Consider the following 576,716-nt stretch of genomic DNA (forward strand, 5'->3'; position numbering starts at 1 on the left):
GCGATGCCATCATGGCGCAGTACTGCATGGTGACGGTGCCACTGCCGGGGCCCTGTATGCCGAACTGTTGGAGAAGGGCCTCATTCCCAACCAGGAGACATGGCAGGCCCTATTCCAGTGTGGCCTCTTTCATCAGGGCCATGGGGACGGGCTGCAGTCCATCCTGCTTCATATAGAGACAACCAGACAACCTATCAGACAACCTATCCCATGGAGACTTTGGATAAAGATATCAAAGCTTGGTTTGAGAGGTAAGTCCTGAGTATAGGTTACTGAATAGGCATACAATCACACAATATTATTGGGACAAAGCATGGGTTGTGCCTATTTTAGTTTGATGATGATATCTTCCTCTCTTCTGCCAATCTTCTAGACCAGAAGTGGAGTGGAAGCTGGTCCACCGTAGACCCCAGGTAACGACATAAACATTCTCCTCTTCATTAAACCATTAGACCTAATGAATTCACATTTTTAATCAGCACTTCATAGGCTACTTCTATACTTCTAAAATAAATCTAGATGGCTGGAAAATTGAATTAATTTTTTACCTCTGGCCTCTTTACCCCCTGTAACCAGGGGATTATGTCTGAGCTGTCAGGCAGAGCTGGAATTCATCACACAGAGTCAGGAGGAGTACGCCCAGCTCAAGGACAGGATTATGGGGGATGTGATCCAAGGCAGAAATGTCTTAAATGAGACCACTCCAGAGGTTTGGGAACCTCTTTTTCTTTCTTATTTGTCTCCCTCTTGTCTATCACCACACTGATAGTCTCCAAAAACATTATGCAAACTGTCTGCACTACAGGTCAGCTTTATGTTTTTTTATCAGCTGATCCTTTTGAGTACATTTGGTTGAACAAACACATAATGTAAAAGTAGATAGATACAATAGCCAGTAGATGGTGCTAGTGTTGTATTAAATCAAGTCTGCACGATGTGAATTTAATGGCAAAGGGTTGTATTGTCAAGCAACTGCAGATTTCTCCTGCATTTCTCAAGATGCATGCAGTGAGATTTGCACATTTTTGATTTTGCATTGAACTATTCCTTTGGTGCTGGATGTTTGGGCAAACATTTTAAAAGTATTGGTCAAACTAATCAGCTGAGAAATGCATTATTGCATGATACAGTGTTATTCAGGGCTGATCTTGCTTTAGTCTTAGAGTTTGCTGTAGTTTAATGATTTATCTCATTCCTGAATTAGACAAGATCATTTGCTGCATGGGGGCCTCTTGTATGAGCTTGTGTGTCTACTGATTAAATAGCCAGATGTCCTCCAAAGAATCAAGCATGTTTCACAATTAGATGAGATTATGGGGATTTCCAGTTGCAGCACATTTAGCTCCTTGTGTCTCTCTATGCATCCCCCACTGAGCCCGCTCATAGTCAGTCAACTCAGTCCAGCCACACATTGCAGACACTAGCAAAGGCTGGTCAATATGTAGGTGACAAAATACATTTCAGCCTTTACTGGCAAAGACCTGTTGCACCTCATTGGCTTTGTTAGACAGGCAGCCCAAATCTGATAGTTTTTTTCACTAATTGGTCTTTTGACCAATCAGATCAGCTCAGAAAAAGGGCTGATGTGGAAAGATCTAATGTGATTGGTCAAAAATATCCGAATTCTTCCGCCTGTCTAAATGCAGTGTTTGATGATAGCTGCTTGTAGGCTCTTCTCAGGTCAAAATATTTGTACAGTATCTAGCTTACCTCCATTTATCACTGTTCCTATATGTGGCCATTTATGTTTCATCAATAAGAAATCTTCAGACGCATGGGAGGAAACATACAATTCTTTGAGACTGAGTCTTATCTTATGTACCTAATGCTCCTTAGGGCTCAGACACAACAATAGCATTTACAGTCTGAGAGTACTTAGCACCTCTGAACGTAATTTGCCCACCGATTTTACATATAGAATTTTGTGAAAATGTTGGTAGCCAGACGTCTACCGCGGGTGGTACTTAAAACACAGCGCACTGAACGATCGGCAGACGAACGCTAAATACACATTCATTGCGATGTGTGAAAGCCTTTATACACAATATAACCTACAGACTACTGTGGGAAAACACCTTGTTAATTCGGTTTTGTCTTAATGGGAGCATGGGAACTCCTTTTTGTACAGATACACTACATGACCAAAAGTATGTGGACAGCTGCTCATCGAACATCTTCCAAAATCATGGTCATTAATATGGAGTTGGTCCCCCTTTGGCTGCTATAACAGCCTTCCAATTCAATTCCAATTCATCCCAAAGGTGTTCGATGGGGTTGAGGTCAGGGCTCTGTGCAGGCAAGTCAAGTTCTTCCACACCGATCTCGACGAACCATTTCTGTATGGACTTCGCTTTGTGCACAGGGGCAACGTCATGCTGAAACAGGAAAGGGCCTTCCCCCAAACTGTTTCCACAAGGTTGGAAGCAAAGAATCATCTAAAATGTATGCTGTAGCATTAAGATTACCCTTCACTGGAACTAAGGGGCCTAACCTCGAACCATGAAAAACGAAGGATATGTATGTAACCGTGGTTATGTGAGCTACAGTGGGGCAAAAAAGTATTTAGTCAGCCATCAATTGTGCAAGTTCTCCCACTTAAAAAGATGAGAGAGGCCTGTAATTTTCATCATAGGTACACTTCAACTATGACAGACAAAATGAGAAAAGTAAAACCAGAAAATCACATTGTAGGATTTTTAATGAATTTATTTGCAAATTATGGTGGATTATTATTATTATAAATTATGCTTGTCCAGGAGTGAGGAGATCTCCAGCAGCAGGGTTTTCTTCAGGAGGTCGGCCACCGCGGTGACACAAAGGCCCCTGAAGGATGAGGGCCGGCACCGGAATTGGAGTCGGTACCCCCTCGAGCATTGTTGACAACACCCAGTGGGACTCCACACCCTCCCCCCACTTTGCCCTTTGAGACCGGGAGAAGCGGCCGAGGCCGGGGAAGGGTGTGTCAGAGGTCCTGCCGTAGCCCGCCTCTGGTGCCCCGAGCGCCTGGGTTCCCCTCTGTGGTGGTGACGGTTGACAGGTTGTTGCTCCACCGCATGCTGTGCCCCTCCCTACTGTCATCCCTCGGCATGAGGCGATGGGGCAGGAGAGGGACCCCACTATTGTTCGGGTGCAGGTGGGTGGCGACGGTCCGTCTGCCTTGGACCCGGCCTGAGGAGGCGGTATGAACCGTCTCAGCGTCTCCCGGTCCCTATGAACCTTATCGGTCCGCTCCAGAATGTCATCAACCCCTGGGCCAAACTTCCCCCCTGGGGGAGAGTGGCAAATGTGCTCTGGAGAGCAGCTGACAGACGGGATTGGGCCAGACAGAGATGGTGCCGGGAGGTAGCCACCTGCGTCATGGCCCATCCGTTGACGCGGGCCACATCTGTCAAGAGCAGGGAAAGCAGGCGAGACACCTCCATCGCTTCCCAGAGGAGCTCCTCTGTGCCCTCCTGCAGCCGTGGCAACAGAGTCTGCAGGTAGGCCTGCACCACTCTAAAAATGTGCAGTTTTGTCACACAACACAATTCCACGTATGTCTCAAGTTTAGAGCGAGCATGCAATTGGCATCTTCAGTATAGATAAAGATATGCATATTGTATAATAAAGTAATAAGCTATTATGAAATTCGGAAATGCAATTCGCTGCTGCTGCATGTCAGTTAAATCCCTGTTTTGAGCTGTAATCCCTCTCTGTTGCTTTAGGTAACACTAGCTTTTTGTGACATGTTTATTTCTGGGCGTAGCTTGGACAGTTTTTAGCCCACTGTAGTTGTAAGCTGCACAAAAGAATTTCACATTTCAGCCCTCAATAGGCTCTCACATGAGTGACCCTGGAAAGTCCCTGCCTGCTCTGTTTTTGTGTGTGTATGTGTGTGTGTGTGTGTGTGTGTGTGTGTGTGTGTGTGTGTGTGTGTGTGTGTGTGTGTGTGTGTGTGTGTGTGTGTGCATGTGCGTGTGTGTGTGTGTGTGTGTGCATGTGTTTGTGGGTGGACTCTAACCCCCCATGTCTACATGAGTGAGTAGTTTATGTAGTGAAACCACTGTGGGGCACTGAAAACTAACGCCTTCAGTCCTGGCGCTGGAGCATTGCTCCTTGCATGCTCCTATGCAGTGTTTTCTTTTCAAGGTTCAACTTTTGTTAAGTCTGTCGCATGAAACAGTGGGCTATACTCGGCCTTGTCTCAGGATGGTAAGTTGGTGATTGAAGATATCCCTCTAGTGGTGTGGGGGCTATGCTTTGGCAAAGTGGGTGGGGTTATATCTTTCCTGTTTGGCCCTGTCCGGGGGTTTCATCGGATGGGGCCACAGTGTCTCCTGACCCCTCCTGTCTCAGCCTCCAGTATTTATGCTGCAGTAGTTTATGTGTCGGGGGGCTAGGGTCAAATCAAATCAAATCAAATTTATTTATATAGCCCTTCGTACATCAGCTGATATCTCAAAGTGCTGTACAGAAACCCAGCCTAAAACCCCAAACAGCAAGCAGTGCAGGTGTAGAAGCACGGTGGCTAGGTAAAACTCCCTAGAAAGGCCAAAACCTAGGAAGAAACCTAGAGAGGAACCAGGCTATGTGGGGTGGCCAGTCCTCTTCTGGCTGTGCCGGGTGGAGATTATAACAGAACATGGCCAAGATGTTCAAATGTTCATAAATGATTGGTCGGGCTTTATTTACCAGCAGGCCCGTCTTTTGTTTGGAGAGGTTGGGTAGGTTAAGGGGGATTTTTGTAGAATAGTTGTGGAATGTCACTGTGTAGCCTAATGCATTTAATATGTAGGCTCCTCAGTGCTTTTAGACATGTTATCTTGTTGATAAAATTGTTTCTCAGACTTCTTTCCTTTTTCCACATTGATAACTTAATTGTGCAAGAACAATGAAGAGCCATCAAATGTGAAAGGATCTCTTCCTACTTGTCACAAGTGTAGAGAGGAGCAGGCAGGAGGCAGTCACAGGTTTAGAACTACTGAATTTATTATTTTGCAATTTATTTATTGCAAAAGAATAAAGTACTCAGGAAATAGTAGAAGAGATTCCTTTCAGGAAAACAAGCAACATTTACAATGACCGACAAAGACAAATGACAGGGAGTATATATATACAGTGATGGAGTGGGAATTGGAACCAGGTGTGTGTAATGATGACGTGACCGTCCGGGACTGACGAGTGAATGGCGTTTGCCAGTAGCAGGTTCGGCAGCAACTAGAAAGCCGGCGATGCTGAATGCCTGAGCTGGACAGGAGGGGGAGGTCAATCAGCCCGACGCCTGTGGAAGTCCCGAATGAGAGACCGGTCTAGGACGTCCCGCGCCGAAACCCAGCATCGCTCTTCGGGACCGTACCCCTCCCAGTCGACCAGGTACTGGAGAGACCCCTCACAACTCTGTGAGTCCAACAGGCTGCGGACAGAGTACGCCGGGGCCCCCTCGGCGTCCAAGGGAGGGGGAGGTGCGTCGTGGAGTCTAGCACTTGCCAAGGGACAGACATGAAATGAGGGTGAGATACTGTAATTGACGACGTGCTGGAGATGGGTGTGTGCTGTGTTCCATACCTCCTCGGCGCGCTGGAACCAATTAGTCCACCGCAGGAGTCTCTATCTGACTCCAGTGCCAGGGTGCCAGGGCCGGCTGATGGCCTAGAACACACTGAAAGGGTATGAGGTTAGTGGAGGAGTGACAGAGGGAGTTTTGTGCATGATCTGCCCAAGGCAGAAATGCAGCCCACTTCCCCGGCCGGTCCTGACAGTAACTACGAAGGTACCTACCCAGTTCCTGATTTACCCTTTCCACCTGCCCATTTGATTGGGGACGGTACCCAGAGGTGAGGCTAACCGTGACACCCAGTCGTTCGATGAAGGCCTTCCAGACATGGGAGGTGAACTGAGGACCACACGGTCAGACACAATGTCCCCCGGAATCCCGTAGTGCCAGAAGACATGAGAGAAGAGAGCCTCCACGGTCTGCATGTCCATAGGGAGAATAGGCAGAGGAATCAAACGACAGGCTTTGGAAAACCGGTCCACAACGACCAGGATGGTGGGGTGCCCTCCGAGGGGGGAAGGTCTGTGACAAAGTCCACGGAGAGATGGGACCAGGTTCGTTGGGGAACCGGCAGCAGGTGGAGTTTGCCATAGGGGAGGCGTCTCGGTGTCTTGCTCTCTGCGCAGGTGTAGCATGAAGAGATGTAAACCCCTGAGCCAAGGTGGACCACCAGTACTTGGCGGAGAGACACTCGATAGTACGGGCTATACCCAGATGCCCCGACAAAGGTGCTGCTTGCCCAGGCGAGGAGACAGTCCTGCACATCAGAGGGCATGTAGGTACTCCCCTCGGGAAAGTGGGCAGGTGAGGGCTCCTGTCGCAGGGCTTAACGGATGTCCACGTCCACACAACAGGAGCCACAACGCAGGACGGGGGAACAATGGGTGTCACTTTCTCCCTCAGATGCTCTGTATCATGCACTCGGGACAACGTATTGGCCTTGATGTTCTTAGATCCCGGCCGCTAGGAGAGGGTAAAGTCAAACCCACTGGCTCCAGGTCATCTATAAGTCTTTGCTAGGTAAAGCCCCGCATTATCTCAGCTCACTGGTCACCATAGCAGCACCCACCTGTAGCATGCGCTCCAGCAGGTATATTTCACTAGTCACCCCCAAAGCCGATTTCTCGACTGGAACGAATGGCAAAACAAACAAAAAAATCACTGAAGCTGGAGACTCATATCTCCCTCACCAACTTTAAGCACCAACTGTCAGAGCAGCTTACAGATCACTGCACCTGTACATAGCCCATCCAACTACCTCATCCCCATACTGTTATTTATTTATTTTGCTCCTTTGCACCCCTGTATCTCTAATTGCACATTCATCTTCTGCACATCTATCACTCCTGTGTTTAATTGCTATATTGTAATTATTTTGCCACTATGGCCTATTTATTGCCTTACCTCCCTCTTCCGACCTCATTTGCACACACTGTATATAGGCTTTTCTATTGTATTATTGACTGTATGTTTGTTTATTCCATGTGTAACTCTGTGTTGTTGTTTGTTTCGCACTGATTTGCTTTATCTTGGCCAGGTCATAGTTGTAAATGAAGAACTTGTTCTCAACTAGCCTACCTGGTTAAATAAAGGTGAAATAAAACATTTAAAAAATAAAAGTCAAACCTGGCTAAGAATAGGGCCCATCTGGCCTGACGGTGGTCCATCCAAACCAGGAATGTGTTTGAGCACCCTCCAGCCAGTGCCACCATGTTTTCAGTGACTTCTTGATGGCCAGCAACTCACGATCCCCCATGTCGTAATTTCGCTCTGCAGGAGACAGCTTCCGTGAGTAGAAGGAGCATAGATGGAATTTAGACAGCAATCCAGTGCATTGGGAGGGAAGAGTTCCAACTCCAACTTCTGAGGCGTCCGCTTCCACGATGAAGAGCACAGACGGATCAGGATGAACCAGAACAGGTGCATTCGTAAAACGTTTCTTGAGCGCACGGAAGGCTTTGTTGGCCTCAGTCCAGCGCAACTGTTGAGGACCTCCGTTCAGGAGGGTGGAGAGAGGGGCACATGGCAGAAGTCTTCAAAAAAGCCACCTGCAGGTCCCAGTATTCCTCCGGGATAGGAACGTGGGTGGCCTGGTCCGGACTTTCCACAGAGGTGGCACAGATAGACACCTCCCCTGACACTCCTGCGACCAACTCAACAACCTCCTCTCTGTCCACGATATCCTGGGGTTATGCAACTGTAACCAGGGGAAACCTAAAACTACGGGGTGTGCAGGAGAGTCTAAGATGAGGAAAGTGATGGGTTCATGGTGGTTGTGGCAACTGTGAGGGAAATGGGAATCATGGTCTGGCACACCAGTCCTGTTCCTAGGGGACAGTTGTCTAGGGCAAGGACTGGGATAGGAGGTTGTAAAGGGACTAGAGGAATGTGTAATGATAAGGCCTCTGATTGGTCTAGGAAATTACTTGCAGAACATGAGTCCACCAGGGCAGGACTCAGTGGGGGGCCAGGATAGTCCGGGAAGGTGACAGGAAGGAGAACGGGCTGGGTGGACAGAGAGAAGGAACCCCCGGGATGGGCGAAAACGGGCACGCAGGAGATTATCCAGGCGAATGGCAATGGCGATGAGCTGGTCCAGCATAAGGTCCTCATCGGAACAGGACAGCTCGGTCTGGACAGCCGCCTGTAGCCCACGCCGGGCGTATTCAGACGCTCTCCTGGACCCCTGGAGTAGACGGAGGAGATGCTCACCTCCCCACCTGACCTCTGTAGGGTGGTCGAAAATGGCACAGAAGAGTTGGGTGAAGCGCTCATAGGACTGCACTTCTGGACCGTCCCTCTCCCAGACAGCTTGTGCCCATTCCAGATTCCGGCCTGTCGACATCACCATTGCCACCTTGTCCCTCTCGGAGGCCGTCCCAGCATGACAGGCAAGGTGGAGGTCACACTGCAGGTGAAAACCCCAACAGTGAGCTGGGGTGCCGTGAAACCTCTCCGGGAGGTGCAGGTGGAGGTTTCTAATCAGACCGGGTAGATGGTGGTGGGGTGGCTTGAATGACCGCAGGGAGCTGGGAAGGTGGCGGTTTAGCCTGCAGCTGGCGTACAGTCTGGAGCACCTCGTCCATGGCAGTCTTGAGGTGCTCCAGGCACAAGTCGTGGTAGTGGAACTTCGTTCCTGTAGCGGAGAGGTCAGGATGTCCTTCTGCTTCCTGTTCTCTTGGGTCGGTCATTCTGTCACAAGTGTAGAGAGGAGCAGGCAGGAGGCAGTCGCAGGTTTAGAACTACTGAATTTATTAAAGCACCATATATAAAAGAGGGATGAAACCCAAAGTGCAAAATGGCCTGAAACAGGGCCTGAACATTTCTTGACTTCTGAATGTAATTTATTTCAGAACTTTCTCCCTTCTGCACAAAAGAGGGATTCCCCAAATATTCTTCCCCTTACCATTCTATACAGATGTCTCACTGCAATGCTGTTAATAATACAAGTAATAATAATAATAATAATTTATTACATTTGCAAAGTGCTTTTTATTATACAGAATAATCTCGAAGTGCATAATATAAAAAATGTAAAATTGACACCACTAGACAGAGCAACTGACACAACTCACACAGCTGACACTACAAGGGACAAGTTACTAGCTTTAGTCAAATAAGCTACAATTCTTTTTAGAATTATTATCTGCATTTTTTATTCTCAAAGGTACAGTACAATCAAGCAGTTGGAGCCTACTCGAAGAATGGTTAGTATTTTGCAAGGGTATACAGTACTGTTGTTCTGGTGGACTTTGAGGTTTGTGTTGGGGTGTGGTGGGGGATTTCTCAGGCTATTTGCATCGTGGAGACAAAGAAGTGAAAGTAGTGGCCTGTTCCCATGGCTACAGTATTGTATAATAGACACTTACACAACATGATTTGTTGAACAATGAATGGACTCTGCAGTGTCCTACTGTAATCTCCTGTGTGTAGGCTGCAGTTGGTCAGTCTCGTTGCATTCTCTGGAAACATGAGGAACATATTTGCATATGCGTGATGAAATCCTTTTTTAAAGAAACATTTTAGTTCAGCAAAAAACTTTAGATTTAGACATGTATGACCAGTATTTACCAACCTCCTACCAATGAAATGTAAATGGATCTCTATTTCCAATGCAGAAGTGACAGCAACACGAGAGACCTATGCATACATACAGTGTACAATGTACATGATAGACAGACATGTAGAGGTGTGGCCTGGAGTTGGCATGTGGTCCAGCCAGAAATTCCCCCACTGTACTGTGTACTGCCAGACTCATATCTGGAGCTAGTCCAGGTTCCCATTGAAATGGAAACAAGAAAAGAAAAACATGACAAAAAAAGGGAAGGTCTGGCTGTCAAGTTCAGTAAATATTGAACAAGTCTTGCCCTGTTACTAAAAGTCATCCTTGTTGTGTACAGTCAGGCATGCAACGTGAGCTGGTGCTTGTAACTTTCAAGTCTGTTTTTGTCATGAAGTGATATTGTTCCAGCATGTGAATCTGCCCCACCCCCTTTGTATTTCACCTAAGATTTAGATATTTGATAGCTGTGAGACATTGAAATGCATCATAAAAATGTCAATATTACAGATGATATGCACTTGACATGCACAAACATTTAAAATGGAAGCAGAAAGCATTTCACCAAATATTTAAACCAGTAGCTTGGGTAACCAAATATTTCTCCCTCTCCTAGGAGCTGGAGAGCTTCAAGAACTTTGTCAAGTGGAAGCCGGCCTTTGACATGGTCATAGATGGTTTCAAAGTTGCCAACATGGGCATCAAAGGGAACCAGTCACAGATGGTGAATGCTCTGCCAGATCTCTCATATCTGGCGGTGTGAATCCAGAATATATAATTGTCATTTCCAGTTGGCAAGGCAACAGCTCATGTTAGTGTGTTTAGGTTCATGCTGACTCACTGTTACTCTTCCTCTGTCTTCCAAACTAAGCAAACCACAGTCCATGTCACTCAAAAGCAATCTCCCAATGCAATGGGTGGATTTCCTTAATCTGGATTTCCTACTACTTGAGTGCTCGAGCATCAGTCATCATCATCTATCTAACCATTAGGCTACCTGCCTCCCCTCGGATAGACCGCTCGGATAGAGCCAAATACAAATATCCTGAAAGGGAACGTCTTGAATTGCATTGAAGTGACTTAGTTGTAATGCCAGTCTTCCCCCACTTGAGACACAGTGGAGATGGCATTGTCACAGCTGCAATGTGATGTGGGAGGCTGTTGTTTAGATTGGATCCTGTGGGAAAGATGGGTATACATTTGTTCTTAGTCTAACCATACTCTGTGGGTTTCTATCTGTAAGCAGAACCCTCAGTCACCACAGTCTGACCACACAGTGTGAATAATGACATTCCTTTTCCTCCCTCCAACTCACCACAACTGTGTGGCATTATTGTTTCTCTGACAGGTAAAGTGAGCAGGAGGGGCTGTGGCCTCAGGTCACTGACTGCATAGAGTAGATATTAATCCCCTGCTTTCAAATAAATAAATAATACATTTTTAAAAAATATTTAAAAATATAAGAGTTCTGTGTTTGTATAATCGCAGCACAGAGAGTATTGTTTCAGCACACCTACAGACCCTGATGCCTTATTGAGGGGGTTTCCTCTCCGGTTCTCACATGACTAACATCAGTATTTCAAGTGTGTGTGTGGGGTAAACTTCCATCCCAGTTATGAGCTAAAGGCCACATCTCCCCAACCCACACGTCTGCAGCATCAACCACATCGGACAACTAGACATGTAGGAGTTGTTTTTTGTGTGTAAAACCATGAATCTACTATTAACAGATATTTGCAATAAGCAATGACTTTTAATATAGAAATCATTGCTTAATTAAATAATTATTCTGTGTTGATTTTTTTCCATCTTCCTCTTCTTGCTTAGAAGAGAGAATGAGAAACTAAAACGTATACAACAATGAGGTGGGAAATATAAATTACTTCAGGTTACAGCTAAAGGTTCATGGCTCTTGTCTCACGCTTTACTTGGTAAACCTTACACCTGCTGCTCCAAGCTCACTACCCCTATGATGAGTTAGCAGAACACAGCCACACCCACCGGCTGTTCCCAGGTCAACACTTCCTCATCTAGAGTGGACAGAACGAGAACAGGGTGTGATTAGGGCTGTTGCGGTGACCAAATTACTGCAACACCTGCAGTCCTGAGTCATGACCCCAGTTAAAATTCTAAGTGACCGTTGAATCATGGTAATCTCCTTTTATGCACTCTGGACATGCATTAGTAGTACTCAACTTGCTAACGATCACCAGGTCCTAATGGCCTGTTACTAAGGGCTCTATTGTCCCTCTAACCACTCTGACATCAATGCAAACGCAATCGATAATCACATCAAACACTTCCAGTTCCAGTCAAAAGTTTGGACACACCTACTCATTCAAGGGTTTTTCTTTATTTTTACTATTTTCTACATTGTAGAATAATAGTGAAGACACCAAAACTATGAAATAACACATATGGAATCATGTAGTAACCAAAAAAGTATATTTTATATATATTTTATATTTGTCAAAGTAGCCACCTTTTGCCTTGATGACAGCTTTGCACACTCTTGGCATTCTCTCAACCAGCTTCACCTGGAATGCTTTTCCAGCAGTTCTGAAGGAGTTCCCACATATTCTGAGCACTTGTTGGCTGCTTGTCCTTCACTTTGCGGTCCAACTCATCCCAAACCATGTCAATTGGGTTGAGGTCAGGTGATTGTGGAGGCCAGGTCACCTGATGCAGCACTCCATCACTCTCCTTCTTGGTCAAATAGCCCTTACACAGCCTAGAGGTGTGTTGGGTCATTGTCCTGTTGAAAAACAAATGATAGTCCCACTAAGCTCAAACCAGATGGAATGGCGTATCTCTATCACACCATCACACCTCCTCCTCCAAGCTTCATGGTGGGAATCAAACATGCGGAGATCATCTGTTCACCTCCTCTGCATCTCACAAAGACACGGCGATTGGAACCAAAAATCTCAAATTTGGACTAATCAGACCAAAGGACAGCTTTCCACCAAACTAATCTCCATTGCTCGTGTTTCTTGGCCCAAGCAAGTCTCTTCTTCTTATTGGTGTCCTTTAGTAGTGGTTTCTTTGCAGCAACCATGAAGGCCTAATTCACACTCTGAACAGTTGATGTTGAGATGTGTCTGTTAATTGAACTCTGTGAAGCATTTATTTGGGCTGCAATTTCCACGGCTGGTAACTCTAGTGAGCAGACGTAACTCTGCAGCAGACGTAACTCTGGGTCTTCCTTTCCTGTGATGGTCCTCACAAGAGCCAGTTTCATCATCATAGTGCTTGATAGTGCATAGTGCTTGGTTTTTGAAATTCTGGAAATCTTCCGTATTGACTGACCTTTATGTCTTTCAAGTAATGATTGACTAATTTCTCTTTGTCTATTTGAGCTGTTCTTGCCATAATATGAGATTGGTCTTTCACCAAATAGGGCTATCTTCTATATACCAGCCCTACATTGTCACAACACAACTGATTGGCTCAAATGCATTAAGAAGGAAAGAAATTCCACAAATTAACTTTTAACAAGGCACACCTGTTAATTGAAATGCATTCCATGTGACTAACTTGTGAAGTTGGTTGAGAGAATGCCAAGAGAGTGCAATGAAATGGACAGCACTTTCAGAGGTGATGATTAATTCCAAACACCCATATGCATATTAGACCTTATACATAGGCCTAAAGTAATGATGGACTGAGTAAATTCAGAAATTTTTCATACCCTTTGACTTTTTCCACATTTTGTTACGTTACAGCCATATTCTAAAATGTATTACATAATTTTTTCCCCTCATTAATCTACACACAATACCCCATAATGACAAAGCAAAAACAGGCTTTTAGAAAATTTAGCAAAGGTATTAAAAATAAAAACTGAAATACCTTATTTACATAATTATTCAGACCATTTGCTATGAGACTTGAAATTGAGCAAAGGTGCATCCTGTTTCCATTGATCATCCTTGAGATGTTTCTACAACTTGATTGGAGTCCACCTGGGGTAAATTAAATTGATTCGACATGATTTGGAAAGGCACACACCTGTCTATGCAAGGTCCCACAGTTGACAGTGCATGTCAGAGCAAAAACCAAGCCATAAGGTCGAAGGAATTGTCCGTAGAGCTCCGAGACAGGATTGTGTCGAGGCACAGAACTGGGAAAGGGTATCAAAACATTTTTGCAGCATTGAACATCATTATTCTTTTATTTATTATTTTTAGTTTACACCCTTTTTCTCCCCAATTGTGACATCCAATTGCGATCCAATTACGATCTTTTCTCATCGCTGCAACTCCCCAACGGGCTCGGGTGTAGCGAAGGTCGAGTCCTCAAAACATGACCCGCCAAACCGCACTTCTTAACACCTGCCCACTTAACCCAGTAGTCAGCCGCACCAATGTGTCGGAGGAGACAACGTCCATCTGACGACCGAAGCCAGCCTGCAGGTGCCCATCCAAACCCTTCCCTAACCCAGGTGAAGCTGGGCCAATTGTGCATAGCAGCCACATAAAAACAGCATGATCACTTTGCTCATTGTAGACCTATATATAATTACTTCTCGCAACTATCTATTCAGTCTCCTCCTCACCTTTTCCCTTCACTTGCACAACACATCAGCTGTCTGTGACCAGATGAAAAAACCTTTCCAAGCCAAAACTTCATATCATGACCGCTAACCGCTACACACAGCCTACATCGTTGTCACATCATAGTCAACTAGAACTACTAATAAACCCGCTAAAATCATGCAGTACAGTGTACAGTCAGCAATCAGATTAGCTGCCCAGTGACACAAGCCTACCAGACGAGCTAAATCACTTCTATGCTTGCTTCGAAGCAAGCAACACTGAGGCATGCATGAGAGCATCAGCTATTCTGGATGACTGTGTGATCCCGCTCTCCGTAGCCGATGTGAGTAAGACCTTTAAACAGGTCAACATTCACAAGGCCGCAGGGATAGACTGATTAACGGGATGGGTGCTCCGGTCATGTGCGGACCAACTGGCAGGTGTCTTTACTGACATTTTCAACATGTCCCTGATTGAGTCTGAAATACCAACATGTTTAAAGCAGACCACCATAGTCCCTGTGCCCAAGAACACTAAGGCAACCTGCCTGAATGACTACAGACACATAGCACTCACTTCTGTAGCCAGGAAGTGCTTCCGAAGGCTGGTAATGGCTCACATAAACACCGTTATCCCAGAAACCATAGACCCACTCCAATTTGCATACCGCCCAAACAGATCCACAGATGATGCAATCTCTATTGCACTCCACTCTGCCCTTTCCCACCTGGACTAAAGGAACACCTATGTGAGAATGCTATTCATTGACTACAGCTCAGCGTTCAACACCATAGTACCCTCAAAGCTCATCACTGAGCTAAGGACCCTGGGACTAAACACCTCCCTCTGCAACTGGATCCTGGACGTCCTGACGGGCTGCCCCCATTTGGTGAAGGTAGGTAGCATCATATCTGCCACGCTGATCCTCAACACTGGAGCCCCCAGGGGTGCGTGCTCAGTCCCCTCCTGTACTCCCTGTTCATCCACGACTGCGTGGCCAGGCACGACTCCAACACCATCATTAAGTTTGCAGAAGACACAACAGTGGCAGGCCTGATCACCGACAATGAAGAGACAGCCTATAGGGAGGAGGTCAGAGACCTGGCCGGGTGGTGCCAGAATAACAACCTATCCCTCAACGTAACCAAGACTAAGGAGATGATTGAGGACTACATGAAAAGGAGGACCGAGCACGCCCCCATTCTCATCGATGGGGCTGTAGTGGAGCAGGTTGAGAGCTTCAAGTTCCTTGGTGTCCACATCACCAACAACCTAGATTGGTCACCATGACAATAAACCGTTAAACACACCAAGACAGTCGTGAATAGGGCACGACAAAGCCTTTTCCCCCTCAGGAAACTAAAAAGATTTGGCATGGGTCCTCAAATCCTCAAAAGGTTCTACAGCTGCAACATCGAGAGCATCTTGACTGGTTGCATCACTGCCTGGTACGGCAACTGCTCGGCCTCTGACCGCAAGGCACTACAGAGGATAGTGCGTACGTTCCAATACTACACTGGGGCTAAGCTGCCTGCCAACCAGGGCCTCTACACCAGGTGGTGTCAAAGGAAGGCCCTAAAAATGGTCAAAGATCCCAGCCACCCCAGTCATAGACTGTTCTCTCTACTACCGCACCGCAAGCTGTACCGGAGCACCAAGTCTCGGACCAAAAGGCTTCTCAACAGCTTTTACCCCCAAGCCATAAGACGCCTGAACTGGTCATCAAATGGCTACCAGGTCTATCAAAAAGGCTTCATTACAGACAGAAATACTCCTTAGTTTCATCAGTTGTTTGGGTGGCTGGTCTCAGACGATCCCAAATGTGAAGAAGCCGGATGTGGAGGTCCTGGGCTGGCATGGTTACACGTGGTCTGCGGTTGTGAGGCAGGTTGGACCTACTGCCAAATTCTCGAAAACAACATTGGAGGTGGCTTATGTTAGAGGAATTAACATTACATTCTTTGGCAACAGTTCTGGTGGACAGTCAGCATGCTAACAGCATGCTAATGTGCAGCCAGCATGCTAATTGCACGCTCCCTCAAATCTTGAGACATTTTAGAGTAAAAACTGCACATTTTAGAGTGGCCTTTTATTATCGCCAGCACAAAGTGCACCTGTGTAATGATCATGTTGTTTAATCAGCTTCTTGATATGTCACACCTGTCACTAACAGGAATGTAAAGAAATTTGTGCTCAAAATGAGAGAAATTAGCTTTTTGTGAGTATGCATAATTTCAGGGATTTCTTATTTCAGCTCATGAAAAATAGGACCAACACTTTACATGTTGAGTTTATATTTTAGTTCAGTATAAAAATTATAACTTTTTAAAATACTTGACTATTTTTATTTTTTAGGAAATTCACTGAAGAGGATGGTCCTCCCTTTCCTCTTATGAGGATCCTCCACTGATTGTTAAATGTACAAGCCTTCAGCCTATGCCATGACGTATAGCCAGACAACATACAGTAGGCCAAAACATATTCTGTTCTTCTGAAATACATTTTCTTCATGTCATGTTTCTTTAGACCTGCCTAAAATAAATAATGGATTTATTGTTATGGTGTATATTCAATTGATTTATTCGACTTAAATGTAGATGTTCCAAAGGCGTGCATCACCAGCTTGTTGTAATGAATACTCAGGGAGAAAAAGGTGTAGATTCACACACAGAGCACGGCAGATGTTTATTAAGCCTTCGCGAAAGGCAGGAACGTGGTCGCAGGCAATGGTCATACACAGGTAGGCAGTCAAAAACAAACAATACCTCACAACCATTCAAACAGAAAGAACTGAACTAATTAGGGAGCTGATGAGACCAGGTGAGAAACAAACACAGGTGAAATCAATGAACAAAAATTAAAGACAGAACTATGTTCCAGAACACAAAGAACACAAGATTGACTAAGAAAAGAAAAGCAGAACCTTACACTTGTATGCCGATTGTATGTGTGGAGGCCTAGAGATGCTAAACATGTTTATGTTAATTAACTTTTGCATGATAATAACCAGCAGACAAAATGTCATGACTGCCACGGCCCTAGGTGTGACCTTTTTAAAAAGTGCTAAATAATGGCATGGTGTTTGCACAGGTCCTCTTTATTTAACCAGGTGTGTTGACTGAAGATATTCTCATTTGTAGCAATTCTCATTTGCAGCAAGGAACCTAGGAAAAGGTTGCAGAGGAGATGAGATGAATGAGACAAAAAAATGTAATTATCTCAGTCAAACAGGTGCAAATTGATAGCAAAGTAATATAAAGATTGCAAACAGCTTTTTAATTTCCCCTTTTTTTGTCAAAAGTGGAAAATATGCAATATCCTGTAGAAAAGAACTCCCATCATCATCACCTCTGAGTAGGGTTGTCCAGGAACTCCAATCGGGTTTTCTGGAAAACCAGGGAAATTTGGGAAAGGTACTGGATTTTTGCAACCTTACCTGAGTAAACCAATAGATAATACCAAAAAAAGCCAAAACAATGGTTAAGCATTGAGAATTAATTTATCTATAGCTGATGTAGGCTGTCATCGTAAATAAGAATTTGTTCTTAACTGACCTGCATAGTTAAATAAAGGTTAAAAAATAATAATAATATGTGTCAATTGTCTCAGACTCAACCAGGGAAATTCCCTACAGAGGAAGTGAATGAAGGTAACACATGACGGACTGAGTATTCATCCCAATGGGCGAATGCATTGTGTTCTTTCATTCATAAAAATCTTACATTGACGGATAGAATGTTCACCCTAAATGCAATGCATTATATTGGCTAACCTTTGTTGATCTTCTAAAAGCAAAATAATGTTTATTAAGGCTGGCATGCAACAAACATTTTGTTAAAATTTGCAAAGAAATGAGTAGTCCTTTTAAATACATTGTGTTCTGTTTGGTGCCTAATTAAAAGGACCGTGGTGTGACATAAGTGATGATGGCTAAATGTCTTTGTGTTTACATGCAGCTCCTGGTGGTGGTGTCAGAGCTGGAGCGACAGGGCCTGGTCATTCTGGTCCTGTGGAGGAAGCACATGCAACGGCCCTCACGCAGCTGGGACAGACATGACATGAGCCTGGTCCAGCAGAAGGCCCACTGCTTCTTCACTGACATGTGAGTTCAGCTGTATACTCTGTCTTACAAACTCAGTCCTATGTCTTTACAAACCAAAGCTTTCTGGAGGATCATATTAGGCAACGCAGTATTAGAAAGGTGTTCTTAATGTTTTGTCCACTCTGTGTATTTGTGTGCAATACATTGTGTATTCTTTGGGTTTGTTTGGTTCTTGACACCTCTGGTTGTTTGACAGTTCTGAGGATGACCCTTTCCTGCTGTATGCCACACTGCACTCTGGGAACCACTGTAACTTTGAGCTGGGACCTGATGCGCGACCACAAGGCCTGCCTGCCCGATGGTGCTACTCGACGCCTCTTCTTCAAGTGGCAGAGAGGGCACTAGCTGGTGCTGAGCAGTTACACTCTGGGAAAGAGTGTACGATTCCAGGTGAAAGTAAAAGGGAGATGGAGCTTGCTTATTTATTACAAATCAATGCACAAATGCATGTTGTCTATATGGGGACCTAAAATGAACGTTGTGCGACACCCTATCGCACAGGGATACAGCCAGGATTTGAACCAGGGTGTCTGTAGTTATGTCTCTAGCACTGAGATGCAGTTCCTTAGACTGCTGTGCCACTCGGAGCCCCAAAGAAGTAAATGCATGGCATGGCGTGCTTCTACACCTGCATTGCTTGCTGTTTGGGGTTTTAGGCTGGGTTTCTGTACAGCACTTTGAGATATCAGCTGATGTACGAAGGGCTATATAAATAAATTTGATTTGATGTGTGTGTTTGAGGTTATTATTATTCTTGTGGTGTTCTGTTACTTTTTTTCCCCAGAGGATATCAAGTTATGACACCATTGTCCAGACAAATGGAGGCTCCTGTCACATCCACTATGATGAGAATGGGGCAGAGAGATATACTTATTTAGTTCCCCAGAAGTGTCTTTGTCTCACCAGGGCAAAATAAGGCACCTGCTTCTGTTTGATCTTATATATATATATGTTTGAATTTATATATATATATATAAAGCATTCATCAAACCAGTGTGAGTAAACCACGCCCCTTCGCTTGACCCGAACATGAATCTACTGTTCCCGAGAACTACTTCCGGGGGTCATTGCCGTGCATCGTTTTTCCCTGAGCTGTTCTATTTTCAGTTTCAACTTTTATACATATTTGCTTGTTTACCAACACAATGTCCCGAGGGTCGAGTGCAGGATTTGACCGACATATTACCATATTCTCTCCAGAGGGCAGACTCTACCAAGTCGGTTAGTATGGGATCGTTATGAAGACAAGAAAAAATACTAACTTGCGCAGTCATCACCGGTAGCAAACTAACGTAAGCTAGTAATTTAGCTAGCTAGTAATGTTAAGGAACATGTTATTTAAGTTAGGCATATTATCTCTAGCTAGCTGTTTGATTCTGTCAGTGAACGGATAATATATGTTAACATTTTCAGATCCTAACGCGTAAGACATTGATTATGCTTGCTAACTAGTAGCTAATCAATTAGCTAGTTAGCCAGCTAAGTAGCTATCCTAGCTAACGTCTAATTCAAATCTGTCAACAGTTCCTGTTGCGCTTGAAATTTGCTAATTTAAGAACTACTCGTGTAACGTTATTTGACAGAAGTTGCCGCTTTGAATCTGTTATCTCTTCCATAAACAACAGTCTGGAGTGATGCATAATGTTTTCCTGTTGTCTATTTCCCCAGAATATGCATTCAAGGCTATCAATCAAGGTGGCCTTACCTCATTAGCTATCCGAGGACAAGACTGTGCAGTTGTCGTCACACAGAAGAAAGTTCCAGTAAGAACACCCTTCATGACTTATTCATTGCTCTGTTATCAATATGCCTATGCGATGTTACAGGCAGTAATGAGATGTACTCTTCAATCTCTCCCACAGGACAAGCTTCTTGATGCCTCCACAGTCACACACCTATTCAAAATCACAGAAAACATTGGCTGTGTCATGTCCGGAATGACGGGTGGGAAATATTTTAAGGTTGAAATATCCAATACAGACTGAAGATGAACTTCATGGAGTGTAATAATTAATTTCTGTAATAATGACAAATAATAACCGATTAATTTGTGTTCAGCTGACAGCAAGTCTCAAGTCCAGAGAGCTCGCTACGAAGCAGCCAACTGGAAGTACAAGTATGGCTATGAGATCCCAGTGGACATGCTGTGTAAGAGGATGGCTGACATCTCTCAGGTGTACACACAGAATGCTGAGATGAGACCTCTGGGTTGCTGTAAGTGTTACAATTCTGTTTAAAAATAGTAATAATCTTGGACTATAAGTGCTTTCAAATTATTGGAGGTGAACCAAACCCGCTGGTTTAAAATGAACCTTACGACTGTTGTTCCTCACTAATAAAAACGTCAGGAAAGCAGAGTCCCTGCCCATCTTATGAAAACGTCTGAAACCCTACCTTTTCAAAGAGTATCTTAAATAAGACATCTGTCTAATCCCCCCTCCCCCTAAAAAACTGCACTTTTCCTACTTGCACTGACATTGCTGATAACTTATTTATTGAAGGAAAATGTACTTACTATGACTGCGAAATGTGGTTCTCACCTAGCTATCTTAAGATGAATGCACTAACTGTAAGTCACTCTGGATAAGAGCATCTGCTAAATGACTAAAATGTAAAAAAATATATATTTTGGGGGGGAAAATGCAGAGTACGAAAGTTGCATTCTTAGCTAAGATGCTTTTAGTTTTGGTCTCAATTAATAAAACATTTTAATAAAATGATCCATTGTTGTAGGCATGATAGTGATTGGTGTGGACGAGGAGTGTGGTCCCCAGGTGTATAAGTGTGACCCTGCAGGATACTACTGTGGCTTCAAGGCCACTGCTGCTGGGGTCAAACAGACAGAGGCCACCACCTTCCTGGAGAAAAAGGTCAAGAAGAAACTGGACTGGACCTTTGCGCAAACAATCGAGGTAAAATACTTTACCCCTTGGCGTGTAGAATAATACAACTTAAATCAGCAAACTAGTCCCGATTCGAAATAGTTTGAGTTTAATCCTCTTTTGTTTACAGACTGCGATAACTTGTTTGTCTACGGTACTGTCCATTGACTTCAAGCCCTCCGAGCTAGAGATCGGTGTCATTACAACGGAAGACCCTAAATTCAGGTGAGTCTTCATGGGAATTGTTTAATAGTGATGGTGTAAGTAGAAATTCAATATTTTGGACAGATAGGTTATGTACAAAGACCCAGGCAGAATCAGTATTTGTCTCTCTCCATTTACAGGATCCTGACAGAGACCGAGATCGATGTCCACCTTGTGTCCCTGTCAGAGCGAGATTGAGTGTTTCCATGTGTTCCAGTCTAGAGGGGAGACTACCCTAGAAATATGACAGAGAACACTACCACTGATCTTCAGAACGAAAGCCCTGACTTCTTTTTTGCTGTACATTTACGCTGTTCAATTAAAGAGAATGTTTTCGAGAAACTCAAATCCTGGTAGGTTTTCTTTCCCCATACAGATATGGTGCATGGATCCAAAGCCTTATGCTGACTGTTATTTGACACCATGATTGTGTGTGCTATAGAAATCCCAGAATGTCTTATTTTACTTATTAACAAAGGCAAGTGGATTCAGATCTTTTGAAATAAGTTGTCCACACAGCTCAGCACATTAGTGATGCAATACAATAATATTTGAAAGTTGAGCAATGAGATTGAAGATCCCCTTATTCCCTGTTCTAGACTGCTGGATGTACAGCATTCTTGAAGTGGTTGTAAGCATGTGTGCATTATAAACTTAATACTCACATCCACAAATGTCTTATCAAAGACAACTCTGATTTTTAGCAATCACCTGAAATGGAATTACTTCATCTTCAATGATGACATTTACATAAGTGTTCACATTTATGCATCCTGTTTCCATTCATTGTCCTTGATGTTTCTACAACTTGATTGGAGTCCACCTGTGGTCAATTCAATTGATTGAGCATGATTTGGAAAGAGGCACACCTGTCTATATAAGGTCCCACAGTTGACAGTGCATGTCAGAGCAAAAACCAAGACATGAGGTCGAATGAATTGTCCGTAGAGCTCCGAAGCTTGGTCAGGGAGGTGACCAAGAACCCGATGGTCACTGATGGAGAGCTCCAGAGTTCCTCTGGAGATGGGAGAACCTTCCAGAAGGGGAACTATCTGCCGCACTCCACCAATCAGGCCTTTATGGTAGAGTGGTCAGACGGAAGCCATTCTTCAGTAAAAGGCACATGACAGCCTCCTTGGAGTTTGCCAAAAGGCACCTAAAGGACCCTCAGACCATGAGAAACAATATTATCTGGTCTGATGAAACAAAGATTAAACTCATTGGCCTGAGTACCAAGTGTCATGTCTGGAGGAAACCTGGCACCATCCCTACGGTGAAGCATGGTGGTGGCAGAATCATGCTGTGGGGATGTTTTTCAGGCCTGGAAGACTAGTCAGGATTGAGGGAAAGATGAACAGAGCAAAGTACAGAGAGATCCTTGATGAAAACCTGCTCCAGAGTGTTCAGGACCTCAGACTGGGGCAAAGGTTCACCTTCCAACTGGACAATGACCTTAAACACATAGCCAAGACAATGCAGGAGTGACTTCGGGACAAAGTCTCTGAATGTCATTGAGTGGCCCAGCCGGTACCCAGACTTGAACCCGATCTAATATCTCTGGAGAGACCTGAAAATAGCTGTGCAGTGACACTCCCCATCCAACCTGACAAAGCTTGAAGAGGATCTGCAGAGAAGAATGGGAGAAACTCCCCAAATACAGGTGTGCCAAGCTTGTAGCGTCATACCCAAGGAGACTCAAGGCTGTAATTGCTGCCAAAGGTGCTTTAACAAAGTACTGAGTAAAGGGTCTGAATACTGAAGTAAATGTGATATTTCAGGGGTTTTGTATATTTGAAAAAATTCTAAAAACCTGTTTTTGCTTTGTCATGGGGTATTATGTGTAGGTTGATGAAGAGAAAAATGATTTAATCAATTTTAGAATAAGTCTAATCTAACAAAATGTGGAAAAAGTCAAGGGGTCTGAATAATTTCCAAATGCACTGTATATTCCCCTTCATGAAGACGGTCTGGATTTTCCATCCGAAGGCTTTGTCATTTCTCCTTGTCAGGCCGAGTCATATGAGCTTCTCTTATTCCCCCTCGGGACTCTTTTCTGAATGGCCTGCCTGTCCCTCTTGTGTTTCCTGATCACTTCGGGCTTTGAGGGAGCATGCTATGACTAAATAATTTGCCTTCACCTGCAGAGGTTTCTTTGAGAATGCACCACTGAAAAGTAGACCGACAAGGCAAAATGACTCATCTTTGTAGTATGAAAATCAGTAGCTCAGTGGTAGATTCCCATGAGCTTTTAAGCTTGTACTTATACGCATGACAATAATCACACTGACAATAGTCTCAGAGTTCTACCAGACTGTTTGTACACACACACACAGGTAATCAAAGTTACTGTATATCCCTCATCACATGACCTTAATCACGTTAAACATCTGAGACTTCCTTATGTCTGGGAAGCTCTGACTCCCCAGGGAAATTGTTCACTGCTGCCAGTCTTGGCCCCACCCTTACAGGAAATGCCAGTGTGCTCAGCTATAATAAAAAATACTAATTACCTATACAAGTCTATGGATAGATGGTACAGCTCATCATATGGCTGTAACTCATTCACAAGCCTGATAGACCAGCATCTTGGGACTTGAGTCCCTTATTCTGTTCGGGCATTTGTGATGTGCCATTTTATCTGCATAATAGTGTGTTAGTCTTTAACACTGACCTTTCAGCATCTGTGTAATTTATTTAACAATAATTGCATGATTCAGTCTCGTAAAGAGGTATGACTGAGTTCTGAAAAATTACCATATTTTTCATCAATCTCCAACAGATGGAAAAACACCAGAAATCAAGGCAATGTTAAATATGTATTGTTTTAATTTACTGGAGTGTGTGGCTTGCTTTACCTTTCCACAAACAATGGAAATCATTTACAATAGTCAAACTTTACACATTTAAAAATATAAATCTTTGTATTCACATCCATTTACAATATAATACATGTAGGTGTTATTACATCGTTGGTTGGATGTATGCTGTGATAATGAGTCTCTTTCAGAGCCATAAAGACTTATTTATTGGCATCCATTTTGTTTATCTGGCATCTTCTCAGTGGTTCACACTGTCCATCATCACTTTCTCAGTCTGTTGTACCCCTGCTGTACCAGTCTTCTGCCATCCTCTACCTCTGAGGTTGGCACCACTTCGGCATGCTACTGTACCAAAGCTAAAGCCTGTGCACAGATGAGCTTCTGTCTCTGCCTGTACTACTGTTCTTTGGAGGTTCTGTGGTCTATTTTCTAATGGCACCCATTCCATTGAACGTCATCATACCAACATGTCACCTGCGAAAGGAAAGGAGAAGGTGGATTAGAGCCAAGTTCACTCATGACTATCTAAAATGTCTAATCTGCTGGGTTCACTCATGACATACAGCTAGATATGCTGAACCATTTTCACAGTTTAGTATCACTACACAACTATATGACAAAACCCTATACCCTACATAAGAAATCACACACAGTAGAGATGTGTCACACACTCACAGTCCAAATAAACTCAAATCAGATTTAAGTCACACTCACCACTTCATCATCAGACTGTCCCTCCTCTTCCTCACTGTCCTCAGACTCACTGTCTGGCAGTTCTCTCAGCTCCTGAGCTGTCAGCTCATACAGTTCCCTTTCGATGGAGGCGTTCTGGCGTCCGTATGTCAAGTGGTACGGCGTGTGACCGCCATAGGTCAGGCTGTTGACATTCGCCCCTTTACTGACCAGGAGCAGCACCAAGTCCAGGTTCTGTAGGTCAACAGCCAGGTGGAGAGGGCTGCGGCCATTGCACTGCTCCTGGAACACCAAGGGACAAACAAGTACCAAATAAGTTAATGGAAAATACACATCATCTGGATGCTTTTTCTAAATGTGCATGACATTATAGTCAAATGAGTGGACTTTTGTGAGGGTAGGGTTGAAGAAAGACTAAGCTGTTGCATGCATACCTGTGCATCGATGTCAGCTCCGAGATCAACAAGGCTCTCCACTAGCGAGAGGAAGCCATGGATAGAGACCAGATGCAAACAGTTCTGACCTGAAACAGAGAGCAGAGGAAGACCAATGGTCAGAGAAAAGGATAACATTTTACATGAAGCTTCCCTTATACCTGTGTAGTAACTGTAATTACTGCAGTTGTTAAACATTATTTAGTAATTGCTTAGTTTCAGTATGGCCACAGATTCCCTACCAGCTGAAACAAGTAACAGAAAATAGACTAGACCCTTCTTACCACTGTAGTTTGGCGTGGCCATAATGGCTGGGAGCTGGGTAGAGCAGCCCTGGGTCTGGGTGAGGACACTGAAGCAGGTGAGAGAGCCCTTCCTGCAGGCGATGTGAAGGGCTGTGTTACCACTGTCGTCCACTAGCGTGGGGTCACAGCCAGCCTTCAGGAGACGCTCCACTATCTCAGCCTGCTCTGTGATCACAGCCAGGTGGAGAGGAGTCTATGGGGGAGGAGGAATTTGGTTAGGAACTGGAAGTATGGGTCTCACACAAAAAAACATTATTGTAAGTGTGCATATACTTCACTCTCTCGTACATACACATACACCTGGTATTCTACCTATGCATCTATTTGTGCAGGTTTTAGCTGTATTTACCTGTCTCTGGTGGTTATATTGATTGAGGAAAGGCTCATTGCATGACAGCTCTATCATCTTCCTTGCACAGTCCTTGGCTTCATGGATAATGGCAAGGTGGAGAAGCCTGCATAGATTTTTTTAAATAAATAAGAAAAAAGGGATGTATTATTTAACTGCTCAGATTACTAAACAAAATAAATTAACATGCATATGACATGTAGGGGTTTAAAATGTTTAATGAGCAGCACTTTAACGGCAGCACTTCATAGACTTCACACTTAATCCCCCTCAAGCTATTTCTACTAGCGGTGGCTTGACGCACTGGCGTACGTTGCAGCGCGTGGTTTCTGGCACGAGGCCTGGGACTTTCCCGGCTGGGGCAGAGTGTGAGCGCCGCCCATTTGACCCCCGGCCATAGTACATTCCGTTCTGATAGCCTTTTGTTTACGTACAGTCCACAATGACCATAATAATCACTCTGACTGTAACTCCCCCCAATACCTTCCTTGTGCATTGTTTAGAGGCTGCTTTGCATGCAAATGCTAATAATAACTGTTGCACACAGGAAGACACCCACATATGCGCAAAAATTACTCAACTAAAAAAAATAAGCGTACATTTGTTTTTATATTGTCACATTCACCGGATAGGTGCAGTGAAATGTATTGTTTTACATGGTATGCCATAGTAGTAAGGCGCCCCTGAAGCAAATTAGAGTTAAGTGCCTTGCTTAAGGGCACATCGATTGATTTTCACTTTTGTCGGCTCGGGTATTTCAACCAGGACCCTTAGTCGAATTGCCCAACGAGCTGTCCGTTAGGTTACCTATGTAGCCTAAAAATAACAATAACAATGCATTATTTATAGTAGACTTGGTGTAACTATCTTCTGACATGGAAAATTTTTTGAATGTCCACAGATGGTATTATAGTTTCTCAACGTACGTGTCTCCATCCTCTGAAATGTGTTCCTTCCACGGTTCATTGCCGCATTCGTCTCTCTGCGGTGGGAGACAATCCACGCGAAGACGCTCGAGCTCACAGACGACAACTTTATATTCCTCATCTTTGAGAGAGTCGAGGCCACTGTCCAGCCGCTCTTCATTGAAAGATTTAACTTTCCCATCCTTAGAATGTCGACCATCAGTGTTACAATCCATGTGGTTGAGGATTCTCGCTCTATGAAGGTCCATTGACACTGACTTCTGTGTTGGTTGTAATTCAGAACTTTACATACACCAGCATTAAATTATTGTTGCCCGAGGGGGAGGAGTCAACACAGGGTGGGGGATTTCCAGGCGGATTGCACTGTCACATATTTCAATTCTGCATTATCATTATTGTGGCCGTTTATCCAACATGAAACGAACCCCCTTAAAAAAAACAGATTAGGTTTATGTTAGAACATTGCAGAGGGCATTTGAAGTTTTGAGAAATGTGCATAATCCTACATAAATGCAAATAATAGCCTAAATAAAATCAAGACAATTCACTCATTTAGTTGATTAAAAGTAAGCTAAATATAATTTTGCCTGATTATAGTGCATGTAGTTGGCTACTTGCAGAATAGATCATACGTTGGCTGAGTAGGCATGTCAATACATTTTATTTTGTCAAATATTTAATCTCTCTGTACAATGATAGGCCTAATGAGACATAGGAGTTTCCTAATTGTAATGCAGTTCTATGTCTGCTTACAGTGCATCCAGAATGTATTCAGACCACTTGACTTTTTCCACATTTTATTATGTTACGTCCTTATTCTAAAATTTATTATTGCTTTTTTTAATCTCCTCATAAATCTACACACAATACCCCATTATGACAAAGCAAAAACAGTTTTTTTTTAAATGTTTGCATGTATTAAAAAAAAAGAACTGAAATACCATTCACATAAGTATTCAGACCCTTTACTCAGTACTTTGTTGAAGCACCTCCTCTCTGCAGATCCTCTCAAGCCCTGTCAGGTTGGATGGAGAGCGTCGCTGCACCGCTATTTTCAGGTCTCCCCATGAGATGTTCGATCGCGTTCCAGTCCAGACTCTGGCTGGGCCACTCAAGGACATCCATAGACTTGTCCCGAAGCCACTCCTGCTTTGTCTTGGCTGTGTGCTTAGGGTCATTGTCCAGTCGGAAGGTGAACCTTCGCCCCCAGTCTGAGGTACTGAGTGATCTGGTGCCGGTTCTCTCTAAGGATCTCTCTGTACTTTGCTCTGTTCATCTTTACCTCAATCCTGACAAGTCTCCCAGTCCCTGAGGCTGAAAAACATCCCCACAGCATGATGCTGCCACCACCATGCTTCACCGTAGGGATGGTGCCAGGTTTCCTCCAGACATGACACTTGGCATTCAGACCAAATAGTTTAATCTTGGTCTCATCAGACCAGAGAATCTTCTTTCTCATGATCTGAGAGTCCTTTAGGTGCCTTTAGGCAAACTCCAAAGAGGCTGTCATGTGCCTTTTACTGAAGAGTGGCTTCCGTCTGGGCACTCTACCATAAAGGCCTGATTGGTGGAGTGCTGCAGAGAAGGTTGTTCTTCTGGAAGTTTCTCCCATCTCCACAGAGGAACTCTGCTCACTCTGCCAGAGTGACCATCGTGTTCCTTGTCACCTCCCTGATCAAGGCCATTCAGCCCTGATTGCTCAGTTTGGCCGGGCGGCCAGCTCTAGGAAGAGTCTTGGTGATTCCAAACTTCTTCCATCTAAGAATGATGGAGGCCTCTGTGCTCTTGGGGACCTTCACTGCTGCAGACCTTTTTTGGTACCCTTCCCAGATCTGTCCCTCGACACAATCCTGTCTCTGCGCTCTACGGACAATTCCTTCGACCTCATGGCTTCGTCTTTGCTCTGACATGCACTGTCAACTATGGGACCTTAAATAGACAGGTGTGTGCCTTTTCAAATCATGTCCAATCATTTGAATTTACCACAGATGTGGACTCCAATCAAGTTGTAGAAACATCAAGGGTGATCAATGGAAACAGGATGTACCTGAGCTCAATTTTGAGTCTCATAGCAAAGGGTCTGAATACTTATGTAAATAAATATTTTTAATACATTTGCAAATGTTTTTCGCTTTGTCATTATGTGGTATTGTGTGAAGTTTGACGAGGGGAAAAAATGTTTTCTTCCATTTCAGAATAAGGCTGTAACGTAACAAAATGTGGAAGAATGGAAGGGGTCTGAATACTTTCCGAATACACTGTATTTATCCTTGATGCCAATCGACTATTGTTTAATGTGTGTGGTGTGAACAACACAGTGAAATCCAGGGGTCTTTCTATTTGCACAACATGGGAAGAAACACAATCATACACATCAACTGTCTCCATGTGTTACCAGACCACACTGACAGGAACAGACACACTAGTGGTGGTAACCACTGTTTATCTGACCTTACTGACAGAACATGACTAATGACTGACACGTCTGAAATGACCCAGCTGAACTTGAAAAAAAGACCAGTTTGTTGCCATTTTTAGTCTCTCTGTCTGTATGGGTGAACCATGATCTGATCAATAACCTGTTTAGCAAGACAATTAATCATTTGACAAGGTCGGTGGCAAGTATTACCTAAAGTGCAATAAAATAAATGTTTATTCCACTGTGGCACAAAACCGTATGATTAATCTGACTTTAATTCAAGTCTAGGTATGTAAGGTCATTACTTTCCTTTATCTCATGTTATGATAGTCCTTTTTTGACATGTTCTCTTTAGATGTTCTATGGAGTCACATGACTGAGTGGACCGGACGTGGTAGGAAACTCCTGGCACATGAAGTACTTTTTGAGGAACAACAACGTCTGTGCATGGAAAGATGGGAGACCGTGTTATTACACAACCCTGGGTTATCTGCACATAAACAGTAATATTGAGTGTGCGTGCAGAAAAGACACACATACAGGTTTCAGCCTGAGAATAGTTTAATTTTCACAACAAAGAGAACAGCAAATCTCCATGAACTATATTCTGCAAAAAATGTCTCATAACATTGGAATATAAACCTTTTTCACAACACTGCAGTTAGATTATGTCTGTTGGGTGGATGGGAGTTTCAGGGAAAACTCAACTTTAAAGCCCATAATCTGCATCTTACTGGGGGAAGGGAGGAGGACAGGGTGGAGGGAGGGCATGTATGGGAATCCCTAAAACTCCACAGGGCAGGAGTTTTGGAAACACAAACACTGAGCAATGGGCATGAGCAGACAAGAATGGACATGTCTATGATACAGCCTTATTCTGACATGTCTACAGTAATAGTGACTCATAATTAATACTAGTGAATCACTGAATCAAAATGTAAATGTAAGTAAATGTAAGTGATGAGTGTTCTGCCTTGTCAAACAACTAGTCCAACCCAATGGAAAACAGTAGTGTGTGTTAATCGAATTGATGACATTGTGCATTTTGTGTGCAACTTTATCTTTACAGTTGGCATTTCGTTGTGACATCTTATCCAGGCAAGGTGACAGTATGAATCATGACTCCTGTCTTTGGATTCCTCCGGACTTCCCAGTGAGTTAATGAGTAAAGCATACCAGGTGAGGTGAGTCAGGTGTGTGTGTGTGTGTGTGTGTGTGTGTGTGTGTGTGAGAGAGTGAGAGAGAGAGAGAGGGAAATAGAAAGATCATGCTCCTTCCCCATGGTTTAGCGAACATTTGAACAATGTGGGGAATGCAGTTTCCTTTCAGTTTCTTGTCCAGAGAAGATAAAGGGTTGGCAGATAGGATAACAGGCATATATATAGATCCTTCAGCTAAAATGACTAATTTATCGAAAAAGTAAATAATTTACAGTATCCTGTTTAAACTTCCTCAACATTGTCCTTGTTATATTGTGGCGTTTATTAGTGACATGTACAAGGTTGCAGATTTAATTGCAGGGTACAGTAAAATTCCTCTAACAGTGCAGGTCAAAAAGAAAAGTGAATTGTAGTAAATGCATGGAAATAAGCCAAAAAGTATTAGCATATAGGCTAGCTGAAAATAACACATTCTTTGTTCTCTGATGATATGCTGTGGCATGTTAATACTGTGACCAAACATTTTCATACCATTAGCCCTACTCAGACATGTAGGGAAATATAAGGGAATGCTTTATTTTATTATTTAAAGGCAGACTGAGAACGCCTGATTTGGATGCATTTCATGTCTTGGGATGAGAAGATATCACTATCTACACAACAGCAAAATATCAGTTCATGCTCAATAACATAAGAACAGGGCTACCAACTTTTGAAGAATGCTTGGGGTGAGATTTTCTATGTGAATTTCATTCTCCCCTAGTACAACCCCATAGACAGGGAAAATAGTAGCCTACTGTTTCAAAGCCAATTTCCTGCAATCCTAGGCATTTTGACATTAGGACTATGACCAGAGTGGATTTAAAAAATAAAATTAAAACACAGATCAGGTGTATTCAGTATGCTTTGAACATTAAATTAATACTCAAAATTGGATTACTTTGTTACTTTGCGATATTTGGGGGATGAAATTTAAAATATAATAATATTTTTTGTGCATATTTTTAGGTGGTTTGACAGTTTATTCTGACAGTAATGAAATGAGATCGGAAGACAGGCAAATACCAGAAATAGTACGAAGGTTGGAAGCAGGGATTGATCCCTGTTGTCAGGTAGAAAGACCAAGGCTCTGCACAGGAAATATGAATGGTTAATGGCAGTGGGGAACCAAATCATACATTGCGGTCTCCTTGTCCATAGACCGCTTTCAAGATAAGGACACAAACATTTCGTATTTTGTAATTTGGGTGAACAATCTCTTTAAAATGGGGCTGGAAGAAACTCTTGCTTGCTCCCCAGGAGGGTTGGCCACCCCTGATCTATGTTTCCCAAGTGATGGGTGTTTGAAAAATGTTCTTGTTATAACCATTAATTTCTCAAACCTTCAAGAAAAATCTAATGAATATTAATATTCAGGTGGTTTAAGCCTACTAGTTGAAGATCCTTGTCATCACCGTACTCTACATAGACAACATATGACGCGTTTTTGAGCTGCCTAGCATGTGCACAAAACTAAAATGGCAAAAATTATATTTGATTCCTGGAGCATTTAATACCCTGTCTTTATTTGTATAACTTATTTTAAAAAATTCCATGAATGGCTGCACAGATACATTGCCTCACATAATTAATTTTCAAAGACACAAGTAGGCACATGAGATTTAAAATATGTGATTACAATGGCAAAATTGGGAAGAAGTGGAATAATAAAATAAGTTTGGGGAATAACAGTAGTGTCCTTGCTGACAAGCACAGTAATTACCCTATATTTTAGCCCATTGTTAAGAATCAAAGGAAGTAAATAGAAACTAAATCGCCAAAACAAGATTACATAAATCTGCCCCTACACTCTTAACCAAATTATTTGTATTTTCATTGTCCCCACTCTAGAATCTAAATTACAATTTTGGGTTCACAATCTGTTTGACAAAATTATTTTCATAATTACAATAAGGTCACCTAACCAAACTTCCCTGCTAAAACGTATTGTAGGTCTGTCTGATGCATTTTCGTGGTCACAGCCTAAATGCCAATCACCAAACGAGGGGACCAATGCAAATGTGGATGAAAGTTGGCATTAGTACATGCTGTGTCAAAAGGCTGCATTCTGCAATAGGGACAGGTGTAAAAGCAACCTAATTTTGTTGAAAATATTGTACATTAAACACTATTTTTACAGTTTTATAAACTCAGCTGAGAACTTCTCGCTCTCCATTCAGCTCCACTCTCTTGTGGGGCGTCTACATGCATCCAATCCCCTTAATCCCTTACATTTTATTTTTATTGAACCTTTATTTAACTAAGCTATTCAGTTAAGAACAAATTCTTATTTACAACGACAAGAGAGACAACACTACATAGACCATAAACAACAACATAGCAAGGCAGCAACACATGACAACACAGCATGGGTAGCAACACAACATGACAACAACATGTTAGCAACACAACATGGTAGCAGCACAACACATGGTACAAACATTATTGGTCACAGACAACAGCAGAAAGGGCAAGAAGGTAGAGACAACAATACATCACGCAAAGCTACCACAACTGTCAGTAAGAGTATCCATGACTGAGTCTTTGAATGAAGAGATTGAGATAAAACTGTCCAGTTTGATTGTTTGTTGCAGCTAGTTCCAGTCGCTACCTGCAGCGAACTGAAAAGACAAGCGACCCAGGGATGTGTGTGCTTTAGGGACCTTTAACAGAATGTGACTGGCAGAACGGGTGTTGTATGTGGAGGATGAGGGCTGCAGTAGATATCTCAGATAGTGGGGAGTGGGGCCTAAGTGGGTTTTATAAATACGCATCAACCATTGTTGCAACGGGTATGCAGAGATGACCAGTTTACAGAGGAACATAACTAGACAAATCATATGCTTTAATCATATGCTTCAATGCGCCGCGGTTCACAGTGCTGTGGCAAGACAACACAATGATAGAGGTTCAGCTCGTGATGTTAAATTGCAGGCAGCTCTGTAAGAATCAGACATTCTGAAATATAGCGAAAAATCGAGTGTGTATGTAGTACCCATATGACAGCATTGGACACACTAATCACAAGAAACCAGAAGATGGCGACAGAGGACAACAAATAAAAAAGTATATACAGTTGTATGAAAAAGTTTGGGCACCCCTCTGAGGCTGCATAATAATTTACTCTGTCATCACAGAAAATGATCAGTGGCATGCCATTCATTTTCTAATAAAAGCTGAGAACTGGGGTATTGTCCAGACAAAGATTTTTAGTGTAGCAATATTAAGTTGTATGAAATTAAATCAAATGTGAAAAATAGGCTATGCAAAAATGTGGGCACCCTTGTCATTCTGTTGATTTGAATACCTGTAACTACTCTGCACTGATTAATTGGAACACACAATTGGTTTGGTGAGCTCATTAAGCCTTGAACTTCATAGACAAGTGCATCCAATTATGAGAAAAGGTATTTAAGGTGGCCAATTGAAAGTTGTTGTTCTCTCTCCTCTGAAGAGTGGAAACATGGGGGCCTCAAAACAATTCTCAAATGACCTGAAAACAAAGATTGTTCAACATTATGGTTTAGAGGAAGGCTACAAAAAGCTATCGCTGAGATTTGAGCTGTCAGTGTCCACTGTGAGGAACATAGTGAGGAAATGGAAGACCACAGGCACAGTTCTTGTTAAGGCCAAAAGTGGCAGGCCAAGTAAAATATAGGAGAGGCAAAGGCGAAGGATGGTGAGAACAGTCAAAAACAGCCCACAGACCACCTCCAAAGACCTACAACATCATCTTGCTGCAGATGGTGTCACTGTGCATCGTTAAACAATTCAGTGCACTTTGCACAAGGAGAAGCTGTATGGGAGAGTGATGCGGAAGAAGCCTTTTCTGCACACACGCCACAAACAGAGTCGCTTGAGGTATGCAAACGCACATTTGGACAAGCCAGCTTCATTTTGGAATAAGGTGCTGTGGACTGATGAAACAAAGATTGAGTTATTTGGTCATAACAAGGGACGTTATGCATGGCGGCAAAAGAACACAGCGTTCCAAGAAAAACACTTGCTACCCACAGTAAAATTTGGTGGGGGTTCCATCATGCTGTGGGGCTGTGTGGCCAGTGCCGGTACTGGGAATCTTGTTAAAGTTGAGGGTCGCATGGATTCCTCTCAATATCAGCAGATTCATGGGAATAATGTTGAAGAATCAGTCACAAAGTTGAAGTTACGACGGGGCTGGATATTTCAACAAGACAACGACCCAAAACACTGCTCAAAATCTACCCGGGCATTTATGCAGAGGAACAAGTACAATGTTCTGGAATGGCCATCCCAGTCCCCAGACCTGAATATCATTGAGAATCTGTGGGATGATTTGAAGTAGGCTGTCCATGCTCGGCAACCATCAAACCTAACTGAACTGGAGATGTTTTGTAAGGAGGAATGGTCCAAAATACCTTCATCCAGAATCCAGACACTCATTAGAGGCTATGGGAAGCGTCTAGAGTCTGTTATTTTAGCAAAAGGAGGCTCTACTAAATATTGATATGATTTTTCTATTGTGCTGCCCAAATTTATGCACCTGTCAATTTTTTTTCATGCATATTGCACATTTTCTGTTAATCCAATAAACCTCATTTCACTACTGAAATATTACTGTGTCCATCAGTTATTTGATAGATCAAAATGAAATTGCTGATCCAAACACCCAATTATTTATAAATGGAAATCATGGAAATTGTCAGGGGTGCCCAAACCTTTTTATTTGACTGTATATATATTTATTTGACCTTTATTTAACTAGGCAAGTCAGTTATGAACAAATTCTTATTACAATGACGGCCTACCCTGGCCAAACCCAGACGACGCTGGGCCAATTGTACGCTGCCCTATGGGAATCCCAATCATGGCCGGCTGTGACGCAGCTTGGATTTTCGGCCTACAGCAGTACGCCTATATTCTCTGGTCTAGCTAGATACATGGAGACAGGGAGAAAGAAAGACAAGGTAAAATAAAGAAAAGTTTCCATTTAACTATAGACCTAAACATAAAGACTGTCCATGTCTTCTTTCTAACGGGCAGAATGCGCAGACCAACTGGCTGGTGTGTTTATGGACATATTCAATCGGAGCGATCCAGTCTATCCCAGTCTGCTGTCTCTACATGCTTCAAGATGGCCACCATTGTTCCTGTACTCAAGAAGGCAAAGCTAACTGAACTAAACTCAGCAAAAAAATAAACGTCCTCTCACTGTCAACTGTGTTTGTTTTCAGCAAACTTATGTTTGTATGAACATATGATTCAACAACTGAGACATAAACTGAACAAGTTCCACAGACATGTGACTAACAGCAATGGAATAATGTGTCCCTGGGGGGGGTAAAAATCAAAAGTAACAGTCAGTATCTGGTGTGGCCACCAGCTGCATTACGTACTGCAGTGCATCTCCTCCTCATGGACTGCACCAGATGTGCCAGTTCTTGCTGTGAGATGTTACCCCACTCTTCCACCAAGGCACCTGCAAGTTCCCGGACATTTCTGGGGGGAATGATCCTAGCGCTCACCCTCCGATCCAACAGGTCCCAGACGTGCTCAATGGGATTTAGATCCGGGCTCTTCGCTGGCCATGGCATAACACTGACATTCCTGTCTTGCAGGAAATCCCGCACAGAACGAGTGTAGTGGCATTGTCATGCTGGACGGATCGGGTCAGGATGAGCCTGCAGGAAGGGTACCACATGAGGGAGGAGGATGTCTTCCCTGTAACGCACAGTGTTGAGATTACCTGCAATGACAACAAGCTCAGTCCGATGATGCTGTGACACACCTCCAAACCGATCCTACTCCAGAGTACAGGCCTCAGTGTAACGCTCATTCCTTCAACGATAAATGCAAATCCGACCATCACCCCTGGTGAGACAAAACCGTGACTCGTCAGTGAAGAGCACTTTCTGCCAGTCCCGTCTGGTCCAGCGACAGTGGGTTTGTGCCCATAGGCAACGTTGTTGCTGGTGATGTCTGGTGAGGACCTGCCTTACAACAGCCCTACAAGCCCTCAGTCCAGCCTCTCTCAGCCTATTGTGGACAGTCTGAGCACTGATGGAGGGATTGTGCATTCCTGGTGTAACTCGGGCAGTTGTTGTTGCCATCCTGTACCTGTCCCGCAGGTGTGATGTTCGGATATACCGATCCTGTGCAGGTGTTGTTACACGTGGGCTGCCACTGCGAGGACGATCAGCTGTCTGTCCTGTCTCCCCGTAGCACTGTCTTAGGCGTCTCACAGTACGGACATTGCAATTTATTGCCCTGGCCACATCTGTAGACCTCATGCCTCATTGCAGCATGCCTAAGGCATGTTCACACAGATGAGCAGGGACCCTGGGAATCTTTCTTTTGGTGTTTTTCGGTCAGTAGAAAGGCCTCTTTTAGTGCCCTAAGTTTTCATAACTGTGACCTTAATTGCCTACCGTCTGTAAGCTGTTAGTGTCTTAACGACCGTTCCACAGGTGCATGTTCATGAATTGTTTATGGTTCATTGAACAAGCATGGGAAACAGTGTTTAAACCCTTTACAATGAAGATCTGTGAAGTTATTTGGATTTTTATGAATTATCTTTGAAAGACGGTCCTGAAAACGGGACGTTTCTTTTTTTGCTGAGATTAAATGACTACTGCCCCGTAGCACTCACTTCTGTCATCACGAAGTGCTTTGAGACACAAGTCAAGGATCATATCACCTCCACCTTACTGGTTACCCTAGACCTAATTCAGTTTGCATACTGCCCTAACAGGTCCACAGACGATGCAATCGCCATCACACTGCACAATCCCATCTGGACAAGAGGAATACCTACGTAAGAATGCTGTTCATTGACTACAGCTCAGCATTCAACACCATAGTACCCTCCAAGCTAATCATTGAGCTGGATGCCCTGGGCCTCAACCCCGCCCTGTGCATTTGGGTCCCGGACCTTCTGACGAGCCTACCCATGTGATGAAAGTTGAAACAAAGTCTCCACCTCGCTGACGCTCAACACTGGGGCCCCACAAGGGTGCGTGCTCAGCCCCCTCCTGTACTCCGTGTTCACCCACGACTGCGTGGCCATGCACGCCTCCAACTCAATCATCAAGTTTGCAGATTACACAACAGTAGTGGACTTGATTACCAACAACAACGAGACAGCCTACAGGGAGGAGGTGAGGGCACTTGGAATGTGTTGTCAGGAAAACAACCTCTCTCTTAAAGTCAACAAAACAAAAGGAAAAGGTCGTGGACTTTAGGAAAAGGCAGAGGGAGCACCCCCCTATCCACATCGAAGGGACAGCTATGGAGAAAGTGGAACGTTTTAATTCCCTCTTCGTACACATCACTGACTATCTGAAATGGTCCACCCACACAAACAGTGTGGTGAAGAAAGCGCAACAGCGCCCCTTCAACCTCAGGAGGCTGAAGAAATTTGTCTTGTCACCCAAAACCCAGACTAACTTTTACAGATCCATAATCGAGAGCATCCTGACGGGCTGTATCACAACCTGATACGGCAACTGCTCCCCCATCAACCGCAAGGCTCTCCAGAGGGTGGTGCAGTCTGCACAACGCATCACCGGGGGCAAACTACCTGTCCTCCATGACACCTACAGTGGGGCAAAAAAGTATTTAGTCAGCCACCAATTGTGCAAGTTCTCCCACTTAAAAAGATGAGAGAGGCATGTAATTTTCATCATAGGTATACTTCAACTATGACAGACAAAATGAGATTTTTTTCTCCAGAAAATCACTTTGTAGGATTTTTAATGAATTTATTTGCAAATTATGGTAGAAAATAAGTATTTGGTCACCTACAAACAAGCAAGATTTCTGGCTCTCACAGACCTGTAACTTCTTCTTTAAGAGGCTCCTCTGTCCTCCACTCGTTATCTGTATTAATGGCACCTGTTTGAACTTGTTATCAGTATAAAAGACACCTGTCCACAACCTCAAACAGTCACACTCCAAACTCCACTATGGCCAAGACCAAAGAGCTGTCAAAGGACACCAGAATCTAAATTGTAGACCTGCACCAGGCTGGGAAGACTGAATCTGCAATAGGTAAGCAGCTTGGTTTGAAGAAATCAACTGTGGGAGCAATTATTAGGAAATGGAAGACATACAAGACCACTGATAATCTCCCTCGATCTGGGGCTCCACGCAAGATCTCACCCCGTGGGGTCAAAATGATCACAAGAACGGTGAGCAAAAATCCCAGAACCACACGGGGGGACCTAGTGAATGACCTGCAGAGAGCTGGGACCAAAGTAACAAAGCCTACCATCAGTAACACACTACGCCGCCAGGGACTCAAATCCTGCGGTGCCAGACGTGTCCCCCTGCTTAAGCCAGTACATGTCCAGGCCCGTCTGAAGTTTGCTAGAGAGCATTTGGATGATCCAGAAGATGTCATATGGTCAGATGAAACCAAAATAGAACTCTTTGGTAAAAACTCAACTCAATGCAAGGGCATTGAAGATGAAACGTGGCTGGGTCTTTCAGCATGACAATGATCCCAAACACACCGCCCGGGCAACGAAGGAGTGGCTTTGTAAGAAGCATTTCAAGGTCGTGGAGTGGCCTAGCCAGTCTCCAGATCTCAACCCCATAGAAAATCTTTGGATGGAGTTGAAAGTCTGTGTTGCCCAGCAACAGCCCCAAAACATCACTGCTCTACAGGAGATCTGCATGGAGGAATGGGCCAAAATACCAGCAACAGTGTGTGAAAACCTTGTGAAGACTTACAGAAAACATTTGACCTCTGTCATTGCCAACAAAGGGTATATAACAAAGTATTGAGATAAACTTTGGTTATTGACCAAATACTTATTTTCCACCATAATTTGCAAATAAATTCATTAAAAATCCTACAATGTGATTTTCTGGATTTTTTTTCTTCTCATTTTGTCTGTCATAGTTGAAGTGTACCTATGATGAAAATTACAGGCCTCTCTCATCTTTTTTAAGTGGGAGAACTTGCACAATTGGTGGCTGGCTAAATACTTTTTTGCCCCACTGTATAGCACCCGATGTCACAGGAAGGCAAAAAAGATCATCAAAGACAGCAACCACCCGATCCACTGCCTGTTCACACCGCTACCATCCAGAAGGCGAGGTCAGTACAGGTGCACAAAGCTGGGACTGAGAGACTGAACAGCTTCTATCTGAAGGCCATCAGACTGCTAAACAGCAATCACTAACTCAGAGAGGCTGCTGCCTACATGGAGACCCAATCACAGGCCACAAACAAATGGATCACTAGTCACTTTAAACAATGGCACTTTGAATAATGCCACTTTAATAATCTTTACATATCTTACATTACTCATATCATATGTATATACTGTATTTTATACCATCTATTGCACCTTGCCTATGCCGCTCTGCCATCGCTCGTCCATATATTTATATGTACATATTCTCATTCACCCTTTAGATGTGTGTATTATGCAGTTATTGGGGAACTGTTAGATTACTTGTTAGATATTACTGCACTGTCGGAAACAGAAGCACAAGCATTTCGCTATATTCGCATTAACATCTGCTAACCATGTGTATGTGACAAATACAATTTGTAACAACAATCTAAATGTAATTATTGAGCAAGCAGTCGGCCACAGAGCTGCCATATCTAGAAGGGCGCATGGCTGGAGCTGAGACGTCAGAGCTGTCCGCTGAGCTGAAACTAAGACGTGAGCCAACCTTGAATCCAATACATTTAATTATCATATAATGCTTAATCATCAGAGGTCCCCAACGGCAATTAAGCAAGAACATGGAGCATCAGAATACAGGCAAAGTAGGATACTATAAGGCTTAAGCAATTAGGTCACGGTGTAAATTACAACGTCCAAGTTGTTAGGGCCTCTTGACGTAATACTTTAAAATGGATGAAAAATAAATATATATTCATTAATTTTCAGTAGTCTGTGGGATTAGGAGGGCATTGATCACAACTGTAACATCTCGGTAATCTGATTTCGGAGTAGGCTAATATTGTCAAATCAGTAATGTCGTCTAGCAAGAACACATATTTAAATTATGACACATTTTAACAGTGAAAACATATTTCAAAAGTTACATTTCTGAACCAAGTAGCCTATGCCTATGAGTTCCATGAACAAAAACTATAAAATTGTATTTTTTTTTACCATTATAAAAATGTTGTTACCCTAGTAATGATAAGATATCAATTTACTCAAACAAACCCTTGGCCGCGCCTACCAATAGGCTATATAGTCTAGAATAAATAATGCAAACATAGGTCTAAAATACAAATATTTTAGATGTTTTACTAATACATTACTGATTAATAAATAGCATAACTGTGACTCAATTTGGCTCGGGCTTTTAACACTGCACAGACACCTCTTAATTCCCAAGGTGGGCCTTGTCAAGCGCGCATCAAATAGGACGCGCCAGTTCTCACTCTAATACGCTTTGATTAGTTTCCAGGGACTCTCCCCAAACCGCGAACCAACTCCGCACGACGGAAAACACTAGGGTCAGCGCGATAGTCTTCCCCAGGGATAAAAGTGATTCGCGTCTCTGATCTGCGTCCCCAGCTTCCCGTGGAGGGCAGGAGGACCCCCCTCTTTCCCGCTATGGGCGGGTTGGGTCTCCGCCACCAACTCTCGTCTCTTCTCAATTTTGTAAGCATCACCGCCCTTCTGCCGCGGAGATAAGGCTTTGGTCTCACCAGGGAAAACCGACACCGAGATATTCCCATCGTTGGCGCAACAAAGACCGAGAGGAACAGATCGCCAGTGGAGATAGTGTCCTGCATCCCTAAATAAAAGCAATAGTATCCCTCTCATTAGTTCATGACCTTAACTGATAAAATAGCCTACAGGATTACATGGTCTGATTCTAAATGTTGCTAAATGATGAACTTTTGTAATTGCACAGTAGGGATCCTATTAATGAAGGTAAATGCCTACATGTACCTCACCTAGCCACAGTGGCGACCCGTCATTCAGGGCAAGTAGGGCAGAGCCCCAACTATTTTGAACCCCACCCGTTGCCTGTTTTGCATGTTATTTTGGCATTAATACATATCACATATCTGCTTGGAAATTCAAGCCCCTTGGGTGCTGCCATAGAGTTACATTAGAAATGCCCATCCAAGAAGGCTGAAGGTAATTGGCCACAGATAGAATGACATCAAATCACATTACATCTACCGTAGCTTTGATTGGACTGATCATGTCAACATCATATGTTCAAAAATCTTAGCTAGCAAGCTAGACAAGCATTCCTCATTGTGAATCACGTCGACAATCTATTGGCAAATTCTTTTCAATTCTTGTCATATGAAGAGAAATTATAGATAAAACATATTTGTGCTCATCAGCCGTTGGGCATAAACATCATACAACAAGTTTGGAAACAAGTTCAACAATGAGTGGTTTGGAAGGAATCAGTGGCGGTTAACTGCAAGTGTTATGAAGTGTAACAGTGTCGCTTCCGTCCCTCTCCTCGCCCCAACCTGGGCTCAAACCAGGGACCCTCTGCATACATCAACAACTGACACCGTCTAAGCATTGTTACCTAGCGCTCCACAAGGGAAACAACTACTTCAAGGTCTCAGAGCGAGTGACCTCACAGATTGAAATGCTATTAGCGTGCACCCCGCTAACTACCTAGCCATTTCACACCGGTTACAGAAGCAATCACTAGCGTGCTATTCAGTGGAGTGGGTGTGTGGTCCTAGTCTGGGTTTAAGGGTCTCTTTTCCAAGCTTAAAAGGATAAGCATTCATGCTGTCAATCAAGCATGACTTCTGCCAGGTCCAAAACAACTGGAAATTTGGGAACTGGAAAATCTCAGACTTCAGTGAGTTCAAGACAACTGGGAATTCAGGAAAAAAAATGAGAACAGACTGGGAAAAAACCTTTTGAACGGTCATCCAACTCGGAATTTCAAGTCGGGAACTCAGGCCTCTTTCTAGAGCTCTGACCTGAAGATCACTGACATCATGATTCAACTTAGTTTTTTTTATGAGTTCCCATTTGTCTTGAAAGCACCATAAATCCAGAGAATGCCAGACCTTGATGACACACTTTGTTCACAAGGACCACCACGCCACCTTCCTATTCAAGTGAGCACAGCACAACAAGGTGAGTCCAAAAATGTATTGTATGCTGCTGCATAAATTATGTAATATGCCAGGGAGATGTTATTACTTTCTTAGCTACAGTATACATAAGTGTATGTTGTGTAGTAAGCTGTTAGTGTGCCTCACCCTAATAATGTGGTCCCTTTCCCCCTATAGCCTGTTTTAGAGAAATGTAATCATTGAATATTGTAATTGCTTTCATTGTCTAGTTATATATCCCCTTTATTTATCCTACTGTTCTGACTTGGTGTACAGGGAGAATACTGTAAGAACCGTCCATGTTCTGAATTCTGTCGCAGTACATGTCAAAAGTGCTTTTCAAATAGTTATATTGACTATGTCTGTCTGTCCTAGCTCGCTCAATAATGTCTTAATCAAAATTATGGATTGCCTCTTATCCGCTTGTTGTCCCTTTATGCCATAGTTTGTACATCTCAATTGTCAGTAGAAACCACATTCGTTTAAGCAAGTCAGCCATATCAGCATGTTTTTTTAAAGGCAGTAACTGAAGCTGAATGAACTGTTCGCTGCCAGATAAGGCTCCACTGATAACCAGGTATAGCAGTGGTAAGGATTCACTCTATGGTGCTGAAAAGAAAGCTCTGCTGTTGGGACAGCTTTATGTAGGCCCTAACAGTTTGTGGGCACCATTTGACATCGTTATAGTGTGGAGCTGCTTCCTCTAACTTGTATAAAAAAAGAGGAGAAAGGGAAGCACTACTAAGGTACACAATAGTTGATTTTGGTAGATAGAAGGGGCTCTTTGGTAAAAGGGGTAAATTGGTCATCAAAAAGAAGAGGACCAAGGCACTCTTCATATAATTAAAAACTCTGACACGTTTTGGCAGCATGGCCTTCGTCAGGGAGTACAAAGAAATTATAATACAATGTCCTCTTTTGAACAGCTTTTCCAATCAACCCTGATTTAAAGAGGGAGTGGTTACAGAATTCATACACCTGCGCCAAATACATTTAAACTCTGTTTTTCACAATTCCTGACATTTAATCCTAGTAAAAATCCCCTGTCTTGGGTCAGTTAGGATCACCACTTTATTTTAAGAATGTGAAATGTCAGAATAATAGTAGAGAGAATGATTTATTTCAGAATTTCAGAATTTACATACACTCAATTAGTATTTGGTAGCATTAACTTTAAATTGTTTAACTTGGGTCAATCATTTCAAGTAGCATTCCACATGCTTCCCACAATAAATTGGGTGAATTTTGGCCCATTCCTCCTGACAGACCTGGTGTAACTGAGTCAGGTTTGTAGGCCTCCTTGCTCGCACACGATTTTTTCAGTTCTGCCCACACATTTTCTATAGGATTGAGGTCAGGGCTTTGTGATGGCCACTCAAATACCTTGACTTTGTTGTCCTTTTAAGCTATTTTGCCACAACTTTGGAAGTATGCTTGGGGTCATTGTCCATTTGGAAGACCCATTTGCGACCAAGCTTAACCTTCTGAGTGATGTCTTGAGATGTTGCTTCAATATATCCACATTATTTTCCTTCCTCATGATGCCATTTATTTTGTGAAGTGCACAAGTCCCTCCTGCAGCAAAGCACCCCCACAACATGATGCTGCCACCCCCGTGCTTCACGGGTTGGGATGGTGTTCTTCGGCTTGCAAGCCTCCCCCTTTTTCCTCCAAACATAACAATGGTCATTATGGTCAAACAGTTCTATATTTGTTTCATCAGACCAGAGAACATTTCTCCAAAATGTACGATATTTGTCCCCATGTGCAGTTGCAAACCGTAGTCTGGCTTTTTTATGGTGGTTTTGGAGCAGTGGCTTCTTCCTTGCTGAGCGGACTTTCAGGTTATGCCGATATAGGACTCGTTTTACTGTGGATAAAGATACTTTTGTACTTTTGTCCTCCAGCATCTTCACAAGGTCATTCGCTGTTGTTCTGGGATTGATATACTTGCATACTATTGTTTGTACAGATGAACGTGGTACCTTAAGGCGTTTGGAAATTGCTCCCAAGGATGAATCAGACTTGTGGAGGTCTACAATTTTTTTTTTTAGGTCTTGGCAGATTTCTTTTGATTTTCCGATGATGCCAAGCAAAGAGGCACAGAGTTTGAAGTTAGGCCTTGAAATACATCCAAAAGTACACATCCAATTGACTCAAATGATGTCAATTAGCCTATCAGAAGCTTCTAAAGCCATGGTGTCATTTTCTGGAATTTTCCAAGCTGTTTAAAGGCACAGTCAACTTAGTGTATATACACTTCTGACCCACTGGAATTGTGATACAGTGAATTATAAGTGAAATAATCTGTCTGTAAACAATTGTTGGAAAAATTACTTGTCATGCACAAAGTAGATGTCCTAACCGACTTGCCAAAACTATAGTTTGTTAACAAGAAATTTGTGTTGTTGAAAAACAAGTTTTATTGACTCCAACCTAAGTGTATGTAAACTTCCGACTTCAACTGTATGTTATCAAAACATTCAACTCAAAACTAGAAGCATCAGAACGCCTAGGAAGGTAGTTCTATCCTTATATATGACTGGGCAAAGTGCCAAGAATAGGAGAGACATCTATTCCATAGTATACTAGAACACAGCCAACATGGACAATAACAGTCTATATATAGCTGAGGGCAATAGAGCAAAATGTCCATGTCTAGATGACAGTGTAACCGATGTGAAATGGCTAGCTAGTTAGCGGTGGTGCGCGCTAATAGCGTTTCAATTGGTGACGTCACTTGCTTTGAGACCTTGAAGTAGAGTTCCCCTTGCTCTGCAAGGGCCGCGGCCTTTATGGAGCGATGGGTAACGATGCTTCGTGGGTGACTGTTGTTGATGTGTGCAGAGGGTCCCTTGTTCGGGCAAGGGAACGGACTAAAGTTATGCTGTTGACCTGGATCACTGGTTGCTGCGGAAAAGGACGAGGTCAAAAGGGGGGTGAGTGTAACCGATGTGAAACGGCTAGCTAGTTAGCGGTGGTGTGCACTAATAGCGTTTCAATCGGTGACGTCACTCGCTTTGAGACCTTGAAGTAGTGGTTCCCCTTGCTCTGAAAGGGCCGCGGCTTTTGTGGAGCGATGGTTAACGGTGCTTCGAGTGTGACTGTTGACGTGTGCAGAGCGTCGCTTGTTCGCGCCCAGGTCGGGGCGAGGGGACGGACGTAAAGTCTATACTGTTACAACAGCAAATGGACCTATCACGACCCTACAGGAAGGGTGAGAAATCCATATCTTCATTTAAACCAGGGTACTTAGTGGCCTGTGGTTTGTAAATCCAAAAACTTTCCCTTTGGTTTAACTGTAATTTCTAATTGAGGCCGGAATATGATCAATACCCATAGCTTGTAGGGAGGCAGGGTTGCCATGGTGTAAGGACTTGCTAGTAGTGCCTTGCTATGGGGTAGTCTTCATGGCCTACTAGAATGGAGATCTTGAGTTTCGCTAAGCGTCTTGAAGACGTTTCTTTGTCCGTCCAATGTAGAACACCTTGCACTCTGGACATTCCAATCTGTAGATGATTTGAGTGGTTTTACAGTTAATGAAATGCTTGACTTAATACTCCATTTTAGAAGCGCTGTCAACAAAATACTTTTTCTGTGCAATATTTCTGCAATGGTTGCAGTGGTTGTATTTAAAAGAGCCCTTGGGTTTGTGGTCTGGTCAAGTCTTTTGAGAGTCACCAGGAAGATAGTTGTGGACTAATTTGCCATTTAGGGTAGGACATGACTGGTGGCTCTGGGAAGACTTTGTGTAGTAGCATACCATTTTTTGCTGGCATGCATCTAAAACATTTTTTGGGAGTTTGCCCCACCAATATTTGCATGCTAAAATTGCCACTGCCTAGCCAGCCATATTATTCGGATAAGGGGATATTTTTAAAAATAAAACCTGGACTAATGAAAACAAATTGTTTTGAATTCATAGGATTCAGTTCAATTAGATTCAGGCTACACATCGGAGGTGCGGAGAGACCACATTTGTGTTTTCTTGTAGATAATGTGCGGTAGATTATGGGTCCTTATTTTACCCATCCGAGTCACTGTAACCAGTTGAATTGACATAGTTGGTAAAAAAAAAAAATTCTCCAAATGGTAAAAAAGAAAGATTTCTTATAAGGAGTCGTCATACTCAAGGGGAGCCTTCGTAAGCCTATTCTATTGGATATTGGTGAAACATTGTCGACACAGGTGACATGGAGACTAATTGGGGGTTGAATAGAAGAAGAGCTGTCTCTCAAATTAAACAGCTTAATCGAGCGGTTAACATTCATTACTGCGCGCACAGCTTGCAGCCCCACAAAACAAACGAGAGAGAAGGTAAAGTGCATCAAATGGACAGATTAAGGCAACAGCTTTCTTCTCATAAATGCTAAATTACGCGACATGCCAACAGAACAGAACGCCCAAAGAATCCTGCTTAACAACAGAAAGATAATTTAAATCCGAATAAAGGATTCTCAGAAAGGGTAGGCGTGTGGGGATACAAATAATTAATTCATTACGAGTTGCACTTCGCAACTTCGCCTGCACTGGGAGTCACTCTGTTCTTAATAAACATGCTTAAGAATAATGACATATAACTGTTGTATTTATAGCATATTCATATTCAATGACATTATTAGGATTAAGCAAACGTGTTATGGGAAATTACTTATCTTGCCATTTTCAACAATATTTGATCAAATTCTGTAGCCTATCCATAAGGGTATGTAGCCTAACCTAGAGGTCAATGTGCTTTTGGGTAGTTTATTAAACACATCGTGTTCCTAAATGACAGTCATTTCATTTGCAGAAACAGTCTACGAGAGTTTACCCAACTCAGTATCACAGAGAAAACGTATTGAAAAATCACGAACCATATCATAATTGCATGGTCAGTGTTTTTCTGATCCGATTTTGCAAATCCTGAAGCACTAGGCTAGATGTAGTCTAACGATCAGCTATAAAGGAGAACATGTAAAGTGTGTGAGCGACTCATAATAATTAACTCGACATTAGTAATATTACTGGATAGCCTCATTAACGCTCGCGCGTCACCCGACCTCCCCACTGTCGGTGCTGATTGGACAGGGCTTGGCCACGAACTGTGACTTCACAAAAAAAAACGGAAGGCGACCCCAAAGATAAAAAACAATGCAAGCTCATTGATGTGACAGAGTCCTCCGTCCCTCTCTCCTGTCAGCAGTCATCTCGCCCGTGCGCCTTTCATCTGAAAGGGACCGCGAGCGCTCCTTCACTTCAAAGTGGACACGGGAACCGTTCCATTCCGGCGTAAAGATGCCCAGAGGATTTTTAGTGAAGAGGAGCAAACGCGGCTCAGCGGCTTCTTACAGAACGCGTAACGACGACAACTTAATGCCAAAAGCGGACCTGCCTGTGAATGCACCGGAGTGGACAACCGGTGTGCCAACTGCGTGCCCAATTGTGAAGTTATCCGAGGACAGTACATTTGAAGAACCATGGACCAGTGCCCCGGCTGAAGCGGACCAGGCGCAGCTGCCAGAGAGCGCAGACAAGGTGGAGATTAGAGAGGACTTTGGGAAATACCCACCACACCATCCCCGCACTGAGCCGGACCACGACGGATCTCCGGGGCGGGCTGACCTCTCCTATAGCCCGATAAAACCAGTTGGCGCTGTAGTGGAAAAATCGTCCCTTGACCGGTGTATGAGTTCACCAACTGTGACAGAGCCGTACGCAATGAGCACGCCGGTGTCTTCAATAGAGAGACTTCTTCTAAATCACGCGCCCTTTGGACACTCTGATATGAAATTCGACCCACCTGTGCACCTCTACCAGTCTTTCCATCATGCTATGAAACGCACGTACATGGAGCAGGAGCGCAAGATCAAGCCAGCAGCCAAGAAGCCTAAAGTAATCCGGAAACTCAGCTTCGAGGACGAAATCTCCACCTCACCCGTGCTTGGGCTGAGAATTAAGAAGGAGACCCCCGAATTTAAAGCAGCTACCGCATCTTCTGTTAATAAGAAACCGCTGGGAGAATTCATCTGCCAGCTCTGCAAGGAGGAATACCCTGACCCGTTCTCCCTCGCGCAACACAAGTGCTCCAGAATTGTGCGCGTAGAGTACCGCTGTCCCGAGTGCGACAAAGTTTTCAGCTGTCCTGCCAACCTGGCCTCTCATCGCAGGTGGCATAAGCCTCGTCCTGTAAACCACAGAGAGGCACAGAGCGCCAAAAAGTCACAGCCGGAGACACGGCTGCATGAGAGGACTTTCGTGGAAGGGAAAGAGAACGCGAGCGAGTTGAGAGTTAACAATCAGCACCACGTTTCTCTGGACAGCTCCGCGTGTCAGCGGGCTGTCACCGTGGACAGCTCCCACAGACAAGAGCAGCTGCGCAGGAGGGCACAGGAGAGCCCGCAGCCCTTCGATTCGCGCTACCGGGACCCAGATAAAACTATGGACCTGCACATCAGAGCGGGTGACAGCCCAGGCATAATGCATTGTCCGGAGACCACCGACGTGGCACTGCCCACCTCTTCCTTCTTAAAGACCTCCGGGACAGTAGAGGAGATTTACGAATGTCACTATTGCAGCAAGAAGTTCCGACGACAAGCCTATCTGAGGAAACATCTTGCGGCGCATGAGACAATCAAAGCCTCGACCTATAACCAGATAGAGAGTGGGCAAATCACGTTTCCCTGTCACTTGTGCGGTGCCCATTTCCCATCCACTGACATTTGGGACAAGCACAGAGTTTGGCATGCAATGAGAGATGACATTCTGATGAATCCAGGGAAGATTGCGGGTAGACCAGACTTGGTAAGACCAGAATTAATAAGACCAGACCTCACACAGGGAGACCAACAGATATTCACCTGTAAGCACTGCCCATCTACCTTCTTCAGTTCTCCCGGGCTTGCCAGGCATATCAACAAGTCTCACCCCACAGAGATCCGGCAGGTGATGCTTCTACCGATGGCAGTCAGACCCGACTGCTAGTAGCCTAGTCTAGGCTGATGTAGGCAAGTCTAGGCCAGGGTTTCCCAAACTCAGTCCTGGGGTCACGTTTAGTTTAGTTTTGTCCTAGCACTACACAGCTGATTCAAATAATCAAAGCATGATGAGTTGGTTATTTGAATCAGCTGTGTAGTGCTATGGCTAAATACAAAATGTGCAGGGGGGGGCAGGACCGAGTTTGAAAAAGCCTGGTCTTGGCTACAGACTTACTGGAATCCTGAAACCCCTGAAAAACAAGTGGATGACTTAAATACTTATGAAAAGTATGAATGTGTTCTTTTTACTACATGTGTGATTGTATTGTAACTTATTATACTACCTGATCAGGTCAAAAACAATAATGGCATTTATATTTTCATGACAAGAGAAACGTTTTTTTTTTTGCAATGACAGATTACAGCACACTAATAGCTAAATAGAGACACATTGTAACACTTGCTTTTGGGCCTATATTCACTAATGTACATTATTGATTGATTTACAGTGTTATGATTTGTTAAAACATTTAACAGTAAAAATGGGCATATCAAAAGTTTAAAATATTTTAGAGTTGTCATTTTAAGCATGTAAGGAAAATAAGAGGGTGGCCCTTTGAATATTACAAGAGCTATATTATCAGACCTCACTGCCTTTATCTTAATGTAGTTCCTATGGAAATTGAATGTGCTTGTTCAGTATAGTTGTGGAATTGATTTCTAAACCGGCAAGGCTATCAAGATGTATTTTCATACAGAAAATCAAGTTTACCTGTTAGAGTATAAAACTGTTTGAGTTAAATATATATATATATATTTATTCTCTGAAATGTACTTGCTAAAAAAACCGCCTTCATGGTGATGATTGTGTTACAATTATGATGTTGTATTTTGATATGTAGTGAATGACATTTACATTGATTGTCAATAAACACAAGTCTATGTGCATACCAGTGATGGCCACTATACAGTATTTTGCGATATTGTCTAGGATTGGGCAGTATCCAGATTTTCATATCATCATACTGTTCTTCTCTAATCCCGGGATTTACGGTATTATCGGTTTAATACACAATGAGGCACTAAAAAGTAGAAAAAAAAGCCCATTGGGCATTATTACCAGAATGCTAACAAAATCAGCACAAGTAATAGCAAACTTCCATAGAGACTGCTAGCTAAATATGCTTACGAGCGCAAATGAAAGTAAACTAATTGCAAAGACAGGCAATCCAGCTCAGAAACGTATACATATATATATATATATATATATATATATATATATATATATATAGGTAGTAGCTACCGAATTTCCTTTTTGGTGAGTTTGGATATTTACAAGAAAATGTGAATGAGAGACATTGTGCAAATGAACAACGTTTGGATGCATGCTTGTCTGAAGGAAGAACAGAACTGGATCTGGAGCAGCATGTGTCCACGCTGTGTCTGTATGGAGTCTGAAGAAGCTAGGGCAACAGGCCTGCCTGCTCTGCTTGGAGAAGAGGGCGGAGGAGCAGTCTAAATGAAGCCTTAACTGAGAGGAGAAAATAACGCAAGGAAATCAAGATGGCAGTGGCAGCTGTACAGATAACTCATCCAAAGTGCTTTGACTTCTCAAACAAGGCAAAAAGCTACCACTATATGATGCCCCATCTCCTTATTAATTTAGTCACTTACTTAGCTAACTAGCAAGTTAAAACAAATACACAGCTGTACTCACCTGCTCCTGCTTTCTCCCCTTGTGCTATTGACAAAGAAACACGTTACTGGCGCAACGGTTCTGGGGAACTACTGTAAGCTTCATAATGTAAAACGTGACCTTTGAAATTAAGAACACTTTCTGCTTTATCTCCTAACATATTGCGCAAGTTGACTGCAGGTATTTACTTAAACATTTGCTACAAATACAGTATTAAAATTGATTGAACAACTTCAAATAAATAGTTTCAAAGGTATTGATGGTATTGAAAAACAACCCCGTGGCTATTTCCATATACCCCCCAATCCAAATATTGTCGCATAGATGTTCAAAGAACAAGCTTGTGGTAAGAATGTTTTATTGTCAAATTCCATTCCACAGCCACTCTCCTCCTGGAACAACCATTACAAATGTGTAGATACTACAAGTTTGACAATACTATTTTAATTGTGTGTGCGTGTTGTGTAGCTGTTATAGCAACACATGCAATTAGTACTGGCACCATGCAGCATTTGGTCAATAGTAATATACAGTATAAAGTCACTTTACAGTATGCACAGGTTTCAGTCACCTCTGAGTGCAGGGAGAGAGCTAACCAATCTCATCCAATCTCCTCAGCCTCAAGTAAAGGATGCAGCATGATTTTCTCGCTCTCTCTGGCAAGTTTTTAGTTCTCATCCTCTGCCATTTAAAAAAATAATTTAAAAAATAAATCGGAACTGACCTCACTCATATATTCAAACATAACACAAAAATAACGTGGATTTGACCTTCGACATGGTAGCAGTTTTTAAAAGATATAACCGTTCAACCGAAAGGTCCAAAACAGGCATTTTACAGTCCCTTTCCTCTCTGGTAGAGAACCTATAGCTGAAAGCAAATAATGCTAGAAAAAATGTAAATGCAGCGTTTGCTCTGTGCTAGTTGTCTTATAGATGGACACAGAGTTGGGAACTGGAGTGAAGACCTGCTTGATGCTCTTGTCTTTCCATCCTCATTTGTGTTGTTGCACATACAGACACTGAACCGTAACATATATTAGTTTGTTCTAGCTGTGGTTAAAGCTACCGTGTTATTTATATTGGACAACTTCAGCAGGAAAGCTTTGTGAAGAGGTCAAACGCAGCAGAACTATATCTATACCACAGCATTGTTGAATACTCAGATATGATTGGCTAGAAGGGCATTCTAGAATGGCCATTAAAACCAGATAATGGGACAGTTGGAAAAGATATCGGACACCTTGCAATCATGACACAATATGCGCCTTATTACATTCTAAATCACTACACATTTATGAATAAAAACTATTTATGAATGAAAACATCACGTGACCTAGACAAGTAACAAGAGCCAACATATTTACAACTGACAGTGAAACAAAGTAGCTACTTTACAACGATTAGCCTAGCTACAAGCCTAAAACATGGAGAAAATATGGAGGAATTATGACATTTTATTTTTTATAAAGTCGAAGAGTTATCCTAAGCCTGAATGGTGGAAATAAAGTCCCTTAATCAATATAAAAAGAAAACGCACAGAGAGCAGACAGTTATGGACGTGACGCTCACCAAAATTGAAGTGGAGCGACATGAAGAAAAACAATAGAATGCGTAGTTAAAACAGAAAGGGATTGGCTCAAGGAGAATAAGGACATTTGACAGCTACCGGCCAGAAGAGCTAAACAATATCCTCAGCGCAACAAATGGACAGGAGTACTCGGTACCTCATTTTGTGTAGCCGGGATAAATCGTGTAATGCGGCACAGCATCATGACCAATGACAGCTTCAAAACATGCAAGGACGTCTTCAAGTCCCTTGTGAAGAGGTATAGGAGATCGGGGAATGTCGTCAGCACTTCCCCCTTCCCATATCTACTGCTGACATCCAGCTGCTACTAGAGTCCCCTGCGGTTTCCCCCGACACAGCTACAGGTCTAGTGAGGAAGGCTGGTTATCCAGCTGTATCTCGCTAAGCGTGGGGCCAGAGGGAAATCGAGACTGAGACCTTCCTCTTTCCAGGTCAAGACGGACGAGGATGGAGTGGATTCGGCCACCTCCGTCTCTTCCACAATGCAGAGATGAAAAACCACCAAGAGGCGAACGAGCCAAATGAGGAGAACCACAAAGGGTTAATATTTACTTTGCCCGGCAACTCAAACCGCCCATTTGGCCAGTTTGAAAACGTACCTCTCCAAGTGTCCCCAAGACGCTACATCCCTTTACCGCCACCCACTGCGGTCCCCACAAGTTGAACAAAGAAGGACATTTGGTAGGCTACTCTAAGAGCCGATGGTGGTACACTACCTGGCAACCTGTTACCGTGTCTCAGCGAATAGGCCAGGTTGTCAATGCGCTACACAACCCGCAGCCTCCGGAGCACAGCCGTGGAGCTACTATCAAATGCCGGTCTGGTGTACATACAAGTTATAAATGTAACCAGGCACAGGTGCGAGAGCAGTTTGAGGAGCTACTGGGCACCTTCTGTGACAGAGAGGAAGCGCTGGAATCACCTCCTCTCATCTGAGGTAGATAGCCCACAAAGCCCCACCACAAGCAGCAGTAACAACAACAATACAAACAGATGGAAATGGTACCAAGCGAGTGAGTCATTCGACTTACCCCGCGGCTTGAAGATGTCCCATTTCACCATTAATGGCAGCATCCAATTAAATTTTAACAAGTAGCTGGCAAGACAACTAGCTCCGAAGAACCTAACAAGGTGGTTAACCCCTGACATCAAAACAACTTATTGCATTATTTGAATCTTACTTTTTAAAATGTAGGCTGTCTTGGTGTTTCTTTAAAAAAACCGTTTCATATTGATTCGTTTTTTGATGCCATTATTATATTGAAAAATGGAAGAAGAAAAAAAGCACTTGCACATCTGAGTTATTTTCTCGTGTTTGAAACAATCCAATAACTTCAAAGGAAACATATCTGCACACTGCCTTTATATTGATGAAATATGTATTTTTAAGCCATTAAATATATAGCTAAACCTTAGCCTTTTTAGCCTACAAACCGTGCTGTCAAATAGTCCCACATGTGCAATCACGGGATAAACTAGCTATGCTACATGACAAGAGAAGAACATTGCCAGCCTGCATAGTGATCGAACTAAAGTAACGAGATATACTACTAATGGAACGAACGACTGGGTCGCGTCTCTGGCAACCACAAGACGAGGAAGTATAAATTAACTTCTAAAAATATAAAACAAAACCATTTTATTTCTACAGGTAAATGTGTACTTTAGTATTGTTTTCTTTGGCAACTGTGGTATGAGTGGGATAAACGCTGACGTTCTGTACATTACCTTGGATCCATTATTTCCAAGGTAATGTACATAACGTTTGCGTTCATCCCTTACATATAATATATTCATCATGAGTGAAAAAAAGGGGTGGTTCAATACAACACGTTGTATATGAACAAAACAACCTAATCTGCAACATTCTTTATCAGGCGAAATCCACATTTACAATCATAATAAAAATGTTATGTGACCCCTAAAAAGGCAAACAGTAGTGAATATTATATTCAGAAAGTCAATCAGTTCCACAGTTTAGTGTGAAAATCAAAACAAAATGTAACAAGAAATGTTTCACTTTAACCAAACAATTTCCATCTTACAACTCTATAGACAAACTTATTTCAACCGCAAAACGTTTATCTCCTTATCATCAAACACTAGCCAACATTGCTTCAGTCCAAGCATAAAGAAAGTGGCAACTCTTCTGTATATACAGAGTATAGTACAAATATATAAATGTCTCATGGTGGACACAGTGACCAAATATGAAAAATAAGATGTTTCTTACTTTGTGTTTCTTTGTACTTTCTTACAAACTCAAGTTCTTACAATCACTTTCCTAGTGGGTCAGAGGCCCAGAGAGCCAGGGGAATGGCATACTAGATATTGATCACTCTGCTCAGGGACAACAACAGCTACAACCACAGCAGAGATAACACTCTAGCTCCTCATCTCAGTCAAATATCAAGTGATTTCAACCATCAACAATCCTAATCACATTGAAAATACACATCTGTCATGTTGCCTTTACGCTTTCTGTACACAACGGAGCCGATGCTGCTTCTTAAATATATCTATATCTAAATATATTATATTTTGCTCTCTTTCCACATTTCTCTGGAGTGCAACGTTTGTGGTGGTGAGCATAGTTAGAAAACCTTGCCCAAAAGACATGTTAATTCTGTTGGAGCTTTGCTAGCACAAGCTCAGTCCTGGGGACCCTGGGCTGGCCCCCAAGGGCCTGGCTCTATTCAAGGGCCTAATCCTGCATCTTGGAAGGGTTGTACAGTAGGGGAGATGCGGAGTCTGACCATGCAGGGCAGGTGTGTCCATGTCCATGTAGTTGGAGTACATAACATGCCATGCATTGCTGTTAGCAGGTAAAGGCTGGTAGTTGCAGTGTAGTGCAGTCCTAGCTGTACGGTACAGAGAGAGAGAGTCAGTCTCTTCATCTGAAGGCTGTGAACTCTCACTGGGTGTGGCATGGAGGAGGGTCAGCGGAGGGAAAGTCCGATCAGGTCTTGTTGGCCGAGCCGGAGGAGCGTCGGAGCTTCATGGACATACGGCTCTTGCTAGTACGAGGGGACATTGGCAAGGCTAACTGGTCGGCCCCGTCTAGAAGCGCTGCTGCTGGACTTTCTCCCTGCTGACTCTCGAGGCATGAGCCTGTGGAAGGAAAGCACAGGTGTTAGACCCCCCCCCGTTGCCTGTAACCCACTACTGTGACAGTCATTGGTAAACAGTAATGTAGAAGGCAGGGCTAGCTGCTGCTGCTGCACCCCCCTCCCCCTCCCCTCTACAGACAGACAGACTACAGGGTCCTACTCCTCCACTCTACAACCTGCCTTCCTGAGGTTAGTCCCCAGCTCATATTAGTCTTTATGGAAGGGGAGGGTCAGTACATGCACTTTGATTTGTACTGCAGTGGTAAAGGTGTTGCATCTCTCTGAAAGTAATTGTTGATTGTATTATAATAAATGTTGACACATTTTAGTATAGTTACGGGTAGCTTTCTTTAGCTGTAACTTATCGAGGCATCAATGTTCATGAAGTAAGGATGAGGAAACAGGGTAAGAAGGAACAGAGAGAAAAAAGGTACTTTGCCGTGTTAATGTTTTAGCATACCATTCACAGCTAGCGTGAAAGACCTTCCGTTTCAAGTCTTTGCCCTTTACTTTGCTGAGCCCAATGTTTTCTAGTGGAGTTTTGGGAAGGAGCTGAAGTATCAAGCTCTCTTTGGTTGGAAAGGTGAAGACAAGCCACAAAGCCACAGGTGAGAGAAAGGGGAGGAGAGGAAGAGGAGAGGGGAGGGGAAGAGAGGAAAGGGGAGAAGAGGGGAGGAGGAGAGAAGAAAAAGAGGGGAGTAGAGGAAATGGGGGGGGAGGAGAGGAAGAAGAAGAGGGGAGAGGGGAGGGTAATGGAGGGGAGTAGAGGAAATTGGAGGGGAGGAGAGGAAGAAGAAGAGGGGAGAGGGGAGGGTAATGGAGGGGAGTAGAGGAAATGGGAGGGGAGGAGAGGAAGAAGAAGAGGGGAGAGGGGAGGGTAATGGAGGGGAGTAGAGGAAATTGGAGGGGAGGAGAGGAAGAAGAAGAGGGGAGAGGGGAGGGTAATGGAGGGGAGTAGAGGAAATGGGAGGGGAGGAGAGGAAGAAGAAGAGGGGAGAGGGGAGGGGAGTAGAGGAAATGGGAGGGGAGGAGAGGAAGAAGAAGAGGATACAACAGGATAAAGGAGGTCAGTAGCACAGAAGAAGGAAAATGGGACAGGAGAGAGGAGGAAGAAATGAAGGATTAGGCAGGGAAGGAGCGGTACAGCGGGGTTGAGCGAGCATGGAAACGACGAAAAAAGCAAAAAGAAGACAACAGGAGAGAGAAAAGGAGAGAAGAGATAAGAGGTGTGAGCAGTGACAAGGCTAAGAGGGAATCAATAGAAGGTGCGCACAGAACAGACAGAAGCACCATCTAAACACACTCAATACAGTCAGGTCTCACACACACACACACACACACACACACACACACACACACACACACACACACACACACACACACACACACACACACACACACACACACACACACACACACACACACACACACACACACACACACACACACACACACACATTAATGCAATGATTCCACTTACTTACAGACATTTACACTGTTACATTAAATAATGATCTTCAGGGCCATAGTTATCATCTATAGTTACATACCTTGTGTGTGTCTATGCCACCCATGAATACAGAGTGCAACTGTACTGTGCTCTAACTGGACTCATAAAAGACTTAACAGACAAAAAGAATCTACTGAACATTCCAGATGTACTGAACACACCAAGAAGGCAAAGAACCCGTGTTACAATAAGTTAGTGCTCAGGAACGCACAGAGGAAGATTCTGGTTAGAACAAACCAAATCATTTAGAGTGTTAGTGAAAAGGCTTGGGCCTGTCTGGCCTGCTATGGTGGAAGCGTGCAAGGACTGAGGTTCACGTTAATGTTAGATAGACGTCCAACTGACAACATGATGGAGCAGATACAAGAAACAGGGAAAAAGTGAAAGAAGCAGATTTGGTCAGTGGAGAGAGAGACATACAGAGACACACAGGGAGGTATCGTGAGAAGTAGAGTGGTCATAACATTGTTACAAGTCAATCAGAACGAAGTGGCAGCAGAGGCAGCGTCAGTTTGTTAGCTGTGGGGTTTCCTGGAGTCTTACCTTTAGATATACACAAGTGATAGATTATGATCTACAGGGGGAAACATAAGACAAAGGAAAATAAAACAAAAAACAAAATTAAAATTAAAATGGCAAACCAAAAAAAGAAAGAGAAATAAAATGAAAATAACAACAAAAAAGAAGCATAACAGAAATATGATCATTTGCGGTTTGGAGGAGCAGAGAGTCTGTGGTGGACTGGTGTTATCAACACGGGCAATAATTCATCAAGACAAGGTTTTGGAGCTGAAAAACAGTCATCATTTCATTCTGTACTAGGAGAACTAAAGTTCAGGAAAGCACAGGTCAGTGCTACTATAATTACATTACAACATTACCATAATAATATCAGGTATTTTTCAGTCAAAAAACATGTTTATTTTTCTCATTATGTGGAGAAAAGAACATGCACAGACATGCATCTTTTTTTATAAATGAAAGGGTCGCAAATTCAAACTGTCAAAAAGCAACGTCTGATGGACAGATTCAAAATTCAAAAGGCATTCGCACATCTGAGCAATCTTTGTTGCAGGTGCATGGTAACAGTTGAATAACATGAGAAAAAATAAGAAACCCGCACACACTTATTAAGCTTTACATATTGGCCTCGTCAGAGCCTTTGTGAGTATTTTTAATTTGCACTTTTATGTAGACATTGCTCCACCCACATCCGTTCAATGCATCGAATGGGGTTGGAATCGAGGGAAAATAAAACACGTGTTGCCAAATATAACAATGCGCATTTCATAAGTATTCTAATAAAGTGTGTACATAAAATGTATTAAACACATCTGTAAAACCACAAAGAGGACATCAACATATCAAGTAAGTTTTCAAAAATCATTGGGTACAGTGCAAGAAATGTACAGATTCCAAATATTTGTAGACATATAGAGTATCAGTCAAAAGTTTGAAGACACCTATTCATTCAAGGGTTTTTCTTTTACTGTTTTCTACATTGTAGAATAAACTATGAAATAACACATATGGGATCATGTAGTAACAAAAAAGTTATGTTACACAAATCAAAATATATTTTAGATTCTTCAAAGTAGCCACCCTTTGCCTTGACAGCTTTGCACACTTTTGACATTCTCTCAACCAGCTTCATGAGGAATGCTTTTCCAACAGTCTTGAAGGAGTTCCCACATATACTGGGCACTTGTTCCTGCTTTTCATTCACTCTGCGGTCCAACTCATCCCAAACCATCTCAATTGGGTTAAGGTCGGGTGATTGTGGTATTTGGTATTTTTGGTATTTGATTAGGATCCCCATTAGCAGGTTGCAAAAGCAGCAGCTACTTTTCCTGGGGTCCACACAAAACAGGAAACATTACATAATACAGAACACCAATAGACAAGAACAGCACAAGGACAGAACTACATACATTTTGGAGGCCAGGTCATCTGATGCAGCACTCCATCACTCTCCTTCTTTGTCAAAAAGCCCTTACACAGCCCAGAGGTGTGTTGGGTCATTGTCCAGTTGAAAAACAAATGATAGCCACACTAAGCGCCAACCAGATGGGATGGCGTATCGCTGCAGAATGCTGTGGTAGCCATGCTGGTTAAGTGTGCCTTGAATTATAAATAAATCACAGACAGTGTCACCAGTAAAGCACCCCCACACCATCACACCTCCTCCTCCATGTTTCACGGTGGGAACTACACAGGCAGAGATCATCTGTTCATCTACTTTGTGTCTCACAAAGACATGGCAGTTGGAACCAAAAATCTCAAATCTTCTTCGCATTGGTGTCCTTTAGTAGTGGTTTCTTTGCAGCAATTCGACCATGAAGGCCTGATTCCAGCAGTCTCCTCTGAACAGTTGATGTTGAGATGTGTCTGTTACTTGAACTCTGTGAAGCATTTATTTCAGCTGCAATTTCTGAGGCTGGTAACTCTAATGAACTTATCCTCTGCAGCAGAGGTAACTCTGGGTCTTCCTTTCCTGTGGCGGTCCTCATGAGAGCCACTTTCATAAAGGTGCTTGATGGTTTTTGCAACTGCACTTGAAGAAACTTTCACATTTTTTGAAAATGTCCAGATTGACTGACCTTCATGTTTTAAAGTAACGATGGACTGTCATTTCTCTTTGCTTATTTGAGCTGTTCTTGCCTTAATCTGGACTTGGTCTTTTACCAAATAGGTCCATCTTCTGTATACCACCCTACCTTGTCCCAACACAACTGATTGGCTCAAACTCATTAAGAAGGAAAGAAATACCTCAAATGAACTTAAAATATATTTTGATTTGTTTAACACTTTTTTGGTTACTACATGATTCCATATGTGTTATTTCATAGTTTTGATGTCTTCACTATTACTATACAATGTAGAACATAGTAAAAATAAAGAAAAACTCTGGAATGAGTAGGTGTGTCCAGACCTTTTTACTGCTAAGTGGCTACATGCTACAGTACACACATGTAGAAAATGAAAGGGTCACCCAGACAGAAGACTAGTCAACTAGTCAAGAAGAATACTATACTGTGACACAGAGCTGTTCTCGCTCTGTTCTCATATTTCTAATGTTAGTCACAGATGGAAGATGATGTGTGCTCATAAAGCAGTAAATTACAGTAAGAGAATAAAATAAATACACTTAAAACAATATACCCAGTACCAGACAATGAGGCTGGAGAGAGAATCAATGTGATATGAGAACATGGGAAGACCAAAAATGCCCTGGGCCTGGCAGAGCACTTATCACACCAGGAGAGAGAGGGGGATACACGTGGCTAACTGTTCTATCTAGGGGAAACACTGTATTCAGTGTGTGTTTTATAATACTTAAAAAAAAACTGTGGAGGTGTATAGAAGACACAACTAGTGTGGTTTATGGCAAGTAGCGTGGTTAAGGTCATTATGGCAAGTAGCGTGGTTAAGGTCATTATGGCAACTAGTGTGGTTATGGCCATTATGGCAACTAGTGTGGTTAAGGTCATTATGGCAAGTAGTGTAGTTAAGGTCATTATGGCAAGTAGCGTGGTTAAGGTCATTATGGCAAGTAGTGTAGTTAAGGTCATTATGGCAAGTAGTGTAGTTAAGGTCATTATGGCAAGTAGTGTAGTTAAGGTCATTATGGCAAGTAGTGTGGTTAAGGTTATTATGGCAAGTAGTGTGGTTAAGGTCATTATGGCAAGTAGTGTAGTTAAGGTCATTATGGCAAGTAGCGTGGTTAAGGTCATTATGGCAAGTAGTGTAGTTAAGGTCATTATGGCAAGTAGTGTAGTTAAGGTCATTATGGCAAGTAGTGTAGTTAAGGTCATTATGGCAAGTAGCGTGGTTAAGGTCATTATGGCAAGTAGTGTAGTTAAGGTTATTATGGCAAGTATACTCAGACAGACTGAGTATACAGTGATCTTACCTGGGTCTGACGGGAGGTGGAGGTAGGGAGCGGGGCAGAAGACTCTTGCTGCATAGTCCTCGAAGGTGGTTGGCTCCAGGTGGTGCTGTACGATGGTCTCCAGGTAACGCGCTCTCTCCTCGTAGCTGGGCCAAAGGTCAAGGGTCAAAGGTCATTCAGCATGAGACACAGAACACATAAGGATTACAAGACCTCTCTCAAAGGGAGATAACAAAAACCAAATAGAAATTAGAGACTGGGAGGAAAAAACAACGCCCTTTGGGACGGCATTACCTGGTGCAGCACTGTACCCACCTACCTACTCTACAGTCTAGATCAAATCTCAGCCTCTCATCTATTACCCCCCCCCGCCTCTCTCTTTTCTCTGTCAACCAAATAAGTCTCCCAAATCAGACTCTCTGGCCATAATGACAACTATCCACTGCCATTAGGCGCTCCTAGGTAAAAAGAGACGAAAGACACGCAACCATCTCCATCTGACCCATAATATCAAAAGTGTATTAGGAACCTATCATTGGCTTTTGAATATCATGACATTTGGCAACAGTGGCCTTTTTACTGTCTCTATTACCCAGTTAAGTAAAAATGATGGTATTCTGTTAATGGATTGGATTGGATTAGAGTTGGGATGTTGCATATGGGTTTTCTACATGAATACGGCAGGCAGAGGAGAGAGAAGCGGGGAGAGGAACAGAGAGTATAGGAGAAAGCGAGAGAAAGCAATGGAGAGAGAGAAAGGGTGAGGAACTCCTCTCCTGCTGGGGTGAGGAAGGGGAGAGGATATTTTGGGAGCAGCCCTGTGCTCTGTGTATCTAGGGGTGAGGAGCTGCTTGGCATGAGCTGACACGAGGAACAATTGCCAAACAGACTCTCTCACACACAAGGAAGTGTAAGAGGCTGCACAGCAGGGGGAGAACAGCACTCCAGTGGATCTGCCGCCTGCCTTTTCCTGTTTCCCAGCACCCCACTTCCTGCTCGCTGTTAGAGCAACCAGAAATGCTGCTCAGACAGGGTGATGGCTGTGAGAAGCAGGGAGTGTGTGTGTTGTGTGAGACAGTAACTGTGTGTGTATATATGTGTGAGTGTGTGTGGCACAGTAATAATGATCAAGTTAATGCACGTGTCAGCAGGCACCAGATCAGACTCCTTAAAACCTCTCCCATTTCATGCCACTTGCAGAGAAAAAAGACACCCCACACGCCTCTGACACAGAGAGACAACATGTCACACTGACACCAGGGCACTAACACTGGGAGGAAAACAACATCAAAAACCAATCACCTCTCTTGATGGATGTTGGAGATGGAGTTAGAGTCAATGAGTGCCTCATCAAGCCAACAGGTTTTCTACTGTTTACCTGCTCCATTTAATTCAAACATCTCACAAGAACATACGACTATTGAGTCTTGATATCAGTATCTCAGCCTTTCACTACACCCATGTTACTGTGTGAAGTTCCAACCCAATAACAGAGCCTGGCAGTGTTTCTTATGGACCGATAGGTGTACAGTATCAGTATTGTATATCAGCCTTATTCACGGCAACCATGTAAGTCACTGTGTGAGGTGCTGTGTCTGGCGGCCTCGAGGTAGGTAAACAGACACATGTCTGGTCAGACCAGGGCAGCTGTGCCTGACATCAGCTTGGAGAGGAGAAGTGAGGATGAGCAGCTCCACTGCTGTGTTATTTAATGGTAATCATCATTTCAGCCTCCTTATCCTTTCTCTTCCATCTTGTTTTCCCCCTGTCCCTGCCCTGCGTGATGCGCTGCTAATGCCACCCTGTCAGCACGACAACTAATCCCTTCGCACTGTTGACTTGAGATGCTCTTTTGTGCGTCTGTAAAAAAAAACGAGGTGAAGAATTATTATTTTATTTTTTTTAAACCATCAAATAGGCCCTGGCCTCAGCTCCGTCTGCTAATATACGGGAATTGAATTTTTGATGTGTATTTCTTTTAACAGCTTGTTAAAGAAGAAAAGTGTCATTAGGTTTTTCTCTCCAGCCTTACAGCCTCTCGAGTGGGGATAGGAGCAGTAGAGAGGAGAGGAGTGAGGGGGAAGGAGAGTGGTCTTTTGTGTATTACCAGAAACTAATTTTCCCTGTGGATGAAAGGAAAAAAGAGAAAATGCTCTTGCCCCCCCCCACCAAGCTTTCCATTGTCACTGTGCTCAACTCCCGGCTCTCGGAGGAAAGAGGACAAATTGCTAGTGAAGAGACACCAGAAGCGAGCTTGTTAGCACATTATGGGTGGTGGAGGGTGTGTGTTTGCGTGTGTGGTGGAGGCTGTGTGTCTCAATGTGTGTGTGTGTGTGTTGGATGGTGTCTGTCTGTCTGTGTGTGTCTGTGTGTGTGTGTGTTGGATGGTGTCTGTCTGTGTGTGTGTGTTGGATAGTGTGTGTCCGTGTGTGTGTGAAGGGGACCATGGTGGGCTACAGGAACAGTTCCCTGGCGTCGTGTTAATTCAGCACACAGAACATACTGCTGCTGATAGCCTCCAAATGTATGCCTTTTCTCCTTTCTTTTCCCTGTGCCCAACCTCCCTCCTTCCCTGTGCTGAAGGAGTGAGTGTGCCAGGAGAAGGAGAGAGCTGCCAGGCCTCCCCAGAGGAGGGAGAGAGAGAGCGCTGTGTTGCTCTAAACGAGACATGGCTCTCCTCTATTTGGAGGAGATTCAGGACCAAGAGCGTCTCGCCATTGAGCAGAGCTCACAGAGAGAACACAGGCCCAACATCGACCTGTGCACTTCAGAGCTCACAGAGAGAACACAGGCCCAACATCGACCTGTGCACTTCAGAGCTCACAGAGAGAACACAGGCCCAACAATGACCTGTGCACTTCAGTCAGAGCTCAGAGAGAACACAGGCCCAACATCGACCTGTGCACTTCAGAGCTCACAGAGAGAACACAGGCCCAACATCGACCTGTGCACTTCAGAGCTCACAGAGAGAACACAGGCCCAACAATGACCTGTGCACTTCAGTCAGAGCTCAGAGAGAACACAGGCCCAACATCGACCTGTGCACTTCAGAGCTCACAGAGAACACAGGCCCAACATCAACCTGTACACTTCAGTCAGAGCTCAGAGAGAACACAGGCCCAACATCGACCTGTGCACTTCAGAGCTCACAGAGAACACAGGCCCAACATCAATCTGTACACTTCAGAGCTCACAGAGAACACAGGCCCAACATCAACCTGTACACTTCAGAGCTCACAGAGAACACAGGCCCAACATCAATCTGTACACTTCAGAGCTGACAGAGAACACAGGCCCAACATCAATCTGTACACTTCAGAGCTCACAGAGAACACAGGCCCAACATCAATCTGTACACTTCAGAGCTCACAGAGAACACAGGCCCAACATCAACCTGCACACTTCAGTCAGAGCTCAGAGAGAACACAGGCCCAACATCAACCTGTACACTTCAGAGCTCACAGAGAACACAGGCCCAACATCAACCTGTACACTTCAGAGCTCACAGATAACACAGGCCCAACATCAACCTGTACACTTCAGAGCTCACAGAGAACACAGGCCCAACATCAATCTGTACACTTCAGAGCTCACAGAGAACACAGGCCCAACATCAATCTGTACACTTCAGACCTCACAGAGAACACAGGCCCAACATCAATCTGTACACTTCTGAGCTCACAGAGAACACAGGCCCAACATCAACCAGTACACTTCAGAGCTCACAGAGAACACAGGCCCAACATCAACCTGTACACTTCAGAGCTCACAGAGAACACAGGCCCAACATCAATCTGTACACTTCAGACCTCACAGAGAACACAGGCCCAACATTAACCTGTACACTTCAGACCTCACAGAGAACACAGGCCCAACATCAATCTGTACACTTCAGAGCTCACACACAATGACATGGATGAGGACAAGGAAAGGAGGGAGAAGTGACCTGTGAGACAAAGCAGACAATATGAATGTACTCTACAGAGAGCACATATCAGGCTTTTGTACCCAGTGAGTCAAATAGCATTTCCTTCTTTAAATGTGCCACAATTGAAAACAGTATGCCCCCCTGGTAATTACAACTGCAAATGAGAGGGGAAAGGTGTACACCTAGCTAGGGGATCAAACTGACACCTACAGGATGTCCCGTCCCCCCCCTCATTTTTAAAAATTGTACACTTGCTCATTCCCCCTTCACATCAATTTCTATTATTGGAACCTAACAGTCCTCCTTGGGGTGTTGCATTGCTGGCATCTTCAAAAAGAAAACACAGTAAGAATGTGGAGAGCCCGGAAGGGCCTACTGTTCTAATGTGAGACGAGAGCAGAGCATAGCTACAGAGAGAAAAAGTGGGGACATGTTTCCCAGTCTCAGTAACTGTCCCTCTACACTGCTTCAACACAGCTCTGCAATATGCCAGTCAGGCCCCACTACCAAACAGAGAGCCAATCTGCCCGTCAGGCACCCACTACCAAACAGAGAGCCAATCTGCCCGTCAGGCACCCACTACCAAACAGAGAGCCAATCTGCCCGTCAGGCACCCACTACCAAACAGAGAGCCAATCTGCCCGTCAGGCACCCACTACCAAACAGAGGGCCAATCCCCACTACCAAACAGAGAGCCAATCCCCACTACCAAACAGAGAGCCAATCTGCCCGTCAGGCACCCACTACCAAACAGAGGGCCAATCCCCACTACCAAACAGAGAGCCAATCCCCACTACCAAACAGAGAGCCAATCCCCACTACCAAACAGAGAGCCAATCTGCCCGTCAGGCACCCACTACCAAACAGAGAGCCAATCTGCCAGTCAGGCCCCACTACCAAACAGAGAGCCAATCTCCCAGTCAGGCCCCACTACCAAACAGAGGGCCAATCCCCACTACCAAACAGAGAGCCAATCCCCACTACCAAACAGAGAGCCAATCTGCCAGGCAGGCCCCACTACCTAACAGAGAGCCAATCTGCCAGTCAGGCCCCACTACCAAACAGAGAGCCAATCTGCCAGTCAGGCCCCACTACCTAACAGAGAGCCAATCTGCCAGTCAGGCCCCACTACCAAACAGAGAGCCAATCTGCCAGTCAGGCCCCACTACCAAACAGAGAGCCAATCTGCCAGTCAGGCCCCACTACCAAACAGAGACACAATCTGCCAGTCAGGCCCCACTACCAAACAGAGACACAATCTGCCAGTCAGGCCCCACTACCAAACAGAGACACAATCTGCCAGTCAGGCCCCACTACCAAACAGAGGGCCAATCTGCCAGTCAGGCCCCACTACCAAACAGAGTTAATATGGACACGATCATCAACCCAGTTAGAACGGGAGAATACACATTATATTCAACATCTCCTGACAATTATGTCCATCCACTGCAGCATCCGATGCAGGTATAACTGATATTCTTCAAGAATCAATGTGTATATGGTTAATTTAAAATGATCATAAACAGCTGTACATATCACAGAGTGGGCCTTTAGGTGAAGGTCAGGGGTTTTGACACATTTCTCCTAAATAACCCCAGATCAGACACATGACTAGCATCAGTCAACGGACCAGCGACTCCAAGAATCCCAGGGCTCCACATTGCTCATCTCACAGCCCAAGAATGATCAAATTGAATTTTGATGAAAATATGGAGCAGCAGAAACGGACCCAATATCAGTGATTCTAACTGGCAGTGTTCGTACAGCTACCTGCTTTATTCTGAACCACAGGGCAATGGGAGAGAGAACAGAGCAGAGAGAGAAAGAGAGGGGGAGAAAAAACATCACATAAATAATTGAATTTGACGAGTTTTACAGACTATGATTACAGAAATCTATGTGTGCCCTGAAGTGCAGGGTAATCGGTTTATTCCCCCATCTGATGGCTGCGATATAGAGGGTCTAACAGTGATTTTATTACTGTTAGGAGGATGGAGGGAGCTGCGGCTGACTGCCATAGCCCTCCTTGTCATTACAGCCAATGTCCCCCTCGCTCCCTCCATCACCAGCCCCCAGATGGGAGGAGAAATAGCCCAGCTAATGCTCCTCCGCCTGGGGCCACACAGTCACAGATCTGGGGCCCTCTGGAGTCAGATCCACTCCTATTAATCTCCTACCAAACCGAATTGGAGGGCTGCCTATGAAATATGGCTCCAGGACTTGAAGCCCTGATTTATCTCTCGATCATTCTGCCCTCCCCCCTCCCCAGGGGATGGGGAGATGGTGCTCACTGCTCACACTGCCTGCTGACACAAATTCAACATTTACTTCATGTTTAAAGGCGAAGCGGAGCGATTGCTAACGTTCTCACGGGCAGGAGGAAGAACATACATGGGAATAATGATTCAGGAATTAGAGGAGGGAAGTTTACATGCATACATGTATGTCAATTGTTTTTCCCTGAACTGTGCTCTGTATGTAGGAGAATCTGTTATAAATAATCTGTTTATTTAGCCAATACATGTATTCAGAGAATACATTAATTTTAACCATACATCCACAGTAGAGGTCGACCGATTAATCGGAATGGCCGATTAATTAGGGCCGATTTCAGGTTTTCATAACAATCGGAAATCGGTATTTTATTTATTTATTTTTACATCTTTATTTAACTAGGCAAGTCAGTTAAGAACACATTCTTATTTTCAATGACGGCCTGGGAACGGTGGGTTAACTGCCTTGTTCAGGGGCAGAACGACAGATTTTTACCTTGTCAGCTCGGGGATACAATCTTGTAACCTTACATTTAACTAGTCCAACGCTCTAACCACCGGCCTCTCATTGCACTGCCTGCCTGTTACACGAATGCAGTTAGAAGCCAAGGTAAGTTGCTAGCTAGCATTAAACTTAGCTTATAAAAAAGAATCAATCAATCAATCATAATCACTAGTTATAACTACACATGGTGAATGATATTACTAGTTTATCTAGCGTGTCCTGCGTTGCATATAATCGATGCAGTGTGCATTCGCGAAAAAGGACTGTCGTTGCTCCAACATGTACCTAACCATAACCATCAATGCCTTTCTTAAAATCAATACACAAGTATATATTTTTAAACCTGTATATTTAGTTAATATGGCCTGCTAACATGAATTTCTTTTAACTAGGTAAATTGTGTCACTTCTCTTGCAAGAGAGTCAGGGTATATGCAGCAGTTTGGGCCGCCTGGCTCGTTGCGAACTATGTGAAAACGATTTCTTCCTAACAAAGACAGCCAACTTTGCCAAACGGGGGATGTTTTAACAAAAGCACATTTGCGAAAAAAGCACAATCATTGCACGACTGTACCTAACCATAAACACCAATACATTTCTTAAAATCAATACACAGAAGTATATATTTTTTAAACCTGCATATTTAGCTCAAATAAATCCAGGTTAGCAGGCAATATTAACCAGGTGAAATTGTGTCACTTCTCTAGCGTTCATTGCACACAGAGTCAGGGTATATGCAACAGTTTGGGCCGCCTGGCTCGCTGCAAACTAATTTTCCAGAATTTTACGTAATTATAACATAACATTGAAGGTAGTACAATGTAACAGGAATATTTAAACTTCTGGATGCCACCCGTTAGATAAAATACAGAACGGTTCCGTATTTCACTGAAAGAAAAAACGTTTTATTTTCGAAATGATCGTTTCTGGATTCGACCATATTAATGACCAAAGGCTTGTATTTCTGTGTGTTATTATGTTAGAATTAAGTCTATGTTTTGATAGAGCAGTCTGACTGAGCGGTGGTAGACAGCAGCAGGCTCGTAAGCATTCATTCAAACAGCACTTTCGTGCGTCTTGCCAGCAGCTCTTCGCTGTGCTTCAAGCATTATGCTGTTTATGACTTCAAACCTATCAACTCCCGAGATTAGGCTGGTGTAACCGATGTGAAATGGCTAGCTAGTTAGCGGGGTGCGCGCTAATAGCGTTTCAAACGTCACTCGCTCTGAGACCTTGAAGTAGTTGTTCCCCTTGTTCTGCAAGGGCCGCGGATTTTGTGGAGCGATGGGTAACGATGCTTCGAGGGTGGCTGTTGCCAATCTGTTCCTGGTTCGAGCCCAGGTAGGGGCGAGGAGAGGGACGGAAACTATACTGTTACACTGGCAATACTAAAGTGCTTATAAGAACATCCAATAGTCAAACGTATACAAACAGCTCATCTCAGAGCCTGTAGCTGACCTGCAGCGAACCCCCCCTGCCTCAAAATAATAGTAGAGAGAAGTTTACATACACTCAATTAGTATTTGGTAGCATTGCCTTTAAATAGTTTAACTTGGGTCAAACGTTTCAGGTAGCCTTCCACAAGCTTCCCACAATAAGTTGGGTGAATTTTGACCCATTCCTCCTGACAGAGCTGGTGTAACTAAGTCAGGTTTGTAGCTTGGCTCTCTCGCACACGCCTTTTCAGTTCTGCCCACAAATGTTCTATAGTCAGGGCTTTGTCATGGCCACTCCAATACCTTGACTTTGTTTTCCTTAAGACATTTTGCCACAACTTTGGAAGTATGCTTGGGGTCATTGTCCATTTGGAAGACCCATTTGCAACCAAGCTTTAACTGATGTCTTGAGATATTGCTTCAATATATCCACATAATTTTCGTTCTTCATGATGTCATCTATTTTGTGGTTGGAATGTTCTTCGGCTTCAAATCAAATCAAAAATCAAATTTTATTTGTCACATACACATGGTTAGCAGATGTTAATGCGAGTGTAGCGAAATGCTTGTGCTTCTAGTTCCGACAATGCAGTAATAACGAGCAAGTAATCTAACTAACAATTCCAAAAAAAACTACTGTCTTATACACAGTGTAAGGGGATAAAGAATATGTACATAAGGATATATGAATGAGTGATGGTACAGAGCAGCATAGGCAAGATACAGTAGATGATATCAAGTACAGTATATACATATGAGATAAGTATGTAAACCAAGTGGCATAGTTAAAGTGGCTAGTGATACATGTATTACATAAGGATGCAGTCGATGATATAGAGTACAGTATCAACGTATGCATATGAGATGAACAATGTAGGGTAAGTAACATTATATAAGGTAGCATTGTTTAAAGTGGCTAGTGATATATTTACATCATTTCCCATCAATTCCCATGATTAAAGTGGCTGGAGTAGAGTCAGTGTCATTGACAGTGTGTTGGCAGTAGCCACTCAATGTTAGTGGTGGCTGTTTAACAGTCTGATGGCCTTGAGATAGAAGCTGTTTTTCAGTCTCTCGGTCCCAGCTTTGATGCACCTGTACTGACCTCGCCTTCTGGATGACAGCGGGGTGAACAGGCAGTGGCTCGGGTGGTTGATGTCCTTGATGATCTTTATGGCCTTCCTGTAGCATCGGGTGGTGTAGGTGTCCTGGAGGGCAGGTAGTTTGCCCCCGGTGATGCGTTGTGCAGACCTCACTACCCTCTGGAGAGCCTTACGGTTGAGGGCGGTGCAGTTGCCATACCAGGCGGTGATACAGCCCGCCAGGATGCTCTCGATTGTGCATCTGTAGAAGTTTGTGAGTGCTTTTGGTGACAAGCCGAATTTCTTCAGCCTCCTGAGGTTGAAGAGGCGCTGCTGCGCCTTCCTCACGATGCTGTCTGTGTGAGTGGACCAATTCAGTTTGTCTGTGATGTGTATGCCGAGGAACTTAAAACTTGCTACCCTCTCCACTACTGTTCCATCGATGTGGATGGGGGTGTTCCCTCTGCTGTTTCCTGAAGTCCACAATCATCTCCTTAGTTTTGTTGACGTTGAGTGTGAGGTTATTTTCCTGACACCACACTCCGAGGGCCCTCACCTCCTCCCTGTAGGCCGTCTCGCCGTTGTTGGTAATCAAGCCTACCACTGTTGTGTCGTCCGCAAACTTGATGATTGAGTTGGAGGCGTGCATGGCCACGCAGTCGTGGGTGAACAGGGAGTACAGGAGAGGGCTCAGAACGCACCCTTGTGGGGCCCCAGTGTTGAGGATCAGCGGGGAGGAGATGTTGTTGCCTACCCTCACCACCTGGGGGCGGCCCGTCAGGAAGTCCAGTACCCAGTTGCACAGGGCGGGGTCGAGACCCAGGGTCTCGAGCTTGATGACGAGCTTGGAGGGTACTATGGTGTTGAATGCCGAGCTGTAGTCGATGAACAGCATTCTCACATAGGTATTTCCTCTTGTCCAGATGGGTTAGGGCAGTGTGCAGTGTGGTTGAGATTGCATCGTCTGTGGACCTATTTGGGCGGTAAGCAAATTGGAGTGGGTCAAGGGTGTCAGGTAGGGTGGAGGTGATATGGTCCTTGACTAGTCTCTCAAAGCACTTCATGATGACGGATGTGAGTGCTACGGGGCGGTAGTCGTTTAGCTCAGTTACCTTAGCTTTCTTGGGAACAGGAACAATGGTGGCCCTCTTGAAGCATGTGGGAACAGCAGACTGGTATAGGGATTGATTGAATATGTCCGTAAACACACCGGCCAGCTGGTCTGCGCATGCTCTGAGGGCGCGGCTGGGGATGCCGTCTGGGCCTGCAGCCTTGCGAGGGTTAACACGTTTAAATGTCTTACTCACTTCGGCTGCAGTGAAGGAGAGACCGCATGTTTCCTGGGCTGGGTTTCTTCCTGTAGTCCGTGATTGACTGTAGACCCTGCCACATACCTCTTGTGTCTGAGCCGTTGAATTGAGATTCTACTTTGTCTCTGTACTGGCGCTTAGCTTGTTTGATAGCCTTGCGGAGGGAATAGCTGCACTGTTTGTATTCAGTCATGTTACCAGACACCTTGCCCTGATTAAAAGCAGTGGTTCGTGCCTTCAGTTTCACACGAATGCTGCCATCAATCCACGGTTTCTGGTTAGGGAATGTTTTAATCGTTGCTATGGGAACGACATCTTCAACGCACGTTCTAATGAACTCGCACACCGTATCAGCGTATTCGTCAATGTTGTTGTCTGACGCAATACGAAACATCTCCCAGTCCACGTGATGGAAGCAGTCTTGGAGTGTGGAGTCAGCTTGGTCGGACCAGCGTTGGACAGACCTCAGCGTGGGAGCTTCTTGTTTTAGTTTCTGTCTGTAGGCAGGGATCAACAAAATGGAGTCGTGGTCAGCTTTTCCGAAAGGGGGCGGGGCAGGGCCTTATATGCGTCGCGGAAGTTAGAGTAACAATGATCCAGGGTCTTTCCACCCCTGGTTGCGCAATCGATATGCTGATAAAATTTAGGGAGTCTTGTTTTCAGATTAGCCTTGTTAAAATCCCCAGCTACAATGAATGCAGCCTCCGGATAAATCGTTTCCAGTTTGCAGAGAGTTAAATAAAGTTTGTTCAGAGCCATCGATGTGTCTGCTTGGGGGGGATATATACGGCTGTGATTATAATCGAAGAGAATTCTCTTGGTAGATAATGCGGTCTACATTTGATTGTGAGGAATTCTAAATCAGGTGAACAGAAGGATTTGAGTTCCTGTATGTTTCTTTCATCACACCATGTCACGTTGGCCATAAGGCATACGCCCCCGCCCGTCTTCTTACCAGAAAGATGTTTGTTTCTGTCGGCGCGATGCGTGGAGAAACCCGCTGGCTGCACCGCTTCGGATTGCGTCTCTCCAGTGAGCCATGTTTCCGTGAAGCAGAGAACGTTAGTCTCTGATGTCCCTCTGGAATGCTACCCTTGCTCGGATTTCATCAACCTTGTTGTCAAGAGACTGGACGTTGGCAAGAAGAATGCTAGGGAGTGGTGCACGATGTGCCCGTCTCCGGAGTCTGACCAGAAGACCGCTTCGTTTCCCTCTTTTTCTGAGTCGTTTTTTTTTTTTTTGGTCGCTGCATGTGATCCACTCCGTTACACTGGTTGTAAGGCAGAACACAGGATCCGCATCGCGAAAAACATATTCTTGGTCGTACTGATGGTGAGTTGACGCTGATCTTATATTCAGTAGTTCTTCTCGGCTGTATGTAAAGAAACCTAAGATGACCTGGGGTACTAGTGTAAGAAATAACACGTAAAAAAACAAAAAACTGCATAGTTTCCTAGGAACGCGAAGCGAGGCGGCCATCTCTGTCGGCGCCGGAAACACAGCTTGCATGCCTCCCCCTTTTTCCTCCAAACATTACGATGTTTATGGCCAAACAGTTCTATTTTTGTTTCATCAGACCACGGGACACTTCTCCAAAAAGTGCTATCTTTGTCCCCATGTGCAGTTGCAAACTGTAGTCTGGCTTTTTGATGACGGTTTTGGAGCAGTGGCTTCTCAGCATTTCAGGTTATGTCGGTGTAGGAATCGTTTTACTGTGGATATAGATACCTTTGTACCCATTTCCTCCAGCATCTTCACAACGTCCTTTGCTGTTGTTCTGGGATTGATTTGCACTTTTCGCACCAAAGTACGTTCATATCTAGGAGACAGAACGTGTCTCCTTCCTGAGCAGTATGACGGCTGCGTGGTCCCATGGTGTTTATACTTACATACTATTTTGTACAGATGAACGTGGTACCTTCGGGCATTTGGAAATTGCTCCCAAGGATGAACCAGACTTGTTGAGGTCTACAGTTTTTTTCTGAAGTCTTGGTTGATTTCCCCATGAAGTCAAGCAGAGGCACTGAGCTTGAAGGTCGGCCTTGAAATACATCCACAGATACACCTCCAATTGACTCAACTGATGTCAATTAGCTTATCAGAAGCTTCTAAAGCCATGACGTTATTTTCTGGAATTTTCCGAGCTGTTTAAAGGCACAGTCAACTTAGTATATGTAAACTTCTGACCCACTGGAATTGTGATACAGTGAATTATAAGTGAAATAATCTGTCTGTAAACAATTGTTGGAAACATGACTTGTGTCATGCACAAAGTAAATGTCCTAACCGATTTGCCACCGATTTGCCAAAACTAACCATGTGTATGTGACAAATAACATTTGATTTGACTATAGTTTGTTAACAAGAAATTTGTGGAGTGGTTGAAAAACGAGTTTAATGACACTAACCTAAGTGTATGTAAACTTCCGACTTCAAATGTATACACTAACTGTTATCAGCTGTATAAATAGGCATAAATATGGCATTAGGAAAATAATTATGCATAGGAAAAGAACGTGCTCGTCAATGTATCTTGATTTCATTTTACATTAGAACGCAATTAGACTGATTACTCGATCTAATATTTCTTAACTAAATTGAATCGACTGCTTTATGAGAGAGCACGGAAGTAGAGTGATACATCTGAATTAGTGTACAGATGATGTCTGTGCTAAAGAAATAAATCTGAGTCAACAGCATCACAGTGGTCAGGAGGACAGAGCAGCTAGGGTCAGAGCCAATCAGAACAAACAGAGAGAAGAAGAGTGGGAGAGCAAGATTAGTTGTGAGCCCGCCTCCCCTTTCCTTTATTTACTCCCACCTTCTTTGACAGGAAACAATTAGCTAAGCACCCCCCCACCACCTTTCGCTGTCTCTCTCACACACACACACCAGGCTGCTGCGGTACTGGAACACAATGGGGCCCATTGTGGGAGCTGGCAGTGTGTGGCTGCGCGGCCTGTTAGGCGTTTGGCTGCGCCTGGCTGTGTTTGTGTGTGTGAGAGGGGGAGAGTGGAGGGACAAAAGGAGCCCATGCCCAAACCTTTAATCAGCTCAGTTAGGGAGGGAGGGATGAAAGCACTGACCTAACCCTCCCTCTCTCCCCCTGCCCCCCCCCTCCCCCTGCCTCTCTCCTCCCTCTCTCTCCCTACCCCCCTCCCTCTGCCTCTCCCCCTCCACTATCATGCTCCACCATATGCTGACCCCAGCAGCAGGGCAGTTACCGCTGCCAATCAGAAGCCAGAGTGTGTGTGAGAGAGCGAGTGAGAGAGGCTGCCACTACTGCCAGTCTCTTACTGGCTCACATTCACACACCACTGGACTGGCAGGGCCAATGGTGAAATCGCTTAGTGACTCTCCTCTCTCTCTCTCTCTCTCCCCTTCATCCTCCTCCTCAACCAACATTGTTTCTCCGGCTCCACAATCGGCCATTGACAGATGGAAGGTGGCTGTGGCTCACAGTTACATTTGACTCTACCTTCAGCCTTCCAAACAGCTTGAGAGCAGTCCCTCATCCCCAGCCTCAAGCCAGACAGATCAGATGGGCAAAATAGAGGGAGACGTGTGTGTGTAAGGGGGGTGAGTGAGACCGGAGGTTGTTGAATGTTATCAGGGGGCCTCAGCTCGGATGGACCACATGGTCCAACAGCTGTAGAGGGGGTCCTGTAGAGGGGGTGGATGGTCAAGCCCCTGGCCCCAAGGCCAGAGAGGTCAACCTAGCTTTAATCACCCCCAAACATTCTAAAACTAACTAAACAGTGTGGTAACAGCTAACCTGTCCTGTGCTGATCTAAGCAAACATCTTTCCCCCAGCCATGACCTTCACTACACTAAAAACATGTCAATCACACAGCCCCCAAATGCACTGGGAGGCAGTGGGAAGGAGGGCTGAGGATCTAGAGGATGTGTGTCGTGTGTGACTGCTGCAGAACAGATCCCCAAACTGGCTGGTTGGTGTGAATGCAAGCGCACAACAAGGTTTCTGTTATGAAAATTTGGCGATGGACAATGTAACTGGGAAGATTTTAATTTACCAGCCATTTGAGGGAGTCTACTACCCACAATGATCAGAATGACAAAAATCACATTTGGATTATGGTTATACATATTATCAGAACATGCAACTCATGCAATGAAGCAGCCAACAAAACATAATTAAAAAAACATTTGTGCCAAAATTCAATTTGCAGGAAAACACCATTCTAAACCGTTCGCCTGATAGTGGTTCCATATGTGACAGAGATGAACATCTCTACTACAAACTTAGAAAGAGGGGGAATCTAACGATCCAACAACTAGAATGGGTTGCGAATATGATTACAATCTGCCTCTGGCTTCTGGACAACGAAAGAAAGTTGATATGAAAACCAATAGAATAGGAGAGAAATGGTATAGCAGTGGGTCCAATAGGGAAGTAAATGAAATCGATGATAATTAGCCCCTTTAAAAAAAAAATGCTGTGTATTGTTTCAAATCACAAGCTCGTAGGCCTAAACCTATTTGGGAATCCCGCAATTTGGGCAGCACGCGTGGCAATAGACGTAGCTCATTAATGAGTTGCGGCTGTCAGTGAAAAGCATCTAAAATATGTGTCTTGAGTATAATTTTAAATGTTGAGACAAGAAGGGGAGGGGTGTGTGGTGAAAATGGACTCAAGGCGTCAAAAGCATGCTGGCCCATGTTGACTCCAATGCTTCTCACAGTTGTCAAGTTGGCTGGATGTGCCTTGGGTGGCGGACCATTCTTAACGGGAAACTGTTCCAGTACTTGACAAACCGGTGCGCCTGGCACCTACTACCATACTCTGTTCAAAGGCACTTCAATCGTTTGTCTTTCCCATTCACCATACGAATGGCACGCATACACAATCCACGTCTCAATTGTCTCATGGCTTAAAAATCCTTCTTTAACCTGTCTCCTCCCCTTCATCTGCACTGATTGAAGTGGATTTAACAAGTGACGTCACTAAGGAATCATAGCTTTCACCTGGATTCACCGGGTCAGTCTATGTCATGGAAAGAGTAGGCATTTACCGTTCTCAATCTGAGTGGAAACGTTGTTTGCAGAGTTTACAACCTGCAACACTTGTAAGAAACAAGTTTTGGTTTAATTCATAACCATCATTTACGAGATTTGTACATTTGTTCATCTTCGTTTGTTTGGAGTGCTCCATGTGAACAATTAGCATGTGTCTGGTTTCTCTGTCCTGCTCAGAAATGTAGAAAATTCTTTAACATCAATTGCGAATAATAATATATTAAAAACTATAGTTCCTCACAGTAAACTGTGAACAATCTCCCCCTCGTTAATCACCAATCATCGTCGTGAAAGAGCAATGAGTTCAATGCGCTAATTTCTTTAGCCGCCAATGGATCACGGTGCATCAATGTGTCCATATGGCAGAGGCTGGTAATTTCGTATTTGTTGACTTTTAACTGAGATTTTTATCATTTGAATTCACATTTTTATTATTAACCAGGTGACAATAATTTTAAGAAACGAAAACGTTAAATGAAACGTTAAACGAAACCTTTCTATGAAAAATCTTAACTGGCACGCAGAACGGTAGAAATGTTAGGATAACTTGTAAGCTTCCCAAACTTGAAACTCACGCGCCGCCTATGAAGTCTTCATATAATAATTCCCATGGACGGATTTTGCCTATAGGCTACTTTAGAGTAAGGTAAGACATGAATCGTAATATGAAATAAAGCATACAGGTTTCAAACAATCAAGTATGTTTTCAAAATGCACACTGCCTCCAGCTCACATTGTAAATTGGTGGGTGACCCGCTGATAGCCTGTTGCCTGCAGTAGAATGGTGAGAATGGGCGGCGCGCTTCAATTACCGCTGATAGCCTGTTGCCTGCAGTAGAATGGTGAGAATGGGCGGCGCGCTTCAATTACCAGTTGAGAAATAAAAATAGTAGCTTGATGGTCAAATGTACTTACATTGATTCATTTTGGCCAGCAACAGTTTTATTTATTGGCTTGTCATTATTATATATATATATATTTTTTAAATTGGCCAAAAGCTGGCAATTGAAGGCTAATGAAAACTCTGACACACACACTGGCTTTGGGAAGTAGCAACGGTGCATTCGGAAAGTATTCAGACCCCTTCACTTTTTCCAAATGTCCTTATGTTACAGCCTTATTCTAAAATGGATTAAATTGTTTTTTCCCCATCATCAATCTGTGTTTGGACCCCAGGAAGAGTAGCTGTAATGGGGATCCTTAATAAATACAAATACACAATATCCCATAATGACAAAAAAAAAACTGTTTCTTAGAAATCTTTGCAAATGTGAATATATTATTATATATAACTGAAATATGACATTTATTCAGACCCTTCACTCAGTACTTTGTTGAAGCACCTTTGGCAACGACTACAGCCTCGAGTCTTCTTGGGTATGACGCTACAAGCGTGGCACACCTGTATGTGGGGAGCTTCTCCTATTCTTCTCTGCAGATCCTCTCAAGCTCTTTCAGGTTGAATGGGGAGCATCGCTGCACAGCTATTTTCAGGTCTCTGTACTTTGCTCCAGTCATCTTTCACCCAAACCGGACTTGTCTCCCAGTCTCTGCCACTGAAAAACATCCCCACAGCATGATGCTGCCAACATCATGCTTCACTGTAGGGATGGTGCCAGGTTTCCTCCAGATGTGACGCTTGGCATTCAGCCAAAATAGTTCAAACTTGGTTTCATCAGACCAGAGAATATTTTTTTTGTTTTGCCTTGTCTATTACAGAGGAGTGGCTTCCGAGGCTCTCTTGCTCTCTTTCTTCCTCTCTGGCTGTGTTCGCCCAGCAGCTCCATGATGTTCCATGATTCTTAGCACTGCCTGATGCCAGGTACTGTAGCAGCTTTCTGCCTTTTGAGTCCACCAGACATTAAGACCAGCAGCAGAAAAACAGGGCCATTTTCTCCCTTTTAAGCACTGATTTCACAGTCATGGCAAATGAGGGATCAGTGAGTGGAGGAGGCAGATGGACGAGCCCCAGGGCCAAGAGGAGGAACTTAGTGTGGAGGAGAGAGAGGGGTCGGCGGGCACGTGCAGGAGAGAAGTACAAGGTGTCAGTGAGTGGGATGGACGGACGGACGGACGGACAGACAGACAGACAGACAGGGTGGATGGTAGACAGAGAAAGATGTCATGAGTAGATTAGTGGCTGAATTTTTCAGCATGCTTTTACAAAAAGATAGATTTAGAGTTTATTTAGATTTTTTCACAAGGACTTATACAGGATACTACCCTCCACAACATAACCTTTACTCCAAATCAAAACTCCAAACATACAACCTGAATTTGTATCAAATTAGATTCTTAATCCCAAGGACTATACAGTAAATACTCGGGCAAACCAACGACCAGCAAAAGAAGTACAACAGAAACATGAAAACACCATCCAACCTGGAACTGAGTGAGTAATGTTTAGCCTGAAGTTACTTTTAAAGCCAAGAAGAAAAACAAAAATAGATTATTGTAATTTATTTCATAAGGACTGAATGCTAAGTTAAGGCTACCAAGCTTGCTAGGACAAAACAGATCCGGCTGCAACTTCAATTATCACTGAGGCGTGAAGTAAGGGTGTCAAAGCCCTTGAGTCCAACAATGAGAGTTTCACAGCCTCCCCTTCCCAAATGCAGAGGCATTTGAGGCCCCCTTCTTCATAGCTTCCCTCTGTGCAGAGGTCATCACAATACAGTAACCCTTGGATGTAAAAAAATGAGAAGGCACAGCAGGAGAAGCGCTCTCTTGAGGAAGACTCCCCCACCTCGAGTGAGTCAGACCAGAACTCTTCTTTGAACAACCCCACAGACGAGCAACCCCAAGCGGAAAGTCAACCTCCCAGCACAGAGCACTACCCCCTCACTGAAATTAAGGATGAATTCACCCAGCTGAAGGTAAGGCAGGTGAAGCTGGAACAGCATGGAACAGCAGGTGAACACACTCCAGTCAGCACAGACCCAGACAACAGTCCAGCACAACAACACCCCCTCAACCAGACCTGGAGGGGGAAAAAGAAATGTCTGCACTCTGGACTATGGTGAGACAACTTCAATAGGAGAAAGAGCAGGAGCGGCTGAAGGAGAAGGTGAGAAAGATGACGTCTGACAGAGAACCACCCATTAGACATCTGGCCACCCCCCCAGAGAAGCCAGCAGAACAGCCCACCTCAGAACCTGACCAAAGTCTTGACACCACAACAGGACAGATAGATGAAGAAACCCAAGCCCACCCCCAAGTTAAACAATTTAAAGGCAATGCTACCAAATACGAATTGAGTGTATGTAAACTTCTGACCCACTGAGAATGTGATGAAATAAATAAAAGCTGAAATAAATAATTCTCTCTACTATTATTCTGACATTTCACATTCTTAAAATTAAGTGGTAATCCTAACTGACCTAAGACAGGGAATTTATACTCTGATTAAATGTCAGGAATTGTGAAAAATTGAGTTTAAATGTATTTGGCTAAGGTGTATGTAAACTTCAGATTTTTACTCAAACACACAGTGTCTCTGGTGTCCAAAAATCCAGCCCCTAGACCTTCTGTCTGAGGACAAACTAGGGTCACCCAGACACATAATAATATACACAGGCACAAACGACCTGAGAGCACAGCAGGAAAGGGTGGTCACAGCACTCAAGGGAGTGATTGAAAAAGCTTCTTCTACTTTCGCCTACTACCCTGCTACCATACTGCGGGTAAACACAAGTATTTCCCGTGACTGTGCCTCAAAACCAAATGTCTAATTGGCCCACCACGCCACCCTGGTCTTGAACAGCCTTTACGACAAGGTCCACCTATACAAGGCAGCAGTACCCACCTTCGCCAGGACCCTGCTCACACTTACTGGTCTGAGGCCAAACCACACAAATAAAAACATAGACACTTTATGGAACACAAAGCTTTTACTGAATAAGATGAAAAACTACTCCAGAGTGCTCAGGACCTCAGACTGGGGCGAAGGTTCACCTTCCAACAGGACAATGACCCTAAGCACACAGCCAAGACAACGCAGGAGTGGCTTCGGGACAAGTCTCTGAATGTCCTTGAGTGGCCCAGCCAGAGCCCGGACTTGAACCCGATCTAACAGCTTCAAATCAAATTTATTTGTCACATACACATGGTTAGCAGATGTTAATGCGAGTGTAGCGAAATGCTTTGGAGAGACTTGAAAATAGCTGTGGAGAGACCTGAAAATAGCTGTGGAGAGACCTGAAAATAGCCGTGGAGAGACCTGAAAATAGCTGTGGAGACCTGAAAATAGCTGTGGAGAGACCTGGAAATAGCTGTGCAGCGACGCTCCCCATCCAACCTGACAGAGCTTGAGATGATCTGCAGAGAAGAATGGGAGAAACTCCTCAAATACAGGTGTGCCAAGCTTGTAGCGTCATACCTAAAAAGATTCAAGGCTCTAATCACTGCCAAAAGGTGCTTCAATAAAGTACTGAGTAAAGGGTCTGAAAACGTTTGTAAATGTTAGTTCTTTTTTAAAATATAACTTCAAAAACCTGTTTTTGCTTTGTCATTATGATGTATTGTGTGTAGCTTGATGAGGAAAAAAAGCTATTTTATCAATTTTAGAATAAGGCTGTAACGTAACATGTGGAAAAAGTCAAGGGGTCTGAATACTTTCCAAATGCACTGTATTTTCCTCAGATTACACAGACTCACCAAAAAATCGAAAACAAATCAAATTTTGATAAACTCCCATATCTATTGGGTGACATACCAGTGTGCCATCAAAGCAGCAAGATTTGTGACCTGTTGCCACAAGAAAAGGGCAACCAGTGAAGAACAAACACCACTGTAAATACAACTCATCTTTATGTTTATTCATTTAACATTTTTTAACTTTAACTATTTGCACATCGTTACTTTGGAACTTTTGTGAGTGTAATGTTTGCTGTTAATTTTATATAGTTTATTATCTATTTCACTTGCTTTGGCAATGTAAACATTTTTCACATGCCAATAAAGCCCATTGAAAAGAGAGAGACAGAGACACAGAAAGAGAGAGAAATACAGGGTGGATGGTGGGCAGAGAGAGAGAAAGAGGTTTGACAGTCATGGAAAATGAGGAATCGGTGAGTGAAGGAGGCAGATGGTCAATCCCCTGGGCCAGGACGATATACTTAGTGAGGAGAAGAGAGGGGTCGGCAGGCACGTGCAGGAGGAGAGGAGAAGAGGAGATGTACAGGGGTGGATGGTGGACAGACAGCGAGAGTGAGAGAGCGAGCAACACAGAGGTACAGGCTGGATGGTGGACAGAGAGAGAGGTACCATCCACCATCCACCCTGTACCGCTCTCTCTGTCCACCATCCACCCTGTACCTCTATTCTCCACACTAAGTATATGGTGGACAGAGAGAGAGGTACAGGGTGGATGGTGGACAGAGAGAGAGGTACAGGGTGGATGGTGGACAGAGAGAGAGGTACAGGGTGGATGGTGGACAGAGAGAGAGGTACAGGGTGGGTGGTGGACAGACAGAGAGAGAGAGGTACAGGGTGGATGGTGGACAGAGAGAGAGGTACAGGGTGGATGGTGGACAGAGAGAGAGAGGTACAGGGTGGGTGGTGGACAGAGAGAGAGAGGTACAGGGTGGGTGGTGGACAGAGAGAGAGAGGTACAGGGTGGATGGTGGACAGAGAGAGAGAGGTACAGGTTTGGATGGTGGACAGAGAGAGAGAGGTACAGGGTGGATGGTGGACAGAGAGAGAGGTACCATCCACCATCCACCCTGTACCGCTCTCTCTGTCCACCATCCACCCTGTACCTCTATTCTCCACACTAAGTATATGGTGGACAGAGAGAAAGGTACAGGGTGGATGGTGGACAGAGAGAGAGGTACAGGGTGTATGGTGGACAGAGAGAGAGGTACAGGGTGGATGGTGGACAGAGAGAGAGGTACAGGGTGGATGGTGGACAGAGAGAGAGGTACAGGGTGGATGGTGGACAGAGAGAGAGAGGTACAGGGTGGGTGGTGGACAGAGAGAGAGAGGTACAAGGTGGGTGGTGGACAGAGAGAGAGAGGTACAGGGTGGATGGTGGACAGAGAGAGAGGTACAGGTTTGGATGGTGGACAGAGAGAGAGGTACAGGGTGGATGGTGGACAGAGAGAGAGGTACAGGGTGGATGGTGGACAGAGAGATCCAGGTACAGGGTGGATGGTGGACACACTAAGTACAGGGTGGGTGGTGACAGACAGAGAGAGAGGTACAGGGTGGATGGTGGACAGAGAGAGAGGTACAGGGTGGATGGTGGACAGAGAGAGAGAGGTACAGGGTGGATGGTGGACAGAGAGAGAGGTACAGGGTGGATGGTGGACAGAGAGAGAGAGGTACAGGGTGGATGGTGGACAGAGAGAGAGGTACAGGCTGGATGGTGGACAGAGAGAGAGGTACAGGCTGGATGGTGGACAGAGAGAGAGAGGTACAGGCTGGATGGTGGACAGAGAGAGAGGCACAGGGTGGATGGTGGACAAAGAGAGAGGCACAGGCTGGATGGTGGACAGAGAGAGAGGTACAGGCTGGATGGTGGACAGAGAGTGAGAGAGAAATCAAATCAAATTTGATTTGTCACATGCGCCGAATACAACAGGTAGACCTTAACCAACAATGCAGTTCAAGAAATAGAGGTAAGAAAATAATAAACTAAATAAACTAAAGTAAAAAATAAACCAAAATAAAATAACAATAATGAGGCTATTTACAGGGTCTACCGGTACTGAGTCAATGTGTGGGGGTACAGGTTAGTTGAGGTAACTTGTAGGTAGGGGTAAAGTGACTATGCATAGATAATAAAACAACGAGTAGCAGCAGTGTAAGAACAAAGGGGGTCCATCAATGTAACTAGTCCGGGTGGTCATTGGATTAATTGTTCAGCAGTCTTATGGCTTGGGTGTCGAAGCTGTTTTAAGGAGCTTTTTGGACCTAGACTTAACGCTTGTCGTGCTATAGCAGAGAGAACAGTCTATGACTTGGGTGAGTGGAGTCTGACAATTTTTTGGGCCTTTCTCTGACACCGCCTAGTATATACAGTGGCAAGAAAGAAAAAAGGCACAACACACCAACATCAAAACCTCATAACTGTAAAGAATGGTGGAGGGAGCATTATGGTTTGGGGCTGATTTGCTGCCTCAGGGCCTGGACAACCTGCTATCAGACAGAAAAATAAATTCCGAAGTTAATCAAGACATTTTGCAGGAGAATGTAAGGCTATCTGTCTGCCAATTGAAGCTCATCAGAAGTTGGATGATGCAACAGGACAACGACCTAAAACACAGAAATCAACAACAGAATGGCTTCAACAGAAGAAAATAAGCCTTCTGGAGTGGCCTAGTCAAAGTCCTGACCTCAACCCGATTTAAAATGCTGTGGCATGACCTCGAGAGCAGTTCACACCAGACATGCTACGAATATCGCTGAACTGAAACCGCTTTGTAAAGACGAATGGTCCAAAAATCCTCCTGACCGTTGTGCAGGTCTGATCTGCAACTACAGAAAACATTTGGTGGAGTTTATTGCTACCAAAGGAGGGTCAACCAGCACATACTTTTTCCACCCTACACTGTGAATATTTAAATGGTGTGCTCAATAACGACATGAAAACGTATAATTTTTTGTGTGTTACTAGTTTAAGCAGACTGTTTGTATATTGTTGTGACTTAGATGAAGATCAGATCACATTTTATGACCAATTTAGCAGAAATCCAGGTAAATCCAAAGGGTTCCCTTACTTTTTCTTGTCCTGTAGGTCCTGGATGACAGGAAGCTTGGTCCTAGTGATATACTGGGCCGTCCACACTACCCTCTGTAGTACACCTTACGGTTGGATGCCGAGCAGTTGCCATACCAGACGGTGATGCAACCGGTCAGGATGCTCTCGATGGTGCAGCTGTAGAACTTTTTGAGGATCTGGGGACCCATACCAAATCTTTTCAGTCTCCTGAGGGGGAAAAGGTGTTGTCGTGCCCTCTTCACGAATGTCTTAGTGTGTTTGGACCATGATAGTTTGTTAAACATCCACTACAGCCTCGAAGATGTTAATGGGAGCCTGTTTGGCCCTCCTTCTCCTGTAGCCCACGATCAGCTCCTTTGTCTTGCTCACATTGAGGGAGAGGTTGTTGTCCTGGCACCACACTGCCAGGTCTCTGACCTCCCTATAGGATGTCTCATCGTTGTTGGTGATCAGGCCTACCACTGTTGTGTTGTCAGCAAACTTAATGATGGTGTTGGAGTTGTTTGGCCACGCAGTAATGGGGGAAGAGGGAGTACAGGAGGGGACTAAGCACGCACCCCAGAGGGGCCCCAGTGTTGAGGATCAGCGTGGCACATGTCTTGTTGCCTACACTTACCACCTGGGGCGGCCCTTCAGGAAGTCCAGGATCCAGTTGCAGAAGGTGGTGTTTAGTCCCAGGGTCCTTAGCTTAGTGATAAGCTTTGTGGGCACTATGGTGTTGAACGCTGAGCTGTAGTCAATTAACAGTATTCTTACGCAAGTGCGCCTCTTGTCCAGGTGGAAAAGGGCAGTGTGGAGTGTGATTGAGATTGCGTCATCGGTTTGGGCGGTATGCGAATTGGAGTGGGTCTAGGGTTTTGATGTGGGTCATGACCAGCCTTTCAAAGCACTTCATGGCTACCGGCGTGAGTGCTAAAGGGCAGTAGTCATTTAGGCAGGTTACCTTTGCTTTCTTGGGCACAGGGGCTATGGTGGTCTGCTTGAAACATGTAGGTATTACAGACTCGTTGCAGAAGGTGGTGTTTAGTCCCAGGGTCCTTAGCTTAGTGATGAGCTTTGTGGGCACTATGGTGTTGAACGCTGAGCTGTAGTCAATTAACAGTATTCTTACGCAAGTGGCCTCTTATCCAGGTGGAAAAGGGCAGTGTGGAGTGTGATTGAGATTGCGTCATCGGTTTGGGCGGTATGCGAATTGGAGTGGGTCTAGGGTTTTGATGTGGGTCATGACCAGCCTTTCAAAGCACTTCATGGCTACCGGCGTGAGTGCTAAAGGGCAGTAGTCATTTAGGCAGGTTACCTTTGCTTTCTTGGGCACAGGGACTATGGTGGTCTGCTTGAAACATGTAGGTATTACAGACTCGGCCAGGGAGAGGTTGAAAATGTCAGTGAAGACACCTGCCAGTTGATCCGCGCATGCTGTGAGTACACTTCCTGGTAATCAGTCTGGCCCCGCGGCCTTGTGTTTAAAGGTCTTGCTCACATCGGCTACGGAGAGCGTGATCACAGTCGTCCGGAACAGCAGCTGCTCTCATGCATGCTTTAGTGTTGCTTGCCTCGAAGTGAGCATAAAAAGGCATTTAGCTTGTCTGGTAGGCTCATGGATGGTGGACAAAGAGAGAGAAAGAGAGAGGTACAGGGTGGATGGTGGACAGCGAGAGAGAGAGAAAGATACAGGGTGGTCGGTAGACAAAGAGAGAGAGAGAGAAAGAGGTATGGTGGATGGCGGACGGAGATAGAGGGATAGAGATACAGGGGTGGAAAGAGAGAGAGGTACAGGGTGGATGGTGGACAGCGAGAGAGAAAGATACAGGGTGGTCGGTGGACAAAGAGAGAGAGAGAAAGAGGTATGGTGGATGGCGGACGGAGATAGAGGGATAGAGATACAGGGGTGGAAAGAGAGAGGTACAGGGTGGATGGTGGACAGCGAGAGAGAGAGAAAGATACAGGGTGGTCGGTGGACAAAGAGAGAGAGAGAAAGAGGTATGGTGGATGGCGGACGGAGATAGAGATACAGGGGTGGAAAGAGAGAGAGGTACAGGGGTGGTGGTAGGTAGTTAGGCAGGCAGGTAGTTAGGCAGGCAGGCAGGTAGTTAGGCAGGCAGGTAGTTAGGTAGGCAGGCAGATAGGTAGTTAGGCAGGCAGACTCTGGAAGAGAGAAAGACCCTAGTGTTCTTCTACTTTATGATCAGGCTCAATTAGCTGCTCCAGGGGGATTGTGAGGGAACTGACCTACGTCACTCCCTCTCCACACGCTCCAGTTTGCTGCTGTAACTGTTGACTGACTCCAGCAGTTTGACCTGATTTTACAGTTCTCTCTAGGGAAGAACTACCTGATATAAGTCCACTCACAGAGACCAATACATTTAATAAATAGGGATTCAATATGTAATTTGATCAATACTTTATAGGTAAACTGTACAATAGCTTCCCAAGAACTAAAACAGCAGAACATAGGAAATAACCCATCATCCTTAGAGGAAGACAGGAAATTGTTTCATCCAGTGGATTTCACTAATAATGCATTACAATTATAATAATCAATAATGCTGTTTGTTCACATTGTTCTGTGTACAATTACGAGCTGTCGGAGGTGCTCTATCAACACGTAACCACACACACACACACACACACACACACACACACACACACACACACACACACACACACACACACACACACACACACACACACACACAGCTGTGCACACACAGCTGTGCTCTGCTGCGCTATCAATAGGTAACTAGGTACCGCTCAGTGTCTTAGTGTTGCTGGTCCTCTGGGACAGCTCAATTCCTTCTGCTGCAGCGCTTGCTAAAAGGCATTTAGAGAACAGCTTCCTTTTACAACCTAATGATGAAAATAGTCTATAGGCCAGGAAAAACCTATACATGGTAACTTCAGCTAACTTTAGCCACCGCTAGCTAAACATCTACGGCACTGATGTAGGCATTTAAGTAACATCAAACTAAATATGGAGCTGATTTCAGATGATGTTGACATTTTTATTAAACATGTCCCCATCACTTCCATAGATTTTTAGCTGGCGGTGGCTAAAGTTAGCTGAAGTTAGGTACTGCTCAGTGTCGATAAAAGACAATTATTTACCTTTATTAATTTATTAATAACCTTTTAATTTGATTTAATACTGTGCAGCTGTATTCATCGACCTGGCCAAGGCTTTCGACTCTGTCAATCACCGCATTCTTATCGGCAGACTTAACAGCCTTGATTTCTCAAATGACTGCATCGCCTGGTTCACCAACTACTTCTCTGATAGAGTTCAGTGCGTCAAATCGGAAGGCCTGTTTTCCGGACCTTTGGCAGTCTCTATGGGGGTGCCACAGGGTTCAATTCTCGGGCCGTCTCTTTTCTATATATACATCAATGATGTCGCACTCGCTGCTGGCGATTCTCCACCTCTACGCAGACGATACCATTCTGTATACTTCTGGCCCTTCTTTGGACACTGTGTTAACAAACCCCCAGATGAGCTTCAATGCCATACAACACTCCGTCCGTGTCCTCCAACTGCTCTTAAATGCAAGCAAAACTAAATGCATGCTCTTCAACCGATCGGTGCCTGCACCCGCCTGCCCGTCAAGCATCACGACTCTGGACGGTTCTGACTTAGAATATGTGGGCAACTACAAATACCTAGGTGTCTGGTTAGACTGTAAACTCTCCTTCCAGACTCACATTAAGCATCTCCAATCCAAAATTAAATCTAGAATCGGCTTCCCATTTCGCAACAAAGCATCCTTCACTCATGCTGCCAAACATACCCTCGTAAAACTGACTATCCTACCAATCCTTGACTTCGGCGATGCCATTTACAAAATAGCCTCCAACACTCTACTCAGCAAATTGGATGTAGTCTAACACAGTGCCATCCGTTTTGTCACCAAAGCCCCATATACTACCCACCACTGCAACCTGTATGCTCTCGTTGGCTGGCCCTCGCTTCATACTCGTCACCATACCCATTGGCTCCAGGTCATCTATAAGTCTTTGCTAGGTAAAGCCCCGCCTTATCTCAGCTCACTGGTCACCATAGCAGCACCCACCCATAGCACGCGCTCCAGCAGGTAAATTTCACTGGTCACCCCCAAAGCCAATTCCTCCTTTGGCCGCCTTTCCTTAAAGTTCTCTGCTGACAATGACTGGAACGAATTGCAAAAATCACTGAAGCTGGAGACTTATATCAAATCAAATGTATTTATATAGCCCTTCGTACATCTGCTGATATCTCAAAGTGCTGTACAGAAACCCAGCCTAAAACCCCAAACAGCAAGCAATGCAGGTGTAGAAGCACGGTGGCTAGGAAAAACTTCCTAGAAAGGCCAAAACCTAGGAAGAAACCAAGAGAGGAACCAGGCTACGAGGGGTGGCCAGTCCTGTTCAAACTGTGCTGGGTGGAGATTATAACAGAACATGGCCAAGATGTTCAAATGTTCATAAATGACCAGCATGGTCAAATAATAATAATCACAGGCAGAACAGTTGAAACTGGAGCAGCAGCACGGCCAGGTTGACTGGGGACAGCAAGGAGTCATCATGCCAGGTAGTCCTGAGGCATGGTCCTAGGGCTCAGGTCCTCCGAGAGAGAGAAAGAAAGAGAGGGAGAATTAGAAAGAGCATACTTAAATTCACACAGGACACCGGATAAGACAGGAGAAGTACTCCAGATATAACAAACTGACCCTAGCCCCCCGACACATAAACTACTGCAGCATAAATACTCCCTCACTAACTTTAAGCATCAGCTGTCAGAGCAGCTTACCGATCATTGCACCTGTACATAGCCCATCTGTAAATAGCCCACCCAACCTCATCCCCCTAGTTGTTTTTTTTGCACCCCAGTATTTTTGCATCCCAGTGTATCTCTACTTGAACATTCATCTTCATCACATCTATCACTCCAGTGTTTAATTGCTAAATTGTAATTATTTCACCACTATGGCCTATTTATTGCCTTCCCTCCCTAATCTTACTACATGTGCATACACTGTATACAGAGTTTTCTATTGTGTTGTTGACTGTACGTTTGTTTATCCATGTGTAACTCTGTGTTGTTTGTGTCACACTGCTTTGCTCTATCTTGGCCAGGTGAAAAGGTGAAATATTTTTTGTTTATAAAAATCTAAGTTTGTAATGGCTGTTTAAAGAACACTGAACCATGAATTACAGTTTCTCTTGGCCCATAGACTGTATTCAGGGTGAGGAACCATCTACCATCAAGTTGTAAAATAATGATCTTCTCCTTTAACACACACGGACCCATGCATGGCTTAAAACATTTCTATGAATCATTCCTTAAAGAGACTTCAATTACACGCCAGCTGGAAGACCAGACAAGACTTCTCTATTTCTGAAGTAAAAGAAAAGAAAAGAGAAGGAAAAGAAACAAACAAACAAAAGGAGAGGGGGATGGAGACAGAGAGGCAGATAGAGAAAGATGGAGTCTGGAAAGACATCAGTCGATATTGACAGATTACTGTAATTCTGGCTGTCAGGCCCATCGACCGGTGCAACTCACGCCAATCAATAGCTCAGTCCGGTATCGAACCACGCTGTGCTCCGCACCTTGCGCACGCACGCACACACACGAGATTGGACATGGCAGATGAGAATCGCTTTTCACCCCCCTATATTTTGCTTTGTTTTCAAGCATTATTCTATATATTTTTTTTTAAACAGGGGTTAGAGGGTTGATAGAGTATTTAAAGTGTAGATAGAGAATTTAGAGGTGGGGATTTGGAGCATGTGAGCTTGAGTGGTCGCCAGAGTCACACTTTCCAGGAAGATATAAAATAATAATGACTGAAATGGGGAGAAAAGTATAGGTGAAATTACAAATCATTAGCTAGAAGAAAACTGGACTAGAGGGAAAAGTGGTGCTTTTGTACAGATTTGATTTCTACATGGCATAGAAACTGATGGATGGTTTTTCTACTGACTCCAGGCATAAAATACTGAATCATTAACATTCATATTAACATTATGTTCATTTTGTAACATCGTTACAAACGGCATTATTATCATTGGACAATATTGAAACAATTTGGCAAAAATAAAGCTACTTAATCCCCCCCCAAATTATTTTGCTATTCAAAATGATCAACATTAGTGCTAGACAGAGCTCAAAAGCCATGCTATTGGCGGTGGTGTGAGTCACCCAAGTGAGGCGAGAGATTAATCGCTACTGAAGCAAATCGCTCTGAATCACTGTGAGGAGACGATGGGCAATGATCACCGTTTCTCTGCTGGAGAAAAATGCGGTCACCTCTTGCACCGAGCAGAATGAGATGCTCTACATGTTGAGAAAATGAGCACCGGAGGGGATGAGACATCGATAATTATCGAGCGAGAAGGACGCCGTTCTACCATTATGCCTTGTGAGCCTGCAGTGCAGTGAGGAGCTGGTCTGTGTGGCAATCTATCGCACTCCTCAGAACAGAAAAGGAGCAAGTCAACACGACAGGAGCTATAGCCGGATGAATTCTTCATGCCTTCCACTGTCTCCACAGCAAGGTGACACACACACGCACACACACACACGCACACACACACACATTAATACACTTCTAGTAATCTCCCTTGCTAGTGCAAAATAACAATTAACGTGACAGCCATGGCCATAGGTGAGCAGAGGCATAACAGATCAGTTAGCGAGTGTGTTGTGGCTTTATCTTCCCCCTACAGGCAGGGTGTTGGATAGGGCTGCGGTTTGGAGAGTGCTGCCAGGCCCTGGCAGGGAGATGGAAAGATGGAGAAGGATACAAGTTCTGGTAAAGGGGGATGAGGGATTTAAGAGCCCTGCTGGCGTTGAGAGCTGTGGCCCGGACCATGGTGGGAAGGATCTTCTCATCCACTATGGCTCCATCGAACAGGGGCCCAAAAAACGGTACCTAGAGGGAGAGAGGGGGGTAGAGTGAAGGAGAGGAGAGAGAGGGGGGAGGGAGGAGAGCAAAAACAACTCTGTAATTTACTATTGATTAGATAAAGCCATAACAATAAGAAACTTTATAAAACTATAACATTGACAAGTGATTTTCGTCTATCAGATCCCAGGGAATGCAATGTTCAATGCAACATTAGTTAATTTGATAAAATAACAAAAACATTATTGTTTCAGTGCCATAATTGACTTTCATAAAAGCCAGACCTCTTTTCTGTCCTTATCTGGCCATCTTTCCACATTTCCCCAGACTCTGAAGGGACAGACCCATCTTCTAGCCATATCCATACTGCAATTTAATTCTAAGAATCCTGTTGATCTGATTAGGCCGGACATAACTGAGCAGGAAGCAGGAGTACCATGAGACATTTGTTTTGATTTATTTATATATTAAAATATAACACTGCAGCAGGGATAGCTGTGATATTGTCAATTGTAATCTTTCAAAACACAGAATTGTGTCTTTTTAGCTTTTAATAAACTCACAAAAATATCCTGAGGGATTGGAAGCCAGGGTCAGCCACGGTGCGGTGCCCCTAGTGCAGTTTAGGAGTTAGGACTAAGTGCCTTGCTGAAGGCAACAATGGCAGGAAATGGAATCTAGGATACCTTAATGTCAACGTGATGATTAAAACCAATGTAAAACTGGGTTTTTTGTGTGAACCCACCTCTGGCTTCTTGAGGATCTGGATGCTGTACATGTGGTTCTTCATGGGGTAGATGATGATGAGGACGTCTCCAAACTCCGTAGGGATGATGCCTCTCCTGTAGTCCCGCGAGTGCTCAGACCACACAATGTGCACCTCGTCATTCCCGAGATGCCTTAGCTAGAGGGACAGAGGTGAGGGAGGAGAGGAGGTGGGAGGGGAGAGGAGGAAAGAGCAAGAAGGTGATTGTCCCTGTCCAGTAGTCAACATAGATTTTTTTATTGTGTTTAAAAATTCAAGTTCATGTTATTCATTCACATTGCAGAGGATGATTAAACAGTCACACATTAAATGTTTCCAGATTTCTATGAAATATGACATAATTACTAACAATATGACTGCAATAGTTTTCCTTTCCAATTTTTTTTTTATTATGCATGTGAAAAAGCATATTTTCTGTGTTGGAATGGTGTTGGCGTACACCACAACAGAATGGTGTGGGCGTGGTCATTAAAAGTATCTAAGTAGACCAGTGATTGGCCAGCTCATCCTCCTCTACACTGCTGATTGGCCAGCTCATCCTCCTCAGGGAGATGACATGTTCTATGAGGAAATAGCAAACATTTCTGAAACTGTCTATTTGAGATACAAGTTTGAGGTGGGTTTTTTGAAGTGTTTCTTCTCCAATTTATGCTTTGGCCACAAATAATCTACATGACTAAAAGTATGTGGACAGCTGCTCGTTGAACACCTCATTCCAAAATCATGGGCATTAATATGGAGTTGGTCCCCCCCTTTACTGCTATAACAGCCTCCACTCTACCGGGAAGGCATTCCACTAGATGTTAGAACATTGCTGCAGGGACTTGCTTCCATTCAGTCACAAGCGCATAGTGAGGTTTGGCACTGACGTTAGGCGATTAGACCTGGCTCGCAGTCGGCATTCCAATTCATCCCAAAGGTGTTCGATGGGGTTGAGGTCAGGGCTCTGTGCAGGCCAGTCAAGTTCTTCCACACCGATCTCGGCAAACCATTTCTGTATGGACCTGGCTTTGTCCACGGGCCAACTTCTCGGCTGAGCCGTTGTTGCTCCTAGACGTTTCCACTTCAAAATAACAGCACTTACAGTTGACCGGAGCAGCTCTAGCAGGGAAGAAATTTGATGAACTGACTTGTTGGAAAAGTGGCATCCTATGACAGTGGCACGTTAAAAGTCACTGAGCTCTTCAGTAAAGCCATTCTACTGCCAATGTTTGTCTATGGAGATTGCATGGTTGTGTGCTCAATGTTATACACCTGTCAGCAACGGGTGTGACTGAAATAGCTGAATCCACTCATTTGAAGGGGTGTCCTCAACAAATGTATTTGGATATAAGTAACAGAATATGAACGTTTAAAAAGTGAGATAGTCATTGGGCAGTTACTTTAAGTGAGAGCCTTGAGCTTGGTGTCCCTGATGGAAATTCACTGTCAAAACTCAGGCCTGTATGAAAAAAAAGAGTCTCAGAGTAGGTGTGCTGATCTGGGATCAGTTCTCCCTGTTCATATAATCTTTGTCATTGTGATCTAAAAAGAAAAACTGATCCTATACCAGAACTAGGACTTCTCCATTCAACCATCTAACACTGTCACTGTGTCCTGTGTGGGGCAGGTAGCACGAGTTGGCTGTCTAGGACTACTCCATCCAGGGCCATCCAGCACCATGTCATTAACCTTGAAGAGTGACAGGCGAAAGGAGCCACCACCGCAACACGCCGCCTCAGACCACAGCACTCATCCATCTTCTCACACTCACTCCATCTTTCTAATGTTCTCTCCATCTTCACATGTTCACTCAATCACTCCGAGGGCCACAGAGAGCCAGGCTGTCACAGGCAGTCCCACAAAGGCCACGTCACACTGTCCTGGCCTGGGTCGTGTTCATTAGGTGCAAAACTGAAGAAAACTTTCTCAAAACAGGAGGGACTACCTGGACTTGTCTAATAAATAAAAAAACTAATTTACTTTTCCCGTTGTGTGCCATAGTGAACACGACCCTTGCCTGTATAGAGAATTCCATTTGGTAAATCGCTCTGCGCATGCATACTCAGGTTGACTATCGTTCAGGCAAATAAGAAAAAAGTGCACTCAGGCTATCCGGAAGGCCAAAGTTAGTTACTTTAGAAGCAGTTCTCACTCTGTGGGTCTAACCCCAAGAAGTTCTGGAAAACGGTTAAAAACATTGAGAATAAACTCTCCTACTCAAAGCTGCCCTTGTCCCCTTTTTTTTATTTTTAAATAACCTTTATTTTACTAGGCAAGTCAGTTAGGAACAAATTCTTATTTTCAATGACGGCCTAGGAACAGTGGGTTAACTGCCTGTTCAGGGGCAGAACGACAGATTTGTACATTGTCAGCTCGGGGATTTGAACTTGCAACCTTCCGTTGATGATGTGGTTGTTACTGACAAGGAGCACATGGCTGAGCTCTTTAATCACCACTTCATTAAGTCAGGATTCCTACTTGACTCAGTCATGCCTCCTTGCCCGTCCAACATTTCCTCATCTCCCACCCCTTCTAATGCGACTATCCCCGATGCTTCTCCCTCTTTTTCCCCTGTCCCGCTACAAAGTTTCTCCCTGCAGGTAGTCACTGAGTCTGAAGTGCTAAAGGAGATCCTTAAACTTGACCCCCCAAAATCATCTGGTTCAGACCCTTTCTTCTTTAACTTCTTGATGCACCCATCCCGTTACCAGGATAATATTCCGCAGAATTGCAGAGCGCCAAATTCAAATTACTAAAAATATTCAATTTTCATGAAATCACAAGTGCAATATAGCAAAACACAGCGTAGCTTGTTGTTAATCCACCTGGTGTATCAGATTTCAAAAAAGCATTTAGGTGAAAGCATACCAAGCATTTATGTAAGGACATCTCTGTCGGTAGACAAAACATTACAAACAGCTAGCAGCCAAGTAGATTGGTCATGATCTTTCTCGCTCATTTCTCAAAATAAAAGCCTGAATCTATGTCTAAAGACTGTTCACACCATGGGGAAGCCATAGGAAAAGGAATCTGGTTGATATCCCTTTAAATGGAGCGAAGGCAGGCTATGGAACAGAGACCTTTCAGGAAAAACAGCATGTCCGGGTTGGATTTTTCTCAGGTTTTCGCCTGCAATATCAGTTCTGTTATACTCGCAGACAATATTTTGACAGTTCTGGAAACTTTAGAGTGTTTTCTATCCAAATCTGACAATATTATAATATTATATGCATATTCTAGATTCTGGGCCTGAGAAAGGCAGTTTCATTTGGGTACGTTTTTCATCCAAACATAAATACTGCCCCCTACACTCAACAGGTTGCTGCCCCTATATTGCCAAGCCTAGCTCTGACCTTTTTCACCTCTCTCTCCTCTCTGGGGAGGTTCCCATTGCTTGAAAAGCAGCATTTTATTTAAAGGGTTATAGGCCCATTTCTATTTTGCCCTGTTTATCAAAAGTGTTGAAAAAAACGTATCAATAATCAACGGACTGACTTTCTTGATGTCTATAGTATTCTCTTGGGTATGCAATCTGGTTTCCACTCAGGTTCTGGATGTGTCACTGCAAACTTAAAGGTCCTAAATGATGTCACCATTGTCCTTGATTCTAAGCAATGTTGTGCTGCTATTCTTTTCAGTTCGCTGCAGCTAGCAACTGGAACGAGCTGCTAGAAAAAAACTCAAACTGGAGCGTTTTATCTACATCTCGTCACCCAAAAACTCGGTCATGGACACTTTTACTGACAGTTGTGGCTGCTTCGTGTGATGTATTGTTGTCTCTACCTTCTTGCCCTTTGTGCTGTTCTCTGCACCCAATAATGTTTGTACCATGTTTTGTGCTGCTACCATGTTGTGCTGCTGCCATGTTGTGTTGCTACTATGCTGTGTTGTCATGTGTTGCTGCCTTGCTATGTTGTCGTCTTAGGTCTCTCTTTATGTAGTGTTGTCCCTCTTGTCATGATGTGTGTTTTGACCTATATTTTTTAATCCCAGCCCCAGTGCCCGCAGGAGGGCTTTTGCCTTCTGGTAGGCCACCATTGTAAATAAGGATTTGTACTTATCTGACTTGCCTAGTTAAGGTTAAATTTAAAAAAATAGCACCTCGTTCTCATCCTCCACTCTCAACCAATAGGAAACTATTGTTCTTTCCTCCCAGCCAGTCACAAAATCTAATCCTCATCCATTGCCGAGCAGATAGTGGCTAGCTGCTGCTTGAGCCATCTTTCCTTTAACATTTCACATCAGCAGCCCTCATTCATAAGACCCGGAGGGTGTGTACGTATTCTCAGCTTTCAACCTTCAGTACGCCTGTCACTGTCTGTTACGAGGTGTGCTGAGGGGAGATGGGGAAAACAACAAACAAATAAATACGCAGGGTGTGTGTGTTTGAGTGTGACTATGTGTGTGCGCGTGCTTCCCTATGTGTGTGTGCCTGCTGGCCGCTCTCTCGCTGGCTGAGCTGACACGCTTTAGTGTCTGGTTAACATGGTTTAGTGTCTATCTGCAGATCGCTCTGTTGGATAGCGTCTCCTCCAGCCTCTCCAAATCCAATCAGCTGCTGAGAAGTCATGGTAGGAGTTTAACCAGGGGGACAGCGACGGCCAGATCTAATTTGGATACATTATGGCCATGTGCAGCGCGGACCACCGGGTGAAGGGGGAGCGGGAGCAACGCTCCAGGTTACGAGTCCCAAATGGCACCCTGTTCTCTATATAGTGCACTACTGAGCTCTGGTCAAAGGTAGTGCTCTATATAGGGAATAGGGTGTAATTTGGGATGAACAAGGGGGTTTGGGGGGGCCACCACCACCCGCACGCACAAACATCACTTTGTTGCTATACATACACACCTAAATTGTAGCAATGAGTTATGAGCAGAGTGGTGAGCGCAGATGCAGAACATGAAGACAGAAAGGCCTTTCGGCGGGCTGGAGGGCTGGATGAGTGATTTCAGTCATGAGATAGGAGACGGTTATGTGAAATACGGTGGATTGAATTTTTTTCCTATCTTACACTCATAACAAGATGGCGCCGACAGAGATGGTCGCCTCACTTCAAATCCTTATGAAACTATGCAGTATTTTTTTATTTTTTTATGTATTATTTCTTACATTGTTTCCCCAGGAAATCTTAACCTGTCCAGGACTGGGGTTCCGCTAGCGGACAGCCAATGAAACTGCAGGGCGCCAAATGCAAATCAACAAAAATCTTATTTTACATCGGCGTGTTATGTTCAGTAGTTCTAAAACATGCAGTGATATTGCAGAGAGCCACATGAATTCACAGAAATACTCATAATAAATGTTGATGAAAATATAACTATTATACATGGAACTTTAGATACACTTCTCCTTAATGTAACCGCTGTGTCAGATTTTTTAAAAACTTTATGGAAAAAGCATCATCTGAGAATGGCGCTCAGAGCCCAAACCAGCCAGAGAAATATCCGCCATGTTGTGTAGTCAACATTATTCATAAGTAGCATTTTAAATATTCACTTACCTTTGATCATCTTCATCAGAATGCACTCCCAGGAATCGCAGTTCCACAAAAAAATGCTTGTTTTGTTCGATAATGTCCATCATTTATGTCCATTTATGTCCAATAGCTTCTTTTGTTAGGGCGTTTGGTAAACAAATCCAAAAGCACGATCTGGTCCATTTGGACGAATTCGATAGGGGTGAATTCGATAGGGGTGAGTTCAAAAACTACAAACCTCAGATTTCCCACTTCCTGTTTGGATTTTTTCTCAGGTTTTTTCCTGCCATATGAGTTCTGTTATACTCACAGACATCATTCAAACAGTTTTAGAAACTCCAGAGTGTTGTCTATCCAATACGATAATATGCATATATTAGCATCTGGGACTGAGTAGGAGGCAGTTCACTCTGGGCACGCTATTCATCCAAAAGTGAAAATGCTGCCCCCTATCCCAAACAAGTTTTAAGTCTAATTACATACAGCCGGGAAGAACTATTGGATATTAGAGAAACGTCAACTTACCAACATTATGACCAGGAATACGACTTTCCCGATGCGGATCCTCTGTTCGGGCCACCACCCAGGACAATGGATCTAATTCCCAGAAGCTGACCCAAGACAACGGCGCCGCAGAAGGGGCAGACAGAGCGGCCTCCTGGTCAGGCTCTGTAAACGTGCACATCGGCCACCGCTCTCGAGTATACTACTCGCCAATGTCCAGTATCTTGACAACAAGGCAGATGAAATTTGAGCAAGGGTTGCCTTCCAGAGAGACATCAGAGATCGTAACATTCTCTGTTTCACCGAAACGTGGCTCACTCGGGATATGATATCCCGGGCTTCTCCATGCATCACACCAACGGAGATAAACATCTCTCTGGGAAGAGGAAGGGCGGGGGTGTATGCTTCATGATTACTGATTCATGGTGTAATCATAACAACATACAGGAACTCAAGTCCTTTTACTCACCCGACCTAGAATTCCTCACAATCAAATGCTGGCAATATTACCTTCCAAGAGAATTCTCGTCAGTTATCGTCAAAGCTGTGTACATTCTTCCTCAAGCAGACGCCAAGTGGGCCCTAAAGGAACCTCACTGGACTCTATGTAAACTGGAAAAAATATATTTTGAGGCTGCATTTATTGTAGCTGGGGATTTTAACAAAGCAAATTTGAGAACAAGGCTACCTAAATTCTATCAGCATTTTGATTGCACTACGTGTGGTGATACTCTCGACCACTGCTACTCTTAAATTCCGCGATGCATACAAAGCCTTCCCCTGCCCTCCCTTCGGCAAATCCGACCACGACGCCATCTTGCTCCTACCATCTTATAGGCAGAAACACAAACAGGATGTACCAGTGACTGGTCTGACCAATCGGAATCCACGCTTCAAGATTGTTTTGATCACGCGGACTGGGATATGTTCCGGTCAGCCTCAGGGAATAACATCGACCTACAGTGGGGCAAAAAAAGTAGTTAGTCAGCCACCAATTGTGCAAGTTCTCCCACTTAAAAAGATGAGGCCTGTAATTTTCATCATAGGTACACTTCTATGACAGACAGAATGAGAAAAGAAATCCAGAAAATCACATTGTAGGATTTTTAATGAATTTATTTGCAAATTATTGTGGAAAATAAGTATTTGGTCAATAACAAAAGTTTCTCAATACTTTGTTATATACCCTTTGTTGGCAATGTATTTGGTCACCTACAAACAAGCAAGATTTCTGGCTCTCACAGACCTGTAACTTCTTATTTAAGAGGCTCCTCTGTCCTCCTCTCATTACCTGTATTAATGGCACCTGTTTGAACTTGTTATCAGTATAAAAGACACCTGTCCACAAACTCAAACAGTCACACTCCAAACTCCACTATGGCCAAGACCAAAGAGCTGTCAAAGGACACCAGAAACAAAATTGTAGACCTGCACCAGGCTGGGAAGACTGAATCTGCAATAGGTAAGCAGCTTGGTTTGAAGAAATCAACTGTGGGAGCAATTATTAGGAAAGGGAAGACATACAAGACTACTGATAATCTCCCTCGAACTAACCACGCAAGATCTCACCCCATGGGGTCAAAATGATCGGTGAGCAAAAATCCCAGAACCACACGGGGGACCTAGTGAATGACCTGCAGAGAGCTGGGACCAAAATAACAAAGCCTACCATCAGCAAGGGCATTGAAGATGAAACATGGCTGGGTCTTTCAGCATGACAATGATCCCAAACAAGTAAGAAGCATTTCAAGGTCCTGGAGTGGCCTAGCCAGTCTCCAGATCTCAACCCCATAGAAAATCTTTGGAGGGAGTTGGAAGTCCGTGTTGCCCAGCAACAGCCCCAAAACATCACAGCTGCATGGAGGAATGGGCCAAAATACCAGCAACAGTGTGTGAAAACCTTGTGAAGACTTACAGAAAACGTTTGACCTCTGTCATTGCCAACAAAGGGTATATAACAAAGTATTTTGTTATTGACCAAATACTTATTTTCCACCATAATTTGCAAATAAATTCATAAAAAATCCTATAATGTGATTTTCTGGATATCTTTTCTCATTTTGTCCGTCATAGTTCAAGTGTACCTATGATGAAAATTACAGGCCTCTCTCATCTTTTTAAGTGGGAGAACTTGCACAACTGGTGGCTGACTAAATACTTTTTTGCCCCACTGTATATGCTGATTCGGTGAGTGAATTTATAAAGACGTGCATTGGAGTTGTTGTACCCACTGTGACTATTAAAACCTACTCTAACCAGAAACTATGGATGTATGGCGGCATTCGCGTAAAACTGAAAGCGTAAACCACCGCATTTTACCATGGAAAGAGGTCTGGGAATATGGCTGAATGTAAACAGTGTAGTTATTCCCTCCGCAAGGCATTCAAACTAGTGAAATGCCGGGACAAGGACAAAGTGGAGTCACAATTCAACAGCTCAGACACGAGACGTATGTGGCAGGGTCTACAGGAAATCACGCTACAAAAAGAAAACCACCCACATCACGGACACCGACGTCACGCTTCCAGACAAACTAAACACCTGCTTTGCCCGCTTTGAGGATAATATAGTGAGACCGTCGCGGCCCGCTAACAAGAACTGCGCCCCCCCTCCTTTTCCGCGGCCGATGTGAGTAAAACATTTAAACGTGTTAAACCTCGCAAGGCTGCTGACCCAGACGACATCCCTAGCTGTGTCCTCAGTAGACAAGCTGGCTGGTGTGTTTACGGACATATTCAATCTTTCCCCATCCCAGTCTGCTGTCCCCACATGCTTCAAGATGGCCACCATTGTTCCTGTACCCAAGAAGGCATAGATAACTGAACTAAATGACTACCACCCGTAGCACTCACTTCTGTCATAGTCAAGGATCATATCACCTCACCGGCCACCCTAGACCCACTTCAATTTGCATACCGCCGAACAGGTCCACAGACAATGCAATCGCCATCACACTGCACACTGCCCTATCCCACCTGGACAAGATGAATACCTATGTAAGAATGCTGTTCATTGACTACAGCTCAGCAATTCAACACCATAGTACCCTCCAAGCTAATCATCAAGCTGGAGGCCCTGGGCCTCAACCCCACCCTGTGCAATTGGGTCCTGGACATTAACGGGCCGCACCCAGGTGGTGAAGGTAGGAAACAACATTTCCACCTCACTGACTCAACTGCAAGGCTCTCCAGAGGGTGGTGCTGTCTGCACAACGCATCACCGGGGGCAAACTACCTGCCCTCCATGACACCTATAGCACCCGATGTCACAGGAAAGGTGCTTCTACACCTGCATTGCTTACTGTTTGGGGTTTTAGGCTGGGTTTCTGTACAGCACTTTGTGACATCAGCTGATGTAAGAAGGGCTTTATAAATACATTTGATTGATCTTTTTTTGCTTTCAATCAATCAAAGACAACAACCACCCGAGCCACTGCCTGTTCACACTGCTACCAACCAGAAGGCGAGGTCAGTACAGGTGCATCAAAGCTGGGACCGATAGACTGAAGAACACCTTCTATCTCAAGGCCACCAGACTGCTAAACAGCAATCACTAACCCAGAGGCTGCTGCCTACATGGAGACCCAATCACTGGCCACTTTAACAAATGGATCATGAGTCCCTTTAAACAATGTCACTTTAATAATGTTTACATACCTTACATTACAAATATATTATGTATATACTGTATTTTATAGCATATTTTGCACCTTGCCTATGCCGCTCGGCCATCGCTCATCCATATATTTATATGTACATATTCTCATTCACCCTTTAGATGTGTGTATTAGGTAGTTGTTGGGGAACTGTTAGATTACTTGTTAGATATTAATGGGAATTGATGGGAAATGTAAATATATCACTAGCCACTTTAAACAATGCTACCTTATATAATGTTACTTACCCTACATTATTCATCTCATATGCATACGTATATACTGTACTCTACATCATCGACTGCATCCTTATGTAATACATGTATCACTAGCCACTTTAACTATGCCACTTTGTTTACATACTCATCTCATATGTATATACTGTACTCGATACCATCTACTGTATCTTGCCTATGCTGCTCTGTACCATCACTCATTCATATATCCTTATGTACATATTCTTTATCCCCTTACACTGTGTATAAGACAGTAGTTTTGGAATTGTTAGTTAGATTACTTGTTGGTTATTACTGCATTGTCGGAACTAGAAGCACAAGCATTTCGCTACACTCGCATTAACATCTGCTAACCATGTGTATGTGACAAATAAAATTGATTTGATTTTGATTTGATTTGATATTACTGCACTGTCGGAAACAGAAGCACAAGCATTTCGCTACACTCGCATTAACATCTGCTAACCATGTGTATGTGACAAATAAAATGTGATATTTTTGAGGTTATCTGATGGATTGGATGCCTTTTACTTCACATTATCAGCAGTGTGAGTGAGTAATCACAAGCAAGCTATCAGTGGTGTTTCAGCTCTTGTTATTAAACCCCTTAAATCAGACTGCGATAAAAGACACCCCTCCTCCTCTCTCTAGCCTCCTCACCCAAGCCACTGCAGAACAAGGGGAAGAAAATTAAAACTCAGAGCTAATGATCCGTCTGCTTATTACTGGTCATTAGACACCACAATGTTTCTCTGGTACATTTACATTTGTATTATTTAGCAGGTGCTCTTATCCAGAGCGACTTACAGTTAATGCATTCATCTTCAGATAGCTAGGTGGGTCCATAGAGATCCTGGGTGAGACAACTACACATCACAATACCCTCCTCTACTACACTAACGTTACAATGAAATGACTCCTGCGGCCATTGGTCTACTAAGAAACTGTGTGTGTGTGTATTATTGGCCATCACACATGCACAACCAGCTTTTTCAATATTCCCCTCCTGTCTGTATGCATTCATTAATGAGTATGTTATTAGTATTAGCAGCACCTTAGCATCCGGTCAGGGCTGTGTGTGTGTTTATCTCCCCTGTTGAAGACATATGCCAGGGGAAGTGAGGGGACAGCTCTAATGATACTTCATTGTTCATTCTGCATCGCCGCGGCGATCTATAGCTACAGGCCCTCTGTATCATCGGCCACCCCGGCCTCACAGCCAAACTCATTACAGCTAATGCCCTCTGTTCTCTAATTACATTTCTGCCTGCTGAAAAATAATACCAAGACAAACAGATATTTGTAGAAGAGGAGAAAAACAAGGGAGAGGTGATGTCTATTTTAGGTTAAGAGTGACAGAGAGGTAGGGGAAAGAGAGAGAGAGAGATGCTAGCATGTTCCAAAGGGAAAGAGAGAGAGAGATGCTAGCATGTTCCAAAGGGAAAGAGAGAGAGATGCTAGCATGTTCCAAAGGGAAAGAGAGAGAGATGCTAGCATGTTCTAAAGGGAAAGAGAGAGAGATGCTAGCATGTTCTAAAGGGAAAGAGAGAGAGATGCTAGCATGTTCTAAAGGGAAAGAGAGAGAGATGCTAGCATGTTCCAAAGGGAATGAGAGAGAGATGCTAGCATGTTCCAAAGGGAAAGAGAGAGATGCTAGCATGTTCCAAAGGGAATGAGAGAGAGATGCTAGCATGTTCCAAAGGGAATGAGAGAGAGATGCTAGCATGTTCCAAAGGGAATGAGAGAGAGATGCTAGCATGTTCCAAAGGGAATGAGAGAGAGATGCTAGCATGTTCCAAAGGGAAAAAGAGAGAGAGATGCTAGCATGTTCCAAAGGGAAAAGAGAGAGAGATGCTAGCATGTTCCAAAGGGAATGAGAGAGAGAGAGGCTAGCATGTTCCAAAGGGAATGAGAGAGAGAGATGCTAGCATGTTCCAAAGGGAATGAGAGAGATGCTAGCATGTTCCAAAGGGAATGAGAGAGAGATGCTAGCATGTTCCAAAGGGAAACAGAGAGAGATGCTAGCATGTTCCAAAGGGAAAGAGAGAGAGAGATGCTAGCATGTTCTAAAAGGAAAGAGAGAGAGATGCTACCATGTTCCAAAGGGAATGAGAGAGAGATGCTAGCATGTTCCAAAGGGAAAGAGAGAGAGATGCTAGCATGTTCTAAAAGGAAAGAGAGAGAGATGCTAGCATGTTCCAAAGGGAAAGAGAGAGAGATGCTAGCATGTTCCAAAGGGAAAGAGAGAGAGATGCTAGCATGTTCCAAAGGGAAAATGTACAGAGGCAGAATGAGCTGAGAGAGATAAAGAAGAGATAGAAGAAGAAAGGGCTTCTTGAGAGAGAGGAATAAAGGGAACCATTTAAGGTGAGAATATATTTTCTCCCTCATTGCCACTGTAGCTGGAAGGAGATGGAAGTTCCTCTCGTCTTCTGTAGCAACCCATTGCCCTGGTAGCTGGAGGGAGATTGAAGCTCCTCTCGTCTACATTAGCAAAACATGTCATGTTTCTCTGTGGGGCTCAAGTCCACACAAAAACAGCTCTCTGCAGGTAGAAATGTGACCCATCTGAGAGAGCTCGACATATAATGGTTTAGTAGTGGACTGAACAGAAAGGTCAGTGTGTTTTTGTTCCGCATTGTATGAGTTGGGGGATACAGAGAATCACTACAGAGTGGTGTGAGAGAGAGAGAGAAGACATCGGGTCTCTCTCTCTGCAGGGGAGCAGTGAGAGCATCTAAAAAGGCAACACAGAATAACCCACCCCCTGCTGACTGGATGAAAGGGAGTGAGAGGGACACAGACAGACATGGCTGCGGTCCAAACACTTAAAATACACACCCTATCCCCTCAGCCCTCAAATTAAGTGGACACTTCTGATGACGTATCATGACGTCTGACGAGTATACACTTGCAGGACAAGGGGCGAGGGAGGAAGGAATGATTTTTTAAATGGACCGCCCTTGGCCGGAAAATCGCCACTCGTTCATCCCGCAATGATTGTGTTTTCAGCCTGAGTAGTATATATATATATATATATATATATATATATATATATATATATATGCTTTATATGCGCTACAGTCAATTATGAGAATTATGTCTACTTATATTAAATATATAATTCTTAATATTTGCCTAATGTATGATCGCTAGCGAATTAATTTGCTAACTAATGTTAGCCTGCCTAGCTGGAACTTTTGGAGGAGAAAAATATTTGTCTACAATTTCCAAAAGATAAACAAACAAAAACATATTTACTTTTTACGAGACGTGTTTGTGCCGTCATGTGCATTAGTAGCACAACTTATTTGCATTCGTTGTTACTTACACTTGTATGTTGACTTCTCCATTGAGGATGTTTTTAAGTTTTCACAGACTTTTCTTAATGTACAATCGTCGTGAATTGAATTTTGGGGAGTTTCAGGCCCCGGAGTGAACATAATTATACACTCACAAAGCCGACTAAAAACAAGGGCTTACGTTGCAAACTTCCCTTGCTTGGCTAATCATTTGGACCACCCTCCAAGATGATGAAGGGATTCTCCCAATGGCATAAGAGGAGGGTAAGTGGATGAGGGTGAGTGTTTGGACCGCAGCCCTAGTGTGTGCATCTCAATAAAAGTTCATAACAGGGTTGCAGTCAGACATGATCTTTTTCACACAGACACCAACTGCCGTTCATAGAACACCATAACAGACCTTTTTGGTGAGTGAGTCGTCTGAGTCTGGGGGCATCCGCGTGGAGACGTGGAACATGACCTCAACGGTGGAGGTGGCGAAGTAAGGCGTGGTCAGACCAGTGCTCTTGTTCCGCTGAAGACCTCCCATAAAGCCACAGTGACTGGTCAAGTTCACCTGGAATAAAGGAAAACAGATCATCAAACTTCCATAAGATACACTAAAGCAAGAAGTGGGGCAATCAAAGTGTTTTCAGTGTTCTAAATAAGGCACAGAAAAATATAACTCAATGGTAATATAACTCGACAATAACTCACTAATGAATATTGGAAAAAAACAACGAAACCCCCACTGCTTCATTGCTCCAGAACAGTGCAAGGGGAGCACTGATTATGCTTACTGGAAAATACTCTTTCAAAATGAATGGAAGAGGCAAGTGGAAGGGGGAAAAGACAGCACTGCTCTGAGACAAGCATGGGGACTGGTCTTGATAAATCAATGAGATTTCTATTTTCACTGAATCTCCATTTGGGTATTGGTTAGACTACAATTAGGGTGTGGAAATGTTATGCTCTTAGTACTGTAGCCTACTCCCGACTGGTCACGTTGTACAGCGCCATATTTTCCTAACGGAAACACTGAGGGTTTCTTTGTTCTTGGAATAGAAACATTATAATATTAATCAAAGTAATTAAGCGACATTTCTTAAAATCAATCCCATATACTATGTTCTTACAAAAAAGGTTTTAAATTCTCTAGTACAGCCAATATTGCAGACTGTCAAATGCTTCTCACAGATGTTAGTGCTAGTTTGACCACCAGAGGACTAGCATTAATGGTTGACAATTATATAACGTGCCATAGAATTCTGAGGTAGCCCGCAAGGTGGGCTCCAGTATGATGCAACTTTTACAGGAGAAAACACTGTAGGTGCCAGGTGCACCGGTTCATGTCAAGAACTGCAACACTGCTGGGTTTTTCACACTCAACAGTTTCCTGTATCAAGAATGGTCCACCACCCAAAGGACATCCAGCTAACTTGACACAACTGTGGGAAGCATTGGAGTCAACATGGGCCAGTGTCCCTGTGAAATGCTATCGACACCTTGTAGAGTCCATGACCCGACGAATTGAAGGGGGTGCAACTCAATATTAGGAAGGTGTTCCGAATGTTTTGTGCACTCGGTGTACAGAGATGCTGAAAGGTTGTAATGGAGAGAGAGGGGTCTGTCTTACCTCCCAGCCCAGCCCAGAGACAAAGTCCTCGTAGGCCTGACTCCCCCTGGTATTACACAGGATAGAGTGCTTGTCCTCCTGCCCCTCTGCCACGTAAAACACGGCTATTTTGTGCGTCTCTCGACTACAGGAAAAGATGGCAAATGAGAGAAAAGATAAGGAACAAGAAAAAATATATAAGAAACATAGGGAAACATTTTTGTTGTTCCCTAAAAGTAAAAGTCTGAGGAAGAAGACCCACTAACATACCACTGCCTGGAGTCGAGGTTCTTAAGCTCTCTAAGCAGCTTCTCGTTCTTCTTCAGGAGATGGAAGTTGCTCCTATAACAGAGAACAACAAGTGTATAAGCCATTGGCATAAAGAATTGTGACATAGAATCTGTAGGCTATGTAGAATCTATTTACAACACAGTGATGTCTTGGAAAAGATTCTAAAGTATTCGGAAGCTTGACAGCAACAAGACACTGAGAATGGACAATAAAGTATAACTTTTATTCTATTCACAACAACATTAGCCAGGCCTGTCCTCACTCCCTATAGGCATACCGTGATCAGGTGATTAGGTCTATACTGCACAGATTTTCACTAAGTAGCCCTCAGACTTCTCCCTCTGCCTGCCGCAGACTACCTCTCCATCATTAGCAGACCCACATGTCAAATTGGCCTCCTCTTTGTTTTTGTCACAGCATTTCCTGGAACATCAGAGCAATCGAGTCAAACCACAGCCAAACAAGTGGTGGCAGGAATTCTGGGAAATAAATACAAAATCCTTATCACAGTATTTAGCTAAAAACACGAATACACTGCAACTTTATAGCAAGTGATGGACAGCTCGAGATCCTGAGAAATCAATACACTTAGATCTTAGTTACCATCCCGGTGTAACAACACGCGAGATCTGGAGCTTTACAACGTTGCCTTATTTCCCCCAATCTGGAGTTTGAACATTAGCTGCTTAGGCCCGGTCAAGTTCGAACAGAGGGGGGGAACAATGACGGCTCATGTAAAAGCCACGACTACTTAAAAAAAAAAAGACTATGTTTCGTGGTGTTTTTCCTCCTCCCTCTCACCATTTGAGTATGGGCCTATTTATTAGCTTGTTACAATGTAACGGTCTTAATTATTTCCATTGAAAGTGAGCCATTTCAAAGGCGGCAATCGGGAACAGCACACTCGCTCGCCCACGCACCGCGGTATGAATGCCAGAAGGAGAGCGAGCGAGAGAGAAATAAAGAGAAAAAGAAAGCGCGAGCAGGACAATGGCTCATTAAAGGCTATCTCCTCCTGACTCCTTTCTGCTCCCTCAGTAATTGAGGAAAAATGGACTTACTATGACTGTGATGTGGTTGTGTCACCGAGCTATCTTAAGATGAAAGCACAAATGGTTAGTCGCTCTGTATAAGACCATCTCCTAAATTGCTTAAAATGTCAAATGCAGTCCATCCAGGGTTTGGCAGGAATATATTTTTATAACATTTGGCCACAAAAATGCTTTATTTTGCTGTGGCAATTCTGACATTTTGCATGACAATATGAGATGATTTTGTAAAATCTGTCGCAAAAAAGACGCTGAAGAGGGAAGACATTTGTTGATCTGAGGCTTGAATGAACCATAATATAATGTGCAGTGATTGGTTGAAATGGCAAGCCCTCGCTTTGTGCTGTGGTGATGGGTCAGTTTCACAAAATTGTGATGATTTGACAGTTTTATGTGGAAATATTGCGGTGACTGGTCAAATTCGCATGCCCTGCGATCGCAGAATTACGGAATCCTGGAGGGACTAAAAATGTAAAATGTTTGGTATATTTGACATTTTCAGTCCCCCCAGGATTCCGTAATTCTGCAATCGCAACAGTTGCAGGGCTCTGAAAAGTCTCTCTGTGTTTGTGTGTCCTTTTATTCTCTCTTTGCATGATGTGAGTAGGCTAATATACTGAACACAAATATAAACACAACATGCAACAATTTCAAAGATTTTACTGAGTCCCAGTTCAAATAAGAAAATCAGTCAACTGAAATACATTTATTAGACCCTGATCTATGGATTTCACATGACTGGGAATACAGATATGCATATGTTGGTCACAGATACCTTTAAAAAAAGTCTACCTGGTGTGACCACCAAACTGCCTTATGCAGAGCGTCACTTCTCATTCGCATAGGGCTGATCAGTCTGTTGACTGTGGGCTGTAGAATGTTGTCCCACTCCTCTTCAATGGGGGTGCGAAGTTGCTGGAAATTGGTGTGAACTGGAACACGCTCTGTCGCTCAACTGGTGACATGTTTGGAGAGTATGCAGGCCATGGAAGAAAATTGTCAGCTTCCAGGAATTGTGTGCAGATCCTTGTGACATGGGGACGTGCATTATCACACTGAAACATGAGGTGATGGCCGTAGATGATTGGCAACACAATGGGCCTCAGGATCTCGTCACGGTATCTCTGTGCAATCAAATTGCCCTTGATAAAAATGAAATTGTGTTCGATGTCCGTAGCTTATGCCTGCCCATACCACAACCCTGCCACCACCATGGGACACTCTGTTGACATCAGCAAACCGCTCGCCCACATGACGCCATACACGAGGTCTGAGGTTGAGGCCGGTTGGACATACTACCAAATTCTCTAAAGCAACGTTGGAGGCGGCTTATGGTAGAGAAATTAACATTAAATTCATGCCAATTGCACGCTTCCTCAAAACTTCAGACATCTGTGTCATTGTGTTGTGTGACAAACTGCACATTTTAGAGTGGCCTTATTGTTCCCAGCACAAGGTGCACCTGTATAATGATTATGCTGTCAGGTGGATGGATTATCCTGGCAAAAGGAGAAATGCTCACAAATGTAAACAAATTTGTGCACAAAATGTGAGCGTTAAGCTGTTTGTGCATATGGAACATTTCCTGGATCTTTTATTTCAGCTCATGAAACAGAAACATGGGACCAACACTTTACATGTTATGTTTATATTTTTGTTCAGTATAAATTAATGTTCTAGTCCCTATCCCTCCATTCTACTGATAAGATGACCTCTCATATACATACATCTGTTAAAGATATATTTTGTGAAAGAGTAACGAATAGGAGAAATAAATGGAAGGGGCTATTTTTATGTCTATCATTGCTCCTGGATAGATGGATGTGTTCGCTGATAAACATAGCCATTAGGGCTCAATGTGACGCGCCATTTCCATTTAGCCCAATTAGTTCTCCTCATTAAAGATCCAGCCTCCATCTCTAGTAATACAATAGATAATACTTCAAAGACATCAATGAAAAAAGCCATCAGAAATAGCTGCTTCAGGAAATGGATCTATGTAAAGTAATATATGTGAAGTGTGGTGATAATGAGGTGGATGAGATGACCATGTGAGTAAGTGAGCGAGAGAGAAAGAAAGAGCCAGAGAGAAAGAGATCCGGACGGACAAGCTACTCTAATCTGACTATACTAAATCTCAGTGATGGGCTGAGAGACAAACAAGGCTGGCGGTAGCAGTGACACATGGTGCATTTTTTCCACCCCCATCTGAATATAGCACAGCACCTAGAACAAGTTGAAGTTCCATCATCACATACCCATTTTCTACAAGAGTTTACTGGATCTCTCCATATGTGCCAGTTCTGTAAGCAATAGGCTACCTGCAGAATAAAGCTATTTTGCCATAACAACTTTGAATCAACTGTAGACTATGATGTTGGTCATGTTCAGTAGGGCACACCGTAATAAAGCATTTCCAAACTGAAAAAGGGCTTTTCAAATTGAACAAGTTTGGGTAATACAGTGCCTTCAGAAAATATTCAACTCCCTCTACTTTTTCCACATTTTGTTGTTTTACAGCCTGAATCTAAAATGGATTCAATTGAGATTTTGTGTCACTGGCCTACACACAATACCCCATAATGTCAAAGTAGAATTATGTTTTTGCTCACTGTGTGCAATAATAGTGTGTAACATGATTTTAAAAAAATCCCTACCTCATCTCTGTACCCCACACATACAATTATCTGTAAGGTCCCTCAGTCGAGCAGTGAATTTCAAACACAGATTCAACCACAAAGACCAGGTTTTTCAATGCCTCGCAAAAAGGGGAACATATTGGTAGATGGATAACATTCTTAAAAAGCAGACATTGAATATCACTTTGAGCAGAGTGAAGTTATTAATTACATTTTGGATGGTGTATCAATACACCCAGTGACTACAAAGATACAGTGCATTCGGGAAAGTATTCAGACCCCTTGCCTTTTTCCACAGTTACAGCCTTATTCTAAAATTGATAAAAATGTTTATTTCCCCCCCATCAATCTACACACAATACCAAATGTATTTATATTTACATAACTATTCAGACCCTTTACTCAGTACTTTGTTGAAGCACCTTAAGCAGCGATTACAGCCTTTAGTCTTCTTGGGTATGACGCTACAAGCTTGGCACACCTGTACTTGGGGAGTTTCTCCCATGCTTCTCTGCAGATCCTCTCAAGCTCTGTCAAGTTGAATGGGGAGCGTCGCTGCACAGCCATTTTCAGGTTTCTCCAAAGATGTTCGGGCTCTGGCAGGGCCACTCAAGGACATTCAGAGATTTGTCCCGAAGCCACTCCTGCATTGTTTTGGCTGTGTGCTTAGAGCGTTGTCCTGTTGGAAGGTGAACCTTCGCCCCAGTCTGAGGTCCAAAGCTCTCTGGAGCAGGATCCTTCATCAAGGATCTCTCTGTACTTTGCTCTGTTCATCTTCACTCGATCCTGACTAATCTCCCAGTCCCTGCCGCTGAAAAAACAACCCAACAGCATGATGCTGCCAACACCATGCTTCACCGTAGGGATCGTGCCAGGTTTCCTCCAGACGTGACGCCCTAGACGTGGTGCTTAAGACATCGTGGTCACCTCCCTGACCAAGGCCCTTCTCCCCCGATTGCTCAGTTTGGCCGGGCGGCAAGCTCTAGGATGAGTCTTGGTGGTTCCAAACTTCTTCCATTTAAGAATGATGGAGGCCACTGTGTTCTTGGGAAACTTCAATGCTGCAGACATTTTATGGTACCCTTCCTCAGATCTGTGCCTCCACACAATCCTGTCTCGGAGCTCTACGGACAATTCCTTTGACCTCATGGCTTGGTTTTTGCTCTGAAATGTACTGTCAACTGTGGGACCTTAAATAGACAGGTGTGTACCTTTCCAAATCATGTCCAATCAATTTAATACATTTTTAAAAATCTGAGAATTAAAAATGATATCAGGCCACACCCGGCCATGATTACAGACACCTGTGTTTGTCCATTATACCCTGATTAAGACAGCTTGTCTGTCAAAACGTTGGTTATTAGGTTATTAAATTATTGCATCGGAGCTCCTAGAGTGTGTGGCTCTCCTTAATTTTTGAAGTGTTCTACTCCACAAGCCAGCACCTCGCATAAATAGGTGTGCGTTTATTTCGCCTCTAGATCAATCAATTTAATTTACCACAGGTGGACTCCAATCAAGTTGTAGAAACGTCAAGGGTGATCAATAGAAACAGGATGCACCTGAGCTTAATTTTGAGTCTCATAGCAGAGGGTCTGAATACTTTTGTAAATAATGTATTTCTGTTTTTTATTTAAAATATTTTTGCAAAGATTTCTAAAAACCTGTTTTCGCATAGTCATTATGGGGTATTGTGTGTAGATAGATTTTTATTTATTTAATCCATTTTAGAATAAGGCTGCAACGTATCAAAATGTGGAAAAGGGGAAGGGGTCTGAAAACTTTCCGAATGCACTGTGTACATGTGTCCTTCCTAACTCAGTTGCTGGAGAGGAAGGAAACCGCTCAGGGATTTCAACATGAGGCAATAGTAACTTTAAAACAGTTACAGAGTTTAATGGCTGGGATAGGAGAAAACTGAGGATGGATCAACAACATTATAGTTACTCCACAATACTAACCTAAATGACAGAGTGAAAAGAAGGAAGCCTGTACAGCATTTATATATTCCTAAACATGCATCCTGTTTGCATTAAGGCACTAAAGTAAAACTGCAAAAAAATGTCCTGAATACAAAGCTTTATGTTCTGGGCAAATCTAATAAACACATCACGGAGTACCACTCTTCATATTTTCAAGCATTGTGGTGAATGCATCATGTTATGGGTATGCTCGTCATCAGCAAGGACCAAGGAGTTTTTTAAGGCTAAAAATAAACAGAATAGAGCTAAGCACAGGCAAAATCCTAGGAAGAAAACCTGGTTCAGTCTGCTTTCCAACAGACACTGGGAGACAGAATCACCTTCCAGCAGAACAATAACCTAAAATGCAAGGCCAAATATACACTGGAGTTGCTTACCAAGACTAGATTCAATGTTCCTGAGTGGACTAGTTACAGAATTGAATTAAAAATCCTCTTGAAAATATATGGCAATGATCGACAACCAACTTGACAGAACTTGAAGAATTTTGAAAACAATAATGGGCAAATGTTGCACAATCCAGGGGTGGACAGCTCTTAGACTTACCCAGAAAAACTCACAGCTGTAATCGCTGCAAAAGTTGATTCTGACTTGTATTGACTCAGTGGTGTGAATACTTACAGTATGTAAATGTGATATTTCTGCATTTCATTTTCAATAAATTTGCAAACATTTCTAAGGCATTATGAGGTATTGTGTTTAGATGGGTGAGAATAACATATATTTAATCCATTTTGAAGTCAGGCTGTAACGCAACAAAATATGGAATAAGTCAAGAGGTATGAATACTTTCTGAAGGCACTGTACCTCCCAGTTTCAAAAGGTTTTCTCCTGTTGTGTGCCCCACTGAACAGGACCCTGGTTTGTGGTGTGGTGTGTCTCTCTCACCTCTTCTCCCAGGAGTTCATGCCCAGGATGTTGAGTAGCAGCCTGCAGTAGTAGAAGGCTGACTGGGGCCTCTGAGGCCCTGGCTCCCCTTGCTCCATGGCTCTCATGTTCAGCCCATTCCCCTTGTGCACCGCAAAGTCCCTCTCTTCTGCACACTGCTTCAGGATGGCGTTGATCACGTCGTTCTCCTGCTTCTCCGACACGCAGACAGGGGGTGGGGCGGGGATGTTAAGGGTGCCTCCGGCACGCTGAAGGCACTCGGGGCTAGAGTAACCCAGGTACTGCAGCATCTCATCTAGAGCATCTTCTTCTCGCAGGGAGTTCCAGGACGGGACCGCCTCGCGACACACACGCTTAGCTTGCGGGGCCATGAGCTCCAACACACCTTCCACTTCCTCCTCTTCTTCCTCTCCTTCCTCCTCCACAGCCTCCCCCTGCTCCTCCTCTCCCAGCACCAACACCACCACCTCCTCCTCTTCCCTCTCCTCTTCTTCCTTCTCTATAGGGTCTCCAACCCAGTTCTTCTCCTTCTCCCCCTCTGTAGTCATTCTCTCTGTTGGTGTGTTACTGTAGAGGTGCAGGGGCTGATTGGGAACACCACAGTGAGGTGGCCCGTACAGTACAGCCGAATCCCACGAGTGTTTTCCGGAGATGTCTCGGACGATAACCCTCACACAGGCACTGGTGGTGGTGAGGCCTGCAGACATTCCTCCACCAGGCACACCGTCCTCAGCACGGACCTGCAGACAGGATAGGAGGGTGGTGCCATTCAGGACAAAGAACTGTAGGTTGGGCCCATCAAAGAGCTCTGGGGCCAGGTCAGGGCTATCGCTGTAGGGGTTGTCCATGTTCTCACACACCTGGCTGGTCAGGGTAGCAGGGCCTCCAGACATGGGGTAGTGCCCGAGGTGGTTGACCAGGTGGGTGATGACTGTCCTGGCAGCGATGGAGATCAGACCGTGCTGGATACGGCTCCGCACTACAGGGGGAGAGGAAGAGAAAAATAATAAGGAGATAAAGAGATGAAGAGCTCTAAAACAAGAACAAGGGGATATAATGGGCACTGTTTAATGTTGACAGTGCAGCATTTCTCAAGACCAGTTCCAATAAACAGGAGAAAATACTGAAAAAGCCAGCCAGCCAGTCAGTCAGTAGATAACATGTGGGTATCAGCTCAACCCAGTGGGACCAGGTATTTCTAGTGTTACCCTCCAACAGAGGGTAAAGGGATGAGGGAATCTAGCCAATCAAAAGCAAAATGCTAGATACAAGTAACAACAATGCCAGACACCAGTTACTACAACGCCAGACACCAGTAACAACAACGCCAGACACCAGTAACAACAACGCCAGACACCAGTAACAACAACGCCAGACACCAGTAACAACAACGCCAGACACCAGTTACAACAACGCCAGACACCAGTTACAACAACGCCAGACACCAGTAACAACAACGCCAGACACCAGTTACTACAACGCCAGACACCAGTTACTACAATGCCAGACACCAGTTACTACAACACCAGACACCAGTTACTACAACGCCAGACACCAGTAACAACAACGCCAGACACCAGTAACAACAACGCCAGACACCAGTTACAACAACGCCAGACACCAGTTACAACAACGCCAGACACCAGTTACAACAACGCCAGACACCAGTTACAACAACGCCAGACACCAGTTACAACAACGCCAGACACCAGTTACAACAACGCCAGACACCAGTAACAACAACGCCAGACTCCAGTAACAACAGACGCCAGTCACAACAACGCCAGACACCAGTTACAACAGCGCCAGACACAACAATGCCAGACACCAGTAACAACAACGCCAGACACCAGTTAAAACAGCGCCAGACACCAGTTACAACAGCGCCAGACACCAGTTACAACAGCGCCAGACACCAGTTACAACAGCGCCAGACACCAGTTACAACAGCGCCAGACACCAGTTACAAAAGCGCCAGACACCAGTTACAACAACGCCAGACACCAGTAGCAACAACGCCAGACACCAGTAGCAACAGCGCTAGACACCAGTTACAACAGCGCCAGACACCAGTTACAACAGCGCCAGACACAAATTATAAAAGCACCAGACACCAGTTACAAAAGCGCCAGACCCCAGTTACAATAACGCCAGACACCAGTAACAACAACGCCAGTAACCAGTAACAACAACGCCAGTCACCAGTAACCAGCGCCAGTCACAAGTAACAACAGCGCCAGTCACAGTTACAACAGCGCCAGACACAGTTACAACAGCGCCAGACACCAGTAACAACAATGGCAGACACCAGTAACAACAGCGCCAGACACCAATAACAACAACCCCAGACACCTGTTACAACAACGCCAGACACCCGTTACAACAACGCCAGACACCAGTTACAACAGCGCCAGACACCAGTTACAACAGCGCCAGACACCAGTTACAACAGCGCCAGACACCAGTAACAACAGACACCAGTTACAGACACCAGACACCAGTAACAACAACACCAGACACCAGTAACAACAACGCTAGACACCAGTAACAACAACGCCAGACACCAGTAACAACAACGCCAGACACCAGTAACAACAACGCCAGACACCAGTAACAACAACGCCAGACACCAGTTACAACGCTAGATACCTCAATGATTCCAATGGAGACTCTTTTTACATTTCTGGGTGGCACCACACAGAGAACAATCTGATGCCATGACAGTCAGTGTTTTACCAACCATCTCTTTCCAATAAGCATAATTACAGCCCCACAGAGCTACATAAACCCTTAGTGAGCCATTACAGGGAAAAGGAATGTGACTATTGACAGGACAGGAGGACAGATTTCTCTCTCATGCAAAAGCATTTTTTATCTCAATGAGACAAACCTATGTAAATTCAGGTTAAATCTCTCCCTCCCTCCATCTTTACTCCGATACCCCAAAAGAAAAGGAATGAAATGAACAAATAAATTGATAGATCGAGGACCGGAGGGAAAAGGGGAGTTAGTTGCTAAGGAAAGAAGCATGCCTCACAAAGTGCTCCAAAGATTAGTCATTATCCCATGCTGAAAAAAGCTGCAGGTGTCCCCTGCTGCTCTGAATCTAACACAGGACACATAGGAGCCTAGCTGCATTCACATCACATTCAGTCCATAGGAGAAGGAATCAGAGTAAGGGAGAGGTAGAGATTAAGACAGAGGAAGAGGAAGAGAAGAGGGAGTTATGTTCTTACCCTCAGTGACAGGCTGTAGTTTGGAGGAGCGTTCTGAGTCAGGGGAGTGGAGGGGCTCTGGTTCCTTCAGACTCTCCAGTAGCAGGAAGGGGTCGTAGTCTGGACTGGTCAGGTCTGACAGGTTCATAGGGAAATACCTAGGGCTGTTGAAGTTCTGGGCTCCATACACACAGCCATGCAGCACCTGGGGGGAGAAGAGGGAGAACCAAGAAAACAATCAATGAACACTACTGCACTATTTCACATGACTGTAGTTTTCTATAGAGAGAAATAAAATGAGAGAGAGCAAAAGAATGAGAGAGAGAGAGAGACCGAGAGAGAAAGGAGAGAGAGAAAATAGAAAGAGAGAAAGAAACTTGAGAGGTGGAATCCTTATCGGAAATAAGTAATTGAATGATCTGCTGATCCCGTCACAGCGCGTTTCCGTGGAGAGAGAGAGAGAAAGGGTGGTAATGGGAAAAGAGGATGCTGTGATTGAGTGCTGACAACTGAGGGAGTGAGTGAGTCTGGGTGTGCTCAGTGCCAGCTGTAGCATGCATTAGGAAGTAGGCCCCCCAGTCCTGAACTCCATTAGGAAATGAAAGAACACTAAACACAAAATAAGTGCTACTCCATGGGTCAGGTTCCACACTCCACTGAATGCGTTGGTCAATGCTAAGCAAAGTAAAGACGCATATGTCGGCATCAAATACTGTCTTGAAGTATATCAATTCACAAAGCTACTACATAAAGCTACTATTCACAAAGCTACTACTACTACACAAGTATGGGCAAGGGTTCTACTGGGCATACCTTGTAGATACAGCTGAGGACAGACTTGTCTGGCTTCTCCTTGTCAGGGCTGAGGGTTTGGACAGGCTGCAGCAAAGTTTTAGGAGGCAGAGCCATCACCCAGTCCAGCAGGCACAACAGTAGAGACACCACCAACTAGGGACAGGAAAGCAAAAACACAGTTTGATTTCATAAATAAAGCAGAGAACAAAATACTGTATTATGACGAGGAACATTTTCTTCATTGAGCTTCTGCAAGAAACATGTCAGGCTGGTATACTGTGAATAGAAAAGCAACAGTTGTGATCATGTATTATTACCAACTCTCCATGTGACTAGGAGAGTTGTGTATGAGGAGAATTGACATACCCTCTTGTCCAGTTCATGAGGCGAGGATTCTGTAGTGGGAAGCAGGTGAGTGATAGTCGCTATGAGGATCTGAAACAAGAGTTAATATGTCACTGTCATTCCAAAAGGATACTCTTGAAAAACTCCAAGATGAGTTGACATATGTCATTATTAAAATGGACATGCCAATTTACCTCAACTATTTTCTTTGGAGTGTCGAGGGGGAATTTCTGAAGGTCATCGACATAGTTTATGAGCAAGTGCAGAATGTCGGAGGCCACCAGCGCGACAGTTTTATTTGGAAACTGAAAAACAAAGAGACACAAACACGCATGCAATTGAGAAAAGTGTAAGGGGCTCAGGGAGACGACCCACCACCCCCTCCTCCCTCCCTCCTCTCACTGTAACCCTGCCTCAGGAAGAGTGCAGAGTGCTTTCCAGAGCAGCAGGCCAGGGCCAAGGCACACACAAAACAATGGTCCGGATCACCAGCCATCCCATTTGATTGGATAACAATATGGAGAGGTGTTAAAGAAGGGGGTGGGGAAGGGGGGTCAGTTGACGAGCACCCTTATTTCAGAAGACTAAAAAATAACAATTCCTTGAGGTGGGTGTTGGATGTATTCTTCATGGGATTAGCCTTCGCCTTCTGTCTGAGCAGAATGGAGAGCACACAGAGGCCAAAATGTTGACAGTCAGGCCAGATTTAGCTGGGTTGGAGTTGTGTGTGGTGGGCCAGACCAAACCAGCCGGTACTGTCTGTAAGCTTCTTCTGGCAACTCAGTGCAGAACATCTTTCTCCCACTCCAAGCAGACTGACACTGCTGTAACTGTGCCAGTCAACAACACACAGACCAGGGCTAAATACTGGGAGATACTGCTTCTGTGCTACTGCTAACCAGGGACTGCTACAGTACAATTCCCATGGCAAATGATGAAGGCAAGGCAACACATTTCAAAATTCTAATCACTGTGCATGGCAGATGACTCAATAACACCAGGGTTGTGGCTTCAATTCCCATAGGGATCACATATACACTACCGTTCAAAAGTTTGGGGTCACTTAGGAATGTCCTTGTTTTTGAAAGAAAAGCACATTTTTTAAATAACATCAAATTGATCAGAAATACAGTGTAGACATTGTTAATGTTGCAAATGACTATTGTAGCTAGAAATGGCTAATTTGAAATGGAATATCTATATAGGTGTAATTATCATTATCAACAACCATCACTCCTTTGTTCCAATGGCACGTTGTGTTAGCTAATCTAAATTTATCATTTTAAAAGACTAACTGATCATTAGAAAACCCTTTTGCAATTATGTTAACACAGTTGAAAACTATTGTGCTGATTAAAGAAGGAATACAACTGGCCTCCTTAGACTAGTTCAGTATCTGGAGCATCAGCATTTGTGGGTTCGATTACAGGCTCAAAATGGCTAGAAACAAAGAAGTTTCTTCTGAAACTTGTCAGTCTATTCTTGTTCTGAGAAATTAAGGCTAGAGGTCGACCGATTATGATTATTCAACGCCGATACCGATTATTGGAGGACCCAAAAAGCCGATACCGATTAATCAGACGATTTTTAAAAATGTGTAATAATGACAATTACAACAATACTGAATTAACACTTATTTTAACTTAATATAAAACATCAATAAAATCAATTTAGCCTCAAATAAATAATGAAATGTTCAATTTGGTTTAAATAATGCAAAAACAAAGTGTTGGAGAAGAAAGTAATATGTGCCATGTAAAATATGTGCCATGTAAAAAAGCTAACGTTTAAGTTCCTTGCTCAGAACATGAGAACATATGAAAGTTGGTGGTTACTTTTAACATAAGACTTCAATATTCCAAGGTAAGAGGTTTTAGGTTGTAGTTAATATAGTATTTATAGGACTATTTCCCTCTATACCATTTGTATTTCATATACCTTTGACTATTGGATGTTCTTATAGGCACTATAGTATTGCCAGTGTAAAAGTATAGGTTCCGTACCCCTCCTCGCCCCTACCTGGGCTCGAACCAGGAACACAACGACAACAGCCACACTAGAACCATCGTTACCCATCGCTCCACAAAAGCCGCGGCCCTTGCAGCGCAAGGGGAATAACTACTCCAAATCTAAAAGCGAGTGACATTTGAAACAGTATTAGCACACACCCAGCTAACTAGCTAGCCATTTCACATTGGTTACACCAGCCATTAGGCTGATAGGCTTGAAGTCATAATTGTTTATTTATTTTACCTTTATTTAACTAGGCAAGTCAGTTAAGAACAAATTCTTATTTTCAATGACGGCCTAGGAACAGTGGGTTATCTGCCTGTTCAGTGGCAGAACGACAGATTTGTACCTTGTCAGCTCGGGGGTTTGAACTTGCAACCTTCCGGTTACTAGTCCAACGCTCTAACCACTAGGTGCTTGCGAAGAGCTGCTGGCAAAACGCACAAAAGTGCTGTTTGAATGAATGATTACGGGCCTGCTGCTGCTCAGTCAGACTGCTCTATCAAATCAGACTTAATTATAACATAATAACACACAGAAATACGAGCCTTTGGTCATTAATACGATCAAATCCGGAAACTATCATTTAGAAAAAAAAAGTTTATTATTTCAGTGAAATACGGAACCGTTCGGTATTTTATCTAACGGTTGGCATCCCTAAGTCTAAATATTCTTGTTATATTGCACAACCTTCAATGTATGTCATAATTATGTACAATTCTTGCAAATTAGTTCGCAATGAGCCAGGCTGCCCAAACTGTTGCATATACCCTGACTCTGCGTGCAATGAACGCAAGAGAAATGACACAATTTCACCTGGTTAATATTGCCTGCTAAACTGGATTAGTAGTTATAACTAGTGATTATGATTTATTGTTTTTTATAAGATAAGTTTAATGCTAGCTAGCAACTTACCTTGGCTTCTACTGCATTTGTGTAACAGGCATGCTACTCGTGGAGTGCAATGGTTAGAGTGTTGGACTAGTTAACTGTGCGGTTGCAAGATTGGAACCCCTGAGCTGAAAAGGTGAAAATCTGTCGTTCTGCCCCTGAACAAGGCAGTTAACCCACAGTTCCTAGGCAGTCATTGAAAATAAGAATGTGTTCTTAACTGACTTGCCTAGTTAAAAAAAAATCTCTCTCTATTTTTTTTTTAATAATCGGAAATCGGCGCCCAAAAATACAGATTTCCGATTGTTATGAAAACTTGAAATCGGCCCTAATTAATCGGCCATTCCGATTAATCGGTCGACCTCTAATTAAGGCTATTCCATGCGAGAAATTGCCAAGAAACTGAAGATCTCGTACAAAGCGGTGTACTACTCTCTTCACAGAACAGCGCAATCTGTCTCTAACCTGAATAGAAATAGGGAGGCCCCGGTGCACAACTGAGCAAGAGGACAAGTACATTAGAGTGTCTAGTTTGAGAAACAGACGCCTCACAAGTCCTCAACTGGCAGCTCCATGAAATAGTACCCGCAAAACACCAGTCTCAACGTCAACAGTGAAGAGGCGATGCTGGCCTTTTTTTTTTGCAAAGAAAAAGACATATCTCAGACTGGATAATAAAAATAAAAGATTAAGATGGGCAAAAGAACACAGACACTGGACAGCGAGACTGGTGTTTTGCGGGTACTATTTAATGAAGCTGCCAATTTTTTAAATCCATCTGATATTGACTAAATTATAGAGCAGAAAACATTTTACCGGCACATAACATTTTGGTGGGAATTCAGGTATTCAATTTATTTTAAAATGTAATTTTTCTTAGAATGCAGTCATACATACATTTTGTAATATTATCAGGTATTTTGTAAAAACAATATGTTAAAATAAAGAAATTATATGTGCACTTATCTATACATACTAATCAGACATAATATCACCATTAATCTGTGTTCATTTTCAGAAGTTGCTTTCATTTCAGCATATCTAATTTGTAAACATTTCAACTGTATTAAATTATAACTTTTTTCTATTACCCCCAAAATGAACACCCATCAAAATAAAGTTATCTTTCTTCTCTTTCTTGTGATGCAAGTGTCAAGGTGATGCGTTATATCCCAGACGAAGATTTAGCGCCGTTATAGATGCCCAATTCGGCCATTTCCAGAGTGTGTTTGACAGGTCATTACAAAAATGGTTGCAACGTTAACAGGAAAAAACGACAGGCACAATTAAGATCATGAAAGAGTCACAGGAGTAAAATGAACACAATCAATCCAGTACGCTTTAAGTGACTCGTGGATTTTGCAGCTCAAACATAGTAAGTAGATGGCTGTAAATGACAGCTCCTCATGTGAGGCATGCAGGGCATGGGCATTGTTAGCAATATATTCCATTTAGCAGAAGTGGCATATTACTATATCATATATAGCTAGTTACCTTTAGAGTGACACAGATGACATTGAGGGCTTCTTTGATCTGAGGATGCTGGGTGCCGTGGACCAACTCCTCACACAGCCAGATACCCAGACTGCACAGGGCCACACACCTGACAGGGCCAAACACAACATAACACAACTCCTGTTAATTTTCCATTGGCCTGTTTTTTATTTAACCGACACACAAATGACACACATTAATTAGCCCATTATAAATAGCTTTAATATTTTGAGTCACAGTTGGTAACCAATAAACACAAATACACATACATAAATGCATATGTCAGTGTGCACAAAACCAATGTCAGTGTGATATTGAGTGAGACTAACAGGGACAATACACAGGGAAGACTACAGCATAACCAGCTTATATTAGTCACCAGAGCCCATACAGTGACACCCTCCTCCCCATTCCCTCGCCACATTTTTCTTACAATAATCTGCTACTTGGCAGATGTCTTCCTCCAGTCAAGGACACAAAAACTGTGTCCCTTATGGTACCCTATTCTCTATACAGGGCGCTGGTCAGAAGTAGTGCACTATGTCGGGAATAGGGTACCATTCGGTTGTTTGGTTTGTGGGGATGGGTGGTTGTGGTTTGTTGGTGGGGGTGGTTGGTTGGTGGGGTGGGTGGTTAATTGGTGGGGATGGTTGGTTGGTTGGTTAGTGGGAGTGGTTGGTTGGTTGGTCTTCATACCTGGCTGGGGCTGAAGGTTCATCTATGGCTGAACTCAGGATGTGTTTGATGATGTGTTCCTGAAACGAAGGACAGGGTCTATCAATAAATGATCAATCAATCAATCAATAATTAACTGATTGAGAAATTAATGCACCCATCAGCCTGTTTTATTCTCCATTGAACAACAGGTGTGCTGCTAAAACACGCACGCACGCGCACACACACAAAACAGACTCCCTACTGGCTGAATCAACCGGTGTTTTGTCATTCACAGCCAGACCCAGGCTATCAAATGCCATAATGTGAAATTCTCTGTCCAAATATGGAACACTCTCATGCATGAAATTAGCTCTTTAACCAGCAATCAACAACATGCGGCACAATAACAACAAGATCCTGTGAATGGGCTATTGTGACATAGCTGATGACCCACTAGAGAGTTAGATAACCTAGCACTACTGCTCCCTCAGTACCACAGGGGGAAGAAATTAAAAGGCAATTGGGTTTAATACAACATCAAACAATAGGTGGCTTGGGTGGTCTAATGGTTACTAGTGGTCTAATGGTTTTTAGTGGTCTAATGGTTTTTAGTGGTTCTAATGGTTTTTAGTGGTCTAATGGTTACTAGTGGTCTAATGGTTTTTAGTGGTCTAATGGTTTTTAGTGGTTCTAATGGTTTTTAGTGGTCTAATGGTTACTAGTGGTCTAATGGTTTTTAGTGGTCTAATGGTTACTAGTGGTCTAATGGTTACTAGTGGTCTAATGGTTACCAGTGGTCAAGTGGTCTAATGGTTACCAGTGGTCTAATGGTTACCAGTGGTCTAATGGTTACCAGCGGTCTAATGGTTACCAGTGGTCTAATGGTTTTTAGTGGTCTAATGGTTACCAGTGGTCTAATGGTTACTAGTGGTCTAATGGTTACTAGTGGTCTAATGGTTACTAGTGGTCTAATGGTTACTAGTGGTCTAATGGTTACCAGTGGTCTAATGGTTACCAGTGGTCTAGTGGTCTAATGGTTACCAGTGGTCTAGTGGTCTAGTGGTCTAATAGTTACGAGTGGTCTAATGGTTTTTAGTGGTCTAATGGTTATTAGTGGTCTAATGGTTACCAGTGGTCTAATGGTTACCAGTGGTCTAAATGGTTACTAATGGTCTAGTGGTTACTAATGTTCTAGTGGTTACTAATGGTCTAGTGGTCACTAGTGGTCTCGTGGTTAATAGTGGTCTCGTGGTTAATAGTGGTCTCGTAGTTACTACTGGTCTCGTGGTTGGTGCCGCCATCTCCAGTATATTAATACCGGTGTGAATGTGGGTAATAACCTCAAATCCCACTGCCACTTGACACACTGTGTCCCCCTCCTATCTTTCCAATACACCCCTCTCTCTGACCATCTGTTCAATAAAATCACACAAACTACCACGTATTTAAAAATATATAAAGCAATCAAAAAGCAATAGGGGCAATCAATAAATGTGCAATACCCAAATGTGGAGCGATTCCTACAGGTTGAAGCAATAGAATAAAGCAGGTTGAAAATGTAGAGTTAACCAACCACACCACATGAGGACGGTTACCTTAACGTCTCTGAACTTGGTCATGACCACGTCAGCGGTGGTGGGGTGTAGGGCAGGCAGCTCCTCGTATAGGTTAGGGAAACACACCAGAGAACCCAGCAGGATCTGAGCCTCCACCCGTGGGGCCTGACAGAGAGACAAACAGGGGGGTAAACTCAGAAGACTACAGTGTTGAAACAGATCATTTAACTGTACTGGGGGAGGTGTTGTGTGGTGCATCCAGAAGTAGGTGTACAGTATATTGAAGCAAGTTTTCTGATTCAAAATGAGGGGAAAATTAAAACACCTCAAAATGTAAAGTGAATCTGCACTTATGAGAATAAACATCAGTCAGTCAGTCAGCCAATAATCAGTCAGCCAATAAGTCAGTCAGTCCTAACAGACAGCTATTCCAGTGCATTACGATCATAATCAGAGAGATAGTGAATTGCAGCAGTGTTGTTCTCACATTGAGGGAGGAGCAGGCTGTGACTCTGCTGGCTGCGATGATAAAATCCAGGATAAGCATGGTGGCTCCAGGCAGCCCGATGGAGAAGAACCGAGGAGAACAGTGCTTAATGATGGTGTTCACTATGTCCTGAGAAACACAGAGGGAACAGTATTTAACAGAGGGTAGTGATAACTGCAGCCAACACACTCTCTCTCAGTCTTCTTCTCTCTCTCAGAAACACACTTGCGCACGAAAACACACACACCTGGTCGACGTGCATAAGGCCACAGTGCATGATGTTGTAGAAGTGTGTGAGGAAGTCTGAGTTGGGCGAAACGTCCTGCCTCCTCTTCATGATCTTACAGATGAGCTTGTAGGCGTGTAGCTTCCCCTGTTTGTACCTCTCTGTCAGCATGGTCGCCTGTACAGGGGACAAGCAGTCGTGACACAGTCACAGATACAAGGGTAGAAGAGTTATGTTATTCACTTCAGTGTAATGTTAAAAATAAGGCTCTCCTGTATCTGTACATACTGTACCAGTCAAAAGTTTGGACGCATCTACTCATTCAAGGGGTTTTCTTGATTTTTTTTACTATTTTAGAAAATGTAGAATAATAGTGAAGACATCAAAACTATGAAATAACACATATGGAATCATGTAGTAACCAAAAGAGTGTAAAACAAAATACATTTTTTAGTAGTCACCCGTTGCCTTGATGACAGCTTTGCACACTCTTGGCATTCTCTCAACCACCTTCATGAGGTAGTCACCTGGAATGCATTTCAATTAATAGGTGTGCCTTACTAAAAAAGTTAATTTGTGGAATTTATTTCCTTCTTAATTCATTTGAGCCAATCAGTTGTGTTGTGACAAGGTAGGGGTGATATACAGAAGGTAGCCCTATTTGGTAAAAGACCAAGTCCATATTATGGCAAGAACAGCTCAAATAAGCAAAGAGAAACGACAGTCCATCATTACTTTAAGACATGAAGGTCAGTCAATCTGGAAAATTTCAACAACTTTCAAAAACTAAGTGCAGTCGCAAAAACCATCAAGTACTATGATGAAACTGGCTCTCATGAGGACCGCCACAGGAAAGGAAGACCCAGAGTTAACTCTGCTGCAGAGGATAAGTTCATTAGAGTTAACTGCACCTCAAATTACAACCCAAATAAATAACAGACACATCTCAACATCAAATGTTCAGAGGAGACTACGTGAATCAGGCCTTCATGGTCGAATTACTGCAAAGAAACCACTACTAAAGGACACCAATAAGAAGAGACTTGCTTGGGCCAAGAAACACGAGCAATGGACATTAGACCAGTGTAAATCTGTCCTTTGTTCTGATGAGTCCAAATTTGAGATTTTTGGTTCCAACTGCCATGTCTTTGTGAGACGCAGAGTAGGTGAACGGGTGATCTCTGTATGTGTATTTCCCACAGTGAAGCATGGAGGTGGTGGGATGGTGTGGGGGTGCTTTCCTGGTGACACTGTCTGCCATTTATTTAGAATTCAAGGCACAATTAACCAGCATGGCTACCACAGCATTCTGCAGTGATATGCCATCCCAACAATTATTTGTTTTTCAACAGGACAATAACCCAACACACCTCCAGGCTGTGTAAGGGCTATTTGACCAAGTAGGAGAGTGATGGAGTGCTGCATCAGATGACCTGGCCTCCACAATCACCCGACCTCAACCCAATTGAGATGATTTGGGATGAGTTGGAATGCAGAGCGAAGGAAAAGCATCCAGCAAGTGCTCAGCATATGTGGGAACTCCTTCAAGACTGTTGGAAAAGGATTCCAGATGAAGCTGGTTGAAAGAATGCCAAGTGTGCAAAGCTGTCATCAAGGCAAAGGGTGGCTACTTTGAAGAATTTAAAATCTATTTTGATTTGTTTAACACTTTTTTGGTAACTACATGATTCCATATGTGTTATTTCATAGTTTCGATGCCTTCGCTATTATTCGACAACGTAGAAAATAGTAAAAATAAAGAAAAACCCTTGAATGAGTAGCTGTGTCCAAACTTTTGACTGGTACTGTATGTTACCCTCAAAGTACATGTATTTTACAGTGCCTTGCGAAAGTATTCGGCCCCCTTGAACTTTGCGACCTTTTGCCACATTTCAGGCTTCAAACATAAAGATATAAAACTGTATTTTTTTGTGAAGAATCAACAACAAGTGGGACACAATCATGAAGTGGAACGACATTTATTAGATATTTCAAACTTTTTTAACATATCAAAAACTGAAAAATTGGCCGCGCAAAATTATTCAGCCCCCTTAAGTTAATACTTTGTAGCGCCACCTTTTGCTGCGATTACAGCTGTAAGTCGCTTGGGGTATGTCTCTATCAGTTTTGCACATCGAGAGACTGAAATCTTTTCCCATTCCTCCCTGCAAAACAGCTCGAGCTCAGTGAGGTTGGATGGAGAGCATTTGTGAACAGCAGTTTTCAGTTCTTTCCACAGATTCTCCATTGGATTCAGGTCTGGACTTTGACTTGGCCATTCTAACACCTGGATATGTTTATTTTTGAACCATTCCATTGTAGATTTTGCTTTATGTTTTGGATCATTGTCTTGTTGGAAGACAAATCTCCGTCCCAGTCTCAGGTCTTTTGCAGATTCCATCAGATTTTCTTCCAGAATGGTCCTGTATTTGGCTCCATCCATCTTCCCATCAATTTTAACCATCTTCCCTGTCCCTGCTGAAGAAAAGCAGTCCCAAACCATGATGCTGCCACCACCATGTTTGACAGTGGGGATGGTGTGTTCAGGGTGATGAGCTGTGTTGCTTTTACGCCAAACATAACGTTTTGCATTGTTGACCAGAGCACCTTCTTCCACATGTTTGGTGTGTCTCCCAGGTGGCTTGTGGCAAACTTTAAACAACACTTTTTGTGGATATCTTTAAGAAATGGCTTTCTTCTTGCCACTCTTCCATAAAGGCCAGATTTGTGCAATATACGACTGATTGTTGTCCTATGGACAGAGTCTCCCACCTCAGCTGTAGATCTCTGCAGTTTATCCAGAGTGATCATGGGCCTCTTGGCTGCATCTCTGATCAGTCTTCTCCTTGTATGAGCTGATAGTTTAGAGGGACGGCCAGGTCTTGGTAGATTTGCAGTGGTCTGATACTCCTTCCATTTCAATATTATCGCTTGCACAGTGCTCCTTGGGATGTTTAAAGCTTGGGAAATCTTTTTGTATCCAAATCCGGCTTTAAACTTCTTCACAACAGTATCTCGGACCTGCCTGGTGTGTTCCTTGTTCTTCATGATGCTCTCTGCGCTTTTAACGGACCTCTGAGACTATCACAGTGCAGGTGCATTTATACGGAGACTTGATTACACACAGGTGGATTGTATTTATCATCATTAGTCATTTAGGTAAACATTGGATCATTCCGAGATCCTCACTGAACTTCTGGAGAGAGTTTGCTGCACTGAAAGTAAAGGGGCTGAATAATTTTGCACGCCCAATTTTTCAGTTTTTGATTTGTTAAAAAAAGTTTGAAATATCCAATAAATGTCGTTCCACTTCATGATTGTGTCCCACTTGTTGTTGTTTCTTCAAAAAAAAATACAGTTTTATATCTTTATGTTTGAAGCCTGAAATGTGGCAAAAGGTCGAAAAGTTCAAGGGGGCCGAATACTTTCGCAAGGCACTGTATAAAGTAATGGAACAGTGAGGGGTAATACTTACTTTGAAGAGCCAGGGGGTGAGGATCCGGAGGGGAGGGATGAGGACCGGGGGAGGAGGAGATGACTGGTTGTCCAGAGAGATGCCCAGATTATCTCTGATCTGGTGAGAGAGGGAAAGGAGAAAGAGAGAAAGAAGAAAGAAAAGAGAGTGAGAGAGAGAAGATAGGAGAAAAAGAAAGAAAGGAGAGAGAAAGAGAAAGAAAGAGTAAATTAATGTTGTGAATGAGTGTCTTACATACATTGATCCAGTAACTTCCATTCTTGTATTGAGTACACAGTCTGATTCCCGTATGGTTCCTCACCTTGGCCAGGTTCTGCCACAGCTCACAGAGATAGTCAAAGACCTGCGCGTGGATCTCTGGGTCCTTAATGGTGTTCACATCCCCCAGAATGCCTAGCATCCTCCGCCACATCACCGTGGCAACGTCAGCGTGCCAACCGGTCAGGGAGCCACCGGCCATCACACTGCAGTCCTCTGTAGGAAACTCACTGGTTTCTGAGAGGAGGGAAAAGGGGGACAACACTTTTGAGTACACTGTTAGTATGTAAATAAGGCTGAGTGTGTAGTGTGTTTGTGTTGTGTGACAGATAGGTGAGGGGCTGTTCAAGTTTGGGTAGTGACTAGATAAACCAGTTACTATAGAGAGCAGTGTGGGTGTGTGTGTATTACCCAGGTCATCAGGAGTGTGTAGTACAGAGTGATGTAGTTTCTCATCCAGCTGCAGGTCCTCGTGCTGCAGCCCTATGTGTTCAGCGGTCAGGGTGGCTGGAGACGGGCTCTGTGAGCAGGAACCACCCAGGGAATGCATCGGGGACGCACTCTCTGAACCTGGATGAAGGCACACAGAGATTGATGTAATGAATTAGGTAGACATTGTATAATAATAATTTATTGGATTGAAACCTTATTTTATCATGGATTTCTATGAGCTTTCCTAGATGATCAAAGTCCTTTAATGTGGGAACGTCACTAAGATGTATAAAAGGATGAGTGATGTGGACATTGAAAGCCGATGTGTTCTAATTTGTGAATCTGCAACTCTGACCTGTGATGGTGTCTGCAGACAGGCCTTGCTGGCTCAGACTGCTGGTCTCTGAGTCTGTGTGTGTGTGTGTGTGTGTGTGTGTCTCTCTCTCTCTCTCTGACCTGTGATGGTGATGGCGTCTGCAGACAGGCCGTGCTGGCTCAGACTGCTGGTCTCTGAATCTATGTGCAGGGTGGTGAGGCTGGACAGCTCCTGTTCCTCTGCAGTCTGGGGCAGCCCTCCAAGGCTAGCGTTATCCTGGTCCAAAGACCCCGCACCACAGCCATCTGGACCAAAGCTGAAATCTAACAGCATAGTGCCACCCAGTGGTCAGTACAAGTAGTAGTCCTCCAGCATGTCAAGAGCAATATACAATTCCCGCCCACTCCGATCCACTCCCACTCCCACTCCGATCCACTCCCCTACTATGTTACTTAGTTATAGAACCTGTTTTTTTTACACAACCAATATGCATGCAAAGCAAGTGTGAGCTAACTGATATAATCATGATTTATAACCTGTAATATCCTCAACAACACAAGTCACTGATTTAACGAGATGTGTCGTCAGCTGTGGTGATGTCACTTACTTTCCAACTTGCAGTTGGCGTACTGGAAGGCGTTGAACGAGTCCGATTGGCTGTCGGAGCTGATGACGTCGCTACTGCTGGCGGGGGAGGTCCACTCAGAGGGCACACCGGGGTCGTCCACGGGTTGTGAGACGTTCTGACGGCCCAGGAGCTCCGGCAGGTCTTTGGGGATCTCCAGACTACAGGGGCTACTGTCACGCCTCGTCATGCCCTACAGAGAGAGATAGAGAGGAGAAGTTAGTACTCTAATGTTTGGACTAAAAATATAGAGAGCATGAGCTGAGAACATTCACTTATTAACTCAGGAATTGTGTGTGTGCACGCGTGTGCCTGAGAAATGAAAAAGAAAATTGAAAGGTGACTTACAGAGGTGCCTCTCGCTCGCAGACGCTCTTGGATAAATTCGTCCATCAGGTCTCCAAAGTTTTGGTTGCCGTTATCACTGGACACAGCACGCATCGTCTGACAAGGGTCCTCTTTGTTGCCTGTGTCCAGGCAGAGAGCAAAGGACGTACACGTCACCCCACTGTCAGAAGATACTGACACACACAGCTAGAAGCATCTTCACATCTTTATCACACAGATCTCCTCAACACAATACAAGACCATTGGACTAAAATATTGAATGCATGTCATTCCTATAGGCAGTGGATAATGTTAAGTTCAGAAATGTATGCCTGTGTAAAAGTATCAGTCAATAAAGTAAGGTAACTGTGGTGTTGTATGTGCTGTTAAATAAAGATGAAGAATTAAGGTAACTGCTGCACAATTCTCAATGAAACAATCTTAAAGAAAATCCAACCAACACAACTGAGTCCAACCAGTAAAGCGATGCAGGAGTTACTCACATGCATGCAGTCCGAGAGAGAGAGAGAGAGAGAGAGAGAACCTTGTCTTGTCTAAGCCATGAGTACAGCACATCACAGAACAGAGATTAGTCTAGCTATGTAAACTGCACTGTGGTGGTTGGGTGAGGGAGCGGCCAGTTAGTCTAGCTATGTAAACTGCACTGTGGTGGTTGGGTGAGGGAGCGGCCAGTTAGTCTAGCTATGTAAACTGCACTGTGGTTGGGTGAGGGAGCGGTCAGTTAGTCTAGCTATGTAAACTACACTGTGGTTGGGTGAGGGAGAGGTCAGTTAGTCTAGCTATGTAAACTGCACTGTGGTTGGGTGAGGAGCGGTCAGTCAGTCAGTCTAGCTATGTAAACTGCACTGTGTTTGGGTGAGGGAGCGGTCAGTTAGTCTAGCTATGTAAACTGCACTGTGGTGGGGTGAGGGAGCGGTCAGTCAGTCAGTCTAGCTATGTAAACTGCACTGTGTTTGGGTGAGGGAGCGGTCAGTTAGTCTAGCTATGTAAACTGCACTGTGGTGGGGTGAGGGAGCGGTCAGTCAGTCAGTCTAGCTATGTAAACTGCACTGTGGTTGGGTGAGGGAGCGGTCAGTTAGTCTAGCTATGTAAACTGCACTGTGTTTGGGTGAGGGAGCGGTCAGTCAGTCAGTCTAGCTATGTAAACTGCACTGTGGTTGGGTGGTTAGTCAGTCTAGCTATGTAAACTGCACTGTGGTTGGGTGAGGGAGCGGTCAGTCAGTCAGTCTAGCTAGTAAACTGCACTGTGTTTGGGTGAGGGAGCGGTCAGTTAGTCTAGCTATGTAAACTGCACTGTGGTTGGGTGAGGGAGCGGTCAGTTAGTCTAGCTATGTAAACTGCACTGTGGTTGGGTGAGGGAGCGGTCAGTTAGTCTAGCTATGTAAACTGCACTGTGGTTGGGTGAGGGAGCGGTCAGTCAGTTAGTCTAGCTATGTAAACTGCACTGTGTTTGGGTGAGGGAGCGGTCAGTTAGTCTAGCTATGTAAACTGCCCAGCGATCAATCATTTAGTCTAGCTATGTAAACTGCACTGTGGTTGGGTGAGGGAGCGGTCAGTTAGTCTAGTTATGTAAACTGCACTCTGGTTGGGTGAGGGAGCGGTCAGTCTAGCTATGTAAACTGCACTGTGGTTGGGTGAGGGAGCGGTCAGTTAGTCTAGCTATGTAAACTGCACTGTGGTTGGGTGAGGGAGCGGTCAGTCAGTTAGTCTAGCTATGTAAACTGCACTGTGGTTGGGCGAGGGAGCGGTCAGTCATTTAGTCTAGCTATGTAAACTGCACTGTGGTTGGGCGAGGGAGCGGCCAGTCAGTTAGTGTGTTAACTGGGTAGCCAAGGGAAACTGAAAGATGAGGCAGCATACATATGAAGGCCATGATACATTAATTAACAGTTACTGTATTCACTTAAATGTTGAACTGGATTGTCGAAGAGAAGCAGGAGGGCAGAGAGTATGTTTCCATCCCATGACATTTCTCTGGATAGTTTGAACTTTCAACTGTGTTAAAGTTTTAAACTAGTGACCTACCATTAAAAATGTGTGAATCTACTGCCCAAAGAAGCCGCTACTGCATGTTCTGCTAACCCAAAGATTATGGCAAGCTGTGTCAACTGCCAATGTTAAAATAGTATCTAGCTACGCCAGTGAAATTTAGTGGAAGAAAAAAGAAGAGACATTGGACTTTGTGGTGTCATTGAAGTGACTCAAGAGGGCCCAGTTCAATGTGTGGTGCTGAAATCCTATTCTACATCAAAAGGGTTATACAGCCCCCACCTGTTTGGAGGTATATTGACATGTTGTTATTAGAGCATCAGCTTAGTCTGGAGGACACAGATCCATGTATACATGAAACTGGGAAATGTAAGAAATGGACTTCATAGACCAGTATCATGCTACACTATGTGTTCTGTGTCAATTTATCAATGGCCAGTTTTGGCCTGTAGATTTGCCCCCAGTGTGTGCAGTTAATGTGTTGTAAGGTGTTGAGTTGCTATGATAGAGAAGGCGGAGGTATGAGGCCGCATGCATCATTCAGGGAAGGAAGAGGAGGGGCAGAAGAGATTTAGTCCAAGAAGCTGTAGGAGGAGGAGGGGAGAGTCATCCCAGGAGGAGGGGCCTTTGGCCGGGCTTTGGTTCTTTTTTGGGATCATGTCTGCTACTTTAAAACAGGAAAGACAAAAAAAAAAAGAGCTTCAATTCAATCCGCATTCAGCAAAAACAGTTAATAAAAAAAACTGAAAAAGATGGAGGAGATAGAACGGTGGTGCTTTGTGTTTTTGTTTCATTCTGTAGTTTTGTTTTTCCATGTTGTGGTAGTGCCTTGGAGCACAGTGACGCTCCTCAAGTCTCTCACCTGGTGCTTTCTTTCCAAAATAGCCCAATACATGAGTGTACAGGTCCCTCAGGTGCGCCTCTGTGGCCACGCCGGGGGCTTTGCTTTGCCGCTGCGGGGACGCGGAGCCGGAGGCGTGGGCCTTGGGCTTGGAGAGAGCATGGACCACAGATTTATACACACCGCCCAACAGAGCCCCCTGCTGCTGCCGAGAAGGACTGAGCCCCGACTCCGCATCCTGGGACCTGGACCGGGTCCCACGAGGCCGAAGGGAGGAGCGCCCCAGACGGACACGTCCTGGCTCAGTCGCATGACCCCCCACACCACTGGCCTCCCGTTCCGGCTGCTCCCCGCTTCCGCTCACCCCCTCCCCTCCTGACCTATCTTTACCCTTTGACCCCCCCAACCCTGCCCCTGCCCCAGCCCCTCCAGACCCCACCCCTCCTACAGAGTGGCTGCTGAAGTGGCTGAGACGGCGCAGCCTGGTCCTCCAGTGGGCCTCCTTGGAGTCTAGAGGGCTGTGGAACTGGACAGACTCTGTGGAGGGCCGGAAGCTGACGTGTACCCCTCCCCCTGCCCCATGGCGCTTTTTGGGCCTACCCCGGACCAGCCTGGGCTTCAGGGAGTGGTGGAGGTTGAGGGAGAAGGACTGCTGCTGGGGCTGAGGGGCCTCTTGACCTGAACCTCCTGTTTCATTACTATACTCACACTCTGTGGCGTCTTGCCTGACCAAGTAGGGCTCTTCCCTATTCTCTGTTCCCCGAGTAGTTACATGCTGGTCAAGACTAGAGCTCGCCCTGCTGATCAGCTCCCAGTCATCACTCTGTTCCAAACACTCGTAGATGCTCTTCTCAGCAGGCTGCTGCTCTGCCTCTGTACTGCTCTCTTCTGCTGAGTTTAAGATGCTATGCTGCCTTACCTGGACCTGTCTCCTGACCTGCTGTGACCCTGACTGTACCATCACAGTGCGACCCTCCACAGCGTCACTAGGGCTACCCCTCTCCCCCACTCCACCTCCCCCCTCCAGGCTTATGTGCATCAGGTACTCCCTGAGAGAGCTAAGCAGGTCCTCCTCCCCCTGCATCTCCCCCTCCTCATCTCTCTCAGAGGACTGGGTGAGGTTGGAGGAGAAGGAGGCTCCACCACATGTCCAGTCAGGGGCAGGGGGGCGGGGGCCTATCATCTGCCACAGGTAGTCATAGATGCTATCCCCCACTTCCAGAGAGGCTACCCTGCTACCTGGGGCTGTGTGGGGGTTGGGGGGGTGCAGGGAGTGGCTCCGGGAGGAGCAAGGGGGTGGTGGGCGTGGTGGGGGGCAAAGACAGCGGTGATGGTGGAGTGAGAGGGGGGACTGTCGGGGACAGGAAGTGCACCTTTGACCCTCTCAGCGATGAAGGGCTCCATGATGTCAGAAGCGCTGCTGCTGCGGGGGAGCGGAGGCCCCTGGGGTTCCAGGTCACTGGATGCTGAGAACACCTCAGAGGCTGGGGTATTCTCGCTCTGGGAGCAGTGGCGGATCCTGGGTGCCCGAGAGGCCATGACCATGGGGGGGTCCTCCATATCTGGACAAAGGGGATACACACAGGGCACAGCTCACTGGAGAGGGGTCCTACCAACTCTACGTGCAGAAAAACACAGCGAAGGGAATGGATCAGTAACATACACCACACCGTGGTGCAGCAATATGATCATATACAGTCATATATTTTCCACATTTCGTTAATTTATAGCCCCATTCTAAAATGGATTAAATAGTTGTTGTTTTTTCATCAATCTAGACACAACACCCCATAATGACAAAGCAAAAACCGGTTTAGAAATGTTTAGCAAATGTATTAAAAAAACAGAAATACCTTATTTTACATACAGTACCAGGCAAAATTTTGGCCACACCTACTTATTCAAGGAATTTTCTTTATTTTGACTATTTTCTACATTGTAGAATATTAGCGAAGGCATCAGAACTATGAAATAACACATATGGAATAATTTGATTCTTCAAAGTAACCACCCTTTGCCTTGATGATAGATTTGCACACTCTTGGCATTATCTCAACCAAACCAAACTTGTCTCCAAACTTTTGACTGGTACTGTAAGTATTCAGACCCTTTGCTGTAAGACTCGAAATTGAGGTCAGGTGCATCCAGTTTCCATTGAACATCCTTGAGATATTTCTACAACTTGTTTGGAGTCCACCTGTGGTAAATTCAGTTGATGGGACACGATTTGGAAAGGCACACACCTGTCTATATAAAGGTCCCACAGTTGACAGTGCATGTCAGTGCACAGACGAAGGCATGAGGTTGAAGGAATTGTCCGTAGAGCTCAGAGACAGGATTGTTGTGATGCACAGATCTGGGAAGGGTACCAAAAAAAAATGTCTGCAGCGTTTAAGTTCCCCAAGAATACAGTAGCCTCTTAAATTTGGAACCACCAAGACTCTTCCTAGAGCTGGCCGCCCAGCCAAACTGAGCAATCTGGGGTGTGGCAGGATCATGCTGTGGGGATGTTTATAAGCGTCAGGGACTCGGAGATTAGTCCGGATTTAGGAAAAGATGAACGAAGCAAAGTACAGAGAGATCCTTGATGAAAACCTACTCCAGAGATCTCAGGACCTCAAACTGGGGACAAAGGGGGTGATCAATTTTGTTTTAAGTTCCTCGGCGTACACATCACAGACAAACTGAAATGGTCCACCCACACAGACAGTGGTAAAGAAGGCGCAACAGCGTCTCTTCACCCTCAGGAGGCTGAAGAAATTTGGCTTGTCACCCAAAACCCTGACAAACTTTTACAGATGCACAAACGAGAGCATCATGTCGGGCTGTAACACATTCTGGTACAGCAACTGCACCGCCCTCAACCACAAGGCTCTCCAGAGGGTGGTACAATCTGCACAACGTATCACCGGGGGCAAACTACCTGCCCTCCATGACAGCTACAACACCCGATGTCACAGGAAGGCAAAAAAGACAATCAAGGACAATAACCACTTGAGCCACACCCTGTTCACACCGCTACCATCCAGAAGGCGAGGTATGTACAGGTGCATCAAAGCTGTGACCAAGAGACTGAAAAACAGCTTCTATCTCAAGGCCATCAGACTGCTAAACAGCCATCACTAACATAGAGAGGCTGCTGCCTACATTGAGACCCAATCACTGGCCACTTTAATAAATGGATCACTAGTCACTTTAAACAATGCCACTTTAAATAATGCCACTTTAATAAACTTTACATATCTTACATTACTCATCTCATATGTATATACTGTATTTTATACCATCTATTGCACCTTGCCTATGCTGCTTGGCCATCGCTCATCCATATATTTATATGTACAGTTGAAGTCGGAAGTTTACATACACTTAGGTTGTAGTCATTAAAACTCGTTTTTCAACCACTCCACAAATTTCTTGTTAACAAACTATAATTTTGCAAAGTCGGTTTGGACATCTACTTTGTGCATGACACAAGTTATTTTTCCAACAATTGTTTACAGACCGATTATTTCACTTAGAATTCCCTGTATCACAATTCCAGAGGGTCAGAAGTTTACATACATTAACTTGACTGTGCCTTTAAACAGCTTGAAAGATTCCAGAAAATTATGTCATGGCTTTAGAAGCTTCTGATAGGCTAATTGACATCATTTGAGTCAATTGGAGGTGTACCTTTGGATGCATTTCAAGGCCTACCTTCAAACTCAGTGCCTCTTTACTTGATATCATGGGAAAATCAAAAGAAATCCGCCAAGACCTCAGAAAACAATTGTAGACCTCCACAAGTCTGGTTCATCCTTGAGAGCAATTTCCAAATGCCTGAAGGTACTATGTTCATCTGTACAAACAATAGTATGCAAGTATAAACACCATGGGACCACACAGCCATCATACTGCTCAGGAAGGAGACACGTTCTGTCTCCTAGAGATGAACGTACTTTGGTGCGAAAAGTGCAAATCAATCCCAGAACAACAGCAAAGGACCTTGTGAAGATGCTGGAGGAAACAGGTACAAAAGTATCTATATCCACAGTAAAACGAGTCCTATATTGACAACCTGAAAGGCCGCTCAGCAAAGAAGAAGCCACTGCTCCAAAACCACCATAAAAAAGCCAGACAACGGTTTGCAACTGAACCTGGGGACAAATATCGTACATTTTGGAGAAATGTCCTCTGGGCTGGTGAAACAAAAATAGAACTGTTTGGCCATAATGACCTTCGTCATGTTTGGAGGAAAAAGGGGGAGGCTTGCAAGCCGAAGAACACCATCCCAACTGTGAAGCACGGGGTGGCAGCATCATGTTGTGGGGGTGCTTTGCTGCAGGAGGGACTTGTGCACTTCACAAAATAGATGGCATCATTAGGCAGGAAAATTATGTGGATATATTGAAGCAACATCTCAAGACATCAGTCAGGAAGTTAAAGCTTGGTCGCAAATGGGTCTTCCAAATGGGCAATGACCCTACGCATATTTCCAAAGTTGTGGCAAAATGGCTTAAGGACAACAAAGTCAAGGTATTGGAGTGGCCATCACAAAGCCCTGAGTTCAAACCTACAGGAAATCTGTGGGCAGAACTGAAAAAGTGTGAGCGAGCAAGGTGACCTACAAACCTGACTCAGTTAGACCAGCTCTGTCAGGAGGAATGGGCCAAAATTCACCCACTTATTGTGGGAAGCTTGTGGAAGGCTACCCAAAATGTTATACCCAAGTTAAACTATTTAAAGGCAATGCTACCAAATACTAATTGAGTGTATGTAAACTTCTGACCCACTGGGAATGTGATGAAAGAAAGAAATGCTGAAATAAATAATTCGCTCTACTATTATTCTATCATTTCACATTCACATTCTTAAAATAAAGTGGTGATCTTAACTGACCTAAGACAGGGCGTTTTTACTAGGATTAAATGTCAGGAATTGTGAAAAACTGGGTTTAAATGTATTTGGCTAAGGTGTATGTAAACTTCCGACTTAAACTGTACATATTCTCACTCACCCCTTTAGATTTGTGTGTATTAGGTAGTTGCTGGGGAATTATTAGATTACTTGTTAGATATTACTGCACTGTCGGAATTAGAAGCACAAGCATTTCGCTACACTCACTTTAACATCTGCTAACCATGTGCATGTGACCAATAAAATTGAATTTGAAAGGTTCACCTTCCAACAGGACAATGACCCGAAGCACACAGTGAAGACAACACAGGAGTGGCTTCGGGGCAGACTCTATCTGTTTAAAATGTTTAATACATTTGCAAAAATCCCTAAAAACCTGTTTTCGATTCGTCATCTATGGGGTATTGTGTGTAGATTGATGAGGGAAAAAAAATCTGTTTAATCAATTTCAGAATAAGGCTGTGTAACGTTAAGAAAATGTGAAAAAGGGGAAGGAGTCTGAATACTTCCCGAATGCATTGTACATCTGTGTAAAGGATGAAAAGGTCAGGTGGTTGAATTTAGTCAGCCCAATAGGCAGGTTTGTATTAATGGTTTCATGTCACCCAAAGGCACCAACCAAGTCCATGCAATAACATGTTGTTTTCTTATGTATGCATGTTCTCATATACAAAGACAATGGCAGACAAAACATGGCAAAAACTGCATTCCTTTTCATGGTAAATGAATATTTAAGCTGCATCCAATCATATCCATATCATTAAAGCCAAAACAGCTGCAGTAGAGGAAACAGACTAATTACAATACATCAATAAGAACAAATGAGAATTCATCCCAAAAAAAATCATTTAAAAAATGGGTTGACAATATGTCATATTTTAGCAGAAGCCATAAAATCATACATTTATAGGGACTAGGTGTGCACACCAAACCGCATGCAGTGGAAACTGTTTGGATCTGAGAAGGATATTAAATAGTGATTCAGAAACAACAACAGCCTAAAAACACAACACACCCCCAGAGTCTAGGCCTGAGAGAAATATCCTCAAACAAGAGCTCACAAACACACCAAGACAAGCAGGCTGTGTGGAATCACAAGCAAAGGCAAGCATAGAAACAACATGCAAAGACAGACAAGAACATACAGATAGTGAGTGAAGAAGTGAAGTGGGTGGAGGGGGGTACAGATAGACACACAGGTACAGATAGAGGTACAGGTACAGGCGTAGAGTAGTGGGCTCTACCTGCCAGCTCATCAGCTAGGGAGGTGAGGACAGAGTCAGACAGGAGAGGGTGGAGAGGATGGATCAGGACAGGGGCACTTTTAGCGCTGCGGATAAAGGCTTGGGACAGGAAGCTGTCGCCCGTAGAGCAGCTACGCAGGGCTGAGGGACGGACAGACGCAACACAGAGAGGAGAGAGAAGGGAGGAGAAGGAGAGAAAGGAGGGAGGGGAGGTGAAAGAAGGAAAGGGGAGAGGGAAGAGAAAATAGAGAAGAGTAGGGGTCGTGGAATAGAGGGACAGAGAGGAAATGGATAGAAAAGGAGTTTAGAAAGAAGAGGAAGGTAAAAACGGGAGAGAGGAGGAAGGTGAGAAAGTGAAAGGAGAAAGTGAGGACTGTGAGCGTAAGGCAGAGAGCAGTGACCTTCAGAGAGGAGAACTAGGAAAAGGCAAAGCTGCTGTCTGTCTGTCTGTACCTCAGGAGCCAGGTCACAGAGCACTCCGTGATTATGACTGTAGGTTACGACTGTAACCCCGGTTCTCTGATCGTATGAGTGAAGTATTTTACTATGGGATACGCACCCAGCGTATTCGTCAGAGGCCTTATTACAGTACGCCAGCCATGATTGGCTGGACGTCGAGACGTGTGCGTCGGGGAAGGGTGTCCCTCCTACCCTATAAAGGACCTGACGCAGCGTCTCTGAGTAATTCAAGAATAAGCCACACATCTTCCTCGCTCCTGCAAGGAGGGGGTGGTCTGGTGAAATACCTCACTCATACTATCAGAGAACCGGGGTTACAGTCGTAACCTGTAGTTCTCTTTCAAGTGTTCGTTTCGGTATTTCACTATGGGATATACTGAGTACCATATTGCCAGAAGCTTATCCTGACGACCGACTGCCCTGTGCTATATATCACACAAATGGGCCTTACCCGCAGAAGATCCTACACGTAAAACAGTATGCACCAGGGTTGGTGCAGTGACATCAAGCCCATAAAACTTTGCAAAGGCAAAACCCAACTCGCTGCTGAGCAAATATCTTGGACAGATATGCCCCTAAATAAAGCCTAGGACGTAGCCATTCCTCTAGTGGAATGAGCCCGTAACCAGCAGGAGACTGAAGACCCTTACTTGTGCAGGCCAAAGCAATAGCCCCCACTATCCAGTGGGAGAGGCATTGTTTAGTGAGCGCTTTACCGGTGAGGTTTCACCCAGGAAACAAACCAATGATCACATATCCTAAATCCCTCCTGTCCATGTAAATGCGCAGAGCACGTACTGGACACAACATATGCAATCGTTGATGCCACAATGATACCCTATTGTTACCAGGTGCAAATTGCACACATGACGAGTGCACCGAGAATGCGCGAATGTCACTTACACGTTTTGCAGAAGTCAGTAGTCGCAATGGCGCAGTCTTAAATGAAAGAATCTTCAGTTCCACCTGATCCAGCGGCTCAAAAGGCTGTTGGCGTAGAGCATCCAAAACAACTGATAAATCCCATGATGGGGCCAGCAGTTTGGACACCGGACACAAGCGACGTGCACCCTTTATAAAACGGGTGACAAGGGGGTGTTGCCCCACTGTCGTGCTCCCAAAACCCTCCTGACAAGCCAAAATAGCTGCCAGATATACTTTAATAGTAGAAAAAGCCTTTCCTTTTTCTACTAATTCCTGTAGAAACGACAGGATTACCGGGACAGAGCACTGGAATGACACTGTCTGTATTTTAGCGCACCATTCCTCAAACACCTGCCATTTATAATTATAAAGGGACTAAAATGGATGCGGCTCTAGCACTCATAGTGGAAATTACAATGTGGCGCTATTAGTATGAGCAATAGCCCCATCTATCGCACCCTGGCTAGGGTGGGGGAAATCAGGATCAGAGGGATCATGCATACAGGAGGACGCGTGACCACTCGTGCGCCAACGAGTCCACTCCCATCGGTGCATCCCGATCCCTCACGGAAAATAACAGTGGACACTGAGTACTCTCCATTGATGCATAAAGATCCACTGCTGGCATGCCGAAGTACATCAAAACCTGATTGGCTACCTCTGGGTGGAGCTTCCCCTCTCTGTATAGAGGGTTCCCCCTGGCAAGTAAATCTGCCCCCAGATTTAGTACTCCTGGTACATGAGTAGCTCTCAGTGGCTGGAGAAGCACACTGCTCCACATAATCAGTATGTGTGCCCGTGTGTGTAAGTGAGGGGATAGCAGTCCCCCTTGTCTGTTTATGTACTCCACAACAATGGTATTGTCTGTTCTGACTAGAACATGACGCACCTCCAGAAATGGGAGGAACAACTTTAATGCTAAGGACACTAAGGAGCTCCAGGCAGTTTATGTGAGTAGATCGGAGATGGGGTCCCCACACCCCGTTGACTGTTCTGCCCTCATGAGTCGCACCCCAACCCAAGAGAGATGAGTGCGTCGTGACTACTTTTCTGGATAAAATAGTGCCCATCTGGGCACCCTGTGACAGACACAGCCTGTCTCCCCAGGAGTGCAGTGCTACCATGCAGTCTATTGAGATCTGTACATGGTGATGTTTGTGACGTATTGGGCTCAGACCTAGAGAAGAGACCCAGCGTTGAAACCCTCTCATATTCAAACATCCTAATGGAATGACTGCTAAAGCCTAGTGGGCTCAGGCATGTTTTGAATGAGACCAGGTTCCCTCTGTGAAACAGTGCTAGGCCATCTTGGAATGTTCTTATATGTTCCATAAAAAGGCGAGCTTTGAACGATACCGAATCCAGGATTAAACCTAGGAAAGAGATTGTCTGCGTGGGAATCAGAAGACTCTTTACTGTGTTTATTCTGAAACCTAGAAGTGTCAGGTGTTCCTATAATAGCTGACTGTGTTCTAAGACCTCATCTTCGATTGCGCGCACAGCAGCCAATCGTCTATGTATGTCATCAGCTGAATGCCCTTCTCTCTGAGTGGGGCTATAGCTGCCTCGGGAACACTTCGTAAAGACAGGAGGTGACACAAGAGAGGCTGAAAGGGAGCACCAGAAATTTGTAGATTGCGCACTGAAAAGCAAATCTGAGAAATGTCCTGTGTGGGGAGTATATTGAGATGTGAAAGTAAGCGTCCTTCAGGTCGACGGATATGAACCAATCGCCTGGGCGCACAGAACGTAGCAGAGCAGTGTGTGTCAACAATCTGAAAGTGTACTTTCTCATGTGTCTGTTCAGAGCACGTAGATCTAAGATCGGGCGTAGGCTGCCCCCCTTTTTTGGAACCAGGAAATATCGAGTAAAATCCGCAGTGGCTTTGCTCGGGAAGAACAATTCTTATTGTCCTTTTTCCTATTAGCGATGTGATTTCCTCTCGGAGTACATGCGCTGATTCCGCCTGAGCCTGAGTGCATATGATTCCCTTGAATCTGGGCAGGGTGACAGAGAACTGTAGTCTGTATCCCCTGTCTATTGTGCCCTGTACCCAGTTTGACACTGTTCATGCCCGCCAATTCACTCTCTGCTCCGAGAGAGGGCTGACCCGGGCTTTCCCCCATAGATGGTGCCCATCTGGGGGGAGGGTGTACGACAGGCCGTGACGCACTACGAGCGTCGTAGTGGGAGAACGCGCTCATGAGAAACATGTCTGACTGCTCCCTTGGCCTTTAGCCTGGTTGCGCTAGTGTTAACATTTTTTATGTGAACTGACATTGGGGAGTGTTTGAGACAAGAGGGGGGGCTTTGTGGAAGCATCCATCTGAACATGGTCTCTTCTCCTCTTTGGGCTGTACTCTGTGACCACCAACTTGGACCAGGTACGCCGGAAGAACACTGAGGTGCCTGGGAACTTGAACCCTGGAACAGGCTCGGGATTGGAAGAGGGGATAGAACTGGGCTTGGGGGAGACTGTTCTTGCCTCTCTGGCGATGGGGACATCGCTAGACCATGCACTTTTTTCCCCTTACCCCCTGGGTGGGGTTAGGAGCAGGCTGGCCCCTTGGTGTCATGGGAGGGAAGCAGGGCTTCTTAGACCAGGGGCCCTTAGAATCTAAGGTTCCCTGCTGGCCTGGGTTCGCAGCCTAGGGGGCTGGGCGTCTGGGGATCTTAAAGGTTGAGGGTGGTCGACCTGCTGCAGCCTGGGCGAAGGAGTGGAGAGGCACAGGGTAGGCACTGGGCTGTGTATTCCTGGGCAGACAGCTTCACCCTCCCTCTTTTTCTCCTCACACCGTTTCTGCATCATCTCAACAGTGGGACCGAAAAGGCTTTTAGGGTCTACTGGAGCATCTAGGATCTTCAGTTTCTCACTGTCAGACCCCGTGGATAGGTTGAGCCATCCAGATCTCTCCTGGGATATCATGAGTCTCATTGCGCTCCCTGACAGCGGTTGTGAGCAGACGCAGGTTGAGGTCTGTGGTAATACAGATCTCATTCCATAGACGAGGCTCTGGTTTGACCGCTAGCTCCTCCTGTAGCTCTGCTTGGTATGCTGAGAGCATGGAGGTGGTGCTGAGAGCCCTCACCGCTGTGGCAACCGACCTCTAGTTTTTCTCTGTCACAGAGGACTGGAAGGACTCGTACTTGGTTGGTAAGGTGGGGAGAGTCGAGGTCATGGATGACTTCTGGCTGGGGTGTGGGCCAGCCCCATCCCCGTCATGTCAAAGCAGTCCAACATTGACCCACCATGGACAGGGTTCTTGGAGGAGAAAGGTGTACTCTGGGTACGGGTAACCTCCTCCAGACTGGTAGTAATTGCCTGGCTGCCCGTTTAGCTTTGGTTAGCCTCTTACCCTTGTAGCGGGATGTGGTGGTCTCTGCTACTGCATTGGGCCAGGGAATCACCAGTTTATTCACAGCGCGTTTGCACATGTCCTGCAGGGCCACACCGAGAGCTGGTGTGGATTATGCCCCCCCTTTGTGTTTTGTTCCTGATTCCCCGGCAGAAAGCTTGGTGGGCTGGCATGAGGGGATGAAGGAATCTTTGTCCCCAACAGATGATTCTGAAAGGAGACTGTCGGAAAATCCTGTGGAGTCGTTGTCGTCTCAGATCAGGAAGCCCGGCGGGGGGGATTCGCGAGGTCGCTGGTGGAGTCCTCCAGCAGCGCTGCTATGGCGTCGAGCTGGTCGCCCCAGCTAGAGCTAGCCATTGCGCCACGATCTTCCGTGGGGATATCCATCACCACCGGTGCGCCGGTCTCCATGTTAGGATCCTGTTGACTCAGGCTAGCTTGGCATTCTAGCCTGCGATGGAGGCTCTTCACAGTGAAGAAGGCACAGTGTGGACAGGAGCCAAGGGAGGCTAATGCTTCCAGGGCATGTTGCAGCCCAAGGCAAGCGGAGCACACCGAGTGGGTGTCCTTGGCCGATATCTTATTTCCACAGGAGCAGATTCGTGCTGGGAGCTTCTTCTTGTTTGAGGTGGGAGATGCCTTTGTTGCATAGCTTGGATGCTATGTTTTTAGCTGCCAGAAAAAAATTGCATGGTATGCTAGGCCCATAGCTAGCAATTAGAGTGGGTTATCTCCGACGGTTGCACTCGGTGTGATGGCCAGGTACTGTTTCCGAAAGGAAAGGTTTGAAAAGATAGCTTGATGTAGCTGGTAAACTTTTCTTTCCGAAGTAAAAAATAAAATAAAAAGCTAGCTAGCGTGGTGGCTAGTTTGCCGACGACTAATCACTGTTCGGATACAGCTAACTTGGTTGTGAACGAGTTAGCTGTGTCACAGCTGTACCTGTTACTCACTCAAATAATTTTCCTCTAGCTATGGTGAAGGGAATCCCAAGAAAAGCACCCGGTGAGCGAGTTGTAAGCTCACGTCTGTGTACAGTTTAGGTATTTCTGGACAATGCAGTCATGTCGAGGTAAGCTTTCTGATGAAAAGCGAGAAGAGGTGTTACAATGACTCAGAAACACTGCGTCAGGGTCCTTTATAAGGTAGGAAGGACACCCTTCCCCGACGCACATGTCTCGATGTCCAGCCAATTATGGCTGGCGTAGTGTAATAAGGCTTCTGATGAATATGCTGGGGGCGTATCCCATAGTGAAATACCGAAACGAATACTTGAAAGAGAACCCACACAACCCTTATGCTCAGTTGAAACCTTATTCACTGGAGGACTCCCACACAGTACTGATTTCCTATTTCATTGATTATGTATAAATGGCTAAAATAATTTAATGACAGTTAACAGTAGTATAGCAGCATTATAGCAGCATTGACCATTACACCAAAATCTTACTCAAATGTGCCACGTACATAGATCTACTGAAACCATCACATAAAGCATTTTAAATCATCCATGAAAATATATCTTAAACGCCTTGCCATAAGGTTAAGACAACCACCCTTCCCATATGTAGACATGTAGTTTCCTCTGATAAATATGACGGCTGTGACACTAACCCACAGTCTTCTGGCGCATGATGTTCCTGGCCTTCTCCATACCCGGGGAGCCAGCAGTGGTGGCACTGCGCTGCCTCATGGCTGCTGCTTGACCGCTCCCAGGCTGGTCCCTGCTCCAGCCCTTAGAGAATGAGTGGCCCACAGCCGTCTTCTGGCCCTCGTGAGCGCCCCCTAGTGACCAACACAGAGAGGGAAAGATTGGGTTCAGGTTGGAACATCTCTGTGGTGTTAAAAAAAAAAAAAGGGAGGGAGGGAGGGAGGGAGGGAGGGAGGGAGGGAGGGAGGGAGGGAGCAGTGGTGTAGTTGTCCAATTGCACAGGCACCTAGCACTGTTGTTTGGTTAGCAGTGTTTCTGTAGCGCATGAATTGGAGTTGGAAAATAAATGGCTACTGGATTGATGCAATAAAATAAGGTTTTGGGAAAGCGTTTCCATCTACCAGAAGATGGTTAGGCCTATCATTATCATCGCTATATTTTTTATATTTCTTAATTGTTTTAAACCTGGACATTTTACTTCATATTATGAGGAATGTCTTACCTTACTTTAAAGTAGCCTATAGCCAAAATCCCACCATAGAAACATGGAGGCAATTATTTTTATATAGACTTAGTCATATGCTTTCTCCTGTTCTATTGGATTTCCTTCAACTTTTTTCCATTGTCAAGCAGCCAAAAGCATTATCTTAGTAAAATTAGCAAACCATGATGGTTGTTGCATATTTAAATCCCCTCTAATTTTAAATTTCAAACGGATATTTCCATCTCTGTCCATGAAACCGCTCGTATGTGTGGTGCACATTTCAGAACGCCGGTTTCCTGCAAATTTCAATGTGGTAGTCACGCGAAGGCCTACAACCATCGGGACATTGCTGCGCCTAAATGTGAAGAACTAATAGTTTATCAAAATTCTAAGCTAAACATTCTGATCTGTTCCATCAGCCTTATTAATTGAAATGGCGTATTCCTCCACGACACCACTTTGGTACCTATCAGTGAGTATTAAGAAGTGAGTACATGCAATGCCCATGTGGTTATACGGCGTATACCTGCCTATACCCTCCAGTACACTGCTGAGAGAGTGATAGAGAGAGGAAGCAGCGTGTGTACCTTTTCCCTTGTGTTTCTTCTGTTTCTGTTCGCTCAGCTTGTCCAGGGGCAGCTCGTTGAGGTCCAGACTGTACAGGTTATGGAACAAAATACAAATACATTTAAAAAAGGGCCATCCCTCACTTAGATTCCATTACAAATTGAAACTCTGTTTAATATTACCGTAAAACTTCAATTAAAACGCAGTCTCAAATAGCCGCCGGTCCCTTTTAATAGGCAGGCAACGGCACACATTTCAGCAAATAAATGCCTGTCTCAAATAAACGGCGGGTCTAAATTAATTGTTTACGGGGTTATCATGAATTACCATCAATTGTTTACGAGGTTTAATGTATGATTTATTCATTAAATAAATAAACATTAAATAATTCAGTAATGACTTGAAATAAGCAATCATCTGTTTTTATTGGCAGTAAGAAACTGATAGCCACTAGATAACTGGCAAGCACAAAAACAGTCAACAACTTCGGGAGTATAGACCCCCAGAAATCATCCTATCGCCCTCTATTGGCGAATGTAAGAACTGCCGAAAATGCAGTCATTATTCTGTCAAGGATCTTTAAAAAAATATACATAATAGAGGCATACTAAGACAAAATAAACTTGACAATGTGTAACAGATAACACATTAGTGCAGGAAATAATATAATAAATTGATTAAAATGCTGGAAGTGAATTCTGGAATTAAACAATTAACTATGAAAATTAACAAAAGCTGTGTGCATTAAGGAAAAAGACTCCTGGCTCGAATAGAAGCCTGGCTCTAATAAGCGCCTGTTGTGTTCAGGGATTTAATCAAATATTTGCCCGGGCTATTCATTTAAGTGTTACTGTATTTTCTTTACATGTCTTAACAAAATGCTTGGACTTGTGCCTTCTACAGTATGTGTGTTGAGAACGTTCTCTCCTGTCGTTACCTGTACAGGTTGCGGGCCAGAACTTTGGTGAGCGTCTCCATGGTGAGGGACCACTCTGTGACCAACTCCTCCCAGCAGGTGAGCGAGGACAGCACGGCCAGCAGGTCGTCCCACAGCTCCCTGGAGATGTACACGTTCAGGTTCCCTTTGATCCAGGCCACTATCAAGGTCTACCAGAGAAGGAGGAGAGTCAGAGACCGACAGAGTAGCATGACCAGTAGAAACGTCCCTTAGAAACATCCCTTAGTTAGGTCTCATGCAGAGGAAGGTTATGGAGGCACCATGGCTCTCTCAAAAGTCTTTGCCTCGATTCCTTGTGTCCTCTCCCAAACTTATTTTCAAAATTTCAGTGGGAAGCGAGGGGAGGATTCAAGGAGAGGACATGAGGAAGAAAATACTATTAAGAAAAAGCCCTTGCGGTTAGTCACAGTAGGTGTCCCAAATGGCATCCTCTTCCCTATATAGTACAGCGCTTTTAACTCATGGGCCCAGGTCAAAAGCAGTGCATTATATAGGGAACAGGGTGCCGCTTGGGACCCAACAACTGTATGTTGTGAGTACTATGCTGGGTACCTGAAAGACGGCCCCGGCCAGCCTCCCAGAGAGAGTGATGTTCTTCTTGCCATGGGGCATGATGGAGGGAGGTCTCCTCATCACACACTCAGTCACCCTCAACAGCACCAGCAAGATCTGCTCCCTGCAGACGCATAGACAGACACCAGAAGAGTAGCGGTCACATAGGAACTTTTCACTCTTTGTGTAACATGAGGGATCCTACCCCTCCACCTTGGCCCTAACCTAACATACCAGGCATAAAATAAAAGCCTGAGCAGGGTCTCTGCATCCAGTGTTCAGGGGGAAAGGAAGCTAGGTTGAAGATACTGTATCCCTGAAAATCGTATGTCGACACCCCATCAAATAAGTGGATTCGGCTAGTTCAGTCACACCAGTTGCTGACAGGTATATAAAATCTTGCACACAGCCATGCTATCTCCAAACATTGGCAGTAGAACAGCCTTACTGAAGAGCTCAGTGACTTTCAACGTGGCTATGATGTCTATGAAGTCCATACAGAAATGGTTTGTCGAGATGGGTGTGGAAGAACTTGACTGGCCTGCACAGAGCCCTGACCTCAACCCCATCAAACACCTTCGGGAGGAATTGGAATGCCGACTGTGAGCCAGGCCTAATCGCTTAACATCAGTACCCAACCTCACTAATGCTCTTGTGGCTGAACGGAAGCAAGTCCCCACAGCAAAGCTCCAACATCTAGTGGAAAGCCTTCCCAGAAGAGTTGAGGCTGTTATAGCAGCAAATGGGGGACCAACTCAATATTATTGCCCATGATTTTGGAATGAGGTGTTCAACGAGCAGGTGTCTACATACTTTTCGTCATATAGATTACATAACTAGACTCTTCAGATCTGAAAATATAGAAGGATTAGGGCTAATGGGAGTGGTGGGTAGCAAATTGGGTCTGGCCATAAATGTATGCTATGCTTTCCCATTAGAACCAATACGCTGCTCAGTGTTAGCGTGTAGTGTTGTGGTGCTGTACCATGTCTTCTGGTCCATGGTTTCATGCATGACCAGGCTGCGGTAGATGTTGAGGACTCTCTTGCACATGTCAACATGTTCCTCCAGCAACACCTTGAGCTCGTTGGCTGGCTCCAGCAGAAAAACGTTGGCAGAGTTGGTGACAAACACCTGGGGTGAAAGAGAGCGAGGGGTAGATGGTGGTGGTGAAGAAAGGCATGGAACTGGACAGTATCGGATGGAAGTTAGTGATCATTCCAGAATAAGACTTTATGTGGTTGCCGATTTATCATAATGTGTGTATGTGTTGGGCAATAGAAAATACCTGTAGAGTGGGCTGAACACCGGCATGCACACTGTACTCCAGCAGCTCTTTCTCAGACACTTTATTCACCCCCTGAGGACACAGAAAGACATACACAAGAAGTGTTAGACTGAGATACCATGAAGACAGGCGCCATCATGTGTACTTACTTGTCTTTGTTGAGGGTTGTGTTCATGAGACACCAAATGTAAGAAAACGGACTCAAACAAGGAGTCCTTTTCCATTGCAAAATGTATTCCTTAATGGACCCTGGTGCTTCCATCCATCCTCCCCCACACAAAGCCCCAGCTCTCACCTCCTCCTTCTCAGCGTCCTGCTGGGGTACAGGCTCTAGGTTGATCCCTCCAACCGTGGTAAAGAACCTCTCTTCCTCCGGCTCCCTCAGAAACACAGGCTTGTCCTCCTGGGCGAACCATTCCTGGTACACCCGCACCACCTTCCTCATGACTGCAGCCTCACACATCGGCAACAGGAAGGCCTGAGAAAACAGGACAACACATCAATGTCATTGTGGATTCAAATGGAGCAGACTTGTTTATCTTCTCTGCTCTCTTTGGGGCATACAGCCACACAATACCAGACTTTTGCAGGGGTATTCAGACTTTTACAGGGGTATTCAGACTTTTGCAGGGGTATTCAGACTTTTGCAGGGTTATTCAGACTTTGACAGGGGTATTCAGACTTTGACAGGGGTATTCAGACTTTGACAGGGGTATTCAGACTTTTACAGGGGTATTCAGACTTTTACAGGGGTATTCAGACTTTTACAGGGGTATTCAGAACATAGTAGTAGTAGTAATAGAACTTTATTGTTCCAAGAAGGGAAACATATTTATCACAACCAGAACCAGCAATACACAATGTACTGTGCGTTTGAGTATGTGTGCTGTACCTGTCTGAAGACCTCGGTGATGAAGTTGACATTAGTTCTGGAGGAACAGAGGACTCGTCTCACCACCTCCTTGTCAGTGAGGTGCTCCTCGTCCATACTACACAGGCTGGAGGAGCTGGGCTCCCTCTCCGTCAGGGTGGAGGTGTTAGAGTGGGACTGCTCCTGCTCACACCCAATCGCTCTGTCCAGGCTGTCTGCCCTGGGGCCCAGGTCCTCCCCCAGGCCATGTCCCCGCGCTGCCAGCCCTGCTGCTGCCCTCTGGAACACAACCAGAGAAACACAACCACCATTAATGCTTCCATAAGGACTGGAAATGTATGTAACACAATACATGAGTTGGAGGTTCACTAGTATATCCCACAGACAGAGAAATATCACAACTCAAAAGCTGTTCCAGAGGCTTTGTTTAATGTAAAGATAGTTATGCTAACCCTGCATACTTCTGCCCTTCAGATGTGCTGCCTGCATGGCCAACCTGGATGTTTTTTGGCACGTTCTCTCTATGATTCCTAGATATAATATATACATTGTGCTAACCCAGGCAAACTCTCCCCTCGGGTGTATATACGGTGATTACCTGGATGTTCTTTGGAACGCTCTCCCTCTCTCCATCCACCCCGGGGATGTGTGTTCCAGTGTTGGAGCGTGGCTCCAGCCAGAAGGACACCAGCCAGCGGATGAATATGACGCGGGCATTGAGGAGGCTCTCCTTGGTACAGTACACTGCCTCGTTGGTCTCTGGGTCTTTCTTCACCACACTGTAGTAAGGCTTTGGTCTCATGGAAGGAACCTCTGGAGGGGGGACAGACGGAGAGGTTGAATAGAGAATACAGATGTATCACTATTCCCCTCTTCACACCATTGTGTTGACCCAACTCATACTGTGCTGGCTCTGATGTATAACCATGCCAGCTCAGCTCGGCTCAGTAGTACCAAAAAGGTATCAATGTACTTCTATGAACACTGCACCACGATAGTAAAATGCAAAGCTAAGAATCAGCTTTAGAATGTATATAAACAAAGACCTATCTGTTTCTTTAGCTCATACTAATTCACATTTGTCTCCTCACCCAGTATGGGATGGTACAAACTGGTCTCCTTGGAGAAGTTGGGGAATATGTGCGGCAGGTAATATTTCTTGAAGTTTCCAAACAGGAATGCAAAGCCCTTCTCGTGGTTGTCTTTACACTTCCACTCCAGACTTTTGGCCTGCAGGGGGAAAGACAACAAGAGACTACTGTTAACAAAGAGCATTACAGAAACAGGACCAGAGACAGGGAGTGAGAGGAGGCACTGTCTGCGGCAGGGAGAGAGAGAGCAGCCGTTAACTCAGTGTGTTTGTGTGTGAGCATACAGTACACTGCAGCAAAAGCATGCCGATGCGACTCAGCGTTAATAATGAGTTTGAGCTATACATATGAGCTATGTTGCTGATCCCGTTTAATTTTGAACTGAGTTCATTGTGGGTGACTTAACATGATGTAAGGAAGTTTTCAGGGGGTTACGGTCATTTGCACTTCTCAGCATGCAGACAGACAGACGTCCATCTCAAAAGGCTCGCTGGTAGGTAGTAGGTAATGCATCCAGGCCAAGCATGTTAGCAGTGTTAGTAATTAAGGGAAGAGTACCTGGTTTACCATGTATTTCAGAAGAGCCTCTAGAAAGTATCCTGTGAGGTCTTCCTGGGCTTTATCCCCTGCCTGAGGAGGGACCAGGGGACTGATCTCTTCTGGAGTAACTTGAGCTGAAGGAATGGAAGAAGGGAAAGCAATATAGGAGGAGATAAAAAAGGATAAAAAGCTAAATAAATCAGCCCCATGGGCTTGACTGATAATTAGGTTTGACATTGGCCATAGGAGTTTGAATCTGAAATATGCTTAGGCTGCAGAACAGCAGACCTGCCAACCCTGTCCAACTTTTTAGAGTACCAGAAGCGCATGGGCAAATTAGAGATAACTATCTATAACGTTTTTCGTAGCACATGCTCCCAAGTTTATTCTCTATAGTAGAGGAACGCTCGTCACCTCTCAAACAGGGCCAATCACCAGGGCCAGCTCACAAGTATTGGCTTTTTAGACACGGTTCCTAAGCAATTCTAAAAGCAAAATCATTCCGAAAACATAAAAACAAACACAAATGATCGTGTCGGCAGACCGCAAACTGGTTACACAAAGCTTAAGTAGGCTACCGCAAAGAGAATCTGAACGCTGTTTCGGCCTATGTAAAAGGTGCCTATTGGATCTTTGGGGCAGCAGGGTAGCCTAATGGTTAGAGTGTTGGACTAGTAACCAGAAGGTCGCAAGTTCAAACACCCGAGCTGACAAGGTACAAATCTGTCGTTCTGCCCCTGAACAGGCAGTTAACCCACTGTTCCTAGGCCGTCATTGAAAATAAGAATTTTTCTTAACTGACTTGCCAAGTTAAATAAAGGTAAAATACATCATTTCAGATTTTTGAAATGTATAAAATCTCAAATCTATTGCAAAGGCATTTTAGAAGCATTGCCTCTGTAGATAATACCAGAGAGGGGATAAAGCCCAGGAAGACCTCACAGGATACTTTCTAGAGGCTCTTCTGAAATACATGGTAAATTCCCTTAATTCATTCTCCATCACACAGTATTCTAAACTCACAACTCCATTTAATGCCAAGATGTTAATATTTATTTTTGATTATACTTTGTAATGCTTTTTGTGACAGTTACAGTCCATCAGGTTGCGTGATCCTCGTAATGTTATGTGGAAAATACAACGAATGGGACGCAGAATAAAATGTATATCACACTCGCACAAATGCGACATTTGCATTTCCTTTCTTTCACTAGAAAATGTGAGTGAACTGCTGGCACTTTAGAGCACACTGAATGTCCATCTTATGTTCACTAACGTTAGCTTGAAACAATTAGTGTTTACCTTTCCACAACACATGGAGTCGAAAAGGGATTTGTCCATGTGTTTACACAGCTGACAGTCGGCAAACACTTATCACAACAAACAGGAGGAGGGACAGACAGGGCATAGCTACGTCCAATAATTATGTTTTTATGTTTTTTAATTACATTACTATTATTAATATATATATTTTAAATCAGGCCCTATTAATTTCTGTGTACTTTTAACATTGGATCTCAAACCTGCGTACACGGACAGAGAATTGCGTAGTTGGTATGCAAAATGCATGCATGTTGGCAGGTCTGGAATGGTCAACCTCAAGATTTTTCCTTATAACTACAGTCACTAGCAAGGTGATAGGTGTAGAGATACTAACTCTCCTGGAGGCTGAGAGGGGGGTTGACCAGGTTGTCCAGGGTTCGAGGGCCAAGCTCTGACTGGGGAGATGGGAAACCAGGGATCAGACAGGCAAAAATCCATAGCTGCTCTCTCAGTGCGTTGCCTTGCAAGGCCTGCATCCATAGCAGGAACAGACGTACACCCTCCCTTCGGATCTACAGGGGAGAGAGACACAGTCAGGAACAGAAATAGAATCGAGCCTATCTATATTTATGAGCATTCTATTACCAAATACCCATAGCAGTCAACACCATTGCGAAAGACAAAGGCAACAGCAAAAACAGAAGTACTGCATGTACAGAGGCAGTTTGGCTACTGGTGATGCTACTAGCGAATGAAGGACCACTCTGATGTACCTTTAAAGAGTTCCCAGTGTGCAGCAACTTCTTCAGAATGAGGCCTGTGAGGACAACAAAACGCATCACATGGAATATCAACAACCGGACTGCCACTCCCCCTGCCCTTACCACACCCAACCAGCCCGCCCCCAATACTACAGCACATGTCAGAGTTCTCGGTCAGACCTGGGAGACCCTCATCCCCAGGTCCTTGGCTTTCTCAGGGTGGGCTTTGTATCCAACTGCACAGTGGTCTCAGTGCAGTGGAAAAGGAGAGACCATCTAGTGGAGGGGTGAGGAGAGGGCAGAGGAAAAGGAGAGACCACCTAGTGGAGGGGTGAGGAGAGGGCGGTGGAAAAGGAGAGACCACCTAGTGGAGGGGTGAGGAGAGGGCAGTGGAAAAGGAGAGACCACCTTGTGGAGGGGTGAGAAGAGGGCAGTGGAAAAGGAGAGACCACCTAGTGGAGGGGTGAGGGAAGGGCGGTGGAAAAGGAGAGACCACCTTGTGGAGGGGTGAGAAGAGGGCAGTGGAAAAGGAGAGACCACCTAGTGGAGGGGTGAGAAGAGGGCAGTGGAAAAGGAGAGACCACCTAGTGGAGGGGTGAGGAGAGGGCAGTGGAAAAGGAGAGACCACCTTGTGGAGGGGTGAGAAGAGGGCAGTGGAAAAGGAGAGACCACCTAGTGGAGGGGTGAGGGAAGGGCTAGTGGAGGGGGTGAGGGAAGGGCGGTGGAAAAGGAGAGACCACCTAGTGGAGGGGACCACCTAGTGGAGGGGTGAGGAGAGGGCAGTGGAAAAGGAGAGACCACCTTATGGAGGGGTGAGAAGAGGGCAGTGGAAAAGGAGAGACCACCTAGTGGAGGGGTGAGGAGAGGGCAGTGGAAAAGGAGAGACCACCTAGTGGAGGGGTGAGGAAGGGCGGTGGAAAAGGAGAGACCACCTAGTGGAGGGGTGAGGAGAGGGCAGTGGAAAAGGAGAGACCACCTAGTGGAGGGGTGAGGAGAGGGTGGTGGAAAAGGAGAGACCACCTAGTGGAGGGGTGAGGAGAGGGCAGTGGAAAAGGAGAGACCACCTATTGGAGGGGGGGGTGAGGAGAGGGCAGTGGAAAAGGAGAGACTACCTAGTGGAGGGGTGAGGAGAGGGCAGTAGAAAAGGAGAGACCACCAAGTGGAGGGGTGAGGAGAGGGCAGTGGACTAATATGCTTCACTCTCACTCCAAATGCATGTGACAAATCATGTGGCTACAGTCAGTACTAATACAGACATTGGTAAGGGCCTGATACACACTTAACTGGCTTAACCTGCTTTTCAAACACATGATGGGACCAAATGTCTGATCATGAAGTAAAGTCTTGAGAAGGGATGGGCAACTGGCAAAATGTCATCTAAACCTCACGGCAAAATGTGTAGAATTGCAGGAAATGAACTCTCGACTGTCAAGAGGGGGGCTGCTAAAATGATGCATTCACCCACATAAAATGTTTGCCCATCTCTGATCTAGAGCAAAACAAACACATTCCCACTCATCTGATGATGTCCACACTCAATGGCAACACAACATGTACAAAGGCCTAGTACAAATGTACCTATGCTGTGGAACTGCCATCGTCCTTGTATTCGCTCTGGTAGGAGTTGCAGAATTTTCTGTTAACAGAACATAGAATACAACAGTTAGGAGTGGTATGAAAGCCAGTGTCAGTATTACTACTGGGTTGAAACAAATGAATCCATCTTCATTGGAGAATATAATGTCAATTGTCCAAAGAATGTCAGTGGTCTAGCCTCTCTGTTGTGGATGAGCTATATCATCAGCCAAGCGGTAGACGTCTCTGACTCCATACGAAGAAGACCATGAGACAACAAGGCACAGGTGAGGTGAAGACACCTTTCCAGGGAAATCTTTGAAAGGAAGACTAGTGAGACTAGTTTGACTAATCTCACACATTTCAACACCTGCAACTACTTAATCCCGGTTAAACCTGCCTCTCAGATCACTGTCTAGGTCTATAAATATGACACAAGACAAGACAATGCCTACAGTATGTGTGTGTGCATGTTGGCAGGATCATTTTGATCCTTGTAATCTAAATGCAACATTTTGCCACGGTCTTCAGGCCTCACTGAGCCTTGCCTTCAGTCCATTCTAATACCCTCCCGTGGGTGGTCACCAGGCACACGCCTGCATGTATGTGTGTGTGTGTGTATATGTGTGTGTGTGGGGTGGGGGATATTCCACACATGGTGATTGAGGAGCTGTCAAGCAAACACAGAAAGAAGCACTCCACTTTCTGATTTACAGTAGCCTTCACATTTACCTGCTTGGGGGGGGCAACTCTCTGTTACACCTACTCCATTCTGCTTTCTACGCATTCAGAATCCATCCCTCTCACAATAATTGGGACACTCATTAAAAACAACTCCTCAATATTGCAGAAGTAACTGTCTTACCTCGAATATGAAAAGAATGGAGTCAAGTTCTTCCCTTTGTGATTTGTGACCTGCAAAAGAGAAGAGAACGTGAGGAAGTGTCTGAAACAATACCAGTGTCACCATGACTAGCGACTGTAAAACATCCTGTAATAATGTGAAAATAACATTCATGTCAACCAACCAGACTACTCTCAAACTTTTATTCTCACCTTTTTGTTTGAGACTGACTTCAATGACAACAAAGTTCTCAAAGAACACATAGTAGATGTGAGAGTAGTACTGGTCAAAGAAATGCTTCAGGTCTCCCGACTCTGCATTTTCTGCAGAGAAAGAAAAGAAAAGAAAAGAGAAAAGAAAGAAAGAAAGAAAAGAGAGGAGAAGAGAAGAGAAGAGGAGAAGAGAGCAAGAAAGAAAGAGAGAAAGAGGAGAGAGGAGAAAGATGTACTGTTAAACCACACAGCAATGCAAACAAGCAGACATAATGATTCAGAGTTAAGGCTGCTATCTGAGAAGAATAATCAATGTCATACAGGCTTTGAATGCCCTGGATTTCAACTACACTTAAAATGACTAGGGGCCAGGAGGTTTTCCTGGTCAGGTCACACGAAAGCTACAGTAAAGCCTGGAGGTTTTATTGAACTTCAAAGACTCAGTCACTGCTCAGTCACAGTCATTTCCCCACCTGTTATCATTCACCAAAGAGCTACTATGAATAGCCTGGAGGGGCTATTCATAGAAATAGAATGGGCTTGGAAGCTCTAACTCTGGCAATTTGACTGGTAAACGTATGGGTGCATGAGCAAAGGCTGCCTGGAATTGTGTTGCAACAATTTCCATGGTATACTGAACAAAAATATAAAATCAACAATTTCAAAGATTTGACTGAGTTACCGTTCATAGAAGGAAATCAGTCAATTTCTGGTATCTTTTACTTCAGCTCATGAAAAATGGGACCAACTCTTTACATGGCCTGCATACTTTCCAGACGTCACACATGAGCATGCTCTAGATCGACGAGTATGAAACGTGTTACAGTTGCCGCAACTTCGCACAGCCATTGAAGAGGAGTGTGACATCATTCCACAGGCCACAATCAACAGGAGATGTGTCATGCTGCATAAGGCAAATGGTGGTCACACCAGACACTAACTGTTTTTTTGGTCCACACCCCAACCTTTTTTATAAGGTATCTGTGACTAACAGATGCATATCTGTATTCCCAGTGATGTGAAATCCATAGACTAGGGCCTAATTAATTTATTTCAATTGACTGACTTCCTTACATGAACTATAATGCAGTAAAATCTTTGCAATTGTTGCATGTTGTGTTTATATTTTTATTCAGTGTAGCTTTAAAACTCTGACACATTAAAAAATGTGTAGAATTGCAGGAAAATAGTGTAAAATGTGTCAAATTCAGACTTCCATATTTAATTTTTTTACTGGTACATGGGCTAAACTCAAAGCAGTTTTTTGAGACCGACATGTCATTCCTTGCAAAGACTGAGGGGCAGTATTGAGTAAGTTTTCTGCAAGCTTGCTTTTTTTGTGCTTTTATTTTGAGATTTGCTAAGCACAATTATGTCTACGTCCAGTTTTGAGGAGTGCCTGTGCAAGCTGGTGAGAACACGAGAACCTTTACAACCCTTCAATGAGGTCGTATTCCGACAAGCACACAAAAAAACAACAGCTGGAGGGAGAACTCACGAAATTTGAACAGGGATACTGATATCAAAGAAACATGAAGAAAGATTCGGGACCAGTGTGTTCGCAATCTGAAAATGGTGAGGAGACAAGGAGTGGGGCTGCCACTAGGGTGTGTCCCCCACTGATTGTCTGACAACTGGATTGGCTTTGTGTTAACGTGAAACATTCTCAGATGTACACACCGTATCTGTCATATTGGCGTCTTCGTCATTGTGTGTGTTTGTGATCTTATGTTTTGAACATGTGAAATCAGCTCTTTTCTGGCTGGAAGAAATTGTGACTGGGGAATATTCCGTGCCTGTGTTGTCAAATTATAATTATTAGCAGGGCTAGTTCAAACATCTGAAAATAGACAGTGTTGTGTGTGTGCTAATTAAATTGAGATGTTCATGAATTCAGTTCTTTTGGGTAAACATTTTAACTCAAAAGGAGCCCATGGAGATGTTTTAAGATTGCATGCATTGTATTCTAATGTATTTTTGCCATCTGCATGTAGATTTTGGAAGGTAGGGGTGTTTTGGACAACTCAGAGACAGAGCAGAGCCCTAAAAGTCCATTGATTCATCTCCTCCCTTTCCCCAACGCCCAGGCCCTTCTCACCAACACCCAATGCACCATCCAGGTGCCCCGTTGCCCTCTGCCCTGCAACTCCATCAACCTCCGCCCCATCTCCCCGCCCAGGTCCAATGGCCGGAAGAGGAAGACAGCTGAGGATCATTTTGGACACTGACATGATGCAGCAGATGGATGACTTAAAGAAATGGAGTTACAGAAACGGCACAAAAGGCCGTCTACGACGTCATGGTGTAGGTACGTACGATGGATTGTGTCTAATTCTTCTGATAACCCTGTTTCTCAGGGACAAGTGTCTGCTCCGTCCCCTCCCCAGAAACTCTTGCGTGCTTTATTTCTTATTCACTGTGGTTTAAAAAAATATATATATTGACTTATTTCCTCATTCACATGTTACTGGTGGTTACTTTGCATCTTTTCTCTTATTTCCCCTTTCATCACTTTTCACCTGTGTATTACATATCACTATTTTCCTCTTGTGATAGTAAATATCTGAAAAGGTCTGCAAATGTATTTGCCTGGTTATTACTGTTTTCAATCCATCAGTCACTAAGTAAACGTGTACTTCTTTGTACATGAGCTATGTAGATGAGGTTAATGTCTTGGGGGGGGGTCTTTATTGTCTACAGCTGGACACTCACCCATGTACCATAGCAGGGCGGACTCCACTGAAAGACCACTACATGACCATGTACAACCTTGTTATGTAGATGATGTTAATGTCTTGAGGGTCTATGCCTATTGTCTAGAGCTGAACAATCAGTCTCAACCATGTACCATAGCAGGAAAGTCTTAGATGAAAGGCCACTACACATGACACAAGGTCAGGTAAATGTCTTAAGGGTCTAGCCTCCAAAAAATATGAAAAACTAAAACAAGGATGAAGTGACTGTCATGGTGGTACTTTATTGTGAGAAAAACAGCCAAATCCAAACAGCAAAACCAAGCGTGTAGGACTACGTCATAGACAAACATTGAAAGAAACGTATGTGTGGGCATGTTTTCCAAAGCACACTCCAATGTTTACATGTTTCTTGGGTCCAAGAAACTGTCTCCACTCTCCTGTACGCAGGTCCCAAGTGGTTGTGGAGTGATGACTGTGTTGTCAATGATTAGTGAATGTGGTGCAAAGCTAATTGTGCAGGGCCATGCAGGCCTTCACAATGGTCTCTGGGGCAACATCAACATCTTGCAGCAAGGATCCCAAAGCAGTTCTCTGAAATTCTTATGGCTTGAGTGGAGGTAGTTGTAGATCTTCTTGGTGTCATCAAGGTCAGAAGAACCTTTGAATAAAATAAGCATTTCCATTAGTATTGAACAGGAACATGAAGGTTATGAAATATGTACTGTAACAACTGTGTAGCATATGCTTTGGACATAAGCCCCTATTATCTTACTAAGATGCCTGTTCACTCTTATGCATATCATTTCAATGTCTATATTGATATAATTTTCACATCCTATGTATATAGTCACATGTATTTAGCGTATCTTACCCAGATATGGTTCCATCAGGTTTACCCTGAGATGGAACACCTCGTATCCCACGAAGACATACAGGCTCAGTGTTTGGGTCCCCAACAAGCACTCTGGCCTCTGTAGTGGCAGCTGGCCTGCAATGAGTTGGGAGCCAAACTTGCTTTGTGAGAAGATTCCCGCATCTCCCTCCCGACCATATGCGCCCACGGTGATGAAGTGGTACCTTGCATCGCAGACTGCCGTCAGGACCATTTGAGAAGAGCCCTTGTAGTTGTAGTCCTCCCTGCCTGAGTTTGCCGAAGCTGGGATCCAATAATGTTATCCACACAAAACGGATAATTCAAATGATCCCCAAAATCCCTGGAGATTTCTGCCCATTTTACAGCAATTGAAATTCAAAAAGAGACATGCTTGCTTCTGCTCCTGTGGCTAAAAAGGAGTGTTGTAAAGCATATAACACCAGACTAGGCTAACAAGTAGCTAGCTAGCTAGTATTTGTAAACAGGCATCACACCGGATCGGAAGTTCAAATGTTGTCACTAACTAGAGTCAAAAAGTGCCTCGGCCCCTCTTACTTGGTCAGCTACTCTGGCTCCCAAGCCCCTAGCGGTTATATACTACACAAGGCGGACTTGCTCTCTGCATGGAATGCAACGAAAAGAGTCTACTGCCCCCCAGAAAACGACTCCACCCGTGTGCACACACGGAGCGGAGCTTGTAGCCGCCTCTAAACAAACAGATTTATATAGGGATTTTCTTATTATGCTAATTCGATTTCCACAGGGGCACTGATATCAATTCTCGTGGGTTAAAAGAGCAAAATAAATCTCTGCGTCCCCCTTATGCTACCTTTGCCACGGCAACTGGAAAAAAATCACTGCACACACACACAGATAATAGTTGTTGAATTAGCCTTGAGTGTCTGCTGCCCAGAGCCCACCATATTCATTAACACACTAATCAGCCTGGGAGGGTCTTGTGAAGGACACCGCCAGGATAGTGTTGAGAAGCCTGCCAGAGGGAAAACAGAACAGGAAAAGACAGGCACATGGAAGCATGCATGTCTTCCTATCTTGTCCAGTCTCCCTGAAGCCTGTAGAATCTCAGGGAAGAGGCTTTTAAATCCCCTGTGACATCATTTAGTCTACTCCTGTAATCCTGAACAGAGCCAGAGAGGAGAGATGGCAGAGTCATGGGAGAGACAGGAAGAGATGTGATTTAGCAAAGTAAGATACTTCCAACAGTTATTTCTTTCTCTTGTCTGAATCACTAAACAAATACTTGGCCTCAGGCTGACCCATGTTGGAAACTCTCTCTCACTGGTGCCACACACAAACACAGGCACACATACTTCTCTGACCTCTCTGTGCTATGGAGCATATCTCAAATAACTGACGGAAGAGACGCAGTCAACTGCAGCCAAGAAACAATTCTGAGACTCAGATTGTCATACATTTTAAAGGTAACAAACTAAAACACAATGACTACAAAGTTAAACAAGCAATACAACTCCATGCACAATGACTACTTTGAACAATTTCCACAGACATTTTTTACAACAACACATTTAGATGCAAAGTTTGGTAACAGAATAACGGTTTGTGCTGTTTGTGCGTCATTCTGTTCCCAAACCTTGCATCTGATCTGCACTGTTCTTCAAGTGCAATCATTGTTTTTTTGTTTGACATGCATTTTAAAGTGAACAATCTGAGTCTCAGCATCATTCTGTTACTGTTAAATTGTCCTGTACCATTACACAAAGCTCAAACATTTCTCCTTAACAAAACTCTCCTCTCTATGACAGTCCATCTGCATCACTGCAACACTTCTCAGCTCAGCACGTGACAAATCCATGGGGCCAAAGGTACCAACTAATCCTAACTAATTTTGACATGGCTTGGCTGAAGAACTACACTTGTCAACAGGTAATATTAATATCTGCCAAACAGTACACACACACACATCCAGCTTCCTCAATTTGCCCAGCTGAGGGCCAGCCCGGAACTGCTCTGTCCTAAACAATGGCTTAGCTTGGGGAATGGGGGCATGTTCTTGTTGACTTGCTCTGCTGAGATAGCAGCAAGCCAAGCAGCAGTATTGCAGTTCAAAAATAGAACACAAGAGTCTCTTATTCAGAAAGAGGCAGCATGCATCTGAAATGGCACCCTATAGAGTGCTGTGAAAAAGTAATTGTCCCCTTTCTGATTTTCTCTATTTTTACATGCTTTTGATACGGAATGTTATCAGATCTTCAACCAAAACCTAATATTAGATAAAGGGAACCTGAGCTAAAAAATGTATACTATTTTATTTATGCAAATCCTAATTCCCCTGTGTGAAAAATAACTGCCCCCTTACACATAACTGGTTGTGCCACCTTCAGCTGTAATGACTGCCACTAAATGCTTCCTGTAGTTGTTGATGCTTCCAGTCTCTCACATCGCTGTGGAGGAATTTGGTTCACTCTTGTATGCAGAACTGCTTTAACTCTGCAACATTTGTGGGTTTTTAAGCATGACCTGCTTATTTCAAGTCCTGCCACATCTCAATTAGGACTTTGACTAGGCCATCTTAAAACTTCAAATTTGTTGCTTTTTAATCATTTTCATGTAGGCTTGATTGTGTGTTTTGGATCATTGTCTGGTTGCACGACCCAGCTGCACTTCACCTTACAGACGGATGGCCTGACATTCTCCTGTAGAATTATTTGATAAAGAGCTAAATTCATGGTTCCTTCTATTAAGACAAGTTGTCCAGATCCTGAGGCAGCAAAGCATCCCCAAACCATCACACTACCACCACCATGCTTGTCCGTTGGTATGAGGTTCTTACCGTGGAATGCAGTGTTTGTTTATATCATACCATTTCTACCGATCTGCATATCAGTTATGATTTTCATATGCACATTTTTGTGCAACGGTTATATTTCATTTATAATAGGCTTTGTAACTCAAAATCATTGTCATGTGGTTAATCTGAATTCAATCTAAAAATACAATTATACAAATCTAAAAGTAACTCCTATTGTCAACTATGTAAAAACATCCTACATAAAGCCAACAAAAAATTGCGGCCTGCAGGTCAAAAATCCAATTGGCTACGCATGGCTGTCTGCAACAAACTTGAAACTTGAAACACAGTGAAATACGGAACCGTTCCGTATTTTATCTAACGGGTGGCATCCAGAAGTCTAGATATTCCTATTCCATTGCACAACCTTCAATGTTATGTCATAATTACGTACATTTCTGGCAAATTAGCTCGCAACGAGCCAGGCGGCCCAAACTGTTGCATATACCCTGACTCTGCGTGCAATGAACGCAAGAGAAGTGACAATTTCACCTTGTTAATATTGCCTGCTAACCTGGATTTCTTTTAGATAAATATGCAGGTTTAAAAATATATACTTCTGTGTATTGATTTTAAGAAAGGCATTGATGTTTATGGTTAGGTACACATTGGAGCAACGATACGCACCGCATCGATTATACGCAACGCAGGACACGCTAGATAAACTAGTAATATCATCAACCATGTGTAGTTAACTAGTGATTATGATTAATTGATTGATTTTTATAAGGTAAGTTTAATGCTAGCTAGCAACTTACCTTCGCTTACTGCACTCGCGTAACAGGCAGTCTCCTCGTGGAGTGCAATGAGAGGCAGGTGGTTAGAGCGTTGGACTAGTTAACTGTAAGGTTGCAAGATTGAATCCCCCGAGCTGACAAGGTAAAAATCTGTCATTCTGCCCCTGAACCAGGCAGTTAACCCACTGTTCCTAAGCAGTGATTGAAAATAAGAATGTCTTAACTGACTTGCCTAGTTAAATTAAGGTGTAAAAAAAAGAAAAAAAAAAGATATCAGCCAAATCGGTGTCCAAAAATACCGATTTCCGATTGTTATGAAAACTTGAAATCGGCCCAAATCGGCCATTCCGATTAATCGGTCGACCTCTAATATCCACAGTAAAATGAGTCCTATATTGGCATAACCTGAAAGGCTGCTCAACAAGGAAGAAGCCACTGCTCCAAAACCACCATAAAAAAAGCCAGGCTACGGTTTGCAACTGCACATGGGGACAAAGATTGTACTTTTGGAGAAATGTCCTTTGGTCTGATGAAACAAAAATAGAACTGTTTGGCCATAATGACCATCGTTATGTTTGGAGAAAAAAGGGGGATGCTTGCAAGCTGAAGATCACCATCCCAACCGTGAAGCACAGGGGTGGCAGCATCATGGTGTGGGGTTGCTTTGCTGCAGGAGGGACTTGTGCACTTCACAAAATAGATGGCATCATGAGGCAGGAAAATTATGTGGATATATTGAAGGAACATCTCAAGACATCAGTCAGGAACTTAAAAGCTTGGTTGCAAATGGGTTTTTCAATTGGACAATGACCCCAATCTTACTTCCAAAGTTGTGGCAAAATGGCTTAAGGACAACAATGTCAAAGTATTGGAATGGTCATCACAAAGCCCTGACCTCAATCCCATAGAAAATTTGTGGGCAGAACTGAAAAAGCGTGTGAGAGCAAGGAGGCCTACAAACCTGACTCCGTTACACCAGCTCTGTCAGAAGGAATGAGCCAAAATTCACAACTTATTGTAGAAAGCTTGTGGAAGGCTACCCAAAACATTTGACTTAAACAATTTAAAAGGCAATACTACCAAGTACTAATTGAGTGCATGTAAACTTCTGACCCACAGGGAATGTGATGAAAGAAAGAAATCATTCGCTCTACTATTATTCTGACATTTCACATTCTTAAAATAAAGTGGTGTCCTAACTGACATAAGACAGGGAATTTTTACTCTGATTAAATGTCAGGAATTGTCAAAAACTGTGTTTAAATGTATTTGGCTACGGTGTACGTAAATTTCTGACTTCAACTGCAGATTTTACTTTTCTATTATTTCTCTCTGCATTGTTGGGAAGGGCCCATAAGTAAGCATTTAACTGCCTGTTGTTTACGAAGTATGTGAAGAATACATTTGATTATGTTTTTCCATTGAAGATTGTCTTTTAAAAAAAGGAGCCATTGATGTTGATTAAGTCATGGGAAACACTGACTGAGCTTAGGTTACACATCCTGTGTGGCGTCATGCCTGAAGCTTGTCATCCATTGCTCAGCTGCCATTATGGTCAGGCAGTGCCGGACCACAGCCACACAACTCCCTACTAGGCCTAGCCTATATCCCCAACATGATTGTGTGATTGTTATCTTGGGCCTGAAATTCCCCATGGAGTGAGCTGGCCAGGGCACACCCATCCAATTTCCACAGAGTGCAGTTCCTAAGCTACTCCCCGGCAAACTGAAGCCACTCTAGTTGTACACCATGTTTGCAGTACTTTTGAAATAAAAGTAGCTTCTACAGTTAGCTAAGGCACCGCCGTAAAATCAGGTTTTTACACTGTCACAATTAGCCTATTTTTTGCCATACTAAAGTTATATTATTAGCCTATAGTTTTAAATGAATTAGCCTAGATTATTTTTTCAACAACCAATACGACGAACTGCTAGGCTTAACACATTACATTTAAACACATTACATTTTTATTACACAGTATGTGGCTATGCTGTTTCTCAGTAACACACACACCTCTCCAACCTCTTGCCGCATCCAAAACAACTGAGAACTTAGAAATATCAGACTTCATACAGCGGGTTCAAGACAGCTGGGAACTCTGAAAAAAACCAAGGTCAGTCCCCCAACTCAGAATTCCAAGTCGGAAACTCGGGCATCTTTCTAGAGCTCCGGCTTTCCAATCTAAACATCACTGATGACCGTTGTTTTTTTTAGTTGTCTTAAATGCTCCATCAGCTACTGGCACATATGCACAATGAGATGATGACAGTCTGCGTTCCTACACCAGTTGCTGTACTGGGGGACATTGGAAACAGGAAATTTGGTATGTGCCTTGAACACAATGGGGGAAATGGGTTCATGAGATGGAGCAGCAATGTTTCACTCACAAGTCACAATGCCATGAAGTTATGTTTTTCATAGCTTCTACAAATACAACAGAATTTAACCATCTCCAGTCCATTTCCTCTCAAGATCATATTTTTAAAGCCTTGGAACAGACCATGCAACAAGAGGGCTTTTGGCTTTAAACTCAGGACACTTTGGTGAAACAGTAGGACTCTGTTCTCTCTAGGACTGATTTTCCTGACTAATCCCAAAGGAAGCCCTGGTTTACATCTTCTGTTTTTTCACAGGGTCCACCCAGTGCCGCCCACAGACCCAATCCCATCCTCCAGACAGACTCCGTTTTGCAGGCAGTTCTTAATGAACTCCTCCAATTAGCTAATTGCCTGACATCTCAAATCTGGCTCTAGTATATGTTGCATCTTCAGTCGACAAATTGTGCAGAAGGCAAGGGGCAAGACAGAGATAAATCACTTAAGACACATATTGACAAATGGGACGGTATATCATCCTTGGGACGTCCCTACCCCATTGAGGTTGAAATATAATATTGTTCATGTTCGGTAGGGGTTTAGGTTAAGCACGTCCCAAGGATCCCGGAAACACTGACCAAATCAAAACATGGTTGACATCTCGCAATCTCGAATTATTTGCAGAATAGAATAAACTAGATATGGACCAGTTTGAGCCACTGTGAATACAATCAGTATGCAACCAGCACATCAAATTCATTTTAAGCATTTCTATTACAAAAAACATGTTATAATGGCTAGCAACATCTGTATGCTTCCAATCCGTCCAGTGATGGAGTAGCAACAATTAGGCACGTTAGCTAGCTACTTCGCACTAAAAACAGATACAATTCGCAAGCTCACTTCAGCTAGGATAGCTTTGGTTTAGCTGTAGCATCAAGCTATAGCTAGCCCAGCAAGATAGCAGACAAAATGTCTAATTTCGACTTACCTATAACGATCCGCAGGTGTTTTAGGCGTGTCAGTACATCTTTTTTGGGATCCAACACTTTCGGTGTTGATTTTTTGACGTCCCCATGAGGCTTTTTTGAGAACATTCCGAAAGAAGGAGACGAACGAATCTGTGTAGGAGGCAGCAAGCCCCTGTTAATCTTCTTCAAAAGATTGCTAACCACAAGAGAGCTGGAGGTCCGTTATCATTTGATTATGTACTGCGACCTAATAGCCTTCAAGGGCGATAACATGTATACAAATAAATTAAAGTCGGTGAGAGGTGTGCATTTTGCAGATAATAGTTTATGTAAAATGTTGCTAGCAATCCAAACAACACACCTCTCCCCAAAATCTCAAAACATGGCGGAGCTTGAGATATGAAAAACAAGTTAATGGAAATCAGAGCAATTCAACGCTCCAGTCTGGTAGAAAAAAAAAATGATATATATATATATATATATATATATATATATATATATATATATTCATGTAGTGTCTGGTTTGATTCTTTGAAACATTTTAGATGACAGTCAGATCCTAATGAATGGCATAATGTTTCCCAAGCAAGCAAGCAATCTGGAATTTTCATTTCAAAGACCACTACTTGTGGGTGGACCATTTAATTTAAAAAATCAAGTTTCACATTACATGGAAAAGTGAAAGTGCACTGTATTAGTCTACATTTATCATACTGTGTTCTGTGACTGTCAAACAAGAGGAAGAGTGAGAGGGGAGAAAGAGATAAACATTTTGTATGTGTAATGTTTACTCTGATTGTTTTTTCTTTGTTTTGTTTAATTCGCTTTGTTGGTTTTTGCCATTATTTTTAGGTTTATTTCACTTGTTTTAGCAATCTAAACAAGTTTCCATGCCAGTAAAGAAAACATTTATTTGCGGCACTACAGATGGCTATATCAGTTCGCTAATACAGGACTTGTAAAGGGCAAGTGCGGGTACTTTTGTGTGAGAAAGAAATTATCATTATTTTTTTTATTTAACTAGGCAAATCAGTATAGAACAAATTATTATTTACAATGACAGCCTAGGAACAGTGGTTAACTGCCTTGTTCAGGGGCAGAATGACAGATTTTTACCTTGTCAGCTCGGGGATTCAATCTAGCAACCTTTCGGTTAGTGGCCCAACACTCTAACCACTAGGCCATCTGCCTTAAAATATATATATACATATTTTTATATATATATATATATATATATATATACATATTTTTATATATATATATATATATATATATATATATATATATATATATATATATATATATATATGATTCCAAGAACACAGGATGAGATGTTACTATCCTTTGTGCAAGCACTTCCAAGAGTTAATGAACAGTGAATGTGGTGAAATTTGGGGAGCGCATCGTCAGTAGTGTACCTTTGGTTCCTAGGGTGTTTCGGCCTTTCACACTATACACCCTCCCCAAAGGCGGCCAGCGACAGGGTGATCAATCCTACGCTTGCAACCCATTCCCAATTAGTCATAGGAGTTGCCTTGTTGTTGATAGCCAACATCCCATGGGACTATGCATGGCAGGGGCGTCCTCCTCCCTGAGTCAAGCATTGTTGACCGCATACCTCCTGGCCCTCTCACTTCGGGGCCCAGCTGGGGTCTTTCCTCTTCATCCAGAGCCACTGACTGCTGCCTTCTGCAGCCTCCGATACAGCTTTGATTGCCGAACGCTGGCTCTGGCCCTTAATTCCCAGGTCTCTAAGCAGTCTGGTTGTAGATGTTGCCACAAAACCTCTGCAGCCCACCTCCACTGGTCGGACTTCTGTGTTCAAGCCATGATGCCGTGCTTCGGCAGCTAGATCAGCATAGCGCAGATGTTTTCGCTCATAAGCCTCATCTACTGAGTCCTCCCAGGGTACTGTGAGCTCAATGATGAAGACCTTATTGAGCGAACGGGACCAGAGCACCATGTCAGGTCTTAGGGTGGTGGTTGCGATCTCCGGAGGAAACACAAGTTGCCGGCCAATGTCAGCTAGCATTTTCCAGTCGCGGGCCAAGCGCAGCTGGTCTCGCTCTAATGGTGTAGAGCCGCTCTTCGGTGGTTTAGCCCCATCGCAGACAAAGTTTGTCCGTAAGGAGTGTGATGCTGCTGTGGGTGGTAGGGAGTTGGTGGCAGCTCGCTTGTCCTCCAGGGCGGACGCAAGGTTTTTAAGGACTTGGTTGTGACGCCAAGTGTAGCGTCCTTGGGTGAGGCTTGTTTTACACCCTGTGAGAATGTGCCTGAGGTTGGCTGGCATGGAACAGAGGGCACAGTCCGGATCTTCACCATACCATTGGTGAAGATTAACTGGTGTTGGAAGGACGTCATATGTTGCTCTGATGGAAAAGCTCAACCGCCTCGCTTCCATGGCCCACAGATCCTTCCAGCTGATCTTCCTCTTCTCCACACTGTCCCATCGAGTCCACTGTCCCTGTTTGGCAAGAGAGACTGCCTTGGCCCACCTTGCAGCCTCCTCCTGATGGCGTACTTCCTGCACTACCATCTTCCGCCGCTCTGGTGCAGTGGCCTTACTCCAAGCAGCACGGCTAGTTAGCCCAAGGCCTCCTCTCCCTTGCTGAACATGACCCACAATGTCAGCATGTCTGAGGGCTGCTGTTGCCTCCTGGACTGCTTTTCCTGGCCTCCGTTTGCGCCCAGTTGCCAAGGTCGGCGCGTTGTTGCTCACCACTGGGTCTCGAGATTCATTCAGTGTCATCTGGAGCCTGGTTTTTGCACACTTGAATTCCTCTGTTAGACTGGTGAGGGGCAGCTTGAGGACACCATCTCCATAGAGGCCTATGGTGGTAAGGCATCGTGGAACTCCGAGCCACTTCTTTAAGTAGCCTGTGACTCCTCTTTCCATCTTCTCCACTGTTGAGATTGGAACCTCATACAGTGCTAAGGGCCACAACACCCGGTGTAGGAGACCAAACTGCAGACACCAGGCCTTTAACTTTCCAGGTAGCTGGGTGTTGTCGATGGACTGTAGGCTACTACTGATGTCTTTGCGCAGCTGTTGCACCTGATCTTTGTCCTTCAGGCTTGCATCATACCACCTTCCAAGGCTTTTTACCGGCTGCTCAGACACTGTTGGGATTTGGTCATCTCCGATGAAGAATTTCAGGTCAGAGAGTACTCCCTTCACAATCGAGATGCTGCGTGACTTGGATGGTTTAATCTTCATACGGGCCCAGCTGATGTTGTCCTCGAGTTTTCTGAGCAGTCTCCTGGTGCATGGGACAGTGGTGGTCAATGTTGTAATGTCGTCCATGTAGGCTCTGAGTGGAGGGAGGCGGAAACCAGAGTCGACTCGCTGTCCACCAGCAACCCATTTTGAGGATCTGATGATAACCTCCATTGCCATTGTGAATGCCAATGGAGAAATGGTACATCCCGCCATTATACCTACATTCAGGCACTGCCATGAGGTGGTGAACTCTGAGGTGGTGAAGCAGAACTGCAGATCCTGGAAGTACGACTTCACCAGGTTTGTGATGGTGTCCGGTATGTGGAAAAATCTGAAGGCAGACCACAGGAGTTTATGGGGCACAGAGCCAAATGCATTGGCGAGGTCGAGGAAGACTACATGGAGGTCCCTTTTCTCCACCTTGGCCATTTGGATCTGGTGCCAGATCATGCTGGAATGTTCCAAGCAGCCAGAGAACCCTGATATTCCTGCCTTATATTTTATATATATAAATATATATATATATATATATATATATATATATATATATATATATATATATATATATATATATATTATCAGGGCTCAGCACCCCCGACTTCCCGCGACTATGCCTGTCTTCCTTCCTCCAAATGCACTGATTTGAATGGAAATGGACAGGTAACAGCAAAATACCTGAAGCCAGACACCACATTGCTTACCCCAGTTCTGTCATTTCAGTTGAGATCTAGATCTGAAAGCTAATTTAGCGAAGTGAAAATACCGACAGTATTTATTGAAATATGTAGTTACAGTAGTACTGTAACTACATATTGACTTGTATAGGTTTTCATGCATGCTTTAATTATAAGCATATGAACTGGAAATTCGAGACAGTTACAGTACTACTGTAACTACATATTGACTTACATAAGGGTTCACGCATGCTTTAATTATCAGCATATTAACTTTTTTTTTTAAATCGAGACAGTTACAGTACCAGTGTAACTACATATTGACTTACATAAGGTTTCACGCATGCTTTAATTATCAGCATATTATTTGAAAATTCAAGACAATGTTCTCATTCTCAACTTTTCTTGATTTGATTTGTATGGTCTAACGAGATGGTGCGCTGCTTTGTCAAACCCTGGGGAATGTAGTTTAAGTTCTAACCCTTTTGTACAATTACTTCATGGTGAAATTGTTGTAAAACAACTACAATTCCCTGACATCGAAATGCACGTCAATTACGCGCCATTGAACCGCTGCGATTTATCGTTTGTTTTTAGCTTGGACGCTTGCTTGCTGGCTAGCTAGCTAAGGTTAGCTAGCTTTCCATCAATGCTTACCGCTTATTCAATCAGACATACAACGATATTATTTATCTTTCTGTTTTTATATTTTACTATTGCTATTTTTTTTTATACTAATCTTACCGAAATATTCATGTCATCCGATGAACTGTGTAGTTTCCGAAAGATAGCTCGCTTGCTAGCTAGCTAGCTAGCTAGCAAGTGAAACTATCTTAATTTCCGGTGTTTTTTGTTGTTTTATTCGCTAACTAACGTTAGCTTTGCAACGATTTTGGAAGCTATTTCTAAAGTAGATATCTATCTCTTTTTTTGTTGGAAGTACAAAATACAATTACTCTGTTAGTAGTTGAAGGTAAGTTCAAGCTTTGAACTAGCATTATTATGACTAGTTCATTTATTTGGCATTGTGATTACAAGCATTCTGATTAAAATCCAGGTAAGGAAGTCAACATGCCGGTACATTCTCGAGAAAAGAAAGAAAGTAACCACGAGGAGATGGAAGTCGACTATCCCGAACAAGATGGGAGCAGTTCAGACGAGGATGACACTGAGAGCTCGTCCGTGTCAGAGGATGGGGACAGCTCGGGTAAGAATTGTTTTACCAACCCAGTTTGTTTGTAGACTACAAGTGATTTGCTACACATGTTACATGAATGCACCTGTTTCATTGGTATTTTGGCTATCATGCATGTATTGTAGAGATGGATGATGAGGACTGTGAAAGGAGAAGGGTGGAGTGCCTTGATGAAATGACAAATCTGGAGAAACAATTTGGAGACCTGAAAGACCAGTAAGTCTCTGACTGCATTTACTGATTGGATTTACATTATACATATGTCTCAATTCTATCACCGTGTGTCAAACAGGTGAATGTATCTAAGGTTAACCAATTGTAGCCAATGCTGTTTTTGTTCAGGTTGTACAAGGAGAGGTTGAGTCAGGTGGATGCCAAACTCCAGGAGGTGATTGCAGGCAAGGCTTCGGAGTACCTGGACCCCCTGGCAAATCTGCAGGAAAACATGCAGATCAGAACAAAGGTTGCTGGTAAGTCTGTCGCAAGCTAATCTTTGGATTATATTATTTATGTAGCTTTAAACTGATTTCACAAATTGCTGCGGCATTTAACACCAGATTAATAAATTAAGGTTTCCTAATTGTCATCCAGAAGTTGACAAAGTAAATCTGATGAAGAAAATTGAATGAACAGTATGCTGGCATGTCTCACTGTCAAATTGTTTTCCTTCTCAGGGATCTACCGGGAGCTCTGTATAGAGTCTGTAAAAAACAAGTACGACTGTGAAATCCAAGCAGCTTTCCAGCACTGGGAGGTGAGCATTGTTGTTGGGAAGTCCACATATCATAGCTCTACCCATGTCCGTCTTCAAACCTCTGATGGCGAATTAATTTATTTGTATAGTGGCTTAATTGATTATCATTTGTAACCATTGATTCCTCTTTGTTTGTCTTAGAGTGAGAAGTTGCTATTGTTTGATACAGTGCAGAGTGAACTTGTGGAAAAGATCAGGCGACTGGAGGAGGACAGGCACAGTATAGACATAACCTCAGGTATCGTCAAGTCATTGCGCGAGCCACTAACGTAGCATGCATAACCCAGCTCTCATATGGCTAGTTCCCCAGACAGTTGCAAGTCTAGTCCTGGACTTTAAAGCTATTTTAATGGAGCATGCTTTTTAGTCCAGGACTAGGCTCAGTCTGTGTCCAGGAAACTGTCCGATAGTGGCATGTCTTAATATTCCCTTTCCTCATTGACCCTTCTTTTCTCAGAGCTCTGGAAAGATGAGCTGCAGTCAAGGAAGAACAAGAGGAAAGATCCATTTAGTCCAGACAAAAAGAAGAAGCCAGTTGTTGTGTCAGATATCCTCTTTCATCATCTGAGTCTCAACAGAATGAGTCTCATTTTTTTTATTACAATCTTGGTCTGTGTTATGTGTGTACTTGTCCCACCCACCGCACATTCACACTTGCCTTTATATACACCTGTATTTCCTTAACATCCGTACGACCATATATTGTCTACATGTTACAAGACTTGGATATACTGGAGGATTGGACAGCAGTCAGAAAGGTACCATGCCTCGTCGATGCATAGTATGGTCCTGTAGCTCAGTTGGTAGAGCCAGGATAGTGGGTTCGATTCCTGACACAACCTATACATGTATGTGTGTCTGTAAGTCGCTTTGGATAAAAGCTTCTGCTAAATGTAATTTATTATTATCATTATTATATTAGTATGTTTTGGATTTATATGATGATTATGATCATATTCTAACCATTTTAATATCTTAAAGGCTGTGGCTACTTTGGGACCTCACAGAGGTAAAACTGATGGTAAGACTCAACTTCCATTTTGAATTAAAGACTTGTGCTGTAAATTGTTTACTCACTCTATTCTGTTATTGTGAGATCCTGTCCCTCGTCTCTTTTTGGTTTTCTGAACCAAACTATGAATGAACACCATGCATAATAAACACAATTTAATGTCAGCAAGTTGAAATAATACTTTATAAGAAGTTACTATACCAACTTGGATTGTGTACTTTTGTGACTAAATATTTTTTGTTTGTTTCCACCAAACATTAAATTCCAGTCTCCACCAATAAGAATGAAAAGTATCAGCATAATGCTCGATCAGAAGAGGGAAAGTTGAGTTATGACGGAGAATGGTACTGCCGTGGACAGATGATATGCATCGACAAGAAAGATGAATTTCCCACAAGGTGAGAATACTGGCATCCTTGGGAAATATACTTTTTTGGAAGCAAAGTATTTTATGTCCTTTTTCTAACAATTTAACAATTTCAATGTTTAATCTTCTTCTCTTGCCCCCCTCTGACCAAAGAGCCATAATTACCACAATCAACCACGATGAGGTTTGGTTCAAACGACTAGACGGCAGTAAATCCAAGCTGTACGTCTCTCAGCTCCAGAAAGGCAAATACACTATTAAACACTCCTAATTTTCAGGTCAACTTGCACCACTCCCTCTCCAAAGCTCAGGAGTTATTCAAAGAGTCCCATGGTGCCATCTTCTGCCTATTTCAAGTTTTCTAATGAATTCTGAATTAAATACTTAAAATACAATTTATATGAAATACAATTTTTTGTTAATTTCGTGAGATGGGTGTGGGTCCTCTAAATAGTATTGTGTGTGACTAGGTGTGAATATGACCATGTTCCAATGTCATTTTTATTGGGCAAGACAGACAGATATGGAGAACATGAGTTTCCAGACTCTCTTTCTACAGGTTTGCCTTAACAGTAGCTCAAAGCATTCAGATGAGAAAATGTACTGTATAATGGACTAACACTGCAGGATCTATAGAAAGTTACATGCGACATCAGTATAGATCAGTATATCAGCCTCTCATGTACATTGACCAGTATCCATTATCTCTTGCCATACCCATCTCTGCTAGTTGTACTTTTTGTAATTTATGATAAATTCTTTGTTAGTGGTACGGTACTGGTGATGACTGTCTGTATAACTTTAACACTTATGTCTTACATCTTCCAATGCAGTATTCATCTGTTTCTTGCTGTCTGTCTTAATGACATTCCTACATAGGGTTTTAAAATTCTAGTAATGTTCCCAAAATTCCTAGGTTTTCCAGATAACCCGGTTGAAAGTGTCCCAGAATCAGAAGAGAATAAGCAGGAAATCTGCCCTAGATTTCTGGAAAACCTGTGAATTTTGGGAAAGTTACCAGAGCTTTGCAACCCTACTTGTACCTCACTTTGAGATGCTGTAGGTTTGCTAGAAAGGAACCACTGTCTTAATGTACAGAATAAAAGGAGCCTGCATGTTTTATATAAATAAAGGGAGAAATCTGTCTATAAACTTTGTCTGTATTTTTTTTAGAGCCCAATACAATTTTCTGAGAAGATCCAGTGAAATGCACATGACTTTTTCTACACTTAGCTTTTCCATAATCTCATGTCATGTGTGCTTGAGGTCAGCATCTATGTCCATATTTTTTCAACGGAGTAAAAAAACATATCTTAAGCTGTTTTACTTGGGATAAAGCGAAGCGGTCTTCTGGTCAGACTCCGGAGACGGGCACATCGTGCACCACTCCCTAGCATTCTTCTTGCCAATGTCCAGTCTCTTGACAACAAGGTTGATGAAATCCGAGCAAGGGTAGCATTCCAGAGGGACATCAGAGACTGTAACGTTCTCTGCTTCACGGAAACATGGCTAACTGGAGAGACGCAATCCGAAGCGGTGCAGCCAGCGGGTTTCTCCACGCATCGCGCCGACAGAAACGAACATCTTTCTGGTAAGAAGAGGGGCGGGGGCGTATGCCTTATGGCCAACGTGACATGGTGTGATGAAAGAAACATACAGGAACTCAAATCCTTCTGTTCACCTGATTTAGAATTCCTCACAATCAAATGTAGACCGCATTATCTACCAAGAGAATTCTCTTCGATTATAATCACAGCCGTATATATCCCCCCAAGCAGACACATCAATGGCTCTGAACGAACTTTATTTAACTCTCTGCAAACTGGAAACGATTTATCCGGAGGCTGCATTCATTGTAGCTGGGGATTTTAACAAGGCTAATCTGAAAACAAGACTCCTAAATTTTATCAGCATATCGATTGCGCAACCAGGGGTGGAAAGACCCTGGATCATTGTTACTCTAACTTCCGCGACGCATATAAGGCCCTGCCCCGCCCCCTTTCGGAAAAGCTGACCACGACTCCATTTTGTTGATCCCTGCCTACAGACAGAAACTAAAACAAGAAGCTCCCACGCTGAGGTCTGTCCAACGCTGGTCCGACCAAGCTGACTCCACACTCCAAGACTGCTTCCATCACGTGGACTGGGAGATGTTTGTATTGCGTCAGACAACAACATTGACGAATACGCTGATTCGGTGTGCGAGTTCATTAGAACGTGCGTTGAAGATGTCGTTCCCATATCAACGATTAAAACATTCCCTAACCAGAAACCGTGGATTGATGGCAGCATTCGTGTGGAACTGAAGGCGCGAACCACTGCTTTTAATCAGGGCAAGGTGTCTGGTAACATGACTGAATACAAACAGTGCAGCTATTCCCTCCGCAAGGCTATCAAACAAGCTAAGCGCCAGTACAGAGACAAAGTAGAATCTCAATTCAACGGCTCAGACACAAGAGGCATGTGGCAGGGTCTACAGTCAATCACGGACTACAGGAAGAAACCCAGCCCAGTCACGGACCAGGATGTCTTGCTCCCAGGCAGACTAAATAACTTTTTTGCCCGCTTTGAGGACAATACAGTGCCACTGACACGGCCTGCAACGAAAACATGCGGTCTCTCCTTCACTGCAGCCGAAGTGAGTAAGACATTTAAACGTGTTAACCCTCGCAAGGCTGCAGGCCCAGACGGCATCCCCAGCCGCGCCCTCAGAGCATGCGCAGACCAGCTGGCCGGTGTGTTTACGGACATATTCAACCAATCCCTACACCAGTCTGCTGTTCCCACATGCTTCAAGAGGGCCACCATTGTTCCTGTTCCCAAGAAAGCTAAGGTAACTGAGCTAAACGACTACCGCCCCGTAGCACTCACATCCGTCATCATGAAGTGCTTTGAGAGACTAGTCAAGGACCATATCACCTCCACCCTACCTGACACCCTTGACCCACTCCAATTTGCTTACCGCCCAAATAGGTCCACAGACGATGCAATCTCAACCACACTGCACACTGCCCTAACCCATCTGGACAAGAGGAATACCTATCTGCGAATGCTGTCCATCGACTACAGCTCGGCATTCAACACCATAGTACCCTCCAAGCTCGTCATCAAGCTCGAGACCCTGGGTCTCGACCCCGCCCTGTGCAACTGGGTACTGGACTTCCTGACGGGCCGCCCCCAGGTGGTGAGGGTAGGCAACAACATCTCTTCCCCGCTGATCCTCAACACTGGGGCCCCACAAGGGTGCGTTCTGAGCCCTCTCCTGTACTCCCTGTTCACCCACGACTGCGTGGCCACGCACGCCTCCAACTTAATCATCAAGTTTGCGGACGACACAACAGTGGTAGGCTTGATTACCAACAACGACGAGACGGCCTACAGGGAGGAGGTGAGGGCCCTCGGAGTGTGGTGTCAGGAAAATAACCTCACACTCAACGTCAACAAAAGTAAGGAGATGATTGTGGACTTCAGGAAACAGCAGAGGGAACACCCCCCCCCATCCACATCGATGGAACAGTAGTGGAGAGGGTAGCAAGTTTTAAGTTCCTCGACATACACATCACAGACAAACTGAATTGGTCCACTCACACAGACAGCATCGTGAGGAAGGCGCAGCAGCGCCTCTTCAACCTCAGGAGGCTGAAGAAATTCGGCTTGTCACCAAAAGCACTCACAAACTTCTACAGATGCACAATCGAGAGCATCCTGGCGGGCTGTATCACCGCCTGGTATGGCAACTGCACCGCCCTCAACCGTAAGGCTCTCCAGAGGGTAGTGAGGTCTGCACAACGCATCACCGGGGGCAAACTACCTGCCCTCCAGGACACCTACACCACCCAATGCTACAGGAAGGCCATAAAGATCATCAAGGACATCAACCACCCGAGCCACTGCCTGTTCACCCCGCTGTCATCCAGAAGGCGAGGTCAGTACAGGTGCATCAAAGCTGGGACCGAGAGACTGAAAAACAGCTTCTATCTCAAGGCCATCAGACTGTTAAACAGCCACCACTAACATTGAGTGGCTACTGCCAACACACTGTCAATGACACTGACTCTACTCCAGCCACTTTAATCATGGGAATTGATGGGAAATGATGTAAATATATCACTAGCCACTTTAAACAATGCTACCTTATATAGTGTTGCTTACCCTACATTATTCATCTCATATGCATACGTAGATACTGTGCTCTATATCATCGACTGCATCCTTATGTAATACATGTATCACTAGCCACTTTAACTATGCCACTTGGTTTACATACTCATCTCATATGTATATACTGTACTCTATCATCTACTGTATCTTGCCTATGCTGCTCTGTACCATCACTCATTCATATATCCTTATGTACATATTCTTTATCCCCTTACACTGTGTATAAGACAGTAGTTTTTTTTTTGTTTTTTTTTTTGGAATTGTTAGATTACTTGTTCGTTATTACTGCATTGTCGGAACTAGAAGCACAAGCATTTCGCTACACTCGCATTAACATCTGCTAACCATGTGTATGTGACAAATAAAATTTGATTTGATTTGATTTAAAGATATGCCCCTAAATCACAGAACAGTTTGGAGATTACAGTCTTGTTTCATGTATAAAAGTTGCTGCAATACCATAATTTGCCACAACCAATTTCTCCTACCTAAACAGCCAAGTGTTTAATGAAAGCTTTTTTTTACTTGCCCAAACACTACTGCCAAGACTAGGATCAATATTTGAAATGTGTATTGAAGTGTACTAATGTGAATGTTGGTGTGAAAATAATATGAGCTGTTTTGTCAAAAGCAGAACAAATGACTTGTATGTTGTATGCAAGGTTGCAGCAAGGAGTAGTCTTGTACTAAAGCCTTTTGGGAGAGTATCAATATGAATGTGGTGTTAAGTATTTAGATTTCACCACGACTGCCTGTATGTTCATAAACATGAGAAAAGTTGACTAAACAAAAAGTAAACATAGTGAAACAATACATAGCTGTGTGATTATGTCCTTGCATGCAGTTTGGGAAATGGCAATAAAACATGAATTAATAGTTTCACATCTGACAGATGTGAGAGTGACAGCTACCAGTGTGTATCGCTGTTTCCCTTCCGATTAACTTTCCAACCCGTGTCGCAGCTGACGCTTCGTGGCTGTTGTGTTTTGGTCTCTGCTAGAGTCTGAACTGAACATGACGGCGAGAAAGTCTGGGTCACGACTCGAGACAGAGATAGAACGAAGCCGTTCGGAAGGGCAATGGGACAAGATACCAGAGCTTGTACGGCAGCTCTCTGCCAAACTAATATCAAATGGTAAGATTTGCTCTGCGGTTCACTTAAAGATTTGGGGCCTGGACAGGGAACGGAATCCACGGGCTTTCCTAACCACGTCAGCGCGTCTACGTGAATGAAACTTCCTTTGCGAGTGGCTGTCAAGTAGCCAGCTACTTCTAGAGGTCATGCGTCTGTAAGAATTAAATAATGATCTTGAACACACCGGTATAGTTTATATTTAGCGAAAACCCGAAGCTTCTTTGATCGTGCATACGCACTCACTTTGTCATTTCAGGCTAGCTACTGTATCTAACTAACTTGGACAGAGAGTGCATACTTGTTGAAAATTCTCACTCATTAAATATTTCTAAATTATTTTACTGAGCTAGCTATCTTACCAGTTGCATAGGTAGACTTCATATAAATAGTTTAAGAATATTTAGTCCTGCATATCAGTGGCCTAATCATACACAATTGAGCGGTTTACAGAAATCAACATAAACAAAATTGAAATCTGTGCGAAATAACAAGCTTCAAGGAGGGGGAAATTGTTTTCTTGACATATTTCAGTTCTATTTCTGTCTGTAAACGGGAAGTCGCCTAGCTGGAATGATTATGTCATTTAACTTCACCTTTAATGCCGCGTTCAAAACAACTAGGAACTCGGTACTCTCCGGCTCACCGACGTGATGAATTGACAACGTTTTCTCCGTGTTCCCAGTTGTTTTGAACGCGGCATAAATGTCCTATTTTGGCATGCAAGCATGTTTTGTTGACATAAACTGACATGCCTTCTTATGTCAGTCAGACCAGAGCATAGGGGGGTAGTTAACAAACGGTTAACAAACTGGATTAGCCTACAAATTGCTTTAAAATCCAACATAGCATGAAGGATTTTTTTTAATCGACATGAATTAGATTGAGCAATACAAGCGCCACTTTTATTCCATAGGCTGGGATCCGCACTATGCAGCTGTTGCAAGAGCACATCTTTCACTGGCAGTCCACTGGTTTAAAAAACAATGATCGATAAGCATCCTCCAAGCGTTTATTTAAGTTTGATAATATTTGGATGCCAACAGCAGTCACAACATTGGAAGACATAGCTTGGACTGTAGCCTACAAAAGCCTATTCCTGCTCTTTTCCCGTGATCTTTTCCCATAGTGGTCTCTGACTTGTGGTCAGACTCGCTCAGGTGGAACAAACTTAAACTTTTTTTTCAATGCTGATTTGAATGTAATTGAGAACAGAGAAGTGTCAGTCTATAGAAGGGGGTGAGAACCATGAGCCTCCTAGGTTTTGTATTAAAGTCAATGTAGCCAGAGGAGGATGGAAACTAGCTGTCCTCCTACAGTGGCTCTACCGTACAGAGTGCTGTTGAGGCAACTGTAGACCTTCATTGCAAAACCGTGTGTTTTAATCAATTATTTGGTGATGTGAAAACTATACTAAATATATTATCTAAAAAGTGTAACTTTTTTAATGTTTCACTATTTTTATTTTTATGAAATTCACTGAGGATGGTCCTCCCCTTCCTCCTCTGAGGAGCCTCCACTGCTGGAGGTATAGACTAAACTTTGTTTGTGTTTGAGATGACCTGGGGAATCTGCTGCTGGGGGAAGCCAAGCTCCAGCAGTACCTCAAGGAGAACCCCATCAAGCAGGGGGCCAGCCCGAGGGGCCCAAGACCTCAGCTTGTAGAGGTCCGCAAGCACCTGACCGCTGCCCTGGACCGAGGGAACCTCAAGGTAGATATTAATGATATAACACCTTTAGCCATTAGTATTCGTCATATGCCCAGTCTCCAGTCTAGTTTACTCTTGTAAGTGTTATAACAGTGTAGTCCAGTCTTATAACAGTATTATAATACTGCAAAAGGGTAACACTGGTTTAATCAGGATCTGGCAGTACACTCACTGCTTTCCCAAACTGAGAGAATCCCCTTTGAATTGTATAACCTCATATTACTGCCTCACTCCCTCATGCTGCTTGTATGCACCCTTTTTCTCTGAAATCTGAACATATATTTTTGTGTTCAGGAGAAAACATATGGCTACACTGTAACTGTCTCTTCTCTTTCCTTTTGTGCCTAGCCGGACTACATGCAAGAGGCTAGTATGTTGATGGCCAAGCTGTCCTATGTGGAGGGAGACTATAGTGAGGCCTTCAACCAGTATGGCAAAGTGACCCTGGACGAGCTGGCACTGGTGGGAGCCCCTGTCTACCGTCTCTCCATGATTGCCGAAGCATACGCTACCAAAGGTAAGAGCTTAGGGTGCCATAATGCCCTCACATTACACCAGTCAGGGTTTTTCCTGGCTCAAAAAGGGGCTTAGGTTGTGGCAGTGGCCACGAGAAAACCTTTGGGTTGCCTGCCAAAAAAAGGTCCTGTGCTGGAAAACCCTGCCAGTATTTCCCAATTCGAAATCTACGCAACAAAATTGTCCAGGGGAACAGATCTATGGTAGGGGAAACACTGCAAAACCATACCGTCTATTCTACTACCAAATTTGAGCTTCAATCTCAACTCCGCTTCAGTACTCGACACATTCATTCTAGTAATTTGGTGAATTTGTCTATTCTAAAGGACATTGAGCCTAATCTGTGGTGCTGAATCCCTCTGTTCTTCCACTGCCTCAGTCATGTATTGAGAAAGTGCTGGGGTGAATGTATTACCTAACTCTGCTGGTCTGGTCAGTCTGAGTTTTAACCTGGTGCCCACCCTGCCGTTGCACCCCTTGAACTCTGTCACTGTATGCTTGCCAGGGGGACAATTAGCTTAGCTGATGAGAACACAATGTGACCTACCTCATTATGCAGTTCCTGTCTGTGGAGGCTTGCTCAGGCTTTCCCCTCAGAATTCTGCACTAATACAAGGGGATGTTTGATTGACCTGCTGTAAAATGGAGATGGTTTTGATGGATAAGTAATGGCGTTTTAAATGGCCTATAATAGAGTCTGTTGCTGTATCGAAATCTAGTGTGTATATTAAAATGGACATGACATGGAGGAAAATCAAATCAAATTTATTTATATAGCCCTTCGTACATCAGCTGATATCTCAAAGTGCTGTACAGAAACCCAGCCTAAAACCCCAAACAGCAAGCAATGCAGGTGTAGAAGCACGGTGGCTAGGAAAAACTCCCTAGAAAGGCCAAAACCTAGGAACAAACCTAGAGAGGAACCAGGCTATGTGGGGTGGCCAGTCCTCTTCTGGCTGTGCCGGGTGGAGATTATAACAGAACATGGCCAAGATGTTCAAATGTTCATAAATGATCAGCATGTTCGAATAATAAGAAGACAGAACAGTTGAAACTGGAGCAGCAGCACGGCCAGATGGACTGGGGACAGCAAGGAGTCATCATGTCAGGTAATCCTGGGGCATGGTCCTAGGGCTCAGGTCCTCCTCCGAGAGAAGGAGAGAATTAGAGAACGCACACTTAGATACACACAGGACACCGAATAGGACAGGAGAAATACTCCAGATATAACAAACTGACCCTAGCCCCCCGACACATAAACTACTGCAGCATAAATACTGGAGGCTGAGACAGGAGGGGTCAGGAGACAGGAAAAATCCATTGTCTCTGTAAAGAGGAAATTGACAGAGCAGCACCAGTCCTCTGTTTGAGCTAGTATACCCTGCAATGTGTTGATGGGCCATATGGTGGCAGTAGAGGTTCACTGTTCACTATGCTTATGTTTGCTCATGCAGAGAGGAGTCCTCACACAGACAGACAGACAGACAGACTGTCTGTCTGTCTGTCTGTCTGTCTGTCTGTCTGTCTGTCTGTCTGTCTGTCTGTCTGTCTGTCTGTCTGTCTGTCTGTCTGTCTGTCTGTCTGTCTGTCTGTCTGTCTGTCTGTCTGTCGTAGTGTGGAGCCCCTCAATACAGCAGCCTAGTATACACACGGCACACACACACAAATCTGTCCCCCTCTATACATACAGCAGCCTATCCTAGGATTTACACAGACCGACCGATGATGCAAGCAGTTGCCCATACAGCATACATCACTGTGGAGCGACTGCATTGCGTAGGCAACCCCACCCCCACATAGGCACACACACGTCTCCTCCCCGGGCCGTATTGCCTGCAATCATACTGTGTATATGGAGTGAAGCATTGAAACATTAGGGCTTGACCTGAATTTAGGCAAGCTGACTTTATAGCCGGAAACATCTAGAATGGAAGGAAGTCTCTTCAGATGAAGCTCTCTTTTATGTTAAACAGCATCATTTCTTATATAGTACTTTGTTGGCTGTGTAAGGCAGTGTTGATGGGTAGCTAACCTGAGTTCATTTGTCATTTTGTGTGACTTTGTCTGGACCAGCTATCTTGTTTGTCCGATGGCGGGAATGGGAAGACATTACTGCTGTTTTCATTTTAATGAGCGTCCTAATCGAGAGGAGTGGAGGGGAGGAGGAGGTCAGGCCGGCCTGTTTAGAGTAACACAGGAGCCCATTAGGCTGTGAGAGTGTCACAGTGGCATGAATAAGTTATCTGGCACGGCAGCAGAGAGAGAGCAGAGCCATACAATGACAACAGAACCCCCCGGCTCCAGTCATTAACATACCCGCATCTCCACCACAGGAAATCTTTATAAGGCAAAGACAAGCATGGCTGCATACATCCATCTTTGCAGATCTCTATCTCTCTCTCTCTCTCTCTCTCTCTCTCTCTCTCTCTCTCTATCCATCCATCCATGGTGGCGGTCCGTCCATCTGTGACAGAGCATGTTAATCTCTCCATCTGTTTGTCTCTGCCTCCTCTGTCTTTCTGTTTCTTTGCTTATCTATAACTCTCTCTCTCCTCCCCTCTCTCTCTCTCTCTCTCTCTCTCTCTCTCTCTCTCTCTCTCTCTCTCTCTCTCTCTACCTCCATCCCTCTCTGTCTTTCTGTTTCTTTATCTATGTATAGCTCTCCTCCCCTCTCTACTTCAATCCCTCTCTGTCTTTCTCTCTTGCATCAGTGTTCATGTTACAGTCATGTCCTATAAAGAGAAGACATCTGCACCTCTATGGTACTAGAGGTTTCAGGGTGTGTAAATTAATCATGTGGGGTTGATGGAAGAACCGTTTGGCTTGTATTGTTTGGACCCTTTTAATGAATGGCTCTATTTGAGCGTCACACAGTTGGAGTAGTCTTGTGTAATTCCAGAGGCTAGAGCTATTTATAATGAATGAGTTATTAAGGCTATTATCTATTATTAATGTGTTGTTTGAAAAGGGTGCTTTGGGAACTGCAGATTCGGTTTCATAACAACGAGGTGTGTGTAGCCACAATGGAAGTGCTTTTCTACATATTGTCTTGTTACAAACAGAATGGTCTGGTGATTGACAGAACCGGCCCACACAAAACAAGATACAGTTTACCCAAAGGTCAGACAGGGATACTTTTCCTCATAGTATCCTTTTAGGGCCCGAGATATTCCTTCGCACGTGAGTTTACATGGAAAACTCTGACTACAACAAAGGCCCAGAGTTTTTCCTTTCCAGGTCACAAAATCAGGGAAACTCAGGGCCATACATGAGGGAAAAGAGTGAGGGCCTTCATTTGTAGAAGAGTGAGAGCCAGAAGTAGAAGGCGATTGTTGTCCTAATCTCCTCTTTAGAAGAAAGGAAGGCTTCTTCAGTCCTTGGCTGACATGAGGTGAGGCTGGTGGCTGTCCTTGACTCCGATGATTGTACACTATGCACACGCATCCGCGCACGCACAAACACACACAGACACTAAAGCTTGAGCGTGAACTTTAACCCCTGGTGGGCTGCATTGTGTGGTCTTATCCCGACCAGAGGCAAGGCCACAGTACTGTATGTGAGGTGTAGCGTATACAGACGTTTTTAAAAATTCCTTAATTTCTTCTCTCCAGGTCTGTGTCTAGAGAAAGTCCCGGCTGCATCTCCGTCCCTGTCCAATTATAACGTGGACAAAGACCAGGAAGTGATTACCTGCTATGAGAAGTCTGGAGACATTGCCCTGCTCTACCTACAGGAAGTAGAGAAGGTAACCTAGCAACAAGCTAACATTGGCTTTACAAGTGGATGTGTTGATGGGAGGGAGAATATGGGGATGCTTTAATCACTGTGACAAAACCAAATCATTTTCAGGTGATCTGGGCTAATACTAACAAAATAATTAACCCTCTTTTAAATTACAGTTTAAGGTATACTCGGCTAGATGACGTTGCCATGAGCAGCACTGCAGATATTAAGATGAACGGGATGCAAGACTGCAACGTGACCAAAACAGCGGAGAAGTTTAGTCTCGAGCTTCAACACTCTTAGTTGTTTACTGCTGTTTACTTTGTGCATCTACGTCATCTTGCTGAGTCGATTTTTAAGTTACAATTACAAATAGCCAAGACTAAGGGCCAGTCACCAGTAACTTAACTTTTGTTCTCGGATTGTTGCTGTTTGACATTTTAAAGGGAAGTTTGCAGAATGAGGTTGCTGTTAAACATTCAGATTTGGGTGGCCGGCTGCGACCGGGAGACCCATGTTGTGGCGCACAATTTGCCCAGCGCTGTCTGGGTTAGGGGGGATTTGGCCTGCAGGGATGTCCTTGTCCCATCGCGCACTAGCAACTCCTGTGGCGGGCCAGGCGCAGTGCACTCTGACACGGTCGCCAGGTGTACAGTGTTTCCTCCGACACATTGGTGTGGCTGGCTTCCGGGTTAAGTGGGCATTGTGTCAAGAAACAGTGCGGCTTGGTTGGGTCGTGTTTCGGAGGACGCATGCCTCTCGACCTTCGCCTCTCCCGAGTCCATACGGGAGTTGCAGTGTTGAGACAAGACTGTAACTACCAATTGGATACCACAAAATTGGGGAGAAAAAGGGGCGAGAAAAAAAACCTACCGTTCAAAAGTTTGGGGTCGCTTTGAAATGTCCTTGTTTTTTACATAAAAGCACATTTTTGTCAATAAAATAACATGAAATACAGTGTAGACATTGTTAATGTTGTAAATGACGATTGTAGCTGGAAACGTCAGATTTGTTATGGAATATCTACATAGGCGTACAGAGGCTCATTATCAGCAACCATCACTCCTGTGATCCAATGGCACGTTGTGTTAGCTAATCCAAGTTTATCATTTTAAAAGGCTAATTGATCATTAGAAAACCCTTTTGCAATTATGAAAATTGCAAAAGGGTTTTCATAATTGCAAAAGGGTTATGTTAGCACAGCTGAAAACTGTTGTTCTGATTAAAGAAGCAATAAAACTGGCCTTCTTTAGACTAGTTGAGTATCTGGAGCATCAGCATTTGTGGGTTCGATTACAGGCTTCAAATGGCCAGAAATAAAGAACTTTCTTCTGAAACTTGTCAGTCTATACTTGTTCTGAGAAATGACGGCTATTCCATGTGAGAAATTGCCAAGAAACTGAAGATCTCGTACAACGCTGTATATTACTCACAGAACAGAGCAAACTGTGGGAGGCCCCGGTGCACAACTGAGCAAGAGGACAAGTACATTAGAGTGTCTAGTTTGAGAAACAGACGCCTCACAAGTCCTCAACTGGCAGCTTCATTAAATAGTACCCGCAAAACACCAGTCTCAACGTCAACAGTTTATGAGGCGACTCTGGGATGCTGGCCTTCTAGTCATAGTTACAAAGAAAAAGCCATATTTCAGACTGGCCAATACTAATAGAATATTAAGATGGGCAAAAGAACACAGACACTGGACAGAGGAACTCTGCCTAGAAGGCCAGCATCCAGGAGTCGCCTCTTCACTGTTGACATTGAGACTGGTGTTTTGCGAGTACTATTTAATGAAGCTGCCAGTTGAGGACTTGTGAGGCGTCTGTTTCTCAAACTAATGTTACAGTATGTTTGGGGTAAATCCAATACAGCACATTACTGATTACCACTCTATTTTTTCAATCAGTGGTGGCTGCATCATGTTATGGGTATGCTTGTAATCGTTAAGGACTGGAGAGTATTTCAGGATAAAAAAAATCAACAGAATGGAGCTAAGCAACAGGCAAAATCCTAGAAGAAAACCTGGTTCAGTCTACTTAACACCAGAGATTAATTCACCTTTCAGCAGGACAATAACCTGAAACACAAGGCCAAATCTACAATGGAGTTGCTTACCAAGAAGACAGTGAATGTTCTTGGGTGGCAGAGTTTCAGTTTTGACTTAAATCTGCTTGAAAATCTGTGGCAAAACTTGATGGTTATCTAGCAATGATCAACAACCAATTTGACAGAGCTTGAATAATTTTTAAAATGATAAATGGGCAAATGTTTTATAATCCAGAGTGTGCAAAACTCTTAGACGTACCTAGAAAGACTCACAGCTGTCATCGCTGCCAAAGGTGATTCTAACATGTGCTGACTCAAGGGTGTGTACCAGTCAAAAGTTTGGACACACCTACTCATTCCAAGGTTTTTCTTTATTTTACTATTTTCTACATTGTCACATAATAGTGAAGACATCAAAACTATGAAATAACACATGGAATCATGTAGTAACCAAAAAGTGTTAAACAACTCAAAATATATTTTATATTTGAGATTCTTCAATGTAGCCACCCCTTGCCTTGATGGCAGCTTTGCAAACTCTTGGCATTCTCTCAACTCGCTTCTTGAGATAGTCACCTGGAATGCATTTCAGTTAACAGGTGTGCCTCGTTAAAAGTTCATTTGTGGAATTTCTTTCCTTCTTAATGAGTTTGAGCCAATCAGTTGTGTTGTGATATGGTAGGGGTGGTATATACTGTAGAAGATATCCCTATTTGCTAAAAGACCAAGTCTATATTATGACAAGAACAACTCAAATAAGCAAAGAGAAACAACAGTCCATCATTACTTCAAGACATGCAGGTCAATCAGTCCGGAAAATTTCAAGAACTTTGAAAGTTTCTTCAAATGCAGTCGCAAAAACCATCAAGAGCTATGATGAAACTGGTTCTCATGATGACTGCCACAGGAAAGGAAGACCCAGAGTTACCTCTGCTGTAAAGGATAAGTTCATTAGTTACCAGCCTCAGAAATTGCAGCCCAAATAAATGCTTCCCAGAGTTCAAGTAACAGACACATCTCAATATCAACTGTTCAGAGGAGACTGTGAATCAGGCCTTCATGGTCAAATTGCTGCAAAGAAACCACTACTAAAGGACACCAATAATAAGAAGAGACTTGCTTGGGCCAAGAAACACGAGCAATGGACACTAGACTGGTGGATATCTGTCCTTTGGTCGGATGAGTCTGATTTTGCGATTTTTGGTTCCAACCGCTGTGTCTTTGTGAGATGCAGAGTAGGGGATCTCTGAATGTGTGGTTCGCTCCGTGAAGCATGGAGGAGGAGGTGTGGGGGTGTTTTTCTGCTGACACTGTCTGATTTATTTACAATTCAAGGCTCACTTAACCAGCATGGCTACCTCAGCATTCTGCATCGATATGCCATCCCATCTGGTTGGCGCTTAGTGGGACTATCATATGTTTTTCAACAGGACAATAACTCAACACTGGTTGAGAGAATGCCAAGACTGTAAAATGCTGTCATCAAAGCAAAGGGTGGCTACTTTGAAGAATCTCAAATATAAAATATATTTTGATTTGTTTAATACTTTTTTTGGTTACTACATGATTCCATATGTGTTATTTCATATAAAGAAAACCCTTGAATGAGTAGGCGTGTCCAAACTTTAAACATGTACTGTATTTGTTGTGTGACAAATACACAACTCTTTAGATTGGCCTTTTATTGTCCCCAGCACAAGGTGCACATGTCTAATGACCATGCTGTTTAATCAGCTTCTTGATATGCCACACCTGTCTGGTTGATGGATTATCTTGGCAAAGGAGAAATACTAACTAACTGGGATGTAAACAAATCGTACACAAAATTTGAGAGAAACAGTATTTTTGTATGTATGTAAAATTCAAGGGATCTTTTATTTCAACTCATGAAACATGGAACCAACACTTCACATGTTGCATTTATATTTTTGTTCAGTATATAAACCATTATTCAACCAAGCTTAATAGGTTTACAATTTTGTTAAAGTAATTTACCTATTGTCAAAAGCACCGTTAAATGATAAAAAACATATGTTTTTTGATGTGAACCGTTTGTGAACCCGTTTTTGCCATTGAGCCTGGGCATCAGACTCCACATCTGTATTGCAGAGTTGTCAATGATGTGGTCGGTTTTCAATTGGCTTACGCTTATCACATGGTTTGTAAAGGCTGAAATATTGTGCGTTGGGATGCTATCGGAAGCTTTAACATTTGTAACAAGCATGCTATCAAACATCCGTTGTTACACCCCTGTAATTAATAAGTTAGTCATAAATGTTTCCAAAACTAAAAGCATTGTATTTGGGACAAATCATTCACTAAACCTCAACTTCATCTCGTAATGAATAATGTGGAAATTGAGCAACTGCTTGGAGTTACCCTGGATTGTAAACTGTCATGGTCAAAACATATTGATACAACAGTAGCTAAGATGGGGAGTAGTCTGTCCATAATAAAACACTGCTCTGCATTCTTAACACTATCAACAAGTCAGGTCCTACAGGCCCTGGTTTTGTCACACCTAGACTACTGTTCAGTAGTGGGGTCAGGTGCCACAAAGAGGGACTTTGGAAAATTGCAGTTGGCTCAGAACAGGGCAGCACGGCTGGCCCTTAAAAGTACACGGAGAGCTAACATTAATGACATGCATCTCAATCTCTCATGGCTCAAAGTGGAAGAGAGATTGATATCATCATTACTTGTTTTCGTAAGATGTGTTGATAAGCTGAAGGTACCGAGCTGTCTGTTTTAAAATACTAGCACACAGCTTGGACACCCATGTATACCCCACAAGACCTGCCACCAGAGGTCTCTTCACAGTCCCCAAGTCCAGAACAGACTTTGGGAGGCTCACAGTACCACATAGAGCCATGACTACATTGAACTCTATCCCACATCAGATAACTGATGCAAGCAGTAGAATCAGATTTAAAAAGCAGGTAAATATACACCTTATGGAACAGCGGGGACTGTGAAGTAACACAAACATAGGCACAGACACATGCATATACACACATGATAACATACACACTATACACAGATGTACACATGGATTTTGTGTTGTAGATATGTGGTAGTAGAGTATGGCCCTGAGTGCACACACTTAGTGTGTTGTGAATTCTGTAATGAATGTATTGTAATGTATTTAAAATTGTATAACTGCCTTAATTCTGCTGGACATCAGGAAGATTAGGTGCTGCCTTGGCAGCAGCTAATTTGGATCCATAATAAATACAAATTACAGACTGCAATTACCACCAGTTACATGTCATTATTACTGTGTAACTATGCATAATTACAATTCATTATAATTCTTGTTACAGTGTAATTGCATAAATGCACTGTAATAAGGACCCCTTAAAATGAAGTGTTACCAACATTTTATAGAAACTTTTGCATAAAGACCGTTCAGATGAAATATCAATCTACATTGTTAGATTTGTGGAAATATATCATGCAACCTGACCTTTAATGACGCTATCCTTCCTTGGTTTCCCCAATAAGTGGATTGGACTTGCCTGTAATTAACTCATTCATTAATTGATTGGATTTGTATAGGGCTTTTCCAGTGCTCAAAGCGGAAACAGCATCAATTTTGTGCCAGAATGCTCAGCACACATCAGCTAATGTTTGGGAGTTGGACCTGCCTGTGTGCTAGTGTATTAGACAGTGCAGTAGGCCTATACCCCATCAGAAGTGCTGGTGTCTGTACTATTAGTACCATAGTGGTTGAAGGGGGCCAGGTTCATCAGCAGATCGATGCAGCATTGACAGACTGGCCCAGACTGTTCCTGTGTCTGACCTTGGCCGCTGTTTCAACCAGCAACTTTTTTCTCCACTCGGATTTGTTCTGCCAACAGGGTTTTCCCTTGCATTTTATTTTCTATCTCTTTCTGTCTGCTCTCTGTTTCTCGCTCTTTGCTTTTTTCTATCTCTTTCTTTCTCTCCATCTCTCTGTCTCTGCTCTCTCTCTCGCTCTCTATTTTTCTTTATTTCTTTCTTACTTTCTGCATTTGTCTCTCTTCTCTCTCTCTTCCTCTCCCTCTCTCTTTTTCTGCTCTCTCCATCCCTGAGTCTCTCCTGGCCTCTCTGAGGGGTTGCAGAACAGTGTAGCAACCTTTTATATGTTTTTCATTTCAGCAGCCCTGCTATCTAGTCAGTCTGAATGCATATATATGCTATCATGTGGGAACTCACTCAATAACATTCTCCCATCCCCAGTGCTAGCCTGTCTGATGCTATTCTGGCCCTGAGGCCTTTGGTGTGACTACTCTGTTGAGTTATGGTGTTCACAGTGTAGAGATAGTGAATCGTTTTCAGACCTTCTATTTTGTGCAAGTGTCCTTAAGTGTCCTTAGTTGAAGAGCAATGATGCAAATACTAATTTGGCCCATTTTTTCGGCTCATGGTGTCATTTTAGTTACCAAGCCTCAGGATAGAGCTGTGCTGTTGCTCTAAAATGGCATAACTGTATGTGCTATTTGAATTCAATATTTAAACTAATCTAGTGGCATCAATTCACTCCCCCAAAAAGCCACAGGCTTTACCCCTGCATTTTCTTTCTTCTGTATCGGCTGTTACAATTCAATATTGAAATTCTAATTTAGTGCAACTGATTCACATTGGAGCGGCACGTCCCCAAATAGCTCCCTCCCCACCTCCAGCACACGCCTTTCCCTTCCCCACCTACATTCCCAGCCCACCCACACATCCAGAACACCAGGTCGGAGAGAGCTGCCCCCCTGTAATTGAACCGGCAGCTGATTCCATACAGCATACAGAGAGACACTGATACAATACCCAGGAGATGAATGGGGCAACAGCACTAAAGCCAGGTATCTATCTCTCTCTCTCTCAGTGTATCATGTGCCAGACAGGCAGCACAAGGTATAAGGACACAAGCTACCTGCTGCTGAATGAAATAATTTCATATTTTTTGACAGACAGAGAGAGGAGAGTGGGAACACAATGGGGACCTTCTGGTTGGACTGATGGAGAGAAAATAAGGGGAGGAGAGGGTTAGGAGGGGGAAAAGAGGAAGAGGGGAAGGAGAGGAGAGGGGGATGAAGAGAAGAGAGTAGCAGCCATGGTTCTTCCCTTGTCCTCTCTCCTCTTATCTTTCTTTTCTTCTAGGTCTACTATTATCTGATGTTATCTAGGTTGTGTTTTCTTATCTCTCTGATTACCGATCTGGTTTTGGAAGTACAATATTGTTGTTTATGAATTAAAACGTTTGGCTGATTTGCGTATGTACAGTGTAACAGTCTATTGCTGATGCAGAATGTGAACACGTCTTCAAGCATCGCATTGTGGTGTAAGAGGTGGCTCCAATGCTCCATCCTCTGTTCTCTGGTCAATTTGATGTGTTTCAGGCCCTCAGTGCGAGGTTGCAGAACCACAGTCCAAAACCAGGTCCAGTGGCCCAGGAGCAGGAGCTGGGATACTTCCTGGAGACGGGACTTCAGAGGGCACATGTCATCCACTTCAAAAATGGGTAAGAGAGTGAGAGCATGTGTGTGGAATAATTCTACACTGACATCCAGGCTTGTTATTAATTCATCCCTAACCCACTGTGTGTGTTGCTGCTTCCTGTCACTCTTCCCTCTCTGTCACTCTTCCCTCTCTCCAATGTCACTCTCTTCTCTCTCTCTACTGTCACTCTTCTCTCTCTACTGTCACTCTTCCCTCTCTCTACTGTCACTCTTCCCTCTCTCTACTGTCACTCTTCCCTCTCTCTACTGTCACTCTTCCCTCTCTCCACTGTCACTCTTCCCTCTCTCCACTGTCACTCTTCCCTCTCTCTACTGTCACTCTTCCCTCTCTCTACTGTCACTCTTCCCTCTCTCCACTGTCACTCTTCCCTCTCTCTACTGTCACTCTTCCCTCTCTCTACTGTCACTCTTCCCTCTCTCTACTGTCACTCTTCCCTCTCTCCACTGTCACTCTTCCCTCTCTCCACTGTCTCTCTTTCTTCCAATCCAAGGGTCCGTTTGTCTCAGGACGCATAGTAGGTATTCCTCCACTCCTCTCTGCCCTAGAATAGCACTGTGTTTGACTTACAATCCCCCCCCAGAGAAAACAATGCTCTTGTATTACCATAGAGACTCAGGTTGACTTGCAACTCAAAGCCAAGATGCCAAGCCCAGACCTGCCAACCTGCATGCATTTTGCGTACCATGCACATAATTTGAGGTGAATGTACGCAGTATGAAAAACAACCATAAAATACACAAAAATAGGCTTGTAGTTGGCACTTTGTGGTTTTTGACTCAACCGTCTGAAGTTGAAACTGAGCCAATCAGAGTACTAGGGCGAGGAGGAAATATCTCTTCACCCTCCAGCTGGATGGCAGCTCCCTACTTTGTCCATTGATACCACTGATGTGTGATGAAAAAGGGAAAATGTAAAGCTCATAACCATTCAAATTTCGTAGTTAGCTCCTTAGCTAAGGCAAGATTATGAAAAAGGTAGTTAGTTACAGCGTTTAGTCAACTAAGCGAGAACACTTTATTGCCCGCACCTGCTTTGATCTCCTCAAAGGTAGTAGGCGTGAGTGCATTGATGATGAAGGAAACATGTGCTGTGTTGCGGTAGTTCTTCAGTGTGCGTCTCTGAGTGGATGGAAACAAACATGGCAGAGAGATCTGTTCCGCTTATACTGTCGTTCACAGAAAGTTATGCTAGACTTTTAACGATTAGTAGGCCTATGTTAATTAATCAGTTCTTCATCTGCCCTCTTTATATACAGTTGAAGTCGGAAGTTTACGTACACCTTCGCCAAATACATTTAAACTCAGTTTTTCAAAACTCCTGACATTTAATCTTTGTTACAATTCCCTGTCTTAGGTCAGTTAGGATCACCACTTTATTTTAAGAATGTGAAATGTCAGAATAATAGTAGAGAGAATGATTTATTTCAGCTTCTATTTCTATTATCACATTCCCAGTGGGTCAGAAGTTTACATACACTCAATTAGTATTTGGAAGCATTGCCTTTAAATTGTTTTACATGGGTCAAACGTTTCGGGTAGCCTTCCACAAGCTTTTGGCCCATTCCTCCTGACAGAGCTGGTGTAACTGAGTCAGGTTTGTAGGCGTCCTTGCTCGCACACGCTTTTTCAGTTCTGCCCACAAATTCTCTATGGGCTTGAGGTCAGGGCTTTGTGATGGCCACTTCAATACCTTGACTTTGCTGTCCTTAAGCCATTTTGCCACAACTTTGGAAGTATGCTTGGGGTCATTGTCCATTTAGAAGACCCATTTGCAACCAAGCTTTAACTTCCTGACTGATGTCTTGAGATGTTGCTTCAATATATCCACATAATTTTCCTGTCTCATGATGCCATCTATTTTGTGAAGTGCACCAGTCCCTTCTGCAGCAAAGCACCCGCACAACATGATGCTGCCACCCCAGTGCTTCAAGGTTGGGATGGTGTTCTTCGGCTTGCAAGCCTCCCCCTTTTCCTCCAAACATAACAATAGTCATTATGGCCAAACAGTTCTATTTTTGTTTAATCAGACCAGAGGACATTTCTCCATGTGCAGTTGCAAACCGTAGTCTGGCTTTTTTACGGCGGTTTTGGAGCAGTGGCTTCTTCCTTGCTGAGCAGCCTTTCAGGTTATGTTGATATAGGACTTGTTTTACTGTGGATATAGATACTTTTGTACCTGTTTCCTACAGCATCTTCACAAGGTCCTTTGCTGTTGTTCTGGGATTGATTTGCACTTTTCGCACCAAAGTACATTCATCTCTAGGAGACAGAACGCGTCTCATTCCTGGGCGGTATGACGGCTGCGTGGTACCATGGTGTTTATACTTGCATACTATTGTTTGTACAGATGAACGTTTCGAAATTGCTCCCAAGGATGAACCAGACTTGTGGAGGTCTACAAATTTTATGTCTGATTTCTTTTGATTGAAGGTAGGCCTTGAATGTAGGCCTTGAAATACATCCACAGGTATACCTCCAATTGACTCAAATGATGTCAATTAGCCTATCAGAAGCTTCTAAAGCCATGACATAATTTTCTGGAATTTTCCAAGCTGTTTAAAGGGACAGTCAACTTAGTGTATGTAAACTTCCAACCCACTGGAATTGTGATACAGTCAATTATAAGTGAAATAATCTGTCTGTAAACAATTGTTGGAAAAATTACTTGTGTCATGCACAAAGTAGATGTCCTAAGCAACTTGCCAAAACTATAGTTTGTTAACAAGAAATTTGTGGAGTGGTTGAAAAACGAGTTTTAATGACTCCAACCTAAGTGTATGTAAACTTCCAACTTCAACTGTACCTGTATGTCATTAGTAGGCTACTAATGATGTGATAGTCAGTTCCTCAGTTACATTTATTTCTAGGGCCTCCCGAGTGGTGCAGAGGTCTAAGGCACTGCATCGCAGTGTTGCGGCATCACTAGAGCCTGGTGTTTGATCCCAGGCTGTGTCACTATCGTTCGTGACCGGGAGTCCCATAGGGTGGCGCACAATTGGCTGAGTGTCGTCCGCGTTAAGAGAGGGTTTGGCCGGGGGGGCTTAACTTGGCTCATCGCGGGCTGGGCGCCCGCAGGCTGACTTCGGTCGTCAGTTGAACGGTGTTTCCTCCGACACGTTGGTGCAGCTAGTTTCTGGGTAAAGCGAGCGGGTGTTAAGAAGTGCGGCTTGGTGGGTCATGTTTCGGAGGATGCATGACTCGACCTTCACCTTCCGAGCCCGTTGAAGAGTTCGTAATCATAAAGATCGTAATCATAAAATTGGGGAGAAAAAGGGGAGAAACATTACAACAACAAAACATTCTAGTTTGCTACTGAAGAACAGCCAAGTACCCATATTATTAACAGTCAATAGTTACCATTCTTACCATTCCTACGGAGGCAGTCTTCTGCCAAAATCATTATAAAGTGAATTTTCCTATGATTTGAGCAGTATGGATGTCGCAAGTGTGCCATCAGTGGTACTCTACTTCAAGGTTGGCAGGTCTGCAAGCCTCAAGCCTTCCAGTGGAAAAGTGATTGGACTCAGCAGGCCCAATGGCTTGAATTGGAGACGGTGTGGGATGAATTCCTATATCCATAGCTGCTGTGCTTTGATCTAGTTAGCCATATTGTGATACCTGCCGGCTAGCTCCCCTGTAGGTTACAGCAGTAGTGTGTGTGAGTAGCTAGTTATGGGTGTTGATATGGAGGTTATGCTCCCTAAGCTCCTGGTAGGGGTGTGGTGGTAAAACTCTGTCGGAGTGTGCATGTGATTTTGTGTGCATGTGTGTGCCAGTGTGTGTGCTGGCTGTGTTTCAGTCAGACCTGAAGATGGATGATAGCCTCCTATCTCCTTAGCCCCACCCCCATACTGACATTATGATTATCCCAGCATGCTTAGAGCTCATCTCACAACCACACCATTTGGGATGCACATCGCTGACAGGATTAGGGCTCACAGGAATGTTAACAGACACAGCTGTAGCAGCCACATGGCTTCTCTAACGTTCACAGTACACATCTATGTGACACGCTTCAAAAAAACAACTCTCAAAGCTCCTTTTGCTATTGCCCATAAATGCATTCTTCATCTCTCATTGAAGTTATACTGAATTGATAGTGTCTTGATCAAATACATCCTCCTCAAGTACCCCTTTGTGCTGTCTGGCTCTCCTGGGGGGAACCATCCATACCACAGTCTGCCTGGGAAGCACTGGTTGTGTCCCAAATGGCAACCTATTCCCATAGGGCTCTGGTCTAAAGTAGTGCACGATATGGAATAGGGACATACCCACTGTATAGGGCAAGGTGGATTTTTCACATGGAAAATGGAGGAAACCACTTAAAAACCAGAGAGGAGAAGAGTTAAAGAGAGGAGGCTGCCACTACTGCTGCTGCTGAAGATAATAGTTCATAGATGATGCAACACAGTGTCTCTTTCATGTCAACCTGCACCCAGCCTCCCTCCCTACCTCCACACGTCTCTCTATCTCTCTAATAACACACTTCAGTGTGTGTGAGACACACACACTGGTATAGTGGTGCAAATACATTAATAAAAAACACACTACATACAAATCACGCACACACACAGCATTTCCAGTGGGAAGGTGCTTTTTCTATCCTCGAGAATGCCAATGCTAAAAATGACACGGCTTCAGTAAATAGCCAGCTGCATACATGGCTAATGTGTAAGCTATGAGTAGCGGTAATTATCTGTCGTTAAGGGTGTCTGCTAAACTCATGAGTAATGCAGCAGTGTGCCTGCCTGTGAATCTCGTGTTGCTCTCTCTGCACATAGATATTTAAAGTTGAGCATTGCGATAAAAACATCTGCCAGCATTCTTTTTGTATAATTATTTTCCCCCTTTGTAAAGTGGTCAATCATGGTTGCAGTGAATTAGGAGGAGGCCTTTGGTACTGAGCAGGAAATGGATATTACAAAAAAAACAGCAGGACCAAGGCAATTCTTCATAATATGTTTTTATTGAAGTGGCTTGTTAAATAGAGCAGAGGAAAATGCTTGGTTGGATAAGGGATGTCTAGTGTACACACTAACTGGATCGATGCAAGGAGTGCATCCAAAATAGTACCCTATTCCCTACTGTTATAGAGTGCACTACTTTAGACCAAACACTTATGGGCCCTGGTCAAAGGTAGTGCACTACATAGGGAATAGGTTGCCATTTGGGATGCATGGTCTGTGCTTCCTCTAGCTGTTAGGCATCTGAAAAACCAGGTCACTTCTCATTAGCAAATCAAGTCTTAGAATGCTGCCTGCTGCAGTCTTAGATTTACTGTAGCCCTGCCAACACACAAACACACACACAGATTCCTTACTGTCAGTGCTGTATCGGTTTGAGCTGATTTATGAAAATGAGGCCTAACAGCAAATATGTATTAAGTCTTTGATGAATCCCTCATTTGCAAACGGATACGCACCACCTCGTTATACACATAGACACACAGACATGCAGACAGACAAAGACAGACGGATGGACACAGGGGGGAGAGGAGCAGGCCGCTCACTTGTTTGGTGTTACCGGGCAGTTTAGCACGCTGAGCTGAACCCTAGTTAACATTTCTCCAAAGTTACAGTGTGACGCATCGATAGCATAACAAATGCTCACACACTTATGAGATACTTTCTTGCATTAAGCACATAAACACATGCAGTCAGAGAAGGCGTGTGGTTAGTTCGTTCAGTGGGAGAGTGTTAGCTGAGTAGGTGTGGGAACATTGCAGTGTGTCTGATCCATAGAGAAGTGTTGAGCTAGGGTATTGACACCTCCTATCAACTGACAACCTTACACACAAATGACCATACCAGCTCTGACACACACACACACACACACACACACACACACACACACACACACACACACACACACACACACACACACACACACACACACACACTGATATGCACATATTAACCATTATTTATAGGAAATATCTATATATTTTATTGCTTGTTTATACAGGTTCATAATTATGAGAACAGAGATTTTCTCAGATAATATATTTTCAGCATCGATTTTATAAGGCTTGGTTTTAGTCAGTATGTGGTAGGGGTACAAAATGTATCCACTATCTACCACTCTATATAAAATGTATCCACTCTATATAAAATGTATCCACTATATATAAAATGTATCCACTATATAAAATGTATCCACTATCCTCCACTATATATAAAATGTATCCACTATACTCCACTATATATAACATGTATCCACTATATATAAAATGTATCCACTATCCTCCACTATATATAAAATGTATCCACTATCCTCCACTATATATAAAATGTATCCACTATATATAAAATGTATCCACTATCCTCCACTATATATAAAATGTATCCACGATTCACCACTCTATATAAAATGTATCCACTATATATAAAATGTATCCACTATCCTCCACTATATATAATATGTATCCACGATTCACCACTCTATATAAAATGTATCCACTATATAAACTCCTTTTTTCAGGATAATTTGTAAACATACACCTGTGGAACGGTCGCTAAGTCACTAACAGTTTACAGACGGTAGGCAATTAAGGTCACAGTTATGAAAACCTAGGACGCTATAATGAGGCCTTTCTACTGACTCTGAAAAACACCAAAAGACAGATGCCCAGGGTCCCTGCTCATCTGCGTGAACGTGCCTTAGGCATGCTGCAAGGAGGCACAAGGACTGCAGATGTGGCCAGGACAATAAATTACAATGTCCGTACTGTGAGACGCCTAGGACAGCGTTACAGGGAGACAGGACAGACAGCTGATCATCCTCGCAGTGGCAGTGCACAGGATCGGTACATCCGAACATCACATCTGCGGGACAGGTACAGGATGGCATACAACAACTGCCCGAGTTACACCAGGAATGCACAATCCCTCCATCAGTGCTCAGACGTTGCCTATGGGCACAAACCCACCGTCGCTGGACCAGACAGGACTGGCAAAAAATGCTCTTCACTGACGAGTCGCAGTTTTGTCTCACCAGAAGTGATGGTCGGATTCACGTTTATCGTCGAAGGAATGAGCGTTACACCGAGGCCTGTACTCTGGAGCGGGATCGATTTGGAGGTGGAGGATCCGCCATGGTCTTTGGCGGTGTGGCACAGCATCATCGGACTGAGCTTGTTCATTGCAGGCAATCTCAACGCTGTGCGTTACAGGGAATACATCCTCCTCCATCATGTGGTACCTGCAGGCTCATCCTGACATGACTCTCCAGCATGACATTGACACCAGCCATACTGCTCGTTCTGTGCGTGATTTCCTGCAAGACAGGAATGTCAGTGTTCTGCCATGGCCAGCGAAGAGCCCGGATCTCAATCCCATTGAGCACGTCTAGGACCTGTTGGTTCGGAGGGTGAGGGCTAGGGCCATTCCCCACAGAAATGTCTGGGAACTTGCAGGTGCCTTGGTGGAAGAGTGGGGTAACATCTCACAGCAAGAACTGGTACATCTGGTGCAGTCCATGAGGAGGAGATGCACTGCAGTACTTAATGCAGCTGGTGGCCACACCTGATACTGACTGTTACTTTTGATTTTGACCCCCGCTTTGTTCAGGGACACATTTTTTAATTTATGTTACTCACATGTCTGTGGAACTTGTTCAGTTTATGTCTCAGTTGTTGAATCTTGTTATGTTCATACAAATATTTACACATGTTAAGTTTGCTGAAAATTAACTCAGTTGACAGTGAGAGGACGTTTATTTTTTTGCTGAGTATAATATGTATCCACTATCCACCACTCTATATAAATTGTGTCAACTATATATAAATATGTATCCACTATCCACCGCTCTATATAAAATGTATCCACTATATATAATATGTATCAACTATATATAATATGTATCCATTATCCACCACTCTATATAAAATGTATTTATATTATTATTTATTTATTTGTTTGTCACGTTCGTCGTATGGAAGAGACCAAGGCGCAGCGTAATGTGAATACATGATACTTTAAAAAAAGATGGACACTAAACAAACTATACAAAATAAGGAAATGAACGTGAAGCTATGATACAAAAGTGCAAACACAGGCAACTAGACATAGACAATAACCCACGAAATAGCCAAAGAAGATGGCCGCCTAAATATGGTTCCCAATCAGAGACAACGATAAACAGCTGCCTCTAATTGAGAACCGATCTAGGCAAACATAGACTTACATAAACCTAGATAGTACAAAAACACATACTTCACCCATGCCACACCCTGACCTAACCAAAACAATAAAGAAAACAAAGAATACTAAGGTCAGGGCGTGACATTATTATTTTTTTTTTTCACCTTTATTTAACCAGGTAGGCAAGTTGAGAAGTTCTCATTTACAACTTTGACCTGGCCAAGATAAAGCAAAGCAGTGTGACACAAACAACAACACAGAGTTACACATGGAATAAACAACTGTACAGTCAATAACACAATAGAAAAAATCTATATACAGTGTGTGCAAATGAGGTAAGATTAGGGAGGTAAGGCAATAAATAGGCCTTAGTGGTGAAGTAAATACAATTTAGCAAATTAAACACTGGAATGATAGATGTGCAGAATATAGATGTGCAGAATATGAATGTGCAAGTAGAGATACTCGGGTACAAAGGAGCATAAAATAACAATATGGGGATGAGGTAGTTGGATGGGCTATTTACAGATGGGCTATGTACAGGTGCAGTGATATGTGAGCTGCTCTGACAGCTGATGCTTAAAGTTAGTGAAGGAGATATGAGTCTCCAGCTTCAGTGATTTTTGCAATTCGTTACAATCATTGGCAGCAGAGAACTGGAAGGAAAGGCGGCCAATCGGAATAGGCTTTGGGGGTGACCAGTGACATATACCTGCTGGAGCACGTGCTACGGGTGGGTGCTGCTATGGTGACCAGTGAGCCGAGATAAGGCGGGGCTTTACCTAGCAAAGACTTATAGATGACCTGGAGCCAGTGGGTTTGGCGACAAATATGATACGAGGGCCAGCCAACGAGAGCATACAGGTTGCAGTGGTGGGTAGTATATGGGGCTTTGGTGACAAAACGGATGGCACTAAGATAGACTGCATCCAATTTGTTGAGTGGAGTGTTGGAGGCTATTTTGTCAATGACATCGCTGAAGTTAAGTATCGATAGGATAGTCAGTTTTACGAGGGTATGTTTGGCAGCATGAGTGAAGGATACTTTGTTGCGAAATAGGAAGCCGATTCTAGATTTAATTCTGTATTGGAGATGCTTAATGTGAGTCTGGAAGGAGAATTTACAGTCTAACCAGACACGTAGGTATTTGTAATCGTCCACGTATTCTAAGTCAGAACTGTCAAGAGTAGTCCTACTGGATGGGCGGGCAGGTGCGGGCAGCGATCGGTTGAAGAGCATGCATTTAGTTTTACTTGCATTTAAGAGCAGTTGGAGGCCACGGAAGGAGAGTTGTATGGCTTTGCAGCTCATCTGGAGGTTAGTTAACACAGTGTCCAAAGAACGGCCAGAAGTATTCAGAAATCCACTATATATAAAATGTATCCTCTTTTTATATATAGTTACTTATATATAGTTATAATTAATTACTTCCAAGATGGTGTAGCAGTCAGACGTCTTTGTCCTGTCTTTCCCTTGTATATCTTTTTCTTCACATATCTTTTTAAAATATTTAAATCAAATAAAACCTCAACGCCTCACCCAATGCGACGTGGATCTGCTTTTTTCTAAAGTATTTCTATTTACTTCGGATCTGGAATCCCTCAACTTAAGCTAGCCAGCTAACTACCTACCAGCTATCAGTCAGCAAACCATTGCTAGCGGTCATCAGCTAAACTTTAGCTCGGAAAGCTCTCGCCAGTTCGAACAACGTGACTCAAACCAGAGCATAACGGACCTATTTCTCTCCATATCCCCGGATTCCTACCTCAAACTCTGAACATTTTCATCTGGATCTTCGCAACTAGCTAACCGCAATCCCGGGTGACCACTCCTGGCTAGCGTTTCCATCCCGGAGCAAGCACCAATTAGCCTGAAGCTATATATAGTGGATTTCAGGGCTGCTATGCTACCACCGAAACCCACTCCTGGTCTACAATATCCGGACCCCTTCTACTGCAGGTACGGGGCACTGAACCCCGCCGATCCTCTACGACTGGAATACCGACATAATCTGCCCGAGGATTCCAACAGGCCCCTCAGGCGTGATGCCCACTGAAGGCCCATTCTGCTAACCTGCTAGGCCTGCTAGCAACCTAGAGCTACTTGGAACCCCACTAATCCACGACTGGTCTATCGACGTCACCGCACGAAGAGGCAAAAACAGACTTACCTGCATCGCAACGTCCCCCAAAGGCTAACTTGCTAGCCCTGGTCTGCTAACTGCTAGCTTGTTTAGCCCCGGCCTACTAACTGTTAGCGTGTTAGCATCGGCCTGCTAACTGTCTGAATCGCCGTGTCCCTAGTCAGCCCAACCACTCACTGGACCCATATGTTCACTTGGCTACACATGCCTCTCTCTAATATCAATTTGCCTCATCCATTACCGTCCTGGTTAGTGATTATTGTCTTATTTCACTCTAGAGCCTCTAGCCCTGCTCAATAAGCCTTAACCAACCATGTTGTTCCACCTTCTACATATGCGATGACATCACCTGGTTTAAACGTCTCTAGAGACTATGTCTCTCTCATCATTACTCAATGCCTAGGTTTACCTCCAATGTACTCACATCCTACCTTACCTTTGTCTGTACACTATGACTTGAATCTATGCTATCGTGCCCAGAAACCTGCTCATTTTACACTCTGCTCCGAACGTGCTAGACGGCCAGTTCGTATAGCATTTAGCCTTACCCTTATCCTACTTCCCCTCTATTCCTCTGGTGATGTAGAGGTTAATCCAGGTCCTGCAGTGCCTAGCTCCACTCCCACTCCCCAGGTGCTCTCATTTGTTGACTTCTGTAACCGTAAAAGCCTTGGTTTCATGCATGTTAACATTAGAAGCCTACTCCCTAAGTTTGTTTTACTTACTGCTTTAGCACACTCAGCCAACCCGGATGTCTTAGCCGTGTCTGAATCCTGGCTCAGGAAAACCACCAAAACCCTGAAATCTCCATCACTAACTATAACATTTTCCGCCAAGATAGAACTGCCAAAGGGGGTGGTGTTGCAATTTACTGCAAAGATAGCCTGCAGAGTTGTGTATTACTAACCAAGTCTATACCCAAACAATTAGAGCTTCTACTTCTAAAAACTCACCTTTCCAGAAACAAGTCTTTCACTGTTGCCACTTGCTATAGACCTCCCTCTGCCCCCAGGTGTGCCCTCGATACCATATGTGAATTGATTGCCCCCCATTTATCTTCTGAGCTCGTGCTACTAGGTGACCTAAACTGGGACATGCTTAACACCCCGGCCATCCTACAATCCAAGCTTGATGCCCTCAATCTCACACAAATTATCAATGAACATACCAGGTACAACTCCAAATCCATGAACACGGGCACCCTCATAGATGTCATCCTAACTAACTCGCCTTCCAAATACTATATACTATATATTTTCAATCAAGATCTCAGCAATCACTGCCTCATTGCCTGCATCCGTAATGGGTCTGCGACCAAACGACCACCACTCATCACTGTCAAACGCTCCCTAAAACACTTCTGCGAGCAGGCCTTTCTAATCGACCTTGCCGGGGTATCCTGGAATGACATTGATCTCATCCCGTCAGTAGATGATGCCTGGCTATTCTTTAAAAGTGCCTTCCTCACCATCTTAAATAAGCATGCCCCATTCAAAAAATGTAGAACTAGGAACAGATATAGTCCTTGGTTCACTCCAGACATGACTGCCCTTGACCAGCACAAAAACATCCTGTGGCATTCTGCATTAGCATCGAATAGCCCCTGTGATATGCAACTTTTCAGGGAAGTTAGGAACAAATATACACAGGCAGTTAGGAACGCTAAGGCTAGCTAAGGCTAGCATCCTGTAGTACTAAGTAAAAAATGTTCTGGAACAGTGTAAAGTCCATGGAGAATAAGAGCACCTCCTCCCAGCTGCCCACTGCTCTGAGGCTAGGAAACACTGTCACCACCAATAAATCCACTATAATTGAGAATTTCAATAAGCATTTCTCTACGGCTGGCCATGCTTTCCACCTGGCTACCACTACCCCGTTCAACTGCCCGGCACCCTCCACAGCAACCCGCCAAAGCCCCCACCATTTCTCCTTCACCCAAATCCAGGTAGCTGATGTTCTGAAAGAGCTGCCAAATCTGGACCTGTACAAATCAGCCAGGCTAGACAATCTGGACCCTCTCTTTCTAAAATGATCTGCTGAAATTTTTGTAACCCCTATTACTAGCCTGTTCAACCTCTCTTTCGTATTGTCTGAGATTCCCAAAGATTGGAAAGCTGCCGCGGTCATCCCCCTCTTCAAAGGGGGTGACACTCTAGACCCAAACTGCTACAGACCGATATCTATCCTACCCTGTCTTTCTAAGGTCTTCGAAAGCCAAGTTAATTAACAGATTACCGACCATTTCGAATCCCACCGTACCTTCTCCGCTATGCAATCTGGTTTCAGAGCTGGTCATGTGTGCACCTCAGCTACGCTCAAGGTCCTAAATGACATCATAACCGCCATCGATAAGAGACATTACTGTGCAGCCGTATTAATCGACCTGGCCAAGGCTTTCGACTCTGTCAATCACCACATTCTTATTGGCAGACTCGACAGCCTTGGTTTCTCAAATGATTGACTCGCCTGGTTTACCAACTACTTCTCTGATAGAGATCCGTGTGTCAAATCGGAGGGCCTGTTGTCCGGACCTCTGGCAGTCTCTATGGGGGTGCCACAGGATTCAATCCTCGGGCCGACTCCTGCTCTTGCTGCTGGTGATTCTCTGACACACCTCTACGCAGACGACACCATTCTGTATACTTCTGGCCCCTCTTTGGACACTGTGTTAACTAACCTCCAGATGAGCTTCAATGACATACAACTCTCCTTCCGAAGCCTCCAACTGCTCTTAAACACAGGTAAAACTAAATGCATGCTTTTCAACCCATCACTACCCGCACCTGCTCGCCCATCCAGCATCACTACTCTGGACGGCTCTGACTTACTTGGACAATACTTGAACAACTACAAATACCTAGGTGTCTGGTTAGACTGTAAACTCTCCTTCCAGACTCACATTAAGCATCTCCAATACAAAATTAAATCTAGAATCGGCTTCCTATATTGCAACAAAGGATCATTCACTCATGCTGCCAAACACACCCGCGTAAAACTGACCAACCTACCGATCCTCGACTTCGGTGATGTCATCTATAAAATAGCCTCCAACACTCTACTCATCAAATTGGATGCAGTCTATTACAGTGCCATCTGTTTTGTCACCAAAGCCCCATACACTACCTGCCATTGCAACCTGTACGCTCTTGTTGGTTGGCCCTCGCTTCATACTCGTCGCCAAACCCACTGGCTACAGGTTATCTACAAGTCTCTGCTAGGTAAAGCCCCGCCTTATCTCAGCTCACTGGTCACCATAGCAGCACCTACTCGTAGCACGTGTTTCAGCAGGTATATCTCACTGGTCACCTCCAAAGCCAATTCCTCCTTTGGTCGTCTTTCCTTCCAGTTCTCTGCTGCCAATGACTGGAACTAACTGCAAAAATCTCTGAAGCTGGAGACTCACATCTCCCTCACTAACTTTAAGCACCAGCTGTCAGAGCAGCTCACAGATTACTGCACCTGTACATAGCCCATCTGTAAACAGCCCATCTATTAAATTAACCTACCTCATCCCCATACTGTATTTATTTATTTATCTTGCTCCTTTGCACTCCAGTATCTCTACTTGCACATTCATCTTCTGCACATCTACCATTCCAGTGTTTAATTGGTATATTGTAATTACTTCACCACCATGGCCTATTTATTGCCTTATCTCCCTTATCTTACCTCATTTGCACACACTGTATATAGACTTTTTGTTTTCTTTTGTTCTACTGTATTATTGACTATGTTTTGTTTATTCCATGTGTAACTCTGTGTTGTTGTGTGTGTCGAATTGCTATGCTTTATCTTGGTCAAGTCGCAGTTGCAAATGAGAACTTGTTCTCAACTAGCCTACCTGGTTAAATAAAGGTGAAATATTTTTTTTTTAAACAATCCACTCTTTATAAAATGTATCCACTATCCATCGCTATATGTAATATTTATCCACCACTATATATAATATATATCCACTATATGTAATATGTATCCACTATTCACCACTATATGTAATATGTATCCAGTATATATAATATGTATCCACTATCCACCACTATATACAGTGCATTCTGAAAGTACTCAGACCCCTTTACTTTGTCCACATTTTGTTGCATTACAGTCTTATTCTAAAATGGATTCAATTGTTTTTTCCCCTCATCAATCTACACACAATACCCCATAATTACAAAGCAAAAACAGGTCTTTAGAAATGTTTGCTAATTTATTAAAAATAAAAAACTGAAATATGACATTTACGTAAGTATTCAGACCCTTTACTCAGAACTTTGTTGAAGCACCTTTGGCAGTGATCACAGCCTCAAGTCTTCTTGGGTTTGACGCTACAAGCTTGGCACATCTGTATCAGGTCTCTCCAGAGATGTTCGATTTGCTTCAAGTCCATGCTCTGGCTTGGCCACTCAAGGCTTGACCACTTGTCCCAAAGCCACTCCTGTGTTGTCTTGGCTGTGTGCTTAGGATTGTTGTCCTGTTGGAAGGTGAACCTTCACCCCAGTCTGAGGTCCTGAGCGCTCTGGAGCAGGTTTCGTCAAAGATCTGTCTTTACATTTCTCTTTTCATCTTTCCCTTGATCCTGGCTAGTCTCCCAGTCCATGCCTCTGAAAAACATCCCCACAGCATGATGCTGCCACCACCATGCTTCACCATAGGGATACTGCCAGGTTTCCTCCAGACTGACGCTTGGCATTCAGGTCAAAGAGTTCAATCTTGGTTTCATCAGACCAGAGAATATTGTTTCTCATGGTCTGGGAGTCTTTATGTGCCTTTCTGCAAACTCCAAGCGGGCTGTCATGTGCCTTTTACTAAGGAGTGGCTTCATTCTGGCCAGTCTACCATAAAGACCTGGTTGGTGGAGTGCTGCAGAGATGGTTGTCCTTCTAGAAGGTTCTCCACAGAGGAACTCTGGAGCTCAGTCAGAGTGACCATCGGATTCTTGGTCACCTCCCTCACCAATGCCTTTCTTCCACGACTGCTCAGTTTGTCCAGGCGGCCAGCTCTAGGAAGAGTCTCCACTATCCTCCATTATGTACACTACCATTCAAAAGTTTGGGGTCACTTAGAAATGTCCTTGTTTTTTAAAGAGAAGCACACAAATCCTGACGCTCCAGATACTCAAGTAGTCTATAGGAGGCCAGTTTTATTGTTTCTTTAATCAGAACACAGTTTTCAGCTGTGCTAATGTAATTGCAAAAGGGTTTTCTAATGACCAATTAGCCTTTTAAAATGCTAAACTTGGATTAGCTAACACAACGTGCCATTTGAACACAGGAGTGATGGTTGCTGATAATGGGCCTCTGTACGCCTATGTAGATATTCCATGATAAATCTGCCGTTTCCAGCTACAATAGTCATTTTCAACATTAACAATGTCTACAGTGTATTTCTGATTAATTTGATGTTATTTTAATGTACAATTTTTTTTTGCTTTTCTTTAAAAAACACGGACATTTCTAAGTGACCTCAAACTTTTGAACGATAGTGTATATGTATCCACTATCCACCATTATATATAATATGTATCCACTATCCACCATTATATATAATATGTATCCACTATCCGCCATTATATATAATATGTATCCACTATCCACCATTATATATAATATGTATCCACTATCCACCATTATATATAATATGTATCCACTATCCACCATTATATATAATATGTATCCACTATCCACCATTATATATAATATGTATCCACTATCCACCATTATATATAATATGTATCCACTATCCACCATTATATATATAATATGTATCCACTATCCACCATTATATATAATATGTATCCACTATCCACCACTATATATATAATGTATCCACTATCCACCATTATATATAATATGTATCCACTATCCACCATTATATATAATATGTATCTACTATCCACCATTATATATAATATGTATCCACTATCCACCATTATATATAATATGTATCCACTATCCACCATTATATATATAATGTATCCACTGTCCTCCCCTGTATATCATATGTATACACTATCCTCCACTATATATAATATGTATCCAATTTTCTCCACTGTATATAATATGTATCTAATGTCCTCCACTGTATATAATATGTATCCACTATCCTCCACTGTACATATAATGCATCCACCCTGTATATCATATGTATCCAATTTTCTCCACTGTATATAACATGTATCCACTATCCTCCACTGTATATAACATGTATCCACTATCCTCCACTATATATAATATGTATCCACTATCCTCCACTGTACATATAATGCATCCACTGTCCTCCCTGTATATAATATGTATCCAATTTTCTCCACTGTATATAACATGTATCCACTATCCTCCACTGTATATAACATGTATCCACTATCCTCCACTATATATAATATGTATCCACTATCCTCCACTATATATAATATGTATCCAATTTTCTCCACTGTATATAACATGTATCCACTATCCTCCACTGTATATAACATGTATCCACTATCCTCCACTATATATAATATGTATCCACTATCCTCCACTGTACATATAATGCATCCACTGTCCTCCCCTGTATATAATATGTATCCAATTTTCTCCACTGTATATAACATGTATCCACTATCCTCCACTATATATAATATGTATCCACTATCCTCCACTGTACATATAATGCATCCACTGTCCTCCCCTGTATATAATATGTATCCAATTTTCTCCACTGTATATAACATGTATACACTATCCTCCACTATATATCATATGTATACACTATCCTCCACTATATATAATATGTATCCAATTTTCTCCACTGTATATAACATGTATCCACTATCCTCCACTGTATATAACATGTATCCACTATCCTCCACTATATATAATATGTATCCACTATCCTCCACTGTACATATAATGCATCCACTGTCCTCCCTGTATATAATATGTATCCAATTTTCTCCACTGTATATAACATGTATCCACTATCCTCCACTGTATATAACATGTATCCACTATCCTCCACTATATATAATATGTATCCAATTTTCTCCACTGTACATATAATGTATCCACTGTCCTCCCTGTATATCATATGTATACACTATCCTCCACTATATATAATATGTATCCAATTTTCTCCACTGTATATAACATGTATCCACTATCCTCCACTGTATATAATATGTATCCACTATCCACCATTATATATATAATGTATCCACTGTCCTCCCCTGTATATCATATGTATACACTATCCTCCACTATATATAATATGTATCCAATTTTCTCCACTGTATATAATATGTATCTAATGTCCTCCACTGTATATAATATGTACCAACTACCCACCATTATATCTATAATGTATCCACTATCCTCCACTATATATAATAATATGTATCCACATCAGGCTGGGCGATATGACGATATATATTGTGTGACGATAGAAACATGTCTATCGTTTAATATTATGCTGTATGGTTTGTTTAGTTGTGTCGCAAATCACACTGTTTACAGCAATATTTTTTGTCAATTGGACGACGCTTTGCGTCACGTGTGGAAGGCAATTTGCAACACAAACAAACATGAACGTGACACAGAGCACGGAGACACGGAGCTCTTACCTAAAAGAGAGGCTACTTTGGTCGCATGGACGTGGGTTGGGTATGAAAAGTCTGACATGGACCAGAAAACCGTCCACTGCAAAATTTGTCACAGTCCGGTCCTGACAACAGGCTCAAACACCACTAACCTATTATACCACATACGCAAGAATCATGTGAAACAGTACAGAGAGAGTACGGATGAGACCCAAAAGTACAGTCGAGTGCTCAAAAGTAACCCCCGACTCAAACGTTGCAAGAGGCTTTTGCCCGCGGCACACCATATGGCAAAGCATCACGAAGATGGAAGGAGATATCAGCTGCCGTTACAACTTACATCTGCAAAGACATGGCCCCAATTTACACGGTTGAGAAACAGGGTTTTGTGAGTTGGTGCTAACACTCGACCCAAGGTACCAAATGCAAATTGATATGTAACACATATCAAAGCAAAAATAACATGCAAAACAGGCAAGCCCCCCCAAATATATATAGGCTTATATTTATTTTGCTTGTAACTATAGTTGTGTGGTTTCTATTTACCTTTTTATATTTTATACATAAATATTTTATATTTTGATTACATGCACATATCGTGTGTATGTATCATTATCGGGATATGAAATAACCTATATCGGGATATGAGATTTTGGCCATATCGCCCAGCCCTAGTATCTACTATCCATCACAATATATAAATGTATCCACTATCCTCCACTATATATAATATGTATCCACTATCCTCCACTATATATTATATGTATCCACTATCCTCCACTATATATAATATGTATCCACTATCCTCCACTATGTATAATATGTATACACTATCCTCCACTATATATAATATGTATCCACTATCCTCCACTATATATAATATGTATCCACTATCCTCCACTATGTATACACTATCCTCCACTATACAGTATATAATATGTATCCACTATCCTCCACTATATATAATATGTGGCCTCAGATGTCCAGTGCTTTCCCCCATACTTTAGAGACAGATGATAACATAATAATATTTGTTGTTGCCACAGTAACCTGACCCAGGGAGTGGGCCGCTTCCGGGAGATCCTCCGAGCTGTAGAGACCAGGACCACACAGAACCTACGAATGGTGGGTTCTAGTGTGTGTGTTTATGTGTGTGTGCACCTGCCTGTGTGTGTGAGTGTGTGCTTGCCCGCACGTGCACACCTGCGCTGTAACACAGTGTGTTTCCCTTTGTAGACCATTGCCAAACAGCTGGCAGAGATCCTGCTGAGGGGGATGTGTGAGCAGAGCTACTGGTCTTCTCTGGAGGACCCTCCTAGCAAGTCCCACCTGGACGACCCCCTGCTACGCCAGGGAGCCCCCTACCTCAAGGACTACGCCCTCAGCCGCAGGCCACGCGTCTACTCCGGAGAGAAGTACGGACCAGCCTGTCTATCTCTTCTCTCCCTCCTCTCCTCTATCTTCTCTCTCTATCTCTCCATACTAGTATCTGCCTGTGTACAGACCTGAGATGTGTGTGTATCTACATTGGCACAATCTGACACTCCTAGACAGCTTACCTACACATGAGAACCCCAATGGGACTCCGCTATGCTGGCTTGTTCATCAAGCTGAGCTGACTGTGGTGGTTTGCAGGCTCTGTCTCTACACTCGTTTGATAACTATCTCTCTCTCTGTGTCTCTATATTGCCATCTCTTTCCCTCTTGCCCCCTTTTCTCTCTCTCTCTCTTCCTCTCCCCTCACTTTCTTTCTCTCTCCCCTCACTTTCTTTCTCTCTTTCTCTGTCTCTCTCTCTTTCTCTCTACCCCCACTATCTTTCCCTCTCTCGCTCTCTTTCCCTTTCTTTTCCTCTCATTGACCCTCCCCTCTCTTCCTCTCCCTGTCTCTCTCCCCCACTATCTTTCCCTCTCTCGCTTTCTCTATCCCTCTCGTTGCTCCCATCCCTCTCTTCCTCTCCTTCTCCTCAGTCTGTTTTGTCCACAGGAGAACACAGAGGAGGCTCTGCTCCTGTTGCTGATTAGTGAATCTATGGTAAGAATATCCCTCTTTTCTTCCCGGGCAGGTAGATTCATCTTTCAGGTCGTGCACCTTTTCAACAATAACAGCAACTGAACTCCCCTGGTTCTAATGTTGACAAGTTAATTTTTTCTCTCAGTCACATCAACTGTTTCATCCAGTACAGTTTCCCCATCACACTCCCAAAGCAAGGCATTGTTTGGTAGCTCTAACTCTCAACTTCCAGTAACAATTGTCCTAGTTCTCTCTCTTTTTTTCAGTTGATTCATTAGTTAAAAGGGTGTTAGATTTCCATCCTGTTTGTTTTTCCTTCTAATGGGTGTTTTTAAAAGCAGGGCCCCCAGTCATCCATCAAACACAACACTCCTCTTTCCATTCTTCCACTCACCACACAATGCAATGTTCCCACAGCTACTCTGCTAACACTCTCCCACTGAACTAACTAACTAACACACACACAAGCTCCTCTTTCTACTCTTCTGTATCTCTGTGTGTGTGTGCGTGTACGTGGTATGATGATGATGAGTGTGTGTGTGTTCTCCCTGCAGGCCAACAGAGATGCGGTGCTGAGCAGGATCCCAGAGCATAACAGCGACCGCATCATCAGCCTGCAGAGTGCCTCTGTGGTCTACGACTTGCTGACCATCGCCCTGGGGCGACGGGGACAGTACGAGATGCTCTCTGAGGTGAGGACATACACATTCTGGATGTATACACAAACACACAGACCCTTATCCTACACTTACACACACCTAACCGCCCAATCAGTAACCGTGGGAACACCCGAGAAGACCCACGGAGACCAATCATGGCCTATAGTTGCCCCGGTAACCGAAGCTGCCACTCTCCGTCTCTGGAGCCAGGAACCTTCCTGCAGTCCGGTCGATGGCTGAATGGATCTGATCTCATTGATCTGGAGATCTTAAGTTCATCCCTCCATCCCCCAGCGCTGCACTTCTCTCTCTCTCTCTCTCTCTCTCTCTCTCTCTCGCTCTCTCTCAGTGAACAAGAGATAAAGCACAAAGTCTCAGTCACTACAGAGACTCCAAGACACTGCTACTGTTAGTGCAGTCATCATAAACACTAGTCCAAAACACTTTAAAAAATACCTTGTCGTTCTCCTTGAAAGAGAGAATTGTGTTGATCTTGATAGCAGAAAGAGATAATGGTTTGGCTTGTGAATGCAACAAGCAGTCTAGGGGAGTCTTGTGTGCCAAGGTTCTGTAAACTATGGTCTTGAATATTCAACATTTTGTTTGTCTTGTTTGTCTCACTTAAAAGTTTTATATCATGAAATTTCCATCTGAAATATGTTGGACATCAGAGGGAATCCTATTTGAGTCAAAAAATTATATTTATATGATGGGTAAGATATACAAAACCTTGCAGAGAGCCTATCCAACTGACAATATCTAAACTATTGGAACCAAGACCTAACTGATATGGAGAGAGTGTTGGAACATAACCAAGAAATTACAGTTAACAAAAGTGAATGCTGAATCCAGTATAAACTAATGTATAGAATTTATTACACAAGAGACTAAATTCACAAATTCTACAGCACAACGGCAGAGTCATGTCCCGAGTGGCGCAGCGGTCTAAGGCACTGCATCTCAGTAATAGAGGCGTCATTACAGACCCTGGTTTGATTCCAGGCTGTATCACAACCGGCCGTGATTGGGAGTCCCATAGGGCGGCACACAATTGGCCCAGTGTCTTCCAGGTTAGGGTTCGGCTGGTGTAGGCTGTCATTGTAAATAAGAATTTGTTCTTAACTGATTTCCCTAGTTAAATAAAAAGTCTAAAATAAGCAATGATTCTGTAATTCATGCCTTCTTGGAGTGCTATATAGTCCAAAAGTTATGGCCAGAGTTAGAAAGTTGGCTGTCAGAAATGTTGCAATTGAAATAATTTTTATCCGTCTATCTGCATATTTCAAGACACAGCATATGAAGGTGTGTGAGATACTCAATGGGTTGGACCATATTTTCCCAAAGTCAAATGATCCTCCATCGTTAAGACAGTGGAAGAATCAAATGCATTATTATTTAAATCTTGAAAAGGTGTGGGCGACAGAGAAAAGCAGAATAGCGCAATTTGAGGCCATATGGCATAGAGTCTTACAAGCACTGGAAATAGATGCTGTGGGAACATGTGGGTCTGGGCAGGTGGGATGTCCTTGATGTTTGTGTGCGTCTGTCTGTTGTATTTTGTCTGTATATGTTTATATTGAAAGAGAGTGATCCGGCTCTGGGTATTTTACTGGTTTGTGACTCACTGACACTGCCCCCAGTTAGACGGGAATAAAGCAGCCCAAGAGTTAACACACACAGTAACTTTATTTAAACACAGTGAGGAAGGTGAACATGGAGATGTACATGGGATGAAAAGTGGGAGAAGTCGTGGAATGGTAGTGTGGTGCTGATAAGTCACCGGCAGGAAATATGTAACATAGAAAGTGCATTCGGAAAGTATTCAGACCCCTTGACTTTTTCCACATTTTGTTACATTACAGCCTTGTTCTAAAACCCCATAACTACAAAGCGAAAACAGGTTTTTAGAAATTTTAGCAAATGTATTAAAAATAAAAAACTGAAATATGACATTTACATAAGTATTCAGACCCTTTACTCAGTACTTTGTTGAAGCACCTTTGGCAGCGATTACAACCTCGAATCTTCTTGGGTATGATGCTACAAGCTTGGCACACCTGTATTTGGGGAGTTTCTCCCATTCTTCTCTGGAGATCCTCTCAAGTTCTGTCAGGTTGGATGGGGAGCGTCACTGCACAGCTATTTTCAGGTCTCTCCAGAGATGCTTGATCGGGTTCATATCCGCTCTCTGGCTGGGCCACTCGAGGACATTCAGAGACTTATTCCAAAGCCACTCCTGCTTTGTCTTGGCTGTGTGCTTAGGGTCGTTGTCCTGTTTGAAGGTGAACCTTGAACCTTTGCTCTGTTCATCTTTCATCTTTCCCTTGATCCTGACTAGTTTCCCAGTCCCTGCTGCTGAAAATGATGCTGCCACCATCATGCTTCACCATAGGGATGGTGCCAGGTTTCCTCCAGAGGTGATGCTTGGCGTTCAATGTTGGTTACGTCAGACCAGAGAATCTTGTTTTTCATGGTCTGAGAGTCCTTTAGGTGCCTATTGGCAAACTCCAAGCGTGCTGTCATGTGCCTTTTACTGAGGAGTGGCTTCCACCTGGCCACTATACCATAAAGGCCTGATTGGTGGAGTTCTGCAGAGATGGTTGTCCTTCTGCAAGTTTCTCCCATCTCCACAGAGGGACTCTGGAGCTCTGTTAGAATGACCAAAGGGTTTTTGGTCACCTCCCTGACCAAGGCCCTTCTCCCCCGATTGCTCAGTTTGGCCGGACGGCCAGCTCTAGGAAGTCTGGGTAGTTCAAAACTTCTTCAATTTAGGAATGATGGAGGCCACTGTGTTCTTGGGAAACTTCAATGCTGTAGAAATGTTTTGGTACCCTTCCCCAGATCTGTGCCTCGCCAAAATCCTGTCTCTGAGCTCTACGGACAATTCCTTCGACCTTATGGCTTGGTTTTTGCTCTGATATGCACTGTCAACTGTGAGACCTTATCTAGACAGGTGTGTGCCTTTTCCAAATGATGTCCAATCAATTGAATTTACCACAGGTGGACTCAAAGTTGTAAAAACATCTCAAGAATGATCAATGGAAACAGGATGAACCTGAGCGCATTTTCGAGTGTCAAAAAACGTATATAATAATGTATTTCTGTTTTTAATTTTTAATACATTTCCAAAAATTAAAAACCTGGCCACCCCACATAGCCTGGTTCCTTCCTAGGTTTTGGCCTTTCTAGGGAGTTTTTCCTAGCCAACGTGCTTCTACACCTGCATTGCTTGCTGTTTGGGGTTTTAGGCTGAGTTTCTGTACAGCACTTTGAGATATCAGCTGATGTGCGAAGGGCTATGTAAATACATTTGATTTGGCTTTGTCATTATGGGATAATGTGTGTAGATTGATGAGGAAACTTTATTATTATTTTTAATTTTTTTATTTTACCCCTTTTTCTCCCCAATTTCGTGGTATCCAATTGTTTACTAGCTACTATCTTGTCTCATCGCTACAACTCCCGTACGGGCTCAGGAGAGACGAAGGTTGAAAGTCATGCGTCCTCCGATACACAACCCAACCAAGCCGCTGCTTCTTTTTTTTTGTAACAGTATTTTTATTGGAATTTCACAATTTTCACCCATATTAAGAGATACAACAACAGAGACAAAGCACACAGAACAAAAACAAGAAAAACAGCACCCACTTACACATATCTACGTGCATATATATACACATACATACATACATACACATACATACACACACATACATATACCCATGCATATACACACACATACGCATACATACACGCACGCACACACACACATATACACACCCATACATACGTACACCATTTTCCTCTTCCCGCTCGGTGCTTCTCTCACCCCATCACCATCATTGCATCTCTCAATACATACATTTTAAACAAACTTACAAACAGAAATTAAACAAAAAGCTCAGTTTAAACCAAGAGGTTAGGTTCCACACATGGAACGTACAGTGTAGTTCTGAAATACATAGATCCCCGCCATTCTAAGAGAATCCTTGCAGCATAATAGCTGATACCTCAGGTTCTAGGTAATTTAGATAAGGTTCCCATACTTTGTAGAACTGGTCTGTTTTAGAATGCAATGTACATGTCAGTTATTCCAGAGGCACCCATTCAAATAGTATCTTATGCCAATCTTTAATAGAAGGAACCTTATCACTAAACCACTGTAAAAGGATGTTTTTCCTCGCTGCGAAGGTAAGGATGTTGTAAAGCCTCCTTTTACCGACAGAAGTAACATGCCTACTAGGGAGACCTAACAGTAAAGAAACTGGGTCCAATTCTAGATCAACCCCTAGGATCTTTTCAATTTCTTGCAGAACACCAGACCAGTATCTTTGTATTTTGGTACATGACCATAAACAATGTGTTAGGGTGCCTGTATCAGTTTTGCATTTAAGACACTGAGGGGAAGAGGAAGTGGGGCTAAAAGCATGTCTGCGATTTGGGGATATATGCAATCTGTGTATTATTCTCAATTGGATTGCTCTAGTACGGTTACATATAGATATTGTTTTTGCATATCTCCAAATGTCCTCCCACATCTCTTCGTCAATAGTAACAGACAATTCTTTCTCCCACACTTGTTTCACCCTCTGTGTGTTGACAGCAGAAAAGGACCTTAAAGTATCATAAAACAGACTTACAGACATTTTCCTTTGTGGGAAAAAAAGCATTCTTTCAATGACAGACACATCAGGGTTACCAATTAAGGTGGTGCTCTTCAGAATATAATGTCTTACTTGTAGGAAGCGGAAAAAGTCCTGCTTTGGGAGTCTATATTTCTCGACCATCTGCTCAAATGACAACAAAATCTTATCAGCAAATAAGTCATTTAGCCTGCGTATGCCCTTATTAAGCCATAAGTTAAAGCCAGCATCCAGCAATCCTGGACTGAAATCTGTGTTGTTAAGAATTGGGGTAAGAGCAGAGGTTAGTTTGGACCTTCCCAGGAAGCGTTGAACTGACCTCCATACTTTGAGTGTGTTAAGTGTAACGGGATTATTGCAGTGATCTTCTACAGACTTGAAACTTCTGAAAAATAAAAGATCCTGTAAGGGGTATTTTGAAAGAGAAGTCTCAATGTCTAACCAAATAGAGGAGTCATCATTTGTGATCCAGTCAGAAATATAACAAAGGTGGGCACACCATTGATAGAACCTGATATTGGGCAGGTCCAAGCCGCCCATAGAACTTGGCAGCTGCAATATTGCCATCTTAAGTCTTGGCTTGCGTTTACTCCATATAAAGGAACTTAGCCATCCATTTACATCCTTTATTACCTTATTGGAGAGTAATACTGGCATCATTTGGATTGGGTAAAGTAGTCTAGGTAAAATGTTCATTTTCAAGAGGGATATTCTACCCAGCCAAGAAATCGGGAGAGAGTTCCAGCGCTCCAGATCCTGTTTTATTGTATCAAACAAGGGAACAAAATTGGCTTTGTACATTAGCTGGAATTTAGGAGTTACAAATATACCCAGATACATGAAACCTGAGGGAGACCATTTAAAAGGGAAGGGGGGAGAAGTATTAGGTACAGAGTGTAGGCTACCAAGTGGCATAGCCTCTGACTTAGTAAGGTTAATCTTGTAGCCTGAGAATTCGCTGAATGATTCAATAATATTAATAAGAGATGTAATTGAAGTCTCGGGACTAGAGATGAATATCAGGACATCATCAGCATACAAGCTTATTTTATGGTGAACATCACCAATGAGCAGCCCCTGTATAGCAGGCGTTACCCTGATGGCCTCGGCCAGTGGTTCCATAACGAGTGCAAAGAGGAGGGGGGATAAAGGACAGCCCTGTCTGGTACCTCTGTGTATAGAGAAGCTATTTGACCGTAGCCCATTAGTAAGGACAGCAGCCTGAGGGTCATCATATAAAACTTTCACCCATTTTATAAAGTTGCCCCCCAGACCAAATTTATTTAGAGCAAATAATAGGTAAGACCACTCCACACGATCAAATGCTTTCTCAGCATCTAGGGAGAGCACAAGACCATTCACAGCACTTTGTTGGTAGGCTTGAATTATATTAAGAAGCCGCCTGACGTTGTTGCATGACTTACGGCCCCTAATGAAGCCAGTTTGGTCTCCTTTCACAATTAGTGGCAGTGAGTCCTCTAATCTTGTGGCTAGAATTTTAGAAAGCAATTTTCTATCCACATTCAGAAGGGAAATTGGTCTGTACGAGGAACAAGACTCTGGACATTTTCCCTTTTTGAGAATAAGTGAAATGTTGGCTTCTCTCAGCGTTTGAGGGAGTTGGTCATTTGAAAATGAGTGGTTAAACATATCACGCAATGGCTCAAGGATCAGGCCATGGAACTCTTTATAGAACTCACTACAAAACCCGTCTGGTCCTGGGGCCTTACCATTTTGCAGATTCTTAATTGCGAACATTATCTCTTCCTTGGTAATAGGGGCATTAAGGAGGGACCTCTGCTCTTCGGAGATAGTAGGGAGCTCAATCTTACAAAAGAAGTTCTCCATTAATTTGGGTGCATCCTTTGGCAGTTCTGAGGCATAAAGGTTTGTATCAATTTATTTTCATATAAATGATTACCATCAGAATCAGTAATAGTAGCAATTGACTGAGAGTCAGCCCTCTTTTTAGCTAGGTATGCCAAGTACTTTCCTGGCTTATCGCCATGTTCATATAGCTTTTGCCTGACAAATCTCATTTTCTTTTCAGCGTCCTGTGTTAGGAGAGAGTCTGCTGTTAGAAAACCTCAGACGTTTCCATTTTGAATATATTTTCCTTTAATAGGGCAGGAACGTCTGTTTCATGGGCTGGAGATGGAAAAATATTTTTAGTATTAAATCCTTCTCTTTAGAGTTCCTAATTCACCCTCTAACATTTTTGCTTTTCTTTTCCCGTCTCTTAGTAGCTGTGTATGACATAATCAGACCCCTGGCATACGCTTTACAGGTCTCCCAAAGGAGCGAGGGTTATCTGTTGATTGAGAGTTAATAGAGAAAAATGCTTTAAACTCTGTTATAAAATATGATGAGAATGTATGGTCTTTAAGAATGGTTGTGTTCAACCTCCAATGTCTTGACCGATTGAATGCCCCGTTGAGTTTTATGTCCAGGATCACCTCAGCATGATCAGATATGACTATGCTTCCTATCCTAGCGGATAAAACAGACTGCAAAGACGTCTTGGGCATAAAAAAATAATCTATTCTAGTCTGACATCCATGAGGTGCAGAGAAAAAAGTGAACTCTCTGTTGGAGGGATGAAAAGCTCTCCAGCCATCGGCATACCCCAGATCATCACAAATAACTTTAAGTGACTTAGCTTGAGGAGAGAGTGAAGCTATACCGCTGGGAAACTTATCAATAAGGGGGTTCAACAAGCAGTTAAAATCTCCTCCAACCACTGCAGTGTCTGAGATTAATTCTGAAAAGTCTAGAAATGCCTTAGTGAGGAAATCAGGGGGGTGAGCAGGGGGGGAAGTAAATATTAATTATGGAAATGTTCTGCCCTTGTAAAGTACCATTAATTATAACAAAGCGACCAAATATATCTTTCACACAATTCAAGACCTTAAGTGGTAAGTTCTTTTTCACCAGAATTGCTACACCTCTACTTCTGGATGTAAATGATGAGAAAAACACTTGACCAAACCCTCCTTGTTGTAATTTCAGGTGCTCCTTATCATCCAAATGAGTTTCTTGCAACAGGGCAATATCAATATTTTATTTTTTCAAAAAAGACAGTACTTTCTTCCTTTTAATGGGGTTATGGCTCCCTCTAATGTTCCACGTACATACACGCAGTCTGTTATCTGCCATTGTATCTTGACCATTCAATATCTAGACTGGATCCTACTGTAAAAGTGGGGTGGTACCTTTTTCCATGTGTTGAACTCTCCTCTATCTCACTGAGCATAAACAAAAAATATGAACCCTGAACTCGAACTATACTAAACCCAAAAATTAAACATGTAAAGATCCAAAAGGGGGTTTACCCACTAGCTAACATGCAGGGGATTTCAACTCTCCAATGTAGACTCTTAAGTCCGCATTGCCGCTCAATAGCCTCATCCTTTATATATTTGGAAAAGAAAATCAATAGAAGATTGAGGCTCTTCCACCTAAAACCAAGCCTGGGCACCAATATGGATTCACACATATCTCAGCCTGAGCTATAGCGGCTATTAATTTAGCAAGAAAAATAATAAAGATACGAATATTACTGAGCCGGAGTACGTGAGGACTCACACCACTGTTTCATGATCAGATTCAACCAAAAATAAACAAAGTTATTCAATGCTGTGGAGGTGCAGCTTAAAGTTATTTACCTGAGAGAGTCAATAAACGCAGCAGCCTCTTCAGGTGTGTAGAGCTTTTTAGGTGATCCGTTGACCATAATCTTCAATGTGGCCGGGTACAACAGTGCGTAGTCCATCTTCATTCTCCTGAGTCGAGCCTTCGCCTCATCAAACGCTTTGCGTCTTCGTACAACCGCTGTGGAATAATCATTGAAGAATGAGACCCGTGGACCTTTATGTTGACTACCATCAGAGCCGATGTTTCTAGCCGCATCCATGACGCGCTGCTTGTCGGTGAAGTTGTGGAACTTTATAACCACCGGCCGTGGGCGCTGATTGGGACCGGGTATCGGTGCTTGAGAGCGATGGGCTCTGTCCAGCTTCACACGACCAGCCTTAGTGTCCATTTGTAGGTAGCCAGGGATCCATTCCTCAAAGAATTTTACTGAACGTGTCCCTTCAGAATTTTCCGGGAGTCCCACAACACGAATATTGCATCTGCGTCCTCGATTATCCAAGTCGTCAATGTGCTCCGCCATTTCGCGCACCTGTTTCTCAAGTGCTTTTATCTTAGCGTCCATAGATGTAGTTGAAGTTTCCACTGCAGCAATTCTTCATTCCGCCTCAACAACACGTTTCACAACGCTCTGTATTTCAGCTGAATGGCCTGCTATTGCTTCCAAGACCGTTCTTATCTTAGCATCGATCACTTTAGTAATGTTATCAGTCATCTTTTGAATCATCAGGTCCATTGTGCCTTCGCTAACGTTAGCTAGCTCCTCATGCACATCCACAGGGGTGGTGGTTTTGGTCGACTTCTTAGTAGTTCTATTGGGCATGATGTCGGAGATTTTTGCGAAATAGTCATCAAGACTCATTATATGGTAACTTATTTAGCCAATTCTACCACTTTTTCAAGCTAGGAGATTAATGTAAGAATATAAATTTACGAATGCCACGAGAGCTCGCTGAAACACCGTGTTCTCGCCATTTTGTCCCCCCCGCACTGCTTCTTAACACAGCGCGCATCCAACCCGGAAGCCAGCCGCACCAATGTGTCGGAGGAAACACTGTGCACCTGGCAACCTTGGTTAACCCTCCCTAACCCGGACGACGCTAGGCTCGGTGTCTGTGATTAGTCCTAATACCCCACCAACTGCCTGGAAATGCTCTCAGTTAAGCTCCCTGCTCCACTCCTGCAGACATGGCCTTCTGCAGCCACCGCCTCCTGCAGACATACACACACGATCTGTTATCTCCCCAGTGTGAATAGAGAAGCATGTTCATGAGAGCAATGGATTCTTGCAGCTGAAGTGGCAGAGCATTCTAATTGGTTCTCGGCTGGAGCTGTGAGCCACTGATTTGGATTTGCTGGCTCCTGAGGGTTGATCTAAATATGGCTCCCCGTCTAACACTTGGCCTTGTTCCTCGAGGTGATGGAGTTTTCAATGTGTTAAGGAAGGAAGGATTCCATTGCTTCTTCTTAGCACATTCTGGTGTCTTGCTCTGCTCTGCTGTTTGCTCTGCTCACAACTAAGAACTCTCAGCTCTCCCATTGTAATTTAAATAAAGAGTTGTTTAAAGCCTTACATGGTTTTGACTTAGAAACCCTCAAATTCATAAATGTATTTGACCAAACAGGAAATTGTGTTATTTAAATGAGGTATTCCCCTATTTAAATGCGATGTCAATCTGACCTTTGTCTTGCGTCTGCAGTGTCTAGAGAGGGCGATGAAGTTTGCCTTTGAGGAGTTCCATCTCTGGTACCAGCTAGCCCTGTCACTGATGGCTGCTGGGACGGTAAGTCTGACACCGTGACATCACTACTAGTGGTGTGCGGGTCAGCTGTTTGTTCACCCGTACCCGACCGCAATATAACCCATCTGCAACCTTCCCACTATATGTGATACATTTTAAATCTGAGGCCCTCAGTCAACACGAACCCACTAATATAGAAAATGCACTGTAGGCTACAGGCAGAGACAGCTGAAGTATTTTTTGACAGGGTTTGCAGGATTATTTTGGGCCTGATTTAGACACAGCTTGTTTCTGCTTATAATTTGACATTTTAGTTGTTAGTCAACTTGTATATAATTAGATACATGCAGCTTCTCTTCTGTCATTATATGTTTCCCTAGAAGACTAAATAAACCCTGGTTCACCAGAATAATGTAATAGATCAATTGAGTCAATGCATAAATCTAGTTGACTTCGGTAAAGTTATCTCTGCCATCTCTGCTTCTTTTGTGGAGCAAAGACGTTTAGGGACCGGGGAGAAAATGCAATATCTCAACAATCAAAAAACTGTAAATATTATCTGTGCAAAATTTCCAAATGTCATCAATTTGACTGGTTGTAAGGAAATCGAAAGCTGTAAAAACTACCCAACATGTTTCTGATAAGATTTCAGTTTGGCTTGGATGCATATTTTATTTGGAAATACTATCAGCTTTTATGATGCTGATAAGAATAGCAGCTCTACAGATGGCATCTAACTGTGCATTCGTATACTCTCAAGATGCTGAAATAAATAAATAATGTTTCTCCACTCCTGTTCCTGAGTAAACATTTTGCCTACATTTGGTGTATCATTTTAATGCAAGAAATGCTGAATTCTGCAGGAGTTCATATTAAGGCTGTGAGAGGTTATAGATCTACAGTCAGTGTCCAGACTTCAGTTTCCATTTAACCCATCTGAACAGTAGGCTACAGTTTCCATTTAACCCATCTGAACAGTAGGCTACAGTTTCCATTTAACCCATCTGAACAGTAGGCTACAGTTTCCATTTAACCCATCTGAACAGTAGGCTACAGTTTCCATTTAACCCATCTGAACAGTAGGCTACAGTTTCCATTTAACCCATCTGAACAGTAGGCTACAGTTTCCATTTAACCCATCTGAACAGTAGGCTTCAGTTTCCATTTAACCCATCTGAACAGTAGGCTACAGTTTCCATTTAACCCATCTGAACAGTAGGCTACAGTTTCCTTGCAGTGCCATAGGCCTATTTAAAGTCCCTGTCTTGTGACTGTCGAATTTGAATAGCACCTTACAATCATCACACATAATAGCTGGCACTGCCATCATCCATCCTTTTACCACTTCACCAAATCTTTCCCAAACATGACTTTTCTGGTCCTCCCTTTTTTTATTTTCAACTCTCCATTTTGCAACTCTGACATAGTCCTTTTTGCTTCCATGGATCGACGTTAACTTTTTCTGCCCATTCCCAAAAGCAGCTGGTGATTGGCATGTAGGTTATTTTGCGTGTGAACAGTTAGGTCCTAAAGTTTAGACTTATGCACTAATGCCAGATAGCCTAAAATAATGAAAGAAAAACCTGCCTATAGATATAAACTGCACAAGAATGATACATTTATGGATTTTGAAAATTGTTGTTTTCTCTTTATTAAACCCGCCAGCCACCCACCTGCCATTCATCCACACAATATTTCCTAACCCTAAACCCACCCCCGCGGATATAACCGCTGTCAGCCCGCGCATCACTGATCACTACTGTGACATCATGCTTATTTTATCAATGTACACTATGTTACTTTGTGCTTCACCTAGTGTGTGTGTGTGTGTGTGTGTGTGTGTGTGTGTGTGTGTGTGTGTGTGTGTGTGTGTGTGTGTGTGTGTGTGTGTGCAGTCGGCCAGGGCGGTGAAGGTATTGAAGGAGTGTATCCGTCTGAAGCCGGATGACCCCACCATCCCCTTACTAGCTGTGAAGCTGTGCATTGGTGCACTCCATTGGGTGAGAATGGCAACAAGCTCTGCGATTGTCCCTCAGAGATCTCTGATATAAATCACTATATTATTTGTCCTTCATGATTCGTTTTCTGTACATTATAATATTCTACGAATCTTTCTTTCTCTCGCTCACTGTCTAGCTGGAGGAAGGAGAGTGTTTTGCTAAGATGGTGGTGGACATGGGGGAGAAGGCCTCAGAGTTCCGAGCTAAAGGTTACCTAGCCATCGGCCTGGTGTACAGCCTCAAGGCCACAGACGGTGAGGGACTGCTCCCACTTTCAGCCACAGACCTCGTACTAGATTCTACCCTGTCTCTCTCCCCACGGTTATCATCCACACCCGGACACACTAACAGCAAATGCCTAACTCTGATGTATGACAGTCCTACTGTACATTGCTCTCCTCTCACTACCACATTCAGCTTATCTCCACTGGAACATATGGTGTAGACAAGCTGAATATTTATGACATAATGCACCATAATGTGAGCATCCTTCCCTCCCTTCTTCCTGAACATAATCACTCTCCTCTGGTTTCTCATTCTCTCCATCTCCTTTCTCTGCTCCCATCTGTTGTTCACTCTATTTCACTCGCTCTTAAATGCTTTCTCAATTTACCCGTGGCTCTCGCATATGCTTCCTTCTCTCTTCTCTCCTCTTCTTTTTACTACTTTCTTTCCATTCATCTGGCCACTCTTTCTATTCTCATTTTATCCTTCATCTCTCATATCTCCTCTCCGTCTCCCACACTGCTCAATCCCCCTCCTGTCTCTCTCTCTCTCTCTCTCTCTCTCTCTCTCTCTCTCTCTCTCTCTCTCTCTCTAACCCTACAGCTTCCCTACGGGGGATGCAGGAGGAGTATCAGAAGAAGGCCCTGGGTGCGTTCCAGAGGTGAGTGAGTTTTGTAAGAATTTAGCGATTTAGATGTCACTGTGTCTCACCCTATCCCTATCCCTGTCTCTGTCTCTCCCCTGTCTCTGTCTCCCCCGTCTCTGTCTCCCCCGTCTCTGTGTCTCACCCTATCCCTGTCTCTGTCTCCCCCTGTCTCTGTGTCTCCCTTGTCTCTGTCTCCCCTGTCTCTGTCTCCCCTATCCCTGTCTCTGTCTCCCCCTGTCTCTGTCTCCCTGTCTCTGTCTCCCTATCCCTGTCTCTGTCTCCCCGTCTCTGTGTCTCCTTTGTCTCTGTGTCTCACCCTGTCTCTGTGTCTCATCCTGTCTCTGTCTCTGTCTCCCCCCTGTCTCTGTCTCCCCCGTCTCTGTGTCTCCCTTGTCTCTGTGTGTTCCTGGGGCCCACCTGTCCCTGGCTCCCCTAATGGAGGCAGAGTCATCCTCACTCTCACACCACTCTCTTGACACATTAACTATGCAGTGGTGTAAGAGAGTCCATAAGCCTCTGACACAGAGAGTGTTTGGGAAGAACCATGTAAGCCAACCTCCCTCTTAGATACTCTGTGTCTCTCAAGTGGTTACGAGCAGGACAGGGCTGGGCGAGGCTTGTTCAGTAGGGGATGGATGGATACCTCACTCGAGGTTAGTCCCCTGGTGGTCCCAGTGTAATAGGACCTGATACTCTGTAGGATAGTGGTTCAGAAAATCCCACTGAGTTCATTCATTTCTCTGCTTTATGATATGATACTACAAGCAAGCAGCTTTCTCGGTAGCAGTCATGCAAATAAAATAAAAAAATATTTGAAGTACACTTTTCCTCCTCACTCATTTCTCCTCATCTCTCTGTTTCAGGGCCCAGAGTTTGTCCCCCACAGACCACCTGGCTGCCTTCTACCTGGCCCTGGAGCTGGCTGTGTCACGACAGGTAAGGTCAAGAAACACACACACACACACACACACACACACACACACACACACACACACACACACACACACACACACACACACACACACACACACACACACACACACACACAGTGGCTCAGAGAATCATGATGGGACTAATCTGTGTGTGAAAGCTGATACTCTCCATAGATAGAGGTGTGTGTAGTCAGTGCTCTCTGTGGGTCTAACCCCAAGAAGTTATAGAAAATGGTTAAAGACCTGGAGAATAAACTCTCCTCCTCATAGCTGCACCTTAATATTGATGATGTGGTTGTTACTGACAAAGAGCACATAGCTGAGTTCTTTAATCACCACTTGATTAAGTCAGGATTCCTATTTGACTCAGCCATGCCTCCTTGCCCGTCTAACATTTCCTCATCCCCCACCCCTTCTAATGCGACTATCCCCGATGCTCACAGACACTATTGTAAACTTTAGAGTGTTTCCTATCCAAATCTACCAATTATATGCATATCATATCTTCTGGGCCTGAGTAGAAGGCAGTATAATTTGGCCACGCTTTTCATCCAAAATTCTAAATGCTGCCCCCTACCCTAGAGAAGTTAAATGCTCTACAACAACGCTTTCTTAGTGTCCAACAAGCTTTTTCTACCCTTAACCTTGTTATGAACACCTCCAAAACAAAGGTCATGTGGTTTGGTAAGAAGAATTGCCCCTCTCCCCACAGGTGTGATTGCTACCTCGGAGGGTTTAGAGGTTGAGGTAGTCACCTCATACAAGTACTTGGGAGTATGGCTAGACGGTACACTGCCCTTCTCTCATCACATATCAAAGCTGCAGGCTACAGTTACATCTAGACTTGATTCCTCTATCGTAATCGCTCCTCTTTCACCCTAGCTGCCAAACTAACCCTGATTCGGATGACCATCCTACCCTTGCTAGATTACAGAAATGTAATTTATAGATCGGCAGGTAAGGGTGCTCTCGAGTGGCTAGATGTCCTTTACCATTCGTCCATCAGATTTGTCACCAATGCTCCTTATAGGACACATCACTGCACTCTATACTCCTCTGTAAACTGGTCATCTACAGTATATCACAAAAGTGAGTACACCCCTCACATTTTTGTAAATATTTGAGTATATCTTTTCATGTGACAACACTGAAGAAATGACACTTTGCTACAATGTAAAGTAGTGAGTGTACAGCTTGTATAACAGTGTAAATTTTCTGTCTCCTCAAAATAACTCAACACACAGCCATACATGTCTAAACCGCTGGCAACAAAAGTGAGTACACCCCTAAGTGAAAATGTCCAAATTGGGCCCAAAGTGTCAATATTTTGTGTGGCCACCATCATTTTCCAGCACTGCCTTAACCCTCATGGGCATGGAGTTCACCAGAGCCTTCTTCCACTTCTCCATGACAACATCACAGAGCTGGTGGATGTTAGAGACCTTGCACTCCTCCGCCTTCCGTTTGAGGATGCCCCACAGATGCTCAATAGGGTTTAGGTCTGGAGACATGCTTGGCCAGTCCATCACCTTTACCCTCAGCTTCTTTAGCAAGGCAGTGGTCATCTTGGAGGTGTGTTTGGGGTCGTTATCATGTTGGAATACTGCCCTGCTGCCCAGTCTCCAAAGGGAGGTGATCATGCTCTGCTTCAGTATGTCACAGTACATGTTGGCATTCATGGTTCCCTCAATGAACTGTAGCTCCCACCACCATGCTTGACTGTTGGCAAGACACACTTGTCTTTGTACTCCTCACCTGGTTGCCGCCACACACGCTTGACACCATCTGAACCAAATAAGTTTATATTGGTCTCATCAGACGACAGGACATGGTTCCAGTAATCCATGTCCTTAGTTTGCTTGTCTTCAGCAAACTGTTTGCGGGCTTTCTTGTTCATCAGCTTTAGAAGAGGCTTCCTTCTGGGACGACAGCCATGCAGACCAATTTGATGCAGTGTACGGTCTGTATGGTCTGAGCACTGACAGGCTGACCCCCCACCCCTTCAACCTCTGCAGCAATGCTGGCAGCACTCATACGTCTATTTCCCAAAGACAACCTCTGGATATGACGCTGAGCACGTGCACTCAACTTCTTTGGTCGACCATGGCGAGGCCTGTTCTGAGTGGAATCTGTCCAGTTAAACCGCTGTATGGTCTTGGCCACCGTGCTGCAGCTCAGTTTCAGGGTCTTGGCAATCTTCTTATAGCCCAGGCCATCTTTATGTAGAGCAACAATTCTTTTTTTCAGATCCTCAAGAGAGTTCTTTGCCATGAGGTGCCATGTTGAACTTCCAGTGACCAGTCAGTATGAGGGAGTGTGAGAGCGATGACACCAAATTTAACACACCTGCTCCCCATTCACACCTGAGACCTTGTAACACTAACGAGTCACATGACACCGGGGAGGGAAAATGGCAAATTGGGCCCAATTTGGACATTTTCACTTAGGGGTGTACTGACTCTTGTTGCCAGCGGTCTAGACCTTAATGGCTGTGTGTTGAGTTATTTTGAGGGGACAGCAAATTGACACTGTTATACAAGCTGTACTCTCACTACTTTACATTGTAGCAAAGTGTCATTTCTTCAGTGTTGTCACATGAAAAGATATCCTCAAATATTTACAGAAATGTGAGGGGTGTACTCACTTTTGTGATATACTGTATGTATAACTGTCGCAAGACCCACTGGTTGATGGTTATTTATAAAACCCTCTTAGGCCTCACTCCCCCCTATCTGAGATATCTACTGCAGCTCTCATCCTCCACATTCAACGCCCGTTCTGCCAGTCACATCTCTGGGTCGCTCGTCTTTTCAGTTCGCTGCAGGTAGCGACTGGAACGAGCTGCAACAAACAATCAAACTGGACAGTTTTATCTCAATCTCTTCATTCAAAGACTCAGTCATGGACACTCTTACTGACAGTTGTGGCTGCTTTGTGTGATGCATTGTTGTCTCTACCTTCTTGCCAATTGTGCTGTTGTCTGTGCCCAAAAATGTTTGTACCATGTTTTGTGCTGCTACCATGGTGTTGTCATGTGTCGCTGCCTCGCTGTGTTGTCGTCTTAGGTCTCTCTTTTTGTAGTGTTGTGTCTCTTGTCGTGATGTGTGTTTTGTCCTATATTTTTTAATCCCACCCCCCGTCCCCGCAGAAAGCCTTTTGCCTTCTGGTAGCCCGTCATTGTTAATAAGAATTTGTTCTTAATTAACTGACTTGCCTAGTTAAATAAATACAATTATTTATTTTTTTAAACACTAGGAGTTAGCGGTGCTCATTATTCACACGGGTCACTCTAAGGTCACCGCAAACTCTCTTTCTGTCTCTCTCTTTCTTTCACCCTTTATATCTCTCCCCTCTCTCTGCCATACGGTCTCTTCCCCCTATATTCCCCTTTCCTGTCTCTTTCTCCTCTTTTTTCTTCCACTATAATCTCACCTCCATCCTCCCATCCCAGAAACACAACAGTCATAAAAATAATAACACAAGGAATAAATACACAATGAGTAATGGTAGCTTGGCTATATACACACGGTACCAATTCCAAGTCAATGTGCAGGGGTGCGAGGTAATTGAGGTAGATATATACATATACTGTAGGTAGGGATAAAGTGACTAGGTAACAGGATAGATGATGAACAGTAATAGCAGCGTATGTGATGAGTGAAAAGAGTTAGTGTAAAAAGGGTCGATGCAGATAGCCCGAGTAGCTATTTGCTTGACTCTTTCACTCTTTATCGGTCTTATGGCTTGGGTGTAGAAGCTGTTCAGGGTCCTGTTGGTTTCAGACTTGGTGCATTGGCACTGCTTGCCATGTGGTAGCAGAGATAACAGTCTATGACTTGGGTGGCTGGATTCTGACCATTTTTAGGGCCTTCCTCTGAAACTGCCAGGTATAGAGGTCCTAGATGGCAGGGATCTCGGGCCCAGTGATGTACTGGGCCATAAGCACTACCCTCTGTATTGCTTTGCGGTCGGATGCCAAGCAGTTGTCATACCAAGCGGTGACTTATTCAGTCAAGATGCTGAGAGAGAGAGCGAGAGAGAGAGAGAGAGAGAGAGAGAGAGAGAGAGAGACACTGCTCGGTATGGCAGCTGTTTGGCATCCGACCGCAAAGCGCTGCAGAGGGTACCTTTATTGGCCAAATAATTACATAATAAAAGCACAAACCTTGTTTCATTTTTAGCTACCTAGAAAGTTAAAAACAAGCACCCTTCCTCGCCCACTGTACATAGAACCCTCTGACCACACCCCTACAAAATCCCCAAGAATATTCACCAGCCCACCATATACTTGGTCCAGTGTCAGCTGAGCCCACACCAGCCCCACCAGCACAGCTCTGGTGTCCGTACACCCTGCCCCCTGCTTCTCATGTTTACTTGTCTTCCACATTGCCATGTTTACCTGCCTCAACGGGTAGTTTACTAGGCTGTCCCATTGCCTGTTGGCTATACTATACTTAAGCCCTCCAATGTATAGGTCCAGGGTCAGCTCCAACCACAGACCTGTCCACCACCCACCCAGGACAGAAACAACCCTACCAGTCTCCTAATCCCCACAGAACAGGCGCCCCCTCCCCACTAATGGATCAAGATCAGACTCGTACCTGTTCGTAGCGATAGCCCCATGAATAATCCTCCACTGTAGCTCAGCAATACGTTTCTCTATGGGAGGCTTATACAGGGAGCGCCAACATCCTCTCAGAGAAGAGCCTGTCCCACCCCCACCTCGTTGCCCTCAGCCCATGCAGATGGTCTTTCTAAACCACCTTGACAGCCACAGTGTAGAGCCTTCTTGCTGGCTGTGCAACAGGACCCCAGCTCTGAAGTCTTGAATGACAGGATAATTTCCTCACCCTCCTGGTGTTCCTCTGCAGCGGCAGTAATGTTGAAAGGAGGTAGGTCAGTGTCATTTGTGGTTAGACAGTCCAGTCTCTGCCTACTCCCCAGCAGCTCTCTGAACAAGCCCAGTAGTGCAGCACGGACCCCTTCCACCAGCTGCTGCAGAAGCCTGGTTGAATTTATGGAGGAAGCCTTTGCCATGTCGCTGGTAGATTTCCACCCAGCTTCTTCTTTCAGGTCACCCAACTTAGTGAACCCCACTCTCACAAGCCTGGCCCACACGATGGCAGAGTTCTGCACTCTGGTCTGGATGAATGGGTTGTGAAACCGTGGCTCCTGGCTGTGAAATGTCTGTTTGAACATATAGTAGTTTTTCCACGCCCAAAGCACATAGTTGCCTGTGAGACACGCGTATCAGCCTCGGAGTCAGCGTTGCCACTACCCTCTGTAACCACTGCCAGAAGCTCAGTCACTATTGTCACGAACCGGCTCAAAGCCCGTAAAAAAAAGGGAGACAACGTGGAGATAAGGAGTAACAAAATATATATTTATTAACTAAAGCAACTAAGGAAAATATACAATGGTGTATGTAATCAGTAATCAGTAGTGTAAGTGAGTGTTTTGCATACATTAATGTGATAATGCAGGGTTTTGAAAGGTGCTAAGGCAAACAACCAAAAACCACCAAAAAAACACAACAAAAACGATCAAAGTGTCTGCATGGAGAGAGTCTCCTCCATGAATGGGGAAGTGGTGTATTTATCCTGGGAGACACCGGGCCCAGGTGTTTCCCATGTAGCTGATGACCCTCCCAACTCCGCCCACCAGCATCCTAATAAGGAAACAACAAAGAGAGAATACGGCAGACAGAGTGGGAGGGCCGTCACATTCCTCCCCATAAAACCGGGGACCAACAAGGACCCCGGAACAAAATACCACCCTCTGAGTTCCAAATTGACACAGCTTCTGTGCCACAAATTGATGAGGGGTTACGTGTTCACACTTACAATTTGCCCAGCCAACCTCCTCCACAGACCTCAGCAACCTTTGCACATGAAGCAACATTTAAGAGGAAAGAAGAAAACAAGACCAGGAGGGAGCAGACAGGACAGAGAGAACATGACAATACAAAACAATGGTCAGTCACGTAAACATTTAGGAACAGGGCGCACGAGAGAGCGCATCAGCAATCACGTTTTCAGTCCCCCGGATGTGCCGCACATCGAGATGGAATGATTGTAAAAATAAACACCATCGCATTATCCTCTGGTTTGGACACATCATGGACCTCAAAAAAGTGAGGGGGTTATGGTCGGTGTAGACCACAATAGGTCCTACCCCCGACCTGACATACACTTCGAAGTGTTGTAGCGCCCAAATGAGTGCTAGCGCTTCCTTTTCAATGACCGAATAGTTCAACTGATAATGGTTAAACTTTTTGGAAAAGAAACTAACAGGCCTCTCAACCCCAGACACATCTGCTTGGAGTAAAACTGCACCTGCCCCCACATGACTAGCATCCACCTGCAAGGTAAATGACAAATCCACGCGAGGAGCAGCCAGCACCAGAGTTGAGGTAAGCAACCTCTTTGCATCTTCAAAAGCCTGTTGACAACGAGTAGACCAAATGTAAACAGCCTTAGCTTTCAGCATATCTGTCAAGGGAGCGACCACAGTAGAGAAGTTATTACAAAAACTATGGTAATAACCAATCATGCCCAAGAAACGCATTAGTTCCTTTTTAGTAGTTGGTGGTGGAAAAGCATCAATAGCCACCACTTTAGCCCGAACAGGACGCACTTCACCCTGCCCAACCACTTTTCCAAGGTATGTAACGGTCGCCTGAGCAAACTCACATTTAGCCAGATTGATGGTGAGGCGACCCGCAGCCAGACGTTCAAACAAGGCTTGAATACGGGACAGATGTTCTTCCCAAGTATCTGCATATATCACTACATCGTCCAGATAAACAGCGCACCCGGTCAGACCGGCGACAACCCTGTTCATAAGTTGCTGAAAAGTGGCAGGTGCATTACGCAGACCGAAACTCATAACCGAATAAGAGTACAGACCAAAGGGTGTAATAAAGGCAGAGATTTCACGTGCCCTAGTCGTCAGTGGCACCTGCCAATAGCCTTTTAACAGGTCAAATTTGCTCACAACCTTAGCTGCACCGACTTGATCAACACAGTCCTCCATCCGAGGAAGAGGAAATGAATCTGGCTTTGTGACACTGTTTACCTTACGGTAGTCCGTACAAAAACGGTTTGTTCCATCCGGTTTACTGACCAAGATACAGGGAGAAGCCCAACTGGAGAAAGGCTCTGCTATCTTACTCTCCAGCATGTACTTGACCTCAGCAAGTAGTTTCTCTGAAGAAACTCTATAGAACCGCTGACGAATGGGGTCAGCATCTCCAATGTCAATATCATGTTCTATTAAGTTTGTACGTGTAGGTGTATCAACAAACACACCTGGAAATCTCTGAATCAGACCAACCATCTCTTTCCGCCCATCAACAGGTAGGTGAGTGAGAAGACTGTCTAAAATATCCAGTGTTTCTGAATTGTTCAATCTACCCTGCAATATACAATCGTCAGGACCAGGAACATCTTCCTCCTCATGCACAGATCTAGCACGACAAGAACCCAAGGAAACAACAGTATCAGCCAAAAGAACAGGTTTTATACCGTCCTCTGTAGAATACCGTCCTTCAGTCTCAGAGGAACGTGCATAATAGGGTTTTAACAGATTTACATGGCACATTTCCAGTCATCCTGGAGAACTGATAAAAGTCCACGCACCCTATGTCCAAACACAAGGTCATTTGGACTGAAACCCGTGCTCTCCTGTGAAACCTCCCTAGCGGCTAACAGTAACCAAGGCAACCCCTCCTCCCAATCCTTATCCATCTCAGTACAATAAGCTCTCAACAAAGACTTAAGTGTTTGATGGAAACGTTCCAGTGCTCCTTGACTTTGCGTGTGATAGGCGCTAGACAAATTGTGTTTAATATGGAGCTGTTGAAGAACCTGACTAACCAGATTAGAGGTGAAATTAGATCCTTGATCACTCTGAATGACCTTAGGGATTCCAAACAATGAGAGAAACTGAGTCAAAGCTTTTAACACAGATTTAGTCGTGATAGATCGGAGAGGATAGGCAGCTGGAAACCTAGTGGTCTGACACATCACAGTGAACAGGTAACTGCTACCATTTTTAGAACGAGGCAGAGGACCCACACAGTCAATAATCAGATACTCAAAAGGTTGGCTGAGTACAGGAATAGGAAACAATGGTACCGGTTTAATAGCTTGATTAGGCTTACCAGTTAATTGACAGGTGTGACAAGTTTTGATAAAATCAGAAACATCCCTCTTTAATCTAGGCCAAAAGAAATGTCTTAATATGCGATTGTAGGTTTTCCTCACCCCCCACCCTCCAGCAACGTCGCTGTGAGAAGTTTCCAACACCAACTCACGAAGCTTAACTGGTACAACAACCTGACTAATTGCCTCCCCCAGAAAACAACTATCATGAGACACCCACTTTCTCATCAGGACATCCTCTTGGAGAAAATAGCCATGGGCGACATCTCCCAACTGTTCAACAGGCACAATTTGGTCACGCAACTCTTCCAACGTGGGGTCATCCCGTTGCGCATTGATTAGATCTGAGCGGGTTACAGATAACGGGATAACATTTACTTACTTCTTTGTATTATTATCATTAGTCGGCGCAGTGACCAGTTCGCCACGGCTCATAGAATGTGTCACTGCACACGCAGAGAACACCTCTGGGAAACTCTGTACACTCTCGTCAGGAATCCCAACAAATGACGGCTTAGTGGAAACCACCAGAGATGGAAACACGACAGGCCATACACGCTCACCAGCCAAGTTATTCCCAAGGATAACGTCGATACCCTCAATAGGCAACGAAGGACGCACCCCCACAACAACTTCACCCTTCACCAGCCCAAAATCCAACATCAGTTTATGCAATGGAACTGACAGAGTGTTCAAACCTATTCCCCTAATTAGAACACTATTCCCCGAATCAGTCTCAGCAGAAAAGGGTAAGAGACTCCAACACAAATGATGCAGAGGCACCTGTGTCTCTCAGGATCTTCACTGGCACTAGGTCTTTACTTCCTAACATAGACACAAAACCTTCCGTAATGAAAGGTAAAGAGTCTGGATCAATATGGACTTTCACATTCTCCTGGGCCTGAGGAAATGAGTCATGAGTGAACTGATGTGGAACAGGTGCAGCTAACGCGGTAGGCTTAGATTTAGCGTAAGCACCCTTGAGACCTGAGAAGTGGACATTTGTTTTTCCAATGACCTGAACCTTGACAGTAGTGACACTCCTGCCCAAAGTCAGCTTTACCATGGGAGTCAGGCTCAACCCTAGTTGAATAGAACTCTGCGCGTGAACCAAAGTATCTCGGGCGGTGAGCGAAGCCCAAATCTATCAGAACGCCCCCACTCTTTCCGCATGCGGGGCTCTGCAAAGACACTTTTGTGAGTCAACACATACTCGTCCGCCAAAACCGCAGCCTCAGCGACATTCTTTACTTTCTGTTCGTTAATGTACGTGGCAATACGATCAGGTATTGTGTCCTTAAATTGCTCTAACATAATCAGATCACACAGCCCTTGGAAAGTCACAACTGCAGAGGCGGAACACCAGCGATTAAACTGTAAAGATAATTGTCAAATCAAATCAAATCAAATCAAATTTTATTTGTCACATACACATGGTTAGCAGATGTTAATGCGAGTGTAGCGAAATGCTTGTGCTTCTAGTTCCGACAATGCAGTAATAACGAACAAGTAATCTAACTAACAATTCCAAAAAACTACTGTCTTATAGACAGTGTAAGGGGATAAAGAATATGTACATAAGGATATATGAATGAGTGATGGTACAGAGCAGCATAGGCAAGATACAGTAGATGATATCGAGTACAGTATATACATATGAGATGAGTATGTAAACCAAGTGGCATGGTTAAAGTGGCTAGTGATACATGTATTACATGTAGTCGATGATATAGAGTACAGTATATACGTATGCATATGAGATGAATAATGTAGGGTAAGTAACATTATATAAGGTAGCATTGTTTAAAGTGGCTAGTGATATATTTACATCATTTCCCATCAATTCCCATGATTAAAGTGGCTGGAGTTGAGTCAGTGTCATTGACAGTGTGTTGGCAGCAGCCACTCAATGTTAGTGGTGGCTGTTTAACAGTCTGATGGCCTTGAGATAGAAGCTGTTTTTCAGTCTCTCGGTCCCAGCTTTGATGCACCTGTACTGACCTCGCCTTCTGGATGACAGCGGGGTAAACAGGCAGTGGCTCGGGTGGTTGATGTCCTTGATGATCTTTATGGCCTTCCTGTAGCATCGGGTGGTGTAGGTGTCCTGGAGGGCAGGTAGTTTGCCCCCGGTGATGCGTTGTGCAGACCTCACTACCCTCTGGAGAGCCTTACGGTTGAGGGCGGTGCAGTTGCCATACCAGGCGGTGATACAGCCCGCCAGGATGCTCTCGATTGTGCATCTGTAGAAGTTTGTGAGTGCTTTTGGTGACAAGCCGAATTTCTTCAGCCTCCTGAGGTTGAAGAGGCGCTGCTGCGCCTTCTTCACGATGCTGTCTGTGTGAGTGGATCAATTCAGTTTGTCTGTGATGTGTATGCCGAGGAACTTAAAACTTGCTACCCTCTCCACTACTGTTCCATCGATGTGGATGGGGGTGTTCCCTCTGCTGTTTCCTGAAGTCCACAATCATCTCCTTAGTTTTGTTGACGTTGAGTGTGAGGTTATTTTCCTGACACCACACTCCGAGGGCCCTCACCTCCTCCCTGTAGGCCGTCTCGTCGTTGTTGGTAATCAAGCCTACCACTGTTGTGTCGTCCGCAAACTTGATGATTGAGTTGGAGGCGTGCGTGGCCACGCAGTCGTGGGTGAACAGGGAGTACAGGAGAGGGCTCAGAACGCACCCTTGTGGGGCCCCAGTTGAGGATCAGCGGGGAGGAGATGTTGTTGCCTACCCTCACCACCTGGGGGCAGCCCGTCAGGAAGTCCAGTACCCAGTTGCACAGGGCGGGGTCGAGACCCAGGTCTCGAGCTTGATGACGAGCTTGGAGGGTACTATGGTGTTAAATGCCGAGCTGTAGTCGATGAACAGCATTCTCACATAGGTATTCCTCTTGTCCAGATGGGTTAGGGCAGTGTGCAGTGTGGTTGAGATTGCATCGTCTGTGGACCTATTTGGGCGGTAAGCAAATTGGAGTGGGTCTAGGGTGTCAGGTAGGGTGGAGGTGATATGGTCCTTGACTAGTCTCTCAAAGCACTTCATGATGACGGATGTGAGTGCTACGGGGCGGTAGTCGTTTAGCTCAGTTACCTTAGCTTTCTTGGGAACAGGAACAATGGTGGCCCTCTTGAAGCATGTGGGAACAGCAGACTGGTATAGGGATTGATTGAATATGTCCGTAAACACACCGGCCAGCTGGTCTGCGCATGCTCTGAGGGCGCGGCTGGGGATGCCGTCTGGGCCTGCAGCCTTGCGAGGGTTAACACGTTTAAATGTCTTACTGGCTGCAGTGAAGGAGACTGCATGTTTTCGTTGCAGACCGTGTCAGTGGCACTGTATTGTCCTCAAAGCGGGCAAAAAAGTTATTTAGTCTGCCTGGGAGCAAGACATCCTGGTCCGTGACTGGGCTGGATTTCTTCCTGTAGTCCGTGATTGACTGTAGACCCTGCCACATGCCTCTTGTGTCTGAGCCGTTGAATTGAGATTCTACTTTGTCTCTGTACTGGCGCTTAGCTTGTTTGATAGCCTTGCAGAGGGAATAGCTGCACTGTTTGTATTCAGTCATGTTACCAGACACCTTGCCCTGATTAAAAGCAGTGGTTCGCGCTTTCAGTTTCACACGAATGCTGCCATCAATCCACGGTTTCTGGTTAGGGAATGTTTTAATCGTTGCTATGGGAACGACTTCTTCAACGCACGTTCTACGTGCAAACTCAACATGAGTCTGCTTATCATCCCTTTTTAAAGTTCTAAATCGTTGGCGGTAAGGCTCAGGGACCAATTCATAAATCTGTAACACAGCTGTTTTAACTTTATCATAACTGGCACTGTCGTGTACACTAAGAGCTGAATATGCTTCCTGCGCTTTACCAGTCAGCACACACTGCAACATTAAAGTGCGTTCAGAATCAGGCCAACTCCTAGCGTCAGCTGTAACGGTTTTCTTGAGTTGAAGGAGAGGCGGACCAAAACGCAGCGTGGTTATTAGTCATGGTTCTTTATTAAAGAAACTATACATGAATAGACTAACAAAACAAGAAATGTGAAAAACCAAAACAGCCCTATCTGGTGCAAACACAGAGACAGGAACAATCACCCACAAAACCCAACACCAAACAGGCTACCTAAATATGGTTCCCAATCAGAGACAATGACTAACACCTGCCTCTGAGAACCATATCAGGCCAAACATAGAAATAGACAAACTAGACATGTAACATAGAATGCCCACTCAGATCACACAAAACATAGAAACATACAAAGCAAACTATGGTCAGGGTGTGACATCAGCAACCCGCTCAAACAACGAAAAGAATGTCTCGGGGTCCCTTTCATTAAACTGAGGCAATAACCGTAAGTTCCCAACAATATCAAATGTCTCTGGGGCACGACCAAAAGAGGAACTACCCCTAGGTAAATCTGGGTCATCTTCCCAAAACAAACTCTCCCCTGAGATCTTTCCTTCCCTAACCAACTCTATACGTTCTTGTTGCAACTTGATTTTAGCACGCTCCATATCTTGTTTAAATGCCAATTCCTTTTCATATTTTACACGATCATGCTCTAGCTTCTCACGATCATGCTCTAGCTTCTCACGATCATGCTCTAGCTTCTCACAATCATGCTCTAGCTTCTCACGATCATGCTCTAGCTTCTCACAATCATGCTCTAGCTTCTCACGATCATGCTCTAGCTTCTCACAATCATGCTCTAGCTTCTCACAATCATGCTCTAGCTTCTCACGATCATGCTCTAGCTTCTCACGATCATGCTCTAGCTTCTCACGATCATGCTCTCTCTTCTCACGATCATGCTCCAGCTGTAACAGAAGCAGTTCTTTCTGCTGTTCAAAAAGAAGGCTACTAGGACTAACCGATGGAATGGCCATTGTAACGTTATGGGGAGACGACAAATCCTCAGCAGAGGCTGGCCCAGTGGTAACTTCAAGAATACCACTCTCCATCAGATTGGCCTTCAATATCACCCTAATAGAATTCTTTAGACGTTTATCACTAATCTCAACCTTGTAGTGTTCAGCGACCTTCAACAGCTGTTCTTTAGTACCTAAATCTAACAATTCCTCCGATGGAAAGCGAATTAACTCATCTACATAAGACGCCATAGTCACACAAAAAGATTCTCGCTCTTCCCCTCTGCTAAGCACACCAGACCACAACCCGAGAATTGACAATCACCCTGAGCACCACAGAAGAGAGATGAGATACGGAGCTTCCCCAAAACCTAAAATAACTCAAGCCTAGTCTTCGTGCGGATTTGCGGTGGGAATTTACGCACTGTAGCCCGCTGGCAAGGAAAAACTCCCCAGCATGCTGGCAAATTCCACCAAGCCACGGATGTGCCCCCGAGACAACTGCTCAGCCCACAGACACCACACAAAAATAACAAACATTAACCATGCCCAACATATTCCAAAAAATGAAACATGTCGCTAAGCCTATCAGGGGTAAAAGGCTATAGCTCCGGGTAGCAAGTTCCACTACCCTACACAAATCTCCCACCGAGGTACACAGCCGATTACTCACCTCAGACTGATGTCCCAACAGAAAGTAGAACAAGAGTTTCCAGGCTAGGCAGGGCCTGGAAACTAACCATTATACTCTCTCCAACGCAGCACACAAACCAAACAACAAAGGCAACCAATACTGGGCCTATCAAACTCAAACACAATATGCAAACCAAACACGTACCTCCACGGTCTCCCAAACCAATAGTTGAAATATCCCGGATGAGCCCCCACTTGTCACAAATCGGCTCAAAGCCCGTAACAAAAGGGAGACAACGTGGAGACCCACTAGCTAAGCCCAACGGACTACTAGAGGGGCACTTGAACATTCATAGAGTCATTCCAAAAAGTGATCAAATTCAACATCTACTCACAGACTCCAACCTTGACTTCCTCTGGCTCTCAGAGACATGGCTCCATAAAACCTCTCCATATGCTGCTGTGATTGTGCCTGGCTACAATGTTTTCAGGAGAGACAGGATTGAAGGAAGAGGAGGGGTGTGATGATTTACATTAAAGAACATATCCGATGTAAACAAATTGAGTGGTCATGTGATAATGAACTAGAATGTATTGGCCTGAATGTTACACTGTCCCCCCAAATGTCTTTTACCCTTATTGGAATGTATAGGCCACCTTCCACCTTGATCAGTTTAATAACATGCTTAGGGAATGTGATTTTGGGAAAGAGGTCATCTTCATGGGAGATTTTAATATTAATAATGAAGACAAGTCTTGTAGGAAAACACTCAAATGGATCACTAATACTTTTGACCTTACACAGCTAGTTAAAGGGCCAACCAGGGTGACTTGTTGCTCTAAACCACAGATTGATTATGTGTTCATTAATAAACCAGAGAGAGTTACTAAATCATTCAATATGGTTACTGGGCTATCTGATCATAATCTGACACTTATAGTCAGAAAGCTGTCTAAGAGCAGGTTTAACCTCTCTACTGTTAGAAAGCCGGATCAACTAAGAATACCTAAGAGTGAATTAAACTATTTTGAAAACGCAATTAAGGGAATTAACTGGAAGGACATCTTGTCCTATACAGACGTGGAAACTGATAGTCAGGTTTTTCAATCCAGACTACAATAAATGGTTTCCTAAAGAAAACCAAATCCAAACCTGGCCAATTGAGCACTTTTTCTTGGCTAAATGGAGAAATCTGGAAATTGATGAAAGAACGAGATTATCCTCTAAAAACAGCCCTAAGATCCAAATTAGAGCATGACAGATGTAGGTTTACCATGCTGAGAAATAAGGTGATGAAAGAAGTCAGAAATAGCAATAGCCTTCAATTCCTACTTTATTGATTCTGTGAGGGTACTGACACAGAACCCCTCCACTGGTTTCTTGGGCTCAGTGCTAGTAAATCACACTCAACCTGTCTTCATCATAAGGGAGGTTTCTGAGTCAAAGGTGAACAAGGTGATTAGCTCACTAAAGAACCCTAAAGCCAAAAATGTGTTTGGGCTGGACTCTACCTTTCTTAAAAACTACAAAGAGTCACTCATAGGCCCCATTACAAGGTCACCAACACATCTATTGGTCTCTGGGTGTTTCCAAGGGTATGGAAGTCGGCCATAATAACGGCCATCTTTAAATCGGGCGACCCTGCTGACGTGAGTAACTACAGGCCCATTAGTATACTACCCGTGGTGTCAAAGGTTGTTGAAAAATGTGTAGCAGAACAACTGATTGCCCACCTCAACAACAGCCCCTTCACATTACACTCCATGCAGTTTAGTCAGAGCAAAACACTCCACAGAAACGGCCAACTGCTTTCTTCTGGAAAATGTGAAGTCCAAGATGGACAAAGGGGGCGTTGTTGGGGCTGTGTTTCTGGACCTAAGGAAAGCTTTTGATACTGTTAACCATGAGATTCTCATCACAAAATTGTCCAAGTTCAACTTTTCCCCCGATGCCTTGAGATGGATGAAATCATACCTTGAAGGCAGAACTCAGTGTGTCAGAGTGAGCAATGAGCTGTCGCCCACTCTTAGCTATGATGTGGGCGTGCCCCAAGAGTCAATACTGGGGCCCCTCCTGTTCAGCCTGTACATTAATGATCTGCCTTCTGTCTGTACTGGGTCTGAAGTTCAAATGTATGCAGATGATACAGTGATATATGTGCATGCAAAGAGCAAACAACAAGCTGCACAAGAACTCACTACTGTAATGGTCCAGGTTACAAAGTGGCTCAGTGACTCGTGTTTGCATCTCAATGTGAAAAAAACTGTTTGCATGTTCTTCACAAAGAGGGCAACAGATGCTACTGAGCCAGATGTCTATGTGTCAGGGGAGAAGCTCCAGGTGGTATCTGATTTTAAGTACCTTGGCATCATACTTGATTCCAACCTCTCTTTTAAAAAGCATGTGAAAAAGGTCATTCAGATAACCAAATTCAACCTAGCTAATTTACGATTAATACGAAATTGTTTGACTACAGAGGTAGCAAAACTGTACTTCAAATCTATGATACTCCCCCACTTAACATACTGCTTGACTAGTTGGGCCCAAGCCTGCTGTACAACATTAAAACCTATTCAGTCTGTCTACAAGCAGGCTCTCAAAGTGCTTGATAGGAAGCACAATAGCCATCATCACTGTTACATCCTCAGAAAGCATGAGCTCCTGAGTTGGGAAAATCTTGTGCAATACACCGACGCATGTCTTGTATTCAAGATCCTAAATCGCCTGGCTCCCCCTCCACTCAGTATTTTTGTTAAACAGAAAACCCAAACATATGGCAGCAGATCCACAAGGTCTGCAATGAGAGGTGACTGTGTAGTTCCCTTAAGGAAAAGCACCTTTAGTAAATCCGCTTTCTCTGTGAGAGCTTCCCATGTCTGGAATAGACTGCCATCAGACACACATAACTGCACCACATATCACACTTTCACAAAATGCATGAAGACATGGCTAAAGGTCAATCAGATTTGTGAACATAATCCCTAGCTGTGTATCTGTTGTCTGTAGCTTGTGAGGTGTGGAAACACTGTTGCTTTTATGAATTTTGTCTTGCTGCTTTTTGTTCTATGTTGCTCTGTCTGTATGCTACGTCTTGCTTGTCCTATGTTGCTCTGCATGTGCTCACTGCTCAATGATTGTCTATATTGTAATTGTTTTTAATAACCTGCCCAGGGACTGCGGTTGAAAATTTGCCGGCTGGCTAAAACCGGCACTTTTACTGAAACATTGATTAATGTGCACTGTCCCTGTAAAAATAAAATAAACTCAAACTCAGATGTGTTCAGATGTAATAAGGGTTAAGGTTAGGGTCCTCTCCAGCATGGCCAGATATCAGCACCCCTTGCTGTGGATGTCTGGTGGGGATCTGACCCGTGCCCTCTGTGCTATAGATCCCGGAGGCGCTGGGGTACGTGCGTCAGGCTCTGCAGCTGCAGGGAGACGACGTGCACTCACTCCACCTGCTGGCGCTGCTGCTGTCGGCTCAGAAACACTACCACGACGCTCTCAACATCATCGAGATGGCCCTCAGCGAGTATCCTGAGAACTTCATGTTAGTCTGGAGTCTGGCCTTTCTCCACAACAGACTCAATGTTATACCCTCTTATTTTGTATATATTAGAATCCTTATTAGCTGTTGCCAAGGCAACCCCTACTCTTCCTGGGGTCCAGGAACAAAACAACACATCACAAGAAAACAATAGTCTACATCGGGGGTATTCCACTCTTACCCTACGAGGTCCGGAGGCTGCTGGTTTTTTGTTCTACCTGATTAATTTCACACACTTGGTGTCCCAGGTCTAAATCAGTCCCTGATTAGTGGAACTGGCTTAGATGTCCAATACATAACAGAAGACACTGTGCGCTATACACATGTGCACTGCTCCACCATTGCAGATGTACAATATAACATTTACAATATTACAACAAAACAATATTACTGTGTGTGTGTGTCTCCACAGAGTTGTTTTAGCTTATTCAACTCATGCATGCTATCACAGAGGCATTCTACAACATTGGCGTTAGCATTTAGACAAACACACCAACCAAAGGATCAGTCAGTGTGCCTCTCTACTCAAAGTGCCACTCTGCTCAATGCCAGCCATCCACACATACACAAAGATCCACTAGGTTATTTTGGCGGCAGAGAGAGAAAGCGATTTCTAATTAATTTTGTATTTTTCGAGTATTTGTTACAGATAGAAATCACAATGCTAGCTATACAGAAGATATCTCTCCTCCTCACCATCTCTTCTGAATCGCCTCTCCTCCTCCCCATCTCCCCCCATCTCCTCTCCTTGTCCCCATCTCCTCTCATCCTCCCCATCTCCTCTCCTCCTTCCCATTTCCTCTCCTTCTCCCCATCTCCTCTTCTCAATCGCCTCTCCTCCCCATCTCCTCTACTCCTCCCCAACTCTTCTCCTCCTCCCATCTCCCCCATCTACTCTCCTCCTCCCCATCTCCTCTCCTCCTTCCCATTTCCTCTACTCCTCCCCATCTCTTCTCCTCCTCCCCATCTCCCCATCTACTCTCCTCCTCCCCATCTCCTCTCCTCCTTCCCATTTCCTCTCCTCCTCCCCATCTCCTCTCTTCCTCCCCATCTCCTCTCCTCCTGATCTCCTTTGCCCCCTCCCAATCTCCTCTCCTCAGTCTCCTCTTCTCAATCTCCTCCTCATCATCTCCTCTTCTCAATCGCCTCTCTTCCTCCCCATCTCCTCTCCTCCTCCCCATTTCCTCTCCTCTTCTCAATCTCCTCCTCCCCATCTCCTCTCCTCCCCATCTCTTCTCCTCCCCTTCTCCTCTCCTCCCCAATCTCCTCTCCTCCTCCCATCCCCTCTCCTCCTTCTCATTTCCTCTCCTCCTCCCATCTCCTCCCCTCCTACCCATCTCTTCGCCTCCTCCCATCTCCTCCACTCCTCCCCATCTCTTCTCCTCCTCCCCATCTCCTCTCCCCCATCTCTCCCCCTCTCCCAAATCCTCTCTCCTCCTTCCCATTTCCTCTCCTCCTCCCCATCTCCTCATCCCCATCTCCTCTCCATCTCCTCTCCCCCAATCTCCTTTGCCCCCTCGCAATCTCCTCTCCTCAATCTCCTCTTCTCAATCTCCTCCTCACCATCTCCTCTTCTCAATCGCCTCTCTTCCTCCCAATTTCCTCTCCTCTTCTCAATCTCCTCCTCACCATCTCCTGTTCTGAATCGCCTCTACTCCTCCCCATCTCCTCTCCTCACCCCCATCTCCCTTCCTCCTCCCCATCTACTCTCCTCATCACCATCTCCTCATCCCCATCTCCTTTTCCCCCCTCCCCATCTCCTCTCCTCCTCCCCATCTACTCTCCCATCTCCTATCTCCTCTTCTCAATCTCCTCCTCCCCATCTCCTCTCCTCCTCTCCGGTGTCTGACACCTCTGTCTCCCTCTCACACCTCTGTCTCTGTGTAATCCTGAGATACTTAAGAGATACCCTGCTCTGTTTGTTTCCAGTGTTTTGAATTTCTCAATTTATAATAGATTTAGCCTGCTGTACCCTCAGGGCACCACAGTGTTGGCTGCTGTACCCTCAGGGCACCACAGTGTTGGCTGCTGTACCCTCAGGGCACCACAGTGTTGGCTGCTGTACCCTCAAGGCACCACAGTGTTGGCTGCTGTACCCTCAGGGCACCACAGTGTTGGCTTCTGTACCCTCAGGGCACCACAGTGTTGGCTGCTGTACCCTCTGAACACCACAGTGCTGGCTGCTGTGCCTCTCTCTCTGCCTTAGCCACTTACACGTTTTTTTCACGTTTTTTTTCACAAGCTTGATTTGAGCTTCAGCTTTCCCTGTGGGAGAGTGGTGTGTGTGTGTGTGTGTGTGTGTGTGTGTGTGTGTGTGTGTGTGTGTGTGTGTGTGTGTGTGTGTGTGTGTGTGTGTGTGTGTGTGTGTGTGTGTGTGTGTGTGTGTGTGTGTGTGTGTGTGTGTGTGTGTGTGCGCATGCCTGTGTGTATGCACTTGTAAAAACATGAGGCTGAGGGTGGATATTGATAATATGTGTGTAAAAAGAGTGTACTGTTATTATTTGTGTGATAACATTGCAGAGAAGATTCAAGGCATGTGGTTTGTTGCACATTCATACAGATAGTACATCCATATCACACACACAGTAGCTGGTACTGTATATTGGGATGAGGAAGAGATGAAAGGTGATGGTAATGTGATGTTTGAATGGGCACTACTTATACTGAACAAAAATATAAACTCAACATGTAAAGTGTTGGTCTCGTGTTTCATGAGCTGAAATAAAAGATCCCAGCAATTTTCCATATGCACAAAAATGTTATTTCTCAAATGTTGTGCATACATTTGTTTACAGTGGCTTGCGAAAGTATTCACCCCCCTTGGCATTTTTCCTATTTTGTTGCCTTACAACCTGGAATTAAATAGATTTGGGGGGGTTGTAACATTTGATTTACACAACATGCTTGCCACTTTGAAGATCATAAATATTTTTTCTTGTGAAACAAACAAGAAATAAGACAAAAAAGCAGAACATTTGAGCATGCATAACTATTCACCCCCCAAAAAATCAATGCTTTGTAGAGCCACCTTTCTCAGCAATTACAGCTGCAAGACTCTTGGGATATGTCTCTATAAGCTTGTCACATCTAGCCACTGGGATGTTTGCCCAGTCTTCAAGGCAAAACTGCTCCAGCTCCTTCAAGTTGGGTGGGTTCTGCTTGTGTAAAGCAATCTTTAAGTCATAACACAGATTCTCAATTGGATTAAGGTCTGGGCTTTGACTAGGCCATTCCAAGACATTTAAATGTTTCTCCTTAAACCACTCGAATGTTGAATTAGCAGTATGCTTAGGATCATCGTCCTGCTGGAAGGTGAACCTCCGTTCAAGTCTCAAATCTTTGGAAGACTGAAACAGGTTTCCCTCAAGAATTTCCCTGTATTTAGCGCCATCCATCGTTCCTTCAATTCTGACCAGTTTCCCAGTCCCCGCCGATGAAAAACATCCCCACTGTCACGCCCTGGTCTTAGTATTTTGTGTTTTCTTTATTTATTTGGTCAGGCCAGGGTGTGACATGGGTTTATTTTGTGGTGTGTTTTGTATTGGGGTTTTTCGTAGGTTTTGGGATTGTGGCTTAGTGGGGTTTTCTAGCATAGTCTATGGCTGTCTGAATTGGTGCTCAATCAGAGGCAGGTGATTATCGTTGTCTCTGATTGGGAACCATATTTAGGCAGCCATATTCTTTGAGTGTTTCGTGGGTGATTGTTCCTGTCTCTGTGTTAGTTGTCACCAGATAGGCTTTCATGTTCCGTTTGTTGTTTTTGTATTGTTCGTGTTCGTCTTCATTAAAGATGTATCGAATTAACCACGCTGCATTTTGGTCCGACTCTCCTTCGACGGAAGAAAACTGTAACACCCACAGCATTTTATTATTTTTTAATTTTAATATTACCTTTATTTAACTAGGCAAGTCAGTTAAGAACAAATTCTTATTTTCAATGACGGCCTAGGAACAGTGGGTTAACTGCCTGTTCAGGGGCAGAACGATAGATTTGTACCTTGTCAGCTCGGGGGTTTGAACTTGCAATTTTCCGGTTACTAGTCCAACTCTCTAACCACTAGGCTACCATGCCGCCCCATAATGATAATGATGCTGCCACCACCATCCTTCACTGTGGGGATGATATTCTCGGGGTGATGAGAGGTGTTGGGTTTGCGCCAGATGTAGTGTTTTCCTTGATGACCAAAAAGCTCAATTTTAATCTCATCTGACCAGAGTACTTTCTTCCATATGTTTGGGGAGTCTCCCACCTGACTTTTGGCAAACAGCAAATGTGTTTTCTTATTTTTTTTCTTTAAGCAATGGCTTTTTTTCTGGCCACTCTTCCATAAAGCCCAGGTCTGTGGAGTGTACGGCTTAAAGTGGTCCTATGGACAGATATTGCAATCTCCGATGTGGAGTTTTGCAGCTCCTTCAGGGTTATCTTTGGCCTCTTTGTTGTCTCTCTGATTAATACCCTCCTTGCTTGGTCTGTGAGTTTTGGTGGGCGGCCCTCTCTTGGCAGGTTTGTTTTGGTGCCATGGATTTAATGGTGCTCCGTGGCATGTTCAAAGTTTCTGATATTTTTTTTATAACCCAACCCTGATCTGTACTTCTCCACAACTTTGTCCCTGACCTGTTTGGAGAGCTCCTTGGTCTTCATGGTGCCGCTTGCTTGGTGGTGCCCCTTGCTTAGTGGTGTTGCAGACTCTGGGGCCTTTCAGAACAGGTATATACATACTGAGATCATGTGACACTTAGATTGCACACAGGTGGACTTTATTTAACTAATTATGTGACTTCTGAAGGTAATTGGTTTTACCAGATCTTATTTAGGGGCTTCATAGCAAAGGGGGTGAATACATATGCACGCAGCAGTTTAGCGTATAAAAAAACCATACATACTTTTTTTTTTTAAACAAGCATTTTTTTTTTCATTTCACTTCACCACTTTGAACTAATTTGTGTATGTCCATTACATGAAATCCAAATAAAAATAAATTTAAATTACAGGTTGTAATGCAACAAAATCGGAAAAATGCCAAGGGGGATGAATCATTTTGCAGGGCACTGTACATCCCTGTTAGAAAGCATTCCTCCTTTGCCAATCCATCTGACAGGTGTGGCATATCAAGTGCTGAGAGGGGAGTGCTGAGGATTATTTATGCCTGTAATAAAGCCCTTTTGTGGGGAAAAACTAATTCTGATTGGCTAGGCTTGGCTCCCAAGTGGATGGGCCTATGCCATTCAAAGTCCACCCTGGTTACGCCCTGCCCAGTCATGATAACCATAGATTAGGGCCTAATGAATTTATTTAAATTGAACTGTAACTCATTAAAATCCCTGAAATGTTTGCATGTGTATTTTTGTTCAGTATAGATTAATAGACTGTCATTTATTTCACTACGCCGCGCTGGGAGGAACACAATAGGCTGGGAGGGAGGAGAGCAGAAGGGTGGATGAGGGGGTTCTATGAATGAGAACTTTATTCTCCCATTAGCTTTTCTCTATCTCTCTGCTCTATCACTCTCTCTCTCTGTTGTGTCTTCCTTTCTTTCTCTATCTCTCTCTCTGCTCAGATTTGCGTTCATCTAGGCTTTCATTAAACACTTCTCTGAGTGGAGAGTTCTTGGTGAATGCACCCCCCACTCCCAGGCATCCTAGAGATTCTAGTACTCCTCATTGAATATGTAGTGTGAGTTTGTAGCAGGGGGAGGATGCTTTCCTCTGTCTGCACCCTCACACTGTTGTCTTCTGTGTTAATGTGCCGAGTCTTTTGTTTTATTGTGTTGTGTTCCTGTGTTTTAAACTGTGCGTTTCCCATGTGTTTGCCTACAGTCTGTTATTCACCAAGGTGAAGCTGGAGACATTGTGTCAAGGACCTGAGGAGGCTCTGCTCACCTGCAAACACATGCTACAGATCTGGAAGTCCTGTTACAACCTCACCAACCCCAGGTACAGTATAGTAGTACCCATTACACTGGTAAAATGTTCTGTCCACTAAATAGAACTGAAATGTGTAAGATGATAGCAGTCAAATATGTTGGACACTATACCATTGCAAGCTGCAGTATTTTAAGCCTCCTTCGGGAATGTTATGCCTCACACACTCAAAATGTAGTCTTTTGGAATGTCAGACAAGAAGGAGTGAGGGAGTCTGGGGCCAAATGTCCATGATCTCAATCTCCTGTGTGAACATTAAGCTCCAACTTTAGCCTCATCTCCTACAAAAGGCTGGTATTAACTATGACAAGAGAGAGCAGCACTGAAAATTGCATATACTCCAGAATGTCATGAAGAGTGATCAGATGAATTACAATTAATTGCAAAGTCCCTCTTTGCCATGCAAATGAACTGAATCCCCAAAAAACATTTCCACTGCATCCACAAAAGGACCAGCTGACATCATGTCAGTGATTCTCTCGTTAACATAGGTGTGAGTGTTGACGAGGACAATGCTGGAGATCACTCTGTCATGCTGATTGAGTTCAAATAACAGACTGGAAGCTTCAAAAGGAGGGTGGTGCTTGGAATCCTTGTTCTTCCTCTGTCAACCATGGTTACCTGCAAGGAAACACGTGCCGTCATCATTGCTTTGCACAAAAAGGCTTCACAGGCAAGGATATTGCTGCCAGTAAGATTGCAACAAAATCAACCATTTATCGGATCATCAAGAACTTCAAGGAGAGCGGTTCAATTGTTGTGAAGAAGGCTTCAGGGCGCCCAAGACAGTCCAGCAAGCGCCAGGACCATCTCCTTGATTGAGCTGTGGGATCGGGGCACCACCAGTACAGAGCTTGCTCCGGAATGGCAGCAGGCAGGTGTGCATGCATCTGCATGCACAGTGAGGCGAAGACTTTTGGAGGATGGCCTGGTGTCAAGAAGGGCAGCAAAGAAGCCACTTATCTCCAGGAAAAACACGAGGGACAGACTGATATTCTGCAAAAGGTACAGGGATTGGACTGCTGAGGACTGGGGTAAAGTCATTTTCTCTGATTAATCCCCTTTCCGATTGTTTGAGGCATCTGGAAAAAAGCTTGCCTAAGAACACAGCCATGAATAAAGAATGGTACCAACACATCCTCCGAGAGCAACTTCTCCCAACCATCCAGGAACAGTTTGATGACGAACAATGCATTTTCCAGCATGATGGAGCACCTTGCCATAAGGCAAAAGTGATAACTAAGTGGCTAGGGGAACAAAACATCAATATTTTGGGTCCATGGCCAGGAAACTCCTCAGACCTTAATCCCATTGAGAACTTGTGGTCAATCCTCAAGAGGCGGGTGGACAACCAAAACCCACAAATTCTGACAAACTCCAAGCATTGATTAATCAAAAATGGGCTGCCATCAGTCAGCATGTGGCCCAGAATTTAATTGATAGCATGCCAGGGTGGTTTGTAGAGGTCTTGAAAAAGAAGGGTCAACACTGCAAATATTGACTCTTTGCATCAACTTCATGTAATTGTCAATATAATCCTTTGACACTTATGAAATGCTTGTAATCATACTTCAGTATTCCATAGTAACATCTGACAAAAATATCTAAAGACACAGAAGCAGCTAACTTTGTGGAAATTAATATTTGTGCCATTCTCAAAACTTTTGGCCACGACTGTAAATAACTTTGTGATTACTGTTGATGTAAAAAGGTCTTTATAAATACACTTGCATTGATTGATTGATTGAGCTAAATGACATAAGTATTACATGAGTATTACATAACTCAACTCACTTCCTTACTGTTGCTGAATCCCATCTAGATATAACCCTGGTTCCTCCAGTGGCTCCCTGAATGCATCCCAAATGGCACCCTATTCCCTATTTAATGCACTACACACCCCTATGGGCTCCTGTCATACAAAATGGATAGAGTGCCATTTGGAACGCTGCCTGTCTGCAGCTAATAACAACAATGCTGCGGAGAGAGAGTCAGAGTGTGGACAGATCAGTCCCTTACATCATGTCAGCCTCTCGTTAAACTGGAGAATGTTATTCCACTGAGACCAACAGCCACAGCACCAACACACACACGCACAGCATGAGACTAGACCGGGTCCAGGGCTACTGTAGCCTTATTCCTATACTGCATAATCTGTCTGCAATGTATACAGGATGCAGGAGCAGCTCATTATAGAACGTGAAGTAGCATTTACTTCAGACAAAACCTACAGGGGGAGAAATATTCCGGTAGATGAAGCATTGGCGTGTTAAAGTTGGTCCGGAGCTCTGTTTTATGGCGGTTTGTGTGTCTCGTGTTTTAAGCGATACTACCTCAGTGTGCGTAGCACCTTCCCGTCTGTGCAGTTCAAATATACCGGCCAGATCAAACAACAGAAAATAACTGAACTCTATAATCTTGTTTGTCTCATGGCTCTGATTTCCTGGATATGACTGATTTGAGGAGAAAGACGCAGTAGGTCCTGACAGGAACCAATAATCCACACAGTGCACCAGACCAATGCATCACAATGTTTCATTGTCACAGTGACATTTGACTAGGGGATCTCTCCATCTCTGTGACTATCAATCTACACACAATACCCCATATTGACAAAGCGAAAACACATTTGGATTTGGAAAGGCACACACCTGTCTATATAAGGTCCCACATCTGGGGAAGGGTACCAAAACATTTCTGCAGCGTTGAAGTTTCCCAAGATCACAGTGGCCTCCATTATTCTTAAATTGAAGAAGACCAAGACTCTTCCTAGATCTGGCCGCCCCGAAAAACTGAGCAATCGTTGGAGAAGGGCCTTAGTCAGGGAGGTGACCAAGAACCTGATGGTCACTCTGACAGAGCTTCAGAGTTCCTCTGTGGAGATGGGAGAACCTTCCAAGAAGGACAAACATCTCTGCGTAACCACCAATCAGGCCTTTATGGTAGAGTAGTCAGACGGAAGCCACATCTCAGTAAAAGGCACATGACAGCCCGCTTAGAGTTTGCCAAAAGACACCGAAAGGACTCTGACTCTGAGAAACAAAATTCTCAGGTCTGATGAAACTAAGATTGAACTCTTTGGCCTGTATACCAAGCGTCCCGTCTGGAGGAAACCTGGCACCATCCCTATGGGGAAGCATGGTGGCGGCAGCATCATAATGTGGGGATGGTTTTTTTCAGCAGCAGGGACTGGGAGACTAGTCAGGATCGAGGCAAAGATGAACGGAGCAAAGTACAGAGAGCTCTTTGATGAAAACCTGCTCCAGAGCACTCAGACTGGGGCAAAGGTTCAACTTCCAACAGGACAACGACCCTAAGCACACAGCCAAGACAACTCAGGAGTGGCTTCAGGACAAGTCTCTGAATGTCCTTGAGTGGCCCAGCCTGAGCCCGGATATGAAACCGTTCAAGCATCTCTGGAGAGACCTGGAAATAACTGTGTAGCGACACTCCCCATCCAACGTGACAGAGCTTGTGAGGATCTGCAGAGAAGAATGGGAGAAACTCGCCAAATACAGGTGTGCCAGGCTTGTAGCGTCAAACCCAAGAAGACTTGATGCTGTAATCACTGCCAAAGGTCCTTCAACAAAGTGTTGAGTAAAGGGTCTGAATACTAATATAAATGTGATAAATGTAATTTCTAAAAAAACATTTTTGAATTATGGGGTATTATGTGTAGATCGATGAGGGGAGGCGGTTAATAAGGCTGTAACGTAACAAAATGTGGAAACAGTCAAGGGGTCTGAATACTTTCCGAATGCACTATGTGTTTTGTGTGGTGGTGTGCCTAACCCACCTCCTAAGCTTGGAGCACTGCTCTCGGTTTCATCACCCATACCATGCAGTAAGCGTGGCTCTACCTTAGACACAAAAACACAGTTTTTAGTCTGAGCAGCTGTCATTCCAAGAGGATAGATGGGCAGAGAGGGGTTGTTAGGAAGCTTAGCTATCTAGTTGGTGTTTAACATCAATTCTGTCTGTCTGTGTGTCCTAGTGATTCGGGTCGAGGCAGCAGCCTGTTGGACAGAGCCATAGCAGACAGAAGGACACTAAATGCCATGACGCTGCCTGACTTCAGTGACCCAGAGACAGGTAGGTGTCACCTCACTACCAGTACCTCACAAGCATAGCTTTGTACCAGTACCTTACAATGATATACATGCAGGTAAGACTTAAAGCAAAACACTATCTTACCCCAGGCCATTTACCATGGTGGCTATCCTAGAAAAAGGGACATACATACAGGTTGAATTATAAAGCCTCAGTACCATGTCCAAGCCCCTATAGTCACAGTGTGTCCTGTCCTGTCTCATGACTACTGTATCTTCAGCTACACCTGTATCTCTCTCAACACAGTATCATACCGGTCTTTCTCTGTCACGATGGCTACAGGGTTCATGGCCAAACTGGAGTAATGAGGAAACTAGTCGTTGCTGTTAAGGGCTGAATCTCGAACCAACCATTCTGCCACTTAGTGATCAAAGCTAGCGAAGTCATTGATTGGCGATTCAGCCAAGGAATAACATTCTAGGCATACATACATACATACATACATATACTGAACAAAAATATAAACCCAACATGCAACAATTTCAATGGTTTTACTGAGTTACAGATCATACATGGAAATCAGCCAACTGAAATAAATTAAATTAGTCCCTAATCTATGGATTTCTCATGACTGGGCAGGGGAGCAGCCATGGGTGGGTGGGCCCTTGGATGGGTGGTTCCTTGGGTGGTTGTTCCGGATGTAGGGGTCTTGGGCTGGTGTGGTTACACGTGGTCTGCGGTTGTGAGGCTGGTTGGATGTACTGCCAAACAACATTATGGTAGAGAAATTAACATAAAATTCCCTGGCAACCACTCTAGTGGACATTCCTGTAGTCAGCATGCAATTGCACACTCCCTCAAAACTTGAGATGTCTGTGGCATTGTATTGTGTGACAAAACTGCACATTTTAGAGTGGCCTTTTGTTGACACCAGCACAAGGTGCACCTGTGTAATGATGATGCGGTTTAATCAGCTTCTTGTAATGCCACACTTGTCAAGTGGATGGATTATCTTGACAAGGAGAAATGCTCACTAACAGGGATGTTAAGACATTTGTGCACAACATTTTAGAGTAATAAGCTTAAGAATGGCAAGAGTGTGCAAAGCTGTCATCAAGGCAAACGGTGGCTACTTTGAAGAATCTCAAATATCAATATATTTAGATTTGTTTAACACTTTTTTGGTTAATGCATGATTCCATATGTGTTATTTCATAGTTTTGATGTCTTCACTATTATTCTACAATGTAGAAAATAGTAAAAAGAAAAAACTCTTTCATGAGTAGGTGTGTCCAAACTTTCGACTGGTACTGTATTTCCCCTTCCGTCCCTGTCAGCAGTGCTAAGACCCACCCTGTATCCTGTCAAAGTATGAGCTTTCGTTTTAGACTTTCATTTTGTCATAATGAAGGTATTATTTTTTTTTTTTTCAATGTTTTCTTTCCTATCACAATAAAGGCTTTTATATCTGTGTTACCCCAAACAGTATTATATTATGTCACTGATCAACTGAAAGGTTTCTCTAAGTCAGCTTTGCCATTTTTCTCATCTTCAGTGAGACGTTGCTAAGGGAACGACTACAGTTCTGTGTTTTCTATAGATCTGTGTCATTGCTTACTTTTCTGTTGTTTCTAGTCTCTGGCATTGGCTCCTTCTCGCTATCGGGGTCTTCCGCTCTCTTTCACACCGGCCCCTCCCTACACCCTCCTCCACTCCTCCACAACCCAAGGCCGACCTCCCTCTGCATCCTCCGAAGCCGGCTGGCGGCTATCATGCTTTCTGTGACCACAGCCTTCAACGACAGTCCAACAATAGTAATGCACCTCTGCACCACCCACCACCATGTGCGGCCAATGGCATGGTTTGGTGTGCGTGACTCACAGCCCAATCACAGCAATGCTTGCTGAGTGTGCATTTTTAACTCACTGGGCTTGTGTCCAAAATGGCACCATATTCCCTATATAGTGCACTCCAATTGACCCTGGCATAGTGCACTATATAGGTGATAGGGTGCCATTTGGGACGTAACCTGGGTCTGTGCTCCACTGCTTATTAGATCAACCCGTAGATACACAGTAGCTTTTGTGTTGTAGTGGTCTAGGCTATGGTGTGTGTTGTATGTACACTGAGTGTACAAAACATTAGGAACACCTTCCTACTATTGAGTTGCACCCCCTTTGGCCCTCAGAAAAGCCTCAATTCATCAGGGCAGAGACTCTAAAAGGTGTCAAAAGCGTTCCACAGGGATGCTGGCCCATGTTGACTCCAATGCTTCCCACAGTTTTTATGTTAGCTGGATTTCTTTTTGGTGGTGGACCATTCTTGATACACACAGGAAACTGTTGAGTGGGAAAAACCCAGCAGCGTTGCAGCTTGTTCAAAGGCACTTAAATATTTTGTCTTGCCCACCCTCTGACTGGCACACACACAATCCACGTCTTACTGATTTGAAGTGGATTTAAAAGGTGCCATCAATAAAGGATCACTTGGATTCACCTGGTCAGTCTATGTCATGGAAAGAGCAGGTGTTCCTAATGTTTTGTACACTCAGTGTATAGTTCCTTAACAGTGATGAAAACCATGCTGGAAAGGACAAGGTGAAAACAATACCCAGGCAGCACAGTACTATTCAGGTCGGCCTAACAGAATGATTCAGGTCGGCCTAACTCTATGAATCAGGTCGGCCTAACAGTATGAATCAGGTTGGCCTATCAGTATGAGTCAGGCCAGAGTGTCCTGTCCTGCAAGCCTAACAGGATTCTGTCAGCCTGTCACCATCCCATTGAAAGGGTAACGTTAAGTCCCTGTTCTGCCTGATTGGCAGTCCTGTCCGGTTTAGACAATGAGTCAGCAGCCACTGAGGATATGAGAAGGAAAGAGAGAACAATGGAAAGAGAGGTGAACTCAGGGCACCGTATCGATCTATCTGACTGACTGGGTCTTAAGACAGATGGGTTCTTTTCTATAATCGTATCCGTCACTGAGGACAAAAGAATATAACGACAACGTCAGACAAATAAGATGTCAGTTCAGTTGGCATGGAGGTTGTTTGGGGTAAACAGAGGTAGTACAGTATACAACGTGTGAGGAATTTCCAGTCAGGCACTTGTACTACAGGTTTGTCTACAGGTTGAACCCACCCACGTTTGCTCAAGCATGCTCCCTCTCCACACACACGCCACTCTACTACCTATTCTCTCCTTTATTTACCTCTCTTTGTCCCCTGGCTTTCTCTTTCTAGTAATTTGTTTGTCCTTTGGTGTTCCACAATCTCTCCCCCCCTCTGCCTTCTGTTGTACCATGTTATGGTTTACTGCTAGATAAAGGGTCAGATTGGGGCTCTTCAAATAACCATTGTGTATTTACACATGCACTAGAGGCCCAAGGTTTTTGTGTTTGCCATAATAATGTGCTTGATCTTTAAATAAGGAAAAGCTTGCAGCTTCAACCTTTGTCAAGGATGGCAATATGGCAACCACAGAAACCTGCAGTGGTGAAGCACAGTTTAGGATGGATTGGATTTGCGCAATGATAGTGTATTTATGTGGATCAAATCTCCTAATTTCATTAGCAGTTAGTAACAATAGCATAAATAACATGAATAAAAGTGTTGTGTTCCCTGAAGTTAAAAATTACCTTTAAAATGTTTGACTCCAAAGTCTGCTATAGTTTTGTTGTTGAGTGAAAAGGATTTTAAAGTTTTCTCTTTTCAGAAATCCTCCTTCTTTCTTTGTTTGTTTTTGGTTTGTTATTTTAAAGGCAGCCCTCCAGATGCTAACTCGTCAGTATCATGGTTTTTACTCCATGTTTTCAGTTTGTAAGTAGCTCGTTTCTCCCTCCGCTCCCTCTCTCTTTGCCCACTAAGACGCTGGACTTCTGGCCTTGCCTGATCTCTCCTCCACAGTCAGAATCTGTGCAGGTCTAAATAATATCCCAGTGCCCCAGGGCAGTGATTGGGGACACTGCCTTGTGTAAGGTGCTGTCTTTCGGATGGGACGTTAAACGGGTGTCCTGACTCTCTGAGGTCATTATAGATCCCATGGCACTTATCGTAAGAGTAGGGGTGTTAACCCCAATGTCCTGGCTAAATTCCCAATCTCGCCGTCAAACCATCACGGTCACCTAATCATCCCCAGTTTACAATTGGCTCATTCATCCCCCTCCTCTCCCCTGTAACTATTCCCTAGGTCGTTACTGTAAATGAGAACGTGTTCTCAGTCAACTTACCTGGTAAAATAACAGATAAATCAAAGAAAGAATATATCCATTTGCCACCACCACCAACCACCTGCCTGTCTCTCTGTCTGTGTGTGCTCCTAAAGTCAGTCAGTCACCCACCATGTGTGTACTGTACCTGAGGCTGTCCTGTTCTCTACTCGCTAGTTCACCTTTTGCTCCGTTTTGTTGTTGTTGTTTTTTTGTTTTGTTTTCCTCAGACCCTTTGTGCTACACCTCAACAATTAGCTCACTGAGCTCCCTGACTCGTGGGCCAGCTATGGAGTAGGCAGCTCCATAATTAAAGAGTCAGTATCGTTTCCCCCGGCTAGATGCTCTATTCTGTTCACCAGATACGCAGCCTTATCGTAGACGCTCCCTCCACCTGACCATACAATGCAGAGCTCATTAGTGAGACCAGTCCCAGTCGGGAAAGATGTTTTTTGTTGTTGTTTTTTTCTCATTTTCTTTGTGGTTTATTTGCCTTAGTTATCAGGCTGTCAGATGGAGCCTGTCAGTCAAAAGGACTATGTTGTCCATGACTGCTGACGCCTGGCTGTTATATTGTGGAGACTGCTGGGCATCTTGGCTTTCACAGATTATTAACAGTTTTCCTTTGAGCTTCTCTGACAGCAAACACGCATTGGCCACTTTCTTTTCATGCGGCCAGCCCGGTGTTCTCTGACATGCTCTTGGACTTCACTAGAAACAAAACAAAAAGAGTGGATGAGCACTGCCTCTTGTAGTGGAGGAGGTACATAAAGATGTCTGAATTCAGATATGATGGAATTGTTTTACCACAATCCATGGAGTTTTTAAACTATGGCGCACGACATGGTTGAATGCGCCAATAAATTAACACAGTCTACTTTTTTATTTTATCAAATTACCTGCGTCTTGGAGCTTCAATTGGGATCATGTGCTAATGACGATAAAAAAAAAAAAGAGCAACAGAGCAATGTACTATACAGCAAACTTGGTATACAAGTGCATGGAGGTCGCCATCTTTATGCATCTTCCCCATTCCTGCTGCCGCTCTGTGCTCTCAAGCCCCGGTGAAATGAATACCATTTCTTTAAGAATGTGAAGATTCTTTCTGTGCTGCTGAGAACTGAAGCCCCACCCTCCACATCGCTCTCCATCAATGCCTTGCACTTTGTACCCTGCATGAAGGCCCTTTTAGCTAACATTTTAGGCCGCTGTGTGTGTGTGCGCGTGAGAGAGTTTGTGCTATTTTTTCCTAACTGCATGGATCACAATTTTCACTCATCCAGGTGAAGAGTATACCAGTTTAATCCAGGCTTAGTTGGACTCATTCACCTGAAGTGTGTGCCATTTATCCATATAACTGGATAACAGTATCTACAGCCTGCTTGGTGATACAGCCGTCTGTCTTGATGGTACAGCTCCTGGTGCTCTTTCTCTATCTATTCAGGGACCTTTTAAAACATCAATCCCGCCACTCATCCGGGTGTTCCTTCCTTCTGTGATAAACCTTCCTCAACCATATCATATTGTTGTGGTCATAGAAATAGAATGGCTAGAACAGAGAAATCTCTTTAGGCCACGACATTACACTCAGTATGGTTGACGCTGTCTGCATCCCAAATGGCAGCCTATTCCCTATATGGGTCAGTACTTTTGAACAGAGCAGAGTTTCTCCAGTCTGCAGCTGTGCTAAATGTGGGAGCTGGAGCCGAGGCGGGTTACTGCTGCTGTTTGGGAGGGAAGAGGGTCGATCTCAGGGGTCCCAAATGGCTTCCTATTGTCTATATAGTGCACACTATATAGACAATAGGAAGCCATTTGGGACGCAGTCAGGGTTGGTTTTTAGAAGCACACTGTGTGCCTTGCCCATCGCTTCAGTCAATAACCAGGGAGCCAGAGAGAAAGCAAAGAGTTCTATTTCTGATAGCCTGCCTGCCTGTAATCCTGTGTGCAGTGGTGTGGGTGTTCAGAGAGGTAGATTGAAGGAGGAGAATGTGTAGAGGTAGGAGAGAGAGTGCGTAGAGTAGCTACTGTGTTTGTAAAAATTGTTCTAACATCTAGATTAGATTATATTTTTCTGGTTTAGATTGTGTTCATTACTAGTGTGTTGAGGTAATAAGAGGAGCCTTTACAGTGTTCAGATGATGTTCAGCATCGATGGCTGGTGTGTTTCAGTGATGTAAAGCATGTGTAGAGTATAACACCAGTCTATAGTGTAACGTAAAGGGGATTCCAGGATCAGTGTTTAGTTTTATGGGCAGCCAGTCAGTTAGTAAAGGCGAGTGAAGTGTGTTGAGGAGAGTAGGCTTGTTAATGGGTTCATATGGACACTGGAGGTGTTTTATGGATGTTACTGGTTGTTAAAGGTTCTTTAGCTTAATAGAATCACTTACGCAGAAAGTTTGTCTGCACGTCCCAGCCTGCCTCTGCTGCAGGCCTGTTATGTTTTAACGGGACGTGTCCGTGCGAGCGAGTGTGTGTTTGAAGTGGCCTTGTGTGCCTCACCAGAGGCTGTCCCCTCTCTTCCCATTTCACTAAATCCTCTTAGCACCATTTCAGTTTAAACGCAAATCTCTACTCTCAACTCACAAGACTTTATCAAAAACATCTCTCTATAGCCAGGGGTATTTTCTCCCCACCCTAAATTCATCTCAGGCATTTTCTTTGCCCTGCACCTTTCACCAAATCTTCTTGAAAGGATTTGAAGATAGGAAGCATTTGGCCTTTAATCTAAAGCTCTTTGAGGCCTATAATGAAAGCCCTCTTGCTTTTTAGAGTGGAGGAAAGTAGTTTCCACTCCAAATAGTATCTCCAACAAACCAACTCCAGTCTCAAATGTAAAGCAGTTAGCCTACTTTCTACAGCTACAGCCAGGTTATTGTACATCTATACATGGATATGTGAATCAGTGATTTGCATGAATAATAGGTTTTTTGCAAGGACAGTTAATAGGTACTGACTTAGTGTAGCTGACTAAGTATTAGCCTATATAATATTAAGTATTTTGTCAAGGCATGAAGCCAACTGTGTGTGAAATTTTGTGCAGCTTATGTCCTTAAAGTGGAGAAACATTAGCCTGCAGTTGCATCCTTTACCATGAGGAGGTGCTGCCTTGCTGACCCCTCTCTCCCATGTCCTTCTCTCTCTCTCTCTCTCTCTCTCTCTGTCTCTCTCTCTCTGTCTCTCTCTCTGTTTCTCTCTCTCTGTTTCTCGCTGTCTCTCTCTCTCTGTCTCTCGCTGTCTCGCTGTCTCTGTCTCTCTCTCTCTGTATCTGTGTGCAGGCTCAGTCCACGCCACATCCATGGCAGCGTCGCGGGTGGAACAGGCCCTGTCAGAGGTGGCCTCCTCCATGCAGAGCAGCGCCCCCAAACAAGGACCCCTACACCCCTGGATGACTCTGGCTCAGATCTGGCTTCACGCAGGTATAATTGTACACTACACCACTATAACACACAGCTATGGTAGTACACTACACCACTATAACACACAGCTATGGTAGTACACTACACCACTATACCACACAGCTATGGTAGTACACTACACCACACAGCTATGGTAGTACACTACACCACTATACCACACAGCTATGGTAGTACACTACACCACTATAACACACAGCTATGGTAGTACACTACACCACTATAACACACAGCTATGGTAGTACACTACACCACTATAACACACAGCTATGGTAGTACACTACACCACTATAACACACAGCTTTGGTAGTACACTACACCACTATAACACACAGCTATGGTAGTACACTACACCACTATAACACACAGCTATGGTAGTACACTGCACCACTATAACACACAGCTATGGTAGTACACTACACCACTATAACACACAGCTATGGTAGTACACTATACCACTATAACACATGGCTATGGTAGTACACTACACCACTATAACACACGGCTATGGTAGTACACTACACCACTATACCACACAGCTATGGTGGTACACTACACCACTATAACACGTGTGTGTGTGTGTGTGCATTTGTGTTCATGCATGTGTGTGTGTGTGTTGTCAGTGATTGACAGGGTGTGTGGGAGTGGTAAACCATGAATTCAGGGGAGGTGGGGTTGTGGTGGGAGGAGGGTGGTGGACTACTAGAAGAGCAGCTTAATGGAATCAAAATATGTTCCTGGGAAGTGATCTGACTGTGGACCATTATCATAACCCAGGCAGGGTGATAGGTGGGAAGGAATCTACATACTGACTTCTTTATTGGGTCAATATTCTTATCGCTGGCCTTGCATAGATATTCACACCAAGGGGACGTCATCTCCCACTAAAACTGCCTCGGCTCTGAAAGAGAGAGAAGAAGGGGAGGGGGGAGAAGAGAAGTAGGAAAAAATGAGAGTGGAGAGAGAGAGACGGGGATGGGTGAGAGAAAATGTAATAACTTGCCGGTGTAACGTTTTAAATAAACAGAGTAAAAGACAGAGTTAAAGCAGAGTTAAAGCTCAAACTACATTTATTCGCCCACTGGATCAAACATCTGAAAAGCCAAAGACATGTTTCCACCAGCCTTTAGGCGGAGTCTCATCCTTTTCTCTAAACATTATATATTTTTTGCTTGGCAGGAAATTAAGTGATGTGGGTAGTAAACTGTTCCTTCTCTCTTCATGTGACCTGACCTGACCTCGGCCCCCATTCCTCAATAATCCACAGCTATCCACCCTCATCAGTGACCGCAACCACGTCAATGCCTTTTCCCTCACTTAGTAACATTCCAAGCCCCTGGCTCTTATCCAATTTCCATTGACCCCACCATATACAGTGGCAAGAAAAAGTAGGTGAACCCCTAGGCTAATGACTTCTCCAAAAGCTAATTGGAGTCAGGAGTCAATCATTGAGTACAATCATTGAGATGAGACTGGAGATGTTTGTTACAACTGCCCTGCCCTATAAAAAACACTCACAAAATTTGAGTTTGCTTTTCACAAGATGCATTGCCTGATGTGAACAATGCCTCGAACAAAAGAGATCTCAGAAGACCCAAGATTAAGAGCTGTTGACTTGCATGAAGCTGGAAAGGGTTAGAAAAGTATCTCTAAAAGCCTTGATGTTCATCAGTCCACTGTAAGACAAATTCCCTAGGAGTGGCAGTCCTGCAAAGATGACTGCAAGAGCACAGTGCAGAATGCTCAATGAGGTTAAGATGATGACTGCAAGAGCACAGTGCAGAATGCTCAATGAGGTTAAGATGAATCCTAGTGTCAGCTAAAGACTTACAGAAATCTCTGGAACATGCTAATATTTCTGTTGACGAGTCTACGATACGTAAAACACTAAACAAGAATGGTGTTCATGGGAGGACACCACAGAAGAAGCCGCTGCTGCACGTCTGACGTTCGCAAAAGAGCATCTGTAAGTTCCACAGCGCTACTGGCAAAATATTCTGTGGACAGATGAAAATAAAGTTGAGTTGTTTGGAAGGAAGGAAGGAACACACAACACTGTGTGGAGAGAAAAAAGGCACAACACACCAACATCAAAACCTCATCTCAACTGTAAAGTATGGTGGAGGGAGCATCATGGTTTGGAGCAGTTTTGCTGCCTCAGGGCCTGGACAGCTTGCTATCATCAATAGAAAAATGAATTCCCATGTTTATCAAGACAATTTGCAAGAGAATGTTAGGCTATCTGTCTGCCAATTGAAACTCAACAGAATGGCTTCAACAGAAGAAAATACACCTTCTGGAGTGGACCAGTCAGAGTCTTGACCTCAGCCCGATTGAGATGCTGTGTCATGACCTCAAGAGAGCAGTTCACACCAAACATCTGCCAAAGGAGGTTCAACCAGTTATTAAGGGTTCACATACTTTTTACACCCTGCACTGTGAATGTTTCCACAGTGTGTTCAGTAAAGACATGAAAAAATATAATTGTTTGTGTGTTATTAGTTTAAGCAGACTATGTTTGTCTATTGTTGTGTCTTAGATGAAGACCAGATCAAATTTTATGACCAATTTATGCAGAAGTCCAGGTAATTCCAAAGGGTTCACATACATTTTATTGCCTCGTCATGTGACCTGACCTGACCTCGGCCCCCATTCTTCACTAATCCACAGCTATCTACCCTCATCAGTGACCTCATCAGTAACCAATAACTTCTGGTGTAGCAAGTATTTCAAATTACAACCCAACAGTCCCTCTGATTTTAATAGTAATTCTATACTTTTCAACATCACATAAACTTTGAAATTACAAAAAATTAAACATGAACAAAAAATAAAACGATTAACATTCACAGTTGATTATTAGATTTAAACCTCCAAGACTTATGGCCTCTGTTCTATAATAAAACTATGCAGACTGTTATTTCCATCTCTCATTGGACAACTGATAATGACATTTCAGCTGGAGCTTTTGGCTTCCTCCATTTCCTCCTTCTGGTACCTAAGAGAGTGATAGCACAAGACATGAAAACAAAAAGAAACACCAAACATAGCACGTTATTAATACTTTCTAAGCTATGCATAATTAAACGTTTGATAACATGACGATTCCCATTCTCTCTTTGCCTGACTCTATGCCTTCAGGATCATTTTCTGCTGGGTTCTACAAAAATGAAGGCCCTAAGAGACCTCATGCTTTCACTCAGTCTTCCCCCGTCCGGCAACAGGTTCCAAGAGGTGTTCCCAAGCCATTTTCACTTTGCTCCCCATCTCCTACTCCTACTAATTTGCGCTATAGTCCAGTTCCATGCTGTTACTATAGCCTCCTTCATCACTACTCCCGCTCCTTCAGTTACAGTCCCTACAGCGACTGCTATGAGAATAGCTATTGCATTGAATCTGTCTCCTGCTCTCCTATTGCCTTTGTGGTTCACTGATAGATCTAGAACTGAATCTTTCAGATTCTCCGTACCTCAGAAACTTTTAGAGATGCACAGTTGAGAGCATCCTATCGGGCTGTATCACCGCCTGGTATGGCAACTGCACCACCCGCAACCACAGGGCTCTCCAGAGGGTGGTGCGGTCTGCCCAACGCATCACCGGGTGCACACTGCCTGCCCTCCAGGACACCTACAGCACCCGATGTCACAGGAAGGCCAAAAAGATCATCAAGGACAACAACCACCTGAGTCCCGACCTGTTCACCCCACGCCTTTGTGAACACCCTCATTACAGTGTAAACTTTGGGTTCCAGTGGTTGATACACAGCCACCTTCTGACACTTTCCGTTTACCGTTACTCTGTACCAATCTTCTTGAAGATATTTCAAGTGTTTGCTGGCTGTTATGAATGGGGGAGATATCAGTGGCGTTGGAAGCGTATCCAACCTTACAAAACTGAGTCACATGCTTCTTAATTACACACTTTAGGATGTGATGCTATTATTACAGCGAACTTCCCTTCCTTAATTTATGAGCCACACAGATTTCTGCCCCAGTCACATTCCATTCCGCTCTCCCAATTCCCTGTAACGTTAAGGCCTTGGTTTTGGGGATTCCACAGAATACACTGATGTCGGTCCTGCCAGACTCTGCACTTAACACCCTTATGCAAACATTCTGTCTCAAACACATACCCTGCACATACCTTGCCTCCGGCCACAAATATATTTGCACATGAATCATTCCATTGAACCCATAACACGCTAGTCACTCCTGCTACTCCACTTATATAATTATAAACATACTTAAACATTCTCAAGTCAATTAGTCAATTGCCAACACTCCCTCCTCTGGAACAATGATCATTCTCATTTTCCACACCCCTAGAAAACATTTTGACTTGAAAAGAACCGTTGAATAATTTCACACCACCCTTGATGTGAATGAGACTGGGGAAAGAACCGTCCATCCGTTCTGTTCTGTTATATGCCAAAGGGATGCTAGTCTCCATGCCAGTCTCCTTCATCCTCATCCTCGGGTGTCAAAGCAAGACAGACGTTGAGCCTTGTACATAATTCATTGTACCGTATTATCCAGCAATCCATATGTATTGATGCGCTTTGACATGAGGATTCTTGTAAAATGAAACCCCTACTATCCTGTACCCCCTCATGGTTGACCCAAATATCATCCAATGGGCTCTTTAATAACCTCCCTCTTGGAGGGCACTAAAAGATAAGGTTTAAAGGAGGAAAATCCTCCCTAGACACTATAAATTTGAGCAGTACACCCTCCCCTCACTCTGTGCTCTCCTCACTGCTCTCTCTCTCTTTCTCTCCTTTCCCGAAACATAATTAAAACAGTTGATAAATGATCTAACCCAAATTTAGAATGACAGTCCTTAGTACTTTACGTTGAGTCACTCGAATTCTCAACTTGGCACACACCGACACTGTTAGGATGTACATTTACAGACAGGGAAAATATATAGGCACCATGTTCGGCCACCGTTTGTCCCTATTTTATAGTTGCGAGTGGCATGTTAATGACAGGTTGGTATCTCAATGTATTTTTTTACCTAAGTAACCATACATTTCCCAGTGTGTAGACCTCCAAAATCAACCTGATACTTCAAATAAACAGATTAGGGCAACCCTAAATCAATTCCCGGGCACAGTTGACCACACCCCTTTCCCAGCACTCATCTTTTGGCGTATCTTCATTTTTTTCTTCATATAGCGTTACAGTACATCTTCCCATCGACACATATGTAACTCATGCCTGTCACAGTTAATGACCCTTGAGAATGTACCAATTTCAATATCTAGGGAATAATCACATTTTCCCAAGCACACAAATCTCTCACCTGATCCGCCACCACTATTCTGTACAGTCCATTCTGTCTGGTCCATTTTCCCACCAGTGCACCAGCAGCATGAGAGGAGTTTGAACGTGATCTCTCTCCATGCTCACTCCACATGCAGTCTCGGGACTCTTGTCGCACTCATGCCGCTCGTACACAGGTTGCTGGCTCGGACTCCGGTCTCAGTAGAAGTGGTGTCTGACGGCCTTAGTGAATGACATTTTCGCCATTTCTTCAGCCGGTTAGGGGGGGTCACACACTCACACTGTTCTCGTCATATTATTCCTTCCATGCATATAGATACAATCGGTAGTCACTATCGCCATAAATTCAAGAGAGAACAGACCAAAACAACAGTTTAAGGCATGTCTGATTCAGCAAATCCAAACAACTATTTACTGTATAACAAATTATTACGTTACTAATTTTCTTAATACAAAATTCCCAAAAAATGTCAAACAGCATACCATCACACTGTTGAAACCATTTTCCAAATTGGATTATACTCCCTTATCATACTGGCAACCTCACAGCAGAGTTACCAGGTCAGGGAGTTAGCAAGCTAACCCTTAGGGAGAAATCCCAACCTCACAGCAGAGTTACCAGGTCAGGGAGTTAGCAAGCTAACCCTTAGGGAGAAATCCCAACCTCACAGCAGAGTTACAAGGTCAGGGAGTTAGCAAGCTAACCCTTAGTGAGAAATCCCAACCTCACAGCAGAGTTACCAGGTCAGGGAGTTAGCAAGCTAACCCTTAGGGAGAAATCCCAACCTCACAGCAGAGTTACCAGGTCAGGGAGTTAGCAAGCTAACCCTTAGGGAGAAATCCCAACCTCACAGCAGAGTTACAAGGTCAGGGAGTTAGCAAGCTAACCCTTAGTGAGAAATCCCAACCTCACAGCAGAGTTACCAGGTCAGGGAGTTAGCAAGCTAACCCTTAGGGAGAAATCCCGACCATACAGCAGACCCAATCTGGTGAGATTTGTATCGAAAACGAAGTCAAAAGCAAGAACCAAAACAACAACAGCCATACACTTCTTCATATTATACTTAAATCTCACCCAATGCCTCTATCATTTCTAGTGTTGATCAGGCCTCACCAGAAAGTCAGGTGTGGAAATTCTAATCAGTAATGAGGAGAGACAAGGTCAGTCACCAATCAGGATAATACTTTATTCAAAACGTATTAATATGCAGCCGGTGAGGCCGAGAACTCTGGCGTAGAAAGAGTACAAATATATTTTATAGCAAAGATACACCCTCTTCGTCTACATGACAAACAGCAGATGTGTGGAATGGGTCAAAAGGTGAGACTTGATATATGAGAAAGGAGTATCCCCCAGCCAGATAGCATTTGCTGTTAAGACTGTTGTTATTGTATAGAGACCAGAGTTTGGCCCCTACTGTATGACAAGGTTCCTCTCATCATTATCCACCATCCCTGAGCCATCTCTCCCTGGCACCTTACCGAACACAAACACCAACTCATTCTATGAAATGCATGCTGTAGGTTTAGTCACCAACCCATTCATAAATCAATTGTCAGCGGTAAGCTTCAGAGGTTCCTCTCATTTCACACAGACTCAGATGAGAGAGTACAAATAGAAGCCTATTCTATTGCATAAAACAACCATTTGCCTAAACAGTATTAAACATAATAGTGTAATTTTTCTATCACACAGGACAAAGGTCATTCAACACCATTAAGTGTTTTATTTCCCTTTTCTTTCCCTGTACTTCAGAAACCATTTAAAAACATTTCCATCATTCTGCATACCCAGTTTAAAACCAAATTAAAAAGACCCCACACAATAAATCAAACACGGTATTAACACCACTAACAAATATTCATAACCTGTGAGTTGTGTGTGTGCGTGCTGGTGTGTGTGGTAAAACGTAGGGCAAAAACAAAGAAACCAATGGCCAGGCTTTACTTATTTGGGAGCTCCCTTGACAACCAGATCTGGATGCCTTTATACTTTATAAAACTGCTGAATTTCACGAGACAACAGTCTCAGTGTCAGTATTTACTATGCTACATCTTAATCAACAACCCACAAGTTTTAATTAAAAACAAAACATGATAATGATAAGTCCACTGTCCTCCCTCCAATCTTTAATGGTTTGTTTTTATCCACCCCAACGTTTATGTACCCTTTATTTAGCATGTACTACCCTTAGACACGGCCACATTTATCTCGCCACCGAGTCTAACGATTTTACTCCCGTATATAACTGGTCTCTCTTTTCCCCATGATTTTCCGTATCCACCGCACTACAATGCCCTTCATGTTCATGAACAAAATGTTTAAAAGGTCATTTTAGGTTGGTAAACCCAATGCTGTCGCTTGACAGAATTGCTTCATTAAAACTCTCCTAACAATTACTCACAATATTAACTCCACTCTAATTTCTCATGACCCCTCCTCCCTTTCGCCAATTCCATAAATCTGTTTCAGAATAAGACAAACCTAAAATGTAAATCTATTTCAGAATAAGACTACTCCCGCTCCCGCTCTCCGGCACTCGACATTGTCCGTTTATTTATTTTTACGCACACCTGCCTCTATCGTTATTGATTCTGTTCCAGGGTTTCATGTCTGTATGCTACTCAGGTTTCTTGCTTTGTTCCATGTGTCGTCGTTTATTGTACTTATCGTACCCGTTACAGTTACACACCCGTCGCCATGTAACATTATCCGGGTATTGTTACTGGTCCTATGGTCAGAGACTTGGCTAGTAGTCACATCGCTTTCGATTCTGCCCGTTACCTTGCTGAATGTACAACTTTTCCCTGTCGGAAATTTAGCCTATTTCTCATTGTAAGGAATATTTGAGCGCAGGCATCTATTAGAAAGTTGTGTGTGAGACTTGGCCTCCTACATCTGCCTTCACATAGAAACTGTCATCTCAATTAACCACTATCGATCGAACCGAGGCCATATACAGCTATGTGAGAGTTTCCTGCCCTGCTACTTTCAAGAGTGTTTGCTGCTGTTCTTTTGTCAAAGATGCAAACGCGTGAATCGCAGCATTCCCTCCTAATGCAGCGGGTGCAGTAGGCTCCAGTACAACCCTACACTCATTCTTCCAATGGGGTTCTGTCGCCCTAAGCTTTGATGTTTTTTCGCTACATTTCCCTCCCTGTTTCTTTGTCTTACCTTGGCTGTTGAAACCACTGTTACTGGCTTTCACTGTGGAGGTATTAACCCCACCGCACGACTGAGAAGTGAGCAGAATTAGATTCCACTCTCAAAGCCTCCTGCTCTATTTCATCCCAACGAAAATGTTGGTCCACTACCCCCACAAAGACGTTTTGATAACAGGTTTCAAACCTGCCATCAAAGTTGACGTACACATTCTATAAAGGTACTCACATACCCAGTATTCTTGCTGTTGAGTACATCCACTAATTTTGATTTTATCTGTTAAAATGTTTTGTTGATAGAATGCTGACATCAAAACGCTGGTCTATTCAGCTTTTGATTTTTCTTTTTATGTCATTGTGCCAAGTCACAATTGCATCTCTGAATTCTTTATTAAATTGACATTTTCCATCAGCAGGGAATTTTATCCAGTTTGCTAAAAAAAAATCCATATTTGAGCCGAATTAGTAGAATGCTTGTGCGCCTCTTTCAACAACCTCTATAGCTTTATTAAACTGTTCTTCCTCTAGCCCTCCTTTACAGGGAGAATCGAGGCTGCCATTTCAATAGTTATTATTCTGACGCCTCTCCAACGGTGTCTAGAGTGTTTAGATTTCCTCACTCACGGCTCTAATACATGTCTTCTATTAACAATTTGCCAAAGTAGTGATACCCACTTCCCCGGAGTGTAGTTATGGTATATGTGCCGGTTAAGTGGTCACGGCACTTGATACCTTGTATTAGAATCAATACTGAAGGTCTTCCAATTTACTACTGGAGAATACGGGTGACCTGATGTCTTATACCAGCGTTACGTCTCAAATATCACTGTTGTTGACACACAAGTAACCAAACTTCTTCACAGTTGTCATCCTATTTCCACATAATCTAGGGCATAAACGAACCTCTCTCCTTATTGCTACTTCTAACACACACAAATCATGTTCAAACAACACTCAAATATCTTCTTGCTTTTCTATCTGTGAATGTGGCTCTCCTGCAGAACTTATAGGAAACTTTTTATCACCATCCAATGTTTAATCTTTAAGCACAGATATTCTCCACCGAACGCACTCCCTGCCTTTGTCCCTCTACATGGACTGCTGTTCTATGACCTATCGTACCAGTCCATGGATATGCCAACATCTCCATATACCATATATACTACAGACACTTAAACAGACTCCAACCCCTAATCTAACCCTCCTGAACACGCTACCCGTAGTGCTCCAGTCTAACCTATTAAACTCTCTGGAATATGTGGCCAAAAGCCAGGGAAAATGCAGAGCACCAAATTCAAATAAATTACTATAAAAACTAACTTTCATTAAATCACACATGCAAGATAGCAAATTAAAGCTACACTTGTTGTGAATCCAGCCAACATGTCAGATTTCAAAAAGGCTTTTCGGCGAAAGCCAATGATGCTATTATCTGAGGATAGCACCTCCGTAAACAAAGAGAGAAACCATATTTCAACCTTGCAGGGCCGACACAAAACACAGAAATAAAAATATAATTCATGCCTTACCTTTGACGAGCTTCTTTTGTTGGCACTCCAATATGTCCCATAAACATCACAAATGGTCCTTTTGTTCGATTAATTCTGTCGATATACAGTGGGGAGAACATAGGTTATCATAGGTACACTTCAACTGTGAGAGACGGAATCTAAAACAAAAATTCAGAAAATCACATTGTATGATTTTTAAGTAATTAATTTGCATTTTATTGCATGAGATAAGTATTTGATACATCAGAAAAGCAGAACTTAATATTTAGTACAGAAACCTTTGTTTGCAATTACAGAGATCATACATTTCCTGTAGTTCTTGACCAGGTTTGTCTTTGGGGTTTCGCCTGCTAAATAAGTTATGTTTATACTCACAGACATTATTCAAACAGTTTTAGGAACTTCAGAGTGTTTTCTATCCAAACCTACTAATAATATGCATATCTTATCTTCTGGTGCTAAGTAGCAGGCAGTTGAATTTGGGCATGCATTTTATCCGGACGTGAAAATACTACCCAATACTACCCAAGTCACCAAGACGTTAAGGGGCTAAACCCTCCTAGGTATGCAGTGCCCTCAGTGCTCCAGTCTAACCTATTAAGGGACTAAACCCTCCTAGGTATGCAGTGCCCTCAGTGCTCCAGTCTAACCTATTAAGGGACTAAACCCTCCTAGGTATGCAGTGCCCTCAGTGCTCCAGTCTAACCTATTAAGGGGCTAAACCCTCCTAGGTATGCAGTGCCCTCAGTGCTCCAGTCTAACCTATTAAGGGACTCCAAACCCTAAACCCTCCTAGGTATGCAGTGCCCTCAGTGCTCCAGTCTAACCTATTAAGGGGCTAAACCCTCCTAGGTATGCAGTGCCCTCAGTGCTCCAGTCTAACCTATTAAGGGACTAAACCCTCCTAGGTATGCAGTGCCCTCAGTGCTCCAGTCTAACCTATTAAGGGACTAAACCCTCCTAGGTATGCAGTGCCCTCAGTGCTCTAGTCTAGCCTATTAAGGGGCTAAACCCTCCTAGGTATGCAGTGCCCTCAGTGCTCTAGTCTAGCCTATTAAGGGACTAAACCCTCCTAGGTATGCAGTGCCCACAGTGCCTTGTGCCCACAGTGCCTTGTCTAACCTACCTTGTCTAACCTACCTACTAACCTAAACTCTCCCAGGAAATGAAGTGATGTGGGTAATAAACTGTTCCTTCTCTCTTCATGTGACCTGACCTGACCTCGGCCACCATTCCTCACTAATCCACAGCTATCCACCCTCATCAGTGACCCCAAGCATGTGAATGCCTTTACCCTTACTTAATAACATTCCAAGCCCCTGGCTCTTATCCAACCTCCATTCACCCCACGATATACATTCCTCCTACATATAAACATTAACTTCTGGTGTGATGAATTAAAACATATACCAATTTAATTTAAGGACCAAAAAATGTACAGCTGTGCAAAATAAATTGCAAAATAGTGAAGAGATTTTCTATTTACCTATTCCATGACACATGGTTTATGAATTGACATGCAAAAACAACTTCGAATTTTTCAATTTAAATTATTATACAAAATTATTGCAACCAATAGAATGTTATACAGTTGAAGTCGGAGGTTTGGAGGAAAAATAGGGGAGGCTTGCAAGCCGAAGAACACCATCCAAACCGTGAAGCACGGGGGTGGCAGCATCATGTTGTGGGGGTACTTTGCTGCAGGAGGGACTGGTGCACTTCACAAAATAGATGGCATCATGAGGGAGGGAAAATAATGTGGATTTATTGAAGCAACATCTCAAGACATCCGTCAGGAAGTTAAAGCTTGGTCGCTGAAAAAGCATGTGCGAGCAAGGAGGCCTACAAAACTGACTCCGTTACACCAGCTCTGTCAGGAGGAATGGGACAACATTTGTGGGAAACTTGTGGAAGGATACCCAAAACATTTGACCCAAGTTAAACAATTTAAAGGCAATGCTACCAAATACTAATTGAGTGTATGTAAACTTCTGACCTACTGGAAATGTGATGAAAGAAATAAAAGCTGAAATAAATCATTCTCTCTACTATTATTCTGACATTTCACATTCTTAAAGTAAAGTGGTGATCATAACTGACCTAAGACAGGGAATTTGTACTAGGATTAAATGTCAGGAGTTGTGAAAAACTGAGTTTAAATGTATTTGGCTAAGGTGTATGTAAACTTCTGAATTCAACTGTATGTATATGGATATATTTACCCAAAAAATATATGGGGGTTTGGATATGATGCAGATAATTACATTGATGGAAGCAATCTATCCGCAATCAATATTAAAGCTGATCCACCCCTATAAAACAATACAATTTATAACCCAACACCGGCAAACATAAAATGTTGAACGGTAAACGTATTAACTTTTTCTTCTAAATGTAATAAGTTATTACATTAACTGGTGGTTATTACATTCAGAGGTGCAACTTTCTCTAGGGATGGGGGGGACATTACATTTTTGTCCCCGCTAGTTTTATCATTGCACTGTGATACAAAAAGAGGCAACAGTGTGATATTAGGAACATGCGGCTGTTTGTAGGTTTCAGCCGGCTGGTTTTAGGATGGCGCAGACACCACAGAGCATGTGAACAGAGGCATCTTTTGTCTGTGTGTGTTGTAAAAGTAAGCAGAGCAGGAACTGGCTGGCCACTCTTTATTTGACTGATGTAGCTGGCAAGGTAAGTACTGTTTGACTTAACAGAAAAAAAATGTTTTTCCCTGTGCTGAGCTAGTAGTGTAACTGACATGTAATGTTAGCTAATGTTTCATCCCCTCTAGACTGAAGTTCGGTCTGAAGTAAATGAACTAGCTAGTTAACGTTAGCTGGCTCCTAGCTACCACGGCCAGTTTAACTCTAGCCTCTGGCTTTCTGTCAGGTAGCAGTATCTAACAGCTGTTGTGTGTTGAAAGTATTTTGTAGCCTTTGTTTTGTCCCCTTTCAACAGAAGTAAATTAACTTTGCTAGTTTTTGACAGTTGATGTAGCTACCATTAGAGCTAACCAAAAGTTGGCTAACATTAGCTAGCCAACTCACTAACTTAAGCTATTATTTTTTACCTCAATCACACTAGACTTAAATCAAACGATGAAACAGTGGCCAAACAAATTGAAGACCAATATTCTGATGTTTTTTGACAGCGCAATGTCAGTACAGCTGGTCCCCGCTCCAGAGGCGCCACTTAAGTGGGCCAAGACTGAGGTAGAGCAGGGTCCACGTCCCGCACCCGAGCCGCCGCCGTGAAAAAGGTCCATCCGGACCCTCCCCTTTTGATTAGGTTTTTGCGGCCGGAGTCCGCACCTTTGTGGGGGGGTACTGTCACGCCCTGACCTGAGTATTCTTTGTTTTCTTTATATATTTTGGTTAGGTCAGGGTGTGACATGGGTGATGTATGTGTTTTTCACTGTCTAGGGGTTTTGTAGGTTTATGGGGTTGTTTACCATCTAGGTGTTTATGTATTTCTATGGTTGCCTAGATTGGTTCTCAATTAGAGGCAGCTGTTTATCGTTGTCTCTGATTGGGATTTAGGCAGCCATCCTCTTTGGGTATTTTGTGGGTTATTGTCTATGTTTAGTTGCCTGTGTTTGCACATTTATAGTATAGCGTCGCGTTCGTTTTGTTGTAGTTTGTTTAGTGTCCGTCTTTATTAAAATATATAACATGTATTCTAATCACGCTGTGCTTTGGTCTCCTCTTTACGACGAACGTGGCAAATGTTTCAAGTTTGCAAGCAAAGAGTTTCTGGGCGACCCAGTTGATACAATTTTTAAAGTTCGTTGCAGACAGGCCGTGCGTAGCCAATGTAATTTATAAGTTATTTATTTTTATCAGGATATTTTCTGCCTGCAGGCTGTGATGTTTTTATATGTTGGCTTTACGTTCGCTATTTTGACCTAGTTGGCATTGGCAATAAATGTTACTTTTAAATGTGTGTCATTTTCATTTAGATTTAATGTAGATTAACCACAGACAATAATTGTGAGATAGAAAGGCTGTTTTAAATGAAATGTAACTGTTCCACTAAAATATGCATATGGAAATCATAACTGGAACTCATATTGGTAGAAACTCCAAATGGAAAAGGTTGCAGATCGCTGGTGTAGCATATTACCGGAGCTTAACGGCAGAATCTGCGAAGGCCAGCAGCAGTGGGAGAAAGGGGGTCATGAACAGCGGGAGAAAGGGGGTCATGAGCAGCGGGAGAAAGGGGGTCATGAGCAGCGGGAGAAAGGGGGTCATGAACAGCGGGAGAAAGGGGGTTATGAGCAGCGGGAGAAAGGGGGTCATGAGCAGCGGGAGAAAGGGGGTCATGAGCAGCGGGAGAAAGGGGGTCATGAGCAGCGGGAGAAAGGGGGTCATGAGCAGCGGGAGAAAGGGGGTCATGAGCAGCGGGAGAAAGGGGGTCATGAACAGCGGGAGAAAGGGGGTCATGAGCAGCGGGAGAAAGGGGGTCATGAACAGCGGGAAAAAGGGGGTCATGAGCAGCGGGAGAAAGGGGGTCATGAGCAGCGGGAGAAAGGGGGTCATGAGCAGCGGGAGAAAGGGGGTCATGAGCAGCGGGAGAAAGGGGGTCATGAACAGCGGGAGAAAGGGGTTATGAGCAGCGGGAGAAAGGGGGTCATGAACAGCGGGAGAAAGGGGGGTGAACAGGTTTCTTTCATCTGGTTAGGCCATCATGATTTATGGCTTCCTCTTGAGTCATTTGTGTGTCTTAATGATTTTAAATTCAGTACATATACTTCATTTTATTAACACAGGGTGTATCTATATATACACATGTTTAAAATTTTCAACCAATCGATTGGTCGAAAGAAAAGACTACTCGACCAAGATTTTGGTTGTTGTTGGATACAGCACTCGTAGAAATGCAGGAAATTAGCTTTAGATGCTCCAGGCTTTAGATGCTCTGCTGATTACATTCACCGGTGAGGAACATGTTACGTCCGTTGTGAGAAGGAGACCAAGGTGCAGTGTGGTAGGAGTACATTTTACTTTATTTTTAAAATGACACCAAAAAAACAACAAAACACACCACGACCGTAAAGCTCTGTAGTGCTAAACAGCAACTATACAAAGACAAGATCCCACAAACTCAGGTGGAAAACAGGCTGCCTAAGTATGATTCCCAATCAGAGACAACGATAGACAGCTGCCTCTGATTGGGAACCATACCCGGCCAACAAAGAAATAGAAAACTAGAATGCCCACCCAAATCACAACCTGACCTAACCAAAGAGAGAAATAAAAAGGCTCTCTAAGGTCAGGGAGTGACATAACAACTTTTTTTAATGAATAATTTAACAACTTCAACCAATCATATAATAATATATCAAAATCAATGTTTTTATGTACTAATTTGCTCACTTTGATACACATACCACCACCTACTGCCAATTAAAAAACAAACAAACTCATGCCCATCATACAGGAATACTCATACTGTACATAGAGGCACTCACAGTGATTGGCAGGGTGTGTGGGAGTGGTAAACCATGAATTCAGGGGAGGTGGGGTTGTGGTGGAAGGAGGGTGGTGAACTACTAGCAGAGCAGCTTAATGGAATCCATTTTTCCATTTAAATTGTAATTATCATTAAAACCGTGTTTGATTACCACAGTTTGAAAAACTCACAGTAAATACTGTCCAGCATCAACAAAAGTTAGCAGTCTGACGCAGGCTCAACGTGGGTTTTGTTTTGTGTGACAACATGGTGGAAGGCAGTGAAGGTGCTCGTGAGATTTTTCAGCCTTCTAGGAGGACCACATCTGAAGAATCGAAGAAAGGGGGCAACACTTCAAATCTCTTGAGTCATCTTTGTGACCACCACCCACTACTGTATAGCGAATAGGTAAGGTAAGTTATCTTTTAGCTCAATGCATGATGTGGGAACTTTGGAATGGGGGAAAATGTCCTGGTTTGTCTAACTTGCTAATAGCTTGTCAATAATGTAAACCTAAGCTTTCAGTGTTACCTACTCTTGTAAAAACACTACACGTTGTTCTGCTGCTGTATGCGTTATGTCTGCAGACTCTATTCACCCATTGCACACGATAACACATGATGTAGTTTAGTCACTCAACCAACACATTTTGTTCATTTAAAATCCGTCAGTCGTCAACTTGGTTGTAAAAGTGTTCCAACAGGAGAAACACTATAGACTCCTATACAAGACTCCTCTACCAGACTCCTCTACCAGACTCCTCTACCAGACTCCTCTACCAGACTCCTCTACAAGACTCCTCTACCAGACTCCTCTACCAGACTCCTCTACAAGACTACTGTATATGTCAATTGTTGGGCTCATTGCAATTACTATCACTGTCTTCTTAAGACTAATTTTGTATTTATGTAAATTGTGCATGGGGTCATTGCATATACTCAAATGCAACGCAGAAGATAGACTGTGTGTCAGTGAGTGAATAATAATTATTATAATGTAACAACACCAATAATAACAATAATACATTTGCTGTTCTCTTGTTTACAGAGTGAGAGTGCAGCAGACAAACCCAGTGATGCTTACTGGTCCCTCCTCATCTACAGTTGTGACACAAACACTCAAGCATTTAAAAGGCAGGCTGCTTATGTACCCACATCAAAACATGCTCAAGACCTCACTGCAGCCCTTTCATATTACATTGCAAAGGACATCATGCCTTTTCAAATCGTTGAGAGGCCTGGCTTTCTGAGGCTGATGAAGATTGCCGTGCCTCACGACAAAGTGCCATTACGAACGATGTTTTCCAAGACTGAAATCCCAAACCTGTACAACCAGGATAAAGCTGATTTTGGAAAAAGTTTGGCTCATGGCAGATGGTTTGCTGCAACTACTGACCTCTGGACCAGTGAATGCGGTGGTGGTCAACCCTATATCAGCTTAACTATCCATTACCTCACCCCAGACTCCCAGACTGGCAACTGGAATCAAAGTGCCTGGAAACACAGTTCTTCCCAGAAGATCACTTGGCTCACAACATCAGAGAGTTTTTTGAGAATATACTGGAAGAGTGGGGGATCAACCAGAAAGACCTGGTCTGCATAACCACAGACAACGCAACAAACATGATCAAGGCTTTTGAAGAGTTCCCATATCTGTGGCTTTGGGTGCTTTGGCCATCATTTGAACCTGGCCATCTCAAAGGCTCTGAGAGTTGACACAGCAGTCAAGGCCTACGTCATCTGATCCAAGGCTTCTCACAGAGCTGGAAGAGAAGGAGAGAACCGAGAAAAGCAAGCTGCCCTACACACAAGATGCTTGAGCGTTTCCTCAGCCAACAGCAGCCAGTCTGTGTGACACTGGCTGGAGAAAGAGGAACATGGCATCTGATGCCCAAGGATGCCGACATAAGTGTCATGGAGCAACTGTGCCAGCTCCTTGAACCTCTGGTTCGGAGCAATCCCTGACCAAGGAGATGAAAAGGATACGGAGCCATCCCTGACCAGGGAGATGAAAAGGATACGGAGCCATCCCTGACCAAGGAGATGAAAAGGATACGGAGCCATCCCTGACCAAGGAGATGAAAAGGATACGGAGCCATCCCTGACCAAGGAGATGAAAAGGATACGGAGCCATCCCTGACCAAGGAGATGAAAAGGATACGGAGCCATCCCTGACCAAGGAGATGAAAAGGATACGGAGCCATCCCTGACCAAGGAGATGAAAAGGATACGGAGCCATCCCTGACCAAGGAGATGATAAGGAGCCATCCCTACCAAGGAGATGAAAAGGCCATCCCTGACCAAGGAGATGAAAAGGATACGGAGCCATCCCTGACCAGGGAGATGAAAAGGATACGGAGCCATCCCTGACCAAGGAGATGAAAAGGATACGGAGCCATCCCTGACCAAGGAGATGAAAAGGATACGGAGCCATCCCTGACCAAGGAGATGAAAAGGATACAGAGCCATCCCTGACCAAGGAGATGAAAAGGATACAGAGCCATCCCTAACCAAGGAGATGAAAAGATACGGAGCCATCCCTGACCAAGGAGATGAAAAGGATACGGAGCCATCCCTGACCAAGGAGATGAAAAGGATACGGAGCCATCCCTGACCAGGAGATGAAAAGGATACGGGCCAGCCATCCCAAAACCAAGGAGATGAAAAGGCCATCCCTGACCGGAGCCATCCCTGCCCAAGGAGATGAAAAGGATACGGAGCCATCCCTGACCAGGGAGATGAAAAGGATACGGAGCCATCCCTGACCAGGGAGATGAAAAGGATACGGAGCCATCCCTGACCAAGGAGATGAAAAGGATACAGAGCCATCCCTGACCAAGGAGATGAAAAGGATACGGAGCCATCCCTGACCAAGGAGATGAAAAGGATACGGAGCCATCCCTAACCAAGGAGATGAAAAGGATACAGAGCCATCCCTGACCAAGGAGATGAAAAGGATACAGAGCCATCCCTGACCAGGGAGATGAAAAGGATACGGAGCCATCCCTGACCAGGAGATGAAAAGGGAGATGAAAAGGATACGGAGCCATCCCTGACCAGGGAGATGAAAAGGAGATGACCAAGGAGATGAAAAGGATACGGAGCCATCCCTGACCAGGGAGATGAAAAGGATACGGAGCCATCCCTGACCAGGGAGATGAAAAGGATACGGAGCCTTCCCTGACCAGGGAGATGAAAAGGATACGGAGCCATCCCTGACCAGGGAGATGAAAAGGATACGGAGCCATCCCTGACCAGGGAGATGAAAAGGGTAATGAGAGAAGACCTTAACAACAGATACACAGAGAAGGCAAAGAGAGTCATCCACATGGCTTGTTTCATTGACCCCCGCTTCAAAAGGAGCTTTTTAGATGAGCCTGACGCTGCAAAAGTTGACACTGACAGCTGTGTCCAGGAGGCCTTGAAGCTGACAGCTGTACAAGTCAGGGAAGAACCACAAAGCTCCAGCAGCACCTCCACCACCGACACCCTCAGTTGCTGAGAAGGATTACCTCAACAATCAGCAGAGAGGTGAAGAGGGTCAGATTCCGACCACCCCAGAAGACAGAGTGAAAGAAGAGATCAAGGTCTACCTGTCTCTGCCACCCATTCCAGCAGAAGAGGATCCGCTGGTGTGGTGGAGGGCCATGTATCAGAGCTGCCTCACCTTGCCACGGTTGCCAGGAAGCTTTTGTGCATCCCAGCAACCAGCGTGCCATCAGAGTGTTCAGTGCCAGCGGGCACATTGTCTCCCCTCGCAGATCACTACATAAAACGGACAAAGTAAATATGCTGACATTTTTTACATTTCAATCTCAAGTGAACAAAGATGAATACACACAGGTTGTTAGGCCAGCAGCACCTTATTTCTTCATGAAGGAGAGAACGGACATACAATCAGTGCTGTTCATTTGATTTGTTTACATATTTTGTGTTATCTTAATGTCAACACCTGCACATTTGATTTGCTTACTTAAGGTGGTGTTCATTTAAACCTGCACTAAGGAAACTTTTACCTCTCATGGCCACATGGTGCCATCTTTAATGTTAATGTTGTTATTTTAGTGTTTATGCACACAAAAAGTGTGTAGTGCTGCTAATTGTATTTGTTGTTTGTTGGTTTTCAATAAAAAACCTGGTGATATGATTTCAGTGTGTCAGTACTTTCTGAACATTTGCTGAACATTTGAACAATACCGCGATAATACTGATAACTGTGATCATTTTGGTCACTATAATCATCTCAAGAATCTACACACACTACTTTATGGGGTGAATATCCTTATCGCCCGCCTTGCATAGAAACTCGCAGGTAGAGGGAAGAAGAGAGAGGGAGAAGCAGGGGGATACAGGGAGAGAGGGAGAAAAATCCACTCCTGCTATCAGAGGCTAGAGCAGAGCATGGTCCCCTCCCTCAACCAGCTGCTGCTGCCTGCCTGGCTGCCTAGTGCTACTGAGGCTGAGTGAACCAACCCCAAACAATCTCTTACCCACACACACACACACACACACACACACACACACTACTACTGGAGACCATGCAGAACTTTGGCGGCACGGCCTTTGGCGCTCCATGAAAAGGACAAAATGCCAGAGAATAGGGAGATGTCCTAGATATAACATATTTTCTTTCTCTGGGACCAACAAATGAGGACAGCACAGCTGGCTGCTCAGAGCACAGCCTGCCTGGAGACACACACAGAGAGACACACACACACCCAGGGAGAGACACACACACACAGGGAGACACACACACACATGGAGACACAGAGAGTTTCACACAATTAAACTTGTGCACACACACATTGTATGACTTTGTAAGTTAATGTTTTCTCATTTCATTAGCTATTTCCCCCGAATGGAAGATGATGATGAAACAAATGATATGATCTTTGGATAGTTTTTATTGCTTTGGAAAAATAAGACAGTCACTCAAATCTCTGTATATTATCTATGGACTTTATTTAAGAAAGGTAGGGACAAAGCAATAAGGTGTGTGTGTGTTTATCAGTCTGGCTGCCACCTGCGAGATGCTCTCATTTCCTCTCTGCCTGCAGATCGAATGAAACCATTAAGTAAGAAGACAGCAATGAACCCTCTGGTCTGCTGCATCTCCCATTACCACAGGAAGTGTGTGTGCGTGTGTCTATCTGATTGTGTGAAGCGGTCTCTGCCCGTATGTCTACTGTCAGTCAGTCAGTGGATCTCCAAGTTTATTGTTTATGTCTGTGTCACTTTACTGTCCTCTCTCTACTCTCTCTCTACCTCTCTACTCTCTACTCTCTCTCTACCTCTACTCTCTCTACCTCTCTACTCTCTCTCTACCTCTCTACTCTCTCTACCTCTCTACTCTCTCTACTCTCTCTCTACCTCTCTACTCTCTCTACTCTCTACTCTCTCTCTACTCTCTCTCTACCTCTCCTCTCTCTACTCTCTCTCTCTACTCTCTCTACCTCTACTCTCTCTACCTCTCTACTCTCTCTACCTCTCTACTCTCTCTACCTCTCTACTCTCTCTCTACCTCTACTCTCTCTACCTCTCTACCTCTCTACTCTCTCTACCTTTCTACTCTCTCTACTCTCTACTCTCTACTCTCTCTACCTCTCTACTCTGTCAACTCTCTACTCTCTCTCTACTCTCTCTACTCTCTACTCTCTCTCTACCTCTCTACTCTGTCAACTCTCTACTCTCTCTCTACTCTCTCTCTACCTCTCTACTCTCTCTACTCTCTCTCTACTCTCTCTCTACCTCTCGACTCTCTCTCTACTCTTTCTCTACCTCTCTACTCTCTCTACCTCTCAACTCTCTCTACTCTCTCTCTACCTCTCTACTCTCTCTACCACTCTACTCTCTCTATACTCTCTCTCTACCTCTACTCTCTCTCTACTCTCTCTCTACCTCTCTACTCTCTCTCTACCCTCTCTCTACTCTCTCTACCTATCTAGTCTACCTCTACTCTGGCTACCTCTACTCGTTCTACCTCTCTACTCTCTCTCTACCTCTCTACCTCTCTACTCTCTCTACTCTCTCTCTACCTCTCTACTCTCTCTCTACTCTCTCTACCTCTCTACTCCCTCTATACTCTCTCTCTACCTCTCTACTCTCTCTCTACTCTCTCTCTACCTCTCTACTCTGTCTCTACTCTCTCTACCTATCTACTCTACCTCTACACTCGCTACCTCTACTCGTTCTACCTCTCTACTCTCTCTCTACTCTCTCTCTACTCTCTCTCTACCTCTCTACTCTCTCTCTACTCTCTCTCTACCTCTCTACTCTCTCTACTCTCTCTACCTCTCTACTCTCTCTATACTCTCTCTACCTATCTACTCTACCTCTACTCTCTCTACCTCTACTCATTCTACCTCTCTACTCTCTCTCTCTCTACCTCTACTCTCTCTCTACTCTCTCCCTCTCTACTCTCTCTCTACCTCTACTCTGTACCTCTCTATCTACTCTCTCTAACTCTCTCTCCACCTCTCTACTCTCTCTCTCTACCTCTCTACTCTCTCTCTCTATCTCTACTCTCTCTCTACTCTCTCTACTCTCTACCTCTACTCTTTCTACCTCTCTCCTCTCCCTCTCTACCTCTCTACTCTCTCCCTCTACTCTCTCTCTACCTCTACTCTTTACCTCTCTATCTACTCTCTCTATCTACTCTCTCTAACTCTCTCTCTTTACCTCTATACTCTCTCTCTCTACCGCTTTACTCTCTCTTTACTCTCTCTCTACTCTCTCTTTCTACTCTCTCTACTCTCTTTCTTCTCTCTCTACTCTCTCTTCACTCTCTCTCTACTCTCTCTCTACCTCTACTCTCTCTCTACTCTCTCTGTACTCTCTCTACTCTGCTCCCTCTTTCTAGCGGAGGTGTACATTGGCATGGGAAAGCCTCCGGAGGCTACGGCCTGTACACAGGAGGCTGCCAACCTGTTCCCCATGTCTCACAACGTGCTGTTCACGCGGGGCCAGGTGGCTGAGCTGCGGGGTAATGTGGACGAGGCCAAACGCTGGTATGAGGAGGCCCTCTCCATCAGCCCCACCCACGTCAAGACCATGCAGAGACTGGTGAGTCTCTCCTCTGTTCTATCTATCTCTCTCCATCAGCCCCACCCACATCAAGACCATTCATAGACTTGGTGAGTCCTGACTCATGACTCGACACCAAATCGACCAGCAGTCACTTGAACTTGGACTCAGAAAGTCTTCTTCCTTTGCATAATTCAACATGTTAGCTACAACAGCAAATTAGCTACAACAGCAAACAGTATAAAGGACTCAGACTGGACTTGGGACTACAGTATAAAGGACTCAGACTGGACTTGGGACTACAGTATAAAGGACTCAGACTTGAACTTGGACTCGAATTCTATGGCCTTTGGACTCAACTTTAATAGATCACTGCCTCACAGTCCCATAGCTCCCATAGAGGGAGTCTCAGGTCATATAGTGAAGTGGTGCAGACAAAGAGGGGAAGCTTATTGTAACAGTGTAAACCTCCATGGACCTGGAAAGAGAAGTGAGAGAGGGAGACCATAAAGAAAGCAGTAGAAGTCCTTGCCCCATTACCTGCTGCATTAACACCATTAAAGAGTTTGCTGACTGCTACTGCTGCTGCCAGTGTGTTGTGTCGTCGGTACCTTCTCAGTAGAAATAGTGCTAGCTACATCTAATAACTTACACAGCGTAAAGCTAGGTTATATGGACAAATATATGGACAAACAATCATATTGTGATAAATTGCCTGAATTGATGGATAGCGATAAATAGAACTTTAAGTTTATATCAATCAATCACATGTATTTATAAAGCCCTTTTTACATCAGCCGATGTCACAAAGTGCTGTACAGAAACCCAGCCTAAAACCCCAAACAGCAAGCAATGCAGATGTAGAAGCACGGTGGTTAGGAAAAACTCCCTAGAAAGGCCAGAACCTAAGAAGAAACCTAGTGTCACACCCTGACCATAGTTTGCTTTGTATGTTTCTATGTTTTGTTTGGTCAGGGTGTGATCTGAGTGGGCATTCTATGTTGTGTGTCTAGTTTGTCTGTTTCTGTGTTTGGGCCTGATATGGTTCTCAATCAGAGGCAGGTGTTAGTCATTGTCTCTGATTGGGAACCATATTTAGGTAGCCTGTTTTGTGTTGGGTTTTGTGGGTGGTTGTTTCCTGTGTTAGTGTTTGTGCCACACAGGACTGGTTTCAGGTTTTCACTTTGGTTATGTGTTCATGTTCAGTTTTTCTCATTGAAAACCATGGACAATTACCGCGCTGCATTTTGGTCCTCCTCTCCTTCCCAGGAAGAAACCCGTGACACCTAGAGAGGAACCAGGCTCTGACGGGTGGCCAGTCCTCTTCTGACTGTGCCGGAACATTATAAGCTTCTAACATTAACGTGCAACACATCTTTTTAAAATGATCCTTCAAACTACTAAAACTAATTTGATGTTTGTAGCCATCAATTATCCTACTAACAATCAATCAAATGTATTTATAAAGCCCTTCTTACATCAGCTGATGTCACAAAGTGCTGTACAGAAACCCAGCCTAAAACCCCAAACAGCAAGCAATGCCGGTGTAGAAGCACAGTCACCCATATTAGCAAACGTATTTAATTTCAAACTTCACAATTCTCTAGTATAAGCTACTTATCGTAATGAACGATACCAGCAAAATGCCTGCGATAAGTGATCGGTGTGGATCATTTTCGGTTTATCGTCCCATCTAGTACAACGGCATCAAAGAACTGACACCACTTCAACGGCATCAAACCACTGGTCTGGTCCCAAAAACCTAAAACATTTGACTCCACTGCTGGAGCCAACAGCTCTCAACTGATACCACTGCAACCATATCTGTCAAGTGGTGGTTGGTTCCATGCCTAGCCTGCAATCCTACCTACCACATTAAACCCAGCTAGCTAGCGACCATCAATGGGGCCGCAGGTACTACAGCAGCAGTACCCAAGCTTTTCCATTCCGGGAATCACCAAATCACTGTCTAAAGAAATGTTGCCAAAACATTGTTGGGACATCACAAAATATATGTTCCCAAACCACAAAAACGGTCCAGTTGTGTGAATGATTGTACAATGTTTTTAGGGTGCAAAACATTTTTAAAATCTGTTTTTATGAGAGATGTGGCCACTTTCGTTTGTTTCCCACTGCTTCAATTGAAGGGAGTTGCGATACTCTGTTGTGGTAAAACCACTCATGGTTCTTATGAGAATGACAACATACTGGCTAATGCTGGCTTCAACTTGGCGTTCCATACAAATCCTTTCATTACAAAATGATCCTGGTTTTTGGTCACTTTCTCACTATAAAAAGTGCAATGGTGAGATTGCTTTATTATGTGTGCCTGCTTTGGCCACATAGGCTACAGAAAAATCACCATGCATGCATCTAATTTATTTAGTCAGGCAAGTCCACATTTTTTGACCCTGGTCCTCGAGTACCCCCAACAGTACACATTTTCATTGTAACCCTGGACAAGCATATCGGATACAACTTCTCAAATAATCATCAAGCCCTCAATGAGTTAAATGAGGTGTGTTTGTACAGGGCTACAACGACAATGTGTTCTGTTGGGGGTACTGGAGGACCAGGGTTTGTGAACTGTTGGGGGTACTGGAGGACCATGGTTGGTGTACTGTTGGGGATACTGGAGGACCAGGTTTTGTTTACTGTTGGGGGTACTGGAGGACCAAGGTTGATGTACTGTTGGGGTACTGGAGGACCAGGGTTGGTGTACTGTTGGGGGTACTGGAGGACCAGGGTTGGTGTACTGTTTGGGGTACTGGAGGACCAAGGTTGGTGTACTGTTGGGGGTACTGGAGGACCAGGGTTTATGTACTGTTGGGGGTACTGGAGGACCAGGGTTTGTGTACTGTTGGGGTACTGGAGGACCAGGGTTTGTGTACTGTTGGGGGTACTGGAGGACCAAGGTTGGTGTACTGTTGGGGGTACTGGAGGACCAGGGTTGTGTACTGTTACTGTTGTGTACTGTTGGGGTACTGGAGGACCAGGGTTTGTGTACTGTTGGGGTACTGGAGGACCAGGGTTTGTGTACTGTTGGGGGTACTGGAGGACCAGGTTTGTTTACTGTTGGGGGTACTGGAGGACCAAGGTTGGTGTACTGTTTGGGTACTGGAGGACCAGGGTTTGTGTACTGTTGGGGTACTGGAGGACCAGGGTTGGTGTACTGTTGGGGGTACTGGAGGACCAGGGTTTGTGTACTGTTGGGGGTACTGGAGGACCAAGGTTGGTGTACTGTTGGGGGTACTGGAGGACCAGGGTTGGTGTACTGTTGGGGGTACTGGAGGACCAGGGTTTGTGTACTGTTGGGGATACTGGAGGACCAGGGTTTGTGTACTGTTGGGGGTACTGGAGGACCAGGTTTTGTTTACTGGGGGTACTGGAGGACCAAGGTTGGTGTACTGTTTGGGTACTGGTGGACCAGGGTTTGTGTACTGTTGGGGTACTGGAGGACCAGGGTTGGTGTACTGTTGGGGGTACTGGAGGACCAAGGTTGGTGTACTGTTGGGGGTACTGGAGGACCAGGGTTGGTGTACTGTTGGGGGTACTGGAGGACCAGGGTTTGTGTACTGTTGGGGGTACTGGAGGACCAAGGTTGGTGTACTGTTTGGGTACTGGTGGACCAGGGTTTGTGTACTGTTGGGGTACTGGAGGACCAGGGTTGGTGTACTGTTGGGGGTACTGGAGGACCAAGGTTGGTGTACGGTTGGGGGTACTGGAGGACCAGGGTTGGTGTACTGTTGGGGGTACTGGAGGACCAGGGTTTATGTACTGTTGGGGGTACTGGAGGACCAGGGTTTGTGTACTGTTGGGGGTACTGGAGGACCAGGTTTTGTTTACTGTTTGGGGTACTGGAGGACCAAGGTTGGTGTACTGTTGGGGTACTGGAGGACCAGGGTTTGTGTACTGTTGGGGGTACTGGAGGACCAAGGTTGGTGTACTGTTGGGGGTACTGGAGGACCAGGGTTGGTGTACTGTTGGGGGTACTGGAGGACCAGGGTTTGTGTACTGTTGGGGATACTGGAGGACCAGGGTTTGTGTACTGTTGGGGGTACTGGAGGACCAGGTTTTGTTTACTGTTGGGGGTACTGGAGGACCAAGGTTGGTGTACTGTTTGGGTACTGGTGGACCAGGGTTTGTGTACTGTTGGGGTACTGGAGGACCAGGGTTGGGGTACTGTTGGGGGTACTGGAGGACCAGGGTTTGTGTACTGTTGGGGGTACTGGAGGACCAAGGTTGGTGTACTGTTGGGGGTACTGGAGGACCAGGGTTGGTGTACTGTTGGGGGTACTGGAGGACCAGGGTTTGTGTACTGTTGGGGATACTGGAGGACCAGGGTTTGTGTACTGTTGGGGGTACTGGAGGACCAGGTTTTGTTTACTGTTGGGGGTACTGGAGGACCAAGGTTGGTGTACTGTTTGGGTACTGGTGGACCAGGGTTTGTGTACTGTTGGGGTACTGGAGGACCAGGGTTGGTGTACTGTTGGGGGTACTGGAGGACCAAGGTTGGTGTACGGTTGGGGGTACTGGAGGACCAGGGTTGGTGTACTGTTGGGGGTACTGGAGGACCAGGGTTTATGTACTGTTGGGGGTACTGGAGGACCAGGGTTTGTGTACTGTTGGGGTACTGGAGGACCAGGGTTTGTGTACTGTTGGGGGTACTGGAGGACCAAGGTTGGTGTACTGTTGGGGTACTGGAGGACCAGGGTTGGTGTACTGTTGGGGGTACTGGAGGACCAGGGTTTGTGTACTGTTGGGGGTACTGGAGGACCAGGTTGGTGTACTGTTTGGGTACTGGTGGACCAGGGTTTGTGTACTGTTGGGGTACTGGAGGACCAGGGTTTGTGTACTGTTGGGGGTACTGGAGGACCAGGGTTTGTGTACTGTTGACCAGGGTTTGTGTACTGTTGGGGGTACTGGAGGACCAAGGTTGGTGTACTGTTGGGGGTACTGGAGGACCAGGGTTGGTGTACTGTTGGGGGTACTGGAGGACCAGGGTTTGTGTACTGTTGGGGATACTGGAGGACCAGGGTTTGTGTACTGTTGGGGGTACTGGAGGACCAGGTTTTGTTTACTGTTGGGGGTACTGGAGGACCAAGGTTGGTGTACTGTTTGGGTACTGGTGGACCAGGGTTTGTGTACTGTTGGGGTACTGGAGGACCAGGTTTGGTGTACTGTTGGGGGTACTGGAGGACCAGGGTTTGTGTACTGTTGGGGGTACTGGAGGACCAAGGTTGGTGTACTGTTGGGGGTACTGGAGGACCAGGGTTGGTGTACTGTTGGGGTACTGAAGGACCAGGGTTTGTGTACTGTTGGGGATACTGGAGGACCAGGGTTGGTGTACTGTTGGGGGTACTGGAGGACCAAGGTTGGTGTACTGTTGGGGTACTGGAGGACCAGGGTTTGTGTACTGTTGGGGGTACTGGAGGACCAAGGTTGGTGTACTGTTGGGGGTACTGGAGGACCAGGGTTGGTGTACTGTTGGGGGTACTGGAGGACCAGGGTTTGTGTACTGTTGGGGATACTGGAGGACCAGGGTTTGTGTACTGTTGGGGGTACTGGAGGACCAGGTTTTGTTTACTGTTGGGGGTACTGGAGGACCAAGGTTGGTGTACTGTTTGGGTACTGGTGGACCAGGGTTTGTGTACTGTTGGGGTACTGGAGGACCAGGGTTGGTGTACTGTTGGGGGTACTGGAGGACCAAGGTTGGTGTACGGTTGGGGGTACTGGAGGACCAGGGTTTATGTACTGTTGGGGGTACTGGAGGACCAGGGTTTGTGTACTCCTGGGGTACTGGAGGACCAGGGTTTGTGTACTGTTGGGGGTACTGGAGGACCAAGGTTGGTGCACTGTTGGGGGTACTGGAGGACCAGGGTTGGTGTACTGTTGGGGGTACTGGAGGACCAGGGTTTGTGTACTGTTGGGGATACTGGAGGACCAGGGTTTGTGTACTGTTGGGGGTACTGGAGGACCAGGTTTTGTTTACTGTTGGGGGTACTGGAGGACCAAGGTTGGTGTACTGTTGGGGTACTGGAGGACCAGGGTTTGTGTACTGTTGGGGTACTGGAGGACCAGGGTTGGTGTACTGTTGGGGGTACTGGAGGACCAGGGTTGGTGTACTGTTGGGGGTACTGGAGGACCAGGGTTTGTGTACTGTTGGGGGTACTGGAGGACCAGGGTTTGTGTACTGTTGGGGTACTGGAGGACCAGGGTTGGTGTACTGTTGGGGGTACTGGAGGACCAGGGTTGGTGTACTGTTGGGGGTACTGGAGGACCAGGGTTTGTGTACTGTTGGGGATACTGGAGGACCAGGGTTTGTGTACTGTTGGGGGTACTGGAGGACCAGGTTTTGTTTACTGTTGGGGGTACTGGAGGACCAAGGTTGGTGTACTGTTTGGGTACTGGTGGACCAGGGTTTGTGTACTGTTGGGGTACTGGAGGACCAGTGTTGGTGTACTGTTGGGGGTACTGGAGGACCAAGGTTGGTGTACGGTTGGGGGTACTGGAGGACCAGGGTTTATGTACTGTTGGGGGTACTGGAGGACCAGGGTTTGTGTACTGTTGGGGTACTGGAGGACCAGGGTTTGTGTACTGTTGGGGGTACTGGAGGACCAGGGTTTGTGTACTGTTGGGGTACTGGAGGACCAGGGTTTGTGTACTGTTGGGGGTACTGGAGGACCAGGGTTTGTGTACTGTTGGGGATAATGGAGGACCAGGGTTGGTGTACTGTTGGGGGTACTGGAGGACCAGGGTTGGTGTACTGTTGGGGGTACTGGAGGACCAGGGTTTGTGTACTGTTGGGGTACTGGAGGACCAGGGTTTGTGTACTGTTGGGGATACTGGAGGACCAGGTTTTGTTTACTGTTGGGGGTACTGGAGGACCAAGGTTGGTGTACTGTTGGGGTACTGGAGGACCAGGGTTTGTGTACTGTTGGGGTACTGGAGGACCAGGGTTGGTGTACTGTTGGGGGTACTGGAGGACCAGGGTTGGTGTACTGTTGGGGGTACTGGAGGACCAGGGTTTGTGTACTGTTGGGGTACTGGAGGACCAGGGTTGGTGTACTGTTGGGGGTACTGGAGGACCAGGGTTGGTGTACTGTTGGGGGTACTGGAGGACCAGGGTTTGTGTACTGTTGGGGATACTGGAGGACCAGGGTTTGTGTACTGTTGGGGGTACTGGAGGACCAGGGTTGGTGTACTGTTGGGGGTACTGGAGGACCAGGGTTTGTGTACTGTTGGGGATACTGGAGGACCAGGGTTTGTGTACTGTTGGGGGTACTGGAGGACCAGGTTTTGTTTACTGTTGGGGGTACTGGAGGACCAAGGTTGGTGTACTGTTTGGGTACTGGTGGACCAGGGTTTGTGTACTGTTGGGGTACTGGAGGACCAGTGTTGGTGTACTGTTGGGGGTACTGGAGGACCAAGGTTGGTGTACGGTTGGGGGTACTGGAGGACCAGGGTTTATGTACTGTTGGGGGTACTGGAGGACCAGGGTTTGTGTACTGTTGGGGTACTGGAGGACCAGGGTTTGTGTACTGTTGGGGGTACTGGAGGACCAGGGTTTGTGTACTGTTGGGGTACTGGAGGACCAGGGTTTGTGTACTGTTGGGGGTACTGGAGGACCAGGGTTTGTGTACTGTTGGGGATAATGGAGGACCAGGGTTGGTGTACTGTTGGGGGTACTGGAGGACCAGGGTTGGTGTACTGTTGGGGGTACTGGAGGACCAGGGTTTGTGTACTGTTGGGGTACTGGAGGACCAGGGTTTGTGTACTGTTGGGGATACTGGAGGACCAGGTTTTGTTTACTGTTGGGGGTACTGGAGGACCAAGGTTGGTGTACTGTTGGGGTACTGGAGGACCAGGGTTTGTGTACTGTTGGGGTACTGGAGGACCAGGGTTGGTGTACTGTTGGGGGTACTGGAGGACCAGGGTTGGTGTACTGTTGGGGGTACTGGAGGACCAGGGTTTGTGTACTGTTGGGGTACTGGAGGACCAGGGTTGGTGTACTGTTGGGGGTACTGGAGGACCAGGGTTGGTGTACTGTTGGGGGTACTGGAGGACCAGGGTTTGTGTACTGTTGGGGATACTGGAGGACCAGGGTTTGTGTACTGTTGGGGGTACTGGAGGACCAGGGTTTGGAATATATTAGTCTATATTAGGCCCTACAGTATATGTACAATTACACTGACGTCCTTGAACAACATTGAGGTCCTTGAAAATAACAATTAAGTGCTTGAAAAAGTCCCTGAAAGTCCTTGAATTTGACTTGCCAATGTCTGTATGACCCCTGCTTAAACAAGGTATAGTCTTAGTCCTGCTGTATGTTGTTGTATAGGTGGAGGACCAATTTGCATATACAGTTGTCGGAAGTTTACATACACTTAGGTTGGAGTCATTAAAACTCGTTATTCAACCACTCCACAAATTTCTTGTTCAACTTGTTCAAACTAAACTATAGTTTTGGCAAGTTGCTTAGAACATCTACTTTGTGCATGACACAAGTAATTTTTCCAACAATTGTTTACAGACAGATTATTTATCTTATAATTCACTGTATCACAATTTCAGTGGGTCAGAAGTTTACATACACTAAGTTGACTGTGCCTTTAAACAGCTTGGAAAATTCCAGAAAATTATGCCATGGCTTTAGAAGCTTCTGATAGGCTAATTGACATCATTTGAGTCAATTGGAGGTGTACCTGTGGATGTATTTCAAGGCCAACCTTCAAACTCAGTGCCTCTTTGCTTGACATCATGTGAAATCAAAAGAAATCAGCCAAGACCTCAGAAAAAAAATTGTAAACCTCCACAAGTCTGGTTCATCCTTGGGAGCAATTTTCAAATGCCCGAAGGTACCACGTTCATCTGTACAAACAATAGTATGCAAGTATGATAACAAGTTCAAACAGGTGCCATTAATACAGGTAACGAGTGGAGGACAGAGGAGCCTCTTAAAGAAGAAGTTACAGGTCTGTGAGAGCCAGAAATCTTGCTTGTTTGTAGGTGACCAAATACTTATTTTCCACCATAATTTGCAAATAAATTAATTAAAAATCCTACAATGTGATTTTCTGGATTTTTTTCCCTAATTTTGTCTGTCATAGTTGAAGTGTACCTATGATGAAAATTACAGGCCTCTCTCATATTTTTAAGTGGGAGAACTTGCACAATTGGTGGCTGACTAAATACTTTTTTGCCCCACTGTACATCAACCAACCTTACTGTAGCGTCTATAATCCCAATTGGTTAAAGGACCTCTAACCCTTTCACCTTTCCTCCAAGCTGTGTGTGTCAGTTTGTGTGTGTGTGTGTGTTGGAGTAGGAGTTAAAAAAACGATAGGAAATTCCCCTGCTTGTTGTGCTAACACAGCAGAACGTGATGGGTTGTTTTGGGTTTCTTCCATTAGTCAGTTTACCATGCTGTATTCACCACCAACCAATCACAAGCTTCCACTTACAATTTCCATAATTTAGTTTCTAATTTGGCTTAATGCCTTGTCATCCCCAAAGTGTCTCCTTTGTAATAAAAACTACAAAGCAGCAGTAGCAGCAAACTCTTAATGGCGTTAATGTAGCAGGTAATGGGGCAAGGACTTCTACTGCTTTCTTTATGGTCTCCCTCTCTCACTTCTCTTTCCTGGTCCCCTTGAATGGAGTTGTTGTTAATGCACCAAGGGCAGGACCCAGACTTCTCCTGCTCCTACTTCTGTATGTTGCCCCTCTCTTTCTCTCTCATAGTAGTGTGACTCATCCTTCTATAGTCTCTCTGTCCTTCTCTCTCCATATATCTTTCTCCATCTCTTCTTGTGGCGTGTCCCAGGGGTGTCAGCCAGAGTTAGGTATCAGACAGACTACCTGCAATATCCACCAGCTAGTCAAATAATGCATACAGGATCAAGTAATCATTGAGTGAAAGCTGATACTTATATGAATATGCACACTGGCTGCATGGCTAAGCAGTGTAAAACGTGGCTTGCTCCCATGGAGCAGTTTGTCTATATTGCTCCTCTACTGTAAATACATTGTTGAAACCCTTTCTCAAACATTAGAGAAAACCAACAGTATGAATCAGAGTGTAGGTCTAACCTTTATGCACCTCAAAGTAACCCTGCCGGTCTGTCTGTCTGTCTGTCTGTCTCTGGTTGCAGTGAAAGGCCAGTCCTGCTTTCCTTTACACACACACTTTTGGGTATTTAAGCATCGTAGCAGCTCACAGTAGCATGCTGCAGCCGGGGCCACAGCCACACATCACTTTGTGTCAGTTCTGCTGTATCTGAGCTTTTGATTTTTGATTTTATTCTGATGTCTGTCTCTTTGGTCTCAGTAATAAGCAGGCTTGTCACATGTCATCAACAGCAGGTCAGCTCTGGGGACGGGGGAGCAAGGGGGCCACACACCCCTCCGTCTGTCTTTCTGTCAATCGTTCAGAGCACTGTGGAAGGGTCAGAAGCACAGGGTGGGACCCTTACCCCAGACAGAAGAGGGCTCTCCCTGGCCCCTAACTGTGCTGACTGGTCTATCTCTCTCTCTCTCTCTCTCTCTCTCTCTTAGTTTGTCTTTCTCTCTTTCTCTCTTTCTCTCTCTCTCTCTTTCTCTCGGTTTGTCTCCATCTCTGTTTGTCTCGGTCTCTCACTCTCTCAATTCAATTCAAAGGTTTATTGGCATGGGAAACGTGTTCACATTGCAAATGAAATAATAAACAAAAGTGAGAAGACACTAAACAACATCAACAAAAAACTATATGAATTGAACTGTAAATATTTTACTCAAAAAGGTTTCAAAAAGATAAAGACATTTCAAGTGTTATATTATCAGCTATGCAAAGTGTTTTAGCAATGTGCAAATACACTGAGCAAAAATATAAACACAACATGTAAAGTGTTGGTCCCATGTTTCATGAACTGAAATAAAAGATCCCAGAAATGTTTCATATGCACAAATTTGTTTATGTCCCTGTTAGTGACCATTTCTCCTTTTCCAAGATAATCCATTCACCTGACAGGTGTGGCATATCAAGAATCTGATTAAACAGCATAATCATTACACAGGTGCACCTTGCGCTAGGGACTATACAAGTCCATTAGAGTGTCTAGTTTGAGAAACAGACACCTCACAAGTCACAAGTCCTCATCTGTTCCTCAAACTAGACACTTTAATGTACTTGTCCTCTTGCTCAGTTGTGCACCGGGGCCTCCCACTCCTCTTTCTATTCTGGTTAAGGCCAGTTTGCGCTGTTCTGTGAAGGGAGTAGTACACAGCGTTGTACGAGATCTTAAGTTTCTTGGCAATTTCTCACATGGAATAGTCTTCATTTCTCAGAACAAGAATAGACTGACGTGTTTCAGAAGAATGTCCTTTGTTTCTGGCCATTTTGAGCCTGTAATCGAACCCACAAATGCTGATGCTCCAGATACTGAACTAGTCTAAAGAAGGCCAGAAATATTGCTTCTTTAATCAGAACAACAGTTTTCAGCTGTGCTCATATAATTGCAAAAGGATTTTCTAATGATCACTTAGCCTTTTAAAATTACAAACTTGGATTAGCTAACACAACGTGCCATTTGAACACAGGAGTGATGGTTGCTGATAATGGGCCTATGTAGATATTACATAAAAAAGCATCAGTTTCCAGCTACAATAGTCATTTACAACATTAACAATGTCTACACTGTATTTCTGATCAATTTGATGTTATTTTAATGGACAAAAAAATGTGCTTTTCTTTCAAAAACAAGGACATTTCTAAGTCACCCCAAACTTTTCAACGATATTGTATGTTTCAAATCAAATCAAATCAAATTGTATTTGTCACATACACATGGTTAGCAGATGTTAATGGGAGTGTAGCGAAATGCTTGTGCTTCTAGTTCCGACAGTGCAGTAATAACCAACAAGTAATCTAACCTATCAATTTCACAACAACTACCTTATACACAAAAGTGTAAAGGGATGAAGAATATGTACATAAAGATATATGAATGAGTGATATAGGCATAGGCAAGATGCAGTAGATGGTATCGAGTACAGTATATACATATGAGATGAGTAATGTAGGGTATGTAAACATATAAAAGTGGCATTGTTTAAAGTGGCTAGTGATACGTGTATTACATATAGATGGTATAGAGTACAGTATATACATATGAGATGAGTAATGTAGGGTATGTAAACATTATATTAAGTGGCATTGTTTAAAGTGGCTAGTGATACATTTTTCAATACATTTTTCCATTATTAAAGTGGCTGGAGTTGAGTGGATAGGCATCTCAATGTTAGTGGTGGCTGTTTAACAGTATGTATGTATATATGTATGTACTGTATGAATGTACTGTATGTATGTACTGTATGTATGTATGTATGTATGTATGTATGTATGTATGTATGTATGTATGTATGTATGTATGTATGTATGTATGTATATATGTATATATGTATGTACTGTATGAATGTACTGTATGTATGTATATATGCATGTATGTACTGTATGTATGTATATATGCATGTATGTACTGTATGTATGTATATATGTATGTACTGTATGTATGTATATATGTATGTACTGTATGTATGTACTGTATGCACTGTATGTATGTATATATATATATATATATATATATATATATGTACTGTATGTACTGTAAGGTATGTATGTACTGTATGTATGTATGTATGTATGTATGTATGTATGTATGTATGTATGTATGTATGTATGTATGTATGTATGTATGTATGTATGTATGTGTATATATATGTATGTATGTATGTATGTATGTATGTATGTATGTATGTATGTATGTATGTATGTATGTATGTATGTACTGTATGTATGTATGTATGTATGTATGTATGTATGTATGTATGTATGTACTGTATGAATGTACTGTATGTATGTACTGTATGTACTGTAAGGTATGTATGTACTGTATGTATGTATGTATGTATGTATGTATGTATGTATGTATGTATGTATGTATGTATGTATGTATGTATGTGTATATATATGTATGTATGTATGTATGTATGTATGTATGTATGTGTATATATATGTATGTATGTATGTATGTATGTATGTATGTATGTATGTATGTATGTATGTATGTATGTATGTATGTACTGTATGAATGTACTGTATGTATGTACTGTATGTACTGTATGTATGTATGTATGTATGTACTGTATGTATGTATGTATGTATGTATGTATGTATATATGTATATATGTATGTACTGTATGAATGTACTGTATGTATGTATATATGCATGTATGTACTGCATGTATGTATATATGCATGTATGTACTGTATGTATGTATATATGTATGTACTGTATGTATGTATATATGTATGTACTGTATGTATGTACTGTATGCACTGTATGTATGTATATATATATATATATATATATATATATATATATGTACTGTATGTACTGTGTATGTATGTACTGTATGTATGTATGTATGTATGTATGTATGTGTATATATATGTATGTATGTATGTATGTATGTATGTATGTATGTATGTATGTATGTATGTATGTATGTATGTATGTATGTACTGTATGTATGTATGTATGTATGTATGTATGTATGTATGTACTGTATGAATGTACTGTATGTATGTACTGTATGTACTGTAAGGTATGTATGTACTGTATGTATGTATGTATGTATGTATGTATGTATGTATGTATGTATGTATGTATGTATGTATGTATGTATGTGTATATATATGTATGTATGTATGTATGTATGTATGTATGTATGTATGTATGTGTATATATATGTATGTATGTATGTATGTATGTATGTATGTATGTATGTATGTATGTATGTATGTATGTATGTATGTATGTACTGTATGAATGTACTGTATGTATGTACTGTATGTACTGTATGTATGTATGTATGTATGTATGTATGTATGTACTGTATGTATGTATGTATGTATGTATGTATGTATGTATGTATGTATGTATGTATATATGTATATATGTATGTACTGTATGAATGTACTGTATGTATGTATATATGCATGTATGTACTGCATGTATGTATATATGCATGTACTGTATGTATGTATATATGTATGTACTGTATGTATGTACTGTATGCACTGTATGTATGTATGTACTGTATGTACTGTAAGGTATGTATGTACTGTATGTATGTATGTATGTATGTATGTATGTATGTATGTATATATATGTATGTATGTATGTATGTATGTATGTATGTATGTATGTATGTATGTATGTATGTACTGTATGTATGTATGTATGTATGTATGTATGTATGTATGTATGTATGTATGTATGTATGTATGTATGTATGTATGTATGTACTGTATGTATGTACTGTATGTATGTACTGTATGTACTGTATGTATGTATGTACTGTATGTATGTATGTATGTATGTATGTATGTATGTATGTATGTATGTATGTATGTATGTATGTATGTATGTATGTATGTGTATATATATGTATGTATGTATGTATGTATGTATGTATGTATGTATGTATGTGTATATATATGTATGTATGTATGTATGTATGTATGTATGTATGTATGTATGTATGTATGTATGTATGTATGTATGTATGTATGTACTGTATGAATGTACTGTATGTATGTATGTATGTACTGTATGTATGTATGTATGTATGTATGTATGTATGTATGTATGTATGTACTGTATGTATGTATGTATGTATGTATGTATGTATGTATGTATGTATGTACTGTATGTATGTATGTATGTACTGTATGTACTGTATGTATGTATGTATGTATGTACTGTATGTACTGTATGTATGTATGTATGTACTGTATGTATGTATGTATGTACTGTATGTATGTACTGTATGTATGTATGTACTGTATGTATGTATGTACTGTATGTATCTATGTATGTATGTATGTATGTATGTATGTATGTATGTATGTATGTATGTATGTACTGTATGCATGTATGTATGTACTGTATGTATGTACTGTATGTACTGTATGTACTGTATGTGTGTATGTACTGTATGTGTGTATGTATGTACTGTATGTATGTACTGTATGTACTGTTTGTATGTCTGTCCCTCTTTCTACAGTCTGATTCATACTGTTTGCTTTTTTGAAGGATTGACATAAGCTCTCTCGGCCCCTCCCTCACCCTCTCCCTCTGTCTTCTCCTACTGGCTCTCTGTCTACGATTCAAAATATCTTCCTCGGACATTGCTCTCACTCAATCTCTCTCTCTCTTTTCCCCGCTCTCTCTCTCTCTCTCTCTCTATGCTAGGGTCTGATCCTGCACCAGCTGCAGCGTTACAGCCTGGCAGAGAAGATCCTTCGGGACGCGGTGCAGGTGAACTCCACGGCCCACGATGTGTGGAACAGCCTGGGGGAGGTGCTACAGGCTCAGGGCCACGGTGGCGCGGCTACAGAGTGTTTCCTCACCGCCCTGGAGCTAGAGGCCTCCAGCCCCATTTTGCCCTTCACCATCATACCACGACAACTCTGACCTGGGAGGGAGACGGACACATACGCACACACACATACACGTGCACGCATGCACACACCTACACATATACGTATAAACACACACACACTGTATATACACTAGCCAGACACTGACCTACCTGGGATATATGCCTCACAAAACAAACACACGATACATTCCAGTGTCCCTTCTAGCATTCCACTTAGAATTCATGCCCAATACATTGCGTCTTTCTGAGTAGTATGCTGGTGTGGATTGAAGAACACACACATACTGTACATATATCCATCAGCCACACACAAATATAAATATATATACACTCCTCACCCACACCGACTGACCAAGCAGCTCTACCCCCCCAGGGCGAGGGTGCCAACAACCTTCCTCTTACCTACCACCTCCTGCTTCAGGCCTCTCTGCTGTCAGAACCAGCACCACCACAACCCTATGATGCCTTGCACTCAGCTCTTTCACCCCATATGATCAGACAACCACCCCTCTCCTCTTGAACCCAGTCATATGCCGAGCTAGATGAGCTGGAGAGAGGGAGGGACTGCCCAATGGACACACCCAACTGACAGAACAGAGCTCTCTATTTGGTCCAATAATGTACAACAACTGTTGTTGCCATGCCAACACCACTGTGCTGTCCCCACCCCCTAGTCTCTGCTGTGACCACCGTATCGTATCCCACAATCCCTTGCTGTTCTTGACTGTGACTCCTGCACTCCTGCCTTTATCATATCTACATGGTGGAAATCAGATCTAAGCTCAAGGCTGCAGCACTATTTTTTCCCATGATCCTAACAATGAAGTCAGCTGTAGTAACCCGAGCATTTCTAGCCACTACCAGGCAGTTACTGGTGACTTTCTCCACCGTGTTGTGTTGCGAGAACAGAAGTGAAAGGACGTCAGGGTAGAGAGAGAGAGAGAGTTGGCCGTACAGGTGGGTCACTCACTGGTCTCTGTCTTTTCTCTAGCGGTTGATTGATGGGAGAGGAGAGGGACAGAGCAGAGGTGTTTTTCAGACAGACAGAGTTGCAGAGGTTTGCATTGCAGATGACATAGACAATGTTGTGCTGAGCAGTGGACAATGGCTGGCCACTGTGGTGCTTGCCATTACCAGACCCCCCACCCTGTCCTAGCTTTCAACTCCAATGTGTCTGTGCACAATTGTGTATACAGTTGAAGTCAGACGTTTACATACACCTTAGCAAATACATTTAAACTCAGTTTTTCACAATTCCTGACATTTAATCCTAGTTACAATTCCCTGTATTATTTAGTCAGGATCACCACTTTATTTTAAGAATTTGACATGTCAGAATAATAGTAGAGAGAATGACTTATTTCAGCTTTTATTTCTTTCATCACATTCCCAGTGGGCCAGAAGTTTACATACACTCAATTAACATTTGGTAGCATTGTCTTTAAATGTTTAACTTGGGTCAAACATTTAGGGTAACCTTCCACAATAAGTTGGGTAAATTTTGGCCCATTCCTCCTGACAGAGCTGGTTTGTAGGCCTCCTTGCTTGCACACGCTTTTCCAGTTCTTCCCACAAATTTTCTATGGGATTGAGGTCAGGACTTTGTGATGGCCACTCCAATACCTTGTCTTTAAGCCATTTTGTCACAACTTTGGAAGTATGCTTGGTGTCATTGTCCATTTGGAAGACCCATTTGCAACCAAGCTTTAACTTCCTGACTGATGTCTTGAGATGTTGCTTCAATATATCCACATCATTTTCCTACCTCATGATGCCATCTAGTTTGTGAAGTGCACCAGTCCCTCCTGCAGCAAAGCACCCCCACAACATGATGCTGCCACCCCCGTGCTTCACAGTTGGGATGGTGTTCTCTGGCTTGCAAGCCTCCCCCCTTTTCCTCCAAACATAATGATGGTCATTATGGCCAAACAGTTCTATTTTTGTTTCATCAGACCAGAGGACTCCAAAAAGTACGATCTTTGTCCCCATGTGCAGTTGAAACCGTAGTCTGGCTTTTTAATGGCGGTTTTGGAGCAGTGGCTTCTTCCTTGCTGATTGGCCTTTCGGGATATGCCGATATAGGACTTGTTTTACTGTGGATATAGATACTTTTGTACCTGTTTCCTCCAGCATCTTCACAAGGTCCTTTGCCATTGTTCTGGGATTGATTTGCACTTTTCGCACCAAAGTACATTCATCTCTAGGAGACAGAACGCATCTCCTTCCTGAGCGGTATGACGGCTGTGTGATCCCATGGTGTTTATACTTGTGTACTATTGTTTGTACAGATCAATGTGGTACATTCAGGCGTTTGTAAATTGCTCCCAAGGATGAACCAGACTTGTGGAGGTCTACAATTTTTTTTCTGAGGTCTTAGGTGATTTCTTTTGATTTTCCGATGATGTCAAGCAAAGAGGCACTGAGTTTGAAGGTAGGCCTTGAAATACATCCACAGGTACACCTCCAATTGACTCAAATGATGTCAATTAGCCTATCAGAAGCTTCTAAAGCCATGACATAATTTTCTGGGATTTTCCAAGCTGTTTAAAGGCACAGTCAACTTTGTGTATGTAAACTTCTGACCCACTGGAATTGTGATTTCACTTATAATACAAATTATAAGTGAAATGATCTGTAAACAATTGTTGTAAAAATGACTTGTCATGCACAAAGTTGATGTCCTAACTGACTTGCCAACACTATTGTTGGTTAACAAGAAATTTGTGGAGTGGTTGAAACATTTGTTTTAATGACTCCAACCTAAGTGTATGTAAACTTCCGACTTCAACTGTATATATGCTTGTTTGTATGTGAGTTTGTACATTTGCGTGCTTTGAAGGCTAGTGGTTATTTGCTCATGATGAAAACCAGTTAAAGAATGGCACTATCACTTGAAAGATGTATATTTTATGGTGAAACTATAGTTGACATGATATCCCACACTCTGAGTGTGGGAGGAGTTACACACACACTTGTTGTGTGGTTGTGTTCTCTTTCTTTTACTCTGCATCCCAATGTGCAACAGTGCAAAAACGGATGATCCTGCTGTATGTTTGAAATGAGCTTCTCTAAACGTCATCAGATGTGGTTATTATTTCAGTCACTGTAACCTTAGATCAGTTAGTTAGTCACAAGCTCAATAACGTGAAAGACAAAAACAGTGATTCTGAAACACTTCATGTTTTGTCTATTTCTGTGTTCTTTCTGTCCAAGTCAGAGAAGAAGAATATCGTTTTTTTGTTTTTCACATTATCTATGATTACAAGTGCAAATGATTATTATTGTTATTATTATTTCTGACTGGCTGAATTATGAGATGTTTATTATTTTAGATGTTTAAATGATATTTTACAGTGAATGACATTGCTGAGATGCAACATACATTTTCTTTGAGTAGGTTGTACTTGAAATAAAAGTGGAGAGGATGTGACTGTTCCAGTTCAGATATAGGGTCATATATACATGGTTTTAGTCTGCTGTAGAACCTCTCTGAATGCAGAATCTACCTAGCAACTGCAATAGGAGCCTGCATGGCATGTCCCTTTGTGAATGGCCAGTATGCCACAGGCCTCTGGTTTAATATGGTCCAACCAAGGCAGCATTGAGACAGAGCCTGTCTGTCTGGGCCTATAGCACACAACCCTGTATGAAACAACTGGACAAACTGTATAATGATGTCAATAAAAAGTGATTGGAATAAATCCAGTGTAATGTGATTAGGTATGTGTCAGAGACACAGGTATGTATCAGAATGCCTTGCCATTTGAAATGCATCAGAGAGCACTACACCACTCGTTTCAATTGATACAGTAACATCTAGCGATGCAAGACATTTCCAGGGCTTCAGTGTTGTGCTGTGGTGCTGGAATAAGAAGACTAGGGAGATATAGTGGCAGCATTTCTGTAATCTGTTCTCTACTAGAAAGATGAGAGCTGCCTGGAAAACTCAGTCAGTCCAGAATGGGATAGTGTTAGATGATGACTGCAGGGTGAGTTTCTTGTCTTCCCTCTCCTTTAATTTCCCCTTATTTTTTCTCTTCTACTTTTTCATCTCAAGAAGAGAAGCTTCATCGCCATTCATGAATATTGGATGAGTTCCGGGTCTCTCTGCCTTGTTGCTGTGTGTGTGTGTGTGTGTGTGTGTGTGTGTGTGTGTGTGTGTGTGTGTGTGTGTGTGTGTGTGTGTGTGTGTGTGTGTGTGCCTGCCTGCCTGCCTGCCTGCCTGCCTGCCTGCCTGTCTGTCTGTCTGTCTGTCTGTCTGTCTGTCTGTCTGTCTGTCTGTCTGTCTGTCTGTCTGTCTGTCTGCACCTTGTTCTAAGTCGTTAAAAAGAACAACAAACATTGATGAAGGCATTCCAGGAGTTCAAAACTCAAACATATTAAAATGAGTGAGGGAGAAGAAGGGGAATCACCTTCAGAAAACAACAACAGAGGAGGAAAATAAATGAACTAGGGAGGGTTATAAAAAGAAGGGCTGACAGGAGAAAGGAGGAGAGGGAGGGAAGGGGATCATTTAATGCACAACAGCCCTGCCTTGAACAAAATTAGAGTTCCCCGCCATGCTCGACTCGGCTATACGGCGCGAGCCATGTGGTAAATCTCCAGGGGAATGACGGGGCTGTGTTCTGTAATTGAACATTTATAGAAGTGATTGAGCAGGTTATTAAAAACATTGTAAGAGAGCGAGAGCTGTGGTGACGGTGAGAACAGCAGCGTTATTACAGCGCCAAGGCCTCTGGGAGACCCCACTGCCGGGCTGTTTGCTGAAATCTGAGACGCTGACACACACATACACACACGGAGAAGTGCAACACTCCTGTCTGCCCTGAATCACCTGTGACTTCAAAACCAGTCACTTCACAGCTCAACTCACACTCTGAAATAGAATCAGTTGTCTGGCTCAAGGGGCGGCAGGGTAGCGTAGTGGTTAGAGCGTTGGACTAGTAACCGCAAGTTCAAATCCCCGAGCTGACAAGGTACAAATCTGTCATTCTGCCCCTGAACAGGCACTGTTCCTAGGCCGTCATTGAAAGTAAGAATTTGTTCTTAACTGACTTGCCTAGTTAAATAAAGGTAAAATAAAAAGACAGCAGGAGCCTAAACCATACAGACAGGACATTTTGTACCATTCTGTCCTCTCCTCACAGGCTGGTCTTGCTAGGTGAGAAGAAACACCCATGTCCCTGTCTGTCACAGCAATGCTCAGTCCTCACTACACTCCGCCCCTCCTAATGTCCTCAACCTTTTCCCCCACATACCAGGGTTGGAAGCAGTTCAGTTCAGAGCTGGCTAGCTCTCTCTCTCTTTGTCTCTCTGTCTCTCATAGTTCCCTCATCAGCTGTAGTCTGGCTGGTATGAGGAAGACTCACACAAGCAATTGTGGTTGAGCTGGACACTCCTGTTTTATCATCTGTTCGTTTCTCTCTAAGAAGGAAAGGAGGAACTAAGAGTAGTGACGTGGTGTGCCCATTGGCTAGTGACCTTGGGTTTAGGCTGAAGTAACAACCTAGAAACACACAGGGAAGGAGAGAGAGTGACAGGGAGAGGGGAGAGGTTAGGGAAAAGAGAGAGACGGACAGAATGAGAGGCTCTGCTGCAGTGCCCACCCCTAATGCTCACCACCTCCTACCCCCACAGGTCACTGCTGCTAGGGATGGGGAGTGACCCTTCAACCTTACACTTCTCCTCCCCCCTGAACCCCAGACCCGCAACACACACACACCCCTACTCTTCCCACACTGCAGTCCAGTCCACATCACTTCTGCTTAGCTCATCTGTTTCTGTCAGCAGCCACTGTCCGCCTCCCTCCCTGCCTGCCAATCTGCTGGACCAGCGCTAATGCGTAATGGCGGTCTCGTCCAGCCACACAGCCAATTACACACACTCACGCATGCACAACATATGCATGCAAGCACACGCACACACATATATGTCTCTGAATACTCTCTCATCATGTGATGTTTGTGGAATGTTAGAGCTACACATCATAGTGATTTATGGGTGTTTGTGTGCACCAGGGCCTTGAGATGGTGTGCTCTGTATGTGTACCATCTTGGGAATTCCCATCTGTATGTATGGAGCAACTCACCACCACCGCTCCTCCACATTGGTCCTCCTCTGTTTGCTTGTTGGTGATCTCAGAGGACCAGCTCTGCATGGAGAGAGGGACTGGAGGGGTCTAGTATGTTTTGGCAGGGGTTGGTGCTGTGTTGGAGGTGCCAGCAGCACCCTGAGATAGGGAGTGGGCAGCTCGCGGGACTTGGCAGCTGTCTCGTGATCACTCCATGGCCGTCTGTTTCTGTTTCTACTACCCCCTCATAAACACACTAATGGTTAGATCACAGCAACAACACATCCTGGCTGCTGAAAATAAACTAGATTTGATCACACAAAAGCTAAACCTGCCCTTGACACTGACAGTAGGCTGTCTTACATCAAGAGCTTTTATCTAGTGTACGAGAAGCTACTTTACGTTTTATGGTGATGTTCTGTGTCAAGCTGTAATAAAGACATTGAGATCCTGTCTGTCGAAACAAGTGATGTCCTTGTGAAGGGCGTCAAAGTAATTGATTTGCTGTCTGTGTGTGTGTTTACCAACAGAGAGCGTTGCCTACAGGCTTCACTAAATTAAACATGATCAATGTCCTGACACAATTATGGAGTCAATCTTCAAGCTGCTAAAATATTCCCACAGAGGCCCCTCTCTTCTCCCTTTCTTTTCTCCCTCTCTCTTTTCCCTTTCTTTTCTCCCTCTCTCTTCTTGTTCTCTCTTCTCCCTTTCTTTTCTCCCTCTCTCTTCTTGTTCTCTCTTCTCCCTCTCTTCTTGTTCTCTCTTCTCCCTCTCTCTTCTTGTTCTCTCTTCTCCCTCTCTTCTTGTTCTCTCTTCTCCCTCTCTCTTCTTGTTCTCTCTTCTCCCTCTCTCTTCTTGTTCACTCTTCTCCCTCTCTCTTCTTCCTTTCTTCTTGTTCTCCCTTCTCCTTCTCTTCTTGTTCTCTTTTCTCCCTCTCTTCTTGTTCTCTCTTCTCCCTCTCTTCTTGTTCTCTCTTCTCCCTCTCTCTTCTCCCGCTCTCTTCTTGTTCTCTCTTCTCCCTCTCTCTTCTTGTTCTCTCTTCTCCCTCTCTCTTCTTGTTCTCTCTTCTCCCTCTCTCTTCTTCCTTTCTTCTTGTTCTCTCTTCTCCTTCTCTTCTTGTTCTCTCTTCTCCCTTTCTTCTTGTTCTCTCTTCTCCCTCTCTTCTTGTTCTCTCTTCTCCCTCTCTCTTCTTGTTCTCTCTTCTCCCTCTCTCTTCTTGTTCTCTCTTCTCCCTCTCTCTTCTTCCTTTCTTCTTGTTCTCTCTTCTCCCGCTCTCTTCTTGTTCTCTCTTCTCCCTCTCTTCTTGTTCTCTCTTCTTGTTCTCTCTTCTCCCTCTCTCTTCTTGTTCTCTCTTCTCCCTCTCTCTTCTTCCTTTCTTCTTGTTCTCTCTTCTCCCTCTCTTCTTGTTCTCTCTTCTCCCTCTCTTCTTGTTCTCTCTTCTCCCTCTCTCTTCTTGTTCTCTCTTCTCCCTCTCTTCTTGTTCTCTCTTCTCCCTCTCTTCTTCTCCCTCTCTTCTCCCTCTCTTCTTCCTCTCTCTTCTCCCTCTCTCTTCTCCCTCTCTTCTTGTTCTCTCTTCTCCCTCTCTCTTGTTCCCTTTCTTCTTTCCCTTTCTTCTTGTTCTCTCTCTCCTCTCTCTTCTCCCTCTCTTCTCCCTCTCTCTTCTCCCTCTCTCTTCTCCCTCTCTTCTCCCTCTCTCTTCTCTCTCTTCTCCTTTCTTCTTGTTCTTGTTCTCTCATTGTTCTCTCCATGTCTCTCTTCTTGTTCTCTCTTCTCCCTCTCTTCTTGTTCTCTCTTCTTGTTCTCTCTTCTCCCTCTCTCTTCTTGTTCTCTCTTCTCCCTCTCTCTTCTCCCTTTCTTCTTGTTCTCTCTTCTCCCTCTCTCTTCTTGTTCTTTCTTCTCCCCCTCTTCTTGTTCTCTCTTCTCCCTCTCTCTTCTTGTTCTCTCTTCTCCCTCTCTTCTCCCTCTCTTCTTGTTTCTCTCTTCTCCCTCTCTCTTCTCCCTTTCTTCTTGTTCTCTCTTCCTCTCTCTTCTCCCTCTCTCTTCTCCCTCTCTTCTCCCTCTCTCTTCTCCCTCTCTCTTCTCCCTTTCTTCTTGTTCTCTCTTCATCCTCTTCTTCTTCTCTCATCTCCCTCTCTCTTCTCCCTTTCTTCTTGTTCTCTCTTCCTCTCTCTTCTCCCTCTCTCTTCTCCCTTTCTTCTTGTTCTCTCTTCTCCCTCTCTCTTCTCCCTTTCTTCTTGTTCTCTCTTCTCCCTCTCTCTTCTTGTTCTCTCTTCTCCCGCTCTCTTGTTCTTTCTTCTCTCTCTCTTCTTGTTCTCTCTTCTTCTCTCTTCTCCCTCTCTCTTCTCCCTTTCTTCTTGTTCTCTCTTCTCCCGCTCTCTTGTTCTTTCTTCTCTCTCTCTTCTTGTTCTCTCTTCTCCCTCTCTTCTTGTTCTCTCTTCTCCCTCTCTCTTCTTGTTCTCTCTTCTCTTTTCTTTGGTTATAAAGCTCCCTACAGTATGTACTGTAATTGAGTGACAATCAAAGGGGCATCGTCTTGGCCTTGTAATATTAACCGTCTTCACAAAATGGTTCAACAGGCAAATGGCCTTGTACAGTTTATCTTCATGAGGAGCAGATGGTGTGTGAGAGAGCTCAGCCATAGCAGTGCTAGTACTGTGTGTCACTGATAGCCTACAGTTCAGATCCCATAACTGTGTTGAAAGGGAATTTTTGATCAGTATGTTCTCTCCTGTGAACCCCATACTGCCTTTGAGTAAATGTCTCAATGGCCAGAACGGTGTGTGTGTGTGCGCGTGCGTGCGTGAGTGTGCGCATGTGGATGTGTACGATGTGCATAATCTCGGCTTGGGACCACTGTAGTGTAGCAGTATTGTACTGATGCCTCAACATTTCACTATTGCCATCAATACTGGTATTACAATGTCCCTATCCTAGTTAGTGATATGGATAAAACCAATATGAAATATAAACAAACAAGCATTTAGACGATTGCATGTAGATTGAAATATAAAAGTACACACTTAGCAATCAAAGTATAGACTACAGAGAAAATGTGTTTTATGATTTGTGGCCTGTGAAATGGTGGAGAGAGAGGAGCTAGCTAACAACAGATGGACAGTTTGTGGGTTTTGGGAGAATAAAAGCCAGGCTCTAATATAATCTCCGTGTGAAGCCAGAGGTGAACTAAGAATAGAGCTGAGCCAAGTATTAATAGACCTTTTCTATCTGGGCTTCTCAGAGCAGCTAGCTGCAAAACCAGGAGTATCCATGAGAGACCCCTCTCTCTCTCTCTCTATATATATATATATATATATATATATACACTCTTTCGTTCTCTATCATTCTCTCTCTTTTCTTTCTCTCTCACTCTCTCTCTCTCTCACCTCCCTTAAGTGCTGCTTTCTGAGATATTTGACAAAGTGGTTGCCTAGCAACATCACTCCCGGATGGACAACTATACTTTTCTCAGAATGAAAGTTAAATGAAAACCAGGTTAATTATTAGGCCAACTTAATTACCAGTAAATTACAGTTATCTAGTTTGGAAAAAGTCCACCTGAGTTGGCAGCCTCTTCTTTTAGGTGATAATAGATATTGTGCCCTATTGACCACAGAGCAGTGTTTGTGTGTGCTAGGTGCTGATGTGTGTTGCCCCTTGTTTAGATTAGAGCATATGCATGTGTACGCATGTGTACGCATATGCGCATATGGGCTAGTTGATCTGGACAGTTCTTATAAGTTATAAACAGCTCTCTAAGGTATTCAATGACTAACATGACATGAGGAACTGATAATGCAGTACCTAATGTGCGTTCCACTATTACAACTTTCAAGAGTAAGTTTAGAGCCGAACTGAGTTCCTTTTTTTGGAGGGCGATCCCCTGCCTACCACTTAGTTTGGGAACACTGTGTGTTTGTGTGTGTGTGCGTGCGTGCGTTTGGGTCTGTGTGTGTGAGAGAGTGTTCGTGAGTGACCATAGATCCCCCAGAGTTCATGGCCCATGGAGCTGGCCCCGTTGGCCGCTGCCTCTGTCATCGGGGGATTAGTACGCTGTGTGTGACGGTGCTGACGTCACACACAGCAGCACTGACGTAACGGTGCTGACGTAACGTCCATTGACGTGCCGGCCTCGCTGGCTGGTCCACCTGCCTCATCAGGGAGGCAGGATCAAGCTGAGGCCATAGCCGCCTGGGCAACACACACTGCCCTGACCTGGCCTGGGAGAGGGAGCGTGAGGGGGGAGTCTGTGCGTGCGTGTGTGCCAATGCCCTGACTACCAAGTCCAGCTTTCATGTTTCCCCCTGAGGACAGGCCTGGGGGCCATGAGCTTTTCACACCAACCAACCCTGAATCCGCTTATATAGTCACAATCTTACTTGCCCTTCCACCTCTGGAGACTGATGACAGACATTGAGATGTACTGGATATATGTACTCTATGTTTGGTCTTTGAGCTTTTCCTGTAGCTTCACAGCCTTTTCCTGTGACTTCCCTACGTTTTCCCTGTAGCTTCAGTCTTTTCCTGTAGCTTCAGTCTCTCTTCTTTCTGCAGTGCAAGAAAATTTGTGTCAGAAAAGTAATGAATTGTTCATTACATTTTCATATGGTCCATCAATTGGTATGCCTGTGCTTGTACACTTGTATATTGCGGTCAGATGTCAACAGACACGTTTTATTATTGTAGAAATGAGTTAAGGACACTGACACTCATGTATGTTACAAGATACAAGCCACTTTATTGCCATGCAACCAGTGTTGGTGGTGTGTGTTTACGATACAGCATGGTAGCCCTGACGTGACTAATACACATATATACCCCAGCCTCACCTCATACAACAAATATTCACCCACATGAATTTAACGTGTACAGAGTTTAGTCACTAATTCATGCCAAGCCACAAGAATAGCATCGCCACATAAATATCAACAATCCACAGAGTCCATAAGTCCATAAAGTGTGGCATCCCTGGAGCAGTTATGGGGGATGGGGATGGGGGGGATACAGAGAGCTCACAGAGGGAAGGTCCCAGCCAGTGACCTTTGAGGCTTTCGACAAAACCCTCTCTAGTCTCTTCTTAGTGTGACGGTCCATGTTCCCATACCAAACTCTAATGGATGATGTAAGAATGCTCTGTATGATGGCTGTGTAAAACTGAACCAGCAGCTGTTGTTTAACCCTGTGCTTTTCAGTTGCCTTAAAAATTACAGTCTCTGCTGGGTCGTCTTGATGATGTGGTTGGAGTTGATGACCCATTTCAATGAGTTGTAAGTACAGAGGAATTTGAAAGAATCTGTCAGGGTTATTGGTTTGCCAGTGATTACGACTGGGGCCTGTAGTCTGGCTATCTGTGTGGTTTTTGGATTGGACCCATCTGAGCCCCATCTGATCCCACATCTGCTGGGTGTGGGACCACTCTCCAGGCATATGTGGGATTGTTGATGTGGAGCGACGCAAGCCCTTGTGCCTAACCCGGATGGACGCCGAGGGACAGGGGAGGGGATGAGCAGATGGAGGAGTAGGGGGAGGAGGAGAGGGATGAGGAGGAGAGGGCAGGGAGGGAGGGAGGAGAAGAGGGAGGGAGGAGAAGGAGGAATTGAGGGCAGGGAGGGAGGGAGAAGAGGGAGGAGGAGAGGGTAGGGAGGGAGGGTGGCTAGGGAATCCTATCAAAGCAGAAAGAGAAAAGAGAGAGAGCAGAAAAAAATACAAACTAGAGTAGAGAGAACAAGGAAGAAAGCTGAGCAGATAGACCGAAACTCTGATGCTCCACTGCTCACTAGTACTCTGACGTTCCTTGGCTGCCTACATGGCTGGGCTCCTCATTCCAGGTACTATAGCTTCCGGAAGACATGATCCGTCATGTAAGTTGTACCTAGCTAGTGTTGGGACATTGTAATACCGTTCTAGGGTTAGGGTTGAGCCGGATGTGGACATGAATCTAACTCTGGAATGGCATTAGAATGTCCCAACCCGAGTTAGGATCAACTTACATGACATACGCGATGTATCATGTCTTCCAGAAGCTGCAACCTAACCCCAACCCTAGTTTCCCTCATCAGGTTGACCCATTTTGGTGTGGTCATAGTGGGGTGGGAGGGCAGGGTAAAGGGGTGTGCTGGGAGGGGGGCATGTTGAGGAGGGACAGGGCTATGTGCATGTGCAGGGGCGTGGCAGGCGGAGCAGGTGGTGTTAAATAAAGCTGTCAGCTGGTATTCCTGAAATCTGCCCTCTCTCTCTCCCTGATCTATGATCAGTTAGTCTAAATGCGTGTGTCTACATGCAGTTAGTCAACCTCCTTCCTTCCCTCCCTCCCACCCACCATCATCATTCTCATGACATGAAGTCATGCAGTGTGGCAGTGATGTGCGTGTGTGCGTACGTTGGCTGACAAGAGAGGGAACCCGTGCTCAGGGGTCAGAGGTCAAAGAGTTGGGCGGTGTCAGAAACAACCAGACAGCTACAGTAGTGGACAGTTATGAGAATAGGGAAATAGGAGGACCCTGTAACCCGTTTCCTGTCTCTGGAGCAGGATCCCTTTAATTTCCCATGAGCCTCTTCAATCCTTCTTATTGTTAGAAATTAAATAATGTATCTGCTGCTCTCCACTGAGGATCACTAATGTAACGTACTCTGCAACCCCAGCAAACTCATGCCCCCTCTCAAGTCGGCACAGAGTAGCTAATTTGTTAATCAAATACATCATTCAGTAGGAGGGAGACTGATGAACTAGAGAGTTTACGAGATAGAAAAGGAGAATGACTTTACCCATTTTGCCCCTCGCAGCTCGGCTCAGGCTAACTACATGCAATTTGTTAATCAGAGATGCAGTTGATGAACTACAAAAAAAGGAAGACTGAGTGTACCCTGTTTGTCCTAGTTTTCATGGTGTTAATAATGGATGATACAGTTAGGCCTGGTGTATGGCCCTAAGGAATGGGTTTCTGCATGTAAAACTCAGAGCTTTTGTTCTACCATGTGTTGATTGCACTTATTTTGTGGTCAACATATGAACTGAAGTGGCTCAGTAAATGTGCTGTGTCTATAAAATAGCTTGCAGTTGTTTTAGCCACTGCATGTGTGCAGTAAAGGTCCTGTATAGAACAGCCTGCAGGTGTTTTGTTGCAATATGTACAGTAAAATCTTGCTGTGTTTTGCGGTGTTAAATATTTGTCCGACAGCTGGCATTTTGTGTCTTTGGTGTGAGTGTGGCTGTGTGTTGTAGCTCTTATAACATCTCCTGCAGCTGTGATACAAAAATAATCCCTGACTGTAATCTGATTACAAAAAAAACTAACAGTAATCATTTCCGTAACCAAGATTACAGATACTTTTGAAAAACTAGATTATTTATCGGACGTTTGCAAAAAAACACATTATGGCAACTTTGTCTCCTCAATTACATTAAATTCAGCATTGATAAAAGGCTCAAATGTAGGTTTGTTCCACCTGAGCGAGTCTGACCACAAGTCAGAGAGCACTATGATGACTCACCAAATGCGTTTGATGGATCCTTTTTGTCTTCTTCTAATGCCTCTTAAGGGGAAAGTAATCCAAAAGTAACAGAAAGTAATCAGATTACGTTTCTGAGTTTTGTCATCCCAAAAAATGTGGACAGGTTACTAGTAACTGAAACGGATTACATTTCGAAAGTCCCCTACCCAACCCTGTGTGGCAGCCAGGTCACTCGAGATCCAAGACGCAATTCATCGTTCATCCAGGTCCCCAGGACGTCGGGAAATGCATTCAAGGGGCAATGTTGAGCGCTATTACCTGTCAAGTAGGCCCTGTCGGCTTGCTAGGGTGTTGTGGATGGGCGTAAACCACAAGCTCCAGCTCCAAGGGTTGTGTGTTCAATTCCTGTGCTAGGCACTTGTTTATATTTTGGGTGGTTTTAACCCTATCCCGAACATATAACCCTTACCTTAACCACTCGGAATGAATGCCTAAACTTAACCATCGAAATTTGACATTCATCCCCCACCACCAGACAAACGTTGAATACTGAAGTCAAACCGTGAGATCTTGTTGACTATGCAATGCTGCCCCCACTGCACTGTGCACCTCTACCCTACATGTAAAATATTAATGTCAATCCACCAGGCTTAATTTAACCCTGGGAGGGAGGTGGGCTGTCACTCATCCAACAGGCCCCTCCTCCTTCCACTGGAATCTAAGCAGCAGCCTTTCCTGGACTGACTGACTGACTGACTGACTACACGTAACTCCAAGAAATGGACAGGTTACTGGCCAGCTGAATTATATAGAACCTCTAAATACTCTGTCTCTGTTGGTTCTAATTACTTGGCTGTCGCTGTGTGTTTGTGCACTCCACAACAACCATTGTTTTCCACTTCCCAGCTTGGCCATATAGTGGGAACCAAGTGGCTAGCTCTCTGCCACACAAGATTTATCCTTGTTTCTATGAATAATCCAGGGAGGGTTTGTCCCAACATGGAAGAGTCGGTTAGGATGTTCCTTAAGCAATCTAAACTCTGCCCGACTCCTATAGGTTATAGAGTCACAGACTCCTTGAGAAATTATTATAAGGGGGGGGGGGCAGCCCAATCTGATGAGTAAAGTATTTTGCAAAACTTTTTAACCCCAAACATTTTGACCCCGGACCCCTAAAAAGGAGTGGTACAAAACTTGAGACCCCTGCGTACTCACATGCACGTGTGCAAACGCAAACATGCACACAGCCATAAATGGTAATGCATTTACAAAATGCAAGATAGGCTACAGAAATAAACTGTGTTTTACACCTGGATTTGGAGCTGAAAGTCATTAATGTTAGCAGCCAATATCAACTAGTGATATATCATGTCTCTTCTCTGGAGTCCAGAGGAAGCTCAATAATATGGCCTACTTGTAGCAGAGGTTGCAGGATCGGAGGGAAGGATGTTCTGTCTGCACCTCACCATCATTTGGGAGGGCAGTGTGCCTTCATAGATGCTTGTTGCCAGCGGGGTAGCCCTGTTCTCTCATACAAATATCTAAATAAATTTGCCAGAATATGTTACACCTTCATCCCATAATATTGAAGTCAGTGTGATGTTACAGCTACTTATATTTTTAGAAATATATCCAGTAGGCACCCAAATTAGGCCTATCTGAAATGATGACAAGGATCAATCAAATCACCAGGTTGCCTATTGTTCTAGCTAAGATGAGTCAGCAGTAGAATGCTAAACTGTATATGGATGATAAACATAGCCCTACTCTGTTATTACCAGGCGAAACTGAAGGAGATGAAACAAGTTATTTCTGGTCACTAATCTGGATTTGCGCGCCAACGCTGATGACTGGTCATTGGTCAACGATCAAGACGCACAACTTCTGGCCCTGAAGCAGAACCCGCAGGCAGCGGGTTCAGAACAATCACGAACAATGGGGGGAGGGGTGATACTACCAGCAAAAAGGGCACTTTGGAGACGAAGGGCAAAGGACTAGCGGCCATTTTACAGCTCCTGACCAATTCTGCAATTTGTCTGTTTTTTTGCTCTGACTTAAACTTGTTTTTTGTACATTATGTTTCCGACATCATTTCCTATGATCGAAAGGAGCTTCTGGGCATCATAACAGCGATCACTAAGCTTGATTTGGATGAATATTTCTAGTTCAATGAGGTGGTGCACAGGGCATAGTGCTAACCCCAGAACAGCGCAGGGCATAGTGCTCACCCCAGAACAGCGCAGGACAATCTGCTCACCCCAGGACAGCGCAGAACAATCTGCTCACCCCAGGACAGCGCAGGACAATCTGCTCACCCCAGGACAGCGCAGGACAATCTGCTCACCCCAGGACAGCGCAGGACAATCTGCTCACCCCAGGACAGCGCAGGACAATCTGCTCACCCCAGGACAGCGCAGGACAATCTGCTCACCCCAGAACAGCGCAGGACAATCTGCTCACCCCAGAACAGCGCAGGACAATCTGCTCACCCCAGAACAGCGCAGGACAATCTGCTCACCCCAGAACAGCGCAGGGTATAGTGCTCACCCCAGACCAGGTCCTATCCCTGACTCTTGGAAGAGAAAGAGATAGCACTATAGAGGCCGAAGTGCGTGTACCCTGATTAAACTACAGTGGATAAGTAGTAAATAAACTGCCTCTACCCTCTGTTCTATTGGTGAATGAACAATCACTGGAGAACAAATTGGACTAGCTCCATTCGAGATCTTATCAACGGGACCTGAAGAACTGTTATGTACTATGTTTCTCAGAAACTTGTCTGAATAAGGATATGGATAATATTCTAGCTTGTTTTTCTGTGACTGCAGGACAGAACAGGCAGCTTTGGGTAAGCTCCTGGGGGGTGGTGTGTGTCTCTTTAATAACAACATCTGGTGCGCAGACTAATATTAAGTCTCTAAGTTCTGCTCGCATGTGTTAGAATACCTCATGATAAGCTGTAGACCATACTATTTACAAACAATTCTCAGCTATATTTTTCATTGCTGTCTATTTACCACCACAAACCGATGCTGGCACTAAGACCGCACTCAATGAGCTGTACAGGGCCATAAGCAAACAGGAAAGTGCTCATTCAGAGGCAGCGCTCCTAGTGGCCGGTGACTTAAATGCAGGAAAACTGAAATCCATTTTACCTAATTTCTACCAGCATGCCACCTGTGCAACTAGAGGCAAAAAAAACTCTAGATCACTTTTACTCCTCAAACAGAGACACAAAGGCTAGAGCTGGCGCTTTCAAGGAGGAGGACACTAACCCAGACGCTTATAAGAAATCCCACTATACCCTCCGCACAACCATCAAACAGGCACAGCGTCAAAACATGACTAAGATCGAATCTCACTACACCGGCTCTGACACTCGTCAGATGTGGCAGGGCTTGCAAACTATAACGGATTACAAAGGGAAACCCAGCCACGAGCTTCCCAATGACTTGAGCCTACCAGATGAGCTAAATGCCTTCTATTCTCGTTTCGAGGCAAGCAACACTGAACAATGCATAAGAGCACCAACTGTTCCGGATGACTGTGTGATCACGCTCGCCGTAGCCGATGTGAGTAAGACCTTTAAACAGGTTAACATTCACAAGGCCGCAGGGCCAGACGGATTACCAGGACGTGTACTCAGAGCATGCGCTAACCAGCTGGCAAGTGTCTTCACTGATATTTTCAACTTCTGCCTGACCCAGTCTGTAATATCTACATGTTTCAAGCAGACTAGCAAAGTCTAGCAAAGAACTCCATGGTAACATGTCTAAATGACTATCGCCCCGTAGCACACACATCTGTAGCCATGAAATGCTATGAAAGGCTGGTCATGGCTCACATCAACACCATCATCACAGGCCAATTCGCATACTGACCGAACAGATCCACAGATGATGCAATCTCTATTTCACTCCACACTGCCCTTTTGCACTTGAACAAAAGGAACACCTATGTGAGAATGCTGTTCATTCCTCTGCAACTGGATCCTGGACTTCCTGACGGGACACCCCCAGATGTGTGGGTAGGCAACAACACATCTGCCACACTGACCCTGAACACAGGGGCCCTCTGGAGTGTATGCTTAGTCCCCTCTTGTGCTCCCTGTTCATCCACGACTGCATGGCCAAGCACGACTCCAACACCATCATTAAGTTTCCCAACAACGCGATGGTGGTTGGCCTGATCACTGACGACGAGGAGGCTGCCTACAGGGAGGAAGTCAGAGCTCTGGCAGTGTGGTGCCCGGACAACAACCTCTTGCTCAAAGTCAGCAAGACAAAGGAGCTGATCGTGGACTACAGGAAACGGAGGGCAGAGCACATCCTTATTCACATCAACGGGGCTGTAGTGGATCGGGTCGAGAGCTTCAAGTTCTTCAGTGTCCACACCACTAAAGATCTATCATGGTCCAAAGACTCCCAGGAGGCTGAAAAGATTTGGCTTGGGCCCTCAGATCCTCAAAAAGTTCTACAGCTGCACCATTGTGAGCATCTTGACTGGCTGCATCAAAACTTGGTATGGCAACTACTTGGCATCCATACATCACTGGAGCTGAGGTCCCTGCCACCCAGGAACTTTATACCAGGCAGTGTCAGAGGAAGGCCCAAAAACTTGTCAGAGACTCCAGCCACCCAAGTCATAGACTGTTATCTCTACTACCACATGGCAAGAAGTACAGATGCAACAAGTCTGGAACCAACAGGACCCTGATCAGGACCCTGATTCTACTCCCAAGCCAAAAGACTGCTAAATAGCAAAATAGTTAACCAAATAGCTACCCAGACTATCTGCATTGACCCCTGCATTGGTACTTTTTTGATTCATCACATATGCAGCTATTGTTTACGTTCTGTCACTTTATTATACGTCTACCTCAATTACCTTTGACCCCTGCACATCGACTCGCTACTGTTATCCCTTGCATATAGCAATAGTTCTAGTTACTCATTGTGTATTTATTACTTTTATTAAGCGTTTTACTTTTGTGCTATTTCTCTATTTTCTTTCTCTCTGCATTGTTGGGAAGGGCCCATAAGTAAGCATTCCACTATTAGTTCACACCTGTTGTTTACGAAGCATGTGACAAACACATTTTATTTTATTTGAAAATAAACCCTCCTACCACAAGCACTCATACACACTGCATATACAGTATAGGCCTAGTCTATATACTGTATGTATCGTCATTAGCAGAATTGGCAAGGTGTCAAGCGGCAGAGAGATGGTTATTCAATCCCCCACCATGCACCATGTTCTTCCGCTCCGCTGGACACCAACACACAGAGATCTTTACATAATGATTTAGCATGGGCCACTGCCTGCGCCTCGCCTCACATCCAGGAGAGAGGAGATAGAAAAGAGAACAGAGAGAGGGAGACATAGACAAAGAGAGAGAGAGCTTTAATTGTCCAGTGCGCTCCATCGGCTCAAATATGAGAGGGGTGTTAAGGGATCGCAACCTTCAATCATTTATGAATTAAATAGGCCCTCGAAGCACACTGTCACGTACACACACACACACAGAGTTCATTCAGGAGCCAATTGTATCAAGTGCCATATTTCAGCATTGTGGTGTTAGGGAGGGAGACAGTGACAGGGTCATTCACCCATAACCACCGAGGTGACACACCCAGGAGCTGCATCCCAAATGGCACCTTATTCCCTTTATAGTGCGTTACTTTTCACCAGGGCTCTGGTAAACATTACTTCTCTTTATAGGGATTAGGGTGCCATTTAAGTCACTGCCCAGGTCTTAGGGAGGTCTGGTCAACAATAAGCTTCACTACCTCTACCAGGCCAGAACAAGAACTAAACCCTCTCAAGCATTTAATTTCTCTGACTGCATCATTCACTGTGTTTGGTGCCTATTTTTTTTAATTTTTAAACAAAGCGCCTCTGTCATTGTGGATTACGGTTTCATCTCCTTGGCTGGGTTAATGTAGAGGGGGGGTGTGAAAGGATGGAGAGAGGCAGGAGGCGGCAGAGAGAGAGGGAAGCAGATGAGGGAGGCAGTAGTCCGTGAAGTCTCCTCCAGCGCTGAAAGCCAACTCGGGCGCATCTGATTGGTGCAATCACAGTCAGTCTCGGCTAGGCTCAGCTCCAGGTTCTGCTGTCTGCTGAGCATGCTGTCACCCAAGCACCATAGACTGGCTGGGGATAGGGGATGAGATGATGTGGGGGGGTGGGATTGAGTTGGAAGATAGAAGTGGGAGGCCTACAGGTCCCGTGAAATGGGGCAGTTCCCTTCCTAGCTCCCAGTAAATTAAATGTCCCCTTTAACCCTTTAGGGTTAGCTTTGGGTCAAAACCTTGCACAAATAACTACAGGAGCAGATCTGCTTGTCAGTTCTGAATTCGTTCCCTGCGTTTGGTTTGTGAGTGCTAGTGTGCCTTAAACAGGGAAGCTGAAATTATCAGTTGATACATACACACAGCAGGCAACGTGCAGCTTGTCTGCCAGCGAGGCGTGGGCTGCTGGCACACCACGCTACGCTGAGCCTCTTTCCTCCCCTTCTCTTCTTCCCACACGCCTGTCACTGTGCTCTGTTCCCCACCACTCTACAGCACAGCTACAGTGAACACACGCACGGCAGAGAAATGCTCATCCATGGTTGTCTACAGCTTCCCTAATTGTCCAACCGTGTGTAGCCATCTTGAAGCTTTTGCAGCATGTTGAGGAATGATGACTGGGGTTTAGCATATTAAAACAAGTCCCATTGCATAAGCATCACTTCTGAAAAGGAGGAAGTCAAGTCGGTCTGACTCTACAACACTAGAAGCTGAAACACACCTCCCTATGTCACTTTGAGGGGGTGGGGTGAGAAATCAACTGATGCTGTGGCTTTGTGAGCGGAGGGCCCTGCAGAACAGCAGATAGATATTCTCCCGCTCCCTTTCCCTCCCGTCATCCCAGCATGCGGTTGCTTGGCAACCCACGGTCGCTTTCGCTCTGTAAAAGCAGACGTTCTCGACGACCAATCGCTCAGCTTGTGAGAGAAGTCCTCATGAAACATCACACATAATCACATTGAGTAACACGGTTCCCAAAAAAGACATGTTGCTATGGTGATCCTAGTCTCTCTCTGCTGTAAGTGGTTCCTAGAGTGCAGGCAGCAGTGGGCGGTAGAGAGGGTTGGCCGGGAAGGGAAGCAGGCTCCGCTCAGGATCATTGGGTTGACTGCGAAGGGAAGCATGCTCCGCTCAGGATCGTTGGGTTGACTGCGAAGGGAAGCATGCTCCGCTCAGGATCGTTGGATTGGCCGGGAAGGGAAGCATGCTCCACTCAGGATCGTTGGGTTGACTGCGAAGGGAAGCATGCTAAGCGCAGGATCGTTGGGTTGACTGGGAAGGGAAGCATGCTCCACTCAGGATCGTTGGATTGGCCGGGAAGGGAAGCATGCTCCACTCAGGATCGTTGGATCGTTGGGTGGCCGCGAAGGGAAGCATGCTCCACTCAGGATCGTTGGGTTGACTGCGAAGGGAAGCATGCTCCACTCAGGATCGTTGGATTGGCCGGGAAGGGAAGCATGCTAAGCGCAGGATCGTTGGGTTGACTGAAAAGGGAAGCATGCTCCGCGCAGGATCGTTGGGTTGACTGGGAAGGGAAGCATGCTCCACGCAGGATCGTTGGGTTGACTGGGAAGGGAAGCATGCTAAGCGCAGGATCGTTGGGTTGACTGGGAAGGGAAGCATGCTCCGCGCAGGATCGTTGGGTTGACTGGGAAGGGAAGCATGCTCCACTCAGGATCGTTGCTAGACTTTGAGGACAGCCATTAGTTTCAAGCTAACGTGTCACCATCTGGTATATGATGGAGGGGGTTCACACCAATCCATTCAGCCACTGTTAACTGCCTGGATAGTGATCTCCTTCTGGTGTAACACGATGGGCTGTATATTTTGTATCTAAAATGAGATGAGTCATCAAACCATAGGTCTGGCAATTATCCAAATGGGGTAATTAAAAGTCAGTGAAGAGGTAGGGTGAGGGTGTGCATTAATCCAGAGTGGTTCAGCGTTCTAAGGCACTGCATCTCAATGCTAGAGGAGTCACTACAGACCCTGGTTTGATCTCGGGCTGTATCACACCTGGCCATGATCAGGAGTCGCATAGGGCGGCGCACAATTCGCCCAGCATCGTCTGGGTTAGGGGAGGGTTTGGCAGTCATCGTAAAATAAGAATTTGTTCTTAACGGACTTGCCTAGTTAAATAAAAGGTTCAATAAAAATAAATCCCTAAGAGTCTAAGTAACATATACAAAAAATCTGCAGTTTAAGCTAGAGATGTTTTTTTTTGTTGAATCTCAATCCACCGCATCTGCCCATGTCGGCCTTCCGCATCTGCCCATGTCGGCCTTCCGCATCTGCCCATGTCGGCCTTCCGCATCTGCCCATGTCGGCCTTCCGCATCTGCCCATGTCGGCCTTCCGCATCTGCAGTGGAAGGTGGCCGAGTGGTCCCAATGGACTCGTCTGAAGTCCGTAACACTGATGTACCAACTGTCTGTAGCATCCGAATCGTTTGGGCTACAAACTAATATCACCCCACTCAGTTTTGCTCTTCGACCCCCACCTGAAGGTAACCGATACAAAACAAATGGAATAATGGAGGTAGGTTTGTCCAAACAAAAATAAGGGTTAAATAGGTGTCCAAAAAAATCATTCCTGAGCTTTCTTAGATCGCCTAGATATAGGTCAGACACCTCAAAACCTTGATACATTTTTGACATTTAAGAATCTGTTATTCAATGCGTTTCTATGGGCTATAGTAATAATGGCCAAATTCAATATTTTAGCTTTATATCAAAATGGGTCCTAAAATTCCAAATTAAATAGCTAAATGATCGCTGGTATGACAATCTTAAAACAATTCCATACATGGTTTAAGACTGAGGTTAATAAGTTAAAGGACAGAATCTTCAAGTAGAGACATTTGGGTTATCAAACCTGTCCCATTCTAATGTAATACAAGATCACTCAGTGTCGCAACCAACAGATGTGCATGCACAAAGCAAACAAAGGAAAGGGTGGGAGAGTTAAGGTTAAGTTCATGGTATTTTATTGAAAAAAAAATTATAATCAAAGACTAGCATGTACAACTTGGAATGAAGGTAAACTGAACTCAAGATGGACAGTCTAGAGAAGACTCTGGTGTTGAAGACCCTATGATGCGCTGTAGGTCACTCAAAACCCACACGCAACCATGGTCAGAGTCGAGAAACAGAAGGTAGAAACATTGACGGTACATCCGCATTCCCTTGCCAAAAAAAACAAAGACTTCCCCTAGCAGGTAAAAAGATCTCCAGCCCACCTCCCACCCTTGAATCCTACCCAAAGTTTCACGCACAACAAGGAAACAGAACTCCAAATATTCCCAACATGCCAAACATAGTTCTAAATGTATTTATTTTGTAAATGTTCATCATCTTAAAAATATTAATTTTTGTAATGAATTAAGCAAACTGCAAAAGGTCCCATTAATTCCATCTCTATGTGAGTTTAGTACAGTGGAGGCTGCTGAGGGGAGGACAGCCCATAATGGCTGGAATGGAGTGAATGGAATGGCATCAAAGACATGGAAACCATGGAAACCATGCGTTTGAGCCATTTGATACCATTCACCACCTCCCGGTCCAGCCATTATCACAAGCCCATCCTCCCCAATTAAGGTGCACCAACCCCCGGTGGTTTAGTAGGACTCCCCATCCCCATCTCGTGAGCTCGTCTCTCAATATAGACTGCACCAAAACCCACCAACGGTACCCATGGCACCGCTGTGGAATCAGAGTGAGCCCATTGGCCAGACTGCGGCACCAGTCTCAAGCTGCATGCATGAAGAACAGAAACAGAAAAATATATAAAAATGGTCAGCCCAAACATTACCACTAGCAACTGGAACCAATAGGCAGTTCACCAAGTGCTTTCTTTAGTTGTTGACATTTTGTTTACAGGTATTATTTTATCTTATTACTGATGTCTAAACTCATCTTTGGGGACAGGACCACTAACCAGTACATGCAGATAATTTATTTTTGCTTAATTTTTTAAACTTATTTTATGTGGACAGATGTCATTTTTCAACATTCAGTTATGTTTTCTATACAGAAACAGATTTTTGCAAGAGGTAAGTAAAACATGTGACTGATTTTTTTTTGTCTTCTAAGGAGGCCAGGAGAAGGGTAGGAGAGCTTCATTTTGCTGTCATCATTTGTACAAATTCTGTGGACAAAAGAGCAAAGCAAAAGCAAAATAGACATGAGAACAAACAGAAACCAACCACTGATCAAACCAGCAATTACACTTCACAGATCCAGACATAATTAAATAAAACATGTCAGTCACAGACAAATCAAGACATACAGCTCATAATTTTTTTTTAACTGTTATCGGTCATCGTCATAGGAGACTGTTTACATAAGTCCAATATCCCATTACAGAGAGATGGACCAATTATATAAGAAAGAACAGGGGGCTCAGGATGGTAGAAAGGGATGAGAAGAGGGGGATGAGAGTGGTAGAGAGTGAAGAGGGGGATCAGGCAGTACAAAGGGATGAGAGAAGAGTTGGATTAGAGCTGTAGAGAAGGGATGCGGGGAGCAGTAGAGAAGGGATGCGGGGAGCAGTAGAAACAAAAAGACTGGCTCTACTGTACAGTAGCATGGTGAAGATGACTGAATGGGTGACAGCTGTCCTGACTCAAGGCCCCCCATAGGGACACTGCTGAGAACTACTGTACACTCCCTCACAGCAGAACAAGATCGGGAGAGAGAAAAGTTCCATTGTCCTCTTCTTACCTTCATAGTTGACCTGTCCGTCTCCGTCGATGTCGGCTTCTCTGATCATCTCATCGACCTCCTCGTCTGTTAACTTCTCTCCCAGGTTTGTCATGACATGACGGAGCTCTGCTGCACTAATGTAACCATTCCCATCCTGCAGGGGAGACGATGTGAGGAGTGCGTGACCTCACAGTAAACACACCTGCCTTTTACAAAGGCACTTTAACATACCAATGTAATTGATGTATGCAGTAAGAGCAACCATACAGGATATCACTGACCATATACTGCTTGACAAACAAAGGCAATGTATACATGAGGTGAATAAATAAAATCAGTCACACAAACAAATCTTACCTTGTCGAATACCCGGAACGCCTCGCGAATCTCCTCCTCGCTGTCTGTGTCCTTCATTTTCCTGGCCATCATTGTAAGGAACTCTGGGAAGTCAATGGTTCCATTGCCTGGGAGATGGAGAGAGAGAGAGTTTGGCTTGCTTTTTGTAGACCGTTGGAAAGGGGGAGACCAGTAGAAGTGGATAGGCAGAATTGATAGTTACTTATCTGGGATTAAAACCCCAGTTGCAACAGGCCATGCATTGTCTAGAGTGGGCTGTGTACGGTAGACCACGACAACAGTGTAATAGGAGGTACAGTCGAGGGATTTTTCTGGATAAAAAAAAAAAAGGGGGGGGCTTAGGAAGGTTTTTTTTTTATTGATCAAAAAGGGGCTTAGGTGGTGGGTGTGGCAGGGGGCATGCCAATGGGCACAGTCAGCACAGCCAAATTTGAGAGAACATTTGAGGCCCCCCATCTTGGTTGTGTAGAGACATTTAGCCATGTTTAACCAAATTTCCTGCAATTCTATGCATTTTGCCATGGCTAATGCAGTGTTGTTTTGCTCAAACAAAAATCAATACTTTCAATTAATAGTTTTTGAAATGTTTCAAATTCTCACTGATTCTAGATTTTATTTAAGTGATTTACTTCAAAAGGTTATATTATAAAAAACTATAAGTCCATTATCTTTTCTACATACTTTATATCTGGTTTTAGCCGTTTACATTGAAAACGGTTCTCTACCCTACATTGTTTCGACTTAAGCGGCCCCAAAACAAAAAAATTAGGCCCAAGTATTTAAATGGCTGAAAAATTCCAGCAGCCCTCAGCTGTTTAAGTGTGTGATCATGTGTGATTCCTGGGGAAGACTGTTCTCCTGAGCACACAGCTGTCCCCTCCCCTGGTGGTACATGGCTGACATAGTTCCCCAGTGAATCAATGCACATCTGTTCTCCACTCTGCAAGGCCCTAGTGTGTGTGAGAGATATATATATATATAGCTATACACACACACATACATGTGTGACTATTCCATTACATATACAGGACAGTAGGCTTGGGCGATGTGTAAATACCCCAGTATATGCTATTTAGACATACCGACAGTATGATTTTCAATATCATAAACATAACTTAAAAAAACTATAATAATTTGAGTTGGGGGGGGCTCCCTCGCCTTGCGGAGGCTGCGGGATGCGTGCGAAGCCACTGCTTATAACGCTAAGTTAACTATCTTAAGATGTCCCAAATAACATACTCAGCTCAGGGCACTAGCTATGCAGTTGGTTTGCTAACTTGCTAGCCAAGTGGCTAGATGGCAAGATCAAGCTTCTTAGTTACAACAGAGACAGTTTCCCTCTTGCATCGAGATCCATGCTGCCTAAATTGTTTTGTGTGAACCCCCCTCCCAGAAAAATACCACCCCTTGTGTGTATTTCCAGAGTCTGGCTAAACCCTTTGGAGAAGAAACTCACACTGATCATAATTAACCTGGATTAGTCTGGGCTAGTCAGGAGTGTGTGTGTGTGTGTGTGTGTGTAACTGAGATGTCTCCAGGTAGAGCCCTCAGCTGTTTAAGTGTGTGATCATGTGTGATTCCTGGGGAAGACTGTTCTCCTGAGCACACAGCTGTCCCCTCCCCTGGTGGTACATGGCTGACATAGTTCCCCAGTGAATCAATGCACGTCTGTTCTCCACTCTGCATGTCCCTAGTGTGTGTGTCTGACTATTACATTACTTATATAGGGCCGTATAATGCACAGACTGGCTGTTTCACCTTCCTCAGTGTGTGAATAACTGGACTGCTACTGTTGTTTGTGTAGGCAGGGTCTACCACAGCTGATGTGAACTATTTCCCTGGGCCGTGGGGCCTCAGAATGTACAGCCCAGCAGAGCAGAGCGGATTATGTCATGGATTTCACTAGGCCATTATTACCTACTGAGGTTATTTAACTGGCTTTGTTGCAGCCAGTCGCTCGGTCTGCCTGACCTAGATAGTGACAGACAGTCAGAGAGAAGACATGGTGTTCAATGAGAACACCTCCAGTCCAAGCACTAACACAAGTTAGGACGTGGATGAACGCATCAAGAACTCTATCAATAACTGGTCAATAAGAATCACTATTCATCACCATCAGATTGACTTCCAGAAGGGAGATTAGTATAGAGAGCAATAGTAATGGTGACTTTTTGTATGCACCAACTCCACCATGTTTCATTGGATAAAACCTATGGGAAAGTTTAGTTTTTGGATACACTGCAAAAATAAAGTGTGTTAATTCACAGGTTTAGGAGAGCTTATAAAATTTGATCAATGAGATAATCTTCACTGGCTAACATAACTTAGTGAATTATGAAAGATTTATATAATTTTAAAAAAGCCCATAAAAAGGTCTCATTATTCATAAAAAGGTCATGTTGACTGATATTATCTCAGAACAAAACAAATAAGATCTAAGCCTGTGTTTACCTCAGACCTTATTTTCAGCGTTTATCCCAAAACACTATTCTTTCACCATAGGAATGGCTGAACGAACCAGAGGTTACGTTTTTTTTTAGGACTACATGCTGGTTAACTCTATAGTGACTGAACCGACACACAGCCCGAGGAAATAGAGTAGTACTTCTGCCACTCCTTACTTACATTCTCAGATTCTCCAGAAATCTCAGTTGGAGGATTCTCACCCAATTCCAGGAATCCACCACCTGGAACTTTACAACCCTAGTTGGACACTCCAGGGTGAAGTTTCCCCATAGCTACAGACTTAAGATCAGCTCCCCCAATCCTAACCATTACAGGTGAAAATGATCAATTGAACCAAGATCAGCATCTGGGGCAACTTCACCCTACACTGTTGGACCCCAGCAGGCGGAACTCACCATCAGCATCGACCTCGTTGATCATGTCCTGCAACTCAGCCTCTGTGGGGTTCTGTCCCAGCGACCTCATCACAGTGCCCAGCTCTTTGGTTGTGATGGTGCCATCGCCGTCCTTATCGAACAAGGAGAATGCCTCCTTGAACTCTGCAGAAAAGATTTGTGTCCAAAATAAAGGAAAAATATCACATCTGAGCTACAGTAAAAACTTGATTAGACAATTAGTCACCGACCCGTAGCACTCACGTCTGCAGCCATTGAAGAGCTTTGAAAGGCTGGTCATTGCTCACATCAACATCATTATCCCAGAAACCCTAGACCCACTCCAATTTGCATACCGCCCCAACAGATCCACAGATGATGCAATCTCTATTGCACTCCACACTGCCCTTTCCCACCTGGACAAAAGGAACACCTACGTGAGAATGCTATTCATTGACAACAGCTCAGTGTTCAACACCATAGTGCCCTCAAAGCACATCACTAATCTAAGGACCCTGGGACTAAACACCTCCCTCTGCTACTGGATCCCCGGTGGTAAGGGTAGGTAACAACACATCCGCCACCCTGATCCTCAACACGAGGACCCCTCAGGGGTGCGTGCTCAGTCCCCTCTACTTCCTGTTCACTCATGACTGCACAGCCAGGCACGACTGCAACACCATCATTAAGTCTGCCGATGACACAACAGTGGTAGGCCTGATCACAGACACCGATGAGACAGCTTATAGGGAGGAGGTCAGAGACCTGGCCGTGTGGTGCCAGGACAACAACCTCTCCCTCGACGTGATCAAGACAAAGGAGATGATTGTGGACTACAGGAAAAAGACTGAGCACACCCCATTCTCATCGACGGAGCTGTAGTGGAGCAAGTTGAGAGCTCCAAGTTCCTTGGTGTCCACATCACCAACAAACTATCATGGTCCAAACACACCAAGATAGTTGTAAAGAGGGCACGACAAAGCCTATTCCCCTTCAGGAGACTGAAAAGACTGTGCTGCTGCTCCAGTTCAACTGTTCTGCCTTATTATTATTCGACCATGCTGGTCATTTATGAACATCTTGGCCATGTTCTGTTATAATCTCCACCCGGCACAGCCAGAAGAGGACTGGCCACCCCACATAGCCTGGTTCCTCTAGGTTTCTTCCTAGGTTTTGGCCTTCCTAGGGAGTTTTTCCTAGCCACCGTGCTTCTACACCTGCATTGCTTGCTGTTTAGGGTTTTAGGCTGGGTTTCTGTACAGCACTTTGAGATATCAGCTGATGTACGAAGGGCTATATAAATAAATTTGATTTGATTTTGATTTGAAAAGACTTGGCATGAGTCCCCAGATCCTCAAAAGGTTCTACAGCTGCACCGTCGAGAGCATCCTAACTGGTTGCACCACTGCCTGGTATGGCAACTGCTTAGCCTCCGACCGCGAGGCACTACAGAGGGTAGTGGGTACGGCCCAGTACATCACTGGGGCCAAGCTTCCTGCCATCCAGGACCTCTATACCATGCGGTTTCAGAGGAAGGCCCTAAAAATTGTCAAAGACTCCAGCCACCCTAGTTCTCTCTGCTACCGCACAGCAAGTGGTATCAGAGCACCAAGTCTAGGTCCAAAAGACTTTAACAGCCATAAGCCAACTAATCAAATGGCTACCCAGACTATTTGCATTGCCTGGCCCCCGCTTATGCTGCTGCTACTCTGTTTATTATCTATGCAGTCACTTTAATGCTACCTACATGTACATATTATCTCAATTACCTTGACTAAACAGTGCCCTTGTACCTCCTGAATATAGCCTCGCTATTGTTATTTTACTGCTGGTCTTTAATCATGTTACTTTACACTTATTTTTCTTAAAACTGCATTGTTGGTTAAGGGCTTGTAAGCAAGCATACCTGTTTATTTTGGCACATGTGACCAATACATTTTGATTAGACTTATCTTATCTAACCTCTTTGAAAAAAGGGGTTCTTTGAGATTATACAGTGCATTCAGAAAGTATTCAGACCACTTCCCTTTTTGCACATTTTGTTAGGTTACAGCCAGATTCTAAAATGGATGAAATAGTTTTATTCCATCAATCTACACACAATACCCCATAATAACAAAGCAAAAAATCAGGATTTTAGACATTTTTTTCTAAATTTGACAAACTGAGCTCTTCAGTAAGGCCATTCTAATGCCAATGTTTTTTCTATGGACATTGCATGGCTGTGAAATCAATTGTCTACACCTGTCAGCAACAGGTGTGGCTGAAATGGCCAAATCTACTAATTTGAAGGAGTGTCCACATTCTAGACAATTCTGTGCTTTCAACTTCATGGCAACAGTATGGGGAAGGCCCTTTCTCATTTCAGCATGACAATGCCCCCATGCACAAAGCAGGTCCATACAGAGATGGTTTGTCAAGATCAGTGTGAAAGAACTTGAGTGGCCTGCACAGAGCCTTGACCTCAACCCCACCAAACACCTTTGGGATGAATTGGAACGCCGACTGCGAGCCAGGCCTGTGGATGAATGGAAGCAAGTCCCCAACATCTACTGGAATGCCTTCCTAGAAGAGTGGAGGCTGTTACAGCAGCAGGGGGGGGGGGACACCATATCAATGCCTATGATATTGGAATTAGATTTTTGATGAGCAGGTGTCCACATACTTTCGGTCATGTAGTGTAGCTTACAAATAAGCACATTATTTTTTTTACATTTATTAAAAAGTTAAACAAAGTTGATGATTTCATTCAAATATATAAAGCTAAAGTCACAAGCTATAGCTAGATAACTAAAAGTTATTAGAATTTGAGCACCGTATGTAAGCTAGCCATCTAGCCAGACAGGAAAAAGCTAGGCTACTTGTATTAGCTACTTTACAAGCTAGCTAGCCAAAGCTTACAAATTAACATTATGGAATATGCCAAATAGAGCTACAGACCTAGCCTGACATTGCAATTAGCTAAATGTTACTGTATTTCAGTATGAAGTCAAATGAGGGGACTGTTTCATGAAGCCATTTGAAGACTGCTGCTAACCCTTGATGAATGCAGGTGATGGGCTGTGGGCTGACTGAGAAGAGGTATGCATCTAAATGATTTAGAAGTCTTGTCATGATTAACTAGGCTATTGAATCACCATGACTTAACACACCATGTTTTGCTCGTCTGCTGCTGCTGACAACTGCATGTCAATTGTTCTTCTAATCTACACCAGAAAAATGATGTCTGCAGAGCATTTTGTCTCAATTTTGGAAGATTATTAACTCATGTTTTGCTACTTTTTCTTCTTCCCAGCACATATTGTGCTGTTCAATAAAGGAGTCAGCTAGAGTTGGTACCAAGACTGACGTGGGCAATCGTTCAAACAAAGAGACACCTCCCTGGCTACCAGTGCATATTTCCAAAGTATGTTTGCATATAATAACAAAATCTCAATTATGCTGGTCTTTTGTCCATTATTAAATTGTTTATTATATTCTTAGCTAAAATTAATACTATTTATAAGTAGTAGCCATAATTAATAAATTTCACCATACAGGGTTCTGTATTCCAATTTTGGTTCAGTCAAGAAGAACCCGTCGGGTTCCATGTATATACACTTTTAGGGGTTCCATAGATGAAAAAAACAGAACCCTTTTTGGTTCTATAAGGAACATTTTTTTCTATGAGTGTAGGCTACTTAATTAAGTTAAGGTTTCAACCAGTAATCACACCTAAGCTTGACCTCCTGGGCTATGGAAAGACTTGAAAAGATTAGATTTGTTAATTGTAAAGGTGAGCGGATAAAAAAGTCTTGTCAACAACAGGTATGTCTGCTAGGTCTCTGTCTGCCATTGGTGAGGTATCTGCCCATTATTAGGGCCGTATAAAATCTGCGTTGAGAATGCGGCTGGAATCACGAAATCCAGACATTAAAACACAATTCAACAATGTTCAAAAATGTATTCAACTTGGTAGGAAATTAACTAAATGTATTGAACTTATTACCATACGACATGAACAAAATACATAAGTGATTTGTATATTCCTTCAACCTTTTGAAGAGGCAACAGCACAGGAATGTCCCTCTGTGTGTGCGTGTTGGTCTACCACTTTGTGTAGCCATTAGTGATGATGCTAATGTCATGTTTTCATCAGTGGTCAGGAGCTAGCAGACATGCCTCACTTACATTAAATATTCATTCACAGCTCAAATGTGTGTGTGCTGAACTGCTTACCGGCAATCTGCTCCTCTGTTAGTTGGTCAGCCTGAGGACAGAGGGAAAAAAAATATCAATGGCATTGTATTTTGGCTAACGACTCTGAACACAAGCAGCACTACAGAAAACTGCCCAATTTCTTCCCTTTCCATCCTAGCCCACCTCTGAGCAGCAGATATTAGCCAGTGATCTCTGAGCAAGAGATCAGATGTTATGTAGCCAAGGTAACGATCCAGCTAAGGCAGAGCAGAGAATACAGTAACCTGGTGGAGAAGACACCCTGTCTGTCTGTGCTATTAAGTTACAATGCACAACAATGCACAACAATGCCACGGAGGAGAGGCCAGGCCAAGCCAATCATTGCACAGCAGTTTAACATGCATGTTGATTGGTTCCTCTGCCACTCTGCTCATCCCTAGAAACGAACAAGGAGGTCCATGGACAATACTTTATGCCGATAATAAATACAATTTTTGCAATAACTTTTTCCAGAGACAACCATTTATGCAATAACAAATAAATGATAAAACTATACAATGCATTTGACTTTATTTTTATCTATTTAAAATGGTCAATCTCTTGATAAACTGAGTAAATCAAGATAGGTCAGGTGAATTCATATTCAATGGGAGTGTATGCATGCATGGAGTTATTGAGCTTGTTTTGGCTGATTCCAGTGGTCTTTGGGGCAACACATGACAAACAATCTGATTCCCTTTCATTTGGGTCCATGTTAGGCCTACTGAACATTATACCCTGATGAAGACAGCAAGGCGGTCAAAACGTTGGTTATTAAATGATTGCTTCTGAGCTCCTAGAGTGTGCGGCTCTCCTTTTCTTTTTCAAGTGTTCTACTCCGCTAGCCAGCACCTCGCCTAAACAGGTGTGATTTGTTTCGCCTCCAGATAGGCCTACTTGCAAGGAGTTTTATGAGAGAACAGTGCGCTCGCGCTATAATGGGGAAATCGTCCGTGCCGATATTATCGGTTGTTCTCTACGAGTCATCACACAGTGGACCTTATATTTACATTTCAGCAACACAGCTCATCTGCTGACGAGATATGAATACAATGATCACATTGGGATGAAACGCCTCCCTCTACGGAGGTATGCAGGACACATTTCCCACTTTAATTTAATATATGCCTACAGTAAACACACACAATGCATGAGGACAGTAAACACACACAATGCATGAGGACAGTAAAGACAGTGGTAGTCACATTTAGAGAACACGTCACACCCAATCAGCCATGTTCCCCACAAAATCTCTCACTCTACACATCTACTAAAGAGAACTGTCCAAAATTAGAGCCTGTTCTACTATCTCCGTTCCCACCACCACTCATACAGTAACCGGAGCACACCACAGCAGCTACCCCATCAGATCAGTCATACAGTAACCGGAGCACACCACAGCAGCTACCCCATCAGATCAGTCATACAGTAACCGGAGCACACCACAGCAGCTACCCCATCAGATCAGTCATACAGTAACCGGATCACACCACAGCAGCTACCCCATCAGATCACTCATACAGTATTCAACCAATTTCAGCTTCCCCATCACTCAGAGAAGGCATAGCAGAGCGTTGACCTGAAACTCGTCAAAATGCAGGTTGGTCAGGTCGGCTACCAGCCTCTTTGCCTTAAGCTGGTCCTGCCAGGTATCTGCTATCCTCGTTTCTGGCTTGCAGTCCAGAAGTAGATTACCCTTCTTGGGCTTCCCATTGGACCCCCCAGCCTTGGAGGGGACGACATCCATGGCCTCTCGCACCATCACCAGCCCCTCGGCCAGGCACTCCGCACGTTTGGTGTTTATGTTGCCCTGGCGCCTGATGTCCCCCAGCTCGGTCTTGGTGATCTGCAAGCCATTCTTCATGTCCTGTACCTCTTTGACCACGCTATCGATGCGACTATTGGTAGAGTCCACCAGCATCTGCAGGAAGGACTTGTAGTTCCTCTCCTGCTGCTCAATCAACTCTTTATAGAAGAACTGCTGCTGGTCTAAAAGCTCATATACCATGGACAGAGAAACCAGGTCATCGTCCTGGTAGCAGGGTGCCTTCTTGGGCAACATGGTTCTCCTCGGGCTCCTCAGCCTGCCTGTCTGGATGACTGGAGCTGTGCAGGTCAGGTCTCTGGCTGCTAGCCGTGGGGAGCTGTGTCAAGTCTCGGGGTGTGGGGCTCAGCTGGCTGAACTACGCACCAGACAGAGAGGAGGACTAGACTGATAAAGAAGCAGGGTTTACCTGACCTGAAGCCTGAGGTACTGTGGCAGTGATGGAGTGATGTGACTGACTGGCTACCTCCCCTGTACTGTAGCGGCAGCCTAACATTGGGGCTGCTGTCTGTATTGGATATCTTTGAGAATCCTAACTTACACATGGGACGTTTCAACAGAAGCACTGGGGTTAATGTATCGTGTTTTGATTTTCGGCACCCCGCCGACCACAATCCGGACTGTCAGCACAGTGATACAGTTACAAAAACCAACGAGGGGGTCTGAAGGATCATTTCCGTGATTAGGGCCTGGTCACATGATGCTTAGGGTCCCCTGCCAGGCTAGCTGGACAGACGAGAGCTACAGCATCCAGGGTCAGAGAGGCTAGATGCTTAAGCTGACGGCTGTCTGCCACACAAGATGAACCCATCCGCCGCATCCCCCCTTTGTTGTTGAAGAAAATCCTAGTGGAAACACCGTACCTCACTGTGATATAGGCTTTAATTTAGGGCTAGACTATACAATGGCTTTGTTTTTCTCTGAACCATCCTTAGGCCCTTAGCCTCTTTCTCTCTCCCTGAACAGGCCTTCTTTACTTTTGGCATTATCGGTTTGTCTTTGCTTGCATGTTTGTTTCTCTGGTGTTACCTACACCCCTCTGTTTGTACACTCTTTCCCGGTCCTGTACTGTCCCTTTTTCTTGTCCGTGGCTCCCTCTGTCGGGTTCCTTGAGCATTGGCAGCAGCATTCTCTGGCAGTGTGCCCAGAAGGGAGGTCCTCCTCCTGCTCCTCACCCTACTGGATCCTCAGGGCCAGCCCACTGTAACCCCAGCCTATAGCATGAAACACTGCTGAACCCCAGCCAGGACCTCCCTCTCTCTGGCCCCTCGGGCAGGGAACGAGACCCCAACACACACCCCCAACACACATGGCTGCCAGAAATCTGGCCTGGATTTGCAAGAAATGCACAACCTAGGTATGAGAGAGCACTGCTTGCTGCCATAGCTGCAGCTATCCGATCCTTGCCCAGAGACCTAAACACCATAGCTGCAGCTATCCTATCCTGGCCCAGAGACCTAAAAACACCATAGCTGCTGATATACTATCCTGGCCCAGAGACCTAAAAACACCATAGCTGCAGCTATCCTATCCTGGCCCAGAGACCTAAAAACACCATAGCTGCTGATATACTATCCTGGCCCAGAGACCTAAAAACACCATAGCTGCAGCTATCCTATCCTGGCCCAGAGACCTAAAAACACCATAGCTGCTGATATACTATCCTGGCCCAGAGACCTAATTTTTTTATTGTACCTTTATTTAAACTGGGCAAGTCAGTTAAGAACAAATTCTTATTTTCAATGACGGCCTAGGAACAGTGGGTTAACTGCCTGTTCAGGGGCAGAACGACAGATTTGTACCTTGTCAGCTCGGGGGTTTGAACTTGCAACCTTCCGGTTACTAGTCCAACGCTCTAAGCTCTAGGCTACCCTGCCGCCCCATAGTGCCATAACACCATAACTTCTGATATACTATCCTGGCCCAGAGACCTAAAAACACCATAGCTTCTGATATACTATCCTGGCCCAGAGACCTAAAAACACCATAGCTTCTGATATACTATCCTGGCCCAGAGACCTAAAAACACCATAGCTGCTACAGCCTGGCATAGCCACTTTCACACCGACAAGTGGTCCCTGAGGGCCATGTGGTGGTGGTAGTGTAGTGACACACAGAAGATTGGGAGTGAGAGCTTCCTGTCACTGCTATGTCCCATCTGTGTCTGTCTGCTCACATGACTGGGGCTCCACTTTTATTTAAGTTTATTAGAACAGGGACAATGTACAACATCTCAGAAATTAGAAGTGATGCTTTGCACCAGACGCCAACATAGAGCTACAGCAGAGGGATGGAGTTAATCAGACAATACCCCTACATGAGCATGTAACATCACGTGCAGTGATAGTGCCTAGTCATCGTCTATAGATTCATAGCCTCCACCCAACCTCGCTCATAAATCTCTTGCAGCAATATTCAGCACATCGACATCAATTGGTTATGCTGCTTATTGTTGAATTTGTAACTTATTGTTACAGAATGGTAGCCCTAGACAGAAGAGCACCCCCCCTGGCACTGACAAGGCTGTCAGGCACCCTGCATTTAGGTTGTGGCCATTCCATGCCAGTAAAGCGAGAATAACAAGAATCCAATCAGACAGTGCAATGGCCTTTTCTACATGGAGTCACCACACTAACTCTGATAGGGCAGATCAGCTCAATACACTGGGGCTGTCTTCTAGCACGTTCATTTCCTTGTTAGGGCACACAGCAGGATCCTGTGGCGTGACCAATACATTTGAAAATGTGATTTGATTTAGAGCAGGGCAGGGTCAATGTCCCCACAACTACAGCAGAGAGCAGAGGACCCACCCGTCTACTGAGGCATTACTACAGACGAGAGCAGGGGAGTGGAGTCGACACAACCTTTTAGTACACGCCTTCACAGCACAGCAACACACATCTAAAAAGATTCCTTCTTACGATTGTCCACCACAACCAATCAAACATTCGAGCGAGGGCCGAAACAATGGACACACGGATTCAGAGACTACAATCCATAGCTTTGTAATCCCCACATTGGTGGAGACAGTACTTCCATGCTTTTGGAGAAACAATGTGTGCATTGAGCACAAGAACATGACTTACTTTGAGAATCATGTTTTAACGATGTTCTCCCGCTGCTATACAACCCAATCCCTCCCAGGGAGACAGGCGATAGAAAAGTACCTTGGAGGTTGAACCTCCTGTGACAATGGTAATTACTAACTGAAAAACATGATATATGGAACAATGTAGATCTGTATATAAAAAGTGGTAAGACCAAGGCATAAATCAAACATGCATGGTCATGTCAGAGATAGGGCAGCTACAGTTATTCCAAGAGTACCATATCACTTTCGGCCTGACAAATAGTATACAAGAATGTCACAGATGACATTTTTGATCAAATTGAAGCCATTGGTGTTTAGAAATCGTATAACAAGTCTATCAATTATTTGTAATTACCATAGAAAAAAAAGTGACTGACAGCATGTATCAAACTCCGTTAATATTGCAAAGACGTAGACTTTAATTCTTTAGATGGAGTTTCACCCTAATTTCTCCTGAGGCAGAAAGATGAAACGATGCATTCTACATCATACAACAGTAATAGAACCTGAAAAAGACTGATCATAGTACACGATCTGGTGAACTGCTGGTTCATAGTGGCAAACGCAATATCTTGTCAAATTCCTAGAAGATTTGATATAATTCTGAATTACAGTGATTTTATGGGGGATGGTGTACGATAGGTACAGCGGTAGATCGTATGCACTGCTCCCTCGAACCGCATCAGATATTTGTTCGCTGCATTGAGAGGTCCGCTTGTGCATGTGGAAAATATAAAAATCTCAATGGATGTTCAGCTTTATATCGATCATAATTGGATAGCCCACATTATATATTACACATATATTATGTTACAGAATCTTAAACAGGTTCCATTACCGGATCAGTACACGGGATTTGTTAAACATTAAAACCGTAAAATGCTACTGTTTCACGGGCGCATGGAGTCAGGTCTGACTCGCTGACATGAAGTAATTGCCTCGATCATCATCAGACAAAAATATACTTTTGAGTTAGTCTTAAATATCGCTCCATCAAAAACACAATCAGCAATGCATAGGAATTGTAGGAAGGATCCTATAATCAATAATGTAACACCCAAAAATCTGACAAGCTAGCGTCGACGCACGATCACTCCGACCGTCACTCAACGGTTCACGCGAATCTTCATCTGCAGGAAAAGCATGCATTCATGCAACGAGGAAACCTTACCATTGCTTGCTTAAATTATATTGAATTAAAAATAATATTTCCAACGCAGCACATGATATAATACTCACCATGTCTGTCGGCGCTGAATGTGTTAGTTTTCTAAAACTAGACTACGAGATTGACCAGTTCCCGGGACCTCTACTGATGGGTTGAAGGTGTGTATCTCTCGCGATCTCTGTCTATATAGCTTGGTGTATTCCTCCGCCGCTGAAAACCCTTCTCACTCACTTCCGCATTTTCCCACTGCAGGACAGGCAGCATGTATCCCTCCCTCCCTCCCTCCCTCCCTTCTCAGAAAACTTGCCTGACAGAGTTGTTATTTGTATATTTTAAAAAAACCTTTATTTAACTACGCAAGTCAGTTAAGAACACATTCTTATTAACAATGACGGCCTACCAAAAGGCAAAAGGCTTCCAAAGGTAGAAACAACAATACATCACACAAAGCAGCCACAACTGTCAGTAAGTGTGTCCATGATTGAGACTTTGAATGAAGAGATTGAGATAAAACTGTCCAGTTTGAGTGTTTTTTTGCAGCTCGTTCCAGTCGCTAGCTGCAGTGAACTGAAAAGACGAGCGACCCAGAGATGTGTGTGCTTTGGGGACCTTTAACAGAATGTGACTGTCAGAACGAGTGTTGGATGTGGAGGATGAGGGCTGCAGTAGATATCTCAGATAGGGGGGAGTGAGGCCTAAGTGGGTTTTATTAATATGCATCAACCAGTGGGTCTTGCGGTGGGTACACAGAGATGGCCAGTTTACAGAGGAGTATAGAGGGTCATGATGTGTCCTACAAGGAGCATTGGTGGCAAATTTGATGGCCGAATGGTAAAGAACATCTAGCCGCTCAAGAGCACCCTTACCTGCCGATCTATAAATGATGTCTCCGTAATCTAGCATGGGTAAAATGGCAATCTGAATCAGGGTTACTTCGGCAGTTGGGGTGAAAGAGGAGCGATTACAATAGAGGAAACCAAGTCTAGATTTGACTTCAGCCTGCAGCTTTGATATGTGCTGAGAGAAGGACAGTGTACAGTGCAGTGGCACAAAAACCTAAAGCCACACACATAGAACAACACAGACCAGTGACCAATTTGCCTTTGGCGCCAGGAAGCCTAGCGGTAAGAGCATTGGGTCAGTAACCAAAGGGTCACTAGTTTGAATCCCAGAGCTGACAATGTGAGCAATCTGCCAAGGCACTTAACCCTAATTGCTCCAGAGTAGCTGTTGATATACTCTCCAAGAGTGTCTCAGGGGAGTTGGGATATACAAAAAAACAAAACATTTCCAATTCACATATGCATATAATACTCACTTGTGGCCTACATATGTGAAATAGGACAAATATAAGCACTCACCAAATGTGTTTATTTATTATTTCATACAGACAGTATCTGACACTTACTGGTACAAGTACTCCTACTCATATATTAATACATTTGGATTTGACCAGCCATTCCTTGAGTTATTGTTGCATTGGAGATAAGCAACACCAGACAGAGTATTAAAAAGAAAAAGTACACATAAGATGTTGTTGGTAGAATAGCTGGCCTTCCATTATCACTTCATGATAATTGAAGCTATGAAATGTGCATTACATTATTACTTTAAAAACAAAATAGGCCGATGGTGATAATCGGGCAATAAGAGATTTATTTAAGCTAGCCTATTTGACATATTGAATTAATATTCATTACTCAATATCAGTCATTGACAAAATTATGAATAATGTAGTTTTATAGTTGGCCTGTTTGGCTATAAAACTGAGGAAAATGACATATTTATTTCCAATGTTTTTGCAAACTCAGAATCAACTTGTTTTCAGCATTTGTCATGAAATCCGAAATATATAATTTCTTCTAAAAATGAAATTACAAGGAGCATGCCTTCAGGGGATCACTATTCAATATCTATAGTCTATATTTTATTGCTCTCAAATAAAGTGAACAGCATATATTCAGTTCATGCATTTGTAAATTGATCAGGGTATGAAAATAATTGCTAGGTTGATTATCCAAATTCTGCATGCTGTTTTGTGATTATAAAAAAAACTAAAACCTAATAAGGTGTCATATTTACAACCAAAACAGTAAATACAAAAATCTGTAAATGATTGACATACATAGGCACAAAATAAATTGTGACATTGGCTTTGGTCATGTGGCCAACAGTGCAGCTGTAGTATAATTCGTCAGATTCCGGTCTGTCCAGTGACTCCTCACTGCATTTTGTGCCTATGAAAATACAGGTTTCTAATGCGCTCGAGCTGGAACATGGCGCTCTACTTTATGCTGTTTTATCTCTGCGGAAGAATACTCAAAAACACTGGCCAGTGTCTGTTGACGCTGGAGAAATTGCAGTTATTTTTGAGATGTCGCTTCTCATTGGATACAGTGGACCTGCAATATTCTGCCCAATGTACGGGAGCCCACGATTGGCTACGTTGGATCTGCAATGCGTCAAACAATGGCGCCTAATATTACCTGAGTAGTTTAGGAAAACGGTATGGCTGGACAGTCTACTTTGTATCACAGAGCATTTTGTAATACTATAGTTATTGCTGTCGACAAGACGTTTCTTTCAGTCTGTCTAGTTCCTCAAAATCATACATCCTGATCTGGCAGGGGCTCGATTTGAGTTTTTTGGGAGGAATGGTGGGGATCGGCGATTGTTCACCGCAAGCATACACGGAACTATTTACTTTTAGTCGCGGAATTGAAAATGACATGGTGTATCAATCATATACAATTAAAATATTAGAAATCCTGTGCTGATTGAGTCTATTTTGTGAATTAAACTACTACATTCAAACCAAGATTTACTTTTAGGCAATAATCTCGCAGTCTGCAACAATATGTCCCAGGCATAATCACGGTTTTATCAGTCTATGGAAGTGTGCTCATGCTCAATCATACAATTTGCATTCAAGAGAACAGGATTTTAGCAGCCTAAAATTATACGATTCTTAAAATTCTACCTCTCCAACAAACCACAGGCGCGTTCGAGATGACGTCACATTCATGCGACTGTTTACACGCAGAGGCTATCAACATGGCACTATTTCCAGCTTTTGCTGGATTATCAAATACAAAAGCTGAGATTGCACCTAAAGGTAAGACCCACAAATGTTTATTTATGTTTAGTGGATGTGTTAGCCACCGTTCTGTGACGGCTTTTCAAAGAGAGATCTAGTGAAATTAAACGTGCAGCGTTCCTGCTTGAAAGTGTCAGTGTCCTAGTTTACTAGCTTGTTAGCTTCATTGGTCACAACACAATTATACTATAGCTAGCTAAGTGTCTCTGCTCGTAACATAACATCCCCCAAAATATGCATCCATAGCTATAATTTGATAAACATTAACGTTAGTTACTCAGTGGTGTGGCCAGGTGAATAAGCACGATAAACAATTTACCTACACTCACTTACTGTAGGTCAGCAGTGCATTGGCCCATCGGGCCCTCACCATAACCTTAATCTAACCAAAAAGGTGTACTATATCATGTCCTTATAAAATTTAACTCTAAACCCATTGGCACAATGAGATATGACAACTCTTTGACATATAACTATCTTTAGTGCATTTACTGTATCAGTGGGCTTCCTTCTGAAAAAAACTGTTGCCAAACCTGATTAATTCTTGTGCTTAAAAGCCCTAGAGAACTGATTGCGATTGATTTGACATTCCTCTTCTCTCTCCTCAGAACTAGAATGGCTGAGCAATCAAAGTTTCCGCACTGATGACGCTCTCTCTCTTCACCAACGAGCCACTGAGAAAGCCAACGAAACACAATCGGCAGAAACAAGGTGTTATTATCATAAGTGTTTAATCGTTATTCAATTATTTCCCTTTCACTGTGACTCAATAGTATTACATGCTCCATTGTACAGGAGACAGGATAAAGCATTCTGCCCGTTTGAGAAGCACTGGAGGTTTTATTGAGTAGCTTTGAATTTTACTACACAATCTTGTTTTTATTACACAATTATAAGAAGTTTACCTCCAAATATCTTATACTTTTGTGGGATGATATGATCTCAGCATTGATGTGGTGGTAGTTTCACCCCAAAATCAACAGCTTGTGATATTTGTACTTAAATGTATACTACTAACATTTCTCAGCAGACATGTTATACCAGAGAGGGAGGATAAGAATGATGTCCAATCCAACAAGAAGAAAAAGAAGGAGAAGAAGAAGAAGAAGAAGAAAAAGAAGAAGCACAAGAAGAAGAGTGGAGAACCCTCTCCAGCAAGCAGTGGCTCAGATTCGGATACTATCTACCCCAGTGACCTCCTAAAAAAGGCTGAGAGCACTCCTCCCAGGTATGACCTCACTCATTTTGTTCCCAGTGAGACCCAGGATACATGCTCTAACAGGAATATATATGATCAGTTTTGCAATTTATGTCATAATGAATGAGTATTTGGACAGGGGGAGGGGGGGGGTTGATCCTAGACCAGCACTCCTACCGTAAGATGCTTTTTGAATACTTGCCCATGGCTGGTATTACTGTAGTAGTTGTTCTGTTTCAGGGTTTAAGTGTTTCCAGGTAGGAGGGAGATTCATTGTCCGTGGTTCAGTGCGTTAGGGGAGGTATACTCTGGGAGTCTTGGCTGACTGCCAGTTGGAGTAGCTCTTCTTGACTCAGACTCTGAATTTAACTGCGACAGCAAGCCTGGTGGTCTCTGAGCTGCCAATGAAATTACCCCCCACCCGTACTCTTACCCTAAACTTAACTTTAACCCTAAAACGAACCCTTAACATAATTCTAACACTAATTCTAACCTTAACCCTAAACCCCCTAGAAATAGCATTTGACCTCGTGGGGAGTAACAAAATGTCCCCAGTTGGTCAAATTTTTGTTCGGCTTACTATTCTTGTGGTGACTTCTGGTCCCCACAAGAATAGTTAAACACGTCCACACACACACACCTGTCTCTCTTTCTCTCAATTCAAGGACTCAAGCTACAGTCAAATGATCCTAATGTTGCCATTATTTTTTATCTGTACTGTCAATGTTTAACGATTATTTCTGTTTTATGAAAAGCTTTCTTATCATTTTCCATTATGGCATCATGTTTGTGTGACGTAGCACCACTAACCCTATATTGTCTTTTGTGCCAATCATGAAAACGCTGACTCGCTACGTCACCTACCCCTCTTTAGAGGTGTGGCCTATACTCTTCATTGATCCTGACTATCTCTGTCTGTAGTGAGGAGTTTCAGGTGGAGGGGTCTTTTGTGTGGTTGGATGACCTACAGACCCCCACCGATCAGCCCTTCTGCGTGGACAGGAGAGCAGACCGTGCCAACTGGGAGTACAAATCACTTTACAGAGGAGATATCGCTAGGTAGGTAACCTTCCTTCCCCCTCCGTTGCACCACCTTCCACCCTCCGCCTCCGCCTCCCCACTCTAACACCCCTCACCTCTGCACCACCACCATTACTGCCAGCTCAGCTCTGGTGTAGCTGTCCGTCAGCCATCATCATCCCACTCTTACCCTGTCCACACCACTGAGCTGGACAGAGCTGAGCTATACCTCACTGGCCTGGCTGCGCATCCACCACTGTCGCTGGACTCGCACTGGAAAGGACAATGCGAAAATAACCGTACGGTTCAGGTTGGCACGATAGTGTTGCAAGGGTATCTGTTGGCCAGCAGTGTTTAGTTTACCCCCCTGCCTGGTTCTGCTCCCAACGCAAGGTCAATCAGAGAGCGAGTCAGTCAGCTCCATTACAGTACACATCATCACACGCGAGCTTGGGTGGCCAGAGGGTGGAGTTGGGAGGGTGATAATAAAAGCTGCACAGAGTTTTGTGTCTGTAGCGCTGCAGTAATCCATCTCTCACAGGTGGTTTTACTACTTCAGCCCTCTGACTGCCCTCAGCCTGCAGTCACAGTCAGGGTGCTGAAATCAAAGCTTTTAACTGCTATAAATTCCTTCCTTCCTGTCAGAGCGCACTCTATGCCCTACATACTTAGTGAATTGAATAATGACGTGCCTAGGATGTACGCTCACTGTGGGGTATATATTGTTGCCATACAGTGCATTCGGGAAAGTATTCAGACCCCTTTTCCACATTTTGTTACATTACAGCCTTATTCTAAAATTGATTAAATTGTTTTTCCACACAAATCCCCACAAATTATTTTGTGCAAATGTATTATAAACCCCCCGGAAATATCACATTTCCATAAGTATTCAGACCCTTTGTTTGAAGCACCTTTGGCAGCGATTACAGCCTTGAGTCTTCTTGGGTATGATACTACAAGCTTGGCACACCTGTATATGTGGAGTTTCTCCCATTGTTCTCTGCAGATCTTCTCAAGCTTTGTCAGGTTGGATGGGGAGCATCGCTGCACAGCTATTTTCAGTTTGCTCTGGCTGGGACCACTCAAGGACATTTAAAGACTTGTCACGAAGCCACTCCTGCATTGTCTTGTTTGTGTGCTTAGGGTCGTTGTCTTGTTGGAAGGTGAATCTTCACCCCAGTCTGAGGTCCTGATCACTCTGGAGCAGGTTTTCATCAAGGATCTCTCTGTACTTTGCTCCGTTCATCTTTCCCTCGATCCTGACAAGTCTCCCAGTCCCTGCCGCTGAAAAACATCCCCACAGCATGATGATGCTGCCACCACCATGCTTCACCATAGGGATGGTGCCAAGTTTCCTCTAGATGTGACACTTGGCATTCAGGCCAAAGAGTTGAATCTTAGTTTCATCAGACCAGAGAATCTGGTTTCTCATGGTCTGAGAGTTCTTTAGGTGCCTTTTGCTAAACTCCAAGCAGGCTGCCATGAGCCTTTTACTGAGGAGTGTTTTCCGTCTGGCCACTGTACCATAAAGGCCTGATTGGTGGAGTGCTGCAGAGATGGTTGTCTTTCTGGAAGTTTCTCCCATCTCCACAGAAGAACTCTGGAGCTCCATCAGAGTGATCATCGGGTTCAAGGCCCTTCTCCCCCGATTGCTCAGTTTGGCCGGGCGGCCAGCTCTCGGGAGAGTCTTGGTGGTTCCAAAGTTCTTCCATTTAAGAATGATGGAGGCCACTGTGTTCTTGGGAAACGTCAATGCTGTAGACATTTTTTTGGTACCCTTCCTCAGATCTGTGCCTCAACACAATCCTGTCTCGGAGCTCTACGGACAATTCATTCGACCTCATGGCTTGGTTTTTGCTCTGACATGCACTGTCATTTTTAGAATAATGCCTGAATAAGGTCTGAATACTTTCCGAATGCACTGTACACTATATGGACACCCCTTCATATTAGAGGATTTGGCTATTTCAGCCACACCAGGTGTATAAGTCCAGCACACAGCCATGCAATCTCCATAAACAAACATTGGCAGTAGAATGGCCTCACTGAAGAGCTCAGTGACTTTCAACGTGGCACTGTCATAGGATGCCACCTTTTCCAACAAGTCAGTCAAATTTCTGCTCTGCTAGAGCTGTCCCGGTCACCCGTAAGTGCTATTATTGTGAAGTGGAAAAGTCTAGTAGCAAACACGGCTCAGCCGCAAAATAGTAGGCCACACAAGCTCACAGAACGGCACAGGCGAGTGCTTAAGCACGTAGTGTTTAAAAATTGTCTGTCCTCAGTTGCAACACTCACTACCGAGTTCGAAACTGCCTCTGGAAGCAACGTCAGCACAATAACTGTTTGTCGGAAGCTTGATGAAATGGGTTTCCATGGGCGAGCAGCCCAAGCGTCGGGTGTAGTGGTGTAAAGCTTGCAGCCATTGGACTCTGGAGCAGAGGAAGCGCGCTCTCTGGAGTGATGAATCACGTTTCACCACGTGCCAGTCCGACTGACGAATCTGGGTTTGGAGGATGCCAGGAGAACGCAACCTGCCGACTGCATAGTGAATAATGGTTTGGGGCTGTTTTTCATGGTTCAGCCTAGGCCCCTTAGTTCCAGTGAAGGGAAATCTTGACTCTTCAGCATACATGACATTCTTGACAATTCTGTGCTTCCAATTTTGTGGCAATAGTTGGGGAAATGCCCTTTCCTGTTTCAGCATAACAATGCCCTGTGCACAAAGCGAGGTCCATACAGAGATGGTTTGTCGAGATCGGTGTGGAAGAATTTGACTGGCCTGCACAGAGCCCTGACCTCAAGCTCATCTAACACCTTTGGAATGAATTGGAACGCTGACTGCAAGCCAGGCCTAGTCGCCCAACATCAGTGCCCGACCTCCCTATTGCTCTTATGGCTGAATGGAAGCAAGACCCTGCAGCAATGTTCCAACATCTAGTGGAAAGCCTTCCCAGAAGAGTGGAGGCTGTTATAGCAGCATATGGGGACCAACTCCATATTAACGCCCATGAGTTTGGAATGAGATGTTCAACGAGGAGGTGTCCACATACCTTTGGTCATGTAGTGTCTTCTTTTAACTCAGTTTGCTTCTGAGTATGGTTGTCTTCATTAGCATATTTCTAAGTGTGTGTCTATATACGTATGCATGTCCACAGAAGCGGTGTAGTAGGACCCACTGATCTTTTTATTAACTGCACAAGGGCAACAAATTGAGTTTCAGATGATGTCGGGTTTAATGTGTAGTCAATACACACACACCACAGCAAGTTAAGTGAAATGTGATCAATATAGCCATGATTGGACTGGTGCTTGGTGTATTGCTGCAGAGGGACTTCCTTTTTGGAGGAGGTCAGGTGACGCAGACAATTCTGTTTATTTCTACTTTTTTCTCTCTTTCTCACCCTGCCCTCCCTTACTGAGTCGCACCCTAGTTCAAAACGCTCTCAATACATTGCTATTTCTCTTTACAGGGATTCTACATATGACTGTAATGATTGTAATGTCTTTAAAGGTACAAAAGGAAAGGCTCTTCCTCTCTGGGTTTGAACCTGCGGTCTCAGGCCGTGAGCTGGGCTGAGTCTGGCCCAGAGAAGAAGAGAGTGGACAGGAGACAGAGACCCAACCGCTACTTCTCCCCCACCGTCCGCCAGCTGCTGATGTCTGATGGCAAACCCACGCTGCCCAGACCTCCACCAGAGGACACCACAACCACCACCTTACCCTTCATCCCTGTGCCCTCATGTCTGGAAGGTGAGGCAGAGGGGGGTGGCTCTGCCAAAGGCCAGGGCTCCTGGGTCAACCCCCTGGGGGTGTATGACTCCTCCACGTCCCTGTGGCTCCAGGGGAAGGGGAAGGCGGAGCATGGCAAGGCAGAGGAACAACCTTCTACTCCCAGGGACAATGCTGCCATCATGCTGGCTGAACGGGTGGAGGACTTCAATAGGAGGTTGAGGGAAACCCCCACAGACACACACACCTGGCTTCAGTTTGTCCTCTTCCAGGTACACTACTCAATGTTAAAACCCCATAATTACACACCACACCAATCAGTCCATTCAAATCACATGAAATTTTACTTGGACCAAGAGTATTTCCGGGACATTTCAACGTGTCAGGAAAAATTCTAGTCCCTGGCCTGTATCTTGATACAACAAATCACATAATAACTTCCAGAACTGTATTACAGGACGAGGTAGCTGGGGCGCCTGGGGTGTTTGCTGACATCTCTGAGAACGAGAGCGAGCGGCGGAAGAGGTCAGTGCGGGCCACGCTGGAGAAGAAGGTAGCCATTTTGGATCGAGCAGTGGAGAATAACCCGAGCTGCGTGGAACTGAAGCTGGAGCGACTGCGGCTCTGTAGGGAGCTGTGGGAGCCGGCAGCCCTGCTGAAGGAGTGGAAAAAGCTGGTGTTCCTGCACCCCAACAGCGCCCCCCTGTGGAGGAAGTACCTGCTGTTCATGCAGAGCCACTTCAGTACCTTCTCCGTGTCAAAGGTCAACACGGTATACGGGAAGTGTCTGAGCACGCTGGCGGCGGTGCAGGATGGGAGCATGGTTTCTCACCAGATGCTGCCGGGCACTGATGAACACATGCTGGGTAATGGTCCAAGCCCCATACTATATACTTTATATATAATAATTTTTTGTATTAATAACGTATTAAGAACTTTTCCCCCGAGATAGCTTCTACGTTATAGACAGTGCACATTTCAGTAATCCTCTAACTCACAAACTTGTTCTGTTTGGTTGTGATGGAAAGTCATTGGTTTTTGCTTTCTTGTCTTTTATTCACTGGCACATGGCTGTACTGCAGAGGGGCTGAAACTTGAGAAGCATTAGCCAATGTAAATATTTGTAGAGGCGAGCAGAGAGCGAGTATTATGGTTCAGGTTTCCCCTTGTCATTGTGTCCAGTCCTGCTGCTGTATTGAACTGTATGTGGTTCATTGTGTATGTTTGGACTGGGTCTGTGACCATGAGAGTTGAAGAGTGGATTAGTTGTCATTCTATTGGAAGTGAAAGCTGCTGTTGTCTCTGCCGGAGTGTGTGCGTGTTTATGTACAGTGTTGTGAAAAAGTATTTGCCCCATTTCTGATTTTCCCTATTTTTGCATATTTTTCAAACTGAAATATCAGATCTTTAACCAAAACCTAATATTAGATAAAGGGAACCTGAGTTTGCAAATAACAAAAAAAGTGCTACTTATTTTATGTATCACATAACAAAGTTATGCAACACCCAATTCCCTGTGTGAAACAGTATTTGCCCCCGTACCCCCAAAAAGTTACACTATTGAATCATCTGTCCATAAAATATTCTTCCAAGAGTCTTGATGATTATTCAGGTGCTTCCAGGTGTTTTTTGGCAAACTTGATTCAACTTTTTGGATAAGATGGGTCCCATTGAGTCTGACGAAAACCAAACACTGCATTCCACAAGATGAACCTCATACCAACGGACAAGCATGGTGGTGGTAGTGTGATGGTTTGGGGATGCTTTGCTGCCTCAGGATCTGGACGACTTGCCTAATAGAAGGAACCATGAATTCTGCTCTGTATCAGAGAATTCTACAGGAGAATGTCAGGCCATCCGTCTGTGAGCTGAAGTGCAGCTGGGTCATGCAGCAAGACAATGATCTAAAACACAAAATTAAGTCTACATGAAAATGGTTAAAAAGCAACAAATTTGAAGTTTTGGAATGGCCTAGTCAAAGTCCCGACCTAATCCCAATTGAGATGTTGTGGCAGGATTTGAAACGAGTAGTTCATGCTTCAAAACTCACAGATGTCACTGAGTTACTGCAGTTCTGCATGCAAGAATGGGCCAAAATTCCTCCACAGCAATGCGAGAGACTGATCAACAACTACAGGAAGCATTTGGTTGCAGTCATTGCAGCTAAAGGTGGCACAACCCGTTATTGAGTGTAAGGTGGCAATGACCTTTTCATACAGGGGAATTTGGTGTTGCATAATATTGTTAATTAAATAAATAAAATAAGTACTTTTTTGGGGGTGTTATTTGTAAACTCGGATCCCTTTTTCTAATATTAGGTTTTGTTTGAAGATAGTATTCAGTATAAAAAATATAGAAAATCAGAAAGGGGACAATACTTTTTCACGGCACTGTATCTCCTTTAAACTCCTTTCAGAAGTCTTTGGTATGGATTTGATGTGGTTATAATCTGTCATGACAGACTACATTTAATTAATGTGTATCATGATATCATTGCCAGATGTCTGTGGATGTGGCACAGGGCCTCGTTCAGTAGACAAATGTGGAATTGTGCAGCTAGAAATGTCATAAATAGAACTGACAAGATTCCTTTTTCCCAATGACTGACAATTATATCTGTTTTATAGAGTGCACATCTATCTGCAATGTTCTATAACATATTTCATTCTCCTGAACAGACCCCTAAACAGGTTTGTGCTGCGTAATGTTTCTGACCACTGACAGGAGATGAGGAACAGATGGACTAGGGGAGAAGGAGGGTGAGAAAGGGAGAGAGGATCATGGATGTCCACTCTAGTGTCCATGCTGCTGAGCCATGATATGAGTACTACAGTCCTGGACTAGCCTCCTGGCCCTCTGGCATCTGCCCCTCAATTAGCCTAATGAAACTATCATCTAGTTAGACTAGCTGTCCAGTGGTCAGTCTGGGCTGGACATGGAACTGTCTTGTCAGAGCTTTAGCCTGCTGAACAATGATAAGGATGGGATGCACTCCAGGAGCATTTCAAGTACAGCCTTAATTTAATGAAAAATAATGGTAAGGTAATGATAAGGTTTAAACAATCAGAAACAGAAGCGAGTGCCCCACATTCTTTAGCCCAGGGTTTCCCAAACTTGGTCCCAGGACCGAGTTTGGGAAACCTTGATTTAGCCCACTCAAACAGTCCTATCTGTTGACTACAGCTAACTGTTATGTAAGGGTAGAAAACTATGTTATGGATTTGATGTTATCCAGCGATGCTTCGATTATTGAAATCACCTGGAATTTTATTGAACATAGTGAAAATATTTAGGTTTATAGATCAACTACTGCAACTCATGGAAAATAGGCTAGCTGTTTCAGGTTCAATCATAGAAAATAGGCTAGCTGTTTCAGGTTCAACCATAGAAAATAGGCTAGCTGTTTCAGGTTCAATCATAGAAAATAGGCTAGCTGTTTCAGGTTCAACCATAGAAAATAGGCTAGCTGTTTCAGGTTCAACCATAGAAAGTAGGCTAGCTGTTTCAGGTTCAACCATAGAAAATAGGCTAGCTGTTTCAGGTTCAACCATAGAAAATAGGCTAGCTGTTTCAGGTTCAACCATAGAAAATAGGCTAGCTGTTTCAGGTTCAACCATAGAAAATAGGCTAGCTGTTTCAGGTTCAACCATAGAAAATAGGCTAGCTGTTTCAGGTTCAACCATTTGACCGTTTGGTTCCTTTTCGAAAATGCAGATGGTCTCTGTACTGGCAGTACAAGGCAGGTAGCCTGGTCCCAGATCTGTTTGTGCTGTCTTGCCTATGGCCATTGACAGCACAAACAGATCTGGGACCAGGTTACAAGTCAGGGCAATGTAACCCCAACTTAAAGGGAACATCTGCAGGAGACGGCTGCATTAATTATAACTTGATAATTCAGAATAATGAAGACACTGTGAGGGGCAATAAAAAGATTTAGAGAAGCTGACCTATCATGTGACCTCAGGGATGTGCAGATTTAATTTGCCTGCTGAATTTTTCATTCAGGGAAGATTATCTATCTGTTATTACTTACAAAAAAAAAAAATCACACTTTCTTCCTAATGATGCTATTTGTTTCTCTCAAAGTCTGAGGATTTTTCAATTAATTCATCTTTAAGAGCTCATACTAAACTAATGCACATGTGCTGGTTCTAATAGGTGTAACTGAACTGGGTGATCTGTGTGAGGAATTATAATTAATGATGTGGTATTGTATGCTCTCTCCTCTCTCTCTGCAGCCATCTTCCTCCAGCAGTGTCATTTCCTCAGGCAGGCTGGCCACTCAGAGAAAGCTGTGTGTCTGTTCCAGGGCCTACTGGACTTCACCTTCTTCAAGCCAGACACTGTCAAGGACCTACCCACCAGACAACAGGTACACACACACACACACACACACACACACACACACACACACACACACACACACACACACACACAGTCATTCCCAAGTTAAGTTCCTCTGCAAAGAACACACATGTTCCAACACATGTACTCATATACAGTTGGTATCTCCCTCCAGAATAGACTGATGATGAATTGGTGTTACTGTATTGGCTGTTTATCCAAAGCCAGTGCACCAATGCTGTTTGTTTTTTGTCACTGGCATTAAAGCAGTGCTGGGGCCCTCTCCACAGAGTGCCCTTCAGACTGGTCTGGGCCTTGTCACTTTACACACTACATGGAAACTTTTAATAGAGACCTTTTTCCAGCAGTGGGGCATTCTAATTTGAGAGAACACATAATGGCCTGTTTGCTCTTCTGTCAGAACTGCTGCAGTGGCTCTCAGCTCACTGTCCTCCCAGCACCAGCAACATTACATAATGGAGACATAATTCTGAATGTATAATACCTCAAATGAAGCAAGGGCATGTTGCTATGTGTGTGTCCACATGGTAAACACAGCATTAGCTTTTATGAACTGTTTTAATTGATAAGGGTTGTATTTGTTGATGAGAGACCGTCCCTTAACACTACGTCTCTGTTCCAAGGCCTATACTAGCGTAGTACTATAATGAAGCAATATGTATTGGCTATGCATTTCAAGTGGTATGGATAGTGTGGCTATTGGAAGATAGTCTAGGTCAATTGAGCTTTGTATTGTTAAGATATCACACCATATAGGATTTCTATACAGAATTTGGAAGTACTCATGCCCATAGCCCCATGTTCAGAGCCGATCTGTCTTTTGTCTCAGAGACGGTGATATTTAATAAGTATGTAAATGGGTTGGATCCCAACGCTGCCACTAAATCTAACATTACTATATGGATATATAAAATCCTTCAGCTTTTGGATTCGTCAAAGGAAAAATAAATTCATCTTAATGACGACAAGAGCGACTCCATGTGGCTGTACTCTGTAATCATCTGATTATTAGAAAATGATCCAAGCAATGTGTCCTCCAGAAACGAATGCAGTATTAAACAGGACCACCTTTTATTCCACACTCTGTGTTTCATCTGTTCTCCATGGAGGTCTGGTCTGCTGATCACTGCAGCACTGTGTTGACGGCAGAGAGAGGCATGCACTACCATGGAGGGACTAATTAATTCCATCTAGTTATTGTCCTGCAGGCTTGTCCTGCAGTTCAGTCTGTTGTTCTTCTTGTCAGGAGAACTGCTGACCTCAGCGCAGATGGAGACGACTACCCATGAATCATGATATGTTTACAAATGATTACATTGTTGAAATACCCAACATTCCCTCTCCTCCACCCTCTGTGTGATTGTACAGTATTTATTACTGTAGTATTGAGGGATTGATATAAATATCTGTGTTGTATTAAACCCTCCCTTTGGCCTTTGCCCCTTTGTGGTCCTCTAGGTGGAGTTCTTTGAGCCATTCTGGGACAGTGGGGAGCCCCGTGTCGGGGAGAGAGGGGCCAGTGGATGGAGAGCCTGGATGACCCAGCAGGAGAGAGGGGGCTGGCTCCAACCCAGTGAACAAGGTTAACAACTTTATAGCCTTGCCTGTACTAAAACCTGTGCTAATACTTTACATGATCACTCTTCTGTGTTATAACACTGTAATTACACTAGTAGCACGTTAGGACGTTTTGGCGACGTAAGTCATAGTGTTGTAATGTTAACCTTTGGAACCTCTGTGTGACAGATGATGGAGATGAAGAAGATCAGGAGGAATTGGAGGTGAAGGATAAAACCTGGCCCAAGTGGAGGATCTGGTTGGATGTGGAGACGTCACGCGAGGCCATCCATTGGCTGCCATGGAGGCCGGACAAAACCAAGGGCCAATCGGTGGAGGACTGTGAGGACCCGGACCGACAGGTATTGGCTGTGATTACTGGTGATAGTGGTGCCAAAACTGGGATATATCTACCATTAAAAACTGTTGCTATTTATGTCTTACCACTTGCCGGCATGTGTGTGTTCTATGTAGGTGCTGTTTGATGACATTGGGCCGTCTATGATCCGGCTGGTCCGCCCAGACCTCCAGCTATGTCTTCTTCTGTCCTTCCTGCACTTCCTGGGTCTGCCTGCTGACACTTCCTGTTACAGCGCCCCCTCCTGTAGCCTGCTGCTGGATGATCAGGCTCTACTGGGGGATGTTCACCACCCTGACTCACCACTGACCTCTTATGCCCTCCTTGTTCCTGGGGTCAGCCCCGTGGGTCACATGACCTCACTGCAGGGTGCCAGGAGGGGGGTGGGGCTGTGTAAGCAGGGGGAGGAGTTTGTAGACAATGTGTTCCAGATGGTTCTGCCTCTGTTCTCTGCTCAGGAGAGAGCTGTCCTCTCACTACACTGGATCCAGTATGAAAAGCTCAAGGTAAACCCAGGTTACCCCAGCTATAAGCTTTAGAGCCAGGCAAGCATATGCTCAGCCAAGTTCAATTACTTTGGTAATCGTGAAGGAATTTTAAGTTCATTGTAGTCAGGATGAAATGTACGTATTTTCATTCCATTTTAATGCTGAACTTTGTGTCCTTCCCCCTCTCATTCTCCATTGAGATTCTCCCACTAATGCTCATGTCTCTCCTGTCCTTCCACTCTGTATGTAACATTAAGGTGCTGAGGTGTGTGCGCGGCAGGAACAAGAAGCGTGTGAAATCCCAGGGGAAGAGGAGCAAGCGCCTGGCCAAGCGCCTGCTGAAGGAGCCAGAGAACCGGGGCCGCCTCAGCCTGTGGAGGGAGTACGCCCACCTGGAGTGGCTGCTAGGGAATTTGGACGAGGCCCACAAGGTGTTCGACACAGCCCTGGGACTGGGCGTGGCAGGAGGGCTGGCAGACCCTGCCCTGTGTGACCTCTGCCTGCTCTACGCCCAGCTGGAGGTGGAGGAGGCCTGGCGAAGGGATACGGGCGGGGCAGGGACGACTGTTACGACCGCCATGTCTTCACCAGCGGTCTATATCCTCACCAAGCTAGCAGAGGGTAGTTCGTATGCCCCCTTCTTGGGACAGTTGGCTCCAGTGGCCGTGCTGAAGGCCAGGAAGGCCTATGAGCAGGCTGTGGTGAGCTCCCTGCCTGGGCAGGAGGAGGGGGCTGCGGGGCAGGGGCAATCCAAGTCCAGGCAGGTCAAAGGTCTGGTGGGGTGTTACGCCCTATTCCAGTACCTGACTGTGGGGGTTGATGCTGCTGATGCTGTCTACAACCTGGCCAGGAAGAGGCTGGAGCAACACTCCAGTATGTCAGCCCAGCAGTCAGCTAGCAGTGAAGTTATGTGTGACATACAGACACTGAGTTCTGTCTCGGAGTGTGAGGCCCTGGCCGTCCAGCAGGTGGCGCTGCTGCGCTACCACACCAGCACCAACGTCTACCCACTTAGCCATATCAGACTGGCGCTGACCTCGGCCCTGGCCCACTTTGCCTCCAGCACGTCTCTGTGGCAGTTGTATGTGCAGGTGGAGAACCGCTACCATAGCGCTGGCAGGGCTCGCCGCTTCTTCCACAGCGTGACCAAGGCTAGTACCAGTGTCGTGCCACGTCTGTTCGCCATCAGCGCAGAGCAGCAAAGGAAGCAGCTAGTGGACTCTGTTCAGAGGTGAGAACACTGAAGATGAAGGCTCTAATCAGTATCACTTAATCTAATAATGTCAATAACAGGACACACAAACACAAAAAAGGAATAGAACTACTGTAGTAGCTCACATTTAGATTCATTTCGTGGATGTTTTTTCATGAGTTGTTATTGTTTTCTTCTTGGCAGGTCTGATTGCTATGGTGACACCGTCTCCAGCCTGCCAGAGAACGGCCTGAGCAACCGTATCCGCTCGCTGTTTGAGAATGCCATAGCAACAGAACACGGGGTCCACTGTCCGTTGCTGTGGAGGATGTACATGAACTTCCTGGTAAAAAAGACACCTCTTTAAAACATGAACTTCCTGTTAAGACACCTCTTTAAAACACCCTTAAATCATTGCAGTTATCAGAACCTCAGGTTTGTTCCAACAGCCGAGGGATGAAGGAGACTTGGAAGTATTGCTGAAGCTGGTGTTTTGTTGGGTTGTAGCTAACGTCAGGTGTTTTATTGTGTGCTGTAGGTCTCAGAGGGGAAGGTGGAGAAGGGAAGAGGTATCTTCTACAAGGCTCTACAGGACGTCCCATGGGCAAAGGTGGGCACAGTGACCGATGAAATTATTTAACAGTGATTAGTTAACTCTGGTGTGTTTTGGTCACAATATATGACATGGTTTCTGACGTGTGTGTGTGTGTGCTCACGTGTGTCCATCCAAAGGGTTTATACATGGACGCGGTGCAACTCTTCCCTGAGCACGTGCAGGAGTTCCTGGACCTGATGACCGAGAAGGAGCTCAGACTGAGGGTTCCCATGGAGGAGGTGGACATACTGCTGGAGGACTGAGGCTCTAAAACCCTTCCCACAGTGCACTGGGGCCTGGCTTCCTCAGACACTCCACTGTGGATACCCGAAGTTGTGCACTGACCAATAGAACAACCAAGTGTCCTCATGAAGAAGACCATTTTACTTTTCAAACAGACGTGTGAATAAATGATGTTACACTTATTAGTGTTAATTCAATATTTTGATGGATTGCAAATCCATATTTTTATATTTCCAGCTTTTTATGGATTCTTAATCCATATTTTGATTAACATAATATCCTATTTTTCTGTCAAAGATTTGTTTTGAAACATTTTTTTTTTTTTTAAATGGACTGAAATAAATGTTTTGTTTCCGAATACTGGCCTATCAACCTTTATTTAAGAATGAGCTCTGAGCTTTCAGCCAATGTGAACCCTGATGGATGCCTGTGTGCATTTCCAGCGTGCATAACGACATCATCACAGCTTAACAGTGTGGAAAGGAGCACACCTGAGTGTACACTTCAGAGCCCGGAAGAAGAGAGGAAACACACAAGGGTAGAGAAGCTTTGTATAGTCTTTTTAATGATTGTCCTTCAGAGTAGTAAGAGCATCTACTCTGGCTGTCTCGGGTGGGTGATGCTTCTGATGACCTTGAACCTATGATGATGTTCCGCTGTCAGTTTACTGGATTGGCCTCGATCTACTACATACTACTCAGGCTATGATGTAATATTTCATTAGTGAAATATACAACGCCTTCGTAAAGTATTTAGACCCCTTGAATTTTCCCACATTTTGTTCGGTTACAGTCTTATTCTAAAATTGATTTAATTGTTTTTTTCCCTCATCAATTTACACACAATATCCCATAATGACAAAGCAAAAGCAGGCTTTTATACATTTTGGCATATAAAAAACTGAAATCACATTTACGTAAGTATTCAGACCCTTTACTCAGTACTTTGTTGAAGCACCTTTGGCTGCAATTACAGCCTCAAGTCTTAGGTATGACGCTACAAGCTTGGCACACCTGTATTTGGGGAGTTTCTCCCATTCTTATCTGCAGATCCTTTCAAGCTCTGTCTGGTTGGATGGGGAGTGTTGCTGCACAGCTATTTTCAGGTCTCTCCAGAGATGTTTGATCGGGTTCAAGTACAGGCTCTGGCTGGGCCACTCAAGGGAATTCAGAGACTTATCCTGAAGCCACTCCTGCATTGGTTGTGTGCTTAGTGTCGTTGTCCTGTTGGAAGGTGAACCTTCGCCCCAGTCTGAGGTCCTGAGCAGGTTTTCATCAAGGAGCTCTGTGCTTTGTTCTGTTCATCTTTGCCTCCATCTTGACTTGTCTCCCAGTCCCTGCCGCTGAAAAACATCCCCACAGTATGATGCTGCCACAACCATGCTACACCGTAGGGATGGTGCCAGGTTACTCCAGAACTGACACTTGGCATTCAGGCCAAAGAGTTCAATCTTGGTTTCATCAGACCAGAGAATCTTGTTTCTCATGGTCTGAGAGTCCTTTAGATGCCTTTTGGCAAACTCCAAGCGGGCTGTCATGTTCCTTTTACTGAGGAGTGGCTTCCGTCTGGCCGTGCTGCAGAGATGGTTGTTCTCCTGGAAGGTTCTCCCATCTCCACAGAGGAACTCTGGTGCTCTGTCAGAGTGACCTTCGGGTTCTTGGTCACCTCCCTGACCAAGGCCCTTCTTCCCCGACTGCTGAGTTTGGCCAGGCAGCCAGCTCTCAGAAGAGTCTTGATGGTTCCAAACTTCTTCCATTTAACAATGATGGAGGCCGCTGTGTTCTTGGGAACCTTCAATACTGCACAATCTTGTCTTGGAACTCTACGGACAATTCCTTCGACCTCATTGCTTGGTTTTGGCTCTGACGTGCACTGTCAACTGTGGGACCTTATGTAGACAGTTGTGTGCCTTTCCAAATCATGTCCAATCAATTGAATTTACCACAGGTGGACTCCAATCAAGTTGTAGAAACATCTCAAGGATGATCAATGGAAACAGGATGCACCTGAGCTCATTTTTGAATCTCATAGCAAAGGGTCTGAATACTTACAGTACCAGTACCAGTCAAAAGTTTTAGAAAACCTACTCATTCAATGGTTTTTCTTTCATTTTTTACTATTTTCTACATTGTAAAATAAATAGCGAAGACACAACTCTGAAATAACATATGGAATCATGTAGTTACCAAAAAAGTATTAAACATATTTTATATTTGAGATTCTTCAAAGTAGCCACCCTTTGCCTTGATGACAGCTTTGCACACACTTGGCAATCTCTCAACCAGCTTCACCTGAAATGCTTTTCCAACAGTCTTGAGTTCCCACATATGGTAAGCACTTGTTGGCTGCTTTTCCTTCAATCTGCAGTCAAACACATCCCAAACCATCTCAATTGGGTTGAGGTCGGGTGATTTGTGGAGGCCACGTCATCTGATGCATCACTCTACTTCTTGATCAAATAGCCCTTACACATCCTGGAGGTGTTGGGTCATTATCCTGTTGAAAATCAAATGATAGTCCGACTAAGCGGCAAACAGATGGAATGGCGTATTGCTGCAGAATGCTGTGGTAGCCATGCTGGTTAAGTGCGTTTTAATTATAAATAAATCACAGACAATGTCACCAGCAAAGCACCAACACACCTCTTCAATGATTCACGGTGGGAACCACACGGTGGGAACCATGCGGAGATCATCCGTTCACCAACTCTGCGTCTCACAAAGACATGGCGGTTGGAACAAAAAATCTCAAATTTGGACTCATTAGACCAAAGGACAGATTTTCTCCGGTCTAATGACCATTGCTCATGTTTCTAGGCCCAAGCAAGTCTCTTCTTATTATTGGTGTCCTTTAGTAGTGGTTTCTTTGCAGCAATTCGACCATGAAGGCCTGATTCACACAGTCTCTGAACAGTTGATGTTGAGATGTGTCTGTTACTTGAACTTTGAAGCATTTTTTTGGGCTGCAATTTCTGAGGCCGGTACCTCTAATGAATTTATCCTCTGCAGCAGAGGTAACTCTGGATCTTCCTTTCCTGTGGTGGTCCTCATGAGAGCCAGTTTCATCATAACGCTTGATGGTTTTGCGATTGTACTTGAAACTTTCAAAGTTTTTGAAATGTTCTGTATTGACTGACCTTCATGTCTTAAAGTAATGATGGACTGTCATTTCTCTTTGCTAATTTGAACTGTTCTTGCCATAATATGGATTTTTACCAAATAGGGCTGTCTTCTGTATACCACCCCTACCTTGTCACAACACAACTGATTGGCTCAAATGCATTAAGAAGGAAAGAAATTCCACAAATGTACTTTTAAGAACACACACCTGTTAATTGAACTACATTCCAGGTGACTACGTCATGAAGCTGGTTGAGAGAATGCCAAGAGTTTGGAAAGCTGTCATCAAGGCAAAGGGTGGGTACTTTGAAGAATCTCAAATCTCAAATATTTAGATTTATTTAACACTTTATTGGTTACTACAGTTGAAGTTGGAAGTTTACATACACCTTAACCAAATATATTTAAACTCAGTGTTTCACAATTTGTGACGTTTAATCCTTGTAAAAATGCCCTGCCTTAGGTCAGTTAGGATCACCACTTTATTTTAAGAATGTGAAATGTCAGAATAATAGTTGAGAGTGATTTATTTCAGCTTTTATTTCTTTCATCACATTCCCAGTGGGTCAGAAGTTTACATACACTCAATTAGTATTTGGTAGCATTGCCTTTAAATTGTTTAACTTGGGTAAAACATTTTGGGTAGCCTTCCACAAGCTTCCCACAAAAAGTTGGGTGAATTTTGGCCCATTCCTCCTGACAGAGCTGGTCTAACTGAGTCAGGTTTGTAGGCCTCCTTGCTCACAAACACTTTTTCAGTTCTGCCCACAAATGTTCTATAGGATTGAGGTCAGGACTTTGTGATGGCCACTCCAATATCGTGACATTGTTGTCCTTAAGCCATTTTGCCACAACTTTGGAAGTATGCTTGGAGTCATTGTCCATTTGGAAGACCCATTTGCGACCAGGCTTTAACTTCCTGACGGATGTCTTGAGATGTTGCTTCAATAAATCCACATAATTTTCCCTCCCTCGTGATGCCATCTATTTTGTGAAGTGCACCAGTCCATCCTGCAGCAAAGCACTTCCACAACATGATGCTGCCACCCCTGTGCGTCACGGTTGGGATGGTGTTCTTCAGCTTGCAAGCCTCCCCCTTTTCCTCCAAACATAACGATGGTCATTATGGCCAAACAGTTCCATTTTTGTTTCATCAGACTTTTCTCCAAAAAGTCCAATCTTTGTCCCCATGTGCAGTTGCAAACCGTAGTCTGGCTTTTTTATGGCGGTTTTGGAGCAGTGGCTTCTTCCTTGCTGAGTGGCCTTTCAGGTTATGTCGATATAGGACTAATTTTACTGTGGATATAGATACTTTTGTACCTGTTTCCTATAGCATCTTCACAAGGTCCTTTGCTGTTGTTCTGGGATTGATTTGCACTTTTCGCACCAAAGTACATTCATCTCTAGGAGACAGAACGCGTCTCCTTCCTGAGCGATATGACAGCTATGTGGTCCCATGTTGTTTATACTTGCGTACTATTGTTTGTACAGATGAACTTGGTACATTCAGGCGTTTGGAATCCATTGACTTGTGGAGGTCTACAAGGTTTTTTTCTGAGGTCTTGCCTTATTTATTTTGATTTTCCCATGATGTCAAGCAGAGGCACTGAGTTTGAAGGTAGGCCTTGAAATAAATCCACAGGTACACCTCCAATTGACTCAAATTATGTCAATTAGCCTATCAGAAGCTTCTAAAGCCATGACATAATTTTCTGGAATTTTCTAAGCTGTTTAAAGGCACAGTCAACTTAGTGTATGTAAACTTCTGACCCACTGGAATTTTGATACAGTGAATTATAAGTGAAATAATCTGTCTGTAAACAATTGTTGGAAAAATGACTTGTGTCATGCACAAAGTAGATGTCCTAACCAACTTGCCAAAATGATTGTTTGTTAACAAGAAATTTGTGGAGTGGTTGAAAAACAAGTTTTATTGGCTCCAACCTAAGTGTATGTAAACTTCCGACTTCAACTGTACATGATTCCATCTGTTATTTCATAGTTTTGATGTCTTCACTATTATTCTACACTGTAGAAAATAGTACAAATAAAGAAAAATCCTTGAACGAGTAGGTGTTCTAAATATTTTGACCGGTAGCGTAAGCAGGCACGTTTTCTAATACATTATTGTTTGGGATTGTGTGTGTGTGAGAGAGATGTATTTATGAATGTGTGCCAGTCGGCCCACTCAAGTGAAGGTGCTGTACCAGGAAGTGTCCATCCGCCTGACTGACAACAGGACAAAGAGCTGTTGAACATAGCAACTGTGGCCTACTAAATTGAGAGAGATGTGAGACATTTTATTGTAATTGTTATTTATTGTAATTGTTGCTTTCAGAACATTTGAAAAGGTTTTCTGTTTGATTGTAAAGTCATTGAATATCTCTTTGTAGCGTTCTATTCAAGGGCTTCATATTTTAAGAAATACTTCAACGTAATGTTTTTTTGTACATGGGTCTGGTCAAGCTGGTTTGGCTGGTGATATTTTCCTTTAACTACGCTGTGAAATGTAACCATCCCGTCTATTTGAAAAGCAAACCATTTGGGCTCGAGATGGATGGTCGGAGACTAGAGGTGGCGAGGGACTCCAAGGTACTATTCTTTCACTATGAGCACCCACACATGGACATGAAGACCATCAATCCAGGCTTTGTTGCCCTCATTCTCTCTGGCCATTATTATTGGTGTTTCTGTGTGTCTAAACGCATGAAAGCAAAACAATATTACTGCTACCCTCTCATCATAACTTTGCCCTATCTCTTGGTCCATCACTATTGCTAGGTGGTGGTATGAAAGAAAGCTCAGCTGGAGAAAAGGAGATTCCAGTTTGAAGTCATTGAGGCAGTTGGTGGCAAGAAATAATGACTGATACAGTAAATCTGACCTCTTATAATGTAATGTCCTCTATGGTACTCTCATTTTTTAAATGCAGGCTCAAGGGCAGGACAACCACCTGGAACAGCAAGAAGCTACCATGACACACTTTGTGGCATTGTACTTTAATAGTTTTGTTGGTTGTAGTAGTTTTGTTAATTGTCTAAGTGTTTATTAGTTATCGCTCAGTTTATTTACATGCAAAGTTGTTATCCACTTTTCTCCTTCCTCCCTGATTGAAACAACAGCTGTCAGCTGCACATTATGGAAATATTCTAACATTAATTCATGAACATGAATAACATGAATTCTAACTTGTTCCTTCAATCAAATAGTAAAACAAGAATTTACCATAGTTAACTAAACAAAATCAATATATACTTTACTTCAAATAAAAATCTGAAATACAGAACAGTTTCCCAAATGGTTTATTTATTATTATTGTACTTCAAGAGGTAATACTTAGGTTATGGTAACAGACCAGAATACAGTTTGTTCATTTGTTCAGAAATCCAACTTTTATTTAATAGCTGCAGAATTGACTACCAAACAGCTGGCTACATCTAGACCCAACTATACAATGAACACATAAGGAAAAGTTTTACTAGGCGATAATAACAGTTTCGAAGCAGTAAGTGAAAGACTAGAATGTTGCCGAGGTGAGTTCTGTCCATGTTTAGAGGTACAAGCCCTCTGGTGTCCCTTCCTGTTTCTTGTACAGCACGTTCTCCTTTGACTTCTTAAAGTCCTCATTAGTCACCTTCATCCTGCGCTCTCTCAGAGCCATCAGCCCTGCCTCTGTACAAATGGCCTGAGAGAGAGAGAGACAAAGTTACAAACACTAACAGTGAAAATGCATTGAGGTGCCACAGGATGACAGCAAAACCAGAAGGTGAAAGTAAAATAAAGATGGGTTTATTCAAAGAGAACAAATCATAGTTATGCTGAGAAGTAGATGGTAGATGTTCATTCTTCCCTGTCCTCAGTGATTCTCCACAGAACAAAGAGACAGGATGTAATGTAAAACCCCCAATGCAGTGCCTTAGACCACTGCGCCACTCAGGAGGCCCCTACACAGATTCTAACCAGATGTTGGAACTGAAAAGCAACTATTTCCATTGATCATTAATTCCCTACTGACCCCTAGTCCTCTGTGTTGTGTATTATCTTACAATTTCCAGAAAGAGGTATATACAGTAGGCTGCATTTTTACAATTAGTCTAATTACTATGCCCCAGCTGGTTGCTGTAACGTCAGTATTGCACCTTGATGTCAGCTCCGGAGAGGTCATCCTTGGCTAGGATCAGGTCGTCCAGGATCACATCGTCTGCCACAGTCATCCTGCTGGTGTGGATCTGGAAGATCCTTCGCTTGGTCTTCTCATCCGGCAAGGGGAACTCTATCTTTCGGTCAATACGGCCTGATGAGTGGGGGCACACACACAAAGATATATCAAATCAGAGGAGCTGCTACACGGGGCAATCACAAGATCTCTCCAATCATTACTTCAATTAGGTGAGCATAGCCAGTATTGTATTTTCTTTTGAAGATTCATAGCCATATGATCATGTTATTGTGTACCTGGTCTGATGAGTGCAGGGTCCAGGGTCTCTATCCTGTTGGTGGCCATAATGACCTTAACATCTCCTCTGGAGTCAAAGCCATCCAGCTGGTTGAGAAGCTCCAGCAAAGTCCTTTGGATCTCCCGCTCCCCTCCTGAGTTAGAGTCATATCTGCAGAGGACACGGCACTCAGCACAGCCTCAACCACTGAGACACACCATACTATTGTAGAGATGTCCTCCTATACATGGAAGTTCATCGAAGTATACAAAACATACTGTAATCACAGTGTTCACTGTACTGCCAATTTAATCACTAAGCAATAGTGAAGCTAGTAAGCCTTGTCCAAGCCAGAAGTGCCATTAGGAGACAGGCAACGTGATTTCAGCCTACCAGTACACCCCCTGGACAGGACCCTTACCCCCCAATCCAACAATGCTGAGTGCCATACAGAGAGGCATTGGAGTCTTTGGTATGACTCGACCGGGGATTGAACCCCCAACCTGCCAATATCAAGGCGGACACTAATAAGTTTGTGCAATAGCATTGTTTTCTTATTTTGACATAGGTTGCGTTTAGACAGGAAGTCAAATTCTGATATTTTCCACTAAACTGGTCTTTTGACCAATCACATCAGATCTTTTAGTGAAAAAAAATATCAGAATTGGGCTGACTGTCTAAACGCAGCCATAACCTCAAGATAATGTAAAACACTGACTGACAACTGTTGTATTGGGGGGATGGCATGGCGGTTGGAAAGTGGGTTAGTGTGTACTTGTTTGCACTTTCTCCCTATGTGCAATAATGTAGCAAAGTAGTCTATAGATGTTTTTTGCATGAAATGAGCCTACTGTATTTTTTTCACTATAACTAATTTACTCCTCATCAACAAATTTCACACACTCTGCACACCTCAATGACCACGGCCTGACTAAAGAACAGCTAGCCTTGCCTCTTAGTCCCGATAGCGTCGATCTCGTCGATGAAGACGATGGAGGGTGCGTGTTCCTCAGCCACCCTAAACAGCTCTCGGACCAGCTTGGGCCCATCCCCTAGGTACTTCTGAATCAACTCAGAGCCCACCACACGCAGGAAAGTCGCTGAAGTCTGGTTGGCCACTGCTTTCGCCAATAGGGTCTTCCCTATCACACCATAGGAACAGTGTCAATCTATGACACCTTTAGAGGCGGTTTCTCTAATTAGTTTTGGACTACAAAGCAAGCTCAATGGAAAATCTCCATTGAAAATTTTCAGCGATTTTCATTTTCAGTCCAGGATTAAGCTTAATCTGTGCATGGGAAACCACCCCTTTAAGTATTACCAGAGAAAATAAAGATATCCAAATTCTGTTCTGTCTTTATTTTTGTCCATCATTGTTTCAGTTGTCTTACCTGTCCCTGGTGCTCCATACAGAATGACTCCTTTAGGAGGCTTGATGCCCATCTCTTCATAGTACTCTGGATGGGTCAGAGGGAGCTCCACAGACTCCTGAGAGGGACATAGGGAACCGCAAGTACAGTTGTCAATCAGTAGAAATGGTTACCATGTGTTGGATATCGTTCCAATCCAGCCATTCCAGTCTTCTGATTTAAAGGGATAGTTTGAGATTTTGTCAATTAACTAGCATTAGTGCTATAACTGGAAGTCTACAGGAGCAGCTAGCAAAATCTCTCTCAATCAGTGACACCAGCCTCCACTGACCCAGCTGTATCCATTTACATTAACATTGTGCATACAGAACAGTTAGTTTGGAAAGATTTTGGGAGTCTCACGCAATAAAACGATGTGCTTAAGTATAGCATTAACAATAAAGTTTGCCGTGTATTCTACTTCTCTACGATCTCTATGTCTGAAAATGTCACCTTAATTTCCTGGATCTGCTGGTCCAGTCCACCAATGTCAGCATATGTTTCCTGTGGTGCCTTCTCCACCTTCATCACGGTCACCAGAGGATCGGTGTCATCCATCAGGACCCCAATGACGGCATGGACCTGTGAACACACGCACATTACGTTCTTCTATCCTTGTGTGGACCTAAAATGTCTTCCCATTAAAAATCCTATTTTCCCTAACCTAACCATAATTGTAACCATAACCCCTATGCCTAAAATAGCCTTTGTACTCATGGGGATGTGGGAAATGTCCCTACGAGGGAGAATTTTCCTTGTGGGGACTTTTGGAGATTTTAGAACCAAACCACGCATGCACACACACACACACACACGTCCCTCAATGGCATTGCACAGTAAAGATGAGCTCTTCAATTAATGCTAATGACAGTAAGGCAACAACTAAACACAGCAAATTCACTTGACTGAAACATGATCGGTCAATGAACTGAGGATTCAATTCCCTTTAATGGCAGACTCAGTCAGTACTTTGTGGTTAAGAAGGACGGAACAGCCCGGCTCCAGCAGATCTTTGTCTACGAAGGAGAGGATGCTGACATAGTGCTCAGAGCCCACAGACGTGGAAACGATGGCGTGGTTGTCATCAATGATCTCCTCCAGGTTCCCCACTGACATGGGAGTCCCTCTCAGATCATCTACCTTAGACCTCTCCTCCTGCAGGACAACAGAAGGCAGAGCGGATGGGTGAATTAATTAATATTTAGATGAAAAGGTGCAGTGTGAAGGTTTTATAGTGCTAAGTGATGCAAAGATATCGACTGATATATTATATTTTACTGATAGTATACAAACTGTTCATATAGCCTATAGTCCTGTGATTATTTTTATGTTTCCTTACATTTACATTTGAGTCATTTAGCAGACGCTCTTATCCAGAGTGACTTACAGCAGTGAGCGGGTATATTTTTCATACTTTTTTCAGTACTGGGAATCGAACCCACAACCCTGGCGTTGCAAGCGCCAAGCTCTACCGACTGTGCCACACAGGACTTACGCTGCCTGCACATGAAGTGTCCTTCGGGAAACAATAAATATCTAGGCATTTGAATTGATTTTCTTTTCTGTCACGTGATGAGTACCTCCTGTTTCTCCTCCAGGGGTTTCATCTGTTCCTGGTTCCTGATAAACTCCTCCTCCATCAGCAAGTAGTCTTTGATCCTCTCCTGCTTCAGCAGTTTCAGCCTGCAGTGTGTGTGGGGAGTTACTGAGAGAGAAAGATAGAGAGAGTTAGAGCAGTCCGTTCTATGCAATGGGTAACTGTCCAGGAAAAACAGCAGTTGTAAAATTGTAAATAACTTTCTGTCATGGTTGACAATTCAACATCAGTAGATAGAAAGGAACTCTGCCATGACATAGTGAAAAGTCTAAGGTTAATAGTAGCCAACTAAACTTACCAAGAGGTAGCTTGCTGGCAGCATCAGGTCCCTTGCTCTTCTTCTTCCTCTTCCCAACCCTGGTGGGGATAGGTGGTTCATATTTCTTTTTCTTATCCTGGAAAGTGCAGCAAAAGTTACAGAACAATGTGATCACCTATCCCAACAGGAAGGGTCGGTGTGTACCAAACTGGTAAGATGAATATTCAAGTTTTCAGAAGGTTAGTATTATTAACTAGCAACATTAGCTACTATACTTGAGACAGAGTAGCTAGTATAGATTGTTTACCTTGTCGTCTTTCTTTCCTCCTCCGGGTCCATGTCCTCCACTCTGACTTTGACCCTGTCAAATAAATCACGTCGGGCAGACAGTGATGATACACTTAAAGGCATTTGGTAACAGTAACTTGATTGGAGTCCAAAACAATAACAATTTACTAGACATCAAGCTAGTTAGCAGTGCTAACACGCTAGCTAACAGCTTTCCACTGGTTACAAATGGCAGATTGTAGTTGAAATGCAGTAAACACGTTCAACAAAATACGACAGTCCGTAATATAATCATCAATTAAGGTTAAATAGTCATTAAATCCTTTAAAATTATAGAAATATTGATTTGGATAAACTGCTGCCTCACTTACCATAGCTGCTTGCTATCAGACAGTCTATCAGCGTCGCTCACGTAATACGTCACAGTACAGCAAGTGAAGCGTTTCAAAATGAAGAAAAACGCAGATGAAAACCCTGTTGTGGCTGTTCTGTGAGAACCAAATCATTGGTGAAGGCACTATAACCAGGACATATGAAGCTATCAATGAGTTGTTCTTCATGGAGATTCATTTACATTTTACACCAATTTCAACACATCCAACTAGGTCTGTAAAACTGTTTAGGTGCTACATTCAATCAGCTCATGAAGCCTATCATAGGATTAGGAATTTTAGAAAGGACATGAAAGGTCTGACAGAATAAAAGGTCAGTCATTTTGGCCAGGGAGTTAGTCAACCTTGGTCAGACAGTGTGCTGTGATAAGATGCATTTGAAGATTATCTTCACAGTACATTAGCTAGCCAGCCAGTTTGTGTAATGTTACCTGTAATGGTCCCCTGATGTTTGTGTCCAGTTTTCCGTTAGTCACGGAAACATTCTATGTATGTATGTTAGCAAAAACCTCCTAAGAACCTATTCAGAATACTTTGGCATTAGATAACATTCCTTTAATGTCAAACAGAACTCACCATGTTCTCAGAATTGACACGCTTCATTGAAAGAACATTCACGTGTCCAGTTTTCTGAGGGTTAGGAGAATATTCTATCAACGTCACACCAAACATACATAGAACATGGTTTCCATGTTCTCAGAATATAGCCTAACATATTAATGTTCTATAAAACGTCAAGGGAACGTTGCAAGAACATTCATGTGTCCAGTTTTCTGATGGTTAGGCGAATATTTCATCAACGTCACACCAAACATACACAGAACATGGTTCTCAGAATATAAGATGTTGATGTTCTAGACACGTTTCATTGGAACAGTAGAGTATATACTATGATGCTCCTACCCCGTCAAAAACAATAGATACGCCTGGGCCAGTGGTACTGGTTCACCTTATGCAGATATCAGCTTTAAATATGTGGGTTATAGCCCAATCAGTGTCAATCTTGTAGTCTGCAAGTGCAAGTTCATTCAAATATGAAGGGTATCTCTATGCTCATGGCACATGTACTTATTTTTTTTATCTCTCAATACAAGTGCCTCTCCACTTGTGAAACTGGGAGATTTGTTGAAAGCATTAGCATTTCATAATGAGAGACTGTCAGTGAGACACGGCAGCATCACATTTATCTTCTCAAAAGCCTTAAGGGACATAAAACCTAATAATGCTCTACGATACGGTAAGTAGGTACACCTCCAAACTGATGAAATATGGAAATGCCTTGTTTGTTCAGTGAGGTCTGCGTTTGCTGCAGACATTTCCCAACATTAAGCCACTGTAAGCCTATTCATCTGAGGGACATTTAAAATGAAAACTTCTGTGAAAGATAAATAAGCTTCTTGGGAGTCATTTTTCTTTTATGAGGACATATGGATGTTGATCTATGAATCCAACCATACATTATAAAAGACCATGTACAGGCTAGGGGGGAATTGGTCTGGACAGATGCACTTTGTCATATTCTCATTAGGAAGTAACTAATTAACTGGAAACATTTTCACACCTGTTCTTCTGCTGTCTTGTCCTGCAGCTTGGAGCAAAGTACAGAGGGATGAGAAAATATGTAGGGGAGAGAGCTTCTTATAAAAAATGTAATCATCTGAGAATTGAGGTCGGCAACAGGGGAGATAATTCTATGAAAGTCCTGGTTTGGTTTGTACATCTCACTCCAGCGTCATACACAGATTAGATGTGAGGAACTAACATGTTGTGCTAAATAATTTCTCCAGTAGATGGGGATGTGTTACCTTAAAAATATTAATAACATGCCCATCTATACACGTGACGTTGCTAGGACTGCTCAGTGGTATTTTTCCATTCTCTAACACAGCATTCCAAGGCCAGACAACATTCTGAAGGTCAGACAGTTCCCTGAACACTTACCCCATAACTGCACATGACGATAACAAAGACACCTGGAAATACCTAACAGCTCCCGTATGCCTTTATCCTCTGACTCGGAGAGGGTTTAGCAAGCCATGGCAAGACCTGTGATATCACAATTAGCTATGTGCTAAAGTTTGCATAGTCTTCGCTGACAGATAAATTACAATTGGCAATTATGTGCTGTCTTTCATTGAGACTCCATTGCTGATCACATTTGTGATGAGGCCTTATGTCATTCTACCCGTTGTTCACCAGTTTAATGACCCACCATTGCAACCAACACAGTATCACAGTATCTCCCAGTAACATTAAAATACTTTGATTGGTGCATCTGATAGGGCATGCATGCTCACAGTTTTATAGCATTTAAAGAAAATAACCTTTTCATGACTGTCAGAGGATCATTTTTGTTTCTCTGACAGCCCTTTTGTGTCTGGTGGTCCTGATGCCAGCAGGGACCGGAGGGCAGAAGATAAGGCATTAGCACTTTTGACACAGTATACCTTCCCAACCTCAGCCCCATCCCCATCACCTGCAGATTTGGGCATTTCACTAGCCTTTGCCATGTCAGCCTCTAAAAACGCAGACTACTTGGACGGTGGTGTTCCTTTCAGAATAGAGTCATTCTCTGCATTGAAAAGGGTTTATTTTTTCAAGGTTTCACCTATTTATTGAGCGTGCCAAGAATGGGAATGAGCGGAGTTCACGTAGTTGGCTGGCACTGGAATTACGCTTAGGTTTACATGCACCTATATACTCTTCTTTGGATATTATGATTGTGCATTCACATGGGTATCTTTAATATATGCATCATCAATTAAGTAACTAGATAGTATATACAGGTACTGTAGCAGGTGTGTAGCAGCTTTCCCAACCTTTTAGAGTTGGTCTCCAGTCCATCATTATGTATCTAAGATTCTATTAATTAAAGCAGTGAATCAGCAACCTAGGATCCTAGACAACAGTACTTCCATTCTAAACCAGACTTTGGGGGAGAAACCTGGAGAGATCATGTAAGATGTATGATGCTCTTCACCTCTGTCACCCTACTCTGCAATTACTGAGGATCCCATGCCTCAACACCTCAAATAGAAGGGCAGAGTGGGCCTGACTTGTCCTATTAAAAACTAGTGCACCTCAGACAGGTTAATAACCATTTGGATATCCCCATCAACTCAATTATTCACATGAATCTAGTTACTCTCACTCTGTAGAGATGTATGGAGGACGCACTTGCCACCAAGCTTGCTTTAGCATGGGCAACACCATTGAATGCTAGGTGTTTTTCTTCTTTCCATCTCTATGTCTTGCTCGCTGTGTCTGTCGTTGGACGTCCACCATGTACTGTCAGGAGCTGGAGAGATTTGTGTAGTTGAACTTCCGTTGCCAATGACAGCTGAACTAGCTGAGATCTATCTTTGATGTGAGGAAGCTGGGCTCTATCAGGTTATTAGTGTCATCAAAGCAACGGGTTATGTGTAATACGGTGGACTGGCAGTCAGGGGAAATGGAGCCACTCTCCTTCATCAAGTCCTTATATGCTGTACGACAGTACAGTAAGATTGGCTATTTGTAGAACATGGTTTGAAATGTATACTGGAAATGCACACAGCATATTGTTTTCCATGTTGACTTTCTTAGAGAAGGCTTAAATAGTTGATCATGGATGCTCAGTATTTATCATTCATTTCCCCAAAGATAAACATGCAATATTTCCAGCTGAAAATGCCACTCTAAAACCATGTACACTGAAAACATTGAGGTTATATTGTAATGTTTTTCAACATGGTTTTCCTTAATGAAAATCCACAGAGGCAGAATAAAAAATACTTATGAAAAAAAAACACTGTAAAAGTCAGTAACAGCTTTGTAAATCTGCCACAGTGTAAGGGTTGACGCTGGTAGAGACGAGAAGCAGGTACAGGGAGTGAACTTTTAATGGTGCCGGATGTGGACCAGGACAGCGTCTGGCCGTGAACACATAACAACATTAATGCTGACATAGGGAACAAATGGCGGAGCAGAGAGTTATAGACGGGGCAATCAACAAAGGGAAGGAGTCCAGGTGAGTCCAATGAGCGCTGCTGTGCGTAATAATAACAGGTGTGCGGAATGACAGGTGTGCGTAATGACAGGTGTGCGTAATGAAGGGCAGCCTGGTGCCCTCAAGCACCAGAGAGGGAGAGCGGGAGCAAGCGTGACACACAAATATAATCAACACCTTTTTCAGCAGCCCTGTATAAAACTTTACACTTAAAAAAAAACAATCACTGCAATTACTTTGTTAATTTACAGTTTGTACTATACATCCAGAGGTAGAGCTGAAAAGAGTGTCAGAACAATATCTCTAAACTTAAATTTTGTTGAGCAACCTCCCTCTCACCCCCATTTAACAGCTGATTGGTTGACATACTGTCACACTCTGATCTGTTTCAGCTATTCCTGTGATTGTCTCCACCCCCTCCAGGTGTCGCTTGTTATGCCCAGTGTATTATACCTGTGTTTCCTGTCTCTCTGCGCCAGTTAGTCTTGTATGTTAGTCAAGTCAACCAGTGTGTTTTAACCGTTCTACTTTTGCTATTCTCTTTTTGTTAGTCTTCCCGGTTTTGAACCCTGCCTGCACTTCGGTACCTTTTGGACTCTGAACTGGTTCGGACCTTTTTGCCTGTCCACGATCATTCTCTTGCCTTACCCTATTGGCTTAATAAATATTGTAAGACTCCAACCATCTGCCTCCTGTGTCTGCATTTGGGTCTCGCCTTGTGTCATGATACATACATTTTCTTGGCTAATTCTATGTGGGATAGGAAGTCATTGCTTTGGTAGATCCATCGCCTCATATTCATCAATGACATCGTCAGCCTAATTTGTTGCATGTTATTTCACTTGGTGCACTTCGTCTTCATTAAAGGGAAACTAACAGGGCATTGGGAAAGAAGCTACAGCTTCTTTAAGATTATAAACTGGAAACATTTTAAAATTAGGCCTGGAGGATCTTAACTCTCAATCTAAGTTTGGTATAGAGCTAATATAAATATCAGTCCATGTATTAATAGGCATATATTGTTTCAACTCTTGCCATGTAAGTTTGAAAACTTGAAAAAGTTATTACCACATTAACATTTTAGAGTAATTTCTTCATAAATACCTGGTCATTTCGGTAGAATAAAGTGCCATCTGTCTAGTATGTCTGACGGTCATTGAAGTGCATTAGACGTTACAGAGTGAAGGGTAGAGCACCTCCTGAGCTCTCTCTTCCTCTGGGATTACCCCTACAGAAAATCACATGATTTGACATATATGGTTTAATGTTATCACATTAGATCACATTACAAAAAAATGTGTGTGGTCATATATGAAATGTATGTGGTTTTTCTGCAAGGGCAGATGGGTAATGCTGGCAGTATCCGGTCAGTGGTGCCAAGAAGCTGTGCCACCTGTCCTGTGCTTTTCTCTCCTTACCCACGCATCAGTAGATCCCTGTACCCTGGGAGGGGTTGTGATGAGAGGGAATTGGATCAGTCAGCCAGGAAGGATGACCAGAGAATGGAGGGTAATCTGACAGAGCTATGACAAGGGAGAGAACAGTGAACTTTGGAAATGGCCACAGCTTTGGCCTGAACACCTGTGTGCAACCATAAATCCATTGCATCTTCTCAGTCAATAGGAATTACTCCCTCTATTACCCCCTATATTGCCATTCCTATGACCCTCCCCTGCTCCATTTTTAATATGTGTATGTGATCCCTGCGGTATTTGAACCCATGACCTTGGCTCTGCTAACGTCGCTCTCCCTTTCTGAGCCACATGGATCATCCTGTATGAGCTGTATGGATCAACCTGTATGAGCTGTATGAATCATCCTGTATGAGCTGTATGGATCATCCTGATTGAGCTGTATGGATCATCCTGTATGAGCTGTATGGATCATCCTGTATGAGCTGTATGGATCATCCTTGTGAGTAGTAGCACTGTTTTCCTGTATTGTACATGGCATCATCATGTTCAGGGGATTGGGGCTGCAGTGCTGCTTTAATTACTGGATTCATTACAGTTGAAGCGTTACCTTGTGGAAAGCAGGAGGCTCTAATAGTCTAATTCCAGCTGTACATTGGGAACAGGGGGCTCAGTCAGAACACAACCTGCTGAACCCATTAATATCCAAATATGAAGAGAGAAAATTATTGGTTGGAAGTCTGTAGGCTGTTGATACTGAACAAAGACAGTACATGGGGATGTATTACTTTGGTTAGTTCAGAATGGTGGTCGTTGGAATGAGAATTGGTGAAATGAAAAGGTGGTTGTTAAAAGGAGAATCATTGTACTGACTTGCATTTTATATATCCATTTTTGAAATTTAGAAGACACTCTTATCCAGTATGACTTACAGTCAGCATTTCATGGTAATAGTCTATAGTGAGTGGATCCCTGGCGTTGAACCTTCATCCAGCATTATATTTTTTTGTATATAATACCAGAGAGCTAGAACATCTCAGTATTAAGACCTCCAACGGTAACACACACACTGTGTTAGACATGTACATTGCTATAAAAGGTCCACAGGTTTTGATTTCAAATCAGTTATTATAGTCTTCATTGTCCTCTATTTGTCCATTCTTGCTTCCATCTCTGTCTCCACCTCAATCATTTATTTGGATTCCACTGTGGCAATGATGAGTGTGTTAGGCCTGTTTTTTCCTCAATATCAATGACTATTTCATCCCTGTGTTCTTAGGCTGTTGAATAAGCAGTCGTGATTTATAATTTTCGTGGGGAGTTGCACGGTCACGTGTCAAGGCCAGAATGTAATTATCATAATAGACAGCTGGCAATCCAGTCCTTTTGTGTTAGGTGGGAGAGCAGGTAGGAGAGCCACACATTACAAAAGCCAAGGTGATTTCTTCTGCATGTCCTCATCTATTTTACCAGATGAAAATGGCACATGACGAAGAACGAGAGAGATAGAAAGGAAAAGAGAGAATGAGAGAGAACGCAAGAGGAAAAAAGTGGGAGAGTAGGTGTTAGAGAAAGGAAAATATAAAAATATTGTGTCCTTGACGTCTGTACAGCTTGGCAGCACTGACAAACTGCGAGCTATTCTGACTAAATGTAATTCCATCCTTCTCGGTTGTGTCTTACTGGTTTACATTAGTAAGAGACAATACAAATGATAAAGACATAGCCACATTAGACTCACAGAGCTGTTGGCTGAAGTGCAGCCAGAAATCCTTTCCTAGACGCATCATTATTTTTGTAAACGTAACAATTATTAAACCGCACCCCTCCCTCATATACACACATACCGTACCTGCCCCCATTAATCCACATGGACACAGAACACTTCAATCCCACTGGAGATGAAATGCCAGCTTTACATTCGTCAATCAAACCAAACACAAGAGCTTTACAGACCATGGGTGCTCACTAACAATCTGTTTTTCCTTGAGCGACAGGAAAATATTTTCTGGATGTTTCACAGAGCCCTTGCTCATGTCAAGGGTATCAAACAGATAGTCCACACACAGTGGGGTATTTCTCTGGCTGCATGCCTGAAGGGATACTGGAGTTCCTAATAGCAAACTGGCTGGGGATAAGAGACTAAAGCCTCCATCTACATGGGGAAAAGAAGGCTAGAATGCAAGGGATTGGGATGGGGAAGCACAGCCTCAAGTGGTGTTGGGTCTTTAATGCTGCTGGCTGCAATATCTAGCAGTTACAGAGGTATTTTAACATTTGTAAAAATGGTTTTAAATGTAATCTTTATTTAACTAAGCAAGTCAGATGAGAACAAATGTTTATTTACAATGACGGCCTGCTCTGTCCAAACCCGAACGATGCTGGGCCAATTGTGCTCCGCCCAATGGGACTCCCAATCATGGCCAGATGGGATACAGCCGGGATTCAAATCAGGGACTGTAGTGATGCCTCTTGCACTGAGATGCAGTGCCTTAGACCGCTGGACCACTCGGGAGCCCATATTTTATATCGTTACCTACTTATGTTGATCTTGACAACGCAGAGTTTAGCGGCAAGCATCACACTGTGTTGACTGGCTGGCATGGCAGAGAGTTAGAGCTAAGGAAGGAAATAAGTTAGCTTCTAGTGGTGTCACTGCCTTGAGTCTGAGTAATCCTTCAAACAAATAGAGGCCTACGGCACACACTGTGAGGAGTGTGAGAGATTTAACTGACAAGCCTGACACAGTGGCAAAGTCTTTTACTGCTGCTTTATTTGCATGTGGAGTAGAGAGATTACTGTCGCCATGCAGACAGAACCCCTTCCACCCACCTCTCAACATTACAGATTTGCATATTTCTCATTCTTCTTTCCAACCTTCAAAAAAAACTCAATCCATTTCTGACCTGCAGGTTTAGCCAGCCAATCCCAGCATGCATTGCACCACAACGAGTTTAGTTTAACCACCTGGGAGGTGGCTAAAAAAGTTCTGATTAATTATTTGAATGCTTTAAACTTTCTTATTTTTCTTGCCTTCCATTTTAACCTCTTGTGCTCATGCTACCTAGTTAGAGGAGGAGGAGCTGTAGTTCTTCAGAGTCAGTGTGTCCTCGGGGTCTGATTCACCCAGCTGTGGTAGATGGACAGACAAGACTGCCTTCTGGGGGAGACTAGAACTGTATTATACTGACTGGCTCTTCTTTTCGTCATCCCTTCATCATGCCGGAAGAAACAAGTGCTTTATTCAGTTCATTGTTTCCCTTCATACGATTTTTGGCTCTCAATTGATTGAGCGATTGCTTTAAACACATATAATGTGGTCAAGTGCAACATTCTTCTCCTGATAAAGAAAAGAAGACAGCTTAATTAATTACAGAGCCATGGTGAGGAGACTTCTGATTGGAGATAATACTGCACTGAATTATGGATAGACAAGACAGAATGTATTCTAGTAGTTCTGGAGCTATATAATGTAAGCTTGCGTGAGTACAGATGTAGGATCTTAATTTGAGCCAGTTTGCTACAGCAGGAAAAGAATCCTGCAGCAACAGGAAATGTGAATTATTATGTGGATTACAATTAAAGGACATTTTTGTAGGGGTTGATACATTTTTCAAGTCTGAAATGTCAAAGTGTAAATTACAATCTTCAGAAGCCTTTTTAAATCTCAAATGCACTGAATAGCAGGAAAGTGCTCTTGCAACGGGGTAATCAAATTAAGATCCTACATGTATAGGTGACAGAATACATTTATATTTCGCAGGTCATTATTGTGATGTATCTGTTGAATAAATAGCAAGTGAATGTTCATGCGTGTCAGTACAGAATAACAAAAATGTGTGTGTGTGTGTGTGTGCGCGCGCACAGGTGTGTGTGCATACATGCGTATCCCTTGCGCATACACACACACACGCGTACGCGCACACGCACACACTTATTTATATTTCTTGTGAGTTTTTGTTCTACTTAATTGTAACACTGATATTGATTACAGCATTGTTTGGAAAGAGCTTGTAAGAAAGGCATTTCACTGTGCACATGACAATAAAACTTGAAACACACACACACACAAGATCCAAGGGGAATGATGGGAGAAACATACAAAGGAACCAGACGTCCGGTACAATCATCCAATCAGATCATCTACTTTCCCCTCTTCTCCCTGAAGACATATATTTCACATCAGTGAAAAAACATCAGGAGCGTTGTTCCTCTTACTAATGAGCTACTGGGAGACACCAAACCACTGATCAGCCATACCCAGCACGCGCACACAGACATGGGCGCCTGACTTTGTCTGAAAGTAGGGGTGCAAAAGCTTGGCGCCTTTGTTTGAAGTGCTGTCACCATGATTTTTTTCTAAATGAACTTGTCTCATTATTGATGCAAAGAGGGTAGAAATGGCTTATTTGGTCGATATTACTTACTAAGCCAAGCAGCCAGACTCGACGCCAGGATAAAGTGACTAAGGCGGCAGTTGAAATCTGTGAGGGGCCACAATTTTGGGGTCTCTTGCATTGGAATTATATTGAATTCTGCTTACATTACTCTATACCACAATAAACATAAAGTTCAAATGCTGAGACTCTGAGACCATTAAGTGCTTTTGAAGTGACAGGTTGGTGTGAAATCTGTAGTCCATCTCCGCTGGACCGTATCAGCACAATGGACAGCACCCTACACACTAAAGCAAGGCCTATTTAGTTGAAAGATGGTGTCGAAGAATGGCTCACATTTTACATTCTCCCAACGACTTGTGCTATTTTGTTAGTTTTTTTGTGTTTAACTCATTTTTAAAAACGTATTATGTACATAATGTTGCTGCTACCATCTCTTATGTTCGAAAATAATATAGAGCTAGCGGGATTTTCCATACACCGGCAGAACAGAGACACTACCTCTGGTAAAACAAGGGGTGGGGGTTGAAAGGAGTTCACCTAGGGGTCATGATAGGGGCTGTACCAAATGTTTGATGTATTATAATAAATTATTATGCTTATGTTGTATTAATAGAGGGGAGGGGTTATAAGACCCCGCCTTCCTTACATTTATAGCGTCCTAGACTGCAGATTCACAATATATATTCATTATAAAGGTTTAGTATTGTTCCACAGTTGTTTTCTGGTCTCTTTGCTCTTATAAAAGAGACCCCACTGAGAAATATGTGACTGTGAAGACAGAACTCTGCAGGTGAGTGTAAGAGATAAGAGATTAGTCAGACATTCCACTGTAAATCAACTTGGACATTTACTGCTAAGCTTTTAGATAGCTATATAAACAAGAGTTTTAGTGTAGAGTAGGGATGGTTTTGGTCTCATGAGTAAAAGATAATGGCGTAGGCAGTGACATCACCAGGGCTGAACGTCGGTTTAATAAATAACCTCAGACTTTTTCTTTGAAGCAGAGCTTACTCGGAAACATGCGTTATGTTCCTGTTGTCAACTTATGTCTGCAATTGCATTAATAAAGGTTCTTGAAATATTTAATTAAAGATATTATCATATTGCTAATTTCACCAATGAGCCAATGATTGACAAGGAACAAGGAAACAAACCTCAACAGGGTGTGTGTCTATTTGTCGATAACCGCTGGTGCGTGATATCTAATATTAAAGAAGTCTCGAGGTATTGCTCGCTTGAGGTAGACTACCTTCTGATAAAATGTAGACCACACTGCCTACCAAGAGAGTTCTCATCTATATTATTTGTAGACGTCTATTTCCCACCACAGAAGGAAGCTGGCACGGAGACTGCTCTCAACCAACTCTAAGGCCATAAGCAAAGAGGAAAATGCTCACCCAGAAGCGGCACTCCTAGTGGCCGTGGACTTTAACGCAGGCAAACAAATCATTTTTACCAAAATTCTACCAGGATGTCACATGTGCAACCAGAGAAAAAAATCCTTGACCACCTTTACTCCACACACAGAGATGCACACAAAGCTCTCCCACGTCCCCCATTTGGTAAATCTGACCATAATTCTACCCTCCTGATTCCTGCTTACAAGCAAATACCAAAGCAGGAAGTACCAGTGACTCGCTCATTACAGAGGTGGTCAGATGATGCGGATGCTACACTACAGGACTGTTTTGCTAGCACAGACTGGAATATGTTCCAGGAGTCATCCAATGATGAAGGTGGAGTAAACCACCTCAGTCATCGGCTTTATCAATAAGTGCATTGACAATGTCATCCCCACAGTGACTGTATGTACATATCCCAACCAGAAGTCATGGATTACAGGCAACATGCGCATTGAGCTAAAGGCTAGAGCTGCCACTTTCAAGGAGCAGGAGACTAATCAGGACGATTATAAGAAATCCAGCTATGCCCTAAGACGAACTATCAAACAAGTAAACAAGCAAAGCGTCAAGACAGGGTCCAGGATAGACCGGTGCCCCCTGTATATAGCCTCGTTATTGTTATTCTTATTGTGCTACTTTTTATCTTTACTTTTTATTTTAGTTTACTTGGGAAATATTTTCTTAACTCCTCTTGAACTGCACTGTTGGTTAAGGGTTTGTAAGTAAGCATTTCACTGTAAAGTCTACACTTGTTGTATTTGGATTTTATTTTATTTTATGTATTTGGCAATGAATATAGGCTACAAGATAGATAGGGTAATTCACCTATTACAAACAGCCTATGAATACAGCCGTACACACATCTGTCTCACCAAAATAATGCATACTAAATGCTGAAAGTAGTAGCCTAGTTATTAAAAAATACTGAATAGCAGTTTGGCTTAGAACTGCGAATGCGAACTAATGCATTTGATTTAACTAGTTAGTTAAGAACAAACTCTTATTTACAATGACGGCCTACCCTGGCTAAACCTTTCTCTAACCTGGACGATGCTGGGTCAGTTGTGCGCCGCCCTATGGGACTCCCGATCATGGCCGGTTGTGATACAGCCCGGGATCAAACCTGGGTCTGTGGTGACGCTTCTAGCACTGCGATGCAGTGCCTTAGACCGCTGCTCCACTCAGGATCCCACTATACTACTATAGGCCTATAAACAAAATATCAGATTGATATAGGCATGACACAAACTATATTTAGGCTAGTTACATTAACAGCAAAAAAAATGCGAATGAAAATAACCTAAACATGTCCCACAGCCTACTATAGTCAGATGCAGCCATGCACAGGTGTCTTGCCAAATAAATAGGCCTATAATCCTGCCTCAAACATGGAAAATCATGCAGCTCATGAGTTCAGCAACACGTTGCGATATGGCACAATACACTTCTGTTGATCAAATTCAACCCACCCACTTAAGCAATGCCGGCCTACCATAAACACGTTTCCAATACTACAGTTCCATTTACAACGAGGAAAAGCAATAGGTTACCAAGACAACCATGGAAATAGAATGTAGGCTATCTATTTCTATGATGAAACATACCTACGTTTATGTAGCTATACCTAGGCATCATTTGGGTTCTAGCATTAGAATTATATTGAATTCTGCTTATAGCTCACTATACCACAATAAACATAAAAGATAAAATGCAGAGTTCATTGAAGGCTTTTGCCATTCCATACCCTAGGTTTTTTTCTGATAAATTACGTCACTGGCTATACCACCAAGGTTTTGATCAAAACCACCCAGCTAGATTGTTTTTGACCATTTCAGAAGAGTTGCAGCCTCCTTGATGCTTTGTTGAACTTCCTGAGTAATCGATCATTCCATTCCCTCCAAAATCTTCTTGTAAGATTCCCCTCAAATGTCAATTGGATTAGTTGAGCTTTCCTTGGGTGTAATATGCTTAATCTGTGCTGACTGAACACACTTGTCAAAGTATAAGACTGTGTATAAGACAGTAGTTTTGGAATTGTTAGTTAGATTACTTGTTGGTTATTACTGCATTGTCGGAACTAGAAGCACAAGCATTTCGCTACACTCGCATTAACATCTGCTAACCATGTGTATGTGACAAATAAAATTTGATTTGATTTGAAAGTGTAAAATTTGTTCTTGCCAGCTGCCTATTATTAACATGCGTTGACATCTCAGTTCCCGTAGCACTTTGAACTTGTTTTTCTTTCCACAGAGCAGTGCATTTCAAATGCTCCTTGTCTTTGGTTCTATCAATTGACTGTGTAACCGATGTGAAATGGCTAGCTAGTTAGCGGTGGTGCGCACTAATAGCGGTTCAATCGGTGACGTCACTCGCTTTGAGACCTTGAAGTAGTGGTTCCCCTTGGCTATTGTGGAGCGATGGGTAACGATGCTTCGAGGGTGACTGTTGTCTGTGTGCAGAGGGTCCCTGGTTCGCGCGAGGGGACGGACTAAAGTTATACTGTTACACCTGCTTCCATTTAGAATACCCGCTTTGGGTGAAGGCTTTGTCTGCGTTCGCATTGGACCCAATACTGAACATAGGAACCAAAATCTGCAGTAACTGAGCATTCCAGCCACACTCTTCCTATTCCAGCCACACTTTTCCAATTCCAGCCATACTTTTCCTTGGGTACAATGCTAACACAGTGTCATGACGTGGCCCTCTTTGGGTACAGCAAGCACCATCCCCCTCTCTCTCTCACCACCTCTCGCTCTTCCCCCTACACCCAGGCTCTGTTAGGCAGGTCATAAATTCCTAGAGGAGTTTCTCTCCTCATGGCCAGACAGTATAGGGAGAGTGAGTTTCACAGGAGAACAAAGGAACCTCTTCCACATCACAGAACTTGAGAACTGAACAATGTCCATGTTTTGGAGAATGTGTACACAGTCGGGGAAGAATCCAGCTACGACAGGTCCATTTCATTTAATGTTTGTGAAACTCATGAGGGGCAATACAGCCACATTGCCATAACTCTGTTTATACAAGAGTCTCAGTTGTGAGGCTTGCATCTAATTGTTGTATAAAATGAATGAGTAAAGATGAAACCATTTGTGAAATTATGTATGTGATTTTAAACTGTTTAATGAAGGAAACTCCAATTCCCTTTGGAGTTTAACTAAGTCATAGGCCCGCCCTATGAGCACAGACATTGATCTGGCATCATGGGACAGCCTTTCCTATGGTTCTGGATATAACCCCCACCTTGGGAATTTCCCTTGAGACCAGCTTACCAGTACCTCATCACAGAGGGAGCTAAGGTTTGAGTAGATTGCTGAATCTTTTAACCATACCACGTAGTTAACCTCTGAGACTATCGATCCGACAGAATAAGAGCTACTCTTCGATACTAATTACTAGTCTGCAGCTAGAAATTATGTACCCGTGAATACAAGGACCGACAACCACCGAAACATCTATTCTATAAAAATATTTCTGAATGTTACTCTGAATTAACCATTCTAACCACAGACTCCAGGGACGCAGAGAGAGGGGCGGATTAACTTCCAATAGAGATCACGACAACACACTGAGCGTAAATATATATATTGATTGCAATTATTCCCAAATAAGTGAGCGTTCATGTGCAAAGGATTAGCATTTCAATGGTTACAATGATCAACTTTGTAGTGTCTAAAATCTTTCGCGCCCTTCTCAGTCCCTTTGTCTACCAAGCCGCGATCCCGGTTTAGCCCACTAAGGCACATCCCCTATCATTTCCCTGTACCCATTATAACTTTGTTTGTTTATGCATTTCTGTGATTATTTAGTTGGTTAACTTCTTATGGGCAGGTGGGACGGTAGTGTCCCACCTGGCCAACATCTGGTGAAATTGCAGAGCCCGAAATTCAAACTACAGAATTATAAATATTTAACTTTCATGAAATCACAAGTGTAATACATCAAAATAAAGCTTAACTTCTCGTTAATCCAACTTCTCTGTCAGATTTCAAAAATACTTTATGGCGAAAGCACACCATGCGATTATCTGAGGACAGCACCCCGCATACAAAAGCATGAAAAACATATTTCAACCAGGCAGGTGCACCACGAAAGTCAGAAATAGTGATATAATAAGTGCCTTACCTTTGATGATCTTCTTCTGTTTCGCACTCCAAAAGGTCCCAGTTACATCACAAATGGTAATTTGTGCCTTTTACAGCTAGCTAAGAAGCTAACTAAACTCTGTAGTGGTGGGTCGTGAGGCAGAGTTGAGTGAAGCAGTTTCATCCTTGCACATCAAAATAAAATATTACAGGCGCAGGCGTACCGTGTTATTCACATAGCCTATGTCACAGGTGTGCTGCGTTTTTTCACGTTTTTAATGGAAACTCAAAAGGAACTATACCTAACCGCCCAGTGGCTTTCCATAGCCCCCCTACACAGTCCGTGGTGTGCTCTATCTATGGTGCTGATACAGCTCAGCGGAGATACAGATTTCACGCCAACCTGTCACTCAATTATTTGAACTTTTTGGCACAAGTTTCAACTGAGGTGGCTAAGCCCCCTTTTGCCCCCTCGTGGAACCGGGCCCAGTGTTCTATCTGGACACAAATAACCAAAACAGTGGGTGCAGAAGCAAAGCAACGCTTGAGAGTGGTCGAAACCATTAATCTTGAGGCAACAGGGAAGGGGGTGAATGCAATCTGTTAATTATAATATAATCTATAAAATGGACATATCCATTTTAATACAGACTAGCTCAAAACATTACTAATCATTAAAAATGACAAATTACCAAGTGGATCATAATTGTCTTGTAAAAATGTTGGGGTGCATAAACATATGTTTGCAGGGTGAAGCTGCTTAGTTATCTCCATTTCTTAGGCGCCTATTCACACAGACAAGCATGTGAATGTAAGCGTGTGTGTGAGCGTGTGAGTTACATGAGCAAACGTGTGTGTGTAGCATGATTGAAGATCATTTCTCACCTTGGCATAATGTACAGGGCATGCAGGGAGATTTTAATTTCATTTTCAGCCAGTGCTATTCCTCTCCTGATCCCGACTGACCAGTGGAGAATCCCCATAGGAGGAAGGGGTGTTTGTTTGGGTTATATTTACAATGGTGTCTGTTACTCTCTCTCGACCGGTCTCTCCATCTGCTCTCCTTCGCGCTCCCTGCTCTCTCCACTACTCTCTGCCTCTATTTCTTTTTCATGTCTTCTCTAAGCATCGTGATTCATGTCTCTATATTCACATGCTGTATAAGGTTATGAAGAAACTCAGTGTACCACCATAGAGCACCATGCAGTTGCCAGAGTCTACTTAAGCTTCTTATTGGCTGATTAATCAAGTCTACGCTTGTCACGCCAGTGTGTGAGGATTTGCAGTGTTGACATTTGTTGACTTTTAAATCTATTTAAATCGTACTGCATATAGACATGGTTTGCTTTCCAACTTGGATGTGGTTTTGTATCCTTTCGAGATGCTAAATACAGACAGAATTGAGAGATGCCATTTTGTTAGATGACTGTCTGAGTCATCTCAGTGCACAGCACTGCTGGTGTTCATCTTCCTTCTCTAATAAGGGACTGACTTAAAACTGAAACTAGGTGAGTCAATTTTAAGTAACAGGGAGAATAAAAAATGTTTACCAGCAGTGCAGCAACAGTATAATATCAACTGACACTGTAACGTTTATGTACAGAGCAGCAACAGTATAATATCAACTGACACTGTAAAGTCCATGTACAGAGCAGCAACAGTATAATATCAACTGACACTGTAAAGTTCATGTACAGAGCAGCAACAGTATAATATCAACTGACACTGTAACGTTTATGTACAGAGCAGCAACAGTATAATATCAACTGACACTGTAAAGTCCATGTACAGAGCAGCAACAGTATAATATCAACTGACACTGTAAAGTTCATGTACAGAGCAGCAACAGTATAATATCAACTGACACTGTAACGTTTATGTACAGAGCAGCAACAGTATAATATCAACTGACACTGTAAAGTCCATGTACAGAGCAGCAACAGTATAATATCAACTGACACTGTAAAGTTCATGTACAGAGCAGCAACAGTATAATATCAACTGACACTGTAACGTTTATGTACAGAGCAGCAACAGTATAATATCAACTGACACTGTAACGTTTATGTACAGAGCAGCAACAGTATAATATCAACTGACACTGTAACGTTTATGTACAGAGCAGCAACAGTATAATATCAACTGACACTGTAACGTTTATGTACAGTGCAGCAACAGTATAATATCAACTGACACTGTAAAGTCCATGTACAGAGCAGCAACAGTATAATATCAACTGACACTGTAAAGTCCATGTACAGAGCAGCAACAGTATAATATCAACTGACACTGTAAAGTTCATGTACAGAGCAGCAACAGTATAATATCAACTGACACTGTAAAGTTCATGTACAGAGCAGCAACAGTATAATATCAACTGACACTGTAAAGTTCATGTTGAGTGCATTCAGAGAATATTCAGACCCCTTGACTTTTTTCACATTTTGCTACGTTACAGACTTATTATAAAATTGATTAAATTGTTGCTATTCCCGCATTAACACACAATACCTCATAATGACAAAGCAAAAACAGAGCAAATTCATTAAAGATAAGAAACTGAAATATCAAATTTACATAAGTATTCAGACCCTTTACTCAGTAGTTTGTAGAAGCAGCTTTGGCAGCGATTAGAGCCGTGAGTCTTCTTGGGTATGTCACTACAATCTTGGCACACCTGTATTTGGGGAGTTTCTCCCATTATTCTCTGCAGAACCTCTCAAGCTCTGTCAGGTTGGATTTGGAGCGTCGCTGCACAGCTATTTTCAGGTCTCTCCAGAGATGTTTGATTTGGTTCAAGTTCGGGCTCTGGCTGGGCCACTCAAGAACATTCAAAGACTTGCCCCGAAGCAACTCCTGCATTGTCTTGGTTGTGTGCTTAGGGTCGTTGTCTTGTTGGAAGGTGAACCTTTGCCCTAGTCTGAGGTCTTGAATGCTCTGGAGCAGGGTTTCATCAAGCATCTCGCTGTACTTTGCTCTTTTTACCTTTCCCTCGATCCTGATTAGTCTCCCAGTCTCTGCCGCTGAAAAACATCCCCATAGCATGATGCTGCCACAACCATGCTTCACCGTAGGGATGGTGCCAGGTTTCCTCCAGACCTGACGCTTGGCATCCAGGCCAAAGAGTTCAATCTTGGTTTCATCCGACCAGAGAATCTTGTTTCTCATGGTCTGAGAGTCCTTTCAAATCAAATCAAATGTATTTATAAAGCGCTTCTTACATCAGCTTATATCTCAAAGTGCTGTACAGAAACCTAGCTTAAAACGACAAATAGCAAGCAATGCAGGTGTAGAAGCATGGTGGCTAGGAAAAACTCCCTAGAAAGGCCAGAACCTAGGAAGAAACCTAGAGAGGAACCAGGCTATGAGGGGTGGCCCTCCTCTTCTGGCTGTGCCGGGTGGAGATTATAACAGAACATGGTCAAGATGTTTATAGATGACCAGCAGGGTCAAATAATAATAATCACAGTGGTTGTCGAGGGTGCAACAGGTCAGCGCCTCAGGAGTAAATGTCAAATGTCATTTTATAGCTATGTACAGGGTTGTAACAATGTACAAATAGTTGAAGTACAAAAGGGAAAATAAATATACATAAATATGGGCTGTATTTACAATGGTGCTTGCTCTTCACTGGTTGGCCTTTTCTTGTGGCAGGAGGTCACAAATCTTGCTACTGTGATGGCAGACTGTGATATTTCACGTAATACTGTAGATATGGCAGTTTATCAAAATTGGATTTGTTTTCGAATTCTTTGTGGGTCTGTGTAATCTGAGGAAAATATGTGTCTCTAGTATGGTCATACATTTGGCAGAAGGTTAGGAAGTGCAGCTCAGTTTCCACTTTGTGGGCAGTGTGTACATAGCCTGTTTTCTCTTGAGAGGCCTCTCTGAATAGCAAAGCTTTCCTTAATTTTGGATCAGTCACAGTGGTCAGGTTTCTGCAACTGTGCACTCTCTGTTTAGGGCCTAATAGCACTCCAGTTTGCTCAGTTTTTTGGTTAATTATTTCCAATGTGTCAAGTAATTATCTTTTTGTTTTCTCATGATTTGTCCTGGGGCTCTGTGGGGTCTGTTTGTGTTTGTGAATAGTCTCTCTCTCTCGCTCTTTTGTTTCTCTCTCTCTCTCTCTCTCTCTCTCTCTCTCTCTCTCTCTCTCTCTCGCTCTCTCTCTCTCTCTCTCTCTCTTTTCCTCCTCTCTCTCTCTCTTTTGTTCCTCTCTCTCTCTCTCTTTTGATTTTCTCTCTCTGTTTGTGAACACAGTCTCTGTCTCTCTCTCCTGATATCCCCCAAGTGCAAAACGAGACACCACAGAGTGCTTGATCTTATATGCTCTCTTTCAAGTCAGGACTTTCTGAGCTTGGAGACACAGCATCGGCATGACAAGTCGGACAGTCGCCGCTTGAGAGTGCCAGCTTAGTGCAGCAGTGAATAGAGGAGGGCAGAAAAAGAAGGGAGAGAAAGAGGGAAGGGGAGAGAGAAAAAGAGAGAATAGGGGAGTGAGAGAGGGGAAGAGCGTGTGTCTGTGTGTGTGTGAGCAAGAGAGAGGTAAAAGCAGCCCTGACTGAGGGTTCTATGACTGACACTGAGTTCCTGTGTGCTCCTCTCCTCCCCCTGCTGTGGAAGGTCAGGGGTGAACAAGAGCCCTTCTACTCCTCCATCACCATATGGAGGAAGATAGGGGATATAACATATAATGTGTGTACTGTTGGTGTGTGTACCAGTGGAGGCTCCTCAGAGGAGGAAGGTGAGGACCATCCTCCTCAGTGAAATTTAATAAATGTAAAAATAGTGAAACATTAAAAAAGTTATCCTTTTTAGATAAAACGATATGAAATATATTTGTGTCACCAAATAATTGATTAAAATACACTGTTTTGCAATGAAGGTCTACAGTAACTTCAAGAGCATTGTCTGGGGTAGCACCGTGGTGTAGCCGGAGGACAGCTCACTTCTGTCCTCCTCTGGCTGCATTGACTACAATACAAAACCTTGGAGGCTCGTAGGCCTCACCTCCTTGCATAGACATACATGGTAAATATGACCACTTTCAGAGGACATCCTCCAACAAATCAAAGCTTTTGCTGTATGAACTGACATGTTGACCATCCAATCATAGAATCCAGATCAGAGAATGAAACTAGTGAGTTGTATTGGGATTGTACCACAGAGCATTATGGGGGTTCTATGTGTTGTGAAGCTTGGTGACATTGTTGGATAGAGATTATGTTGGATAGAGATTATGAGTCAAAAGGGATAGTTGAGCATTTTTAGAATATTATTCAATTCAAAAGACTTTTTCCAAGTTACAGAAGACTGAGGAGGTATATTATAAATTGTTTTCTTGGTTTCATAACTTTATTTTTGTGTCCAGTTTGTGCAATTTATTTAAATTTGCCTTGCTAACTATAGTAGCTAGCTAGCTACTAGCACGAGTGTGCAGTTTTCTCTGCCAGAATGGTAGAATGGCCAACGCTGCAGAAAATGTTGTGGACTTTTTGTCGAAGAACCCCTTTCATTTTCTGGAGTACATGGAAATAGTGCTAATTAAAAGCGAGACTCATCCTCTGCCTGAGATCAGTTCCATAAAGAAGGACGAAAAGGTGAGGGCGTTCAATACCAACTGGTATCAAAAGTATAGCTGGTTAACAGGGAGCCTTTCATCAAGATGTCTGTATTGCTGGCCTTGCCTGCTTTTTGGAAAGTTTGACCCTTGGTCGAAAGGTGGGTACAGAGACCCGAAGAACATCGATCGTTCAGAACATCGATCGTAAACAGCTAATCAAAAGCAGGGAGCATATAACTACCCACATCAGAGTCAAGCAAAATCTGTTGTTTTGTTGACGGTCTGGTATTCTGGGGGTGCATGCTATCAGATAATAGCTTCTCATGCTTTCGCCGAAAAGCATTTTACAAATCTGACTTGGTGGCTAGATTCACAACGAGTGTAGCTTTAATTCAGTACCTTGTATGTGTGTTTTAATGAAAGTTTGAGTTTTATCGAAAACTATAGGTTGCGCTCTAAAATTTCCACTGATTTGATCCCGCCACAGGGACCTAGTCCATAACAAGTTTTTAAGAACAAATTCTTATTTTCAATGACGGCCTAGGAACAGTGGGTTAACTGCCTGTTCAGGGGCAGAATTGTACCTTGTCAGCTCAGGGATTTGACCTTGCAACCTTCCGGTTACTAGTCCAACACTCTAACCACTAGGCTACCCTGCCGCCCCATCATGTGCAGCAGCGCATCATTGGACTCACCTGGACTCCTTTAATTTGTTGATTGCCTTCCCTATTTCTGTCTGCTTTTTAAAAAATGTTTTTACCTTTATTTAACTAGGCAAGTCAGTTAAGAACAAATTCTTATTTTCAATGACAGCCTAGGAACAGTGGGTTAACTGCCTGTTCAGGGGCAGAACGACAGATTTGTACCTTGTAAGCTCGGGGATTTGAACTTGCAACCTTCCATTTACTAGTCCAACGCTCTAACCACAAGGCTACCCTGCCGCTTCCCCGGGGGTTCCCTGTATCAGCATTGTCGTCGTTTCCTCTGTCCAGACGCTGTCTGTATTCCGTTCGTGTTCTGTTTCATGTCTGTTATTTCATTAAATGTTCACTTCATGAACCTGCTTCTTGTCCCTGGCATCTGTCCTTACAGTAAGAAGAAACAGCGAGGTCCTCAAGCAGCTTATCAAGCACCACTGCGTTTTTGGGCATGCAAGAATTTTCTATTAGAGGACACGACGAGAGGGAAAGTTACACCAACAAGTGCAACTACAAGGAGCTTGCAGAGGTAATTGCACATTACGATGCTTTACTTCTGGGATGTCGAAAATAATTCAGAATGATTTGATAGCTTCCATCTCATTATCCATTAAAAGATTAAAGAGGTTGACATAGTGCATTTTAATCGCAGGCGCACTCAAGTAGGCTTTCCACTTTCCTCCTGTATTTATTTAGCAAAGATGATAACACATAATCACTCCGGACAGACACAAGTAAAAACTCATGATATAAATGTTTCAGCACCCTAGGTTACACCTAAACATTAAAAATCTGACATGCTGTATGGGATGAAAACAAGACTATTTTTCAGTCTGATCAACTGTAGGCTACTAATAAGAGCATATGCATACAGCCTATGCACCCTGTCCATGGTGCATAGAGTAAACTAACTGGTCAGAGTAAACTAATTGGCAACGTTATGTATTTATAGTCCATTTATGTGTCAGGAGAGAATGTGATCAAATTTAGTCTATATTCAAAATTGGGCTGGCTAGGCTGCCTGTACGTTTTAAACCCAAAACTATTAACTGGAATTAATTAATCAAAATAATAGTGATGACAAATGTGAGTACATTTTTTTGTAAGGCCTACAGTTGCATAGGCCTGCATGATGCAAACATGCATAAAGCAAGAACCCTGTGAGTTCTGTTGTCTACATGTCTGGTTAGAGGAAATCTCCCTCCTAATCTAGTCTAAATATAATTTTTATGACCAAATATAAGGTAGCTGCAGTTTGACAGGGTTTTCATCCCCCCCCAGGGCCAGAGGTTTTTTCAGGAGTTTTTGAAAACCATTTGACCTGATTAGGAAAAACTGGTCCCAACAGCCCATATAAAGCCTTTTTACAACTGATTAATCATTGTCATACCTTATAGGGTCCAGAGGTTTCCTAGTTAGATTAACATATAGGGAAAAACTCCAGGCCCCAGGGGGTAAAAAAATGCCCCACCACTCTGGGACCTATGGTACCACCAGTCTGCTTGCAGTTGTCAGCTATGTGGATGATCAGGGCTTTATTCAGGAACATTTCTTGGGCTACTTTGATGTGTCAAGTGAGAGAGATGGCAAGTCTGTGTTTGACTTTATGAATTTTGAGATGTCTGAGTTTAAGTTCATAGAGAAACGATGTGAGGGGAAAAAGTCAGTCAGTCACCCACTCCTCCACATCCTCCTAGCAGTTAGCTAGCTAGCTAACATTAGCCTCCAGGTTTTTAGTTCGCTACATACAGTTGAAGTCGGAAGTTTACATACACTTAGGTTGAAGTCATTAAAACTCGTTTTTCAACCACTCCACAAATTTCTTGAAAACAAACTAGTTTTGGCAAGTCGGTTAGGACATCTACTTTGTGCATGACACAAGTCATTTTTCCAGCAATTGTTTACAGACAGATTATTTCACTTATAATTCACTGTATCACAATTCCAGTGGGTTAGAAGTTTACATGCACTAAGTTGACTGTGCCTTTAAACAGCTTAGAAAATTCCAGAAATGATATAATGGCTTTAGAAACTTCTGATAGGCTAATTGACATCATTTGAGTCAATTGGAGGTGTACCAGTGGATGTATTTCAAGGCCTACCGTTAAACTCTGTGCCTCTTTGCTTGACATCATGGGAAAATCAAAAGAAATCAGTCAAGACCTCAGAAACAAATGTGTAGACCTCCACAAGTCTGGTTCACCCTCGGGAGCGATTTCCAAATGCCTGAAGGTACTACGTTCATCTGTACAAACAATAGTACGCAAGTATTAACACCATGGGAACACACAGCCATCATACCACTCAGGAAGGAGACGCGTTCTGTCTCCTAGAAATGAATGTACCTTGGTGCGAAAAATGCAAATCAATCCCAGAACAACAGCAAAGGACGTTGTGAAGATGCTGGAGGAAAAAGGTACAAAAGTATCTATATCCACAGTAAAACAAGTTCTATATCGACATAACTTGAAAGGCTACTCAGCAAGGAAGAAGCCACAGCTACAAAACCGCCATAAAAAAAACAGACTACGGTTTGCAACTGCACGTGGGGACAAAGATCGTACTTTTGGAGAAATGTCCTCTGGTCTGATGAAACAAAAAATATAACTGTTTGGCCATAATGACCCTCTTTATGTTTGGAGGGAAAAGAGAGAGGCTTACAAGCCGAAGAATACCATCCCAACCGTAAAGCACGGAGGTGGCAGCATCATGTTGTGGGGGTGCTTTGCTGCAGGAGGAACTGGTGCACTTCACAAACTAGATGGCATCATGAAGAGGAAGATTATGTGGATATATAGAAGCAACATCTCAAGACACCAGTCAGGAAGGTAAAGCTTGGTTGCAAATGGGTCTTCCAAATGGACAATGACCCCAAGCATACTTCCAAAGATGTGGAAAAATGGCAACAAAGTCAAGGTATTGGGAGTGGCCATCACAAAGCCCTGACCTCAATCCTACAGAAAATTTGTTGGCAGAACTGAAAAAGCGTGTGCGACTAAGGAGGCCTAAAAACCTGACTCAGTTACACCAGCTCTGTCAGGGGGAATGGGCCAAAATTCACCCAACTTATTGTGGGAAGCTTGTGGAAGGCTACCCAAAATGTTTGACCCAAGTTAAACAATTTAAAGGCAATGCTACCAAATACTAATTGAGTGTATGTAAACTTCTGACCCACTGGGAAAGTGATGAAAGAAATTAAAGCTGAAATAAATCATTCTCGCTAGTATTATTCTGACATTTCACATTCTTAAAATATAGTGGTGTCATGACGTTGCCTTCTTTGAGCACATCCCCCTCTCGCTGCACCAATCCTCTCTCTCTCTCTCTCTCTCTCTCTCTCTCTCTCTCTCTCTCTCTCTCTCTCTCTCTTACACCCAGGCTGCTGTTAGGCAGGTCATAAATTCCTGGAGGAGATTCTTCCTAATGGCCAGACAGTATATAGAGAGTGAGTTTTCATAGAGAGAACAAAGGAATTTCTTCCACCTCACAGAACTTGAGAACTGAACAATATTCATGTTCTGGAGAATGTATAACAGGTCAGTGAAGTAGCCAGCTACGAACTGGTCCATTTGGTACAATTTTGTGAAACTCATGAGACAATACATCCACATTACCATAACCCTGTTTATAGAAGAGTCTCAGGTGTGAGGCTTGCATCTAATTGTAGTATAAAATGAATGAGTAAAGATGAAACTATTTGTGAAATGTGATGCTATATAATGATGTTAATGTGAGAGAATTGTATTTCTGTTTAAAGTTTCACTAAGTCATTGGCCTGCCCCCAGGAGCACAGACATGACCTGGCGTCATGGAACAGCCCTTTTCTATGTTCCCCAAAAAAAACACCTGGGTTTTCCCACTTCAGACTAAGCTTACCTCGATTACCGAGAGGACTAAGGTTTGATTATAGACCATGCTTCTCTCAATTACGAGAGGGCTAATGTTTGAGCCCATTGCTGAATTCTTAACCATACCACGTGGTTAAACTCTGAGACTATCTAACCGACAGAATAAGAACAAGTCTTTGATATTAATTACTAGTCTGCAGCTAGGAATTCGGTATCATTGAACGCGGAGACCGACAACCGCCGAAACATCTGCTGAATGTTACTCTGAACTATCCATTCTAACCACGGCAGAGAGAAAGAGAGAGAGGGCGGACAATCTCTCCAACAGAAACAAACTTTCCAACAGATATCAAGACAACCCACTGAGCCTAAATATGTATAATGTTTGCAATTATTCCCCTTTTTTCACCTTTATTTAACCAGGTAGGCAAGTTGAGAACAAGTTCTCATTTACAGTTGCGACCTGGCCAAGATAAAGCAAAGCAGTTCGACACATACAACAACACCGAGTTACACATGGAGTAAAACAAACATTCAGTCAATAATACAGTAGAAAAATAAGTCTATATACAATGTGAGCAAATGAGATGAGATAAGGGAGGTAAAGGCAAAAAAAGGCCATGGTGGCGAAGTAAATACAATATAGCAAGTAAAACACTGGAATGGTAGATTTGCAGTGGAAGAATGTGCAAAGTAGAGATATAAATAATGGGGTGCAAAGGAGCTAAATAAATACAGTAGGGGGAGAGGTAGTTGTTTGGGCTAAATTATAGATGGGCTATGTACAGGTGCAGTAATCTGTGAGCTGCTCTGACAGCTGGTGCTTAAAGCTAGTGAGGGAGATACGTGTTTCCAGTTTCAGAGATTTTTGTAGTTCGTTCCAGTCATTGGCAGCAGAGAACTGGAAGGAGAGGCGGCCAAAGGAAGAAATGGTTTTGGGGGTGACCAGAGAGATATATCTGCTGGAGCGCGTGCTACAGGTGGGTTGAACGGGTGGAGAGCTTGCATTTAGTTTTACTTGTATTTAAGAGCAATTGGAGGCCACGGAAGGAGAGTTGTATGGCATTGAAGCTCGTCTGAAGGGTTGTTAACACAGTGTCCAAAGAAGGGCCAGAAGGATACAGAATGGTGTCGTCTGCATAGAGGTGGATCAGAGACTCACCAGCAGCAAGAGCGACATCATTGATGTATACAGAGAAGAGAGTCGGTCCAAGAATTTAACTCTGTGGCACCCCCATAGAGACTACCAGAGGCCCGGACAACAGGCCCTCCGAATTGACACACTGAACACTATCAGAAGTAGTTGGTGAACTAGCCGAGGCAATCATTTGAGAAACCAAGGCTATCAAATCTGCCGATGTGGTGATTGACAGAGTCGAAAGCCTTGGCCAGGTGAATGAATACGGCGGCACAGTATTGTTTCTTATCGATGGCGGTTAAGATATCATTTAGGACCTTGAGCGTGGCTGAGGTGCACCCATGACCAGCTCTGAAACCAGATTGCATAGCGGAGAAGGTATGGTGGGATCCGAAATGGTCGGTAATCTGTTTGTTGACTTGGCTTCCGAAGACCTTAGAAAGGCAGGGTAGGATAGATATAGGTCTGTAGCAGTTTGGGTCAAGAGAGTCCCACCCTTTGGGGGATGAGGGGGATGACCGCAGCTGCTTTCCAATCTTTGGGAATCTCAGACGACACGAAAGAGAGGTTGAACAGGCTAGTAATAGGGGTTGCAACAATTTCGGCAGATCATTTTAGAAAGAAAGGGTCCAGATTGTCAAGCCCGGATGATTTGTAGGGGGTCCAGATATGGCAGCTCTTTCAGAACATCAGCTGACTGGATTTGGGAGAAGAAGAAATGGGGAAGGCTTGGGCGAGTTGCTGTGGGGCGTGCAGTGCTGTTTACCGGGGTAGGGGTAGCCAGGTGGAAGGCATGGCCAGCTGTAGAAAAATGCTTATTGAAATTCTCAATTATAGTGGATTTATCAGTGGTGACAGTGTTTCCTATCCTCAGTGCAGTGGGCAGCTGGGAGGAGGTGTTCTTATTCTCCATGGACTTTACAGTGTCCCAGAACTTTTTGAGTTTGTGTTGCAGGAAGCAAATTTCTGCTTGAAAAAGCTAGCCTTGGCTTTTCTAACTGCCTGTGTTTCTTGGTTTCTAGCTTCCCTGAAAAGCTGTATATCATGTTTTTGTGTTGGTTAAGGGCAGTCAGGTCTGGAGAGAACCAAGGGCTATATCAGTTCCTGGTTCTACATTTCTTGAATGGGTCATGCTTATTTAAGATGGTTAGGAAGGCATTTAAAACAAATAACCAGGCATCCTCTACTGACGAGATGAGATCAATATCCTTCCAGGATACCCCGGCCAGGTTGATTAGAAAGGCCTGCTCGCTGAATTGTTTCAGGGAGCGTTTGACAGTGATGAGTGGAGGTCGTTTGACCGCTGACCCATTACGGATGCAGGCAATGAGGCAGTGATCGCTGCGATCTTGGTTGAAAACAGCAGAGGTGCATTTAGAGGGCAGGTTGGTTAGGATGATATCTATGAGGGTCCCCGTGTTTACGGCTTTGGGGTGGTACCTGGTAGGTTCAATGATAATTTGTGTGAGATTGAGGGCATCAAGCTTAGATTGTAGGATGGCTGGGGTGTTAAGCATGTTCCAGTTTAGGTCGCCTAGCAGCACGAGCTCTGAAGATAGATGGGGGGCAATCAGTTCACATATGGTGTCCAGAGCACAGCTGAGGGCAGAGGGTGGTCTATAGCAGGCGTCAACGGTGAGAGACTTGTTTTTAGAGAGGTGGATTTTTAAGAGTAGAAGTTCAAATTGTTTGGGTACAGACCTGGATAGTAGGACAGAACTCTGCAGGCTATCTTTGCAGTAGAATGCAACACCACCTCCTTTGGCCGTTATATCTTGTCTGAAAATGTTGTTGTAAGGGATGGAGATTTCAGAATTTATTTGGTGATCTTCCTAAGCCAGGATTCAGACACGGCTAGAACATCCGGGTTGGCAGAGTGTGCTAAAGCAGTGAATAAACAGACTTAGGGAGGAGGCTTCTAACATGCATGAAACCAAGGCTATTACGGTTACAGAAGTCATCAAAAGACAGCGCCTGGGGAATAGGAGTGGAGCTAGGCACTGCAGGGCCTGGATTCCCCTCTACCTCACCAGAGGAACAGAAGAGGAGTAGGATAAGAGTACGGCTAAAAGCTATGCGAATTGGTTGTCTAGAACGTCCGGAACAGAGAGTAAAAGGAGGTTTCTGGGGGCGATAAAATAGCTTCAAGATATAATGTACAGACAAAGGTATGGTAGGATGTGAATACAGTGGAGGTAAACCTAGGTATTGAGTGATGATGAGAGAGAATGAATGAATAAGTGAGTGTTCATGTGCAAAGGATTAGCATTTCAGTTGTTATAATTATCAACTTTGTAGTGTCTTTTATCTCAGTCGACTCCCACTTCCTTATGTCCACCAAGCCGCGATCCTGGTTTAGCCCACTAGGGCACATTCCCCTCTCATTTCCTTGTAACCATATCTACTTGTTTGTTTGTGCATTTCTGTGATTATTTAGTTAGTTAATAAGTAAATTATTTAAGAGAATTAATGTATGGATGACCCATAGTGAAGACTGGGTTCGTGCAGATAAGCGACAATTTACGATGTTTGGAATGAGACTAACGTGAGGTAAAGAATAATTAATAATTAATTAGAAGACTAATTGATCAGATATTAAAATATCTGAAAGTTATATTAGGAAAATTATATTATATATCTGAATATTTATATCTGAATAATTATATCTGAATATTTTCCTTGGTGCTCCAACTTCCTAGTTAATTATATCTACCTGATTAGTTAATCACGTAATAATAATTACAGAGAATTGATTTGATAAACTACAAATAAGTCTTCAGTTTAGTGATGCCAAAGACAGGACAGTGGTGATCCTAACTGATCTAAGACTGGACATTTTTACAAGGATTAAATGTCAGGAATTGTGAAAAACTGAGTTTAAATGTATTTGGCTAAGGTGTATGTAATCTTCCAACTTCAATTGCATCTACATAGCACATCATTTAGCTATTTGCACCTTACGGATTGTGGTTGTTGTGGATGGCTGTTCACAAATCTAAATGTTTTTATTTGAACCCAATAATGGCTAAATTGAAGAAGTCTAAGCTGCCGATCAATCAATGTTTTTGAAACCAGTGGACAGCCAGTGAAAAATGTGCTCTTGCAACATCCGCATGGTGCGGATTCCAGCCTATGAAATAAAAGTGGGGCTTTTATTTCTCAATTTAATTCATGCTGATAAATAAATGCATAGGCCTAATGGACACATGCTCAAACTCGCACACTTTTGATAGACGTAAAGGAGCAATCTAGTTGCTACATCCATTTTGGACATACAGTGTGTATATATACACTGTATATATACACTATATATATATACACTGTAATATAAACGCAGCAAAAAAAGAAACGTCCCTTTTTCAGGACTCTTTTAAAGACAATTCGTAAAAATCCAAATATCTTCACAGATCTTCATTGTAAAGGGTTTAAACACTGTTTCCCATGCTTGTTCAAAGAACCATAAACATGCACTTGTGGAACGGTCATTAAGACACTAACAGCTTACAGACGGCAGGAAATTAAGGTCACAGTTATGAAAACGTAGGGCACTAAAGAGGCCTTTGTACTGACTCTGAAAAACACCAAAAAAAGATGCCCAGGGTCCCTGCTCATCTGCGTGAACGTGCCTTAGGCATGCTGCAAGGAGGCATCAGGACTGCAGATGTGGCCAGGGTAATAAATTGCAATGTCCGTACTGTGAGACGCCTAAGACAGCGCTACAGGAAGACAAGACGGCCAGCTGATCGTCCTCACAGTGGCAGACTATGTGTAACAACACCTGCACAGGACTGGACCATCCGAACATCACACCTGCGGGACAGGTACAGGATGGCAACAACAACTGCCCAAGTTACACCAGGAACGCACAATCCCTCCATCAGTGCTCAGACTGCCCGCAATAGGCTGAAAGAGGGTGGACTGACGGCTTGTAGCCTGTTGTAAGTCAGGTCCTCACCAGACATCACCGGCAACACCGGCAACAACAAACCCACCATTCCTGGACCAGACAGGACTGGCAAAAAGTGCTCTTCACCGACGAGTTGCGGTTTTGTCTCACCAGGGGTGATGGTCGGATTCACGTTTATCGTCAAAGTAATGAGCATTATACCGAGGCCTGTACTCTGGAGCGGGATTGATTTGGAGGTGGAGGGTCCGTCATAGTCTGGGGCTGTGTGTCACAGCATCATCGGACTGAGCTTGTTGTCATTGCAGGCAATCTCAACGGTGTACGTTACAGGGGAGACATCTTCCTCCCTCATATGATACCCTTCCTGCAGTCTCATCCTGACATGACCCTTCAGCATGACAATGCCACTAGCAATACTGCTCGTTCTGTGCATGATTTCCTGAAAGACAGGAATGTCAGTGTTCTGCCATGGACAGCGAAGAGCCCGGATCTCAATCCCATTGAGCACGTCTGGGACCTGTTGGTCGGAGGGTGAGGGCTAGGGCCATTCCCCCCCAGAAATGTCCTTGAATTTGCAGGTGCCATGGTGGAGGAGTGGGGTAACATCTCACAGCAAGAACTGGCAAATCTGGTGCAGTCCATGAGGAGGAGATGCACTGCAGTACTTAATGCAGCTGGTGGCCACACCAGATACTGACTGTTACTTTTGATTTTGACCCCCCCCTTTGTTCAGGAACACGTTATTCCATTTCTGTTAGTCACATGTCTGTGGATCTTGTTCAGTTTATGTCTCAGTTGTTGAATCTTGTTATGTTCATACACATATTTACACATGTTAAGTTTGCTGAAAATAAACACAGTTGACAGTGAGAGGACGTTTCTTTTTTTGCTGAGTTTATATATACACACACTACCGGTCAAAAGTTTCAGAACACCTACTCATTCAAGGGTTTTTCCTTATTTTTACTATTTTCTACATTGTAGAATAATAGTGAAGACATCACAACTATGAAATAACACATATGGAATCATGTAGTAACTAGAAAATAGTTAAACAAATGTAAATATATTTTTTATTTGAGATTCTTCAAATAGCCACCCTTTGCTTTGATGACAGCTTTGCACACTCTTAGCATCCTCTCAACCAGCTACACCTGGGATGCTTTTCCAACAGTCTTGAAGGAGTTCCCACATATGCTGAGCACTTGTTGGCTGGTTTTCCTTCACTGTGCAATCATCTCCATTGTTATGCTGACGGTGAGTGTGAGGTTATTATCCTGACACCACACTCCGAGTGCCCTCACCTCCTCCCTGTAGGCCATCTCGTCGTTGTTGGTAATCAAGCCTACCACTGTAGTGTCGTCCGCAAACTTGATGATTGAGTTGGAGGCGTGCATGGCCATGCAGTCGTGGGTGAACAGGGAGTACAGGAGAGGGCTCAGAACGCACCCTTGTGGGGCCCCAGTGTTGAGGATCAGCGGGGTGGAGATGTTGTTACCTACCCTCTCCACCTGGGGGCGGCCCGTCAGGAAGTCCAGTACCCAGTTGCACAGGGCGGGGTTGAGACCCAGGGTCTCGATCTTGATGATGAGTTTGGAGGGTACTATGTTGTTAAATGCTGAGCTGTAGTCAATGAACAGCATTCTCACATAGGTATTCCTCTTGTCCAGATCTGTTAGGACAGTGTGCAGTGTGGTTGCGATTGCGTCGTCTGTGGACCTATTTGGGCAGTAAGCAAATTGGAGTGGGTCTAGGGTGTCAGGTATGGTAGAGGTGACATGGTCCTTGACTAGTCTCTCAAAGCACTTCATGATGACGGAAGTGAGTGCTACGGGGTGGTAGTCGTTTAGCTCAGTTACCTTAGCTTTCTTGGAAACAGGGACAATGGTGGCCCTCTTGAAGCATGTGGGAACAGCAGACTGGAATAAGGATTGATTGAATATGTCCGTAAACACACCAGCCAGCTGATCTGCGCATGCTCTGAGGATGCGGCTGGGGATGGGGAGGGTTAACACGTTTAAATGTTTTACTCACGTCGGCTGCAGTGAAGGAGAGTCCACAGGTTTTCGTTGCGGGCCGTGTCAGTGGCACTGTATTGTCCTCAAAGCGGAGCAAGACATCCTGGTCCGCGACAGGGCTTGTTTTCTTTTTGTAATCTGTGATTGACTGTAGACCCACATACCTCTTATGTCTGAGCCGTTGAATTGCGACTCTACTTTGTCTCTATACTGACGCTTAGCTTGTTTGATTGCCTTGCAGAGGGAATAGCTACACTGTTTGTATTCGGTCATGTTTCCGGTCACCTTGCCCTGGTTAAAAGCAGTGGTTCGAGCTTTCAGTTTCACGCGAATGCTGCCATCAATCTACGGTTTCTGGTTTGGGAATGTTTTAATCGTTGCTCTGGGTACGACATCGTCAATGCACTTTCTAATGAACTCGCTCACTGAATCAGAGTATTCATCAATGTTGTTGTTTGTCGCAATGCGGAACATATCCCAATCCACGTGATCAAAGCAGTCTTGAAGTGTGGAATCAGATTGGTCGGACCAGCGTTGAACAGACCTGAGTGCGGGAGCTTCTTATTTTAGTTTCTGTCTGTAGGCTGGAAGCAACAAAATGGAGTCGTGGTCAGCTTTTCCGAAAGGAGGGCAGGGGAGGGCCTTATATGCGTCGCGGAAGTGAGAATAGCAATGATCCAGGGTTTTACCAGCCCTGGTTGCGCAATCGATATGCTAATACAATTTAGGGCGTCTTGTTTTCAGATTAGCCTTGTTAAAATCCCCAGCTACAATGAATGCAGCCTCAGGATAAGTGGTTTCCAGTTTGCATAGAGTCAAATAAAGTTAGTTCAGGGCCATCAATGTGTCTGCTTGGGGGGGAATATATACGGCTGTGATTATAATCGAAGCGAATTTCCTTGGTAGATAATGCGGTAGACATTTGATTGTGAGGAATTCCATGTCAGGTGAACAGAAGGACTTGAGTTCCTGTATGCTGGACATTGGCGAGTAGTATGCTAGGGAGCGGTGCGCGATGTGCCCGTCTCCGGAGCACACCGGAGCCTGACCAGAAGACCGCTTCATTTGCCTCTTTTACGACGTCGTTGTTTTGGGTCGTCAGCTGGGATCCAATCCATTGTCCTGGGTGGAAGGCAGAACACAGGATCCGCTTCGGGAAAGTCATAATCCTGGTCGTAATGATGGTGAGTTGACGTTGCTCTTATATTCAGTAGTTCCTCCCCACTGTATGTAATGAAACCTAAGATTACCTGGGGTACCAATGTAAGAAAAAAAAAATACAGCATAGTTTCCAAGGAACGCAAAGCGAGGCGGCCATCTCTGTCGGCGCCGGAAGTAAATCATCATTCTTCTTGGAAACATCATTATTCTTGTTCTGAGAAAATAAGGGAGTAGTACACAGCGTTGTACGAGATCTTCAGTTTCTTGGCAATTGATCGCATGGAATAGCCTTCATTTTCTCAGAACAAGAATTGTTTCAGAAGAAAGGTCTTTGTTTCTGGCCATTTTGAGTCTGTAATCAAACCCACAAAATGCTGATGCTCCAGATACTCAACTAGTCTAAAGAAGGCCAGTTGTATTGCTTCTCTAATCATCACAACAGTTTTTAGCTGTGCTAACGTAATTGCAAAAGGGTTTTCTAATGATCAATTAGCCTTTTAAAATTAGAAACTTGGATTTGCTAACACAATGTGCTATTGGAACACAGGGGTTATGGTTGTTGATAATGGGCCTCTGTACACCTATGTAGATATTCCATAAAAAATCTGCCATTTCCAGCTACAATAGTAATTTACAACATTAACAATGTCTACGCTGTATTTCTGATCAATTTGATGTTACTTTAAATGGTCAAAAAGTAGACTTTCTTTCAAAAACAAGGACATTTCTAAGTGACACCAAACTTTTGAACGGTCGTGTACGTTTAAAAACGGCACGCACAGCCTACATCTCAATACATACCAGGGGAGGCTGCTTAGGGAAGGACGGCTCATAATAATGGCTGAAATGGAGCAAATGGAATGGCATCAAACACATGGAAACCCTACGTTTGATGTATTTGATACCATTCCACTGATTTCGCTCCAGCCCCTACCACGAGCCCGTCCTCCCCAATTAAGGTCCAACCAACCTCCTGTGATACATCCACACAAAATATCTAGGTCAAATAGGGGAGAGGCATTGTGCCATGAGGTGTTGCTTTATCTGATTTTTGAAAACAGGTTGACTGTTCATTTGAGCAATATGAGATGGTAGGGAGTTCCATGCAATAATGGCCCTATATAATACTATACATTTTCTTGAATTTGTTCTGGATTTGACTATGAATTTTATTATGAATAGACCCCTGTTTGCATGTCAGGTGGGGTAAGTGTGTGTGTCAGAGCTGTGCGTAATTTGACTATGCAAACAATTTGGAATTTTCAACACATTAATTTCTCTCTCTTTTTTTTGTTGCTTGAAAGGGTTTCCAAATGACATGGTTAAAGAGCAAGAAAAACATAATCAACAACAACAACAACAGTACCAGAGTTTCACATTTATTTTTCTGTCTTTCTTTTAAACCTTAATTGCTTTCAGAAGCATTTTGAATTATATATGAGTTAGATGAGTAATGACCAATAAAGAACAGAGGCCTGAGTGAGAAACAGCGGAACACTGTCCCTACCCCCCTTCTCCCTCTGCTCCCAACCACCCCCCAACAAACGCCTGTAGACACTACTCTCCTCTACCTCTACCCTCCACCACCTCTCCCCTCCACTGCCTTACTTCACAGCTCCCTGTATTCTCCTTCTTCCCTCTCCTTCATGAGGATGCCCTCCTCTAGTGGAATTCTAGCCACCGTTGAGGGGTGGGGTGCGGGGGATCTGTCGGTCTCTCTCTCTTTCTTTTTTTTCTCTCCAAACGAACATGGGTAGAGAAAGAAAAACATAATCAACAACAACAGTAACTCAGCCTCAGAAAAATAAAATGTGAAACTCTCCCTGTCTTTCCTTTAAACCGTAATTGCTTTCAGAAGCATTTTGAATTATATATGAGTTAGATGAGTAATGACCAATAAAGAACAGAGGCCTGAGTGAGAAACAGCGGAACACTGTCCCTACCCCCCTTCTCCCTCTGCTCCCAACCACCCCCCAACAAACGCCTGTAGACACTACTCTCCTCTACCTCTACCCTCCACCACCTCTCCCCTCCACTGCCTTACTTCACAGCTCCCTGTATTCTCCTTCTTCCCTCTCCTTCATGAGGATGCCCTCCTCTAGTGGAATTCTAGCCACCGTTGAGGGGTGGGGTGCGGGGGATCTGTCGGTCTCTCTCTCTTTCTTTTTTTTCTCTCCAAACGAACATGGGTAGAGAAAGAAAAACATAATCAACAACAACAGTAACTCAGCCTCAGAAAAATAAAATGTGAAACTCTCCCTGTCTTTCCTTTAAACTGTAATTGCTTTCAGAAGCATTTCGAATTATAGATGAGTTAGATGAGTAATGGCCAATAAAGAACAGAGGCTTGAGTGAGAAACAGCGGGACACTGTCCCCCCTCCCCATCCTCATGCTCCCAACCACCCCCTAACACAGAAGCGCACACACTCTCTTCCTCAGAAGAGTTAATGACGTTTGACTGCACAGGAAATTGCCATTCATCTTTCCCATGCTTAATTTCAACGCATAAAAGCCACCTAACAAATGTCGTTTTTGGTCCTCACACTACAAAAAATAGCTCCACCCTTCATTTGTAGCCTTTTATCAAACCTTAATTACCGTCTCTCTGCCAAACAAACACACTTTATGCCCAATCTTCTGCCTCTGCTGCTGCTTGGTTTATCTGGGCCAGATAGCCCATAAAGGAAGTTAATTTCTCAGTGAATATGCACCCCACTGTTGTTGGTTATGTATCTTTATTTCATTTTGATTGTTGTTTGTTTTTGTATCCTCATAATGAAGCCTTTGATAGTTCTGATGCCGTTGTTTTGATTTTGGCGGATTAATTGACCCTGTGTAATGCTTAGCTAGATATCCCCCTATTGGATTTGTTTGTTTATGAAACTCTAAAGTTTTCTGTGAGAATGTTTATCTTTTCATTTTTTAAACAATAGTGTACTAACTATTCATTTTTGTTCTTATCAATATGAGAACTGACATATCCCCGAGCAATAAACTGATCTTATTAATGAGCTAAATAATAGATTAAACTTTATTCTTCTGGATTTTGGCCTGCCTAGCATCTCAACTGAGGAGCAACATATCAAATAAGAAATGCAATGTTTGGCCTCATCAGGCTGCTCTCTATTCACTACTCAGCTCCACTTTGGGAGACATCATCCATTCAATTCAGATCATTTGAGGCAACCAAATAACTGTCAGTCATCTCACTAAAGGATTTATATTGGTATGATGGAAAGTTAATTAATGAACTCATACAATTGTCATTCAGGCACACCACGGCTGTAAAAAACAGCCTCCAATGCACAATGAGTGGAACAAATGACTTCAGAGAACATGATAATTACTGACTTGTATTAGTTCTGATTAACACTACTGTCTGCTGCTTTCTGATATGAATGCTGTATTAAAGCTCATAAATTAACTTCTGTTTGTGTGTGTCTGCGCGTGTGCGCCTGCCCGTGCGTGTGTGTGAGTGTGGCCACAACACAAGTTTTCCCCCATGCTAACCAGATGAAACCAAGACTGAGGAAGTTGTCGTGCCAAAGGAGAAATTATTCACATTTACTATGCTAAGTTCTGTTTTCTATATCATCCAATTATCAGGGATGAATAAATGTCTCTGATATAAAGAAATAAAGAATGCCTTCATTTATAAGACAACAGGGTTTCTTTCAGTTAGCGTCATGCTCCAGCTCAACTCTATACACTATGCAATTATACTGTGATAGAGGGAGGGAGTCAACATTGATTACAAACCTGCATTGATCTGTCTCAGCTGGCATTTAATCCCCAGCACATACTGTACACACACACACACACACACACACACACACACACACACACACACACACACACACACACACACACACACACACACACACACGCACACGCACACGCACACACACACACACACACACACACACACACACACACACACACACACACACACACACACACACGCACACACTCTACAGATATCTGTTGATGAGTAACTGACTATCTGTTGATGAGCAACTGACTACAATGCCCCCCCCCCACAATGGCTACAACCTCTCCACAGCACTACCATCTATGACAATATTTTTGTTTAGAATTCAGGGCTTTAATGACCTCTTTCCTGTTCAGTGTTTTCTTTGACCAACTCTCAGAGGACCTAATTTATCAAACCAAACATGCAAACGTATGCACTCACTGCTCAGGAGCATAAAAATGTCAAGATCATCCAAAGCAATCTGCTTCTCATGCATCATCCAAATAAACTGTAGGTTCAGAATCTATTATTTTTTATTTAGCTGTTATCTGTTTTTGTTTGTTTATCAATTAGTCAGTCAACGTGAGAGAGCCTTTACTTTATGCCCAATAACCATAGAAACCGCCATTTTCCTTTCCTTTCACCGCCGGCCAGCCAGCCAGCCAGCCCATTGTTGTCATACAAATAAATTGACCCAGTTCGCTTGTCGGCTCCATGGAGATTTACTGTGGTCAATTAACACAAGTGCACCTTCAGATAAGTGAGATAATGAATACATCTATCCTACAAGAAACTGTGTTTTTGGCCTCTGCACCACTGGGCATGTGGCGAGGCTGAGCCCTGACACACACAGTCTTCAGGCATCAGCTTCTCTTCCTGGAGTCCAAACACACCAAAGCACCCACATTACATATAAAACAGTGAACTATGTTTGTACTGAATGAGCTAAAGATAAAACAGTGCATCATATAAATCCCTACACCACCACATATCCACAACACAAAATGTTCAGTACACCAATATCACAGTGTGTGTTTATGTATGTGTCTGTACCTTTGTGTCTTTCTTCACAGTCCCCGTTGTGTTTTTTTTAACCTGTTTTTAAATCTGATTATACTGCTTGCATCAGTTATCTGATGTGGAATAGAGTTCTATGTCGTCATGGCTCTATGTACTGTAGTACTGTGCGCCTCCCATGGTTTGTCCTGGACTTGCGGACTGTGAAGAGACATGCATGTTTTGTGGGGTATGCATGAGTGTCCAAGCTGTTTGCTGGTATTTTAAAACAGACAGCTTGGTACCTTCAGCTTGTCGACACTTCTTACGAAAACAAGTAATGATGATATCAATCTCTTCCACTTTGAGCCAGGAGAGATTGAGATGCATGTCATTAATGTTAGCTCTCCGTGTACTTTTAAGGGACAGTCGTGCTGCCCTGTTCTGAGCCAACTGCAATTTTCCAAAGTCCGTCTTTGTGGCTCCTGACTGAACACATGACTGAACAGTAGTCCAGGTGCGACAAATCTAGGGCCTGTAGGACCTGCCTTGCTGATAGTGTTGTTAAGAAGGCAGAGCATCGCTTTATTATAGATAGACTTCTCCCCATCTTAGCTACTGTTGTATCAATAGGTTTGGACCATGACAGTTTTCAATCCAGGCTTACTCCAAGCAGTTTAGTCACCTCAACTTGCTCAATATCCACATTATTCATTACGAGACGTAGTTGAGGTTTAGGGTTTAATGAATGATTTGTCCCAAATACAATGCTTACAATGGAAATATTTAGGACTAACTGCAGCTCTTGGTTAAGTGTTGCAGTAATTTCAGTCGCTGTAGTAGCTGACGTGTATAGTGTTGAGTCATCTGCATACATAGACACACTGGCCTTACTCAAAGCCAGTGGCATGTCGTTAGTAAAGATAAAAAAATGTAAGGGGCCTAAACAGCTACCCTGGTGAATTCCTGATTCTACCTGGATTATGTTTGAGAGGCTTCCATTAACGAACACCCTCTGTGTTCTGTTAGACAAGTAACAATTTATCCAGATTATAGCAGGGGGTGTAAAGCCATAACACAAGTTTTTACAGCAGCAAAATATGATCGATAATGTCAAAAGCTGCACTCAAGTCTAACAAGTCAGCCCCCACAATCATTTTATCATCAATTTCCCTCAGCCAATCATCAGTCATTTGTGTAAGTGCTGTGCTCGTTGAGTGTCCTTCCCCAAAAGCGTGCTGAAAGTCTGTCAATATGTTTACTGTGAAATAGCATTGTATCTGGTCAAACACAATTTTTTCCAGAAGTTTACTAAAGGTTGGTAACAGGCTGATTGGTCGGCTATTTGAGCCAGTAAAGGGGGCTTTACTATTCTTGGGTAGCGGAATGTCTTTAGCTTCACTCCAGGCCTGAGGTCACACACTTTCTAGTTGGCTTAAATTGAAGAAGTTGCAAATAGGGGTGGCAATATTGTTTGCTATTATCCTCAGTAATTTTCCATCCAGATCATCAGACCCCAGTGGCTTGTCATTGTTGATAGACAACAATCATTTTTTCACCTCTTCCACACTGACTTTACAGAATTCAAAAGTACAATTATTGTGTGAGTAACATGCTTGGAGTAGAGATAAGTGGATTGGATAGGAGAGCTTTGACTCAGAACCCCCCCCCAACCACTCCACAACCACAAGTGATCGGATAGAGATCTTTGCATGTGTACCCACCTCCAACATCTCTCCAACCAAACCCGGAATGATTGACACATCAGGAGAGGATCCCCTGTAAGCTATGAGATGTCAGCATCCAGTTTCAAATCCCATAAGAGAATGTATTTACTACATATACCTACAGAAAAATTAAATCAATTCGACATTGAATCTTCAGAGTGAAAAATGTTTCACACATTAAGTTATAGGAAAGTTAACCACTAGTTCATGTTTGGGTTGCTGAATGGCTCTGTATTACGTTGACCTCCCAATCTATATATAGAGTAGCCCATTTAAGACCGGCACTGACCATGGCTCTGACTCCACTCTGAGAGGAGAAGGGTTACTCTTCAAAGGTCCACCACACACCTCAGCCTCTGTCAGGATGATTTCACAAGCCACAGCACTTTTATTTTTATTTTTTATTTTTACACCTTTATTTAACCAGGTAGGCCTGTTTAGAACAAGTTCTCATTTACAACTGCAACCTGGCCAAGATAAAGCAAAGCAGTGCAACACAAACAACAACAGAGTTACATATGGGATAAACAAATGTACAGTCAATAACACGATAGAAAAAAAATCTATATACAACACACTCCCCTTTAACGGCTAACAACTATTATAACCCTGCTGATGTGCTATTTTCAAGATGGCTCCGTACTGTAAGGTTGGCGTCTTGCGAGCTCCAACCCAACTTTGCTATTTTGTGATTTATTTTGGTGTTTATCTTAGTTTTTTTTACAGAACGTGTCCGCTATAATCTCCTATGCCGAACAAGCACTTTTGGACATCAGATCATCAGTTATTAACCTTACTTTTGACATGAACTTTGACTCCTCAGCCCTGGACTATTTGTTTACCTCTGACCAGGTCCCCATCTTTGGGCTACCAAAGAAGCACCAGCAAAAAAGGGGCAGGAGAGAGGGCATCCTGGTGAGACTAAGGCAAAGGGGGGGGGCTGATATTTGTAGGGGCTGATATATTTTTAGTTGGGGCAAAGCAAGTGTGACATTTTAAAGTGGAAATTACAAACGTAAGAATCCCTTTTAAACCTTGAATACACTATAAGTTTGCATTTCCTGCTGTGAAGGAAAATTCTCAGGAACAAAAGTGATCAAATTAAGACCCTATATCTGTAGAGATAGCAATGTACTCTGCCTCAAGGAAACATGGCTCTCGATACCCCCATGGCAGTCCATCTAGATGGATTCTCCATTCAGTGAGGGGACCAAGCAAAGAATTTGGGTATGTTTCTTCATCAATAAAGGTGTGCAGACTCAAGTGCAGAGACAGTCGTGTCATATTGTTCAACTGACCTGGAATACCTCATGGTTAAATGCAGACCCTTTTATCTCCCGAGAGAGTTCTTATCTGGTATCATCACTGGTGTCTACATCTCACCTCAGGCAAACGCCATGCCTAAAGGCACTGTGCAAGGCTCTGATCAAACAGGAAACCACACACCCAGAGGCTGCATTTTTTGTGACCGGCAACTTTAACTATGCGTCACCAAAACATGTGATGCCCCAAGTTTTACCAGCATGTCTCCTGTGCCACTATGGGCGCTAAAGCTTTTTATGCACATCAATGAAAACAAGAATGACCCTTGCATTAGGGCTCCCGCTGTTCTGATGGACTGGGTGATCACGTTCTCCGAGGCCAACGTGAGTAAGACTATTAAACGGGTCAACACTCGCAAGCCCGCAGTGCCAGATGGAATACCAGGGCATTTCCTCAGAGCATGCGGAGACCAGCTGGCAGGCATCTTTATGGACATTTTCAACCTCTCCTTGTCCCAATATGTAATCCCCACATGCTGACCACAATCTTTACTGTTCCCAAAAACTCCTTCCACAATAACTACCGCCTAGTTGCACTCAAATGTGTAATCATGAAGTGCTTTAAAAGGCTGGACATGGCACACATCAATTGTCATCCCAGACACCCTGCACACACTCTAATTTGCATACCACCCCAAAAGATCCACAGATGAGGCATTCTCAATTGCACTCATCACTGCCCTCTAACACCTAGACAAGAGGAATACCCATGGGAATGCTGTTCATTGACTGTTCATCAACACCATAGTGCCCTCCAAGCTCGTCACCATGCTTGGGACCCTGGGCCTTAACACCTCTCTCTGCAACTGGATTCTGGACTCTTCCTGACTGGCCGACCTCAGGTGGTGAGGGTAGGCAACAACACCTCCGCCATGGTGCCCCTTAACACTGCTCCCCCTTCCCCCCCAGAGATGTCTGCTTATCCCCCTCCTACACTCCCTGTTTAGCCACAACTGCGTTGCCACACATGACTCCAACTATTGTGGACTACAGGAAACAGGGGGACACACACCCCCATCCACATCAACGAGCCACAGTGGAGAGGGTCAAGAGCTTCAAGTTCCTTGATGTCCATATAACTGATGACTTAACATGGTCCTCTCACACCAGCACAGTCGTGAAGAAGGCTGAAGAGATTTGGCAAGGCCCATCAGATCCTCAATAACTGGTTGCATCACCGCCTGTTATGGCAACTGCACCACCCTCGATGCAAGGCCCTACAGAGGGTGTTGCGGATGTCCCTGTGTTTTACTGGAGGTGAGCTCCCAACCAATCAGGATATTCATACCAGGCAGTGTCTGAGGAAGGCCCCAAAAATTGCCAAAGACTCCAGTCACCCCAGCCATGGACTGTTCTCTCTGCTACCGTCCGGCAGGCATCGGGTCAGACTAACAGGCTCCGAGACAGATTCTTTTCCCAAGCCATAAGACTGCTGAACAGCTAAACCACAGTTGCCCACCCTCTCCCACTGACTATCTGCACATCTGCACTGACTCTATCCTCACCCACAGGTCTCTACCCACGCATACACACGCATACACACATACTCACATACACACTCACTACTGACACACACACACACACACACCACACACACACACACACACACACACACACACACACCACCACCATGCACATACCCCACTCACCACTTACACTGCTGCTATACTAATTATTATTACCATTAGTATTTAGTGAAGAGAAATCTACAGCATACAATGATATTCTGGCAATTCTGTGCTTCCAACTTTGTGGCAACAGTTTGAGGAAGGTCCTTTCAAAGTTTCAGCATGACAATGCCCCCATGTGCAAAGCGAGGTCCATACAGAAAAGTTTTGATGAGATCAGTGTGGAAGAACTTGACTGGCCTACACAGAGCCCTGACCTCAAGCCTATAGAACACCTTTGTGATGAATTGGAACGGCGACTGCGAGCCAGGCCCAATCGCCCAACATCAGAGCTCGACCTCACTAATGTTTCACCATCTAGTGGAAATCTTTCCCAGAAGAGTGGGTGCTGTTATAGCAGCAAAAGGGCGACCAACTCTATTAATGCCCATGATTTTGGAATATTTGTTTTTGCGAAAATCTACCAATTTTTCATTATGAAAAAATGGCCATTTAAGCCGCAAGGGCTATTTAAAAGCATATAATACAGCAAATAAAAATCATACAAGATTATACTACTGTAAATGGAGAAATATACACACAAATCTAACAGTTTATTGTTGAATTTGTTGCTTTTTAATCAAGTTAAACTTGTCTTATGCACCACACTATTTCGCTGATGTAGCCTAGTTTTAATGTCGGCCAATGAAGCACTGTTGGCAGACTTAATATATTATAGGGTTATTACAGTCAAATTCCATTCATTTTAGCCTACCTTCGACTGACAGATGTCAGACAGCTTTATCCTTTTCTCTCCTTTTCTGCACCTGGCTATCATGGGAAATGTGGAAGTGTGTTATTTCATTTGTGGTGACTTTGTCACAGGGAACACATTCGATTCTCTGCTATTCAAACACATAATAAGGTAGTAGCAGAGATGAAGCACCATGGATAGCACTATGGGGATTAATTGCCCTCAAATCTAAACGCGCAGTGCTCTCACATTTGTTAGCGTTTACATCATGAAATAATTTAGCCTATAAGTCGTTTTGTGAGGAGACAGTTTATATTTTGAGCTGATGCTAGTGCCACACATAGTTAGGTGACTTGAATGTGAGATGGAGATTGAGATTAGAGTTTGTCTACCGTATCTGCATCGAGAGGTCACGTGTAGCCTGCACATGATAGTTAGCAATTCAATTGATAGAAGCCATCCAAGTAAATTATGCTTTGCTGCTGATGCTCCCTCTGCACTTAACTCACTATATTGGGGGTGGAGGCCTGCATGTCAGATCAATCTACTTGTCAAACCGCCTGCACATTTTATTGTGTGTATGCAGATTTTGCATTCTGTCTTGGTGGTATTTATTTTAGTGAAGCTTTGCCACACAGAAGTGTAAGCCAACATTTTTGAATGAGTAAAAGCAGGTAGGTCTACCTACTGGTAGCTCAACAGCTCATTTTATCACTGTATTAGCTGCATTTCAAGGTCACATGTACAGTTTCAGCATAAGCAATGCGTGTGCTTTGAATTTATGGCAACTTTGTGTAAATATGGTAGGCTACAACAGCGGGATGTCTAATGTTCTCCAAACGCTGACAAAGGCTGCAGCATAAAAAGTGTTTGTTTTGACCTCTGCTGTTAAAAAAGAAGATGTTAAAACGTAAAAAATATTTTAGTGACTTCAGGGTCGTCCTTTTTTCCAGTATATGCCTTTTGTACCCTTTTTTAGCACGCCGATTTCTCTTTATAGACTACAAAAGCTCACTCACTCACTCACTCACTCACTCACTCACTCACTCACTCACTCACTCACTCACTCACTCACTCATTCACTCACTCACTCACTCACTCACTCACTCACTCACTCACTCACTCACACACATATTGGGCGTTGATGACTAGCAGAGCTGAGAGGGCGGTAGAGAAGCCAGATTTGAGCAGGAAATCTCAGTAACCCAGTTCCCACTATTAAACCCTACTTACAAGTGAGCATTGCACTGTACTGTTTTACACCACGTGACAAATAAACTTTGAAACTTGCTTTCACACGTCACACGGTTAGTCCTGCCAGAAAGACAGACAGCCAGAGAGGCTTGATCACCCTGCCATACCCTTCCACTTCACTGGAGCTGGCTAGCGATCACACTGGAGACAAGTGCTCCCTCAAGCCTGTCTTTCACACTCTCTCTCACTCTTTTTCTCGCTCCCTTTATGGTTTTTATCTCCTTGTACTCAGACCCTGACCTGACTCCTCCTCCCATTCAGTGTTAAGAAAGAAAGGCTGTCAATGTATCCTATCATTTATTCAGTGAGCTTTGTTCTGTGGAATGTCACTGGGTCCTGCAGACACACACACGCACATGCACAATGTCACCGGGCCACAGCAGCAGGTCAAGCTGCCTCATTTAGTCCACAGGCACCCAGGCCACTCAGCACCACAGGTAGCCAGGCCTCTCAGCACCACAGGCAGCCAGGCCTCTCAGCACCACAGGCAGCTAGGCCTCTCAGCACCACAGGCAGCCAGGCCTCTCAGCACCACAGGCAGCCAGGCAGCATCCTGGGAACATTATATGAACATTACTGTGCCTAAAGACATGCAGGGAGAGTAAATACAGGAATCAATATACGTGTTGCTAAATCATTTACACCCTCCAGGCTGACAGTCAGGTTCTAGAAAATATGAACTGACATTGATAATGGAACACTTTAATGTAATGCCACCACCAGAATGGATCTGGATTCCAAAATGACACTGTTTTATTTAGTTCTGTCGGCCCTCCATTTTTGGTTTATTCTGTTTCACACATTTTAGAGCAAAATGCAATTCATTTTCATCAGCAGCTAAATACAGCATTACTGACTATTCATTCTTGTAGTAATATAAAATGGAAGTGTATCTCTCTCTACAAACCTGTACACTTTATATATTCATGCCCATTCTCTGTGAACTGCAAATAACTTGCAGCCATCACCAATCAGAATCAATATTAACAGGCTCTTTGTCTAAGTAGCACTGAATAATTCAAGCAGGTTATTTAAAACCAAAACAATTACAGTGCATCTCAGAGCAGAGCTGGGAGTCAGAACAGAAAGCCATTCTGGTTCTATCCTGCTGATGAAGAAAAAAAGATAACAGAAGCTGTCTCATTGTATTACTCCAGTATGTTCTCCAGTATTTTCCTATTCCACTCAAGTCCTTAAGAAGAAAAGCTAAATAAGACATGACATACTTAGATGAACAACCTATACTCCCTCCTGCCCAGGCCTACCACCTCCACACTGCTGTCTCTCTCATCTGTCTCTCACACACACTGTTTCCCGTTCTCTCTCCCTCCCTCTCTCTCATCTGTCTCTCACACTCACTGTTTCCCTTTCTCTCCCCCTCCCTCTAGTCTCTCTGTTATCTGTCTCTCACACTCACTGTTCTCCCCTTTCCCTCTCTCCCCCTCCCTCTAGTCTCTCTGTTATCTGTCTCTCACACTCACTGTTCTCCCCTTTCCCTCTCTCACCCTCCCTCTAGTCTCTCTCTCTCTCTTATTTGTCTCTCACAATCACTGTTCTCCCCTTTCTCTCTCTCATCTCTCACACTCACTGTTCTCCCCTTTCTCTCTCTCTCCCTCCCTCTCTCTTATCTGTCTCTCACACTCACTGTCCTCCCCTTTCTCTCTCCCTACCTCTCTCTTATCTCTCTCACTCACTGTTCTCCCCTTTCTCTCTCCCTCCCTCTCTCTTATCTGTCTCTCACACTCACTGCTCTCTCTCTCTCTCTCTGACTTGTTCAGTGTTTCAGTTTTAACAAGTTATCTAACCATTCAGAGTAAGCTCCCAAAGGACCATGAGAGGTTCAGAGAGAGAGTGATTGAGGCAAACGAGACAGAGGGTGGTATGTGCAACAGGGGAGAGAGTACTCACGTGGTATTTGACTTTTAGCAGATTGAGTTTTCCCTTATTCTTGCACCTGTGCCGTCCTGCCAGCGTTCATGCCTTTGCAATAACATGTCTGCATTGGAGTGATTCCATTAGGCATTACCACAGTAAAGCCGCCGTGTGGTTTACAGGCCTCTGAATATGGCTGCTCCATTCCCACTAACAGTCCAATGAGGCTGTAATCACTGCCCCCCCCACCCTACACAATGTTCTGATGCACGTTTATGACACTACACCGACCGCCTGCCACCGCCACCACTTTCTAGTGTCTGCCGCACCGCAATCCTCCCACCGCTTAATTTGTCACCCCATAAAACACACAGGCTATTGCAGCCTGCCGAAGCAATCTAACACCATCACACTACTGACACACCAGGAGCAGGAGAGGACAGGAGAATATTACAGTAACCAGTCAGGATTTACATAGACTCAACAGGGTTAAACCTAATATTGCGGTGATAATTAATGGCTGGGATCATTTTGATTTGTTTTTGCTGTTCTCCAAATAGCATTTTAGTTTTTAAATAGTTTAGAAATGCAGTAAATGAGCTTCAACTCAACCCAAACATTCCTGGGAACATTATATGAACATTACTGTGGCTAAAGACATGCAGGGAGAGTAAATACAGGAATCAATATACGTGTTGCTAAATCATTTACACCCTCCAGGCTGACAGTCAGGTTCTAGAAAATATGAATTGACATTGATAATGGAACACTTTAATGTAATGCCACCACCAGAATGGATCTGGATTCCAAAATGACACTGTTTTATTTAGTTCTGTCGGCCCTCCATTTTTGGTTTATTCTGTTTCACACATTTTCATCATTCCAGGTTAATACTACATTACTGCATTCTATCCATTCTTCTCGACATATAAAATGGAAGTCTCTCTCTACAAACCTGTACACTTTATATATTCGTTTATCATTCTCTCTGAACTGCAAATAACTTGCACTCATTACCAATATTAGCAGGCTCTTTGCAGCTAGTGAGGTACTGCTTCGGGCAGCCTGGCCGTGTGGAGAAGAAGGTGCTTTCTGTATCCAGATATCCGTGTCCTTTGAGATGTTTGAATCCTTCTTGACTGTAATATGATTTGTGTATTAAAAAAAACACATTTAGAATGTGTGAGTGTGCGCACATGTGCTGTGTTTGTGAAATATGTTAGAGTGTGTGTGTGTGTGTGTGACTGTGTGTGTGTGTGTGTGTGTGTGTGACATCTGCTATAATGTGTGTTTCAGGAATAATACAGGGCAGGAAGGCTCCACTTGAACCATGTTGCATGAGGAGAGAAGTGTGCTATTTTTCTGTGCCAACCTCCACCAGCACCACTCTCCTGATTATTCATAGTCATTTGTACAAAAAACAAAAAGGAAGTTAAAAGCACTCAACTAATCCTACGACTGTATAACACTTTCACCTCTATTGCCAAATGTATTTTTTTTTTCACCACTTGTGTATGATTTCACCATGGTTGCAGTCTCTAGTTATCACCATATTGTGGTTGTGAGAATCTTATGAAGATGACTTTAAGAGCCCAAGAGTGTTTCATAGAATATTGCTAACTAGATAATTCCTGGATTATCTCTGATGAAGAAGATGAAATTGCTCCTCTAAATGACTATGGCACTATACCTCATAGTTTGTTGGTCGCACACAGAATTATTTCAGATATCTGTGTGTGTGTGTGTGTGTGTGTGTGTGTGTGTGTGTGTGTGTGTGTGTGTGTGTGTGTGTGTGTGTGTGTGTGTGTGTGTGTGTGTGTGTGTGAGTGGAGCTGTGGGCTCTGACTTTCATCTCTGAGAATAGACTCATTAATCACCCACGGCACTGGCCACATACAGCCAAGCTGCACACTGTCAGTCTGCCTGGTGTTTGCTGCCTACATACACAGACCCCTGTACCGCCGTGCCAGACATAGGAACCATATTATACTTTTATTTCACAGACTGAGAACAAGGTCTCTATTACAGCTGGGCCCTGCATATACATGTTTACACATACAGTTTAGGTACAATGATTAGGAAACTACACAAGACAAACAAAAAGATCACAGATAACACATAAAAATACAGCAGCATATTGATACATTTACACAAAGGTGATTCCCCTAACAGCACAAGAACTTGCATTACCCAAAACAGTTACAAGCAATACAAAAATAAAAGTCCTCCAATAAATGTTTAAAATGTGCAAGGGGGACAAGAGTCTCAAGTTTAAGTTTAGTCTGCAGGCTATTCCATAAACAAGGAGCGTAACAGGAAAAGGCAGCCATACACAACTCTGTGGAAATCGCATGGGCCTCAAGTGTAATCTATGCTTGAGACCTGGTTTAAGGAATTATAATTTGAATGTTGATGAGTGATGATAAATAAGAAGGTTGTTTATTCAGAAGTGCTTTATAGACAAACACGAGAGCATGTTCTCATCTCATGGACAGCGAAGTCCAACCCACATTTTGATATAAAACACAGTGGTGAGTTCTGTAGCTATCACCCGTAATAAACCTAAGTGCGCAATGATAAGTAGCATCCAGCGATTAAAGTGGGGATACCGTAGCATGCATGTAGATAATATCTCCATAATCTATAACAGACATAAAAGTAGCTTGCACAATTTGTCTTCTATTTGTAGAGTGACAAACATGTCCTGTTTCTATAGAGGAAGCCTAGCTTGATTTTTAGCCGTTTACAAAGTTCGTCAACATCCATTTTAAAAGACAGTTTATCATCCAACCATATCCCTAATTATTTATATGCAGAGACCTGATTCATTTGAGAATCATCTAAGCTCATAAGTGCAAGTGTATTTTCAACCAACTTTTTGAACCTATTAAAAGTCATAAAATGTTGTTTCTTTGCATGTTTCAGCTGCATAAAAGGCCTCTGTAATATCTTAAAATCTGTCTCCAATTGTGATAATGCTTGGTCAGCTGTTGAAAGAATAGATTACATGACAGTGTCATCAGCATATAAATGAATTTTACACTTTCTTATCTCATCACCGATATTGTTTCTGTAGAGAGTGAACAGTAATGGACCAAGTATAGAACCTTGTGGGACCCCTTTAACCAACTCCAATGGCTCCGACTGGATGCCAATGACTCTAACAGCCGGACTTCTATCCTTTAGATAGTCATGAAACCAACGACAGGCATCCGATCCTATTCCAATTGACGACAGCTTACCCAAAAGTATCGCATGGTGTACAGTGTCAAAAGCTTTCGATAAATCTATGAACAAAGCGGCACAGTACTTTCTATTATCTAGGGCATTAGTAATATCATTTACAACATGTACAGTGGCCGTAGTGGTACTGTGTTTAGATCTGAAGCCAGATTGATTGCTAGAAAGAGTATTGTTAACAGTTAAAAATTATTGTAGTTGCCTATTCACCAATGACTCTAGAATTTTAGCCAAACAGGAGAGCTTATATGGTTTAACACCTTCATACATTCAAATACTCTGTAGTTACAGCTATAGAGGTAGAACTCAAAAGGCAAAAAACTTGAGATATTGCATACAGTATATGAAATCTGAAATATGGCTATATTTTTGGTAGAGGTCTGTGACCTGGGTAGTAATCAATGACTTTGGCAAAATAAATGATGAGAATCATCTAGGGAAATGTAAAATCTTCAATATTGGCAAATGTAACAGCTTGGAGGATCAAACGTAATGCATTCTTCCAACATCTGAAGCATTTTGTTCCATGTTCCAGAGAGTGCTGTGAAAAAGAGAAATAAACACTTCAGATCACCATATCTGGCAGGTGTGCTGCCTGAGTCTGAGAGCTGTGCACGTGTGTGTGTGTGTGTGTGTGTGTGTGTGTGTGTGTGTGTGTGTGTGTGTGTGTGTGTGTGTTGTGTGTGTGTGTGTGTGTGATTGACCAGCTTGTTTGGTAGGAGAGAAGTGTTGATGAGAGGAGAGGAGAGAACAGGGGAAAGGGATCCTCTCTATAACATGCAGCATTAGATTGTACTTGAAATAGTCTGTTGCCTATGGGACATATAATGAATACTACTGCTATACATTCATCATATTCTCTCCTCTGGCAGCTCCAGGCTATTTCTGTTACATAATATTTTTTTTATGATCTGTCACATATATTTTAATTATAAATTACTCGCTGCCTTTTCCCAGTGCCAGAGTTTTTAGGAAATAGTGTATTTCAACATATGACAATATCAAACAGGATTAGAATATAAGCCAAATCAAAAACCAAGCACATTTTGTATGGTGCCAGATACAGTATGTTTGCTCTTTTCCATATGAATGTCATAATGCACCAACTGTATCAACAACAACACCATTGCTAACTTCCAAATCAGTTACTTACTAAAATAAAATATGCCACATTGCAGACACTTTCATCCCAGCCTGATTTCTCATGTTGTTTATCCAAAGCAACTTAGTACATACTAAATGAGTGCATACATTTTTAGCATGTGTATGGGATTTTTCTCTGCCATGTAATCCAATGAGTATATACGAGAAATGGACATGTCATGGTCCAAAAATGTTAGGTTGCAATATGCTCAATAACATGCTCAATATTGAACGAATGTTGGTTCACGACTCGAACAAGAACACACAATCTCTTCCTTCCAACCAGCAGGCATATAACCAATAATCAGTGGTTGATCAGTGGCTGTTAATCAGTGGCTGACCCCATAACCACTCACAGGGAAATATCATATTTTATTGATTAGCAATGCAGATCACCGGTCAATAGCATACAAGCTCCACCGCATGACACCTAATACTTCTCTCAAGTAATAGAAAGTCTATGAAATCTTCACCAAAAGGCCATTTAAAGGGATAACATTCAGTAGTGATATTCAGTCAAGAAAAATGGCACAAAAATAATACATCGCAAGATGGTCAAAGATTATACCCCCCAAAACATACTATCCTCTCACCATTACCAATAACAGAGACGGTTAGCATAATTTTTTTGAGGGGGGGGGGGTTATGATCCTCACTCCTCTGTAACTTTCTCACTCATCATTCACGATTCAGTAAGGATTATCCATAATCATGGTAGCATCCACATTAATGTAGACGTGTTCAGAAACATATTCTATTCTTATTTACAATAAAAGTGACTGCAAAATGACACGATAGATTATTTACCATTCATTTCTATTGGGGGGCACAACATAATCTGAAACACAACCATTAAGCACAAATATAAGCTCCCACAAACTGCAAACGCATCCAACAAGTTTGTAGAGTATACATTGCGTGCTAGGAATATTGGGCCAAATACTAAACGTAATATACTATATGTGAATTTGTCCAAATACTTACGATACAGTACACTCCCCTACGTATTTCTTTGGACAGTGAAGCTAACACGTTTCATTTGGCAGAATGTCATCTTTTATTTGAGGGCACTTTTTATTTATCTAGCCCACCCATTTGAAGGTACAGTACGTGCCAACGATGGAATCACACCTAACATCAGAATCCCAATATTACTTCTCTCCCTGGAGACGACACAAGTAAAAAAATCCTATGGGATTAGTAATTTTTCCAATATAATCCTATATGATTTTCTCAGTCCTATAGGATTTTGTAGCGCCTATATCAAAATCCTTTTGGACTACTTTTTTTCAAATTGGAAATAAAAAGTTAACATATTGGACCCTATATGATTCTCGCAATCCTATAAGGTTTTGTAGCCCCTCTTTCAAAATCCTATTGGAAACCTGTTGGATGACTTTTTTTCCTATTGGAAATCAAAGTAATCTGATTGGATCCTATAGGTTTTTTTTAATATGTTTTGTAGGATTTTGTCACCCCAATCAGAATCCAATGACAATTGTTTTCTTAATTGAACCCATTATATTACAGTGTGTTGTCACTAGTTCCAGTACAATACAACAATGAAAATGTTGCAATTAATGTTGATCGGAAACAACAGTTGTATGTACATTTTTGTGGCAACAGATGGTGATAGTGTTGAATGTTGTGCATCTCTCAGTTTCACCATTTCAAAACAAACACGACCTTCATTACACTTGACAATGGGAAATATAGCTAATAATTGGGTAAAATGTGTATGACAGAGAGGGAGAAACCAAGACTCATGCGAAACGGGTAGTTATAATATCATCGGTGCGAAACGGGTAGTTATTATATCATCGGAGCGAAACGGGTAGTTATTATATCATCGGTGCGAAACGGGTAGTTATTATATCATCGGTGCGAAACGGGTAGTTATTATATCATCGGTGCGAAACGGGTAGATATTATATCATCGGTGCGAAACGGGTAGTTATTATATCATCGGTGCGAAACGGGTAGTTATTATATCATTGGTGCGAAACGGGTAGTTATTATATCATCGGTGCGAAACGGGTAGTTATTATATCATCGGAGCGAAACGGGTAGTTATTATATCATCGGTGCGAAACGGGTAGTTATTATATCATCGGAGCGAAACGGGTAGTTATTTTATCGACGGGGCAAAATGGGTAGTTAATATATCATCGGAGCGAAACGGGTAGTTATTATATCATCGGAGCGAAACGGGTAGTTATTATATCATCGGAGCGAAACGGGTAGTTATTTATCGACGGGGCAAAATGGGTAGTTATTATAATGTCTGAGCTAGGTTAGTATGACACTAACTTGTCTAGGTGACTCAGAGAGAGACATTTTCCCCCTGATATTTTAGGAATATAAATGGAACTATCGACAGTAATATCCAATAGTATTCTACTTAATTAGATAGAGACAGATGTTCAGCAGTTTTTATCTCTCTCTGTGCTGTAGAGTAACTAGAGGGTTAGAGAAATCCATGTCATGGGAATGATGAGGAACTTTGTTTCTGCTATCTGGTTGGCACATACAGTATATTGTGGTTAATATGTGGAGGGAATCATTCCAATTGCAATCACTATCATTTTGTGCATATGTGCAGATGATGGCTGGCTGTTTCTACTGTAGCAGCGGTTGCATTAGCTAGCTGCTTTACCACACATCACTTAGTTTGCAGTTAGTTTGCTGAGTGAGTGAGGTAAGAAGGGATGGGGTGGTTTGGAATGGCGGTGGGTTAGTGGGTGAGTTGGTTATATGCATTGTGTGAGAAAGTTCATTAAATGTAGTTTAAGCAGTGGGGTATAGAAAAACACTGTCTGTCAGACAGCAGCAGCTCATCCAGCGATAGAAGCGTATGTACGTTGGCCATGTAATCTCTGACACCCTCTCCTCTCTTCTCCTTGACATGAGAACCAGCCATAAAAACACAGGCTGTGGGTTAACAATTCACAACAAGGGGGAAGCATCTACTCCCATGGACATACAGTGTGCAGAATTCATCAGCATAGTGAGGGAACAGCAAACAGGTGTATTTTACCACAGAGCGGTGCAATTAGTTTGAGAGTATTGACAGCTGACATGCGTTTGGCTCCCCACCACCTGGCACTAGGGATGGGTCAGGGGTGTGAGCTGTGTCTAACACAGAGGCCAGGCTCACAGAAAAAGGAACTTCAAAGTGTCATCAGGGACATCTGGCTGATCCATCTCTACTGGCTGGCTGACTGGCTGACCGACTGACTGTGGTTGAATGACTGAATGGTTTGCTGACTGGCTGGCTGGCTGACTGACAGTCTCAAAGCATACCACCTCTTTTCATAGCTCAAGTCTTCCATTGCTGCTTTAATATCAGGGTGCTTTGGGGTCAAATGTTATGCCTACAGGCCCTTCAGTGGAATTCCTCTAGCATTCTTTCGCACCAGCGTTCATCTATTTAATGTGGCTCTGCTCTGTGTTAATGTGGAACATTAATTCACATGTCAAATCAAATCAAATTTTATTTGTCACATACACATGGTTAGCAGATGTTAATGCGAGTGTAGCGAAATGCTTGTGCTTCTAGTTCCGACAATGCAGTAATAACGAACAAGTAATCTAACTAACAATTCAAAAAAAAAAAAAAAAAAACTACTGTCTTATACACAGTGTAAGGGGATAAAGAATATGTACATAAGGACATATGAATGAGTGATGGTACAGAGCAGCATAGGCAAGATACAGTAGATGATATCGAGTACAGTATATACATATGAGATGAGTATGTAAACCAAGTGGCATAGTTAAAGTGGCTAGTGATACATGTATTACATAAGGATGCAGTCGATGATATAGAGTACAGTATCTACGTATGCATATGAGATGAATAATGTAGGGTAAGTAACATTATATAAGGTAGCATTGTTTAAAGTGGCTAGTGATATATTTACATCATTTCAAAATCAAATCAAATCAAATTTTATTTGTCACATACACATGGTTAGCAGATGTTAATGCGAGTGTAGCGAAATGCTTGTGCTTCTAGTTCCGACAATGCAGTAATAACGAGCAAGTAATCTAACTAACAATTCCAAAAGTACAAGAAGTACAATTTCCCATCAATTCCCATTATTAAAGTGGCTGGAGTAGAGTCAATGTCATTGACAGTGTGTTGGCAGTAGCCACTCAATGTTAGTGGTGGCTGTTTAACAGTCTGATGGCCTTGAGATAGAAGCTGTTTTTCAGTCTCTCGGTCCCAGCTTTGATGCACCTGTACTGACCTCGCCTTCTGGATGACAGCGGGGTGAACAGGCAGTGGCTCGGGTGGTTGATGTCCTTGCTGATCTTTATGGCCTTCCTGTAGCATCGGGTGGTGTAGGTGTCCTGGAGGGCAGGTAGTTTGCCCCGGTGATGCGTTGTGCAGACCTCACTACCCTCTGGAGATCTCCACTACTGTTCCATCGATGTGGATGGGGGGTGTTCCCTCTGCTGTTTCCTGAAGTCCACAATCATCTCCTTAGTTTTGTTGACGTTGAGTGTGAGGTTATTTTCCTGACACCACACTCCGAGGGCCCTCACCTCCTCCCTGTAGGCCGTCTCGTCGTTGTTGGTAATCAAGCCTACCACTGTTGTGTCGTCCGCAAACTTGATGATTGAGTTGGAGGCGTGCGTGTCCACGCAGTCGTGGGTGAACAGGGAGTACAGGAGAGGGCTCAGAACGCACCCTTGTGGGGCCCCAGTGTTGAGGAGATGTTGTTGCCTACCCTCACCACCTGGGGGCGGCCCGTCAGGAAGTCCAGTACCCAGTTGCACAGGGCGGGGTCGAGACCCAGGGTCTCGAGCTTGATGACGAGCTTGGAGGGTACTATGGTGTTGAATGCCGAGCTGTAGTCGATGAACAGCATTCTCACATAGGTATTCCTCTTGTCCAGATGGGTTAGGGCAGTGTGCAGTGTGGTTGAGATTGCATCGTCTGTGGACCTATTTGGGCGGTAAGCAAATTGGAGTGGGTCAAGGGTGTCAGGTAGGGTGGAGGTGATATGGTCCTTGACTAGTCTCTCAAAGCACTTCATGATGACGGATGTGAGTGCTACGGGCGGTAGTCGTTTAGCTCAGTTACCTTAGCTTTCTTGGGAACAGGAACAATGGTGGCCCTCTTGAAGCATGTGGGAACAGCAGACTGGTATAGGGATTGATTGAATATGTCCGTAAACACACCGGCCAGCTGGTCTGCGCATGCTCTGAGGCGCGGCTGGGGATGCCGTCTGGGCCTGCAGCCTTGCGAGGTTAACACGTTTAAATGTCTTACTCACTTCGGCTGCAGTGAAGGAGAGACCGCATGTTTCCGTTGCAGGCCGTGTCAGTGGCACTGTATTGTCCTCAAAGCGGGCAAAAAGTTATTTAGTCTGCCTGGGAGCAAGACATCCTGGTCCGTGACTGGGCTGACGATGGCCCCTTACATCTTTCCCAGCCCACACGTATTAGGCTGTTTTTAATGAAAGCCCTATGGTCCCTGGTCAAACTGGTCAAGTTCTCTGCTGCCAATGACTGGAACGAACTACAAAAATTTCTGAAACTGGAAACACTTATCTCCCTCACTAGCTTTAAGCACCAACTGTCAGAGCAGCTCACAGATTACTGCACCTGTACATAGCCCACCTATAATTTAGCCCAAACAACTACCTCTTTCCCTACTGTATTTTATTTATTTATTTATTTTGCTCCTTTGCACCCCATTATTTTTATTTCTACTTTGCACATTCTTCCATTGCAAATCTACCATTCCAGTGTTTTACTTGCTATATTGTATTTACTTTGCCACCATGGCCTTTTTTTTTTTTTGCCTTTACCTCCCTTATCTCACCTCATTTGCTCACATCGTATATAGACTTGTTTATACTGTATTATTGACTGTATGTTTGTTTTACTCCATGTGTAACTCTGTGTCGTTGTATGTGTCGAACTGCTTTGCTTTATCTTGGCCAGGTCGCAATTGTAAATGAGAACTTGTTCTCAACTTGCCTACCTGGTTAAATAAAGGTGAAAAAAAAAAAAAATAGGGAATAGGGTGCCTGTTGGAATGCTGTCTCAGACTTGCTGAGGTGGCGTTCTGGCTCCATATCTCTTCTCTCTCCTCTCTCTCCCCTGGGTTGATTGTTAAGTGCCCCTTCACACGGAGAAATGCTCTGAGAGTAATTACCTGACCTCTGAGAAGACAAAAATTATACCACACCCATGCTGTCTCTCTTTCTCTTTCTCAGGGAGAGAGGGAGAGAGAGACAGAGACAGATGTTCAGCAGTTTTTACCTAATTAAGTAGAATACTATTGGATATTAATGTTGATAATCCATTAATATTCCTAAAATATCAGGAAAAAATTATTCTCTCTCTCTCTCTCTCTCGTTGTGAGAGGGTTTGCTGTTAATTTCTTGATTCTTTATCTTTTTCCCCTGCATGATTTAGGCTAAGTGATTGATTTTAGTGGTGACATTAGTTAGTGGCTTGGGGGTCGTTTGGTGGGGATGGCGTCTCACGTGAAAAAGACGTCCCTGTCTCTCTGTCATGGTTTCAGTTTTTTATTTTCCACCATAATTTGCAAATAAATTCATTAAAAGTCCTACAATGTGATTTTCCGGATTTTTTTTCTCATTTTGTCTGTCATAGTTGAAGTGTACCTATGATGAAAATTACAGGCCTCTATCATCTTTTTAAGTGGGAGAACTTGCACAATTGGTGGCTGACTAAATACTTTTTTGCCCCACTGTACCTCACGGCCATCACAAGTTTCATCTCGACTGCAACTATCACAGAATCGTCTATGATTATTTAAACACAGACTATGTTCTGTTTCCTGTTTGTTCTTCTCAGTTAGTGTTTGACCTATGTGTTTTGGTGGTACCCGACTGAAGAGCAGGGCAGCCGTTTTCTTTTTGCAGCTCTATCAACACTGAACTTGTCTGGTATGTCCTCTTTTTCATATAGTATACAGTTCGCAGTTGCACCTTTTTGTAGTCATTTGTTTGCTTTTCTCCCTATTCCAATGTTTGTCTAAGTGACAGAGACTGTCACTGTCACATTCTGTCGCAGTCTCTCTCGCAGTCTTTGTCTCACATTCATTTTGATTTGCGGAGGCTTTAAAGAACCCTAGTAGTGTTCTTTCTGTTAATTGACTCATCATTTTTTATGTTGGCTAGCCATTACATTAATTTAAGCTTTTTCCTGCGGTTTAAATGTAACCTAGTAATGAAAATGCTACTCCCACCATACACACCATCCCTGCACTGCCGCAGACAGGCAGAGAGAAAGTGTGTGGTTTGGAGGATGAATGAGACATTTCGGATAATGACAGAAATTAAATATAAACATTTGGAACTTGAAATTGAATGTCATGGACAGTACAAGTGTGTTTTCAGAATGCAAGACACATTTTTGTCTGTGTAAAATAAATACATAAATAATAATTGCGTAATTAACGCCACCTCTACTCTAGTTGCACATGTGACATGCTGGTAGAAATGAGGTAAAACAGATTTCAGTTTTCCTCAGTGGTGGAACAAGTACCCAATTGTCATACTTGAGTAAAAGTAAACAGACCTTAATAGAAAATGACTCAAGTAAAAGTGAAAGTCACCCAGTAAAATAGTACTTCAGTAAAGGTTTTAAATATAAAGTATCAAAAGTAAATGTAATTGCTAAAATATACTTAAGTATCAAAGTAAAAATAAAAGTATAAATAATTTCAAATTCCTTATATTTAGCAAACCAGACAGTACTTTTTAAAAAACATTTACAGATAGCCAGGGGCACTCTCAAAAACTCAGACATCATTTACAAATCGAAGCATTCATATTTCGTGAGTCCGCCAGATCAGAGGCAAAGGGATGACCAGGATGTTCTCTTCATAAGTGTGGGAATTGGACCATTTTCCTGTCCTGCTAAGCATTCAACATGTAACGAGTTCTTTTGGGTGTCAGGGAAAGTGTATGGAGTAAAAAGTACATTATTTTCATTAGGAATGTAGTGAAGTAAAAGTAAAAGTTGTCTTTGGGTGAGAATTTTCTTGTTTGCTTATGGCGTTATACAGCTTGTTGAGTGCGGTCTAAGCATTGGTTTGTGGTGGTAAATAGACAGCTATGATCAGCTATATCTTATCTCTTGGTAAATAGTATGGTCTACAGCAGTGGTTCCCAAACTTTTTACAGTCCCGTACCCCTTCAAACATTCAACCTCCAGCTGCGTACTCCCTCTTGCACCAGGGTCAGCGCAATCTCAAACGTTGTTTTTTGCCATCATTGTAAGCCTGCCTCACACACACTATACAATACATTTATTAAACATATGAATGAGTGTGAGTTTTTGTCACAAGCCGTCTCGTGGGAAGTGACAAAGAGCTCTTATAGGACCAGGGCACAAATAATAACATAATAATAATAATCAATAATTTTACTCTTTTATTTAACCATCTTACAACATAAAACATTATTTGTTCATCGAAAATTGTGAATAACTCACCACAGGTTAATGAGAAGGGTGTGCTTCAAAGGACTCACAGAACTCCACAATGTTGGGTTGTATTGGAGAGAGTCTCAGTCTTAAATGATTTTCCACACACAGTCTGTGCCTGTATTTAGTTTTCATGCTAGTGAGGGCAAAGCATCCACTCTCACATGGGTACAGTTGAAGTCGGAAGTTTACATACACCTTAGCCAAATACATATAAACTCAGTTTTTCACAATTCCTGACATTTAATCTTAATAAAAATTCAGTCTTAGGTCAGTTAAGATCCCCACATTATTTTAAGATTGTGAAACGTCAGAATAATAGCAGAGAGAATGATTTGTTTCAGCTTTTATTTCTTTCATCACATTCCCAGTGGGTCAGAAGTTTACATACACTCAATAAGTATTTGGTAGCACTGCCTTGGGTCAAACGTTTCGGGTAGCTTCCCACAAGCTTCCCACAAAAAGTTGGGTGAATTTTGGCCCATTCCTCCTGACAGAGCTGGTGTAACTGAGTCAGGTTTGTAGGCCTCCTTGCTCACACACGCTTTTTCAGTTCTGCCCACACATTTTCTATAGGATTGAAGTCAGGGCATTGTGATGGCCACTCCAATACCTTGACTTTGTTGTGTTTAAGCCATTTTGCCACAACTTTGGAAGTATGCTTGGGGTCATTGTCCATTTGGAAGACCCATTTGCGACCAAACATTAACTTCCTGACTGATGTCTTGAGATGTTGCTTCAATACAACCATATCATTTTCCTGCCTCATGATGCCATTTATTTTGTGAAGTGCACAACATAACCACAACATGATGCTGCCACCACCGTGCTTCACGGTTGGGATGGTGTTCTTCGGCTTGCAAGCCTCCCCCTTTTTCCTCCAAACATAACAATGGTCATTATGGCCAAACATTTCTATTTTTGTTTCATCAGACCAGAGGAAATTTCTCTAAAAAGTACTATCTTTGTCCCCACGTACAGTTGCAAACCGTAGTCTGGATTTTTTATGCCGGTTTTGGAGCAGTGGCTTCTTCCTTGCTAAGTGGCCTTTCAGGTTATGTCGATATAGGTCTCGTTTTACTGTGGATATAGATATTTTTGTACCCGTTTCCTCCAGCATTTTCACAAGGTCCTTTGCTGTTGTTTTGGGATTGATTTGCATTTTTCGCATCAAAGTAAGTTCTTGTCTATGAGACAGAACGCATCTCCTTCCTGAGTGGTATGATGGCTGCGTGGTCCCATGGTGTTTATACTTGCGTACTATTGTTTGTACAGATGAACGTGGTACCTTCAAGCGTTTGGAAATTGCTCCCAAGTATGAACCAGACTTGTGGAGGTTGTTGTGGAAATATTGAGCGAAATATTTGCACAGATACCGGAACTTGTAGATTCATTTAGACTTTATTACAACTTAACAGAGCCGAGCAATTCCATGGAACATCTAAATTCTCATATCACAGAGCCCTTCCTTTATAGTATTCTGTCTTTGCATAATGTATAGAATCCCCTCCCTCTATATGAAAATAGCTCCCCTTGACCTTTCTGCACCATTATCTTTCCGTCTCAGTTCTTGCTTGTTAACGCCAACATCTGACAACTGTATAGGTTATAATGGTAGCGGGGCCCTGGTCCTATATGTTCCATTCCTTATATAGCCATCCTGTCTCAGCACTTCAGTGGACAGTCCAGCTGCTGCTAATAATGGAAATGTAATCATAGTCATGAGTTTTGCTCCCAGAAGGTCTACAATTGTTTTTTCTGAGGTCTTGGCTGATTTCTTTTTATTTCCCCATGATGTCAAGCAAAGAGGCACTCGGTGTGAAGGTAGGCCTTGAGAAATACATCCATAGATACACCTCCTATTGACTCAAATGATGTCAATTAGCCTATCAGAAGCTTCAAAAGCCATTACATAATTTTCTGGATTTTTCCAAGCTGTTTAAAGGCACAGTCAACTTAGTGTATGTTAACTTCTGACCCACTGGAATTGTGATACAGTGAATTATAAGTGAAAAAATCTGTCTGTAAACAATTGTTGGAAAAATGACTTGTGTCATGCACAAAGTAGATGTCCTAACCGACTTGCCAAAACTATAGTTTGCTAACAAGAAATTTGTGAAGTGGTTGAAAAATGAGCTTTAATGACTCCAACCTAAGTGTATGTAAACTTCCGACTTCAACTGTACGTGGTTGCAAAGGGCCATCAGTCTCTTAACAGCGAGATTTGCCAAGGCAGGATACTCAATCCAGAAATCTGGCAGTGGCTTCTGATTAAATGACATTTTCACAGATCCGCTTGTTGCAATTTCGATGAGGCTTTCTTGTTCAGATATCGATCTGGTGGCAGGGCATGAAAGGGATAACAAATCCAGTTGTTTGTGTCACCCGTTTCGGGAAAGTACCTTCGTAATTGCGCACCCAACTCACTCAGGTGCTTCGCTATATCACATTTGACATTGTCCGTAAGCTTGAGTTCAATTCCTGTGAGAGAGTAACAATTAATGTGATTGGATGTTAATTATTTGACTCACCCAAATGTATAGCCCGGTTGGAAAATATGAATGGACTGTTTGAAAATATTAAGATTTTTATTTTTACAAAAAGAGTATTAATCCTCAATTTGGGAATACCTGATCTGATCTACAGCTTATTTTGAGGTATTCTATCTCCGATAAGGAGAACCTTGAGACTTCCTTAATATTAGAGATTGCACACCAACTGTTGTTAACAAAGAGATTAACCTCTTCTGAGCCTTCCCGGTGCTGCCGTTTGGTCCTACAAATGTATAGAAAAACCAGCTAGATTTATATTTAACAGCTATATTTATATTTACCATGTCTTTGTTCAGCCTTAACTCAGAGAAACGTAGGATATTACAGTTTTCAGATCACGTTGATAGGATAGCCTTGAATGGAGCTCATCCAGTTTATTCTCCAGTAATTGTATGTTCGCCAATAGAAAAAAGGGTAAAGGCGATTTATCCACTCTTTGACGTAGTTTCTCCAAGTGTCCTGCACGCTGGCCTCTATAGCTCCGTCTCCTCCTTCTTCGAGTGTTGGGGATTTGGGCCTGGTAATCAATGTCTTTCGCCTCCGACTTATTGAAGGAGAAGTCCTCATCCAAATCGAGGTTAGTGATAGCTCTTCTGATGTCCAGAAGCTCTTTTCGGTCATAGGAAACGATGGAGGAAACATTACATGCACAAAAAAATCTTATCAATAAAAACAAGACACAAAATAGCATAATTGGTAAGGAGTCCGTAAAACGTCCGCTATAGCTCCCAGTGGTCACATGGTACCAGTAGAGTATAGCTTGTCACTGGCTGTTTAGTGCAAAATTATTACATGATTGTGAGGGGTTCTGTGTTTGAGATCCTAAGAAAATGGTGGGAGATGGGTGATATACTAAGGGTGTTTTGCCAGCAGCACTCTGCCCATGGGACAGCTAGGATAAGGTCTACTATTCAGAGGCTGTCGCAGCATATTAAAGACAGGGTCCTGATTACAACCATAGTTAAGCATGCATAAATGGAACATAATTCCCTTTTTATGCCCTTTTCTCTCTATGCGTATTCTGACCTTAAACATTAGAATAGCGTGCTATTCACCTGCTTTTCATTTTGGGTGAAGATCGAATAAATAAAGGTGTAGCAAGAGATGTGCCTTATTCTGACCTTGGCTTAATTCCCTAATAATTCCACCACCTTTATGCGCGAGGATGAATAAGGTCTAGTGAACCTACTGACTCTTCTCTAAGAGGTTGTTGTTGCTCTCTGTATAAGCCTCCCATAGAGAAACATATTGATGATATACTGTGGAGGATTATTCATGGGGCTTTCCCTACAAACAGGTATTTGTCGGATCTTGAGTGATTAGTGAGAAGGGGGCGCCTGTTCTGTGGGGATGAGGAGACAGTGCAGCATCTGTTTTTTCTTTTTCCAGGCTGGAAGTGTTGTTTCTGTCCTGGGTGGGTTGTGGACAGGCCTGGGGTTGGAGCTGACTCTGGACTTTTAATTTGGAGGGCCTAGGAATAGCGTAGCCAATAGGCTAGTAAACTACCCGTTGGAGCAGACAAAAATGCCATTGTGCCAATGACCAGGAAACATGAGGTGAAGGGGGCCGGGTGTACGGACCCCACGGGCTGGTGAACAATCTGGGGGATTTTGTAGTGGTGTGGGAAGTCAGGGGGTGGATTATTTCTAACTTTCTAGGTCTGTTAAAATGAAATAAAGTTTTCTTTTAATGTAACTATTGGGTCAATAAAGGTATTTAAAAAAAATCAAAATCTCTCTCTCACTCTCTCTCTTGTGCTCTCTCTCTCTCTGTTGCTCTCTTTGACTCTGTCTCTTTCTCTTTCTCTCTCTCTCTCTCTTTCCACGTCTGTCTCTGTCTCTGTCTTTGCATGGGCCTAAAGACAAGAGGAGTGGAGAGGCTGGATCTTCACCCCTGACAATTGCTCTCCAAATTGGTCCCTTTGACTTGATCTTTGGTCCAGATTAATGTGGTTTACTGCGGATACAAGCCTCCACCATTTATCCTCCATGGCCCTCTCAGCTGATAATGTTCCTACTCTCCTGCCATACAATTGCCATCCATCTCAACAGCACCCAAAAGAGGTGCTCCAAAAGATTGTCCATGTAGGGCCTCTCCCTCATCCCTATGAAGTGGAGGGACATTACAAGGCCTATAAAAGATAGCCTCTCCCTCCCACATTCTTCAATACTAGGAGGAGCGCTCAAGAGGAGAGGTAATGGTGGAGAGTGTGTGTTTGTGTGTGTGGGTGTCTATATATTTGTATGTGTGTTGTACGTGTATTTGTGTATGTGTGTGTGTGTAGTGTGAGTGGGGGTTTCACTTAGACAGAGTTAAATGATGTACAAAAGTGCTGTAGCAATTTATTTGCACTGGTAACCTCCATGGGAAGCCAAGTTGATACCCAGGCAGTTCAAAACCCTGTAAGATAAATGTGCTGCCTCCCAGCTAGTCGAAGGCAGGCACACTGCGGCTGTGCTACGAAGGCTACAGCCTATACTCACTGCATCCAAACCACTGAGGAACCAGAGCCAGCTGTGTTCTCTTTCTGTTTGCTGGCAGAGTTACGCGTGCAGAGTAACTTACAGCAAAGGTCAATCATGTCATAGCCCATTACATTTTTGATTAAATTGATCAATTGTTATTCATAATATTCGCCACGTCTCATAGGTCAGCTAATGGAGACATTATAATGATGCTCATGGAGCAGCTGCAGCGTCTCCAACAGTAAAATCACTAGACTTGTCGCTAAGATGGAAAATACCTAGACCATGAGATATTAGCAGTACTAGCACTGTAGCATTGTCTCTATTTCTTATAAATATTGCTAGGCAGATGGCTGATAAAATACTATATCATCAGACACAGACACATTCAGGCACAAACTGCTAGTTAGTTGATTCTGGGCGTTTGGAATTGGCAGCTCTTCAGCCTTAGCTCACTATTATTCCAACCCACTCATACTGAGGAGACTGTGGAAAGCACAGCTAAAGAAGGAGATGCATGACCAAACTCCCAAATATTCGGAATTTGTTCTATGAAATTAAGACAGGCCATAGGTGAATATCTGTGATTACCTTATATTTACATGCCCATCCACCACCACCATCCAGGCTCAGAAGGAAAAGAGAAGATTTCACTTGGGCGCAGGCAGAATGCTTTAGCCATTGATTATATTTGCTCATGGAATGCAGATATATTGAACGGGTTCTTTCTCGTGTTATATGACTTGACCAGGACATCCACCAATACATTAGCTGACCCAACAAATAGGCAGCAGTTAATACCTGCATTATAATTTATATTTGTCCTAAATGGGATCTTTCCAGCCATTCCTTATCCATGTAGCATTCCAATCCTACGCCCTCTCTCTACCTCTCTTTCTCCCTCCTCAGTGCCTACGGGGTCAGAGTGGAGCGGAGTTATTTCCTCCCCTCATAATTCACAGGTTACTGAGACTGCTTTGACCTTGCTGCTCTAACGTCAGCCCCACCCACCCGGCTGACGCACTGGGGGAGGGAGAGAGAGAGGGAGGGAGAAACAGGAGGAGGGAGAAAGAGAGAGAAATTGGAGAAATACGAATTGTGGTGCATCAGTCAGTCCCCACGGTTGTCCATTTGTACGGCCACTGCGCAAGCGTGCATAAACACTCACACAGAGTCTTACGCAGCAAACCTTGTGGGGACATACAATTCAGTCCCATTCAAAATCCAATTTTCCCTTAACCTTAACCCTGAAATCTAACCTTAACCCTAAAACTAACCCTAGCTCCTAACCCTAATTCTAAACCTAACACTAATTTTAACCTTAACCCTAAACCCACTAGAAATATATTTGACCTTGTGGGGACCAACAAAAATGTTATGTCCCCAGTTGGTCAAACTTTTGTTCGTTTACAATTTTTGTGGGGACTTCTGGTCCCCACAAGTATAAACATGTCCACACACACACGCACACACACAGGCACGGACGCTGACACACAGACACACACATTCAGACAACATCCATATTCTTAGATCTGGTTGCTAAGCAGTATTTGAGGCAGCATTTTAAGAGTGATGTTTCAATTCTAAAGAAACAGCAGCGGCCACTGATTGGCTGAAAACCTGGTGCACGAGGTGGTTGTCAACAGCTTGACAGAAATATGATGCCAATTTTTTTCGAACTACCGGTAGTTTCTTTGAGAAGATATAAAGTTATCTGTGCATTTGAACAAAAGCATAAATATAGTGAACAAAATATAAACACAATGCAATGAAAAGTGTTGGTTGGTTCCCTTTTTCATGAGCTGAAATAAAAATATCCAGAAATGTTCCATACTTTACAAAAAGCTTATTTCTCTCAAATGTTGTGTAAAAATGTGTTTACATCCCTGTTAGTGAGCATTTCTCCTTTGCCAAGATAATCCATCCACCTGACAGGTGTGGCATATCAAGAAGCTGATTAAACAGCATAATCATTACACAGGTGCTGGGGACAATAAAAGGCCACTCTAAATGTGCTTTTGCTGGATGTGGAGGTCCTGGGCTGGCGTGGTTACACGTGGCTGCGGTTGTACGGCCGGTTGGATATACTTCCAAATTCTCTAACTGAACGGATTTGACCCCCCCAGGATGGTCCATTTACTTTGTGCTGTTATAATTTACGCTATTTTCATTGGGGCAGTTCCCCCGAATAGCAAATAGCTGGCACAACAATCTAAGCAATGTTCGTATGACCTATGCTCCCACGAAGCTGGCAGTTACTGAGGGCCAGAGTAGTAACTGAACAGCTTGTTTTGAATAATATATTTTTTGAACAATACATTAATTATATAATATATATTTTTAAATAAAAGTATTTATTTGTATTTTTTGGGACCAATCACAAGTGGAGCGCGGCCCCTAACGCCCTTATGGGTGAGGCTATGCTGGATGTTAACCTGGTGTCTCAGCCAGCGAGCTCTGCCGGGTGGTGCGTGTGTGTGTGTGTGTGTGTGTGTGTGTGTGTGTGTGTGTGTGTGTGTGTGTGTGTGTGTGTGTGTGCGCATGCACATCTGTGTGTGTATTTATGTTAGTGTACTTGTGTGTCATGGGGAGGGGGAGTCCCTCCCGGGGGTGTGGGGCGAATCGGAGGACAGATGCAAGAGGGATGCTAGCAGCTCCTCCATTCCCCCTCTACCTGGGCCATTGGGCCACCTCCTAACTGACGCAGTGGGAGGACAATGTGTTTCTTTCTCCTGAGCTAATGTGCCTGAAAAAGGCCATGTTCATTATTAATCAGCCGTCCAAACCATCAGCTTCACCTGCATGACTCCCTGATGACAGAAATAATACACACAGTTGCCGCGAGGGGCAGGCTCCATCCATGCTCCTTCCGTGCTCCATCCATGCCTGGCATGCAACCCAGCAACAGGCTGAAGAGATCTCTTTTCTCTCTCTCCCCCTTTTCTATCTCTCTCTCTCTCTCATTTTCAATGTGCATACAGATGGGATCTCAGGTCCTTTGGTGAAACGTACACTATGAAATATATTTTTTTGCAAGCTTAGACTATAGTAGGAGACAGGAGGAGGTGGCGGTGATGAAGGTAACAGGTCAGTTTATGTTCTATAGAAGAAGACAAGGCATAGCAGGAATTTGAGGCATGTGTCACATTACGTACTGGGAGAGAATCTACAGTTGAAGTCGAAAGTTTATATACACCTTAGCCAAATACATTTCAACTCAGGTTTTCACAATTCCTGACATTTAATCCTAATAAAAATTCCCCGTTTTAGGTCAGTTAGGATCACCACTTTATTTTAAGAATGTGAAATGTCAGAATAATAGTAGCGAGAATTATTTCAGCTTTTATTTTTTTCATCACATTCCCAGTGGGTCAGAAGTTTACATACACTCAATTAGTGGTTGGTAGCATTGCCTGTAAATTGTTTAACTTGGGTAAAACATTTTGGGGAGCCTTCCACAAGCTTCCCACAATAAGTTGGGTGAATTTTGGCCCATTCCTCCTGACAGAGCTGGTGTAACTGAGTCAGGTTTGTTGGCCTCCTTGCACGCACACGCTTTTTCAGTTCTGCCCACACATTTTCTATAGGATTGAGGTCAGGGCTTTGTGATGGCCACTCCAATACCTTGATTTTGTTGTACTTAAGCCATTTTGCCACATGTTTGGAAGTATGCTTGGGGTCATTGTCCATTTGGAAGACCCATTTGAGACCAAGCTTTAACTTCCTGACTGATGTCTTTAGATGTTGCTTCAATACAACCACACAATTTTCCTGCCTCATGAAGCCATCTATTTTGTGACATGCACCAGTCCTTCCTGCAGCAAAGCACCCCCACAACATGATGCTGCCACCCCCGTGCTTCACGGTTGGGATAGTGTTCTTCAGCTGGCTTTTTTATGGTGGTTTTGTAGCAGTGGCTTCTTCCTTGCTGAGGAGCCTTTCAGGTTATGTTGACATAGGACTCAGTTTACTGTGGATATAGATACTTTTGTACCTGTTTCCTCCAGCATCTTCACAAGGTCCTTTGCTGTTGTTCTGGGATTGATTTGCACTTTTCACACCAAAGTACGTTCATCTCTAGGAGACAGAACGTGTCTCCTTCCTGAGCAGTATGACGGCTGTGTGGTCCCATGGTGTTTATACTTACGTACTATTGTTTGTACAGATGAATGTGGTACCTTCAGGCATTTAGAAATTGCTCCCAAGGAGGAACCAGACTTGTGAAGGTCTACAATTTGTTTTCTGAGTGCTTGGCTGAGTTATTTTGATTTCCCTTGATGTCAAGCAAAGACACACTGAGTTTGAAGGTAGGCCTTGAAATACATCCACAGATACACCTCCTATTGACTCCAGTGATGTCAATTAGCCTATCAAAAGCTTCTAAAGCCATGATATACTTTTCCAAGCTGTTTAAAGGCACAGTCAACTTAGTATATGTAAACTTCTGACCCACTGGAATTGTGATACAGTGAATTATAAGTGAAATAATCTGTCTGTAAACAATTGTTGGAAAAATGACTTGTGTCATGCACAAAGTAGATGTCCTAACCGACTTGCCAAAACTATAGTTTGTTAACAAGAAATTTGTGGAGTGGTTGAAAAATGAGTTTTAATGACTCCAACCTAAGTGTATGTAAACTTCTGACTTCAACTGTACATCCCAAATGGCACCCTATTCTCTATGTAGTGCACTACCTATGACCTGCATAGTGCACTTTTTAGGGAATAGGGTGCCATTTGGGACACAGATCCTCTCCCAGTACTTAATGTGACACATGGCATTCCCACCAGTTATTTGTGCTGTTCTCCATCTCTGTAGTGACAAATTGCATGTTGTTTCTTGAAGTCTTTTTAGTTTTTCGCTCTTATTTGTTGTTGTTTTGTTTGATTCTTTAAGGCTATTGTTAATGATTCTATTGGCAAGCTGTCAAAGCTGAATTGACTTCTCAGATTCTAGTGTTGTGCAATTGGACTGTGCTATAGTAGCCACCGGGGCTTTTAAACCATGATTTGTACCCACTTTGACAGCGGTAAGGTTTGCTTCACAAGCCATTAATCAATGCGGCGTTGATTATGAGATTGCAGTAAGAAACCCAATGGCACCAAATGAGATAAGTAACCTAGAAGTGAAATAATGATTTATATTGTCAGCAGATAACATTGCTGGTATAATATTGTGATAGCATAAATCTTGAGAACTAGTGATTGTTTTGTTCATTCACTGTGTTAGTTTCAGTAGATGCAATATGCACTCCATTATCAAAGTAGACACTTGACTTGTGGCCTTCTATGTTAATTGTTCTGCCAACGCAATACTGCATGAATTGGGTTCCAATTTGATTCATCTGGCATAAATGTACACATCAATAGGGGTATTTTACATCAATGAGCCAACACACTAGTAGGCATATAGAGTTGAAGTCGGAAGTTTAAATACATCTTAGCCAAATACATTTAAACTCAGTTTTTCACAATTCCTGACATTTAACCCTAATAAAAATTCCCTGTCTTAGGTCAGTTAGGATCACCACTTTATTTTAAGAATGTGAAATGTCAGAATAATAGTAGAGAGAATGATTTCTTTCAGCTTTTATTTCTTTCATCACATTCCCAGTGGGTCAGAAGTTTACATACACTCAATAAGTATTCGGTAGCATTGCCATTCAATTATTTAACTTCGGTCAAACATTTCGGGTAGCCTTCCACAAGCTTCCCACAAAAAGTTGGGTGAATTTTGTCCCATTCCTCCTGACAGAGCTGGTGTAACTGAGTCAGGTTTGTAAGGCCTCCTTGCTTGCACACGCTTTTTCAGTTCTGCCCACACATTTTCTATAGGATTGAGGTCATGGCTTTGTGATGGCCACTCCAAGACCTTGACTTTGTTGTCCTTTAGCCATTTTGCCACAACTTTGGAAGTATGCTTGGGGTCATTGTCCATTTGGAAGACCCATTTGCAACCAAGCTTTAACTTCCCGACTGATGTCTTGAGATGTTGCTTTAATATAACAACACAATTTTCCCGCCTCATGAAGCCATCTATTTTGTGACATGCACCAGTCCCTCCTGCAGCAAAGCACCCCACAACATGATGCTGCCACCCCCGTGCTTCACAGTTGGGATGGTGTTCTTCGGCTTGCAAGCCTCCCCCTTTTTCCTCCAAACATAACAATGGTCATTATGGCCAAACAGTTCTATTTTTGTTTCATCAGACCAGAGGACATTTCTCCAAAAAGTACGATCTTTGTCCCCACGTGCAGTTGCAAACCATAGTCTGGCTTTTTTATGGCAGTTTTGGAGCAGTGGCTTCTTCCTTGCTGAGCGGCCTACCAGGTTGTGTCGATATAGGACTCATTTTACTATGGATGTGGATATAGATACCTTTGTACCTGTTTCCTCCAGCATCTTCACATGGTCCTTTGTTGTTGTTCCGAGATTAATTTGTACTTTTTGCGCCAAAGTACGTTCATCTCTAGGAGACAGAACACATCTCCTTCCTGAGCGGTACGACAGCTGTGTGGTCCAATGGTGTTTATACTTGTGTACTTATTGTTTGTACAGATGAAATTTGTTAACATGAATTTGTGGAGTGGTTGAAAAATGAGTTTTAATGACTCCAACCTAAGTGTATGTAAACTTCCGACTTCAACTGTATGTCTACACACAATATAAGATCATACCTGATCTCATTGCAGTTAGGCAGGAAAAAATCTTGAGAAGAATAAGATGATAATATAATAGTGCAATAAAAGATAACAGTATCCCATTTTTCTCAGAGTAGGTTTGGGCTTAGGTTTTCCTCAAACCTTAGGAAAAAAGTGTCTGTATGCTAGAAGCAACGGGGTAGTTCCTCAGCTCCAGACGTCAAGCCATTCTGGCAGTGGAGGCTCATCATAAGACACGTTTTTCCTTGCGCTGCTCTGCACTGGGGAGAGCAAACAGAGATCACAGGACAGAATGGGGCTTGTGAAGTGTCACAGTCAGACATTAGGAATCAGCACAACAGGCACTTATTTGGTTCTCACTGATCTTGGTCTGCCGAGCTGAGACGAGACGAGCTGCAGCTAGCCTATTTACTGTAGTACAACAGAACCTGTACAACATGGCTGTGAGGTGGGCTGCTTTCTCTGTCTCTCTGGCAACCCTTTCTATTTCAATTCACAGTTGCAGAAGTTCAAAGAGCTTTGCTGGAACAGAGGCAGAGCGCGGAGCATGGATATGTTTCTTCAGGAATGACTAATGAACATTGGGAGTCAAAAAGAACTCTGTTACAGATTTAGGATCTTTTTTGAGCCTGTTTGCTACAGATGGAAAATAATTCTGCAGCAACAGGAAATGTGAATGATTATGTGGATTTGAATTAATGTAGGTGTTGATACTTTTTTCCTAGGGGAAAATCAAGTCTGAAATGTCAAAGTGGAAATTACAAACTTCAACAGCCTTTTAAAACCTCAAAAACACTACAAGATCCTACATCTGTAGTGGGAATCTATTCCCTACGGCTTTATAATGAAAAGTTCATGTGACTGCTAACACAGGCATCAGCCGCATAGCGTACAGTAAAAGTCAAATGAATATACTTGACTTGCCAATGATCTTGGAGCCTTCTTGGACTAACTGCGATATAGCCAAGGTGGGCGGTTAGAAATTACATATGCAGCAAGTGAGTCTTACAGGCTGTTCAGCACAGCTCTCAGCTGTACAACTCAAGAGCATGTCAAGGGCATAAATGTATTGCCTGGGTTTTCACTCAGCTTTAGTTGAAAAGTGACATTAAAAGTTGAAGTTAAAAGCTGGCGGTGAATGTAAAGAGGGTAGTCCCTGTTCCACCAAAGTCATCCAGACAGTCACATCCTTAATCTCTCATGGGGGAAGAAGGAAGTGCTGTAGCAGCAGAATCATCTTCTATTTGTCTTCTAGTCCTTCTGAGCTCTGACTCGGCTATTATAGCTTCAACGTCAACTGTTGATCAACTCTCTGTTTGCAAGAAACCATTGGTCACGTGCAAGCATGAATTCACAAATGCACACACGTACTCCACTGAGAGGATGAAGGAAACAGAATGTTCATGAGATCCAGGGCTAATACTGTACATTACTGATGGCTGATGGATAAATCACTATCTCTCTCTTTATCTTTTTCCATCTCTGTAGTTAATTTCTCCAATGTTATTTTATATCGTTAGAAATTGGAACTTGGTTATTACAGTTCAGACCTTTTTCAGACCATCTCAGTGTAATTGCTGATTCAGGTATATGGTTAGCTTGAACTGAAGACTGTAGTTATTTCAAAAGCAGAAGTAGGCCTACAACAAGCGATATGGCTCACGTATTGTACAAGTCATAGTATCAAACACCGGGCATCTGTGTGTCAGGGGTTATCCAGGTTACGGAGGGAGTGTATTTGTTGGCAGAGTAGTGGGCACCTGTAACAAAGTGGTTTCATGTTCAATCATGATGAAAATGCAGAGACAGATATGAAGGCCAGATGATACAGTAGAAAGGCATATACTCTGAGTCACCTGTCACGTTAGTTCTTAGTCCCGCCCATATAATTAGTTCATGCAGAATGGAATGGAATTGGATTTGAACTAACGTTCTAAGGATATACAGAGCCTTCAGAAAGTATTTATACCCCAAAACGTATTCCACATTTTCTTATGTTATGGCCTGAATTCAAAATGGATTAAATGCCTTTATTTTCTCACCCATCTACTGTACACACAATACCCCATAATGAAAAAGTGAAAACATGTTTTTAGAAATGAAATGCAGAAAAATTTCATTTACATAAGTATTCACACCCCTGAGTCAATACTTTTACATCTGCATTGCTTGTTGTTTGGGGTTTTATGCTGGGTTTCTGTTGTCAGCGATTAGGTGAATGGAGAAGCGGAGTCAGGTGCAGGACACAGGTATGAGTATTAATCTGAATTTACTCAAAATGTAAGCAATGTTCCAACAAGGAAAAATACAGATATACAGAGCACAAGGAACGAACACACATGACCATGACAATCACTCACAAAACAGAAAGGGAAGCCAGAGGGTTAAATATGGAACATTGATTATGGAATGGAAACCAGGTGTGTATAATGAAGACAAAACAAAACAAAAATGAAACATGGATCGGTGGTGACTAGAAAGCCGGTGACGTTGACCGGCCGAACGCCGCCCGAACAAGGAGAGGGACTAACTTCGGTGGAAGTCGTGACATCTGTATAGCAATTTGTGACATCTGCTGATGTAAAAAGGGCTTTATAATACATGTTAGAATCCCATGTAAGAAACAAAGCGATTATAGCTGTGATTATTTCTGGGTAAGTCTCTTAAGAGCTTTGCACACCTGGATTGTACAATATTTGCACATGATTCTTTTTTAAATTCTTCAAGCTCTATCAAGTTGTTGTTGATCATTGCTAGATAGCCATTTTCAAGTCTTGCCATAGATTTTCAAGAACATTTAAGTCAAAACTGTAACTAGGCCACTTATGAACATTCAATGTAGTCTTGGTAAGCAACTCCAGTGTATATTTGGCCTTGAGTTTTAGGTTATTGTCCTGCTGAAAAATGAATTTGTCTCCCAGTATCTGTTGAAAAGCAGACTGAACCAGGTTTTTCTCTAGGATTTTGCCTGTGCTTAGTTCTAATCCATTTATTTCTATCCTAAAAAACTCCCTAGTCCTTGCAGATGACAAGCATACCCATAGCCTCATGCAGCCACACACATGCTTGACAATATGAAGAGTGGTACTCAGTGATGTGTTGTGTTGGATTTGCCCCAAACATAAGGCTTTGTATTCAGTACATAGAATACATTTCTTTGCCACATTTTTTGCAGTATTACTTTAGCGCCTTATTGCAAACAGGACGCATGTTTTGGAATATTTTTTGGAATATATTTTTTGTACAGGCTTCCTTCTTTTTATTCTGTCATTTAGGTTACTATTGGGGAGCAACTACAATGTTGTTGATCCATCCTCAGTGAACTCATATCACAGCTTGTTTTAAAGTCGCCATTGGCCTCATGGTGAAATCCCTTCACCATGCTCTACCAATAGGTGCCCTTCTTTGCAAGGTATTGCAAAACCTCCCTGGTGTTTGTGGTTGAATCTGTGTTTGAAATGCAGTCCTCGACTGAGGGACCTTACAATTATATGCATGTGTGGGTAACAGAGATGAGGTAGTCATTCAAAAATCATGCTAAACACTATTATTGCACACAAAGTGAGTCCATGCAACTTATTATGTGACTTGTGAAGTAAATTGTTACTTCTGAACTGATTTAGGCTTTCCATAATAAAGGGGTTGAATACTTATTGACTCAAGACATTTAAGCTTGACATTTTTTATGAAATTGTAAACATTTTGACATTGTGGTGTATTGTGTGTAGGCTAGTGACACAAAAATCTAAATTTAATCAACTTTAAATTCAGGCTGTAACACAAAAAAGTAAATGGGTGTGAATACTTTTTGATGGCGCTGTAAATAAAATATCGAGAGGGTGAAGATAAGATGTTTGCTTTGAAACTGGGACAAACAATGGTGATGGAGTTCTGTGTCATGGCAGGGATAGAGGGGATGGAAGGGATTTCACATTTCAGAATGGGATTGAAGCTAGAGAATAAACTAGCTGCTTGATGAAAATGCCACCAGGGACAATAAATGGGTTCTAGAATTGTTGTCGCATTCTGACAATGAATGAAGCTCCAATGATGGTACTGGGATGAGAAATGGAATTGAAAATAACATAGGAGGGGGATGACTTGAAGAGTTAAAAGTGCTGATTCAAACATGTTTGTTTGGGTGTAGGGTGGGAACAGAATACATACAGTACACTTCATGACCAAAAAAGTATGTGGCTCACAGTCGGCGTTCCAGTCAATGTTCCAATTAATCTCAAAGATGTTTGATGGGGTTGAGGTCAGGGTGTTATGCAGGCCAGTCAAGTTCTTCCACACCGATCTAGACAAACCATTTCTGTACAGACCTCGCTTTGTGCACGGCTGCATTGTCATTCTGAAACAGGAAAGGGCTTTTCCGAAACTGTTACCACAAAGTTGGAAGAACAGAATTGTCTACAATGTCATTGTATGCTGTAGTATTAAGATTTCCCTTCACTGGAACTAAGGGGCCTAGCCTGAACCATGAAAAACAGGCCCAGACCATTATTTCTCCTCCACCAAACTTCACTGTTCGCACTATGCATTCGGGCAGGTAGGTTACTCCTGCCATCCGCCAAAACCAGATTTGTTTGCCAGACTTCCAGATGGGGAAGCGGGATTTATCACTCCAGAGAATGCATTTCCACTGCTCCAGGGTCCAATGGCTGTGAGCTTTACACCATTCCAGCCGACACTTGGCATTGCACATGGGGATCTTAGGCTTGTGTGTGTGCGGCTGCTCGGCCATGGAAACCCATTACATGAAGCTCCTGACAAACAGTTCTTGTGCTGACATTGCTTCCAGAGGAAGTTTGGAACTCAGTGTTGCAACTGAGCTTAGATCATTTTTATCATGCTACGCGCTTCAGCACTCGGCAGTCCCGTTCTGTGAGCTTATGAGGCCTACCACTTCTCAGCTGAGCCATTGTTGCTCCTAAACGTTTCCACTTCACAATAACAGCCCTTACAGTTGACCAGGGCAGTTCTAACAGAGCAGAAATTTGATGAACTGACTTGTTGGAAAGGTGGCATCATATGGCGATGCCACGTTGAAAGTCGCTCTTCAGAGAGCTCTTCAGCACTCTACTGGCAATGTTTGTCTATGGAGATTGCATGGCTGTGTGCTCGATTTTATACACCAGTCAGCAACGGGTGTGGCTGAAATAGGCAAATCCACTCATTTGGAATGTCCACATACTTCTGTATATATAGTGTAAATATCCTGCCCTTCAAAGATGGAAAAATTAAAATATTTATGAAATAGCCTTAGAAACATCTAGTCATTTACCCATGGTTAAGCAAAGCTTATCTAATTATCTTGCTTTTCTTCTCCAGCTAACTTAAACACACACGCAAAAGCACACACACACGCAAAAGCACACACACACGCAAACACACACACATACACACACACACACACACACACACACACACACACACACACACACACACACACACACACACACACACACACACACACACACACACACACACACACACACACACACACACACACACACACACACACACACACACACTCGATTGTGTTCCCCCAGGGCGTTCTATTTCCACTGCATTAACAACATGATTCCCAACACAGCTCCACCTTTCCAAATCTCATTCCATCTAGGCACAACTCAAAGTGCACATACACAATTTAGGCACAACTCAAAGCACAGGTTGTTTACAACAAATTGGAACAAATTCTCTAGATGAGCTTCTGTAATATTTCCCAGCTTAGCGTTGATAAAGAAAATATTTCCAGATAGATCAATACCTGATGTTTATTCCTCACAAATGGACAGGCCCCAGATGTAAATGAATCCTTTGCTCCACTTGGCTATGTTCTGTAATCTGCACGATAGAGGCATTTATTTTAAAATAACGCCACACATATTATCTAAAGCTGTTTATTATACCCCGCCGGCTTTGATCACAGTAATACTCCAGCAACCAAATGCATGACTCCCCCTTTGAAGATAATGCCAGAGGAACCAAGGAGTCTAATGCTATACTTTCCTGGAAAACAAAACACATAGTTGTTTCTCCGTGGGTGTTTTGTTTTTAAACTCCTCCATCCCGGATCTGTTTCGGTCTGCAGCCAAAAGATTGCTTGTCAAATATGTCTCTTTCTTTTACTCTAAATGTCAACCCCATGAAGATGTTAACTCATAATTAATGAAATACTTGTATTGTATTTCAAAACAATTTTTAACAGTCATCTGGAATAATCTTTATGGGGGGTGTCCTAGCTATAGGGCAAAGCTGGTTCCACCATTGGGGTTCCAGGACAGTGAAGAGCTTGGCTTGGGTTAAAAACGTTTTGATCAGTGTGTTGTGAAAATGAAGTGCAACCAGCAAGGTTCTTTGGATGATTCACATTCTAACTGCCACATACTGTATCTCTCATGACAAGAAATTTGTTTGAACAAACCCTAGGTCAGCTAGAGTGTCAAGAGTAAAGATCATAAGAAATTGGAGAATAATTCTCACATAGAGCTGGACAATTGACAACCATACATTTAAAGGAAGAAAAGGAACAGGGAGAAAAGTTCCCAAATGATCATTTTATCCAATTGAGCTCAGCTAAATGGAAGCTTCATGCTTGAACTATTAATAAACTTTGATAGCTTTACTCACATATAGTATTACAGCTTAATAATATTCCTTTGACATTTTAGCTTTTGAAAATTCAATGTGAGGCAGTGGTGGCTATCTAGTTGTTAGTCTATGTTGAATGAGGTGTCTTTTAGCCAGGGGTGTAAAGTACATAAGTTTAAAAAACTTTAAAGTACTACTTAAGTAGTTTTTTGGGGTATCTGTACTTACTTTTTATATTTTTGACAACTTTTACTTTTACTTCACCACATTCCTAATAGTTTTTACTGCATACATTTTCCCTGACACCGAAAGTACTCATTACATTTGGAATGCTTAGCAGGACTGGAAAAATACACACACTTATCAAGAGACCAGACGCAAGCTGCCCAGTGAAGCAAGCCTACCAGACGAGCTAAATGCCTTTTATGCTCGCTTCGAGGCAAGCAACACTGAAGCATGCATGAGAGCACCAGCTGTTGCAGATGACTGTGATCACCCTCTCTGTAGTCGTTGTGAGCAAGACCATTAAACAGGTCAATATTCACAAGGCCGCAGGGTCAGACGGATTACCAGGATGTGTACTCAGACCGTGTTTTCACTGACATTTTCAACCTCTCTCTGACCGAGTCTACAACACCTACATGTTTCAAGCAGACCACAATGTCACTATGCCCAAGAAAGCGAAGGTATCCTGCCTAATGACTACTGCCCCTTAGCACTCACTTCAGTAGCCATGAAGTGCTTTGAAAGACTGGTCATGGCTCAAATCAACACCATCATCCACGGAAATCCTAGACCCACTCCAATTCGCCTTCTGCCCCAACAGATCTACAGATGACGCAACCTCAATCACACTCCCACCTGGACAAAAGGAACACCTATGTGAGAATGCTGTTCATTGACTACAGCTCAGTGTTCAAAACAATAGTGCCCACAAAGCTCATCACTAAGCTAAGGATCCTGGGACTAAACACCTCCCTCTGCAACTAGATCCTGGACTTCCTGACGTGCCGCCCCCAGGTGGTAAGAGTAGGCAACAACACATCTGCCACGCAGTTCCTCAACACTGGGGCCCCTCAGGGGTGCGTGCTTAATCCCCTCCTGTACTCCCTGTTCACCCACGACTGCGTGGCCAAGCACGACTCCAACACCATCATTAAGTTTGCTGATGACACAACAGTGATCACCGACAACGATGAGACAGCCTATAGGGAGGAGGTCAGAGACCTGGTAGTGTGGTGCTAGGACAACAACCTCTCCCTCAAGGTGAGCAAGACAGAGGAGCTGATCGTGGACTACAGGAAAAGGAGGGCCGATCAGGACCCCATTCAGTGGAGCGGGTCGAGAGCTTCAAGTTCCTTGGTGTCCACATCACCAACAAACTATCATGATCCAAACACACCAAGACAGTCGTGAAGAGGGCATGAAAACACATTTTCCCTATCAGGAGACTGAAAAGACTTGGCATTGGTCCCCAGATCCTCAAAAAGTTTTACAGCTGCACCATTGAGATTATCCTGATTGGTTGTATCACTGCCTGGTATGGCAACTTCTCGGCATCTGACCGCAAGGCGCTATCGAGGGTAGTACGTACGGCCCAGTACATCACTGGGGCTAAGCTTCCTGCCACCCAGGACCTATATACTAGGCGTTGTCCGAGGAAGGCCCCAAAAATGGTCTGACTCCAGTCAGATTCAGATCAACTTTATTATCCAACTAGGGGGAAATTCATTTGGTCATGTGCTTAAAAAGACAGTACATAAAACATGAACACACAAACTGCACAAAATAATGTATTGAAAGTGCTACAGCTACATATTTAAAGTGAAAGTGCAATATACTGTATACTCAAGGGACCAACAGACAATTTATTATACAGCCTAATGGCTGTTGGAATAAAAGAGTCCCCATATCTATCTGTTTTAATTTTATTTTGAAGAAGTCTCTTTCCCCTTGCTGCTGCTGTGGTGTAATATTGAGTGAAGGGGATGAGTACTGTAAAATACTTTCAAGTTTTAGGAGGATGAGTTTTGTGTACAGGTTGGTGGCTAATACTTGATCTATACCAATTATCCTTGCCTGCGTCTTAATCAAACACTGAAGCTTGACTTGGTCTTGCACTCGCATTTTTCCAAACATGCATATCAGACCACAGGACAGCACACTCTGTAGGACAGATTTATTGAACATTTGTAATATATGGTAGTCAACATTAAAATGGATCAGTTTGTGTAAAAAAAAACATTCTCTGTTGCAAAGGAATAGTCACTGAATTTTAGTTTGTCTATTTTGATTCCCGGGTACTTATGTGGTCACTCTATCAACTGATTCCCCATTGATCTTCATAGGGGGTACTGGAGTTTTGTTCTTTCAATCTCCATCTCTTTGTTTTGTTAACATTTATTTCAAGAAAGTTATCTGCACACCATTGGACAATTTTTTCTGTTTCTCTGTCAAAACCTTGTGGAGAGACTGGGTGGAAGAAACCCTAAACAGCAGTGTCATCTGCATATTTACGAGGTCATCTGCATCAGAGGCTTGACAATTGTTTGTGTACAGTGTGTACTGTATCAGTGAAAGTATGCAACATTGAGGGGCATACGTATTCACCGTTCTAGAGATGGCGGAGTTAAACTTCACTTGTTGGGTACGTTCACAAGGAAACTATTAATCCACTTGATCAGTAGAGAGTTGACACCCAAATTCACCACTTTATCCACCTGTAGGTGGGGTTGGATGGTGTTAAATGCACTACTGAATTCAATGAATACAATTTTCATTAGGATATTTGCCTTTTCTAAATGTTTGTAGATATTGTTCAGCATGACCAGTAACGCATTATCAACACCCCTGGAAGCACTGTAGGCGAATTGATTCGAGTCTAATTGGGATGAGAGACCAGAAAGAATATGTTTTTGAATAATTGGGACAATCAGCGACTTCTTCCATAAATCTGGAATTATCCCACTGTTCAGTGATAGCTGGAACAGCTTCTGGAACGGTAATGTGAGCTAGTCTGCGCATGCCTAAAGTGCCTTTCTGCTGACGCCGTCTGGACCATATGATTTTCGTGGGTTGACACGTTGAAAGTGTTGCTTGACGTCATTCACAGAGATATGTATTTCAACAGCTGGTATGCTGTCTATACTGTCCAAGGACACTTTCTGCTGCGATGTAAAATCACACATGTCAAACCTACAATAGAAACTGTTCAAATAATTTGCAAAAGCAAGGTCATTTTCAACTGTCATACAATGTCTCTTTGCTTTGTAGCCTGTGATGGTTTTTAGCCCTTGCCAGGCTTTTCTACTGTCCTTTTAAAGTTTTCTATTTTGTCTTTGCTTGCTGCCTTGCGTCTGAATATTTTTCCTTTCCTCTTTACTGCCACCTGATTTAAGCACTATTTTTTCTGGTTGGGGAGTTCTTTTAATTCCTGAGTTACCCACAGTTTATTATTGGGGTACAGGGGGTACTTTCTTTTTTGGGAATAACGAGATCCTCACAGAAACAGATGTACTCAGAGACGGTATCCAATGCCATCCATCCAGGTCATCGGCGCTGTCCATCAGGGCTGCCCAGTAGTGGAAGTAAAACAGTCCTGGAGGGCTTCGGTTGCTTCTGGAGTCCAGCTTTAATTCTCCACCTTTTCAGCCTTCTCTCGCTGCAGACGCACTTTGTAGACTGGGATGAGCTGAGTCGTAGACTGTTCTCTCTGCTTCCGCACGGCAAACGGTACCGGAGCACCAAGTCTAGGTCCAAAAGGCTCCTTAACAGCTTCTACTCCCAAGGCATAAGAGTGCTGAACAATTAATCAAATGGCCACCCAGACTATTTATATATACCCCCCCCCTTGTTTTTAAACTGCTACTACTCACTGTTTATTATCTGTGCATCGTCACTTTACCCTTACCTACATGTACAAATTACCTAGACTAACATGTACCCCACACATTGACTCGGTACCAGTACCCCCTGTATATAGCCTCATTATTGTTATTTTATTGTGTTACTTTTTATTGTATTTTTTACTTTAGTTTATTGAGTAAATATTTTCTTAACTCTATTTCTTGAACTGCATTGTTGGCTAAGGGCTTGTAAGTAAGCATTTCAATGTAAGGTCTACACCTGTTGCATTTGATTTGATTTGACATCCTTGGTCATCCCTACTGCCTCTGATTTGGCAGACTCACTAAACACAAATGCTTCATTTGTAAATGATGTCTGAGTGTTGGAGTCAGTCTCTGGCTATCTGTAGATAGAAAAACAAGAACATTGTATTGTTTGGTTTGCTTAACATAAGCCACTTCAAATGATTTATACTTTTACATTTGATACTTAAGCATATTTAAAACTAAATACTTTTAAACTTTTACCGAAGTAGTTTTTTACCCGGTGACATTCACTTTTACTTGAGTCATTTTCTTACTATTACTCAAGTATGACAATTGGATACTTTTTCCACCACTGCTTTGAGCCTCTAGGTATTCATGCATTCACCTTTGATTTGATTTTCAAGGTTAAAATGAATATGTAAATGTCTTTAAAAAGAAATACATGCATTAAGCAAACTGGTACATTTACATGAGCATGTACCTTTCAAACAAATACAGTAGAAGTCGGAGGTTTACACACACTTAGGTTGGAGTCATTAAAACTCGTTTTTCAACCACTCCACAAATTTCTTCTTAACAAACTATAGTTTTGGCAAGTCGGTTAGGACATCTACTTTGTGCATGACACAAGTAATTTTTCCAACAATTGTTTACAGACAGATTATTTCACTTATAATTCACTGTATCACAATTCCAGTGGGTCAGAAGTTGACATACACTAAGTTGACTTTGCCTTTAAACAGCTTGGAAAATTCCAGAAAATGATGTCATGGCTTTAGAAGCTTCTGATAGGTAAATTGAAATCATCTGAGTCAACTGGAGGTGTACCTGTGGATGCATTTCAAGGCCTACCTTCAAACTGAGTGCCTCTTTGCTTGACATCATGGGGAAATCAAAAGAAATCAGCCAAGAACTCAGAAAGCAAATTGTAGACCTCCACAAGTCTGGTTCATCCTTGGGAACAATTTCCAAATGCCTGAATGTACCACGTTCATCTGTACAAAGAATAGTACGCACGTATAAACACCATGGGACCACACAGCCGTCCTATCGCTAAGGAAGGAGACTCGTTTGGTCTCCTAGAGATGAATGTACTTTGGTGCGAAAAATACAAATCAATCCCAGAACAACAGCAAAGGACCTTGTGAAGATGCTGGAGGAAACGGGTACAAAAGTATCTATATCCACAGTAAAACGAGTACTATATTGACATAACTTGAAAGGCTGCTCAGCAAGGAAGAAGCCACTGCTCCAAAACTGCCATAAAAATGCCAGACTACGGTTTGCAATTTATTATGGGAAGCTTGTGGAAGGCTACCCCAAATGTTATACCCAAGTTAAACAATTTAAAGGCAATGCTACCAAATACTAATTGAGTGTAAGTAAACTTTTGACCCACTGGGAATGTAATGAAAGAAATAAAAGCTGAAATAAATCATTCTCGCCTCTATTACTCTGACATTTCACATTCTTAAAATAATGTGGTGATCCTAACTGACCTAAAACAGGGAATTGTTGCTAGGATTAAATGTCAGGAATTGTGAAAAACTGAGTTGAAATGTATTTGGCTAAGATGTATGTAATCTTCCGACTTCAACTGTATAAAAATGTAATATTTCTCAATAACACAGGCCTACTGTACTGAAAACGTTCAATATTAAAAAAGTCACTCTTTTTTGTAAACTTTAGAAATATATATATAGTTTTTATAAAGAAACCACCTTGATTTCAGTCACAATTGAAAAAAATGCGCCGGCCTGTTCCACAGTGATAGCCAAATGTAAATCCTCTACCATAAGACTAGAAGTTTAATAGACTCAATGATTCAATGAATCACCTTTCATCTTCAGCTCTATTATCTAAAATACCTTTTTTTTTTGCTTTTCACTTGGAAAATAGTTTTGCGTTGAATCAGACTTTCTTTTCACTTGTGGGCCTAGAAAACAACCTTTCATCCTCCTTAGAGAAAATAATCCCTAATTTAGGTGTAACCCCATAATTCTGCTCTATCTCGGTGGAGCAGACCCTGGCTATCATCCTTCCTTCTTATTCCAGAACTGAAAGGTGTGATCCAGTTTAGAGCTTAATTAATAGTTTTAATGCTTTCCGCTTGCTCACCCCTCCCTGTATATATCATATTACAATATTAATTTAGTAAAACTTTGAGTCTATATGAAGGTACATGAAATGATACAGCATGCATACTGTATGTATGTGACACTTCTGTCCATAAATCGTTGTGATTTCTTTTGAATTTATGAATAATCACCAAAATAACATCAAACACAAAGTATCATGCCAAGCTCACAATATTAAAATAATAATTTTCCTGCAACTGTTTACTTATTGACACTTATCTCATACTCTTATACTTACTGCATCTCATAAGTGTCACAAATATGAAATTGTGTTCCCCCCGTAACACAAAGCAGAGACTATTTCAGACTGTTTGAATATGCAAACTGCAATTAAAAATGTATAATTCACATGATGCATATACACAGCATTGAGGTGGTGGTGAGCATCTGTGAGGAGGTTTTTAATAACAGAAAATGCAAAGCCATCTTGATCCTTGTTAGGCTGGATTGCATCTGATATATTAATCAGGCCACAACAGCAGCAGTTGGATTCATTTGTCATTTTACAAATGCAATGAAGGTTTACCTAATTCTGTCCACTTCCCTTAGCTCTTCTCCCTTCCCTTGGTAGAGGGTTCTCTTTAGGTAGTTTCCTAGATACAGTAAATGTGCAATATTTGATGTAAAAAAAGTTTAAATGAAAAGCTTTGTGGTGTTTAGAAGGGATAACCTACACATCCCTGTTCAACCCTAACCCTAACTTCATGTTCACATCCCGGTTCAACCCAAACATAACTTTAGCTTCAGGTCCACATCCAAGTTCAACTCGAACCCTGACCCTGGCTTCATGTCCACAACCTGGTTCAACCCTAACTATAGCATCATGTCTTCATCTCAGTTTAACCCTAACCCTCAAACTCAACCCTAGCCTTGTTGAGAACCAGGCATCCATCCTTAATCAGAAAGCCCGGTGAAGTCAATAGCAGAAAGTAGCTACAAAGTGGTGGAAACCCAGTGTAAATAAGTGACGCCTCACAACATGTCAAACCAATCAAATGCCTTGATTGGACGGAGTTCAAAATGTGTCCACTAGATTAGTGCCGTAGGAGCAACAGCATGAGGATGGCTGGGAAATTGCTGATTAAAACTCCATCAAAATATGTTGATGTATGTCATGTTTGTGGTGAACCGTATGACTCTAAAATGAACAAACAAGCTTTTATTGTTTAAAGAACTTATGAAAGAGATTGGTGTTTTTTTCGCTATCTATTCAAGGCATGTGGTTATTAAATGGCTGACAAGTATTTGTTTGAAATCTATCACTTGATGGTTTCATTTCAGAGAGACAAATAATCATGTTTTTTGCAAAACGCTATATACAGTATCCGCCTCACTGTCAGAGAAATAAGTAGTACTACTAGGTTTTACACAGTCAAATGTAACAAATACCTACATTTTTTATAAATAACTGTACAAATCTTACATTTGTGACATCAACATTTTAAAACGTGTTTTCAAAAAATGAATCAATACAGTAATATGAGATCATGAGATCATGTAAAATATTTACATTTGAAAAGTGTAATTTAGCATATGTTCTTATACAGAGTGACTTACAGTGAGTGCATTCAACTTAAGATAGCTAGGTGAGACAACCACATATTACAGTCAAATATACAGCAAATTAATATTCCGTTCCAGCTAAACATTGAATATATAGTGTTTTGCAAAAAATAAAAATCTATGAATAAAAAGTCTGAGAACATTGAACATTAACATGAAACATTAATACATACACATGAAGGTACCTATAAGCAATCATTTCTGGTGAAAAACACAAATGTAAAAAATTGGTGGACATAGTGTACAGAAAATAAACTCTTAATTTGCACCTGAAAACCCATGTCACTGGTCTGGTACCCTGTACGGTACATCCCTTGTAGCTTTAGTTATAGGTACATAATTGTACCCCAGTTCATATTTCAGATAGTACTTTTCTTACATATAGTTCACAGGTACAAAAGTGTGCTTTTAGAAAATGTTGCCTTTATAGGGAACCACCCCAGTGACAAAGCAATTTGTTACTTGAAAGTGGCAAAAATGTACCTCTACCATAGACCACTTAAACTGATACAACACTTCCAATCACAGGTGGCAAAAAATAACGAACTTAAAATGACGCCCCTACTAAGCCACGCTTCCAATATAATTTCCCAGTGTGCCTTGCCTTTTCGAGTAAATTGTACATTTCCAGCCAGAGTTAGGATATCCAACAGTTGGATTTTTATTCACCCACAACCGGCATTCAGAATCACTGCCAGAGTTAGGAACATTGTGAGGAGACTACCTAAGCCATTTAAAGTAGAAGGGGCAAAAAAATATATCTATCTGATTGGATTATTGTAGAAAAATGTATGTTATTTGTCTTTGTGCAGCATAAGATTAATCAATCAATGTACATGAAAAAACACAGATATTAAAAACAATCCCAGAAAATCCACCTGCGGTAGAGCATGCTGGGAAATAAAATAATGATCATGGTACTTATGTTTTAGGATACCACCTGAGTGACAAAGCCGTACCTTTTGGTGGGTACAAATACAGTGCCTTCAGAAAGTATTCACACCACTTGACTTTTTCTACATTTTGTCACAGCCTGAATTTAAAATTGATTACATTTAGATTTTGTGTCACTGGCCTACACACACACTTAATGTCAAAGTGTTATTATGTTTAAAAATATATATATCTACAAATTAAGTTAACATGGCAAGCCAAAATAAGTTCAGGAGTAAAAATGTGCTTAACAAGTCACATAAGTTGAATGTACTGTACTCACTGTGTGCAATAATAGTGTTTAACATGATTTTTGAATGACTACCTCATCTCTGTGCACCACACATACAATAATCTGTAAGGTCCCTCAGTCGAGGACTGAATTTCAGACACAGATTCATCCACAAAGACCACAGAGATTTTCAAATACAAAGAACAGGGAGGTTTTCAAAGACCAAGACCAGGGAGATGCTTAACACCTCGGCCATCCTACAATCTAAGCCTGATGCCCTCAATCTCACACAAATTATCAATGAACCCACCAGGTACAACCCCAAATCTGTAAACATGGGCACCCTCATAGATATCATCCTTACCAACTTGCCCTCCAAATACACCTCTGCTGTTTTCAACCAAGATCTCAGCAATCACTGCCTCATTGCCTATATCCGTAATGGGTCTGCGGTCAAACGACCACCCCACATCACTGTCAAACGCTCCCTAAAACACTTCAGCGTGCAGGCCTTTCTAATCGACCTGGCCCGGGTATTCTGGAAGGATATTGACCTCAACCCGTCAGTAGAGGATGCCTGGTTATTCTTTAAAAGTGCCTTCCTCACCACCTTAAATAAGCATGACCCGTTCAAAAAATGTAGAACCAGGAACAGATATAGCCCTTGGTTCTCTCCAGACCTGACTGGCTAGACAATCTGGACCCTCTCTTTCTAAAATGATCTGCCGAAATTGTTGCAACCCCTATTACTAGCCTGTTCAACCTCTCTTTCGTATAGTCTGAGATTCCCATAGATTGGAAAGCTGCCGTGGTCATCCCCCTCTTCAAAGGGGGAGACACTCTAAAACCAAACTGCTACAGACATACCTGTATATCTATTCTACCCTGCCTTTCTAAGGTCTTCGAAAGCCAAGTTAACAAACAGATTACCCAACCATTTCGAATCCCACCATACCTTCTCTGCTATGCAATCTGGTTTCAGAGCTGGTCATGGGTGCACCTCAGGCACGCTCAAGGTCATAAACGATATCATAACTGCCATCGATAAGAGACATTACTGTGCAGCCGTATTCATCGACCTGGCCAAGGCTTTCGACACTGTCCATCACAACATTCTTATTGGCAGACTCAACAGCCTTGGTTTCTCAAATGATTGCCTCGCCTGGTTCACCAACTACTCCTCTGATAGAGTTCAGTATGTCAAATTGGAGGGCCTGCTGTCCGGTCCTCTGGCAGTCTCTATGGGGGTGCCACAGGATTAAATTGTCGGGTCGACTCTTCTCTGTATACATCAATGATGTCGTTCTTGATGCTGGTGATTCTTTGATCCACCTCTACGCAGACGACACCATTCTGTATACCTCTGGCCCTTCTTTGGACACTGTGTTAACTAACCTCCAGATGAGCTTCAGAGCCATACAACTCTCCTTCCGTGGCCTCCAACTGCTCTTAAATGCAAGTAAAACTAAATGCATGCTCTTCAAACGATCACTGCCCGCCCGTACAGCATCACTACTCTGGACGGTTCTGACTTAGAATATGTGGACAACTACAAATACCGACTTACATTAAACATCTCCAAACCAAAATTAAATCTAGAATCGACTTCCTATATTGCAACAAAGCATCCTTCACTCATGCTGCCAAACAAACCCTCGTAAAACTGACTATCCTACCGATCCTCGACTTTGGCGATGTCATTTACAAAATAGCCTCCAACACTCTACTCAACAAATTGGATGCAGTCTAACACAGTGCCATCCGTTTTGTCACCAAAGCCCCCTATACTACCCACCACTGCGACCTGTACACTCTGTACGCTGGCCCTCGCTTCATACTCATCGCCAAACCCACTGGCTCCAGGTCATCTACAAGTCTCTGCTCGGTAAAGCCCCGCCTTATCTCAGCTCACTGGTCACCATAGCAGCACCCACCCGTAGCACATGCTCCAGCAGGTATATCTCACTGGTCACCCCCAAAGCCAATTCTTCCTTCAGCAACCTTTCCTTCCAGTTATCTGCTGCTAATGACTGGAACAAACTGCAAAAATCACTAAAGCTGGAGAATCTTACCTCCAATACTAGCTTAGCACCAGCTGTCAGAGCAGCTCACAGATCACAGCACCTGTACATAGCTCATCTGTAAATAGCCCATCCAATCTACCTCATCCCCATACTGTATTTTTTTTATCTTGCTCCTTTGCACCCCAGTATCTCTACTTACACATTCATTTTCTGCACATCCTACCATTCCAGTGTTTAATATCTATATTGTAAGTACTCTGCCACCACAGCCTATTTATTAACTTACCTCTCTTATCCTACCTCATTTGCACATGCTGTATATAGATCTTTCTACAGTGTTATTGACTGTATGTTTGTTTATTCCATGTGTAACTCTATGTTGTTGTGTGTGTCAAACTGCTTTGCTTTATCTTGGCCAGGTCGCAGTTGCAAATGAGAACTTGTTATCAACTAGCCTACCTGGTTAAATAAAGGTGAAATAAAATTAAAAGATTTTCCAATGAGTCTCAAAGGAGGGCACCTATTGGTGGATGGGTAAAAATAAAAGCAGACATTGAATATCCCTTTGAGCATGGTGAAGTTATTAATGAAATTTTGAATGGTGTATCAATTCACCCAGTCACTACAAAGATACAGGTGTCCTTCATAACTCACTTGCCGGAGAAGAAGGAAACCGCTGCTCAGGGATTTCACCATGAGGCCAATGGTAACATTAAAACAGTTATAGAGTTAAAGGCTGTGATAGGAAAAAACTGAGGATGGCTCAACAACGTTCTACTTTGGCAAAGTGGGTGGGGTTATATCCTTCCTGTTTGGCCCTGTCCGGGGGTGTCCTCGGATGGGGCCACAGTGTCTCCTGACCCCTCCTGTCTCAGCCTCCAGTATTTATGCTGCAGTAGTTTATGTGTCGGGGGGCTAGGGTCAGTTTGTTATTTCTGGAGTACTTCTCCTGTCCTATTCGGTGTCCTGTGTGAATTTAAGTATGCTCTCTCTAATTCTCTCTTTCTCTCTTTCTTTCTCTCTCTCGGAGGACCTGAGCCCTTGGACCATGCCTCAGGACTACCTGACATGATGACTCCTTGCTGTCCCCAGTCCACCTGGCTGTGCTGCTACTCCAGTTTCAACTGTTCTGCCTGTGATTATTATTTGACCATGCTGGTCATTTATGTACATTTGAACATCTTGGCCATGTTCTGTTATAATCTCCACCCGGCACAGCCAGAAGAGGACTGGCCACCCCACATAGCCTGGTTCCTCTCTAGGTTTCTTCCTAGGTTTTGGCCTTTCTAGGGAGTTTTTCCTAGCCACCGTGCTTCTACACCTGCATTGCTTGCTGTTTGGGGATTTAGGCTGGGTTTCTGTTCAGCACTTTGAGATATTAGCTGACGTGTGAAGGGTATATATAAATACATTTGATTTGATTTACTTACTCCACAATACTAACCTAAATGACCGAGTGAAAAGAAGGAATACAAATATTCCAAAACATGCATGCTGTTTGCAATAAGGCACTGAAGTAAAACTGCAAAAACAAAATGGCAAAGAAATTAATTTTATGTCCTGAATACAAAGTGTTATGTTTGGGGCAAATCAAATACAACACACACTGAGTACCACTCTTCATATTTTGAGACATGGTGGTGGCTGCACCATGTTATGCGTATGCTTGTCATTGACAAGGACTAAGGAGTTTTTAGGATAAAAAATATCTGGAATAGAGCTAAGCACAGGCAAAATCCTAGAGAAAAATCTGGTTCAGTCTGCATTCCATCTGACATTGGGAGACCAATTCATCTTTCGGCAGGACAATAACATAAAACACAAGGCCAAATATATGCTGGAGTTGCTTACCAAGATGACATTGAATGTTCCTGAGTGGCCTACTTACAGTTTTGACTTAAATCGGCTTAAATCTATGGCAAGGTGGCTGTCTAGCAATGATCAACATCAACTTGTCAGGATCGTTACAATGAGTGGACCAAGATGCAGCATGGTATGGTTCCATCCTCTTTATTTTGAAGTGAAACTCAAAGAAAACAATGAATGCAAAACAAATGTGAAGCTGCTATAGTGCTCACAGGCAACTATACATAGTCAAGATCCCACAAAGCACAAAGGGGAAATGGCTGCCTAAATATGATCCCCCAATCAGAGACAACGATAAACAGCTGCCTCTGATTGGGAACCATAACAGGCCAACATAGAAATATAATCACCTAGATGTCTCACCCTAGTCACACCCCGACCTAACCAACATAGAGAATAAAACGCTCTCTATGGTCAAGGCGTGACAGTACCCCCCCCCAAAGGTGTGGACTCCGACCGCATTACCTGACTCAATAAGGGAGGGTCTGGGTGGGCATCTACCGTTGGGGGAGGCTCCGGTGAAGTACCCACTCCGCTCGTGGATACGTCATCCTCAATAGCGGCTCTGGTGCGGGGATAGTCGCCGGAAGTTCCGGACCGTGGATCGTCACCGGAGGAACCGGACCGTGAATCGTACTCCATACTGTCGCTGGAGGCTCCGGACTGGGAACCCTCGCAGGAGGCTCTGTACTCCATACCGTCGCTGGAGGCTCTGCGCCGCCGACCGTCGCAGGAAGCTCTGGACCGCAGACCGTCGCTGGAGACTCTGGACCGCAGACCGTCGCTAGAGGCTCTGGACCGCCGACAGTCGCAGGTGGTTCTGGACCGTTGACCATCTCAGGAGGTTCCGGACCATGGGCCGTCTCAGGAGGTTCCGGACCGCGGACCGTCTCAGGAGGTTCTGGACCGTGGACCGTCGCCTGAGGTTCCGGACTGTGGACCGTCGCCGGAAGCTCTGGACTGGGACCTGTCGCGGGGAACTCTGGACTGGGACCTGTCACCGGAAGCTCTGGACTGGGAACTGTCACCGGGAGCTCTGGACCTGGAACTGTCGCCGGAAGCTCTGGACCTGGAACTGTCGCCGGTTGCTCTGGACTGTGGAGGCACACTGGAGGCCTGATGCATGGGGCCGGTACAGGTGGCACCGGGCTGGTGACACGCACCTCAGGGCGAGTGCGGGGAGGAGGCACAGGGCGTACTGGACTGTGGAGGCGCACTGGAGACCTGGTGCATATAGCTGGCATCACTTGTACCGGAACTTTAACACACTTCTCAGGACGAGTGCGGGGAGTTGGCACAGGACGTACTGGGCTGGGAAGGCGTACTGGAGACCTGGTGCGTATAGCCGGCATTACTTGTACCGGAACTTTAACCCTCTTACAGGGGCTGAATCACTGGCTTAATGGTGCTCTTTCATGCTGTCCCTAGGAGGGGTGTGTCACTTGAGTGGGTTGAGTCACTGACGTGATCTTCCTGTCTGGGTTGGCGCCCCCCCGAGGGTTGTGCCGTGACGAAGATCTTTGTGGGCTATACTCAGCCTTATCTCAGGATGGTGAGTTGCTGGTTGAAGAAATCACTCTAGTGGTGTGGGGGCTGTGCTTTTGCAAAGTGGGTGGGGTTACATCCTGCCTGTTTGGCCCAGTCCGGTGGTATCGTCAGATGGGGCCACAGTGTCTCCCGACCCCTCCTGTCTCAGCCTCCAGTATTTATGCTGCAGTAGTTTATGTGTCAGGAGGCTGGGGTCAGTCTGTTATATCTGGAGTATTTCTTCTGTCTTTTCTGGTGTCCTGTGTGAATTTAAGTATGCTCTCTAATTTCTTTCTTTGTTTCTCTCTCGGAGGACCTGAGCCCTAGGACCATGACCCAGGTCTACCTGGCCTGATGACTCTTTGCTGTCCCCAGTCCACCTGGCCGTGCTGCTGCTCCAGTTTCAACTGTTCTGCCTGAGGCTATGGATCCCTGACCTGTTCACCGGACGTGCCACCTGTCCCAGACCTGCTGTTTTCAACTCTCTAGAGACAGCAGGAGCGGTAGAGATACTCTGAATGATTGGCTATGAAATACCAACTGACAATTACTCCTGAGGTGCTGACCTGTTGCACCCTTGACAACCACTGTGATTATTATTATTTGACCCTGCTGGTCATCTATGAACATTTGAACATCTTGGCTATATTCTGTTATGATCTCCACCCAGCACATCCAGAAGAGGACTGGCCACCCCTCATAGTCTGGTTCCTCTCTAGGTTTCTTCCTAGGTTCTGGCCTTTCTAGGGAGTTTTTCCTAGCCACCGTGCTTCTACACCTGCATTGCTTGCTGTTTGGGGTTTTAGGCTGGGATTCTGCACAGCACTTTGAGATATCACCTGATGTAAGAAGGGATTTATAAATACATTTGATTTGATATTATATATTAAAACAGAATTCAGTTTTCCCTCAGCTTTTTATACATTTTCTGTAATGTTGTAAACTAGCATATGCAACACCTCTCTGCAAAATGTATCCGGTTGGAAAACAGTGACGAACATCACATGCAAAACCTCTTCTACGGTCATGTGGGAAGGGTTTTTGAAATGTAACATCCAATAAAATGTAGCCTCTGGAAGCCAGCTGACTAGATCTTGATTTGGAGGTACTGTATGGTTACGTGAGACTACCTCAACCCTAACTTTTACCTAACATTTAGGTTGGCCACACTAACTCTAACCCTAGCTGTTTTAGACCTAAAGTTACACACTAAGGCTGGAATTCTATTTAATCAAACACACTGCAACTAAAACAGCATTGCTGAAAAAAATACAAGGTTTAGAGGGTCAAACTAATTAAAACAAAAACTTCCAATTAAAAGGAACATGTCTGGTGCATTTTGTCTTAAGCTACAGTAATGACACATTTTACATAAGATAAGAAATTCAACTTTTTACATTACTCTAAGTGAAATGATCATGAGTCATTATTCCTTATTTTGAAGCTAGAAAAAGTTATCATGAATGTGCAGACAGCAACTTCTTTTGTGTTGTAAATCAAAAACAGTGCCAGAGTAATGAGGACAAAGTGTGAACCAAGTGGTTTTGGAGTAACAAAGGTCTCACCGTGTTTGGCTTTAAAACGAAATAAACAGCAATGAACTTAATAACACATTACACCACTATCTCAACCTATTCTCTCACCTGGGTATGGTGACACAATTAGCTTTAATTTGATAGCGGTTGTGAGATATAGCTGTTCTGTGCATCATTTGCAAGGAAAGCTGTTGTCAGCATCTTCTGAATGGGAGATGAAGAGAACTGCAAAACCCGGTGATGCACACAACTCATTTGGATTGAAATGTTCTTGTCTCTGACGGCACATAATTCAAACGTCTCAGGAATAGAAAGGAGAAGAAACATCTTCCCTGACTAATTTACGGAGTGATGCACATGCACCCACGCACACACACACACACGTAAATCTCTCAATATGATGTTTAGGGGCAAAAGAGTGTTGTCATGTCACCAGATACTATTCACTACAGTGTACGTCATTTCAAAGTTGATTTTAATTCATGAATAGAGGTGCCTATTTTTATTTTAGTAGGTCCACGTGAAAAAACTCCTATTGAGTCTGAATGTGTGTGTGTGAATGCATTAGTGAGAGTGTGTTTGCATGTGCGTTCTTGTCTGTGTGCGTACATGTGTGCCCCCATGATTCAGTACAATCCTGTCTCACAACCCAGACAAGTAACTGCTCACATTGTGATAAGAAGCCTCCAATTGAATAAAGCTTTGCATCCATTGAGGAGAAAATGAAGATATAAAAGCACAACCATAGCTTACCTTTTTGTTATAATTTCAAAACACAAAGACATTCTCATAGCTCAATTTCAATACTGTTGTGTGTTGCTTTGAGATATGCAGAGCATTGAGCAACCACTTTTATCCTGTTTGGTGAGAGAGAGAGAGGAGAGATCGGGAGAGAGAGAGACAGCGAGAAAGAGAGACAGAGAGAGAGAGACGGAGAGAGAGACAGGGAGAGAGAGAGAGATGGAGCGAGAGAGAAACAGAGAGAGAGAGAGAGAGAGAGAGAGAGAGAAATGAGCTAGAGTGAGTAGCGTATCCAGAGCATCCCTACATGCTTGCTTGCCTGCAGAGTGGTTCTGCTTGCTTGCCTGCAGAGTGGTTCTGCTTGCTTGCCTGCAGAGTGGTTCTGCTTGTTGCATGCTGGGTGGTTCTGCCTGCCGGATGGGTGGCTGTTCCCCTGCTGGGTGTGATCTTCCTCATTGGGGCTAGTCTGATATGTAATCGTGATTTGATATGTAATGGCTCTCCGCATGCGTCCTCCCGGCTCACACAGCTGGATGAGCTATGGCTCCAGGAAGTTCTGAGCCCAGCGGGCTAGCAGCTGTCAATCTGACATCCACTGAATAAAAATGTACTATAAATGACATCCATCATACACAAATGAAAAAACACGTTAACCAAAGCACATGTTATGTATTTCCTCTTAGATAACACCCATTACAAATGTGACTTCCAACTTCCACTCAACAGCAGCCAGTGCAACGCTACAACAAAAGGAGTTGTATATAAAAATGCTACAAGGTTATAGTGTGTTGAGACGTACTGTGAAGGAAGACTATCTAACTTTTCATACTTTATACTGTTGATCAAAAAACAGGAAGGAACCGCAATCAAGTAACCGCAAACACGTTTTGTAATCTTCATTAAACCACACTTTAATTCAACTAAATGTGAAATTGTTTACTGGGCATGCTAGCTATTTGTTTCACTGAACACAGATTCAATTAGAGTACATTTGTAGCCAGGTGGATAAACCTGAGCGTTTCTCTCTCGGAATAATTAAAATGCTTTACTCTTAAATGGTCCTCAATACTGATATTTAACTGGAGAGATTTTGGCTTTGCTTTTTCTTAATTTGTGGACTCTTTCCTCATTTTAAAACACTGTTTTATGATTAAATGTAATTTACAACATTTAATTTGGATTCTTGCTAGATCAGGTCCTTATTCGATGAAAAGCTGTTTCCGGTAGAGGCTAAATTAAATGTGGATTTTATAGTCAATATCTACCAGCCCTCCTCTCTCTATCTGCTCTGAGACCTAGTGTAGATAGATGAAAAGTGTCAGTAATACCAATGCACATATGAGCCTAGTGGTTAGAGCATTGGACTAGTAACCGAAAGGTTGCAATTTGCAAGTTCGAATCCCCGAGGTGACAAGGTACAAATCTGTTGTTCTGCCCCTGAACAGGCAGTTAACCCACTGTTCCTAGGCCGTCATTAAAAATAAGAATTTGTTCTTAACTGACTTGCCTAGTTAAATAAATAAAGGTAAAATAAATATGAGAACAGAGGTAAAAACCCAGTCAGCCATCACTTTGGGCACCAGAGGTGTTCAGAGGCACAGGTCTGTAAGTAATATGTGGTAGCAGTACCGACCAGGAAGGCATCAGGGCCGCCCCCAGAATTTGAGAATAATAGCATCATTCGTTCAAGGAGGCTTAGGTTGCATTATTCAATTTGGAGAGGAGGAAGAAGGGAAAAGAAAAGAACAGGGTTTAAAATTGCCCAGGCAGCACAACCTGAGATAAAGTTTTTCTGAGGCGTGAAAATGATAAAGGGAAATGAATAATGGAAGGAAGGTACCCAGAGTACCTTGCTCTACTGAACAAGAATGCCCCCCTGGCTGACAGACAGCAGTATTTATGTTTGCTCTAGGTCTGAACCAAGTCTACATCTGTAATATCACCCTATTCCCTATGTCAGAGGTCGTGAACATTTTCTGGCCCAGGGACTCCCGCCCAGGCTAAGCAAAAATAATTTTTTAACATGTCTTGTCTTAGCAGTAAGTAATAAACAGTTTAAAATGATTTGATTTGGTAGAGAGTTTTTCATCATTTTGACCTCCCCATTGGGGATTGATCGAAATGTATAGAATGTGTACCTGGAGGAAAATGGGGGAGGATTCAGTATTTTTGTTTATCTAGTCCAGGGGAGGGTCATGTAAATTGTAATTGATGAAGTTTCAATATTTCTCAGTGTTTTAGAATTAGATGCTTATTAGACGATATATCGATGTGTGCCGGATGACGCCCCTCATCTCTGATTCTCCGCTGGGCGCTCCATATCAATTACGCCTATATTCTACGAAGTGTATGCTTGGAGAAGCAGATAGCTGCTGGGATGGTGTAAATAAAGTTAGTCTGCATTACACATGGCAATGGATATTCAAACCCTGAGCCCCGGCCTGCTCAGCTCTTGCTGATCAAAACTATTTTTGTGCGCTGTGTAACAATGCTGTGCTGTGTAGGCCTACAGTGGCAGTTCAGGAGGAGATTGGGCCTAGTCCCAAAAATGCAGTATCTTGTGCGTGGACTAGCCTCTAGCCTATGTTCTGTTCAGTTTGAGAAGGAGAGCGAGAAGATGAGAACACAGCAGCACAATCAATCAGAAATGCCCATGGTGCTGAAAGTACGCAAATTCAAGTACGCATAATTAATTTCAACCATCTTCATTTTAATTAGACTTTACTAACTACAAGAGGGCTTTGTGCTGGAGCCTATTTCTTACTATTTAAGAAATAAGAGTTAGGTCTACCTGTTTGACAGACAATTAGGCTATAGGCTGCTTTATCCATAGATTTATCTGCCAATTCTTCCACCTACCATGCACTCTTTAAATAGCCTACCTCTGTGTCAGTGAGGTGATTGAGGGGATATGACAGGGTGTGCCATAGGCCAACCTTTTATTAAAGAAAATGACAAAAAGAACAGGCCTACCCATTGTTAGCTTATGACTCTGTAACAGCGCTTTGGTCCAAAATGCTTGAAATGTAGAAAAAGCTGTAAAATACCTGGGAAAGAAGTGACTCCGATGCATATGGGGATATCATTGTTTTGTTTCTTCAACATTCAGAGGCTGAGTTACAACCTTCTATAGCCGAAGGAGACAGAATATGTACCTTTCTTGGGAAGTAATCTAATTCTGTCACTATCAATTGATTAAGCTATTCACTTTCTGTACAATAGAATGTGTTTAAATCAAAGACAGCTTTTAAGGAAACACTTTTTTCCTTCTCTCGTTGGGTTAAGCCACAGAAGAAGAGTAGCTAGCAGTTAGGGCTTATATTTTCTGCATCGGTAGACCTACTCTGTCTGGGGTGGAAAGGTATGCCTAACTTTTGAAAGTAGATTACCATGCTCAGATTCCTAATGGCTTCTCAGACTTAATTATTTGCAAACAGGGACAGTTTCGTTGCAAACAAGACACAGTGATTTGGCATTGGAGAAATATGATAAGATGAACACATAGGCCTATTTATCTGTACATTTTTAGCCTGTCATTTCGGTAATTTGTGTGGTATTAAAAAATAATTAGGTGGGCTATTTTTTCTCAGACCTGAAAATGTGACGATAGATTCACACAATGCTTTTACTATAAAGGAGCTCTTTCCACCCCTACTCTTGTCTCTGGTGGTCTGTAAACCCACAACATTCTGGCCCGCAGCCCTGTGCGCTATAAGAATTTCTGCTTTGCCATGTAATACTTACAGGAGGAAGAACAGTTTGTAAAACTGCATATCTAAGTCTCTGGTCTGTCCAAGAAGTGAGGGTAAATGACAGGCATGTTCTCTGCTATCCAATTTATGTTTTAATTATTATATTGGGTATAGGGGAGGGTCACTTCTTTTTTTAAAGCGTTCAGGGAGGGTTTAGGTCAAATATATTTTGCTGAAGGTAGGGCCATTCACTTAAATTTCAGAGAGGTCAAATGTTCACCACATATCCCTTATTGTAAATAACATTCACTCCCTAACCTATTATCTATTAGGAGTTCAGCAAAAAAATATTCTCCTCTTTTCTACTGTTGGTATGTAATTCAGACTTAGCTACAACAGAATAAACTAGCAATATATTTTTTCTTCATATTTTCGAGGACCCCCTGCAGTATCTCCATGGACCCCTAGGGGTTTCCATTTTAAAGCACCATTGATTTGTTGATATTTTTCCTCCTGCCCTATGTAAGTAAGTATGCACACATTCTGTATAAAACGCGAAATTGACGTTTAAATAATTCTAATGGTCCTTAAATTGTTGGTTATACTCTCTTTTCAATGGGTATAGGGAGGATCAGTGGGGTTATATCAGTCTCAAACAACAGTCCAGCAGCCAGTTATTGCCCTCAATAGACCCACCTAAGGTGTGCAACCTACTCTCTTTCGACTACTCTATGTCTCACAGTACAGTCCAGTACCCAATAATTGTCCTCAATGCACCCAGGTAAAGTGTGCAAACTACTCTCTTCTCTTAGACCAGTGGGGTTGTTTCAGTCTCCCGAAGCAGTCCAGTACAGTGGGGTTGTTTCAGTCTCCCCCGAAGCAGTCCAGTACAGTGGGGTTGTTTCAGTCTCCCGAAGCAGTCCAGTACAGTGGGGTTGTTTCAGTCAGTAATCAAGTCTATTGGAGGGTATGACTAGCTACAGGAGTTCATTGGCCATTAGAACCCTAAATGTTAATAAATACTTCATCAGCCCGATGTAGGGCACCATCATCAATTACAATTATCAAGGCCAGCCTAGTATAATACTGGGGTAATGAAAAGAAATCCACCAAGTACTTTTCTATCATTTGTTTGGATAATTATATTTTCTATATTAGAGACTTTTTGCACCATATTAATGTGCCCTCACCTAACCTATAAAAAAATACCCTGAAATACCTGTCACTCAAGTTCTTAGTCCCGCCCATAAAATTAGTTCAAGCAAAGCATTGGTCAGTGGAGTTGGATTTGAACCAACGATCTAAAGATATACAGTACCTTCAGAAAGTATTCATACATTTTGTTGTGTTACAGCCTGAATTCAAAATGCATTAAATATATGTTTTTCTCTCACAGATCTACACACAATACCCCGTAATGGAATAAGTGAAAACATGTTTAGAGATTTTTGCAAATTTATTGAAAAATAAATACAGATATATCTAATTTGCATATGCTAGTTTGCAACATTGCAAGCTAGCATATATGATATATATATATATATATACTGAACAAAAATATAAATGCAACATGGAATAATTTCAATGATTTTACTGAGTTACAGTTCAGTAAAAGTTCAGTTCAGGCCTACCCACTTGGCAGCCATGCACACCCACAGGGGAGCCAGACCCTGCCAATCAGAATTAGATTTTTCCAGACTTTTTAATTTCAGCTCATGAAACATGGGAACAACACTTTACATGTTGTGTTTATATTTTTGTTCAGTATAATATAATGTATATGCCATTTTGCTGCCACTTTTATCCAAAGCGACTTACAGTCATGCGTGCATACAGTACATTTAACATTTTGACAGACGTGTGCTCTACACACAAAATCAATTTGAGGAAGGCATTACAACGCCTCTGCTTGAAACCTTGTTATGGTGTGTCTACCTACAGACTACAGTCTTAAAAATAAGGGTACAGTATTGTTCCCTGTGGTACAAAATTATAAAAATACAAAATCTACCTTCAGAGGTACACATATGATCTCACATGTTACCTTTTGGTACCTTTTAGAGTACATGTGTGGTAGTGAAGGCTGGTGGGAGGAGCTATAGGAGGACGGGCTCAATGTAATGGCTGGAATGGAATAAGTGAAACAGAGTCAAACATGTGGTTTCCATATGTTTGATACCATACCATTTATTCAATTCCAGCCACTACAATGAGCCCATCCTTCTATAGCTCCTCCCATCAGCCTCCTCTGATGTGCAGATAAAGAGCATGATAGAACATTTTCGTACCTAATATTTTGAATATAAAATGTACAATCACACTCTCAATGTATGGTAAAGGTACATTTCTGTTTGCCAGGGTAAAAATGTATGTTGTGTACTCTCAACTCTTGATAGTACTCATCTTTACCTTTGCTTAGCAGATCTATTAAAGAAAGGTACATACAGTGCCTTTAGAAAGGATTCATACCCCTTAACTTATTCTATATGTTGTTGTGTTACAGTCTGAGTTCAACATTTATTAAATATACTTTTTTACACTATACCCCATAATGACAAAGTGAAATGTCATGTCGTGTGTGTAAGTGGCAGGGAAGTCAGGCCCAGGAGAATCAAACTTGGTATAAATGGAGTAGTTTAATAACGTAAAACAAAAACTCCAAAACTAAAGTACATTAAAAAAATAAATGTGGGTACAAGAACCCGTCGCACACCAATCCATAAACCACGAGCTTAACAACAAACAATCTCTGACAAGGACATGAGGGGAAACAGAGGGTTAAATACACAACATGTAATGAATGGGATTGGAACCAGGTGTGTAGCAAGACAAGACAAAACCAATGGAAAATGAAAAATGGATCAATGATGGCTAGAAGACCGGTGACGTCGACCGCCGAGCACCGCCCGAACAAGGAGAGGCATCGACTTCGGTATAAGTCGTGACAGTACACCCCCCCCCCTCCTACCGCGTGGCTCCAGCAACGCGTCGACACCGGCCTCGAGGACGAGGCGCAAGGCGATCCGGATGGAGACGGTGGAACTCTCGCAGCAGGGAAGGATCTAACACGTCCTCCACCGGAACCCAGCATCTCTCCTCCGGACCGTACCCCTCCCAGTCCACAAGGTACTGAAGGCCCCTCGCCCGATGTTTTCGATTCCAGGATGGATCGAACGGAGTACGCCGGGACCCCCTCGATGTCCAGAGGGGGCGGAGGAACCTCTCGCACCTCAGCCTCCTGGAGCGGGCCAGCCACCACCGGCCTGAGGAGAGACACATGGAACGAGGGGTTAATACAGTAATCGTGGGGAAGCTGTAACCTATAACATACCTCGTTCACTCTCCTCAGGACTTTAAACGGCCCCACAAACCGCGGACCCAGCTTCCGGCAGGGCGGGCAGAGGGGCAGGATTCGGGTCGAGAGCCAGACCCTGTCCCCCGGGCCTCACTGCGGTAATGGTCTGCGGCAACTTTCTGGTGCAGTACGGCGCGCTAAAGGTGGACGTGGGCAGCGTCCACCTTACCTGAGGTAAGGCTAACCGAGACCCCCAGACGTTCCATGAATGCCTTCCAGACCCTTGACGTGAAACATGAACTGGGGACCCCGATCAGACACTATATCCTCAGGCACCCCGTAGTGCCGGAAGACGTGTGTAAACAGGGCCTCCACAGTTTGTAGGGCCGTAGGGAGACCGGGCAAAGGGAGGAGACGACAGGACTTAGAAAAACAATCCACAACGACAGGATCGGGGTGTTACCCTGTGAAGGTGGAAGATCGGTTATGAAATCCACCGACAGGTGCGACCATGGTTGTTGTGGAACGGGTAAGGGTTGTAACTTACCTCTGGGCAGATGTCTAGGAGCCTTGCACTGGGCTCACACTGTGCAGGAGGAAACATAAACCCTCACGTCCTTAGCTAAAGTGGGCCACCAGTACCTCGCATTAAGACCGTCCGACCGATCCCAGGATGACCAGAGGAGGGTGACGTGTGGGCCCAATAGATCAGCCGGTCGCGGACAGCAGACGGAACGTACAGACGCCCAGCTGGACACTGAGGGGGAACGGGCTCCGCATGTGACGCCCGCTCAATGTCCACGTCCAGCTCCCATACTACCGGCGCCACCAAACAAGAGGCCGGGAGTATGGGAGTGGGATCCATGGACCGCTCCTCTGTGTCATACAGCCGGGACAGTGTGTCTGTCTTAACATTCTAGGAGCCTGGTCCGTAAGAGAGGGTAAACACAAAACGGGTGAAAAACATGGCCCACCTTGCCTGGCGAGGTACAGTCTCCTCGCTGCCCGGATGTACTCCAGATTGCACTGGTCAGTCCAGAAAAGAAAGGTGTGTTTAGCCAACAAAAGCCAATATCTCCACGCCTTCAAAGCCTTAACGACAGCCAACAGCTCCCGGCCCCCCACATCATAGTTTCGCTCCGCCGGGCTGAGCTTCTTAGAGAAGAAGGCACAGGGGTGAAGTTTCAGTGGCGTACCAGAGCGCTGAGTGAGCACAGCTCCTATCCCAGCCTCGGGCGCATCCACCTCCACTATGAGTGCCAAAGAGGGATCCGGATGGGCCAACACAGGACACAGGAGCCGAGGTAAACAGAGCCCTCAGGTGACTTAAAGCCCTGTCCGCTTCAGCTGACCACTGCAAGCACACCGGGACCCCCTTCAGCAGTGAGGTAATGGGAGCAGCTACCTGACCAGAACCCTGGATAAACCTCCGGTAGGAGTTGGCAAACCCTAAGAATCACTGCACCTCCTTCACAGTGGTGGGAGTCAGCCAATTATGCACGGCTGCAATGCGGTCACACTCCATCTCCACTCCTGACGTGAAAATGCGATACCCTAGGAAGGAGACAGACTGTTGGAAGAACAGGCATTTCTCAGCCTTGACGTTTGGTCAAGCTCCAACAGGCGACCAAGCACTCTGCGCACCAGGGACACATGCTCAGCACGTGTAACGGAGTATATCAGAATGTCATCGATATACACCACTGCACCCTTCCCGTGCAGGTCCCTGAAAATCTTGTCTACAAAGGATTGGAAGACTGATGGATCATTATCGCACAATCCCCCCGTCGATGGGGTGGTAATTGAGTCGCCTTCTTCTTACAGAAGGTGAGAGCCATATCTGTAACGGCTGTCTTGGGAAGAAGGTGAGGACCAAAGCGCAGCGTGGTAAGTGTTCATCTTAGTTAATGAAGTAAACTGAACACTGAATAACAAACAACAAAGAAACAAACAAAACAGTTATGTCTAGTGCAGACACACAAAGACTGGAAATAACCAACCACAAAACACAATGGAAAACAGGCTACCTAAATATGGTTCTCAATCAGGGACAACGATTGACCGCTGCCTCTGATTGAGAACCATACCAGGCCAAACACAGAAATAGAAAATCATAGACAAACTAACAGACAACCCACCCAACTCCCTGACCATTCTAAAACAAAAGACAAAACAAAGGAACTAAGGTCAGAAGTGACAATATCGGCATATTCTGGGAGAATGCGCACAGTGGAGACCTGGTCTGGACTTTCCACCATAGTAGCACCAACCGAAACCCCTAAACACCTACCTGAGCACTCTCGCGACCACCCCGTGAGAACCCTCTGTGGCCAAGAAACAGTGGGGTATGACAAGCTAACCAGGGTAGGCCCAGCACCATGGAATATGCAGAAGAGTTAATAAGGAAAAGACTAATATTTTCCGTGTGATCCCCTTGAGTCACCATAATCAAAGGAGCGGTGGCCTCCCTGATAAACCCTGACCCTAATGGTCGGCTCTCTAAGGCGTGAACGGGGAAAGGCACATCCACGGGCACAATGGGGGTCCCTAAACTAACGCTTTATCAATGAAATTCCCAGCCGCGCCTGAATCTACTAGCGCCTTATGCTGGGAACGCGGGCAAAATTCAGGAAAAGTGACAGACACAAGTATATGTGCGACAGAGGGCTCTGGGTGAGAATGGTGCCAGCTAACCTGGGGTGACGCAAGAGCGCCCTGCGTGCTGCCTTGATTCCCAGAGGAACCAACCGGCCCCGACCAGCGGTGTGCCCTCTGCGGCCACAGATGGTGCACGAGCGGGAACCCCCTCCGTTCTCCCAGCGCGCCGTCCCTCCCAACTCCATTGGTACGGAGAGGGAGTGCGGTAGGATGGTACCACCAGACCCCGATCTGGACGTCCGCGAGTAGCCAGCAGGTTGTTCAGCCGGATGGACAGGTCCACCAGCTGGTCGAAGGTGAGGGTGGTGTCTCTGCAGGCCAGTGGTAGTGGTCGATCAGGGCACTGTTGTTCCATTCCCCGCCGGCAGCCAGGGTCCTAAACTCCAGGGCAAACTCCTGGGCGCTCCTCGCCTCAGATGGTAGAGACATTCACCCGCCGCTCTGCCCTCGGGTGTGTGGTCGAAGACTCTAATTGTTTTGGCCTCCCTGAAAGAGGAGAGAAAGAGGAGAGAAATCTCAAAGAGATTTTCAATATCTGCTTTTTTTCACCCACCTACCAATAGGTGGCATTCTTTGCGAGGCACAGGAAAACCTCCTTGGTCTTTGTGGTTGAAACTGTGTTTGAAATTCACTGCTCGACTGAGTGACCTTACAGATAATTGTATATGTGGGGTACAGAGATGAGGTAGTCATTAAAAAATTATTATTTACTTGTTAAGCAAATCTTTACTCCTGAACTTATTTAGGCTTTCCATAACAAAGGGGTTGAATACTTATTGACTCAAGACATTTAATTTTCAATGACTGTAAAAATGTCTAAAAACATAATTTCACTTTGACATTATGGGGTATTGTGTGTAGGTCAATGACACAACAATTACATTTAAAATGCATGTTGTAACACAAAAAAATGGCACTGTACAGGCCACCTAGCCCTCTACTAAATTGTGGTCCTTCAAGCGGATTTCAACCAGTTTCTGTGTATTTCTTTGAGCACATTAGCTGTTACCAACACAGTAATTATTAGTTCAGAAATATATTTTCTATAGCTTTAGACAGCCTCTACTGTAGGTTTATATTTAATTGGAGAATATTTAACCCATAACAACCTAAGTGGGGCTTTACTACTATTAGCCCAATGCAAAGGCATTGAATAAGATATTTACTACAGTGGCTTGCGAAAGTATTCACCCCTCTTGGCATTTTTCCTATTTTGTTGCTGTCACGGTCGTCCTCCTCTTCATCTGAAGAGGAGAGGCGAGATGGATCGGAGGACCAAAATGCGGCGTGGTATGTGTTCACCATTGAACACTGAAACACTATACAAAAACAGTAAACAAAATAACAACCGTGAAGCTAATGCGAGCTGCGCTGAAACAAGCCATCAACATAGACAATCACCCACAAACAAACAGTGCAACCCAGGCTACCTAAGTATGATTCTCAATCAGAGACAACTAATGACACCTGCCTCTGATTGAGAACCATACTAGGCCGAAACATAGAAATACCCAAAACCTAGAAAAACAAACATAGACTGCCCACCCAACTCACGCCCTGACCATACTAAATCAATACAAAACAAAGGAAATAAAAGGTCAGAACGTGACAGTTGCCTTACAACCTGGAATTAAAATATATTTTGGGAGGTTTGTATCTTTTTACACAACCTGACGACCACTTTGAAGATGAAAAACATTTTTTATTGTGAAACAAACAAGACAAAATACAAAAAAACGGAACACTTGAGCGTACATAACTATTCACCCACCCAAAGCCACATTTTGCAGCTAGTCTCTTGGGGTATGTCTCTATAAGCTTGGCACATCTAGCTACTGGGATTTTTGCCCATTCTTCAAGGCAAAACTGCTCTAGCTCCTTCAAGTTGGATGGATTCCGTTGGTGTACAGCAGCCTTTAAGTCATACCACAGATTCTAAATTAGATTTAGGTCTGGGCTTTGACTAGGCCATTCCAAGACATTTAAATGTTTCCCCTTAAACCACTTGAGTGTTTCTTTAGCAGTATGCTTAGGGTCATTGTCCTGCAGGAAGGTGAACCTCCATCCCAGTCTCAAATCTCTGGAAGACAAACAGGTTTCCCTCAAGAATTTCCCTGTATTCAGCACCATCCATCATTGGTGCAGCCGTCTTCATCGACCTTGCCAAGGCTTTCGACTCTGTCAATCACCATATTCTTATCGGCAGACTCAGTAGCCTCGGTTTTTCTGATGACTGCCTTGCCTGGTTCACCAACTACTTTGCAGACAGAGTTCAGTGTGTCAAATCAGAGGGCATGCTGTCTGGTTCTATGGCAGTCTCTATGGGGGTGCCACAGGGTTCAATTCTCGGGCCGACTCTTTTCTCTGTATATATCAATGATGTTGCTCTTGCTGCGGGCGATTCCCTGATCCACCTCAACGCAGACAACACCATTCTGTATACTTCCGGCCCGTCCTTGGACACTGTGCTATCTAACCTCCAAATGAGCTTCAATGCCATACAGCACTCCTTCCGTGGCCTCCAACTGCTCTTAAACGCTAGTAAAACCAAATGCATGCTTTTCAACCGTTCACTGCCTGCACCCGCACGCCCGACTAGCATCACCACCCTGGATGGTTCCGACCTAGAATATGTGGACATCTATAAGTACCTAGGTGTCTGGCTAGACTGTAAACTCTCCTTCCAGACTCATATCAAACATCTCCAATCTAAAATCAAATCTAGAGTCGGCTTTCTATTCCGCAACAAAGCCTCCTTCACTCACGCCGCCAAACTTACCCTAGTAAAACTGACTATCCTACCGATCCTCGACATCGGTGATGTCATCTACAAAATAGCTTCCAACACTCTACTCAGCAAACTGGATGCAGTTTATCACAGTGCCATCCGTTTTGTTACTAAAGCACCTTATACCACCCACCACTGCGACCTGTATGCTCTAGTCGGCTGGCCCTCGCTACATATTCGTCGCCAGACCCACTGGCTCCAGGTCATCTACAAGTCCATGCTAGGTAAAGCTCCGCCTTATCTCAGTTCACTGGTCACGATGGCAACACCCACCCGCAGCACGCGCTCCAGCAGGTGTATCTCACTGATCATCCCTAAAGCCAACACCTCATTTGGATGAGGTAGGTGAAAATGGGTGGGCTATTTACCAATAGACTATGTACAGCTGCAGCGATCGGTTAGCTGCTCAGATAGCTGATGTTTGAAGTTGGTGAGGGAGATAAAAGTCTCCAACTTCAGCGATTTTTGCAATTCGTTCCAGTCACAGGCAGCAGAGTACTGGAACGAAAGGCGGCCAAATGAGGTGTTGGCACACTGCTGTGCTTTATCTTGGCCAGGTCGCAGTTGCAAATGAGGACTTGTTCTCAACTAGCCTACCTGGTTAAATAAAGGTGAAATAAAAAAATAAAAAACAAAAAATTCCTTCAATTCTGACCAGTTTCCCAGTCCCTGCCAATGAAAAACATCCCCACAGCATGATGCTGCCACCACCATGCTACACTGTGTGGATGGTGTTCTCGCGGTGATGAGAGGTGACATAGCGTTTTCCTTGATGGCCAAAAGCTCAATTTTAGTCTCATCTGACCAGATTACCTTCTTCCATATGTTTGGGGAGTCTCCCACATGCCTTTTGGCGAACACCAAACACATTTGCTTATTAAGCAATGGCTTTTTTCTGGCCACTCTTCCATAAAGCCCAGCTCTGTGGAGTGTATGGCTTAAAGTGGTCCTATAGACAGTTACTCAAATACGCTTTGCAGCTCCTTAAGGGTTATCTTTGGTCACTTTGTTGCCTCTCTGATTAATGTCCTCCTTGCCTGGTTCGTGAGTTTTGGTGGGCGGCCCTCTATTGGCAGGTTTGCTGTGGTGCCATATTCTTTACATTTTTTAATAATGGATTTAATGGTCCTCCGTGGGATGTTCAAAGTTTCTGGTATTTTTTTATAACCCAACCCTGATCTGTACTCCTCCACAACTTTGTCCCTGACTTGTTTGGAGAGCTCCTTGGTCTTCATGGTGCCCCTTGCTTGGTGGTGTGGCAGACTCTGGGGCCTTTCAGAATAGGTGTATATATACTGAGATCATGTGACAGATCATGTCACACTTAGATTGCACACAGGTGGACTTTAATTAACTAATTATGTGACTTCTGAAGGTATTTGGTTGCACCAGATCTTATTTAGGGGCCTCATAGTAAAGGGGGTGAATACATATGCACGCACCACTTTTCCATTTTTAAGTCATCTTTTAAATTTCACTTCACCAATTTGGACTATTTTGTGTATGTCCATTACCTGAAATCCAAATAGAAATCAATTTAAATTACAGGTTGTAATGAAACAAAATAGGAAAAAGGCCAAGGGGGGTGAATACATTTGCAAGGCACTGTACATGGAACAACAGATAGTTCCCCCCAAAAATCAAAAGGAAGTTTGTTCTGAAGTGTCTGTCCTATATCTGACATATTTCTAGCTTTAACTGACAGATTTCTATGAGGATGTTTTTATTATGCTAATTATATTTACGTGAGGTGCTGACATCGACTATGAGGTTTTTAATGGGTAGGTAACATAAACGTAACCACATATAACATATATGCAAAGTTACCTCACATTTATCTATTTTTCGAGTTATTACACAAAACCGATCAGAATTCCGAATAATGTCTAAGTCATGTCAGAAATAGTTTGGTAACACTTTATTTGGATAGTCCATCTGTAGATGCTCTACAGACTATCAGTAACATTTCAACTAACGATTCACTAACCCTAACCATAGCTCTAACCCTAACCTTAACCCTTAATTTAACCCTAAACGTAATCCTTACCCTAACCTTGGCCATAACCTTAACCCTTACCCTAATCCTTATTCTAACCCTATGTCACACCCTGATCTGTTTCACCTGTCTTTGTGATTGTCTCCAACCCCCTCCAGGTATCGCCGATCTTCCCCATTATCCCCTGTGTATTTATATCTGTGTTCTCAGTTTGTCTGTTGCCAGATCATTTTGTTCATTCAGACCTACCAGCGTTTTTCCCCCTTGCTCCTGTCCTGTCCTGTCTATAGTGGCTGTTTCCTAGTTTTCCCGGTTTTGACCTTTCTGCCTGCCTGCTGTCCTGTACCTTTGCCTGCCCGTGTTCAATTTAATCAACTTCAAACCTGATACACTAACCCGAAACTTAGCAAGCTGTTGCTTAATTAACAACAGATAGTATGACCATCTGCAGAAAATCTATAGATGAAGAATCCGTACTATCTGAATAAAGTGTGAACAAATGCTTTTGCGGGGTGTGGCGTAATATGGAGGAACCGGAAAGCCAGCCTATTCCCTATAATGTAAACTCCAACAGAAATAACTTCAGATTAAACCAAATCATTTGAGTACTGGTTTCAAATTAATTTCCAGCCAATTTACAAGCAAATATACATTTGTTACAAATCAGCTGTCAAGGTTGCTAGCCGAACTAATCTGCTAACGTTAGCCCTACCACCAGGCTAACATTACGTTAGCACTGCATGAATCAAATCAAAATCAAATCAAATCAAATCAAATCAAATCAAATTTTATTTGTCACATACACATGGTTAGCAGATGTTAATGCGAGTGTAGCGAAATGCTTGTGCTTCTAGTTCCGACAATGCAGTAATAACGAGCAAGTAATCTAACTAACAATTCCAAAAAAAAAAAAACTACTGTCTTATACACAGTGTAAGGGGATAAAGAATATGTACATAAGGATATATGAATGAGTGATGGTACAGAGCAGCATAGGCAAGATACAGTAGATGATATCGAGTACAGTATATACATATGAGATAAGTATGTAAACCAAGTGGCATAGTTAAAGTGGCTAGTGATACATGTATTACATAAGGATGCAGTCGATGATATAGAGTACAGTATCAACGTATGCATATGAGATGAACAATGTAGGGTAAGTAACATTATATAAGGTAGCATTGTTTAAAGTGGCTAGTGATATATTTACATAATTTCCCATCAATTCCCATGATTAAAGTGGCTGGAGTAGAGTCAGTGTCATTGACAGTGTGTTGGCAGTAGCCACTCAATGTTAGTGGTGGCTGTTTAACAGTCTGATGGCCTTGAGATAGAAGCTGTTTTTCAGTCTCTCGGTCCCAGCTTTGATGCACCTGTACTGACCTCGCCTTCTGGATGACAGCGGGGTGAACAGGCAGTGGCTCGGGTGGTTTGTAACGGTTTTCTAGTGGTGATGAAAGAGAGTCGGACCAAACTGCAGCGTGTCGATTGCGATCCATGTTTAATATAACCAAGAAACACGAACTTACAAAAAACAATAAACGAAACCGAAACAGCCTATCTGGTGCAAACTAACAACGAGTACACATAGGACACTAAGGACAATCACCCACGACAAACTCAAAGAATATGGCTGCCTAAATATGGTTCCCAATCAGAGACAACGATAAGCACCTGCCTCTGATTGAGAACCACTCCAGACAGCCATAGACCTTGCTAGACAACCCACTAAGCTACAATCCCAATACCACCACCAAAACCCCAAGACAAACACACCACAATTACAAAAACCCCATGCCACACCCTGGCCTGACCAAATACATAAAGATAAACACAAAATACTTTGACCAGGGCGTGACAGAACCCCCTAAGGTGCGGACTCCCGAACGCACCTCAAAACAATAGGGAGGGTCCGGGTGGGCGTCTGTCCATGGTGGCGGCTCCGGCGCGGGACGTGGACCCCACTCCTTTAATGTCTTAGTCCCCTCTCCCTTCGTCCCTGGATAGTCCACCCTCGCCGCCGACCATGGCCTAGTAGTCCTCACCCAGAACCCCACTGGACTGAGGAACAGATCGGGACTGAAGGACAGCTCGGGACCGAGGCAGCTCGGGACTGAGGGGAAGCTCGGGAGTGAGAGAAAGCTCAGGAGTGAGAGAAAGCTCAGGAGTGAGAGAAAGCTCAGGAGTGAGAGAAAGCTCAGGAGTGAGAGGAAGCTCAGGAGTGAGAGGAAGCTCAGGAGTGAGAGGAAGCTCAGGAGTGAGAGGAAGCTCAGGAGTGAGAGGAAGCTCAGGCAGGTAGATAGATCTACCAGCTCCTGGCTGGCTGGTGGTTTCAGCAGATCCTGGCTGACTGGCAGATCCTGGCTGACTGGCAGATCTGGAAGAGTCTGGTTGACTGGCAGATCTGGAAGAGTCTGGTTGACTGGCAGATCTGGAAGAGTCTGGTTGACTGGCAGATCTGGAAGAGTCTGGTTGACTGGCAGATCTGGAAGAGTCTGGTTGACTGGCAGATCTGGAAGAGTCTGGTTGACTGGCAGATCTGGAAGAGTCTGGCTGACTGGCAGATCTGGAAGAGTCTGGCAGACTGGCGATGCTGGGCAGACCGGCGGCGTCGGGCAGACTGGCGGCGCCGGGCAGACTGGCGGCGCCGGGCAGACTGGCGACGCTGGGCAGACTGGCGACGCTGGGCAGACTGGCGGTGCTGGGCAGACTGGCGACGCTGGGCAGACTGACGACGCTGGGCAGACTGGCGGTGCTGGGCAGACTGGCGATGCTGGGCAGACTGGCGATGCTGGGCAGACTGGCGATGCTGGGCAGACTGATGGCGCTGGGCAGACTGGCGATGCTGGGCAGACTGGGGGCACTGGCGGCGCTGGGCAGACTGGCGGCACTAGCTGCTCCATATAGGCTGACAGCTCTGGCGGCTTCTTACAGACTGACCGCTCTGGCGGCTCCGTGCTGACTGGCAGCTCCTTGCAGACTGGCAGCTCCTTGCAGACTGGCAGCTCCTTACAGACTGACAGCTCCGTGCAGACTGACAGCTCCGTGCAGACTGACAGCTCCGTGCAGACTGGCTGCTCCATGCAGACTGGCTGCTCCATGCAGACTGACAGCTCTGGCTGCTTCATGCAGACTGACAGCTCTGGCTGCTCCATGTAGACTGGCTGCTTCATGCAGACTGGCAGCTCGGGCTGCTTCATGTAGACTGACAGCTCTGGCTGCTCCATGCGGACTGACAGCTCTGGCTGCTCCATGTAGACTGACTGCTTCATGCAGACTGGCAGCTCGGGCTGCTTCATGTAGACTGACAGCTCTGGCTCCTCCATGCAGACTGACAGCTCTGACTGCTCCATGCAGACTGACAGCTCTGGCTGCTTCATGCAGACTGGCAGCTCTGGCTGCTCTATGTAGACTGGCTGCTTCATGCAGACTGGCAGCTCGGGCTGCTTCATGTAGACTGACAGCTCTGGCTGCTCCATGCGGACTGACAGCTCTGGCTGCTCCATGCAGACTGACAGCTCTGGCTGCTCCATGCGGACTGACAGCTCTGGCTGCTCCATGCGGACTGACAGCTCTGGCTGCTCCATGTAGACTGGCTGCTTCATGCAGACTGGCAGCTCGGGCTGCTTCATGTAGACTGACAGCTCTGGCTGCTCCATGTAGACTGGCTGCTTCATGCAGACTGGCAGCTCGGGCTGCTTCATGTAGACTGACAGCTCTGGCTGCTCCATGCAGACTGACAGCTCTGACTGCTCCATGCAGACTGACAGCTCTGACTGCTCCATGCAGACTGACAGCTCTGACTGCTCCATGCAGACTGACAGCTCTGGCTGCTTCATGCAGACTGGCAGCTCTGGCTGCGCTGAACAGGCGGGAGACTCCTGCAGCGCTGTGTCGGAGGAAGGCTCTGGCTGCGCTAAACAGGCGGAAGACTCCGGCAGCGCTGGAGATGAGGAAAGCTCTAACAGCGCTAGATAGGCGTGAGACTCCGGCAGCGCAGGAGAGGAGAAAGGCTCTGGCTGCGCTAAACAGGCGGGAGGCTCCGGCAGCGCTGTAGAGGAGGAAGGCTCTGGCTGCGCTGAACAGGCGGGAGGCTCCGGCAGCGCTGTAGAGGAGAAAGGCTCTGGCTGCGCTGAACAGGCGGGAGGCTCCGGCAGCGCTGTAGAGGAGGAAGGCTCTGGCTGCGTTAACCAGGCGGGAGACTCCAGCAGCGCAGGAGAGGAGAAAAGCGCTGGCTGCGCTGAACAGGCGAGGCACACTGAAGGCCTGGTGCGTGGTGCTGGAACTGGTGGTACTGGATCGAGGACACGCACAGGAAGCCTGGTGCGGGGAGCTGCTACCGGAGGGCTGGGGTGTGGAGGTGGTACTGGATAGACCGGACCGTGCAGGCGCACTGGAGCTCTTGAGCACCGAGCCTGCCCAACCTTACCTGGCTCGATGCCCACTCTAGCCCGGCCGATACGAGGAGCTGGAATATACCGAACCGGGCTGTGCACCCGCACTGGAGACACCGTGCGCTCCACAGCATAACACGGTGCCTGCCCGGTCTCTCCAGCCCCCGGTAAGCACAGGGAGTTTGCGCAGGTCTCCTACCTGGCATAGCCATACTCCCTGTAAGCCCCCCAAGAAATTTTGGGGCTGACTCTCGGGCTTCCATCCGCTCTGCCGTGCTAGCTCCTCATAATGCCGCCTCTCTGCTTTTGCTGCCTCCAGCTCGGCTTTGGGGCGACAATAATCTCCAGGCTCATTCCAGGGTCCTTTACCGTCCAATTCCTCCTCCCATGTCCATAACTCCAGGTGGTGCAACCTCTCCCACTGTAGCTGCTGCTGCTCCTGCTGCTGCTGCCTCTGTTGCCTCTTCTCCTGTTGCTCCTTTGGGCGGCTACACTCCCCTGGTTTAGCCCAGGGTCCTCTCCCGTCGAAGATCTCCTCCCATGACCAGAAATCCTTGGTGAGCATCTCCTTTTTCGGCTGCTCCTGCCTGTTGACACGCCGCTTGGTCCGTTGGTGGTGGGTGATTCTGTAACGGTTTTCTAGTGGTGATGAAAGAGAGTCGGACCAAACTGCAGCGTGTCGATTGCGATCCATGTTTAATATAACCAAGAAACACGAACTTACAAAAAACAATAAACGAAACCGAAACAGCCTATCTGGTGCAAACTAACAACGAGTACACATAGGACACTAAGGACAATCACCCACGACAAACTCAAAGAATATGGCTGCCTAAATATGGTTCCCAATCAGAGACAACGATAAGCACCTGCCTCTGATTGAGAACCACTCCAGACAGCCATAGACCTTGCTAGACAACCCACTAAGCTACAATCCCAATACCACCACCAAAACCCCAAGACAAACACACCACAATTACAAAAACCCCATGCCACACCCTGGCCTGACCAAATACATAAAGATAAACACAAAATACTTTGACCAGGGCGTGACATGGTTGATGTCCTTGATGATCTTTATGGCCTTCCTGTAGCATCGGGTGGTGTAGCCAGTTGAATCAGCCAGTTGCTATCAATGCATATCTTACAGCTACATTAACGCAAACCAATGTTTTGGAATTGCATTACTATTGTGTATTGATATTCTAGGTTGTCCCTTTAGGGCACCTGCAACACCCCCCTGCTTACATTGGAATGCTCCACAAGGTGTCATCAAAGGTGAAGGCCATTGCGCAAGCTCCATCCGCACAGAACACGAGTCAGCTGAGATCATTCTTAGGGCTACTGACATGGTACGCAAAGTTTGTGCCGAACCTAGCTAACTGCATGAACTTTTGAACAAACCAAACAGTTGAAGTAGACAGACAGATGTGAGGAGGCCTTCAAGAAAGTGAAAACAGCTTTAGCTCAGTCGGAGGCCCTAACACACTTGCACCCCAACTTTCCATTACAGTTGGCATGTGATGCATCACCTTATGGCGTTGGTGCTGTTGTTTCAGACAGCATGCCATCAGGTGAAGAACGGTCAATTGCTTTCGCATCCCAGACCAATCACATTGACCAATCACATGCATCACGGAGAGCAAGATCCCTCACTTCCATCTTTGGTTATGAACACTGCCATTCCGTCGCTCGCAGCCAGCCGCATACAGGATCTCTATACTAGGCCGTGTCGGAGGAAGGCCCTAAAAATGGTCAGACTCCAGCCACCCTAGTCATAGACTGCTCTCTCTGCTACTGCACGGCAAGCGGTACCGGAGCGCCAAGTCTAGGTCCAAGAGGCTCCTAAAACAGCTTCAACCACCAAGGCATAAGACTCCTTAACAGCTAATCAAATGGCTACCCAGACTATTTTCATTACCCCTCCATCCTCTTCTACGCTGCTGCTACTCACTGTTATTACCTATGCAATAGTCACTTTAATAACTCTACCTACATGTACACTACCTTTCAAAAGTTCCGGGTCACTTAGAAATGTCATTGTTTTGGAAAGAAAAACTAATTTTTTCTCCATTAAAATAACATCAAATTGAAATACAGTGTAGACATTGTTAATGTTGTAAATGACTATTGGACTATTGTAGCTGGAATTTTTTTATGGAATATCTACATAGGCGTACAGAGGCACATTATCAACAACCTTCACTCCTGTGTTCCAATGGCATGTTGTGTTAGCTAATCCAAGTTTATCATTTTAAAAGGCGAATTGATCAATAAAAAACTATTTTGCAATTATGTTAGCACAGCTGAAAACTGTTGTTCTGGCCTTCTTTAGACTGGCCTTCTTTAGAGTAGTTGAGTATCTGGATCATCATCATTTGTGGGTTTGATTACAGGCTCAAAATGGCCAGAAACAAAGACCTTTCTTCTGAAACTCGTCAGTCTATTCTTGTATCTGAGAAATAGAGACTATTCCATGCGAGAATTGCCAAGAAACTGAAGATCTCGTACAACGCTTGTACTGTACAACTCCCTTCACAGAACAGCGCAAACTGGCGCTAACCAGAATAGAAAGAGGGGGAGGCCCTGGTGCACAACTCAGCAAGAGGACAAGTACATTAAAAGGTCTAGTTTGAGAAACAGACGCCTCACAAGTCCTCAACTGGCAGCTAACCCTAACCCTCTTGATTCTAGCCATCCCGGATCCGGGATCGTGAATACAGCCTCAAGCTCATTACCATAACGCAACTTTTAACTATTCATGAAAATCGCAAATTAAATGAAATAAATATGCTAGCTCTCAAGCTTAGCCTTGTGTTAACAACACTGTCATCTCAGATTTTCAAAATATGCTTTTCAACCATAGCAAAACAAGCATTTGTGTAAGATTATTGATAGCTAGCGTAGCATTTAGCGTAGCATTCAGCATGCAACATTTTCACAAAAACAAGAAAAGCATTCAAATAAAATCAATTACCTTTGAAGAACTTCAGATGTTTTCAATGAGGAGACTCTCAGTTAGATAGCAAATGTTCAGTTTTTCCAAAAAGATTATTTGTTTAGGACAAATCGCTCTGTTTTGTTCATCACGTTTAGCTACAAAAAAAACCTGTATCCAGGAGTGTAATTATCCCCGCAGCTCATTGGCATAACACAACGTTAACTATTGATGAAAATCGCAAATGAAATGAAATTAATATGCTAGCTCTCAAGCTTAGCCTTTTGTTAACAACACTGTCATCTCAGATTTTCAAAATATGCTTCTCAACCATAGCAAAACAAGCATTTGTGTAACAGTATTGATAGCTAGCGTAGCATTTAGCGTTAGCATCAGCGGGCAACATTTTCACAAAAACCAGAAAATCATTCAAATAAAATAATTTACCTTTGAAGAACTTCTGATGTTTTCAATGAGGAGACTCTCAGTTAGATAGCAAATGTTCAGTTTTTCCTGAAATATTATTTGTTTAGGAGAAATCGCTCCGTTTGGTGCGTCACGTTTGGCTACCAAAAAAACCCGAAAATTCAGTCATCAAAACGCCAAACTTTTTTCCAAATTAACTCCATAATATCGACTGAAACATGGTAAACGTTGTTTAGAATCAATCCTCAAGGTGTTTTTCACATATCTCTTCGATGATATATCGTTCGTGGAAGTGTGCGTTCTCTTCTGAATTTCATGGGAAAATGCCTCCAGTTGAAGATTACGCACCAATTTAGACAAAGGACACCGGGCGGACCCCTGATAAATGTAGTCTCTTATGGCCAATCTTCCAATGATATGCCTACAAATACGTCACAATGCTGCAGACAACTTGGGGAAACGACAGAAAGGGCAGGCTCATTCCTGGCGCACTCACAGCCATATAAGGAGACAATGGAAAACAGAGCCTCAAACATTCTGCTCATTTCCTGTTTGAAGTTTCATCTTGGTTTCGCCTGTAGCATGAGTTCTGTGGTACTCACAGATAATATCTTTGCAGTTTTGGAAACGTCAGAGTGTTTTCTTTCCAAAGCTGTCAATTATATGCATAGTCGAGCATCTTTTCGTGACAAAATATTGCGCTTAAAACGGGCACGTTTTTTAATCCATAAATTAAAAGAGTGCCCCCTATATCCAAGTTAAATAGTACCCGCAAAACACCAGTCTTAATGTCAACAGTGAAGAGGCAACTCCAGGATGCTGGCCTTGGACCTTTGAAGGCCAAAATATTACGTCATCAATACAGCGTTCAGGTCACTTTTTCTCCAATGACCCTAAACCTTCGCACAAAATCCTTGAAAGTTTTTACTGTCACCAAAAGGGTCATGTGACTGCCCGGTTTTGAAGAATGTTTCCGTAACTGGAGAACAAGCTGATCAAAAGCCCATACAAATCTTGCGAGACACCGGGGCAAAGCAGTCAGTAATCGTTACTGATGCTTTACTCTGGTCCCCTGAAACATATTGTGGCTCGCATGTTATATTACAGGGCATAGAGACAAAAAACGCACCTGTACCATTACACTGGGTCCACTTAGGGTCAGACTTGGTATCAGGATGTATGGCGTTGGTGCTGTTGATGTTTGCGTGTTGGTGTAGTGTCTACACTGCCAATAAAAGGAGTCACATTGATAGTATGGAACGCTATCGCTGGTGGTAACGTGATTCCGGTGTTAGAAGTAGTAGAAAACCCAGAAATCAAAACTGTATATGATAAATTGGTTCAAGCATTTCCTCATGTTTTTCCTGCTTGTGTGTTAATGAGGGCACAATCTCGCAAGCTGGGAGATGTGGTGGACTTGTCTAGTTCCATTTTTGAGTATTCCTTCTGCAAGGCCAACGGGTTTAACACCCGATAAAACTAAGGCAGGGGAAATCGAAATCGCGCCCAAATTACATGACATTCTTTTGTCTGGGATCATCAATTGTGTAGGTCCGTTGACGAAAACCAGGTCATGTAACCAGTTATTACTAACAATAATGTGCAGTACTACTCGATACCCAGAGGCGATCCCTCTCTGTACTATAATGGCTAAGACTGTGGTGAAGGCCTAGTTAAGTTCTTCTCTACGTTTGGACTCCCTAAAGTAATCCAAACTGATCAGGGAACCAACTTTATGTCAAAACTGTTCTCAAATGTTTTAAAGACGCTGTGTATTTCCCATCAGGTCTCCAGTCCGTATCATTTGGAGAGTCAAGGGGCCCTTGAACGCTGGCACGAGATGCTTAAGGCGATGCTACGCAAGTATAGCATGGATGCCAGTACCGATTGGGATGAGGGGGTGCCATTTGTTCTATTTGCCATTAGGGAAACAATACAAGAGTCCTTAGGGTTCAGCCCTGCTGACCATGTATTTGGACACACCCCACGGGGTCCGCTAAATGTTTTGAATGTGGATGTAGGGAACGCTGCTCCTATACGTGAGCATCTGTACCGGGTTAACACTAAGAAAAGGGAAGTAATGAAAAGTGAGGTAGCTTATTTATTACAGAATGACATGGCAAAACCCAGTAACAGCTCCTGGTGTTCCCTGAGTATTCTCGTTCCTAAGCCTTACGGTGCGTCCGCTTATGTACGGACTATCGTTGCATAAATTCTGTTACAAAATCGTATTGTTTTCCTCTACTTAGCTTAGATGACGGCATTGATAGAATTGGCTCTGCTGCTGACATTAGTAAGTTAGATTTGCTAAAAGGTTATCCTCTTTGGGATGCTGCGAATTTTCGCAGCTTTTTGTTAAAAATCGCGCAACATTTCAGCGCCCTGCTACTCATTCCAGGAATATAGTATATGCATATGATTAGTATGTGTGGATAGAAAACACTCAGACGTTTCTAAAACTGTTTAAATCACGGCTGTGACTATAACAGAACGTCTGTTTCATCGAAAAGCGCAGGAAAATCTGATCACTGGAGATGGAAAAAAATATCCATGCGCCACTTCCATGAATTGTTAAAGGTGAACCGTAATATATGGGGCCGAGCTTGCAGTACCTACAGCTTCCACAGGATGTATAGAGTCTCCTCATTTGAATCTGAATTGATTCTTGGTAGATCCGACCAAAGGGAACCGATTCTCTCCGACCACCAACCCGAGGCATTGTCTGTCTTTTTTTCCGGACATTTTTCCACACGGCAGGCTATCGAATTTACATCGCCCACTGATGATTTTTATAGCTTATTGACGTGTAGTAATACCTAAAGTTGCATTAGAAAGGTATTTCGAAGTGTTTTGTGAAAGTTTATCGTCGACTTTTTAACTTTTAAAAAATGACGTTACGTTATGAAACGCTATTTTTTTCCGTTTATCACACAGTCTTCATAGATCGATATCTAGGCTATATATGGACCGATTTAATCCAAAAAAGACCCAGTATTGATTATGGGACATCAAGGAGTGCCAAGAAAGAAGATGGTCAAAGGTAATGAATGTTTTATATTTTATTGTGCGGTTTGTGTAGCGCCGACTACGCTAATTATTTTTGTTTACATCCTCTACGGGTCTTTTGGGGTGTTACATGCTATCAGATAATAGCTTCTCATGCTTTCGCCGAAAAGCATTTTACAAATCTGACTCGGTGGCTAGATTCACAACGAGTGTAGCTTTAATTCAATACCTTGCTTGTGTGTTTTAATGAAAGTTTGAATTTTAACGAAAAACGATCAGTGACGCTCTAAAATATCCGCTGACTACCCGCTGATTTGATCCCCCCCGAGGGAACATCCTCCCTAACAAGATTTATTGGCAGATGCCTCTGACCTCTCGAGCTTCTGACATCTCGGCTTTCGTTACGCCTGATAACTTCATACAATACACTGTGATGCCCTTTGGAATGTGTAATGCATCTGCTACATTTTAGCGCCTAGTTAACATTGTGTTTGCGAATGTGCCAAATTGTATTGCTTATCTTGACGATGTGGTGATTCATTCGTCTACTTGGTCTGATTATCTCGCCACCTTGAAAAGGGTGTTTCAGCGGTTGGAGAATGTGTATTTACCCCTCAATTTGGCCAAGTGTGAGTTTGGGAAGGCTATTGTGACTTACTTGGGGAAGCAGGTGGGACGAGGTCATGTACGCCCAATTACTGGCAAAGTGGAAGCAATTGTTGCTTTTCCTGCTACCACGACTCGCCACCAGTTGCACAGATTCCTGGCGATGGTAGGGTACTATTGTACATTTTCTTAGAATTTTCTGACGGTAGTAGCTCCCTTACATCTCTGCTCAGTCTTAAAGTACCATTTAAGTGGTCCCAGGAATGTAACTATGCTTATGAGTCTGCCAAAGCGCTACTTTGTAGTGCCCCAGTGCTTGCCTCCTCCAACTTTTACAAACCTTTGAAGTTTGAGGTAGATGCTAGTATAGTGGGGGTGGGTGCGGTTCTCTTGCAGGAAGATGAGGAGGGAGTGGATTGGCACATAAGTGTCTTCTCCCGTAAGTTCAACTCGTGTCAGTCATGGTACTCCACCATTGTACAAGAGACACTGGCTTTATTGCTAGCCTTATAGTTTTTTGAGGTATATGTGGGCTCCAGTGCCTTGCCTGTTCTGGTCTTCATGGACCATAATCCTTTAGTGTTTCTTAGGCAAATGTACAATCAGAACCGCCGCCTTATGCGGTGGGCTCTGATTGTACAGGGATACAATTTTCAGATTCACTATGTGAAGGGATCGGCGAACGTGGTCAGTGATGCTCTATCATGGGTTTAACTGGGGGTGTGTGTGGGTTTTTGTTGTTGCAAACTGTGAGTTTGCGAGTTTTGGGGTGGGCGTATTACATTCCCCAGTTTCTGTGTTGTTGTGGGTTTGTATGTGTGTATGTGTCTATTTCATGAAATTGAATCCTGGATTCTAAGCAATCGATGATTGGAGCTCTGAACTCTCCCTCTCGTTAGGGGAAACAGCTGTCTTCAATTACCAACTCCTTCTCCAGCTGGATAAAAGCCAGTGTTCCTTTGTCAGGAGGAGAGAGCTCCTTTGAAGTCCTGTGTTGGTTGTTAGTCCGTAAAAGTTCTGCCTGCCCTGACCTTGAATCTGCCTGCCCTTCGGTACCTATTGGACTCTGAACTGTTTTTTCCCTTTTGCCTGTACACAACCTTTCTCTTGCCTACTCCTTTTTGGATTAATAAACATTGTAAGACTCCAACCATCTGCCTCCCGTGTCTGCATCTGGGTCTCGCCTTGTGTCTTGATACCTTTAAGGGGTCTATTTTTCTCCACTTCCTGTCTGACTGACGTGCCCAAAGTAAACTGCCTGTTACTCAGGCCCAGAAGCCAGGATATGCATATAATTGGTACCATTGGATAGAAAACAAGTTGTAATTTGTGGAAAATGTAAAATAATGTATGAGACTATAACACAATTGATATGGTAGGGGAAAATCCAAAGACAAACCAACCAGAATCTTTTGTTTTTGAGAGCCCATGCTCTTACAATGGAAAGCTATGGGGAATTTGCAATTCCAGCTCCCAGTTTGCAATTCCTATGGCTTCCACCAGATGTCAACAGTCTTTGCTCAAGGTTTCAGGCTTGTTTCTTCCCAAACATGGAAGAATTTTTAGTTTTGGTACAAGGAGCTAGAGGTGGAAATCAGTCTGTGCGTGCTCGACGAAGAGGACACACACGTGCTAATTTTACTTTCCTATTGAACATACTTCTTCCCGTATGAAATATTATAGTTAATTACATTTTAGGGTACCTGAGGGTTTATTAGAAATGTATTTTGACATGTTTTAACAAAGTTTAGAAGTAGTTTTTGGATTCCTTTCTCTGCATGTTGAACGAGTGGATAACTCAAATCGATGGCGCCAACAAAACAGACAGCAGTGTGAATGGTGAAATGCCCTCCAGCACTGGATCATACAGGTGAAATATTTATTAAGCAGTATACTGTATATACAGTGGCGTCCGAAATTATTGACACCCTTGATAAAGATTAGCAATATTGACTGTATTCAAATACTAAGCTCCAATATTATATTATTTTAAACTAATACAATTGTTCATAGAAAGAGATTTTATTTAACAAATATATATTTTTCTCACCCCTAAAGAGTCTTATAAATAAAGTTTAGTTTCGTATTTGGTCCCATATTCCTAGCACTTAATGACTACTTCAAGCTCGTGACTCTTCAAACTTGTTGGATGCATTTGCAGTTCGTTTTGGTTGTGTTTCAGATTATTTGTTGCCAATAGAAATGAATGGTAAATAATGTATTGTGTTATTTTGGAGTCACTTTTATTGTAAATATAAGTCATAATACATACTGATTTACTTTGTGTCGACTCGTGGTTCAAAAGACTGTACCATACGATCTAAAATTACATTCAGAAAATATTCCAGTAATCACAGTAACAAAAACAGGAATCTTTATAATGTCTCTGCCACCGTCTCTTATGACCGGAAAGAGCTTCTGGATATCAGAACAGCTCTTACTCACCTTGAACTGGACTATGATTTTTTTCTTTAACAAGTCGCACTAGTCGGATGAGTGGATAACTCAAATCGATGGCGCCAACTAAACAGACCTTTTGGAATATAACGAAGGATTTTATCTAACAAAACGACCATGCATGTTGTAGCTGGGACCCTTTGGATTGCAAATCAGAGGAAGATTTTCAAAAAGTAAGTGAATATTTAAAAGCTATTTGTGATTTTAGGAAACACTTGCTGGTTGAAAAATATTTTGACGTGGGGCGCCATCCTCAAACAATCGCATGGCATTCTTTCGCTGTAAAGCCTATTGTAAATAGGACAATGCAGTTAGATTAACAAGAATTTAAGCTTTTAACCAATATAAGACACTTGTATGTACCTACATGTTTAATATTGTCACACCCTGACCTTAGTATTCTGTTTTCCTTGCTATTTGGGTTAGGTCAGGGTGTGACATGGGTGATGTATGTGTTTTTGTCTTGTCTAGGGGTTTTGCATGTTTATGGGGCTGTCTCCTTTCTATGTATATTGTATGTCTATGGTTGCCTAGATTGGTTCTCAATTAGAGGCAGCTGTCTATCGTTGTCTCTGATTGGGAACCATATTTAGGCAGCCATATTCTGTGGGTACTTTGTGGATGATTGTTTCCGCGTCTGTGTTTGTTTCACCACACGGTACTGTTTTGGTTATTCACGTTTTGTTTATTGTTTTGTAGTGTTTCGGTTTATTTCTTTAAAAACAACTATAGACACTTCAGGCGAAGAGGAGGAAATCAGCCGTGACAAATATCCAGAATGATTTATTTGAACCTGTGCCCTCCAATTTCACTGGAAGTTGTTGACAGGTGTCCCTCTGGTGGGACGCCTAGCCCTACGCTGAAACATTCTGAATTAATGCCTAAACTTAACAGTGGAGGAGTTTTTGTTTTAACCCTAAATAAACCTTTAAACTTAACCTTCGAAATTTGATGTGTATGGACAAGGGTTTGGATGTCTGATTCTGCAGTGAGACTAGTCTGTGAGAGCTTGTTGAGCATGATGACCCCTCAGATGTTCACAGATGTTCAAAGAGCTTTATGAAATATTCCAGAAGAAAATGTTGTTGATATTTTCATGAGGAATACAATCTCTCAAGAAGTTTGTTTCCCTACTGTAGCATTGATCATTTCATACTGCAAGGAAAGTTCATATTTTTGTGTGGGTGTATTTTAAAATGTTAAAGTGTTCTTGTGATTCATACTGAGACAGAATCTTTAGACATATCTTCTCACATAGCTTATTAATATTCATATAAGCTAGTGATTCATACTGAGACAGAATATTGAGATGTCTTCTCACATAGCTTATTAATATTCATACAAGCTAGTGATTCATACTGAGACAGAATATTGAGACATATCTTCTCACATATCTTATTAATATTCATATAAACTACAATTACCGCAGTACTAAACATCAATTCTGTCTATGAACCATCAAATCACTGATTGCAGAATGTAATATAAAACGACTTTCAAAAGCATATGATCCTATTTCCCATGGCTACAGATGAGCAGAAATGGGAAGAGATTGACAAGGAATAAATATATTACTGTATCATGTGAAAAGTTAAAAACATTTACGTTTATAATTCATCAATGGTGGCTTTCAAGTGTGTCAATAATACATTATGTAGTGGGTTCCATCGTACAACTACTACAACTACTTCCATCGTACAACTCCCTGATGCTGTACTCTACTTTGTGACATGAATTAAAGTGCACCGGAAGTGCCTCCTTCTATTACCACAGACAGCAGTGTGAATGGTGAAATGCCCCCCAGCACTGGATCATACAGGTAAAATATTTATTAAGCAGTATACTGTATATACAGGGGAGTCTGACATTATTGACACCCTTGATAAAGATTTGCAATATTGACTGTATTCAAATACTAAGCTCCAAAATTATATTATTTTATACTAATACAATTGTTCATAGAAAGTTTTTTTTCTCACCCCTAAAGAGTCTTATAAATAAAGTTGTCAAAAGTTTAATATTTGGTCCCATATTCCTAGCAGTCAATGACTACTTCAAGCTCGTGACTCTACAAACTTGTTGGATGCATTTGCAGTTCGTTTTGGTTGTGGTTCAGATTATTTGTTGCCAATAGAAATGAATGGTAAATAATGTATTGTGTTATTTTGGAGTCACTTTTATTGTAAATATAAATAATACATACTGATTTACTGTGTGTCGACTCGTGGTTCAAAAGACCGTACAATACGATCTAAAATGACATTCAGAAAATATTCCCGTAATCACAGTAACAAAAACAGGAGTCTTTATAATGTCTCTGCCACGTCTCTTATGACAGAAAAGAGCTTCTGGATATCAGAACAGCGCTTACTCACCTTGAACTGGACTATGATTCAGTCTTTAACTAGCCGGAAGCAAAGGATTTACTCGAGATACCTGACCAGGCCCAGATCCCTGTCATTAGCATGAAGAGAAGACGCCAATACACGGGACAGGTTGGAGTGCCAGCGTATGGATGGGAAAAATAACAACATCAATGCTGACACAGGGAACAAACTGAGGAGCAGACAGATACAGTTGAAGTCGGACGTTTACATACACCTTAGCCAAATACATTTAAACTCAGTTTTTCACAATTCCTGACATTTAATCGAAATAAAACAATTCCTGTCTTAGGTCAGATAGGATCACCACATTCTTTTAAGAATGTGATATGTCAGAATAATAGTACATAATTATTTATTTCAGATTTTATTTCTTTCACCACATTCCCAGTGTGTCAGAAGTTTACATACACTCAATTAGTATTTGGTAGCATTGCCTTTAAATTGTTTAACCTGGGTCAAATGTTTGGGGTAGTGTTCCACAAGCCTCCTACAAGAAGTTGGGTGAATTTTGGCCCATTCCTCCTGACAGAGCTGGTGTAACTGAGTCAGATTTATAGGCCTCCTTGCTCGCACATGCTTTCTCAGTTCTGCCCACAATTTTCTATAGGATTGAGGTTAGGGCTTTGTGATGGCTTTGTTGTCCTTAAGCCATTATGCCACAACTTTGGAAGTATTTTTGAGGTCATTGTCCATTTTGAAGTCCCATTTGCGACCATGCTTTAACTTCCTGACTGATGTCTTGAGATGTTGCTTCAATATATCCACAAAAAAAATTCCTTTCTCATGATGCCATCTATTTTTTGAAGTGCACCAGTCCCTCCTGCAGAAAAGCACCCCCACAACTAGATTCTGCCACCCATAGTGCTTCACGGTTGGGATGGTGTTCATGGCTTGCAAGCCTCCCCCTTTTCCTCCAAACATAATGACGGTCATTATGGCCAAACAGTTCTATTTTCATTTCATCAGACCAGAGGACATTTCTCCAAAAAAGTCTTTGTCCCCGTGTGCAGTTGCAAACCGTAGTCTGGCTTTTTTTATGGCGGTTTTGGGGCAGTGGCTTCTTCCTTGCTGAGCCACCTTTCAGGTTATTTTTTATTTCTCCTTTATTTAACCAGGTAAGCTAGTTGAGAACAAGTTCTCAATTACAACTACTACCTGGCCAAGATAAAGCAAAGCAGTGCGACACAAACAAGAACACAGAGTTACACATGGAATAAACAAGAGTACAGTCAATAAAACAAAATGTAAAAAATAAAGTCTATATACAGTGTGTGCAAATGGCGTAAGGAGGTGATGCAATAAATAGGCCATAGTAGCGAAGTAATTACATTTTAGCAAATTAACACTGGAGTGATAGATGAGCAGATGGTAAGGTGCAAGTAGAAATACTGAGAGAAAAAAGAGCAAAAAAGAGCAGAAACGTAAATAAAATCAATATGGGGATGTGGTAGGTAGATAGGGTAGGCTATTTACAGATGGGCTATGTACAGCTGCAGCGATCAGTTAGCTGCTCAAAGCATGCATTTGGTTTTACTAGCATTCAAGAGCTGTTGGAGGCCACGGAAGGAGTGTTGTATGGCATTGAAGCTCGTTTGGAGGTTAGTTAACACATTGTCCAAAGAAGGGCCAGATGTATACAGAATGGTGTCGTCTGCATAGAGGTGGATCAGGGAATCACCCACAGCAAGAGCGACATCGTTGATATATCCAGAGAAAGGAGTCTGCCCAATAATTGAACCCTGTGGTACCCCCATAGAGGCTGCCAGAGGTCCAGACAACACGCCCTCCGATTTGACTCACTGAACTGTCTGAGAAGTAGTTGGTGAAACAGGCGAGGCAGTCATTTGAGAAACCAAGGCTGTTGAGTCTGTCGATAATATTACGGTGATTGACAGAGTCGAAGGCCTTGGCCAGGTTGATGAAGACGGCTGCACAGTACTGTCTTTTATCGATGGCGGTTATGATATCGCTTAGTACCTTGAGCGTGGCTGAGGTGCACCCTTGACCAGCTCGAGAACCGGATTGCACAGAGGAGAAGGTACGGTGCGATTCTGAATTTTGATCTGTTTATTAACTTGGCTTTCGAAGACTTTAGAAAGGCAGGGCAGGATGGATATAGGTATATAACAGTCTGGGTCTAGAGTGTCACCCCCTTTGAAGAGGAGGCTGATCGTGGCAACTTTCCAATCGTTACGGATCTCGGACGATACGAAAGACGGGTTGAACAGACTGCTAACAGGGGTTGTACCAATGGCGGCAGATAATTTTTAGAAAGAGAGGGCCCAGATTGTCTAGCCCAGCAGATTTGTTCGGGTCCAGGTTTTGCAGCTCTTTCAGAACATCTACTATCTGGATTTGGTTGAAGGAGAAGTTGGGTAGGCTTGGGCAAGTAGCTGCAGGGGGTGCAGAGCTGTTGGCTGAGGTTGGGGTAGCCAGAAGGAAAGCATGGCCAGCCGTAGAGAAATGCTTGTTGAAATTCTTGATTATCGTGTATTTTTGGTGGTGGACTTTACATTGTCCCAAATCTTTTTGGAGTTAGAACTACAGGATGCACATTTCTAAGCTAGCATTTGCTTTCCTGACTGACTGCGTGTATTGGTTCCTGACTTCCCTGAAAAGTTGCATATGGCGGGGACTATTCGATGATAGTGCAGTCCGCCACAGGATGTTTTGTGCTGGTCGAGGGCAGTCAGGTCTGGAGTGAACCAAGGGCTATATCTGTTCTTAGTCCTACATTTTTTGAAAGGGGCATGCTTATTTAAGATGGTGAGGGAAATAATTTTAAAGAACGACCAAGCATCCTTGACTGGCGGGATGACGTCAATATCCTTTCAGGATACCCGGGCCAGGTCGATTAGAAAGGCCTGCTTGCAGAAGTGTTTTAGGGAGTGTTTGACAGTGATGAGGGGTGGTCGTTTGACCGCGGACCCTAGCGGATACAATTAATGAGGCAGTGATTGCTGAGATCCTGATTGAAATCAGCAGAGGTGTATTTGGAGGGCAAATTGGTCAGGATAATATCTATGAGGGTGCCCGTGTTTATGGATTTAGGGTTGTACCTGGTGGGTTCATTGATCATTTGTGTGAGATTGAGGGCATCTATATCACGCCCTGACCTTAGAGACGTTTTATTTCTCTATTTGGTTAGGTCAGGGTGTGATTTGGTTGGGCATTCTATGTTTTCTATTTCTTTGTTTTTTGTGAGTGTGGTTCCCAATCAGAGGCAGCTGTCCTTTTTCCCACCTAATGTTTTGGGTAATTATTTGTTTTCTGTATAGTTTATTTTGCCTTACAGAACTGTGCGCTTTCGTTTTTGTCGTTGTTATTTTGCTTTTGATGTCATCAATAAAAAGAACGATGTACGCCTACTACGCTGCACCTTGGTCTGGTCATTCCACAAACGAGAACCGTAACAATTTAGCTTAGATTGTAGGACTGCCGGGGTGTTAAGCATATCCTAGTTTAGGTCACCTTACAGAACAAACTCTGAAGATAGATGGGGGGCAATCATTTCACATATGGTGTCCAGGGCACAGCTGGGAGCTGAGGGGGGTCTATAACAGGTGGCAACAGTGAGAGACTTATTTCTGGAGAGATTAATTTAAAAAAATTGAAGCTTGAACTGTTTGGCCATAGACCTGGAAAGTATGACAAAACTTTGCAGGCTATCACTGGAGTAGATTGCAACTCCTCCCCCTTTGGCAGTTCTATCTTAATGTACAATGATGTAGTTGGGTATGGAAATCTAAGAATTTTTGGTGGCCTTCCCAAACCAGGATTCAGACACGGCAAAGACATCAGGGTTGGATGAGTGTGCTAAAGCAGTGAGTAAAACAAACTTAGGGAGGAGGCTTCTGATATTAACATGCATGAATCCAAGGCTTTTACGGTTACCGAAGTCAACAAATGAGAGAACCCAGGCCCTGCGTGTCCGCAGGCAAACTTCCACATCTCCACATTATGTCGATATAGGTCTCGTTTTACTGTGGATATAGATACTTTTGTACCCGTTTCCTCCAGCATCTTCACATGGTCCTTTGCTGTTGTTCTGGGATTGATTTTCACCTTTTGCACCAAAGTACGTTCATCTCTAGGAGACTGAGCGGTATGATGGCTGCGTTGCCCCATGGTGTTAATACTTGCGTACTATTGTTTGTAGAGACAAACGTGGTACCTTTGGCCGTTTGGAAATTGCTCCCAAGGATGAACCAGACTTCTGGAGGCCAACCATTTTTTTCTGAGGTCTTGGCTAATTTCTTTTGATTTTCCCATAATGTCAAGCAAAGAGTTTGAAGGTAGGCCTTGAAATACATCCACAGGTACACCTCCGATTGACTCAAATTATGTCAATTAGCCTAACAGAAGCCATGACAGCCATGACATAATTTCCTAGAATTTTCCAAGCTGTTTAGCGACACAGTCAACTGAGTGTATGTAAACTTCTGACCCACTGGAATTGTTATACAGTGAATTATAAGTGAAATAATTTTTGGAAAAATTACTTGTGTCATGCACAAAGTAGATGTCCTAACTGACTTGCGAAACCTATAGTTTGTTAACAAATAATTTGTGGAGTGGTTGAAAAACAAGTTAATGGCTCCAACCTAAGTGTATGTAAACTTCCGACTTCAACCGTAGGTTTTCCTTTGTCCAGGTGGGAAAGGGCAGCGTTGAGTGCAATAGAGATTGCATCACCTGTAGATCTGTTGGGGCGGTATGCAAATTGGAGTGGGTCCAGAGTTTCTGGGATGATGGTGTTGATGTGAGCCATGATCAGCCTTACAAAGCACTTCATGGCTACAGACGTGAGTGCTATGGGTCGTTAGTAATTTAGGCAGGTTGTTTTTGGGCACAGGGACTATGGTGGTCTGCTTGAAAGATGTAGGTATTACCAATTCGGTCCAGGGACAGGTTGAAAATGTCAGTGAAGACTCCTGCCAGTTGCTTGGAATACACATCCTGGTAATCCATCTGGCCCTGCGACCTTGTGAATGTTGACCTGTTTAAAGGTCTTGCTCACATCGGCTACGTTCGTGATCACACAGTTGTCTGGGATAGCTGGTGCATGCTTCAGTGTTGCTTGCCTCGAAGTGTGCATAGAAGTAATTTAGCTCGTCTTGTAGGCTTGTGTCACTGGGCAGCTCGCGGCTGGGTTTCCCTTTGTAGTCCGTAATAGTTTGGAAGCCCTGCCACTTTCGATGAGCGTCACCTGTCAGCAAGAGGTGTGGCTAAAACAGCTGAATCCACTAATTTGAAGGTGTGTCCACAAAATGTTGTATGTATAGTGTTTATAAAGCAAACAGACAGGTATCGAGGCATTCAGTTACTATTCGATGGAACGTGAAAATGGCCGTATAGTAACTGACCTAAGCGACTTTGAGTGTGGTAGGTGTCAGGCGCGCCGGTTCCAGTATCTCAGTATCGGCGGGCCTCCGGAGCTTTTCACGGACGACAATATCCAGGCTTTACATTGAATGGTGTGAAATCTTGACTGGTGTCAACGGTACAGGCTGGTGGCGTTGGTGAAGGTGTCATGGTGTGGGTAATATTTTCCTGGCACATGTTAGGTCCCTTGATACCAATTGAGCAATGTTTCCATGTCCCAAATAATTCGATATGTTCTGGAGGCAAAGGGAGGTTTGACCCAGTACTAGATGAGTGTACCTAATAAACTGGCTACTGAGTATTTTTTAAATTAATTTTTTAATTTTATTTGTACCTTTTTTATTTAACTAGGCAAGTCAGTTAACTGATTCTTATTTTCAATGACAGCCTAGGAGCAGTGGGTTAACTGCCTTTGTTCATGGGTAGAACAACAGATTTGTACCTTGTCAGCGCGGGGATTCAAACTTGCAACATTTCGGTTACTAGCCCTACCATATGGTGAGTAGAATGTAATAGTTGAATATCAGTGTGCTGTAAGTGGTATGTAAACAAGGGCACTGCATAAACAATGCTACTTGGCATATTTGATTGAATCCATCCTGCTCTGTGTTGTTTTTCCAAATCCGAAGACAGGAAAAAGGTGTTTTTAAGTGTAGCACTTGTACTGTGCTTTTGACTGGTGTGCTGAGCCAGCAGAATCTGTCCATGCAGGAGTTCTCAGTATTGTGGTTTCAATTGCTGCTGCTGTGTTTGATCTGTCTTTTATCTGCTTGAAGAACAGAGACTATGATGTGTGTCTGTGTGTATGCATGAGCCAAATATTCTATATTCAGAGAATCAGTATGTGTGTGTGCGGATGTGTTTGTGTGTGTGTGTGTGTGTGTGTGTGTGTGTGTGTGTGTGTGGGTCGGGTGTGTGCGTGTGTGCTTGGCTGAGCAAATATTCTATTTTCAGGGTATCAGAGTGAGAGAGACAATGCTTATAGTTGTTTTTCATGTGTGCTTAGTTAAAGTATAGGCGCCTTATGCCTGGAATTGTGAAAATAATGTTTAATTTGATTGATCACGAGTGGTGATTTCATCAGCAATCAATATATTTGCATTTCTATACCAGGTGTAGGCCATTTCTTTGTCCACACAGTTTATTTGTATTTACTTATTTATTTAACCTTTAATTAACTAGGCAAGTGGGTTGGGGCGGCAGCGTAGCCTAGTGGTTAGAGTGTTGGACTAGTAACCAGAAGTTTGCAAGTTCAAACCCCTGAGCTGACAAGGTACAAATCTGTTGTTCTGCCCCTGAACAGGCAGTTAACCCACTGTTCCTAGGCTGTCATTGAAAATAAGAATTTGTTTTTAACTGACTTGCCTAGTAAAATAAAGGTTAAAAGACAAAAAAAAAGAACACATTCTTATTTACAACGACAGCCTGTTAAAATGAAGTGCTTTGTAACACCAAAAGTATTGGTAACTGAGCTACCACCAACACGTAGGAAACAAAACCCTAATTTTGCTGGAATATTGAAACAATATTTAATCACCCTGAACGTTTTTGAAACAGTACATGGTGTGTTGTAACACCACCACAGGCAGATTGGCCATCTGGTAATTCTGATAAATGCCAGATGGGCAGGACCATATGATAGTGGAGTGGGCTGGTCGAAATTGACACACACCTCCAATACTTTTTTTATATACTGTATATAAAAATAAAACAATGAATAAGACAATATATAATCAGCCTTTGTCTGATCAGTGGGCCCTACCAAGATGGTGTTCTGATAGGATGAGCTGAGGTCACGCAACCTCACGTTTAAAGTCAAACGAGGCATCAGTAAAAAAATACCTTACGAAGCAGATTTGAGGAGTTAGAGAGGTATTGTAACTTTGGTCAACTCTAAGTTTGACTCGGCATAACCATTCATATGAAAGTGCTTCACCTTTTAGCGAGGTAAATTTCTATGGCAACGAATCCTTCAGAACTAACCTGCTCAGGATGCAGGCTAACTGACAGCTCACTCCACTCACCTTGAATGAAATTACTGAGCCATGAGTTGAAGACCAATGAAATCAGATTCCATCCCTCTTGCAAAGATTGTGTCATCATCCCATTCATTTAATATTTTATGAATCAAATGTTTTTATGTGTTTAAAAAAGATTAATGTTAAAATACTGTATACAGTACACAGTTACTAATGACAGAATGCATTTTAAACTTCACGTACAGTAACACTTTGTATGACTTGATCAAATTATTTTATTGATAGGAGTGGGAAAAAAGTTGCTTGTAGTTGTGCATTGATAAGCACACAAGTCTGCATTAATGATAAGCAATAGAATAAAGACGGCACTTTTAAAAGCCTATTTCACGCCATAGCCTGCTGAATTTGCAAGATAACTTTTCTTTCATTTTGATTTGAGCACAAATGAAAATGTGGCACTGACTCGCCCCTGGACTGATGTTTCAGCATTGTCTCATTGAAGAGTTCAGAGCAGCCCCAACAGCCCCAAAACATCACTGCTCTAGAGGAGATCTGCATGGATGGAGGAATGGGCCAAAATACCAGCAACAGTGTGTGAAAACCTTGTGAAGACTTACAGAAAACGTTTGACCTCTGTCATTGCCAACAAAGGGTATATAACAAAGTATTGAGAAACTTTTGTTATTGACCAAATACTTATTTTCCACCATAATTTGCAAATAAATTCATTAAAAATCCTACAATGTGATTTTCTGGATTTGTTTTCTCATTTTGCCTGTCATAGTTGAAGTGTACCTATGATGAAAATTACAGGCCTCTCATCTTTTTAAGTGGGAGAACTTGCACAATTGGTGGCTGACTAAATACTTTTTTGCCCCACTGTATAACAGGCATTGGATTGCAATATATCCTAAGTCGTTAGCTTGGCTTTTATAAAGGATAAGATTTACGCAGACAGAAGACCCGTTTATATCTACACAAACAAGCGTCCTGTGTCCTGATCTTGTCCACATTCTGGTTGTGCCCACATTTTCAGAAATCCGTCTACACATGGTATTAAAATGTATCTAAGTTTACATTTAGACAGTCAGCCCAATTCTGATATTTTTTTTCACTATTTGGTCTTTTGACCAATAAGATCAGCTCTGAAAAGATCTGATGTGAAAATATCTGATGTGATTGGTACCGCTCTTCGTATTTCGCGATTTCAACCTCCCGTCAACTGCCTTGGATTAATTTATTTCCAACTCTCTCTTTCCCCTACTTGCCTCTTTTGACCTCATCCTTTCCCAATCCCCTCCAACTCACAAGGCAGGCAATGCACTTGACCTCATCTTTACTAGAGGCTGCTTCCAGGTCTATGATCACTACTTTGTTTATTTTTCTGTCTCCCTTTCCTCCATCCCTAACCACTCATCCCCTACTCAGATGGTCATGCACCATCACAATCTTCGCTCTCTCTCTCCCACTACTCTCTCCAATTCTATCCTATCATCTCTCCCTTCTGCTAAATCTTCTCCCGTCTGTCTCCTGATTTTGCCTCTTTGACCCTACTCTCCTTCCTTTCCGCATCCTATGACTTGCACTGTCCCATTTCCTCCCTGCAGGCTCGACCCTCCCCTCCTGCTCCGTGGCTGAATGACTCATTGCAAGCTTACAGAACAGGGCCGTGGGTAGCTGAGCAAAAATGGAGGAAAACTAAACTTCCGGGGTACCTATTTTCGTTTCACTCCATCCCCTCTAATTTCTCTTCCACTGTATCCGATGCTAAAGCCTACCACTCTAAATTTCAAGATTCTGTGTCTAACCCTAGGAAACTCTTTTCCACCTTCTTCTCCCTCCATAATCCTCCACCCCCTTGTCCTCCCCTCCCTCTTTGCAGATGACTTTGTCAACCACTTTGAAAAGAAGGTTGACAACATCCGCTACTCATTCACTTAGCCTATTGAATCCACTGGTCTCACTCACACAGAACTACCCTACGCCTTGACCTCTTTCTCCATTCTCTCTCCAGATGATATTCTGCGACTAGTGAGGTCTGGCCGCCCGACAACCTGCCCTCTCGACCCCATCCACTCCTCCCTTCTCCAGACCATCTCTGGAGACCTTCTCTCATTCCCCACTTCCTTCATCAACTCATCCCTCTGACTTCAAAATGGCCCAAGTTGCTCCCCTCCTCAAGAAACCAACAATCTGACATCAAAAACTATAGACCTGTATCCCTTCTTTCTTTTCTTTCCAAAACACTTAAGCGTGCTGTCGCTGATCAACTTTCTTGTTATCTCTCTCGGAACAATCTTCTTGACCCTAACCAGTCAGGCTTCAAGACGGGTCACTCAACCGAGACTGCTCTTCTCTGTGTAAGGGACTCCGCACTGCCAAAGCTGACTCTCTCTCCTCTGTACTTATCCTCCTAGATCTATCCGCTGCCTTTGACTCCGTGAACCATCAGATCCTCGTCTCCATCTTGTCAGGGCTGGGCGTCTCAGGCTCTGCACATTCTTGGATTGCATCCTACCTGGCAAGCCAGGTGGCGTAGAGAGGATCTGTGACTGCCCAACGTACTCTCACTACTAGTGTCCCCCAGGGCTCGGTTCTATGCCCTCTCCTCTTCTCTCTATACACTACAGTGCCTTGCTAAAGTATTCGGCCCTCTTGAACTTTGCGACCTTTTGCCACATTTCAGGCTTCAAACATAAAGATATAAAACTGTATTTTTTTGTGAAGAATCAACAACAAGTGGGACACAATCATGAAGTGGAACGACATTTATTGGATATTTCAAACTTTTTTAACAAATCAAAAACTGAAAAATTGGGCGTGCAAAATTATTCAGCCCCCTTAAGTTAATACTTTGTAGCGCCACCTTTTGCTGCGATTACAGCTGTAAGTCGCTTGGGGTATGTCTCTATCAGTTTTGCACATCGAGAGACTGACATTTTTTCCCATTCCTCCTTGCAAAACAGCTCGAGCTCAGTGAGGTTGGATGGAGAGCATTTGTGAACAGCAGTTTTCAGTTCTTTCCACAGATTCTCGATTGGATTCAGGTCTGGACTTTGACTTGGCCATTCTAACACCTGGATATGTTTATCTTTGAACCATTCCATTGTAGATTTTGCTTTATGTTTTGGATCATTGTCTTGTTGGAAGACAAATCTCTGTCCCAGTCTCAGGTCTTTTGCAGACTCCATCAGGTTTTCTTCCAGAATGGTCCTGTATTTGGCTCCATCCATCTTCCCATCAATTTTAACCATCTTCCCTGTCCCTGCTGAAGAAAAGCAGCCCCAAACCATGATGCTGCCACCACCATGTTTGACAGTGAGTGAGGATGGTGTATTCAGGGTGATGCGCTGTGTTGCTTTTACGCCAAACATAACGTTTTGCATTGTTGCCAAAAAGTTCAATTTTGGTTTCATCTGACCAGAGCACCTTCTTCCACATGTTTGGTGTGTCTCCCAGGTGGCTTGTGGCAAACTTTAAACTACACTTTTTATGGATATCTTTAAGAAATGGCTTTCATCTTGCCACTCTTCCATAAAGGCCAGATTTGTGCAATATACGACTGATTGTTGTCCTATGGACAGAGTCTCCCACCTCAGCTGTAGATCTCTGCAGTTCATCCAGAGTGATCATGGGCCTCTTGGCTGCATCTCTGATCAGTCTTCTCCTTGTATGAGCTGAAAGTTTAGAGGGACGGCCAGGTCTTGGTAGATTTGCAGTGGTCTGATACACCTTCCATTTCAATATTATCGCTTGCACAGTGCTCCTTGGGATGTTTAAAGCTTGGGAAATCTTTTTGTATCCAAATCCGGCTTTAAACTTCTTCACAACAGTATCTCGGACCTGCCTGGTGTGTTCCTTGTTCTTCATGTTGCTCTCTGCGCTTTTAACGGACCTCTGAGACTATCACAGTGCAGGTGCATTTATACGGAGACTTGATTACACACAGGTGGATTGTATTTATCATCATTAGTCATTTAGGTCAACATTGGATCATTCAGAGATCCTCACTGAACTTCTGGAGAGAGTTTGCTGCACTGAAAGTAAAGGGGCTGAATAATTTTGCACGCCCAATTTTTCAGTTTTTGATTTGTTAAAAGTTTGAAATATCCAATAAATGTCGTTCCACTTCATGATTGTGTCCCACTTCTTGTTGATTCTTCACAAAAAATACAGTTTTATATCTTTATGTTTGAAGCCTGAAATGTGGCAAAAGGTCGCAAATTCAAGGGGGCGAATACTTTCGCAAGGCACTGTATTTAGTATAGTCCCTTCCTCCTCTGAGGAGCCTCCACTGTACTATTCATGGTTTCATTACACAATTATGGTGTTTTGAGTCTTTCTATTTTTACAGTGCAGTCAACAAATATTGGTTTCTAGTATAATTTTTTTTGATTTACCCATACATTTGCCGCTGCTCAATGTTACATTATATCAGGTTACCCATTGTGTGTTTCTGCATTACTGTGTTATTGTTACTAACTTGAGAGCATATTGAATATTTTGAGCACAATTCAAGCATAAACCATGCACATCTGGGAACATTACAATGTAGGTATTAGAATCCACACTTCTAGGTTGAGAAGAGGTATTGTTAATCTGGGTAATTGTTATTTGTTCAAGGGAGAGGAAGATGGTAAAAAACAACCCAGTGATGTCCACACAGTGCATTCATCACGATGCTGTCTATCTCTTGCTACCTTATTTTAAGGTCTTACATTTTCTTTGAAAAGAAGAAATCTGACAAACTTCCCCCATTCTTTGATGTGAACTTTGTTTGGTAAGTATTACCCTTTGCATGGAACCTGGGGACTGCTCTTACAGAGAAGAAGAAGTACAGAGCTAACTTCTCTGTTTACAGCTTATATTACTTATTCTGTTGAAGGAAAAGTAAACAAAGGACTATGCTATACAATGTAATCTGCTCTAATGATTGTAATACAAAATATAGACACTAAAATGTCTTCGCTCTGTTCATAGTTATATAATCTATCTGTATAGATATGTTAACGCATTATTGTGGTTTCATTGCCAGTGAGCAATAGAATATTATAATTGAAAAGGACAGTCTTTCATGGGAGTCATATTATAGGAGGCTTGGTATTGTATACTCCGTCTGTCACCAGGCCTTGACGAGTCTCCCCGTGGTGGCTGACCTGCTGTACGCCACACCCCCCCCTTAGCTCTGTCGGGGAGGGGACTGTCATTAGTGCGACGTATGACTCCCTTCTCGATAGGGCATCTGCGTTTCCATGCTTCACCCCTCCCTGAAAAGCGTTAAAGGGACAAGAAACACCTGGTGACCCAATCATTTGTGTCCCTTCCCCTGGCCATCCAAGCCAGGGAAGCATGGTCCGTGATCAGGGTGAAGTAGGTACCTAACAGGTAATACTTGAGAAAGAGTTTCTAGCGGTGAAGTGGGCGCTGGACACTCTCTCAACAATAGAGTACTTCTTCTCTTTGGGTATCAGCTTCGGCTGATGTACATGATGGGGTGCTCAGAATGGCCCCTAGTCTCGTGTCACATGCATCCGTCTGGACCAACATTGGCACTTGGAATTCGGGCATTACGAGAATCGGATGGGAGCACAGCGCTTCCTTCAGGCGCCCGAACGCCGCTTTAGTCTCGTCCGTCCATTTCACTGTTTTCGGGAGGCGGGCCCTGGTTAGATGGGTGAGGGGGGAAGCTATAGCCACAAAGTTGGTGTATTTAGTATCCTGCCAGTCCCAGGAAGGACTTGACCTGTGCTTGGAACGGGCCAGTCACGTACCGCGTGACCCTTCCTCTCCTGGGGCTTGACGTTCCCCCATCCGATCAAATACCCCAGGTACTCCACCTCCTCGAACGCTAGTTTGCATTTCTTCGGGTTCGCGGTCAACCCGGCTTGTCTGAGCGCGTCCAGCACTGCCTGGAGACGCGTCAGGTGCTCTTCCCAACCTTGGCTGTGGATGATGATATCATCCAACTAGGCCGCTGCGTACTGTTGGTGGGGTCGAAGTACTTTGTTCATCAGTCGATGGAATGTGGGCGGGGCTCAGTGGAGACCGATCGGGAGCACCCGGTACTGATACAATCCGTCTGGTGTCGAAAACACCGTCTTCTCCAGGGAGGAGGCTGCCAACTGTACCTGCCAATATCCTTTGGTCAGGTCAATGGTGCTGATGTACCGGGCCTTTCCCAATCAGTCGATGAGCTCGTCCACCCACGGCATGGGGTAGGCGTCGAACAAGCTTATGTCGTTCACACCCCGGAAATCATTACAGCACGACTGGGCTACACCATGCACTGTGGGACTCTTCAACGACCCTTATCCTCAGCATAGCCTCCAATTCCTGATTCAAGGCCTTCCTTCAGGCCTCCGGAATCCAATATAGCCTCTTTCGTACCGTTTCCCTGGGCTGGGTACGGATGTGATGTTCAATGAGGGTTGTGCGGCCCGGCTTCTCAGAGAACACAGCCATGTTCCGATCGACGAGCTCCCTGAGCTCCTGCTTCTGGGCCGGGTCAAGGTCCTCATTGCTCGGGACCCCACTGGTACCGTTGGCGTCCTGGGTCCCGACCATAACACGGCCAAGGCTGTCCTCTCGTGCCACTTCTTCAACAGGTTCACGTGGTGTTACGTTTCGCAGTTCCTGCGTTGTGGTGGTGTTTGTATGTGTGTGTTTCAAGAAATGGCTTCCTGGATTCCCCCAAGCAACTGATTGGTCGGCCCATTGCTAATTGGAGCTGACCACGCCCTCTTGTCAGAGGATATAGCTGTATCCCATTACAGACTCCTTCTCCAGCTATATGAGCCAGTGTTCTGATGCTTAGAAGAGAGATGATTAGTGTGTCCTGTGTTGGTTGTTGCCGAGAGAATAAAGCTGATGGTTATATCCTGTGTTGGTTGTTTCTCGGAGAGAGCTGCTTGTTATGTTTTGTGTTAGTTTGTTGCTCAGACAGAGAGAGCTTCTTTGTTGTCCTCTGTTAGTTGTTTCTCAATCTGTTGGGGTATCCGTCTCCCAGGATGCCGTACGCGGCAATTGACAGGTCCCAGCTTCTCGATTCACCTCGTATGGCCCGTGTCATGTTGCCAGGAACTTACTTTCGGCCGTGGGGATTATTAAGACCAACACCCTGTCTCCCACCTGCAATTCTCGGTGCTGGGCTCCCTGATTGTAGACCTGGGCGCGTTGGGCCTTCTCCATATGTTCCCTTACGACTGGCCATATGGCTGTCATCCACTCTCTCATCATCTCCACGTGCTCTACCATGCTGCGCAAGGGGGTTGGTTGGGCTTCCCACACCTCCTTGGCGAGGTCCAGTAGGCCACGTTGCCTCATTCCGTAGAGGCGTTCGAAAGGGGAAAACCCAGTGGAGGACTGGGGTACTTCTCGGATTGAGAATATTAGGTGGGGTAGTAGCTGGTCCCAGTTCTTCTCATCCTGCTCGATGACCTTCCGCAGCATTTGTTTGAGCGTTTTATTGAACTGCTCAACGAGCCCAACCGTCTGCGGGTGAAAGACTGAGGTCCGGATCTGCTTGATCTGCAGGAGAGCACACAAATCTTTCATTAGGCGGGACGTAAACTCAGTACCTTGGTCTGTCAGGATCTCATTTGGGATGCCCACCCGGCTAAAGAGGTGGGACAGCTCCCGGGCAACTCCCTTTGATAACCGCCACCCATAGGGGAATGGCCTCGGGATACCGGGTGGCATAGTCTACTATTACCAGGATGTACAGGTGTCTTTGTGCTGTTTTTACCAGGGGTCCCACTATGTCCATGGCGATGCGTTTAAAAGGCACCCCGATGATCATTAGGGGGACTAGTGGGTTTCGGAAGTAGGCCTTTGGGGCAGTCATTTGACATTCCGGGAAGCAGGGACAGTAGCCCTCCTCATCCCGAGCCAGTGGAACCGGGCGGCAAACCATTCCCGGGTCTTCTCGATTCCCAGGTGCGCCCCCAACAGAGACTGTAACGTTCTTTGCTTCACGGAAACATGGCTCACTGGAGAGATGCTATCCGAGGCGGTGCAGCCAACGGGTTTCTCCACGCAACGCGCCAACAGAAACAAACATCTTTCTGGTAAGAAGAGGGGCGGGGGCGTATGCCTTATGGCTAACGTGACATGGTGTGATGAAAGAAACATACAGGAACTCAAATCCTTCTGTTCACCTGATTTTAGAATTCCTCACAATCAAATGTAGACCGCATTATCTACCAAGAGAACTCTTCGATTATAATTACAGTCGTATATATCCCCCCCCCAAGCAGACACATCGATGGCTCTGAACAAACTTTATTTAACTCTTTGCAAACTGGAAACGATTTATCCGGAGGCTGCATTCATTGTAGCTGAGGATTTTAACAAGGCTAATCTGAAAACAAGACTCCCTAAATTTTATCAGCATATCGATTGCGCAACCAGGGGTGGAAAGACCTTGGATCATTGTTACTCTAACTTCCGCGACGCATATAAGGCCCTGCCCCGCCCCCCTTTCGGAAAAGCTGACCACGACTCCATTTTGTTGATCCCTGCCTACAGACAGAAACTAAAACAAGAGGCTCCCACGCTGAGGTCTGTCCAATGCTGGTCCGACCAAGCTGACTCCACACTCCAAGACTGCTTCCATCAAGTGGACTGGGAGATGTTTCGTATTGCGTCAGATAACAACATTGACGAATACGCTGATTCGGTGTGCGAGTTCATTAGAACGTGCGTTGAAGATGTCGTTCCCATAGCAACGATTAAAACATTCCCTAACCAGAAACCGTGGATTGATGGCAGCATTCGCGTGAAACTGAAAGCGCGAACCACTGCTTTTAATCAGGGCAAGGTGTCTGGTAACATGACCGAATACAAACAGTGCAGCTATTCCCTCCGCAAGGCTATCAAACAAGCTAACCGTCAGTACAGAGACAAAGTAGAATCTCAATTCAACGGCTCAGACACAAGAGGCATGTGGCAGGGTCTACAGTCAATCACGGACTACAGGAAGAAATCCAGCCCAGTCACGGACCAGGATGTCTTGCTCCCAGGCAGACTAAATAACTTTTTTGCCCGCTTTGAGGACAATACAGTGCCACTGACACGGCCTGCAACGAAAACATGCGGTCTCTCCTTCACTGCAGCCGAGGTGAGTAAGACATTTAAACTTGTTAACCCTCGCAAGGCTGCAGGCCCAGACGGCATCCCCAGCCGCGCCCTCAGAGCATGCGCAGACCAGCTGGCCGGTGTGTTTACGGACATATTCAATCAATCCCTATACCAGTCTGCTGTTCCCACATGCTTCAAGAGGGCCACCATTGTTCCTGTTCCCAAGAAAGCTAAGGTAACTGAGCTAAACGACTTACCGCCCCGTAGCACTCACTTCCGTCATCATGAAGTGCTTTGAGAGACTAGTCAAGGACCATATCACCTCCACCCTACCTGACACCCTAGACCCACTCCAATTTGCTTACCGCCCAAATAGGTCCACAGACGATGCAATCTCAACCACACTGCACACTGCCCTAACCCATCTGGACAAGAGGAATACCTATGTGAGAATGCTGTTCATTGACTACAGCTCGGCATTCAACACCATAGTACCCTCCAAGCTCGAGACCCTGGGTCTCGACCCTGCCCTGTGCAACTGGGTACTGGACTTCCTGACGGGCCGCCCCCAGGTGGTGAGGGTAGGCAACAAAATCTCCTCCCCGCTGATCCTCAACACTGGGGCCCCACAAGGGTGCGTTCTGAGCCCTCTCCTGTACTCCCTGTTCACCCACGACTGTGTGGCCACGCACGCCTCCAACTCAATCATCAAGTTTGCGGACGACACAAGTGGTAGGCTTGATTACCAACAACGACGAGACGGCCTACAGGGAGGAGGTGAGGGCCCTCTGAGTGTGGTGTCAGGAAAATAACCTCACACTCAACGTCAACAAAACTAAGGAGATGATTGTGGACTTCAGGAAACAGCAGAGGGAACACCCCCCTATCCACATCGATGGAACAGTAGTGGAGAGGGTAGCAAGTTTTAAGTTCCTCGGCATACACATCACAGACAAACTGAATTGGTCCACTTACACAGACAGCATCGTGAAGAAGGCGCAGCAGCGCCTATTCAACCTCAGGAGGCTGAAGAAATTCAGCTTGTCACCAAAAGCACTCACAAACTTCTACAGATGCACAATCGAGAGCATCCTGGCGGGCTGTATCACCGCCTGGTACGGCAACTGCTCCGCCCTCAACCGTAAGGCTCTCCACAACGCATCACCGGGGGCAAACTACCTGCCGTCCAGGACACCTACACCACCCGATGTTACAGGAAGGCCATAAAGATCATCAAGGACATCAACCACCCGAGCCACTGCCTGTTCACCCCGCTATCATCCAGAAGGCGAGGTCAGTACAGGTGCATCAAAGCTGGGACCGAGAGACTGAAAAACAGCTTCTATCTCAAGGCCATCAGACTGTTAAACAGCCACCACTAACATTGAGTGGCTGCTGCCAACACACTGACACTGACTCAACTCCAGCCACTTTAATAATGAGAAATGATGTAAAATATATCACTAGCCACTTTAAACAATGCTACCTTATATAAATGTTACTTACCCTACATTATTCATCTCATATGCATACGTATATACTGTACTCTATATCATCGACTGTATCCTTATGTAATACATGTATCACTAGCCACTTTAACTATGACACTGTTTACATACTCATCTCATATGTATATACTGTACTCGATACCATCTACTGTATCTTGCCTATGCTGCTCTGTACCATCACTCATTCATATATCCTTATGTACATATTCTTTATCCCCTTACACTGTGTATAAGACAATAGTTTTGGAATTGTTAGTTAGATTACTTGTTGGTTATTACTGCATTGTCGGAACTAGAAGCACAAGCATTTCGCTACACTGGCATTAACATCTGCTAACCATGTGACAAATAAAATTTGATTTGATTTGGTGTGGGCCAGCTGAAGAACGGGTCCAACGTGCCATCGGGGCAGCAACAATAACTCTCCAAGTTCCCCCTGTTGGCGCGACACCTTTACAAAAGGTTATTCTTGATTTGGAAATGGGGGTATCGCCAGTCACTCACCCCCAGAAGTAGCTGTCCATCCACCGTTATCACTTGGGCTGCGGCGGCATTCAAGTTAGGATCCTCCCACTGGGCCATCCCGAATTGTCCCCTCAGTTGGCCCCCAGCAGGTGTCTCGATTGGCCCCTCGAAATCGAGGATGGGGAGGCTGGGCTCCTCCTCCTGTGGTTCCCCAGGGGAGGGGGGGGGGGTTCCGGCACCCCCTCCGACTCCGGACCCGTAGATACAGGTTGGTCAACCGTTTGCTTCCGGGCCGCACAGGCGATGGGTTGTCCTCGCTCTCGTCTTCGACCAGCTCGTGCCCCCACAGGGCCATGAACAGCGGACAATCTCGTCCCACTAGGAGAGGTACCAGCAACTCTGATACTGCACCCACTATCATCTTGCAGCTCCCTTGTGGCATCACGATGTTGGCCCATACGGTTGGATACCGCTTTGTGTCCCCATGAATACAGGAAATGGACATCGCCCTACCACATTTGGTTCAGCAGGCTCGTGGTTACGAGGGTAACCATACTTCCGGAGTCTAATAGAGCTTCCGTGTCGTGTCCGTCAACCTTCACCCGTGTGCAGTTGATTCGTGGTGTGCCCAACAAGAGGTGACATAGTTCACTGCGTGACCCACCTCGCCTCCGGGGCTTGCTGATGGCATCGACTCCTCTCGAGCTGAATATTCCAGGCAATGTGCCCCTCCGGGCGCCACACTCAAAACACCTCCTTTGGTCTCAATCTACCTGGGGTTGCCCTACCCAAGCCGTCTCTCCAGGGGTTTAGTGTCCTTTGGTCCTGCCGACTGTCGGTTCGGGGTACACAGCAGTGGGGCTGTCCTTCCCACTCCTCAAACGGGTCGCCGACTCGGCCCGGCTCCCACTCAGCAGGGCCTGGGTGTTCTGATGCATCTCCACTGCTTCCAGGAGGCCCTCCAAGGTCTGGGACGTGCATTTCCTCACTGCCCTCTTCCTGTCGTGGGGTAGTGCCAGTAGGAAGCAATCCAGGACCACTTTGTCTAGGATGGAGAGGGTGGATACGTCGGTTAAGAGCCTTCCCCTGGTGATGCGCAGTAGGTCGCTCATCTGGGCTCAGGGGGATGTGTCGGCTACGAACCTCCAGTTGTGGAAGAGTTGAGCCCGATGGGCCAGGCTGTACCCGTAGTGGCTGAGTATCTCCCGTTTGAGTCCATCTTAGTTAGCCGCCTGTTCATCGTTCAGGTCCCGATACGCCTTTTGGGCATTCCCAGAGAGGAACGGGGCTAGCAGACTGGCCCACTTCTGCCTTGGCCATCCTTCCCGTAGTGCTGTCCGTTCAAACGTACAGAGGTAAGTTTCGATGTCGTCATCTTCTGTTAGCTTGATTAAAAGCTGGTTTGCATGTGATTCAGTAAACACTCCTCGTAGCTTCCTGATTTCCTTAATGAGGTGGCTGTTTTGTAGCCGCTGTTCCTCCAGCGTTCGTTCCTGAACCACCTGTTGGGCTTGTTGGGCCCGGATGAACTGAGATATCAACCCAGTATTTTCACGTCCGGATGAAATGCATGCCCAAATTCAACTGCCTGCTACTCATCCCCAGAAGATAAGATATGCATATTATTAGTAGATTTGGATAGAAAACACTCTGAAAACACTCAGTTTCTAAAACTGTTTGAATCATGTCTGTGAGTATAACAGAACTTATTTAGCAGGTAAAGCCCTGAGGACAAACCATTCAGATTTTATTTTTGAGGTCACTCTCTTTTCAATGGGTTTTCATTGGGAATCCAGATTTCTAAGGGACCTTCTTGTAGTTCCTATCGCTTCCACTGGATGTCAACAGCCTTTAGAAATTGGTTGAGGTTTTTCCTTTGTGTATTGAAGAAGTACGGTCATCTTGAACAAGGGTAACCTGAAGTGTACTGTTAGATAGAGGCGTGTGACCAGAAAGCTAACAGTTTGTTTTCCTCCTGTATTGAACACAGATCATCCCATCTTCAATTTTATCGATTGTTTACTTTAAAAAAATACTTAAAGTTGTATTACAAAAGTAGTTTGAAATGTTTTTCTTTTGAGATATTTTGATGTCACGTTGCGCAAGTTGGAGCCAGTGTTCTTCTAGATCAAACGCACCAAATAAATTTACATTTTGGATATATATCGATGGGATTAATCAAACAAAAGGGACATATTGGAGTGCCAACAAAAGAAACTCGTCAAAGGTAAGGCATGAATTATATTTTTATTTCTGTGTTTTGTGTCGGCCCTGCAAGGTTGAAATATGCTTCTCTCTCTCTCTTAGCACTATGCTGCTATCCTCAGATAATAGCATCGTTTGCTTTTCGCCGAAAAGCCTTTTTGAAATCTGACATGTTGGCTGGATTCACAACAAGTGTGGCTTTAATTTGCTATCTTGCATGTGTGATTTCATGAAAGTTTGATTTTTATAGTAATTTATTTGAATTTGGCGCTCTGCATTTTCACTGGCTTTTGGCCAGGTGGGATGCTAGCGTCCCACATATCCCAGAGAGGTTAAACTAATAATTCAAAAGACAAGGATCGGTCTCCCCCATGAGACCCTCTCTGGGATACTGTCTTCTGGGCTCCGGGTCTTGCTGTATCCTGTGGGGATCAAAAACTGCACTCCCTCCTGTTATGTCTGGAACCGTCTCCAACTATACGGGAGTCCTTTCTTCCCCCAATCTCTTCCCTGTGTGCAGCCCTTCTGGCAGCTTTATGGGACTCGTACAGCTGGTGAGCAATCAGCCCTTGATTACTCACCAACCCCAATCAGCCCCAATTAGTCCTGGCCGGATAGACTTGGTTAATCCAGCAGAGGGAGCTATCGTCTCGTGATGTACACTCCGTCTTGTCTGCCTCGACAAGTCTCCCCCTGGTGGCTGACCTGCTGTACGCCACAGCATGTATACACACACCAAACATCAGGATATCCGGAGCCTGCTCACAGAGACACAGGAGGCCAATCTTACGCTCACCCCAGGAATCAATCACCATGGGGACCCACTCAGGGACAAGGGTCTGTCGTTTGCTTACTGCTCAGACACACACAGACAGGCATGTACACCCACCCACACACTCTCTTATCTGTCTCTCACACTCACTGTTCTCCCCTTTCTCTCTCCCCCCTCTCATCTCTTCTCTCACTCTCTCTCTCTCTCTCTCTCTCTCTCTCAGAGCCCAGCCTGCATCAAAGTTGACCAGAGCACTGCACCATATGAGGCCGCATCATTATATTGCCCCCAACAGTCCTGTACCATTACATAGAGGTAGGACTGCCACAGGCATCTCATATATCATACTGGACAAGGGCCTTAAATGCTCTTCAATAGGCCAAATATGAAAGGGAGAGCTTTGCATCAATGGGTTCTACTTAAATGTTCATAGAACAAAAAAGCGTAAAGGAAAATGGTCTGTATTACAGATTCTGAAGTAGTTCTGTGCTGGCTGCAGGAGGTCACGAACACATGCACGCATGCACCCACGCACGCACGCTCACTCACACACATACAAACACACACAGAGAGACAGGCGGGGATGTTTCTCCAGCAGGCTTGACTCACAATATGCAACAACCATTTAGATTTCTTCCACCCCGAAGACCAGTGCCAGGTGTCATGGAGAAACAACAAATGAGTGACTGATTGAAAAACCTTTGCCCAGATGACTTTGAGGAATTTCACTACTCTGCATAGAAATTAATATAAAGAAGGAAAAAAACACGTGGGAGGATCTGGTACCTGAGATGAGAAGAGTGCATGTCTGAAATTGATTAACACGCTGGGATGGTCAGGAACTAGGGAGCTCATTAATGAAACATATAGGATGTGCTGGAGCGACACCTTCACACAAACCCATCCCCAATCCCGCCTCTCACTGACAAGGCTCCATCTCCATGTATGCTTCCCAATTGGCACACTATTCGCGAAGTTGATCCCTCTCCTTGTTCGGGCGGCGTTCGGCGGTCGACGTCACCGACTTTCTAGTCGCTACAGATCCATGTTTAATTTTCGTTTGGTTTTGTCTTCATTATACCTACTTGGTTTTGTCTTCATTATACACACTTGATTTCTATTACATTTAATTATGTACCTTATTTATTAACCCACTGGCTTCCCTCTCTGTTTCATGCGTTATTGTTTGTCATGTGGGTTCGTGTTCTTGTGCTTTGAATGTTTGTGTTTTCCGTGTTGGAATATTATTCCTCATTTTTGAGTAAACTGTCGGACTATACTCATCTCTGTGTCCTGCGCCTGACTCTACCTTTCTCCATTCACCAACACCCTCACAGCATGTAGCAAGATTCTGAAGCTGATTTTCTCACTGAAGGTAACAGTCTTATTTCACACTCGAGGGGTGACGAAAAACACTTTAGGATTCTGAGTATTAATCAAATCTAAGTCTATTGGTCAAGTGCACACCTTGGTACAGTGAAACACTTGCATGCTAACTCTCCTCAGCAATGCAGCACAATAACAATATCAACAATGAACATTATGACCATCCTGTGTCACTTTACTTGGGACTAAGTAAATAAACATTATGACTCTGCAAAGAAGCATTATGATCATCATAATCATGTAAGCCAGATATGCCTATCACGTACATGCCCTTATGCACTGTATGTCAGTCATCAGTCACAAAGAGAATGTCTTGTCCTTGTCCTGAAATCTGCTCCTGCATTCATCCCAGCAACAGAGCGTTGGAGTGGGTATATGTCTGACATCAATGTGTGCGCAATTACAATGGCAATAATATGTCCAATTTCAGGACATTTTGTAGAACACAAACAATGTTTACAAGTAGGCAATGGTGTAAATGTCTGCTAAATGACTAAAATGTAAGTGTTTGCCTTGTGTGGGAGGTTTTGTGGGTTTTGACAGTGTCATAACCAGCCATAAAATAATGCAATACAGTGCCTTGCGAAAGTATTCGGCCCCCTTGAACTTTGCGACCTTTTGCCACATTTCAGGCTTCAAACATAAAGATATAAAACTGTATTTTTTTGTGAAGAATCAACAACAAGTGGGACACAATCATGAAGTGGAACGACATTTATTGGATATTTCAAACTTTTTTAACAAATCAAAAAACTGAAAAATTGGGCGTGCAAAATTATTCAGCCCCCTTAAGTTAATACTTTGTAGCGCCACCTTTTGCTGCGATTACAGCTGTAAGTCGCTTGGGGTATGTCTCTAACAGTTTTGCACGTCGAGAGACTGAAATTCTTTCCCATTCCTCCTTGCAAAACAGCTCGAGCTCAGTGAGGTTGGATGGAGAGCATTTGTGAACAGCAGTTTTCAGTTCTTTCCACAGATTCTCAATTGGATTCAGGTCTGGACTTTGACTTGGCCATTCTAACACCTGGATATGTTTATTTTTGAACCATTCCATTGTAGATTTTGCTTTATGTTTTGGATCATTGTCTTGTTGGAAGACAAATCTCCGTCCCAGTCTCAGGTCTTTTGCAAACTCCATCAGGTTTTCTTCCAGAATGGTCCTGTATTTGGCTCCATCCATCTTCCCATCAATTTTAACCATCTTCCCTGTCCCTGCTGAAGAAGAAGCAGCCCCAAACCATGATGCTGCCACCACCATGTTTGACAGTGGGGATGGTGTATTCAGGGTGATGAGCTGTGTTGCTTTTACGCCAAACATAACGTTTTGCATTGTTGCCAAAAAGTTCAATTTTGGTTTCATCTGACCAGAGCACCTTCTTCCACATGTTTGGTGTGTCTCCCAGGTGGCTTGTGGCAAACTTTAAACGACACTTTATGGATATCTTTAAGAAATTGCTTTCTTCTTGCCACTCTTCCATAAAGGCCAGATTTGTGCAATATACGACTGATTGTTGTCCTATGGACAGAGTCTCCCACATCAGCTGTAGATCTCTGCAGTTCATCCAGAGTGATCATGGGCCTCTTGGCTGCATCTCTGATCAGTCTTCTCCTTGTATGAGCTGAAAGTTTAGAGGGACGGCCAGGTCTTGGTAGATTTGCAGTGGTCTGATACTCCTTCCATGTCAATATTATCGCTTGCACAATGCTCCTTGGGATGTTTAAAGCTTGGGAAATCTTTTTGTATCCAAATCCGGCTTTAAACCTCTTCACAACAGTATCTCGGACCTGCCTGGTGTGTTCCTTGTTCTTCATGATGCTCTCTGCGCTTTTAACGGACCTCTGAGACTATCACAGTGCGGGTGCATTTATACGGAGACTTGATTACACACAGGTGGATTGTATTTATCATCATTAGTCATTTAGGTCAACATTGGATCATTCAGAGATCCTCACTGAACTTCTGGAGAGAGTTTGCTGCACTGAAAGTAAAGGCTGAATAATTTTGCACGCCCAATTTTTCGGTTTTTGATTTGTTAAAAAAGTTTGAAATATCCAATAAATGTCGTTCCATGTTATGATTGTGTCCCACTTGTTGTTGATTCTTCACAAAAAAATACAGTTTTATGTCTTTATGTTTGAAGCCTGAAATGTGGCAAAAGGTCGCAAAGTTCAAGGGGGCCGAATACTTTCGCAAGGCACTGTATACACTACATTAGCAAAAGTATGTGAACACCTGCTTGTCGAAAATCTCATTCTAAAATCAGGGACATTAATATTGTGTTGGTTCTCCCTTTGCTGCTAAAACAGCCTCCAATTCTGGGAAGGTTTCTGTGAAGGTTTGCACTAGATGGTGAAACATTGCTGCAGGGACTTGCTTCCATTCAGTCACAAGAGCGTTACTGAGGTCGGGCACCGATGTTAGGAGATTAGGCCTGGCTTGTAGTCGGCGTTTCAATTCATCCCAAAGGTGTTCGATGGGGTTGAGGTCAGGGCTCTGTGCAGACCAATCAAGTACTTCCACACCGATATCAAAAACCATTTCTGTATGGACTTCGCTTTGTGGACGGGGAAATTGTTATGTTGAAACAGGAAAAGGCCTTCCCAAACTGTTGCCACAAAGTTGGAAGCACATAATCATCTAGAATGTCATTGAATGCTGTAGTGTTAAGATTTCCATTCACTGGAACTAATGGGCATAGCCTGTATGGTTGCAAGGGGTCAGAAACTTTCTGGCAAATTTCTGAAATTTCTTCTGAAATTTTCCATGGGAAGTTAAGCCCTGGAATTTGGGGAGTTTTGCTTAAATTCATCCAAAAGTTAGCTTATACAAGTTAACCCTTTTGTGGGATACGAATAAGGCAATTCTAGGTCTTGTGGCATATTTTGGTTAAACTATCGCCATTTCAAATAAATTGCAACCCTATGCATGCACAGTAAATTCTTCCATCACATGTGCAGTGCACTCTTCCATCACATGTACAGCTGATTCTCAAGATCTTGCACACTAATGAGATGCTATTGAGCCCACACTACTACACTGTCTGAGCCAAGAACTACATGCTTTCTGGTATGTTTTGATTACAATACTGGGTGGACTGAATACATTTTAAATGACATACATGGTTTTTTGTTAAAAACCTCTTAAGGAGGCTGCGAATTTTCGCAGCTTTTTGTTAAAAATCGCGCAACATTTCAGCGCCCTGCTACTCATGTCAGGAATATAGTATATGCATATGATTAGTATGTGTGGATAGAAAACACTCAGTCGTTTCTAAAACTGGTTAAATCACGGCTGTGACTATAACAGAACGTCTGTTTCATCGAAAAGCGCAGGAAAATCTGATCACTGAAAGTGGAAATAAATATCCATGCGCCACTTCCAGGAATTGTTAAAGGTGAACCGTATTAAATGAGGCCGAGGTTGCAGTACCTACAGCTTCCACAGGATGTATAGAGTCTTCTCATTTGATTCGGATTTGATTCTTGGTCGAACCGACCCAAGGGAACCGATTCCCTCCGACCTGAAACAGGATGTTTTGGTCGAGGTTTTTCCGGTCATTTTTTCCAGACGATTGCCTATAGCATTTACATCGCCTCCTGATGAATTTGATCGCTTATTAACGTGTACTAATACCTAAAGTTGCATTACAAAAGTATTTCGAAGTGTTTTGTGAAAGTTTATCGTCGACTTTTTTAATTTTAAAAAATGACGTTACGTTATGAAACGCTATTTTTTTCCGTTTATCACACAGTCTTCATAGATCGATATCTAGGCTATATATGGACCGATTTAATCGAAAAAAAGACCCAATATTGATTATGGGACATCAAGGAGTGCCAACAAAGAAGATGGTCAAAGGTAATGAATGTTTTATATTTTATTTATGCGTTTTGGGTAGCGCCGTCTACCGCAAAATCTGTCTGTTTAGGTGACGTTGCAGTATTTTGGGGGTACATGCTATCAGATAATAGCTTCTCATGCTTTCGCCGAAAAGCATTTTACAAATCTGACTTGGTGGCTAGATTCACAACGAGTGTAGCTTTAATTCACTACCTTGAATGTGTATTTTAATTAAAGTTTCATGAAATTATGAGTTTTATCAAAAACTATAGGTGGCGCTCTGAAATCCGCTGAGTGCTGTTCCTTCGTGGGAACAGTATTTTGCATAATCCTTAAGAAGTTTTAACTAGTAAATAGTAGCCTACAGCAAAGTGCGTTTAAATAATTTCTAACTTATTAGCAATTTCTGCTAGTTAGTTTTTTCTACCATGTGGGTTTTAGCTTGCTTGAGCCTGTGAACTGGGGAGTGTTAATTCATCTGTTTCCATACGTGTTTAATTTTAAAACATGTATCTTACAGAGGAGTTGTTCAATCTAACTGCTTAACTATTTATATGTACATGGAATTGTATTTTTATTTATTTTTACTCATTTTTTTCTAATCCTTACAGGTAAATGCCACTGACACTATCTGATGTGTGGAGACATTTCACACTGCAGCTAATGTAGATGGAAAAGCTGTGTACACTTGCAAATTGAGTACAAAATCATATGTGAAGAATGCAAAAAAAGATGCAGAATCATCTGGCCAAGTGCATAAAGTTTCCTCAGCGCTCACAACAAGCAACATCTACTTCTATTTGAGGTGGAAATGATGAATCAGACACCTTATCGATAGCAACAGCTCATGGTCCTTCTGGCATCAGATTTTTGGAGGAATTGGAGGAATTCCTCATTGGAGGAATGTAGTCAGAGAAATGTTGATGGATGTCTTGCTCGAGCTGTGTATGCAACTGGTTCACCTCTGATGCTCACAGGCAATGTGTATTGGAAGGGATATCTGAATGTTCTTCGCCCAGCATACACCCCTCCAATCAGACATGCTTTATCTACTCATTTGTTGGATGCAGAGTTCAACAGAGTTCAAGTGAAGGTCAAGCAAATCATAGAGAAAGCAGACTGTATTGCAATCATCTCTGATGGGTGGTCAAATGTTCGTGAGCAAGGAATAATTAAGTACATCTCCACCCCTCAACCAGTATTCTACAAGAGCACAGACACAAGGGACAACAGACACACTGGTCTCTACATTTCAGATGAGCTGAAGGCAGACATCAATGACCTTGGACCACAGAAGGTATTTGCACTGGTGACAGACAATGCTGTGAACATGAAGGCTGCTTGGTCTAAAGTGGAGGAGTCCCACCCTCACATCACACCCATTGCCTGCGCTGCTCAAGCATCTTCTCCTCAAGGACATCATGGCACTGAAAACAATGGATACCAAGGAAATGGTTCGGTATATGAAGGGTCATCAAGTTATAGCAGCAATCTACCTCACCAAGCAAAGTGAGAAGAATAAGAGCACCACATTGAAGCTTCCCAGCAACACCCGTTGGGGTGGTGTTGTCATCATGTTTGTCTCCTGGAGGGGAAGGAGTTTCTCCAAGAAATGGCCACATCCCAGTCTGCTGATATGGACAGCCCCATCAAGAGGATCCTCCTGGATGATTTTGGGAGAGAGTGGTAAGCAGCCTATTACGTGGAGTGGAAGAGGGAAACCCAAGAGCAGACTCAGACTAGGGGACTGGGATGAAGTAACCAATGGATTTATTGAAACACAGGGGGAGATGGAGTGCAGGCCAGGGGAAGCTCGGGCTGGTTGCAGGAAACCAGGTGTGGAGGCTGAGGCTGGAGCGAGAGGGGTTAAGAAAGGGTAAGCAGGTCCAGAGGGGAATCCAAGGGAGCAGTAGAGTGGGAAATCCAGGGCAGAGTAGCAGGATGAGGAGACATGGGACTGGAGACAGGGACCAGAGTCAGAGCAGGCAGAATGAGCATAGATTAAGATGTGGCAGTGTGGAAGTGGCATGACTGAGTATTTGTAGATGGTCTTGATTATGGAACAGGTTGCTGCTGGGGATCTGCTCTGACTCCAGCACACCTGACTCCACCCACACAATCACACACACAGAGGGAGAGGGAGAGGGCAAGGGAGAGGGACAGGGAGAGGGAGAGGGAGAGAGCACTGGTGGAGTGGCGGCACCTCAAGGAGACATAGGATGAGCAGTAGAGGGCGTGGCAGGAGCAGATGTAACAGTAAACCTACTCTCTACGGACGCTCAACCAGGCTTTTCTGGGTGTGAGGTATCGAAATCACGTAAGAGGGAGGGGTCCAGAATGTGATGGCGGGGCACCCAGAAGTGCTCCTCCGGCCCGTATCCTTCCCGGTCCACCAGGTACTGCCAGCCACGACACCGACTGCACATGTCCAAATGCCGCCTGGACGGTATAGACAGGATGGTCATCGATGAGCCGAGGGGGTGGAGGAGCTGCTGCAGGAGGAGACGGGACTGGAGCAGACAGGTTTAAACAGGGATACATGGTAGTTAGGATGGATCCTGAGAGAGGCTGTGAGTTTCAGGCGCACAGCAGAGCGGTTAATGACACAGTGAATTTCAAAGGGACCAATGAACCAGGAGGAAAGTTTCTTCGATGCCACCTTCAATGGTAGGTCCTTCAATGAGAGCCATACCTTTTGACCTCGGTTGTAGACTGGGACTGAGACCCAGCAACGGTTTGCTTGGGACTGGGTCCCGTCGGAGGCACGAAGAAGGGCGCAGATGGTTCTGGACAGAGGGAACTACAACCTCAACCTATTGGGTGGGGAACAAGGGGGGTTGGTAACCCAGAGCTTATGCGAAAGGTGACATACCTGATGAGGCGTTGGTGAAGGTTTTTGGGCATATTCAACCCAGGGTAGCTGAGCGCTCCAGGAGGAAGTGTTAGCAGAAGTCACGCAGAGTAGGACAGTCTTCATCTCTTGGTTGGCCCATTCGGTCTGGCCGTTGGTCTGGGGGTGATATCCAGAAGAAAAACTGACATTGATACCAAGAGCTGAACATTAGGATCTGTCACCACTACCTCTCCTTTGGAGAGAGACGGGCCAGGCCGAGCTGCATGGGTTCAGGACCTGGAAGAGCCTTGGAAAGGGATGCAGACGGAGAAGGAGGTCAAGGCACTGAAGCAGATGTTATGGTGCATGCAACCCTACCTACTCTTCCCTCCAACGCTCACATGTTAATGCGGATGGTGAGAGAGGTCAATCAAATGTATTTATAAAGCCCTTCGTACATCAGCTGATGTCACAAAATACTGGACAGAAACCCAGCCTAAAACCCCAAACAACAATCAATGCAGGTCTAGAAGCATGGTGGCTAGGAAAAACTCTCTAGAAAGGCTAGAACCTAGGAAGAAACCTAGAGAGGAACAAGGCTATGAAGGGTGGCCAGTCCTCTTCTGGCTGTGCCGGATGGAGATTATAACAGAACATAACCAAGATGTTCAAATGTTCATAGATGGTCAGCACTTCAGGAGTAAATGTCATTTGACTTTTCATAGTCGATGATTCAGAGTATCTCTACTGCTCCTGCTGTCTCTATAGAGTTGAAAACAACAGGTCTGGGACAAGGTAGCACGTCCGGTGAACAGGTCAAGGTTCCATAGCCGCAGGCAGAACAGTTGAAACTGGAGCAGCAGCATGACCAGGTGGACTAAGGACAGCAAGGAGTCATCAGGCCAGGTAGTCCTGAGGCATGGTTCTAGGGCTCAGAGAGAGAGAGAGAGAGAGAGAGAGAGAACACTTAAATTCACACAGGACACCAGATAAAACAGGAGAAATACTCCAGATATAACAGGCTGACCCTAGCCCCCCGACATATAAACAATTGCAGAATAAATACTGGAGGCTGAGGCAAGAGGGGTCGGGAAACACTATGGCCCCGTCCGACGATACTCCGGGACAGGGGCAAACAGGCAGGATATAACCCCACCCACTTTGCCAAAGCACAGCCCCCACACCACTAGAGGGAAAACTTCAACCACCAACTTACTATCCTGAGACAAGGCTGAGTATTTTCCACAAAGATCTCCCCCACAGCACGAACCCAAGGGGGGAGCGCCAACCCAGACAGGAAGATCATGTCAATGACTCAACCCACTCAAGTGGTGCACTCCTCTTAGGGACGGCATGGAAGAGTACCAGTAAGCCAGTGACACAGCCCCTGTAATAGGTTTTGAGGCAGAGAATCCCAGTGGAGAGACGGGAACCGGCCAGGCAGAGACAGCAAGGGCGGTTCGTTGCTCCATTGCCTTTCCGTTCACTTTCGCACTCCTGGACCAGACTACACTCTATCATAGGACCTACTGAAGAGATGAGTCTTCAATAAAGATTTAAAAAGGTCGAGACAGAGTCTGCGTCTCTCACATGGATAGGCAGACCATTCCATAAAAATGGAGCTCCTATAGGTGAAAGCCCTGCCTCCAGCTGTTTGCTTAGAAATTCTAGAGACAATAAGGAGGCCTGCATCTTGTGACCGTAGCATATGTAAGGGAACACCCCCCTGAAATGGACAAAAATGAATGGGAACATATTGGCACCGTACGAAACATATACACGGTGTCCAATACCACTCAATTGGACGTCGTTTCATTCAAAGTTGATTGCAAATGCCAAGTGTAACACTGCAAAAATCCAATAGATGGCGAGTGCGCTCCACCATAATCCAATAGATGGCGAGTGCGCTCACACCATTTTCATATTGCAAATGTAACACAAGTCAAGACCCAAGAGTAAAATTTTGAAAATGTGAAAAAAAATTCAAAAACTTATCACCCCCTTAAAAAAGTGCTTTCTGGACCGTTTTTCGAAATTCATTCGATTCTTTTTGTCAATTACACATGTTTAAGAACTGTATCAACATACTTCAGTCATATTTTATTATTATCATCATTTTTTTTACTTGTCCATAAGGCATATGTTTTGTCCATTTGCAATATGAAAGATTTGAAAGTGCCAAATCAGGATGTTATGTCCATTTGCCATGTACGATCAATGGAAGTCGGTTTACAAACCCGAAAGCCAGTGAACCATGTCTAAAAGGCATTTATACTGCCAAAATGATATATAGCATTATGTTAAGCCATGAATCAACCTAGATGGTTTATTTGTCATGTATGATGAGGGAGAAGTGGGACTGTTGTTTTTTAACGATTTTTAAAAAAACTTCCAAAATGACAATTGGATGGGCACGGGTGAGGGGTGCTCCCTACCCAACCGTGGACCCCTTGCATTTATTTTATTTTTTTTAAATGTGCTCCTGGTAACCTGTTCCAATCACCAGGTGCACGGCTGTGCATTTGCAATATGTTTCAATGTGCATTTACCATCACGAATTTGACATGCAAAAAAATTCTGCAGAAATGCAAAATTGACTGGCCTGATGAACTCGGGATGGCTGGGCAGTGATAGTGGTTCCTCTCCATCGCTCATTGTGTTGATTTCATTATGTCCATTTGGTGATATTTTTTCACTGTTGAATCATATTGCGAATGCACTGTGCATTTGCAATATGTTTCAATGGGCATTTACCATCACGAATTTGACATGCTCAAAAAACCTGCAGGAATGCGAAATTGACTGGCCCAATGAATTCGGGATGGCCGGGCAGTGATTCTGGTTCCTCTCCATTGCTCGTTGGGGTTGATTTCAGAATGTCACTTTGGTGATGGTACCTCACTGTGTAAACATATTGCAAATGGACAAAAGTCAGCCAGCAAGTCACCGTCCATCAGTCAATTAGATATCATTCTGACACCAAACTGACACCACACCCACTTTTTCCAACTCGTTTAGAAGCCAACAATCACATATTTCAGAGCTGGTCCAAAATTGACAGTGCCTTCTGTTCAAACCATAATAAAAACATAAAACACGTAGTTACGTTCTAGCTGCGGGTCCAGTTCTGACATTATGTGTAGGCCTAGCTGAGGCGACCCCGAATACCAAGTTTCGGCTCGATAGGTCATTTGGAGCCCCAGTAGCGAAAGAGGTTAACAACACTGTCATCTCAGATTTTCAAAATATGCTTTTGAACCATAGCTAAACAAGCATTTGTGTAACAGTATTGATAGCCTAGCATAGCATTAAGCCTGGCATTCAGCATGCAACATTTTCACAAAAACAAGAAAAGCATTCAAATAAAATAATTTACCTTTGAAGAACTTCAGATGTTTTCAATGAGGAGACTCTCAGTTAGATAGCAAATGTTCCGTTTTTCCAAAAAGATTATTTGTGTAGACAAATCGCTCCGTTTTCTTCATCACGTTTGGGTAAGAAAAAACCCGAAAATTAAATCATTACAACGCAAACTTTTTCCAAATTAACTCCATACTATCGACAGAAACATGGCAAACGTTGTTTAGAATCAATCCTCCAGGTGTTTTTCACATATCTATCGATGATATATCATTCGTGGCAGTTGACTTTCTCCTCTGAAGAAAATGGAACGCGCATGGACCTAGAGATTACGCAATAATTTAGACGCAGGACACCGGGCGGACACCTGGTAAATGTAGTCTCTTATGGTCAATCTTCCAATGATATGCCTACAAATACGTCACAATGCTGCAGACAACTTGGGGAAACAACAGAAAGTGCAGGCTCATTCCTGGCGCATTCACAGCCATATAAGGAGACATTGGAACACAGCGCCTTCAGAATCTGGGGCTTTTCCTGTATGAAATGTCATCTTGGTTTCGCCTGTAGCATTAGTTCTGGGGCACTCACAGATAATATCTTTGCAGTTTTGGAAACGTCAGAGTTTTTTCTTTCCAAAGCTGTCAATTACATGCATAGTCGAGCATCTTTTCGTGAAAAAAATATCTTGTTTAAAACGGGAACGTTTTTTATCCAAAAATTAAAAGAGCGCCCCCTATCTCGAAGAAGTTAATTGGTGTTGAAAATCCAGATTTTCCGGGCGTTGCTACTGGGTCCTTGAATGAGCTATCGGACAGAAACATTAGGGTCTGTCTCTATGGGCCGAGGCGGTTGCAATACACCTAGTCTTGCGACTCCGGGACATTTCTAAATGTCATAATTTTCGTGATGTCAAAATGAATTGAAGTTATTGCAAATGTACGAGGCTGTTTCTCGGTCCGAGAACCTTCTAGAGCCACATAACTCACCACACACTATCGACCTGAGCTCTAGAACAGGTTTCTAAAGTTTCAGAACTCTAGGTCTGACGGTTCTTTAATAGTTTGAACAAATGTAACTATTGCATGCTTTGTCTGTCTCTACGCACCACACTGTGTCCCTTTGTACAAGCTGTGTGTGTGTGAGTTTTTCTTGGAAATGTTATGGGAGACATGACTGATTTACAGTGCCTTGCGAAAGTATTCGGCCCCCTTGAACTTTGCGACCTTTTGCCACATTTCAGGCTTCAAACATAAAGATATAAAACTGTATTTTTTTGTGAAGAATCAACAACAAGTGGGACACAATCATGAAGTGGAACGACATTTATTGGATATTTCAAACTTTTTTAACAAATCAAAAACTGAAAAATTGGGCGTGCAAAATTATTCAGCCCCCTTAAGTTAATACTTTGTAGCGCCACCTTTGCTGCGATTACAGCTGTAAGTCGCTTGGGGTATGTCTCTATCAGTTTTGCACGTCGAGAGACTGAAATTCTTTCCCATTCCTCCTTGCAAAACAGCTCGAGCTCAGTGAGGTTGGATGGAGAGCATTTGTGAACAGCAGTTTTCAGTTCTTTCCACAGATTCTCGATTGGATTCAGGTTTGGACTTTGACTTGGCCATTCTAACACCTGGATATGTTTATTTTTGAACCATTCCATTGTAGATTTTGCTTTATGTTTTGGATCATTGTCTTGTTGGAAGACAAATCTCCGTCCCAGTCTCAGGTCTTTTGCAGACTCCATCAGGTTTTCTTCCAGAATGGTCCTGTATTTGGCTCCATCCATCTTCCCATCAATTTTAACCATCTTCCCTGTCCCTGCTGAAGAAAAGCAGCCCCAAACCATGATGCTGCCACCACCATGTATGACAGTGGGGATGGTGTATTCAGGGTGATGAGCTGTGTTGCTTTTACGCCAAACGTAACGTTTTGCATTGTTGCCATAAAGTTCAATATTGGTTTCATCTGACCAGAGCACCTTCTTCCACATGTTTGGTGTGTCTCCCAGGTGGCTTGTGGCAAACTTTAAACAACACTTTTTATGGATATCTTTAAGAAATTGCTTTCTTCTTGCCACTCTTCCATAAAGGCCAGATTTGTGCAATATACGACTGATTGTTGTCCTATGGACAGAGTCTCCCACCTCAGCTGTAGATCTCTGCAGTTCATCCAGAGTGATCATGGGCCTCTTGGCTGCATCTCTGATCAGTCTTCTCCTTGTATGAGCTGAAAGTTTAGAGGGACGGCCAGGTCTTGGTAGATTTGCAGTGGTCTGATACTCCTTCCATGTCAATATTATCGCTTGCACAGTGCTCCTTGGGATGTTTAAAGCTTGGGAAATCTTTTTGTATCCAAATCCGGCTTTAAACTTCTTCACAACAGTATCTCGGACCTGCCTGGTGTGTTCCTTGTTCTTCATGATGCTCTCTGCACTTTTACCGGACCTCTGAGACTATCACAGTGCGGGTGCATTTATACGGAGACTTGATTACACACAGGTGGATTGTATTTATCATCATTAGTCATTTAGGTCAACATTGGATCATTCAGAGATCCTCACTGAACTTCTGGAGAGAGTTTGCTGCACTGAAAGTAAAGGGGCTGAATAATTTTGCACGCCCAATTTTTCGGTTTTTGATTTGTTAAAAAAGTTTGAAATATCCAATAAATGTCGTTCCACGTCATGATTGTGTCCCACTTGTTGTTGATTCTTCACAAAAAAATACAGTTTTATATCTTTATGTTTGAAGCCTGAAATGTGGCAAAAGGTCGCAAAGTTCAAGGGGGCCGAATACTTTCGCAAGGCACTGTACAGTTCATGAGGGTTGCCTAATCGCACATATGAAGTTTTGGAAAGATCTGACTTTTTTAACCCTTCGAAACAGCCCCTATGACACCAATTATGGCACTTCTGGATGGCACAGAAGTTTACATACACACAATTGGTATTTGGTCGCATTGGCTTTAAATTGTTTAACTTAGGTCAAACATTTGGGGTAGCCTTCCACAAGCTTCCCACAATAAGTAGGGTGAATTTTGGACCATTCCTTCTGACAGAGCTACTTCTGACAAGTAACTGAGTCATGTTTGTAAGCCTCCTTTCTCTCACAAGTTTTTTCAGTTCTGCCCACAGATTTTCTGTAGGGTTGAGGTCAGGGTTTTATGATGACCAGTCCAATACCTTGACTTTGTTGTCCTTAAGCCATTTTGCCACAACTTTGGAAGTATGCTTGGGGTCATTGTCCATTTAGAAGACCCATTTGTGACCAAGCTTTAATTTCCTGACTGATGTCTTGATGTTGCTTCAATTTATCCACATCATTTTCCTTCCTCATGATGCCATCTATTTTGTGAAGTGCACCAGTCCCTCCTGCAGCAAAGCACCCCCACAATATTATGCTGCCTCCCCTGTGCTTCATGTTTGGATGGTTTTCTTCGGCTTGCAAGCGTCCCCCTATTTCGATGGTCATTATGGCCAAAACAGTTCTATTTTTGTTTCAACAGACCAGAGGACATTTCTCCAAAAAGTCCAATCTTTGTCCACATGTGCAGTTGCAAACCATAGTCTGGCTTTTTTATGGCGGTTTTGGAGCAGTGGCTTCTTCCTTGCTGAGCGGCCTTTAAGGTTATGTCGATATAGGACTCGTTTTACTGTGGATATAGATACCCTTGTGCCTGTTTCCTCCAGCATCTCCACCTGTTTCCTCCAACACCTTTGCTGCTGTTCTGGGATTGATTTGCACCTTTTGCACCAAAGTACGGTCATCTCTAGGAGACAGAATGCGTCCTCTTCCTGAGCGGTATGACGGCTGCGTACTTGCGTACTATTACAGATGAACGTGGTACCTTCAGGCACTTGGAAATTGCTCCCAAGGATGAACCAGACTTGTGGAGGTCTACAATTTTTTTTCTGAGGTCCCCAAGATGTCAAACAAAGAGGTACTGTGTTTGAAGTTAGGCCTTGGAATAGATCCATAGGTACACCTCCTATTGACTCAAATTGTGTCAATTAGCCTATTAAGACCTTCTAAAGCCATGACATAATTTTCTGAAATTTTCCAAGCTGTTTAAAAGCACAGACAACTGAGTGTATTTGAACTTCTGACCCACTGGAATTGTGATACAGTGAATTATAAGTGAAATAATCTGTCTGTAAACCATTGTTGGGAAAATGACTTGTGTCATGCACAAAGTAGATGTCCTAAACGACTTGCCAAAACCATAGTTTGTTATTAAGAAATTTGTGGAGTGGTTGAAAAACAAGTTTTAATGATGCCAATGTAAGTGTATGTAAACTTCCGCCTTCAACTGTATATTTTGATTTGTTTAACACTTTTTTGGTTACTACATGATTCCATATGTGTTATTTCATAGTTTTGTTGTCTTCACTATAAAGAAAAACTGAATGCGCAGTTGTCCTGACTTATGACTGTAACTCTCTATGCTTCTCTGCATCGCTGCTATAATCTGGGTAAAATATTTAAAGTATTATGAGTCTTATTCAGTACATTTAGTTATTGCTTACTTTCTAAAATGTACCAACCTTGCCAGCAGACAAGCTAACTACTCTAACTTTATTGATAGCCTGAAATGGCTTCTTGATATCTAGTTATGAGGTTGGGAAATTGGGAACCCAATCTGGGCTAGCTAAAGCTAACTTCATAAAATTGCTAGGTGGCAAGTAGTATTACAGAGAAAGAACAACAAGAAATGTAATTAAATAAAAACATTTTAAACATGTCAAATGTGAGTGGGCACATGCCCCTTTGCCCCCTATGGGCACGGGGGCCTCTAGTCAGGACAGTGTTATGACGCTATACTTAAAATAAATTGTTACCAGATAAAGAATAAAAACTGGTCCATTTCAACAACAAAAAAATTCCCTGAACATAAAATTTGATCAGACTTTCTCTTTCTCTCTTTCTTTCTGCGTCTTTCTCACGGCTGAATGCCTGTGACTGAGCTCTCCTCATGAAATAAACATGTTCTCAATTCCATTATTTACTTTTTTTTGCTTGATACTGTATGGCAGTGTCTTAAATCTGGCATGCCTACTACTTAAATTGCATACTGTGCACTAAATGTACTTCTTCCGGCGCCGACAGAGATGGCCGCCTCGCTTCGCGTTCCTAGGAAAGTTTTTTGTTTTTTTACGTGTTATTTCTTACACTAGTACCCCAGGTCATCTTAGGTTTCTTTACATACAGCCGAGAAGAACTACTGAATATAAGATCAGCGTCAACTCACCATCAGTACGACCAAGAATATGTTTTTCGCGATGCGGATCCTGTGTTCTGCCTTACAACCAGTGTAACCGAGTGGATCACATGCAGCGACCAAAAAAAAAAAAAACGACTCAGAAAAAGAGGGAAACGAAGCGGTCTTCTGGTCAGACTCCGGAGACGGGCACATCGTGCACCACTCCCTAGCATTCTTCTTGCCAATGTCCAGTCTCTTGACAACAAGGTTGATGAAATCCGAGCAAGGGTAGCATTCCAGAGGGACATCAGAGACTGTAACGTTCTCTGCATTCACGGAAACATGGCTAACTGGAGAGACGCAATCCGAAGCGGTGCAGCCAGCGGGTTTCTCCACGCATCGCGCCGACAGGAACAAACATCTTTCTGGTAAGAAGACGGGCGGGGGCGTATGCCTTATGGCCAACGTGACATGGTGTGATGAAAGAAACATACAGGAACTCAAATCCTTCTGTTCACCTGATTTAGAATTCCTCACAATCAAATGTAGACCGCATTATCTACCAAGAGAATTCTCTTCGATTATAATCACAGCCGTATATATCCCCCAAGCAGACACATCGATGGCTCTGAACGAACTTTATTTAACTCTCTGCAAACTGGAAACGATTTATCCGGAGGCTGCATTCATTGTAGCTGGGGATTTTAACAAGGCTAATCTGAAAACAAGACTCCCTAAATTTTATCAGCATATCGATTGCGCAACCAGGGGTGGAAAGACCCTGGATCATTGTTACTCTAACTTCCGCGACGCATATAAGGCCCTGCCCCGCCCCCCTTTCGGAAAAGCTGACCATGACTCCATTTTGTTGATCCCTGCCTACAGACAGAAACTAAAACAAGAAGCTCCCACGCTGAGGTCTGTCCAACGCTGGTCTGACCAAGCTGACTCCACACTCCAAGACTGCTTCCATCACGTGGACTGGGAGATGTTTCGTATTGCGTCAGACAACAACATTGACGAATACGCTGATACGGTGTGCGAGTTCATTAGAACGTGCGTTGAAGATGTCATTCCCATAGCAACGATTAAAACATTCCCTAACCAGAAACCGTGGATTGATGGCAGCATTCGTGTGAAACTGAAGGCACGAACCACTGCTTTTAATCAGGGCAAGGTGTCTGGTAACATGACTGAATACAAACAGTGCAGCTATTCCCTCCGCAAGGCTATCAAACAAGCTAAGCGCCAGTACAGAGACAAAGTAGAATCTCAATTCAACGGCTCAGACACAAGAGGTATGTGGCAGGGTCTACAGTCAATCACGGACTACAGGAAGAAACCCAGCCCAGTCACGGACCAGGATGTCTTGCTCCCAGGCAGACTAAATAACTTTTTTGCCCGCTTTGAGGACAATACAGTGCCACTGACACGGCCTGCAACGGAAACATGCGGTCTCTCCTTCACTGCAGCCGAAGTGAGTAAGACATTTAAACGTGTTAACCCTCGCAAGGCTGCAGGCCCAGACGGCATCCCCAGCAGCACCCTCAGAGCATGCGCAGACCAGCTGGCCTGTGTTTACGGACATATTCAATCAATCCCTATACCAGTCTGCTGTTCCCACATGCTTCAAGAGGGCCACCATTGTTCCTGTTCCCAAGAAAGCTAAGGTAACTGAGCTAAACGACTACCGCCCCGTAGCACTCACATCCGTCATCATGAAGTGCTTTGAGAGACTAGTCAAGGACCATATCACCTCCACCCTACCTGACACCCTTGACCCACTCCAATTTGCTTACCGCCCAAATAGGTCCACAGACGATGCAATCTCAACCACACTGCACACTGCCCTAACCCATCTGGACAAGAGGAATACCTATGTGAGAATGCTGTTCATCGACTACAGCTCGGCATTCAACACCATAGTACCCTCCAAGCTCGTCATCAAGCTCGAGACCCTGGGTCTCGACCCCGCCCTGTGCAACTGGGTACTGGACTTCCTGACGGGCCGCCCCCAGGTGGTGAGGGTAGGCAACAACATCTCCTCCCCGCTGATCCTCAACACTGGGGCCCCACAAGGGTGCGTTCTGAGCCCTCTCCTGTACTCCCTGTTCACCCACGACTGCGTGGCCATGCACGCCTCCAACTCAATCATCAAGTTTGCGGACGATACAACAGTGGTAGGCTTGATTACCAACAACGACGAGGCGGCCTACAGGGAGGAGGTGAGGGCCCTCGGAGTGTGGTGTCAGGAAAATAACCTCACACTCAACGTCAACAAAACTAAGGAGATGATTGTGGACTTCAGGAAACAGCAGAGGGAACACCCCCCTATCCACATCGATGGAACTGTAGTGGAGAGGGTAGCAAGTTTTAAGTTCCTCGGCATACACATCACAGACAAACTGAATTGGTCCACTCACACAGACAGCATCGTGAGGAAGGCGCAGCAGCGCCTCTTCAACCTCAGGAGGCTGAAGAAATTTGGCTTGTCACCAAAAGCACTCACAAACTTCTACAGATGCACAATCGAGAGCATCCTGGCGGGCTGTATCACCGCCTGGTATGGCAACTGCACCGCCCTCAACCGTAAGGCTCTCCAGAGGGTAGTGAGGTCTGCACAACGCATCACCGGGGGCAAACTACCTGCCCTCCAGGACACCTACACCACCCGATGCTACAGGAAGGCCATAAAGATCATCAAGGACATCAACCACCCGAGCCACTGCCTGTTCACCCCGCTGTCATCCAGAAGGCGAGGTCAGTACAGGTGCATCAAAGCTGGGACCGAGAGACTGAAAAACAGCTTCTATCTCAAGGCCATCAGACTGTTAAACAGCCACCACTAACATTGAGTGGCTACTGCCAACACACTGTCAATGACACTGACTCTACTCCAGCCACTTTAATCATGGGAATTGATGGGAAATGATGTAAATATATCACTAGCCACTTTAAACAATGCTACCTTATATAATGTTACTTACCCTACATTGTTCATCTCATATGCATACGTTGATACTGTACTCTATATCATCGACTGCATCCTTATGTAATACATGTATCACTAGCCACTTTAACTATGCCACTTGGTTTACATACTTATCTCATATGTATATACTGTACTCGATATCATCTACTGTATCTTGCCTATGCTGCTCTGTACCATCACTCATTCATATATCCTTATGTACATATTCTTTATCCCCTTACACTGTGTATAAGACAGTAGTTTTTTTTGGAATTGTTAGTTAGATTACTTGCTTTTTATTACTGCATTGTCGGAACTAGAAGCACAAGCATTTCGCTACACTCGCATTAACATCTGCTAACCATGTGTATGTGACAAATAAAATTTGATTTGATTTGATTTACTACATACTTGTAACGGTTTTCCTTAGGTGAAGGAGAGGTGGACCAAAACGCAGCATGGTGGTTATTCATGTTTTTTAATAAAGACAATAGACATGAATAAACTAACAAAAACAATAAACGTGGAACACCAAAAACAGCCCTATCTGGTGCAAAACACAGAGACAGGAACAATCACCCACAAACACACAGTGAAAGCCAGGCTACCTAAATATGGTTCCTAATCAGAGACAATGACTAACACCTGCCTCTGATTGAGAACCATATCAGGCCAGACATAGAAATAGACAAACAAGACATCCAACATAGAATGCCTACTCAGATCACACCCTGACCAACCAAAACATAGAAACTAGGTCAGGGTGTGACAGTACCCCCCCCCAAGGTGTGGACTCCGGCCGCAAAACCTGAACCTATAGGGGAGGGTCTAGGTGGGCATCTGTCCGCGGTGGCGGCTCTGGTGCTGGACGTGGCCCCCACTTCACCATAGTCTTAGTCCCCCACTTCCGTGGCCTCCTAGCCACGGCGACCCTACTGGACTGAGGGGCAGCTCGGGACAGAGGGGCAGCTCGGGACAGAGGGGCAGCTGCTGGGGACAGAGGGGCAGCTGCTGGGGACAGAGGGGCAGCTGCTGGGGACAGAGGGGCAGCTGCTGGGGACAGAGGGGCTCTGGCGCCTCTGGGCTGAGGTGCGGCACTGGCGGCCCCTGGCTGACTGGCGGCCCCTGGCTGACTGGCGGCCCCTGGCTGACTGGCGGCACTGGCGGCCCCTGGCTGACTGGCGGCACTGGCGGCCCCTGGCTGACTGGGGGCACTGGCGGCCCCTGGCTGACTTGCGGCACTGGTGGCCCCTGGCTGACTGGCGGCACTGGCGGCCCCTGGGTGACGGGTGGCACTGGCGGCGCCGGGCAGACGGGCGGCACTGGCGGCGCCGGGCAGACGGGCGGCTCAGGCGGCGCCGGGCAGACGGGAGGCTCAGGTGGCGCCGGGCAGACGGGAGGCTCAGATGGCGCTGGGCAGACGGGAAGCTCAGATGGCACTGGGCAGACGGGAAGCTCCGGCAACGCTGGGCAGACGGGAAGCTCCGGCAACGCTGGAGAGGAAGGCTCTGGCAGCGCTGGACTGAGTAGCTCTGGCACCTCTGGACTGAGGGGCGGGAGCTCTGGTAGCGCCGAACAGGCGGGAGACTCCAGCTGTGCTGGAGAGGAGGAAGGCCCCGGCAGCGCTGGACAGGCGGGACGCACTGTAGGCCTGATGCGTGGTGCTGGCACTGGTGGTACTGGGCCGAGGATACGCACAGGAAGCCTGGTGCGGTGAGCTGCCACCGGAGGGCTGGTGTGTGGAGGTGGCACTGGATGGACCAGACCTTGAAGGCGTACTGGAGATCTTGAGAGCAGGGCTGGCACCAACCGCCCTGGCTGGATCTTCACCCTAGCCCGGCAGATGTGGGAAGCTGGGATGTAGCGTACCGGGCTAAGCACGCGTACTGGGGACACCGTGCGAACCACCGCATAACACGGTGCCTGACCAGCACCACGCCTGCCACGGTTAGCACTGCTAGGAGCACTGTAGTGCTGAGATGGCACAGGACGTGCAAGGCTAGGGAGATGCACAGGAGGCCTGGTGCGTGAGGCTGGCACCATCTTCATCAGCCGACTAGCACGGACCTCAGGACGAGTATGGAGAGCTGACCCAGGTGTCATCAAATCCCCGACACGCTCCGTCGGGCGAATTCCATGTCTCATGCACCAACACAGCAACTCCCTCATATCTCTCTCCTCCAATTTCCCCATTAACTCCTTCACAGTCTCTGCTTCGCTCACCTCCAACACCAGCTCTGGTTCTGAGCTCCTCCTTGGCTCCTCACGATAAACAGGGGCAGTTGGCTCAGGTCTGACTCCTGACTCTCCCACACTCCCCCTGTGCCCCCCCACAATACATATTTGGGGCTGACTCTCGGGCTTCCGTCCGCGCCGCCGTGCTTGCGTCGCCAACCTCATTCTCCTGTAACCTTTCGCGCACTGCTCCATCGAATCCCAGGCGGGCTCCGGCACTCTCCCTGGGTCGACCGCCCACCTGTCTATTTCCTCCCAAGTAGTATAGTCCATATTCTTGCCGTCCAAACCGTCCTCCCATGTCCATTCCTCTTTTCGCTGCTGTTGCCCGTTACCACGCCGCATGGTCCTGTTGTGGTGGGTGATTCTGTAACGGTTTTACTTAGGTGAAGGAGAGGCGGACCAAAACGCAGCGTGGTGGTTATTCATGTTTTTTAATAAAGACACTAGACATGAATAAACTAACAAAAACAATAAACGTGGAAAACCAAAAACAGCCCTATCTGGTGCAAAACACAGAGACAGGAACAATCACCCACAAACACACAGTGAAACCCAATCAGAGACAATGACTAACACCTGCCTCTGATTGAGAAACATATCAGGCCAGACATAGAAATAGACAAACAAGACATCCAACATAGAATGCCCACTCAGATCACACCCTGACCAACCAAAACATAGAAACATACAAAGCAAACTATGGTCAGGGTGTGACAATACTATTTAGAATGTACTGTTTAGTAAAAAACAATTGCATTAAGCAACAAATATCAGCATACTAGGCACATCTGTAATTTATTGTGCAATGGGGTTGATTCTCACTTGTTCCCTCAGCTGATTATCAATCGGCTCGAATAGCGATTCTCTTCCTCAATGGAGTGCAGCGAATTCTACTAGAGGAAAAGCAGAAATGAGTATTAGATCCTGGCATTTAAAGCATACAACCTTTTTGAAATTTCACATACTATAAAACAATATTTTTTTGCATTCCCAAAATGCCTACTATTTAGAACGCAAGTACAAGTATTCGGACACGGCCTATGTCTTTATAAAAGGATAGACACACATCTTTGACTTTATTTTCAGAAAACACCATGTGTGTACAGAGCATGTAATACCCCAAAGTAGAACGTCATTGGTCTTTAAAATGGTTTATTCAATGAGAAGAGTAGCTCTATGGTATTGTCATGACGTTGCCCTCTTTGGGTACAGCAAGCCCCATCCCCCTCTCCCTATCTCCTACACCCAGGCTGATGTGGTCAGAGAGAGGTCGTAAATTCCTGAAGGCCACTCCTCATGGCCACAGTATAGAGAGAGAGAGTGAATTCTCATTGAGAACAAAGGAATTTCTTCCACCTCACAGAACTTGAGGTCCGAACATCATTTATGTTCTGGAGGAGGTATAAAAGATTGGTGAATAATCCAGCTACGATTTTGTGAAACTCATGGGAGACAATACGGCCACATTGCCATAACGCTGTTTATATAATAGCCTCAGATCTGAGGTTTACATCTAATTGTTGTATAAGATGAATGAGTGAGGATGGAACTGTTTGTGAAATTGTGTAATGTGATTTTGGACTGTTTAATGAAGGAAACTCCAGTTTCTTAAAAAGTTTCACTAAGTCCTTGGCACGCCCCCAGGGGCACAGACAGGACCGGGCATCATGAGACAGCCTTTTCGATGTTCCGAATAAAACCCCATCTGGCTTTTCTATCACCAGACCATGTTGCTCTAAATTACGAGAGGACAAAGGTTGCAGACCAGACTGCTGAATCTTTTAACCATCCCACGTGATTAAACTCTTAGGCTATCGATACCGACAGAATAAGAACAAGTCTTTGACATTAATTACTAGTCTGCAGCTAGGAATTCGGTATCATTGAACGCGAAGACCGACAACCGCCGAAACATCTATCCATAACGACATGAATGAATGTCACTCTGAACTATACATTCTAACCACGACAGAGAGGGCGGACAAACTCTCCAACAAAAACAAACTTTTCAACAGAGACCCCGACGACACACTGAGCGTAAATATATATATATTGATTGCAATTGTTCCTGAATGAGTGAGCGTTCATGTGCAAAGGATTAGCATTTCAATTGTTATACTTATCAACTCTAGTTACTTCTCAGCTGACCTCCACTCCCCTTTTGTCTAACCATGCCGGTTTAGCCCACTAGATCACATTCCCCTATCATTTCTTGCAACCATATTTACTTTGTTTGTTTGTGCGTGCACTTCTGTGATTGTTTAGTTAGTTAATAAATAAATGATTTAAGACAATTGATAATTGGATGACACATAGTGAAGACTGGGTTCGTGCAGATAACCAACAATTTACGACGTTTGGAATGAGACTAACGTGAGGTAAAGAAGAATTCATTAATTAGAAGACTATTGATCAGATCTGAAAAGTTATATGAGGAAAATTATAACTTTGTAATCTGAATATTTTCCTTGGTTCCCCGACTTCCTAGTTAATTACAGTTACATGATTAATTGGTTTAATTGCATAATAATAATTACAGAGTCATTTGATAAAGATTAATCTTCCGTTTAATGATGCCAAAGACACGACAGTATGCAGAGCCAAATGTCTTTTTGACTTGATTTTGGCTTTCTGTTTTTCTTCTGGCACTATAACTCAGAGGGCTGACTGCATAAGTTTAGCCTAGAAGCACTAACATGTAAATGCTTGCTATGTCCTGTGGGCTCACCAACTATTGGATGACATTCTAATGAATTTGGGGAATGGTACTATTGACAGAAGGGGTTTCTGTTTTCTTTTTTTCTTCTTTTTTTACAAAAAAACACAAGGAAGGGGTAACATTAAAGTATTAGAACATGAAGGACAAACAATACGGCATCAAGACACTATCAAACATGTATCAGTCTTTCCGCAGCCATCCTTATGTGTGAGGGTGCGTGTCCATAATAGTGATATAAAATGTATATCATAGTTTCCTTTTTCATGATCACAATCTTGTGAAACTCGATCAACCCACAGTTCCCTGATAGCTGCCCCTCAACCATTCGAGACCCCTCTCACAGCCCCCCCCCCTGGAATAAAAAGAAAAGAAAAAATTATAAAAACAAATAATTCCATTCCCCACCCCCAAGAATCCCCCAATACACCAACAACCAAGAGAATGAACTAAAGAGAAAAAAGGAAAAGACAGAAGAAAACAGAAAACAACAATGCAAAAAAAAAAAAAAACATTTTTTTAAAAGGACATCAAGGACAACTGAAATCATAACAGCAATGCCAACTGTATATATTTGTGTGCATGTCTGGCATTTTTACATGTATGTGTGTGTTCTTGTATGTGTTTATTTGAATGAGAGTGTGTGTATATGCATGTGTACAAACACCTGTACGGCATCAGCCTCAGGCAAACCGGCATTAGTTGTAAAAACACTGCCACTTAGTGTCGTTCAAATGTACTTTTATTATGTTTATTTGTACTTTTTTTCCCCCTTTATCTTTGGACCATCATTCTCTCTCTCACACAGCAACTCCACTCCCACTTGTCTCCAATTCCACATACCAACCCTCAGCTTCCCTCAGCCCATCCCATCTATCTCTGCTGGCCACCCACTTCGTGTTTCTACCCAACACATATCTTTCAACTATGCTATGATGTATAACATACAATTTCAATATATCTAATAGAATAGAATCTACAGATTGATTGTTGCAGATAAATACTTAGTAATTAGTAATTGACTGACCCGGTCTCTCCAGATCTCCTAACAGTACTATTTCTAGGGTCAATTGTAGATCAATGCTATGCATTTTCAGCCATTCCTGAACCTGAGACCAGAAACAGGCTACCTGAGGGCAATACCAAAATAAATGGTCTATTGATTCTGTATCCTCACAACAAAATCTGCAAAGCTTCGATGATTTTATGCCCCAAATATTCAACATTTTGTTGGTGGCAAGAATTCTATATAATAATTTTAGCTGAAAAGCAAAAAATCTTGAATCTTGCGTTGTTTTATATATCAACTCAGACACCCTGTACCATGGAATCGGTACATCAAAAAACTATTTTGCAATCTTTATGGCACAGTTGTCAACATCCTGGTCCTCAAATGAAACTGGTATACTTTCCTATTTATGCTATTTTTATCCTCCGCCAGTTTTGATCCTTTATATTGGGCAGACAGACCAGTTCCCTACCTCCTCCCGCTGCCATCCGCCTCCTCCATTTTTGGCGCAAAGCTGTAATCAATTGGTTGTACCCTTGGATTGAGCAGACCTTCCCGTACAATGCTGATAACTCCATGAAGGACATTACTCTACCATTACAATTTACAATATCATTTAAGAACAAAATACCCCTTTCTTGTTTGATTACACTTTATCAAGGAAATGTCGCTTCACACTAAACAGTACTGCACCATTTCAACATAATTGCATCGTCTCTCACAGACACGTAGAGAATTCTCAGAACAAATTACTCTCCATCAAATATGGATCTGGCAGTTAAGTAAAACTTTAACAGGAACTGTTATTTGTTTCATGATACAGAAGGAACTGCTTTCTGAACAACACAGAGCACCTTGTAAGTAGCAGAAGCTACAGTACTTTTAAAAATCCTAATCAGGTATTTTATTCCTTCCTTCCAACCATTGAGAATGTATTACAGTTGTAGATGGAAGAAAGTTGGTAAGTGTCATGAGCGGAATTCGAACCCATTGTCGCCCATGGACAATGTGATCTTGGTAGTTTGCAGCACTACTGCTGCGCCACGCTCCTGCACATAATAATTCTTTAACTTTACCTCTGGACGAAGACTTGTTTATTGGACAGAGTGAAGATTCATGCTATAATCGATGTGGATGATTTGAGGAAATCACTTTTAATAATGTATATGAGGCCATTTTCTATTAGAACCTTTGTTCAGTGTTGTCTCAGTTGCATCAACAGCTGCTTACTAGCCTGGTTTTGGTCGAGTGGATTAATGTATATTTTTTTTACACAAAGCAAACTTTATGACCAAAAAGAGAGGACAGCTGTCCTCGCAAATGGGCTGCAGGAAGATAAGCAGACTGTCACACTCCATAAACTCTGAAATTAAAAAAGCACTACCTACCAAAACAAACTCAGATTAGTAAATTGAACTGCTGACAATTCTGCAAATATAATGAAGTGTATGCAGAACAAACTATAGGAAAAGACTACAATAATTTGTATGTAATACTAAACAGAAAAAAACAGCTAGCTCTCACAGTCTCACATCAGAATTGGATGTTCATCCATGTTTCTCAGACGTCAAATTTCAAAGTTGTTGCAAACGTGAAATTCCAAAATGTTTAAGATTAAGTTTAGGCATTAAATTTGAATTAACTCCAAAATCTTAAGGCCAGGCATTAACTCTGAATGGTTAAGCTAAGGGTTAAGGTTTGGGATATGCTTTAAACAAAAATCTCCAAAACAACATTCTATCTATTGCTAGACTATTGCTAGAAGTATTTTTATTGAAGGATTGAAGGATGATGAAGGAGATCACAATAAAGATGAAAGTCTGAGAGTCAGAGGTTTGGTCTTCTAGAAATAATAGAATTAATACATTCTTTTGACTTTTGGTCTTGTCTTTATTGCTTCACTAGAACTGAATAACACACTTTTCAGACTTGCTAGACTGCCCTTTGCCCTAGTCAGGTAAATAAAATCTTCATGACCTGCACATTTCATCTGCTGTGTTCAAGTTAGGATAAACATGTTTTAGCATTCACACACCTTTTTAAAGAGGCATTGCAGTCAAAAATGTGACTGTCCTGTTTTTGTAATGAAATTTCCACACTATGAAGTCGAAATAACACTATGAAATTATGATAATGCCCTTTTAGTGTAAGAGATTTTTATTTTATACTTTTTTTTTGCCTGGGATTTCAGCCTGTTCAGGTGGGATGGAGCTTTTGGCCCACAGCATGACATCACAATCTGATTATGATTATTTTGACCAATGACCAGTCATTCTCTAATTGCATATGTATCCTCCTACTTTGAGGATTAAGTTGGGTAGGCTACAAAATCCTATTCGTCAATCAGGGCTGTGTACTCTATGTAAATATATTCAAACTTGTATTAATAATCACACATGAATATATTTGGAGTTATTTTCATGCAACACACACAATAATTTATTAGATATACAGTGATAATTTAAAAATAAATTAAAACACTGCATGTGGGCTTTAAACATTTTGCATACAGGGTTTTTGTAGTTGGGAAAATACAGCTCTGGCCAGAATGCAATGTTTTCTGAGTGAGTTTCTGAGCTCTTTGTTGCAACACCAATTTCTATCCAGCTGAGGTAGACATTGAAAAAAAAAATGGCCCGTGTCACCATGGGTCTCAGTCTGCAGAGAAATAGAAAGAGAGAGAGAATGCAAGAGAGAGAGAGAGAGAGAGCAAAAGAGAGAGACCCTTTCTGTGATGGTGCTGATAATGGCCCTCGTTTCAGCAGAGACATTCTCTCTCACATATCAGGCCAGTGCAGCTGTTCATTGTTTTATTGGAGTTAATTAGAAAATAATTACAATTCTGACCCTTTGAAATAACGATTATGCAGACAAAAGAATAATGCATTATTTCTGTGTGAGAGTTAAGGGATGATGATAAGAATGTGTGTGAAGTTTTTATTTGCGAGTGTGTACTGTCTGTGCATGTGTGTGCGTGTGTGTGTGTGTGTGTGTGTGTGCCTGCGTGCACACACGTGAGAGTAAACGCAAGCAAAGTCTGTCACTTCTAACGGCTCTTTAGCTGGCTAATGAGAGGTGCAATTGCCTCACTTGTAGGAGGGTTAACTGTTAGTCAATTCATCCACTTGCATCATGTGATTCTGTACAACTTGAGCGATATTACACCCTGTAGGTTATGCGTATGACTCCACATAGAGTCAATGAGTCAAACATGAATGCTGCTGTAAACTAATCTCAAATACGTTTTCTTAAAACCTACCTAAAACCTTTCTTAAAATTAATCCCAATTATTTTTTAAAGATCACCTTTTGTCGGACATCAAAGAACTATTCCTCTGTTTCATTCACTCTTTTTTAACTTCATGGTCACTCTCATGGTTTTCAAAAATAAATAATAAGAGAATGCAGCCTGGTTTTTAGCTGTCTCAATACGATGAGATGAGACTTTGTCAGCCAAATGCAATTTAGGTGACTGACTGAACAACGCTACTTGAGAGGTGAGACCCAATAACGTCAAGTACATGTCTCTCCCACCAGGGGACATGTAGCTGAGCTCTGGAGATGAAGGAGAGCTGAGTCATTCATGGACAAGTTACAAGTATCAATTTCCTTTTAATATTTCTTATTGCTTATGGTGATGCAATGCGAATCCGAATGAAGGCAGAGTATATTGTAGCTCTCGGTCCTTCAGTTGAATGTTCTGGAAACATGATATTGGTCTGGTTTAAGTGTTTGAATATTCACATAGATAATTAACCAGCCAAGGTTTGCACATGGATGTAGCTTTATTTGAAATGTACCAATATACATAATAACTTCATAACACATCCATAACCCATACATAGCAAATTCATGAGCAGTGCTTCACTTCAAAGGATAGGTTTCCCAAACACATTCATCTTAGCCCTGGACTAAAAAGCATGCTCAATGAGAGTCTCTACTGAAATGGCTACTTAATTTGAACAGGACTGGCACTGAGAGTTTCTAGGATTACTAGCATACCATATGAATAGGAATAGAGAAAGCTTTCATTCTCATATAGACCCCCTTAACCCAAAGGGATGATAGGGAGGCTAATCATGTACTCGGTCTTGTAATTATTATTTTAATGATGCTTCTGCTGGATGCTTGTCCACGGCGGATTAATCCCATTAGATGAGGCAGCCTATCATGTCCCACCAGCGGCTAAACTACCAAAACAAGACTATGAGAACACACACACAGATGCATGCATGCACATGCACACACACCATGCACACAACCTTAGAACTCAATGTGCTGAGATGAAAGATGGCTGCTATGGTTGAGTGGGAGCATGATCACATACACACGCACACACACACAGCACCAGTGGTCATGGGTGGGTGTATTTATGATTAAGGATATCAGACATGAGACTAAACAGCATTCAGCTTCTGAATGAGAGGAGGATCTGTATGCTGAATACACAGTATGTTGGTTCATCTCACAGACCATTGTCTCTCTTTGCTGTTGGAAGAAGGAAGGAAAGAACATAGGTAGTAGAACACTAGCGTAGTGATGGCTTGTGTGCCTAACTTCCAAGATAGCTACTTTTGGTTGGTGAGGGAGGGAAAGGAGTGCGTTGAAGTCAGATGTTACAGTACTATGACAGAGTGAGTTTACTTTTGTCAACTGCATTCCTTATCCCACTTCCAAACCAGAAGTAGCTCTGTTTTGGAACTTACATAACTTCAGCTTATTTGGGCTTTTAACTTATGTTCAGTATATTTTGTAGTCTGCTGCTCAGTTACACATCAGACTGACCGGGATCACTCTGTAACTGCAATGACTGATGGAGGAAGAGACAATAAAGATGTGCCATTTTCAAAGATAAAGAGCTGAATTGTGTTGGGTGACATTTGAGGTTTCTGGGTACAAATGACTCTGTGTTAGGGGCTTTGCACTTTACAGTTCTCAATTCATCTATCTATGATATGAAAAAGACAAAAGGTTAATTGAATCTATTACGATGTTCAGTATTCTTCAGGGGGAAATATCTGAATCTGTGAAATCATCACTGTTTGGACCCATCTTTCCTTGTCAAAACATACAAGCACACACGCACGTGCACACACACACACACATACATACACACACACACACACACACACACACACACACACACACACACACACACACACACACACACACACACACACACACACACACACACACACACACACACACACACACACACAACCTCATTTCTCATTTACACACATTTCACACAGTTGGAGGAGCAGGAGGCAAGATAGATAGGGAAGAAAATGTTTCAAATATTAAACAGGAACAGGAAGGGAAGAGATCATGAGCAGTGGAGCCTAAAACATGAACATGTTGTGGGTAGTAGACCAACACACAGAATTACACACAAGCACGTGCGCGCCCATTCGCACACACGCACCCACACACACACACACACACACACACTTTCCAAATTAAAGATACTGTCACGACTTCCGCCGAAGTTGGTCCCTCTCCTTGTTCGGGCGGCGTTTGGCGGTCGACGTCACCGGTCTTCTAGCCTTCGCCGATCCACCTTTCATTTTCCATTTGTTTTGTCTTGTCTTCCCACACACCTGGTTTCAATTCCATCATTACATGTTGTGTATTTAACCCTCTGTTCCCCCCATGTCCTTGTCCGGAGTTGTTTATTGTAGTGCTTGTGCACGTTACGCTGGTGTGTAACGGGTTTTGTTTACCCATTGATTTAAGGTTCTGTTTACGGTGGTTTTGTTTATTAAACTGCGCCGTTGGAAATCAGTTTTTGCTCTCCTGCGCCTGACTTCTCTGCCGCCAGTACGCACCCCCTACAGATACTGTAATTCCATCGGAATCCAAACACACTCAATCACTCTCCATAGTAAACAACCATAGAATTGCGTTTCTGTGGTACATTAAATCTAGTGAAGCATGCGGCTCGGGCATAATTGTAACAATGTTGAAAGTCACAGTTAATTAAAGGTCACCTATGCTGTAATTAAAGGTCACCTAAGAACACTGGAATGACTGGAATGATGGCGACCGGATACCAACCAGTATAGGTACTATCTCTAAGGAGGGTCTGTAAACCAAACCACCCTGTGACCGCAAAACTCGCCACGCCGTAACCCCCCTGGGTGTAGCAGGGGGGAATAATTTATACAGAGGCCTTTATGTCAGCCTAATAAATTAATTCAAGTTTATACGATAAGCACATTTCAAAGAGTCACTAAAATGATAATGGTTGATAGTAACGCACACTCTCACTGTCGTATTTAAATGCCAGTCTTGTTATTGCATCAGTGTGACTCACTCATCCACACAACCACACACATGCGCGTGTACACACACACACACACACACACACATATTTTTTTATCCTGGTGGGGAACAAATAATTGATTCCCATTCAAAATCCTATTTTCCCTAACCCATAAAGGTAAATCTAGCCCTAACCCTAGCCCTAATTCTATCCCTAAACCTAACCCTTAAGCTTAAAATAGCCCTTTTCATTGTGGGGGCCGGCAAAATGTCCCCACTTGTCAGAATTTTCTGGACTTCTGGTCTGCACAAGGATAGTAAACCCAAACACACACAACAACCTATTGCACCGTGTGCCCTTCATGCATTAGGCTACATATTTGACATGGTCGAACCTTTACCGGAGCTTTGGCATGCACACATGGCATGTTTTTGTGTTAAAATATCAGGAAATACAAATGTTTTTGTTATAAAGCCATTGAATATTACAAATAACTTGCATCCATACTATCTAATACAACAAAACGTTCTGTGAAAATAAACATGGGAACAACAGGTAACTGCCAAAATAATTTAAACACTTGAGTAAATTAGTGATACATAGTATATTGAATGCAGGTGCATCCACACAGGTATGGTTCCTGAGTTAATTATGCAATTAACATCCCATCATGCTTAGGGTCATGTATAAAACTGATGAGCAGGCCATTATTTTGGCTACCATGGTTATGCCCCATAGGGCACGAGCAGTCACTGAATGGTTTGATGAGCATGAAAAAAATGTAAACCATTCGGCATGGCTGTCTCAGTCACCAGATCTCAACCCAACTGGGAGATTCTGTGGCGACGCTTGAGACAGCGTTTTCCACCACCATCAACAAAACACCAAATGATGGAATTTCTGGTGGAGGAATGGTGGTGCACCCTTCCAATAGAGTTCCAGATACTTGTAGAACATATGGCAAGGTACATTGAAGCTGTTCTGGCTCATTGTAGTCTTACACCCTATTAAGACACTTTACACTAAATAAATTCCCTGAAGTGTTTGCATTAATTTATAGCCTTTTGTTGCTTTTTCAATCTATGTATTCATTATGGGGGAGTACGGCTACTGTGTGGACCAAAAAGGACATGTTACGACCAGTAATCAAACCTCCATACTAATTTGTCCCACGTGTTGGTCGGCTATAGTACAGTATGTGGCTATGGCTATAGTCTCGCCTTCTACACACTCAACCCAACACTACAGTACATTACATTATGTAAACCATAGGGTTCTGACACATACAGTAGCTTTAAGTAGCTTTTCTGACACATACAGTAGCTTTACAGTAGCATGTGAACTTGAGTCCTGTTAAATATAAACAGTAATGCTTTTAACCCTTTACACTCGTCAGTCAAACCCCAGACAGTGCTTTGAAGCACTGTGGAAAGTGGAAAGCCTTCCCAGAAGAGTGGAGGCTGTTATAGCAGCAAAGGGGGGACCAATTCCATATTAATGCCCATGATTTTGGATTGAGAGGTTCGACAAGCAGGTGTCCACATACATTTGGCTATGTAGAGTACATCATCAGTGTGTCGTGTCTTTACTATCATCAAATTGAAGACTTCGTTTTTATCAAAGATTCTCTGTAATTAGTATTATGCGATCAAACTAATTAATCATGTTTTTTATTTTATTTTTATTTCACCTTTATTTAACCAGGTAGGCTAGTTGAGAACTGCGACCTGGCCAAGATAAAGCATAGCAGTGTGAACAGACAGCAACACAGAGTTACACATGGAGTGAACAATAAACAAGTCAATAACACAGTAGAAATAAAATGTTAAAAAGAGTCTATATACATTGTGTGTAAAAAGGCATGAGGAGGTAGGCGAATAATTACAATTTAGCAGATTAACACTGGAGTGATAAATTATCAGATGGTCATGTGCAGGTAGAGATACTGGTGTGCAAAAGAGCAGAAAAGTAAATAAATACAAACTGTATGGGGGTGATGTAGGTAAATTGGGTGGGCTATTTACCAATGGACTATGTACAGCTGCAGCGATCGATTAGCTGCTCAGATAGCAGATGTTTAAAGTTGGTGAGGGAGATAAGTCTCCAACTTCAACGATTTTTGCAATTCGTTCCAGTCACAGGCAGCAGAGAACTGGAAGGAAAGGCGGCCAAATGAGGTGTTGGCTTTAGGGATGATCAGTGAGATACACCTGCTGGAGCGCGTGCTACGGGTGGGTGTTGCCATCGTAACCAGTGAACTGAGATAAGGCGGCACTTTACCTAGCATGGACTTGTAGATGCTCTGGAGCCAGTGGATCTGGCGACGAATATGTAGCGAGGGCCAGCCGACTAGAGCATACAGGTCGCAGTGGTATAAGGTGCTTTAGTAACAAAGCGGATGGCACTGTGATAGACTGCATCCAGTTTGCTGAGTAGAGTATTGGAAGCCATTTTGTAGATGACATCGCCGAAGTCGGGGATCGGTAGGATAGAAGTCAACAAATGGGGGTGCCTGGGTACATGCAGGGCCTGGGTTTACCTCCACATCACCCGCGGAACAGAGGAGGAGTAGAATGAGGGTGCGGCTAAAGACTATCAAAACTGGTCGCCTAGAGTGTTGGGGACAAAGAATAAAAGGAGCAGATTTCTGGGCGTGGTAGAATATATTCAGGGCTTAATGCACAGACAGGGGTATGGTGGGGTGTGGGTACAGCGGAGGTAAGCCCAGGCACTGGGTGAGGATAAGAGAGGTTGTATCTCTGGACATGCTGGTTGTAATGGGTGAGGTCACCGCATGTGTGGGAGGTGGGACAAAGGAGGTATCAGAGGTATGAAGAGTGGAACTAGGGGGTCCATTGTAAACTAAAACAATGATAACTAAAAGGAACAACAGTATACAAGGCATATTGACATTTGAGAGAGACGTACAGCGAGGCATAAAGGAATCACAGGTGTTGATTGGGAGAGCTAGCTAAAACAACAGGTGAGACAACAGCTAATCAGCTAACACAACAACAGCAGGTAAAATGGCGATGACTAGGCAGAGAGGGTCGGATTAACTACACACAGAGCCTGAGTTCGCGGCTGGGACCGTCAGATAAAAAATAAATAAACAGAATGGAGTACCGTGATTAATGGACAGTCCAGTAGGCATCAGCTATGTAGCCAAGTGATCATATTGTCCAGGGGGCAGCAGTAGATGGAACAGGGGTGCCCCACTACGCTAGCGACACAGCATTTAAAGTTAGTAGCGTCTGCTCCGACGGAGGCTGGAGGAAGGCACAGCGGATGGAGTATTCGGCGGCAGACCAGTCGTGGTGGTGCGGCGGGGCGCCGTGTCGACAGGTAATCCAAGCCAGATGGCGAAAGAGATATATTGTGGAATTTAGTTTGCTAGCCGGGAGATGTGCCTGGCTCACGGCTAACTGGTGCTAGCTTCGTGGCAGTGGCGTTAGCCACTATATCCAATCGGTAGCAGCGGTGATCCGGTGCCAAGGTCCAGAGTTTACAGCAAGGATCCGATGGAGTTTTGGGCTCTAGCCGTGTATGAGTGGGGTTTGGGTGAACAGCTGAGTAGGCCGGGAGGTGGGCCTCAGGGAATAGCTTCGGTACTAGGTGCCATGGTGAGTGAAAGCTAGCTGTGAGCTAGCTAGCTAGCTGCAAGCTAGCTGTGAAAATCAGAAGTAGTGGTCCAGGGATTACGGCAGGAATCCGGCGTTGTTGTGGAGAGACAGTCCGATTTTGGTAGACAAGCGATATTGGTAGACAGGCGAGTAATGTCCAGGCTAAAAACAGGGCTCGTATCTGTGCAGAAGGTAAAAGCCGCTGGCAGTGGCTAACAATGACTAAATAGCTTGTAGCTAACTAGCTGGCTAGCTTCTGGAGATTCTTGAATGTGTTCTAAAATTGAAAATAATAGCGATTCCGTATCACATTGGGTGAAGCAGGTTACCGGAAGGTATAAACAAATAAAAAATCGAGAAGAGATTGAAAATAAATTGAAATATATACAAAAAATATGAAAAAATACAAAAGTACACGAGAGGACAAAACAAACACGTCTTCACTGCTACGCCATCTTGGATGTTGTCACGCCCTGGTCAAAGTATTTTGTGTTCATCTTTATGTATTTGGTCAGGCCAGGGTGTGGCATGGGGTTTTGTAATTGTGGTGTGTTTGTCTTGGGGTTTTGGTGGTGGTATTGGGATTGTAGCTTAGTGGGTTGTCTAGCAAAGTCTATGGCTGTCTGGAGTGGTTCTCAATCAGAGGCAGATGCTTATCGTTGTCTCTGATTGGGAACCATATTTAGGCAGCCATATTCTTTGAGTTTGTCGTGGGTGATTGTCCTTAGTGTCCTATGTGTACTCGTTGTTAGTTTGCACCAGATAGGCTGTTTCGGTTTCGTTTATTGTTTTTTGTAAGTTCGTGTTTTTTTGTTATATTAAACATGGATCGCAATCGACACGCTGCAGTTTGGTCCGACTCTCTTTCATCACCACTAGAAAACCGTTACAGAATCACCCACCACCAACGGACCAAGCGGCGTGTCAACAGGCAGGAGCAGCCGAAAAAGGAGATGCTCACCAAGGATTTCTGGTCATGGGAGGAGATCTTCGACGGGAGAGGACCCTGGGCTAAACCAGGGGAGTGTAGCCGCCCAAAGGAGCAACAGGAGAAGAGGCAACAGAGGCAGCAGCAGCAGGAGCAGCAGCAGCTACAGTGGGAGAGGTTGCACCACCTGGAGTTATGGACATGGGAGGAGGAATTGGACGGTAAAGGCCTGGAATGAGCCTGGAGATTATTGTCGCCCCAAAGCCGAGCTGGAGGCAGCAAAAGCAGAGAGGCGGCATTATGAGGAGCTAGCACGGCAGAGCGGATGGAAGCCCGAGAGTCAGCCCCAAAAATTTCTTGGGGGGGCTTACAGGGAGTATGGCTATGCCAGGTAGGAGACCTGCGCAAACTCCCTGTGCTTACCGGGGGCTGGAGAGACCGGGCAGGCACCGTGTTATGCTGTGGAGCGCACGGTGTCTCCAGTGCGGGTGCACAGCCCGGTTCGGTATATTCCAGCTCCGCGTATCGGCCGGGCTAGATTGAGCGTCGAGCCAAATGCCATGAAGCCGGCTCTACGCATCTGGTCCCCAGTGCGTCTCCTTGGGCCGGCTTACATGGCACCAGCCTTGCGCTCGGTGTCTCCGGTTCGCCTGCATAGCCCAGTGCAGGCTATTCCACCTCGCCGCACTGGCAGGGCAACCGGGAGCATTCAACCAGGTAAGGTTGGGCAGGCTCGGTGCTCAAGAGCTCCAGTGCGCCTGCACGGTCCGGTCTATCCAGTACCACCTCCACACCCCAGCCCTCCGGTAGCAGCTCCCCGCACCAGGCTTCCTGTGCGTGTCCTCGGTCCAGTACCACCAGTACCAGCACCACGCATCAGGCCTACAGTGCGCCTCGCCTCTCCAGCGCTGTCGGAGCCTTTGGGAAGTCTCCCGCCTATCTAGCGCTGTCGGAGCTTTCCTCATCTCCAGCGCTGCCGGAGTCTCCCGCCTGTTCAGCGCAGCCAGAGCTGCCAGTCTGCATGAAGCAGCCAGAGCTGTCAGTCTACATGAAGCAGCCCGCGCTGCCAGTCTGCATGAAGCAGCCAGTCTTCATGGAGCAGCCAGAGCTGTCAGTCTGCATGGAGCAGCCAGAGCTGTCAGTCTGCATGGAGCAGCCAGAGCTGTCAGTCCGCATGGAGCAGCCAGAGCTGTCAGTCCGCATGGAGCAGCCAGAGCTGTCAGTCCGCATGGAGCAGCCAGAGCTGTCAGTCTACATGAAGCAGCCCGAGCTGCCAGTCTGCATGAAGCAGCCAGTCTACATGGAGCAGCCAGAGCTGTCAGTCTGCATGAAGCAGCCAGAGCTGTCAGTCTACATGAAGCAGCCCGAGCTGCCAGTCTGCATGAAGCAGCCAGTCTACATGGAGCAGCCAGAGCTGTCAGTCTGCATGAAGCAGCCAGAGATGTCAGTCTGCATAGAGCAGCCAGTCTGCATGGAGCAGCCAGTCTGCATGGAGCTGCCAGTCTGCATGGAGCTGCCAGTCTGCACGGAGCTGCCAGTCTGCAAGGAGCTGCCAGTCAGCACGGAGCCGCCAGAGCGGTCAGTCTGTAAGAAGCCGCCAGAGCTGTCAGCCTATATGGGGCAGCTAGTGCCGCCAGTCTGCCCAGCGCCGCCAGTGCCCCCAGTCTGCCCAGCGCCGCCAGTCTGCCCAGCGCCGCCAGTCTGCCCAGCGTCGCCAGTCTGCCCAGCGTCGCCAGTCTGCCCAGCGTCGCCAGTCTGCCCAGCACCGCCAGTCTGCCCAGCACCGCCAGTCTGCCCAGCGCCGCCAGTCTGCCCAGCGTCGTCAGTCTGCCCAGCGCCGCCAGTCTGCCCAGCGCCGCCAGTCTGCCCAGTGCCGCCAGTCTGCCCAGCATCGCCAGTCTGCCCAGCGCCGCCAGTCTGCCCAGCGCCGCCAGATCTGCCAGTCTGCCCAGCGCCGCCAGATCTGCCAGTCAGCCAGACTCTTCCAGATCTGCCAGTCAACCAGACTCTTCCAGATCTGCCAGTCAGCCAGACTCTTCCAGATCTGCCAGTCAGCCAGACTCTTCCAGATCTGCCAGTCAGCCAGACCCTTCCAGATCTGCCAGTCAACCAGACTCTTCCAGATCTGCCAGTCAACCAGACTCTTCCAGATCTGCCAGTCAACCAGACTCTTCCAGATCTGCCAGTCAGCCAGGATCTGCCAGTCAGCCAGGATCTGCCAGTCAGCCAGGATCTGCTGAGACCACCAGCCAGCCAGGAGCTGGTAGATCTATTTACCGGCCTGAGCTTCCTCTCACTCCTGAGCTTCCTCTCACTCCTGAGCTTCCTCTCACTCCTGAGCTTCCTCTCACTCCTGAGCTTCCTCTCACTCCTGAGCTTCCTCTCACTCCTGAGCTTCCTCTCACTCCTGAGCTTCCTCTCACTCCTGAGCTTTCTCTCACTCCCGAGCTTCCCCTCAGTCCCGAGCTGCCTCGGTCCCGAGCTGTCCTTCAGTCCCGATCTGCTCCTCAGTCCAGTGGGGTTCTGGGTGAGGACTACTAGGCCATGGTCGGCGGCGAGGGTGGACTATCCAGGGACGAAGGGAGAGGGGACTAAGACATTAAAGGAGTGGGGTCCACGTCCCGCGCCGGAGCCGCCACCATGGACAGACGCCCACCCGGACCCTCCCTATTGTTTTGAGGTGCGTTCGGGAGTCCGCACCTTAGGGGGGTTCTGTCACGCCCTGGTCAAAGTATTTTGTGTTCATCTTTATGTATTTGGTCAGGCCAGGGTGTGGCATGGGGTTTTTGTAATTGTGGTGTGTTTGTCTTGGGGTTTTGGTGGTGGTATTGGGATTGTAGCTTAGTGGGTTGTCTAGCAAAGTCTATGGCTGTCTGGAGTGGTTCTCAATCAGAGGCAGATGCTTATCGTTGTCTCTGATTGGGAACCATATTTAGGCAGCCATATTCTTTGAGTTTGTCGTGGGTGATTGTCCTTAGTGTCCTATGTGTACTCGTTGTTAGTTTGCACCAGATAGGCTGTTTCGGTTTCGTTTATTGTTTTTTGTAAGTTCGTGTTTTTGTTATATTAAACATGGATCGCAATCGACACGCTGCAGTTTGGTCCGACTCTCTTTCATCACCACTAGAAAACCGTTACAGATGTAACTGTAATTAACTAGGAAGTCGGGGCACCAAGGAAAATGTTCAGATTACAAAGTTATAATTTCCCAATATAACCTTTCAGATATTTTATATCTGATCAATTAGTCTTCGAATTAATGAATTATTTACTTTACCTCACGTTAGTATCATTCCAATCGTCGTAAATTGTTGGTTATCTGCACGAACCCAGTCTTCACTGAGTCATCCATACATCAATTGTCTTAAATCATTTATATATTAACTCACTAAACAATCACAGAAATGCATAAACAAACAGTGATAGCTACAAGGAAATGATAACGGAGTTTCCCTAGTGGGATAAACCGGTATCGCGGCTTGGTGGACAAAAGGGGAAGTGGGGGTCAACTGAGATGAGACACTACAAAGTTGATAATTATAACAATTGAAATGCTAAACCTTTGCACATGAACGCTCACTCATTCGGGAAAAATTGCAATCAATATATATATTTACGCTCAGTGTGTCGTCTTGATCGCTGTTGAAAAGTTGTTTATTTTGTATAATTGTCCGTCTCTCTCTCTCTCTCTCTCTCTGTCTGTCGTGGTTAGAGGGGATAGTTCAGAGCGACATTCATTCATGTTGTTGTAGAATGGCTGTTTTGGCAGTTGACGTTCTTCGCGTTTAATGATACCGAATTCCTAACAGCAGACTAGTCATTCATTTCAAAGAGTTGTTCTTATTCTGTCGGTATCGATAGTCTAAGAGTTTAACCACGTGGTATGGTGAAAAGATTGAGCAATGGTCTGTAACCTTCGTCATCTCTTAATATAGAAAAACACGGTCTACTGAGAATTTCTCAAAGTTGGGTTTTATTCGGAATTGCAGAAAAGGGGCTGTTCCAGGATGCCTGACCCTAAATGGGCTCATGGGCGGTCCTCTGATTTAGTTCAACTCAAAAGGGAATTGGAGTTTCCTTCATTAAACAGTCTGAAATCACATTACACAATTTTACAAACAGTATCAAACTCACTCATTCATCTTATACAACAATTAGATGTAAACCTCATATCTGAGGCTATTATATAAACAGCATTATGGTAATGTGGCCACACCGTCTCCGATGAGCTTCCCCAAGTTGTAACAAACGGACCAGTTCGTAGCTGGATTCTTCACCGATATTTTATACCTTCTCTAGAACATGAAATTTGTTCGGACCTCAAGTTCTTTGAGGTGGAAGAAATTCCTTTGTTCTCTATGAAGATTCACTCAGTCTCTTATACTGTGTGGCCATGAGGCAGGGTCTTCTCCTCAGGAATTTACGACCTCTCTCTGACCACAGCAGTCTGGTTGTAGAAGCAGAGAGCAGGGGATGGTGTTCGCCGTACCGAAAGAGGGCAACGTCATGACAAGTGCTTCATTAGACAATGTGTTGATAATGTTGTATCCACAAGAACAATGTGTACATAGCCCAACCAAAAACACTGAATGAATGGATCTATCCGTACCATGCCGAGAGCTTGTACTGCAGCATTCAATGTCAGCAGAATTAATACCGATGACTCAGTGGCCCGCGACGCATACAAGTCAAGCAGGTATGAGCTCTGCAAATCTATTAGGGACACAAAAAGACAATATAGATTCAAACTTGAATTGATCTTTGACAACTCAGACTTGCGACACATGTGGCAAGGACTACAGACTATCATGACTACAAAGGCAAATTCATCTGTGTGGTGCCCACCAAAGCCTCCCTCCCAGATGAGCTTAACACATTCTACGCTCGCTTCAAGGCAGACAATATTGAGCCATCCAATACCGAGCCATCCAATGCCGAGCCATCGCTCTCCGGGGCTGACGTGAGGAAAACTCTCAAAAGAGTGAATACTCACAAAGCCACTGGCCCAAATGGAATGTCTGGCCGCATCCTCAGAGTGTGTGCTGACCAGCTCATGTGTCTTCTCTAAAATCTTCAACCTGTCCCTGTCCCATGCTGTAGTCCCCACCTGCTTCAAGGAGACCACCATCGTCCCAGTGCCCAAGGAAAACAAGGTAACATGTCCAAATGACTATCGCCCTGTCACAATCACCTCGGTCAACTTTGAATTGCTTCGAGAGGCTGGTCATGGCCCACATCAAGGCCAGAATGCCAGGCACACTGGACCCACTCCAATTTGCCTAGCGCTCCAACAGATCCACGGAAGATGCCATTTCCATCGCTATTCACACAGCCTTAACACATCTGGACAAGAGGAACACCTATGTGAGAATGCTGTTAATTGATTACAGTTCAGCATTCAACACAATTGTTTCCTTCAAGCTCAACACCAAGCTCAGAGCCCTGGGTCTGGAGACCACCCTGCAACTGCAACTGAATCCTGGGTTTCCTGAGTGGCAGACTACAGGCTGTGAGGATTGGCAACAACACTTCCTCCACACTGACTCTTAACACAGGGCCCTCCAGGGGTGTGTCCTCAGCCCTCTGTTGTTCTCCCTGTTCACCCACAACTGTGTGGCTTTGCGTGACATAAATTCCCTCATCAAGTTTGCTGACAATGTCACGGTTGTAGGCCCGATAACCAACAATGACAAGTCAGCCAATAGGTAGGTCAGTGAACTGGCATTGTGGTGCCAGGACAATAACCTCTCCCTCAATGTAAGCAAAATGAAGAAGTTGCCTGTTGACTTCAACAGAACTGCAGTAGAGAGAGTCATCAGTTTTAAGTTCCTCGGCATCCACATCACCGAGGACTTCACATGAACCAACAACACCACCACTCTTGTTAAGAGGTTGCAACAGCATCTCTACTTCCCAAGGTGGCTGAAGAAATTCAGCATGCCACCACTGGTCCTCTATAAATACTACCGCTGCACCATCGAGAACATCTAGACCGGTTGCGTCACAGCCTGGTACAGTAAATGATATAAATGGACCATTTGTTAATTGCCTGGATTGGTCCGGAAAGATAAGCAGCAGAGAGACATTTTAGAATGTCAAAACCCTAGTCTTATCTTTTAGAATGCCATATCCGCTGATGGTATTCCGACTGTCATTGTTAGTTTTGTCACAGAGTTTGTTATAGGAATGTGTTGAAGCAGAAGCCTAACTTCATAGGCTCATCATTGGGCCAAGGGCGGCCATCATTGTCTGAATCTTAAATATTTTCACAATCTAAAGGCTGTCCCCCCGGGATCCACTTCTTGTTCCTTAAAGCCCTCATTAAAACTCTCTGAGGTTGACTGAACTTGAGTGACTCTGTTTGTTCTCATAAATATTCCTCTGTGTGTGTGTGTGTGTGTGTGTGTGTGTGTGTGTGTGTGTGTGTGTGTGTGTGTGTGTGTGGTGGCAGGCCAGGCCGAAGTGTTTAGGCTATCGCTCTGTGGTTCCTCAGGGGGTGAAAATAGAGCATTGAAGCTCTCTCTGTGGGGTGTGTGTTTGTGTGTGTGTTTGCGTTGCATGTGTGTGCATGCATGTTAGGTGCAGCCTGTTCGGTTGGCTTGTCAGCAGGCAGCTGGTCTGGGAAAATGTCAACCCAGAAGCTCTAAGCCTGCCTGGCCTGCAGGAGCCAGGATGACACAACCGAGCCCGTGTCTCTCTCTCCGCTCCATGGCAGTGTAATGGGTAACACAGCCTGGGGACTTTGCAGCAGGAGGTGTGTTGGCCGATGATCCACTGATCCAGGTTTGCTTTGATCTAATAAAATAGCTTTATATTATTCCCTGCACATCTGTGGTGAGTGCTTTGTTTTTTATGTTTTCTTATGGACAAAAGCAAATGCTTCCCACCAGGTAATTCCTCCATCTCCAATCCCACAACCCCCCCCCTCCTCCCCCTGGTCCACAGAAACAAAAGATGCTCCCTCCCATGCTCAGTTCAGATGTAAACTTCCGTGAGGCCTAATTATGTTGTTTGATTGTTTGACAATCTCAGTTCAGGTGGAGGGTAGCAGACAAATCTGTGAATGATTTGAGGAGACTCACTGAGGAATACAGGGGTGAGGGCACCTGGCACCCAAGCATGCCAAAGCGCCCAGCATACAAAAAGGTCCAACTCTTAGACCTCACTTTATTTTTTTGAGTTTGTGGGAGCGAATGTGCATGTGTGCGTGCATCTGTGTGTATGGGCGTGAATGTGTGTGTGTGTGTGTGTGTGTGTCATGTCCTGACCTCCTTTTTTATGTCTCTGTTTATGTTTGGTCAGGGCATGAGTTGGGGTGGGCATTCTATGTTCTGTATTCTAGGTTTTGTATTTCTGTGTTTGGCCTGGTATCGTTCCCAATCAGAGGCAGCTGTCGATCATTTTCTCTGATTGAGAACCATACTGAGGCAGCCTGTTTTCCCACTATGGGTTGTGGATAGTTGTTTTCTGTGTCTGTGTTTTACCATACAGAACTGTTTCGGTTTTCATTTATTTCTCTTGTTCTTTTGTATTCAGTGTTCATTTATATTTCATTAAAATATGGACACTTACCACGCTGCACATTGGTCCGATCTTTCCTACTCCTCCTCAGAAGAGGAGGAAAACCGTTACAGTGTGTGTGTGTGTGTGTGTGGCAAGAGATGAGTACAATAATGTTTGAATAGTGTTAGACATTTAGTACAGCTGCTTTTTTCCTCCATATTCATGGGCATATTAAAGGAAGTGAAACATTATCTTAGTACTTAGTCTATCAATCTATGTAGTGTAAAGTAATCTATCTGTCAATTTGTCCCCAAATTGTTTGCTCTATATAAATTTGAAGGGAAATCAGGGCTGCAACTTTGGTTTTAGAAGTGGGTGGGACACAATATAAAAAAACAGCAATACAGGGTAGATCAGCTTTAATATTGCAGATAAATTGTGTCTTCCATCATTGGAATTTTCTGTAATGCAATGTAATTTTTGGTAAATATACAATACCGGTCAAAGGTTTTAGAACACCTACTCATTCAAGGGTTTTTCTTTATTTTTACTATTTTCTACATTGTAGAATAATAGTGAAGACATCAAAACTATTAAATAACACATATGGAATCATGTCGAAACCAAAAAAAGTGTTAAACAAATCAAAATATATATTATATTTGATATTCTTCAAATAGCCACCCTTTGCCGTGATGACAGCTTTCCACACTCTTGGCATTCTCTCAACATTCATTATTGGTTTCAGGTGTGTTAGGCCAAGACAACAGTACGGCAGACCCCCAGGGCCAGGAATGAGAAGCCCAGCAGCTAGGGATTGCCTAAATAGGCATCTCCCCTAACGTGGGCATGTTTTCAGTACAGGCTCCTTTTTTTGAACAGTATTCCATATCAGGCATCCAGCCAGAACTTATAAAAGTTGCACAGTATACCTTTAATCTTAAAACAAATATAGTGATACTTTACATAACTTTACATTTCCTCCATATATTGTGGGAGGATAACCAACCTTCCAACGAATGGCAATGCATTTATTAGCCACTCTAAATGCTAGGTTACACAGTTTCTTATGATAACAGTCTCCAGTAACAACATTTCCAAGCAAACAAAAAGAGGAAGAACGGAGAATCTTCAGACATGTTGAGATAAAAGAACATACTCTTTGCCAGAATTCAGCTGGCCTTCACAAGACCACAACACATGCAAATATGTCTCCTTTTGTGCTTTACACCTCCACCAAAATAATACAATTTCTGAGTGCATGATATTCAGTTTCACTAGGGAAGGCCATGATTAGGGTTGCAAAGGGTCAGAAACCTTCCGGTAAATTTCCGAAATTTTCCATGGGAGGTCAAGCCCTGGAATTTGGGGAATTTTGCTTAAATTCACCCAAAAGGTTAGCTTATAACAGTGAACCTTTTTGTGGCATACACAAAAGGCAATTCTAGGTCTTGTGGCATATTTTGGTTAAACTATCCCCAATTCAATGGAATTGCAACCCTCTGCATGCACAGTGCATTCTTCAATCACATGTGCAGTGCACTCTTCCATCACATTTACAGCTGATTCTCAAGATCTTGCACACTAATGAGATGCCATTGAGCCCACACTACTACACACGGAATTGTATTTGTTTTTTTTAACTCATTTTTTCTCATCTTTACAGGAAAATGCCACTAGCACTATCTGATGTGTGGAGACATTTCACTGCAGCTAATGTAGAAGGAAAATCTGTGTGTATTTGCAAATACTTTGCCAAATCATATGTGCAGAATGCAACATAGATGCAGAATCATCTGGCCAAGTGCATAAAGTTACCTCAGCGCTCACAACAAGCAACCTCTGACAAAAGTCCCTCTACTTATATTTGAGATGAAAATTATGAATCAGAAACCTTATCGATAGCAACAGCTCATGGTACACCTGGAATCAGAAGGTTTTTCGACTAATTGGAGAAACGTAGTCATGCTGATGAATGTCTTGCTCGAGCTGGGAATGCAACTGGTTCACCTCTGATGCTCACAGGCGATGTGCATTCGAAGAGATTTCTGAATGATCTTCACCCAGCATACACCCCTGCAAACAAACATGCCTTATCTACTCACTTGTTGGATGCAGAGTTCAACAGAGATCAAGTGAAGGTCAAGCAAATCATAGAGAAAGCAGACTGTATTGCAATCATCTCTGATGGGTGGTCGAATGTTCGTGAGCAAGGAATAATTAACTACATCTTCTCCACCCCTCAACCAGTATTCTACAAGAGCACAGACACAAGGGACAACAGACACACTGGTCTCTACATTTCAGATGAGCTGAAGGCAGTCATAAATGACCTTTGACCACAGAAGGTATTTGCACTGGTGACAGACAATGCTGTGAACATGAAGGCTGCTTGGTCTTAAGTGGAGGAGTCCTACCCTCACATCACACCCATTGGCTGTGCTGCTCATACATTGAATCTGCTCCTCAAGAACATCATGGCACTGAATACATTGGATACCCTCTACAAGAGAGCCAAGGAAATAGTTAGGTATGTGAAGGGTCATCAAGCAGCAATCTACCTCACCAGGCAAAGTGAGAAGAATAAGAGCACCACATTGAAGCTTCCCAGCAACACCGTTTGGAATGGTGTTGTCATCATGTTTTACAGTCTCCTGTAGGGGAAGGAGTCTCTCCAAGAAATGGTCATATCCCAGTCTGCCGATATGGACAGCCCCATCAAGAGGATCCTCCTGGATGATGTATTTTTGGAGAGAGTGGTTAGCAGCCTGAATCTCCTGAAACCTATAGCAGTAGCCGTTGCGCGGATTGAGTAAGACATTGCCATCCTATCTGATGTTTAGGCTCTGCTTGCAAATGTAAGAGAATAAATCCGCACTGCCCTTCCCACTTCACTGTTGCTCCAAGCAGAGGAAACTGCAGTTCTGAAAAACATTAAAAAGTGTGAAGACTTCAAGTATGTATGGACTTCAAGTATGCTGTTAGGATTGTGTATTGGAGGCGAAGTCAAGTGCAGGAGAGCAGAGTGTACAGGGCAGTTATCTTTCCAACTAAATGTACTTCCTAAATATGTCTATGATTAGGCTATAGTTTACTATATTGCCTAGAAATAGCTCTAAATATTGACCAGCCATATTTCTTAGTCTGAAAATCTTCCCACTCCAAAAAGGTAATCTATAAAAATAGCTCAAGAGAAAGTGCAAGTCTCTCCAACTCTGCTCCCTTCAAACTATATCTAGCATATTGGCTAATAAAGCCCAGTAATACAATGTAAGGGCCGTGTGAGAATCTCTGATAATTTAACCTATTTCTTAATAAGTCACTTTTGAGCATTTGATATTGCCTATAGGACGCAAAATTGCTGGGACCATTGCTGGCAAGAGAGTTGCGTCATCTATGCCTAAAACAACATTGCAGGACTGCAGTTGGGTTTGCGACCAGGTCTTGCAATAGCGGGTTGGAATCAGACAGAAAGCCAGCGGTTGCGGTGGGAGCAGGATGAATAAATCAGCTCCATGCAGACCTCTACTGTGCACCATGACAGTGAAGCCTGTAATGTTAGAGCTGTTTATTACTGTCTATTAGTGTGAAAAGTAAGGAATTAGCTAGGGAAACTGACAGATCAATAAAGTAACATTGCCATACTGACTAATATAACTCACATTTCACTGAAAAAAATGTCAGAATATCAATCTTCAATCGTTTGGCTGATTGTTTCATTGTTTGATTCAGGTCTAGTTTGATTGTGGCAAAAATAACAGCTCATGTTAACCAGTTTTTGTCCAGCTCTCTCTCTAACAGTACATCAAATGTCAAAAGCTTGCCGAGTTAATTTACTTCTGAAACTGGACAAAACAAAGGCTACAAACATTTCCATACAACCAACTGCTGTTAGATACTAACAGATACTACAACTACTAATATCACTATCTGACAGATATCTAGAGGCTAGAGCTGACCTGGCTGTGGTAGCTACTCACTAGTGTAGCTTATTCATTCACCTCAGTCAAGAGGGGATGAAACATTAGCTAATGTTACATGTCAGTTACAATAATAGGTCGGCACTGAAAATAAACACTTATATAGTTAATTGTTCTGTTAAGTTAAACATCAGTTACCTTGCCAGCTACATAAGTCAACTAAAGAGTAGCCAGTTTCTGTTATGCTTCCTTTTACAACTCGGTGAAAGAGTGCAAAATGTACACACTATGTTTAACTCTCCCGTGCTGGTCCAGCCAGCCTTCTAGAGACTTGGCCTTCACACAGCCTGTCAGCCCGCTCTGTGGTGTCCACATGATCCTAAATCCAGTCAGATAACGACTCCAAACAGCCTACCTGACCTCTCAGAGGTGTCTGCATGGTCCATAAAACACACTGTTGTCACGTTTTGTATCACATTCCAATAGTGAAACTGGGGGGACAAAAATGTAATTTCAGAATGTGGGGGGGACCAGTGAAAGTTGAGCCCCTGGGAAAAAGTATCACCATAATTTCATCATCAAGATCACAGTCAAAAAGCAAGCTGAGATCTAGTGCTCAGATTTTTTTTGAACATGAGTTAAATGAATGAGGTTTCGGCAGTAGGCCTAATACATTACGACAGCATATTGGGTATATGCTTGGCCTGACAATATTGTTCTTCTCAGACTATATTATATTTCTAAACTTGAGCTTTGATAACAAAATAGATCCGTTTGTGTAGCACTCTTGAGACACGGCTGAGCATAAACTGAAATAATTTGCCTTTTTATTTTACTGGACTGATAGGTCATGGTGCTTTCAAGACAACTAGGAACTTGAAAAACAAAAAAGAGGTAAAATCATGATGCCAGTGATCTTCAGGTCAGAGAGTCGGAGCTCTAGAAAGATGCCTGAGTTTCTGACTTGCAAATCCAAGTTGGACTTGGAAGTTCCGAGTTCGCAGTTGTCTTGAACGCAATAAAGTCAGAGATTCCGATTTGTTTTGACCCACGGTCCCTGGTCTCTCTTTCCTTTCCTCTGGTGAGACTGAGCAGAGAGAGGGGACAGTCCTCCACCTGATGGTGAAACTCGATTCGCACAGCATCAGCCTCATGCACAAATGTATGTTGTTCCTATGACCAGAGAAAGTTAAATATTCCTCGATATTAAAAAGACATGACAAAATGCTAATAATAATAAAATCGCAGGGCTATCAATAGCCTACCACTAATTCGATGCAGCTGCAATGCAAGTGGAAGTAGGGAGAAGCACGTTTTATGTTTCGTAGTGTTGAATAAAAACAGTGTTGACAGTGCTGAACAAAAACTTAGACATGAACTCACTCAAAACAGCAGCTCTTATAAATAAGAGCGTGCAAGCCTTAATCGTTGGCTTTTTCTCCAGAAATATTTGGTGATCGACACTAGGAATGCCTTGAAGATCGTCCAACCAGTCATGACGACTGGTTGGATACCACTGCAGTAGGGGATGAGAAAGTAGAAGAAACACTGAATCATCTCAAAACTTGTCAAATGGAGCTAATTGTGGGGTTTCCACACAATCCTAAATCATTTATGAACCATGATCCAACTCTGTGCCTTAAAATCACCACACATTCTGGGGAGAACATTTAGAACCATCAGTACAGTACAGAATGTTTCACTCACTTAACTTCATCATCATCCGTCTGAACTGAAACTGACTTTAACATCATTCCCTCCCTGCTATCCTACCAGAGCAGCAGAAGCAGCATCCAGATCTGGGAGTGGAACCTGGCCTGTGGTGCCGCCCCTGGCACCTGCTTAGAAGCTGAGCTACATCACTGCTATCCCCTCCTCTGCTTCCCCCCCTCCACTCTGTGAGGGCTAGAACATCAAACCAGCCCCCTCACAGTGGGATTACTCAGTGACATCACCATAACTGTGTCACTTTACTCCTGTCAGAAGCCGCCTCGTCATTTTGTTTGCCCGATCCCATGATACCAGTGTCGATGGAGGGAATGAGGGAGGTAGGAAAGGAGAGAGCATATTGCAGCATTCTGCTCCGCGCTCTACATTCACTCTCCCCAGAGCCCCCTGGGCATGTTCACCTCTACATAACCAAGGACCCTCTGTCCCTCCTCCTTCAACTCCCAGAACAGCAGGGGCCATAACATTCCATTTATTTTTACTACTCCGGGCTGAAATACACACATCTATTAACATTGTATTTATAGATTTAAAGACTTATTTTAAAAGAACAGTTACCCGGCAAAAGTATTTTGTCATTCCATTTACAGTTGAAATCGGAAGTTTACATACACTTAGGTAGGAGTCATTAAATGTAATTTTGCCACCACTCCACACATTTCTTGTTAACAAACTATAGTTTTGGTAAGTCAGTTAGGACATCTATTTTGTGCATGACACAAGTTGTTTTTCAAACAATTGTTTACAGAAAGATTATTTCATTTATAATTCACAGTATCATAATTCCAGTGGGTCAGAAGTTGACATACTGTCAGGAATATCCTCTTACGGTATAAGGGGCAGCATTTTCACTTTTCGATAAATAGTGTGCCCAATTTCAACTTCCTGCTACTCATGCCAGGAATATAAGATATGCATATTATTAGTAGATGTGGATAGAAAACACTCTGAAGTTTATAAAACTGTTTGAATCATGTCTGTGAATATAACAGAACTTATGTATCAGGCAAAACCCAGAGGAATAACTGTTCAGAATCTTTTTTTTTCTTCCCCTGTCTGTTCCCTGAGTTGCCAAGGAATATCATTGCCAAGAGATATTTCTTAGCAACCTGTTTTCAGTTCCTACCGCTTCCACTGGATGTCACCAGTCTTTGGAATTTGGTTGAGGTTTTTCATTTGTGCAACGAAGAAGAAGCACATCCAGGAACAACGTTACGCTATTGAGAGTTGCGCAAGACGTAAAAAGGAGCATGGTTTGTTTACTTCCTGTATTGGAAACAGATTGCCCCTTCTACAATTTGATCGATTATTAACGTTTAAAAATACCTAAAGTTGTATTACAAAAGTAGTTTGAAATATTTTGGCAAAGTTTATAGGCAACTTTTGAAATATTTTGTAGTGACGTTGCGTTTTTTGGAAGCAGTTTTTTTCTGGATCAAACGCGTCAAAGAAATGGACATTTGGATATATATGGAAGGAATTAATCGAACAAAAGGACCAATTGTGATGTTTATGGGACATATTGGAGTGCCAACAAAAGAAGCTCGTCAAAGGTAATACATTGGGGTTATTTAAGTTCTATTAGCCCACCTGTGTTTGTGCAGGCTTGCTTACTGTTATGTCAAGAGGTGTTCCTGTTTTTTGTTGGGGGTTTTCGCTGTCCGGCGTATGTGTTCGGCGTCACCTTTTTGTACGCTATTTCTGTTGGACATTAAAGCGTTTTTTTCCCCCCGAATCTTCTGCTCTCTGCGCCTGACTCCACACCCATCACTCTTCGAGCGTTACAGAAGCCTGCACCATTACAATGGAGTCAGCAGGAGCAGCGACCACCCCTCTCCTCACAATGGAGGAGCGGGTCCTTCATCACACGTCCATCCTCCATAGCATCGGATCAGCGATGTATCAGATGATGGAGAGGATGGACCGCTGGGAGAGGAGTGGTCTCCCTACTTCCCCTCCAACCCTCCCAACTGCAACGCTACAACCTCCTCCAGCGGTATCCGGTACCAGCGCCCTGCGTATTGCGCCTCCGAGGGAGTACGATGGAGCGGCGGTGGGGTGCCAGGGATTCCTGCTCCAACTCTAGGTTTACCTGGCCACCGTTCAGCCGGCTCCCTCGGGCGAGGAGAGCGTGAGTGTCCTTGTCTCTTGCTTGAGCTCTGGAGTGGGCCAATGCCATCTGGAATGAGCCTGACTCGGCGAGGGGCCACTACCTGGAGTTCACCCTCCTTTTCCGGGCTGTGTTCAATCCCCCCGGAGGGTCGAGCAGCGGGTGAGAGATTGTTCCATCTCAGGCAGGGTACGAGGAGCGTGCAGGACTTCGCGCTGGTGTTCCGGACCTTGGCCGCTGAAGCAGGGTGGAACGACAGGGCCCTGATAGACCATTACAGGTGTAGCCTGAGAGAGGACGTTCGCAGGGAGCTGGCTTGTCGCGTAGGGTTTTTGGGTTGGGGTTATTTAAGTTCTATTAGCCCGCCTGTGTTTGTGCGGGCTTGTTAACTGTTATGTCAAGAGGTGTTCCTGTTTTTTTTTTTTTTTTCCCGCTGTCCGGCGTATGTACCCCTTTGTACTTGGGTAAAGTGTTTTACGCCTGTGTTCGACGTCACCCGTTTGTACGCTATTTCTGTTGGACATTAAAGCGTTTTCTCTCGAATCCTCTGCTCTCTGCGCCTGACTCCATACCCATCATTCTTTGAGCTTTGCACATACACTAAGTTGACTGTGCCTTTAAACAGCTTGGAAAATTCCAGAAAATTATGTCATGGCTTTAGAAGCTTCTGATAGGCTAATTGATATAATTTGAGTATATTGGAGGTGCATCTGTGGATGTATTTCAAGGCCTACCTTCAAACTCAGTGCCTCTTTGCTTGACATCATGGGGAAATCAAAAGAAATCAGCCAAGACCTCAGAAAAACAAATTGTAGACCTCCACAAGTCTGGTTCATCCTTGGGAGCAATTTCAAAATGCCTGAAGGTGCCACATTCATCTGTACAAACAATAGTATGCAAGTATAAACACCATGGGACCACACAGCCGTCATACCGCTGAGGAAGGAGACACGTTCTGTCTCCTAGAGATGAATGTACTTTGGTGCAAAAAGTGCAAATCAATCCCAGAACAGCAGCAAAGGACCATGGAAAGATGCTGGAGGAAACATGTACAAAAGTATCTATATCCACAGTAAAACGAGTCCTATATCGACATAACCTGAAAGTCTGCTCAGCAAGGAAGAAGCCGCTGCTCCAAAACCACCATAAAAAAAGCCAGATTACGGTTTGCAACTGCACATGGGGACAAAGATCATACTTTTTGGAAAAATGTCCTCTCGTCAGATGAAACAGAAATAGAACTGTTTAGCCATAATGACCATCGTTATGTTTGGAGGAAAAAGGGAGACACTTGCAAGCCGAAGAACACCATCCCAACTGTGAAGCACGGGGGTGGCAGCATCATGTTGGGTGGGGTGCTTTGCCGCAGGAGGGGCTGGCGCACTTCACAAAATAGATGGCATCATGAGGCAGGAAAAGTATGTGGATATATTAAAGCAACATCTCAAGACATCAGTCAGGAAGTTAAAGCTTGGTCGCAAATGGGTCTTCCAAATGGACAATGACCCCAAGCTTACTTCCAAAGTTGTGGCAAAATGGATTAAGGACAACAAAGTCAAGGTTTTGGAGTGGCCATCACAAAGCCCTGACCATAATCCTCTAGAAAATGTGTTGGCAAAACTGAAAAAGCATGTGTGATCAAGGAGACCTACAAACCTGATTCAGTTACACCAGCTCTGTCAGGGGGAATGGGCCAAAATTTCCCAACTTATTGTGGGAAGCTTGTGGAAGGCTACCTGAAATGCTTGACCTAAGTTAAACTATTTGAAGGCAATGCTACCATATACTAATTGAGTGTATGTAAACTTCTGACCCACTGGGAATGTGATGAAAGAAATAAAAGCTGAAATAAATAATTCACTCTACTATTATTCTGACATTTCACATTCTTAAAATAAATTGACTGACCTAAAACAGGAAATGTTTACTTGGATTAAATGTCAGGAGTTGTGAAAAACTGAGTTTAAGGAAAACTGGAATGTGGTCATTCTTAGTGTAAAAAAAATAACAAAAGAAAACTATTGTTTTATGTATGGCTGAGACTAGACTAAAGAATAAGAATATGGTGAATATACTGTTGAAGTCGGAAGTTTACATACACCTTAGCCAAATACATTTAAAGACAGTGTGTTAAGTTAAAGGTCGTCAAGTGCCTTGCTAACATTGCCAATGAGTGGGGGACTCAGTTAAAGCTGCAGAGTTCATAAAACCCAAGTGTGGCGATATATGTAGGCATTTGTCTCTCGCTTGGCGCAGTGCACTGTTCAGAGCAGATTAAAGTCAGGCTGAGGGTTGTAGACAATAAACTGCTCTGCCTCCACTGCCTGTACTGTCGGAGAAGAGAGGAGAGATGGAGGAGAGGAGAGACGGTGAGAGAAGAGACGGAGGAGAGCAGAGCACAGCTTGTTAAAATTCTATGAGAGAAATCCATAATGGGCTGAGCGGCCTCACTTGCAAGTTCTTCTTCATGTTCCTTCACAAAGCACAAGTCCCCCAGTACCTTTTGATGTTAATCTACATCACTTTAATCCTCCGCTCATCTGAAGATACCCCTCGTCTCATGGACTAAGGTCTCTCACTAACCCATCACTCCCCTGAAAATTGTAACAAATCATGATATCTGACATCATTCCAAGTGATCAAGATCGCTTTAGTTTATTAATACTAACATTAGTCTCAGTTGATGTGTGAAGTAAATACCTCTGGTATGCCTGTTAAATAGATCATTTGAACCTTTTTAATGTTGATCCAATGTGTTTTCAGTTAATCATTTAGAGCAAACACTGTTCATTTAAAAGAGAAATATAAAACTTCAAAGCAGAAATTAATCTCAAGAGGTTATCTATTCGAGGAAGCAAGGAAACAAATTAGTGTTAAAATAATTGAAGGACATGAAGCCACTATGAGACTTCAAAGTAATAGATATAACCACTAGTTTCCCAGACAGAGCTGGCAGGATACACTAGACAGGATCACAAATATGTTCAAGAGAATAGGCCGGGTGAGTGTGTGTGTGTATGTGTGTGTGTGTGGCTGTACTTTTCGGTTTCTAAACAACTAATTGACAGACATTGATTAAATTATTTGAATTCCATTTCAATTTTTTTCTGTGAGCTAAATATGCACACGTTGCGCTGCGGTTTCTCCAGAAATAAATCCAAAGATTTAAATATTCACTAGACGACTAACAGGGGGCACTGTTTTGAAGCTGCCGCACCTCCATATTGGCACTCCCCCACCATTGTAAAAAATATTTTGAAAGCTATAGAAATGCATTTACTAATGTTTACATTTGTTTTGCCACGTTCATTATATTACAGACACCTTAATGCATACTTTTGTCCTTGAAACATTTAAATGAAATACTTTATAATTACATTCATCCCTACAGAGGACTGCTCCTCCTGAGGAGTGCCAATTTGGCCAACCGGTGGCTTGGGCAAAACATAGCATCCGCAATCCTGGGATTATATACATCATTGGATAAATCAGATCATGCCCACACTGTGCGATGTAGTAGGGAGTTGTAGTTTCCAACAGGCCAATGTTCTCCATTGATTAGCACAGAAATAATTACATTTTTTTTCATACCGCTGAGGAAGGAGCTAGGACCCATTTCTCAATAGTTAGGTCACTTTTTCAAAACTCTTCACACAGTTCTCCTAACTAACTTTCAGCTTGGCACAGCAGTTAATTTCACATTCAAACTGCCCTAACACTACCAAAACACTTCATACATGTCTCTATTCAACTTGTTCTTCCATTACATTAGCAAAGGTTGTCACCCAACCAGCACACGTTGTCACTCATAAAACCTCTCTACTGTTTAGAATTCACTGCAGTATATGTTGCAGTAATGTATCAGACACTATGCAATATGCTTCTATATGTTTTATGTCATTTTATGGCATTGAGTGATTCCAAAATACAATAATTTGTATATACACTATCTACTGATACAGATATAGTAGCAATACTAGTCAACCCTGTCTTATGCATTTGGCTACAGGTTCTCATCCACGTCACATCTTATGTTATCTTGGGCAATACACCTAGGAAAGAATCTATTGGCATGCCTGGTCCATCTCTGGCAATCTTCTACAGATATATCCAGGCATCCAGCATTCATTGCATCCAGGAGGGACATTTGATCATGTGGATGGTGGTCATAACCCTTCCCACCTCCATGAGGAAAATAATTTCTCTATGGGGTTGAGGAATAGAGAGTAAGGAAGGAGGAAAAGTGACATCATACTGGGATGGGCTGCAAACCACTCTGTGACTGCACAGGAGTGGTGAAATGCCACATTGTCCAATACAATTACAAACGTTGGCCAATTTCGCCTCACTGCAACCCTTTCCTCACCTGGCACAACCCTTCCATAGAGGTCATCCAGGAATGAAATGAGACGCTCGGTGTTGTATGGCCCAATTAGCGGTTTGTGTAACAGCAATCCATCAGAGGATATTGCTGCACACATTGTGATGTTGGCACTCCTCTGGCCCGGGACATCCACTGTGGCTCTTTTCCCAATCACATTCCTTCCTCGCCACCGTGTTTTGGCCAAGTTGAAACCAGCCTCATCCACAAAGATGAATATGTGGGGTATTTGCCTGGCTTTAATCTCCATGACTCTCTAAAATAAATCCACAAGGCAACATAAGAGTTAGGCTATTACGGTAGTTTACATTATACCTAAAACATGCCATTGTGTGCCTCTGCCCTGTTTGGTTTTGTTCAAAACCAGTTCTGTATTTTATAGTCATCTTACCTGGACTTATCGGTTCCTGAGTTGCTTGACTCGTTCAGAGTTCCTCTCAAAGGGGATAGTGAACAACTGCTTCATTGTTTCCTGATGACCATATCAACGATTGCAGTTTCCTGCACAGCAGTGAAAATCCTACCTCTCCTGTAGGTGGTAACCTTTGGGTCCTAAGCAGAAATACAAAAACAATTACAATTACACACAAGTAGGTTTGGAAGCTTTGCTCAATTGACTTCTGTAATGTGCATTTCAGTCAGGTGCCCTTGCAGAATGCACATCTTACCTGTTGTTTTGCCGAACATTCCTCAGAATAGATGCCACTGGTGAATGTTGCAGATTTGGCTGCACTCTTAGATCAGCCTCTCTCATTGATAGATCATGATTATTACATGATGAATTATAGTGGCCCTAATCTCATCTGAGACTACAGCTCTTGATCTTCCTCTCAGTCTTCTTCCACCACGTGTACGTACTCCTCTCCCTCTCTCAGCCACTCTTCTTCCTCTGTCAGCCACTTCTCTATCTCTGGCTGGGTCCATGTTTATATTACAGTACAGCATTATTCCTAAATTGTCCCCTTTTGTATAGATGGTAATGTAATTGAAAAACTAACACCTGTGTAGGTGTTCAGCTACAATGGGAATCAGCCGTGGTTGTTCTAATTGTTTTGATAATATTTCATTTTTTAGATATGGAATATATTTCAATACGGTAATACTGTAGAAATGTAGCAAATTTATGTCTCATTCAATGTTGTGTTATTTTAGGTTTTGAACTTAAGTTGAACAGTTTTGAAAAGAGTATGTAAACATGTGCAAATTGGCCTGTAGGTATCAAATCAATTTTTATTTGTCACATACACATGGTTAGCAGATGTTAATGCGAGTGTAGGGAAATGCTTGTGCTTCTAGTTCCGACAATGCAATAATAACCAACGAGTAATCTAACCTAACAATTTCACAACAACTACCTTATACACACAAGTGTAAAGGGATGAAGAATGTACATAAAGATATATGAATGAGTGATGGTACAGAACGGCATAGGCAAGATGCAGTAGATGGTATTGAGTGCAGTATATACATATGAGATGAGTAATGTAGGGTATGTAACATTATATTAAGTGGCATTGTTTAAAGTGGCTAGTGATACATTTTTTCATCAATTGTTCCAATATTAAAATGGCTGGAGTTGAGTCGGTATGTTGGCGGCAGCCACTCAATGTTAGTGGTGGCTGTTTAACAGTCTGATGGCCTTGAGATAGAAGCTGTTTTTCAGTCTCTTGGTCCCTGATTTGATGCACCTGTACTGACCTCGCCTTCTGGATGATAGCGGGGTGAACAGGCAGTGGCTCGTGTGGTTGTTGTCCTTAATGATCTTTATGGCCTTCCTGTGACATCGGGTGGTGTAGGTGTCCTGGAGGGCAGGTAGTTTGCCCCCGGTGATGCGTTGTGCAGACCTCACTGCCCTCTGGAGAGCTTTACGGTAGTGGGCGGAGCAGTTGCCGTAACAGGCGGTGATATAGCCAGACAGGATGCTCTCGATTGTGCATCTGTAAAAGTTTGTGAGTGCTTTTGGTGCCAGGCCGAATTTCTTCAGCCACCTGAGGTTGAAGAGGCACTGCTGCACCTTCTTCACCACAGCTGTCTGTGTGGGTGGACCAATTCAGTTTGTCCATGATGTGTACACCGAGGAACTTAAAACTTACTACCCTCTCCACTACTGTCCCGTTGATACATTGAAAGATGTAGTCATTGAATGCATTTTGTGCCAAAGCAATGAAAAATTATCCATAGTTTAGCCCCCATAGACTGCTGTTTTGCTCACTGTGTGAAGAGTTTTGAAAAAGTGACCAAAGTATTGAGAAATGGGTCCTAGCGATTGTAAAAAGCTGTAACTACAATGAGCATAATCCATTGCGCGGCTACTTGTTCTGTCTGTCTTTCTTTTATGCATGCTACTTAACACACAGAAGAATGCACGATCAAGAGGAGATACATAGAGCGCAGTTGCTTCATGAGGTATTGGTATTGAGCAGTCATAAAAGTATGTCTTATTTACTTTGAAGAACTACTAAAATAGTGATTTTGTCAGACAGCATACAGTAAGCAGCAGCTCTGTAGAGATGAGATGATGACTTGGAATGAAATAATAAAGTAATCGAATAAAACAAATGTAAAATACTCAATAACTGAAACATATATTTGAATGAGTAAAGTAATGTGATGGTTAATAAGTGATAAGCCGTAATGGGCAGCCACTACCATCATGGGACTTTTATTAATCATTTCATTCTGTGTTGTTACAGCATTCAACCCACATAATGCATTGTGCATTTCATGTTTGTTTTTTTATTCAAAAGACACTCGCACATCTGAGCAATCTTACCTGCAGGTGCATGGCAACAATTGAACAAGATGAAGGAAAAAGGAAACCGCATACTGCTCCTGATAGTATCAGTGATCTTTAATAAGCTTACGTCAGAGCTTTTGTGGATTTTTTTTTGTGAATTTTTTTGCATTTCATGTTTTTAAAAGCATGATTATTTTTGAAATAATCGAACCTGAAACCGAACCGACCTAAAAAAAACACTAATCGCGCGCATGTATGTGCTTGTGTGCATATGAGTGGGTGAGCTTGTGTGTGCATGCATGTGTGGGTGTGGGAGGGCGGGTGGGAATTTGGGTGCACGCATGCTTTTTTTGTGAACAATGTTTTTTAAATATAAATACTGGGATTGATACATACAATAGGCTATAGACACCAAATTGGAAATGTAAACACTGACCAAGATAAATAAAATAAAATAAAAAACACATTTAAAATGGAAACAAGGCATTCACAGTAACTCTCTTACAATATCAATGATCACTATCCATAACCTGAGAGTGTGAACTATCATCTTAATCTATGACATGAATTCTACATTCTAAATGGAAGCCAAGTGAAATGACAATGCCTGTCTATATATAGCCCAGCTGTTTGGTTTTAAGGATGTCTCCAAAGTATTCCAGTGCCCACTAACTGCTGTGTGGTGAGACAGTTTTCAGAGATACCAGTTACATTATTGAGTATTGATTTTACAAAAGATGATGTGGATGCACTGAGTAGAGTATGGCAGACTCATGCAGGTTCTCTGAAATGCTTCCCTCCTGTCAAAAACTTGGTCACTGATTCACGCAGGCTCTCTGAAGCGCTGCCCTACTGTCAAAAGCTTGGACAAAGATGAAGAAAAACTATAATATTATATCGCATTGTCTTATAGTGAGAGGGAGGATGGGTATTAACAGAGACTGCATCTCCCCTTGGTCTGACAGAAGTATTGTTTCGTGAAAAGCCAAGGAGATTAGTGTAGTTCAATTTAAAGTCTGTGGTGTAGCTAGTTATATTTTATATGGAACCTGAATCACCCTTCAATGTATTTCGTTCTTCAAGGTTGACAACACTCAAGCACAGAAATAATCATCATTTAGCACATATCTTCAGTCTAATCTCACTTGTATAATTAAAGAATCAAAATTACTTTAAATTGTTTACTTTGAGAAAAACACTCCTTAGGCTTATTGAAAACACTGACTGTGTTTTCTCAGTCTGTATGAAGAAAATACTCCTGGCTACTGCACCCAAAGACTAATTGATAGAATATAAGAGGTTAGTATGTGTTGAGTACATCTTATTGTGCATTTTATACCGAAAACACTCCCAATACTTGGTTACGGAAAAGTAGATCTAGAGTGGAGAAGAGGAGAGGAAAGAAGAGTAGGGAAGTGTAGAGGTATAAAGGTGATGGATTAGTCGTGATGTCTTGGATGTGTTCACCAACATGAAAAGGTCAACTTTACAGTTAATACAGCACATAGTTGATGCGTGATGCCACTGGGCCTGAAGTAATGTCCTTGTCACTCCTATTATTTTCCTTTGTGCCGCCGTCATATCTTTAAAGGTCTCGTCTACTGTTTGCTCGTCACCCTGCCCAATATTTCCACAGACTGTACGGCCACGACTATGGTGTTTTATTGTGAAAGGAAACACAAGAAAAAAAGCAATTTCATGCACCAGAAGTCTTGATGTATAAACAAAATGGATCTCGATATCCTCATGAAAGTCATAAAGCCTTCGTAAGATGCTCTGCTTAACATAATTCTTCAGAGACAATATATAGGAAATGTTTAGATGGTGTCAGAGCACTGGCCTGTGTTAGAAGCAGTGATTCTGAAAGCCAATGCCTTGAAAACTTTAATGGGTGAATTCAAATTTCAAATGGCAAGTCACACAATATGTGCTCTCATATCATATTGCAAATGTCATTACCTTGTGAGCCTTGATAAGTATAATTTATATTATTACATCCAGCAACAGCCCCAAAACATCACTGCTCTAGAGGAGATCTGCATGGAGGAATGGGCCAAAATACCAGCAACAGTGTGTGAAAACCTTGTGAAGACTTACAGAAAATGTTTGACCTCTATCATTGCCAACAAAGTATTGAGATAAGCTTTTGTTACTGACCAAATACTTATTTTCCACCATAATTTGCAAATAAATTCATAAAAAATCCATACACTACCCTGGGGTATTAAAATACTTCCTTCATTTGCGACTACCATCACAACCTTCTCTTTTTGGTAAATAATCCAGTGAAACTACAGTGGGGCAAAAAATTATTTTTGGAGTGGCTTCGTAAGAAGCATTTCAAGGTCCTGGAGTGGACAAGCCAGTCTCCAGATCTCAACCCCATAAAAAATCTTTGGAGGGAGTTGAAAGTCCGTGTTGCCCAGCAACAGCCCCAAAACATCACTGCTCTAGAGGAGATCTGCATGGAGGAATGGGCCAAAATACCAGCAACAGTGTGTGAAAACCTTGTGAAGACTTACAGAAAATGTTTGACCTCTGTCATTGCCAACAAAGTATTGAGATAAGCTTTTGTTACTGACCAAATACTTATTTTCCACCATAATTTGCAAATAAATTCATAAAAAATCCTTACACTACCCTGGGGTATTAAAATACTTGCTTCATTTGCGACTACCATCACAACCTTCTCTTTTTGGTAAATAATCCAGTGAAACTACAGTGGGGCAAAAAAGTATTTAGTCAGCCACCAATTGTGCAAGTTCTCCCACTTAAAAAGATGAGAGAGGCCTGTAATTTTCATCATAGGTACTATGATGACAAAATTAGAAAAAAAAATCCAGAAAATCACATTGTAGGATTTTTAATGAATTTATTTGCAAATTATGGTGGAAAATAAGTATTTGGTCACCTACAAACAAGCAAGATTTCTGTCTCTCACAGACCTGTAACTTCTTCTTTAAGACGCTCCTCTGTCCTCCACTCGTTACCTGTATTAATGGCATTTGCTTGAACTTGTTATCAGTATAAAAGACACCTGTCCACAACCTCAAACAGTCACACTCCCAACTCCACTATGGCCAAGACCAAAGAGCTTTCAAAGGACACCAGAAACATAATTGTAGACCTGCACCATGCTGGGAAGACTGAATATGCAATAGGTAAGCAGCTTGGTTTGAAGAAATCAACTGTGGGAGCAATTATTAGGAAATGGAAGACATACAAGACAGCTGA

General features: G+C 43.7%; 10 protein-coding genes across 20 annotated transcripts; 6 read left to right on the plus strand and 4 right to left on the minus strand.

Moving 5' to 3' along the window:
• Positions 1–658: 658 nt before the first annotated feature.
• Positions 659–18,735, plus strand: LOC112255775 (mitochondrial ribonuclease P catalytic subunit-like). Its single transcript, XM_042325322.1, is given in 5 exon segments — positions 659–709; positions 10,210–10,317; positions 18,088–18,233; positions 18,430–18,489; positions 18,491–18,735. Coding segments are annotated over 5 exon segments (453 nt in total). The 3' UTR covers positions 18,579–18,735.
• A 536-nt stretch (positions 18,736–19,271) lies between these two features.
• LOC112256804 (proteasome subunit alpha type-6) lies at positions 19,272–21,667 on the plus strand. Of its 2 annotated transcripts, none has more exons than XM_024430315.2 (7): positions 19,272–19,454; positions 19,902–19,996; positions 20,096–20,177; positions 20,292–20,447; positions 20,967–21,145; positions 21,246–21,340; positions 21,460–21,667. In XM_024430315.2, exons 1-7 carry the CDS (start codon positions 19,379–19,381, stop codon positions 21,515–21,517), a joined length of 741 nt encoding a protein of 246 aa, XP_024286083.1. In that variant the 5' UTR covers positions 19,272–19,378; the 3' UTR covers positions 21,518–21,667. The 2 variants fall into 2 exon arrangements, with proteins under 2 accessions (XP_024286083.1, XP_024286084.1); XM_024430316.2 differs by lacking the exon at positions 19,272–19,454 and adding an exon at positions 19,502–19,525.
• Positions 21,668–24,122: 2,455 nt separating this feature from the next.
• Positions 24,123–27,143, minus strand: nfkbiab (nuclear factor of kappa light polypeptide gene enhancer in B-cells inhibitor, alpha b). Its single transcript, XM_024430314.2, has 6 exons — positions 26,846–27,143; positions 25,920–26,025; positions 25,550–25,763; positions 25,266–25,354; positions 24,853–25,113; positions 24,123–24,612 (listed from the first exon to the last, which is right to left on the minus strand). The coding sequence occupies exons 1-6, from the start codon at positions 27,091–27,093 to the stop codon at positions 24,568–24,570; spliced, it is 963 nt and encodes a 320-aa protein (XP_024286082.1). The 5' UTR covers positions 27,094–27,143; the 3' UTR covers positions 24,123–24,567.
• A 20,530-nt stretch (positions 27,144–47,673) lies between these two features.
• On the plus strand, positions 47,674–49,573 carry LOC112257169 (insulinoma-associated protein 2-like). The gene has a single exon (XM_024430725.2). The coding sequence runs from the start codon at positions 47,805–47,807 to the stop codon at positions 49,488–49,490; it is 1,686 nt and encodes a 561-aa protein (XP_024286493.1). The 5' UTR covers positions 47,674–47,804; the 3' UTR covers positions 49,491–49,573.
• Positions 49,574–54,391: 4,818 nt separating this feature from the next.
• On the minus strand, positions 54,392–168,140 carry ralgapa1 (Ral GTPase activating protein catalytic subunit alpha 1). 9 transcript variants are annotated; one of them, XM_042325325.1, is made up of 43 exons: positions 167,764–168,139; positions 157,321–157,431; positions 157,130–157,179; positions 156,268–156,325; positions 154,702–154,745; positions 154,323–154,500; positions 152,684–152,799; positions 152,126–152,264; positions 151,633–151,847; positions 151,056–151,313; positions 150,459–150,641; positions 150,164–150,235; positions 149,861–150,009; positions 148,876–148,999; positions 148,303–148,472; positions 147,386–147,453; positions 146,278–146,448; positions 139,924–140,064; positions 135,154–135,342; positions 130,951–131,069; positions 130,585–130,795; positions 130,118–130,300; positions 129,641–129,799; positions 129,273–129,466; positions 128,972–129,070; positions 125,518–125,673; positions 125,271–125,399; positions 124,823–124,948; positions 123,267–123,325; positions 122,571–122,679; positions 118,370–118,480; positions 118,197–118,265; positions 117,849–117,983; positions 117,057–117,240; positions 113,821–114,799; positions 107,242–107,313; positions 106,993–107,116; positions 105,778–105,933; positions 92,201–92,359; positions 91,355–91,482; positions 61,303–61,427; positions 57,933–57,963; positions 55,743–55,880 (listed from the first exon to the last, which is right to left on the minus strand). In XM_042325325.1, exons 1-42 carry the CDS (start codon positions 167,867–167,869, stop codon positions 57,935–57,937), a joined length of 6,357 nt encoding a protein of 2,118 aa, XP_042181259.1. In that variant the 5' UTR covers positions 167,870–168,139; the 3' UTR covers positions 55,743–55,880; positions 57,933–57,934. The 9 variants fall into 9 exon arrangements, with proteins under 9 accessions (XP_042181257.1, XP_042181258.1, XP_024286078.1 ...); XM_042325323.1 differs by lacking the exon at positions 57,933–57,963 and having other exon boundaries at positions 54,392–55,880; XM_042325324.1 differs by lacking the exon at positions 57,933–57,963 and having other exon boundaries at positions 54,392–55,880; positions 152,693–152,799; positions 167,764–168,138.
• Positions 168,141–172,195: 4,055 nt separating this feature from the next.
• Positions 172,196–176,117, plus strand: brms1la (BRMS1 like transcriptional repressor a). The gene is made up of 11 exons (XM_024430309.2): positions 172,196–172,610; positions 172,695–172,844; positions 172,958–173,048; positions 173,175–173,302; positions 173,507–173,586; positions 173,728–173,824; positions 174,044–174,133; positions 174,280–174,344; positions 174,568–174,607; positions 174,867–174,996; positions 175,119–176,117. The coding sequence occupies exons 2-11, from the start codon at positions 172,709–172,711 to the stop codon at positions 175,234–175,236; spliced, it is 975 nt and encodes a 324-aa protein (XP_024286077.1). The 5' UTR covers positions 172,196–172,610; positions 172,695–172,708; the 3' UTR covers positions 175,237–176,117.
• A 3,909-nt stretch (positions 176,118–180,026) lies between these two features.
• Positions 180,027–302,174, plus strand: LOC112256798 (tetratricopeptide repeat protein 7B). Its single transcript, XM_042325330.1, has 20 exons — positions 180,027–180,261; positions 181,816–181,970; positions 182,316–182,484; positions 186,095–186,228; positions 193,625–193,746; positions 212,648–212,726; positions 212,838–213,016; positions 213,570–213,633; positions 214,167–214,304; positions 224,266–224,349; positions 226,203–226,307; positions 226,444–226,561; positions 227,136–227,193; positions 228,042–228,114; positions 245,165–245,325; positions 251,140–251,256; positions 255,239–255,336; positions 262,779–262,919; positions 285,187–285,389; positions 300,647–302,174. The coding sequence occupies exons 1-20, from the start codon at positions 180,141–180,143 to the stop codon at positions 300,866–300,868; spliced, it is 2,541 nt and encodes an 846-aa protein (XP_042181264.1). The 5' UTR covers positions 180,027–180,140; the 3' UTR covers positions 300,869–302,174.
• A 21,223-nt stretch (positions 302,175–323,397) lies between these two features.
• Positions 323,398–338,850, minus strand: calm1a (calmodulin 1a). Its single transcript, XM_024430307.2, has 6 exons — positions 338,702–338,850; positions 332,547–332,577; positions 328,350–328,493; positions 325,489–325,595; positions 325,150–325,285; positions 323,398–324,574 (listed from the first exon to the last, which is right to left on the minus strand). Exons 1-6 carry the CDS (start codon positions 338,702–338,704, stop codon positions 324,546–324,548), a joined length of 450 nt encoding a protein of 149 aa, XP_024286075.1. The 5' UTR covers positions 338,705–338,850; the 3' UTR covers positions 323,398–324,545.
• Positions 338,851–341,000: 2,150 nt separating this feature from the next.
• nrde2 (NRDE-2, necessary for RNA interference, domain containing) lies at positions 341,001–356,821 on the plus strand. 2 transcript variants are annotated; one of them, XM_024430306.2, is made up of 15 exons: positions 341,001–341,136; positions 341,629–341,745; positions 342,336–342,438; positions 342,758–342,955; positions 343,847–343,984; positions 347,460–347,949; positions 348,135–348,543; positions 351,916–352,049; positions 353,501–353,624; positions 353,789–353,961; positions 354,074–354,463; positions 354,703–355,676; positions 355,842–355,983; positions 356,176–356,247; positions 356,370–356,821. In XM_024430306.2, the coding sequence occupies exons 2-15, from the start codon at positions 341,640–341,642 to the stop codon at positions 356,493–356,495; spliced, it is 3,579 nt and encodes a 1,192-aa protein (XP_024286074.1). In that variant the 5' UTR covers positions 341,001–341,136; positions 341,629–341,639; the 3' UTR covers positions 356,496–356,821. The 2 variants fall into 2 exon arrangements, with proteins under 2 accessions (XP_024286074.1, XP_024286072.1); XM_024430304.2 differs by having other exon boundaries at positions 341,002–341,136; positions 342,755–342,955.
• A 6,059-nt stretch (positions 356,822–362,880) lies between these two features.
• On the minus strand, positions 362,881–368,027 carry LOC112256794 (26S proteasome regulatory subunit 4). Its single transcript, XM_024430303.2, has 11 exons — positions 367,955–368,027; positions 367,603–367,656; positions 367,335–367,431; positions 367,020–367,144; positions 366,409–366,594; positions 365,893–366,021; positions 365,422–365,518; positions 364,983–365,172; positions 364,050–364,201; positions 363,734–363,888; positions 362,881–363,279 (listed from the first exon to the last, which is right to left on the minus strand). The coding sequence occupies exons 1-11, from the start codon at positions 367,955–367,957 to the stop codon at positions 363,145–363,147; spliced, it is 1,323 nt and encodes a 440-aa protein (XP_024286071.1). The 5' UTR covers positions 367,958–368,027; the 3' UTR covers positions 362,881–363,144.
• Between the last annotated feature and the right edge of the window lie 208,689 nt (positions 368,028–576,716).

The sequence above is a fragment of the Oncorhynchus tshawytscha genome, linkage group LG08, assembly GCF_018296145.1.
Source record: "Oncorhynchus tshawytscha isolate Ot180627B linkage group LG08, Otsh_v2.0, whole genome shotgun sequence".
In the NCBI taxonomy this organism is placed as follows: Eukaryota; Metazoa; Chordata; class Actinopteri; order Salmoniformes; family Salmonidae; genus Oncorhynchus; species Oncorhynchus tshawytscha.

Bases quoted from the DNA above. Each gene is read 5' to 3' on its own strand.
- LOC112256804 (XM_024430315.2), top strand. From the start codon at position 19,379: ATGTCCCGAGGGTCGAGTGCAGGATTTGACCGACATATTACCATATTC. The intron at 19,997-20,095 runs GTAAGAACACCC...TCTCTCCCACAG, and splicing joins TCACACAGAAGAAAGTTCCA to GACAAGCTTCTTGATGCCTC. The intron at 21,341-21,459 runs GTGAGTCTTCAT...CTCCATTTACAG, and splicing joins ACGGAAGACCCTAAATTCAG to GATCCTGACAGAGACCGAGA.
- nfkbiab (XM_024430314.2), bottom strand. From the start codon at position 27,093: ATGGACCTTCATAGAGCGAGAATCCTCAACCACATGGATTGTAACACT. The intron at 25,764-25,919 runs GTAAATACAGCT...CCTCCCCCATAG, and splicing joins AATATAACCACCAGAGACAG to ACTCCTCTCCACCTGGCTGT. The intron at 25,355-25,549 runs GTAAGAAGGGTC...TCTCTGTTTCAG, and splicing joins GGCCACGCCAAACTACAGTG to GTCAGAACTGTTTGCATCTG.
- LOC112257169 (XM_024430725.2), top strand. From the start codon at position 47,805: ATGCCCAGAGGATTTTTAGTGAAGAGGAGCAAACGCGGCTCAGCGGCT.
- ralgapa1 (XM_042325323.1), bottom strand. From the start codon at position 167,869: ATGTTCTCAAAAAAGCCTCATGGGGACGTCAAAAAATCAACACCGAAA. The intron at 135,343-139,923 runs GTAGAGCCCACT...CCCTTTGTCCAG, and splicing joins CCTAGCTGATGAGCTGGCAG to ATATGGAGGACCCCCCCATG. The intron at 130,301-130,584 runs GTAAGTGACATC...CTATGCTGTTAG, and splicing joins CGCCAACTGCAAGTTGGAAA to ATTTCAGCTTTGGTCCAGAT.
- brms1la (XM_024430309.2), top strand. From the start codon at position 172,709: ATGCCGGTACATTCTCGAGAAAAGAAAGAAAGTAACCACGAGGAGATG. The intron at 173,825-174,043 runs GTATCGTCAAGT...TTCTTTTCTCAG, and splicing joins CAGTATAGACATAACCTCAG to AGCTCTGGAAAGATGAGCTG. The intron at 174,134-174,279 runs ATATCCTCTTTC...TAACATCCGTAC, and splicing joins GAAGCCAGTTGTTGTGTCAG to GACCATATATTGTCTACATG.
- LOC112256798 (XM_042325330.1), top strand. From the start codon at position 180,141: ATGACGGCGAGAAAGTCTGGGTCACGACTCGAGACAGAGATAGAACGA. The intron at 193,747-212,647 runs GTAAGAGAGTGA...TTGTTGCCACAG, and splicing joins GTCATCCACTTCAAAAATGG to TAACCTGACCCAGGGAGTGG. The intron at 245,326-251,139 runs GTTAGTCTGGAG...GTTTGCCTACAG, and splicing joins GAGTATCCTGAGAACTTCAT to TCTGTTATTCACCAAGGTGA.
- calm1a (XM_024430307.2), bottom strand. The intron at 328,494-332,546 runs GTAAGCAGTTCA...TCTTTTCTGCAG, and splicing joins AACAGAGGAGCAGATTGCCG to AGTTCAAGGAGGCATTCTCC. The intron at 325,286-325,488 runs GTAAGATTTGTT...TCTCCCCTGCAG, and splicing joins CGTTCCGGGTATTCGACAAG to GATGGGAATGGTTACATTAG.
- nrde2 (XM_024430304.2), top strand. From the start codon at position 341,640: ATGACGTCACATTCATGCGACTGTTTACACGCAGAGGCTATCAACATG. The intron at 342,956-343,846 runs GTATGACCTCAC...CTCTGTCTGTAG, and splicing joins GCTGAGAGCACTCCTCCCAG to TGAGGAGTTTCAGGTGGAGG. The intron at 355,677-355,841 runs GTGAGAACACTG...TCTTCTTGGCAG, and splicing joins CTAGTGGACTCTGTTCAGAG to GTCTGATTGCTATGGTGACA.
- LOC112256794 (XM_024430303.2), bottom strand. The intron at 366,595-367,019 runs GTACTCATCACG...GTTGTCCTGCAG, and splicing joins CCCTGGAGGAGAAACAGGAG to GAGGAGAGGTCTAAGGTAGA. The intron at 363,889-364,049 runs GTACACAATAAC...CCCACTCATCAG, and splicing joins CCCTGCACTCATCAGACCAG to GCCGTATTGACCGAAAGATA.